Below are 576,716 nucleotides of genomic sequence, written 5' to 3'. Positions count from 1 at the left end.
CTCACGTGTGCATTTTTATGTATATGTGTGCAATGTCCTGTGCACCCATGCAGGTCTGCGCCTATACAGTGTGCATTGCACATGTGTGTTGTGTAGTGTTGCACATGTTCTGCCTGTATGCACATGTGTGTATGTGTGCCTTGTGCACCTGGCTCTATACACGTGTGTATGTCTGTGTTGTGAGTATATGTATGCACACGTGTGTGCATTATATGTATTGATGTGTATATATAGATATAGATATAGGGAGAGAGAGAGAGAGAGAGAGAGAGAGAGAGAGAGAGAGATGGAGAGAGACAGATGCAGAGAGGCAGAGACAGAGACAGAGACAGAGAGAGTTCCTTGAGGCTCATAGGTATAGCAATGGAAAGGCCTCCAGAAACCGTCTGCTCTAACCACTTGCCTCCCCATCCCTACTCAGCGGGAGAGGAACCAAACAGATCCAGTCAGGAAAGTGACTTCCTGGGTGATCTGTAGTAAGCGTCGGGGTCAAAACAGGGAGCCAGGCTCTTTCCTCTCATGGAGACCAACATTCTTTCCTACTTTGCCAAGCACTGGAATCAAAAGGATCGGGGCTCTAGTCCTACCTCCGTCGCCAGTCGGCCAATAAACATTTATTGAGTGCCTACTGTGTGCCTGGCACTGCGCCGTGCTGGAGAAGCAAAAAGGCAGAAGGCAGTTCCTGTCTATAGATAAATATGTACAAACAAGCCATATGCAGGAAAGATAAGGAATAATTAAGAGAGCAAAGGCACTAGATTTAGGCTGGGAAAGACAGCCATAGAAAATGAGATTTTCGTTGGGACCTAAAGGAAGTCAGGAAAAGTCGTGGTTGGAAGAAGAGCATTCTGGGCATGAGGCACAACCAGAGAAAATACTTGGAACTGAGGGGCGGGATGTCTTATTTGTGGAACAGCTGGGAAGCCAGAATCACTGGATCAAGTGGGCATGTCTGGTGGAAGGATCCTGGAAAGCTTGTGAAGGGTTTTGGGGATTTGATTCAGGAGGTAATAGGGAGCCACTGAGGGTTTTTGAGTAGGAGAGAACTGTGTGATATGATCAGACCTGATCTTTAGGAAAGTCATTTTAGTGGCTGAATGGAGGGTGCATTAGAGTGGGGGATACCCAAGACAGGCAGGCCCCCTGCAGTCATTGCCATAATAACCTCCAGACCCATTCTGTGACCTTGAGCCTCCTTATGTCTCAGGGTCTCCATGTTCCTTCCAGTGTAACAAAATTCAGGGGCCTCCTAACTGCCGGATCACAAACCTAGAGCTGGGAGGTGTTTGGGCAGCGATCTCATCTAGCTCCCTTATTTCAAATCCTAGAGAAACTGAGGTCCAAAGCTGTCGAATGACTTAACCAAGATCACATGGGTAACGAGCACCTGACTCCCAATCCAGTGTTCTTTCTACTGTCTCATGGCTTGGATTCAGATCTTTTCCTTGAACCCAGACCCCTCAAAGGGAGACAGACTTCCGGCCTGATGTTTTTCAGCTGACTGGTATGAACCGGGTGTTTAAACGGTCCCAAAGTCACTGTATAATTAGGCAGTGCCTCCTTCTGTTCTGGCTGGGTCCTGGGTCCCGGGGACTGGCCCAACTCGTCTTGCTTTAAATACCATTCATGTGAATCATCCCTTGGCTCTGCTAGGCCTGTGGAGGAATCCTAGATCCTTCCCTGACGGGCCTTGAGACATCCCAGAGAGTGGCTACCAAGTCAATCCGCCTTGAGGAGAAGCCTGCTCACCTGAGGGAGGGGAAAAAGGTGATGGCAGGCTGCCTTCCCCTGTTGTTTTCCATAAGCATGCTTTTTTACTCACGGCCCACTGTGCCTTATGGGAAGGAATCGCACTTTGGGCATTCATGTTGACCCAATTGTAGATGCCCGGGGAAGGCTGCCCTTCTACAGGCAGCTGACCCGGTGAAGGGCTTTGGGGCTCGAGGTCTGTGTGCTGAGCTTAGCCCAGATGGATCATCAGTAAACGCAGTGTGTTTTTGCAAATTGTCCTCACGTTTGCTACGCTGGGGAGCAATGTCTCTATCGAGCAAAATTCAAAATTTCCCTTTATCTAGAGTAACCCAACAGCACAACTTTCAGCACACTTGTAGCTCACCCTTGGAGAACCACGGACCTCCAGACACTACCCGGACAGCCCTCTGCCTTTGAGTCCGGCCTGCGGCCTGGGCCGGAGACTTCCCCTCTCCGCCTGGGCCTTGGACTCTGACGTCCCCGGGAGTTCTGCTCCAATGGAAATAAATATTTCATCAATACAGTCACCATGGGCTCCGGGGGCAGGGAGCTGAGGATTTCATCACCCAGGCCGGCGGACAGGCCTCGGAGGCTGACGCGGGCTCCGCCGAGAAACGGAGACAATAAAGGCAAACAGTGGGACTTTTCAGCTGATCAGAAACAGGTGGCCTATTCAGATTTTCCAGGAACTTTTTTTTTCTCCATATAAGGAGAAAAACAGGTGCCGGAGAGATGAGCTCAGCGGGAAAGCAACTGAGAGCCAGGAGAGACAGAGGTTCTGGGAGAATAAATCTGCCCCAGCATTAAACCCGCTTCAGATCCAAAGCTCCATCAAGGCATATTTTATATATGGCACACCTGAAGTTATGAAAAGTTTCTTCTTTTCCCTTTGAAGAGAACACCGGATCCCAGGCCCTTATTGAACACGTCCAGTGCTGACCGTGCCATGGATCCTCAGGGACACGCCTGTTCCAGGTGCACAGCCAGAATGGGGGGGGGGGGGAGGGGAACGGCAGATGGAAGCCAGATTATAGTCTGGGCTGAGAACAATTCTCCATCAATGGAGGAAGGGCCTCAGAGGATTTGGGCCACCAGTATACCAAGCTTAATGTCCTGTTGTCTTCTGTCCTCCCCTCTCCTCTTTTCTCCTCTCTTCTCTTCTTCTCTTTTCTACTTTCCTCACCTCTAATCTTGTCTTCTCCTCCTCCCTAATCATCTCCTCTCCTTTTCTCTTTTTTCTTTCCTCTCCTCTCTTCTGTTCTCTTCTTTACTTTTTTCTCTCCTCTCTTCTCTCCTCTTCTCTCTTCTTCCCACTCTCCTCTTCTCTTCCCTCTTTCTCTTCTCCAGAATCATCTTCTCTCCTTTCCTCTCCTCTTTTCTTCTTTTCTCTACTTTTTTCTCTCTTCTTTCCTCTCTCTCCCCTTCTCCCCACTCTCCTTCTCTTCTTTTCCTCTTTTCACTTGCCTCTCTAGCCCTCAGTTTTCCTCATCTGTAATATGGGCTAGCTGGCCTCTGAATTCTCATAGCTCCACATCTATAACTCTTGGATCTCCAAAATGAGAGAGTTAAATGACCTTTGAGGACCTTTCCATCTCAGAATCTCTGTTCGCTCCTTTGTCCCCTTAATCCCCTTCCTTCTTTCTATTCCCTCAGTGAGAATGGAGAACAGCAGCTAATCACCATTTCTTGAGACAAAATGAAGTTGGGGATGAGTGCTGAATTTGGAGGCAAGAAGACCTGGGCCTAAATCCAGTTCCTTGCAATTGCCTCAGTTTTCTCATATGTAAAATGAACAGTATTGGCAGGATGGTAAGAGGACCCCCATTCCAACTCTAGGTCTATGATCTAAGTGTGCTCCCCACCACACACACACACACACACACACACACAGCTTGCCACGAGCCTCTCCTTTTTTTGCTGGCTGGTTGTTGTCCTTCATCTTTGAAGAGGACCAAAATGACCCAAGATGTCAGAGGCGAGTTACAGACTGTCTAATTGTGGCTGATCAGCCCAATACAAGCTCAGTATACGAGCTTGGAGAGCCCTGCCACAGGTCAGAAACAAATAGTCCCTCTGAGCATTTGGACTGGATTCGCTAACTTTGCACATCCCGTGTTCCTTCTGAGCTAATTTGAGTTCTGCTTTGCTCATAGAGCACAGCACCTTCTCTGATGAGGGCACGCCATGGTGGGAGGTCCTGGGCCAGCATCATTTCCCATGTCATACAATCAATTCTCGAGGGTGTCCTTGTATCACTTTTTCTGACCACTTTGTGAGCGCTCGCCCCCTTTGAGCTCTCCATAAGAGGGTCTTTTTGGCAAGCGTCCATTGGGCAGCCAGTCATCTGGCCAATCCAGTGGAATTGCATTCTCTGCAGTAAATTTGGAATCAACTCAAGAAAGGAGCTCATTGTCTGGCATCTTATCCTGCCAGGGGATCTTCAGAATCTTCCTAAGACAATTAGAAAGGACACGATTCTGTTCCCTGGCCTGGCGCTGGTAGACTGTCCAGGTATCACAGATATATAACAATGAGATTGGCACCGTGCCTCTGTAGACTGTGGGTCATCACTCTAATACTTCTCTTCTCTCACACTTTCCTTCGGAGCCTCCCAAACACGGCGCTAACTCTGGCAATTTGTATGTCAACCTCATCATCAGTCTATACATCCCGGGACAATATACTGCCGAAGTGAGAGAACTCATCCACAGCATTCAAACCTTCTCCATTTGCTGTAACATTTGCTTCAGGGACATGAGAGCTGCTTTCCACCTTTGGGGTCTACCTGATCCCCCTAACTCCCACCTGTGGCCGTGTGCAGCAGCCGTACCAGGAAAACCCAGGTTGAGATGACCAAGGGGTCTCAAACCCTACAGTGAATTGAGGGGAGAGGGAGGAATGGTGTCTGCTCCAAGCATGGGAAGACCTCCCCAGTGGAATGGGTGGATAAGAACAGTGGGTTCCAAAGGTCTTTCTGTGCTGGGAGGCCCCTGTCTCCACTTATCCTTCCTCTGAATTAAGTTTTCTTTATCTTCTTTGTGTCATGTCACCCAAATGGGTTCATGACTTTCCCTCTTCCTCAGTGAAACTCAGCTTCAGGACTGTGTGTCTCCCAGCATGGAAGCAGGGTGCACCGAGCTATCCGTGTGTCTCCCAGCATGGAAGCGGGGTGCACTGAGCTCTCCACACTCTCCCATATTTTACTCTGGTTGTGGGCAAGGCCATCAGTGAAATCTGCCAGAGCTGCCTGATTCTGGCCAGCCCTGAGGGCGAGGGAAAGTTTCTTGATCAGCAAATCCATTAGCAAATATGGAGTGAACATCTATGTCTCAGATACAGTGCCAGGAATGATGGGATAGAAATATCTCTTTTTAAAAAAAAGTTTTATTCTAAACTCAATAAACACAAAAAGAAGCATTTTTATATTTGTAGCAGAAGCAAAATAGAGGAACGTACCTCTCTTAAGTACATCTTACTTTTAGAATAAATCATAAGCTTGACATGACTTTCAAAGCTGTATTGCTGGTCAGTGGCTCTTACTGGCTTTAATTCATGTCTCTTCTGTGTACTTTTTCAGTACTTCATTTAGACTTTTCTCTTTATCTTTCTTTTTTCTTGCCTTTCCTTCTTTTTTCTTTCCTTCTTTCTTTTCTTTCCTTCTCTTCCTCTCTCTGTCTCTTTCTTTCTCTCTTTCTTCCTCCCTTTCTTTCTTTCTTTCTTCCTTCCTTCCTTCCTTTCTTTCTCTCTCCTGCCTTACCTCCCTCTCTTCTTTCTCTCTTTTCTTTCTTTCTTTTCCTTCCTTCTTCCCTTCCTCCTTTATTTCTTTCTCTTTCTTTCTTTCTTTCTTTCTTTCTTTCTTTTTCTCTTTCTTTCTTTCTTCCTCCCTCCCTCCCTCTCTCTATTCCTTCCTTCCTTTCTTTCTCCTTCTTTCTTCATATTGCTTTTATAGCTTTCTTTCCTTCTTTTTTCTTCCCTTCTTCCTTTCTACTCTCCTATTCCTAGAACTATTATTACCTCCCAATCCCCCAAACTGGTTGGAAGGAAACACTCATAACAAGTAAGCATAGTCAAGCAAAATAATCAGACCTGGAGTCAGGGAGACTCTGAGTTCAAATCTGGCTCCAGACATTTACTAGCCGGGTGACCCTAAACAAATCGCTTAATCTTTATCTGCCTGGTTCCTTATATGTTCCTAATATGGAACATGCTGGAGAAGAAAATGGCAGACTACTCCAATATCTTTGCCAAGAAAACCCCATGTGCAAAAGTGCACAGGGTCATGTGGAGTCGGACACAACCGGACAACCACAACAACAAGGCTATAAATAGAAGCATTAAGACGTGCCCTTTTCCGTCCAGGAACTTATTATCTACTTGGAAAGATAAGATTCAAACACATGAGAAAATGCTCCTGTATAAGAGAGTAGATGTAGAATTGTCCCACAGAGAGCACTAGGAGTAAGCAGCCCAGCTGGCCGGCTCAGAGACTTCCTGGAGGAAGCAAAGTCTGGGTTAAGAGGTTTTGGACCTTGGATACCAGAATGGATCTAGGCAAGTGGATCTAGATGTTTAAAGCAGTAAACATGGAGTCGAGGGCTAAGAGGAGGGTTAAGCAGACTTAGACTCATGCCCCACCCCTGATATTTACTCCCTGCGCAAAGCACTCAACCACTCTCTGCCTCAGTTTCCTCATCTGTAAATGAGAAGGTTGCATCAGACAGCTCCTTAGTCTCTTACACTTTGATGAGGGAGGAACCCAGGGTTCATGTGCAGACTCATGTCATCTCTCAGCCTCAGTTTCCTCATTTGTAAAATGGTCATAATAATATCTCACTCTTCACAGTAGTGTTGTAAGGCTCAAATGAGATAAGGTCTGTAAAATCCAATGGGCTGACACACACACACACACACAGTGTTTCACAAACCTGCAAGTCCCATACAAATACTTAAAGTTATCATCATTATCACTAAAATTCTCTGGGAACTTTAGGGCATTCTATAGAGGCACACTATTTATTGTAATTTCTGTTGTTTTATTTTATTGTACTTATTATAATTATTGTTATTGTGCTTTTGATGATGCTGAACTGAGATCTGGAGATAGTACAGAAAAAAAAGTCTTCATCCTGAAATAACTTTAAATGTGGGTGGACATGTTAGAAACAGAGAGTATGAGGGAAGGGAGACCCTAGAGGAATAGGAAAGGTTGCAGGTAGGAGGGAGCTTATGGGAAAGGAAGTCAAGGCTCCTGAAATGAACCTGGATGTAGCCAGGGCAAAGGCTTCCGCTGGGGAAGTGGGGCGCTTGCTGAGTTTGGGAATGGCCACACAGGCTGACTTGGCCGGGGACGCACGAAGTCGGGAAATCAGTAAAAAGCTGCTCCTGTGTGCCAGGCACCAGGCTAAACAGGGGCCTACAAAGAAAGGTCAAAGGCGGCCCCCACTCCCAAGGAGGGCCCAGGCTGGGGAGCAACATCTGGAATTAGAAGCTAGGATGGGTCACAAAGGAATTTCAAGCCTGAGGCGCCAAGTCCGTGTTTGATCCCAGAGATAACTGGGGGCCATTTAAGGCTTTTATCCAGGGGATGGCATGTCAGACCCTTAGGGATTCCTTCGTCAGCTGTGTGGGGAGTGGGTTGGATAGAGGAAGGAACCAATGGCAATTGCAATGGTCCTGGACTCGCTGATGTCTGGGTGAGTGGACTGGGTGCACGAGCGAGAATAGTTCAAAAGCAGAATGGAGGAGACTCAGCAACTGAGCGGTGAGAAGGAGAGAAGAGTCAGCAATGGAAATCTGAGTGGGAAGGGAATAAGCCTGTATAGAGCACCTACAAGTGACAGGGTTTTTTACTAATAGCTCTTCTTCATCTCACGACAACCTAAGAGAGATGCTGTTATTATTTTCACTTTAGAGTTAAGTCAACTAAGGCAGAGGATGAGAGACTTACTTGCCCAGAGTTACAGAGAGTCAGCCTAAGGCCTTTCAGTCATGTAGTCCCAAGACTCTACCCACTAAGTTATTGGAAGGATGGGGGTTCGCTTGACAGAAATAAGGAAGACTGGAGCAGGTGTTCATCCACGAGATCGGGGGCATATGGGTTTGATGTTAGCCAGGACATCCAAATGGATGGCGGGACCTTGGAAAGCGAGAACGGAAGGCCGAGGAGGTTGGACTTTATCCAAAGGTCATGGCGGCTCCTTAGTGACATGAGATTATTGCTAAAACACACCCTGACAGACAGATAGCTCAATTCGCTGTTCAAGTGCTGAGAATGCAAGAAAATGGTACCCACAGGATGGTACCTGTCCATGACGGCAAAGTGACGAGGCAGAAACAGAGCTGGGAGGGGACTAGGGTTAGCTGGCCTGGGCTATGCCTCCAAATAGAGACCCTGGGAGGAGCCCAGCAGTGGGAGGAGGGAGAGGCTGCCGGTGGGATGTTGGAAGGCGAGAAGGTCACAGGGAAAGATGGATGTTCCAGGATGAGGAAGCCCTTAACATTAGGGAAGTTCTAAAGTGAGAGCCCAGTTAAGGCATGGTGGGAAAGGACAAACATCACCAGCCAGTACTTCAGCTTTGTTTGTTTTTCTTTGCTGGTTTTGTTTTGTCCTTGTGATAGACAGGAAGTCTGATCAGCAGCTGTTCGCCAGCAACATTCAGAGCCTTCACCCACTAAGCAACCTGCTATTTCCTGTCTAAAGTACATAGGGTCACAGTATCAAAGTTTTAGAGCAGAGAGGGACCTCCAAGGCCATCCAGTCCCATCCCCACACTTTCCAGAGGAGAAAACTGGGGCTCAGAGATGTTGTGATCTGCCCTGAGATGCACAAGGAATAAATGGCAGGACACACCTAATTCTGTGAGACTCGGGGGATATTGGACGGGATTTGGGAACCTGGTGCCTCAGTACTGAGAAGTGCCTGAGCAGACAAGACAAAGACTCGCTTAAAGTCTGCTGGTCCAACCTTGGCTAGTCGCAGATCAGAGATCCAAACCCTTTCCAGAAATCATTTATTTTTCAAATGAAATAAATATCAAAATTAGTGAGAGATGAATTTGTATCTATTAGCCAACTGGTTTCTTAGAACTGTAGTTCTCAGGCAGTCGAGGGTCCTATTTTCAAAGAATCACAGAAAGTTAAATTTCAGGTTTTTGAAGGAGAAGAACCCTAAGTCAGTGTTCTTTCTAGAATAGTTCTGGGGATTTTTATCCCAAGACTCCAGCATCATGGGCTAGCATCCAATCAGTCATGTTGCATGATTGTAAGATGCTATCAGCTCAAAACAGAGTCCTCAGTGAGAAATCTGGGGCCACCAAGTGATGGGAATAATTAAGTCCTTTCACAATGAAATAATATAAACATGGTCAAAAGGATCAACCCTAGAAAATAAGGCTGGACTTTTGACGGCTATGCTCTACTGGGAAAACCCAACTTTTTAACCAGTGCTCTCATGGTCTCATGAGAATGGCTACAAGACACAGAAAAGCCTCCAGTGCTTTGGGTAGAGTTACAATCACTGCCTTTCAGGGTTGGAAGGGACCTACCTGAGTTGTATCTAACCCCAATCCATACCTTTAATAAGGAACCACTTTATGACACCCTTGACCAAGGTCCATCCAGCCTTTGCTTAAAGGCCCCCAATTGGGAGAATTTATTGCCCCTCTCACTTGTGGATGCCTTACTAAGTGGAAGTTAGAAAGCAGTTCTCAAGACTGAGTAAACATTTTTTCTCCTTGCAAATTCCACTCATTTCCCCTAATTCTTCCCTCAAGAGTCAAGTAAGATAAAAATAAATCCTCTATCCTGTGATACAGATCTATCCTGTAATATTGAGGATAGATATTTTAGATTTTATTCTTGAAGGCAGCAATCGTGTCTTCCCTAAGTTTCTTGGGAAGTTGTTAGGATATTTCATCATGATTCCTCCGAATTATTGTTAGATATTGTATCTATCCAAGTTCTTAAATCTCAAAAGTATTTACTTTTGCAATGTTGTCATTATTGTATAGTTTTGTTCACTTCTCTTTGCATCAATTCATACAAGTTTCCCCAGACTTCTCTGAAACCTTTCCCTTCATTGTTTCTTATATAAAAATTATATTCTTTCATATTCATGTATCATAATTGTGTAATTTTAAATTTATATTCAACCATCCTCCACCTTGATGAGTATTCCCTTCATCTTTTGACATCACAAAAAAGATCTTCTATAAATATCTTCCTACATATGGATCCTTTTCTTCTTTTATCTCTTCAGAAGACAGACCTTATAGAGATGTCACTAGGTCAAAATATATCTGTGGTTTCATAACTTCTGGAGCAGAGTTCCAAATTGTTTTCTAGAACAGCTCTATTCTGTAGATTTCTAATTCCGCCAATATTGCATTAATGCACCTCTTTTCCTGAAGCCCATCCAGAATTTGCCATGTTACCATTTTGTCAACTTTGCCAATTTGATGGGTATGAGGAGGAATCAAATATGTTTAAAATGGTTATTGATAGCTTGGATTTCTATCTCTGAAAATTGCCTGCTCATGTCCTTTGATCATTTACCAACTGGAGAATGTTTCTTATGTTTATAATTATGAATGAATTCTTTATGTGTCCTGAAAATAGAACTTTTATCAGAGAACTTGCTGCAAAAAAAAAAATTTCCCCTTCATTAGAAGATAAATTTTAATTTTAGCTGCATTGATTTTGCTTATGCAAAAACTTTTTAAAATTTTCTGTAATCATATATCCATTTTATCTTGTGTGATCCTTTCTCTCTCTTCATTCCTGAGGAATTCCCTTATTAATAGGTCTCAAATACAATTTCTTCCTTGCTTCTGTAATATGTTTATGTGTCTACCTTTTTGTTGCAGTCTTCTGTCTCTTTTTAAACTTCATTGCTTAGTACAAAGTCTGGTTCAGTACAATACCACAATAAGTGCTTAATAAATGCTTATTGACTGACAGAAGTCATGTAAGCAGTAAGAGCTTCTCTTAGTATATGGTATATAAAATGAAAATAATATTAGCCCCATATGATTGTTAAAGGGATTTAATGAAATAATATAGGCAAGATATTCCTGCCAACCCTAAAGGGTTATATGGTTATTATGACAATGGATGACATTTGTAGAAGACTTTACTGGATGCCAGAAGTTATACTAAGTTTTGGGAAACAAAGAAAATTGGAGAGGGAGTGGGAAAAAGCAGTTCCTGATCTTAGGGAGCTCACATCGGGGAGACAGCCTAATATGGCCTGATGGAGAGAGGAGAAATCAAATATAATTGTCAAAGGGAAGGCACTAAAATTAAAGGGAACAGAGAAGGCTTCTTGCAGAAGATGTCTGAGACTTGAGAGAACCCAGGATAGCCAGAAGGTGCAACTGAGCAGAGAGAGCATTCATTCTAAGTATGAGGGACACCAGAGAAAATGCCCAGAGCTGAGGGATGGAAAGTCTTATTTGTGGAAGAGCCCTGAGGATGGTATCACTGGATGGAAGAATACATGATGGGGAGTAAAGTGTAAAAAAAAAAAAATGGAAAGGTAGGAAGGGGCTAGGTCATCAAGGACTTTTAACATCAAGTGGAGGATTTCATATTTGACACTAGAGGCAATAGGGAGCCACTGAAGTTTACTGAGTAGGGAGTGACATGCTTAGACCTGTGCTTTCGGAAAAAAGAAAGTTTGACAGTTGAGTAGATAGGGCTTCTTAAACTTTTTCCTTCATGAGCACAATTTTGCCTGAAAAATTTTTCCTAAGGTATATAAAATATGCCTACATACATATATTATATAAAATATAAAATTTTATATATAAAATAGGTATATTTTTATGTAAATATACCTAATAGGTATATAAAATAGGCCTACAAATCAAACATATACTGATAATAAATCATGATTTCATGACCTTCCCATTCAGCTGTGAGATCCCATTTGGGGTCACAAACCACAATTTAAGAAGCTGAGAAGTAGAGGATGGACCCATTAAAGATCTCACTTCACACTTGGCTCTTCCATTTGAGACACACAGAATGGAAGAATTAAGTGGACCCTCGGGCATCATCTGGTCAGGGAGGCCATCTTCAATATACCCAAGCATGTTGTTACCCAGTCTTTCCTTTTAGATCTTTAGTAAGGGAAAACTTCCCCAAAATAAGTCTTTCCTTGCTGCCCACCACAATCTGACTCCAATTTCTTCTCATCACTCCTGGTTTCTACCCAGGGAAACTATAATACATTTAATCCCAGCTCCTTGCAAAGATCCTGTGAAGCACTTTTATCATTCTGATTTTGCAGATGAGGAAAATGAGTCTCAATGCAAGAATAACTTTTGTAGAAATTTAGGGGAATTAAAAGGTACCATGGGAGCTGTAAGTCCAATCCCTTTATTTCTCAGTGAAGAAACTGAAATGCAGAGAGTTAAGTGACACAACTAAGATCACACTGGTCATAAATACCAAAGCTGTGATTGGAACCCAGAGTTTCTAAGTCTAAAAGCAATGCTCTTAAATTCCCAATGGATGCTTATAATAATCACAGTCCTAGAGCCAACCTCCTCATTTCGTAGAGAAGGAAACTGAGCCTGGGGACATGGGATGACATAGATGATAAATGGATGGGGGAGGAATTGAACACAAGTCCTCTGCTATATTCACCTCTTTAAATGCTCAAGACCAATCAGTGACTCCCTTTTTCCATAAAATCATCCTTGATCCTTATCATGGATTCAGAAGCATTGGTTTGTATAAGAACAACAGCCAGGAGACGGAAAACCTAAACCTGACTCTTGCCACTGACATTTTGCCAGTCTTGTGCACTTAATTTCTCTCATCCCCAGATAATTAGTCAATAAACACTGAATGAGCATTTACTATTAGTCAGGCATTATGTTAAGGGCTGGTGCTTCAAAGAAAGGGAAAAAAACATCACACCCTCAAAGAGCTGATGTCCTAATGATGGAGAAGATACGAACTATCTGCTATCACTGGGACGCGATCTTGACTTGCAAGTGAATTGGACTGAAGTGAAGCAGAGTTGTACAAAGTCACTCTCTCCTCCAGGACCATCAGAGTCCAGTAGCAAGACATAGGTCACCACCACTGGTGATGGGCTGAGGTGCAGTGGGAGACTCCCTGGATGAGCTCTAGAGAGAAGGATGACATCATAAACATGGAGGTAGACCATGTGGACGTTGGCAAGACAAAAGGGGTGGCCATATCTCTAGTAGCTAAGACTGAGTGGAAAAGGGAGGACAAATATAGATGGGGAAGTCACCTCCTAAGAGGGGAGGAAGTGAGAAGGACATAAATACTGAGAGTCAGGCCCTGATCTCACTGAGAGAGGAGAAAGAATGTCCTGCGAGTCAGTAGATAACAGCTACCGGAACCTTGGTTGGGGACAAATTTGGACTGAATAAATCTTAAAAAAGAGTTAAGTGATGGTGGTAGAGGCAAAGTCTAGAAAATAATCATTGAAATCCAGGAGTATCCTTTCCTATCACCATTGGACAGGGAGAAAGGAATACAAGTACAACATAGAAAGTATTTTACAAATTAGCTATTGTTATATCATAATAACCTTAATACTAAGAGCAAGCATTTATATAGAGCTTTAAAATTCACAAAGCACTGGGGAAGGGAAGGGAAAGGGAATGAGCATTCATATAGTACCTACTATGTGTCAGGCCCTTTGCTAAGTGCTTTTATAAATAATATCTTATTTGATCTTCACAATAAGTCTGGTAGGTAAGCAAGAAAGATATTATTATTATCCCTATTTTACAATTGAGGAAACTTGAAACAAAAGTGCAGTGACTTGTCCAGCATCATACAATTAGTAAATGCCAGAAGCCCGATCTGAACTCAGATCTTAGTGATTTCAGGTCTAATGATTATTCACTGCACTACTTTGATGCCTCATAATTAGGATCAATAAATCTTATATATTATCCCCAGTCCCTGGAACATTATAGAATTTCAACAAATTCTTGTTGAATGAAATAATTCAGGCCAGTTCCAATGGTCTTGTGATGAAGAGAGCCATCGACACCCAGAGAGAGGACTGTGGGAACTGAATGTGAAGCACAACAAAGCCTTCTCACTCTTTTTGTTGTTGTTTGCTTGCATTTTATTTTCTTTCTCATTTTTCTTCCTTTTTGATCTGGTTTTTCTTGTGCAGCGAGATAACTGTATAACTATGTATGTCTATATTCTATTTACATATATTTTTACCATCTTTAACATATATTAGATCACTTGCCACCTAGGAGAGGGAGTGGGAGAAAGGGGGAGGCAAATTGGAACACAAGTTTCTGCAAGGGTCAATGTGGAAAAAATTATCCTTGCATGTATTTTGAAAATAAAAAAACTTCAATTAAAATATATATAATATAAAAATTCTTGTTGATTGACTTATTACATTGATTGATATGTCGTATCAATATATATTATAATTCGGATCAATAAATCTTTTTATAGTCTCCCTGAAACATCATAGAGTTTTAACAAATGCTTTTTGATTGATTGATTTTTTCCAAGATAATTGCTACCTCCTCTATGTTCCAACTGAATTTGGTTTAGACTTTCTGAGTTCTAGACTTTGGACTCTTATTCTTTCTTCTGGGCTGGGCTGTTCATTCTTGAACAGCTATTAAATGTGGACACTCATTTCCTATTGAGCTGCCCTGCCCCTCCATCAAGGACAAGGGGCAAATGACCTGGGCAGCTAATTCTGTGCTCCGTGGTTAGGCAACCCAAACCCTGAAACACCAAAAGAAAATGCAGCTTTACCTTGGATCAGACTGGCAAAAAAATAAAATAAAAAAAATATCATGTGGAAAATAAAGGTTCTCTTTCTTTAAACAATACGGATTGTCCTTTGGCAGCACAAAGCCATTTCATTCCCAAAAAGGTAACATGTCGCCAGTGAAGATGAGAGAGCCCAAGTTCTGAGTCTTCCCCCACCCCTCCTTCTGCCCCTTCAGTCTCTATTCATCTCCAGACAATCTGAGCAGCTTCTCCCTCTCTGCCAACGAGTGTCTTATCCAGGATCCCCAAGTGAGCATCACTGCAGGCAGAGAGTTGATTGACACCATCCCCCCAAACCCCTCCCAAATGTTTCCTGATCAAGATAAAGCCTGGAATATATGCCGAGAGTTAGCAACCCTGCCAATTATACCCATAAAAAGGAAAAGTTTTATCGGGAGATCTCAGTCTCCTATTTCTTTTCGTGGGGCTCAGAAGGAGGGGAAGCCGCTTTCATGTGGGCTGAGGAGACGGATCTGGGAAACCTGAACAGCCCACGTCTTTTTCACCCAGAGATGACAAACCCGACTCTAGAAACGTTGGTCGTCTGCCTTTTGAGCAAACGTCTTAGGATAGAGTTTGATTTTTGCCAACCAGGGAATCGAGTTCCCCAATTCCCACCCAGTCCCCCCATTCTCTCAGCGTCCCAGGACTCTGGGGAGCCATCTGCCAACAGGAGAACCACATGACTGGGATGCATTAGCCAGCGGATCTATGGGTAAGAACCCTTGAAGGAAAGCGAGAACTGAGACTTTTGCCCAAGACTCAACGCCAACACAAACGAAAGCACTAATCTTTCAGATGGCTGACTGAGGAGCTGGGGGCCACTTTATTGTTGTTTTGTTCCAAAATGATCCACTTTCTGATTTTACCCAGAATGGAGAGAAGGAAAAACAATCTCACTCTATTAATCACTCACACATGGCACCTTTGGAGTGGATAAGGGGCTGGTCTCAGAGTCTAAAAGAACCGAGTTCAAGTCTTACCTTTGACTCATTCTGCCTTTGTGACCTGGGCAAGTGACCTCACCTCTCAGTGCCCAAGAAACTCTTCCAGATTACAAATCACTGAATATTCCTTCCTCCCAGCTCCCTATACCAAGGCAAATACAGACCAGTTAGAAAGACAAAGGGAGGAAGGGAGAGAGAGAGAGAGAGAGAGAGAGAGAGAGAGAGAGAGAGAGAAAGGGAAAATGAGGAAGTAAGGAAGAAACTGTGGCATTTAAGGTCAACAAAGCTCTTTCTTTATGCAACCTAAATGTGGGAGGCAAATCCTCCTGAGTTAGGAAACTTCCTCCAGCAAAGCATAGCGCATCTGCTCTACATCGCATGGCCTTATATTGTTGCACAGACTGAGAGAGTCTTTAGTGCCTAAGTTCATGTGATCAATCTACGTTAAAAGTAATTAATTAATATTAATAGCTACCATTTACATAGCACCTACTATGTGCCAGATGCTATGCTAAGCACTTTACGTTTATTATTTCATTATTAATTATCAACGAATTAATTAGTGATCCTTGTTAGAATTCTTACAAGGTGCTAAGTCAGGACAAGAGTCCTGGGAGATAGGTTCTTTAATTATCTCCGTTTCATATTGTGAAGTGATTTCCCAGAGTCACACAGCCAGTAAGTGTCTAATGTCAGGTTTGAACTCATGGATCCCTGACTCCAGACCTGGTGCTCCTTTTGCTGCACCACCACCAACTGCTCCCAGTTTGCACTTCAACTTTGCAGCTTTGAAGCCAGATCTCTGGATTTACTGCAATACTCTGATAGTGGAGTAAATTAATAAAATTATTATTAATAATAACAATTAAGTTATTATTATTTTTCTGATAAGGAAACTGAGACTCACCGAAAGAAAGGTCAAAGCTAGGATTCATCCCCTGGCTCCAGGCTCGTTTTTACTACGGTGCTCCAGAGGAAGTCTCTTTCCTTAAAATTTGGCAGACGCTAAGCCAACTTGGTAGTTGAAATCAGTGGATGAGCCTGTGAAACGTCCAAAGGGACCCCTACTCTAACAAGCAGCCAAAAAGGCATTTGAAGCTAGCCTTCCAACAGACTTCAGTCAACCATAAGTGGAAGGGTGGAGTCCAAGTACAATTGGACTGGTGGTCAAAAGAGTATGCCATTTTGGCAAACCACATCTACCACAGGCTGGTGTCATTTTCCTTGACTGTATTGTCTACCATAACCACAAGCTGTGAAACATCTGTATGGGTGAGCCCACTCAGAGAAGACAGGAAATGCCATAGGCAGTCACACTGGCTGCCCGTCCAGGGGAGATCACCTTCCTCTCAAGGGAACAGCCATGAACTTCGGAAGCTCAGCAAGAGCTCAGTTCTAGGGTCTGATCTGCCATGGATGTACTGGCTCCAACTCAAGGATAGAATACATCTGAATAGCTCGGGCTGATTTAAAAATATATATTTTCCTGGAGTTTTAAAGCTCATCTCAGAAGAGGTTTTTTACATGCAGATGGAACCAGGAGATATTTAGAGGTCGACAACAATTGGGTCTAATTCGTAGGGTGACTTTTGCTTGTTTGGTAAACATTCATGAATGGCAGCTTTCTAATAGTCACCCAGGATGGATGAATGACCGCAAGGTATACATGTCCACTGTTTCCAGAGAATTTAATTTACAGACCAGTCACAGACTAATGGAGCACCTTGTGGTACACAGACAGGCTTTAATAATGCTACAAAAATGAAACAGAGTAAAAGATTTGTAAAAGAAAAGCTATGGGTAGAAAAGAAGATATGCTGGTCACACGACAGGACTGATTCATTACTGAGAGGCTTTTCTAGCTATCAGTTGAATAAGAGGAAGATTCTCCATACCCAAAGATGGTTTTCTATGGTAAGTATATGTACGGGCAGGGTCCCAGAGATAGGCAGCCATTGGTGGGACACCAATTGTATTAATGGAGAGAATATCCATACTGCTAAGGCTTAGCCTAACTCCTAGCACATGGTGGGTGCTTAATAACATTTATTGACTTACTGAGTATTGATCGACATCTACTTGAATATTTGCGAAGGAATGGCATGAATGGATTAATTGTTGATTAAAGGCAATTGAGTAGATTGTGTATTCCTAGCTAGATAGAAATCAAGGAAAGAAAGATGGGCAGTAGTCATTTTTATTCCCATCTTTCTCTCCATCACATACTTCTATCCTCTAAGCTCCTGTTTCAAATAAGATATTCAGATTCTTTTTCTTCTTTTCTTCCTGGAAACCTTTCTTTTGTAGGACCACTTAATTGTCCCCCAAAATCTGCTGAGCAGAAATATATACTTCCAGTTCTTTCTTCTCTTCCAAAATGAGAAAATTGGTCATCATGTTGTCTTCTATCCTAGAGGGATAACATCTGGACCATTTTAATCAATTCTTGATGCTACATCTTAGGAAAAACATAAACAAATTGGTATTTCTTTCCACAATGGAGTGACTGAATTGGTGAAAGAACCCAAGATCATAATCTATAAATGCCCCCCATACACATACATACACAAACACTCACCATTCAATTGATCAAAGGAACTAGGAATATAGAACCTGGGGAAGAGAAGACCCCGGGAGGACACCGTAATTATCTTCAGATATCTGAAGGCTCCCGTCCACAAGAAGGATGGGATTTGTTCTGTTTGGCCCCAAAGGGCAAAAACAGTAGCAACAGGTGGAATGTAGGAAGAGGCCGGTTTATGCTGTGGAGGAAACGAGTAGTAGGATGGGCTGCCTTGGGAAGGGATGGATTTCCTCTTCCTGGAGGTCTTCAAACAGAAGGCAGATACCTCCTTTTCAGGGACATTCTTGGGTTGATGCAAAGCTTTTAATCATCCCATGTCCACACTGCGAGTCTTCATGGATGTCCTCACCATCTGTATAATAGAATTTTCCTTTCCGTAGTTTGCTCTGTAGGCTTTTCTTAGCTTCTGTGGTAGGAAGGGAGGAAATGTGGTCTCATATTTAAGATCCCAGGTTCCTGGATCAACTGCCAACATGGTGTATGGTCTTGGTTAAGATGCTGAGCTATTGCAAAATGGGAGTCACCAGCTGTGACTCTCATCTGAGAAGCATGAAGATGAAGGACATCCTTGTTGTGAAACGTGGGGGAGACTTGAGTAAAACGGGACACCGGCATCGAGTAGGGAACTCCTCGGCCCTGCCGCTCCGCACGAGAAGGGGGAAATGACTCTCTTTTGAGAAGGGCATTAAGATTCTTGAAGGTTCTCAGGTGCGCCGCACAAGCCAGAGAGATCAACTACTGAGAAAGAAGAAAATGTTCTCACTTCATCGAGTTTCTAAATGCAAAGTTTATGAATTCCATTTTTAATATGAACTTGGGAAATTTCATCATGTTATATGCTAGGGAGAAAGAAATAACTCAAATTGTAGTTTTAAGAGGCTTTGGAAACCGTTTTCCAGGAAATGAGAATATTGATGGAAGGAACTAGGGAACTGGAGAAGACTTCTGGGGGATATGAAAGTCATCTTCAGGTACCTGAAAGGCTGTCGTGTGGAAGCAGAGTAATTAGACTTTGCTGTTTGGATCCCTAAGAACTGAGAGAAATGAATGGGCAAAAGTTTCAGAGGCAGATCATGGGGGGAGTGAGGAATTAATTACTTGGTTTTCTAGTTCAACAGTGAAATAGCATTTTAAGGTCGGAAGTTATAGGACAGGGATGGGAGAAGCTAAAACCAACCCTTTATTAAATCTATGATTTCTGAGCCTAGCTATCCATTTTATAATAAGGATGCTGAGGTTCAGAGTGGTTTTGTTTTATAGCTAGACAGGAAAGTCCCATTCTCTCTATATATGTCATTTCCAACTAGCCAGAAGCAAGATCATATATTCATATCTGGAATGGATTTTTGAAGTCACCAAATCCCACCTTTTCATTTTATAAATAAAGTGATTTATACGAGGTCATCGTGAAACGTAGAACCCAGACTCCTTCCTCAGTGGTGTCTCCCAAAAGCAAAGAACCTCAGAAATGACTGTCCCTCTCTGCCCGAGAAACCTTCCTGCATGTGAACAACTTCTCCCATGCTTCCTAGAGCCAATTTCAATATGGTGGCTCTGAGAGGACCGCTTAGCCCATCTGTCAACAAAAATGCCAGGGAAAAGACGATGAGCCCCGATGTGAAATAGGGAAAGATGGGATGTGACCCATGTGCAGCTGAGAAAGGAGTCACAGAGAGGGGCCTCTGGGAGAAGAGTCAGCCAGCTGACACAGCTCAAACAAAGCCTTTGATGAAGGCACAGTCACTGAGACTTCTCTTCAGAAGGGAATGATCCAGGACAGTGTAATTACCACCCAAACATCTTCCCATCAGCAGGGATTTCTCACTTCTGAATGAACTCTGTACTGCCTTTCACAAAGCCCATGACCTCGTGGAGTTTCTCCAAGGTCACAGAATATTCTCCATCCACTCAGAACCAACTGGAGGAGTCAGCAGCCCCCAGAGACAAGTCTCTCCCTCTTTGTCAAAAGAAAGCAATGAATTCAAAAATAATAGGGAAGGGAAAATTAGAATGAATGGATACAGGAGGGAGTCAGCAGAATCAGAATGATGTACACGGTAATGACAATAACGTAAGTGAACACAGCACCACATGGCAGGTGGGCTCAGAGTCATTGGCTATCTTGGTGCAGAGGACGGGGGATGGATACATGGTCCCATGATTTCCTGATCTGGAAAATGGAAGGGAAGAAAGGCTGGCAATGTACTTGAACTTGGAGGCAATGGAATAGAATAAAAAACTGATTTGTGACCTTTTTAGTCCTGAATTCATTAGTCCTAAATTCAAACTCTGCCTTTGCTACTTACTGCAATATGGCCCGAGTCAACTCTGGAAAAAATAATGAACTTAAGAATTAGTGGGTCTTTTACAAAGGAGGGTTAAATGGCAGGGGAATGGAGTGACATCGGGAAACGACTGTTGTAGAAAACCACAAATGAGTCTTTTAAAAATAAAATTTAATTTTTCCCAATTACATGTAAAGACACTTTTAAATGTTCATTGTTTTAAATTTTGAGTTCCAAACTTTCTCCCTCATTCCCTCAATCTCCCCCTCTTTAAGACAGCAAGCAATTTTATATAGGTTATACATTACAATTATGCAAAACATATTTTCATATTAGTCATGTTGTGAAAAAAGAAACAGACCAAAAGAAAGCATGAAAACAAGTTTTAGTGTGTTTCGATCTGTATTTAGACTCCTTTCTCTGGAGATGAAAGTCATTTTTCATCATGAGTCCTTTGGGATTGTCTTGGATCATTGTATTGATGAGAAGAGCTAAGTCATTCGCAGCTGATTATCATAAACTATTGCTGCTACTAGACACAGTGTTCTTCTGGTTCTGCTCACTTTGCATTAGTTCCATTAGTTCTGGTAAATCTTTCCAGGTTTTCCCCTGCTCATTATTTTTTATAATACAATAGTATTCCATCACAATCATTTACCACAACATGTTCAGCCATTTTCCAATTGATGGGCGTTTCTTCAATTACCCATTCTTTGCCACCACAAAAAAGAACTGCTGTATTTTTTACAAATAGATTCTGTGTGTGTGTGTCTGACTCTCTGTGTCTGTCTCTATCTCTGTGTTTCTGTCTCTGTTTCTGTCTCTCTGTCTCACTTCTCTCTATCTCTGCTTTTTTCTCTCTTGTTTCTCTTTCTTTCTTCCTCCCTCCCTCTTCCCTCTATCCCCCCATCTCTGTCTCTCTCTTCTTTTCTTTCTTGTTTTTTTCCCTCTCTCCCTCCCTCCCTTTACCTGTCTCTCCCTGTCTCTTTCTCCCTCTTTCTCTTCCCCTCTTTCTTTCTATGTCTCTGTTTCTCTCTGTGTGTGTTTCTCTCTGTCTCTCTGTTTCTCTGTCTCTCTGTCTCTCTCTCTCTGTGTGTCTCTGTGTCTCTCTGTCTCTCTGTCTCTCTCTCTCTCTGTCTCTCTCTCTCTTTCTCTGTCTGTCTGTCTCTTTTTCTCTCTCTGTCTCTCTCTCTCTCTGTCTTACTTCTCTCTATCTCTGCTTTTTTCTCTCTTGTTTCTCTTTCTTTCTTCCTCCCTCCCTCTTCCCTCTATCCCCCCATCTCTGTCTCTCTCTTCTTTTCTTTCTTGTTTTTTTCCCTCTCTCCCTCCCTCCCTTTACCTGTCTCTCCCTGTCTCTTTCTCCCTCTTTCTCTTCCCCTCTTTCTTTCTATGTCTCTGTTTCTCTCTGTGTGTGTTTCTCTCTGTCTCTCTGTCTCTCTGTCTCTCTGTCTCTCTCTCTCTCTGTGTCTCTGTGTCTCTCTGTCTCTCTGTCTCTCTCTGTCTCTGTCTCTCTCTCTCTCTCTCTTTCTCTGTCTGTCTGTCTCTTTCTCTCTCTCTGTCTCTCTCTCTCTCTGTCTCTCTCTTCTCTCTCTGTCTCTCTCTGTCTCTTTCTCTCTGTCTCTCTCTTCTCTCTCTCTCTTGTCTGTCTCTTTCTCTCTCTCTGTCTCTCTTTCTCTCTCTCTCTCTCTCTCTCTCTCTCTGTCTCTCTCTGTCTCTCTCTCTGTCTCTCTATCTCTCTCTCTCTCTGTCTGTCTCTCTCTGTTTCTCTCTCTCTCACACACATACACCCCTTTGGGATACAGACCTAGTAGTTGTATTGCTGAATGAAAAGGTACACACAGTTTTATAGCCTTTTTTGACAGAGTTCCAAAGTGCTTTCCAGAAGGGTTGGGTCAGTTCACAACCAAAAGGAGTCCATAGCAAGACATAGGGTCTTTTCCCCAACTCTCACTCAATCTAGCAAGTCAGGTGAGCACAGTCATCCATTGTGTCAGACGCTGTGTTAAGTCCTGGAGATACAAAGAGGCAAAAGGGAGCCCCTGTCTTCAAGGAGCTTCCAGTCTAATGGGGGAAACTCCATGCAAAAAAATACATATTGTGAACAAGCTACATATAAGTTAATAATAACAATAATAACAAAAATAATAATAACAATAATAACAACTACAAATAATAGTTAAGGAGGAAATAAAGAAAAGGGAAGGCATCAGAATGGAGGGGGCCGGGCAACTTTCCAAATGAGATTTTAGTTGCAATTTAAAGTATCTCCTCTTCCTGGTTCTAGAAATGCTGAAGGACAGGGGGTGTCTCTTTAATACCCTCAGCTGGAGCCTCCATTCTGCTGTGTTCTCTCCCCCATGTTAATCACCTAGTGCCGGTTAGCACCTCCCCTTTCTCACTGGGGGCTCAGTGATTAGCGCCCCAATATCTGGGGCATTTAAGTGTCATGATGGCTGGAGCACCGGATCTCCAGTCAGGAAGACCTGCATTTAAATCTGGCCTCAGCCACTCACCAGCTGGGGCAAGTCAGAGGTTTGCCTCAGTTTCCTCATCTGTAAATCAGGGATAAGAGCAGCATGTCCCTCCCACGGCTGTTGTAGGATAAAATGAGATGTGTGTAAGGTGAATTATAAGCCTTAAATTAGTATCACCTAAAGGTCAGCTACCATGACGAGTATGGGACCATCCTATTAAAATTAGAGAGGGCCAGCTCTCACAAGGGGATGTCTGCAGAGATGGCAGAGCAGGAGCGGAGGTTTTGAGAATCATTCCCTCTGAATCAGAGAACTCGTCCTCCCCATCCCCACCGGTTCCCAGGGGGAGTGAGCCCCCGCCACCGCATTTGCTACAGAACAGATGTCACTCCCTTGCTTCCATTCCTTGGCCGGGTCGGCTGGGTCGCTCCTCAGGCCTTGGCAGCCGCTCTTGGCTCGGCTGCCAGCAGACTCCGGTAGGAGCTCCAGTGGCTTGTTCTTCTGACCTTTCAAGTAAAGCTAATAAGGTCACAGTCATCTTCAATATCCTTCACCATAGAGGAGGCAAGAGACGGGCCTTCAGCTCCGGGATGGCCCCTGATGTGGGATTGTTTAAGTAGTGGAACGTCTGCCCCAGGAGGGTTCGGGTTCTGTGGGCTCACTGTGGAAAGCCTGGCTGCGTGGCCTGCATCGGAGTGGGTGCCCCGAGCCCCAGGGCAGCCAGGGGTGCCGGGCTCATCTTCCTTTCCAGGCCCCGTCTCTGCCCGTCACTGATCCTCAGCGGGACCCTCTGCCAGGAAGCTGGAGGCGGCAGCCCCAAGCGCAGGCCATTGGCCCAGCAGGGAGTGCTCGATAGTCTGGGTCACTCACTAACACGAACAGAACTGGCCGAAGGGCATCGCAGTGTTGGCTTTCCAGCATTGGAATCTTCCGGAGGCATCGCCCCCAAAGCTTCAGCTCCTCCACCACGGGGGACCTACAGCAAACATCCGAAGGCCCCCCCTTGGTCCTGCCCAGGGCTCTGGACATTCCGAGTCCCTGTTAATCAAATCAGGCTGTGCTGGGGAGGACGCCTCGCAAAACCCCAGCCAGGCTCCGGCCACCAGATCGCACAGGAGGCTTGCAACAGAGATGACACCTCGGGTATCGTTCTGTCAAGGAAAACATCTTCCCACCGCCATGTCAGGGCAGCAGGCAGAACAGAGACTTTCAGAAAGAGGACGTTACCGAGAAATCTGCTCCCAGGGCCACGGGCCCCGGCATCTGGCCCTTCTCTCCCACAGATGTGGGAATTCACTGTTATCAATTAACTGGATTCCTCCTCATCTGGCCGGCCTTGGGACTTTCTCTGGGGTCGTACCGATGCTACCATGTGCAGAAACTCAATTCTGAGCCCTCTCATCTGACCCAGTAATTATATGGCAAGAACATGCTCTGGCCACAGCCTGTGCTAGACAGACCCCCTGGATACAAAAACAAAGCAAGACCCTGACCGGGGGAGAGGGGAGAGGTGCCCTGTAGAGAGAGGGGGCACAGGGAGCGGGGCTGCCTTCCATGAAGCACGGGTGGGATTCCCCCTCAGGAAGGAAAAAGCCCCACAGGCTGAGGGTTCAGGAAGGGCTTCCCCTAGGGAAGGACAGATGAGCAGCTCCACAGAGGGACTTTGGCATGGGGACAGACTGCAAAGTCACAGAGGTGAAGGGGAAAGAGAGAAAAAGCAAACATTTTAAGCACTCACTATGTGAAAAGCACATAGTGGGACAACTAGGTCCCACTGACCAATAGAGCACTGAACCTAGAATCAGGAAGATTTGAGTTCAAATCCAGCCAATCACATAACCTCTTTCTGTCTCACTTTCCTTGACTATAAAACGGGGACAGTAATAGCACCTCCCTCCAAAGTTATCATGAAGATCAAATGAGATTATATTTATAAATCCATAGTACCCAGCACGTAGTAGGAGCTTAATAAAGGCCACCCCCATGTTCTAGGTACTGGGGATGCAAATACAAAAATGTTACACTCCTGGCCTTCAAGAAATGTAGTCTCCTAATAATCAATACACATTTGACAAGTACCAACCAAGTGTCAGGCACTGAGGCTACAAATACAAAAATGCCCCAGTCCCTATTTTCAAGGAATTTATTATAATCTACTAAACACCAATTCATTTAACAAGCAAAAATTGGGCTTTTATGGTATACTACACAACAAACTTTTACTATGTTACAAGTACTGGGATAGAAAGAAAAAGCAAAGAATCCCATGACTTCCTATAGAATCATGACCATGGCAAATGATGTCCAGCCATTGACATGCTGGATTATGAGAGAGAAAGAGAGAGAAAGAGAGAGAGAGAGAGAGAGAGAGAGAGAGAGAGAGAGAAACATATATGTATGTATATATATATGAACATATATAGAATATATGTGTGTGTGTGTGTGTGTGTGTGTGTGTGTATATATATAAAGGATATGGTCTTCTAACATTTCAGCTCCTCCTTTTGGCCTCTCAAAGTCATTGGGACCTTGAACAGAGATCACGTGGGTATTAAGATCCCAGAGCCAGTGAGGATTTAGCCTGAAGTCATCCTTTGAAAACCAAGTACAAACTCTGAGGACAAGGAGAAGTCACCATGCTATTTACTGAGGAGCTGGGTGGCTAATCAAGCTGTCCGGCTCTCTGCAGCCTTGGGTGGCCATCTGGGCCGGGATTTGCTTGGAGAGTCTTTCTCTTCCTAAATTAAACTTGGCCTAGAGACAACAATCGTGGATCCCGGGTTCTCGTGTAATGTATAGGGCAGAGCACACCCTCGGCCTCGACCGGCTTCAGAAAATAATTGAAAAGGCTACAGGGGGAAATCTGAACTCTCATTGTCAGTTTTCCAGTAGATAAACAGAGCCTTATGAGTTATTCTGCAGCGAAGGGATCAGGGTTTGAAAATAAATCATACTAATATGTGACTAAGAAAAACAGCCTTCTCCTATTTCAATATTAAATAGTCCATTTTGACCAAACAGGAGGGTGATCACTTGAGTGTAAGGGGAGGCTGGGTGGGGTAGGAGGAGCAAAATTCTCTTTTAAGCTCTTCTTTGAGTCTCTAACTTCTGGACACTGCCCGAATGAGAGTCGCTGGTAAAGTAGGTTACTCACATTTATTTGCACCCTTCATTTATTAAGCGCTCACTATGTACCAAGCACTGTGTTAAAATCTAGAGATACAAAGAAAGATTGGAAGGCCAGCCCTTCCCTCAAGGAACTCACACTTTCATGGGGGAGGCTACGTAGAAATAACTACATACACGCAAGCTATAAACAGACAGGATGGATGGTAACTCTGGAGGGGAAGGAATGAGCGCTAAAGGGAGAAGGGGCAAGAAAGGAAGATTGCAGCTGACTTTTGAGGGAAGACAGAGAACCAGGGAGCAGAGATGAGAAGAGAAAGTCTTCTAGACATTGGAAAGTCCAGCTGCTTCATAAAGCACCCGGCACTGGACAGGAATTCCAGAGTTTCCAAGCTGGCGGGGGCCCTACAGCTGAGTGAGCCCATATATACACCACACAGACCCACTCCTGCCCCAAGCCTGGCAAGGACTTTCCATCTTTTTGCCTTTTTCATTTATTTCCCTTTTCAGAGTGATTTATTAAAATTGTAATTAAACTCTGCAAACAGAATTAAACATAAATTAAACCAATTAAAGATGCCTTACGATGATTTGTACTTAAAAGAATATCCACAGGAAAACCTGTCTGTTGCCTCTTGTCTACTCCAGTCTCCCCCAGGTTTCTTTTTTCATTCACTTTCCCTCAAAAATTCTGCCATTCAACAAAGATAGCCACACACACACACACACACACACACACACACACAGGAAACAGCACAAAACAATGATTTTTTCCAATGATGCATTTTTGAACTTCATATTCATTTTCTAAGGCAGTGTGGTTTATTGGATAGAGGAGGGTTTGGGGCCAAGAAGACCTGGATTCAGGTCCTGCCTCCGACACACTCTGGTTGTATTACACTGGGCAAGTTCCTGGGGTCCCAGGCACAATTGTCTCAGATGATGAGTTGCTGAGGTATTGATCTGCCCTGTGGGAAAGATTTCCTCTTCCATGGGATTTCCCACAGCAATGGAAGTATGGGTCCAGTCCCTTTCCCAATCATCTCTGGCCATATTGCCGTTTTTCTGCCCAGTGAAACTTATCTTGTAACAAATATTAAAAAGACATGGGTCGTATCTAATAGTGTAGGCAATATTCCATCCCCATGGTCCACCGGCTCTTCAGGAAAGACAAGGACGAACCTTTTCTGAACTCTCCTTTGCCTTTCTCATTATATACACTGTTGTGGTTGATGTCTTTTTCCCCAGTTCTACTTACTTTCCTTTGCCTTGATTCCTGTGTTCCCATGAGTCTGAGGAAGGATTTGAATTGAGCTTCCTGAATCCGTTCTCTCCGCTGCACAACCTCGCTGCCTCATCCCTTATAAGATTAGCATCAGAGACAGAGTGCGGACCCGCCATCATCCCGCCCAATCTTGTGTAAAGATCCCTGAGAAGGGGCGATCCACAGCGTCTCTGGGGAACACCATCACTTTTGGGGAGACTAGCACAGAGCTGACTTGGTTCCCCCAAGAAATGGCCATAGAAAATGTCATCAGGGCAGGGATGGCAGGCTGAGAAAGAACTGAGGGGTCGAAGGAATGGATGTTATGGGTGGAGACCAAAAAAACCAGGTTAGGAGTCATTAGGAATAAGGGGAAATATAATGACAAAATATTTTGAGCAAGTAAAGGGATTGTAAAATTTACGAACGTGGTAGTGGGGCACTTTTGGGGTGCTGGTCCGACCAAGGGTATTCCCATGGACATGGCTACTTCCAGGGTTTCCCAAAAGAAAGGTTTGGGGAGAACCTTAGCAATCTATAGGACTGTTTCTCAGGAATGGAACCCCGTCTACAGTCTCTGTCCCCTTTCCCTCCCTCTAGACTCGTAGTCCCATATTCTTACAGAGTAATGAGCACTAGAGAGCAGAGAATTATACACAAAATGAAAATATGGCCCCAAAGAGGGAAGGCTTTCATCTCCCATGAAAGCCTGGCTGCTTTTGTTGATACATATGGAATAAATTTGGCCCAATTATATGCTGGGCTTGGGCACTTGGGTTCCAGTCTCACCACAGGCTTCTTTTTTTTTTCCATAGATATACCGTTACTGGCCAGGACCCTCCAGAACATTTGACCCAAGACGGTAAAACCCAAGCAAGAAGGTTCTCATTGCATTACCCACAAGGCCAAACTCGGTGAGAATCAGATGTTTGGGGAGGGGGCAGAAAGTGCCCTGACCTATACATGCCAGCACAAAACTGTTCCGTCAGAGTACCAGCACAACGTCCCAGACTGATTCCAATAAAAGTGTTCTTTCATCACTTTCTCAGACATCTCCACAGAAATGCTGGGAAACGGGAGAACCGCCAGCGCTTTCCTGAAGACAAAGTGGGGTTCCATGGCGTGAGGCTGGGAGTCACTGCTAGGGATTTCTAGGTCACATTCATAGGTTTCTAGGGCTGGATATTTCCATCTAAGATCCAACTCCTCCCGGACTTTTATGATTATTTCAGTGACTTCAGTAATCACTGAAATAAGCTAGAGGATGCAAAATGACAGAATCTTTACATTTAAACTGAATGAAGGTATGTCTGTGTAGATATATATAATTATACATACAAATAATAAGTGTTTTAATATACAGGAGGGTACGAGGGATAGACCCGTAATTATAGACCTGTGATTTTATGTGGGAGAGCAAACTCAATTCATTTCTCTTTAAAGTCCAAAGAGAATTGTCTAAAGAGCTGAAAGGGGAAGGGTTGGCTCAGGGTCCACTGGCCAGGATGTGTCGGAGGCTGGACTTTAACCCAACTCCCTCTTCCATCAATGCTGGTCTTTAACCACAAAGCTACACTTCCTAAACATGCATGGGGGAGGGACATGACGGATATGTGCAAGTATATATCGGGAAAGGGGGAAAGGTTGGATCTGCAATTTAATTGGTCAGATTTCCAACAAATTCTGGCCTTGGTTCTTAGGCTAACTTCTCTCCACTAACCCATATATGAATATTCACAGATACGGAATATACCCGTCACCTTTCTCTCTGACAGTAATCAGGTCATTTGGCGCAGTGATAACCGTGGCAGCGAGTTTCCCGGATTTGTTATAAATCACACAAAAGCAATTTTCTAAGGATTCACCTAAGGTTACCTTCCTATGCTTTCTTTCCCTGTAACTTTTCCTAACCTCTTAGACATCAGGAGCCCAGCACATATATTCAAGGACCAAGAGTCCCCTGGTGGGCATTATGATCTGCTTCTCCCCCTCCCGAAGGAAGGCAGCTGATGATCGGAAAGACACAACCATTCCATGGCTGAAAAAATATTTCCCTTCCTGGCCCCCATGGAGACCTTGGCACAACAATATTCATTTAAATGAAGCTCTAAGTAAAATTTTTGCTTTTTGGTCATGTCCTGCTCTTTGTGACCCCATTTGGGGTTTTTTTTTTGGTAAGATACTACAGTTGTTTGCCATTTTCTTTTCCAGCTGATTTTACAGATAAAGAAACTGAGGCAAACAAGGTAAAACGACTTACCCACCCAGCAAGTTTCATGGGCTGGATTTTAACCTAATGAAGATGATTCTGGGCTCCATACACTGAACCACCTAACCACCCTGGGCTAACTCACCAAAAACAAGGCCTCCAAAGAACTGTCTGTCCTAAGATTAGACATCTGCTAATTTCCATGTTTATACCTGTTTCCCTTGAAGCAACAGAGGACATTCTTTTTAATCTTCATTCATTGTGCTTATTTTCCACTAAACTCCCGAGGCTCCTCCCCCTTCCAAATGTCCTCTCTATTTCAAAGAGCTTTCTCCAGTCCTTTTAATATCCTTTAGGTCTGAGAGGTGGGCCCACTTTGGGAAACCTAAGGGTAGACCGAGGCAAACCTCCCTGATCTTTCCCACCATGGCTTTATCCAGCCAAGATATCCCCACGAGCCCTTCGGAGAGCCCTGGATGGGAGACAGGGAGAGATGATGGCTAAAGTGCCATCCGAGTACAAAAGACTCCATTCTCCTAATTGTTCCGAAAGGCACTGACCGGCCATGCTGAAGCAGCCTTTTTTTCTTTGACTCTTCTCCCTTACAGAGATCCTTCAAAGGCAGCATTTAGAAGAAAATGTATCTGGATCCCTTTCTTTGAAAACCTAATAGCTCTCAAGAATGACAACAATGTAAATCACTGGTATCATTAGGCCCAGGCTGCGGAGTCCAAATTGCTCCCATCAGGGTGAGATTAGGTCAGCCACCTCCAAAAGGACGAAAGGCAAATATTTTTAGAGGCAGTGATCTTGATGATGGCCCAGTTGAACCTTGATAAGATCACTCTCTGGACAGGACCAATTATGGGGCTATTCAGACATTGGGATCTCTCCATTATCTGTCTCCGCTCTGCCTGACCCTGTCCCAGAAGATGAACTTGCTTCAAAACCATGAGAGACTAGAGAAGAACAGCTCTGAGGGGGACTGAATGCCATTTCTGAAGGAAAGGGAGGTCGGGAGAGCCACACAGAATACCCACTTGTTTCCATCAGAGAGAGCGCTCATGTTGAGACCGTCAGCCAAGCCCAGTAAGGGCTGAATTCTCAGAGAAAAAAAACAGGCTGGAAACAACATTGAGTTATTATGTCCCGGGCCAGGAGAAAGCCTCAGGGATTTGGGGATCCTAAATAAATAAAGGGGGGTCGTTAGACTTATGGTCAGTGCATAAATCATGACTAAAAACACAATTAAAAGGCTCCAGAAGAGGCTGTAATGAGCCTCTGGCTGGTGGAGGGAAAACCTTCTAAAAAGGCGAGCAACAATTGTAGTGGAGGCCAGCGGGCTGAGCCAGCTTTATTCTGCGATTTGGAGAGTGACCTTTCTGATGGGCCCGCTCATCTCATTTTACTGTAAAGATGGCTTTGGAATCGGAGGCTGCCTCTTCTCAGTCTTGGCAGCTTTCTTGCTTGGGCTTAGCGGGCTAATTGATGAAAGTGAGCTCAAGATGTACAGAGTAGGGTGGGGAGAATTCTGGGTCAGCTTAGCAGAAGGCTGGCCTTCAGGATTTCTGTACCTTCACCCATGATGTCATTGGACCTCTTCCAAAACAAAGGATGAACTATACCGCCTTCATTTCGATTTCTCTTGTTAATATTGAGGATGGAGGAGTAGGGAATTTCAGGCAAATGAAGCACATTTCATTTTAGTCATGGGAAAAGTCTTGGATAGAGAGTCAGATTCGTTTTCAAATTCTTACCCTAGACAGATCTAGTATCACCCTGTCACTTGCTAGCTGAATGACCTCAGTTTCCTCATCAGTAAAATAAGAAGGTTGGACCTCTAAAGGTGCTTCCAGGTCTACACCTTTGAGCAAACTTCCCATCCTGCTCCACAGGATTTACGGCCCCAAAAGGAATAGGACTGGAGCGATTTGGGGCCCATTCTTCCTTCCTTCTCTTGTCCTCCTGCCTGAGGGGGGCAATGCTAAGATTGTACGAGTATTTAAATGTGAGCGGAAGAAAGGAAGCCCTCTCTATCTTCAGCTTCTAGATAATTGAAAGTTAGTTCACAATCATTATGTTTGGGGAGGAAATAATAGACCCTGGTGATAACAGGATCATTGAGTCAGAGTCAGACCCTATAAACCATCTCATTTCAGGGCTAAGGCAACTGAGGTTGGAAAGGTGAAATTGTCCTAATGGAAGCCCAAGAAGTTTTGCCAACAACCTAGAACAGGGCTCTTAGCCTGGCGTGGCTTTCTATAAATATTCTATTTCAATATAATTGTTGGTTTTCTCCATTTAACAACTGTTCTTTTTGAGAAGGCTCTGGAAGCTTCACCAGGTTGCCCAAGGGGTTGGGAAGAATCCTTGACCAGATAAACCCTTAGATGACTTCTTTTTCCCAAACAGAAAGGCCAAGTTGTCGGGTGCCATACTATGTGCTCCATTATTTTTTGGTCATGGGGGAGGATTTTCATCCATGTGGGAAATTTCTCAGACAAAAACACCCTTCACCACTCCACATAGCGGAGTACGAGTATATTTATTTATTGCTAAGGATTTGTATTTTGGTTTTGGTTTTCCATTGGGGAAAGGGAGGGAGGGAAAAAATAAATGCTTGAAAATTGGAAGAAAAATGAAACCCACAAAATGTTCAAGAATGTCCAGAATCCTGAGAAGTTAAGGAAGCTGCCTTTGTCTCCGGCGCTCGCTTGCTATCTCACTGCTAGTCTGTGTCAGAGTCAGCACTTGAATCCAGATCTTCCCGACTCTGAGATTGACCTTCTCGGTACTCCTCGGGGTTTATAATAAAGGAACTTTGAAATCCCAATAGTCAACCTTCAGCCAAGGCCATCCCAGCCCACTCCACCCCTCATTCTCCATCAATGACTCCATTAATCCCAAACAAGCCATCTCAGGAGCAGTCCAGCCTCAGCTAATTGCAGGTGTGACAGATGATGGATGCCCTGATTACATCAAGCCTGGGAACCCCAGGGCCTCCTCCCCGAGCTCTGCGGCCACTCTGAAAGGGAACGGCTTCCACACCAAGCAGGAAGGACCCAAGAGGTCAACAAAAATAGCACCGGCAACAAAAGTCTTACCGATTCCTGCCCGGGCAGCCCACTGTGGGTTAGGCCGTCAGCCATGGGCATTTAAATTGTACCTCAAACACAAGTTGTGTGACCCTAGCCAAGTCACTTAATTTAGTCCATTTTAAAGTGTCTTGTCAGAAAGCAATTATTCTTAACGATGGCAAATAATTTTAAGTCCATTATCCCAAAACAAGACGTAAACACGGTCTGGTCCAAAATTGGCCCCCGGATGGAGACTTTTTGGGGGAAATCTTGTTGTTCTTGAGCGAGGAATGGAACAAAGGCTCCCGCCTCTCACGTGGGGAGAAGAGTTTGCCTCGGTAAGGGGGAGCTCTCCTATCTAAAGCCGACATTTCTTCCCAGGGCGGGCCGTCTCCTTCAGCCTGAGAGAGCGGGGTGGGCCGGGGCCTGTTTCAGTGCCTATGAATAGAAGCTGCATTCTTCAATATCAACTGAGATGGAGGGATTCTCTCCCCCTCCCCACTTTTAAATGAAAACAGATGAATTCAATCAAATCTAAGTCCCCCGAATTAGGGCTTCCTCTCTTCTCTCCCCATACTTCGTGGTGAAGTTTAGCCATAATTGGCATGATTTTATCCAGCAGTTCCCAGTTTTTCAGGACCTGAAAAAAGGAACCATTTAGTTTTAGAATGTCCTGATTTTGTTCCCGACCAAATCATCCCATTTCCCAAAGGCAGCGGGAGGAGAAGACTGAGAGGAAGGAGGAGGGCCCTCATAGGCTTCCTCCTCTTCCCAGCTCCAGCCAAGTTTGTGGCTGATCTGCCCAATCTGGTGTATCCATCAAACAATAAGCATTGACTAGGAGCCAGCCGCCTGGAGTCAGGAGGACTCCTCTGGGTGACCCTGGGCAAGCCACTCGGCCCTATTTGCCTTGGTTTCTTTATCTGTAAAAATGAGCTGGAGGGAGCAGCTAGGTGATGCAGTGGGGTCAGGAGCAGCTGAGTTCAAATGTACCTCGGTCACTGTATTGTTGTATGACCGTGGGCAAGTTATTTGGCCCCAGTTTCCTCACACACCCCAAAAAATGACCCGGAGAAGGAAAAGGCAAACCAGGCCCTTCCCTTTACCAAGAAAAATCCCCAAGTAGGATCAAAAAGAGGGAGACGGGACACAAAAGTGACTCCACCACAACCTGGCCAAGGGGCAGCTGGGCCCCAAGCACACAGTGGGAAGAGTCCCTGGTTCCTTGAAGGTTATGGAGTCTGAGCGGGAGAGACCCACGCAAAATGCCTAAAAAATAGCCTTGAGGTCGGGGGTGGGGGGAGGGAGAGGCTGGAGGAGCCGGGGACCCAGAAAGGTTCCATGGAGTGGCCCGGGTGGGCACCAGGATTCTGGGAGGCCGGCAGGCCGGCGGAGGAGAGAGTGCCTGGAGGATGGCGTCTGCTAAAGCTCTGGCCCTTCGAAAGTGCCCACTGAGGCTGGATCCGCCTCTGCCCAGCACTCAGTGTGGCTGTAGCCCCACTCCCTAAAGGTGCCCAAAGAGTCTGGATCCCTGCCCTGTCCCGCCTCAGGCTCCCAATGGTGCTGGATCCGCCCCAGCACTCAGTGTGGCTGGATGCTGGGCACCCCAAAGGCGGCCTTTATGGCTGGAGCCCCACCCCATCCCCAGATGCCCAGTGAGACTGGATCCCTGGCCCTGGCGCCCACTGTGGCTGGACCCTCAGCTCCCTAGAGCACCCAAAGAGGCTGGATGCCCGGCCCCCACCCCCACCCCCGGGGCGCTCATTGCCACCTGGCAACTCCGGACAACAACGGTGGGAGTGAGACTGGAAGCACTGTCGGGAAGCCCGGCCTCCTTGGGACCTGCATCTCCGGCCTGGGGGAGCAGCTCTGGCTCCCTTTGCTTCCAGCCCCATGGGACCCTTGTAGGCTTAAGGATGGAAGGGACCGAGAGGCCGGGCCGCCCAACTCCCTGACGGGACACATGAGAAAACTGAGTCCCGGGAGGGCAGGGCCTGGTCCGGCCGCAGCCCCGGGGGTGGGGACGGGCAAGATCCGGAAGGGGACCGGCCCCCGACCAGGCGTCCGCACATCCAGGCCAGCCCAGCCAGGGCCGACTCAAATAACGTCCTGGCGCAGAGAAGGCAGCGAGGCCGGGCGGCCGTTTCCATCGCCCCATCTGCCCACGTGGAAAACGAGGAAAGAGCCACTCACACGGGCTCCCAGAGCCTCCTGGGGGGTTAAGAGGCCGCCTTCAGTCACCACAAACGGCCGCGGCCGCTGAAGCCCAGCACAGCCTTCCCGGGCTGGGGGGGGGGGGGGGGGGCCGCTGGCTAATGAGCCCGCTCCGGGGAAGGGAAACAAAAGAGGGCCTGTGCTGAGCCCCGGCAGCCCGGGGGGAGGGGAGGAAGGAGGGGAGAGAAAAGGAGGAGGAAGAGGAGAACGAGGAGAGGGAGAAAAAGGAGGAGGAGAAGGAAAAGGAGGAGGAGGAGGAGGAGAGGAAGATGAGGAGGAGGAGGGAAGAAGAAGAGGGAGAAAAGGAGGAAGAGGAGGAGGGAAGCAGGGGAGGCGGCCAGGCCACCCCTGACCAGCCCCTCTCCTTTATTTTCCAGACAGAAGAGTCCAAAAGGGCAACATTCACACTCGGCCACCACATTTAAGTGAAGTGTCAAGAGGCCGCAGGCCCGGAGCCGCCCAGCATCTTGTCCAAGAGGGACATGGGAGAAGCTGTCAGCAAGTTTTGCTTGAAGACCTTGAAATTGGGGGGAAGGGGGGGCAAAGATAGAGGGCAGGGCAGAGGTAAGGGAGCTCCTTGAGCTCCTGAGGGCAGCCCCCTCCCACACTGGGAGTCACAGAGGGACAGACTCTGCTGTGCACGTGGAAGTGCTTTTTTGCCCCTTTCTCTCCTTTGTATTTAAGTTTTAAATAAATAAATAACTGGGGGAGAGGGGGGAGAGACCAAAAAAAAAAAATAGAAAAGAAAAGAAATGATTGCTCAACGATCTTAGAAAGGCACAGAAAGATGTACACAAGCAAAGTGAGAAGAACCAAGAAAACACTGCATACAGTAACAGTGACATTATGTTAAGAATTGAGTGATCAGGTTATTTTGATTGTTATAAATATACAATTTAAAAGTAAAAGACCTGAAGAGGCCATCTGCATCAGAGAAAGAACTGATTAATAGGAATAAATATAGAATTATTTTCCATATCTGTGTATATATATATACCTTTACACTTACATACGTACATATAGTTGCATAAATGTATACACACATGCACCTATTTGTGCATAATGATGGCAATCTCTAGGACAGGGAGGAAGGAAGGGGGGGGGAATTTACATGATAGTTTTGGTGTACATTTGCAAGGAATAGCAACTTGTACAGGGCAGATTTGTAATTTCACATGTGATAATCTGTTTTTGTTGTACAGTGTTAAGGAAATTTGTGTTTTGTTCTATAAATTAAAAATAAAATAACTTTTAAAATAATGCTTGTTAACGATCTAACTATGGTTTGTAATGTCTCTTTAAGATCTTTTTTTAAGTCTTTTTAAGATAATGGGAAAGTTGGACACTGATACATTGTTGGTGGAGTTGTGAACTGATTCAACCATTCTGGAGAGCGATTTGGAACTATGCCCAAATTATGCCACAAAACTGCGCAGACTCTGACCCAGCAGTGTCTCTACTGGGCCTGTATCCCAAAGAGATCTTAAAGGAGGGAAAGGGAACAGCAGGATGATTTCAGAGAGGCCTGGGGAGACTTACAGGAACTGATGCTGAACCAGGAGATCATCATACGTGGCAACAGCAAGATTACACAATAAGCAATTCTGATGACTATGACTCTCCTCAACAATGAGATGATTCAGACCAGTTCCAAAGGTCTTGTGATGGAGAGTCATCTATACCCAAAGAGGACTGGAGGAACCGAGTGGGGACCACAACATTGCATTTTCACTCTTTTTGTAGTTGTTTGCTTGCATTTTGTTTTCTTTTTCATTTTTTTTTCTTTTTGATCTGATTTTTCTTTGGCAGCATGATAATTGTGGAAATACACATAGAAGAATTGCACATGTTTAACATATTGTCATCTAGGGGAGGGAGTGGGGGAAAGGGAGGGGAAAAAATTAAAACACAAGGTTTTGTAAGGGTGAAAATTATCCATGCATATGTTTTAAAAATAAAAAGCTTTAATTAAAAAAACAGTGTGACTCTTCTTGGGGGAGGAGTTATGAATAATCAAAGTAGCAGAAGAGAAAATCAGTGAGTCAATAAGCATTTATTGAGTGCTTTCTGTATGCTCAGTGCTAGTAATATCAGTAGGCCATGAACTCAGGGTATTCATATTCAAGGGGGAAAACAACATGCAAATAGTCATGTACAAATAAGGAAGGAATGCAGATAGGATGATTGGTCCCCATCCAACTGTTTTTTTCTTCCAACAGCCCTAATAGATGGGATGGGCTCTGCTTTTTTTTTAAGTTCCACAGTCTGGAAACTTCACAAACATGGAACAAAGTATATAGAACATAAGCAAAAATAGAAAGTGTTAAGAAACAAAACGTCTAGGTATTTAGAGTTAAAATGCAATGACCTGAAATAATCCAAAAATTAAAATAAATGAAAAGATTGTCTTGAGTAAAAAGAAAGCAAGAAGGAGGAGAAGGAAGAAGAGAAGGAAAAAGAGGGAAGATGGAAGAAAAGGAGAAGGAAGAAAAGGAGGAAGAGGAGGAGAATTGAATTCATATTAGAGTTTGCAAAATGCTTTATAAATACCTAATTTATCCTCACAACAACTTCAAGAGGTAGAAAATATTATACCCATTTTACAGTTGAAGAAACTGAGGTAAAGAGAGATTAAGTGACTTGCCTAGTATCACACCAAAAGTGAATTTCACTGTGAAATATTATATTTAATATTATTTGCAATTGTAGAAATTGTAAAAGTCTTCCAGTAACATCTTTTTTTTTTTTTTTACTATGGGCAGTCCTTATATTGTTTAAAAACAAAATTGATGTAAATAAAGGCTTTTTAAAAAATCAAACTTTTTGGGGGGGATACAGAGGCAGACAACATGCATGGCACAGTAAAAAAGGAAGCCAGCCTTTAAGGCAGGAAGGCCTGGATTCAAGGCCTACTTCTGATAAAGATGAGCTGGGTCACCCAGAATAGATCAGTTAACTCTAACATATACTACTCTACATGCAGTAACTGCATGTTACAGATCTTTTTTTTCCCCCGGGACTCAGTTTCCTCATCTGTAAAATGATGGGGATGGTCTAGCTGCCATCAGTAATCTCCATCTTTAAACCTGTGCCGTGTAAATGTAAAAGCTTCAGCATCCCCTTAGAGCCTTCTGCGAGGACCTCCGACCAACTCAAGGAATTCAGGATCCTGAGCCACCGAGGCGGATTAGAGAAAATCACTGAGACGCCTTCTGCCTCGCAACTTCTGGGGTTTTATGATTCTCCAAATGTCATCAGAGACCTCTGCCTCCCAGTTAGGCTCCTCCATCGAAGCGGGAACTGCCATTTTTATTCCCTTACTTTGAGCAAAAATTGTGTCTGATGCTTCATCTGCAATGAAAATATTCTACGAGTTTGCAAAAAAAAACAAAATTAATAACACACTTTTATGGGCATGTCTAACCATGAGATAATTATGCTTCTTGGATCATTGCTATCTTTCTTCCAAATGGGCCGAACGTTATAATATATGCCTTGTTGTGTGGTTGGACATAAAAATATTATTCATTCAAGGTTTATAATAACAGACCATTACCATAATAAATATTGGTCACAGAAGTTCTTCTATTGTGGGGAAGACTGTTACCCCAGCTCAAATATATTACCGCTGATCCAAGATTAAATTTCACTTTTTTTAATCAAAAGTCTAAATCCTAAGGATTCCAAACCTTGAAATTGAAACTCTCTGGAAAAAAAAATTCAATAGGGACGACCAGAAAAAAAAAATAGTCAAAATGGTCTGCAATAAGTCAAAGGACTCGGTCCAGTTCCGTTATCATTCTCTCAATGGCTTGCCTCCCAAAGAACTCCAAAACCGGGATCTTGGGCCAAGGAAGCCTGCAGGCTTGGAAATATTCTTTTTTTTTTTTTTTTTTAAAGAATCAAGGCACCAAAGTTCTCTCTGGAAAGTTGCAATTAATGTGTTACTAAAACCCAGACAACTCAAACCACTTACAGAATCCAGACCAGAGGTAGGAGAATCAAGAGCCATCTTGTATTCTAAAGATCAAAGGCATAACCAGGGTGGGTCAACTGGGACTTTGCCCTGAGGGACAAATTTAGAAGGTGCTGACAGCAGTGGCAGTTCTTCAGCAGCAGAGAAATGAGAAAGCTTAGCATTTAGTTAGCAAGAAAAATTAGTTCAAGTAGGAAGTAAGCAAATGGCCCACTTCCTCACCTCTAAACCCTCATCTGAAGACACCTTTCAGACTGTCGCCTTAAGGAGAGTCTTCAAAATCCCCTGTCCAAATATTATTAGTTGTGCTTCTGCTAGAGATCATGTCCTATTAAAACAAAATAAGTTCATGTTTTTGATTTTTTGCTGTCCCGCCATGAAGCTGTGTCAAATGTTATTGAAAATAAGTGAATCACGAGCTAGGCCCTAGAAATGTTAGTATTATTTATCCCAAATTTTATAACAACCGTATTCATTAGAATGGAACCTGGCCTAGATTTTGGTTCAAAAGAAAGTTTACATTTTAAAAGATTCCATAAAATTTGAAAAGAAAACTTAGATGTCCCATTTTGATTAAGAAATCCTTGTCTTTTTCTGCATTCAGGAAGTCAATTTGCTTACCTAGGGATGAATAGTACAATACAGCAAGACCTTAGTTGATTAGAATGCTTCAGAGCAGAGATTATTCTGGCAAATTGAACTGTCTGGCTAACTGAAGATTTTCCCGTTAGCTAATAGTATTAAATAATTAAATAGCATTCATCGTACTCAACTAAGGGGTCCATTGAGAGAGCACCAGTCTTGGAGTGAGAAGCACTTGAGTTCAAATCCAACCTCAGATACTTACTAGTGGTGTGATCCTGGCAAGTCATTTAATTCTGTCTCCCTCAGTTTCCTCATTTGTAAAATGAGCTGGAGAAGGAAAGGTTTTCTTTACCAAGAAAACCTCAAAGGATCATGATCAATCAGACACTCCCTAGTTGTGTAGCTTTTAAATCCTCGGAGTCTCACCTTCTCCATCTGTAAAATGGGGAGAGCAATCCTTTCACTACCTACCTCACAGAAGCGCTATATTATGAGTTTTTACTATAATCTGAAAAACCATTTTGTCTCATGACTTTTTGAGTCTGGAAGGACGTTTTCTTAGTGAATACAATATTAATCACTGAGATCTTTTAAGTGCCTCAGATTATGTCTTTTTAGGGTAACAAGAAGTTTTGGAGATTTATCTTCAGAAGCATAAGGTTCTACCTGCTACCAGCCCACGTGGAGGACTGAGGAGCCTCTTTTGGGTAATACAAGATGACATCTCCCACTGTCCCCTGGTTCAGAGTATGGGCAGGTATTCCGTAACTCTTTCCTATCCATCTCCTGAATGGTAAAGAAAAGGATTCTGCTGAACAGTCAAGTTAATGAACATTTATTAAGCACCAACTACATGCTAGACACTGTGCTAAATGCTGGGAGAAGGGGAGAAATAGATTCAAATAAAAACAAAGGTAGTCTTTGCCCTGGAGAAGCTTACAATGTAATGGGGGAAGACAATACCCCAAAGGAAACTGGAATATGGGGACATGATAGAGAGTTCCAAAGGAGTCCAAAAGTAGTATAGCTGATGGGAAATGGGGAGATGACTGTGTGGGACCCCCTCTTTAAACAGAGACTCTGCCCTCGCCTTCTTGTCAAAGGTCCAGTCAGAAAGGCAGAGGGGACAGGAGATGGAAGACCAGGAAGATTCAATCTTCAGTGTCTCCAAAAGGCATTAACTGACCCAACCACTCTCGTGCCCACTGCTAAAAGGAAAGCCAGTGGTGGGGACAAAGTTTATAGCAACTATGTTAAGTTTGACTCTATTCTCCACAGGTATCAGAGTTTAGAGGGGAGATAGTAACCTGGTTTGGGGAAAACATTTCAGAACTAAAAAGGTTCTAACCTCAAGGCCCGGTCTTTTTCCCTGTTGGTTGTCCAGATTGACTCAAAGTGAATGCAAATAACAGTCATTTCTGTTTTTTCAGAAACCCTGAGAATCTTCCCCTCCCGGATTTATTTATTTGTTTAGATTTTTTCTGATTGGGTGAAAGAGACCATTCTTTGACTCAATTTCCACCTAACCATAATCACTAAATGGGTATGGCCTCAGTCAAACTGAGAGCTTAAAGACTTAAAAAAGTCAAGATCTTCCACTGCATCCAGGACCATCTCTAGTCATCCTGGCCACTGGACACAGATAGCTCAAGAGGGGAAACTGAGGCAGGTGACATCGCTCAGCCCTCCCTCAATTCACTTGCATATCATGGAATCACCTCCCTGATATCTGATTATCTTCAAGAGCAAAGGACAAACAATAATCTCTGTTTAGAGTCCACGGTGCTTACCGAAGCCTCTCCAGATCGGAGAAATAAGAGAAATTGGAGAAATGGAGAGGTTTCTCCTCTGCGTGAGGATGGGGAAAGAATCTCAGCAGAAGCAGACAAATCCAGTGTTGCAGTTTCCAGCTTATCTTAGCAGAGAGCACCAGCCAATGAAACTTAGATTTCCAGACTTAACTACAAATGGGAAGAGCTAATAAAAAGTTTCCTGAGATCTTATAAATCTAATCAAGTCCACTTTCTATTATCACTGCTCTTGGGACTCAAAGGACAAGAAATGATGAGATAACAAATTCAATCTAAAATTTATAGAGAGCCATTTCAGTTTTATAAAGGTAAATCAGAATCCAAAGTAGACAAATAGTCAAGGAACAGGAACCGATCATTTCCTTTAGATATCACCTCATGCCTGCCCATTTAGTAAAAATAAGTAAAAGCAACAAAATTCCGTGCCAGTGGATTTGGGGAGAAAAGATACGTTCATTCTTCATTGCCGCAAATGCAAACTAGCAAAATCTTTTTTGGAAAGCAAACTAGCAGTGAGCCCTAAGAGTTACAAAAATAATCATCCCCCCTTGACTCAATAATTCCATTGTTGGAAATGTAGCCTGAAAATCGTCTGTATTTAAGAGCATTATTCAAAAACTCATAATCATGTGACTTGAAAGTTGGAAGAAAAAAATAAAAACAAAATGTCAAACAATAGGACAATGGCCGACTAAATTGTAGTAGGAATGTAATGGAATAATATAATACAATTAAGATCAAGAAAGATATAAAGATTTTTATGAAATAAAACAAAATGAGAAGAGCAGAACCATAGAACAGAACACTTAACGAAGACCATGTAAGAGGAAATGAATGGACAAACAGAAAACTGATGGGGACTTAGAGGGAGTGAATGAAAAATTGTAATGATATCGGATGCGTTGAAAATCACTTACTCAAAGGTAACTGCCTTCAAAGCAAGTCTGATTGGTTGTACTGATATTTTCTTTTATGACCATAATAAATTGTAGTTGCATCCTGGAAAATTTGCTGATTTTTCAGGCTTGGTCCTATAAACTGTTTGTGACCTATACATATGTTCTTTCCCTGCCTTGTACCTACCTTGCTCCCACCTTGTCTTTTTGGGGGAAATAATTCCACCCTACTCCATCTTCTCCATCTATATCCAACTTTGGCTGAACTTTCGAACCAAGACGTTTCCCTTTTCCTAGTTGACTGGCCCATCCCTGCACGTGATTTCAGCAATGAGGAGCCAGTCCGACTCGCCTTACCTCTCCATCAATTACTTGAGATGCCTCATCTCAGAGCCAAAAACAAGGAAGGAACTTAGGCCCAGAATTCCCAGGGAGAGCTGGATGTCACCATGGATCAACAGGCACTCTCTACCATGTCCTCTTCCCCTGCTCATCCCTCACAGTTTCCCCCTATTTTTGTTCTGCTGTCTCTTAATTTGGCTCTTTGCTTTCAATCTACCAGGTTCAGAATCTGTTCCCTATCTCCATCTGTTGATCTCCATTATTTTCAAAACCCAATTTAGGAGTCATTCCTCATATTACTGTTCTGTAAGAAATGACCACCAGGATGATTTCAGAAAGGCCTGGAGAGACTTACACGAACTGATGCTGAGTGAAACGAGCAAGGCCAGGAGATCATTATATACTTCAACAACAATACTAGATGATGACCAGTTCTGATGGACCAGGCCATCCTCAGCAAGGAGATCAACCAAATCATTTCCAATGGAGCAGTAATGAACTGAACCAGCTATGCCCAGAGAAAGAACTTTGGGAGATGACTATGAACCATTACATTGAATTCCCAATCCCTCTATTTATGCCCACCTGCATTTTTGATTTCCTTCACAAGCTAATTGTACAATATTTCAGAGTCCCATTCTTTTTGTACAGCAAAATAACATTTTGGTCATGTATACTTATTGTGTATCTAATTTATATTTTAATGTACTTAACATCTACTGGTCATCCTGCCATCTGGGGGAGGGGGTGGGGGGTAAGAGGTGAAAAATTGGAACAAGAGGTTTGGCAATTGTTAATGCTGTAAAGTTACCCATGCATATATCCTGTAAATAAAAGGCTATTAAATTAAAAAAAAAAGATTCATTCCTCCCCAAAGCCATCTGGGTGCTTAGAGTTGGAAGGATCCTACAAGAAATCCCTAGCACATGCTCCTTGATTGATGATTGACAGTTGCTTGATGAATGATGATTGACAATTCTTGAGTGTTCCCTCCCCCACTTCTAGGTAGATGTGATCACCTTCCTCTCAGGTATCTCACGTCTCTCTCCTTACTCTCTCTGGCACCATCTGCTTATTTGGTGGTACCCCACTTTCCTCTACTGAGCCACAAGTTCAAGACAACCCCATTTTCACCCTCCTCTCCTCTTCACTTCGCATAGCATACATGGCAGCCACTTAATAAGTAGGTGCTGAACCTATTGATTCAAGGTCTTCTAATTCCAAATCTGGCGCTCTTTCAACCCCATGTACCACATTATAATAACTGACATTTAGCCCATACTTAGAGTCTGGAAGGCACTTGTACATCCCCTATCTGATCTAAGTCGTACATCGACCCTGACTGTGCAGTAAGAGCAAAAACCAACGAATGGTTTTCTTTGGGGCAAAAAAAAAAAATGTTTGAGGGAAGAAGAAAGGGGGTTTGTTTGGAGGGTCAGTCAACCCCAGGTGCATTCATAGGGGAGAGAATATGATCTATGGATCACCCCCACACACAAAGGCTGGAGAGCAAATTGGGCTCTCTAGAAAAGCGCCATAGCAACTGGAGTTAGGGAGAGGCCGTTGGGCCTGGGGTAGTTGTGTTATGAAACACTGTGGGCCAGTGGTGGATCGTGGCCTGAACCAGCCCCCTCTGTGCCATGGGCTAAAGCTCCATCAGCCCCACATTAGTTCTAGCTTTAACTAGAGTCAATAAATATGTAATATATATTCACAGATGAGAAAATTCAGACTCAGAGACATCAGGATGTCCCCAAGGACAACAGAAAGTATTAGAAGTGAGGGGTTTAAACTCAGATTCTCTGACTTTGGAATCAGAAGACTGGGCTCAAATTGGGCCTCTGACACTTACCACCTGTGTAACTGTGGGCATTAACCTCTCTGGGCCTCAGCTTTTTCCTCTGTAAAATCAAAAGGCTGGACTTCTACTTCTATACTTAAGATCTCATGGTTCTGCCCATATGGCTGAGGAGATCATGGCCCTTCCCCAGGAATCACTTCTCCCCCATAAAATGGGGATTGCAGAGCTGGCTAGAGAGCTATAACCCGGCGTTCCCATAACTCCAAGCAGCCTAGAAGCTTATCCACCATCCCCACCGGCATTTCGTTCTTACCGGTACATAACAAAAGCTCCCCAGCTCCACACTTTCTAATCCCACTAAATAGTCTAACTGCGATTTTTGTTGTGCCGTTGTCCAGTGATGTTCATTTCTTCGTGGCACCATTTGGGGGTTTTCTTGGCAAAGATGCTGGGGAGATTTGCCATTTCCTTCTCCAGTTCATTTTTATAGATGAGGAAATTGAGGCAAATGGGGTTAAGCGACTTACCCAGGCTCCCCCAGCCAGGAAATAGCTGAGGTCAGATTTGAACTCAGAAAGATGATTCTGCGTATTGACTTTTCCGATGCAAATCTAACACTGGCCAGACCTGCATCAAAGGACCAGATCAGAAGATTGGAGTCCTCTCAGCTGCTCTGAGGGAAAGATGAGGCCGGAAGTTGCCCCACTCTCATGGGGAAGGCTTGTCCCTGCCTTTCTTAACTACAGAAGTTCCTGACAGAAAGGGAATTGCCTGGATACCCCACATTCACCCTAGGCTCCTCTCAGATGCTGTGCTGGTCTCAGAGGAGGTTTCCCATTCTCCATCCTTTCCTGCAGGCTTATTCCATTCTTAGGAAATGGAGATTAGGTACAGAGCCTTAACAACTGATGGCTTTGTGGAATATTATAAAACAGGGATAATATCATCCGTGATTGTGAGGATCAGAAATGTGAAGTTCTTAGCATATATAAATGCTAGCTATCATTATTATTGTTATTATTATTATCTCTATCATCATCATCATCATCACTAATTACTGGCCATTCCCCACAATTACTCTCATCCACATTTTGACTTAATTCTGAGAAAGCAAGGAGGAGAAATATACGATCAGGGGGAGCCAAGAGAGAATTGCCACATGATGACATCGCCCAAAGACACTGCATCCCTACCACATTGGAGCATGAAGTGCTCCCTTCCACATATATGATGTGCTCTCGGTGCTCCCTTTGCATGTGGCTCGGCCAAAAAGCCAAATTGTTTCCATATAGAAGCATCCATCCTAAAGAATCGCTCCAAGTACTCATTGTTCCCATCGACCGTTCCATTTGTGAGAATGCCCCAGGTTATAGGGAAGAGGATATTTCTGTTGCTTTTGGAATCGGGTCCGGCCAGTGGAGTCTAGCCTTCAGCACATTCAGGAATCCAGCTTTTCTGGCAGCCCAAAGGCCCGGCGTTGTCTGACTGCCGCTGATCCAATGTACGCTTTTAGGGGAAAAGCTTCTGGCCGGGAGTAAGGGTGATGATGAAAAGTCTTTTGCTTAGTTGAAAATCCAGAGGAAAGAACTGACGACAGAGCCAGAACCTAGTCCGCATATAAAACTCCTTCTCTCCCATCTTTTTGGTGGAAACCCCACGAAGAGAGAAAGGGACTCCCAGGGCCAGGAGATGCTCCTTGGCCACATCTATGTGCATCTTCATGCTTCAAGTCTGAGCCCATTCTCCCCAGGGAAGAGGCATATGTTGTGGGGAGAACACACCCCAAGTTGGGTGGATGCTTTTGCAATTCCCGTCCCTGCTTTGCATTCTCAGGACACGTCACTTTGCAAAAGCAAGTGGCTATCGATGGGTTGGTTGATATTGAAGAGATAGCATCTGGTTAATTGATTCTAGGAAGCACACTTGAAGGGGGCTTGATTGAAAAAATTGTCCCAGCCATTTAGTTACCTGATGACAGAATTCTGAAATAAGTGATCTCCTGGGGAACCAACCTGCCAGGGTAAGTAGGGATTGGGAGTGGGTCCCAGTCATCGATGGGGTAGGAGTAGGGGTGCTATACTCCTTTTATTATTATGCTTCAATGACTCCCCATTATCCCAGGATCTTTTATATCCTCCATTTGTAATCAGAGCCCTTCACAACTTTTTCCTTTCTTCCTTCCCTGGTCATTTCAAACATGAATTAGTCCCCTTAACTCAACAGCCCAGAGAACCCGTTCCAAACACACAAGGTTCCTCTGATCTGGGAACTTTGCATCTGGAATGATGTTCTATTTCCTTGCCTCTGCCTCTTGGAATCCCAGGCGTCATTCAAGACCTTACCGGCCCCCTCGGCTGCTAGTGCCTTCCCATCCAAACTGACCTGGAGTTTGCTTTTGTACTTTGTATATACTCGGACATCTTGCCTTCCCTAGTGAATGGAAGCTCTTTGAAGGGACGGCCTGTTTTTGTAGGGACTCTATGGGACTAGCAGAGCGCCTGACCCATCTATGGAACTTAGAAAATGCTTGTCTGGGTTTAGATCCCATTTCATGACTTTTTTCTTTGACCTAATTATGTCTCTAGGCTGACTCGTTAAAGATCTCCTTTCTGGGACTCCTGAGCTATGATTCTGAAAGAGAATCCACTAAGTACATCAAACCACCCCCATGTGAGTGGGATGTGGTGTCTTTGGGACTATAAATAGAAAATCTATCTCCGGATATTCCTTTTATTTAAGAAATTATTATCTTTCGTCTTTGAATCATCTTCATTTCTGATTATATCCCTACCATCTCCTCCATCCTTTATAACAAAGAATAAAAGAAGACAAGGTGGGAAACCTAGGTCAGCCAAACTCATACATACAGCCAACCAAGTGTGACAGTGTATGCCATATTCCACAGCCATAGTCCCCCACTTCCACAAAGAAGGGAGGGAAGACACTTCCTTTTAAAGATAGACCAAAGCTCCCTGTTCTTTTTCATTCAGTCCTACTTAATTGCCATAGAACGTAGACTTGAAATGGACCTTGAGATCATATAAGCCAAACTACTTATGTGACGGGTGAGTAAATTGGTCCCCGAAGGCTAGTTGACTTGTCCAGCCAGTTAGTGGCAAGAATGAAACACCTGATTCCTTCTACCACCCCATGCTGCCCGGGTAATTCTTCCTGTATCCTGTTTGAGGATAATACAGGGATTACCTTCTCTTTAAGGCATCCACATTCAGAGAAGGAACATTAACAATAAAGAGCCTCAGCCCTTCCACCTGTTGGAGCACCCGGCGGAGGTCCCTAGAGAACAGACCGTTAATTCACAACTTCCCTGCCATAAAAAACTTTCCATATTAAAATGTGGGCCGCCCCTGTTCCCTTTTGCTTTGTTCTTTCCCATTTCTCAGTTTCCCTGTGGCAGGTAGGAGGCTGTTGTCCTTTCTGTGAACTTTTGTCCCTTCTTTTGGCCTTTTCTCACGTTTTTTCTTCCAGGTCTACAGCACGGGAAGCACCTAATGCATTTTCATCATTGACTCGACACCGAGCTGGGCACTTTGGGGAAAGGGAGGAAGTTAAGATACAAGAAGTCAAAAATGAAGCTCCTGCCCTGGATCAGCTAATAATCTAGACACAAACGGAGAAATCAGGAAAAAGTGGGAGTGTGCTAGAATGAGAATAAAGATGATAGTGAAGGATCTGGAGATTATATCACATGAGAAGCACTTAAAGAACTTTCAGAAGCTTAGATTTTCATGTAAGAAAAAAAAATGAGATTTGTTTTGCCAAAATACCACTCTCTCCCATCTTCAGTTAATAAAAATATCTTCCCTTATTGATCGTCTCTAGTGGATTCTGTATCTAGTTGTTTCCATGTTGTCTTCCCCATTAGACTGGGGGTTCCTTCAGAGTACGATCTTTTTTTGCCTTTCTTTGTTTCCAGGGATTTTTCACAGTGCCTGATATATAATGGGAGCTTAATAAATACTTGTTGGCTAGACTGCTGGAGCTCACAAGGCAGAATTGGGAGCAATGGATAAAAGTAACATGGTATTGATTTCCATTTCAGAAAGACTTGGGGACAATCACTATCTTCCAAATATTTAAAGGACTGGCTTACAGAAAGGTCATTGAATGATTTCATGTAACTCTAAAAAGTCGAACAAGGTACAACAGAAATTGCAGATGGGCGGGATTTAGCTTGACATAAGTAAAACTAACTTGACAAGGAGATTTGTGCCATAGTGGGAAGGGCTGCCTTGGATGGTGGTGAGAAATTCCTCCCTGGATCATGGCAGTTGGGCACCCAGAAATTCACATTTAATCAAGTTGTAAATTACCTCTGCCCAGCCAAAGATGATGATGATGATGATGATGATGATGATGATGATGATGATGATGTAGTGGCGGGATGGTAGGAGTGGGGGTGATAGCTACTATTTATTTATATATTATTTATTAATTTTGTTGTTCCATTCTCATCACAGCGCTGTTAGGAGAGTTCCATGAAGGAATAATCAGGGCTTCCTCCTGATGGTAATCAGTGACGTTATTTGGAAATCAGCCTCCGGATGTTCATGATGGATGTCATGGAGAGATATGAATCAGTGTGCAACCCAGTAAAAGGGAGAGCTCATGGTACAATATTATTGATGAGTTAAAAGTTAAAAGACTGATTAGGTGGTGATGCTGCTGTATGGAAATTAAAAGAATGGGAATTGCATTTGTGGGTGTGGGGATACAGATCCCTAACAGATGTCACTTTGTAAGTTGTGTATAGACTCCTGGGATTTAGGGAGGAATCTTGGTGTGATGGGCTCCCTGTAGAATTTAGGGATTTAGAGGGAAATGGTACAGATCCTAAGTGGAGATTGGTATAACTCTTTGTCCCAATGCCTTTACATGGATTGACTCCAGCAAGTAAAAAGATGAATCAGCCCTAGTAGATTAAACCTTTTGAATGGGACAACTTTGAACCCACAGTAACCTCTGAACTAGAAATCAGAGTATCCCAAAAAGGGGAGAAGAGGCACAAGGACATGGTATTTAGAGTACGAACTTGTGAGTGTCTTGTATCAAGACTCAGAGAAGATTCTTGCTCCAAGGAAGCAAAAGGACTCAATGACCTTTGAGGTTCCTTCCAAGTCTCTCATCCTTTGAAGTGGACACCGGGTGGTGATGAACCTTTCAGCGGTTCTACAACCCTCAGCAGAACTGAACAAAGACATCTGTCTAAGGTCCATGAGCCCTCTTTCAGTTTTAGGGGGAGTTCCCCACAATACGGACACCATCCGTCCCAATTCAAGCTGTGAGGGCTCAGTTTGCTTTTCCAATATTGACATAAATCTTCCTGCCCCCAAATCTACCATCAATCACTCTTAATGGGATCTTATGCGTCCCCTGGACCTTATCAGAATTCCCCTGGTTTCCCTCTAACTGGAAGTCTCACAACTGGAGAAAAATGACTTTAGGCCTTTGGGGAAGCTTCCCAGCCAATAGCACGCTGCCATTCCACTCCAGGTTATGAGCCACCCAGGAGCCAGTCATTCCCGATACCCTGCCCTTGGCCATGCCTGCTTGCCAAGCTGTCATCAGGGACTTTCAAGATAGTTTTTTCCCTGGATTCTCTTCACATATCAGAATAAAATATTTCTCCCCGGGGCGTCTGTCAAATGTCATGTAACATTTAATCCTAAATGCATTTCCATAAAAGTAATGAAATGAAATGGTGAAACCTCTTCCCGACCCAGATTTCTTGTTTCTCTAGCCCCTCATCCATAACCGATTTCCTTCCATGGAGGGATAGGATGGAAGGAGGAGGCAGATAGGATTGCTGGCTAATTGGTTTTCCATGCTTTTGTCTGGCCCGTCTCTCTAACCAATGCCAACATGAGACAGCTGGGGCCGAACCACAGTGGGTTCGCTTGGATTTAACATCACCTCCAATAAACAAAATGCCAATTCCCAGGAAGTGAGCGGCCGTCTCTGCTTAACCTACTTAATCATTCAGCCATTTGTTTGAGTTAGGCAACTTGGCTCAGAAAGGTTTGGAAACGCTGAGATCTGAACTTTCCCAGAACTGACTTTTTCCTTCCCTGCGATACTGGAGGGCAGACCCTTATCAGTGGGGTCCAGTTCTAAGCTGGAGAGTTCAGGCTCTAGATTCTGGAGCGCTCCAGCTCAGATACTGTCTTTGTGACCTTGAGCTAATCGGGATGATTAACAAAAAGTTGAAACATCAGTGGAGAGATTTTAAGAGCAAAAGGTATCTGTTCTTGATGGATCAGGATACTGAGAGAGCTCAGTGATCTGAGAGAAATCTTGGAGAAGGGGAGAGGTATCGCATCACTGCAGAAGGACAAATGCTATCCTGATGGAGACAAAAATGGGGCAATGATATAGGTCATCGCCTCTCAGATGGCAAGCGAGCCAGCTGCTGGCAACGTACCGCAATCCTGGAACGCAGGATTAAAGGGAAGGCTCTGAGCATTTAGAAAGAGGAACAATGATCATAACTTCCAGCACGACCTTGTTAAAAACGGAATTGGGTTCCAAAAATGCAAATGGATGAGGATAATGAGTCCACTTAAATAAGGTGTGATTTAATAGAGAGAAATATAAAGCCTTATTCTTGTCAAGTTCAATATTTGATTCCAAGTTGAGGAGTCATGGGTAGCCAACAGTTCATGTGGGAAAGACTTGAGGATTTCAATAGATTGATTACATGTTCTATACTAGCCAACAGAGCATGAAGAGAGACACTGAGTCCAGGATGGGGGGGTTTCTCCTCTGCTCTCCTCAGAACATATCTGGGGTATAAGGGCACCATTTGTTACAAGGAACATTGACCAGCTAGATTGTATTCAGAGGAGAGTGCCCAGGGTAGTAAGGAGAAGGATGCTATGTGGCATATAAGAGGACAAAAGAATACAGATAATTGGCTTCTTGTATTTAAAGGGCTGCTCCATGCAACAATCCAGTAGAAATCCAGAGGGCGGCACCATGAACAATGGATAAAAGATGTAAAGAGCAGATTTGGCTCAGATTTGGAAATGGTCATGTTACCGTGGGCAAGGGACTTAACCTTTCCGAGAACCATAAGAGACTCGGGCCCTGCCACTGGGATCCAACTGTCCCAGGACGCCTTCAGGTTGGGATTCCACTGTCAGAGCCTTTCTGTTTCTTCCCCTAGCTCATCAGGTCAACATTACCATTCTGAAATCCCATCATTATACTATGATTTTAATGATAATCCCTGTGACTTCCCAAATCAAAGCACCACCTTCCAACACTTCCTGTGTGATCTTTTCCCCTTTAGAATGTAAGCTCCTTAAGGGCACAGATTGCTTGATTTTTTTTTTTTTTTTTTTTTGCATTTACATCTAAAGTATTTAGCCCAATGTATGGCAAGTCATTAAGAAATAGTTTTTCATTCATTCATTTGCCTTATCCAATTCTGTTTTCTTCTCCTGAAATAAAAAAGTTCCCTTCCAATTCTAGTGATTTCTGAATTAAAACAGCTAATATTCCTAGAAAATAGTCAAATTTTATTTGGAGGATTAGAATTTTTTTAATTTCAGAATAAACCAGGTATTTTCTGTTTACTCCCCTCTGTGCACTCTGTGGCCATGCTACCTTTAATAACTTGGCATTTGCATTTGTTGTCACGAGAGCTGCCCTGTGCTCAATATGTCGGGAGTGGACGGGTGCTCGGTCCCAGGGGACAGAACCAGAGCAATGTGTGGATGTTGAAAAGAGGCCCGTTCGGACTTGAAGTCGGGGTGACCTGCCTCACAATTGGAGCTCTCCGAAAGTGGGATGGGCAGCCTGGAGAGGGGAACACTGACTCCCCCTCGGAGACCTCCCAGAAGAGTCTAAAGAACTTTTGTCAAGTGAGCGACAATAGAGATTCGGATGGGCTGGACCAAACAGCTCCCAGGTTCCTTCTAGCTCCCCACTCGTCTCAGATGAAACCACGGGAGCAAGCTGAAAAATTCAAAATTCAATCCATATACTCTGCTTGTACTCAGCTGGAGTGGGGGAAAGAACAGGCCAAAATGACACTGATACACAGACTGTGACCTTCTCCTGGGCAGAGAAACACCTGGAGAGGTAAGGGACAGAAACTGTGTGCAGAAGGACACAATTCAAAGGAGCCCTAACACTGTGGGCGAGGAAAAGGGGGAGATTAGGAAGTGGATATCGGTCCTGGACACACGATCACACGAGTGGAGCCAGCCGTCATTCCGAAGGGTGAAGGTGAGGAGGAAGAGAGTCCTAGAAAGGGCTGGAGAAGGTCTATGTGTAGGGAAGCAGGAAGCCTAGAAATAGAACACACAGACAACAGGTACACACGTGTGTGTGTGTGTGTGTGTGTGTGTGTGTGTGTGAAGGCACATTATGTGTATATGTACACACAGTGTGAGTCTGGGGGCACATTTGTGGGGGGGGGTTACATATGTACGTATGGCCAGCTTGGGGAGAGGCTGTTTAACTGTTTCCATCCTGGTAAGCTTCTCCCCCAGCCTAGAATTCCCCCACAAGCCCCTCAGAGGCCGAGAATCTGAGAGCAGCCCTTTCCCACACCTCTCCCGGGACCCTTAAGCTATTGCTACACCTCTGGGCTGGTTCAGCTAAAGCAATTTGATGTCATCCAGAATTTCCTGGCCTCCTTCCGTGATATTGGAAGTTCTCCACGCCTCATCAGCAAACTCCAGGAACCGAGCTGTGGATTAAAGGTGGTGTGTGGTGTTGAACCCCTGTCTGCCTTTATGAGCACACTCCCCAGGCGCACACACCGATTGCTCCTTCCAGCCTGGAGAACCGGCATCTCCAGGGAAGCAAATGGGCTCCCCAACCTCTGACCTCAAGCTTTTTATCTCAGGGAAGGCGGCCCTTCAAAAAATACCACCCAAGCATCTGCTTTCAGGTAACTGTCCTTTGAAGAAGATTTTTTGCATAAGTTTTTTAATTGTTTTATTATTATTTTCTCATTTATTGATTGCTATTATTATTTATCATATTTAAGTGGATTCTTCTCTTTTATATCACTTTAGTTTCCATATATAAAATATGTATATCTGTTTATGTAATATACACACATGTATGTATGTATTACAGACACACACACAAACACACACTCTTACCCAGTCATTCACTCCCCGTAATGAAATATAAGATTTTTTAAAAATCGGTAAAACTAAGCAACACAGAGAATCATAGATTTAAAGATGAAAGAGATGCTGGAGCTCGCACCTTACAGATGAGGAATTTAATACTCAGGGAGGTGAAGTGACTTGGCCAAGACCACCTAGCCAAGGAGGTGTGCAATTTCTTCCCAACTCCTCATCCCCTGCCCCATGCCGTCTCACCGACAGAGTCTGACGCTGTATGTTCTAGTGTGCACACTTAGCTCCCCCCCTCTTGCACAGGGTGTTGAGAGACAGGATTCCACATAGTAATTCTATTTTCCTATTGGAAAAAATAATACATTAGTTTCTTTTGAGTTTTGTTAAGAGATCTTAGCTAACATTTGAAAGGCATTTTACTTGAAAAAGTCTATTCCTAATGCCATCCTTTGCAATAAAAGTTTGTGTAGAAAGGAGCACAACGTGTATGGTTTCCAAGGAGGTAAGAATTGCTATCTCTAGATTCTCTTCTCTTAGAGAGGCTTTGATCCCTGCCAGCAAGTAGGAGGTTGGGGCTGGAAGTTAATCCTCTACTCTCCTTAGGAAAAGATAGTACTGGGCTAAAATTATATTTACCCACTTTCTTAAAAATTATTAGTCTAGAAGGATGTAATTTTTAGGTTCAACCTAAACTCCTAGGTGGATCCTTCCTTCCTTCCTTCCTTTCTTTCCTTCCTCCCTCTCTCTCTCTCTCTCTCTCTCCCTCTCTCTCTCCTCTTTCCCTCCCTCCTTTCCTTCCCCTCCCTCCCCCTCCCTCTTTCCCTCTTTCCCTCCCCCTCTCCTTTCCTTCCTTCTTCTTTCCTTGATTCTTTCCTTCCTTCCTTCCTTCCATCCTTCCTTCTTTCCTCTCTCCCTTCCTTCCTTCCTTTGCTGGTTAGAAATAGATTTTCTTTTTTCTTTTTTTTAATATACATTTCTCTATGAACCATGTTGAAAGAGAAAAATCTGAACAAAAGGGGAAAAACCACAAGAAAGAAAAAAACAGAAAAAAGAAGTGAACTTAGCATGTGTTATCTGGTTGAAGATGCCATTTTCCATCCAAAGTCTATTGGGATTGCTTTAGATCACTGAAGCACTGAGAAGAACCAAGTCGTTCATAGGTGTCCATCACATAATCTTGTTGTTACTGTGTTGAATGTATTCCTGGTTCTACTTGTTTCACTCAGCATCAGTTCATCTAAATTTTTCCAGGCCTTTCTAAAATCAGCTTGTTCATCATTTTTATAGAGCAGTAATATTCTATTACCTTCATGTACCACAACTTTTTCAGCCATTCCTCAATTGATGGGCATCTTCTCATTTTCCAATTCTTTGTTACCACAAAGAGAGATGTTACAAACATTTTTGCATATGTGGGTCCTTTTCCCTCCTTTATGGAATTTAGACCCTGTAGTAAGTAGTATAGTTGGGTCAGAGGGTATGCACAGCCTTTGGGGCATAGTTCCAGATTTCCCTCCAGAATGGTTGGATTATTTCACAACTCCACCAACAATGCTTTAGAGTCCCAGTTTTCTTATATCCCCTCCAACATTTATCATCATCTTTTCCTGTCGTCTTATCCAATCTGAGAAGTGTGAAGTGGTACTCAGGGTTGTTTTAATATGCATTTCTCTTCCTTCTAGGAAGGAAAGAAGGAAGGAAGGAAGGAAGGAAGGAAGGAAGGAAGGAAGGAAGGAAGGAAGGAAGGAAGGAAGGAAGAAAGGAAGGAAGGAAGGAAGGAAAGAAGGAAGGAAGGAAGGAAAGAAGGAAGGAAGGATAGAAGGAAGGAAAGGCCTAGGAGTTTAGGTTGAACCTAAAAATTACATCTTTCTAAACTAATAATATTTAAGAAAGTGGGTAATATGCATTTCAATTTAGAGCAATTTTATATGATTACAGATGGCTTTAATTTCATCATATGAAAATTGTTTATAAATTTATAATTTAATTCTTTATATATTTTAGAAATGAAGCCTTTATCAGAAACACTAGCTATAAAAAATTTTCCCACCTTTGTACTTTCTTTTTCATCTTATTTGTTTTCATTTTGTACAAAACTTTTAAATTTAATGTTAATTTATTCATTGTTTATGATTGTCATATATTATATTTATATTATAATTACATATGTATAATTATGTATAATTGTATATTATAATTATATAATGATCAATTATTTTTAATCTTGATTAAATTAATTTAATCAAAGTTGTCCATTTTGCCTTTCATAATGTTCCCTAGTTCTTTTGGCCATAAATTTCTCCCTTCTTCAAAAGAACTTCTAGGTAAAATTTCCCTTGTTCTCCTAATTTAGTTATGGTATCGCCCTTTATACCCAAATCATGTACCCATTTTGAACTTATTTTAATATGGGTTATGAAATATAAGTCTATGCTGAGTTTCTGACATATTATTTTCCAATTTCCCCAGCAATTTTTTGTGAAATAATGAGTTCTTGGAGTTTGAGGGTTTAACAAATACTAGATTACTATAGTCATTGATTCTTGTGTTGTTTGTATCCAGTCTATTCCACTGATCCACCTTAGCCAATACCACATAGTTTTGATGACTGTTACTTTATAATATAGTCTTAAATCTGGTACTGCTAGGCCACCTGCCTTTGTATGTTTTTTAATGAATTTCCTTAATATTCTTGGTCTTTTGTTCTTCCAAATGAATTTTGTTATTTTTTCTAGCTCTATAAAATAATTTTTTGGCATTTGATTGGTATAGCGCTGAACAAGTAGACAAACTTAGAATTGTTATTTTTATTATATTAGCTCAGGTTACTCACGAGCAAATATTTTTCCAATTGTTTAGATCTGATTTTACTTGTATAAGAAGTGTTTTGTAGTTGTGTTCGTATATTTCCCATGTTTGTCTTGACAGGTAGACACCCAACTATTTTATTTTGTCTACTTTAAATTAATTATTATAAATTAAATTAATTTTCCTTTTTTTAAATATACATTTCTCTATGAACCATGTTGAGAGAGAAAAATCTAAACAAAAGGGGGAAAAAACACAAAAAAGAAAAAAACAGAAAAAAACAGGAAAAATAAAATAAATAAATTAAAAAAATAAATTAAATATTTTGTCTATTTTAAGTGGAATTTCTCTTTCTATCTCTTGCTGCTGGACTTTGTCAGTAATATACAGAAATGCTGCTGATTTGTGAGTCATTGTTTCTTTTTCATTTTCTTTCTTTCTTTTTCTTTTTTTTTTTTTTTTTTTTTGCTGAGGTAATTTGGGGGTTAAGTGACTTGCCCAGGGTCACACAGCCAGGAAGTGCTAAGTGTCTGCGATCAGATTTGAACTCAGGTCCTCCTGATTTCAGGGCTGAGGCTCTATCCCCTGCACCACTTAGCTGCTCCTGGGTCCCTGTTCCTTAATAAGGAAGAAGGGCCCTTAAGTTTTGAATGACTCTTTTTCTCCCAAACATCAGTTCCATAATGAAGACACACATCCAATATCGAAGAAACCCAATTATCAAAGGCAATAGTAAAATAAAATCAGAGATTGTATACACATGAGAATATATACCAAGGTAATACACAGAGTAAATCAGTTTTTAATCTCATTCTATGAGTAGGATAATCTAACTCAAATGAAAGAACTCCATATATCACCCAAAGAGCAAAATCTCCAAGGTTTGTATTCCATCAGAGGAGACATGGACATATCAGTCTGTCCATCTATCCACCAATCAGTGAACAAGCATTTGTGGACCAAACAGAAAAGTGAGAGAATCCCCAGCAAGCATTTATTATGTGCTTACTGTTTGCTGCTTACTGGGTTAAGCAATGAGGACTCTCGGGCCCAGATTGTGTTATCCAAGGTCACACAACAAGGAAATTACATAGTTCGCACGGGTGGCCCCGGGCCCTGGCCCGGCACTGTCTCTGCACCCAGCCACCTCCTTCTGAAAAGAGAATTTCACGTTCCATCTGACGATTCTTTTAACAAAGCTAAGCTGACCTGCACTTAGGGATATGGAGCATCCTTATTCCCTTGGCGCTCTGAATTAGCCATCGAGGGAAGTCATTCCCTGAAATGACTCCCATTAACATGACTTTTATTGAGTCAAAGCACTTCTGCAGATCAGCTTCTCCTTGCTGCAGCAACTCCAAACTGCCAGCGTCCCAGAGAGTTCCCCGATTCTACACCCAATTTAATTGTCATCTCACACAGACAGCCAAGCTCATTAAAAGAAACGGATTCTGCTCTCGACTCCCAAATCGTAGGAGAGTGGGAAGCTTTACTCCAGCGGAGATGAGTGGGAGAGAACCCGGCGTGGCCAGAACATGGAGGCTGGGAGGGACACATGCTCTGCCGTCGGGACTCACAGACTGAGCTGGAAGGGCCAAGGAGATGACCTAGGACAATACCCCGTTTAGAGCTGGTGACTCTCCTGGCCACGACCAACTGCTCTAGAAACAAAGGCAGGCTCTCAGCCTAGAACCCAACGCTCCATCCAACATCAGTCAATCAACAAGCATTTCTTATTTCTGTGTGCCCACGATCGTACCGGTGGCCCAGGGATACAAGGCCAAGGAAGAAAATCCTTCCCCTTAAGGAGCTAACGTTTTAATTTGGGGGGAACCTTTTTGGTCGTGTAAAATTCTCACCTTACAGAACTCAAGAAGAGGGAGGTTGGTATACCTTGGTTTCGGCTCATCCTCGCATGCAGTCGCCTTAGCCAGTGATCCCACAGGCCTTCTGTGGCCCTCAGGTCTTCTGTGGCCCTCAGGTCAGACGCCCCCAACGTTTGTTCTAATGGGAGTTAGAGAGGCAAACAGGCAGGTGGGACATCCCAACTTGGGCTTCAGATTCTGCCCCCGGCGTGCTCCCCCTGGCTGATTTTGGATCAGTTATCTCCCCCTCCATGTCTCCGTTTCCTAATTTATAAAATGAGGAGATTGGGCCGATTGAGGCTTCTTCCAACTCAAGATCCATTCCTTTATTGTTCTAGAAGGCTTCAGCTCTCGGGCCTCAGTTTCCACATCAGTAAAATGAAGGCTTTTCTGTCTGAAAATCCCGAGTCGAAAGCCTTGGGGTGAGAGGAGGGGGTTGAGCCCAGGGCCTTCCTCACATGTTTGTTGTGAGCCGGTATTCTGGAGCCCATAAATCTGAGTTATTCTTAGTCTGGAGAATGTGCTCCGAATGAGAGCATGGGAAATGTAGGTAAGAGAAGAGAAGGGGGAATAATGGAACCAGGACCAAACGCCTGGCTTCTGAGATCCCGTCTCATCCAAGCTAATCCCTGCCCTTCTAAGGGCGGCCCCAGGCAAACGTGCTCTGCCAGACCTGGCTTAAGAGGGGAGGGAAGATCAGGCTCTGACTGTTTTGTTCCAAGGACTCCGGAGGCTGCCAGGGACCTTGAGGGATATGGAAAACATTCCCCTTTCCACCTGAAATCCACGGACGCTTGGATGCTCGGCTTGGCTCTGGACGAGCCCCGGGACAAGATCTTGTGGCCTCCAGCACCAGGGGACCCAAGGCAGCCAAGCCATGGCCTAGCCCACCAAAGAAGGAGGATGGTCACTCCCCATCTGGAAGTAGGGGCTGAAGTGGTCCCTCCTCATCAGCCTGGACACCCTCCCCCAAGCCCATGAAAGGCTCTAATCAGTCAGCAAGCATTTATTATGAAGTCTGTCCTGTGCCAGGGGGTTCTTGGGCTGAGGGCACTGCTGCCGAGCTCTTTCAGGCACGTCTGGGTCTTCACGTCCCCCTTTGGGGATTTTATTGGCAGAGATACCGGAGTCACTCACATTGTCCTTTTCCGACTCATTTTGCACATCAGTAAGTGACTTACCCAGGTTCACACAGCTAAGCCCCAAGAGCAGAAGAGTCTTCCTGATTCCAAGCCTAGTGTTCTATCCACTGGACACCCGGCTGTGGGACACAAGGATAAAACGAGAGCACCTTCAGAGCCCTTCCCAGGAGGAGATGAGGGAGAGGAAGGAGAAAGCCCCTCGCAAGTGCTGGATTGTACTACAGGGTACACCCGCCCCCGGTCAGTGGAAGCATGGATGTTGTGAGGTGGCAGGAAGAGCAATGAGAGGTAGTTTAGGGAGCCGAGTTCTGGTCCATTCCCTGACACACGACACATCACTTGACATTTCTGAGCTTTAGTTTCCTCGATATAAAAATGAGTTTGATACTGCCTGTCTACCAAAGGCAAAATCAGATAATTAATGTGACTGTGCTTTAAAAAGCAGAACCAGCAAACTGCCATATAAAGGTCAGGTTCTAGGATCTGTGCCCTTCGATGCTCCTGCTGGGCAGCCCAGGCACCTGGCCTGCTGACCATTGTTCCCATCTCCCCTCTACCACCCTCTCCTCCATCCCTCAGAGATTATGATTCTGATGCAGATGATGATTAAATCAACACATCCTCACAAATCCCCAGGATTGCCTCATTTTTGTGGAATAACATTTTAATACTGAGTTAAAATTTTAAAATAAAAATTTAATTAATTTAACGAAATAATTAATTTAATGAAATTTAATTTCAAATCCTCCACAAAAGGGCCTTATCTCGTTTCAAGTGAGTGACACTCATCCACCACAAGCCAGACAAACCAGCCTGCCCATCGCCACCCAGGATATCCCCTCCCTTCCCAGCTCCATAGACATCCTAATCCCCCTCCACAACTGAAATCCCATCAAATATTCAAGACCCCTGTCAGGAGATCCTCATTCCCATGAGCCTTTCCTTAATCCTGCCAAAAACTGCCCTTCCCCTTAGGTCAACTCATCATTCTCTTCTCCTCTCTCCCAATAAAATGTCAGTTCCTAGAGGAGAGAGACTATCAGACTTTTGGATCTGCATCCCTAGCACCCAATACAATGTCTTGTATACAGTAGGTGCTGTATATTTGTGGATGCATTTTTTATTGATTGATAAACCAATATTCTTAATACATTCTATATGCTAATATTTTATATACTATATACTTAATACATTCTAGCTTGCATGCTGTCTATTGTGTAGTGGAATCACTTCTATTGAACTTTAAATCCTTTAAGAAAGGGACTATTTATTTTTACTTCTGTCTCTCCTATTATTGCATTTCACAGGTGTTTAGTAATAATTTAATGGATAAATAAATTCAATTATTTCAACAACTTTTTAAGCTCAATGAATAAAGGAATGGATAGAGAAGTAGATGGATGGCTGAAGAAATAAATGGAAAAATGAATGGATGGATGGACAAATTAATGAGTAAATAATGAGATAAATAAAGTAAAAAGATACTGTTATATAACTGCGGTCTATACATCTATAAGGTCAGAATTTGGTGGACCTTCTTAATATATTGTTATTAGTATTCAATTTCCTTCCTCCAATTGTATTGGACCCTACCGGACCCTGGAGGGCCAGAAGCAGAAATTATTTCTTTACCTTCCTTGAATCCCCAGCTCTCAGCCTGTCACATAGCAGACATGTAGACTTGACATTTTTAATGTCATCTCCCCAGCAGTACAGGGAGAGGCGGCGATGATCAGACACGTTAAAGGATCTTTGTTATGTTTCTAACAACAAGGGCTTTCATTTCACCTTGGAAAAACTGAATGCATAGAAAAGTGTAGTTTTCCTTTTCTATTTCCCATGACAAGCATGCAAGGCATGAGAGGAAAGTGAAAAAGAAGATGCTTTATGTCTCCTTGTTTAAAATTTGCTTCTTGTTCTTGACAGATTAAAATAGTCATAGACCACCCCTTTTCCCAAGTATATATCATTTAGGAAATGGGGCGATAGAGCCGTTCCCACTGGCCCCAATCCCAGCTTCTTAAGAATCCACTAATACATACACATACACACACACACACACACACACACACCATTTGCCTGATTCAATCTGAAAATATAGAAATTAATTTCAAATATATTTTTCAAAATTATTAGAAGGCCATTGGCTAATTTATTTGAGTAGAATCCCTCCTGAGTAAACACACTATTTTATACTGGATCTTTTAAAAAAGAGTCCTAATCTGCAGTATTTTAGGGTCTTCTGTATCTAAAGAGAAACTGGGCCACCATGTTTTACCAAGTTCTTTTATGAATTTCACAGAATCTCTGAGATTGAAGATAGTGCACATGCTGTCCATTCTCATATATACCTGAATAAGAATCTTCATTCTAAAATAATGGACAAGTCGTTGCCCAGTCTTGCTTGAAGACCTCCCGTAAGGAGAAACTCATTGAATAATTCTAGTTATTATAGGTTTTTTTTTTCCTGTTATCAGGAATAAATGTGACTCAGAAACTTTTTTCCACTGCTCCTTGCTCTGTTCTCTGGAGCCAGACTAATCAAATATAACCCCACTTCTACGCACAGGGTTTCTGAGCACTGCTGTGCTCCTTCTGAGCCTTTTATTTTCCAAGTTAAACAGTTTTAAATGTATCCTCACATGTCATGGGTTTGAGGCCTTTTATACTATTCTGGTTGTTATCTCTCTAGCTTATCAATATCCATCCCAAGATGTGGTACCCAGAACATAGTACTCTAATACGGTCTGGCCAGAGGACAGCAAGATGTCCATCTCCTTATTCCTTATTCCTGGAATATTGGACATTGGAATTATTCTACCCATTTCAGGGACTTTCATCAAAACATCTGTGGAGTTGTTATTTAGTGGAAAATTAATTCCACATTTCTATCAAGAGATTTCCTTGAATCCCAAGGTGATTAACACTTCCCAATACTGAAATTAATCATATTTATTGCTGGTCTTTTCAGGGCCATAGGGTCTACATAAGTGGGGGACCATTTAAAGCTCCAGTATGGAAGAAAGGGAAAATATATAGCAAAGACATTTCCAACTTCTGGCTTTATATTGATATTTTTAATGTCTGATTTAAAAAAAAAAAGTATTCTAGATGAGTAACTCAGTTCCAAACAAAATATTTGAATGATTTCTCTCCCCTCTAAGTTCCAGCTTTCCAAAATAGAATTACAATTTGATTTACTACAGCAATAAACTGGTTTCCCTTTCTCTAGAATTCAGAAATGATGACACACTTCCCCAGCAGAGAGAAAAGCCCCATATATCACGCTCTGCCAAAGAGCTTTGGTCCAGGACTTGGGAGCCCTGGGGTCCCAGGTACTGCATTGTCACAGAAGAAGAGCTGCTGTAATCGTTGCCCCTCTTTGCCTCTAGGGAATGCTGAATTAGAAACCCTAAGACACATCAGAATGGGCCAGACCACTGATTCATCTCAGCCAGGACTCCAACTCTGGCTCCAAGTTATCCGATAAGGAAAGATACGCAGGCCCCTCAAGGACAGCCCCAAAGAATGGCTCTTTTCCTCATTTCTCTTTGTTGAGAAATCTGGACCCAGGATCTCATTCGTTTGCTGTGCAAACCATTCACTAGCTGGTTGGAGTGGGGCATGCTGGGAACTCTGGAACTCATAGATCTTTCGATCCCCAAAGTTCTCACCCACTATAGGACTAAAAGCAGATGTGTCCAGAACCAATATGGGAAGCCCCGGGGCCAGGGGCCACTGAGCTGCCTAAGGATGATTGAATAGGGTTAGAAACAGAGCAGATCAAAGTTTCCATTACAGCCAGCAGGAAGGTTGGTCCATGAGTCACCACAATATGGACAAGATTGGGAAACCCAATAGAAAAGAAAAAAGGAAAGGAAAGGGGAAAGGAAAGGAGAAAGGAAGAGGGGAAAGGAAAGGGGAAAGGAAAGGGAAAAGGAAAGGGGAAAGGAAAGGGGAAAGGAAAGGAAAGGGAAGGGGATGAGGATAAAGAGAGAGAGACAGGGTAGACAGAGACAGAGAAGAAGACTGAGACAGAGGCAGAGATGGAGGGAGACAGACAGAGAGGAACAAAAGAGACAGACAGAGAAAAACAGAGACAGATGGAAGGAGACAAAGACAGAGGGACAGAGAGAGATGGAGGGAGATGGGAGGGAGTGGGGGGGAGACAGACAGACAAAAACAGGGGGAGATAGTGACAGCTAGACTCCGTACTCATACTCTTCAGCTTGTTAAATCCCTCACCCCAGAACTCAAGGGATAAACTTACTTATGGCTCAGTTTATGGCTCCTGTCTAGGATTTCCCCCAAAGAGTGGGAGTGAAAGACACTTAATGGACAATATGAAGCAGTCATTGGACAGGGATTATTTACTCCTACACACAAAATATAAAAGGCTCACAGCAAGCCTTAAGCAAGTGGCTTCAAACAGGATTGAGTAGCTGCTCACTACTGTTCCATGGGCTGCCCCCTCAGAAGAGCTTGGCCTCTTACAGGATACAAAGGGTTTGCATTTTCTTTTGGAGAGAGAGAGCAGAAAAGGAAGAAAGAAATGATTAATAATTTTTTAAAAAGGAAATTACCCATGCATATATCTCATAAATAAAAAGCTATAATAATAAAAACTAAAAAAGGAACATGCATCAAATTTTCAAACAAATTCGAAGCAGTTACTTGGACAATACAGATTTAAGGCATAAACACAAAATGCCTCATCAGAAATCCTACAAACCATTTTCCCTTCTGATGAGGTTTTAGTCTGGTGCATGAAGCCCCCAAGAGGATCACAGAGAGAGAGAGAGCCAGTCAGGAGCTATGTCTTTGTTTAGCTACACTGTGTCCTCCCCCCTGGAGCCATCACAGGATGGGGAAGACTCAGGACCTACTCGGAGTTTGCCATGTCTTACAAAACCTTGGGTCTTCCCCGTGTCACCTTGGGCAGATGTGGACCCCAAAGCTCCCATGAGACAGCCTCAATTCTGAGCACGGACCAAAGTTCCACAAACATTTGCCATATACCCAGCCCGTGGCCATCTGTAGCCGACTCTATAAAATTAGAAATAACACAGAACTGCCGGCAGGTAGCCTGCTATCTACTAGAAGATGAGCTGCATCCCCAAACAATGGTACTTTAAAGGAGAATGTGATGTACCAGTGAAGGGAATTCCAGATAAAAAGTACACAAAGGTAGACTGAAAAAAGTTCTGTCGCATCTACACTGTCACAAACTGGCTCTGAAGAGATCTTGTGATCTCCTCCGCCTGCTATTTGTTGACTCTACCCATATATGTCCACACATATGTACTCTCTACACACATGTCAACAAGGAAGCACGGGGAGAACTTATATTGTCTGTACATTTTAGAACATATATATTCATGTGTACATTTCTATATATATTCCTATATGTAATTATATATATGCGTGTATACACAGAGTGTGTATGTATGTATAGAGAGCTATATAGAGAGAGACAGAAAGAAAAAAGAGACAGGAGAGAAAGAGACTCAAGGTAAAGCAAAAGATACCAACAATCCTCCTCCCATTCAAATGCTAACGGCACATAAAATTTCTTGAAAGATACAACAGGGACTTTGATTATGAATATCAGATACACATCAAGTGGGAAATCAGTGATCACAGGTGTTTGTTGCTGCCGTGGAGATCGCACTAAGTTGAATCCGGATGGAAATGAGATTTTCTTCAGATGGCAAGTTCCTCCTGATGCTTAGATTAGAAGATGACATTGTGGCCATTGTCTTCAGTCCCAAAACACTATCGATCCTCCTAAAAGAGAGCTTTAAACTCTCCAAAGAGTTTATCCATATGGGAAAAACCAATTGGATGAAGGACATTTATGGTAATCACTCAAACATGTTTGACCTAACACAGGAAAAATCAAGTGAATGAAGAATGCCTATTGTAATAACTCAAAGGGGCTTCAAATAATTACCTGCAGACCATTTTCTTTTCTGATGAGGTTTTAGGCCATTGCATGATGTCCCCAAGAGGGTCAAAATGAGAGAGAGACAGAGACAGACAGAGGCAGAGAGACAGAGAGACAGAGACAGAGAGACACAGAGAGCAAGAGTGGAGAGAGAGCGAGAGATAGTGAGAGCATGAGCCATTTAGGAAAAACCAAATGAAAGATCAAACTCTCTTAAATGATTTTAAGTGAGATCAAACTCCACACAAGAAAATACAAATAGATGAAGAAAGCCTATTGTCCAGACCATGACATGCAGTTGCATGAACAATTCATGGAGTTGATCTATCAATACATCTATCTCCAAAAAAAGATCTGAAATTAAACAGGAGAAGAGAGCAGAAGATTGCTTTTTGAAAATTGTTCGATATTTTCAATGAAATCCACAATTCCCTCTGAAGCAAAGATCCAGTTTTTTAATATCCACATTTTTCCAATGATGAGCTAGCATGAGATTGTGCAACAATAATATCCAGAAGGTCAGAATCTTAAATCATCCAAAGGGCAGTGATTAGGGACACACTGGGCATGATTAGGTTTCACTATGTTCCCAACCAAAAGCTATACAGAAGTGACATAAATAATGTTATCAGAACACTATAACCAGAAAGGAACGGGCTGGTCAAACAATGAGAATTAATACTTGCAAAGCCCTTTAAAAATTATCTCATTGATACTTTCAATAATCCAATAATTTATCATTCCCCTTTATTGATAAGGAAACTGAGGCTAGGAAAAGTTTAGTAACTTATCCAGGATTACATAGCTAGTGAGCATTCAAAAATAGAACTTGAATGCTGGTCTTTCTAATTTCAACTTCAGCACTCTCACCTAGAGATCAAGGAGCAACCAACAGACCATCCATGTTTTCCATTAGTGTTCACCCAACACTAGGGTGATCAAAGGGATCAAAAAGATGGCACATTGTGAAAGTAGTTGGTCTAGATCATGGGCCAAAATGACCCAGGATCAGAAAGTGTGGTTGGGTTGTGCTGTTCTACAAACTGAGAAGATGCCAGAGACATCAGAGTATAAAAGCAATCTAGGTGCTAAGATCTGGGTCCAGACAAAGATTTATGAGAAATTTGAGGGGTCAAAATCTCTTTCAATTGGATGGCTTTAGTGTGGCAAACCAAGGAATGCTTCTTGGAGGAGGTAAACCTGTGTTGTACTTTGGAAAAAGGGAAGGATCATTGGATAAATGGACTTTAATGGGGTGGTCCATTCTATCTTTAGTTGGAAGATAATGTGATCAATGTGAAATGTCAGGCTGGAGGAATTAAAAGCTGAAATCAAAGTGGCTAATAGGACTATCATCCATCCCAGATGTGCAGATGATAGTACTCTTAAGAAACCTCTTAGTGAAGGTGAAAGACGAGAGTATAAAGCTGACCAAAAAAAAAAACAAAACAAAACTCTAAGACCTTGCCAACTGGTCCCATCACTTCCTGGTAAATAGAGGGAGGGGAAATGGAAGCAGTGGAGATTTGGCTCAAAGATCACCCCAGACACCGACTGCAGCCTTGAAATGAAGAGAAGCTTGCTGCTGGGAAAGAAAGCTATGGCAAATCTACACAGCACTAAAAAGCAGAGACATCACCCTCTCACCAAAGGGCCAGGTAGACCAAGGTATATGGTTTTTCCAGCCACAGTGTACAGCTGTGAGCATTGTATTAAGAGGAATCAACACTTTTGAACTGTGGTTTAGACTTTGGGGAGTCCCTTGGACAGCAAGTAGATCGAATCAGTCAATCCTTGAAGAAATTAATTCAGACTGTTCACCGGAGGATCAAATACTAATGCTGAAGCTTCAACATTTTGGCCACTTAATGAGAAGATGGAAGTCATTGGAAATGACCTTGATGCTGGGAAAGATTGAAAGCAAAAGGGAAAGGGGATAACAGAATGAGATGGAAATACTGTCATTAAAAAAATCAACATGAACTTGGACATATTTCTTGATCATGCTATTTCTATGATATAGAAATATAAAGTGAGGGAGAAAGCAAAATTGGGGGGCAGTTCAGTTTTAAACACGTTGAGTTGGAGCTTGGCCATCTAGTTGGAAAAAGACTGGATTTTGGAGAGTGAAAATAGGAAATTGGGAACCATTTGCACAAAGGTCACCGTTGAATCTATTGAGCAAAACCACCAAAGGAGAAAGTTGTGGGGGGGGGGAGAGAAGGAAGGAGAAAACCTCAAGGATAATGTATATTTCAAGGCTAGGAGGAAGTTGGGGACCCAGTTGGGGACACAGAGAAGAAGTATTCCATATGCAGGGGATCATGAGTTTACTATAGTCCAGTAGTCAAAGGAGAAGAAATGTAATACAAGAGGAGGAGGAGATGGTAGTATTAAATTTTGTTGATGGGCATCAGGAGGGTGATGATAGAAAAGCAGCACTGAATGTTGGGTGGGAGAGTCGTCGTGACCTGGAGAGAACAGGTTCAGTTGTGGACATGGTCAGTTGCCAGGAAGGGGATTTGTAAGTGTCTGGGTCCCCTCACTCCACATAAGTCTCACTCACACAGTATCGTTTTGTCAAATTCCACTCAAAGGTCAGCTATGCTTGTTAAGATTTTTAAGGTGTCTGTTCCATTTAAATCAAGCTGGGGGGAAGAGGGGGAGAAATGGAATCTACTGAGAGAACAATCCCCTGCAAATTAAAAACACGTGCGCCCGTTCAATAGGTCAACTATGTAAAAACGTGTGATTATATCCTGTGTTTATAGGAATTTTATTCACAGACAAGGCCTGGGTTAGGGTTTTATTGATTTCCTAGTGCACAGGCTGCCTAATCCGACCAGGGCCTGGCACAATTGTTTAGATGCTTAGCTCTTTTCTGCTAGAAAAGAGAGAGGGGGAAAAAAAACACTTCCATGGGTAATTTCAAGCACAAAACTAAGACAAATAACTTTTGGGAAATATCTTCATGCATATGAATATTGGATGGTTCAAAGCAAAACACAGACAGTGGCAAAAACCAAACAGGGTTACAATAGCCCTGAGAGGGCTCATTCTGAACGCCCGGGAGAAGCAGAGAATTTATGAGCTGGGAGGGAATTCAGTGGTCACTGGGTCCAAGCCATAACATAACAGGAACCGCCGTCCCACCCCCTACAACCCATTCAGAAGTGAGAACCCAACAACTTCTGCTGGAAGACCAACAGCAAGGAGCCCAGCCCTGTGAGAAGCCCATTTGTGCCCCTTTGGGACGGCTTGGATGGTGAGGGCCTGCCCCCTCCCAGGCCAGCCTAATCCTGCTCCTACCTGTCAGTCCTCTGACAAACAGTGATTGTCCCACCTGTGTCTTCAGGCAACCTGAGCTCCAGGCGTTTACCGTCCGGGTATTAGTGAGTCATGAGCATGGACTGAATGGCCGTCCCTCTTGCTTGAGAGCGGGGATCCGACGTGTGTCCCACCTAAGTCACTTATTCTCCCTGTATCTCAATTCTCCCCTCTCTGTACAATGAAGGAGTTGGATCAGATGGTGTTCGCGGTGTCCTGGGGCATCTGAGTGGTAAGTGGATAGATCCCTGGGTCTGGACTGAAGAAGACCCGAGTTCAATCTCAAATATTAGTTGCGTGATGCGAGGAAACTAATAGCTCAGTTTCCTTATCTGTAAAATGGGGGTCCCCAGGTCTGGTCTTAGGGACAGGGGGACTATTATTCCAAAGTCTTGGGAGCCGTCTTCATCCTGTTTTAAGACCACCTACTTACTGGCTGTGTGGCACTGGGCAAATCCCTTAGTCTCCTCTAGCTTGGGTCTCCTCATCTGTAAAAAGTCCTCAAAATCTCCTTTTGATCCCAGGTTACCCATAATGCATGCTGAGTCCATGGAGGTCACTGGCAGGCCCTGGGAGGCCACCAAAGCTGAAATCAAGGTGGCTAATAGGGTTATCATCCATCCCAGATGTGCAGATGATAGCAAAGCCTCTAATACCATGACCCATCTGTAAATGGACTAGAAAAGTACCACTTCCAATGGCCAAGCGTCCAGCATCAGCATCCCAAGGTCTCCCTAGCTGCTGCCTGGAGAACGCTACGGCTGCATTATTCCAAAAGGTAACTAACAAATAACAGGTAGAATTTACATGGCACTTTAAGACTTGCATAGCACTTTAAATATATTATTTTGTTTGACCCTGTCTGTACAAAACAAAACTACAGGCATGGCCAGCCATTCCTTTGACAAAGGTACTTCTCTCTCCCCCATGAAACAGAGTATTCCACTTCTGGGTAGCTCTAATTGAGGAACTTTAAGGACTCTATTTAATTTAAGTGACTGAGGTCCACATTGTACCTCAGACCAGTGAGTACTGGCTGTGTGACTGTGGACAAATCACTTGACCCTGTTTACCTCAGTTTCCTCAACTGTAAAATGAGCAGGAGAAAGAAATAGCAAACCACTCTAGTGTCTTTGCCTAGAAAACCCAAGTGGAAGTACCAAGAAAAAAAACCTGGACATAAGAGAAATGACTGAACAACAACAAAAATTATAAAAAAGTTTCTATTTCCACTGAATCTCGGTCTACCTCTCTTCAACCTCTCCCCCTTGCTCCTAGTTCCATTTATTGGGAACAGGCAGCACAGAGTGGATCCCTCTGTTACGTGACAGACCTTCAAATACTTGACAACATCATGGGACCTTAGGCTTCTGTTTTGGGAGGAGACTTTAGGGAGTTTTTAACAGGTGAGGAAACTAAGGTGAAAGGTCACAAAGTAGGGAAAGGCAGATGTGAGAGGACTCGATAAATAATAATAGCCAGTATCTATTCAGCACTTTTAGGTTTGCAAAGCATTTTCCGTTATCTCGTTTGATATGATGGATGGGAGCACGGCGATATTTCAGGAATTCAGCTGATCACCCCTTGACCCGGCCACACTGGGTCCTTTTGGGGTATGGAACCGCAGAGCAGATAATGCTTCCCTGGGAACTGCTCGTTTCCTAGCCCAAATCTTGGAACTGTTTATTTTTGTAGAGCTATACAACAAACTGATGGAAAATGTCACCTGACTCCTTTATCTGTTAAACAAACATTAGAAACAGCGATTTGGCAAGAGGCCGGCCCATTGTTCTCCCATCTATCAAGTTGCCATATTATTTATCAATGGGAACCCAAGTTTCCAAATCACACAGCCAAACTCCAAAGACAAGTCACTGATGTAAATCATCCCATTAAAAGCAACAAGGCTGACCCCTTCCTTGACACTTAGATATTTAATCTGTAAATTATTTCGCTTGCAATATTCCCCTTTTTTTCCAGCACCGTATCTAACGGTCGATTCCCAGGGTTTAAACAGCAAAGTAGCATTTCCCATTTCCTTCTCTATTTCCATCGTGGTTAGTAGGTGGCAACCCTCAGGACAAACAGGCAGAATTGAGTTTTCCCACGTGCCCTTACAGTTTCAGGAACCCGGGTTCCCTCAGCCCACAAATTTGTTAATCCCAAGATAAGAAACTCAGCAACTAAGTGTTCTAGCATATAGGGCAGTTATCGAATGATCTTTTTCTGTGAATCCCCAGAACTTTGTGAAGGGCTGGGAACATTTAAATGCTTTTTTAGGAAAAGTAAAAAAAGAGCAACTTTTTGTGGTAGCAAAGAACTGGGAAAAAGAAAGATCCAGGTCCATCTGTTGAGAATCGGCTAAGCAAGCTGTAGTACAGGAGGGCAAGGGAATAGCACTTTACGAAATGATTATTCCTTCAGAGAACTATGGGAAGCCTTCTATGAACTGACGCAAAGGTAAGTAAAAATAGAGCCAAAACACAAAATGTCCAGGAAGAGCACAAGACCAGACCAAACCTGAATAATTGCAATAACCAAGTGTCGTCCTTAAGCAGAGACGAGAAAATGTACCTCTTCCCTTTCTTGGCAGAGGTGGATTGTGGGTAGGAAACATCACATTTCCCAATATAGCCTATTGATAGATTAGTTTTGCTGAGGTGTTCTTTTAACTCTTCCTTTTTTAATCTTTACAATGAATGACTCACTAGGTAGGGGACGATGTATATGGAAATGTAGATAGTGTGTGAACAAAATATGTGAATAAAACTATTTTTAAAAAGAAAACAAATATGAGAGAGAATGGATCAGGAAGCGCTGTAGAGATTAGGGGGGTGAGTCAGAGGTTGAGAAAGCCTGACCGTGACTCAGTGTAGCAACGTCAGGAGAAGCAGCTGGAGCCGACAGTGCTCTCTGGTCTGAAGGACCCCAGGAGGGTGGAGATGGGGGGCCCATCTGGTGAGAGCAGCCAAGGGCACTGCTCTGAGACCGCTGCCTTCCCCAGCTTCTGGAGCAGCAGTACCATTGGATTAGCACATTCTCACCCCACTGCAGCCAGTGCAGGAGCCCCCCAGCCTGGGACAAGAGTGGGGAGCAAGGCCGGAGCATCAGAGCTGACATATGAGCGGGTCTCTTGTCACCTGGCTTTCCAGACCCTTCCAAGTCTGGATCCAAACTAGAGTTTCCAGCTTTAAATCACATTAATCCTTTCGTGAACTCCATGTTCCAGCCAGACTGGATCTTGCTGTTCCTTAGACTCAGCATGCAATCTCCCACCTTTGTGTCCTCATGAGGCTGCTTCTCCTGCCTAGAAGGCACCCCCTTCTCCTCTCCACCTTTCAGGATCGTTTTTTTCCTTCAAGGCTCAGCTCCAGGACTCCATTTAGCTGTCCTACGACTCTGGCTATCAGGGCTTTCCCCTCTTAAAAGATTCTTATAGTATTTTGTCTAGATCTATTCTTTATCGCATCACTATCTATCTTGCTGCACATTTATCTATATCCTTTCTAATAGAATTTAAATTTCCTCACAAGGCAACTATGGTATTTTTTTTAAAGAAATCATTGTATCTACTATTGCTTTGCACATAAAAATGTTAATGTTTATCTAATGGATAAATGGATCGATGGATGGATGGATAAATGATTTCTGGAGAATTTAAACGGCACAAAATAAGAGATCAGATATGTTTGTAGGTGCCACTGAAAAGTTTCTAGCGGTAAGTGAAAGTGTGGTATGGTGTCTTAGGTCCTGGATATGGAATCAGGAACACCTGATTTTAAATCCCAAATCAGATACTTACTAATTGAAAGATCCTGGAAAAGGATTTTGCCCTCATTTGCCCTCTGGAGCTTAGTTTCCTCATCTTTAAAATGACTTAGTTGGACCAACAAGATGGAGGACTAGATATTTTCTGTAATCTTCACAACATCTCCAAAACAAGAACCAGAAATGAACCAGAGATAAAGCAAATTCATCTGTCTCTACAATCTAGGTAAAACTGAGAAACCAAAGTTTAAAAAAATCCATGGATTTACAATGGAGAAAACTAATCACTAAACCCTAAAATATTCAGCATCCCCTTATCACTCATAACAATCTAGCAACTGCACTGCTTTATAACCCAACCCTTGTGCTTGCAATGGACCTCAGCTTTATATCATAACCACTGCTCCATCTTCCCCACTATTCCTGGGAGATCTCCAAACCCCAAATAGCTAATTTTGCTTAGGCTGTACAATATCAGCATAGCCACATTCTCTGCCACTCAGCCAGAAAAGAATGGGGAGAATGGGGAACAGAACACAGGGCTGTGACTGTGGCACATTCCACTAAATCTGAGGGAAAGTGCACAGCATCCAACTAAGGCCCGTAAGTCACCTGGGAGAGAGATTTAGGCTCATTAATCATCATGAATTGCTCGATGTGAGGCAGCCAAGACTTATTGAGATCTATCCCCAAGAAAAATTACCATCAAAGGGGCAGGAGTTAGAAAGTGAACAATAGGGGGAAATAAAGGAAAAATAATTAAATTACCAAGGTTCTTAGGAGGAATAAAACTCAATTAAAGACCTTGAGCATAAATAGATAATACAATGGGAAAGAAACAGGTCAAAAGAGGTTAAATATTTATAAATAAGTAATGTAAGATAAAGGAAAATAAAATCAATACCTGATGAGGTGAAGAACTGTGGATTCTCAAGAAAACATAGACGTACTTCAGGATTTTCTTGAATGACCTAAAAGAGAAATAAAAATTGTCAGGGCAAAATTTATAGCCTGCACAGTAAAAATAATTGATAGAAAATAAAAATTGAATCAACAGTGGCAAGTCTCAAAAGAAACAAGAAATAAGAGAGGACAACTGATTGGGAATGCAAATATGAAGAAGAGAAGGATAATCAGGGAGAACAAAAAAGCAACAACATTAAAAGAAAATGTGGTTACCATACATGTAGACATATTTACGTGAAAGGCCAGATGTATAGGTTTTCTCAAAGAAGGCAAATCAAAAAACATGAACACCATAATGCAAGAAATAATAGAAGAAAACTTCCCATAATTTTTAAACACAGAAAGCAAAGAGTGCTTCCAAAGGATCCACAGATTCACTCTAGAAGGGAAAAAACCAAACATATGCTTAAAACTCCATTGTGACTAGTCTACAAAAACGCAAGAATAATATGTTTTGAAAAGCAATGAAGCTCAAAATGCAACCCAAGGTGACCTATCCTGAAAATCTGAGTCTAACTATAAATAAAAAAAGATGTGCATTCAATTTTAAAAATAAGCATCCAAAACATTCCTGGAGAGGAAACCAGACCTGAAGAAATTATTGGCTTCTGAAACAGCCAAGACAACAGAAGTACAAGAAGGATAAGCAAATATAGTGACCAAAAAACATAAAACAATATCAGAGAGACCACGAAGAAGTTTCTTTCTTAAAGCATATGAGAAAACAAGGGTGAAATCAAAAGTCAACTAGAAGCCATGGTATAAAATATACCTAGACTAAACCTCACAACACCCCTTCTTAAAGGTGAATCAATGTTTTTATGGGATTAAATGACAAATGAAAGAATGTATAAAAGCGAGAAAGAGAGGAATAAAATAGAGCAGAATATATGATGTAACCTAATTGATTCAAAAACTAAAAATAAAATAACTTGTATAATCTCTCAGGAAGAAAAGAACTTACAGGATAATGGATGAGTAGACAAAGATTCAAACTTACTAGCTTAACAACCCTGGACAAGTCACTTAATTAATCACTGTTTGCTTCAGTTTCCCTATCTTTAAAATGGGAATAATAATAGCACCCACCTCCCAGAGCTGACGTGAGGATCAAATGTCATAAGACATTGTAAAGTGCTTAACACGGCACCGGGCACATAGTAGGCACTATGTCAATGTTCAAATATTATTATTGTGGTGGTGATAATAATCTCTCATGTAGATTCATCAATCAACAAACATTAACTGAGTACCTACTCTGTGCTAGGTGTGGTGCTGGGGGAACAAAGACATATGAAAGAAGCCCTCGTTACAAAAAGCTTATTTTCTTTGGGAAAATGGCAAGATCCCAGGATATGACATGTGCACCGATGACTCAAGTAAGCAAGCATTTATTAAGGGTCTACTACACAGCAGCTATTGTACTGGCTTTTAGGAATACAAGGGAAAAGATTGAAAAAAGAAAAAAAGAAAAAAGAAAGAACAAAGCAAGTTTTCCTGAGGAGCAAAGGTCCTATTGGGAGAGAGAACACAGACATATAAAAGTATACACAAGGAGCCTAGCTCTAAATTCCTATGGTTCCAAGGAAGGTCTAGAGTATATGAATAAGGGAAATGAAGAAGGTTGTTCTGTTGTCTAATCATTCCAAATTGCCCGGAGAGAATGAGACATGATGGATAGCATTGTACAGCTTCTCTCTCTAAATTACATATGGGATGTATCCAAGGAAATTATAGCCTCTTGACTAACACTTCACTTTCTGTTAAAGAGATGAGGACATCCTTTTAGGATCAAAAAGAAGATCACTTCATTATCAAGTTTTAATTTTAAAACATTTTGACTTTTGCTTCGTCTGGAGGATTCTTCCATACCTTTGACTTCTTCCCACCCCTCCAAGGGACTCTTCGTGCACTCTCCATTTCACTGAAACAAGCCTTACTTGCTGTACATAATATTCCAATCCCCACTCCATACATTTGCTCAGAATTTGAGGCAATTTGCCTTTACCATTCCACCTTATAAAATCCATAATCTCCTTCAAAGCTCATTTGAGAAAGTATTTCCCAATTCCCCCAGTTGCTATTAAACTCTGACCTCCGAAAGTGAATCTAGTTTATGTATTTTACATTTATTTATCTTCACATTTTTCCCATTATACAATACAAGTTCCTTTAGGTTGTGGAATATTTCTTTTCTGTTGCGCTATCCTTAGGACCCGGCCAAATTCCTGCCACATAATAGGTGCTTAGTAAATGCTCCAACTCTAACCTTTATTCCAACCCTTCTCCTCCAATGCTTGCTGGATTTATCTGTGTACATGTTATTCTCTCCCAGTCTTCTCTACCCCGTCACGGAATGGGATCTCCTTAAGGGCATGAACATTTTAACTTTGTCTTTCTTTCTCTTCAGCCCCTAACACAATTCCCAGCCTTTAGCTGACTCTCTACAAATGCTGGCTGAATGGATGGATGCATGTTTGTAGGTGTCCAGAGTGGCCAGGCTCTCATTGCCAAGCTTTTCCGGGAGTCTCTGCTCCATTTCTCAGTCACCAAACTCGGGGAACCAAATCCTCAGCGTCATGTACATCTGTATTCTTCTCCCTCATCCCAAATCTCTCCACATTGGATAGAAGGAATGTTGCCGGCATCATTTCACAAAGGCTTGGATGGAGCCCAAGTTGGCGTGGCTCTCTCGGCCTGCTGGGTGAGACCTGAGCCTCATTTCACCTTCAGAATGATGTTGTAAATCACCTCCTCCATCCCTAAGAGGCTGCTCCCCCACAGTTTATTCCTCCAAACCCCCAGCGCCTCCAGGGGTTCGTGCCCTCTCCCACATCATGCGGCTGTAGGATCTGAAGGAAAGAGCCCTGCAAATTGATCTATTTTCTGAAAGGTCTTCCCAGTTCTTTTTTTTGTTACATGTCATTCTGGAGGTCCTTGTTATTTAGTGCCTCCTTTGGTATCATGTCCCTTTCAAGATTCAGGCATCCCAGATTCTCAGGCTCTTGGGACTGATGATTTGCACAGCATAAAGTGGAATAAATTCAAGCCAAATCCCAGGAGTCACATGAAGCCTTCACACATACATGGAACAGTTCTGGGGGTCAGGAGATAGGCTGCTTACACAGACCAGCTGCTGTTCACTGAGGAATATGAGGTGGGAAAAATCCGCCGCTCCTGCTGAGAGAAACAGCCGCCAGATGAGGAGAGACGAGCTAGGCCCCCGGACCATCTTGATCCAGGATGACCGCAGAAAACGGCAGCGAGATTCTAGCAGAAATAGCAAGCTGTACCCAGAAAATTGCAGTTCCACGTGCAATCATTTTTTTGCAGCATTATAGAAATGCTTGTTTAATTCCATCAATTAAAATAAAGTAAACAAATGGGAGGGAAAAGATCCTAGGAGGCCCTTGATTGAAGTGGAAGGCGATAGTGGAGTGATTTCACATGCCTGAATCAGCTGCCGTCCTGGGCAGTGTGATTCAGGACAGATTTCTGAAGCAGTTTTTGGGGCTGTCCCTCCATCGCCTCAGAGACCTGAAGGAGCTTCCTGAGCAGCAGCCTCGGGCACTTGGGTATAGTCTTTGGGGCCGGACTATGACGGACCCAGATACTGGAATCTCTTTCAGGGGGGTTACAGGGCTCCTCGTAATCATGGGGAGATAAGACGGAAGGACATCTCCTGAGAAAGCTTCTATGTACTGACATAATTTACTCAGAGAAAAGGTAGTGTGCCTAGAAAAGAAGGGGACAGGAGGGGAAGAGACATGAAAGTTGAGGGGCAGACAGAGGGGGAAGGAGAGAAGAGTGACGGGGAATTAAAAGGAAAGAAAGTGCTAATTATATATTAATTTGGAGAGGAAGAAAAAACTGAGTTTGAGTCCCATCGCTTACTACCTATATGACTTTGGACAAGAAATTTTAGTTCTCTAGGGCTCACCTTGTCAATAGAATAAGAAGATTGGACTCAATAAGTCCAATTTAATTCAACAAGCATTGAGGAAGCTATTACTTGTGGGTACTGCTTGAAGCTACTACTGTGTGCTAGGTAGCACTGGGCAATGGACAGAGAGATGGGAAGAACTGTGTGTAAGTCTCACCTCTGAGACTCGGAGCGATTCTGGGCATCATCTACATGTAAACTCTCCAATTCAATAAATTGCAATTGTTGAATTATTTTTCAGTCATGCCTGACTCTTCATGACCCTCCTTGGGGTTTTTAGGACAGGGATACTGGAATGGCTGCCATTCCTTTCTCCAGCTCATTTGACAGAAGAGACAGATAGGGTTAGGTGACTTGCTCAGGGTCATACAACTAGTGATTCTCTAATTAGATTTGAAACCAGATGGATGAATCTTCTTGACTCCAGGGCCAGCTATTCACTATACTACCTGGCTGCCCCAGTGAATGACACAGAGGGTAGCAATTGGCAATGATAGAAGGAGTTTCTCCCTGTGCAATTTCCTCCATACATGAAATCCTAGGTTCAGTTCACAACCCTGAGGCCCTTGACATGCATTTACAAAGATGATAATGTCTAAATCTGGGATATAATGAGCTGAGCCACAAGAAGAGGCAGGAAAATCCACTAAAATTTAACAAGGAAAAGGCAGAGGCAGCTCAGTGGCAATAGGAAGACATGAGGGCTGAGGAGCGTCATTTAAAAGCAAGATTTGGCTCCCAAAGTTGGTGAGGAGGCTCAAAGTGGAAAAGATACATACATATATACATATTTAGAGAGAGAGAGAGAGGGAGACAGACACAGAGACAAAGACAGAGACAGAGATAATTTATAGATAATCACAAAGAGTCAGACATGATTAAAACTACTAAAGAGCTTCCAGATATAAAAGGGGAAATTAGGAGAGATTACAAAAGCAATTATTAAAAGATTTACCAAAAAATATCTAAAAGGTTATCAAAGCACCTATGTATACGAGCACATTGGGCAGGCATCTCAGCAGATGGTGAGTTCCCACTGGACAAAAATCTTCAAGCAGAAGCTGGATACCCACCTCGCAAGGGATTGAGTCTTCAGGGATGGATGGGAAACCTCAGTCCTTGACTCACTCAAAGCACATAGTAGGTGCTTTATAAATGTTTGACTGATTAATTGATGGCCTCAAGGTCTCCTCCAGCTGTGAAATCTGCTCAAGTTCTTAGGGACGTCTCCCATTTGATCCTGGTAAAAATCAACTCATTAATATTTAAGCTACAAAAATCTGAGCCAGAGGCTGGAAGGAGGATCCTTCCTGGATAAAGAATTGTACTTCCTGACCCAGATCTCCCCCCTTCTCTTGTCACCTCTTTTGAAGGGATTCCATGGCCTGCCTCAGGAGCCTATTCTGTGGCCCAGTAATCCCTACTATTAGAACACTAACTCTATCTGCCCTAATCTCTTAGCTGCTCCAGGAGTCCTCCGGAGCTGGGCCGCAGCCAGGGCCGAAGGCTGGGGACTTCATTTCCTCCTCGCAGCTTTATGTTCAGGACAGCTCTAGTTCACACACAATGGAGAAGCCCTTCCCCTGAACAGGTGCTTCTGCCTCTTAGCCAGGAGGAGCAGAGCTCCATCTGGACCATGGACCTCGGGACCTCGTGCCCTCGGCCCACACAGGACGAGCAGAAACGACCCAATCAGCCCCACTCGGTAGAGTCAGTAAGCTTTCACTAAGTTCACACTATGTGGTAAGTCCTAAAGACACAAAATACGGTCCTAGCCCTCACAGATCTCACAGCTGAACTGGGGGGGGGGGGGCAACAATACAATCACCTATAAGTGCCTAGATAAGTGTGCTGGTTATTGTGCTGAGTTCTGGGTTTACCAAAAGAAAGGGAAAAACTGTTCTCAAAGAGGTGATGCTCTAATGGGAGAAGACAAAGGAGGCAGAAGGAAGGCACCCACCCAGGAGTTCAGGGGCTGCCGTCTGTTAAACTTTGTTCCTACCCTCTGACCTGCCTGGCTTTTTCCCACATCTTCCCAAAGACCCTTTGATGACTATGGGTTGCCACCTGTTCTGCCCATCATGAATCTCTCTCTTGCCCAGAGATCAAGACCTGTGGCAACCTCAGCTTTAATTCTACTGGGACAAAAGAGATCTTAAAGGAGGGAAAGGGACCTCCATGTGCAAAAATGTGTGTGGCAACCCTTTTGGTAGTGGCAAGAAACTGGAAACTGAGTGGATGTCCATCAATTGGGGAATGGCTGAATAAGTTATGGTGTATGAATGTTATGGAATATTATTATTCTGTAAGAAATGACCAGCAGGATGATTCCAGAGAGCCCTAGAGAGACTTACATGAACTGATGCTGAGTGAAATGAGCAGAACCAGGGGATCATTGTACATGGCAACAACAAGACTATACGATGATCAATTCTGAAGGACGTGGCTCTTCTTAACAATGAGATGATTCAGACCCGTTCCCATTGTTCAGTGATGAAGAGAGCCATCTATACCCAGAGAGAGAATCGTGGGAACAGTGTGGAACACAACATTGCATTCTCACACTCTCTGTTATTGTTTGCTTGCATTTTGTTTTCTTTCTCAGTTTTTCTTCCTTCCTGATCTGATTTTTCTTATATGCAGCAAGATAACTGTATGAATATGTACACATATATTGGATTTAACATATATTTTAATATATTTACTGTGTATTGGACTACCTGCCATCTAGAGAGGGGGTAAAGAAGGAAAAATTTGGAACAGAAAGTTTTGCAAGGGTCAATGTTGAAAAATTCCCCATGCACTTGTTTTGTAATAAAAAGCTTTAATAAAAAATAAATTTTTAAAAATAATGATTCTACTGGGACATAAGAAGTATACTTATGTTCAATAAATGGGCCTTCATTTCAGATAGAGGCTTAGTTTCATCCAAGGTACTGACCACTCTCTCAAAGGCAAAAATAATACAACCTGTTCTATTTCTCCATATGGAAATATTACAGATAATATCCTACCCATTGTTACAGATGAGCAAAGCGGGGCTCATAGAAGTTAAATAATTTGTTCGTAGTCACATAGTCCAGAAGTACAAGAGACAGGATTTGAACTGGGGCCTTCCTGCCTCCTAATCCAACACTTTTGCACGAGTTGAACAAATGCTCAGAAGTCACCTGGCTCACCTCCCTCACTTTACAAATGAGGAACCTGAGGGACTGGATGGTTATGTGGCTGGATCAAAGTCACATGGGACTGAGAAAGGTGGGATTGAAATCCTGTGGTTTCATGATCACGGCCTTCCCACTGGGCACAGACCATTCCATTCTCCCCTTATTTCTTTTCCTTTTGGACCCAAGTTAAAATCACCTTCCCCTCTGGCCTGGCTCTGGGATGATGCTGCCTGGATTCTTGTTTTCAACTGGGGGCACTTCATGACCAGAGGCTGAATCATTGGAGGGAGTTCAGAGGAACACAATAACAGCAATAATGAAGTGACTGGGCTGGGGAGGGCGGCAGGAGAACTGCCTCACTCTAAAAAAGGACAACTGGAAATTGTTGTTGCTCATAAACTGTTCCCTTCTTTCCAGTCCCTTTTTCCATCCCACAGAAAAAGCAAACTATCAATAAGCCTTTTTATGACTAAATCCACTAATAATGATTATTAACGCTTGGGAACAGCTCAGGTTGGAGAAATACAGATATTGATAACAGTTCTTTAAAGAATTCTCCATTACCTACAGCTTCATAAGCCAGAGGAGTATAATGGGAATGAGCTCCCTGACTGGGGTGAAATGCAAATCAGAACCACAGCAACCAAGTCAAATATTCAATTTCTTCCCATTTTTATTCTTGTTTTCCTTCTCCTTTCCCCCTCCATTTCCTTCTACTTCTCTCTCTTTAGAGGTCAGGAGACACATTTTACCCTTTCCCCTTTTCTGCTCTTTCCCAGACACCTGGACTTCTGGGTTCTAGTTGAACTGGAAATAAACTGTGCTTGCAATCTTTCAAGGAAGCCTGGTTTCTCTAACTCCTTAAGGGTCTTAAACTTGCATCTGGGAGGAAGTGTGGCTTAATGGTTCCAATGGCCAGGAACCAAGAATGGGGGCGGGAGGTCCCCAGATCTGTTCCCTTCTATTGCCTGGGATGCTGGGGAGACTATGGATAACTTTACAGAACCTAGCTGAATCCTAGATTCTACTTCTTGAAAAGTATTAGGATTTGAACATTAAACCGACTCCCCAACTACAGAGATTGAATGGAAATTGAAAATTGGACAAAAAGCTTGAACTGTGTGATGGTTAGTGGAATCCTGACCTGAGTTATCAGAGGCAAACATGGCACACATCTCTGGCACCTTGGCCGTTCCCCATGGCCAGAGGGAACCCATGATCTTGCCACCTGGGGACCAGAATTTCTTTTGAACTCAAAACATCTTGATTCAACTTCCCTGTCTACACAGTCACTGACCATTTCCTTTGATGTTAACCATTCAACTGCGGGTTCATACCCCAGCTGTCTGAACTAGAGTTCACATGGACCAAAGAGAGGAGAAACGCTCCTCTCCAGACTGACTTCTTTAATATAGCCCCGTTGTTTCTCCATAGGAAGGTGGCAATGTACCAAATGGGACAAATATTGTGATAAGACCGGGATAAACCACTTGGTAAAGCATGGTGGGGCGAGACACTCCTAGGATACCCAAACCAGGCAGTATGGGCCCAGTTTGGGGCATCGGACGTCACTCCCTGTGATTTATTACTTGGGGCTATAGGATATCTCGGCCGGGCCGGGAGCGGATTCTTGGCTTGGTAATTTAACTCACCGGATGCATTGTGTGAGAGTCTCTGGTCTTGTTTCTCAATTTGTCAGCTGTAAAGGGAGTCCCCACGGTTCTCTTTCAGACCTAGCTTTGTTTATATAGCGCAGCAATAATCCATCACATGTGGCCCAAATCTCCAAATTCATTTTTATGCCAATGATATTACTCGCGTATAAGACTGGCTAATGGGTTTCTCTTTTAATTTTGACTTTACAGCTTTGGTTCCAAAGCCACAAAAGGCCTTTTGTTTGGGGTATCATTAAAAAAAAGGAAAAAGTACATGACAGTTTTCAGAATGACCTCCATTTAAGAAGAAAAAAGGCTCCATTGGTCTTGGCCTCCATCAGAGATGGAGTCCCATTATAGCAGTTACGGTCATTACAGCATCACATTATCTCTCTTGAAAACGCCACTAAGTGCTGTATGTTGTTTTTAAAACTGTTGTTATTTCCGTTTTGAAAGCTTGGGGGAACGGTCGAATCCCTCCCCCCCTCACCAGCTTTTGCACTAAAGGGCTGGATTTTATCAGTCACTCTGAGAATCCTTTGAGGATGCCCTTCCTTCATTATTCAGGGCACAACAGCCATTGGGATAATCTAATTCTAGCCCAAACTAGCGAGCGCTAGAATATTTATTCTTTTAATTTGGGAAGGAGTTGCTTTCAAAGGCTTCCATTGAAATCGAATCCCAGCGATTCATAGAAAACAGCTTGTCCCCTGCCTCGTGGCACTTGTAGCTAAGAACAGTTAGCAAGGGGGGGAAAAAGGGGGAAAACTTAATTACTGGCCAGGGGGATGGGGAGCAGGCAGGCTCCAGTACTGAGGACTGCCATCGGGGAAGGCTTTGTGCATTAAAATCCACACCTTTTAGAACAAAGATTTACTCTGTGACTTGACACTAAGAAAATTCAAGGAAATCGGTGAAATAAATGGCGCCACAGTTCACTTGAAACCAAATAGAAAGATAATAACAACACTATTGATGGTAGCGGGGGAGAGGGGATGAGAGCCAGAATGTCTATAATGTTTTGAGAGTTACAAGGTACACATAAAATATATGTCAAATGATCTAAACATAAGTGTATATGTACGTGGCACAGATATATTTCTATATAATTTGATCTTTACAACGATCCTGAGACATGGGTGCTATTATTTTCATGATTTTATGTAGATTTTATGGATATAGAGATTTATTTAAGCAGTCTAGGGGGAGGGAGGGGAAATGAATCAGCCCGAGTCACATCGCTACTAAGTGACTTGAGATTTAAACTCAGCTCTTCATGATGACATTGTATATTCTATCTACTATGTCACTTAGATATCAGGAGGGGTGGGAAGGGGGAAAGGTTAAGGGCTATTATATATGGCCAGAGCTTTAGAACTGAAAAGGGCCCTTAGAGGCTAACATACACATGGCCAAGGAATACACTAGGAGATTTTTCCCATCAACCCCCCAATTTGACTCTGGTCAAATACTTCTGGGACTAAGGAACTTCCTACCTCTCAAGGAATCCATCCTGCATTGAGGTAGCTCAGGGCATAGAATCCTGGACTTTGGTCATGGGAGATTTAGTCTAAACTGTTCATTTTACAGATAAGAAAACTGAAGCCCAAGACTAGGGTTCGAATCTCATCATAAGATCATAAAATAAGATTATAGATTTCAAACTGAAAGGAACCTTGGGGTCCTTCAAGTCCAATGTCTGACAAATGAGGAAACTGAGGCCCCCTCAAAAAAGTGTCTTTCCCAGGATCACACAGCGAGCAATTATCCAAGTTGGAATTTGTTCCTGGGTTTTCCCGACTCCAAATGCGGGGCTCTGCTCATTACACCACATAGTCTCTTTGAATCTTTCCAATAAGCAAATTCCTCATCCATAAATGGGAATAATAGCAGTCCCGTTTCTCACATGGTTGTTTTGAAAACCAAGTAAGAGAGTGTATATAAGATACAGGAGATGAATCTAAATATGAGATATTTTCATTATTCTGTCATAGGTTGCAGTCTATGTCAACGGAGAGAACTCCGATACCGGGAGCCCCTCGTGTCAATAAAATTGCAGATACTTCACATATTCATGGTCAGAAATTTACATGCGTCCCTATTATATTTCACTGTACTACATCTGGTCCATCGTACTATCCTGTCAAGATCATTTTAGATGTTTGATGTTATTTTCAAAATCCCAAATTTGAAAAGCATGTTAGCTCTGCTTTCAGCCAAGTCACTGACAAAAAAAAGACAGGAAAGGGGCCCTGGGGCATTCCAGTAAATACCTCCCTACAGGCTGACATTGATATATTAATAACCACTTGTTGGCTCTAATCATTCAGTTATTAAACCAGTAATGAGACAATCGCAGCCTCTATTTTCTCCTCTTAGTCATAAGACTATCATGAGCTTCTTTTTTCTTTTCTTTTTTTTTTTTTTTTTTTTTTTTTGTTGTTGTTGAGGAAATTGGGATTAAGTGATTTGCCCAGGATCACACAGCTAGGAAGGAGAGCTTTTTTTCCGATGACTTTTTGTCCCTAGCATTCTGGGACAGGTGTCAAACAAGGAAGGTACTTGATGAATTCAGGCTGGCTCTCCTCGGCACTACTTCCCTTCCAAAGAGTTTCCATCCCATTAATAATACATCTTAAAGTTTTCTCTGAAATGGACTAAATTTGCTGGCACATGTTTGAGAAAGCCAGTCTTGTTCCTTTTCCTGAAATAACTGGAATTTCTACAAAACTTAAAAGTTTGCAAAGACCTTGGTGGGCATTGTGAGTCTGTAAATAGCTCATCTGCCTAGAGACTCCCAGATAGTAAGTGTCTATGGTAATATTTAAACCCAAGCCTTCCTAATCATAAGGTGAGCCCCTAAATAGATTATACAGATGATTCTGAAGATTTATAATAGGAAGCATCCTTGTTAGGATTATTTTAATGAGCAACCTGGAGATGAGTAGTTGAGATTTAATTTGGATTTCATTCATAAAGTTAATCATTAATTAATTACCAATTCCAACCCTGTGTTATAATAATAGCAAAGAATCTTGATAGATTGAGAAAATTCCAGAGTTCTTGTTCTGTTTGTTTACAGATGGAAATCCAAGTAAACCTTGCTTCCCATCTGTTTGACTTGGGAACAATACATATGTGTGTTAGCTTTGTGAGAGTTAGGTATATGAATAGAGGATTCTCTATTGCAATCAAATGATTTCATCGATTCAGCAAGCCAGTTCTTGAGAAGCATGGTGAGGAGGGGCAGGCGATTTATTTTTATTTTATAAATCTATAAGGGATTCAATACAATTCAGCATATAACTACTAAGAGCCTACTGTGTGTCAAACATTATGCAAAGGCACATGACATATTTTTATATAGATAAAAAAAACAACAAGTTTCTCCCCTCAGAAAGTTTACATTCTATTGGAATAATATTGTATGAGCCTGGGGAAGTTATTTTTTTAACTCTCAGTTTCCACACCTTTAGTAAGAAGATATAGGGCAATACAGTAGTATTCTTTCCAGTTTTAAATCTGAGATCAATGAGGATGGGAATGGGGGGGGAGAGAAATAAAGAGAGACAGACAGAGAAAGAGAGATTTCAAAGTAAATTCAAGGAAAAGAGAGTTAACAGGAAGAATTAGAGATGGGCTATTGTAGGAAGCAGTACCACACATGCGCCCTGAAACAAGGAGACAGAGGTAAGAAGGGAATGCAATTTAGACCAGGAATAATGACATGCCTAAAGATATCAGGGTAGTAGATGAATTGCTACAGAGTGGAAAGAGATCAGGGACAAATTTGACTGGGACAGAGCACTTGAAAGGAAATAATAATGTCAAATAACCCAATATAGGAGACCAATTGGGGAGGGCTTAACATTCAGGGCTGAGAACTTCCAGATCTAAATCTGAGATCAGTGAAAAAACCACCAGGAGTTTTTCAGTAGAAAGAGTCCTACGTGATAGAAATATTAATTTGGCACCTGGGGGAAGGAAGAAAAGGGATCGAGATGAGGAAACACTAGAGGCAGAGAGACTAATTAGAAGATATTGGAAACAATCCAGATGAAAGGAAAGAAGGGCTTGAACAAGAGTGGACAGATGCTGATTATCTATGGGATGTAAGGAAGAAGCGGATGCCTTTCTGGAAGGAACAAACACGAGTGACTAGAAGTATGGCGGCACTCTCAACAAAGACGGAGTTTTAAAGGATGAATGGGTATGAGGAAATATAAAGACTTTACTTTGGGCAAGGGATGCCAGAAATAGTCACGGACAATGGTGAATCTTTATAAACTGCTTTCTTCATTCTCTTATATCATGTACGGATTTTACCCATAACAAAAGATTATAAATCTGAGTGATAAAAACAAATAATGATGATGATATAATGACAAATGCCTCCTCTATAGAACCATACCTTCTCCTGCCTATAATTATAATAATGGAGTACAGATCACTGATCAACAGCTTGGAAAAAGAAGGCAATTAGTTTAAAAATTCAATTGGCCAAATTAAAGAAAAATCCACTGAAGAAATCAATTCCTTAAAACACATAATAAGCCAAATTAAAAAAAAACTGAAGAAAACAACACCTTGAAAAGTAAAATTAATCAAATGAAAAAAGATACAAAAACTAACTGAAGAAAATCACATATTAAAAACTGGAATGGGGCAAATGGAAGCTAATGACTCTATGGGACATCAAGAGTCAGTCAAATATTTAACATGTATAGGACTGCTTGCCATCTGGGGGAGGGAGTGGAGGGAGGGAGGGGAAAAGTCAGAACAGAATTGAGTGCAAGGGATAATGTAAAAAATTACCCAGGCATGGGTTCTGTCAATAAAGTTATAATTATGGGAAAAAAGTCAGTCAAACAAACTAAAAAGAATGAAAAAATGGAAGAAAAGATGCAATATCTCATTGGATATTTCAATAAGATATACAGCCAACCTGGAAAATCGATCCAGGAGAGACGATTTTAAAATTATTGGCCTACATGAAGGCCATGATCACACAAAGAGCCCTGGACACCATTCTTCAAGAAATCATCAAGGAAAACTTCCCCAATATACTAGAACCATAGAGGGAAATAGTCATTGAAAGAATCCATCAATCACCTTTGGAAAGAGATCCCACAAGGAAAACCCTAAGGAACATTGTTGCAAAACTCCAGAACTATAATCTCAAGGAAAAAATGCTGCAAGCCTCCAGATAAAAACAATTCAAACATCAAAGAGCAACAGTCAGTATTTCCCAGGATCTTGCATCTTCTACAATAAAGGATCAGAGGGCCTGGAATATCATATTCCAGAAGGAAAAGGATATGGGATTACAATAAAAATTAACTACCCAGCAAGACTGAGCATCATTTTTCAGGGGAGGAGACGGATCTTCAAGGAAGTAAGAGACTTTCAATCATTTCTATTGAAAAAACAGAACTAAACAGAAAATTTGATCTTCAAACATAGGACTCAAGAGAAGCACAGAAAGATAAATAAGGGAATACACACACACAGACACACACACACACACACACACACACACACATATATATATATATATATATATATATATATATTCATTTATTATATATATTAGAAATTAAACTGTTTATATCCGGAAAAATAATATCTAACTCTTGAAAACTGTATCTGTTATTGGGGCACTTAGAGGGGGCATCATATAGATGGAGGGTATGGTTGTAAATGTACTCTGATTTAATGATATCAAAGAAAAAGACATTAGGGGGAGGGAAAGAACTATACTGGGAGAAGAGGAAAGAAGAGGTATAGTGGACGAAATTAGATCACATAAAGAGGCACAAAAGACTTATTACAGTAGAGGGGAAAAGGGGAATAGGATGAGCATTGTCTGAAATTTAATCTCAATTTTAGCTCAAGAGGGAATAATTTAATCATTCAATTGGGAGAGAAAGAAAATTATCTTACCCTATAAAGAAGGTAGAGGATAAAGGGGAAGGAAAAGGGAGGAACTGGATAAAAGGGAGGACAGAAACACTAGGAGAAAGGGATAAGAAAAGGGGAAAGGGGTAACAGAAGGTAGGGCAGGGGATGGGACGGATTAAAAACAACACAACACTAAGGAGGACAGGATGGAAAGGGATAACAGTAGTATATACAGGGGAGAAAACAGGATGGAGGGAAATATAGAGCTAGTAATTATAATTCTGAATATGAATGGATTGAACTCTCTCATAAAACAAAAGCAAATAGCAGAGTGGATTAAAAAACAGAATCCTATGTTGCTTACAAGAAACCCATTTGAAATAGAGAGACACATACAGAATAAGGGCAAAAGGCTGGAGCAGAATTTATTAAGCATCAGCAGAAGCAAAAAAAAAAAAAAAAAAAGCAGGGGTAGCCATTCTGATCTCAGATAAAGCAAAAGTAAAAATAAATCTAATTAAATGAGAAAAATAAGGAAACTACATTATGCTAAAGGGTACCACAAACAATAAAACAGTGATGATACTAAATGTATATGCACCAAGTGGTAGAGCATCCAAATTCTTAAAGATATTAAGCCAGTTTTAGGAAGAAATAGACAACTAAACTATATTCCTAGGGGACCTCAATCTTTCCCTTTCTGAATCAGACAAAACTAACCACAAAACAATTAAGAAAGAAACTAGGGAGATAATAGAATCCTAGAAAAATTAGATATGATAGATCTCTGGAGAAAATTGAATAGGGACAGAAAGGAATAAACCTTTTTCTCAGCAGTATATGGCACCTATACAAAAACTGACCATGTATTAGTGAATAAAAACCTCACAATCAAATGCAGAAAGGAGAAATACCACATGCTTCCTTTTCAGACCACATTGCAATAAAAATTATATTCAATAAAAGGCTAGGGAAAAGAGACTAAAAACCAAGGGGAAATTAAATAATTTAATTCTAAATAATGAGTGGATCAAACAACAAATCACAGAAATAATAATCCACATAAGAGAATAGGGGTTATGGGGAACTCAATGCCAAATAGCAGCTATGGGTTATGCTTTTCAGGTCTGACTCACCCTCTCCATAGGAGCCTTCTTCCTACTTTTCTAGACCTTGATGGTCACTGGAATCACATTCTCCTCTGTTCTGCCTCCAAGCTTTCCAAATCCTTATAGATTAATTTTGTTATTATTCAGTCATTTCAACTTTGTCCAACTCTTTGTGATTCCATTTGGGTTTTCTGGGCAGAGACAGAGCAATTGACCATTTCCTTCTCGAGTTCACTTTATATGCAAGGAAACTGAGGCAAACGAGGGCTTGCCCAGGATCAGGCAGCCGGTGAGTATCTGAGATCTTAACTCAGATTGTCCTGACTCCATGCCTGGCACTCTATCCACTGTGCCACCTAGCTATCCATGCATTAAGCATGATTCTTTTTTCCCCATTAAAAATATTCAAACCTTTGGTTTTAATTTAATTCAATTTAGTTAAAACCCAAGAAACATCATGGGATGAGAGCTGTGCTCAAAGTCAGAAAGACCTAGTACAAGCCTTACCATGACACAGGCTGTCTTTGTGACCCTAGGCAACATATTTCCTCTCTTGGGACTCTAGACAACTGTTTAGGTCTATAATACAGGAATATGTGCACATTATATAGTGTATACATATATATGTGTGTGTGTGTGTATACATATATATGTATATATATATACACACACATAGAGTTCATATATATGTCTGTACATACACACACATAACTGCTTAGTACTATTATACAGGAATATGTGTACATATAATGTTAGTACCTTCTCTTGAATTTATACATATGTATACACAGTAAATTAAAATACATATAACATACATACATGCACATACACAAACTTGTACACACGTGTGCACACACGTTATAAATTCACAAGAAGAAGCTGACTGGAATCGGTATTTTTCTTACCTGGGAATTCCCTGTACCCATGACATCCCAGGCCAGGCCCTCTTGTTTGGTTTTGTGACAGAAGACTCCTCACCTGTTTTCCCCTCTCCCTGCTCCCAATCCAGTCTCAGATGAAAGCTGAGCAAAGCCTGCTCTTGGATGATGGAGACCGACAGCATCCCTTCTCCTTGTCACTGATCGGTCCTTAAGAGGAAAGGAGAACGTGTTCTTGATTTGGAGATGGATCGGACCTCAAAGGCATGAACTACAATGTGAGGGGCTATTTCACAGAGGAGGGGACTGCGGCCTGGGAAGCTGAGTGATTTGCTTTGGATCCCTCCGTAAGTGCCCAGGGTGGGCTCTGGAGGCGGCTCCTCTGACCACATGGCGTACTGTGTTTGACAGAGGCCTTTGCTTTTGGTTTGGTTTTGTAACTTAGCATCTGGATCAAGGACAGGTTAATTGCTGCAGAGAACCGGAGAGAGGGAGCACTGGGGCACAGACCCCATGGATCCCCCCACTTGCAGAGCTTCACCCATTTTTGCTGTAAGGTCCATTAGAGAAGAGCCTGCCTTTGTTCTCTGTCAGGCCGGGCAGCCATGGCTCTGATTCATTGACTCTGTAGGAACAAGGGAAGGAGAGTCTGAGGGCGACTGGAACTTGGAAGAGCCCAAACCCGGCCCAAAGATAGAGCAGATCCTGGGTGCTGGCCAGGGGGTGCTAACCCGAGGAGCCTTGTGCTGTGTGCATTCATCACTGGGCAGCACCCAGACCTAACGCCCAAGAGCCTTCTGTTTCATGTGAACGTGGCCTTTTATCCCTTTCTGAAGGGTCTCATCTCATCTTGAATCCCTTCCAACTCCCGAGCTTTGAGCGTGGGCCCGATCCCAGACGGTATCACTTATGCTCTCACTCCCATCACGGCTGTTTTCCTGGAAGACATCAGAGTCTAAGACTGGAATTTGCTGAAGGTGCTCGTGATGTATCTTGTTCCGGAGGCTCACAAGAGGCAGCACATGGAGCCTGGGCCTGAAAGCCAAGAAGACCTGAATTCAAACCTCATCCCTGACCGGGGGACTGCTTACCTCATTTAACTTCTCAGGGCTCCCAGCGACGCCCAGGGTGATCACTGCATAAGAAGGGCCAGCCGGCTCTGGGAGAAGCAATTTCTTCAGCCAGTGAAGCTGCAGGCCCGGCTTCTCCGAAGGGATCTCGCCTGCCTGTTCTCCTTCTCTTCAGGGAGAGGGAAGGGAGGGAAGGGAGTCAAGGGGCCAAAGTGCCTCCCACCCATCAGGGCCTAGGCCGTCCCACCTGCTCATCTTAATCCTCTTTCAATCATCTTTTAACCAGCATCACCTGTTTTGTGGTGTCCCAATCGTTCAGGGTGCTCTAGATACACTAATAATAATAGCAATACTAATGTACAATAATAGCATCCACTTCACAGGTTGTTGCGAGGATCAGACCGAGATAGTGAATGAACAGTGCTTTATACATCTTAAAGCCCTATGGAAATGTCAATTATTATCATTATTGTATCTAAAATCTCTCACCCACTCGCAATGACTTTTAATCTTCTTATCTAGATCTCAGCCAGACCCCGAGAAGTGAAAGGATTTGGCCAAAGTCCGAGGTCATAAGCAGTAGAGCCGACATTCAAGCCGGGTCCGCTCATTGCAAGCCCTTCCCGTCGCACCAGACGTTTAAAACCTCTCAGTGACGCACTCAGGCTCCTTGTCTGTGAAAATGACCCGCGGACGCATCCGGAGTTCTTGGGGGCCGCTGACGAGCACTTATTAAGCCCTTACTGTATGCCCAGCGCTGACCAGGAGCGGGGCTGTTACACAACGAGCCTGCGGCCCGAGGAGGGCCCGGACGTTCCCGCCCCACAGGCGAGCGCGGCGGCCGCTGCCGGAGGGATTTGTGTTCACTTGGGTCCAAAAAGAAGCGGAGAAGGAATGGAGGGGCTTGGGCAGGGGCGGGAGGGAGGCTCCCGGGGAAAGTCCCCGGCGGGAAGAGGGCCGGGGCGCGGAGGAGCGGCCCTGAGGGACCCCCAGCTGCGGAGGGGGCGAAGGCCGGAGTCAGAGGCAGCCCCGAGGGGCCAGCAGGGTCCGGCCCGGGGGACAGTCTCCCGCATTCACACGTTCTCTCCCCCAGCAGAACGTAAGGAACTGCCCCCTTTATCTGCATCCCAAGGCCGGGCGGCGCAGGGAACACCGCCGGTGGTTACTAAATGCGCGCTGTGAAGGACCAGAGCGCCCGGGAGAGGACGGCTCAGACCCGCGAGCCTGGGCCACTGGGACCGCAGGGAAGATGAGCGGCGGGGCGGGAGTTCGAACCCCGGCTCTGTCACGCGTCGGGCCGCGATCTCGGGAAAGCGCTGGAACTCTGGGGACCCCAAACCCCCTGGAAACAGATTACTGATGCTCGCGCCGGCCGAGGGGCTGCCAGGGAGGCCCTAGAAAGGAAGGCCCCAGGCGCGCCCCGGAGAAGCTCCACCCAGCGTTCCCGCCCCGGCCCCCAGCGCGATCGGCGCCGGGGAGAGCTCCGCCCCCAGTTTCCTCTCGCGGGCATCCAGGAAAGCCCCGGGCCCCCGGGTTACGCCCCAGTCTTCTCTTGATTTTCTCCTTCGTAATTGTATCCAGCGTAACCCCCGCCCGTCCCCTTATCTCTCTTTTTTTCCCATTTATCTTTCCACTTCCCCCTTTTGTTCTTTTCCCCTCGGTCCTTTCTCCTTATCTTTCTCCATCTCTCTCTTTTTCTGCCTTTCTTTTTCTCCTTTTTTCTATTTTCCCTCTCTATCTGTCTTTCTCCTATCTCTCTCCATTTCTTTATCTTTGTCCATCTCTCTCTACCTCTCTCCTTTTTTCTGTTCCCCCTTCTCTCTCTCTCTCTCTCTCTCTCTCTCTCTCTCTCTCTCTCTCTCTCTCTCTCTCTCTCTGTCTCTGTCTCTCTCTGTCTCCCTGTCTCTGTCTCTATCTCTCTTTCTCCTTTTTTCTATCTTCCCCTCTCTCCCTCTCTCTGTCTCTGTGTGTGTCATTCCCTTTTCCTCTCTCATCCTAACTGTATCTCAGTCTCACTTTCTCTGTGTGTGTCTCTCAGTCTCTATCTGTCTCCCATCTCTCTTGCCCCTCTGCCTCCCTCTGCTCCTCCTCCCTCTCATCTTCCTTTTTTCTCTCCCTCTCTCACTTTATCTCTCTGTGACTCTGTTTCTCTCTTTCCCTTCCCTCCCATCTCTGCCTCCACATCACAAGCAAAGTACCCCAAGTTATACATTGAGAACCCAACAACAGCAGCAGACTTTTGCTTGAGGTACAAACTTAATTAAACATCACCTACCAAGTTGGAGAAAGTGGGCAGTGCTGCCGGGTAATGACCTAGGAGGAGACCTGTCCTTCCCGCATGATCACTCGGCAATTTGTCTCTAGTAGCTCTGCTTTCCATAGGGATCCCTCACGTTACTAAATCACACCAATGATCATCATTGACCATCTATAATGTGCTTTAAGAGCTCCAGAAAGAAGTGATGTGGGATAAAGGAAAAGGGTCACAAGGGCTAAGTTCAAATCCTGGCCCACGCTTCCTATCCACATGACCTGGGTCTTGGGGTCCTCCCATATAAAATGGATTCCTCAGGATCTGTGATCATGGCTTCTGGGGTCCCAGCTCCAGCTCTGTGGTTCTCACAACAACCCTGTGAAGCAAATACCATTGACATGTCATGGAAAACTGCCACCTGGGCCCGGGGCCTGAACTCGAATTCTGCCTCTGACACATGGCTGCCATTAAGAGGCACACTGCGATCTGGAGCCAGGTCTTCTTGTTTCAAGTCCACTCTTCCCATCATGTTGCAGTAAAAAGGCACGGCCCTTTATGCTTCTTCAGAGCATTTCCTGCTGGACTAATATGTCCTTGTTAGAAGGATCAAGGGCCATAATGGATACAAAGTGCAAAATGCCAACCGTGGTATCAGTGTGATCTATTATTTTATTATCAATATTCACCTTGTTTGAGCCGCTGAGTAAAGGGGTCCTAGTGCCCAGTCCTTATTACCAGGAGATAAAAGCATTATAGCTCATGTCCATGACCTGAACATGCGAGTTATCCCACGTATTGAGAGCAAGGCTGGCTGGTCAGACATATTCTGGGCTCTTGGTAAGAAGAGAACTTTATGAGCACAAAGTGGAGTAAAACCACAGTTCTCCAAAAGCCAGCCAACCAGAACTCTCAATTTAATCCTATTGCTTCTGCCCCGGCCCACCCCGACCTCGATTTTGGGGGAAAACACAAAAATAGCAAGAAAATAAGTTGGGAACAAAGTTAGTCCAAAGAGCAGCCTCCAGGGATATCCCAAGGTCAGGACCATTCAACCCCATCTCCTACTCCAGCTACATCCCAGGAGCCCCCGATTGTAATTGACTTTCCTAACAGTGACCTGGGGCCTCAAACATTCAATAAAAGATTTCATTCTATTCCCCCTGCACAGCGAAAGCCAGAAAGCAGCCCCACTCATTTGAGAAAGGCCAACAAAAATGTCAAAATAGAAGATTTCAACTAGGAAATTCAATGAACCATATACCGCTGCTCCCCAAGCAATTCTACCCTTTGAGGAGTTGGATGTCGGCTTTTGTTTTTGACCGAATTATCTGGCTAATTCCTGGTATCAGAGATTCAGAGGTGGAGGAGTCCATCTCCTCATTTTGCCTTCAATCATCCCTGACGCCATGACTGGTCCCATAAAATCTCTCAATACTTGCCTATTGATTGGTCCCTTGAGACAGACGAGATGATCAAGCCTGAAAGTCTCTTCCAAACTCGTCTTCCCCATTCCAAGTTTCAGTGTTCTGTGCACTTATCACTTCTCTGTCTCATTAATAAAACTGTAGCTTGCCTGAGAGTTAATGAAGAAAGACATAGGTTTGGGGCAAGGGAACCTTAGGTTTGAATTCTGCCTAAGATCACGTTGGGCAGACCATTTAAGTCCTTTAAATTTTAAATTCTCCATCAATAACATGGGGATAATCAGCCTGTTTGATTTTATAACTCTTTCCATGGTAGGATCTATTCTCCTATAAAGAGAATAACATAATAGGAAATATAATAAAAATAAATAATGGGCTTCATTTCTATAACACATCAAGGATGCTCAGCTTTAAAATGTAGCCCTTTTTTATTCCAAAGTTTTAAAAAAGTTGTTTTGTTTATTCTGGGAGATCCAGGAAGAAAGTCCTAGGGAATTCTGGATTCTGGAACTATCTACTATAGAATTTCTTGTGGAAATTTCAATCAAGCAACAAGCATTTATTAAACACCTACTACTATCAGTCACACATAGAAGGTGATGGAACTACATAGACAAAAATTAAATAAGCCCTAGCCTCAAGGAGCTTCCATTCTAATAGGAGGGACAACACATAAACAAGTAGGGCCCCCTCCCCCAAAAAATAGAGAGACTTTGGCAGAAGGTGGGATTTATAATTGTGGGAATCTTGTTTTCTGAGATGGGAGGACTATAAGGTGGTGAAGCAGCCCAAAGCATCCCAAAAGTATTTCTTTGCTCCAGACTGGACTTGGACCTACTATTTTTTATTAGGCTACAAAAGTTCCCCCAAGTCTGTTCTATTTCCTGAGAGATCACTTGTCCTCTCAAGTCTAGCCTGTGTCTTATAAGTTAGTGATCCTCTTTTGATTCTTGAGCTTAGGCTTAAGCTTCAACTTAAAATGAGTATGAGCTCATTTTCCATAACAAAGACAGAAAAAGACATATATATATATATATATGTATATATATACATAAAAAGACAATCTTTTAAATTTAAATTTTAAAGTCTTTTAAAAAATTGATTTTAGTGCAGACCACCAAGATATACAAATATATAATGAATATATATATATACTTATTTATGAGATCATTTAATATTTCTGAGCCTCAGTTCCCTCATGTTTAAAATGAGGAGTATTGGACTCAAAAAGCATTTAATAAATATTCTGTGCTCGGTATTATGTTAAGTACTGAGGATGCAAATAACTCTAGACCAGTGACTAAGAATCTCTAGGATTCCTTCTAGTCCTAAACCTGTGATCCCCCAGTTCTAAAATTATGAATCAAGTGTTCTCATTAACTGGGTTCTAAACAGAATTGAGAGGAGTACAAATTCTGCCATTTTCGGCGAAATAGTGCTCTGGGACAAAGCCCTGGTAACCTCATCTTAGTGGCAGCTGTGATCATCACATAGGGCAAAAGGAATAGCATGGGTATCAGAGCTACAGGACCTGGGTTCAAATTCCATTTCTTCTCCTAACATATAGATAGAAGATAGAGATAGACATGATATATAAATATAAATATGTAGATATGAGATATATAATATATATAAATATACTATATATAATATAGTATTAATAATAAATAATATATTAATATATGATGCATTAGATAGATATATAAATATATTAGGTAGATAGATACATAGATACATAGATACATAGATGGATGGATGGATGGATGGACAGGATAGATAGATAGATAGATAGATAGATAGATAGATATACGGACAGATGGATGAATAGATAGACAGAAGGACGAATAGATGGATGGATGGATGGATGGATGGATGGATGGATGGATAGATGGATGGACAGGATAGATAGATAGATAGGTAGATAGAGACTTTTGACCAAATCAATCTGGGACTGTTTCTTCAACTAAAAATCAAGGAGATTGTATCAATCAAGGAATACAATCCATCCAGCTCTAATTCTATGATCCCGAGATCCTTCTTGGTTTCTGAGACATGACAATGATCCCCTTCTGATGATCAGAATATCCCCAAGAAGGAGGGGCAATACCTCGAAGCCCACCTCAGAGGCCCCGAGTCTGCGGGGCTGGAGGCTCGGCCTCCCCATCTCCTCTAGCAGTAAATGTTCACCGCTCGGCTGTTTTTCTTCTCCCCGCCGACCTCCCATCTCCTTGTCCCGGCATTGTGACCCAGACAAAAACATACCAGGAAATCAGGAGGTAACTCTAACCAGGCACAGACAGCGGCGACCTGGCTGGGAGCTCAGATCAATCAGGACGGCCGCCTGTGTGTGCCGGACACATACGGCCTGTTTTACGGCGGCCGGCCTCGCAGCGTATGTCCAAGGGAGTCGTTCCGGTGTGTTTTTGCAGATGAGACACAATTTATTAACGGGAGACTCGGCGGGGTGCGGGCCCATAAATTGTAGGTCGAAACTTACCCAGGGAGATAGAGAGAGGGAGAGAAAGGGAATTGTTGTCATTCTTTGGGGCTGACAAATGAACTGTTCTGGGCTGCGACAGCTTCAGTGGGGTGAGGCGAAATAAATCAGCCGGCCTGGATTGTGGTAAGAAAGCAAACAGTTTTATTGGTCTACAGATCTTGAGAAATGTTGATTAAGTCAGATGTGGAAACCCCTACGGTTGTTTTACAAGCTGTTTTATCCCCAGACCCCCCAGGCCTCATAGCCTTACTGCAATCTCCCAGGAAGAGGGGGAAACGGATGGGGTTTTAATTTTGATGGAGAAGGACAATAACCATCCCCAAAAAACCCTCCATGTTTTATGGGCCTGGGAAAAGGTGAGTCTGACCATGTGAGGGGCCACATGTGTGCTCTGCAGGGCCGCACGGCGAGAAGCAAGAGCCAGGAAAAGGCCAGGATGCAGGACAGCCTTCTGGAGCGCTGACTGCTCATCCCCACAATGTCTTAAGTCCAGCGGGCCTCATTACCGTGGACACCACAGATGCTGAAGGTAGGGCAAGTGAGAAGGGAGGCCAGAAGGGTTTACTCAGGACATCATCTGCTCTTCCCTGAGCTTTGTGATTTGTGGAGCACTTTGCTAGCTTTAAATACTGTGATGTTGGGGGAAACCTGTATGCTCTCCCCTTTGATCCTCACAAAACTCTTCAAAGGGTCAGGAAACTGAGGCAGGCAGAGATTAAGTGACTGGTCCAGGGTCTCATACCTGGTGTTTGAGGCAGTAGTTGAACTCCTGGTTTCTTAACTCCAAATGCAAAGGAAGTGACAATTATGCCAGCAAGAATTCCAGAGGGCCATGCTGATGCTAGCAAGAGGAGACTGAGACTGCAGGTGTGGTGAAGAAAGCTGTTCCACATTACCTGGGGCTCCCACTGTACCTGGAAGTCTTTAGAGATTCGAGATGCAGAATTGAGAGAATAATGACTCTCTGTCTCTCTGTCTCTCTCTCTCTCTCTCTCTCTCTCTCTCTCTCTCTCTCTCTCTCTGTAATTCTCCCTCTCTTTCCACTTCCCTTTCTCCTTCCCTTTCTCTCCCTCCCTTCTTCTTTCTGTATCTTTCCTCCCTCCCTCTCTCTGTCTCTCTCTCCCCTGCCCCACTCTCTGTCTCTCTGTCTCTTTCCCTCTCCCTTCCCCCTTCTATCTACTTACCTTAATTTTAATTGCTATTTTTCTCTCCCTCCCTTCCTTCCTTCCTTCCTTTCTTCCTTCCTCTCTCCCTCTCTACATCTCTCTCTGTCTCTGTGTCTCTCTCTTTCTCTCTCTCTCTCTCTCTCTCTCTCTCCCTCTCTCTCCTCCCCTCTCTCCTTTCCCTCCCTTTCTCCTGCTCTCTCTCTCTCTCTCTCTCTCTCTCTCTCTCTCTCTCTCTCTCTCTCTCTCTCTCTCTCTCATTCTCTTTTTTGCTCATTCTCTCTGTGTCTCTTTCTCTCCCTTCCTTCCTTTCTTCCTTCCTCCCTCTCTCCATCTCTCTCTCTGACTCTGTGTCTCTCTCTCCCCCCCTCTCTCCCTCCCTTTCTCTGTCCCTCTTTCTTATTCTCTCTTCTTTCTCATTCTCTCACTCATTCTCTCTGTGTCTCTTTCTCTCCCTTCCTTCCTTCCTTCTTCTCTTCCTCCCTCCTTTTTCTTCCAAGTTCAATCTTCTAAGGCAGCTCATGATTTGCCCATTTCTATACACAAACACATACACTGGAACAAGGGAGGAAGGGTCACCCTATTGGTATTGGACTTAGAGCAGACCCCCAATTAGCTTTTGCAGTTCAGAACTCCTAACCTCAAGAAATCACCAGCCTCAGGTAGCCAGGTGGGAAATGAGAATTGCCCAGGTGCCTCCTAAAATGGCAGGGGATTGTGGGGGAGCTCTCCGAGGTCCACTGTCTCCTCTCTCCAATTAGAAAGAGGAGATTCCTAATTCCCTGGAACAGATTCCAGGTTGATTTGTACAACTTGTCTAGACTGTGCATGAAGCCCAACAGATATTTAGTCTAAAGTTCCCATCTCCCATATGGCCATGTTGTGAGGGAGAAGCAAAGGCTTATGGTTCAGCCCCATGTGTAGCAAAGCCTGTCCGTCCTGGGCCACCAGACCAACCCTTCCCAGCAATCCTCTTTGGCAGCCTGAAACAACTTGTTCCAGCCGCAGAAAGCTTCTGAGACCTTCTTCCTGAACTGGCTCTTTCTCAACAGTAGCCAAGCAGACACTTGTGTCTCCCCAGAATCCCCACAGCACCTGCTGTTGCTATTAGGGGTCCCTGTGGCCCCAAGCAAGAGCGAGAAAGCAGAGAAAAACATAGGAAGAAAGCCAGAATTTCGAGAAGACATCTCCCGGGGATCTGTCTGTTCCCTGGACACGTTTTCTAACCCTATAAAATGTCTGGGCGGATTCCAGGAGGTGGGTCAGCCACGCCACATTTCTGACACTCAAATGAGCCATCCGTCTACCAGGGAGGGACCGGGAAGGCCCGGGTCTCATCTCCCATTTGCCCAATTACTATCCGTGTTCTCTTCCCAGTTTGTCCCATTGATCTCCTTCCTTTCCTTGCTGGTGAGACCATCTTCATCCCAGCCCTTGAGCAGCTTATTGTCATTGCGATTCAGTTGGTTCAATCACATCCAACTCCAAGTGACTTCATTGGGGTCTTCTAGGCAGAGATAGTGGAGTGTTTTGCCATTTCCTTCTCTGGTTTATTTTACAAAAGAGGAACTGAGGCAAACAGGGTGAGGTGACTGACCTAGGGTCACACAGCTAGTGAATATCCGAGAAGCTAAATTTGAATTCAGATCTTTCTGACCCAGGCCAGACACAATGCTGCCCTAATTACCTCACACCTAAGCAATTATAATCAGCTCTCAATTGCTTTCATCACTTTTCATCTCTCCCTCCTGGTAGTCTGTCTTATGGGGCTCTGACAAGATGAATGTTCCTAAAATACTTCCTGGAGTCAGGATTCTAGCTCCTCAGTCACTCACTAGCCATGAGATCTGGGCAATCACTTCACCACTGTTTGCCTCAGTTTCTTTGGCTGTGAAATAAAGATTACAACAGCATCTGCATCACAGGGTTACTGTGGGGATCAAATGGGATAAAATTTCTAATAGTGCTTAACACAGTGTCTATTAGCACAGGCACAGAGAAATAGCTTAACAAATACTTTATTCCTCCATCTTCCTTCTCTATTTATCCCTTCTCCCTCCATCCTTCTCCCTCTGTCTCTCTATGTGTCTCTTTCTCTTTCTTTCTCTATGTATGTCTCTCTCTCTCTGTCTTTTTCTCTCTCTCTATTTCTGTCTTTCTCTCCATCTCAAGTCTTTCTATGTCTGTCTCCCTCCCTTGTTTCTCTGTGTGTGTCTGTCTCTATCTCTGTCTCTCTACATCACTTTCTCCTTCTCTTTCCTCCCTCTTCTCCTCTGCCTTTTTCCCTCTTTTCTTTTCCTCCCCTCTATCCCTCTTTTCCTTTCTCTCTGTCTCTGGATGCTATCTCTCTGTCTGTCTCTTTCTCTTCCTTCTTTCCACACCCACCTCCATCCACATGCATTGTACCAGTCTGCTTATTTGCTTGCTATTTCCACTACTTGGAATATTTTCCCTTCTCCTTTATACCTACATAAATCTCAAGGAAAATTAAGAGTAAAGAAAAGAGACCTTAGAGATAATTTAGTCCAATTCACAGAATCGCAGAATTTTTACCATTAGACGGGTCCTACATGGCCACATGTAATTCAATCCACACCCCAGAACGAATCCTCAATATATTCTTGATGGGAAAGGAAGCATATAGCACAGTGACTGCTGATGTTCTCTCAGGACCCTCTACTGGGAATTCCCAAGATTCAAGACTTTTCTATGGCGGCGTTGTTAATTTTCCTTCGATGACCTCACAGTTGTGTCTTATCCAGCAGGGATCTCCTTTAGCTTCACTTGGTCTAGTCCAGCTACTTTTCCTGTCTCTGTTCTCTTTGGGGTCCCTTTCAGCCTACTTTATGGGCACATCTGCGACTGATGTTAGAACCCAAGTGCGGAGGTTCCATTTTCCTTGATAATGGAAAGAGCTATAAATGTGGCAGATCTTTTCCATCCTTCGCCTTTCTTGTCCTCCTTCCAGTTTCATTCTTAAATGCCCTCAGGACTATTGTGCTTATTTGGCGCTTTTGACAAGCCTTCTTTAAGCTAGTATTACCTTCTTCTCTTTCCATTTTATGAGGCAATGCTCTCATAATCTTTTACCATCCTTCTCCGTAATATTTTTACAAATGAGTTTATTATTAAACCGGTGTTTTTCTTGGCTGTGCCTCACTACTTGGCAAAGACATAAAGTACCTGAAGACAAACATGCTTTCCGAGTCTTGCTCTCCTTGGTATTCCATTGGTTGAACTTCTACACAAAATTATTTTGATCCATGTCTTTGTCATTATTTCTCTTCGTATCCAATTTCCCCTGGATATTCATTGACATTTCATGTGACATATCTTGTGATCATTAAGGTTAGGTTGGAAATGTTTTCAATGAATGCCATAATTTTTTTTTCCATTTTTCATCTTCTAGCATTGTACTAATTTTGATCCTGGTTCTAATAAATCAGGGTTTTGACTCAGAACAGATTGTGACTTTCCCATCACTAATGAGTCATTTCCTATCTATTAAAATAGCATTAATTTCCTTTTTGTGATGTCACTCAGTATGCACCATATCCAGAGCCTTCCAAATCATTTCTCAAATAGAGGATTCATGCTATACAAAAATGAAGCTTCTGAGTAATCTAAAATTCTGAGGTTTCTTTAATTCCTTACTTTTGATCCATATTTTCCAATATATTTTTCATCATCATCCTTTATTCCCACCTTAGAACTGAAATCACTGAGTTTCATGGAATATGTTGGTTTCATTTGCATATCTTTTGCAACTTCTACCTATAACTTCCCAGTTCTTCTGCCTAGGGCCAATCGGAATAAATTTAATTCCTCTCCCATACAATAATTTTTCAAATACCCAATGACATTTATTTTATCTTCCTGAATCTTTTCTTCTCCAATTTTAATAGTCTCAGGTCTTTCAACTGAGGTTCATATGAAATAGACTCAAGGCCTTCCACCATCTTGATTGCCCTTCACTGGATGCTTTGGGTTTCCTCTCCTCCATGAAGCCTTTCATTCTTGCCCAGTCAGGAATCTCTCATTCCTTTGAATTTATCACCTTTACTATTACTTTGGATTGTTTTAATCATTGTTTTTGTTCGGTCATTCAGCCATGTCCAATTCTTTGTGACCCCCATGGTTATATAATTTCATCCATAGGGTTTTCTTGGCAAACACATTGGGATGGTTTGCCACCTCATTTTCCAGTGGATTAAGACAAACTTAGGTGACTTACTCAGGATCACACAGCTAGTAAGGTCTTCCTGGCTCCAGGCCCAGTGCTCTATCCACTGAGCCACCTAGTTGCCATTTTAATCATATCCTGTCTTACATGGAGGCAGCAAGAGCAAGATGGGTTTGACATCAGGAGGATAAGGGTTCAAATCTCTACCCTCTGACACTTTTTGATCTTGAATAAACCATTTAACCTTGAGTAAGTCATTAAGTGATCTCCAGAATGGTTAGATCAGTCCACAACTCCATTGACAATGCATCAGCCTTCCAGTTTTCCCACATCCCCTCCAATGTTCCTCATTATTTTTCCTGTCATTTTAGCTAATCTGATAGGCATGACTTTCATTGTATGACTGTACCTCTTTGAAAGTCATTTCTGCCCCCATGAGTATTATACAGAGCTCTTACACCCTTATGCTCTTGCTGACACCATCCCCCATGTTTTTCAGACCTTCCTTTCTAATCTGTCCTTCTCACTCTTTTGAAAATCTCATCTCTAGCCCCAACTCCCTGGTCACAACAACTCTCCTCTGATTTCCTGTAACACTTTGTTTTCAAACTTTCTAATGCACTTGCAACTCTATCGCTAGCTAGAGTTGAGTGCTTTCTCCTTCTCCTGGCCAACATCTTCCATCCCTCACACTATATTGTAAACTCCTCCATAATAAAGAATATGCCTTAGGAAAACTGTGTATTCTCCCTAGGACTCAGAAGAATATTACGCCTACCACAGGTATTTAATAAATATTTGTTGTTGTCCTATGATAAGCTTCTAACAAAAGAATTATACACGTTCCTATTTTGCTTTCCCGAGCAAGCTTGAGAAATGTTTGAGGCAGTGGGCTTGGAGAATTATGGGAGGGACATCATCACTGCCAGCATCAGCCTCATCAATTAGATGACCAGCTTCAGCAGCATCTATTATTTTTAATAGTATTTTATGTTTCCAAATACGTGCAAAGGTAGTTTTCAGTATTCACCTTTGCCAAACCTTGTGTTACCAATTTTTCTCCCTTCCTTCCCACTCCCTCTCCCCAAAACACTAAGCATTCTAATATAGGTTAAACATGTTCAATTCTTCTAAACATATTTCCGCATTTATCATAAAAAAACAGATAAAAAACGCAAACAAGCAAACAAATAACAACAAAAAGAGGTGAAAATACTATGCTTTGCTACACATTCGGTCTCCATAGTTTTCTCTCTATTGGAATTGCTTTGAATCACCTAATTGTCAAAAAGAGCCAAGTCCATCACAGTTGATCAGCTTGTTGCTGGTATGTACAATGTTCCCTTGGTTCTATTCATTTCCCTGAGCATCAGTTCCTCTAAGTCTCTCCAGGCCTCTCTGAAATCATCCTGCTGGTCGTTTCTTACAGAACAATAACATTCCATAACATTCATATACCATAATTCATAATTTATTCCGTTATTCTTCAACTGATGGGCGTCCACTCCGTTTCCAGTTCCTTGCTCCTACAAAAAGGGCTGCTACAAACATTTTTGCACATGTGGGTCCTTCTTCCTTTTTTTGTGATCTCTCTGGGATACAGACCCAGTAGAGACACTGTTCAGCAACATTTCTGAATATCCAGATTCTCTCCTTTTACTAATCAGAAATAGGTGTGGTGCTGGAGGTTTCATACTGAGTTTAGGAGAAGTAGTCTCCATAAATATAGCCTAATGTTGCATATTTTTAAAATCTTTCCTATGTTGTATTGTCCTTAGGTAAACTGTAGTCTTATATCAATCCTTGAAAACAGGCTGGATTTGTGGTCAGAAAATCGGGTTCAGACCCCAGAGCAGATATTCTCTACTTTTGTGACCTAATTTCCTCACCTGTCAGATAAGAGACCCAGATGAAAAATGGCCTCTGAGGTTGCTTCCAGGGAGAAATCTATGAGCCTATGCTTTAGGGAAGTAACTGAAAATTCATCAAATCTAGCTTTGGGGAGGGACATAAGGAGAAAATCTCATCAAACACATGCAGGGGTCCTCAAACTTTTTAAATAGAGGGTCAGTTCACTGTCCTTCAGACAGTTGGAGGGTCGGACTATAGTAAAAACAAAAACTTTGTTTTGTGGGCCTTTAAATAAAGAAACTTCATAGCCCTGGGGGAGGGGGATAAAAGTCCTCGGCTGCCGCATCTGGCCCAGGGCTGCAGGCTGTAGTTTGAGGACCCCTGCGTCCCTTGGCTTCTGAAAGCCAAGAAGTTTCAGTCAATCCTAAAACCTCAGAGCCAGGGGGACCTCAAAGGACATTTTAGTCTCAGCCAAACCTGAGGACAAAGTTCCCTCTCTATCACCCTTGGCAAATGGTCTCCCTCTCCCTGAAGATTTCCAGGGAGAGAGAATCCCCAGCCCCTGAGGGAGGCCACCTCTATTCAAATGGCTTTACTGACACCAGAGACAGCAGCCATCATCCAGGGAAAGAAGCTATGTATTTGGAATCAGGATTTAGGTCAGATCCTGGCTCTTGTCATTGACCACCTGTGTGCATGAGCAAGTCAGTCTCTCGGCTTCAGGTTCCCCAACTACAAAATGGGGGGGGGGAAGATTTCCAGCTCTAAACCTATTATTCTAACCCAAATTGTCCTCTTGGAAACTTTCTCTGTCTGTCACTCTCTCTGTGTGTGTGTGTGTGTGTGTGTGTGTGTGTGTGTGTGTCTCTCTTTTCTCTCTCTCTCTCTTCTCTCTCTTTCTCTCTCTCTCTCTCTCTCTCTCTCTCTCTCTCTCTCTCTCTCTCTCTCTCTCTCTCTCTCTGTCCCTCCCTCCCTCTCTCCTTTTCTCCCTCTCTCTCTGTCTCTCCCAGTCCCAATTGCTAATTCTGCCCTCTGGAACCAAACAGAACAGATCTAAATCATCCTGGCTTTTGTTATAGTGACCAGAGCTATCTCCCCCACCCAGAAAACACACACACACACACACTCCTCTCCTTCCCCTGTGTTTTTTCCTCTCTAGGTTAAACGTTCTAGTTCCTTCCACATTCCTCCATGGGTTTCCAGGTCTTTCCCCCCCCCCTCCCCTCCCCCATGCAATCAATCAGCGCCTTTCTAAGTTGTCCTCGGGACAGAAGAGCCGCAGGCGGGTCCCCCCCGGACGGCTGGGAGGGAGCCGGGCCGAAGGCGCGGTGCGGGCGTCGGAAGGCCTGGGTCCCTGCCGAGAAGTGAGTGGCCGAGGCTTTGCCCAGAGCGAGGGCAGCCCCGTTCCGCCAATATCTTTTTTAGGAAGCGGCCGAGGCCCAGCGGCCACAAGTCCGAGTCGGACTGTTCTAGCGCCGCTTTCCCCGCATCCCGCATCCCCCGGGCTCCGGCTCCAGGCCCTCTCCGAGCGCCCCTCCCTAGGTCTGCGAGCAGACACCGGAGGGGGGCCCGGGTTTGGTCCGACGCAGGGCGGGGAGGGCAGCTCCCTCTCCGGGCATCTGGCCCTCCCTGGGCCGCTGGAATGGGCCAGGGGAGCGTTCGGGGAAGGGAGCCGGGGCCACGGGCTTTGCAGTCCCGCAGAACCTCGCTTTAGCCCTAGAAAAAAAGTGGGCATTGATCTCCCCCCCTCCCCGGGAGCCCCGGGAGGGGCTACTTGGGAGTCACGGTCAGCCCCGGGTCAGAAAGGTGCGGATCCTCATTAAGGACCCCTCCCCGCAGCAGCGGACCCTCGGGAGAACTGCTCCCTTCCCGAGACAAAGGTCTTTGTTGAGCCGAGTCAGAGGTGACTCAGGGACCCTCCTCTCCCGGCAAAATCACGGGGCCGCCGGGAGCTCGGGCTCTTCTCAGCCTTAGCCACGGGGGTGACAGAGCCCAAGGCCCAGAAGGGCCCAGAAGGCGGGGGAGGGGGAGCGCGCCCTAGGTGGGGTGGGCGCCCGGGCCAAGGGAGGAGGCCGACTGGGCCCGGGCCAGGGCGCGCCGGGGCTGGGGCCGCGGAGCAGCGCGGGGCAGAGGCCCTGCCATCGCATCTGGCAGCGCGAGCCGGGAGGGCGGCAGCGAGGGCACGCTCCTGCCCGGGCCCCGAGGAGCGCATGATTCACCCTCGGGCCAGCCAGCTGGCAGCGGGCGGCCCGGGCTCCCCACGGCCCAGCGGCCGCGCTGCTTACTTTGGCTGGCGGCGAGCCCCCGACGCTCGGCCCCCGACGCTCAGCCCCCGACGCTCGGGGGTCGTGAAGGCCTCTGGGGAGCCGGCCCGTCCCAGCCTGGCCACTGAAGGGCCCTTGTGGGGCCGGACGGGGCCGGGATGGCGGAGGGGGCCGGGGCCGCGGAGGGGGCGCTCCTTTGACCCTACAGGGGGATCAGACCCAAAAGTCAGACTGTTCTTCCCGGAGCCGCAGACTTGGCCCTGTTGGGCAACTAAAGCCGGCCCAGAGAAACTCCCGCTTGTTCCCTGGCCCGATCTCCCCCGGGTGCCCGCGGCTCCAGGTCTGGGGCGGCCTGGCTGAAGGCCGGAGGGAAAGGCCGGAGGGAAAGTCCGGCCCCGCATCAGCCCCAGCCACAACCCTTCTAGTGCCCATTTTTCTGAGCTGGTTCAGTGCCCTCACACACGCACATACACACACTCACAGACATACACAGATTCCTACATATTCACAGACATTTGCTCACACACTGGGACATGTTAACACACACTCACAAATACACATTCACACATGCTCACAGATGTTATGTATGTTCACTTACACTACAGACGTTCTCTCACACACTTGGACACATTCACACACACACAGTCATATACATTCACACTAATTCACTTATATTCATACACATTCATACCCTCAATCATGGTGACAGAGTTGCATATTCACACACACAAATATACATTCACGCACAGTCATAGATATATATATATTCACATATGTTTCCTTACACAACAGAGTCTTACACACACACATTCACACTAGTTCACTTACACACTCGTGCACATTCACACACACTCACAGTTTCTTACACATTCCCACACGGAAACTCTATAGTCCCGCAAAGTAACACTGATCAGATTTTGCAGAACCAGCTCCCCAGGGAAGGTAAAATACCAGTTGCTTCCTGACTCCCGGGACCAGGGACTTGAACATCACTCCAGAGACCACCTCTTCCAGAACAGCAGAGCTGGGGACCCTGGGCAAGTTCGCTGGCGTCTCTGAACTTCAGTATCTTCCTCCATAAAATAAATATGGAAATATCTGTAAACCGCATCTCACCAGGCTATGGGCAGTTAAGTGATGGAGGAAATAAGAGCACAGTCCTTGTAGTCAAGAGAGCTGAGTTTAAATCGTCCCTCAAATTCTACCAGCCATGGGATCTTGGCCAAGTTACTTAGATTCCCTCAGCCTCCGTCCCTCCGTCTATCAAATGCAGATGATGGTAGCATGATTATTGTGAGATCTAAATGAGAATACGGGATGTGAAGTGCTTGGTCAACAAAGCATGAAAATGTGTCAGTTATTATATCAAAGCACATCTCACCCCTTTCCTTCAGGCTGGAGACAATGGGTTAAAATGGCATCAGTTTTTCAGGCCTTGGGTCTTCTGTAGCAGAGTCAGGGCCAACTTGGCAGCTATGGGGGAGAGTGGGTCCAGACCTTTCCAGGTTCTCCCTCCAGGGTAAGAGAATTACTGAGCTGACAAGACAGTCTCCCTCAGAGGTTCACCTTGAGGCATTTTGTTTCCAACCAGAATGTAAGCCCATTGAGGGCAAGAGAGATTGTACTTCTGCCTTTACTTTTCCTAGCATATAAAAAGTGCTTAACAAATGGCTAAGCGTCTCCCTCCCTCAGAGGCTCAGTTTGTACTGGAGAAAGAGCTCTGGAATGAGAGTCTTGGGTTTGAATTCTGACTGTGTATTCTCATCTAGAAAACGAGTGGGTTGAACCAGAAGACCCCAGAGGACCCTCCCAGCCATAGCTCTAACAACCTCCGTTCTCCTGAAGGCATCCAGCAGGAGCCATGGCCACACACCAACCAAGATGGTGCCCGTGGCCCGGGCCCAAGACCAGTCCAGCTGGGAGGGATGGAACCTGGATGCCGACACATTACCAGTCTGGTCGCATGTGTGCCGAGAGGTGATGTCAGCCCCGCAGATCAATTCCAAAGACTCTATCACCCCTCAAACAATGTTTTATTAGCCTATAAAATGTTCCTTAACTCTGCTGATGATGACTAGGCCGGTGGACTTTCCAGGGCATCCTGGAAAAATACAGTCTGGGGGAGCTTTCCAAAGCTTCCTTCCCTGAAATCTAAGTTCAGTTAAACCTGGTCTAACTTTTTCCCTTAGTCCCTGGGCCTGGGAGCCCTTGTTAATTTGCACGAGGGGTCTTAGCTTTGAATGCTTTGCAGAAAAATATTCCCTGGCACTTGTAGGTTCCTAATTGGTCTCCACGCCTTCAGTCAACTGGCCTCTGGAGTTCCATGAAGCTCCAGATCTGTTGTCCTATAATCCTCCAAAGGCCCTCTGCAGCCCATTCCCCAAAGCTGCCAAAGTGATTTTCCTCAAGTGTTGGTCTCTTCTCCAAAGGAGCGATGTGTGCAATGTGTGCAAAAACATTTAATGCAGTTATTTTTGTCAAGACCGAGAACTTGAAGCTAAGGAGGCGCCCATCAATCGGGGACATGGCTGAACAAACCAAGGTTGGCTAATAGGATGGAACGTCCTTGAGCCTTAAAAAAAGCATGAGGGGAGATGGGAACGAAACCTAGGAAGACAGGTACGAACTGATGAAGCACGGAGGGAGCAGAACTAAGAGAAAACCGATACCGGAACAACGGCACCGTAAAGACAAAGACCTCCGATGGATTTGGGACACTGGTCAATACAATGACCAGCCATGCTCTCAGAGGCCCCATTGACATCCATGTTACCCACCATGGGATGGAGAGGTGACAGTCTCGAGAGGTAAAAGGAGGGGGAAAAAAAATTTGGACCTAGTTAATGTAGGAATTTTTTCCCCTCTTTGATTAGGTATTTGATTAGGAGGAATTTGTTTTTATTCTTTTTTTGTCTTTCAGTTAGGAGTGAGACAGAAGGGGAAGAAAATCATTTTTGTTAAATTTCTAAAAATTAATTACTCTCCTTCTCAATAAAGTCCAGTGATTCCCTATTACTTCTAGGATAAAATATAAATTCCTTCATTTGGCCTTTAAAATTCTTTACAAGCTGGATCCAACCTATCTTTTTCTTTTTTCCCAAGGCAATTAGGATTAAGTGACTTGCCCAAGGTCACACAGCCAGGAAGTGTTAAGTGTCTGAGGCCAGATTTGGACTTAGTTCTTCCTGATTTCAAGGCTGGTGCTCTATTCACTATGTCACTCGGCTGCCCCCAACCTACCTTTTACTTTTAATAGGGCCGTGGGCTCTTAAGTAAAGAAGTTGGTCCAGGTAACTTTTTAGATCCTTTCCAGCTCCGACTGCATTGTTCTACAGTCTTTCTCTACTTAGCTTCCCCAGGCTTGGGGATACTTATCTATAAAATCAGACTGACTGTCGAGGTCCATTCTAGATGTATATTAGTATGGTCTATATGTCGTCTCCATGGGCCTCATTCCAGTTTTGTCTGACTTTTAGTGACCCCATTTGGGATTTTCTTGGCAGAGATACCACAATGATTGGCCATTTCCTTCTCCTTCTCATTTTACAGATGAGGAAACTGAGGCAAATGGGGGTAAGTGACTTGCTTATAAGTATCCCAGCCTGAATTTGAACTCAGATCTTCCTCTAGACCTGCTGCTCTATTCACACTGTACCTCCTAGCTGCCCTCCCCTGTAAAATGAAAGAACTCACCTGGATAACCTCTGAGTTACCTTCCAGGTATTATCCCTTATGACACAGAAGCAAAGAAAGGCTAATTTCGGGAGGTGACAAGCCCAGGAACAAAACAAATGGCCCCTAATGTGCTGATAATTTCTGACCACTTTTAGTGACCACTTCCGTAAGAGAAACAGATGGACAAATGATCCCGACACAGGATATTCCTTTGCACAAGCTCTTTCCTGTTCTCCTTCCCTCTCTCTGCTCCCCTTTTCCCTCCTCTCCCCCTCTCTGTTTCTCAATTATTCTGTATTACTTTTCATATTCTTTGTATTAACTTACTTGTGGCTATGTTGGATGTCCCTCATAGAATATCCTCTGGAACAGGAGACATTTTGCTTTTCTCCTGGTGACTTCAGTGCTTAGCCTGGGGCCTGTTACATGGGAGGAACTTAATAAAAGCTCGTGGAATTCCATGGAAATCAAATGAATCCCGGATTCTCATAGAGAATAGAGTAAGATTGAAAAACACCAAGAGAACAGCGACCCCAGAATGGAACTGACAGGAGCCCCGGCCCTCCGAGGAACCCGCAGGTGAGACTGCTCTGAGTCTGTCTTTATCCAAGAGAACTGCCTGGGAGCCGGATATTCCTGGGAATGGGGAGTGCTCCCTGATCCCAAACTTTGGGGTTGGAAGTCCAGAGGACTCCCAGTGACCACCAGAGATCACAAATGCCCAATGAGAAGGTAGACGCCCTCCAGGAGGAGTTCTGGAAAGGTCTCGGTCTTAGGATTGAAACAGTTCCAATATCTTTGGTTTGAGTTTGTGCCTACGTGGTATAAGAAACCCACGTACTTTTGTGAGAAGATGGTGCCCGGTGCAAACTCAAATGGTAGTTTTTGTTTGTTTGTTTGTTTTGTAAAAACGAACTTATTTTAAAGATCTGACCTATCCGAGAGGTCCTGAATCTCTTCTGAGTCTCCCAAGGACCCAAGGAGCTGAGTCGGCCCTTCCAGCGTCCCTCCAGAGGCCCCCAAAATAGACAAGACATCATTCATCCCTGCAGACTTCATGGTGTCTATCACCAGCCGTTCCGGTAGCCAGGCAGTGTCCTGGCTCTAGCCAATACAGTCTGGGCTGAAAAAGTGGAAAACCAGTAGGCGAGGGAACGATTTTGTCATCCCGGGACAATCTGGTGTGTATATTCGGAGCCGTCTAATCAAGGCAGGGCTTGGTCCCCTGGAGTGAACTCCACTCCCACAAAATGGGCTGGGGGCTTATCCAATGCTAAATTTAGACGGCCAGGGAAAGAGGTCCAGCTCTTGGGGATGTAGACGGAACAAGAGGGCCGTGAAGTGCCTCTGTTGGAGAGCAGTCCCTCCTAGCTGGGGCCGCCATGCTGCCAGGGCCGGGCTTTGGCAGCCTCCGTCACTCCCGTCTGACTTAATCAGACCTTTGGTTTTATTTTCCACCTTCTCCAGGACCAGGGCTGTGCTGGCCAGGCCATCGGAGACGGTACAAGAGGGTAAAACATAAAAGGGATCACAGCCAGATTCACACCCGCTGCCACATCTGAGCCTCCCCAAAGCCCTGAGAGGCTGGTGCTTTTGTACCTTTTTGACAAGGAAAATCGGGCTCAGAGCGACTTGTCCAGAATGCTAAGTCCTGAGGATACAAATTCAAGCAAACAAGGTGGTCAGTGACTTCTAGGGGCTTATATTCTAAGGAGAGTAAGGATGTAGGAGGGCTGTGGAAAAGGTGGAAGAAGGGGGTGGAGGCCAGAGGGAGTCAAGTGGAGAGATGGATGATCCCCATCAGCCCTTACAGCAAACCTGCAAGTAGTGCCATTAGGGAAAGACTTCTCTGGTAAAGAGAACTCCCAGATGGGGAAGTTCCTTCTAAGGACACATTGCCGCCTTTCCCTGAATTTAAAATCTTAAAGTGGGCTCAGGCTCAGTACAGTTTCAATGTAGTATTTGCCCCACAAAGTTCTGGCTGGTGGCAGGCAAGTGAGTGTTTCCCCTATTGCTGGGCTGAGTCTAGCAGGGGGACTGGGACTCAGCAGGTCTCTGGGTCCCAGACTTCTGGGCCCGTTCTTCTGACCTTTAGAAGCTTACAAGGTCGTGGTCACTCCCAATCTCCCTGATCCGAAAGAAGCAAAGGACAGACAGAGACACAAGCATCAGCTATAGACCAGGCCCCAGTTAGGGCGGGCTGGAACGCTGCTCCCTCACCCTGGAGTCCACAGCCACTCACTCATCCTCCTCCTTCACATCGGGCAGACCAGGAAGAACCAGAGCTAGGAGCCGTGCCCTGGTGGGGCTGAGCCCTTGGAGGGAATCCCAGTCACGTCTCCTCATGCTGTAGTTAGTGACTTACAGATGGCGAACAGACTCCGGTGCTCGAGCGGGGATGGAGCCCACGGGCCTCACTCAGCAGGAGTGGCCCCTGGGCCGCCCATCTGGGACTGCATTACACAGAGAGCAGTCACCATGAGTGAAGGACAGAAAGAAACGCAGGCCCTACAGGTGGAAATAAGCTCAACGATCCCCCAGCTCAATCCCTTCCCTTTACCAAGGACCGCCAGGCTTAAGGAATTTTCCCAAGTCATACTGATGGGAGAAGCGGGTTTTGAATCCGGGCCCTCTTGACTCCATGGACCGTTGGACTGTCTCCTGGAGCTCCTCTCCTGCTGCAGTCAGCCCCATAGAGCAGAATCCCAGAATCCTGAACTACATCTAAGTCTAGCCCAACACAAAGGGGAACAGCCATTCTCGATACCTTCTTTCTGGCTCTCCCCAAAAACCTCAGGGAGGGGAACCTTTGACCTTCCAAGTCATCAACAGTTAGACGGGTCTAACTTGGAATTTTTCCTTGACTCCCTCCCTCCATGTGCTTTCTTGTGTCCCTCCCCTTGAGTTCTTCTCTATGGGGCCTGAAATCATTTGGGTTTTCTCTGCCTTGTGTTGACTTAGTTGTGTGTATGTTGAAAGGCTTGGGGAAGAGAGAGCTGAACTTGGGTCCGAGAGACTTGCCTCACATCTGCTGAAGATACTTTGCCTTGCTGAGCCTCAGTTACCTCATCTACAAAATGGACATGACAGTGTCGGTACTCGCCTCACAGTATTTTTGTAAGGATCAAATGTGGTGCCCGTGAAGGGTTTGGGTGTAACCATCGCTGAGGGCCTTCTAGCTCTAAAGCTATGATTCCTAAAGCTCTTTGGAAACTTTGAAATGCAGCATAGGGCGAATCCCCTCAAAAAAGTCTTAGTTCAATTTTAATAACTTAAATCTGTTAGGAAGCTTTACGCTGCACTAAGATTTTTAGGACACACTCTGTAAATGTCAGCTTATTATTAGACGGGACATCGTAGTGTCAAGAGTCCAGAACAACTGACTGAGACCAATGCCCCTCTGGGATCTGATCGTGTGACCCTGAGAACAGCATTTGATCCAAAGCTTTGAAACAACTTTCTAAGTCAAACAAATATATATCAGCTTCAGGGGAGATAGTTTCCTCTCTGGGAACTCTGCGTAGCAATAAAATCACTCATTGAGTATAAACATAATACATATATATATATATATATATATATATATATATATATATATAAAATATATATGTGTGTATTTCTATATAATATAATATTATACAAATATAAATAAATATAAAAATATAAGTAATATATAATGTTGTGTAAAATAGTGTGAATATACTAAATATATGTAAACAAATCTACTAAATATATGTGTATTTGCCTGTATTACAAATTATGATGCATAGCATATATAACATATGGTATAATATAGTTAAGTATATATATTTAGTACATTCACATTCAGTGAGTAATATATGCATATACATAGACACATATGTATATTTATATATAGATATTATATGTTATGATATATAACATATATAATATATGGCATAAAGTATATATATTTAGTATATTTATACCCAATGAGTAATATACATATATAGATACACACATATGTATATTTATATATATTATATTATGATATATAACATAAAATATGTGGCACAAAGTATATATATTTAATATATTTACACCCAATGAGTAATATACATATACATAGATATGTATATTTATATATTATATTGTGATACATAACATATATGGCATAAATTTTATATATATATATTTAATATATTTACACCCAATGAGTAATATACATATACATAGATACACAATATGTATATCTAGGATATAGATATGTTCATGAACATTATATGTATTCAGGACAGCTCATTAGAAGTTGTGCAACCATTGTTCAGGGAGGATCCTCACTGGAAATCCCTTATATTAACAAAATCCTAGGTCTGGTTCTCCTCAGATCATTTATTGTTATTTTTTATTTAGAATATAAAGTTCTTGAGGATCTGGACCACTGAGTTTTCTTTGCATTCGTATCTGCAGTCTAGCACGGTACCTGAGTTTTAGTAGATGTCTAATAAATAAATTAAGGCTGAAGGAGATTTCTAGGAACCGTCTGAACCCACGAAAACTCTGAAATCTCTAAATCTACAGCCTTGCCCTTATCAGAGGTGGCCCAAGTGGTCTGGTGTCTGGGGTTTGGAGTTAGGAAGCGACATTCCCCCCTGACATGAGATAATAGAAAATGGATACTCGGAGACAGATTGGAGGAGCCCCTGGGGCAGAGGTTAGAGTTACCTTCGCTGCCTTTTCTTTCCATTAGCCTCTGTGTGGGAGATAGAGCCCTATCTGCGGCATCCATCTAGCTGTCCAAGTAACAAATGTCCCCATGGGCGGCCAGGACACAGCTGGAGAGAGACTCCGGCTATTCAGGAAGAGACTGAGCTCAGCTAATCCTCTCCTTTACCCAGTGGTAGGTGACCCAGGAAGGGTCATGGAGAGAATGGAGTCTCCTGAGATACTGGGTGCAGGCCCCCGGCTTTCTCTCCCCCAACACGGTAATCTAAGATGACCGATTCCCCTCCGGGACATCCCGTGCGCAGCCCTTCCACCCTGGTCATGTTTTCCTCAGCAAATCTGATCCCAGATTGGGCCCCCGAAGTTCTGAGTAAGGAAGGAGCAGGGAAGAGAGATAATCATCAGAGACCAGCCCACATTCTTGTCCGGGTCCTGCATTCCAAGAGATATGAACTGACTTCAAAGGGCTCTCTGCTCAGGACCCTGGAACAAGATGGCAAATGCAGAAGCCCTTGCCCCATGCCATCGCGACCTCACTATGCTATTTAATGAAGGGGGGTGGATAGAGAGAAAGGTCATGGAAAGTCTGCTGGAGGAACCAGGGGAGGGGCTTGCTCGTCTCTTCTCTCCATTCCCCACCCCCAGCCAGCATGGCTATGGCCCTACAACATGCCAATTGTTGGGGAAACTAAGGCCGGCCTCTTACTGCTAAGGCTCACCCTTTTGGAATAGACTTCATCTGCTATTATAATGGCTAGGCAAAGAAGAAGCTTGTTTGGGTTCATAATGAGTGTCTGTTACATTCAAATTTCTCTGACTTATCCTCTATACCTGGAATATCCCTCTCCTTTATTCTGCCTCCCAACTTTTCTGGCTTCCTTTAAATCTCAATTAAAATCCCATGTTTTATTCTTCATTCCACTCAATTACTTTTTTAAATTCACTCTTAATTCCAGTGTCTTCCCTGTTTTGTACATAGCCACTGTCTCCCCCAGGAGATAATAAGCCCTTTGGGGACAGGTTCTGCCTTTGACTTCTTTGTATACCCAGCACTTAGCAAAGGGCCTAGAATATTACTATATTCTTAATAAATGTTGATTGATTGGTTGCTTATATAGAAGGGAGAAAGCTGAGATTATTCTAATCTATGACTTTCTACATGCATATTTGGGAACTGTAACAACATGGGACAAACAGGGTCCCAGGGCGTGAACATCTGTTGAGCAGAGAAACTACGGTCTCCTCTCCTCACCTTACTTTCCTGAGCTGGATTTTAGCTCCATGTGGTACAATTGCCCCCAGGGCTTCCACTGTCAAAGTCATGGAACATTAGTCTGAAAACTAGAAAGGACCCTGGGGGCCTTTAAGACCATCCACCTTATTTTAGAGACAATGAAAATGATACAAACATAGCTTAAGTGACTTGCCTAAGAGACATCCAGCTGTTGGATGTCGGGGTCAAGATTTGAACTCAGTGCTCTATCCACTGTACCACCTAGCATCCTCCATAATCATGTCACCCTGTCTCAAGACCTCCCTTCCTCCAAATCACCCAGGGGATGAATGTACCAAAGATGACGGACTACCTGGCTCTAGCTATGTTACTATCTACCCAATGTCCTCTTGGATCCATGTGTTAAAGAAAAGCTGCCAAACTCCAGCCCCGCCAAGATTCTCAGCCATGGCTACAAGCACTGGCTGGGACCAGAGAAACCAGGCCAACATATCAATGGCACTGAGAAGGCCCTGAGGATCTGCCAGGCAGCAACATTCAAGCTCTGGAAAAAGTTCCTCTTAAAAATTCTACCGGCAAGCTCCAACTTAAAGGTAAAAGCATATGGACAAAAACCTCACCAAATTATTAAAACCATTAGTAGTACCAAAAATGGAGGGGGGAGGAATTCAACCCCAAATCTTAGACAACCCAGAAAATTTTCCTTAACAATCAAGGATGTGAGCGTGAAGAAGGTAAAGTACATCTGGGTCAACAGTCACGGGCCCAAGACTACTCTGCAACTTGTCAGGGAAGCAAAAAGTAAGAAAGGAAGAAGATGCAATCCCCAAACAAAGTAAAAAGGAACATCTGTAGCTCTCAGATGTTCTCCAAAGAAATGGAAAAGGGCTGGAGGAAAAGAGTGAGCAGGACTCAGCAGAAAGATAACTGGACATGAAGCAAAAAATAAGAAAGGAAGAAGATGCAAACCCCACCCCACCTCACCCCCAAAAAAGGAGCATCTGCAGCCCTCAGAGGTTCTCCAAAGAAATGGAAAAGGGCTGGAGAAAAAGAGTTAGCAGGATCAGCAGAAAGATAACTAGATATGAAGCAAAAAATAAGAAAGGAAGAAGATGCAAACCCCACCCCACCCCCAAAAAAGGAGCATCTGCAGCCCTCAGACATTCTCCAAAGAAATGGAAAAGGGCTGGAGGAAAAGAATGAGCAGGACTCAGCAGAAAGATAACTAGATATGAAGCAAAAAATAAGAAAGGAAGAAGATGCAAACCCCACCCCACCTCACCCCCAAAAAAGGAGCATCTGCAGCCCTCAGAAGTTCTCCAAAGAAATGGAAAAGGGCTGGAGAAAAAGAGTTAGCAGGATCAGCAGAAAGATAAGTGGACATGAAGCAAAAAAATAAGAAAGGTAGAAGATGCAACCCCCCCCCAAGAAAAGGAGCATCTGCAGCCCTCAGACATTCTCCAAAGAAATGGAAAAGGGCTGGAGGAAAAGAGTGAGCAGGACTCAGCAGAAAGATAACTAGATATGAAGCAAAAAATAAGAAAGGAAGAAGATGCAAACCCCACCCCACCCCCAAAAAAGGAGCATCTGCAGCCCTCAGACATTCTCCAAAGAAATGGAAAAGGGCTGGAGGAAAAGAGTGAGCAGGACTCAGCAGAAAGATAACTAGATATGAAGCAAAAAATAAGAAAGGAAGAAGATGCAAACCCCACCCCACCTCACCCCCAAAAAAGGAGCATCTGCAGCCCTCAGAAGTTCTCCAAAGAAATGGAAAAGGGCTGGAGAAAAAGAGTTAGCAGGATCAGCAGAAAGATAAGTGGACATGAAGCAAAAAAATAAGGTAGAAGATGCAACCCCCCCCCCAAGAAAAGGAACATCTGCAGCCCTCAGACATTCTCCAAAGAAATGGAAAAGGGCTGGAGAAAAAGAGTTAGCGGGATTCAGCAGAAAGATAACCAGACATGAAGTTATGGACATGGACTTTCAGATTGCTACTTCCTATGTGATCTTGAGTGAGAGGTAACTTGTGAGATCCCTTGTAGTTAAGATCCTGTCACCTCATTTCTTTGAACTTCTCTTGATTTTCCCACCCATCTTCCCCTTAATTTCTAAATCCACAAATCAACTCAAATAATAATAATAAATTTGCCATGTTAGTGCACTTAGGGTTTTTTTAAATGACCTTATATTTATTTTATTTATTTATTTACATTTATTATCAGGAATTGAAAATCTGGGATTTATGACTGACAGAGGGACCAGTCCTGTGATTTAACTGGCATAGGGAATTCCTGTGTGAGGAAACTCCCTCCTCAGATCTAGGTCAGCACCTTCTCTGTGATTTATAGTCTTGATCAGCTTCGAGGATCTACTAAAGTAAAATGACTCACCCAGACTCACACATTCAGTGTGTCAAGACTTGAGACCATTTATCAGCCAGCTTTCTAATTACCATGTTTGCCACCTCTGGTGTAAGATAATGAAAACTTGGACCTTATTCAAAGGAAACAGACCATAAAGACAGGACAGCCGAGTTCCTCTGAATGATAGGAGAGTGCCCATTTCTGTGGCAATCTGTGAACTTTGGGGGAGGACAATCTATGACAAAGGCAGAAACAGAAATAACCTTTCTCAGGATCAGAAAAACCTGGATTCAAATCCTATTTCTGGTATTTAATGATTGCATGAACCCGGACAAGTCACTGAAGCTTCTTCCTCAGGCAACTCTCTTAAGACTATAAATTGTAAAGAAGGTCCCTATCTGTGCTGGTCAAGGACGTTTCTCACCAAGACTTCCCTACAATGATAAAACTATTGGAAGTACTTAGCCACTGGAAGTCTCACTCTACTAAAATCAGAGCATCTGAGAAATGTTTGACTTGCCTTGGTGATAAGTGAATCTCTTAGAAGCTAGAGAAAGCAAATGGGGTCACTGCTTCCCTGAACAGAGGACCCGATTATTTAAGCAAAGAGAAAGCGACTGTGTCATACAATTCATGAGGATGGAAATATGGAGCATGGATTACCCATATCAGTTTCAGAAAGAAGATTGCAAAAAGTACTGAGGAAAAAGGCATGATTCCTTGGTCTGAAAAACTAAAAAGAAAGATGGGGGGCTCTTAAAAATGAAATTCTGATTACATGATTGCAAAGTTGGCTGATGAGGAGAAAAGGGGAGGAATGCATAAGTCCTGATGTGACTTCTGAGGGAGTTCCCTCGAGTGCTCATTTTTTTAAAAAATGTGACATGTGCCAAAGGCAGAAGCAGGGTCATAGAGCAAAAACGTGTACACAAATGACACGATGAGAGTATTGCCAAAAAAGGTTAAAGCTTTCTTGAAGTTTATTTTAAAAAATGCTAATGACAACGAAAAAAAGTTTTATCGAGAAAAGAATAAATTCGTTCAGTGTTAACAAAAGCCACAGAAAGAGTTATCCAAGCTTCGGGTTTTTTTTCCTCTTTTCTGTCAAAGAGAATGATCTTTTGGGATGCTGGGAAGGGGGAAATGTATAACTAATATGGTAAAAAGTAAATTATACTCTAAAATGAACAGCTATTATTAATCATCATTATCATTATTATAAAGCTATTAAAAGAGAAGCTAAATTCTCCTCTGGAGTTCAACTCTCTTGACTTTAGATGAATTACATTTCAGGGCACTGAACATACTTACAGATGTGATTGCTCAATGGCTGTTGGTAATCTTGAGGGCTTTAGGGCAATGGGGAGATGTCCTGGAGGACTGCAGGTGGGTGAATGTTCCCAAGTATCTCTAATAGAAGATGATGGATTCCCAAATAATAGAGTTCAATATCAATTTCTGGCAAAACTTCTCAATGGGTAATTAAGTAAATGATTTGTGAGCCCTTCGAAAGGGAAGTAGTGCTCTCTGGGAGTTACCATTAATATACTAAGAAAAAGTCTTGCCTAAATAACTTCATTTTCTTCTTTAAAAGGCAATTGATGGGACAGCTAATTGGTGCGGTGGATAGAACACCAGCCCTGATACTTCACACTTCCTAGCTGTGTGATCCTGGGGAAGTCACTTAACCCTAATTGCCTCAGCAAAAAAAAAAATAAATTAATTAAAAAAGGCAATTGACTTCACAGCATAATGGAGAGAGAGCTAGTTTCCGAGTAATGAAGATCTGAGCTAAAATTCTGCTTTTGAGCTCGGGAAAGTTACTTTACCTTCATTCCCTCCAGGACACACTCCAAAACTATAAATGGCAGAGCGGGTGTCCATCTGCACTGGCAGAAGAGCTCCTTCCCAGAGAATGCTCCATACCAAAAGATCTTGGAATCTTAGTGGAATCTGAGTGAACCCTGGGACTAGGTGGCCTCTCCCTCCTCCCTCACTAAATTGTGCCTCCTTGAAACCAGGAACTGGCTTTTGTCTTTCCTTGTAGCATCCCCCTTTCGCTTCCCCCTGCCCCACACAGTGCTGGCATACAGATGGTACTTAATAAATGCTTGTTGATTGACTTAGTCTGCACTGATATAAGTTTCATGTCCAGAACCCAGGAGATTGTAATCCTGTGTATTCCAGCCTGGTCATACCATACCTGGAGTGATGTGCTCCGCTCGGAGCACCCTATTTTAGAGGAAACATGGAGAATCTGAAAGAAGTCAATGACTTTAACATGTTGAGAAATGAGCTTTCCTGCACTGGGGCCATCTACTAGCTTGGGGCCGGATCATTTTTTTAAGAAACTGAGTTTACGATTCTATTTATACCCTGAGAATTCATTAATGCTCATTTAGGCTCCCTATGGAAAACGGCAACACAAGTGTAAGTGATCTAGGACTATTACTCTTGAACCTTCCACTAATGGCTCGGGGAAGTCTCGTGTCATTTCCACTTACAACAAACTGTTAGAAAATGAGGCAACAGGTTGGGGTTCACCCTGGGGATACACAGCAATTGCTCCTTTACCTGAATCACTTGCTCAGACTACTTATGGCTGCACTGGAGCACATCTTAAAATCAGGTTGGCTGATCTCAGCGTCTCACCTCTGACATCACTTTGGGGATCTTAGGCAAAGCACTCAGCTTCCTTGAACTCCAATTTCCTGGGGGTAAATGACTCGATGACCTCTTGGGTCTCTTTGCAATCTGGAGCTTGAATCCTCTGGTGCCGTTTCTTTCTTTCCCATTTTATTTCTATAGAGAACACGCCAACAAGACATCATCACATACTATGTGGCAGCCCCTGACCCACAAAGCCTTGCTGTTTGCCACTTTTTACATCTTCCGAAGGAGGCAAATGAAAGATGAGGATTTATTCCCAGCGCTAATTGTTTTTCACTATGGGACACAAAGTAGCCTTAGAGTCACAACAGCCCATTAATTCTACAAGCTACATTTCTGTAATCTTGGCTCGGGGAGTTTTGTTGAAAGGTGGCAATGAGTTAGAGGAACAATGGGCGGCATTCAGAATCCCACAGGTTAACCCGATATAGAACAGCTACTAAGTATCTCAGGACCTCATTTTTCTTCTCCCATTAAAGAATAACTGACACAATCATTTAACATTCTAAAAGCTATAAAACACTTTGCATGCATGATCTCAATATGAGAGTCCCCAGACTCGACAAAGTGGGTAAAACTGCCGATATTATCGCCATTTTATTGGAGAAGAAACTGAGGGAGAGAGTGGAAGGGACTTGCCTATGACCATATAACTAATAAGAGTCACAGGTGGGGCTTCAACTCGTCCAATGGGCTCGAGTCCAGATGGCTCAGGATTGAGCTCTATTCACAGTAGTGGGTGGCAAAGGGATGAGTCCCTTTCCCTGGTGCTGAACAGATGCAATACAAGATTCCCGAAGCATAGGAGTAAAGATCTGGGTGAGAACCGGGACTGGGGACGACCAGACTCCAAAGAGTTAATTCCATTTTCAAGGAAGGAAAGAGTTTTGCTGACCCTGAGTGAGATGGGCTTAACTAAATTCAATTTCACTGCAGTCAACAGGAAAGGAAGAAGGAAAGGGGAATTTAACAAACCAGGCTTTGTAACAATTCCCCAGCAGGAAACAATCTTGGGGCCAGTTATTCACTTTGTTCACATCGATGGGGACACCCAGCTGTGTTCACAGCTCCTCCTCGGGACCGAGTCTGCTCTGATGGCTTAAAAAGCTGCTGTGCTGGCTGGGAAACATCGCCACAGAGCGGGGTTCCAGGAGGGAAGAAGGCAGGGGCCGTGCGCCGCAGCCGGCACCAGCTTCTCCCGGGCCAGCCCTCGGTGGTTGGCCGACGGAGTACAAAGCGAGCCCCTGTGCCAACAGGCAGGGGCAGATAGAAGCAGTTCACTGGCCTCTCCTTTTTTCCATCTGCCTTAGCTCAAGTCGGTTAACTTTTCCAATAGAGAGGAGACAAGGGAAGGGACTGGCCTGTGGTTTTCACTGGCATGGGGAACTCCAGCTAAAGAAAGCCCTTCTACCAATCCAGGTCAGTTCCTACAACTTAGGGAGTTGCCTGGGAACTTGCTAGAGTTCCGTGGCCAGCAAGTATCTGAGGCAGACTTTGAATTCACATCTTCCTACTTTGGAAAAACCCACTCTTTATCCACTAAGCCACACTGCTGCTAAATACAGAGAGCACAGCAATAAATTCAACCACAGGCTTTGGTTCTGGTGATTTGACTCTAAAAGCCTCCATTACGTTTTAAGAACATATATTGCAGCCTTTGTCTGACCAGTTACTTCAGGACTGGAGACAGACAGAGACATGAAGAGAGACAAAGAGAAAGATACAGAGAAAAAGGCACTAATGGAGAAAGAGACAGAGAGAAAGAGGGAGGCAGGAGACAGATGGAGAAAGATAGAGACAAAGAGGGACAGAAACAGACAGACAAAGATAGACATAGATGGACACAAAGAGATAGACAGATACAGAGACAGAGAGACAAAAACATGGATATAGACAAAGAGAAAAAGACAGCAATGGAGAGAGAGAGAAAGAGAGAGAGGTGAGACAGAGAGGGAGGAGACAGAGACAGATAAATAGAGAAAGAAATGGAGACAGATAAAGAGAGACAGACACAGAGAGAGAGAGACAAACAGACATACAGAGATAGAGACAAAGACAGAGATAGAGACAAAGACACAGAAAAAGACAGTCAGGGAGACAGACACAGAGACAGAGGCAGAGACACAGACAGAGACACAGAAAGACAGAGATAGCAATAGAGAGATGAATAGAGACAGAGAGAAAGAAAGAGAAAGAGAGAAACAGAGACAGACACAAAGAGAAGACAAAGACAGAAAAAGACAGACAAAGCTAGACACAGAAATATAAGACAGATGCAGAGAGACAGACAGAGAGAGACAGATATAGAGAGGTAGTGAGGGACAGAGAGACAGATAGAGACAGACAGAAACAGAGAGACAGAGACAGAGAATCAATATATGGAATAGTGCGTGCTCTTGGAATCAGGAGGACCTGGGTTGGATCCTTGCCCCTGGCCTTTCCATGCTCCAGGTAACTCTGGAAAACTGTAAATTGCAGAGATAGTGACCGACATTGGTAGAGAGAATGGCCTCCACAATATTTTATAATGCACATGACTAAAGACATGTAGATACATGTCCGTGACCTCCTTTTATGAGGCTGGCTGAGCCATATCTAGTAGGCGGCCGATAGCCCCCTCCCCAGAGTTAGATTTCCTCCCTGGGATGAACACACCAGCAGAGACTTTCTGAGAACCAGGACAATACCTCAAAAAGCCTCCATTACATTGTAGAATACACGTTGCATCCTTTTGTCTGACCAGCTGCTTCAGGAGAGGAGACACACAGACAGAGAGAGCCCGACAACATCCCCATAATTCAGCTTTTTGCAACAAGTTCAATGGGCTTGGGCCTTGGGCCTCGGGCCTCATTGGGAGGAGGCAAAATCCCTGGGCATCAACTCTGGGGACAAAAACCCTGGGGCTCCAGGGGGAAGTGAAGGAGGGAGAAGCCGATGGTCTGGTAGCTCTCCAGTTTAGCCCATTAGTCCTGCTAACGCCAAGCTGGGCCAGTCGCCTCTGTCCACCAGTAAGAATGTAGGGACCATCAGCTCCCGCCATCCCTAGTGCCCAGCCCCAGTGACAGCCCTAGCTACGTCTCTGCCCTCAGGTCTCCCAAACTTGGGATCCCACTGGCCCAAGTCTTGGGTATTTGTCTGCTCTCCCAAGAGACTTCCTGGGCCCTGGCTGGTGGTCTGCAGCTTCCGCCCCCTCCCTCCTGGCTGAAACAGTGGAACTCCCCCATCCCGCCCCTCTCTCCCCTTGCCTGCCTTGGTATTCCCTTAGGGTGTCCCCTAAGAGGGACCCTTCTGGTCATAGGACTGATCATGGGTTTGAAGAGTCGGAGTCAGGAGGGACTTCCAAAACTAGCGAGCCTCTCATTTTACCAATAAAGAAACTGGCAGGCAGAGGACCATGTCCAATATGTGCCTGCAGCAAGTTTTGAACCCGGGCTCAATATTCTTAATGCTTCTAGCTCTTCCTTATTCACACTCTGGGAAGGCAGAAGCATCCTCACTCAGTCCCTCACTCCAACAGGACTCCTTCTCATGTTGGATAGACATCACCTATTCCCACTTTCCCTGCAGATGCTACCAGAATGAGGAAAGGGCTCCTTTTGTTCCATGTGACCATTCCACATCTCCATTTTAAAAATATATGTTTATTTACAATTTTAATCCCCCTTTTCCCCCTACCCAGTCATCCCTTTAAAAAGAGGGAGGAAGGGGGCATAGAACAGCACAATTAACCAATACATCAGCCAAGCCTGACGGTGTATGCGGTGCTCTGTCTCCGTAGCTCCCCACCTCTCCATTGCCACGTGTCTTTTTCAGCCCCTCTCCTTGTAGGAAGAGGCTTTTCTTGGTCCTCCAAAATGCTCGTGTCTTCTTCATCCGGGTGACCTTCCATCTACTTTGTTTAAATCTTGATACCCCATTATCCGTATGTTGCTCATCCATTAGAATGTGAGCCCTGGAAAAGGCAGACCCATTTTTGCCTTTCTTTCATATCCCTGATGCTTAGCAAAGCTTGGCAAACAGTAAGTGCTTAGTAGGGACTGTGAGATGGTGCACTGGCTAAGACCCTCCTTCCTAAGTTCAAATCTGACCTCCAACAATTACTAGCTGTGTGACCCTGGCAGGTCACTTAACTCTGCCTCAGTTTACTCATCTGTAAAACATGCCAAGCCTTCTAGTATCTTTGCCAAGAAAACTAATGGGGTTATAAATAGCCAGACATGACTGAAACAAGGGCTTAATAAATGCTCATCCCATTCTGACTATTGATAACTAATAGAAAAGGGCTCAGTGTGCTAAGACTCAGATGATTTCAGGTGATCACTAGATAACCACTTAGGCATCGGGACTCTGATTCAGAGATGCTTGTCTAATAGCTGATTGGCTGGTCCACTAACAGAGGACTGAGTCGTGTCAATACTGACAGGGTGGCCAGAAAGTGACCAACACTGCATGTGCAGGAGGGACATTTGAGGAATCATGGGGAGGTCAGTCACACAATGAGAACAGAGGCTAACCCTGAGAGACTCTGAGCCTGGACACCAGAATTTAGAGGGTGCAGGATTACACTAGGAACCCTCAAACAGTCAAGGCCCTTTTTGGAGGATGATGGGAAAATGTACACTGGAGCGTGTGGGCTAGGATGTTCAGCCCTGCAAGATTATCCCTCCAAAGCCAAGATCGCAGAGACGCTGTCAGAAGGCAGTCTGGTCCCCTTCATCCCTCATGGAACCTGCAGCTGTTGGGGGTATAAACGTGTCCCAGAGATGGGGCATCCCTGCCTGAGGACGTGTCCCCCGTGTGCTGGCTGCCCCTGACGGTCCACGCCCCGGGAACGCAGAGACCAAAAGAAAACCCCAGTCAGATGCTTGTGTGACCAACGCCAAGGAAGATGTCTTGCATCTCCCTGCTGCTGCCAAAGGCAAATCCAGCTTGCAGTTTCCAGCTTTCAAAGGTCACAGGAAACACTGAGGGATGGAGCTGACAAGTCTTGTCTAGCAATTCCATTTACCTCCTTTGTCTCGCTGAAGAAGTGTTGTTCATCGAAACCATTGCAAAACCACACTTGATGATGTGTGAGAATGGAAGCCCCAAGTCCCCGAGAGTCCCGCCCTCCAGACGTCCTCCAGGGCTGGATCTCTGGGAAGGAGTAATCGATTTAGCCCGGGCTGCTGTGACCCAGCCCACTAATGTGGACGGGAGGGCTGGCTGAGACTGGGAGCATTCAGGCATTACTATTCTGGGCAGACAGGCCGCCATTCCCAGACTCCCCCCACCCACCCAGGTCCCCCACCTTCTCAATCATCCATGGCAAGATGCCCCAGGGAAAACAAATCGGTTTTGCTGGTTTGCTTGGACAGAGCTACAAATCCCAATTGTTTTGTGAATTCTGATTTTGAGACCAGATTTTTATTTTATACAATTTGATTTTCAGGTAGAAGAGTCCCTTTGGCAAGAACTTACCTGGTTATTGCTGCACATTTAATTTTTATTTATTGGTTTGGACTCTGATTTCATCCATGTACAGAGTTCTTATTGCGGAAAGTGGCTCCTTCAGTTTGGATTAGCAGCTTATCAGTGATTTAGAGCCGTTATGTAGGATGAACAACGAATACATGAATGAGTGAAAAAACGAATGAACAAAGAAATGAACAAAAATATATTCATCACTTACTATATGCTAAGCACTGGGAATAAAAATAGAAAAAGCAAGGCAGTCCCTGATCTCCCCTTCTAATCAGGTAGGTGACTTGAGGGGTCCGTGAACAGGCCTTGAACACCTAAGGTTGCAACAGAAAAATGAACGGAAAGATCCAGTATCTCGCCCTCAACAAGTCAGAAGGCAGTGACAGGGACTTCAGATAGTAAGGCTCCGAGGGCTTCAGATGCCATGGCGGTGCACGGGGCAAGGTCCAGGAAGGCGCCCAGGGCTTCAGACTCCATGGCGGTGTAAAGGGCAAGGTCTGGGAAGGCTCCGAGGGCTTTGGACGCCATGGCAGCACATGGGGCAAGGTCCGGGAAGGCTCCGAGGGCTTCGGACGCCATGGCGGCGCACGGGGCAAGGTCCGGGAAGGCTCCGAGGGCTTCGGACGCCATGGCGGCGCACGGGGCAAGGTCCGGGAAGGCACCCAGGGCTTTGGACGCCATGGCGGTACATGGGGCAAGGTCCGGGAAGGCACCCAGGGCTTTGGACGCCATGGCGACGCACAGGACAAGGTTCGGGAAGAGGCTCCCTGGAGCCAGAAGGCAGCCTTGGGGATTCCCATTTTCTCCAAGCTCTGGAAGCAATCGGTCAGCATGGACGGGGCTGGGCAGCTCAGCCAGGGAGGGGATGAGTGAGATAGGCAAGGGGTGGAGGATGCTCCTGGCAGAGGCAGGTCTTCCAGCTGCCCAGCTGACTCAGAGTGAGGGAGCAAGAAGGGACCTCAGAGGCCAGGCAGTCCAGCCTCCTCAGGTTATACTGGTGAGGTCTCTCAGAGTGACCTTCCCAACATCACCCTGAGGATCAGAGGCAGAATATAAATCTGGGTCCTGTGACTACAGAGTGAACTCTCTCCACTGTGCCCCAACTCCCTGCCTGGGCATGTTGAACACAAACTCAGCGAGGTGGGAGCAGAGAGAGGTCAAGCAACTCATGGTCACCTAACCAGGAAGTGGAATCCGGATCTTCCCGACTGCAATTATAGTATGCAGCTTATACAATAATTATAATTAGTTCAATAATTGGAACAATAATAGCACTTTTTGATTGGCAAAGTATTTTCCTCAAAACACTCTTGTGAGGTGGGTACCATAAGTAGTTATGATCCCATTTTACAGATGAGGAAACAGGATTATAAAGAGAGGAAAAAAGACGCCTGTTGCTTCCCTTCCACTGGCTTCTGAAAGAGTTGTCTACACTTGCAACCAGTCCTTCCTTCCCACCTGTTTCCTGTAATCTGATTTCAGAAGCTAAAACACAACTGAAACTAGTAGGTTGCCAATAATTTCTTAACTTGTCAATCCAATGAGCTTTTCTCTCTCCTTATCCTGTGTGACTTCTCAGTTACTTTGGATGCTAATAAATACATCTTCTTCCTGGAGAATGACAACAATAATAATAGTAATAATAATAATAATAATAAATAATAACATAGTAATAATATAATAATAAAAATAATAAAAAAGCTTTTCTATTGTTTCACTATTCAGTCATTCCAGTCATGTCCAACTCTGTGACCAATTTTGGGGTTTTTAGCAAAGATACTGGAGTGGTTTGCCATTTCCTTCTCCAGCTCATTTTAAAGATGAGGAAACTGAGGCAAAAGGAGTTAAGTGACTTGCCCAGGGTGGCACAGCTACTAAGTGTCTGAAGCCAGATTTGAACTCAAGAAGATGATTTCCTGATTCGGGGCCATTGTAGCCATTGATACTTCCTCCTCCCTGGACACTTGGAGGCAGAGCGGGGGAGGAGGTTGTGGGGAGGACCACATAAAAACAAATGTATAGACAAACCATCTACCTCGACACTGGGCACAATGGAGCCCCTGACGATGATGTCTCCCCCATGGACCTCCATCGGTCGATACCAAGAGGGCAAAGGAGGCTGTTTCCAGCTTACTAGAACCTGTCCAACCTTACCTCCCATCTGCACAATCCACAAAGAGAACTCGACCCTGACCTGGCACATAATGAGCACCAACTGAATACATGCTGACAAACTGATTGACTTCCTTATCATGATGACATATTGAAATGATATTGAAATAATAATTAAGAAGGGGAGGGGCCTCTTTCCTCAAAGTTCCTTCATCTTTGTTCTCATCTAGATATAAAAACCATGATCTTACCTCAGCTTCACAATAGCTCTGGGAGGACATGGAAAAACTAAAGCTAAGAGGAGCTAGCCATTTGTCCATGATCACACAGTGAAAACTCCCATGTACATAATCTCCTTGGTTAGGTCATGAGCTCCTTTGTCTCTCCGTGTAGCCTCCAGCACCGGGAATAATACTTTGCACACAGCAAGTTAATTCATTCACCTAGTGTCAGATGTGAGATTTCAATACAGGGCTTCCTGTTTCCAAATCCAACGCACTAGCCACTCTGGCAAAGCATTTTTTCCATTTTTTATGATTTAAAAAAAGTGTTTTTATTCTTTTTCAACTAACAAGCAGCTATTTTCTCTCCCTTCCACTTCCCTTCCCACCACCAGTGACAAGAAAGAAAAAGAAAAGTCTCATAGCAAATAGCCAAGCAAAGCAAATTCCTGAATTGACCGTGTCTGACAACATATGTCTCGTTCTTCATCTCCACAACCTTTTCAAAATGGAAGTGTCTGGTTCCATTTTTAGACCATAGTTTCATTGATATCAGGGACTCTCCATGATTTCTCCTGATGGAGACCAGTATCTGGCATCTGCTTTGCAACTAACGGTCATAGGGCTGTCTGAGATAGGGAAGTTAAGATACTTGCCCAGGGTCACATAGCCAGGTCTTCCTTACCTGGAATCTAGTCCTTTATCCACTACACTCATCTTCTTTTATCTGGTTAGAAATCTAATAGGGAGGAAAAGAAGGAATGAAAGAGAGAAAGAGAGAGGAAAAGAAAAAGAGGAAGAGAGAAAGAGAGAAAGAAAGAAAGGAAGGAAGGAAGGGAAGAAAGAAAGAAAGAAAGAAAGAAAGAAAGAAAGAAAGAAAGAAAGAAAGAAAGAAAGAAAGAAAGAAAGAAAGAAAGAAAGAAAGAAAGAAGAAAAAAGGAGGGAGGGAGGGGGAGAGAGAGAGAGAGAGAGAGAGAGAGAGAGAGAGAGAGAGAGAGAGACTCAACAAAAAAACAATTCTTTGGACCCCAACATGGTCAGTGCTTGGGGATCCGTCACAGTCTTGGCTTTGACCGCCATGCCTTTATGGTGCCGTATAAATAATCACAGCCAGTAGGGCCCTGGGAATCCTCTCTCCAGCCTCACTTCTCCGACACTTTCCCTGGCCATTTTTGCAAACTCCAACCTGGCTATAGCATAATGGCTATTATAGCCTGCCCTTCCACACCCTCACTTTCCAGCTTTCAACAGGCCGTCCATTTTCAGTTAATGCCAAGGAAATGACCGCTTTTAAAGCTTCCTCGCAGCAGCAAGGCCCACTTTGCGTTAAGTATAAAGATTTTTGAGTCGGACAACTTCTGTTTTCCTAGCTGCCTCCCCAGACACAGCTGTCCTTGTGTGTCTGTAATTCCCCTTAAGCTGCCCTCCTGGTTCTCAGGGGCCAGAGCTCAGGGGAAGCAGCTCTAATGGTTGCTGGGACATGGGGGATGTCAGTTCCTTGGCAGGGAGAGGAGCAGAATTTGGCCAAGTGACATTTGTATTTTTTCAGAAATGTTCGAGAAAAGTCTTCTGTGCCAGCTTCCATCCAAGATGCCTCATCTAGCCAGTGGCCAACTGAGAAAGGAGCCATGGAATCAGAGATCTAAAGCTGAGAAAGGCTTTCAGGGTCAGCCAGTTCAGCCTCTTCCTTCCACCAGTGAGGAAACTGAAGTCTAGAGACAGTAAGCAGTACAGACTTCATTTGAACCACAGTCTTTGACACCAAATATAACATCTTTTCACTGTGCTTTTCTCAAGAGAGTCACAGAATAAAGGAGATGTTTCTCATGGCTCAGACACCTTCCCTTCCCTTCCCTTTCTTTCCCTTCCTTTCCTTTTCCTTCCCTTTTTCCCCTTTTCTTCCCTTTCTTTCCCTTCTCTTTTCTTCCCTTTCCTTTCCCTCCCTTCCCTTCTCTTTCTTTCCTTTCCTTTTCTCTCCCTTCCCTTCCTTCCCTTCCCTTCTCTCTTCTCCCTTTTCCCTTTCCTTCCTTTCCTTTCCCTCCTTTCCCTTCTCTTCCCTTTTCCCTTCTCTTCCCTTCTCTTCCCTAACCAGCACCTCTTCATAATCCCTGCTGCCTCTAATATAAAAAACAACCAATTCAACAGCTGGCATTTGTGGCCCTCTCCAACTTAGCCCCAACCCGTTCTCCTTCCACACTCTTCCCCTTCTTCCACCTCAACTCCCTGCAAAATGAATCAGCTCACATTCATGAAGGGTCTGGGGGCGTCCAGCGCCTCACTGAGTGTTGGGAATCCAAAGACAAGAATGGGATCAGTCCCTGCCCTCGAGGATCTTACAACCTTTTTGGGCAGGTGACACGTCCACACATAAGTGCCAGGAGTTGTGGAGACCCCACGACACAAGTCGGCTCAGCTTGTTCCAAATAGATGCCGGGTAACTTTGTGAGCAGAAGAGAAGATGCAGATGGAGGGGAGGAGGACATCAGGGAAAGCTTTGGGCAGGAGGTGTCTCAGGAAGGAGGCTGGGATCCTAAGGGCGGAGATGAAGAGGGAGTAAATTCCAGGCATGAGGGAAAGGCTGTACAAAGGCACAAGGAGGAGCTGAGGGAGCTGGACAGCTAGCTGTTCCACCCACCCCAGCTCCATGCTTCAATGAATGGCTTTCTCCATGTCTAGAATGTCTTCATTTTCCCCCTCACACACCTTACCCAATCCTTCTCTTCTTTCAGTTCTAAGGTCTGGAAGCACCTTCTCCATGAAGCCATCCCTGATTTCATCAGCTTGACATGTTTTCTGCCTCCTCACGTTGTCCCTGGGGATTTTGTCTGGATCTGCCTTTTGGTCAATTGATTGTCCTATGTCCTTTAGGTCTAGTGAAAAGATCCTTGACTTTATAGTCTTGGGTTCAAATTCTGTTCCTTACTTCTTTGGGCATGGCCAAGTTGCCATTCCACTTCTCTGAATCCGTTTCCTTTATGTCAAATAAGGAAGTTGGACTATAGGACCCTAAGGTTCTAAATCTGTGACCCTGGTGTAATCTCTTCCTCTTTGCTCTTATTCCCCCCACCCACCATAATCTTTAAATGTTCTTTTCTGGGAGCAAGGAACAACGCCCAGCCGTTAGTCACCAACTTAGTGTTAGCAACAAGGAGCAAACAAGTCATTACACAACTGTGTAATCCTTAGATTGTTTGCTCCTTGAAGGCAGATCTTCCTTTTGCCTTCTTGTATCCCTAGCATGTAGGACAGCGCTGCACACAGTAGGCTCTTAATAAATATTTATTATCAGACAGACTGACTGAAGCAATACGATTCATATGTTCAGTTGTTTCTTCTTGCAACCATCAACACGACAAAGGACCCATGGTTCCATTGGTGGGAGCCCATCCTGTACTGATGTAGCTCCCAATCCTCAATCCATGATTCTTCTTGGTAAAGACAGCATTGCTTTTTGAAAAGGGCAGTGAACCTAAAATCATAAGTTCCAGGTTCAAATCCCTCCTGAGCAACCTGAATAACCATGGGCAGCCACTTCTCTTTCCTTAGGGATCTAAAATGAGGAGACTGTACTAACAAGTCTCTGAAATCCACAATGACCCTAGGGTTTATCTTGTATGATGGATTATGGCCAAAGCAAGTAAATAATTTACCAGACTTCCATAGGTGAGCATCGGCCCGGACTCAAGTCAATAAGCACCTACTGTGTGCTAGGCACTGTACTAAATACTGAGGCTGCAAATTGAGAGAAAGATTTGGGAAAATGAAGGATGGCCGTTCAGGAATCTCTCTTAAAATAAAGATTCCAGAAGGAATTCATCAATGGGAGAAGGGACCCCCGAGGAAGAGGGAGAAGGCAGCTAATGCGTGATGGCAAAGTTCAGAGGGCAACATGGCCTATCTGGACCTTTTGTCAAAGGTATTGCACAGCAGAGACAGCAGTTCCCTGGCCCAGCTTTTCAGGACTTCCAAATCTCCCGGCATCCACTCACAATGTGGTTACTCTTTGATTCAGAAGCACTTGGCGACAGCAGCTTCTGCAGACTAAGAAGGATCCACTGAGTAGCTGATAGACACTATGGTTTCTGCCTTTGGTTTATCCCTGAGAAAACTCTGTTTATTTTTCATTTTTCTTCTGCCATCCATGATCTCTTCCCAAGGCTTTTTCTTCTTCCTTGTGGGCCGCCATGCTTGTTCCCACTGAACTCCCAATACAACCTGGGTGTGAAACATCCTTTGACCTCCCTGGGTCTCAGTGGCCGAGGATGAATGAGACAGTGTGTGAAAAAGAAGGCAAGCGACTTAAAAGGTGCCTTTATTATTCTAGTATTGTTATTCTTAGAGCCGGAGAAATGTCAAGCTATTTCTCCCATGTCTCTCACACATCATTTCCTCTCAAGCCCGGTATATTTAAAAATGGAAAAAAAAAAAAAAAGCCCTCCTCCAGGACAGAAGCCATTCTCAGACCAAGAAAACAGCCCCTCCAAGAAACAAGAGTCTCCTTTCTTGTTGTTCTTGGTTTACCTTAATCTCACCTTTGGGCCTCTTTAACCACAGCCCACCGTCCTAACGGGAACAACAGAAAGCCAGGACGCCGGAACAATGGCTCGGTTCTGTGCTCCCCTTCCATTCCCTGCTCTCTACACAGCCCCCCTATGGCCAAGAATAACTCCCATGCTTCATGAATTTTCAGATAATATTGAGGGGAATGACTTCACTGGCCCAACAGACAGCATCTGTACGAAAGTCCTCGGGGAGACGGCCTGCTGCACAGAATGGCCTCTTGTCCCGGGGACTGGATCAGTGGGTCCCATTATCTGCCAAAAAGATGGGAAACTGGACAAGCGCCAATTTCAAATGCAGGCAAGCTGCACCATTTACATGAACTCTACAGGGCTGGGCCCACCACAAAGCCAGCGGGCTTTGATCTGGGGGGACTTGGGAATCGTGTGTGACGAAAGAATTCTATACAAAGAATGATTTCAGCATTCAAAGTTAATGAAAAGTCAGTCTGCACAATTTATGGGAGCGAGAAACCCAGCAATGAAAGGGGGGCAGAAATATAATTTTTGAAAATCCTCAGGAATCTTAAGTGAGACCATCCTGATCGCCCGAGTAGCGTCTCCATTATAATGTTCCAGCAGATAGATTGGGTCTCCTGGAAATTCTGTCTTTTCTGTTCTGGTTTCTATGAAAATCTGACGCTGTAGATTAGATAAAGTTGTAGAAATTCATAGGTATAGAAATCTCTTAGAGAGATAGAAAGAAATAGAAAGATAGATAGAAAAAGATAAGAAAAGAGATAGAAAATAGAAATAGAAAGATAGAAAGAGATAAGAGAAGAGATAGAAAATAGAAATAGAAAGATAGAAAGAAATAAGAGAAGAGATAGAAAATACAAATAGAAAAATACAGAGATAAGAGAAGAGATAGAAAATAGAAATAGAAAGATAGAAAGAAATAAGATAAAGAGATATAGAAAGAGAAAGAAATATCAGAATATAAGTGGTAAAATGAAGCAGTAATGAAAACATGACTGACCCTCTAAGAAGAGACAATACAGGAAATTACTTAGGATGATTAATTACATTAATTAATTACAATATGATAATACATTAATTAATTAATGTGATTATATAATATACAATATAGTAATTCTATATATTATAATTATTATATATTGTTTATATATTAATATATTATAACATATTTAATATAATTATATATTATATATGTATGATTGTATATTAATATAATATATCATATTATATTATATATTAATTATATATTAATATTATATAATATATTAATTATATATTGTATCTATATTATTATATAATATGTTGATATATTATATTTAGCATAATATATTGTATATAATTATGTTATAATATATTAATAATATTTAAATAAATATAGTAATAGAAATAATATATAATAATGATAATATAATAAATTAATTAATGAATGTACATTTTTACAGATAAGAAAACCAGGATTGAGTTGATCCCAAGGTCACACAGCAAGATCATAGATTTCAAGCTGGGAAAGGTCTTGGAGTCATCTTGTCCATCTCCCACATTTTACACATGAGGAGCGAGGACCAGAAGATGAAACAGTTTCCCCAATGTCAGGCAGGAAGCAGAGTCAGGATTTGCCTTTTTCTGAGGCCTCAATGGAAAGCAATCTTAGGAACCCAAGCAATCACTTAGGCTACACTGGCTCTAACTCACATTGTCACCTAAAAGCCATGGAAATGACTGGACGTTCGTTTCTGGGACCACAGTTCTGCTCATTAACTTTTTAAGTGTCAGACAAAACCTTCTTAACAATGACCTGATGGAGATGGCCACTTTGAGAGAACAAGGGGGAAAATGAGCTCTTATATCAGGCACTTGCGACTTAGCTTTAGTTCCTAATTTTAAGGGCCCGAACAGAGATGGGCAGAAGGTGCTCCTTGGCAGCTGATTGGAGGAAGAAAAAAACCCCAATCACGATTGGGGTTGTGAATCTGAGTGCCTGGGAAGGTGGAGGGACACAACAAGAAATGCAGATTTTTGAATACAGAGCCTTGGTTCTCTTTGGGACAAACCGAGCTTCTGAAGTCTACGATTCACCCCGACAAAGATGCAGATCAGGCGGTTGGTGACACAAGTCTGGAGCAGGGAGAGAGATGAAAGATGCAGATTTGGGAGTTACCTGTGTAGAGATTATTATTTAATCCACGGATGAAAGGGAAATCTCTCATCAATCCACAATACTTAGTAAGCGCTTACTAAGCAGGGGCTATGGTCGACAATGAAGATGTAAAGAAAGAGCAAAAGGACAGAGTTCGTACTCGAAGAACTTAGAATCTTTCTTCTTATTATTTTTAATGATCATATCCATTTTCTCCCTTCCATCCCCCTCCCGCTGCTACACTAAAAGAAAGCGCTCAGAAGAGCTAGACATATTGCCCATGAATTTACATTCTACTAAGAGGGACTTATATTGTCACAGAGTGAGATGGTCCAGGACATGCCTTTGAAGGAGTTAACATAATAGGAAGTGAGAGGATATTCACTCATATCTTAGGAAAATACAATGTGCTTCTGGGCAGCTGGGTGGTGAAGTGAATAGAGAGCACTGGAAGGAACACTCATCTTTACCAGTTCAAACTGGTTCAGACACTGACTAGCTGCATCACCCTGGGCAAGTCCCTTATCTCTGTTTACCTCAGTTTCCTCATCTATAAAAAAAAAAAAGGCTAGAGAAGGAAATGGCAAACTACTCTAGTTTCTCTGCCAAGAAAACCCCCAAAAGGGAGTCACAAAGAGTTGGGGAGAGCACCCACAGCAAATGTGAGGATATGTAGTGTCATATACTCGCAGTGGGAAGGGATCTTATATTGCTCACCTCCTTCAAACAATTGAACAGTCTGAGGGCCGAGGCAGGGAAGCCACTTGCCTGAAGTAATCAAGCTGAGATTCGAATCCCAGAACTCTCCCTCCAAAGTCGCTTACTCCAGGACCACATGCCACTGCTACTCTAAATGACCACATCTCTATTAGGATTTGTTAGGAAATTCTTCTTGCTGGAGTCACAAAATCCCAGAATCTCAGACTGAGAAATCCCAGAGCATCCAGACCAAGCCATTCCTGAGCAAGAGCCTTCTCCAACATGTCCCCCGACTTGGCGTGTTCAGCCATCATTCGAAAGTCTCTCTTGGGACTTGTGAAGTGGAAGCATTTCCTCAGTATGCATGGCACACAGCACTCCACAAGTACTTTTTCAGCCCTTTATTCATTCAATAAGCATGTAGTAAGCTCCTACTAAGTACCAGACACAAAACAAGAGAATTGCTGCTCTCAAAGAGCTCACAGTCCAATATGGGGAGGGAGAATGAACAAGCTTTAGACAGGATGAACTGGAAATCATCAAGAGAAGGCACTAGAATTAAGAGGGATTGGGAAAAGATTCCTGTAGAAGGGGAGATTTGAACCGGGATTTGGAAGAAGTAAGAGAAACTTAAATGTGAAAAGGAGGTAAAACCTTCCAGGCATGAGGGAGACCCAGAGAAAATGCCTGGAGCCCCAAAATGGAAGGTCAGAGCTGGGGAACAGAAAGGAGATCAGTGTGGCTGATCAGTTCAGTTCAGCTACACTGAAGACGAAGGGAGGGGAGGATATAAGAATACTGGAAAGGAAGTGGGGAGGGGGAGATTGTGGAGGGCTCTGAATGACAGAGGAGTTTGTGTTTGATCCTGGAAGACACTGGAATCTCTTGCGTAAGGGGATGACTTGTGGTCACTCTTGTACTTTAAGAAGATCCCTCTAGCAGCTGTGGGGAGGATGGACGAGAGCAGCAGGCAGACTGACCAGAATTCCTTCCTTCCTAGGGAAGAGAAAGTTTCCTTCTCCTAGTTTCTCCTTAGGGCTGAGCCTTCCTTCTCCAAATGAGAAAAGCACAAAAGCTCTTCCTTATGCTTCCAATGGACTGATGAACCCATTGATGGGAGTCTTCCTTCTAAGAGTGCAGCTTGTAAGCTTATTCATGCCCGCCCATCCTGTGTAACACTCACCCCACCTCCTCCCCACGTCCTCGTATAAATTCTCCCACCCAATATAGCGGCGAGCTTCCTCAGACAATGCAAGAATACCCCTGAAGCACAGAAGCTGCCCATCAGTCATCCTTACTTTTATTCTAAGTCTAACTCATTTTTATTTTGTTTCGTTTTGTTTTCTCCTAGTTTCTCCTAGCCCCAGAACAGGATGAGGCTCCAATATGGTGCCATCTGGACAGATCCAGCAGGACTCTCATCAGAACTAATTCTAGTGAGGGGCTCTTAGGGCTTGGAAGCAGGATAAGAGATTTCAGTGTATACTCCTTCTGGAACGTTTGAGCTTAGGACGCAGTTAGCAAGAATAATTAGCTGAAATGGGAAGCTACTGGAGAGATAATAACAACCATCTGTAGCCACTAATACCTCCTCCCAGTGACAGAATTTGTCTTGGTTACTTGTTGAATTCTTTTCGTGTTATGAAGAAGATAATAATAACAATAGCTCGCATTTCTGTAACAATTTAAAGTTTGAAAACACTACCAATATTACCACATTTGTATCCTCATAACAACCCTGGGAGGTTAGGGCTATTCCCCTCTTGTTACAAATGAGAAAACTAAGGCACAGAAAGAAACAGAATATCGATGTGATTGAAAATTCATTTGAGTTTTTGGATAACCTTAGACAAGCTTGTATTTTCTTTCCCATAAAGAGAATCTCATTTTTTAAGAAGTCACGTCAAAGTTTTTCAAGAAAGCACGGGATAAAAAAAAAAAAAACTAAAAAAAAAAAAATCGACGCTGTCATTTTTGAAATCAATTTCGTATCCTACATCCTGAAAAAGATTTCATTTCTTGCCTGATTTTGGATGACCACTGATCGATCCAACAGTGAGCCAAGAGGTACATCTTCTGACATGAGCCAAAACATATCAGCTTCAGCAGCTTCAAAGAACTAGCTGGATTGCAGGGGGAAAGTGAATCCATCTGGATATAACATCTCGGATCTAGCTCCAATAAAAAATCAAAATAGAAGGTCTTTCTCCTATTAGAAAATGAGTCTGTCATTTAGAAGGAGAAGTCTCATATAAAATAGCCGCTCCTTAAAAACAACCCATCCCAAGCCTCGTGGATTCTTTCTCATTCTGTTGAAAGTTAGTACTATTTATTAAGGTGGCCCCAGGGCGATTCCTTTTCTCTCCTTTTCCTAGTCCAACATTCCACAAAATAAAAGGAAACTAATCTCTCAGCTCTTAACTACTTCCAGTGGTTTCCTAAAAGACAAAATGTCCCAAAGATTTAGTTGTATCTTTAGAGTCTACACCCATCCTTTTGAGGCTGGCTAAAGTCAAAGGGTTCAGTGGGATTCTGGGAAATTGGGAATTAAGGATCTCCTTCAGAATGCCCAAGGAAATCCACCTTCTTGCTCCCTAGAGAAACTGGGACTGTGGTTACGGAAAGGTGGGATGCACTGTCAGATGTGGTCATTGAACAGTGGCTTTCTGTCACAAGAAGACATGTTTTGGCCGAGTGAATGGAAGATGGGTGGCCCTCCCTCATGAAACGCCCAGTCGGGAGCCAAAGGGGATAGATGCTTTAAGGGGAATATGTGGTATTCCAAAAAAATAAGTCAAGAATAAAAAGGAAAGAAAGGAAGGAAAGTGAAAGAAGGAAAAGGAAGACAAGGAGATATGGTGATATAAGGGGAAAGCACTGACTAGTCGGGACACTCGGCTTCAATTCTGTTTTTGATGCCTACTGTCTATGAGATGTAAGACAAGTTACTTAACCTACGTAAATGCAAAAGGAATGAGAAGGAAGGAGGAGAAGGAGGGATGAAGGAAAGAAGGAAGGAAGGGAGAGAAGGAAAGAAGGAGAGAGGGAAGAAGGGGAGGAAGGGAAGGAGAAAGGAAGAGGGGAAGAAAAGAAGGAAGGAAAGAAAGGAAGGAAGGAAGGAAGGAAGGAAGGAAGGAAGGAAGGAAGGAAGGAAGGAAGGAAGGAAGGAAAGAAATATCAATGTTTCTCTCTCCCTCTTTTAAATTAAAGTGAATGGTATTTTTGAGGTCAGGGTCTCTATCAGGAGCCTGAGTAAAGTATATATTTGATCGATCCTTCCTGATCATATTTCTTGGAGCAATACCAACATATCCAAGTCATTCCATGGATTTGGTTTCCAAATTAAGGAGTATGAGGTCAGCCGCCCACTTATAATCATTTGAGGTTGAGTCTTAGATTTGATGACGGCCTTTGATTATTCTGTCCGACTGCAGCACCTAAAAGGGTGAGGGAGTTCAACATCAGACTCAGCAAAAGTGGCTCCTGCACTGGTCAAGTTCTTTGGGAAATGAATTCTCTTTTTCAGTTACTCACAGTCACTAGCCATTACTGCCAACCATTAAGAGTCCATAGCTAACAGTTGCTGTGCATGGGGTAAGTAGTACAAAATAGATCCAGAGAACATACATGAAAGGCACTCACAGGTGCTTTGGGGAAGGTGAGTATGGCCAGCAGGCCAGGGAAGAGCTCACAGAATAAGACCGCTGCCCGATCACCCGTGCTCAGCTATTCCTATGGTGCAGAAAGGTTCCCTGTGCCTGCAGCACCTTTTAAATTTCGGTTTCATGAGACAAAGCTCCAGTCGCCCTGCCCTAGTTACAGTTCTTCAAGCTTGACCTGAATGAGGAGAATAGGGAAAGGAAAAAAAAAAAGTTCAAGCAGACAGTTGGGGGAAATGAAGGGGGGGGGGAGAAACAGTAAGAATGAAATCCATTATGAAAAGGATTAAAATAAAGCCAACAGTAATAGAGCCCTGTGAGGTTTACAAAAGTCTTGGCGAACAGTAGCTCTTTTGATTCTCACAATAGCCCTGCGAGTCAAGGACTAGAGATGATGTTCAAAGAGAGAACAGCACAGGAATTCTGAGCGGAGGTGGGGAGGTGAGGGGGATGACGCCATATTCTGGGACAAAAGTCTTTCAATTCATTGGCACAAAATGTCCGAGATTGATACTATCGGTACTGCTCTAAATCTATCATTGAGACCCAGGTCTGGAGGAGAGAAGAGGCGTTCCTATATAAAGAGTCAGTCATACAGTGACTAATGATAATTAGTGAAAAGGAACACAATGAGACTGACTGCTGTGGGAGTATAACGATCTGTCTTGCCTGTGTGTGAGAGATAAGGAAATCCACCTCATTCATTTTTTCAGAGGTGAGGGTTGTGGGAGCGTGGACCCTGTTTTAGTTTGTTCAGTTACTGTCGCCATGTCTGACTCTCCATGGACCCATTTGGGGTTTTCTTGGTAGAGATACTGAGGTAGTTGGCCATTTCTTTCTCCAGCTCATTTTTACAGATGAGGGAACTGAGGCAAACAGAATAAAATTACTTATCCAGGGTCACACAGCTAGAAAGTGTATTCAGGAGGATGTTTTCCTGACTATTGGTCAGCATTTTAGCCACTTCACCAGCTAGCTTCATTCCCCTTCCCCCCAAAATTGTGCCTTAACAAAAATGTGCGCTCACACAGAAATGTCCCTCTCATTATACTCGGAGAAACTGCCCACTTGGCCAGCCCCTCGGTCCAGCCCCTTGCTTCAGGGACGATGCCATTCTTTGCATGATGATCTCTGGATGAGGATCTCCCTTCCTTGGATATAACGATGTACAACACGTGCACCAATATTCCAAGCCCCGTTTGATCCCGTATCGAAGATGGCAAAGTTGTTTCCAGTAAAAATCACAGCTTGGAGTCCCAGTCTAAGATGACAGCCATGTTCCCTTCCTGGAGTAGAATCACAGAACTTCAGAACTGGAGAAGCCGCAGAGATTTCTGGGAACAAAAATCTGTGCTGCAGCACACTGATGGGAGCTTTTCTGATTTTTGCTTGAATACTTTCAAGGAGTCCCGGGGGGTGGAAGGAGGCAGAGAAAGCCACGGAGGGGTCCTGCACCTCCCAGAGCCCACTGCATCCCGGGATAGCTCTAATTCTTTGGCCGGTATTCTTCACATTAATCCTTCTCCCTCTGGTCCCCGTCCTGTCTCTTGGACATCCCCGTTGCTTGGCCAAAGCCAGAGATAAACCCCGTCCTCAAAAAGCCTCGCGTTTCTGAGGGCATGCAAGGGTGCTCCCCCACACCTGACTGTGGACACCCATGGCTGCCCCAGCCGGGCCCCCCCAAAGGCCTGCCAGCTGTAATCCAGAAATGCGGCATTTTTCTCAGTGTTGAACCACCCCCGTGATGGATCTTTAAAAAGAAAATCGGCCCAATGGGACCAGTTATTTTATTAACATCACATCCTCCCCTCAAACCTGCCCTTGAGAAGTTAGTGACCGGTTTCCCGAAAGCTGGGAGGCAGCACCTGCTGTCCTGCCATCAGCCATAAATAATGCCAAAAGGCTCTGGGGGGGAATTGTGGGGGATGCATTCAGCTTGCACTTCTCTCTTGGAGCTCCCGCCGACTTGGAACTTCTCACAGGCCACAACTGATTTCTTTCCATTGGTTTTTCCCGACCTCTGCTCCTCAGAAGCAGAAACTCAGTGGCAAAGATTATCCTGATGACGGCGATGATAACGGCTCACGTTTCCATTTTGAAGTGCGCAAAGCATTTTCCATGTATTCCCACGATGTAAAGGTTGGTATCCCCATTATACAGATGAAGAAACTGTGATTGAGGCTCTAAGCGGCTTGAGCAAAGTCACATGGCTGGGTAGGGTACAAAGCGAGATTTGAACTAAGATGTCACAATGGCTAAGGCAGTAGAGAGAGGAAGACCTGGATTCAAATCCAACCTCAGACACCAGCTGTCTGATCCTAGGCAAGCTATTTAATCCTGTTTGCCTCAGTTTCCTCATCTGTAATATGGGGATAAGTATGGTACCTGCCTTCCAGGCTTTTTGTGAGGATTAAATGAGACACTGTGGTTTTCAAACCATGAAGCACAACAGAAATGGTAGCAGTTGTGGGGGTGCTTGTTCCTCAGCTTCTGAGGACCTTAGGGAAGGTTCTCAATATCCCCCAAATCCTCGTTCTGCCTAAGGAGACAGAGAGTCTCATTTTACGAACACTCTTCAGATCCCACAGTAACAGACGGTCTTAGGAGCACAGACTTGGGGCTGTAAGGGACCGAGAGAGTTTCTAGTCCAACATGCTCAATTTTACAGATGGGGAAACTGAGACCCAGAGAGATTAAGTGACCCACCCACGGCCTCAGGGATAGTGAGCATCAGAGCCGGGGTTTGAATCTAAGCCATTTGACCTCCCATCTTTGTTCTTTCCATGGCACTCACTGAACATAATTTTCAGAAGAATTCTAGAACTTGGGAACAAATGGAATACCTAATTACTATCTCTGTCTCTGTCTCTTCTCTCTCTCTCTCAGTCTCTGTCTCTCTCTGTGTGTATTTATTTCTCTCTTTCCCTATGTGTGTAACCCCCCCCTTTTTTTGCTCCCTCTTTCCCTGCCTCCTCCTCTTCTTCTTCCTCCTCCTCCCCTTCTTCCTTCTTTCTTTCTTTCTTCTTTCTTTCTTCTTCCTTCTTCCTTCTTCCTCTTTCTTCCTTCTTCTTCCTTCTTTCTTCTTCCTTTTTTCTCTCTCTGTCTCTTTGTCACTCTCTTTGTTTCTCTGTCTTTCTTTCTCTATCTCTGTCTGTCTCTGTCTCTGTCTCTTCTCACTTTATTATCTGAGTTTCACCCTGGGGTAAAAACGATGATGCTATTACATTTTTAACCCTCTTTCTCCTCTGAAGAAAACCAGCCTTCACCATGAAAGGGAAGAGCCGTAACGGCCTCCAAGTCCAACTCCCAGGACAGGCAGCTGGCGCGGGCCCCCGGAGCAGGGATGACTAACTCCCGAGCTCCTTCCAGTCCTGCTTTCTGTCCATATCAGCCCGAGCTTCCCTCGTGGCCTGGGATCCTGGCCCCGGAGATAAGCCCATCTGTGGATTAAGCTGAATGGAATCCTTGCTAATGCAATAGACACACATAAAGCGATGGAGAATCTGCAGTGCCTTCTCTTGTCTCGGTGTAAAGCTGAACCTGGCCTGATTTTTCCAGCTTTCTATGGTTCCATTCATCCCACTATCTGCCCTGCTCACAGCCCTTCCTTCCCATGTGTTTCTCGACATCGCCTCCCCCGGGGCCCAATCTGTCCCTTTCCCAATCAACCCCTAATCACCATTTATCTTTCCTCGTCTGTTCTTTTTTTCAAAAACTCCATACGTTTGGTTGCGTTTCTGTCCCAGCTGTCCTCAAACACCTCGTCACATCCCTCCTGCTCTCTCCTTTCCTTCGGTTAGAGCTGGCTCTCTCTGGGTGACTTTGAAGCTCAGTTCCCAAAGGCTATTCCAGGAGAGCACCGGGCGGGGCCTCAGGGCCCAAACTTAGAATGGAAGATCAAGTGCAGACTCTGTGCGTGTTTTCTTGGGTAGACCATAACTTGGCATTATGGGACACACAAACACCTTCAGCTAAAGGGTAGGGGAACATGACCCAGCGGAGGGGAGGGTTCCCCAGGACAGCACGGTACGGTGGAGAAAAACCAAATCCGGCTTCAGAGGCGCACCCTAAAGGGCCACACTTACTCTCCCTGAGCCTCAGTTTCCTTCTTTGTAAAATGAGGGATTTTGACCAAATGGCCTCTAAGTGAGGAGATAAGATGGGGACATAAGAGTCTCTCATCCTGGCCCAGCACTTAGGCAATCCTATTTTATTCCCTCAATCATTGTTTTTATAACTAGGTTCATATCCTTTTACCCAATCATGTCATAAATGGTTATATAAATCATCAGCAAAAAGATATTTAATTTCTCTTTAATTTACAAATTTGTTGTTTAACCTATTTTTAAAATATTCAGAGTAGCCCTTCTTTGTGGTGGAAAAAATAGTTATCAATCATTTAGGGAATGATTAAAAACAATCCCCATTTTCCCAGGGAAGTAAAGTGATTTATTCAAAGTCTCACTGCCGAAGGTCTTTATGACCAAAGCAGAACTAGAGATCATTACTGATCACAAAATAGAAAATTTCGATTATACCAAACTGAAGAGTTTTTGTACAAACAAAACTAATGCAGACAAGATTAGAAGGGAAGCAATAAACTGGGAAAATATTTTTACAGTCAAAGGTTCTGATAAAGGCCTCATTTCCAAAATATATAGAGAATTAACTCTAATTTATAAAAAATCAAGCCATTCTCCAATTGAAAATTGGTCAAAGGATATGAACAGACAATTCTCAGATGAAGAAATTGAAACTATTTCTAGTCATATGAAAAGATGCTCCAAGTCATTATTAATCAGAGAAATGCAAATTAAGACAACTCTAAGATACCACTACACACCTGTCAGATTGGCTAAGATGACAGGAAAAAATAATGATGATTGTTGGAGGGGATGTGGGAAAACTGGGACATTGATGCATTGTTGGTGGAGTTGTAAACGAATCCAACCATTTTGAGAGTAGTTTGGAACTATGCTCAAAAAGTTATCAAACTGTGCATACCCTTTGATCCAGCAGTGTTACTACTGGGCTTATATCCCAAAGAGATTATAAAGAAGGGAAAGGGACCTGTATGTGCACGAATGTTTGTGGCAGACTTTTTTGTAGTGGCTAGAAACTGGAAACTGAGTGGATGCCCATCAGTTGGAGAATGGCTGAATAAATTGTGGTATATGAATATTATGGAATATTACTGTTCTGTAAGAAATGACCAACAGGATAATTTCAGAAAGGCCTGGAGAGACTTACATGAACTGATGCTGAGTGAAATGAGCAGGACCAGGAGATCATTATATACTTCAACAACAATACTATAAGATGACCAGTTCTGATGGACCAGGCCATCCTCAGCAACGAGATCAACCAAATCATTTCTAATGGAGCAGTAATGAACTGAACCAGCTACGCCCAGAGAAAGAATTCTGGGTGATGACTAAAAACCATTACATTGAATTCCCAGTCCCTATATTTATGCACACCTGCATTTTTGATTTCCTTCACAAGCTAATTGTACAATATTTCAGAGTCTGATTCTTTTTCTACAGCAAAATAACGTTTTGGTCAGGTATACTTATTGTGTATCTAATTTATATTTTAATATATTTAACATCTACTGCTCATCCTGCCATCTAGGGGAGGGGGTGGGGGGGTAAGAGGTGAAAAATTGGGACAAGAGGTTTGGCAATTGTTAATGCTGTAAAGTTACCCATGTATATATCCTGTAAATAAAAGGCTATTAAATTTAAAAAAAAAACTCTCACTGCCAGTAAATGGGAGAACCAAAGATTCCACCCCAGATCCAAGACTGTTTCCTTGATAATTCTCTCAAATGGAGCCATTTATTCCTCATTCAGTCCAAGGCAGAAAGCTAATTCAAACAAACAGAGAAAGAGAGAGAGAGAGAGAGAGAGAGAGAGAGAGAGAGAGAGAGAGAGAGAGAAATTTTTTTGTCAAATGCTGGATTTGGTGTCTGGAAGCCACCATTTCAAGTCCAAACTCCTGACTTTCAAATTCAAAGTTCCAAGCTTTGTGATTTGTGTGTAGACAAGTACCCAGGTCTCATCTCTTAAGATACAGACAGATTGTGATCTACTTAAGAGGAACGAGTTCCCACATTGCTGAGGGGATTTGTCTCTCCTGCGTTCTTGCCTGGAATTATTGCCATGGATGCATTCTTGTAATAGGCCCGTCCCGGGATTTCAGGCCAACCTTGAATTTCCCACTTCGGCAAAGGCCCGATCGCCGTGGCCATGTGGCCACAATATGACCTTCCCAAGGAGCTTCATCTGGTCCTCAGGGAATCTGCTTGAGAGCCGCCAGTGTGGGAAATGTGGAAGGATCAAGGATCAATTGTGTGGAACTTGCCCTCCACAGGCTCAGTCACACTTGAAGGAGTTGTTTATGGGTTATTTCCTTTCAACCCCAGTCAAGCCCCCGGTTCATGATAACATTTCCTAAGCTCTTGAAAGCAGAAGCGCGCTCTCTCTGGGACCCCTCCCCATTTATTTGGAATAATCCATGCCTGTTAAAGCTTCGAAGATGGAAAGTGTCAGCCTGGTGACAGCCCAGCTATTCATCACATCTGCCGGCTCCCAAGGCCGGACAGAACCTCTGTCCGAGGTCTCTTAAGACTATTTTTTTTTTACAACATGCTACTGAGCTTTGCATTTTTCAGCAACGCCATTTTTTCCTAAATAATAGCAGAGGCTCATTTCTCTTAGTCATCTAAGCTTTTTAATCTGTTTTTATTTTCTATTGTGACCACACAGGGTGCTGGTTAGAGTGAGGGTCTTAGAGTCAGGAAGGCCTTTGTTCAAATCACCTGACCTCAAGTCTATAACATGCCCAGGACTCATCTCCTAGAGCACCGAGGTCTGTGACCAGTCTGTGGAGGGCATTCCCACAAGGGGAAAGCTTTGTGATATCAGGATTTTAAAAGTCGGGGGAATTTATATTTTATCCTAAAGTCAATGGGAGCCACTGTAGGATATAGAGTTAAGACGTGTAAGGGTCATGTCTGTGCTTAAGGAAAATCCCATCGGTGGCTCTATGGGAGACCAGTGAGAGAGGGGAGAGCCATGAGGCAAGGTGATCCTTAGGAGGCAACGGCCATTGTCCGAGTGATAAACAAGAGCGTGAGCAGAGGAGTTGGCTCCATTACACCTGCTCCTTGAGGGCAAAGGAGTGTTCTATTTTTGTTTTTCTTTGCGTGTACACCCAATGCTCAGCACAACACCTGAGACGTGTTTAATAAACATGTGAAGATGAGTAACAGTATGGGAGAGGTGTCATGGAGATAGGAATAAGACTTAGGAATTGATTGATTGGGTAGGTAGGATGAGGAGTGGAGGTTGTGCACCTGAGAGATTGAGAGGAAACTAGAAATATGGAAATTTCAAAGAAGGGGGGGCAGTGATTCCTTCTGGTTTGGGCGTGGTGGGTGGGATAAATCTAAAGGATATGCGATTCAGAATGTCTACTACCCAGTGAGTGATGTAGGCTTGGCTCTCGAGAGAGAGAAGGGTCGATGAGGAGATCTGGGAGGCTCCTGAGGAGAAACGATTATTAAGCATATGGGTGTTACAGAACTAGAGCTGCAGCAGACCTGGCCGACCCAATGGGAGGAGAATTAAGAGGATGCAACAGCACAAAAACCCAGGTGAGAGAGATTCTGGGTGGGGCTCACAGTGTCAAGGGCTGCAGAGAACTCGAGAAGATTAAGACCTGAGAAAAGACCTTCCCATTAGCAAGTGATGTTCTGGGACAGTCATGGCAGAGCAGTGAGAAGGCCAGAAGACAAATCCGTCTCAAAAGATGCTCGATGGAGGCAACTGACAGAGATGGATTTTTCCAGACCTGAATTTGATTCCTGGCAAGGAATCTATGAGACCCCAGCAAGGGTCCATGAGACACTGTTAAAAGAATTGTGTTGTAAGCACCTAGAAGTGGAAACAGGAGCACCGAGCAACAGGACGACTTCATCGCAGAAGCATTTATTAGGCACCTCTCTCTATCCTGAGAGGTTTACATTCTTTCCATGAAAACAGAATCTAGATGGATAAGTAAACTCAAAATACATATATAGTAAATGTACATACCATAATGTACATGTAGACATATATAATGTGTACAGAATACATACAGAATATACATACAATATATACTTAATATAAAATACATGCATAATAAATATACACTCATAATACATACGTATTCACAATATGCATGCAATAGAGACACATATAATATACATGCATAATACATGCAATATACATGCCTAGCAAAGATATGAGAATACATGCCTATATGATGTGCACATAATACATGCACAAGATACATGCATGTTACATGAAAATGATGTATAATACAAAATATATTCATTTGCATATGTAATACCTATTTGTGCATGCAAAGTTTTACATAATATAGAACACACATACATAATACACAATATATATATATAATACACACAACATACATACATAGTACAAAATATAGACCTAGTAAAGACATACACAATACACATGCATGACACATGCATAATACACACATAACATACATGCATGATATATACAATATACACATGTAGTACAAATTATAGGCATAGTAAATATATGCATGATAATACACATACACGACACATGCATAGTACCCACATACCATATACAATATACACACATAGTACAAAACGCATGCATAGTAAACATCGCACATACTACACGTCTATATAATACATACAAGTGATGTGCATGCATAATACAAAATACATGACACATATACACGTGTGTGAACACATGATGTGTGCACAATGCATAGATAGCGCCCAATATACATTATGCATAAAATATTCTGCATCCATGTATTTTGTGTATAAAATATACATGCATAATACAAAACACACAGTAAATATATATGCATGATACATATGTGTACATAGTATATAATATACCCACATACATAACATGCATAGTAAATGACTTTGGGGGGAGGGACCCAGTGCTGACCACTGGGAAGGTCGGGAAAGCCTGCAAGAGGCCAAGGAGAGTATCGCGGGCAGCTGAGGCTGTAAGAGGCAGGTGATCAAGGAGAACGTCTTGGACATTAGAGGAGGCAGTCGGTTAGGAGCGGAATTGTCTTGTAGAGAGAGCAGTGAGTCAGTTAGGCCGGGGACAGATGTGGAAGGGAATTATAAAAAGATTCTGGAAAGACAAGCTAGGTTAAAGGGAGGCTATCGAGTTCTGCTGTAGCTGAGGTGCCTCTGGGACCTGCAGGTGAAGATGCCCAATAAGGAATTGGCACTTCAGGCCTGGATCTCAGGAGAGAGATGGTAGAAAAATAGGCAGCAGTGAGGCAGGCCAGGCTGAGCTCGCCCCTTTTGGCAGTGTAATCGGAGGATGCTGTACACATTGTTTACCTTGATCTCAAACAGTCTTTTGTGTCCTTTGCTAAATGTGAGCTAAAAACTTCAGATAAAGAAGATTTTGAATTGGCCAAATGATCTTATCTAAGGCTTTTTGATAATAATCAATGTTAAGGGTTAGGGATGGACAGGAAGATTCTGACCCCCAAGGAGCTCCCATTCCACCATTATGGAGAGAGAAGATGCAAAAGACTCTAGACATTATTCAGTTCATCAGTCAACAAGCATTTGTTAAAGTCATACTAGTACTGGGCATCGGGCCAAGTGCTGGAGACACAAAGAAAGGCAAAATGTTAGTTAGAAGAAGGATGTCATGTGGAATTACCAGAGGAAGGACAGTAGTGAGTAGTCTCCAGGTCTTGTCCAGATTAAAACTGGTTGAAAGGACTGAGGACATTCAGTCTGAAGAAGGCTCAGTGACACAATGGTGGATCCTGCTCCCCTTCCCCCCGCCCCATACTCCTGGATCACGCATCACATATGGCTCCCTTGAGTGGGTCTTCAGACAACGGTCTCTGTATGAAACCCCAAACTGTGTTTGGCACAAGTTTGCCCACATTCAAATGCAAGTGAAGGAAACTTGGTCTCATGAACAACTCATGAAGACCCGGGAGCAAGTGCCCATCGATGCTGATAAGACAATCTGGCACACACAAGAATGATGGGAAGATGTTTCCCTTAGGAACATCAGCCAGAAACATCTATAATAGGATTATTCAGAGGATGGGCTATTTGGGGGACTTGGTGATATTTACATAACTTTCATGGTATAAGCTGAAGTCAATGTGGTCACTGATCGATGATTCTGTGGATGGATTTAAAATATCAGTGGAGAGCACGAATCTCTTCTTATGCTTCCTCTCACTGGATGGGTGGGTACTTCTCCACAGGCACCAGATGGGTTTGGAAAACATGATGGGTTGATCTGGTTCTAAAAGCCCAGTAATGAGGATGAAGAGTAGGAAGAAATGTGTCCTTCACCCTCATGTCAATGTTTAAACTGCCTATCACCTATAACAGGTCCCTTGTTGCCAATAAGCTTTCTCTGAGTTCCTTATAAATGAATCATAATACATTATTTGGGTTAATTTACACAATCTATTCCCCAGATATCAATATTTCAAAATTGCTTTTGTTGAAAATATAAACCGAAACCAGAGGATCATGGGATCATAGATTGAGAGCTGAAAGGGACCTCGGAGGCCATCTAGTGCAACCTTCTCCTATTATAGATGAGGAAACAGACCCAGGGAGATTGGGACGTCCCCAAGGTCACACTGGTTGTAAGCATTAAAGGCAAGATTTGATCCAGAGCCAATGTTTTCCCCACTATACAACACAATTTCGGAAGAAGAAATGCAAACTTGAATGCTTTAAATCACAAGCACAAGAGGAATGACCGTTAAAAGAACTCAGAGGTTTTACCTCAAAACTAGCAAACTGGCGAATGTGACAAATGGAAAAATGTTGGAAGGATTATGGAAAAGCCCGCTCATTTGCTGAAACTCTGGCTTGGTCCAACCCTTTAGAACTAGGCTAGAAAGGTGATGGACATGTTTATTCTCTTTGACCCAGTACCCAGCATTCACCTCAAGGAGGTCAAAGGCAGAGGGTAAAACATTTGTACACAACACTCTGGGGGTAATAGGCAAATGGAAATAAAAACAAATTGTTTGAATGCAATTGTTTTGAGTCACAAGAGAAATAATCAATAGAAAGAATTCTGAAGAACCTCGTTGACCTCTAAGAAATGCTATAGAACCAGAATAACATGTGTGGACATAGGGATCACTATCATGTTAAGTAAAACAGAACTCGGACAAATTCAAGAACTCATCTTGACTCTGGAGGCCTGAGAATGAAACAAGCTTCCTTCCCCTTGGTGGAGAGATGGGAGATCCAGCAGTAGAATGGAGCACAACCAGACTGATGGGGTCAATATACATGTTAATTCAACTTAAACACACTTCTTTATTACAAGGAAGGAATCTGCTGTAGGAGCTAGAGTTGCGATGGAGGTGGGATTGGCAAATGAGAGAGTAATTGCACATTAGCAAGGCAACTTAAAGAAAAAAGAAAAACAGAATGACTAACAAATAATATACTTCAACTCAAAGCCGTCTTTCTTGAATTACAAAGCAGCTCGGGTGCCCAGTTTTTATAGGGGGGAAACAAGGATCTTGCTCTCTTTACCCTCCTTTAAAATCTAGGCCATCCTGAGTCCTAGAAGAAGCTCAGTGTGAGGAAGGAACATGTGCCCCACTTTTTTCTGAGCATCCCTAGGAAGCTACACTGCTGAGAAAGTGAACTTTGGCCACCGAGCTTAGATTAAAATGATTCGCCCGATTTTGAAATCCTTTAGAAAAAAATTAAACAATATATACATTTAATCTGATTTGATCATCCAGGGAGGGAGCCAACAACTGCAGAAGTCCGGAGTTTGGTGCCAAAGAACAGTCTCATCCAAGTTGAGGACAGTGTGCGAGGATATGAGACATTTGGCACAGGGCCTGTCTCCACATGAGTCCAGCGTTCCTGTGAATCCAGAGAGCTTTTTGTGGTTAGATTTATCCGGACTGTTGACTCTGTCATTCCAGAAGAGGATATTGGAAATAAATGAAATCCATGTCTAGCCCCAAAGCCTCATTTTAACCCCAGATTTGGGGAAAAAAAATCAGATGGACCAATAATGTGAAAAGGATTGGACTTTTATTGTGTCATCTTTTTACTCACATGGGGAGGCCAAAGGCCCAAAAAATGTGGAGAAATGGGGGGGAGGTTAAGTAATAAGGAAAGAGAGATCTAGGGCAAGGGCACATCCTGGTATCAGTCCCTGAAGTATGGTACAAACAGTTGGGTCTCAGGTACCAAAGGTCATGGAAGAAAGGGAAAAAAAAGGAACTTCCTGATTCTTTGGAGAGACTGCCCTTGGACTTGGTCTAGCCAGTTTCTACCAAACTCTTCCTCTCTTCTTCATCGATGCATAGGACGTCTCCATCATTTCTTCCAGTCCAAGACAAATGGAAAGACTGAAAGTTATAGGTTTATATGAAAGGACAAGGTCTCACTCCCACACATCAATTAATTTCCCATCCCTGATCTCACAGAAAGGGAGAGGCTAGGTACTGACCAGGATTGGTGGGGGAGGAAGGAAAGAGTGAGTTGGGTGGGGTGAGTACATCTGGACAGGCAAAGGACACCAACATTTTCAAAAAGGGATGGGGCTAAAAAGATCAAGAGAACAGGAGAGCACCAGAGGCCATCAGCAAGTAAGCCCTGCAGATTTAGGAGGGACCCTCCCCAATGTAGAGAGTTTTTCTTTAGACTTTTATGAAGGAGACATGGTTCTCTAACCACATGGCAGCATCCTCACCATCCCTTCAGCCAGGATGTGTCTCTTCTGTTTATACCAGGAATAACAAAAGAGACTTAGAATAGGAGGGGCAGTGGTCCCCACTCCTAGTGTCCCTTTTCCCTAAATTACATTGTATTTATTTGGCCCTGGCTCCATCTACACATACAAGAGTGGATCAGAGATGACAATCATTACTTTCTTGTCGGTCCATGTGAATGTCTGTCTGTCTGTCTGTATTGTACAGTATATATTGTCTCTCTAGCAGAATATAAACTCTTTGAAAGCAGGGACTACTGTATATTTATCTTTCTATCCCCTAAAATAGTGCCTGGCACATAAAAAATGCTTAATAAATGCTTGCCAACAGCTTAGCAAGCTAAGGGGTGGGACTAGGACAGCTTTGTCTGCCTAATGGACTTTGGGCTCAGGACTGGGGTTCTCTGCCCTTGGGGTAACAGTGACTCTCTTCTCTGCTTTGTGGGGATTTCTCATTCCAAAACCCAAACACTACAATCAATCAATGAGCTTCCCCATTGGCTGAATTTTCCCTCCCAGGTCCGGATCACAAGCCATCCACGTGGGCCACTCTTGTGAATGACTTCCCATAGATTCATTCACCATCGGGAGTCGGGCCACCTTGATGCAGACCTTCCTCACTTCCCCTGGACGGTCGGGCACTGTTCCTGTGCCAGCATTCAGCAGTTAGGCCGTTTTCGATGTCATTGCGTTTGGGTGTCTGTTGGGTGATGTTTCACAGACGCATAACCAGTGGCTGACATCACAGTGGTTTTAGTTAGCAAACCTCAATTCCTTCCTCTTAGAATTTCCCATCTGACCTCTGCCACCACTATATTAGATTAAAGCCTAATCTAATATGCATGTATACATTATACATACAAAATATACACTAACGTGGTTTATTAAATTACAATGTGCTCTGATTCTCGATGAACTCTCTGGGTGATTCTCTAGGAAAATAGTCACCCGGGTTATGAAATTCTTCATGCTTTCCCTCTACCTGGCACCGAAAAGAGCACGCATCCAGGAATACAGTGGAAAAGAGTCTGCCGACATTGGGCATTTTTGTGATTTTGCTCGTCTTCTTAAATCGGCTATTCCTGTCGGACGCCTGACATGGGGCTCATGATTCCCAGTCCCCTTTCTGAAACAAAAGGATACGGGAGAAGTGCTGCCCTCCTCCCCCAACCCCTAGCGTCTCAGCAGCATTTGCAGCCTTGCATAAAAGCATCTTTGTCATGGCGAGCATCAGCCTTGCTTCTCATGTCTGCTCACACTTCAGCAGAACTGGTGGGGAATTACTGAAGCACATGCTTATATAGAATGGGGAAGAGCCCACCATGTGTTGCACGCAAGCAGTCTAGATTCAGAAAAATTGTAGACTTGGAGTGGGACGGAAGCTGAGAGGTCAACTTGTCCAACCTTTCCATTTTACAGATGAGGAAACTGAGGTTAAGAGAGATCAGGTGTCTTACCAAAGTCATATAACCGTTAAGTATCTGAGGCAGAATTAGATCTTCTTGACTCAAAATTTAATAGTGTATCCGCTGTATCACCTTCCAGCCTGGATGCTGTCCATTTGATACTCACCACTTTTGTGATTTGGAGCAAATCACTTAAACTTAAACTCATCCATAAAATGAAAGCTTGAACCCCAATCCTAGGAAGTCCCTTATTCTCTCTAAGCCCCAACTTTGTTATCTATAAAATGAGGTGACAGAAGGTTTAATGGCCTCTAAACTCCTTTGTAGCTTGGAATATATAAATCTATGGTCTATTGACTTTGTCCAGTAAGGGGAGGTCATGTTCTTTGGAATATGGGCAACAAATACTTTTTCTTCTTTTATCCTCAGAAATGGCAAATCCTCATCTTTTGAGAGTGATTTTTTTTTTAAACTGGGGAAAAAATCAAGCAGAATCAAGGCTGGTAGAAAAAGGTAGCTGATGTAGCTGGAATTCTCGTTCATAATAAAAACAAGATGTGACTACGAAGGCAAGAAGTCGGAGGACCCTGAGTACTTCATAAGCTGCCACTTTTAACAACTTCAAAAAAGGACCCCCGAAACAGTGTGGGCAAGGGAAGTCTCACAGACTCAGTGGGCTGGCAGCCAAGCAGGCTGCCTGGGATTACAAGCACTCACTGGGATGTACAAGTTCTGGGACATTTGGGGGAAATATGAGGCCCCAGCCTTGACGCTTCTATCTCTGTCTTGTAAGACACTTTACATTAAGTATTGGAGTTTGATGTGGCTCCTTCACATACATAAAAAGAATAGTTTTAAAGCTAAACTAACATAGACAAGGAGGGTTCTCACTGCCTTTTTCCTGTTAGCAGTAAACTTCATTCTTCCTTTCTACACCAGTCCCTTCACGGGAGGCAGGGGAGAGGAAGGAGAGAAGGGGGAGACAGGGGCGATAGCTACAGAGAAGGCCAGTAGGTGACAGCTTCTCAGATTAGAGCCACACAAGAATGGAATCGAAGCTAAGAATCAAGGGGCTTTTATTTAGAGATAAGAGGCCAGTCAGATCCCTTTCATATCTAAAGGAATCCTCACTGAGGTGGGATGACCTGGAGAACTGGGTACCATTGTCCGCGGACGCCCCCTATTACACTCCTAGAAAACTCCATTGTAGATGGAATGGAAAAGAGCAAAGCAACAGCTCTCCAAAGGAAATTACCCACTAGATATAAATAACTATTAGGGCAAAGGGTACTATAATGGGAAAAAGAATACTTCCAAATAATCCTCTGAAACGATAGACAGCATATAGATAGAAGCATAATCACCATTATGCTATATAAATAGAACAATAGAGCAGGTATAGCATTATAGCCTGCATAGAAAGTCATAAATATAGATCGTACATGTATGTGTATGTATACATACGTGTCCATGTCGAGTCATTCTGGTGGTATGTGCTTATAAGGTATTAACAAGGTTATTTTGGTGAAGATATCAATGTTGCAAATGCATGCTTATATATTCATTTTAATGACACTGTGTCCACAGCTATTTTCTTTTTTTTTGCACAATCTCAAAGAATGCTACAATCTGGGACAAGTTATGTAACTTGATAGGATAGAAAAAACCCTTAAAAAGGTTTTTAAAAATCCTTGAAAAGCTTAAGAAGCCTAATCGATAGCTTTTTAAACTTTTTTCACTCGTGACCATTTTTCACCCAAGAAATTTTTATGTGATTCTGGGTATATAGATATATAAAATAGGCATGCAGATCAAACATTTACTGATAATAATTATAATTTTGTGACTCCCACATTCCCACAGTTACATCACCCTATATGGAATCACGACCCACAGTTCAAGAAGTTTTGATTTAGATAATTTGTAGAGTCTTAATTATACATTCACACCAAGTTTTTGCAAGCAAAATGCTTGTGAAGATTTAAGAAAGGGAAGGAGAAAATATTAATAATGCCGATTAAACTTAAAAGCGTATCTTGCATTTTCAGAGAGCTGGTCGTTAAATATTTACCAGCATACCCCTGATTATATAAATATGTGATTGATAAAGTACGTGAGATTGGGCAAATCACTTGACCTCTCTGAGGCTCGGGTTCCTCATCTGTAAAATGGGGATAATAGCGTTGCCTCCTTGAGGGGGTTGTTGTGAAGAAAGCCTTTTGCAAACCTTTAAGTGCTATAGAAATGGCAGTTACTATCTGAGATGCAGGGTCTGTTTTGAGTTTCTCGTTGACAGGACGATATGGATTAAAATTTTATTTTGGAAAGGGGTGATCCTCAAAAAAAAATGGGGGGGGGTGGAAATAACGCATTGACTTTGATGTTCCCAAACCAGACCCAGACGTCGGCCTCTGGGGAGGGCTTTGAATACCAAAATCTGTCAGGGTGAGTTTATATTCCCTCACACACAAGAGCGTGAGACTGTGGTTCGGAAGCAGCCGGCTGACACTGTATTGGATTTCAGTCCCTGGTTGGGGTAATAAAGGAGCAAATATTTACAATTGCATGTTTTCACATGTGTTTCCCCAACTCCTGTCTATTTGTGGCATTGTTTCAATAGGCATGCGATGTGAAGCTCAGGGAAAGTGTGTTTGACAAGTCAATTAGCAGGAAGAGTTGAGATCAGAGTTAACGGGGCAGGCTTGGGGTCTGCAAAGCAGCACGGAGAAGCATTCTCTAAATGGTCCCTGTGGGTGACCCGCTTTATTCCCCTCAAGAAAAGAATCCACGACCCCAGACTTAACAAAAATGAAAATTCTATTAAACTCTGAGGTGAGAGCTGCAAGCCAGTCCCTTTATAAAGCTGCATTTAATCTTAACTTTTCCTTGCAAAAAAAAAAAAAAAAAAGCATACGATAGACATTGGGGAAAGAGAATATCGCATTCTGAGTTTCCTGCCTATGATAAGAATATTTATGGCCAATTTGGTAAAAAAAAAATAATAATAAGTTAGTTTTCTGCAGTTAGTCCCAGAATCCACAAAAATGGGAAGACTCTGGGACAGAAGCAATGGGGAGGGACATAGTTCTTGAAAGAAAAAGAACATTTGGAATGGGAAAAGGGGGAAAACTGAATTTGATAGGGAACTCAGTTTTTTTTTAAAAAAGGGAAAAGGAGTCGTATTTAAGGTGAGGGTAAACTTCCTAACAATTAAAGGTAGCCAAAGATAGGACAAGCTATCTTGGTTCACAGAAGGGTCCCCTTCACTGCAGAGCTTCGAAGGATGGACGGCTACCTGTTAGGAGTATCATAGATAGTATTTGTGCTCAGATCTTGTGCAGGTAGATCTAGAAGGCATATGTCAGGTCTTTTCCTCTCTTGAGAGTCATCAGTTCTGGCCTTTGTACAATCTCATTAATTTCCATCTGAGAAGCATCTGTTAAAGACCTTTGATATCCCAGATCTCTAATAGACATTGAAAATGTCAAAATAAAACTGCAGAAGACAATCTGCCTTCAGAGAAATGCTTATATTCCATGAATACAAGATAATTTTACTACAGGGTAAACTTAAAAACCAGGGAAATAAGAGGGGATTTTTGTAGGAAGGTAGAAACTAACCTAAGGTGTACAGGACTCTAGGGACTCCAAAGTCATTTCTTCTCCCCAGTTCTCCCCACAGAGTTTCTTAGCATTCTCACAGTCAAGTCAACAAGTATTTCTATAACTAAGTGCTGGGATACAAAGAAAGTAAAATTTTGGGAAGTTCCTCCTTTCTGGGAGCTTCCATTTTAACGGGAGAGAAAATCTTCAAACTACTCTATACAAAAAAAGACAAAAGACAGAATAAACTGGAGATAATGACCAAGGGAAGGCACTGGCAATGCTAGGAACAGCAGGATTATAACACAGGATAACACAGTAGACATTAGCCTTGATGTAGTGAAATCCAAAGGAGATGTTTTACTCTTGAGTCAGTTAACAGAGTTATCTTTGAATGAAAGCCCATAATTATCAGGTTATTTGGGTCTAGCAAAACCCAAACTCAGATATTAAAGACAAAAGAATACATTCAGGAATATAAGAAAGGAGGCAAAAGTAATAGTCCCACATTACGTGACCAAAGAGCTCTGGGAGAGATACACATCCTTCTCTTTATTTTTCATTTGCTTAAAAAAATTGAGATTTGATACAGATTCATTGTTCCCAAGGCTTTGCTTTTTCATAATCAGGGAATAATAAGAAAAGGGAAAGTTGTAATCAAAAGATAGCATTGAATTTAGCATCTTTTTTTTTTGCATGTTTGCCCTTTGACCTAATTACTTTTTTCAATTTTCTGAACATATGGAATGATTTTTCCTAAACATGTCGGAGAGGTCAAAGCTTCTGTTTTCTTTAATAAGATTACAGAACTTTTCTGAAAATTGAGAGAATTTGCCTCATGTGGTAGAGAATCCTTTGTAGGCATTTGATCTCATCAACAAGAGAACTGCGTCGTACCAGTTTCATTTGGAATACAGCACGCGATATTCCATGAAATAGATGCATAGAATTCCAGAAAGTAGACCAAATGAAAAATCTCAGAAGAGACTTCTCCTCAACATCTCATTGAAATTTAGCCCCGTCCCAAAAAAAGAAAACTGCCATAAATCATCAAACAAAAATGTATAAATCACTTACAGAATTAGTAAATTAATGATTTCCCCAAAAAGCGGAAATATTTAGGATTTTCAAAGGTTAAGGCAAAAATTCTAGAAGAAAAATATATCAAAATAACTTTAATTGTAGTATCAGAGAATCAGAAAATTTTCAGAACACAAAAAATGGATACTGGAGGAAGAAATAGAATTAGGAAAAATCATATCAGATAAAATAAATCAAAACTTAGGATAATTAAAGAATCTCCTAATAGAAAACTGAAGCCCAATGGTTAAAAATGTAAATGGAGGAAGGCAGAGTCATGAGGGTGGATTAGGGGCAGGCACACATGAATTCTCTCAGCATTCCCCTCCAAACAACTTTAAAATAAGGTCTCAAATCAACTTTTGGAGCAGAAGAGCCAACAAAAAGTCGGGGTGAGACATTTTTCCAGCCTAAGAAAACTTGGGAGTTTGGCAAGAGAAGTCTGGACATCAGGATAGAGACCTGTTGTGGTAGCAACAGAGGCCACAGTAGCAGCAGCTTTGGGAACTCCCAGCCCAGAAATGGCAAGGAGATCAGAAAGAGATTATAGGAAACTCTCTGCCGGCATTGGACATGACTGACACTGATTGACATTTCTCTTGTCCATACCACAGTTCCAGGGTAGAAAGGAGTGCTTCTGGTTAGTCCCCAGGGAATATGGAAAAGAGGTACAAAAATTCAGTGAAGAAAAGAACTCCTTCAAAGGCAAAATTGACGAAATGGAAAAATAGGTACAAAAGTACTTTGAAGTAATTATTCCTTAAAAATTAGAACTGGGAAAAAGGAGCTAATGACTCCATGGGACATCAAGAAACACTAAAAGAACTAAAAAATAAAAGAAAGTATGAAATCTCATCAGAAAAACAAGTGACCTAAAAAATAGATTGAGGAGAGATAATTTAAGAATTATTTGACTATCTGAAACCATAATCAAAGAGTCTAGACATCAAATTTTTAAAAAATTATCAAGGAAAACTGTACTCATATCTTAGATCTAGAAGAGTAAAATAGAAACTGAAAGAATCTACTGATAATTTCCTGAAAGAGATCTCAAATGAAAATTCCCAGGAAAATTATAGCCAAGTTCCAGATCTTTCAGGTCAAGGTAAAAATACTACAAGTTCCAGAAAGAAGCAATTAAAATATCATAAAGTCACTGTCAGGATCACACAAGATTTAAGATTTAACAGTGTGCATTTTAAAGGAGAAAAGAGCTATTGAATTCCAATACAAAGACAAAGAAGCTAGGATTACAAACAAGAATAACCTATCCAGAAAAATAACAAAAACAAAAACAGAAGTAATCCTTCAGGAGGAAAAATGAATATTTAATGAAATAGAGGACTTTCAAGGAGATCTTATGAAAAGATCAGAGCTGAATAAAAACCGTAATGTTCAAACACACGACTCAAATTATAAGGGATTCAATGAAATTAAACTTTTAACATTTTTATATACATAGATGACACGTGCAACTCCTAAGAACTTTAGGGTAGTTATCATTATTAGGGTGGTTAAAAGGAATTTACATAGACAAAGGGCATAGGTGTGAGTTGATTATGTTAGGAGGGTACATTTTTTTTAAAATAAAGAGTGAGAAATAAAGATGTACCAGTAGAAAAGGAAAGGGAAAGGTAGCAGGGGGGAAATTTTTCACACTTAAAAAAGGCACATAAGGGAAAGTTTTTATAATGGGGGAATGTACCTCACACACATAAGAATTGGATCAAAGAGGGAAGAATCTATACATACACCCTCAATTGTGTATAGAAATGTAACTTACCAAAAAGGAAATGGGAGGGGAAGAAGATAAGAGAAAGGTGGAAGGTGGGGAGGGAGATGATAAAAAAGAAAGGTGAATAAGGGAGGCAGTAGTTAGAAGCAAAATAGATTTTTGAGGAGAGAGAAGAAAAAAGTGAACAAAAGATAATTGGATAAAGGGAAATATATAGTAAATGATAATTGTAGGGAAATACACAGTAAACCATAACTGTGAATATAAACAGGATGAACTAACCCATAAAATGGAACCAGATAGCAGAATGCATCAGAAACCAGAATCCAATAACGTTGTTTACAAGACACATCTTGAAACAGAAAGACACACAAAGAGTTAAAATAAAGAGGTAGAGCAGAACCTAATACATTTCAGTGGATGTAAAAAAAAAAAAAAAAAAAAAAAAAGCCAGGGTTAAGGTTAGATCTCAGACAAATCAAAAGCAACAACAGGCCTAATTAAAAGAAATAATCAAGGAAACAAAATTATGTTCAAAGGTATCATATAGTAGTCATATAAAAATACATAACAAGTTTCTCTAATTAAGGCTTCATTTAAATATATATAGTATAGAATTGAGTCAAATTTATAAAAAGAAGAGTCATTTTCCAATTGATAAATGATCAAGGGATAAGATCAGGCAGTTTTTCAGACAAAGCAATCAAAGCTATCTATAGTCATATGGGAGAATGCTTTAAATCACTATTAATTAGGGAAATGCACATTAAAACAAGTCTGAGGAACCACCTTACACCTCTCAGAAATGACACATGCTGAAGGGAATAAAGAAAAATAGATATACTAATAAACTGTTGGTGGGGTTATAAACTAGTTCAAAAATTCTGCAGAACAATTTGGAATTATAGGCAAAGGACTATAAAACTGTGTGTGGCCTTTGATCCAGTAAAACCACTTCTAGGTCTGTATCCTAATGAGATTCAAGAGAAAGAGAAAGGACCTATATGTGAAACATATTTACAGCAGCTCTTTTTATGGTGGCAAAGAATTGGAAATCAAGTGGAAACTTTATTGGAAAACTGCCGAACAAGTTGTGGGAGATCATCGTGCATAGTGATAACAATGTTGTGATCAAACTATGAAAGACTTGGCAACTCTGAGCCATATGATGATCCAAGACAATTCCAAAGACTCATAATGAAAAAATGCTATCCACTTCCAGAGAGAGAACTGATGGATAATGAGTAAAAATTGAGGTATAATTTTCTCTATTTCTCTTGCTTCTTAAAAAATATGGCTAATACGAAAATATGTTTTGCATGATTTCACATGTATAATTGATATCATATTTCTTCCCTTCTCAGTGGATAGAAAAGGGTGTGGGAGGGAAAGAAAAAATATGGAACTCAAAATTTTAGGAGAAAGGGAAAGTTAAGAAAAATAAAAAATTTTAAAGTAAAAAAAGAAATCATGGGGAAAATGTAATTAAAACAATAGATTATATTAAGATGAAATAGTTTGGACAGCATGCAGAAGAAAAAGTAACAGCATAAAGACAAAGTGAGCCAATAAGTCCTTATTGAATGCCTTTTATGGGCCATGCTAACTAAGCAGCAGAGATACAAAGAGAGGCAAAAGACAGCCCCCCCCCTTGAGAAGACTCCAGTCTAATGGGGGAAACTGTACGCAAACAAAGATGTAAGGCTACCTGCGGGATAAATAGGAGATAATTAAGAGAAGTAAGGCACCGGAATTAAGAGGGTTTGGGAAAGACTTCCTTTAAAAGTTGGGATTTTTGTCTGGACTTGAAAGGAGCAAGGAAACCCAGTAGATAGTGTCCATGCATAAGGAGCAAAGAGAATCCTCAGTGAGTCTTGTTCATGGAACAAGTCAGGAGGTCAGTGTCAATGGATCAAAGAGTGTGTGTTAGGGAATAAGGTATAAAAAGAATGGAAACGCAAGAAGAGGTTATATGAAGGACTTTGAAAGCCAAACAGTCCATTTTACATAGGATCCTCAGAAAGCTAATCAGCTCTGAAAATTTTCAGAAACGATGCAGATGAAAATGATGGATGACAAGCAAAAGAGAGAAAAGTACATCATTTTCAGTGTTACTGGAAAATTATAAAGAAGGAAAGAATTCATTTCAGGAAGCCGTTTAGAAAAAAATTCCCAGAAATTTTGGAGAAAGAGGCAGGTTAAAAATGGACACAATTATCAGGATGCCAACATGACAGAGCCCCAAACTCAACCCACCCAGACACATCATTATTGCGTTTCAAAGCTATAATGACAAAGAAATTATCTTACAAGCAGAAAAACAAATTGTCATGTATCAAAAATATCCATTCAAATTCCATAATATTTTCCTACAGAATTAGAAACAACAGAAGCTATAATGTCATTTCCAGAAAATTAAGAACTATAGAAACATCCTGAATTCAGTTTTCCAGTAAAATTTTGCATTCTTTTTAGCACCAAAAAAGGATATTTAAATATCAAAGTAAATATGAAGAATTCTTGGAATGAACAAGTGTAATCTTAATCTTCCTTTTTTATTTGCAAAATAATCAAGAACAGAGCCTCTGGAACAGACCTAAATCACCAAAATAATAACATTATAAGAATATAAAAGTATTTTACATCTGTGAATAAGCAATCCCAAGAACTAAAGAGGGAATAAAACTAGTGTGCTAAATACTGAATGCTACAGTTTAGATTGTGAGTAGGGGAAAAAAGAGGGGAGAAATGGAGTTGATTGTGGAGCCTTATAAAGAAAAAAAGGAAGAGGAGAGAAATAAGGGTTGAAAGGTGAATAGAGAAATTCTAGGATAAAAGTCCTATTTTAAAGAAGGAGATGCATGTAGGGAGTTGTTGAATCTTAACTAAATTTATGATGGTAATAGCATATAACGTGGCACCTTTGTTTAAAAATGTATTGTGTATGAATATGTTTTAAGTTTAGGAAAATGTTAGTGTTACTCATATAAAGAAGTTTATATTCTCTTCAGACAAAATGGACTGTACAAAAAAAATTATGGAATCGATAAAAGTTAAAAATTATGACCTTATTGACATCTCAAACTCAACATGCCCAAAACTGAATACATCTTTCCCCCACACCCTCTAGCCTTCTGAATTTCGCTTTTTATTTTGTTTTTTAAATGTTCTCCCTTCCATCTTCTCCATTAAGTAGGCAAGAAATATGATACCCATTATTCATGTGAAGATACCCAAAACATATTTCCAATATTTACAGAAGAAAAAAGCAAGAAAAAAGGAAAAGAAAAAACATGTTCAATCCCTTTAAGTATCAAGGGCAGCCCCAGCTTCCCAGTTGCCAGGATTGGAAGCTTGGGGCGATCCTTTGCTCTGCTCTGGAACTCACCTCTAGCATCTAGCTGTCAAAATGTTGTCATTTCTTTCTTTTTAAGAAATTGATTTTATCCGTAACTTAACCACCAAAAGAGAGCATTTTCAGAACACAAAAGAGGGTTCTATGTTAAATCATTTCACAGAACTTGCCTTTTAATTTTATAATAATATACAATGTCTCTTATTTTTTAAAACTGTGCTCCTTTTCCATGCTTCCTCCTGAGCTTTTGTCTGTTTTCTTTTATTTTTTTAAACTTTCAGTGACCTTATTCTTTATGGCTAATGACAGTCCCAAATCCTGTCATTTTTCTCTACAATTTTTTGCCACTCCTCACATCCCCCACACAATAAACTCAAAGTTATATATAAATTTATATCAAAGATAAATTAATACGTATATATATCAACCAGATGTAATTTTGTTCAATATAAAATTGAATCAAATATAAAATGTAAATATAAAGTCTATCAAACATAAAACACTTTGGCCTTTGTAGCTCTTCACAATATGGGCCCTCATCGTCCTCCAGTCTTTGTACATTTCTCTAAGCAGAGAATGACTCCCTCCTTAAGTGGGGTACTTGCCCATCCTCAAACCCGGTACTTGATCTCTTCTCCTGCCTTTGTCCTGGGGTTCCTTGTTCTTGGAATGCTCTCTCTCACCACTCCCAATCATACAATTCCACTTCCTTTAAGAGAGTTCAAGGGCTACCTCATTCTAAGAGATTTTGAGTTGTCTGTCACTCCCCTCCACCCCAGCTGTTCACACCAAGGTTGCCTTCCATTTATTATATTTTCTTACATGTTCTGATTTATGTACATCTTCTCCCCTGTTCCCTAAGGATAGAAGATCCTTAAAGGCAGAAATTATTTTTGCTTTTTCTTTGTCTATCTAGCACTGTTCAATTGTCTGACTCTTCGTGACCCCGTTTGGGATTTTCTTGGCAAAGATAAAGCAGTAGTTTGTATTTTCCTTTTCCAGATTATTTTACAAATGAGAAAACGAGGCAATCAGGGTGACTTTCCCAGGATCACACAGCTAGAAAGTATCTAAGGCTGGATTTGAACTCCAGAAAATGAGTCTTTCGGACACCAGGCCCGGTTCTCTATGGCCTGTGTCTCCTAGCTTCTCTGGGCACATATTAGTGCTTAATCAATTAGTATTGATTGATGTCATAATGATATGTTATATAATGTAGCTATATATGTTTCTATACATATGTGTGAATGTATGTATCCATAGGATTCCTTCAACTTTCTAAGCTGATTTTTCTTATCTCTAAAATGGCAACTATATATATATATATATAGAGAGAGAGAGAGAGAGAGAGAGAGAGAGAGAGAGAGAAAGAGAGAGAGAGAGAGAGAGAGAGTGTGTGTGTAATATAATATATATCAACACAAGATCATATAGATACTATATTCAGAGGCAGGACTTGAACCCAGACCACACTGTCTCTCCAAGTGCTGTTGTTGAGTTGTATCTGACTCCCATGACCCCATTTGGGGTTTTCTTAATAAAAACAGTGGGATGGTTCACCCTTTCCTTCTTCAGATAAGGAACTGAGGCAAACAGGGTAAATGACTTGCCCAGGGTCACCCAGCTATATTGTCTCTGAAGCTGGATTTGACTCAGAAAGAGGGATCTTGGTGACTGCAGGTGTGATGCTCTATCCACTGCAGTGCCAGCCAGCTGCCCTGTCTCCCTAAGGACTTATGTTAACATTACAATTTTAGTAGGACCAAGGAGGACGTGAGGAAATAAGGGAGACTGATTGGAAGTTGAAAAGTCACCAGCGAGGACCTGACACAACGCTCCCCTCCCCACCTCTCTTCTAGACTCTTTTTGGCGTTTACAGAATCGGCCTGAGCTCCTCCCAAACACCCAGGAGCCAAAGAGCTTTCCAGAAGTATTTGACTTACGTGAGAGCGCTGACATTTTAGCTATTTGAGAAATTCAGCCTTCCCATCATCCATTCCAGCTAACCAGCCTCTTTTCTGGGCTTAACAGCAAACAAAAGCCCAAGGAGAATCTTTTTTTCCCTGCCTGACAGGGAAAATCCTCTAACTAACAGCGGATATTTATTTAAGTGATGGCGAGCTGATTTCCATACAAGTGATAAATTTGTCAATCTTGCTCTAAAGGCCGCTTATTTGGGCCATGTATTTGTCATAGATCACAAGTGTAAGACAAAGTAGAGCTTCGGTGACCACCACGCAGGGTGGCTTAGTACAAGATGAGGACATGTCAATTGATCTTTTATTGAAAAAGCGTTTCCTGTGGCAACCAGAACAAGAAATCTTGCTCAACATGGGATTAAGCAGAGACTTTTAAATGGCCCATATTTGTGTGGAAGTAGAGATTTCTTAAGGAACTGAAAGCCTTGGGGCTATTCCTTCTTTCCCTTATTGTAACACTCCCCGAGAAAACATTTTTGGATCATCTCCAGGAAAGGAACCAAGGGCAGAAGGGAACACAGATGCAATGGTGCTTCTTTTTCCAGCAGCCCTTCCTGCTTGGAGCATCTTCTACATTGGAGTATCTTTTACCTTGGAGCACAAGTCTACAATGGGGAGGAAATGCTTTATTATTCCATCACTTACAACCTTCATCTGCTACTCCTGCATCTGTCTGCGGGGATTTATGCCATTCAGCTCCAGGAGACAGAAGGAACGGCAGTGGGTGGAAGAGAATGAGAGGCAACTTCAGACTTGATGATGGAAGGAACGTCCTAATAGTCAACTTATACATACGTGCAAAGGGCTTCCTGGGTATGTAATGGGTTCTTTCCCACCAGAGGTATCCAAGCAAAGGTTTATTGGCAAAAGTATAGAGGCACTTATTGCTCAGGCACAGGCTTCCAGTTTTTCATCTCTTATCTTTGCCCAGTCCATCCCTGGATGGACTTAGAAACTTTAAAACAGAAAAAGGAATGAACAAACTCAGCCTGGAAAAATGAGACCCACCTCCATCTCAGCAAAGGATGTAGAATGGGGCACACAATATCAGATGCAATGACTAGATTAGGTTTTTTCCTGCAGGGTGTTTTGGGGGTTTTGTTTATACAAGGAAGGATGACTGGGGGAAGTTAAGAGAAAGATACTGAAGTTGAAAAAAAGGCTATAAAAGAAGTTTAAAAGAAATAACAAAATGAAAACAACACAAGGACCCGCTTCTATACCAAAGTCTAACATGAGTGGGGAAAACTTCGGTGCATTAGAATATAATGCAGATTGCTTTGTTTTCAATTTCCAGGAAGGCCCTTCATACAGGATATGATCAACACTCTATAGGTATTTATAAAAATATAGAGAAAGGATCAACTGAGATTCATTTGGAAGAAGCAAGTTCAATTTGAAAAACAATAGGAGTAGCCTATAAAGTCAATCACTCTCCTTTTTGCAGGGAAGATGTATCCAGTGATGTTTAGCATGTTGGAAAGGGCTCTGGATCTGGAGTCAGAGCACCTGGGATCAAATCTGCCTCTTGTCACTTACCACCTTTGTGACATTGGGCAAGGACCATTGAATCTTTAAGGCCATATAATTCAATCTTCTCTGAGAGATAAGGAAGCTGAGTCTCAGAAAGGTGACTTGTTTAAGATCACACAGTTCTTCTTGACTCCAAATCCAAATCTTTGGATTCCACTCATGGAAGTGGTCAATTATATAAATGAGTATAACAATCACCCAGGATCCATAAAAGGTTCCCAAACAAAAGATGGAAATATTCCTTAAAGTTATCAGCTACCAACAGGGTTTCCTCAGAAAACAAAAGTCAATTTAAAAAGCCTGAGATTTTGAAAAGGGGGTATTTTACATAAAAATAAATGAGGAAAGGGACTTTTGGCAGCAACAAGGTTTTCACTCCTTCTCACTTAGTTCTAGTCCTAAGGGAATGGAATTCCCAACATGGCATTTGTATTTTATTTCTAAAATGGCAATAGACCATTTTCCAGTTAATAAATGACCAAAGGATATGAACAGACAATTTTTAGATAAAGAAGTTGGAAACCTGTCTAGCCATATGAAAACATGCTCCAAATCATTATTGATCAAAGAAATACAAATTAAGATAACTCTGAGGTATCATTACACACCTCTCAGATTGGCTAAGATGACAGAAAAATATAAGGATAAATTATCTTTATAATTTATAAATACTAATACATCATTGGTAGAGTTGTGAAGTGATCCAACCATTCTTGAGAACAATTTGGAATTTTGCCCAAAGAGTTATCAAACTTTGCATCCCCTGTGACCCTGCAGTATTTCTACTGGGCCTGTATCCCAAGGAGATCTTAAAGGAGAGAAAGCAACCCACATGTGCAAAAATGTTTGTGGTGGCCCTCTTTGCAGTGGCCTGGAAACTGAGGGGACGCCCATCAGTTGGAGAATGGCTGAACAAGTTATGGTATATAAATGTTACGGAATATTATTTTTCTTACAGAACAGAAGTTTTCTACAGAAATGAACAGCAGGATGATTTCAGAGAGGCTGGAGAGACTTACATGAACTAATACTAAATGAAGTGAGAAGAACCAGAGATCATTGTACACGGCAACAACAAAATTATACACTGATCAATTCTGATGGACGTGGCTCTTCTCAACAATGAGAGCATTCAAACCAGTTCCAATGACCTTGTGATGAAGAGAGCCGTCTGCACCCAGAGAGAGGACCATGGGAACCGAGTGTGGATCACTGCATAGTGTTTTCACTTCCTTTGTTGTTGTTTGCTGGCATTTTGTTTGCTTTCTCATTTTTTTCCTTTTTGATCTGATTTTTCTTGTGAAGCACGATAATTGTGGAAATATATACAGAAGAATTGTACATGTTTAACATACTGGATTAGGGGAGGGAGTGTGGGAAAAGGAGGAAAAAAACTGGAACATGAGATTTTGAAAAGATGAATGCTGAAAATTATCTATGCACATGTTTTGAAAATAAACAGCTTTAATAAAAAAAAAAAGAAAAGAAAATGGCAATGGAAGAAGAGGGAATTGTGGGGAGGGGATGGACTAAGACTGATGGAGTTTTTGGACAATTCATAAACTTACTGTGAAGTCCTTTTTCAGTGACAAGTAAGAAGACATACTCCTACATGAAGTGAATTGTCTGTCTTAACATTTGTGCTGTGGAGTTAGAAAACAAAAGAAAGCCAAGTGGAAAGTTCTCGTTGGAGAGGCAAATGTAGGAGCCGGCAGAGAGGGTTTTATCCTAGATCCAAAGTCAACTCGAGTCATCATTTTAGATGGAACTCTCGTATGGCAGCCCTGATGACCAGCATTTGCTAAAAGATCATCCCAATGGGAGAGCTCCAATGGGGAGAGCTCCAAGGTCTGCTGCCAAAGCTGCGGAGGAACAGAGATTCTACAATAAGCTTCACAGACCTCTCCAAATTAAATCAACACACAATTTGGTGTTTGGCAACTTCCACGCAAAAGTGAACATAGGCAAGGAGAGTAAAATAAAAAGTGGCATTTTGTTTAAGAGGTTTTTTTTAAATGAAAGATTTAAATCAGAATGTTTAGGAAGAGGGAAAGGAAGGAGGGAGACAAATCTGGAACACGAGTTTTACAAAAATTAGTGTTGAAAACTGTCTTTACATTTATTTTGGAAAAATAAAATACCATTGGAAAAACGTTTTTAAATGAAAGAGTTTGGTCAAGATTTTGCTTAAGTCTTATACTTGTACAGCGTGAATACTTTTTTCAAAGAGTGATTTGGGAGACATTAGACATGACAGGATAGGATTGGAATAATACCGTAAGGAAAGGAAATAATTAAATCTTAATACCCTAATAAATCACTGATTACCAGCATGGGACTCATTTCGGAATCATTTCCCTTAATATAGTTTGAACATCAATTTATCAAAGCAAAAGGTAAAAAGGAAAATTAGGAGGAAGAAGAGAAATGAGAAGAACAGAGAGAGATAGACACAGAGACAGAAAAAGAGAGAAAAATAAAGAGAGACGGAAAGACAGAGACACAGAGTCAGAGAGACAGAGAGACACACAGAGAGAAACAGAGAGAGAGACAGAGACAGAGAGACACACAGAGAGACTCAGAGACACAGAGCATGGTTTAAAGAGCGATTGGTGCCCAAGTATAAACTGAGGGGGCCGTGGTTATATTCTAGCCGTTCTATAATAGTTCTAGTAGGAGTAGGAGACCATGAACTCAATATGAATCAGCAGTATGCTGTGGTGCTCAAGCAAGCAAGTACAATCCCAAGATTCACTGGGAAGGGCACAACATCTAGGAATCGAGCAGTGATAACTCCACAGACCTCCAGCCTTCTCATGCCTGCTCTGGAGCAGCAAGTGGGTCTTAGGTACCACAAGTTAGGAAATAGATCGATGGGCAGAAGGCAACCAGGCTGGGTTCATATCACATGATTTAAAATTTTAAAAAAAAGACAGCTCACATTTCTAAAGCACTCTAGGTCACGCAAAGCACTTCACAAATATTTCATCTGATCCTCCTCATAATAATCCTGGACAGTAGGTTGTTATTCCCATTTTACAGAAGAAGTAACTGAGGCAGGCAGTGGTTATGTAGTACTCTTAGGGTCACATTGATAGAGTCTAAGAGTAAATTTGTACTTGGGTCTTCTGGACAGCAAGCCCATCACTGTAGCCACTACACCAAGTAACTCACTCTATGAAAATAGGTTCCAGGAGCTGGAAAGAAGGGGGCTTGGGGAGGAGGCAGGAGCTCCCACAGTAATCGTCTGCAAGGCAGGGTAGTCTGTGGAGGGGCTAGGTTTGTGCTTTTTTACCCCAGAGAACCAGAGACCATGGGGAGAAGCTGCAAAGAGCTCAGGGCCAGCCTGATGTCAAGGAAAGCTCGCTGACGCTCCAAGTTCTCCCAAAGTGGAGCTGCCTCCAGAGGCTGTCCTTCCAGGGCACTTGATTAATAATAATAATTTTCCATATTACTTTAAGGTTCAAAAACCATTTTAGATACTATCTAAGTGGACCATCAGACCTGAGGTAGATGCTAAGACTGATATTCCCCTTTTATTGATGAGGAAACTGATATTGGGAGAGACTAAATAATAGTTAACATTTATATATGTGCCAGGCCATGGGCTAATTCTCTGTGTGTGTGTCTCTGCCTGGTTCTGCCTCTCTGTGTGTTTCTGAGTTTCTCTGTGTATCTCACTCTCTCTGTCTCTCTGACTCCATATCTCTGTCTTTCTCTGTCTTTATTTCTCTCCCTCTCTCTGTCTCTGTCTTGTCTGTCTGTCTCTCTTTCTTTCTCTGTATCTCTGTTTATCTCTTTTTCTCTCACTCTCTGTCTCTGCCTCTGTTTCTCTCTCTCTCTCTCTCTCTCTCTCTCTCTCTCTCTCTCTCTCTCTCTCTCTCTCTCTCTGTGTCCCTCTCTCTGTCTCTGTTTCTCTCTCTCTCTCTCTCTCTCTCTCTCTCTCTCTCTCTCTCTCTCTCTCTGTTTCTCTCTCTCTCTGTCCCTCTCTCTGTCTCTGTTTTCTCTCTCTCTCTCTGTTTCTCTCTCTCTCTCTCTTTCTCTCTTTCTTTCTCTCTCTCTCTGTCTCTGCCTCTCCATCCATTTGTACAAAAAGTCATACAGAAATATACACATACACATCTTTGTGCGTATCTCTCTGTGTGTGCTTAGATATGCAGAGATAGACACATGATCCCATTTGATTTTCACGACCCTGAGAGCCGGATGCTGTCATTATCCCCATTTGACAGATGAGGAAACTGACACAGACTTTCAGACTTTGTCAGTGTCGTACAACCAGGAGAGCAGAACCAGGAAGGATTCAGCTCTTCCCGACCCCAGGCCAGCCGTTCCCCAGCTACTCTCTAAGCCCAGGCTGGGGACCATTCGGGGGGTCGTGAGCTTGGGGGGATCCCTTTGGGTGTTGCTTGGATCATTGGGCCCCAGGGTGCCCTCCAGCTTTCAACAATTACGTGAGCCACTGGGAAGTGGAGGCAAGACCACGAGCAGCAGACACTGACCGTTTCCTGAGGAACTGTCATCAAATGAGAACATCGGGAGAGTGGAAGCCGCCTCCCTGGACCCCAGAGCCAAGCCCGAGACGGGGCAGCCAGGGCCACTGTGGCCCAGGGCACAAGGCCGTCTGTGAGGAGGGGAGCGGAGGAGCATGTGCACGATCTCCGAGCTGAGAAGAATGGTGGGGAGGCAGAATGAGCTTGGACAGAGCTTGGCAAGTGCCCCGACTAAGTCTGAGCATGCTCACATGCAGGCACACCAATGCACACATGTGCACACTCACATTTGCACACATACCACACCAGGCACATATACATGCATGTATACATATGTGAACATGCACTTGTGTGTTTGCAATGCAGGCGTGTGCGTGCACATGATCCATGCATGTACTCACTGCAAATGTATTGCACACATACACATACATGCACACATGCCTGTATGCACACAGTCATGTGCACACACATGTGCAACTCACAAACGCATATGTATTGCACACTTGTGCCTGCACATATGTGCATACATTCATACAGACATCTGTGCACACATGCATACTCACACATGCACACATACATTCACTGCACATGCATGTACTCACGTGCACATATGCATTTCACACTCACACATGAACTCAGTGCAAATACATGTATGCACTCACATGTATGCATATGCACACATCTATGCACACTCACATGCACAGTCACATACACCCATGTATGCAGCATACTCACATACATGCACATACACATGCACACATACACTCTATGCACATGTGCACATGCTCACAATGCACTCATGTGCATACTCACATGCACATGCACACACATGTCCACTCAGAAATACAGCATGCACACATGCAGTCATATGCACACACTCACATGCATACATGCACACATGCATTACACGTTCACATGCACATACACAATGCACACTCATGTGCACACGTGTGTGCATTCACACACGTGCACACATACATGCATGAACACTCACATGCACACATTGCACACACTCAGACATCTGTGCACGCACAAACCAAGAAGCTGAAGCTAAAATACATTAAGTACATGCAGAAGCGTTCCGTCCTGCAGGAAACATAATGTGGGGGACGCTGAAGGGGGAAGAAAAAAGTTGTGCTTTTGCAAGATGCGATCCAGCTGCCATCTCTCCCAAGTGACTTGCATCCAAATTCTAGAGCATGAGGAAGGCCAAGCAGTGCAACTGAGGTATCTACCTGAAGATCAGACCTAAAACCTGCAAGCCTGGATTCAAATCCTGACTCCCACTTACTGCCTCTACTTTCATACTCTCCCTGAGCCTCCTTCCCTCTCCTGTAAACTGGTAGGATTAGATTAGGTGACTAGAGGCAGTGTGGTGCAGTAGGCAGAGGCTTGTGCCCAGAGTCAGAAAAGCTGGTCCCAATCCTTTCTCAAATACCCTCTTGTAAACTTAGGCCAGTCATTTAAACTCCTGAGCCTCAGTTTTCCCAACTGGAAAATGAGAAGATTGGATTCAAAGGCCCTTTATGGTTTTAGATCTGTGATCCTAGGATGCTATGATATCTAAATTCCCTTTAGGCTACAAAATTTTGCTCTGATTCCTTTGTTAAAAAAGGCTGTACCAGAGTATTATTATTATTATCTATTAAATTATTATAATAACATATTGTTATAGTATTAATTATATATTAATTTATTAATTATTGATAGAGTAATTGATGATATTCATTATATTATTATTATATTATATTATAAAGCAGCAGTCATCAACACCATTTGGTCCTGGCTAAGAAATAGAGTAATCCATCAGTGAAATAGATTAAGTTCACAGGACACAATAGTAAATGACTATAATAATCTAGTATTTGATAAACACAAAGACCCCAACTTCTGGGATAAGAACTGACCATTTGACAAAAATTGCTGGGAAGATTGGAAACTAGTATGGCAGAAACTGGCCATTGACCCCTACTTAACACTGTATACCAAGATAAGGTTGAAATAGATTCAAGATTTAGATGTAAAGGGTGATTCTATAAGCGAATTAGGAGAACAAGGGATAGTCTACCTCTCAGATCTGTGGAGAAGGAAGGACTTTATGGCCACAGAACAATTAGAGAATATGATGAAACAGTTAATTATGTTACATTAACAAAATTTTTGTACAAACAAAACCAATGCAGCCAAGATTAGAATGGAAGCAGAAAACTGGGGGGGAAATTTATATCCAAGAGTTCTGATAAAAGTCTCATTTCTAAAATATATACAGAATTGACTCAAATTCATAAGAATATAAGCCATTCTCCAATTGATAAATGGCCAAAGGTTATTAACAGACAATTTTCAGATGAAGAAATTAAATCCATTTCCAGTCAGATGAGAAAGTTCTCTAAATCACAATTGAGCAGACAAATGCAAATTAAGACAACTCTGAGCTACCATTACATACCCCTCAGATTGGCTAAAATGATAGGAAAAGATAATGGTAAGTGATGGAGAGAGTGGGAAAACTGGGACCCCAATACATTGTTGGTGGAGTTGTGAATTGATCCAACCATTCTGGAGACTAATTTGAAACTATGTCCAAAGGGCTATTAAACTGTGCATAATCTTTGACCCAGGAGTGTTTCCCCTTGGCCTGCATCCCAAAGAGATTTTAAAGAAGGGAAAAAGCACCCAAGTGTGCAAAAATGTTTGTGGCAGCTATTTTTGTAGTGGCCAGAAACTGGAAACTGAGTGGATGCCCATCAGTCGGAGAATGGCTGAATAAATTGTGGTATATGAATATTATGGAATATTATTGTTCGGTAAGAAAGGATCAACAAGATGATTTCAGAGAGAACTGGAGAGACTTACACAAACTGATGCTGAGTGAAGTGAGCAGAACCAGGAGGTCATTGTACATGGCAATGGTGAGATTATGCTATGATCAACTCTGATGGACATGGTTCTTTTCACAATGAGGTGATTCAGACCAGTTCTAATGGGCTTGTGATGGAGAGAGCCATCTGCACCCAGGGAGAGGACTGTGGGGAATGAGTGTGGATCACAACATAGTATTTTCACCCTTTTTGTTGTTGTTTTCTCATTTTTTTGTTTTCTTTCTCATTTTCCCCCTTTTTGTTCTGATTTTTCTTGTGCAGCATGGTCATTGTGGAAACATGTATAGAAGAATTTCACATGTTTAACCTATATTGGATTGCTTGCTGTTTAGGGGAAGGGGTGAAGGAAAGGGATGGAGAATAATTTGGAACAAAAGGTTTTGCAGGGGTGAATGCTGAAAACTATCTCTGCATGTATTTTGAAAATAAAAGTTATTATTTAAAAAAGCATTTATTAAGCACTAGTATGTACTAGAGTTGCAAAAGACCAGGCATACAAAGCAGAAGAGGAAATACTTCCTACACCCAAGGAACTTCTCAGATCCTAGGAGCAACCCTGGGGATTTGGAAGCAGCCTCTACAGCCAGTGAAAACTTCCCAGTCAACTTCTCCAAAATTCATCATATGTTGTGTCCCCCAACTCCTTGCATCAGTAGAAAGTGGGGGCCCAAGAAAGAAAAATGATGATGTCCTTCTCCCTCCCTGTTTCTGTCCCATACGATACTAAAGTTCTAGAATGAGAGGCTTGAGGGAATTAATACCCAGGTCATTTGTGGGGAGTTTTGTTTTTCATTCCTGGATCCTTTGGATGGAGGTCTCCGAACGTCTGCCCCCATTAAGCCCATGAATCAGTGTTATTTGCAGCGTGCACTGAGCTAATTGAACCTTGGAAGGAGGGAACCTATTGAGAGAGCTAAAATGCCATGGGTTCATAGGTCAGGCTTTGGGTGTGTTGAGAAAGTGAGGTGAGTAGACTGAGATCCGGAAACTGGAGAGGTGGGGGGAGACCCCCTGCTGTCATTCCAGGTGGGAATATTCCCCAAGAACTCTAAAAGGGGGAGAGGTTTCATTCTGCAAAGGCCCTTTCAGGATATCCCAAAGCCATGGATAGATTTAGAGAGGGTGATGGGAGGCCAGTCAAGGCTCGTAGAGAGGTGAGGAGTTTGAGGGTAGTCCGTGGCTCTGGGAAGCCACATGGTGAATGGCAAAGGCACCAGAGCTCTGATTATTCCCCTTCTACACATTTCCTGATAAGGGAACTGAGGCTCCGAAATATTTTTTTTTAATTAACAAGTCAGGAGAGATATAACATGACATAAATCTGGCCCAGTAATGGGCAGCTCTAGCCCAACCTTGACTTCAGATCTTGGAGAGTCTCCTCCAGATCCCAAACACCCCAGATAATCCAAGTATCTCACGGGGCACAAATCATAGATTTCTAAGATGAGGCCCACAGATGGAAAAGGTTCCTATCTTGAGAAGAAGGGTCTTAGAGGCCTTGTTTATTAAGGTAAAGAAAAAATTCCCAGGGACGGGAAGCTAAAGGCATAATTGGAGTGACCATCAGCATGATCCAACTGCAAGTAGGAAGTGGCAGGGCAACTAGAACCTCAGGAAAACCTGAGTTTAAAGCTAGCAATAGTCATTTCCTAGTTGCGTGACTCTGAGCAGGTCTGCCTCAGTTTCCTCATATGTAAAATGGGGATAATATTAGCATCTGCTTCCCAGTATTGTTGTGAGGACAAAGTGAGGTAATATTTACAAAGTGCAAAGTACTATATAAATACTAGATATTATTAATAATAATAACAATAACTAACATTTATATAATGCTGACTATGTGCCAGACACTACTATGCTGTGATTTACAATTATTTTTACCGAGTATAAATTATGTGCCAAATATTGAGCTAAAAACAAGAGATTTTTTTAAAAAGTGAAAACAGGTCCTGCTCTCCAGGGGCTTATGTTTTAATGAGGAACATAAAATATACATATACAAGTTAGAGAGAAGGGCTCTAGCAGTCAGGAAAAGCCTCTGAAGAAACTAGTCCTGGAATTAAGTCTTTTTTTTTTAACTTTTTAAATATTTATTTTTAAAGCTTTTCAATTTCAAAACATATGCTTAGTTTTCAACATTCACCCTTGAAAAGCCTTGTCTTCCAAATTTTTTTCTCCCTTCCCCAGATGGCAAGTAGTTTAATATATGTTAAATATGTGCAATTATACATATATATACACATATATGTATATATATAAAATGGCACATGTTTAACATAGATTAGATTAGATATGAGATAGCTAGATTAGATATGTGTATATATGTATATATACATATATATTCCCACATTTATCAGGCTACACAAGAAAAATCAGACTAAAAAGGGGGAAAAATGAAAAAGAAAACAAAATGCAAACAAGCAACACTAAAAAGATGCTATGTTATGACCCACTCTCAGTTCCCACAGTCTCTCTCTGGGTGTAGATGACTTTCTTCATCACTAAACCATTGGAACTGGTTTGAATCATCTCAATGTTAAGAAGAGCCACATCTGTCCAAATTGATCATTGTGTATTCTTCTTGTTGCCGTCTACAATGATCTCCTGGTTCTTCTCACTTTGCTCAGAATCAGTTCATATAAGTCTCTTCAGGCCTTTCTGAAACCATCCTGCTGGTCATTTCTTACCAAACAATAATATTCCATAACATTCATATACTATAACTTATTCAGCCATTCTCCAACTAATGGGCATCCACTCAGTTTCCAGTTTTGGGCCACTACAAAGGGCTGCCACAAAGATTCTTGCACACTTGGGTCCCTTTCCCTCCTTTAAGCTCTCTTTGGGTAGAAGCCCAGTAGAAGCCCTGCTGGATCCAAGGGTCTGCACAATTTGAAAGCCCATTGGGCAGAGTTCTAGCTTGCTCCTGGACTTGAGTCTTGAAGGATGACAGGGATTCTAAGAGATGGAAGTCAGAAGGGAGTCTTCCAGTGCAGGAGGTGGTGGGATCTGTGTGAGAAGGCGGGTGTGGCAAGGCTGGAGCTTGTGTGGAGAGTCCTGTGTAAAAGGTCTGGAAAGCTTAGGGAAGGGTCAGGGAAAAAAAGGGAGAGTAAAGAGCCCTCTGGAAGAAGGTCCAGAACCTGCACTGAAATGAGACGTCAGCAGAAGCTCAGAGACTTCCTTGCAATGATCACACAGAGAAATGAGATCAACCCATCAGAGAAACCATCCCAGAATGGCAGAGTTGGCAGGAAACTTAGAAGCCATTTAGTCCAACCTATACCTGCAAAGGACTCCCTTCCAACCCATGCCTAAAAAGTGGTGATTTTTGGCCTCTCAGGGGAATACCTGATATTGGCCAGGAATCACAGAACCAGAGAACTGCAAGGAAACTTAAGGGTCATCTAGTCCAAAGTGTATCTGAACAAGACTTCCCCCTGGTGGTCTTCTAACGTGTCTAAAGACCTCGTGGCAAAGGGGCAGCCTATTCCGTTTCGGAATAGCTCTAATTGTTAGAAAGTTTTGTTTTTTTAAATTTCCTTTTATCAAGCCTAAATTTGTCTCCTAGAAGCTTCTACCCAGAAGCCCCCCTAGATCTGCCCTTTGGGATCCAAGCCCAGGAGAGTGAGAGATTGCCCAATTTCTTGGCTGTGAGAAGCAGAGATCCAGCTGTCTGTCTGGGAAGATTCCCTCTGTGGCTTCCTGGGGGCGGGGGGAGATAAAGGGAGAAGGACTTCATTTCAATTTTTCAGGTAGCAGTTAAGGACATGATGAGCGAGACTGATTATTACTGTACGGTAAAGGGTAGTGTTTGTAAAGCCAGACTGGGAGGAAAATGTAACTGGAAGAAAGCCACAGTTCATGGTGAACAGAGCATTTAGACATGGGAGGAGTGTGTGAGTGGGGAGCAGAAAAAGGGAGCCCTATGGAAAGTGTAGGAGCAACATAGAGATACCCATGTCTCATATGTCTTTCCACTATATAATCGTTGGGGAGAGTTCCATTATATAATCGGGGATGATGGGGGCTGTTTGTCAAAAGTTAGTGACTTGATCACTAGCAATTGTCCCCTATCCCCCCAACACAATATATATCAAAATGGAATGGGTCGTAACGAGAACTCTAAAATCTAAAATGTTTAATTTGTGTGAATTATGGTGCCTGTTTAAGTCGGCTTCTAGACCTTCCCAAAAGAAAATGGCAGGTCAGGCTGAGCATCGGAAAACCTAACAAATTGGAAACTCCATTTCCTGAAGACTTAAAAAATAATTTTCGGGTCTTTCCCCCAGGAGCTCCTTTCCCGAGATAGAAGAGATCATGCTTTGGGCAGGAGAATTGAGTCAAATCTCAGCTCTGCCGCCTATTTGCGTGACTTTTGGAGAATGCTTTTATCTTTCTCTGCCTTCTAGAAGGAACAATATCAAGGACATTCATCCAGTACTTTTCATATACTGCTTTGTTTAATCCACCAAACAGACTTGGGAGGCTAAAATTATAAATATTATAAAGGAAAAAGGTGAAATTAAGAATAATCAGATAAATTAAAAAACTAAGTGGATAGTAAGTTTTGAATATTGGATTGGAACCCGGATTCCCATTGGGATAAGAACTGCAATATTCATAGGGTTATTGAACCAATCAGCTGAAATCCCTTGGGTACAATGCTGTGTAAGCTGTAAAGCCCAATAGAAATGCCAGCCATTATGATATTCTACTGGCTATTTGCTCCCTAGTCCTTACCTCATCATTTTTAATGAAAAAAGAAAGACTTTCAATCCCCAAAAGAATGGAATGGTATTGGGGATTTCTCCTGGCAAGGCAACAAAGAAATATTATTGAACGCAAGTGTTTTTATATCTCCCTGTTTCAACGTGGTTATGAAAAACCCAGACTTACCGAAAAAGCCGAACCAAGAAAGCACCAGTCCGCCATCCACAGGGTAGCAATAACTTAGTCAAAAAGAGCAAAGGTGTCCATAGTGAGACAACCTTAACTTGCTATAAAACCCCAAAAGAATATTATGCCAGAAGGGAAAGACAGAATATTCCTAAAGCAATTAGAACCAGGAAGAGATTCCTGTTGTGAGAAAAATAAAGAATACCACTGAAAGTCATTTGTAGAAATCAGGGATTTAAAGCTATAGGATTCGGCTCTCTCCAAGATCCATTGTCCTATCCCCATCCAAGAAATCAGAACGTGAGCGTCGGGCTTCATACTTCATACTTTACCAAAATGGTGGCAGGAGCCATTGACAAAGAGTCACTCTATAATAAAGCAAAGTTACAATATGAAATATCGTATATACTGATCTCCACAGAAGCTGTTGGAAATTAATTTACACAACATGAAAAAGTCATTATTAAATCAGAAGATCTGTATCCTCTTCCTGCCTACATAACATTGGGTAAATCATCTCTTTCTTCTGAGTCTCAGTTTCCTCATTTAAAAATATACAAGGCTTAGACTAGATGATGTCTTTGATCCCCTCCAGTCACTTACCTGGAAGAATCTGGAGGGCTGTAGGTATTCTAGTTTGACCAGAGATGAGTAGAAATAAGTTGGGAAGAAATTAGGGAGGGCTTGAAATGCCAAAGAATGGAGTTTGTCTTCATAGTAGAACATAAGCTCCCCAGACGTGGTACCAAGGAAGAGAAAAGAGAAAATGCCCCCATCCCACTCCCACACAGAGGGGGAAGATCCACAGGTGTGGGTCATTGCAATACATTTTCACAGCTACTTTGCAAAGTCTTAATCAATTTTGCTGTGTTTTTTCCTCTTTTTTTTTCTTTAAGAATATCATTTGTTGGGGCAGCTAGTTGATGCAATGGATAGAGCATCACTCCTGAATCCAGGAAGACCTGAGTTCAAATCTGGCCTCTGACACTTAACACTTCCCAGCTGTGAGACTCTGGACAAGTCACTTAACCCCAATTGTCTCCGCCAAAAAAAAAAAAATATATATATATATATATATATATATATATCATTTATCATATGAAATGATTCTCTGGGTACTGGGAGGATATTGAGGCAAATTTTGGTAATTTTAAAAAATAAAATATATCAATAAATTTTTATTTTCAAAAGAACTTAATATCATTAAAAGGAGAAATTATATAACTTTTGACTCTCTATCTCCAGCATCTGGAACATAGTAGGTGCTTTACTAAATACTTGTTGATGAGTTCACTTTCTTCTCTAGGCAATCGCAAACCTAATTTTCAAGTTCTCCTCCGAGCAGAGAATGAGAATGTGACCTTGACCCGAGGCTCTGCTATCAATGACAATGTCAAGCAATCCCATCTGGACTGATGCTCGGAGGAAAGCCGCTCCTCTGCATAATTGGCATCTCATGGAAGAGTGGAGCTCAACCATCATATTCATGCTCACGGTAATAAATGCTCCAAATATGCAAAATAATAGCAAGAGATGCCTAGTGAAATTGTACCATCCTACAAGACAGTGTGGTTTTATTTTCCATCAGACTATAAACTGGCTGAAGGGGGAAAAATAGACCCAGCTGGGTTGAATTGCAGCATGTCGCATGAGGAATTAATTACCTCCATTTTTAACACTCACTTTCCTGGGGTTTGATTTCAGCAGAGGATATTTATTACAAGAGATTATTCTCATACAAGATCGGGAAGACTTTGGGGTCCTTTTTTTTGCTTCTTCCTTTTGAGGATGGGAAGAAGCAGTGATGAATTTCCACAGGGCTTTGCAGGGAGGGTGAAGAAAACCATGAAACCCAATGCTGGTCATAGGATTCACGTGAAGAGGCGCACAGCAAGGGGCATCCAACAGCATGCTTGGGGCACCTCTGACAATCACTGCCAGCTGGTAAAGGAGGCCTTCTGCACGCACAGTGGGCCTTGGAGCCCGGCTGCAGGGGAGAAAGGACCCAGCAGCACTGGACAGCGCCCTCTCAGGACTAGGGGCAATCCAAAGCCAGTGGCCATATACGTCATTGTGTACTGCTGGACTATATCTTATTGACAGATTCACGTGCGATCCTTTCAAGGAAATGTATTTTATAGTTAAATGGGCTGGGTTGATCTCTGCTTTAAAGGGAGCATGGTATAGGAAGAGAAAGTGCTGAGCTTGGACTCAGAAAGCCTTGTGTTCAAATCCTACTTCTGCTACTTGGCAGCTGTGAAAAGTTGGATGAGCTTTTGGCAACTCCCTAACACAGATCTAAAAACTTGGAAATCATTTATGATTTACATGACAGGCAGGAGGAGTCAGATTCCACCCTGTGACTTTCCAAATCGGATGAAATCACAGATGCTTGTGTATTTGTGTGGAACTCATCTTAAATGCTTGTCAAATAGTCAGTTTTGAGCAAAGATAATTGTTTCAAAATTTAGAAATGGCTTTTAAAGTCTGCTACCCACATTATCTGGGTCTTTGAGGTAATGAAAGGAGTTAGAAAGGTCTCATGAAAAAGGCAGCATCTGAGCCCCAATGAAACATGGGAATCTGAAGAAGAGAATCTAAAAAGTTTAATGATCTTTCAAGCACTGGTCACTTTTAAGGTTGGAGGGAGGAGAAAGAAAGGAGGAGAGAGAAGAAGGAAGGAGAAGGAGAAAATAAAAAGAAGAAGGAAAAGAGGAAAGAAGAAGAAAAAAGAAAGGAGAAGAAAGAAAAGAAGGAGGAGAAGGAGAGGAAGGAAGAAGAAGAAAAGAAAGAAGAAAAAAGAAGAGAAAAAGAAGTAGGATGAGAAGAAAAGAAGGAGAGAAAGAAGAGAAAGAAGAAAGGAGAAAGAATAAGAAGAATGAAGAAGAAAAGGAAGGAAGGAGGAGGAGGAAAGGAAGAACTAAAAAACTAGAAGAAACTACAAGAAAAACAAAATGAAAAAACTACAAGAAGAAGGAAAAAGAAGAAGAAGAAGAAAAGGTGGAAGAAGAAGAAGAAGAAGAAGAAAAGGTGGAAGAAGAAGAAGAAGAAGAAGAAGAAGAAGAAGAAGAAGGTGGAAGAAGAAGAAGAAGAAGAAGAAGAAGAAGAAGAAGGGAGAAGAAGAAGAAGAAGAAAAGGTGGAAGAAGAAGAAGAAGAAGAAGAAAAGGTGGAAGAAGAAGAAGAAGAAAAGTGGAAGAAGAAGAAGAAAAGGTGGAAGAAGAAGAAGAAGAAGAAAAGGTGGAAGAAGAAGAAGAAGAAGAAAAGGTGGAAGAAGAAGAAGAAGAAGAAGAAAAGGTGGAAGAAGAAGAAGAAGAAGAAGAAAAGGTGGAAGAAGAAGAAGAAAAGGTGGAAGAAGAAGAAGAAAAGGTGGAAGAAGAAGAAGAAGAAGAAGAAGAAGAAGAAGAAGAAAAGGTGGAAGAAGAAGAAGAAGAAGAAGAAGAAAAGGTGGAAGAAGAAGAAGAAGAAAAGGTGGAAGAAGAAGAAGAAGAAGAAGAAGAAGAAAAGGTGGAAGAAGAAGAAGAAGAAAAGGTGGAAGAAGAAGAAGAAGAAAAGGTGGAAGAAGAAGAAAAAGAAAAGGTGGAAGAAGAAGAAGAAAAGGTGGAAGAAGAAGAAGAAGAAAAGGTGGAAGAAGAAGAAGAAGAAGAAAAGGTGGAAGAAGAAGAAGAAGAAAAGGTGGAAGAAGAAGAAGAAAAGGTGGAAGAAGAAGAATAGGAAGAAGAAGAAGAGGAAGAAGAAGAAGAATAGGAAGAAAAAGAGGAAGAAGAAGAAGAAGAGGAAGAAGAAGAAGGAAGAAGAAGGAAGAAGAAGAAGAAAAGGTGGAAGAGTAGAAGGAAAAGTAGAAGAAGGAGGCAGAGAAAGAGGAGGAGGGAGGGATGGAAAATAGCGAAAAGAAAACAAAGGTTTAAAAAGTAATGTATAAACTCATATGTTTTCCTATTACCTCTGAAATCAAATGTAAAATCCTATTTAGCTTTTAAAGTGCCTCATAACTGAGCCCTTTCTATCTTTCCCATCTTCTTCCATCTTGCTCCCCTCCTCATTTCTCACTGTTCCTAAGACCATCTCATCTTGGGGCCTTTTCCCAGCTCTGCCCCACGCCTAGAATGCTCTTCCTCCTCACCTCCACCTCCTGCCTTCTGTAAGAGGTTTCCCTAATCTTTCCCATTGCCTGTGTCTCCTCCCTGAGATTAATTAATTTATTTTCTTTATATCTTATACATATTGTGTCGTTTGTACACTGTCTCCCTTTATTAGTTAGGTCACTCAGCACACAGTACTGGTCCTGGACGGAATCAGGAAATCTTAGTTTGAAATCAGCCTCAAGTTCTTACTCACTGTGTGACCTTAGGAAAATACATTTCTGTCTGCCTCAGTTTCCTCAACTGTAAAGTAGGGATAGCACTAATACCCACCTCACAGGAGTATTACCAGATCAAACAGGATATTTGAGAAGTCTGGTTCATAGAAGGCGCTTCATAATCACTCGCTGTCTTCCCTTGACCCTTTAAAGCCGGCCCTCTGTCCGCTCTGCTATGGTGCTTATTTCTAACATTAGCCTCAGCGGGCGTTCCCAGCGCCATAGGTTGGCTTGTCCCACAAGGCTGTTGGGCCAAAGCTCCTCCCGAAGCCAATGTGTGGGGTCAGTCACCAAGCATTTATTCATCATTTATTACCTATGTGGCAGGTGCTGTGCTAAGTGTCGGAGACACAGAAAAAAAAAGCAAAAGGCAGATTTCCAAGGAATTCACAGACTCATGGGGGAAGACAACAAGCAAATAAATATGCAAAAAAAAAAAAAAATCCTCACACAAGATAAATGGGAAATAATCAGCTGAGGGAAGCCTCTAGGAGTGAGCAGGTTTGGGAGAACTTTCCTGGAGAAGGCGAGAGTTTAGCCGAGGCTGGAAGGAGGGAGGAAGGAGAGCCTTGTAGTTCAGGGAACTGCCTGAGAAAGTGAGAGGAAGAACAAGGAATCCGGGTGGAGGTATAGGATTATAATGAGGGTCCCACCACTAAAGGGAGGGCCTTTTCCTCCGCTCCCCCCCCCAAGATCAAAGGCCTTCTGCCTAATGAGAGGGAGCACATCAAATCGGGACCATCCAAGGTACTGGAAAGGAAACCAAGGGACGTGACGCCCAGGCCCCTTCGGGACATAAAATAAACCACAGAGATTAAATGTAAAAATGATAGGAGAAATTAGTTTGTAGGAAATCAAAGGCCCAAGTGTCTGGAGGCTGAACCGTATCTCCACAGACACAAAGGGTGGAGAAAAGTCTTGGTAATTAGGTTAATACTTTAGACTCTCAGGCACCACGAGGGAAATGCTTTCTAAAATCATTTTGGGTCTTGACTATTGAAAGGAGAAAAGCTAAGACGTAGTATGGATACTCACAGATAGCTATGAATATATATGTGTGTATATATGAATATATGAGAATACATCTATACATGTGTATAAATGTATGAATTTATGAGAATATATCTAAATATATATGAATATAGGAGAATATATTTTATATATTTTGTGTATAAATATGAATATATGAGAATATATCTAAATATGTGTGTATATATGAATATATGAGAACATATCTAAATATATATATGAATATATGAGAATATATCTATACATGTGTATATATGTATGAATATATGAGAATATATATATAAATATATATATGAATATCTATGCCAACTTGGTCATAAAAATTGGGCAGCTTTGGCACAGTGGATCACATGGAACCAGGAAGATTCATCCTCCTGAATTCCAATCCACTTTCAGACGCCTCCTAGCTGTGTGATCCTTGGCAATTTGCTTTATGCTGTTTCACTTAATTTCCTCATCCATAAAACAGGAAGGAGGTACAAGATTTGAGGAAGTTCCCCGCCCAGTGTGAGTGTTGGTGAAACCCCAATGGAGCAGTAATGCTCTGAGATGGCTCAGGTAGAAACGTGAGTCTCCTGGTCCTCGACCTGTAAAACAATAGATGTCCTCGCCCTTTGGGTCGGCTATGTGCATGGAACAAGGAACAGGAAGAGGTTCCCGCCAGGAGGATGAGCTTGTGGTGGCCAGGAATGGGTCTCCAGCAAAGGAGTTCTCCTGAAAGTATAGATGGAGAAGGTGGAAGAAATATCATATTGAATCTGTCTGATCAAAATGTGATTGATCTGGAAGGAATCACTGAGGTTGCCCCTTGTTTTACAGAGGAAGAAACTGAGTCACCAAAATGACAAAAGAATTGAGGATCAAAGGGGGGATTTGAATTCACCTCTTGGGTCTCTAAAGTCGGTGCTCTTTGCACTGCAACACACTCTCCTTAGGCTCTGCAAGTTTTTGAGGTGCTTTGGGGCTGATTGCAAACTCATAACAGGGATTACAGAATTCAATGTCCAAAGTGGGATTTAGACCCGAGTCTTTGAACTGCCAGAGCTCAGAACTCAAGGTAGTTTCTGTATTGTGACTTTATAGACTAGGGGATAGAGAGGAGGGGGTGAAGGGGAGAACTGGCTGTCTTAACCCAGCCAGACCTTCTTGGGCAGTGACCACGACGTGGGTATGATGGAAGCTCAGCAAAGAGCCCAAACGGCCCCCAAACAGCAGCAGGTGGCTACGCTCTAGGATGTTGGGGTCTCTGTTCTTGAAGCATCTTGGGTTTTATTTTCTTCACCTTTAAAAAGCCAAGATTGTACGAGATGGCCCTTTGAAGTCGCCTCAGGTTCTAGATCTAAGATCCCATGATCTTCTAATCCCTCAGCACAAATCATGGAAGGAATATAAATCCTGCTCCCCCAAGGGGGACTGGCAAAGGGTCCTTTGGATAAAGAGGAGAAAGGAGCCGGGGGCTCCATTTGGACAAAATATAGGCTGCTAACAAAATTGTCCCTAGATCTCCTAGTCAGCCAAAGCTCATCAGAGCCTTCCTGGCCTGTGGGATTTGAGCTGATTTTCCCTCTTTTTTCTGGTTCTGCAGCACAGGATGTTGGCAAAACCTTCCCTGGGAGATGACTTTGCATTCCTGGAGGAGCCTCTGGGATCATTTGGCTTTTCCTCCAGTCTAAAGAGCTGATTCTTTCTTCACACATGTTTCTAACTTGTTCAAAAGGTGATCGGTCTCTCGGGGAAAAACAAAGCAGGAGGTTTTCATCTGTATAGGAGGTCACTCTAAAATCCTCTTTAGTGACAGTCTTATGAGTTTTCCCTGACACCTAGAATATATGGGCTAATAATTGGGAACAGCTGCTTGACCCAACTGCGGTCGTGCAATTTAAGTTGCTTCTCTCTATACTTTTTTTTTTTGGGGGGGGGGAGTGTGGGGAACCGTGCTGAGGATAGTCCAACAGTAGTTGGTATTCTAATTGAGAGACCCTTGTCTAGTGACCAGAAACTGCACAAATGACTGCAGGAACCGAATCCTATTTATATGGACCTCTCGTCAGATACATAAGCAGAAGAAACAGGGAAGTTAGTGGCAGACAAATGGAAGAAAGGCTTGCTGGCCTTCTGTGGAGGATCAAATAAAGGAGTGGGCAAAGTTGTTTTTATTGTTCAACCAAAGGTAACAAAAAACATCATTTCTTGGAATTCTTGGATAGCTCATATTGCAGAGTTTGTTTGGGAAAAGCCCCAACATCCATTGCAGCAAATAAAGAGGAAAGAAATCCTACAAAGACTATTACTTTCCAAGGAAAATCAGCATTTCCTCTAAGAGTCTGTGATTTCAGTTCAAAGATGGATATGGGAAAAATGTACATTCGTGGGTTAGAAAATATGGATCGGAATCAGAGAAGGAAAAAGGAGAAATGCTTCCCGACTACACATAATTCAGCTTCATTTTATTGAGTTGTTAAATGTATGTGATTATGGTCATTATGTGTATCTGTTTTCCTGGATCGGATGGTACGTGGTAAGCAGAAAATAATGGTACAAAAATAAAAGTGACAACAGATAAGAAATGACTGGTTACTGCTACGGAAGTGATATCCCAGTCAGACATGAGTCAGACCATCATCTCATTAGAACAAAGATTAAGATAAATGATAATGAGAAGAATAAAAAGTGAGGTGATATTATATCGAATTATATATAATATTAATAAATGCATAATTTTATTATTATAAATTATAATCTAAATTTATATTAAATTATTCGTTTTATTAATTAATTATATTAAATTATATGTTAAGTATATAATGTGTAATATATTAATATAAAAATAATATTAATAAATTTATAATAATTAATAAAATAGATATTCTATCTAATTAAAACCTTCCCAAAATGACTAGTTTAAAGAAGCTGTTAACAACCTCCAAATGGGAAATGGATAAAATAACAGACATTGACATAAACCATCACCATTTGCTAATGAAGTTTATCTGAACCAGAAAAAAACATCATAGCAAGGGGACCAAGAGGACTAGAAACTGCCTTCATCAGCAAACACTTCATTGCAAAGTACAAGCAGATGGCAGGCAAAGCCCACAAAAGTTAGAATATTAACTCATGTGTGCCTGATGAAATTTTTACGAGCATAATCTCTGCCTATTTAATGGCATCCATGTTGAAGCTGTGAGAAGGAAGCTTTTGCAAATGATATCCCCCCACTAATCGCAAAATTGACTGGAAATGGCTGAAAATTGAAGGTCTTTTGTGTAGTTTGTTGAGCAAGATGCCATCCTACAATCTTTTCTCCATCAAAGTACCTTCGTGCATATGTTAAAATCAGACAAGATTCCTTCAAAGATGTAACAGAATTGACTTGATTTGATGACTCTCTGATTATTGCTGTTATATAAGGTATAAAATAAAATGTTACATGTTCTATTTAATCATGATAGAAAATGTCCAGAAATTAAAGTGGGAACCCCCATTAATGGCAAAATCTTCTGGAGGTTCCTGTTTGTAGACAACACCCAAGCTCTAGAACATTAAACTTACATTAAAATCATTTACTAGAGCTCAATCTAACCATTCAAACGGGGGGAAAAAATCAAGTGGATGAAAAACACCAATTATCTGAACTAGGATATTCAGTGAGATGGCTAGCCCCTGGAGCTGGTCCATCAGTACATGATCTTGGATATCATTATGACTCAATAACAACGCTGACCTAATGTGATTAGGAGAAAGAAGAGGGCCAATTGCATTTATAAATTGTGCAGATTTCAAAGACTACAAACTTCTCCTCGAAACAATTACACATCTTGTAAACACTGGTATCCTTTCAGTGATTCTCCATGGCTGTACATCATGGACTGTCACAGTCTCCAAAGAGAACCAAAAAGTATTGGATAGAAGTGATCATAAATACTCCATGATATGTTCCTAATGAAGACCTGTTGAAGAAGTGGTATAAAAGATATCGCTTGCATGGTACCCTTCCTGATGTTCTATTTTTTAGGTCCCTTTTATTTGTTGTCCTCCCTATGAGAATGTAATTTCCTTGATGGCAGGGACTATTTTTTACTTGTATTTATATCGTCAGACTTTAGCACACTGCTTGGAACATAGTGAGCCACTTATAAATGTTGACTTGACATAATATCAATAATATGCTGGAGTTTATATGGTAAAATCAAGAGATTTACCACTAATCGTATTGTTATTCAGTCGTTCATTCAATGACGTCAGACTCTTCATGGCCCCATACACCGTGTGGGTTTTTTGGACCCTGGAGTGGTTTGCCATTTCCCTCACTGGTGGATTAAGGCAAAACGAGGTTCCACAGCTATCATCCCATTTTTCTCCCTGCTGCCCTCGTTATTCTGACTCTTCATGCCCCCATTTGGAATATTCTCAGTAGATACTAGAATGGATTACCATTTCCTCCTCCAGCTCATTTTACAAATGCAGAAACTGAGGCAATATTAAACGACAAGCCCAGGGTTTCAGCTGGTAAATATCTGAGCTGTATTTAAATTTCTGACTTCAGACCCAGAGCTCTATCCATTGAGCCACTTGCTGTTATCATATTGACATGGATCAGAAAGCACCATACTGGGTTTTTTTAGGGACAATCTACATGGACTTTTGGAATTTAGAGAATGAAACAAGGAACAAGACTTTTTTCCCCTCCCTAACCGATCAGTCCCTTTTGGCTGTAAAAAAGAAAATCAGTCCTTTGGTAGAAAAGAAATATGTTTCTTGAAGAGTGAAACTTGTACTGGGCCATAATCTGATTTGCTGAAGAAAACACTGAAATTGGCCTGAAGAAGATATGACTTCTCCCCAAACAGATTAGATGCACAGGAGTGACCCCTGACCTAGTGTCTGGGAAATAAGAGCTGGGAGAGACCTCCTGAGGTCATCCTCATCCTAGGGAAGGAGCACTCCCCAGGGGAATCTTCCACCTTTTCATACATGTCAGGATATATACTTACATTTTAACAATTTTTATTAAATTAAAGCCAGTTCCATCTTTCGAGGAACGAAACTGAAAATGATTAAGGGCATAATTGATTTTCTAATGAATGCAATTTAAGACCCCGGCGGTCTTTCTTCATGCAGACATTCCAGTGTTGTGAGATCAGTAGCATCGGGGGTAGCAGAAGTGGTCAAGGTACAACCCCACGGAGGAAGTGGAAAAAGCGGGTGAGGGCCCATCGAAATACAGGAGCTAGGTCTCTATGTTTTCTACTAAACATCTACCAGGACTCTTGGGACCCTTCTCGCTGATCCGGATGAATGATCTGGGCATCCTGCTCTTTTGGGAGGCAAGAGGTAAAAGAAAAGGAAGGGGAGTCACTTGGGAAGGACGTGAATGGAGCCTCGGAAATGCAAATTCCCGGAGAGACCCTCTCTGATCCCACTCTCCCGGAGGTGATGGGGTGAGATCACAGGTGAAGAGCCCACGACTTCAAGAATGGGGAAGCAACTTTTCATTTAGAAATGATTGGAGGGCTCTGGGGGACCACAAGCCCAGTGTAAGTGACTGTGTAATATGGAAACCAAAGAAGCCTGGGAAGGAGAAGCTACCAACAGTCTCTCTGTGTCCTATGCCAGTCAAGACACACCGGGCATTCTGGGGCCAGTCCGAGGGCCCCCTCTCAGGAAGGGCATTGAAAAGCAGAAGGGTGTCCAGGGGAGCGTGACCAGGAGAGCCTCTCGTGTCTGGCCAGTGGAAAGAACCGGGGATGTTGAATCTGGAGAAGAGACGGCCATATTCCCCGTCCCCGGTCCTTGCCTTCCCCTTTTGTACATCTTTAAATCTCAGGGTTAGCCAGTGGGTTTCTCAGGCACCTGATCTCTCTGGACAACTTTCCCTTTCCTTTTTTCTTTGCATAGCTTTGCTTCAAGAATGCCATTTTAGACAGCTCATAAATCCAACTGAATCTAATCGAATCAGTGGTTGGTTTGAAGGTTTCCTGTGGACCAGATAGGATTCTTTAAGGCTAGATTTGAAGCCAGAAGATGAGTGGAGGTTTTACAGGCCATTCAGGCTAATCTTCTTCATTTAGAGATAAGACACAGAGAGGGCAAGAGATCTGGCCAGAGTCACACAGGTGATAAATATTGGGGACGGGGGTCAAATCTGGGTCTTTCTGATCCCAGGCCCTATATCCTACCTATGGCTGCCTTCCTGCCAAAGGGAGAGACTGCTTTTGCTAAAGGAATTCCTTCAGCTGGTCATGGCAGACCAGTCTGGCCAGAAACCAACTGTTCCCTAACCATTTCCAGCCCAATCCACAGGCCAATCTTCCCTTCTACTCCACATGAAATCCAATCCGAGCCCGTGATGAGACCGGATCTCGTCCTTCACTATTAGCTCTTGTGGTTTCTCATCTTAAAACACCCCTGACTGTGAGGGACCTCGCTGGAAACCCCGGGGGAACATAATCTCCACCAGGATCTTTCGCCACCACATTTGGAGGATTTGATGAGAATCAGGATGGCGAGGGGAGGCCTGGGCCCTGAGGGATGCTTGGGTTCCATATGTCAAACCCTTTCCTCTGGACCACACATTTCCACAGCTTAGCTAGTATCAATTTTTAAATTTTCCCACCGTCTCAAGTGCTACCAGGTTGGGACTGGATCGCAACGATGGCCTAGGGAAGGTGCCCCGTGGCTAGTGAGAAAGAGACAGGGCTACGAGAAAAAACATGGCGATGAGTGCAAAGAGTGCTGGGCCGGGAAGCAAAGGCGATTAACTTTTCGGAGTGGTTCCCCCATCCCAGGGCTTTTGTGAGCACCTAATGAAGCAGCCACAATAAAGAGATCTGTAAAACTTAAGGGACCCCAGCCCTGAGCATGAGCCCTGAACATTTCAGGAAGGGCCGTTCACTCACACAGGGAGGGCAGGAACAAACCCATTCTACATCATCCACCCCCATGGAGAGCACCATTGGTGGGTGGTGAGAAGGTGGACGAGTTCCTTCCATGGCATCATGGGATTGCAGATTTAGAGCTGGAAAGGGCCTCGGAGGCCATATAGCCCCATCCCTTCATTTGCATAGGACTGGTAATCATCAAAAGATAATCCAATACTCTGTATACAGTAGGTGCTTTACAGAGGTTTACTGAAAAAACAATCAAAAATGAATGCTGCAAAACTATACCAATTATACCTGACTCCAGAGAAAGGATGAGAAGGAGTTCTCCGGATTTTGAAGAGCTGGGGGACTCTGGGTACAGCGTGCGATGTATCATCTCAGCCTTTTTCCATAGTTTTGCTGGACTTTTTCTGTCTTCTTTCTAAATTTTTGCTTTAAGGGCTGGCTGTCTGGGAGGGGGAGGAGATGGGTATTGGAAAAGGTGGCTGCTGTCAAAATAATAGCCACCCATAAAAATTGTAACTAAAGCTGTGTTGAATGAATGAATGAAGAGCATTGTGTTTTCACCTTCTGCTTTAAGTTTACAAAGTAATCCTGAAATAACAGAAGGGGGTTTTCTGTGCTTAAAATTTTCTAGATGTCGAGATCAGGGATGGGGAAGGATTGAATCAATCAGCCGTGTCTTCCTTTCAGTCCTTACTGAGGGGTGGGCACTTGTAAGAGGCTTTGGGGATGTTTTAAAAAGTGAAGCAATTCCTCCTTACAGGGGACGTGACATCCTAACAGCACATACACGCATTGTGTACATGTATACCCATGGGTATACATGTGTGTACATACCTGTGGGGGCTTGTGTACACACACGTGTATATGTACATATGCACCAAGTGCACAGAAAGAGGGTTTGTACAAAGTACTTAAACATATGGCAGTTTGGGAGGAACTAGTTTGTCCTGGAAGGAAAGAGGATGGAAAAAAGGCTCATAGGGAAGATGGGACTGAATCTTAGAGAGAGAGAGCCAACCTCTGTGATCCAGAAATGAGAAGTGAACACATTTCAGGAAGAGGCAAAGGCCCAGACTCTGGCTCTGGTGCTGTGGAAGTGGGAGCCCACGATCCCACTCCTCTTGGCCACTGACCTATCCCTTGTTTTCTTCTCCCCAGGAAAGGACTCCCCTGAGGACAGGCTCCTTCCCAGCTTTTATTCCCTGATCTCTCACTGCCCAATGGCAGCAGGGGATGGGTCCCATTTGGAATCTAAGCCAGCTGGGGCATGTTCAGGAGGAAAGGCTTTCTGAGCAGGGGCATCCCAGTCAGGGCATGGCATCCCAGCATGGCTCACAGGCAGCCATCGAGGGAGGGTACTGGGGAAAAATAATGAGACTGAGAAAGTTCACTGGGTCTTTTTGAAGATCCAGCAATTTCTGCATTTCTGCAGCAGTGAAGCCCAGCCTCGCTCTTACCCTGCTGGCTGATCCCTGTGGCCACCGTGGGTGAGCAGATTCGGGGCCGGGAAAGCCTCCATTCCTCGGCCATAAGTCACCCGGACCAGGACGCATTTTAGGCCACAGACTCCTTATTAGAGACTCTGCCATGTCTTTACTTATTTTGTTCACCAGATGCAAACATCTCAGTTCTAAACATAAATATTTAACTTTTTCAAAAGACAATATTTAGGCCCTGGATGCCCTCCAGAGGTCCAGCCCCTTGTTATCACCAGCCCTGCCAACTAGTCCATCATACAAAGAATCTGAATGATGAGAGGGGTTGGACCTACTTAATTCCCCATTTTTATTTATTTTTAAAAAAGATAAATCTTACTGGAGAACTGGAAGGGGAGACGGAGGGAAGGAGGGAAGGATGGGTTAGGGCCTTCTTAAGGGTTGTGGGGCAGAGGGAAACACAGATGCACTTTATAATGGAAAATATTCCTCTGTCACTCAGCATATTGGGGATGAAATTTTAAAAAAGTTTTCCTCAGTTTCCCCATCTGGAAAATTAAAGTATTGCAATAGGCGACCCAGAAGGTCTCAATCTATAATCCAAAATCCCCCTTTCCTGAGAAGAAGATAAGGATGGGCTTGGAAGGGGTGATATTGTCAGGAGCCTGAGAAGGGAAAGGGGAACAAAGAGGAACAGAACCAAAGTGATTTCCTGCTCTTTCCCAGGATAGTGACCAGCATCCAGGTGGAGCAGGAGTTTACAAAGCCATGGGACTCATTCGTTATTATTGCTGCTACTATAGATGTCGTATCCCTCTTTTAAAAAGGCTTCAAACACCATGGCAAAAGCCATATCTTATGAATGAGAATCTTATTGTTATTATTACCATGGCTACTGTTAATTTAGGAGGCTCAGTGGATAGAGTATCAAGCCTGGATTAGGAAGATCACATAAGAAAACGGCAAGCCCCCCCAGTAATCTTGCCAAGAAAACCCCATGGGTTCCCCATTTTGCATTTGGGGAAACTGAGGCACAGGGAGGTTCTGTGACTTAGGCACTATACAACTACTAAGTGCCTGGGGCTGGATTTGAATTTTGGTCTTCTTGACTCTAGGTCCAGCCCTCTATCCACTGGCTCCCTAGCGAATGAACAAACAGGGAAGGAATCTCACCACCCCCTATTCATAAGTGAAAGGTCAGCCCAGTCAAGGGATCTCAAAGCCCGGACAAGGCCCCTTGGGCGGCCTGGCTCCTTCCTCATCCTAAAGCTCCCCTAGCTGGGAGCAGCTGCCCAAGTCTGGGCCAAGAAGGAAGGCACGCCACCACCTGAGCAAGAGCATGCTGGTTGGCTCAAGCTGGTACTCAGGCCGCAGAAACGGCTTGTTCTTGAGCTCATAAAACCTTGTGAGAGCCACCCCTCCTTTAGAAGAGCTTCTAAGAGTCCGGCGTGGTGGTTTGTTTTGGGAGAAAGGGGAAATAAAATTCAGGGACCGCCAGGCCTTCGTGAGTTTACATGTATGTGTGCACAGAGACACACACACAGGGCGTTCTGAAAAGTCTGGATGTAGTTCTAAGTTATTAAAACAACATAAATATAGATGCGATATTATAAATTAAAGCTATAATAATATAAAATATATAAAATCTAAACATAATAATTTCTAAATTATTTAAAATGATAAATACATGTGCTATGTTATAAATTAAAGTTATAAAAATATAAAATATATAAATATATAAAAAGAAACATTATGCTGTATTATAAATTAAAGGTGTAACAAAATATAAAATATAACATAAATACATAAAAAGCAACATAAATATATATGCTAGGCTAGAAATTAAAGATATAACAAAATATAAATAATATATATAATATAAATATATAAAGTGACAAATATTTATACTGTATTATATATTAAAGGTTTAAAAATACAAACTGCTAGGTATATAACATATTATAAAGCTATATTATGTACGTGATATAACATTATAAAGCCATGTTATTGAACCCATGCTAAGTGAAGTGAGTAGAAGCAAGAGAACACCCTACACAGCAACAATAGGATTATACAATGATCAGTTCTGACAGACGTGGTTATTTTCAGCAACGAGGTGATTTAAGCCAGTTCCAATGGTTTTGTGATGGAGAGAGCCATCTACCCCCAGGGAGAGACTGTGGGAACCAAGTGTGGACCATAATATAGTATTCTCACTCTTTTCATTGTTGTCTGCTTGCATTTTGTTTTCTTTTTTTTTCCCTTTTTGACTTAATTTTTCTTGGGCACCAAGAGAATTGTGGGAATATATATAGAAGAACTGCACGTGTTTAACATATATAGATTACTTGCCATCTGGGAGGAGAAGGGAGAAAAAAATTTGGAACACAAGGTTTTTGCAAGGGTGAATGTTGAAAACTATGCATAAATTTTGTAAATAAAAAGCTAAAACCATGTTTTATTTATTACAGATATTATAAAGCTATATCATATAGGAAAGTTATATATGTATTGTGCATCAATAGCTAGAGAGAGAGCACACAGAATTCTTCAAGCTGATTGGATGCTTGTAGTAGTAGTAGTATTAGTATTAGTATTAGTAGTAGTAGTAGTAGTAGTAGTAGTAGTAGTAGTTGTTGTTGTTGTAATAGTAGTAGTAGTTGTTGTTGTTGTTGTTGTAGTAGCAGCAGCAGCAGTAGTACTGTAGCAGAAGTAACAGTACTAGTAGCAGTAGTAATAGTAGTAGTACTAGTACTAGTAAGAGTAATAGTATCAGCAGCAGTAGGAGTAGCAGTCGTAATAGTAGTTCATATACATGGGCTACATGGGTATGACCATATATTGCCCTTTTTTGCTTGGCTGTGGGACTCCTGAGCTGCCAAGATGCCACGTTCGCCAGCCTCCCCTTCTAGGACCAGTCATCTGTAAGAGAGCATCAGTGAGCTCCTCTCTCGAGGACCCCCCTGCCAAACCAGAGAGCCAGCCGCAAGCTGGAGTCTCCACCTTTATTAGCTCAAGGTTCAGGTTTAGAGATGAAGCGGGACATATGGACTCCCTACCAAATTAAAGACTAGAAGCTCTGAAGCAGGGATTAAGAATAAAGTGTCTCACGTGGTTCTCTTCAACAATGAGATGATCCAAACCAATTCCACTTGTTCAGTGATGAAGAGCCATCTGCACCCAGAGAGAACCATGGGAACAGAATGTGGACCACAGCAGAGCATTTTCTCTCATTCTGTTGTTGTTGGCTTTCATTCTTGTTTTCCTTCTCAGGTTATTTTTACCTTCTTTCTAAATCCGATTTTGCTTGTACAGCAAGATAACTGTATGGATATGTATACACATATTGGATTTAACATATTTAACATGTATGGGACTATCTGCCATCTGGGAGAGGGGATCGGGGGAAGGAAAATTGCAACAGAAGGTTTTGCAAGGGTCGATGCTGAAAAATTACCCATGCATATGTCTTCTAAATAAAAAGCTGCAATTTAAAAAAAGAATTAAGCAGCCCCACAGAAGGGCATGTGAGACAAAAGAAACCCACCATGGCACCCACGTCTCTTGTTGACCCCTGGGAGTCACTGACTAGTTGTCGGTCTGGGTCGGCAGCATTCATAGGGTGGGACAGAATGTTCTGCTCAGAAAAGGTAGAACTTTTGGGCACTAAACAGGAATGTTCCTGGGCCTTCGGTGCATCCCAGATCCACTCGGGTGTAGATTACTCCTAACACAGCTCACCAGGACACATGACTGGTCCACAGAGTTGCTCATTCAGTTCCCCGGTGAGACCGGGGGCTCCTATGCTGAAGACCTGGATGATGGGGAAGGAGCGTGAGAACGATTCCTTCTTTGGCCAAGTGATTCAGCAACGCCTTTCTGCCAGTTTTGCAAAAGAACATGATCTGGGTTTCCATTATCGGGAGCTCGCTGCCTAATAGGAGGCCCCATGTTCAGTTCTGGAAGCCCCATTTTAAGAAGGGATAATAAACTAGAGCCTTCCAGAAGGAAGGCGATGAGGGCGTCGGAAGAATTCACAACCATCCATGCTTGCATCGTCATAAGGGGATGAGAACAGGAGGTCTGGAGCAGAGATGCTATTCAAAGAGAAGGATGCATTCAGGTACCCGCCCTCAGGGTTGTTGGGCTGACTGGGCTTGCCTCCAGGAATCCCAAGAGCGCAGCTAGAAGCAGTGGATGGAAGTGACAGGGACAGTACTTGGTTCAATAGGAAAATGACCAAGACTTGTCCAGAAATGGAAACCAACTGTAATGGCCAGTGGGCGAGTCCCTTATGAACGCCTCCAGAGGCAGCATTTCGCCGGACTCGCCAATGTGCTCAGGCTCCTGTCCCAGCACGCACTGGGGTGGGGGACCTCTGAAAGCCCCTTCCCCTCTGAAACGGGGCGATCCAAACCCAGGGTCCCACGTTCAAGGACTTGTGAGTAGAGCCGAAGTCACATGGCAGGAGCATTGTCACTTAGGCGAGTTTTGATGAAAAGTCAGCTGAGTTATAATGGGATTCTTGACCCCTTGCTCCCCTCTGCTTGGCAGAGAGCTTGGTAAATGCTGCACAGGGGCACCATCAGTGACAGCTGAAAGCTAGATGGCCCAGTCTGCGGTGCCCTTTGGCACGTGGCCACTTAGAAAAGCAATCCTGTCCGGTCAATCCAATTACCGCAGAACGCCGAAATGCCACGTCTGACGCGGTTCAAAAACGCGCATTAACATTTCCTTCCGAGAGGTCAGGCAGAGAGAAATGAAAGGGGGCCGGCCACGTCCTGCCAGTAAATGGAAACGCTGACTCCTTCTGTTTGCCAGTGAGTCAAAGATGACTGGGGATTCTGAGGTCGGCTCAGGACTTGGTTATCTCTAGGTTCATTAGCAGGATCTCCAAAGCAAACGCGCAAACTCCTCAATCTCAGAAGCCCTGGATGTGCCAGGCGAGTGATGCAAGGAAGTCGAGGAAATGGTATTTTAGAGAGAAAGCATCCCAAACCTCCCTGCAGCAGTGAGACCTTATTATGCTGCAGGTCACCGACACACAGAAAATAGCAGCGATCACACAGGACCAGAGATTTGGAGCTAGAAGTGACCTCCGAGACTCAGCTGGTCTGGCTGGGGAAACTGAGACCCAGGAAAGGGCCCAAGCCCTTGGAGCCCCCCGTCAGTACCTTTTCTGCTATCTCCCACTGCCCCTCATAAGGAAGAAGAAACTGAATTTTCTGGGTTGGATGTATATTATTTTTATTTTCAGATAAAAATAAGTATAAAATGTTCCATTCATGCATTTTGAAATTAAGAACAGTGAGCTTAAAAATAAATTTAACAAATAATAGACCCACATATTTCAGTTCTATATTATAGCCTGGGAAAAGAGGTGAGAGGGAGGGGTTAGAATAGACAATCACATAGCCCACGTGAATGGGACTGTTCATTCATTCATTCAACAAACATTGATTATGGATCTACCCTGCTTCTTCCACTGAAGAGAGGCAAAGACTCCCTGAGTTGGAGCCTCATGGAGCTAATGGTCTAGTAAGGGGCAGGACAGACACAGAAATGGCTACAGTAAAAAATGATGCGAAATAAACAGAGGACGGGGCAATGGTATTGGGTACGGAATGGGGCAGGGGATCATTCCTGACCGGGGCTGGGGTTCTGGAGGACGACAGCACTCTGACAGATGGCAGGAGGAGCCAAATGCAGCGAATGTAACATTTGTCTGGACCCTGATGGGTCCCAACGCCAACTTGGGTGCTGGAGCTCCTTGGGGGCGGGTGAGGCTGCCCCCCCCAGAACCTGGCAGTGTCTGGCCCACAGTGGGCATTCAGAAAATGCTTGTGGTTGTTGGGCTGATCGGCTGATAAAAGCAGTGCAAAATGAGGGCAGGGCAGATTCCAGACTCAGCGAGACGAAATCCATAGCTCTGGGTTGGAAAAGAAAGACTGGCTTGGCAGGAAGGGGCAGGAGGCGGGGTGATCCTTTGCCCAAGGACCGTGGGGGACAGTATCGCCATGCACACCTTCAGTTTAAGGAAGCGTGCACGAGGGCTGCAAAGACAGAGAAGTACTACATTGTGGAAGGCCTTGAATGCTGTGCTAAGGAGTCTAAGCTCTTTTTGGTAACTGTGAAGCAAAAAGAAAACATAAATAGAGAGAGGGAGGGGGTATGGGGAGAGGGGGGGAATGGGGAGAGAGAGCAAGGGAGAGAGTGAGAGAGAATGAGAGCAAGAGAAAATGAGAGCAAGAGAGCGAGAGCGAGAGAGAGAGAGAGAGAGAGAACACGCTATAATGAAAATTAACTCGGGAGGAAGAGGAATGGGTGGGAATGGGGGCTACTGTGATGCAGGCAGGTGAGCAGGATGGGGGGGAGTTAGAGTAGGAGAAAAGGGACACATATAGAGGTGTACATAGAAGCATCACATCCAGAAGGACAGACACCCCAGAAAGTCAAAGGGAGGAAGGTACAAGAAAGAGACACAGGGGGCAGTGGGGGCCGAGGTTTGCATAGAGATATACACCTGAGAAAGAGACAGAGACAGAAGCCCCTCCACAGGAAACAGGACAGGTCTCTGACGCCCCATCCCCGCCGTGGCTTCGCCAAGCCAGGCTCTATTTTTGCGACATTAGGCAAAACGGGCCATGGCCTTTCGGTACGTGCGTCCTGGGCTGGATGCGATTAAAGCAGACGAGGGCTGGAGCTGTCCCACTTCGGGCCGTGTTTTTAATTGGAGATGTTTATTTTTTTTTAAATAACTTTTGCTTCTTCCAAAGAAACCCAATGGTAATAACAAATAGTTAATAGAGTCGGTTCTGGTTCTCAATTCCTTAGAAAAAAAGATCAACAATGAACTTTTTACTGGACCTTTTTATATACTCCCCTCCCCAAAGTATAGGGTTTCTGGGGGTTCGAGACTAGTGTAAACATGTCTACTCAGGAGTAAATTGGCTTTGAACATGTCACTTCAACCCCAAAGAGTTGGCAGGAAAGTTCCCTGGTTCCTGAATCCATTAAATTTTAATTATAAAGTGTGAGTCCCTGTTATAAATGGGGGCCCTGGAAAAAGCGGACTGGCTTTCCACACCTTGAAAACATGTCAAGTTCGTTTCTTAGAACAGCACAAAACTTACCTCTTTCAAGGAGAGGTGAATGCATTAAACCAGAGAGAGATTCGAGGTTGGGTTTGTGTGTTTTTAAAGAATTCTTTTAAGATCTTAGGAGGGACCGGAGAGGTCGCAGGATTCTTTCCCTTTTACAGGGGAAAGTTGGAGAGATGTCAGCTAGCACAAGCCTTGGATGATAAATAAAATCCATGCCATTGTAGCTTTAGTAAACAGTGATTCCTTTTCTGGATGAGCTCACTACCAACAATGGGGGGCCTTCGGGCCGGAGCCTTCGGCAGTGAAGCACTTGTCCCACATGCTCCCCTCCGGCTCCAGTCCCCCAAGTGGAGGCAAGGGCACTGCTTCCTCCGAGAGTTCCATGGACCCACATAGGACAAGAAAGCCTGCTCTAAGGTCAGTGTCCTCCCTCCCGCCGCTGTCCAAAGCCCCCTTTGCGGAGGCAAGGAGGTTGCCCCAAAGCTGCTCCTGCACGTGGCACACGGACAACATCTGGTCAGTGTGAGGAGGCTCAGCTCCTGCCCAACTGGATGGCTCCAGTCTGATTACTCCAGAACTGTGGCAGGGGGAGAAGATTCTAAAAAAAAAGAGGAAAGGGCATAAAAATTAAGAGATGACACAGGATGGTAGCAAGAGTCCAACGCTTCAGTGACTTGGGTCTCCATCGGGGGTCTTGACATTTTTATTCAATCTGCATTTTGACTTCTGGGTTTCAATGGGATCGGTCTCCTTTGTGAGTCTGTGTATTATACTTAAGGCATCATCCTGAGAACAGGTCTCTGCCCATGGGCTTCACCAGACTGGCTGCCCAAGGGGTCATGGTACAAAAAAGGGTCAGGACCTCTGATCCAGATGGAGAGAAGACCGGTGAAGGAGCTGGGATCATCCACCTTGGTACACGGGGACAAATGCTCAGCATTGGGGCTGCTGGGGATGGAGAGGTGGGCTGAGGCGGGTAAAGGGTTTCCCTCCTCTTACCTGGCTCGAGGCTCTGGGCAGCCGGGTAACTGGGATTGGGGAACAGGGTGCTCGGGTCCTGCTCGATCGCTCTCTCCTCTGGGTCTAGCTCTGGAATGGGAGCACAACCACCTGGGTGAACGAGAAGAACAGAGCCTGAGCAGGGGCCGTGGTGAGGGCTCGGCTGGGACAAGAAAAGGGCCTGACGACACCAAGGGAGGATCCAGCTCTCTCCCTTCTGCTGCCCACCATGGGATGCTGAAGGCTCCACGGCTACGTCTCTGAGTCAGAATGCAGAAGTCCCCAGAGTCGCCATCACACAAGGTTCCAGGATGGATCTCTCCATGTCGGACTAGGGAACCCACCACCAGAACGAATCAGATCCAGTGTGAGCACAGAACCCCCCAGCAAGCAGCATCTGCCGGTGGCCTCCAGAAGGGACCACGGTAGGGTCTTCCTGTCACTAGATTTTTGTCTAAGTTCCCTAACTTATGTGCCCAGGGCACAGAGCAGCAAGCCAGAGGACTGCAAAGCCAGAGAGTTCCATCAGAGATAAGTGCAATCTCTCATCTCTTTTTTGGGATTTGCAAATTCTCTCTACCATCCCACAAAGATCCTAGGGACTTACTTGGAAAATAAAATGAAAACCCAAAAGGTGGATTTTTGAATTTCATCTACAAGCTGACTAGCCCCATTTGCAACCATCTGCTACATCTGGTGGACATGAGGCTATAATAGCTCAAGATTTCAGGATTCTAGAGCTAGCAGGGACCTCAGTGAACGTTTTGTCCGAGCTGCCTTTGAACAGGGACTCAAACTAGCTCATGCTTAAGCCAGTGGTCACTGAGCTCCTGCTGGAAGATTTCTCGAGGTGAAAAAATCCCCAGCAGCTCCAAAAGTAGGAGCCCATTCCTCCCAGGGACAGCTCTTAGTCTTAAGGAGTTTTTCTGAAATCAAGCCTAAATTGAGCTTTTGGTAGCTCTGGGGTCGAACCCATGGCCCTCCAGTTCTGCTTACTGGACCTAAATAGAACAAAGTTAATATTTTTTTCTGGTGTTACCAGCTACTTAAGACTCCATTCAACTGGAGTTTCTTCTTAATTTCTTAGAGAATTTAATTTCTTATTTTAGTTAAAGATCGTTTAAAATTATTTTTTTTAAAAATGAAGTTAGAAAAATCAAAGTGAGGAAACACTTCACCAATTTAGATCCATATCTGCTCTCTTCACTACAATCTTTGAGAGTTGGCTGGAGGTACTTAAATGACTTGTCCAAGGTCACAGAGATGTATTTGAGACCAGATCTTCTAGATGCTGAGTCTGGTCCTACATACATGACTCCCTAACTTCATCTCAGAAAAAAAGGCTACTAGATCATGTTTCTTTCATTTGAATGATATCCTGCCTTTAATCAGAAGGTTCTGATTAGTTAGACATATGTTCTGATACAATAGAAAGACTCCTGACTAACTTTTCTTTCTTTCTGGTTGCTTAGAAAGCAGAGGAGATTCTAAAGTGCTCAGTGATCATTTGTCCTTTCTTAATGCTTGAAAAATTAATTTTAATTTAATTTAAAATTTTTAAATAATAAAAAAATTAAAATTTTTAGCGTTTTAAATTCTGAGGATAATATGGTATAAAAGGAGGATTGCAGTCATTAGAAGGAAGCTGGTCTTCCTTTTCTCAGCTTTGGTGCTGGGGACTTCTGATATTTCATTGTAAAATGAGCTGGTGAAAATGTCTGGGCCCCAACATTTGGGGAATAAGCAAATGATCTGTGGCACCAGATTGTAACAGAATATTCTGACACCACAAGGAACAATGAGCATGAGGCACGCAAGGATGGATGGGAAGACTTGTTCACACTGGCCCAGAGGGAGGAAAACAGAAGTGAAGTACCAACGGACATAATAGCTACAGTCATTTAAACAAAGACAAAACCATGAGGCGAAGGAACTCGGGCCAAAGACAATGGCCAGTTTTGGTTCCAAGTGACTAATATCAACACAATTCCTCAGTCTGTTAGGAAATGGTAACCATCAGCCTTGTCCACTGCAAGTACAATGTTAGCTCATTTTATTTCTCTTTTTTGAAAAAAAAAAATAATTTAACAGGAAAGTACTAAGGGGTGTGAAGGTATTAAATAGGAAGTAAATAGGATTACTGCATAAAAACAAGATGGATCAATTAAAAAAAGCCCTGCCCTAAATTAAGTAGAACTGATCTATACTGGAGTCTGCTTGGCAAAGAGCAATAGAGATGTCAGTCTTGGAGGGTGGCTTGTTGAACTAGTTCCTGATGAAAGAACCACTTCAGAATCCTAATACAATTATTACACTCTCAGTTTCGCCACAGTGCCATGGACAAGATGAATGTTTTCCAAGGAGCTCTTTGACCAAATAATTTGTATCAATACCCTAGATACCCATAATGCTTTTGGGGGGATATATAATGAATAAAAAGCAAGAGGTAAAGTTGCTTTTTATTTAGTGCCCCTTTTTTAGATTTCCGCCCTCCTAACCGAAGATGTTGATCCTGGACTAAAACCAGAAAAAAAAAGAAATAAAGAAAAGAAAAGAAAAGCACTTGTTGTCCTAATTGAGGTCTTGAGCAACTACAGCTGCAGGTAAGCGTCAATGGTGTTTTCAATGACGCATCCAAGCCAATGGGCCTCTCTATAGGAAAAGAACTGACACCTTCTAAGTTAGAGGTCAAACACTCAGTACTTTCCAAATCCAAAACTATCCTGGCCCCCTCTCAAGCAGAGTTTCACAATATTAATCCAAACATCATAGTATTTCTTTCCCTAATAAAACTTCCAAGAATGATTTTTAAGCTCTAACAATGTGCTATAAAATCTTTGTGTAACAGAAAACCAAGAGGTCAGTCTCTCCAACAGGTAAGCTGGCAACATAAAGCAAGGCAAATTTACAAAACAAAATGTCACAAAATATTAAAATGGGAAAGGAAGCTATCCAGTCCATCTGTATGAAATCAGCATGAGATGATCAATCAACTTAGCACCTGCTACGTGCCAGGGACTGTGCCCTGAGGATGCAAAAAGAGTCCGTGGCTCCAGTGAGCTCACAATCTAGTGCCAGCAGCGATGATCCCTGCCCTACAGATCACAGACTATCAGATGGAAATGGACCTCAATGGCCACCGAATACAGTAGGAGTCTGGACAATTCCAACTATTAGTAATTGGTCATCCAGCCTCTGCTAAAAAACATCCAGACAAGAAGACCCGGCAGAATTCTTGATGTGGTTGATTTCATTTTGAGGTAGCTCTAATTAGTGGGAAATTTGTTCCCTCGTGAAAGCTAAATCTGCCCCTTTCAGGCTGGAGTCACTTTAAATTTAAAGTCTGCCCATGATCCCCTGTTTGCTTTCGTGTCCTTACAATGGGGATCTTAACAGCCCCTACTTCCTCTGTTATGGGGCTGTTGTGGGGATCAAATGCTTGTAAAGCCCCTGGCACAGTGCCCGGTACAGAGTGGGTCCAAAGATAAGGAGGGCTGGAGCACTTAAGTGGTGGCAAGAGGAGCAAGAAGTGGAGAGGACATGGAGAGGAGAGGACATGTTATGAGGAGAATCCCAAATACCGATTTCACCAAATACTGTGGTATCCATTAGGATGTCTCCTGTCTGCCTTCCCACATCCATCAGGGCAGTGCTTCTGGAGCTGGATTAAGTCTGGGTATGACCACAGAAGCACGGTGCTCTGGAGGGAACAGCATCCTGAATGGCCAGGAAGGAAAAAAAGGGGGAAGAATGGCCTGAGACTTGAGGTCTGCCAGATCTGGGGGGCCAGGTAGGTTAGCGACTGCAGATCTGCTGCTCAGGGGAGAGTCCATCATTCAGGACAAAGTGCTACCTTCAAAGACAGAATGGGTAGAATTGACTTCAAAGGTCAAGGCACAGAACTCACTTTGAGTCCTTGGGTTGTCCTAACCCAGCTGCAAAGGAAGTCTTGCACTTGACAGTGGGCCTCCATCACAACAAGCCCCTGGGAGAACAAGCCCACCTGTCACAGGTCAGACCAAGGTCTTCCTTGAGCCAATCTGAGCCTTCCAATTAAGATGCTGGCCCTCTACAGATGCTCCAGGAAGCCCTGCGACCTTATGTCAACTCTGCCCGTGACCCCAGCCCAGGATGCTCCCTGCTCCCCTTCTAGAGAATGGGAAAGCATTTTTCCTTTAGTTCATGGGTTTCCACCTGAGCAGCTGCTGTTCTCCCCCTTGTCCCGGCTCCTCCAAAGTCTCGATGCCGTCCTTTGCGTTCTCAGCCCACTAAGAAGATCTTAATTATTCTAGCGGGGCAATTCATCCCCAGCTACCTGCCCTTGTTTCCATATTCAGCGTGGGTCTGCAAAGGATAATTATAGAGGTACGCTGTTAAACGTCTACCTGGCAGAGAGGATTTCCGCTGAACGCTGCCAAAAATTCAGGTACCCGTCTTGTTGCTCCAGTGAAAACATCATAAACAGACACTATATTGAGGAAATAAGTAAGCCCACCCTATAATTGTGGTCATCAACCATCTCTCCTGACAAATAAGCCCAATAAAGGTGAGATTCCAACACATTAGGTGCCTGTTTATTGAAAAGGGATTTCCTCAACAGTCCACGTAAAACATTAAGTGCCAATTTATTCCTCTCCTAGACAGTATGACGGGAAAGTAGAGCTGCTTAAAAATTATTTTACATTTACTGATTACCTTGGGCAGCAGCAGCAAAAAAAAAAAAAAAATGAAATGGAGTCTCCTTCAATGGGGGCTGTTAAGATCTAGACAAAGGGGATTGATATAAAAGAGAAAAGAAATACTCATCCAGGAAAGAAATAGGCCTAAGTCTGAATTCAATTCAATGAAGTGAATGGGAAGTTGAACATAAAGTTCCTACTGTGTGCTCGTGATGTTTCCAAATTAATAGGGGTGGTGTGGGTTGAGGGAAAACACATGAAGTGTCATGATAAAAAGGGACAGTAAAATAAATGTCAAAGAGATGACCAGCATTGAGCTACGGAAACTGAGAAAGAGTATTTCTTCTGTCTGGAAGGAACCAAACATTAGCCTAGGAGGAAAGGAAGGATTTGGGCAAATGGAGAAAGAAAGGGAAGGGAGGAACAAGAGTCCCTTCCTGTCCCAGGGAGAAGAGACAGAGCCATGGGAGAGGACAGGATGAGAAGAGGGATCGAGAGTGACCCAATTTTTTTTTTCTAGAATACCAAACATATAAAAGGGAATAATATAAGCTAAGGCCAGACAAGCCGGGTGGAGCCAGACTGTGGAGGGCCACGGGCAGGGGCTTTTTTCTGTAGGCAAAGGAAAGCCTTTTGATTTTTATGACCATCTGTAAGAAGTAGTTTGCTGGGAAGCAATGATTCTTCAATGATTTCAATACTTCTTTAGGCATTTCTTTTTTTTAACAAGTAAGTTTTTAAAATTATTTTTATTTTTACATCATCTATATTTCTTGATGAATCCTTCCCCCATATTTCCCCATTAAAATAAGCTATTCCTTATAATAAAGAGGAAAAAAAAGAAAGAAAAATCGTGACTAGCCAAGTAATCTGCAAGCAGTATTGCACATCCATAGCCCATCGCTTTTTCAAGAGTGGGAAGAAGGTGCCTTTTCCCATTGCTCCTTTGGGAGCATTGTGGTGGGTGGTCTTTCTGCTTACACTGTTGTAATCCTCGTGCACAAATCATACTCCATGGATGCCCAGTAGACATCTTAAACTCAGTAGATCCAAAACAGAACTCATCGATTTTCCCCTAAACCCTCCTTCCTATTTCATTCTCCTGTCCCTCAGGTCCTCAACTAGGACACACCTTGGACTCTTCACTCCCTCCTACCCCACCGAGCCAACTTAGGCCAAAGCCTGTGGATTGCACCTTCTTTAATATCTTCTCGACATTGTCATCCAGTGCCCATCACTTTACACCTGGATTATTGCACAGCTACCAGGGTCTGCTGCCTCAAGTCTGTCCCCGCTCCAAACCATCCTTCGTTCAGGCACTAAAGTGATTTTCCTGAAATGCAGATATGATCATGGGACACACACTCTCCCACTCAATAACCTCCAGTGGCTCCCTCTTCCCTCCAGGATCAAATACAAAATGCTCCATTTTTTTCATGACCTGGTCCACACTTACTTTTCTGGTCTTCTTACACCTCATTTTCCTTCCTACACTCTTCAAGCCAGTGACACTGGCCTTCTCTCTGTTCCATGAACAAGATCCTCCATCTCCTGGCTCAGGGTTTTCTTTGTGGCTCTCCTTCCTCCCCTCCGACGTCTTTTAACAGCATCTAAAACCCCACTTTCTACCCGAAGCCTCCCCTAAACCCTCTCAATTTCAGCGCCTTCCCTGTTACTTATTCCCCATTTATCCTGTACGTAATGCTCCTAATAAATTTATTTAAATGCTTTCTTATCCATTCGAGGATAAGTTTCTTGAGGCTAAGAGAGTGTCTTTTGCTTCTTTTTGTGTCCCTGGTATTTAGTACGGTGCCTGGCATATAGCTGGTGCTTAATAAATAATAAAGCTTAATAAAGCACAGCACCTGATCCCATTTAAAGATCAGAACAACTTTCCCTGCCCAAGAGATGTCCTGGTAGGCTGGGCAAAAAACTGGATTCAGACTCAGAAAAGTCAGGTTTGAGCTCACATTCCACCACCTGGCCCTTGGATCTCAGCACCCACATCTGCAAAATGGAGGAGCTGGACTAAATGACTTCTAGAATTATGTCCAGTTCCAAATCTGGGAAACTCATGATTCCAAATATTGTCCCCATTGGGCAGATGATGAAACTGAGGTGAGAAGAATGTGGTCACAGGGGACAAAGCGGCACATCTGAGATTCAAATCCAGATTCCAACTAAGGCCCTCTCACTCTTCAAAGCCAAATCTCCCCACTCCAAGTCATACCTCCTGCTGCCCTCCAATATTAGTTATTATATTATCCATATATGTATATTATTCATGACATATAAGTAATACTTTTATATGTTATTATATGATTTGACCTTTGTAATAAGTTATTTCTTTGTCATTTATTACTTATATTAGTTATTATTTATACATATTTATACATTTTTATTTATTATACATTTTTATTATTTATTATTTTATTTTATTTATTTATACATTAATGTAAATAATGTAATACATTGTACATTGCATTGTATGTATGTAATACATTACATTGTATACAAAGTGTAAATGTATAATAAATATTATTATAAATAATGTATAATAAATAAAAATAAAGTTGTCACTTCTATCATTTTATTATGCTAATTATTATTTCTTTATTTACTACTTGTTTTAGATATTTATTTATTTAGCTATTGTTTGGTTATTACTTTTATTACCCATGTAATATGCTAGTTATTATCTATGCCAGCAGACATGTGACTGAATAGTCCATTTTCAGAGCACCCAAGTGAGAGACACTGTAGCTAGTTTAAAAACCATGTTCCGAGTCTTGCAGGATGTTAGGATCCCAGACTTTTACTTATATTTATTTATTAGTTATTTTAGTTATTATTTTTATTACCCACATAATATGTTAGTCATTATCTATGTCAGCAGACATGTAACAATGACACTGTAGCTAGTTTAAGGACCGTGTCCCTTGTCTTGCAGGGTGTCAGGGCCCCAGACTGTTCCTTCTATTATTTATTACTTATTTTCATTATTATTTTTATTACCCGTGTAATATGCTGGTTATTATTTATATCAACAGACATGTGATATAAATGTGACTGTGTCTAGTCCCTTTTCAGAGCATCTGAGTGAGTGATACTGTAGCTTAGTTTAAGGACCGCATCCCAAGTCTTGCAGGATGTCAGAATCCCAGACTTTTACCTCTAATTTATTACTTCTTTTAGCTATTATTTTTATTACCCACATAACATGCCAGTTATTATCTATGTCAGCAGACATGTGACTGTGTCTTGTCCATTTTCAGAGCACCTGAGTGAGTGACACTGTAGCTAGTTTAAGGACCACGTCCCGAGTCTTGCAGGGTGTCGGGTCCCACACAAGCAAAGTTGTTTACAAGACTGCTATGAGATAGTTTAATCTTCTACCCAGTGAGAAGCAGCATGACGTAGGGGCGAGGGTATCGGTTTGGAATTAGAAAGATCAGGTCCAAATCCCACCTCAGAGACGCATTCACTGTGTGACTCTTGGTAAGGAATTCTCCTTCTCTGGGTCCTCATCTGCCAGATGGAAGGCAGAGGGCACAGAGAAGAACCTCGAGGTCCCTTCTGCCAGTAGTCTGATGCCCACCCCGTAAAACTGGCGCTGGGCTCGCTATGAAGGATTAAGGAACTGCAGCAGAGTCTTTGTCTCCTGGACATTCCAGGAAGCTGTACTGTGCAGGGGAATTAGTCCTCCTCGCACAAAGTAAGAGCAGTGTAGAAATCTGACAGATTGGAATAGGTCCAGTTTCAGAATTTCTCCAGATGTCAGTCTGTAAACAGGGATTCATAAAGTGAATTCCCCATTAGCTGTTGGCAAGAGCAAGAGCAAGACTATGCTGCTGCCCGATGACCCCCACCCTGGGCGCCCGGAGCCCGGGCTGCTCCAGCAAAAGGCCGAGAGGCTCTGCTCAGCACAAGCGTCCCAGAGGGTGAAAGCACCTTCAGGTGGCTGCCGAGCTCTCCCATCGCCGCTCCCCGGGGAGAAAGGAGAATTCACTCATTTGTAGTACATCTGTTTGGGGAACACATTTGGTTCCTAATCTGGAGAATTTGGAACGACACACACCCACAAAGAATATAAACAGTATTTAAAGGGGGAGAAAAGGTACCGACTGCTTTGTTCCAGTCTCCAAACACAATGTTTTTACACATGTTAACAAGACTATTAAAAGTCCCAAACAAGAATACAAAAGGAGTCTTCAATTAGTGTTTGAAAATGAGGAAGGAGGGAAGGTTAATATTTACTTTTCCTGGCCTGCTGATCAAACACGAAGGTACTTGGCAATGACATGGCTGATCTTTCTTAAGCTTAGTCTTCTACAGAGTGATAAGAATGGTGTTTAAAGCAGGACAAAAACACTCTCTCTTTTTAGATTTAAGCTTCCACTTTGCCCCTAAGCTCTAGGGATACAGAAATCCGAGGGAGATAAAAAGCTCCATCCCATGATCTCGCCATTTTCACATGCCTTCTGATCCTTGCTCCTTTTCCACAAGTACAAACACAAAAGGAGAAATAGGACGGTAGAGGGAAGAGGTGTCTTGTCGAGTCAGCAAGTGTATATTCATCACTCACTATGTGCCGGCTACAGGTAGTGGAACCAAAGTGAAAACAAGGTCTCAGATCTCAGTCAGAAAGAAGGCTAATAGGAATAATTACAATAATAGAGTACTAATGCTAATTATCAGATGATGAGCTTTTGGCCCAATGTTTTCACTCGATGACCCAAATTAATGATTTTTGTCTACCTGAGCCATATTTCCCAGGACACAGAACCAAGAGAATGGTACCAGAAGAGCCTGGGAAGGTCTCAATCTGAACTCACAAGAATGACTGTAGCCCCGAGCACAGACTTTTATTTGGCCTGGCTATAGCACGATGAGAGATGGAGCAGTCTCTAGAGCAAAACCATTGCATCAATGATGACGGCTTCCCAAAAGATGTTGCAATGTTTCTTCCACTTGAGATTGGTCCGCAGCCGGGGCCGAAGTCAGAGCCCAGACCAAGTGGGGCTGTTTTCAGAAATTATATGGAACGGGTGCCGGCCGCCAAAGCCTCGGCTCGGACGAGTTGCTCTGGGAATAAATGGGTCACAAGAAGGAAAAAAGGGACATTGTGACGGGGATTCTTTGTCATCATCTTATTTTTTAATGCAATAAGGAAACAGAATAAAATCTTGGCACCGGGCCAAAGTGGTTCTGCAAACATAAAGATTTGCTGTTTCAGGGGCTGCCTGAGGAACAATATCATTTAAAGTAATTTTCCAGACGAGGAAAATGACTTGGGAACAAGTCTGTGTAGCCGGACCCAAGGAACTGACCAATCAGAAACACAATCACAGAGACTGGAGCTGAATAGACAATACGGACAGACTTCCACAAGTCACTAGCAAAACTGGGAACCACGAGGCTCCAACAGTATTAAAACAGCTTCTTAAAACACAGTCCTCATTTCTACAAAAGGAGTTGAGAAGCAAGGAGGATAGAGGTAAGGGAGGAGACACAACATGGAAATATTGGACTGATTTCTCCAAGCTTTAAGTCCAAGGTTAACGGCTTTGTAGGGCTCCCTAAAATCCTGAGCCTAGTACTAAAGATACTCATTTAAGGATCCTGCAGGTTGTAGTTTTGAACGTCCCACACACACACACACACACACACACACACACACACACAGACCTTGCCTTAGAGGGATACCACTTTCTGAATGGGAATCTTTGAAGTGTTCACAACCAGTAGGGATAATAATAGCCACAATTTTCTATTTACCAATATTTCCACCATGACTGAGAAATGCAAACCTACAAGATAACAGAACTCAAACAGATGAAAAATCAAGATTAAAAATGGGATAAATTTGCTTTTTCAGGAGAAATTGCAATGGTCACTGGATTGAAATTCTGAGGGTCTTCTCAGAGAAGAATTCTACAAACAGAAACAATATTGCATATAGTTCATCTTGCATTAAACACCATTTTTCAAATTTGACATTTAAAGATCTTCCTCTGTCCACCCAATGAGAGCTGGAGGGCTTCTCGGCAGATGGTATTCTATTGAGAGCTATGGCAGCCGCTTCCACTCGAAGTCTGGGGTAAAAGCTTGATGAAGTGATATTGTTCTCTAAGAAGAAAAGAGAGGAGCGATAGAAGTCAAAAAGAGATGTTCCCATAAAGAGCCCACGGGTACAAAACTGTTTGTGGCTGCCCTTTTTGTGGTGGCAAGGAACTGGAAGCTGAGTGGCTGCCCATCAGCTGGGGAACGGATGAGTAAGTTATGGATATGAATGTACTGGAATATTATTGTACAATAAGAAATGATGAGCAGGCTGACTTCAGAAAAGCCTGGAAAGACTTACACGAACTGATACTGAGTGAAGTGAACAGAACCAGGAAAACATCATACCCAGGAACAGCAAGACTGTCTTATGATCAGTTATGGGACTCAGCTCTACTTAGGGAGCGAAGGCAATTCCAATAAACTTTGGATGGAAAATGCCATCTGCATGCAGAGAACTATGGAGACTCAATGTGGTTTGAAGCATACTATTTTCACCTTTTTTTTTTTTGCTTTCTTACCTTTTATTCTGATTTTTCTCTCTTAATACGACTCCTATGGAAATTTGTAAAAAAAAAAATAAATGTACTTATATAACCTAAAAAATACAATAAAATAGAAAACAAAAAAGATAACATTCCCAAAGAGCCCTACTTCCAGCTTTATTTTCCAGCTGGTGATATGATCCACTGATAAACAAACAAGCTTCCCACAGGAAGATAAACATGCACAGAGTGAAAGAATGAAGAAAAAAATGATGTCTTCCTTTTACAAACGGTAGGCACTCAATAGACACTTGTTAACTTGAGAAGAATTTCATGGGACTGGATGCAAAAGTATACACAGGAGACAGTCTCATGGAAGTCATCAGTCATCCCCTAAACTGCCAGAAGCCCACTCTATTCCAACAGCTCTTGACCAAGGGTTGGCCACATCCTCCCAAAATATCTTAGTAAATATTCTGGGATAAGGACCCAATGGAAGCTTAAAGCTTGGTTTTGTTTTGTTTCTCAATGAAATTCAGCCATTTATTTTTTCACATTTTTTTTTCCTGTGGCGGTAAAATCCCTCTCACCATTATTTTGACTATCCTTAAAATTTCCCAGTGTTTCCTGTTATTCTTTGCACCAATCCCCCTCGCCACATGTTTATACAGCCCTCCTAATTAAGTGTATTTCAGGGTAAAAGCCCTGACTCTGGAGTCAGAAAGCCTGGGTCCAAATTCCACCCAATGCTTAAAACTTGTGTGACCTCAGGGAAGTGACAACTTCCTGGGGCCTCAGTTTCCTTTTCTGTAACATGAGTGGGGTTGAATTAACTGAGCTTTGAGTTCTCTTTCCAGTTTAAAGTTCTGATCATAGGATCCTATAATCTTGATTCTGAGAATCTTAATGTGGAATAAAGTCAAAGAGAGAAATCAGTGAATTTAGTCATAGAATAAGGCTAGATTATAATGATAATGATGATGATGGATAGATAGAATTTATACAGCTCCTACTATGTGCCAGGCACCTTGCCTAAGACCATTATACGTATTAGCTCATTTAATTCTCACAACAACTCTGGGGAATAGATGCTATTATTTTCCCCTGTTACTTCTGGGGAATCTGAGGCAAACCGGTCCAATGACTTGGCCAAGATAACATCCCTATTAAGTTTTTGAAGTCAGATTTGAACTTTCTGACTCCAGCCACAGTACTCTTACCCCTGTGCCAACTAGCTGCCCACCTTGGTAAATACCCCTTTCTAAATGTTAAAATATTGACTAATATTGGCTGAATAATTGATATAAACTGATAATAAAGAGATGGAAGTGCACTGATGGGGCCCATGAACAAATTGCCTTATTCCCAATGATTTGTAGGGGCGCATCTACCATACTGTTATTCAGCATCACTAAATTGAACCGGACAATGACAGAGCTTCCTGCGTCCACCACAAATGTATATTCCACAATCTCATCTGGGCCCTCACTGCAGCAAGGCCATTCTTTCACACCCCACCCATAACTGTTACTCTAAATCTTTTCTCTCTCTTCCGGCCCAGACCACTGCTCCTGGAGTACATTGGCTCAAACTCTGAGGGGGAGCCGGACCACTTGGGGGATGCTCCCGACTGAGGGGCTGGCAGGAACTTGCCTAATCTGCCCGACCTGACTGGCAGGCTCTGTCTTGGGCCTTCATCACGCATGTCGGGAGACTGAGGAAGAGCACCGTTGAGTGGGTGTGTTTGAGAACTGGCTCCTGGGTCTCTGCACGCAGCTGGCTCAATTCTGCTAGGACCCTGACTTGAAAAACGAGTGCCCAGAGCAGCGCGACAGGCCGGCTGAACCAGAGACAGTATGCAGAGGAAAAGATCCACTCCCGTGGGTTTTCTGGGGGATGATATTCTTAACCAGAGCCAAAGATCTGAGCCCAAGTGCACAGAGGAATTCTTAATCGTCAAGAATCTCTTAGCCCCATTTGAGGGTGTGAATAATATTGCTACTTTGACAAGCTCTGGCTGCCTTCTTCCAACTCAGACTGCAAATATGGAAACCTGGGGCAAGAAGAAACATACTTAGAATAAGTAATATAATTATTATTATATTGATATAATATAAATATATATTTATACATGATATAAATGTATAATTGATATAAATGATAAATTGTTATACGTTATATGTATACTCACATCCTATGTATATTATATATAAGTATATAAAATACATATATGACATATAAGTGTATGTAATATATAGTATGCTTAATATATATTATAAATTATGTATCATACATAATCTAATATCTATTACAATATATACACTATAATATATTTAGGATAAGTAATATACTTAATATATATATTGTAATATGAGGAATATATGATAATATATACATTATTTTTTGTTTATTTTTAATATATACATTATTAAATGAGTAATATATTTAATATACAAGGATCAGAGGTTTGGGGAGAACAGCCATTTCTGACTATACTAACCCAACTGCAGTGGAAAGTCATCTGCTTCTTACTTTCTTTGTATTTCCAGGGCTGAGCTTAGTGCCTGGAACCCAGGACGTGCTAAATAATGCTTGCTGACCTGACTTTTTACTCACTTGGGACATCCCTCTAGAGCTCTTCTCGTCAGACTGACATTAATCACTAGCTCCTCTGAGATCAGCGCTACAAGTATTATTGCCTCCATTGTTACACAGGCAGACGTTGAGTCTCAGAGAGGTAAAGTGATCTTCCTAAGATAACGTGGCAAGGAAGTGATGGAGCCAGGATTTCAGGACACACCTTGGGCTTTCTGTCTCGGTTTCCTGTGCTCCCAGGAAACTTTCGACCCCAAACATTCCTTTCACACAAAAGTCAGCACAGCAAATCTAAATTTCAAGGCTGGAGCTGGAAAGAAATCACAGGAAACTGGCCAGAATCTGCCTGAATTTTCAGAAAATTTTAAGCATGGCAGTTGACAAGCCTCCTACTTGCATTTCCTGTGAAGAATGAAAGAACCAAAAAACCATCCAGTATCATCAGGACACCCCGGGCTCCTCGGTAGCTCCCTAGCCCGAGTCACTTCAAAATTAAATGATGCCCAATGAAACATTTAGGCAGCCCCCTGGCAAATATTTCACTCCGGCAGCGCTCGGCCCTTTACGTTTCCTCCACCTTGTGTACCTCCCTAAAGCAAACAGAAAAAACTGAGCCATCTCCAAGCTCGGAATTACTTGGAGTTTTCCACATTCGACCCCGTTTCAATTCCTCTGGAAGAAAAAGGCCCAGGAAACTCTCCACAAACCAGGCCCGCAGTCCTCAAAAGGTGGCTTTCTCCAGGAATCAGACTCAGAGCCTGCAGAGGAGAGCCTGGGTCCAACAAGTCCACCCTGATTCTTCTTCCAAAATTCCCGCCATCGCCCCAGCTTCCTCCTGCACTTGCACTAACCGGCAGCTCCCCACCTGGGCCGGGCCCCTCACGGACATTTATCGTTTCTGATTCCCCACCTTGCTACACTCAGCACATACACACACACACACACACACACACATACACACACACACACACACACACACACACGCTCACAAACATTCACACACATACACACACACATACACACTCACAAACATTCATACTCACACATAAGCACACTAAAAACGTATTCCTCACACAATACGTCCCCCACGTTCTCCCTTTCCTGGAGGGGAAGAGCCAGCTCTTCCTGAGAGTCGGGAACCACAGGGAGAGAGCATGTGAAGATGGAGACAGATTCTGGAGTTTGCGTCAGGTAAGCTGAGACAGTTGTCAGCGAGGGCCTGGGATGCAGTGCCCTCGGCATCTCTAAGCGTTTCACGGCACCTGCTGCTGTCACTGCCGACCTTCAGGTCACTGGAGTAAAATGTTCATGGCTGATTCCTCCACCGGGAAGCCATCACATGTCTAGGGCAGACCCCCCTCCCCCCCGCCAACTCCGATGGTGTTAGGGTCTATTGGCTACCCTCACACATTCATCCCCTGCCCTCAGTCTTAGAAATAAGGGCCCAACCCCCTAAGCTTTTAAAAACCAAAGTCCAAACTTATCAAATGCATTTCTCCAGGACAAGCACCTCGGAACCCGGAGAGGGGACCTGGCAAGGGCTCCCTCTGAAAAGGATGGAGAAACGCTTCCTTGCACAGCAACAGCCACAAATTCTGGAGAAGAATCATGGCTAGCCCCACACTTGGGCTAAATCTGGGTCCTTCTATCCCAGAGAACTTTTTCCTGCGTGGGAGGATTCAAGAGCTATAATCTGCAGAAATCTGACACTTACTTTGACAGATCCCTCTTCTGACTCCCAAGGGCTGCCTGAATATCTCCCCTCTAGGGCGCCCCCTTGCCATTGCTCTATTTCTTCCCAGTGACTCCCACTAAATGGAAGGCAAAAACGATCTGATGAAAATTAGATTTAGACACAAACAGATAAACTTCAAATAAGCCTGAACTTGTTAAACTTTATGCTAACGACGACTTCCACTGTGTTACAGGGGCATCCCATGAAGACACGGTACAGAAGATTTCTCCAATTATCCCCCATTTTTTCTACTATACCTTTTACAAAATGTGAAAGTCGGGTCTTGGGAAGGGAATCACAAGTCAGAGAAAATCCAGAAGATGAGGAGACTGGTAAGGAACCTCAAAGACTTTGCCACAGTAGTAATAGGTTTAAAGAACTTGGAACAGAGAGCTTTGGGGAAAAATAATAGCTACCTCAAAGTATTTAGAAAGCTCTCCTATCTCAGAAAATCAGCAAGGATGATAAAGAGGGAAAAAGGCAAAAATATTGGAGAGAGGACAGATAGATTAGCAAATTGTTGGTGAAACTGGGAAATGGCCCAGCCAAATGTGGAAAGCAGTTTGAAACCATGGCCCCAAAGTTATCAAATTGTAGGTATCTTTTGATCCAGCTATATAAATTCACGGCTCCAAAGAGATCCAAGGAAAAGGGAACCCATATACACCAAAATATTTATGTTGGTGCTTTTTGTGGTAGTAAAGAAATAAAAACTAACAGGGTGCTCACCAACTGGGGAATGCCTAAACAAAGTATGATATATGAATGCAGTGTGATATTATGCTCTAAGCAAAGATGAAAGTGATGGTATCTGAGAAATCTGGGAAGACTTCTATGAACTAATGAAGAGGGAAGTGAGCAGAACAGGGAGAACAAGCTATTCAATCAAAATAAAAATATAAAGTCAACTCGGAAGGACTGGAGAAATATGATCAATGCGATGGCCACTCACGCTTCCAGAGATCTGACGAGGAAGTGTGATGGACTCAAAGCATAAACAAGACACTGATTTGCAGACTTACTTTCTCAATAGGGGAATCTGTTTTGCTTGACTATGCCTACTTGTAAGATTTGGTTTCTCTTTCTCTCTTTTTTCAGCTGAGTGGCTTGATGAGATGGGAAAGAAAACTAATGCTTACTAATTAAACTACACGTTTTTAAATAGCTATTATTTAAAAGAGGGATTTGATACTTCTTTGGCCCCAGAAAGCAGAACTATGAAAAACGCTAAATTAACAAGAAGCTGATTGGAAATTTCCTAACTATTTAAGCTTTCCCCATGTGGGACTGGCCGTCTCGGGAGCTGGTGGGTTTCCGATCTCCAAAGATCTTCAAGTGAACATTGGATGATCATTTGCCAGGTATGTGGTAAGGTGAATGCTCATACGGAGACATTGCCCTGGATGGCTTCTGAAGTTCTTATCAATTCAGATTCTGTGATGGGTATCAGGAATAACAACTCAAAAAGCACGGCAAATAGAACTGGATACACCATATTTTAAAATTAATCTACACCCAAACTAAACTGTGTTTTTTTAAACCCATTGTTACAGTCCCATTGTCTAATCAGGGATATTTACTTTAAAAAAAAGTAATAACTATGAAATGATTAGTTTTGTTGTTCCAAATTCTTTGTCCCGTTTTATATGAAATTCACTTGACTGCATAAAACTCACCCAAGTGCAAATTGACACTTATTGATTTTTTTTTAACTTTAAGAAATAAATGTTTGGTTTTGAGGAAGATGATCTGGAGAATGGGGACATTCTCTAATCTTGACCCTGAAAATCTCACCTGCTCTTTTTAGCTCAACAGAGGCATAACAAACTATTCCATTTCTTTGGCTGAGCAGTGACATCCTTATTGTCAATTAGGATGTCTGGTTGCTATCTAACTCGGGTCATAATCTCACTCTGATTGCATCTGAACAAGAGCATGATGGGTAATGGCTCAGATCCTGTCAATATTGTTTTATCTTAGAGATTCGGTTGATGGAAAACAAACTTCCAGTGAGCCTCGGGACAGGGCTGCACAACCTATTTGAGCCAAGTTCACCAAAAATGGTAATAAATATGTCTAATTGGTTGGTAATTTAGAAAATAAATTTTCCTTTACACAACAGAAATAATTAGTGCCAATTTGGATGCTGAATGGCTTGGGTGACCCTTCTGGGGCCTTGCCATATTAAGAAATCAGACAGCACATTGTCCCACTCTACTTGGGCAAGACAGCTCCTTTGCTGTGCTGGAGTCTTTAATTCATAATGAAGTGTTATTAGTCTTTGGTCTGCAAGGTTCCCAATGGGCAGAGCAAGTTCCAAACTAAACATTCAAAGACAGAATCCCTCAAAGATGATATAGAATTAAGAAGGATTCAAAAATACAGTGACCCAAATGCTAAGATTTTCAAGTTGTCAGAACTCAGTTAACATGAAAAACTCAGTTTGGGCTTTCCGGGGCCTTCAAAGGCTAGGAAGAAAATGTTGGGTCCTGTGTGATGATGGGGAAGAAGCTGGAACGGACAGGGCAATGAATGGGATTTGAGAAAGCTGCCCTCTTTGGAAGCTCTGTGAGTTTGGTTCATGATTTAACACTTCCCCACGTCTTTCCTTGGAGTCTCATTCCTGGAGTTTATACTCTTTTTCCATTGACGGATTTGGAATCTGGCCCAGAGAAAAAGGAGGCACAGAGACCCTCACTAGCAGAGAGCTGATTTCTAACAGGTAACAACAGCTCACAAATCTTAAAATTGGCTCCTGATGAGCCTTGCCTCAAGAGCAATGGCAGGTTAATGACTTGGCAAGGCAAGGCATTGGAGAATGCTGTGGAAACACCTGTTGACACGGTGTTCTGATATCCACGACTAAAAAAATTAAGCAGAAGCAATTAAGAAATTAAGGCAGTTCACGAGCTCTGGGGCTTGCTCTGCGATTCCTGCTTGTCTTCCTGGTAGTGACAGAGTAAACTCAGGCGATTTGGCAAAGCAGGAACCAAGAGAGAAGATCCACTGCAAGGCCTGAGGGCTGCCATGGGTAGGCTCCAACCCACAAAGGATGAAGCATCTTGGGATTTAACTCAATTCAGCAGGAGCCACCTTTCTGAAGACACCATGAGCCTCTGGGGGCACAGCAATGGAGAAGTCTGCCCGCCACCAGCTTACATTGTTTCCCGGGGAAAGCATCGTGAGCACAAACCAACAGGTACACAATTTAATGTGTGGATTTGCAGAGAGAAGCTCCAGTAATTGGGGAATCAGGAAAGGACTTATGTAACAGCTATACTTGAGCAGAACCCCAAATAGAATTACGGATTCTAGGATGTGACAAGGGGAGTTAGCATGGGGATGAGCAAATGGGCCAATGTGGCTGGAAGATAGGCAAATAAAAAACTGGGAGAAATGGGCTGAAAGCTATTCTGTGAAGGATGATACAAATTAACAGAACAATTTGTATTTTACTCCAGAGGGAATAGGAGCCAGTGAAGCTTCTGGAAGTCTCCAAGTAATTAGGATCAAGTATGAAGCCTTTTAAAGATAGTCAGTAATTGGGCCCTCTGGCTTTAAGCATATTAAGGAGTCCACAAAGAGCAGAAAAGAGCCTGTAGGCAATGCATTGCTTTGCTGCCCTTCTTTCTCCATTCTTTAAAGGGGGAAGGAAACATTTGAGGTAGGAAAGTAAAAGAAAATCCATTTCTTTGACCAACAGGATGATTTCAGAAAGGCCTGGAGAGACTTACACGAACTGATGCTGAGTGAAACGAGCAGGGCCAGGAGATCATTATATACTTCAACAACAATACTATATGATGACTAGTTCTGATGGACCTGGCCATCCTCAGCAATGAGATCAACCAAATCATTTCCAGTGGAGCAGTAATGAACTGAACCAGCTACGCCCAGCGAAAGAACACTGGGAGGTGACTAAAAACCATTACATTGAATTCCCAATCCCTATATTTTTACCCACCTGCATTTTTGATTTCCTTCACAGGCTAATTGTACAATATTTCAGAGTCCCATTCTTTTTGTACAGCAAAATAACGTTTTGGTCATGTATACTTATTGTGTATCTAATTTATATTTTAATATATTTAACATCTACTGGTCATCCTGCCATCTGGGGGAGGGGTGGGGGGAAAGAGGGGAAAAATTGGAACAAGAGGTTTGGCAATTGTTAATGCTGTAAAGTTACCCATACATATAACCTGTAAATAAAAGGCTATTAAATAAATAAGTTTTAAAAAAAGAGAGAGAGAGAAAATCCATTTCTTTCTCTCGTCTTGGTTTCATCATCTTCATTTGGAAAAGACAAATGTTTACTGGTCAGAAAAGTTCTCAGCTTCAAAGTATTTAATCATCCTCCACAGAGTGCTGCTCAAGTTCGATGTGGTTAGATGACATGAAGGAGCCGGAGAAGTGGCCTGGTTTTGATTGGAGAGTTTGTTTCTCTCTATTGCAATTAGTCCCTCTGACTCTAAGTGAAAACAGCAAATTTGAACGAAGGCTGGCTCACGCAGTTCCCTCCAGAAGGCGAAGGAGCTGTGAGGGTTGTCGTCCTCTTGGGCCCCAAAGGGAGAACAAGAAGGGCAGAAACAGCACGCCAGTAGCCATGGGACCCCCATCTGCTCGAGAGGCCAGAGATCCACACCCCCAAAATCAAGTCAAAACACAGTGGACGCCCAGCCATGTCAGGGCAGAGGCGGTGGAGAAAAATTGCTCAGCATCCAGCCTCGAGGGGCCAAAGGGTCTGTGGATAGCTCAGAGGTTGGAAGGATTTTCTACAAAAATGAAGGGAGCCATGTTTATTTAACTTTACTATGTACCAAACATGGTTTGGGGTGACAAGTGAAAAAGCATTAGCATTCTTGCTCTCATTCAAATGGGGGAGATGAGTAGAGTAGGAAGGTTGAGAACCTAAGACGGGGGTCCTCGCAGGGGTCACAGAACAGCAGACAGCTATTCTCATCTCTGCTGATAAAACCGACACCATTTCTGAGGCTAAACAACTCAACGGCAAAGGGAATCCCTAATTTCCCCCTAGAGTTGCCCACATTTTTCTCTTTCTTTTGAAGGTCGCCAATGTTTGTGAAACACTAAGCATGGTGCCTGATGTCTGGAAGTGCAGGAATTAAATATGTTTTCCCCTTATTTTCTTATTATGTCAGCTGCTTTCACTCTGGGACTCTGAGGATTACAAATGGCGGCACTGTGATGATGAGTAAAGGACTGACTTAGGAGAACAAGAGCCAGCTTCGCCACTATTACAACACTTTAAGGTTTACAAAGCAATCCACATGTGCCATCTCATTTGTCCTAGGAAGGAGGAGCTATTATCCCCATCTTATAGATAAAGTGAATCTGAGAGAGGCTCCATTACTCACCCAGGAGTAAGTCAGTTTACCGACATTTCTAAGTCAGTAAATGGGAAATGATTTGAACCCAGTTCTTTGGAAATCCAAGTCCAGTGCTCTCCCCACTGAACCCTCAGCTGCCTTTTGTAACAAGCTGGCGATGCGAGATGATGGAATCCATCTCTTAGGACCTCAGCTCCCCCTTCTATTAAATGAAGGGGGGGTAGAAGTTTGAAGATGCTAGTTCTACTGCATCGTATAAAGTGCTTTCAACACATTCATAAAATATCAACCCAGAATGACAGAGCTGGGAGGGACAACAATTCCCTTTGATAAGAAGGCATGAATCGGCATCCAGTAAGATGAAATCATGAAGCTACCCAAGATGGGGGCATAAATGCAGCTGATTCACATCAGACCACATGGCAATTAGTCCCAGGATCCAATCCTGGGCTCCGCCATTCCGCACCTCCTGCCGATGCATGTGCAGAGTATTCCAAAGGCATCACGGAGCTGATTTATCTACCTTCATATTTAGCGGTCATATTTACAACAGATACTTTATCTTCAGAAAGCATGAGCCTTAATGCCTTGTATTGATCCAAACACTACTTAAATTCCCACATGAATGTTGGCTGTTATACAGTCTTGGGTATTTATCACTGAACATGAAAATATCACAAGATAACAAAGAAATAGCCATATTTTCCCCCTTAAATAGACTAACCCCAATCTAGTAGGTCTGGATTAAATAAATTCAAGCAATCCCAACTAACACAAAATTGCTCCGAGATGTAGACAGTCAAGGGATCCATTTTTTGTTTTTGTTTTTAATAAAAGAGAAAAAGCTAAGGTAGAGTTTAGTTGTTCAAGCTAATATGGTGATGAAACACTCAGGACTTTGGAGTAGACAGACTCTCTAAATGCTCTTGATTCTCCTCCTGCCTGTCTGATCACTCCTTCCCAGTCTCATCATCAGTCATCTCTTCATTCTCTTGCTCTGAGATCTCACCATCTTCCTAAGTTCAAGTGTCACCTGTTTGCAGATGCCTCTCAAACCTACATATCCAATTTTAATCTCCTGAACTCTAGTCATCCACCCCATCACTGGCCCCTGAATGTCCCACAAGGATCTCAAGTTCAACACACCCAAAATGAAACTCATTTACTTTCCCCCTAGAGTTGCCTACATTTTCTATTTCTATTGAAGGATACGTGTAAATATGTGTCTTTGTAAAGCACTCAGAGTGGTATTTAGGACATAGAAGTCACTGCAAAAGGCCTGTTCCCTTGTTCCTTCTCCATGTGGACACCCAGGTTAAATACAACAGGATTGTCCCAGACACATCTCACTCCCTCATCCTCCACAGCCAAAGGGCTGAGCCTGACAGCACCTGCTGCATACATCCCCTTCCCTTCCCTCATAGAGGCTCTAAGCTGATCTATTCTAAATCCCTCCCAATTGATCTCCCCCATTCCAGTTCTCTCTCCTCTCTAACCCTCCAGCTGCCAAAGGTCTGATCAGGCAGCCCCCTGCTCAGAAGTCTTTTCCCAAGCTTCATGTCTGGCACATAGAAGGAGCTTAACAAATGCTTACTGACTGACTCCTTCATCTCCATCAGAATTCTTGTCTTTCTTAAAGCAGGTACTATCTCTTCCATCAAGCCTTCCCTGATCTTCCTTCCTCAGTTTTCCTTGTACAGTAAGCACATTTCTGCAGACTGTAAGCACAGTAGGTAAGAACAAGCAGTGCCTAACTCTGTGCCTCCTGGTGGAAGTTCTCCCTTGAACAACGTATGTAAGCATCTGCTCTCTAGATTACGCGTGGCCTGGACACTGCGCCCAGGGTTGGTCACACAGACAGTCTGACCTGCACACATAGTAATGTCAGTTGGAATAAATGTAATAAAAAGAACATTTTAGGAAAAAAATTGTTTTCCTACAGGAAAAAAAATTGATGCACACAAGAAGTACTTTTGGCATAAAACGGATTACGACTGTTGCTACATGCACCTTAGGGCAACAGGTCCCTCTGACAGATGGTCCTTGTCAACCTGCAACAGAAACCCAGCCGAGATAATCCACAGGCCAGCGGACCACCCCCCTTTCTAGTAACTCTGAGCGGGGCCACTAACCTCCCTGCTAGATCTGCCTCTGATTTGAGCTAAACCCTCGCCCTTGTCTACAGAGTGTATGCATTATTTGCCACAGGCTGCCCTGCTACATATGTCACTGCCCACCCGTCCGTGGCAGCCTATTGGGCCTTTAGGCTCCCCTCTTCTTTAGACAAACAATCACTCCTGATCCTGGCAATTTGGTCACCAGCCTGGAGATTTTCCTCATGGTCATTCACGCTGCACATTGGACTAGTAAACTCTGTCTGAGAAACATTGGACTTTGAAATAAAACCATTACATGCTGTGAGCTGAATGGGACAGAGGTTCTGCAGCAGATCTTAATTAGCCAAGTGACTGCTGTGTGTTCGGATCACCAGCTGGGTGACGCTGGACCAGACACCGATTCCTGGGCCTGGATCACCTAAATGAGTGGGTGGGTTTCCAGTTGACTCCTTAGTTCTTTCTGCCCGTTCATCCTTCATCTCTGGTCCTTTGTGAGAATTCTGTCCTGGATCTCCTTCTCATCTCTCTTTACTCTTTCTCTCTTTGAGGGCTTATCATCATCATGGGTTCAGCAAAGGTCTCTTTCCAGTCCTAATCTGTGATCCTATGACTAATTTGTCACATGACGCTTTCATTGTCCTGACATCCATTTCCTGCCACTGAACCCAGAAGAGTTCATGGTGGGGTTCTCATGGGAACTTCTGAAAAAACAGATGGGGAGCCCAGTAAAAAGGGGGCAGGGACCCACCAAGCAAAGGTGGAGGGAGGGAGAGGATGAGCTGATGGGCAAACTGAGGGCACCTCCCTTTCTGATCCATAAAGGAGGAAGAGTTTTGGAGATTTTAGAGACCCCTTCTCTGAAGCCCTCGTCAATCCTTGATGCTTGATTGTAGTGAGGGCTCCTGGGGTCTCTGGCTCAGAAGGGGTGATTCTAAGCAAAGAGACCAGCTCTTCCTGCCTCCAACAGACTATCTCTGAGGAATGAATTCAGTCTCTGGAGGAAAAGACTGGATCTGTTTCCAATCTTAGATTTCAGAGAAGAGAGTTAGAAACAGTTGGGAGATTATTGCGCCGGTCGGAGGATGAGCACAGAAGTTTTCCACCTCACGCACACTTCCAAAGAGACTGATCGGACGCCAAGAACTCCTCTTTATATAACTTTCCACAGAAGTATTAGAGCATCTGGCACAAGAGAGCAGGACTACTTTCTACCATATTGAAATGCCTTACAATGTAAGCCATGTGGAGACAGAGCATGAGAAAGATGGAGGCCGGGGTCTGCTGAGTGAACACACGTGCTTCTTATTTCAAGGCCTGGGATTACATCAGGGTCAGTCCTCCAAGGACCCAGAAACATAACTGAACATAACCTCCCTGCATCTCAGAACGAATCTTCACAAGGTGTTGTGGCCAAGAGTTCTGACCCAGCTGAATCGATCCCCCAAACCCCTGCCCAATACGCCAAGCCTTCGGAAACCGTGATAGCACCTGCCCCGGGAGACCCCCACGCCCCCGGGAGGCTTCGGAGGAGGACTTTAAGGGAATTAGTAGACATGATCAAGCTATTTATAAACTATGTAAATAAGAGAGCAAAGGGCTCCCTCATTTCCCGCAAAATCAAGGGGGAGAGAAGAGACAGTCTAAAAGACCATGGCTTCATCTCCCAAACAAGTCAGAGTAACGTAATTAAGTAAAAACACTTAAAAAAAATATGGTGCATTCCGGTCAAGACAAGAAATACATGTCAAAGATAGAATGAATAAAACATAAGTTCCCGTAAATATTTTGTCCCATTGGCAGCAGTGCCCAGAGACGTTAAGCTTTAAGTCAACTGCTCTCTCGGATGTGGTGGCCCAGTGTAAACACTGCTGAACGGAGCTCTTGCTGCCCATATCAGGAATCCATCTGGGCCCCGTGGGTCGGGGCAGAGGCTGCCCCACATTCCTCCTCAGACATTCCTGCGGGCTGCCATCACTTCGGGTAGGGTGGAAATGACCGCGATGGGGGAAGGGCGGTGCTCCTGACGTCTGGAGGATCAACTTATCTACCCGAGAATCCATTTTACCTGGAATCACGTTTTTTATGTGTTGGATGAGGGGGCAAAATACAAATCATTTCTTTGGCAGCAAAAGCCCTCACCGCGTCTCTGTTCTCAATCCTGGGTAGTGATGGTCCAAGGGATCAGAAAAAAATTATTGGAATTTGCTTTTTGATCAGACAGCTTGATCTCAGCTTAGATGTAGCCAGTCACACTCCAAACGAGAAATGCCTTAAGTATTAGCCAGTGTCTCCTGCGCCTCGGGAGCCTGAAAGGCCTCTTCAGACAGAGGAAGACTTTGGCGCAAAACCTGTGAGAGCTAGAGCCTGATATCAACTCCCATCCTATTAAAGTGACAAATGAAAGATAATTTCTTGCTCAATGGATGACATACATAAAGTCCTGACTTTAGGTGAATGTCTACATTCTATTCTTGAAAAGTATTTCTTTTATTACAAAAAACAAGATGATCTGAATCACTGCCTGGGTGAATGATCTCGGCAGTGAGGAGGAGGAAGGCACTGGGCTATACCTTTAACACATACCTCATGGAAAGAGTGGGAGATCGGAGCCCCTTGGAACTGGATTTTACCACTTCCATTAGGAGAGGGCACCCCGGTGCTCTGAACACAAGGCTTTTGGCACCAAGTCTTTTGCTCCCGATTGCTTCACCAACTTTCGTGAGGGTTCCAGTGTATTCCAGTGCTGGAGATCCACACCAAGACTTCAGCGGTAGAAATAGGCAGTTACCACCTGAACAAATGCGTCTGCGTTTGATGATAGTGAATCAGAATAACTTAAAGTAAAATCTGATTCCATCCCATTGTCCGATGTAAATGCTGATGGAATCAAGGCCAGGCAGACAGAAGAAGTATCCATGTCTTCTGTCACATGTTCTAAAGTAGGGTGGAGGAAGGGAAATGAGGGATTACCAAGATGACCTCCCTGGTTTTCCTCCAGAGAGGTCCCTTGGGAATCTCACAGTGCCGGGCAACAGAAATTTACCCATGAAATGGAAATCCTTTGAAAAAACCAAATTCACACAAAGAGGCTGCTGGGGACACTATTTCTTGGCACTCCACAGTGGCCTCTCGGATCTGGAGCCCAACCTCTCTGGTATATGAGGGCCCCTTCACCCACCATTTGCCAACCACCCCCCTCCATTTGGTCTCAAATGTCAGGTTGAAGGGCTGAGTAAATTTTCCCTGAAATGCACAGCTCAGCTGCTCATGACCCATACAAGACTGCGTCATTAAAATGGAAATACAATTGATCGAGTCCAATGTCCTTCTAATCATATGCCCACTTTGGAGTCGCACTAGTTTCAATGATAACTCAAATTTACAGTCAAGGGCTTAAGTGCCAGAATATTCAGCCTTTGGAAGGGGTCAAAATTAATAAAGTTCAGTGTTCATCAAATTATGGATGGCTATTGGTAAGGGAGCTATCGGGGATAGTTAAAATAATGACCTTTGTTAGAGAGGCTGCCTAATCCAAGTCCACTGTTCTTAACCGGTATCCTAATGGCTTTTATTTTTTTAACTTTCTCAGGACATTTTTACCATGGTTCACAATTTAGGAATCCTAAAGATGACTGTCTTCTTCTTCCCTCCACTCTTCAAAACTCCTTCTTATTTTCATGTCTTTCTACTTTTCTGTTCTCATATCCCAATTTTACTGTTGTCTTCCCACCTTTCGAGGGAAAAGATTTTTCTCTCCTCTTGTCTTCTCACTCTCATTATGGCAATGATTAGGCTCAGGAATCAGGGGCTGGTAATAACATTGTTCATCAAGCCTCCATTCTTTAAAGAGAGATGCCATAAGAACTCTAAAGATGTCATGAGCATCCTGAAAACAAGTAAAAAGTGGTAAAGAAGCTCTACCTTTTCAGTACTTAGAGCGAAGAAACACATTTCTCAGGTTTCTTTGCTCATTTCTTGTAGCAATGCCCCGAGACAGACCAGCCAACCCACACTGATTTGGAAAGCAGAATAAAAGATTAAAAGATCACAGAAACAGAAAAAAATTCCAATTTCTTGAATCTAGATCAAGGAAAGTGATGAAGGCTTTCGGAAAAGTACAGCTAATGAGGGACAGCCAAAGAAAGAGAAGGAACTTGATCAAATATAAAATCATGAATTTAACAATCAATTGATCAGTCAATTGATTGCCGGTACTAAAGTGCCGAAGATACGAAACAAAACATCCATAAGTTTATATTCTGTTGGAAGAATACAATAGAGAGGAATAGAGGCCAGTGGAGGGAGTTTGGGTCCAGGCAGCCCCAGGTACTGTGAGAGGAGACATAAGGCAGCAGTTCATTCTGCCCTTTCCAAAAGCATTAACACTGGAGAAAAATAAGAGTGAAAAAGCATTTATTAAACATATGTGCAGAGCAGTGTGCCAGGTGATGGGAAACCAACTGATCTGATTGTTTACAGACTAGGAGAGTGAGGTGGAGGAATCTGCGTAACGGCAGAGGCAGAGCTGGGAGACCAGCGCCGTCCTGGGAAATGCTGGATAGGACCATCAAGGCTGGGGATGGCCTGATAGAGCAGTTCATTTATGAAACACTAGGGTCTCAGAAGCATCACAAATGTGGGCGATGGAAAAGTCCCTAGTTTATGCTGGCAGATGTCCCCACCGAGGACTGGTGAGCATCAAGGAGGCTCATGTTGGGAAAGGGAGGCTGGCCAGTCACACTGCGAGCCCGAGGGGACAGCAGGGTGGCGTGAGGTGCAGGATGTCCCTGGTGAGCCTGGATCCTTCTCAGAGGATTCCAAGGAGGGCACGGGCAAGAGCTGCACGGCGGGAGACGGCCTGGCTGGCTCAGGACCCATATTTCTCAGTGGGCCTGAGGGTTGGGGGGAAACTTGATGGAGATGATGAGAATACCGATCCACTGAAGAATCAAAGGCAACAGTAATTAGAGTCACGGAACCTAAAGAAGAGGAAGATGAAGGGATCTCCCCAGGGGAGCCATCAGGAGACACGGCATGGAAGACCAGGGCTGACCCGCTGTTTTATTTACACAAAGGCCCTAGGCTAAAGGAAATGGGGCTCTGGTTCCAACAGGAGGGATGTGGATAAGACATTTAGAAAAACTCTGGTGAGAAACTTGGTGAGAGACTGGGCCCCATTATGGGGAAGATTGTATAAACTCTTTCCTTGGGAACCGGTTTTAAGTAGTGGTCCTGCCAAGAGCACAGAATAACAAAAAAATTCCCTTTCTCTTCTCGTCTCTTACAATTTGACAAATGTACAAAGGCATAGGTGCTAGTTATACAGATGAGATAAGACATATACTTCCTGCCCTTGAGAAGACTATTATAATCGAGGGTAAGACAGACACTCAGAAAGAGAAATCACACAATGAGTAAGTGAATGAGCAAATAGGAGTTTCAAAGAGATTGAAGAAGAAAGATGGTGATCTCTTAAGTTGGGTGAATGAAGGAAGTCTTCATGGAAGAACATCCTGAGCTTTGAGGCAAGGGAAGAAATGAAAAAGACAAAGATAAGGGAAAGGAAGAATTTCAAGGATGGAGGATCACAGTAGCCGAAGTCAGGAAGGACCAGGTTAAATCAGGGAATGGCGAATGTATCCGGTCTTGTTGAAATGTAGAGTACATCGCAAGAGAAGGCTAGAAAATGTTGACTGCAAGTATGGGAGGGACAGGGACTACCTGATCATGCCCCCGCCATTCTGTGACTGGAGCAGATCCAAACCAGATGAAGCCAGTCTTGGGAAACTCCCCCTTGTAGCCCAACATATCACAGCTCCCTGAACCTCTCCAGCTTTCTCTATGGACTTGCTATTGTTATATAAAACAATTAATATAAGTTCCACCGGACTGTGCTTCCATGAGACTCCCTACCCTAGCCCTTCTGGCCTTCAAGAACACGCTGAATACTCTGGGGCTGCGGGGTCTCCCACAGTGCTCTTGCCTCCATAAAGACTCTCCTGTTGCTATTCTGCTGGCCCCCTCGACTCCAGGTGGGTGACAGATAGTTGGGAGCAGACCTTGGAAGACCAGAAGTGACATCCTAAGGAACATGTGCTCAATGGAGGCCCCCAGAGGTCTTGGAGCAGTGAGTGATGAGGTCACATGCACTAGGAAGATTATGTTGGAAATCATTGCAGAGGGACAGACCAATGGGGAGATTGATGGAAGGGTCTGAACCGCAGCCTGCGAGGCCCACTGTTGGGATGTCCAGTGCAAGCTGCACACGCTGCATCCGGGCTCTAAACCTGCAGGCTTCTTTGGCCTCGGGCTCCCCAGGATGGAGCCAGAGCCTGTCCCAGGTCCTGGCGTCCGGTCCCCCAGCTGTCACCCCACCCCCCTCTGCCCTTCTGGGGCTGCTTCCTCCATGAGAATGCAAGCTGCTTGACCCAAGGATGGTCTTCTTACATTTGTATCTCCGGAGATTAGCAGAGTTCCTGGCACATAGTATATTCTTTAAAAATGCTGAATTTCCTACCTTATTAGATCAAACTTGGGAATAAGCAATAGGAGAGAAAGTGAGCATTCTTGATTTCAGATTTGTCTCTCTCCTTCCTTCCTCCTTCTCTCTCTCTCTCCCTCCCTCCCTTTCCCCCTTTGCTCCCTCCCTCCCTTCCTCTTTTCCTCCATTCTCCCCTCCCTCTCTTCCACCTCCCCTCTCTCTCTCTCCCTCCTTCCCTTCCCCTCTCTCCCTCTCCCTCTTCTCTCTGTCTCTCTCCCTCCCTCCCTCCTTTCCCTCTCTCTCTCTTCCCCCAAGAGATTGAGAACATGGAATATGAACTCCCTCTCAAACCCCATTTTTTGTGAAGACTCTTACTCCATCCCTCCTATCTCAGAGAATGGGGTTTATGTCCCACCCTTGCCAAAGCTAGTCCCCCTACACAGAGGATGAGGCCCATGTCTCCCCTACTCAAGCTAATGCTCCCAGCCCCCCATGATATTTTCCCTGATGCAGCTTCTCTCCTAGCCCTCATTCTTCAACAAACATAAAGTTCCTATAAGGGAGGACCAAATTGTCCCTAGAATCTGACTGGTCCTGGCTGCAGTTCCTGGTCACTCAAGGCACAGAGGGCAGCCTGGGAGTTGCCATGGCCAGACTCGGCTAAGACGGAGGTGGAATCATGGGGGAAGGGGACTGTATCCTTGGGACTTCCCTTGTCAGGTAAGGAAAAAGTAAATTTTTTGTGCACGATTCCATGACCCACAGTGCCTTGTTATCATCCCACCATCAAAACTAAAGTGAGAGGCCCGGCCGTCAGACAGACCCCCCAAGACTGGACGCCTGCCCTTCCTGTTCCTCCAGGAAGCCCCTGCTCCTTGGGTTGTGTCTGGTCTGCTCCTTTCTGCTCTTTCCTCCTTCCTCCCATACTCGGGTGACGCTCGTCCCCCAGAACTGCTACCTTTGACACTGCTGGCCTGAAGTGAGCGTCCTCTTACCCCATTCCACTGCCGGCTTCTACAAAGAGCCCAGGCCCTGCCCAGCCTCTCCTCCCAGTCACTCCCACAGGGCTGCCATGAAGAAAGGGTTTTGTGAGGCTGAGAGGGAGAAGGAATAGTAATCCTCATTGATGGCTTTATGGTGTTATTGCTGCAGCCAGCTTCTGGCTTACATCTTGGCTACCCCATTCCTAAAGGAAGAATCATCAGAACGCCGTGTATTTTGTTCCTCCAGACAACTACAAATTTAGAAATAAAATGCTCCACGTTCCACTCTTCTTCCTTCTCATCACCAGGACCTGAAGACCGTCAACTCCTCCGCTGTGTCACCAAGGACTTGCCTGCACACGGGTGCCCCTGGCCTCCCACAAACGCCAAAGAAACTGCCCAGATGAGTCTGGCCACAGGGGATGATTCTGTTGCTCAGAATTCTTTTCTCCTAAAGCACAAGGCTGCAAAAGGCAGCATTAGGAATCGGCTCTGACCACTTACACTCAGGCTGGACCCATTAAGGTTTAATGGTCCCAACAGAAGAAGGCCCCAGTCAGAGTCTGCACACCCAGGCGTTCCTAATTGACGGAGATGAGGCGAGTTGGAAGTGCCCGGCCTCCATGCCGAGGACGGAAAGTGATGAAGCTCTCACTGCAAGCGGGGTCTCTTTGGGGCATCTATTATTCATGACTCTCTTCTCTTTAAATATTCATTTTGGTAAATGTGATGCTTTAGCCTTCTTACACTTTCCACTTCAAACGTCTGAAAGAAGTATTTCAACTAAGCGGTCCCGGCCTGGGAACATGCAATGAAACGTTCTTTGACCCACCCATATCTGCCAACTTGCTGAGACAAGGAACAAAAGCAGAAACTATTAAATAGTTTCCATTCACTTGGACTGGTAAAGTTGCACCAAAGGGCTCCAATAAGTACATTAATTCCTGTTAAATAAAATCAGAAAAGGCAGCATGGCCCAGTGGATAGAGTGTGACCTTGGAGCCCGTGGGAGCTAGATCCAAGTTGGGATTCTCTCCATCCATATGACTCGGCAGAGCTTAACTCTTGGTGCTCTAGGAAACTTGCTGTGATTGTAAATTACAGAAAAGGTGTTGACCTGCGTGGGTAAAGGGAGCTTCCTCACTTGGGAGTTCCCTATATGTGGTCATGAGTCTAATCCTTATGCCCTGCTAAATAAAATTATATGAGGGCATTTTATTGGCCTGTAATCAACTATTTATTTAGGTTTAACTTGGACTTTATAAGTTAAACTACAAGAAATTAGTCTAGGTTTCCACAAAATCAGACAATAGGAATAATGAACCCTAATGTTGACTTTCCACTGGGCTTCGTGTTCTAAGTGAAATTTTATTTACAAGAAGCTTTATACTTGAGGTAGAGATTAGAAAGAACTTGACTTATTTCTCAGGGAATTTGACTTTATAGGAAATTTCAAATACATTCACTATACACAGACACCGTGGTGACTTCAATATGGGGTTAGATAATTAAATCTGGATGAGTTATAGAGGTCACATAATCCAATTCCATGACATGACAGATGAGCGCTCAGACCATTAGTGATATTCTCAAGCTAACACAGGTACAAAGTCTCAGAGATGGGTTTAAACCCAGAGTCTCTGACTTCAACAACAGGCTGTTTTGACCATTTAATGTTCTTGCCTCTGAAATTAGATGTCTTTAAAAGAATCTGTGTGTGTATATAAAATATGTACATATGTAATATACACCTATGTGTACACACAGACCTATCTACATAGATTATGAATTGAGATGTATTTGTATTTAAAGCTATAGAGATGTCTATAACATATATAAATATATATATATATATATTTAAGAAATATAATAAGAATAGTGACAGAATGATTCCATTAAATATATTTACTTTGATATTTTCATTTGTCCAATTTATCAACATGGGTATTCCCATCAAAGATGCAGATTGCAAACTATGTCTTTTCATCATGGGCAGCTCTTGTACCTCAACAGGGGCCAAGCGACACTCTCCTAATTATATTTTAAAAGCTTTTGGTTCAAATAAATATGAATTCTTCCCACTTTTATTGAATTATTTATTAAAAACGTATGTATATCATAAGCTCACTACACTGGAACAGTAACTGCTCACACTTGTTGGCTAATTTCAATGGAGACAGTCACCTAACACCTTTGCACTCCCTCCCTAAATGTTTCCATCCAGAGTTCTACATTCCCCTATTCATTTTCATTCACTATTCCACTTTATTTTATTTCATGAAGGCCCTTCCATATGTTCTTCTATCCCTCATCCTTATTTATCTTAATTGCATTATATTAACGCACCACAATTTCCTTAACTGTTCTATCACTGGGCAACTCGATTGCTTCCATTTTTTGCAATTACAAAATAATGCAGCTATAAAAATACCTGAACAGATAGCTTTTTTATTGTTTTTGATAACACTTACAGGGTCTATTCCCAGTAGTGGAATTACTGAGTGTTTTATTCATTGTTTAATCAATACCACAACTCTCTTGGTTGTGTCCCTTGTTGTCATCTTCTGACTAAGAGCACAATTAAGGCTTCTCTTCTATTTTATAGACATCTGATGTGCCAGGAAAAGTGTGGTCTATCAATCAATAGAGCCAATGCATCCTTTGTCCCTGCTTAGTTAAGCCCGATGGAGCCCAGTGGCAGCGAGTGGTTCTGACCGGCAGCAGCAGAAGAGATAGTGGACGGGAAGATATTTTTGAGTATTTTAGGAAGTCATCTATAGATCTGCTGATGGATGAACAAGAGGCAAATACTTGCTCTTACCAATTACTCACTGCTCGGAGCTAGAGCCATTAGCCAAAGAAGCTGCTCTGAGAAAGAAGCTGGGGGATGCGATGGAGGAGAATAAGCATTTATATTGGGCCTACTATGTGCTGTGCACCGTGCCAACTAGCTGCTTTAGTCCCGGTTAAGAGCCCTGTCCAAGGAACTGGGACACACCATAACCCTGACCCCAGAAGGAAAAGAAGGAGTTTGTTCAAGAGTTGGCAGCAGGAATGTTAGGGAAACCAATGAGGCCTGTGGTCCTGCCACAACCTGCAGCCTTCCACAGGAAGGTGATGGAAACCAAGAGATGTTTCCTGTGGACTTCAGGGGGGGTGCTATGTTTGACTTCCCACCAGGATTCATTACCAACTAGACGTCTTTAATTAATGCAGGTTGGCCCCCTTGTTAGGGGAGAAGGGCAAAGGTCTTGGACCAGTTCCTGGTACGTTACTGGGTCCACAAGCTCATGGATGCATCCCCTCATCAATGGTGCTGATCTTCCAGGGACCTCTCTGCCGGGTTGGAGGTTCTCCTCAAGGTTCTATTAAACCCCTTGAGCACCTCTTCGATCTTTGGCTATCCGTGAGGAATGGCTCACTCACTTTCTGCCTGTCCCACCTCCTCCCCTGAGCACATACGAACCAGATAATGACTTTCCAGTCATTTCTTGGCTCTCCCCAAGTCAAGCTGCCGACGGCTTCTTCCTCCCGCTTCTCTCTTATTGCCCCTTATCCCCTCCATAACCAGCACCGTTCAACGACGTATTGTTTTCTTCTGTAAGAGACAGTCTCTTTGGAAGACTGACAGATCGGGCAGGATTTTAGGACCTGGAGCAATTAGAATGATGTGATCTACATCCGCGAGCATCCGGACGGCCTCATTAATGACAAAGGGAATTCCCTTTTCATGTACACTCTGACCGAGACGTCTCCCAGGACAGAGGGAAACACCAGCCTTGACACTGATAATCAGTATCAGGCTACCTCTGACAGCACCAATCAAGGTGTCATTCAGCATGGCCCCAGCAGACACGCCGTTGTCGAGCTGGATTGAAACAAAGAACCTTTACAGTCACCGTCTGTTCTCCCTGAAAGGTTTCTCTTTCCTTTTTCCCTCCTGGTATTAACCCATGAGCAACAAGGACAGGGAATTCTTTCAGCCACCGCTCGTCACCCAGGGCCCTTCCAATTCTTCAATTCCCTCACACGAGTATTTCTTATGGCCTTCTCCACCAGGCCTTTCATCTCTCAGATTCCACCTGAATAAGATGCAGCCCCACACCCACCAACCCCAGGGATACCGAGGAGGTCAGATGAGCCCTTGAGAGCTAAGCCACATCTCTTCCCCCGCTCATTACCCATACTTTGTTCATCCATAACTCTCCCTCTGGGGGCACGCTATGTCCGGCGGCTCTCTCCTTTGACTTTGCTGATCTCTCCCAACCTCACTTTTAATGTGGCCCCCAGCTCAGCAGGCCTGATAGGAGGGATCCACCTCCATTCTTGTTCTTACAGATCCCTTGCCAAGATCCACACGATCCAGGCAAAAACGCTTCTGTGTCTAGCCGTGGCTGTATTACCTGGGCTGCCCACTGGATGCATTTCATTCTTGGCATCTGACCGGCCTCTCCTGCCAATCTTACATCTCCTGGGCAAAGGCCTGTAAAAGTCTTCTCATCTGCAAGTCATCCCCGGCGACACGTGAGGCGTCTGAAGTTGAACTGGTCGGTGTCTGGTCTGTCTTCTGGAAGCCAGCTCAGGGGCTCTATCAGCTCTACCTCCCAGCCTCTGATATCACTACAGAGAAATTACTTCAAGAAAGACGTACCTGGCCCAAGATCTGGACTCTGATATGATGCAAAAGAGACAGCCATTCTCGGAGCTTCCTGTGAGGGGGAAGTGCTCCATGCATCTATACACATCCATACAACATACAATATGCACAACTGCCGCTATTCTTCCCTGTTCTGTTTTACTGAGCATCACTAATCAGTATTTAGTAAATAGCAAGTTCGGTCATCACTTGTGTTTTCCAGTTCTTAACCCAATCAGCACAATAACCAAATTAGAACCTCTTTTAAACAAATTAGAACCTCTTTAAGTAAAAAAAGAGTTTATTTCTTAACATGAACAACCATTTGCTCTCTAACGGGGATTTCCCATAGATGACTGTGGAGGATGACACTGCGCTAAATGCATTAAAACCCAAAACACTAAAAGGCTTCTTAAAGAGAACCATTCTCCCCCATAAGTTAGTCTAACGATCCACACGGCAAAAAAAGAAAAATCGCTATTGTCCAAACTAAAACCTGCAGGTGTAAAAAAAAAAAAAAAAAAAAAAAAAAAACAATAACCTTCAGAGCTCATCTATCAGGATATTAATACTGTATCTAAAACATATATATGTATATACACACATACTCATATGTTTAGACATCATGGCTAGACATTGTAAATGGACAATGGCCTGAATGAAGAATTGGATGGGAGGAGAGGAAAAATGGCTTGGACCGTTCTTGAGAAATTACACTGTTTTTTAATGATTCCAAACTCCTCCCTGAAATTCCAGGGGAGACAGGTGGGGAAATGGGAGGGTGGGGGAGAACCATTAAAGCAGTGACGTGCTTTGGACCCACAGTGGTTCCTAATTCAGACAAATAATAATGATAAGAGAGTTTATATCTAGTACAGAGATCAAACACCAGTCGCCCTTTACCATCTGGGGCATGTAGTTTTTAAAAATTATGTTCTATGTTTTGGGACTCAGGTGCAGTTGCTGTAACAGAGGTTTAAGCAGAAAATCTATCACGTAGGTAGATGGGAAACTTAAGAAACACGAGGCCATGTGGCCAAGCTCGGGGTCTTTCAAGTCCACTGCCCGGGAGCCATGAGCCAAGCCTGCCACAGTGACCGGCAGACAGGGAGAACTCAGGTGGAGATTTCTGGCTTCCCACAAAGGTCAGATAAACACATCAGTGGAGACAGAGCACCTTTTTTAGGGGCAGGGGTGTGAAGTGCGGGTGGAACACCAACTGATTTTAAAATGAGGTGAAACTGCAGGCTCTAAGTGACAGCTCTTGAAGGTTCTGCTGTGAATTCATGGAAAATTATCCTCTGACATTTAGCTGTGAAAGGTACACTTTATGTCACTTCCAGTGAAAAGCATGTGTCATACCCAAGGGGGAGCTGAACTTTGGTGCTGAAATTGGCTACGAGAGGTTATAAAACCGAGGGTGTTCCTTTCATTTACAAGAAAAGCCTCTCTCTTCTTGACTCGGTGGAGTGGGGAAAAAGCAAGATTCCTGGCTCGTCACCTACTCAAATGAAACCAATGGCCTCATTGGGGCTATTGTGACATCAAAGTGTGTCATCTGGCACACAAAGACTCTACAAAAACAATACTGGAAAATCCTGAATTGTCCATTGCATTTTAGAAACATATCTGATTAATGAAGTAGCAAAAAAAAATAATAAATATATCACATTGTCAAGAATCTGTAGTTCTGCCAGTATGGTACTACCAATTACAAAAGAGACCACTATTTGTCTAGCCACAGCATAATAAATTGTTTTTGAGTTCCACTGCGGGTTCCATCCTGCCTCCAATTATTATTAGCTATCATTTCATTTCTCTGACCTTCCATTTCTTCCTAAAATAAATAACAAAACAATCCATGTAAAATGATAATCTGGGGGCCTTGGATCACCACTGTCATTGTGAAATTCGAAAGAGATCAATTAGGTAAAATACCATATAAAGTGTTAGAAGCTCTCTAAATGTCAGCTCTAACTAGGATTTCGGTTTCTACCAAGATATCAGGTACCGTAAAGTCTGAATTACTTACAGAAAGCAAGCTCTCTTTAAACTAGGTGCCCAGTGACGGAGCACTGAATGAATGATTCGGGAAATCATGGCACATGAATGGGCAGAATTTTCTTACTGTGCCATAAAAAATAAATATGGAGAATTCAGAGGACCATGGAAAAATTGATATGAACCGACATAGAGTAAAGTCAGCATAACCTCTGAAGAAATATAAACAATGACTACAATCGTGTAAATGGAAAAAAGAAACCCCAGAAAATAAAAGCTGACTCCTGTGTAATTACAGGGACTATGTCTGGCATTAGAGACGAAATGAAAAAAAAAAAAAAAACCCAAACACACAAGTACCTGTATTCATTAGTGAAATGAGGGGGCTGAGGGAGGATTATGGCTAGAAACTGTTGCATACGCTGTCAGACCTAATCAATATGTTGGCTAATTTGACAAAATTACATTCTGTCAATTTTTGTTACAAATGAAGGCTCAAAATAAATAGATTTTTTTAAAAACCAAGGGAAGGATCACCGAGTGATAGGAAGAGGACATATTTGTAGATAAATGTGATTTTAAAAGGCATCAATTTTAAAGAGGACTTTGAATATTTAATTATCTTCTTTACCAAAGGAAGTGAGGAAAATATCTGAATTTGTATTAATCAGGATGGAATAGAATTAGGATATATGGCAATGAGTGGTTTGTAAAAACCATATATTTAGAGAGAAGCAATGTCTATGTATAAAAAAAGCAGAGATGCCCTCATATCCCAAACTCCTGGGAATATGCATGGATAGGTATAGAAATATATGGGAAAATGGAAGGAGAGAGAGAGCGAGAGAGCCTGAAGATAGAAAAAAAAAAAAAAAAAAAAAGAAGAAGAAGAAGAAGCTAGCTAGCTTAGATAGCCACCCAGGACTTACACACAAGAATTATAATATACTGAAAATGATATTTTATGTGTGTGTGTGTGTGTGTGTGTGTGTGTGTGTGTGTGTTTTCTAGGCTGGTTTCTGAGCTTCCTTTGCCTAGACTGAAGCAGTTTCCAACACTGAGAGAAGAGGGATGACTTCTTCAAAGCAGGGTTGTGGGAAAGAGCAGCTGGACAGCTCCCAGCTCCTCCACAGTCCCCTCCATCAGGTATGGTTCCTCTGGACAAAGAAACCTCACAAGAGGCTGGCACAATGGAAAGAATGCTGGTCCCAGAGGCCTAAGGCCTGGGTCTCGGTTCACACTGCTGAGAAAAGGGGATCCTGGGCCAAACACTTAATCTCTCTAAGCCTCGGGTTCCTTGATGGATAAGAACCTACCAACCACACAGGTAACTGTGAGGACACTGCCCAGCCAACTTCAGAAGTTCACATAAATGACCTCGGTGCCATGTTCTCTTCTGCCAGCATCTTTTTTGTGGCTGAGGGGACCCTCATCCACCTGTATCACCTGCAAACTTAAATTAGATCAACATGTTGATTGCCCCTTTATCCTAATAACTGATAAAAACAAAGTATTCCACAAGATATCATCTATGAACCATGAACAGTGGGGCGAGGAACCCTCCCCGTCGGGGAATAGAACCCTGGCCTCCCAGGTGACAGAGGATCAGAAGGGGAGGGGAGTGAGTCTGAGGGACTGAGAGAATACTGAAGGGTGATGGGTCATGGGCAAAGATGGGAGACAGAGGCAGACAAAGGAATGTCGCTATCTAATTAAGTGGGTAATGGTGAGGGCCAGAGACACCCAGACCCCCCCCCCCCAGGTGAGGCAAGGAGAGGGCCACGGGATTCAAACAGAATGAGGAGTAAGGCACTTCCTAAGCACTTAATGCACGCTTTTCCATTCATTCATTCACTGATGACATCACAGATCCGTCTAATGATAAAGGCATAAAGCTAACATTTGGAAACACCGCCTGCCTTCCTCCTTCCCTCCCCTCCACATGACTTTGGATAGAATTACTGGCTAGCTTCTAGTCCCACTCCTCTTTAATTTATAAATGAAGTGTTATTGTTTCCAAAAGAAAAAGAAATAAGCTCAGAAGATTTTGAACTACTGTTCGTGGGTATTTTCCTAAGTTGGAAAAAAAATCCAATTTGCCTAGTAATTTAATAAAGAACCACAAACCAGGGAGGCACATAAAAGCATTGATAATGTCACCATTAAACAAATAGGAAAGAAAGCTGTACTTACTGTATGGAATAAATCTGAAGGTGTCTTATTTGGCAGATAAGGGACAGTTCCATATGAAAGACTTCAGGCACACTGATGAAATGACTGACTTGGAAGGGTCCTCAAACTGAGATCAAACCACTAAGTGAACCATTAACTAAATGACATATTTTTAAATATTAAAAGGAAAGTTTAAAAGTGCCCCAAGAAAAAAGGGGTCAGCTAGGTACTTCATTAAAAGAGCCATTCCAATCCACCACGCAGTGGGGGAATAGGAGCTGGATGGACGGATCATGCTACCCATCAATATGGCTTTTCTGGTTCAGAGGCAGCTCGGAAGGATCCATTCACTAACCCTTTTTGACTCCTTGCTTGGGCAGCATCAACGGCCAAAAGATCCAGCCTGATGTGGCTTAAAATTCATTTTACCATCCTCCTAAGTCATCTAACTCGGTTTGCATTAGCTTCCTAAATAATTGAGGCACTTACTCAGACTAAGTGACATTTAAGATCTTGGCCACTACACTTTTTATATAATAGCTTTCTCTCTTCAGGGCCCAGACCGCTTGATCACCAAAACCACATTGACTGTGATATCACTAGCCCCATATCGCTTGTCTGTGGAAAAAAAACATCAGCAAAATGAGGCGTAAGGTGACCAGAAAGATCTTAAGAAGGGAATAAAAGTCATGCATTTTTCATGAGCACAATATTAATATGTCTCCATATTTCATGGGCTAAGCCCACTGACACAGTACATTTTGAATGTGTGTGTTGGAGATATTAGATAATTAGGGCCATTATTGTAGCAACCACTGATGTTGGAAGGTTCTAAGGGTCCATAAATCTGAAGAGCCGAACACAGAATGGAAACGAGGGGAAAAGGAATGTGTTGAGACGATCACTGGAAACTGGCTTATTGGAAACCATATTCCCCAGCAGGAAGCCTTGTACACAAAAACTGGAACTGAGGCCAGAGATAAGGAAAAGTTCCTTGGATCGCTCAGAAATCTGAAGAATTCGACTGAAAGAAGCCGCAGCGATCCATCCCAGAAACCTTGACAAGCACCATAAACTTCAAAAAAGGGAAGGGCTGAGAAGGGCGGCCAAAAACCAGGGCCCCGTTTTCAAACAAACAGTGTTGATATCTAGAGATCAGAGTATGATTTTTCACAAAAGTAAAACTGAGGACAAAAATCCCAAAGGGTGGAATAATAGGCCCTCAGCCATTTTGCTCTGAGGCATCTGTCTACCTAAAATTAATAGGTCACCCGATAAAATCACACATTCTCAAAGCCTTCAATACAAACTCTAAAGTCGCTTCCTCTTGTTGGGCCTCAGTTTCCCCATGTACAGCGCCAATGGGTTGGATCCACTGGCCTCTGAGGCACTTTCCCACTCGAAAACATTCTACTTTTTTATGAGTTGTAGCACAAGGTTTCTCACGTACCATTTTCACTTGAGGTTTGTGAGTAAAATGTTGTTTAAATAAATGGCCCAGCGTATGACCGACTGCCCGGGTGACTGGGAGAAAGAACTCATGGCATTTGGAAGAGCCGATGTCCCAGCCGGGGCCCGTCCCAGCAACACCAACATTAACCCCAACATAAAATCAGTCTCATATGGTTATAGTCAAGACATACTCCATAAAACCGTTGTTCTTTTGCCCCAGTTGGCCTAATTTAAGTCAGAAAAGAAAGAATGGTAATAATAGTTCACACATGAAGCCAATCTGCCTCTAAATATATGGAGGAGTCCTGGAGCTTAAAGGCACTCAGTCGTCCAGTCTACCATGTGACACAGAAGGAAACTGAGTCCCCAAAAACTGGAGTGACTGAGCAGCTCAGCCCGAGTTCTCTAACTAACCCTGTTTTCCCCAAAGCCATAGATCTGTATCACTGAGCCTGGTGGGAAGGGCCATCTGTGACCCAGATGTCAGATTGTCCACTTGTCCAAGTCCAATGGGGAGATCTGAGAAAACCATTTAACCCTCCTTGCATCCACTTGTCCTTCTGAGGAGCACCTGAAAGTCCAAAAATCCTGGATTTTAGGGGAGTTATCAGAAAAATAACCATTCCTGGACTTGTAGGTTAGCACTCAAAGACTGAAATTTGGTCAGTGTATGCTAGGGTAAGGGCTTAGATGGAGGGCGTTTGTGTCTGGCATGTTCTGTCTATGCACTCCATGTATGTTCTGAATGCAAATCCATTCCTCACACGGATGCTAGGGGTGTCTGTGGGAAAGCAAAACCCAGATCCATGGGTAGATATTCTGTGGCTCCTTTTCTTTCCATGCTAGGATGGAGTACTTAACCTAAGGAACAAATGAATGAACTGCACTTTCATGGGCTAACCCAGCCATTGCAGAAAGCCCACGGAAAGCCCATTTCATTATATGCCATTTCTTTGACCTTTGTCCTTTATCCGATTATTAAAGGCAAACCCATTGACAAGGGATGAAGGGCTATGGTTTTAGGGGATGTGGGTTTTCAGAGTATCTTGAACCTGGGATAGCTGTCTACTGGAAAACTCGACTTCTGAGTTAAGGAAAATGCCCCTGGGCATTTACATTTTACACAACTAAAATCTCTCTCATATATATATATATACATATATATATATATATGTATATATATGTATATATATATGATATTTATAATAGTATATATTTTGGGGATACACTACTTGCCTCTTCCTATCACAAGGAACTATAAAAGAAGGGACATAATGAAAGAATTTGTGTTCAAGGATCTAAAAATGGAGTCAAATACCTGGGTTTAAGCCTTCTTAAGGTATAGATAGCCACAAAAGGGATACTTCAAATGAAAGCACTGGACTAAATGAACAAAGGACTCATTACTCTATTAGAAGGAACTTCCATCTTCCTAATTAAATGAACTTTCTAATGAAAGTCTCTCCTCTGCTTCCTGAACACTCTCCCTCCTAGGATCACCCAGACAAAAGAACAAAAGACCACAATCCGTGGTGAGAGTGAGGGAAGAGAGGGCAGTAAGCATCCTGTCTGCTCCCCACACTGATCCTGAGCTCTCTTTCACTGTTCTTCTTCCAGGCCAGGACTTGAATTCAGGGGGGAAAACACTTTCCTGAAGGGCCCCACCCTGCATTGCCCCTTGGCTGGGCTGACCAGGAGGAAGCTCTTTACCCTCCTTTCCACTGCTTTCATTTGCCCCTCCTAAAGACCATCCCATAAATTGCGTTCTGAATACCAGGCTCTGAGATCCGACCAGCTGGAGCTTCAGTCAAACCTTTCTCCAGCCCTCCATGACCTTAGCAGCCCCATGGATTAAGATGTTCTTTTCCTAGGAAGCCCCTTAGGGAAGACTGAGAAATATACCTTTAGGTGATCTAGGGGAAGAGCTGCGTGGTCATCAAAAGGCTTTGGGGGGGACCTTTTCCAGGCTGACCACACCAAGCTGACCACACACCCCAAGCAGCTTTGGGGGGGACAGACGCTCTATATATAACCCCCTCCTCCCCATGCTCTGAAGCCAAGTATTCACAATAACAAACTGCTTATTCCTTCAGCGTTGGTGCTCTTCTATTTATTGAACTGCTCAGGAAGCCTGGGCTCAGATCCTGCCTCTGACCCAGACTGGCTGTGTGGTCCTGGGCAAGTCCCTTAGCCTCTCAGCGTTTTCTCTAGATGCTGATCCTCATTGGTAAAAGGAGTTTCCTCATCTGGAGTTCCCTGTACCAAAGAAATCATATATTTAGTCCCTGCCTCAAAACTTCCAAAGTCTTGCTCTCTACTGTTTTTCTTGGCAAGGATGGAATACTTAAGCTAAGGAATGAATAAATGAATGTTACTTTCATGGGCTAGCCCAGGCACCTGGCCACTACAGAAAGCCCATTTGCAGTATTCTCAGTTACACACACCGATCTGGCAAAGAAACTCCCTTTGCCACTGCTACCGACCAACAGGACGAGGCTGCAGCGGCAATGGTGGCAGCCAGGCTCCCCAAAGCCAGCTTCCCAGCCCCCACAGTGGGAACAGGGACCAAGGGCAGGGAGGGTGGCCCACCTGTGGGGGTATATCCCATCAATCTGGGGGAACATGGAGCCTCTGTAGCTAGAGTGAGGGTCCCTCTTATCATGAGGTAGACGGCTATCTGTGCTGGGGACGTGAGCAAATGCATCACGCGGGAGCCTGGTCAGCACGGACTGTGGGCACTGCTGGGCATGAGGGCTGGGACTATGCTGATTTGGGCAATTCTCTCTCACCTCGGAAAGCGCCGGGGAAGAGCTCCTAACATCTCTCTAACAGGAGGCATCCAAACCGGCTGGGACATGGTGCATCATGGTCATGAGGGCCCAGCTTCCTTTTTAGAGACCGTGAACCACCCACCCAGCAGAAAGGATCTGCTCCTAGCAACAACGTCCATCCGCCATATTCCCATGGCAAAGAACCCACGTGGACCGTGGTATATTTTGATGACTGCTAATACATCAGTATACGATTTCTTGTGAAACCATGGGAACATCTAAATCGCTCTGGTTCCATAATGCTTGCTGTGGATGGATTAGACCAGAATCGGTCACCTATGGCGGTAAAAGGGCAAAATGTATGAACTGCATGTTTAAAGAAGGAAAAGGAGTTCTATAATAATAAAACAGAGACCAATGTCATCTTCATTAAAGAGAAAGGCGTGGAAAGACATCAGCTGGCAAAGTCTGCCTGTTTCATCAAAATGTGATGATTTGGGAAGATAAAAAGAATTTTAAATATTTGTCACTTTTAAAAAACACTGGGTAAGAACTGGTTTTCCTATCATGGTTTACGTTTCCTTTTAATTTTAGGAAATCGCTTACCATAATAATCCTTCTTGATTGGTCTGTTGTTAATTGTTGGTGAATTTTTGCCTTAGAATATATCTGAAGTCTTGGTCATTAATGCAAAAAGTATAATTGAAGAATTACTGGGACATCTCACATTCATGCTACAAAAACTGATGGATGTCTATCTCTTGCCAATATCCCATAACCTTTTGTTTTGAAAATACTAGCAGAAAAACCTTAGAGTAAGTTTGGTTTCATTTGACAATTACTTCTCATATTTGAAATTTATTTTTAAAACAGAATTGCACCATTCAAAGAATATTTTAGATCCAATCCCTTCCCTTTGTTTTTCACTTGTAATCTGTAAAAGCACAGGAATTATTTAAACTTACATTTGTTTGAGTATTTGCATAAAAAGCAAACTGATAAACTTTTTACAATCTACAGATGAAGTAAGAATATTATTGAAAACATGCTCAATGGTAGTGAAAGTAATGGCGGTTTTCAATAAACACTTAATTGAAACAGAATTCCTGTACGTGACTTGTGAGGCCGGTTTGAATAAAGAAGTCGCAGAACTGGGATTGGAGAGCAGTGGGGGGGGGGGGGGGGGGGGGGGGGGGGGGGGGGGGGGGGGGGGGGGGGAGGGAAGAGAATGCCAGGCCAGGAGGTTTAGGATTTGTGTGAGCCTAATTGGGACAGCAGAACAATAGCCTGAGTCAAGGGAAGGGAGAATGGAATATGCATTTGTGTAACACCTCCTGGGCCTGGGCAATCTGGTTTGATCTTGGAGGTGCTGTTATTATCCCCATTTTACAGTTGAGGAAAAAGCATAACTTATTCAAGGTCACGCCATGATAAGTGTCTAAGGCAAGATTTGAACTGGGCATGGGGTCTGGGGAGAGAGAAACTGCTAAAATGTGCTGGGGATGTGCTGGGAGATGGGAACAAGACCCCAAATAGTCCAGTAGAAAATATGGCCCCGTTCTGAGTGTGAGTGAGGAGAATCAGGGTAATAGAAAGGAGAGGGCTTAAGATAAAAGAAAAAACAGTATCAAAAGGGAATTTAGGCTTGACATGTTTGGGAAGGAAGATTGAGGGATGTGATACAGGAAAACTGAGATCAGGTCACTTAAAATAATTATGATGCTTCAGAATCTTTTACTTAATCATTTGTTATCTGATTCTAGCTTAGATTGTTATTGAATGAGTATTGTCACTGAGGGGATGAGAAACACGATTAATTGTGGCATTGTAACAACTACCCATCTAGTATTTAACCACTATAATTTTAGGGGTCTGTGACTGGCTTATTTCCTAAGAATTTATAAAGGTTTTTAAAAAGGATTTTAAAAGTATTCTCATAAGGAGACAAAGGTAAAGTTCTAAATATACTCCAGAATCATTTTGTTGCTCTTTGTGTAATATTCTGATTAAAAAAAAAAAAATAGGCGATCATTTACATAAAATTTGCCTGCCTGTACTTAAAGAAAACCTAAGCCTTCAAAATAAATAATTCATAATGCAAACAAGACTCTTAGCTTTTCAAAATGCTTAATGACGACTCTCCCTTAGTAGGAAATTCCCTTACTGCAGCTAAAATATGACTTTACTTATTATGTAGATTTTCAGGAATACATCTCTTCTGCATATCTTTCAGCTTAAGTTTTGCAATAGTCATTTGCTTGAACTTAAGCTGGGATGAGTGTATGTACATATTTCTGATCAAGAATCATAAAATTAAAAGCCCTGATATCTTAATGTTTTCTATTGACATCGAGCACAATATCCCATCCAGGAGGACTATGAAATAAGCAATGATTTAAGATAACTTACCCTTTTATATTTTATAGAGAGAGTTTATATTTAGGACATGAACTTTTATTTTTTAGATAACAAAACTCTCTACTCCTAAAATATTCATCACTTCATCCTGAACTTTGTTACAACAATACTTAAATATATTTAAGAGTAAAACATAATGGGAATCAGCATCTTTTAAAAATGTGTAATTGAATTTAATATGTTTTTGCCATGCTCAAATAATACATGCAGCCTGAGGGGCTGTTTTTACTGCAGACAAGAAAAAACTGAAGGAAATTTATGGCTATTTGTTGTCAGCTCCTTTCTCCTTCATAATAAACACACATACGTAAAGACTCCATTTTGTTTGTTGACTATATGCTTAATGTTGTCATCGACATTAATTTCACTAAGTTATAAATGTTCTTTAATTGATGATATTCCTCATTTTTAAATACTTGATAAAATATATTCATGTGCAACTAAAATTTTCACCTTTTCTTAGTCCACATTGTTTTTTTTTTTCAATCTCCTACATGATGACAGTTATTTCCTATTCCATAAATCAATTTAAATTGATGGAATTTTCCTTTTTCCTCTATTTGCCCATTAACTGCTATTCTTTGAATTATTCCTTTTTGTGTTAAGTTTTTTGAAAGAGGTATGTAAACCTCTTTGCTGTTTATGTCACAGTTTGGCTTCTGAGTTTGGATAATAGGCATTTTCAATTTAATTTTAAAATATAGATAGATATAACAAAGCCTGAAGCAACTGTCTCACTCATCAGACACCTGGACACTACTACAACCTTTGGGCACCAAACTCTTGTGTATTGAAGAAGTTCTGATAGATTATTTCTTTATTTTTTAAAAAAATATTTTTAAAATTAAATCTTAAAATATTTATTTAAAATATAAATATTTCTTTAAATATTTTAAATGGTTATTTAATATATTTTTAAATATTTTGTTATTTGTGACTAGTTTTGATAGAAAAACAATCTAGAAGGAAAATCTATTGATTTAAGTGAGTTTTATTAAAATGAGATTTATTTAAATATTATAAAATATTTATTTAAAATATTTTTAAGTGTTTTGCCGTTTGTGGCTAGTTTTGATAGCTAAACAATCTAGAAAGAAAATCTGTAGTCTTAAGTGAGTTTTATTAAAATGTGGGGATTTGATGCTACTGAACATTTTTAAGGCAGTTTTTCTCTTTTTTCTTGATTCAAGCTCTCTGCTTTTTTATTGAAACTATAAATTTCATTTGAGGAGCCAGAGGAATCTCAATATATGCTTATAAGGCACATCATGGAGCAAAGATAAAGTCATTTGGATTTATGACATCTAAAGTTGAGGGAAATTAAAATAGTTGATCTGTTAGGATCACAATTCATTTAATGGTTATTTAAGATTAGATCTCATATCAATGTGAGAAGGAGACAAAAGAAGAGAGGAAAGAAGTCAGAAACTAATAAAATTGATTATGAAAAAGTTCTTGCTTTATAGAAGTTTAATCCATTCTGTTCTCCCAATTGCACATTATGAACTCATGCAATCTTTTAGCAACACAAAAAAATATGTATTTTGCCTTTTTATCCTTATAAATAAATGTACTTTAGTTAAAATACTGTAATATAAAAACAAAACAAAAAAAAAATCAAGATGAGTGGGACAAATGCCAACATCTAGGCTATACCCACAGGAAGTAAGTCAGACTGTTTTCTCAATTCTTTTACATTTTCATTTATGTTCCAAAAAAGAAGCACAGAGGAGAAAGAGAACCAAAGGCTCATAGACTGAGAGAGACCCTCTGTTTGATGACAGAGGGCATGGAGTCTCAGCAAAGCGAAGGCACCTGTCCAAGGCTACAGATGCTGGAGCAGGGCTGTGCAGCCCAGGGGCAGGGGTGGAGAGAGGAAAAGGAAGGATTGTCCCCAAATCAGGGCCCTGCTTCATAGAGGTGAGAGCAGGCCCTGACTAGGATCTGTATTCATGCCAGGTGAACTTGGCCAGCCTCACTCTTGGACATCCCAGAACTCAATGGCTCCTAATGGCCAGAGGCAGTGCTAAGCAGGGCTACGACCAGGGTAAAGGCCGGAGGACATCCTCCCCAACCCAGGGCCACTGGCTCGGCATCTCTGTGCTCCCTGGCTTTGAGGTCTGGGAGCTGGAGAGCTGCAGAAGAGCCTCATCTGGGTTCCATTAGCTGGTCTATTATTCTATTTATGTTCATGAAATATGGTATCTTGTGATCACATTTAGTAAAACTTTACCTTAAAATAGTTTGATTCTCTAATCCACTTTTTATTGGTTAGAAGAAAAATAAAACATATCATATATTCAAAGGCAGGGGGGGAAAGACAAGCAGTTCTAAAAATGTCTAGCAAGCAAATACCCTAAGAATATTTATTCAAGTGGTTCCGCTAGGCTAGCTGGAGGGAAACGTGGGAGCAATTTTGCTGGCTATCATGGCTCCCCCACTTAGCAGAGGGTGGGCTGGGCGCCGAGGGCGGGCTGGGCGCCGCGGGGGATGGTCCTGGGGCTTTACCTGGCATGACGTTGGTCTGCTGGGCTGCAGTCTCGGTGCTCAGGCAGAGGCGGCCGCCCTTGGCGAGGCGGTCACAGAGAAGGCTGATGTGCTTCTTCAGGCGGTTCGTGTCCTTGGGGATGTTCAGTTGGCTCGTGAGGTTCAGGGCCTGCTCCTTGGAGCTCTTGGACAGGCATGTCTTCAGCAGGTGAGCCACCGCAGCGTCCACCGTTTCCTCCCAACCCTACAGAGAGGAGCCAGTTTGCAAAGCAAGTCAGTGGGGTTCCTCCCACACATAGGAATATGGGGGATTTCTGCAAGGGCGTTAACAAAAAGGAGGGGAGCATTAGGAAGGTGCTGGCAGGATCCATGAGATGGCAGGGAGAGGAATTGTGTAGGAGAAGGCCTGCATGGGCCGTGGCCAAAGGAATGGCCAGCTGACAGAAAGCCCCCAAAGAATGTCAAACTCCAGGCCCATGGAAAATGGCAAACTTTCTACCATAACCATTCACCCCTGGTGGTGGCAAGAGAACTAAGGATTTACTCTAAACTACTATGGGATATTAAAATAAACACCCCAATTTTATTTGGGACCGAGTGACTTTTTTATCACTTGGTCCTCCCACAATCCTTGAAAAGCCTACAACAGGAAGCAAAACCCAGAAAATAACAAATCACATTAATTATTTGTTCTTACAGTCACATGCAATTTTTGGTCACCCCATCTGGGGTTTTCTTAATAAAGATACTGGAGAAGTTTGCCATTTTCTTCTCCAGTTCATTTTATAGCGGAAGAAATGGGAGCAAAAGTGACTTCTGGGCATCATATAGCTAATAAGTGTCTGAGGTCATATTTGAACACAGTTGTTCCCAACTCGAGACCCTGTGTACTATCCACTGAGCCACTAAGCTACCCATGCATAATAAAACTTTCTCAATGAATGTTCATGACTAGGGAAACCCACCTCGACCAACACCAAAACTAGACAGACTCCTGCAACATGTGCTATTTCAAATATACTTGGAAGACTTTTTTTTTAAAAGAATAAAATATATTTAGTAATAAAATATAGTTTAGTTTATTGTAATATTGGTAAAGAAGATACACTTCCATTTTCCTTTTGGAGCCACTCCCAAAGACACTGAATTTGGGATGGGAGGGAAGAATTTTTCTTTGCTATGATTTGAGGTGGAATATGGCCCAAAATAATGGTACAAAAATGTACAGATTTAATCAAATCTTCTGTCTGTTCTGTTTCAAGATTTAGCTGAATATTCCTTTAACATAATGAGCTTCCTTCCAATCCAATGCTGTTGGTACAGAGTGATTACTAATATCAATTTGCAAAGTTGTGTGTGACAAAACAAATGCAAGTCATCACAGAATGGTTACAATTCTGAGATTAAACTTTTGGGAAACAAGACATCATTCCACTGTGATAGAAGAACTACTTAAGGGTCCAAATTCATAAGAGAGTTTGTGTAGGTCTATCAAAAACCCTCTGCCCCAAAATCCTGACCCAAAACTATTTATTTTTACCCATCATATTGCTAAATTGTTGACTTGGATCCACTGTTAAAATATACATATTATTTTGATTTCTTTGGTTGACCAAGAGATTGGGTACACAGCAGGGGACGAGCAGGGAAACTGAAGGACACCCACTAAGCTCTTCATTTTTGAAGTGTTTTTGATCCTCAAAAAGCCACGCTCTAACCATCCACATAATTAGGCCTACCAATAACAAAAGCAACAGAAATCACATGATTATCTCAATAAATGCTAAAAAAAAAAAATGCTAATAAAATACAGCACCCATTCTGATTAAAAACACTAAAGAGCATGAGAATAAATGATATTTCCATCTAAACCCATCAGCAAGTATTATTTGTAATGGGGATAAGCCAGAAGCCTTCCCAATAAAATCATGGTGAAGCAAAGATTCCCATCATTACCAATTCTATAATTCAATATTGTACTAGAAATCTTAACTTTCATAATACTAAAAGAAAAAGAAATGAAAGGAATTAGAATAAGCAATGAGGAAACAAAACTATCGCTATCTGCAAATAATTTGATGGTATACATAAGAGAACTCTAGAATATCTACTAAAAAAATTACTTGAAGCAATTAACAACTTTAGCAAAGTGGCAGAATATAGGATAGACTCACATAAATCATCAGCATTTCTTCATACGACCAACAAAGACTAGCAGCAAGAGATAGAAAGATAAACTCCACTTAAAATAACTTTAAACAATTGCCAAGAGAAACCCAGGAACTATATGAACACAGAGTGCTTTACGGACAAGTAAAGTTATATGTGAACAACTGGAAAAATACCAATTGCTCATGCCATACTAATCAAACTACCAAAAAAAAAACCTCATTCTCTAAAAGAGCTAGAACAACAAAATTTATCTGGAAGAACAGAAGGAATTAACTAGAAAAAAAAAATACAAAGGAAAGTGGCCTGGCACTGCCAGATCTCAAACTATATTATAAAGCAGTAATCATCAATACTATCGGGTACTGGATGAGAAACAGAATGATGGATCAGCAGAACAGATTTGGTACCCAAGACACAGAAGTCAATGACCACAGTAACTTAGTGTTTGGCAAAATCAAAGACTCCAGCTTCTGGGATAAGAGCTCACGACTGATGAAAACTGCTGGGAAAATAAGGACATATACTGGGTATAGATCATCATCTGACACCATATACCAAAACAAGGTTAAAACAGGGGTTTACACGTAAAAGGTGACATCATAAGCAAATTAGAAGGACAAGGAAGAGTCTACCTATCAGATCTAAGGGGAGGGGGAAAATTCATAGCCAAACAAGAGACAGCATTATGAAATGCAAAATGCATAATTTTGAGCATGTTAAATTGAAAAACTTTTGCACAACCAAAACCAATACAATCAATATTAGAAGGAAAGCAGAAACTGGGAAACAATCTTTATAGCAAATGTCTTTGATAAAGACCTAATTTCTTAAATATATAGAGAACCGAGTCAAATTTATATAAAGAATACAAGCCATTCCCCAACTGATAAGCAATCAAAGAATATAAATTGAGTTTTCAGATAAAATAATTAAAATTATCCATAGGAATAATACCATAAATCACTTTTGATTAGAGAAATGCAAATTAAAACAATTAGCGCAAATTTAAACTACCTCATAGTTATCAGATTGACCAAGATGACAAAAAAAAAGTTAAGTCATTAATATATGAGAGAATATAGGAAGATTGGGATACTAATGCACTACTGGTAGAGTTGTAAACTGATCCAATCATTTTGGTAAGCAATTTGGAATTACATCCAAAGGGCAATCAAACTATTCATATCTCTGATCCAGGTCTGTATCCCAAAGAGATCATAAAAAAGAGGAAGTTTTTTTTAGGCCTACGAAATGTGCAAAAATATTTATAGAGTCTTTTTCCTGGTAGAAAATGCTGCAAAACAAAGGGATGCCCATCAATTCGGGGATTGACTGAATAAACTGTGGTATATGAATGCAATGGAATACATTGTGCAATAAGAAATGATAAATAGATTTCATAAAACCTGGAGAGACGTATATGAACCAATGCAGACTGAAATTAGCTGAATCAAGAAAACACTGTACACTGTATCAACAATATTGTGTGATGACCAATTATGGCTCAGTTCTTCTCAGCAATATGATCCCAGATAAGGACAAAAAAATTAAGAAGGAAAATACTCCCAACATCTAGATAAAGACCTGATGGACTCTGAATGCAGATCGAAGGATATTTCTTTCACTTATTCTTACTCATGGGTTTTTTCCCCTTTTGATCTGTTTCTTTTTTCACAACTGTGACTAAGATAGAAATATGTTTAATATAACAGCATATGTACAACCTATATGAAACTGCCCACCATTTAAGAAAAAAAGAAAGAGAAAAAATTTGAACTTAAAATCTTAAAAAATGAATGCTAAAAGTTTTCTTGACATGTAACTGGGGAAAAATACTATTTTTAAAAATCTACAATCTAGCTACTGAATTTTATATTGATATTACACGCAAGATTTAGAATTGGATGAGACCTTAGAGATCATGTAGGCCAGTGTCTCCATTATACTAAGGAGGAAGGGGAAGCTCAGAGAGGTGCAGAAGGTCATGAAAAATAAAAGAGTGAAGAGAAAAGATTCCAACTCAAAACCCCTAACTCCCAATCCCACAATCTTTCCAACTTCTCTAAACATCCAAGCAAGGTAAAGATGACAGCCACAATGAAAGAAGTGGAATTTTAATCAAAGTATTAGAATTCATTAAAAAAAAATGCATCTTTGCCTCAGTTTCCCCATCTCTAATATGGGAATAATAATACCTCCATGAGATTGTTTTGAGATTCAAATGAGGTAGTGTCTATAAAGTGCTTTGTAATATGTCTATTTGTTGTTATTATCCTTCCAGGACATTTCTATAAGAAAAGAAAACTTGGCATACAATGTATAAAAATTTAGGGGGGGAACTGTCTGAGAGCTTGGAAATCTTTAGTCATTTCCATACTTTGGCCATCCAAAGCATACACATGGCTCAGTAAAAAGTGTCTCAGTGGGCATTACTCCCATTGGAAGTCAGTTTATCAAATCTATAGAACAGCTAACAGGGGCCCTCCCACCTGGTGGTTTTCATGGTTCTCTTCCCATTTCTCTGATTGCTCCAGGATCTTCTGTCTCCTGTATAAAGATATTTACTTCCCTAAAGCTTTTCTGTATTCTCTCCTATAGCAATCACATGGCCTGGGTCATCCCTTCTATTCAGGTGATACCCAGATCCTCCTAAAAAGATTTCCTGGTGGACTGTCATGCACATTTTGCTTATGATAACTGGTCTATTTGTTCTGAAAAACAAAGCTGAATATGGCTTCCAGCTACCCAGTCAAAGCCAGGAAGAACTGAGAATTTGTAAAGCTACAGAAGAGTTCTGGGAATCAAAGAGAAAGAAAAGACAGACAGGAGAGATGAGGAGGAAGTAGGAACAAGCAATGGATATGTGAGAAAGTGAGAATGAGGAATGAAGAACAACAATTAAGATCATGAGCCTGAGGGACGGATGTCCTCACCAGTAAAAGGGACATCTTTCAGAGGAAAAGCGGGCCATGGTTTAGACATGGTAAGCTTGGGATGCTCACCGATGTCCAACTAGAATTGCTGATGACGGACTGGAGTTTGGAGGAAGGTTAAGGTTAGACCTACTGATCTTCAAGTCATCCACATAACCAAGACAATGGCACCCATGGAAACTCATGAAGTCACTGAGAAAGAGTAGAGAGAGAAACAATTAGACCCACCCCGGATGGAACCTTAGGGATCCTCCAAGGGAGGAGATAAGGACATGACAGCCCACCAAGAACATGGGGAGCCATCCGAGAGGCAGGAAAGCAAGAAAAGGCAGTAGTTTGAAATTCCAGAGGCAGCAGTCTAGAGGGTAAGAAAATAGTCAATGCTATTTAAGGCTGAAGAGGGCTCAAGAAGGAGATGGGAAAAAAAGCCATAAATAAAAAACTTTTGGAGAAAGCAGTTTCTGTTGAGTGATGAGACTGGGTACAAAGTTTCCAAATTTGGCTTTTAGAGTAAGTAAAAAAAAATATGGTATAATCATTTGCTGAGATTGTAGGGTCTGGTTAAAAGTTATGTGAAGTAGGCCCCCAAATATTCTCATTCTCTCTGTCTGTCTCTCTTCCCCTCTTCTTTCTCCTCTCTCTGTCTCCTTCCCTCCCTCCCTTTCTCTGTCCCTTCCTCCCCATCCTCCTTTTTCTGCTCCCCTTCCTCCTCCTCTCCCTCTCTCTGTCTCCTTCTATCTGTTCCTCCCTCTTTCCCCATCCTCCTCCTTTTCCTCCTCCTCTTCCTTCTCATCTCCATCTCTTCTATCTCCTGTTCCTCTCCTTCTCTCCCTCTCTCTGTGTCTCTGTTTCTCTCTTCTTCGCCACCCCCATTTTAATTCTATAAAAACCATCTCCACCAATCATTTGTGCAGTTCAACAACAATGGAGAGCATTACTACCTCTTTTGGTTGGAATCCTTCCCCCCAAGTCATGGTTCTAAGCTCTCTCCGTCCCATTTGAGACTCATCTCTTCTGAAGCCTTATCTTGGCATAGCAGGGCATGTCCCCAAATTTAGCCAGCTTCTTCATAAAAGAAGAATAATTATATTTATAATCATTAGTTTACCCAGAAGGCATGAAGCATAATCATCTAAAATGCATTTTGAAATCCTCAGGAAAAGGTCATGTGTCAAATATTTTTCTCTTTTTTTCAAAAACCAATTTTGGAAAAACATCACTTTAGGACTGCAATCTCCATGCAAAGCTAAGAGTCCAATTTTTTATTTTCCCTTCAAACAAGAGATAAGCCCTTTAAAAGCAGTTTGTAATCCAAACATCGTCACATCCTTCACTCCCAAAGCAGAGGAGAAAACACCAGCATTTTTTACCAATATCAGTGCTGTGCACTCCAAGAAAACAAGAGGAAAAGAATCTGATTGAATAAACAGAGATTAGACCCCCAGTCCTGATTTGGAAGTGAGGAGAGAAGCCTCAGAAAAATGGTCTTTCATTACATGTTTTAAGGCAAAACAATGTTCAAGACTCATTCATTTGTTTTATCAACTAGCCTTCCACTGTCTGGATGATCCAGATAAGCAGCAAATGTTTTCACCATGAGCATTACAAAAGCTCATATGGACAGTAATAAAGATTTCAGCCCAGCTCTTCTGAGGAGGCCCTAATTCAACTCCTCCAGACTGCATCCAGAGAAGGATGAGCCCTTTTAGCTCCGCTGGCCTCCGCTGACCCAAGAATTATGATTAATGTGGTATCGGGAGCAAGTAGAGCTTTTTTCATATCACTCTCATTGCTTCCAATGGAGCTAAAGTGATTTGTGTAAACTCTGGGATTCTTGTTTTCTCGGCCATTTTGGACAAAACCGGGTCTTGGTGAGGATCCAGTAATGGACTACAGTGAATAGAGTCTGAGATACCTGGCTTGCCAATCTCCCTGGGAAAAAGGAGACCCATTTGTTCCGAGTGGATCAAGATCTCAAAGTTCTTTGTCAAATTCAGGCTAACTGGACTTAGTGGAGATTAGTTAAAGGGCAATTACAAAACAGAGGAAAATACTCTTTTGTTGTCCTCTTCTCCAGCCTACAAACACACACACACACACACACACACACACACACACACACACACACACGGCAGTCTCTGGAATCCTTCTCTTAGGTTTCTTGTTTCCATGCTCTCCAACCCAGACCTGTTTCAGCTGTATTTTAATGAGCACTAACCTCAAGCCCACGATGCCAGACTGAAGCTCTGACTGAAGGTATAAAGGTGGTTTCAGTCTCTGGAACTCTGAAGAAATGTTAACAGCAGGTAAAGTGGTGGATGATGATGAAGATAAGAAGGGAAGATAGCTCCCCTCTCAATCCACAGGGCTCTTGGTATTTTATTAAATGCTCCAGAGAGCAGATGGGATCTAAGGGCTGGCTTTGGACACACATGAACACAACCCAACACCAAGGGCAGGAAGCGAATGTAAGGCAGCAGTCACATGATCTCACTCCCAGCCTCTAAACAGCTTCTCCTAATGAGAGAGACAACGAGGTCCCCAATTTATTTTGTTGACTTCTCCCTCACAGACCAGCTCGGCCCCCAACACGGATTATTTGGTGACGCTCAGTTCCAGCGTCCAGTGCTTAGAAGGCAACATCCCTCAGAGGGCAACACAGATCAGTCCCTTCCTTACACTGATCTTTTTCCAGAACTGCCTGAAACGTGAAGAGCATATGGTCAGGAGGTGACTAAAGTGGGCCTTACGCCTAAGGCCAGCTCACCCTGTGGCTGCTTCTCTTGAGGGGAAGAAAACACAATAAACAGAGTCGGGAGACTCAGGCCTGAGCCACATTACCTTTCAGCCTCAGTTTTCTCATTTATAAAAGAAAAGGATTAAACTTCACAGGGGCATTATACAAGTACCTACTACCTTACTAACTACAGGCTCAGAGTCAACCTCACGGTCCCTTCTCTCTTCCCAAAAGGCTGGTCCTCCACGGTTCCATTCTTCCCACCTTCACGATTCCCACCCTCATCACCTCTGGCCTAGACTATGGTGTAGCCTCAAAACTGGCCATCATACATCTAGTCTTCCTCCACCCCCATCCATCCCTCACTTATCTGTTAAAATAACCCTTCCAAGGTCCAACCACATCACTTTCTTCCTCAAAACGTCATCCATGGTTCCCTATTGCCTCTAGGTCAAAATACAAAAACGGCACCAGACATTAATTTGGCTCCCAATGACATTACACAAGATTCTCAAGCCAAATTGTGTACTCACTTTACCCAAACCTGCCACACTGAAGGAAGAAAAAAACAGGCTTAGTCCATTCCCTACCTAAGGAAGCTGATTATTCCTGGGAAGCCCGGAGATAGAGTGGGATGTTCCTCAGGTGCAGGTCTCCACCATCCCAGGTCTCTGAGTGCTACGGAAGATCACAGATGAGCTAATGGAAAATGGAAGAGTGGCAACTTCCCAAATGGTCAGTGGGGATAGACTGAATGGTCTCACCACAGCTGTCTATGACACCATATCTCCAGTGGAAAGCGGCAACCCCAGAAATCTTGAGAGGGTTTCAGCACCAAGGACAGGGCAGGAGCCAAGATGGGGAGGGACTGGGTGGAGTACCTACCAAAGGTAATCTTCCATCAGCCAATGAAAGCAAGAACTCTCAGCTGGCTTGGGGGTTCACAGAACCAAAGATGTCTAGGAGGGGACAATGCCCTTACTCTAGATCCGTTCTATACCACTAGGAACTAGGCAGGACATCAGAGATAGCTCCCCTCTCTGTCACGCTCCCAGAGCTTAGCACAGAGCGGGCACTGAATGAACAGCTGCAGACCTGACATGTCAATAATGCTTCACTAGGCAAGCCGAGATGGCCTGCCCAGTGTTAGAAAACTCATCTCTTTAACAATGTAGCCCTTTATACAGATTCTAATTCTATGCTCCCGACAGTCCTCCAAGGTGGGTATTAGTCATATGCCTATTTTACAGATGAGCAAACTGAAGCTCAGAGAAGCTAAGTGATGTGTCCAGAGCACTGGTTAACATCCATTGAAGGGAAGATTCAGACTCAGATTTTTTGGCTCCAAGGCCATCTGGCCATTCAGGCACTTAGCTGCCTTTTGTCTCCACTTGGGATGCAACAGCCCTGCAGTCCCCAGAATTTGGGGGCTGTGGACATCTGCTGCACTTGGCCTGAGGTAATAAGAGCAAACTCGGAGCCATGAGAAGGGGTGGTTCCCAACATTGCAGGGACCTCTGCCAACAGAAGAAGCTAGTGAGAAAGCAGCCTCAGCAGAGGAAACTTCTCTCAATGACAGCACTCTGGGCCGGAGGGAACAACCTTGGAGAAGTTATTTTTTTAAAAGAAAGTGCTGCCTTAGTGACTTAAATTTTCTGTGATCTCTTTCTCCAGACAGAGTGGGTTCAGTCACTAAAAGGAGAACAATGGAAGTCTTGTAAGACCCAAAGAACAAGCACACCTTCGTGACAAAGGCTGGCCTGACAGGATGTCCCGAAACACAGTGCGGCAATCACAGACTTCTTGGTTCTCAGCAGTGCCACTGTGTGTTTTAGGTGAATTATTAGTGTTTCAAATTCTCCTGACAGGTAAGTCTTCTCCATGTAACAACCCCATCCATCACGGGTGAGCTCATTATCAGTTTCCCCAACATACTCCCTGCTTTCCTTAGTAATAGCATTGCTCATAACCGATGCTTTATGGCTAGATCCACTATTCTCCAAAGTCCTTGACAACGTCATAGTTAAGGGCTAAGCATCCCTTATATGTGTGTTCCCAGTTAATAATGTCACTCAAGTCAACCAACATTTATTAAACACCTTCGTGTGAGGCACTGTCATGGTTGACAACCAAGAATTTCTAGCTAGACTGCTTGAATGGGGAAGGGATGCTAACCCCTCCCCACCTAATTCTAGCTGGTGAAGTGATGTTTCCCAATGGATCCCAGATTAATGGGACGATTTTCCATTACTGAATGGAGAAGTATGCCCTTCTTAGAATAATATTTTTAAGTAATTGGAGGAAATGTTAAATTTCAGTCCGAGGTGAGTGAAAATAAAAATGGTTTTTTTTTCCTCCATTCAAGTCCATTAACCCTCTGAAATTTATCTACAGACTCCATTTATGAACCCAAGAACTCCTGACATGTAGAGACGGTCCATGAGGACTCATGTGCACTGGATTAAGAAAAGTGGCTTTCTATTCTCTTAATAGGGCCTAAAATCTACCCTGCTTCCAAACTGATGCCTTCCATGGGAAGAGCTCCTCAGAGTAATGAAATTACTTTGACTCTGAGCCAGGTAGATGGTGCAATACATGACAGAGTGCTAGACCTGAAGTCAGGAAGTCGAGTATTCAAATCCAGCCTCAGACACTAACTAGCTACGTCATTATGCTGAGAAAGTCATGACCTCCATCTGTCTCACTCTCTTTTGTGTGAAATGGAGATAAGAGTATCTACTTTCTAGGACTGTAAGGACAAAACAAGATACTGCAAACCTTAAAGCACTGTCTAAATATTACACAGGCCCTACATCACCTTCAGGGGACAGATGAGACGTAACAAGAGTCAACATATGATGTAACTTGACTCTATGTATTTGCAAACCCAAACAAGCAATTAGCATTTATTAAGCCCTTACTATATGCCAGACACAATGCTAAGCACTGAAATTACAAAGATTAAAGAAAAAAGTCCCTAACTCCGTTGCTCAAAAATACTCACTAAGAAGTTATAGGCAGAGCTTTGGCAGTTTGTTTATTAGGAAGCTAAGACTATATGTTGATGGTATCCATTCAACACTCTTGACTCTAGAGAAAATCATGTAGCTATTTTGTGGAATTTCATTTTGAATGCAAAGTCAATCAGCAAACATTTATTAAGTGTGCCTACTATGTGCTAATCACAGGCAAAAATTTCTAGAGCATGTCAGAGTCAAGGGCAGAAGCTGGACTTCCCAGTAGTGTTGGAAATATCCCAGAGAACAGACACACTGGGAGCATAATCAAAGGCATGAGTTCTCGACTTGAGATCTGTGAACATGTTTAAAAAATATTCTGGTAACTATATTTCAATATAATTGCTGTCTTATAAGCCTCTGTTTTATTTATTTAAAAAACATGATTCATGGAAGGGTCCACAGGCAGTTCCCGACCGACTGCCAAACTGCAAAGGTGAGGGGCCCGTCCTTTCAGACTCTCCATCTCAGAGGCACATTTCGGAATGGGTTCGCCAAGCTGGCTGTGACAGGGCCAGGCAGGCAAGGGGGAATCATGGGAGGATCAGGTCTAACAGATAGATGCATGCGCTCCGAGCAGCATCTTCACACTAACGAATTCAAGTTTCAGTGCTTCAAAGACCCAGGACTGCATCTACTTTCACCCTTGTTAAGGATACACCCTAGTTTGTGAGGGGAGCCGATACTCAGGTGCTTTGTCCAGAGGTGCGATGGCTTAGCTCTCACAGATAAATAGTTAGTCATGGTGTGGATTGACTCTCCAGTAAAGCATATAGCAACTCCTTGTGCCTTAGAAAATAGTCAATGGAAGTAGCCGTGGCTGAAAACAGAGTGTGCACTGTCATCCCAGTGCCGAGCCTTAACTACCCCAGCTGGGCTATGACCCGGCAGATCCAAAGCCTTCCCCTTACCAGGCAGGGAGGACTCGTGACATGAAGTGACCAGAGTTAGGCCATAAAGTGCTCGGCACACACAAATGTTTAACATAATACTTGGTGATAGATTGATTGATAAACCGAAAAAAATAATAAATGAGGTTTGTACAAAATCTTTCTAAACCTAATTGAAAAAAATATTAAAATGAGGCTCTTCCCCAAAAAGAAAATCATTCTCAAAAGGGCTCTTTTCCTTGAAAAGGTCACCAATCTCCAATTTAAGTGATTTGCCCAAAGTCATACAGCAAGTTAATGGCAGAAGCCAGTCCAGAATCCTGGTGAGCTGGCTCCTAGCTGTGGTTCCTTCCATTACTTAATGCTGAAGGTTACGGCAAAATGTCGATGCTTGTTTGGAGAAAGGAGACAGGAAAAAGTGACCTCAAACAAAAAAATCTGTTGTCAATAAAGCACAAGGTATATCCTCTGTGGCTGGAATACACGGATTTACTCCATCCTCAAAAAACACGTGCAGATTAGCAATGTGCCTGGAGGTTCATTCCCTCCCATCCCCAGGTTCTTGACACTGGGGCCGGCCTAACCCTCGTAAGGGCAGCAGCGACAACAACTGGGTCTGACTCCGGCTGTCTCTGCATTCTGGGTGACGGCCTCACATTCTGGACCCTTACACCTCCCCTCGAGGCACCACAAACAGGGACGCTTGGGGGCCTGGCCCTTAGATCCTGAGGGAGAGGGCTAAGACATCACCACCTCCAGACCAAGCATCTGAGCATCGACTCCCCTTAAAAACGAATGTGAATCCTTAACAGCCACTGAGGAACGAGTGAGGAAAACTAAGAAACCGCCCCAATATGTCGCACAGCTTAGGTAAGCACAGAGCAGCACTGGATTCTTTTCTTTATTTTCCTCTTCTCCATTTAATGAGTTTGAACTCTGAGGACCACCCAGAAACTTCAGCTACTTCTGGACAGAGCTGCCCTTCTCTGCATCAGTCAAGACCATCAATGGACCCGTGATCCCTCCACGAAGAGCTAGGGCTGCCTTTTGGGCCGCTTTCCTCTAGAATTCCACTGGAGGATGTGTGGGGAAGACTGGGCTGAAACGGGTTAAGCTGCCGATCACACTACAGCCCTCGGCTTTTTCAATGTGACAGAGCTTCTTCATCTGGACAATATGAGGGCTGGACAAGATGACCTCCCCTCTAGTACTTAAGAACTTTGTCCAAAGCTTCCGTCATGAAAAACAAACAGTCAAAGATCCTTCTCACCATCACTGAACAGTGTTAACAACATGATGCAATGGGTCTGAACTCCACAGGCCTTTCCTGACAACAGAAACCACCACCGAGTGACTACTGCCCAGGCACTGCTCCTCCCAGGACAGCGGGCAGAGCTAACGCTACAGCAAGGGGACAAGCCGTGCGCTTCCTGGGGAGCTCACCGAGCCAGGGGCTTGGACGGAACCCCTCCAAGGCACTTTTCAGCTAGTCAAGCTGTCTTCTTGGCACTTGGCTTTTAAAGCAAAAATTCAAACACAGGACACTTTCAATTTTGTATCACTAAACAAACAGCTCAGAGGCTAAATGTATGACCCACCAACAGATTGTTTTGATATTAATGAAAGAGAGAGGAGAGAAAAGAGAAGAAAGGAAAGGGAGGGGAGGGGTTGAGAAAAGAGGGAGAGAAAGAGAGGAGGGACAGGGAAGACAAAAATGAAAGTACACTTCATCCTATATATGTAAATATACACATACATATATACACACACACATATATATATATGTATAGATGAAACATTTCACACCCTATACATGTGTGTGTGAAATGTGTCATCTATATGTTACCTTTCCATATATTAAAACAGCCACATTAGAGGTGGGTCAAAGAACGCACGCTCCTTAAAAACCTTCCTTCTCACCGGGTGAGGAAGAGCAAAATAAGCCCCTTATCTCCTTTTTAAAGAAAACAATCATTCCCCACCAAAACAGCAGACACTCTCAGTCAAGTCAGCAAGACTTGAAAGAAGCTGATACATGCAGAGAGGGTGGACGTGGTTTGGATTCTGACGTCCCTGGAAACTGCGTGGAAACATTGTTGGCGCTGGAGTGAGACTCGATGGCTATAAAGCCACAAAGGCGTATGGAGGGAGACTCCACTGCCAGAACTAGAAATTGGATTTTATTTGCTGGGAGTCTGGAAAATTTGGCGACTCTAAACAAAGAAAGCAAAGCACATCATTACTAACAGGACCAACAATTGCATCAGCAAATTTTTATTCACTGTTGGGGACGGTATATGTCTATCCACATGGCTATCGCAAACTGAATCTCAGCTAGACTGAATTTAATTTTATTGAACTGATGCTGATGTGCTTTGGGAGAACATAAATCCTAGTTACATAGACCTAAATGTGGCCACCTGTAATAATGTTCTCTTTCGTCATAGAGAGACAAAAAGACAACCAAGTTTTGTCTCTTAATTGAGTAGAAAGTGCCTTATAACTTTACTTCATTGGACTTTATTGGGAAAGGGATTAGAAGGATATGTAACAAAACAGGAAATCCATGTGTCCAAACCAGAATTATAGTTTTTCAATGTACTGCCTCAAGAAAGACTCAAAGGGCCCTAAATATCTTCTTTTTAATCAAATAAAAGAAGGAAACAAGGCAAAAACTCATCCTTTACATTCTGTGAGAAAATATATGTAGTTTGAAAGTTACAACAAAGTCTTGTAATAGAAAAGGTCAAAAAATTAAAAATGCAAATGGATCTGAGAGAAGACATTCACTGGCTTCTAAGTTCCCTTAGACTAGTGACAAAGCCTTAGCACAGATAACAATTCAAGCCAAAAGTGACTTTTGTTGAGTAAATGAAAGGAAGGGACTATTTCCTCAAAGTCTATTGGGCCAAAATGAAAAGTTACAGGTAATCTATCCAATGAAATGCCTCTGGTGGCACAGAAACTGGTATTATTAGCCCATGAGATACAAAGGTATATCTTTAAAAAATAATAATAAATAAATAAATGAAAAACCTGCCCTGAGCTTGTCTAGTCAAGAAAACAAGAAAACCAACCAATTAAGGTCATTGGATGAAAGTAAATTAAATCATAAGCTTGTCATCAAATAGGGGAGTCCTGTTATCCTGCAATTCTGCCATCACCCACATCTCCTTCTCCTCCTTAGTCTTCTTCATCCTCAACAGCATTTCTACTGTGTTTTCAGATCTAGTGTCCCACACCTCTTCTCTCCTGTGAGTCTGATTCCAAAGAAGAACTCTCCATTGAGTCTAGAACCGATCAGAATAAATCGCTGATGCAGACATGAACCTCTGAGTCCAAGGAGCAAGCGCAGCTTCCCTCACCTTGCAAGCAGGCACTAGAAATCACCAAGAGTCAGTCCTTATTCATTCACTCACTTGGCTCCCCCTTTGGAATATGTTCTCTGCCTGCCATACAAACCCACTCAGGGAACTATACCTAGAACAGAATAATGCAGGCGTAAGTTGCATATGTCAGAGTGTACATTTTATTCTACCTAGGTTTTGTGTAATGAATCTGTTCTGCTCTAAGGAAAAAAAAAAAGTATGCTTATGCGTATGACTATTCTAGGAGAACTCCAGAGAGAACATTTCCATTCAGCCACTCTTGGGACCCACAACATCATTTACAAGCCCACCACCAAAATGCCAGATGGGAATCCGCTGCAGAGCATCCAACTCCTGAGTCTTAACTCTCTAGCTATCCCAGACACAAACTCTAAGAGTGTGTGTGTGTGTGTGAGAAAGAGAGAGAGAGAGACCTTCTTGCAACCATCAGAGACAGTAAGAAAATATTTACTTTTCCCACTAATTTCCCACTGACAGTTAAAATTATTATGGCGCTGTAACAGAAATAAGATTCCACTTTTACTGTTGACGATAAGTACTTCCTTCTTTTGTGAGTCTTTTGAAAAGAATCATTAATAATGGTAACGATGAAGCATCTGAGGCTCCTTTGGCCCAGACGCCATGCCGTGGTCATTACATCAAAATGATCCTGTGACGCCTGAACACTTTAAGCCTTTTAAGTGAGTCTTGACAAGCCCCTTCTCAAACAAAAGGATTTCCTATGATAAACATATGCTTTATACCAGAAATCACATTAATATGTTAGGAAAAATCTCTCTCAAAAACAGTTTGGAAAAGAAGAGAATAAATGAGGGAAGAACCCTAAAAGGGAACGTTCTCAGATTGTCATCACCACTCAGCCAAGGGGCTGCAGCAGGCCCCGTGCCAAGATGGACCCAAATATGAAGAACGGAACAATCATTACGTACGGACAAGGTGCTGGCGTCCCAAAAAGGGAGACAACAGGATGCAGAATATCCACAGAATAAATGCTTAGAGAGTAAAGAGCATAAACCCAAAGCAGTTGGATATCAGGTGGTTTGACAAAGAGGGCACTCGAGATGAGCAAGGGTGAGGGATAGCTAGAGACCGAGGTGTTAAAAAGCTTTCCTTAGTCAGTTTTCATGGCCCCATTTGGGGATTTCTTGACAAAAAATACTTCAGAGGTTTGCCATTCCTTCTCCAGCTCATTTTACAAATGAGGGCACTGAGGCAAGCAGAACTAAGTGACTTCCAGGGCCCCACAGAAGGGAAGTGTCTGAGGTTGGGTTTGAACTTGGGAAGAGCAATCTTCTCCACATGAATTCTGGCACTCTATCCACTGCACCAGGGACCTGCCATTAGCACTTGGAGAAGGCTCTGGTGAGAGGTAAAGCCATGCAGAAGGTAACGGGATTGACATGTCCAGGTTCTTCAAGCAAAAAGAGAATTACCATTTCTGGGTTCGCCATAAGGCTACAGTTTGGACTGAATGGTCACTGGAAGCATCTTCACCTTAAATTCTATGGCACTGTTTACCCTGGAGGAGAGACCACCTGGGGGGGATAAGACAGCTGTTTTTAGATATCTCAAAGGCAGTGAGGTGAATGGGAATCCAAGCTCTTAGCAGCTCTCTTTCACAGGAGCAAAGAAGTGGAAAGCAAAATGGGCCCATCAACTGGTGAAAATAACTGGCTGAGCCAATTATTGGATGGGAAGGTAACGGGACTACTACGTCATTAAGTGATAAAGGAGATGGCTTCAGACAAACCTGGGTGAAGTAACACAGAGAGACAGAAGCAGGAGAACAATTTGTACAACACTTTCACTGAAAAAACAAACAATTTTGAAAACTCTGAGAACTAAGATCAAGGCAATGTGCGTCCAGGCTCCAGAGGACTAATGTTCAAAGCACATTACCCAGCTCCCACAGGGAGGTTTGGACCAGGGCTGCAGAACGAAGTGAGTGTTTTTCAGATGTGACCAATGTAGGGATTTGTTGTACTTGATTATGTATATTAGATGGATAGAGAGAGATGAATTCTTACACCTGGATACTGTGATAGGTGATAAGAATATAAATACAAGCAGGAAAAAACCAGAGTCCCTTCCCTCAAGGAGCTTACATTTTAATGGGGGAACCACACCTGCATGGGAGCAGAGTCAAGAGCTGAGCTGGCAGAGAAGGGAGCTGGCGTGGGTCTAGACTTCCTCAAATGGAAGTTCTTAGCAGGAATTTACCAGTGGGAAGAGGCGCCTCCAAGGCAAGGGCATGATGGTAAATGTTTAACAACTGGCTCTCCAAAACAATGATAATAACAACAATAATTGTAATTGCACGTATCTTCAAAATGACACGTTTTCAAGTTTAATGTGCATCACTACTGTTTTCTCCATCACTTTTATACGTCTGGACAATCAACAAAACAATCACTTGAGCCTTGATGAGTAGCATGTGCCAATTTTTAAGGAGTGAGTGCTCCCACTGACAAGTTAACCACCTGTCAGGAAAAATCTATCTCTGTTCATTAGATGGCTTTTAAACTTAAAATTTAATTAAATTATAAGTATGAAGCAAATCAATTAAATTAATAAAATTTGATTAATTTTCATTAAAATTTAAATTTAAAAGAAAAGGAACTAGACAGGTCTTTCTCAGCCTCAAGACTAGGGGCAAGATCTAGGAGCCATGGTGAATGATGGGAAGCAGCAGATTTGAGCTTGATTCCCCCTAATTAAAGCTATCCACAAAATAGGTTAAGTTTGTCACTGGTTGTCTTTACATGAAGGGTGGATGGTCATGTAGCTGTTGCAGAGGAGCCATTTTAGATGAAACGATCTCGGAGACACTGATTCTACAACCAACCTTGAAATAAGACCTTCGGATTTAAAATGTCTCTAAAATGCCAGGCACAAACTAGCTTGCGACAGCTAATGAAGCACCCGTGGACAAAAATCATGGGCTCTGTGCCCATGTGTGGGGGTGGGTTGGAGAGGCCCCTCTTTCTGTCTGGGCACAACAAGGCACAAGACCTGTGGTGATGATCCCTCAGCAAACACATGTTTGTGTATTTCTGGACCTGCGGGAGGAGGACATCCCCACACATGATTCCAGTGAGCCTGGAAAAGTCTCCTGGCAGATGAGGTCCTGCGGGCCCTCTGTAGAAGTCAAGGAACAGAGGAGGTGTAACTAGGGGAAGCATATGGCCACCTCTGAAAATCCACCACATATGCTGCCTCCTGAGACACGGACAGGGACATCCTCAAGTGGCTACCACCCAAGTCAGTCACACAATTTCTTCAAAGTGAACAAGGGAAAACACAGAAAATTCATCGCGTTCATGAAGACCAACTGTCAAGAAAAACGCACCCTTTGTGGAAGTAGAAAGGATGAGGCGTCTCTCAATCGCCCTGATTGCACTGAATCACTCTTCCGTCTTTCTAGGAGGTTCCACCAGGATCACATTTTGCTCAAGACTAAATAAGAAGGGACGTTTGGCACGGATGCTCCAAGTACAAAGGAGGGATAACACCCAGGAGTCTGCAACAGCGGGATTTAATTGTTTCGTAATGATCCTGGGAAACTCTCAGAGCTGGGGAGGGTTCCCAGAGAACCAGCTGGCTCTGGGACACAAGGGAGAAGTCTGTCCCACCGTGGAGCAGCGTGGATGTTAAAACGTCAGTGTTGTGTCACAATGAACGTTATTTTTTAATGATAAATTATAAATGTAACACGAGGCACCAATATAGATGGCTAAAGGTGTCGTGCAAGGCAATGTCAGCACATGTGACATCTTGGGTTTCCCCCGGGGCCGATAACAGCAGCTTCTCAACCTTTTCCTTTGGGGAGCACAAGGGAGAGTCCACTGCAGGGGGACCTGCTGGGTCTGGCCTGTCTCCCGGCACGTTCCATCTAAACAAAAATACAACAATCCACAGCATGGGGTTGTAGGGAAAGGAAACGAACATTCTCCCATGCACTTTCTTTCACCACTGTTCTTCTCAAACGCTTGTGGGGAAATCTGTTCACTAGCTTCTGTCTGTAAATACCGGCCACATGTCTATGGTGTCCCCACCCCCACCCCACCCACCTCCCTCGCAACTAAACTTATGTCTAAATTGCTTTCAGATTTCTGTGGTATCTTAATAACTTCAATATGGGATGTATTTTCAACATTCGAGTAAGCAGCTTCTCTCCGCCCCCACGCTCCCCTTCCTTCCAAGCCATTTTAGCTTTCCATTCTTCACGTTAGCTTCTCGGTAGGGTGCCCGTCCAATAACACTGATTTGTGAGGTCTAAAGACATAATGTGAGGGATTATGAACAACCCTATCGAAACCACATACGAACGACTCTGTCTCAAAAAATGAAAGAGAATTCCCCCTTTTCAAGATGTGCACGAGCTCTCCTTTTGTCCTTCCAAAAGCTCTCTTAACAGCCAGAGACCCAAACTAAACTTCCAAATGTGACCGACCATGGGGAGCATGGAAAGCAGCACAAGGACGCCTTCGGCCGCTGTTCTGCCCCGTGCAAACATGGCTCTCACCAATAACGAGGGAGCACATTCGTCCACCGCCAGAGAAGGTAGAAGATGTCTCTGGGGAGCCTCCAGAGGGCCAGGCCAGAAGGCTGCCTGGGCCCTTAGGGGGTGATCCAGCTCACTCACTCGCTGACCCGGAGGGAGGCTGCAGCTTACAGGACTTTCAACATGGGCACGGATCCTGTTTTGGGATCATCAATTCCTGAGGAAATTCAAAGTCCTCCCCTTCAGGAAATTCTCCTTTACACTACAGCCGAAGGGCACTTTGGTTGAACGTCTCACTAAGTCACAACTCCAGCAGTTTCAGGCCCCCCCTCCCTTGATGTGTTCCTATGACCCTGCATTGTGCCCTAGCAGACAATGGTGGTGATTTGCTGGGGCCAAATCATCACGTAGCCCTTAACAGTTGAGCGCTAAGTCTCTTCCGAGCCGGCCATTTTAGGGCGAGGCCACGTCAGCTGTCCTGGGGCCCATCCCCAACTCCTTCCGGCTTTGTGGGATCTGCCAGGATTTATATTGTGCTCCCGGAGCCTTTCGAATTCGGCATCAAGAGCTTACAGACGGGAACTTGGGCCAGCCAAGCCAGCCCCTGTAATCTCCTAATTTCAGTGCGGCAGGAGATTGCAGAGGCAGAAAGGAGTTACATAGTTACTATCTCCCACCCAGAAGTCTCTAAAGCAAAGAACTCTCATTTCTGGGACCACGGCTCCTCTTCCAGACTCTCTGGGTCATTCTGCTCTTAATCCCTTCCCATACTTAACACGCTTCTATCCAGAAAGCCCAACATCATGTGATTTTCTCCCAATCCTGTATGGAGCCAGTGCCAGATCATAAGGGGATGACAAATCAAAGCTTCCAAGATTACACACCGTTTTGAGGGGCTTCTCAGGCCACGGTTTTGTTATTTCAAAAGTGTGACAAACAGTGACTCACTCTCCTTCTGCTATCAGCAGAGACCCTTACAAGCCAGCCGGGACCATGTCATTTTATGCTTTGTTGGACTGCTTTGAATCCTTCTGGTTCCCACTCCATTTCATTCTCTCTGTTCCTGAATACTTTTCTCAGAGGATTTTTGGCTCTCGTTAATTCTGACTCCTCCGATTGGCTGTCTTCATTGGAAGAACTAACAAAAAGGTGTGTTTTAGATCCATTTTTTTCAGTTAGCTGATTCCTGTGGCATCCAGGACAGAATAAGAAATCCAACAGAAGACCTCTCCCTGCGGTATCAGCCCAAAGGGTAATGACTTAAGGCCCGCTTGATAAGCCCTGCTCTTACTACCCACCCCATGTTTCCTTTTTGGCTTTTCTTTGTGTTCATTTTCCTAGCAACTGTCCAGTATTTTGCTGAACTCTATTAAACCTACAGACCCAGAATCTCCAGGCTCATCTTTTAAAACACAGACTTTGGAAATATTGACCCCCAAAATCCACTTCATCTATTTTCTTAGGAACTCCAGGATATGAGACAGCAAAATCTCTAAACAATTCTTGATCAGATCTTCCCAACTCTAGCATGATTCCTGATTTCCCATTATCTTAAGAGATCTGTTCCAATTTCTAGTTCGGGGTTCACGTTAGCAAGGCATTGTGAGCTCTCTCTACTAATATTAGTCTTACCACTATCACAGATATTTAAATTGAAGAATGACAAAAAAAAAAAAAATCAGTGTTTTTATTGGCCAGAGGAGTAAGGATTAGCCAACCAGATGGCTTAATGGCAGCCCTGAGCTCTTCAAATAACCATTTTGCAAGCTTAGAGGTAACAGAAGAAATAAAGAAAAATAAGAAAACATGAATTAAAAAGTAGCTACCAAAAAACTACCTAAATTCCCAACTTTTATCATGGTTTCACAAAAGTGGGAAGGGTTCGCCTCAAAGAGAAAACAAGGATTATATTCATCCCTTCTGTGGACACACCAAATCTCTTGAAGGCCCTCCCCATACCAAGCAGACCAGCCCTTACCAGCTCTTGAGAATCCTGCTGTAAGGGCAAAAACGCGGCCTCCAAAATGGCGACCTGGTCAGCGTTGAGCTTCTGCCACAGGCCGATCAGCATGATCACCAAGTGGGTAGCGCTCTTCAGCCTGGCGAAGGACTGCAGCAGGCTTCTATGGTTCTCCTCCGCAGTATCTGCCAGGGCGATCACCTGCAGAAACGGCAAAAAGCGAACATCCTGGTCACCCTCAAATCCCGCACACCAGGCATCATGGGGCACACACCTGCTTTTATTTAAGGACAAGCCAATAAACTTGGTCTTCCATAGATTCGAGCCAGAAGGGGCAATAAATGGGACCGTCTGTCCACTCTGTTCGTGCTGGGGCCAACGTGTTACAAGCCATCCCCAATCCATATGGCACTGGGACAAAGTTAACACTTCCACATTCACATGGCTGCTGCTACCCATTCATTCAAGAAGTCGGTCAACAGCCGTTCGCCAGACAACAGGAAGGCAGGTGAGAATAAGATAATCCCTGACAATCTGGGAAGACAACACGTAAAAAGTAAGGAAGCAAAAATGTATGCAAAGTAATTTTAAGAGCAGGGGGCTGTCCAGAGGAAAGGGGACCTGGGAGGCGACCCCTAGAGGGAGCCAAGGAAAGGAAAGAGGGAGCGCACCCTGTACATGGAGGCAAGATGCCGGGGAATCGCATGCAGGATTCCACCTGAAAGGTGGACAGAGATTCTAATGGAAAGCTGGTTGGGCGATGTCATCTTTCCCACAAATGTCAGCCCCGGCCCACAGCTTGGCTGGGTGTGAAAGCTTTCTGTTGCCAAATCTCCTTAGCGCAAAACTGGCAGGGCTGAGCTGGACTGTGGGATTTTTTGAATGCTTGCATGGAAAAAAAGAAGTCAAAGCAACAATTAGATGGAGCATCCCAGCCTGCCCTGGGTGTTGCATTTTAACGCCTCGGTGAATCCTGAGCTCATTAAAAGGAGTCCACTGACTCCTCCAAGAAGCAAGCCGGTGTCCTCATGCCGTCTGTCCTGCCAGAGTGGGAGAAGTCACTGGAGCAGAACAGCTCCAGGCTGAGGGCTCCTGGATCCAGCATGTGGGTCAGGCCAGAACCCACCTGGCTAGGCCCCCCTTCCCTGGGGAGGGGAGAATGAGGAGGGCTTTGCTCCAAGAGCCCCCAGAAGCCACAAAGAGGATGAGAACAAGCTAATCTACCCAGATCACTCTATAGACATTGTCCCATTGAAGTCCCATCTTAGCCCAGGGAGGAAAATGCTCTGAGTCCTCTTATCCCCACATATCCTCATATCCTAACCCCACGCTCTAAAGTTTAACCTACACTATTACATTTTCCCCATTACTTCTTAAGGCTAGAAAATCAACAAAAATAAAATCACTTTGTCACATCTGACAATTTCCGAGGCACAAGTGTTTTAACAATCAGCCCTTACGAGCTGGCTCCAGCATGTTGGCCCCAGAAACATTACACAAAAGGGGTAAAGGTGTGGAAAGACTAGTCCCTCCAAATGGGCTCGGGGCGGGGGAGAGGGGGTTGGTGGCAAGCAAGCTCCTCCCTTTGCCCAATGAGACCAGAGATAAGCCTTCCTCCATCCACAAAGGAATATCAAATGAACAGACAATGACATCAAGAAGGGGACATTGAAGGGTTCTAGCCGTCCTTTTGTGATGGCTGCTTCTCACTGAGAAGACCAGTCTGCAGGAAAACCTGGGAGTCCAAAGGGGCGTCCACATTTGGGTTCCTATCTGGAATGATGTGAAATGTGGGGTTGAGAGTGTAGATTCTGGTCCAGAAGGGACTCTTGGTGCAGCCCCAGCTCTCAGTTCGTGGCTCATCCCCTAATAACAAGGCTGAGTCTGGATCTAAACGAGGGTCTCTGACCCCAAATCTAGCAGCTGCTCCCCACCATCATCGCAAGGTACACGACAGCTAAAATGGTGGGAAGTGCCATTCATGAAGACCCAGCCATCTGCACCCGATGACCTAGATTGGGGCAGCAAAGCGATGTCCCAGGACGCTGCAACTGTCCCAAGCGGGCCTGCCAAAAGCAGTGACCAAGCAGGAGTCTCAGGATGCCAACCAGGGAGGGACAGAAAAAGCTTCGTCCTCCAGAAGGATTGGTAAAGAAAGAATGGAAGCACTCTGGGTGCATCGCCTGGAGCCAAGCCCCCGGCCGAAAGGAGCTCGCCGGCCCCCGCCACCTTCTCCGTGGCAAGGTGCTGAAAACATCCACATTCACCTGGTCCTCCACAAAAGCCACAGGAACTCATGGGAACGAGCAGGTTATAAAGGGCCGGGATCATGGGGCTCATGGCCACGGCTCCTCCTGACATGGCCCAGAGAGCACCAGGGCCCTGGGACCCAGAGAGGGAGCCAGCCACCTGCAGAGGCTTGCGGGGCTGGGGAATGTGATTGTGTGTGTAAGTGTGAGTGTGACAGGGGGTGTCTCTAGATATGTGTGCATGCACGCGCACCTTCCCTGGCCACTGAGGACTCAGGCTGTCTGGGACTTCAGGGAGCCGTGAGCGCTGACATTTCAAGCACACTGTGCGGAGCCGTCTCAGGCTCGCGCTCCCAAATCGCATGGAACACCCGACGGACATGCCCGTGTCCAAGTGCCATGCTGGCGGATGTCAAAGGAAGAAGCGGCGCCCGCCCCCACCCAGGGAGCTGCTCGGGGGGAGAGCTGGACTGACTCATAAAAATGGGTGTGAAATTAATCCCAAATACTTCCAGCTGCCAAGACAGGCTCTAAAATTGGTTACAGAGCAGCGGCGGTGGCAGAACAGACGTGAGTCACCCGACTGTGAACCGGCCGGGCCCGGTGGCTCGCTCCAAACTCTCCTCCCCACTTCAGGCTCCGGCTGCTCCGGCCACTCCTACGCAATAAAGCAAACCGAGGACCCAGAGGCCCGAGGCCCCGAGAGGCCCAAGGGCCCAGAGACCCAAGGACTCCATGGTCATAAGTGGCCAAGCAGGGACTGAAGCCTGAGCCTCCAAGCTCCTGGTACTGTCCGGCACAAACAGCTCACAGGGGCCTACATCTGCCCATGCACAGGAAGCCATGAGATTGGCTAAGAACGTTGCCCTCGGTCCCCTAAGATTATTTATCTGGGATCACAGGGGTTTCAGGTTGGTTTGGCTTTTCTGCCCCAAGGGCCTCCATCGTCTCTCGTCCGAGTTACAGCCTCCCCCGATCTCCAGGATCCAGGCTGCTCCATCTCCCATTCCTCTTCCACAGGCCGGTGCTTCCAGAGCCCAGCCGGGCCCTCCTCACCTCCGGGATAAGTCAGCAGCAGCTGCCTCTGACCTCCCCAAGGAATCAGGCCCTCACACATCCTAGGCTTCGACCAAGTCGGGACACTTTCTCCTCCCCACACAACACTCCCCTGGCCAGTCCTTTGCCTTTGCCTGCCCAGCCTCCTGTGCCCAAAACATTCTAGCTGCCTTTTGGAACCCATACCTCTCGTTAAGACTCACTTGGAGGAATATTTCCTATTTTAGGCTTTTTCTGATCCTCTAAGTTGTGAATGGAGCCCACCCCTGAATAACTTTGCATCTACTTATTATATACACTAATATCAGTTTACATGTTGTGTAATCTGGGAGAGTATCATCTCCTTAAAGGCAAAGTGCCAGACTAGTGCCTGGTCAATTCATGAATTTATTTGAATCTAAGAGAAATTAATTAATTCTAAAGAATTTCCTCTCATAAAAAGAATAAAGTTTTGGGTTTTTTTTTTTTTTAATAATGTTTTGTTTTGCTGTCGCCATCCCAAACAACTCAAAATCAACAGAACTGCAATGAACATCACAGATTTCCTTTTCAGAACCAACAAGACAATACCAAAGCAGGTATTCTGTTCCCTTGTGGGAGATGCATTAAAAAGGGACCATTTATGCTCTAAATCACTATTCATCAGAAAAATGCAAATTAAAGGCAACTCTGGACACCACTACACCTCTCAGAGTGGCTAAGATGGTGGGAAAAGAGAATGAGGAATATTGGAGGGGATATGGGAAAACCTGGTGGTGGAGTTGTGAACTCGAGAGCAATCTGGAACTAGGCCATCCCCTTTGACCCAGCAGCGTTTCTATTGGGCTTATATCCCAAAGAGATCTTAAAGTTGGGAAAGGAACCCACATGTGCAAAAATGTTTGTGGCAGCCCTTTGTAGTGGCCAGAAACTGGAAACTGAGCGGATGCCCATCAGTTGGGGAATGGCTGAATAAGTTGTGGTCTATGAATGTTATGGAATATTACTGTTCTGTAAGAAATGACCAGCAGGATGATTTCAGAAAGGCCTGGAGAGACTTACATGAACTGATGCTGAGTGAAATGAGCAGAACCAGGAGATCGTTATACACGGCAACAGCAAGAATATACAATGATCAGTTCTGATCATCATGATAGATGTGGCTCTCTTCAACAATGAGATGATTTATGTCAGTTCCAATATTCTTGTGATGAAGAGAGCCATCTACACCCAGAGAGAGAACTGTGAGAACTTAGTGTGGATTACAACCTAGCATTCTCATTCTTTCTGTTCTCCCTTCTCTCACCTCCCTCTCCAACAGGCCCTCTTCAATCCAGTGACAATGGCCTCCTGCCCTCCCCCCACTTGCCATTTCTGGGCACTTACTCTGGATGGATCGCTCTCCCTCCTCCATTTCCTGGCCTCCCTGGCCTCCTCTAAGTCTTAACCAAAATCTCCAGGAAGCTTTGCCCAACCCCTCTTAATTCTAGTTCCCTTCCACTGCTAATCAGCATCTATTTATCCCATACATAGTGGTCTGCCTGGGAGAGACCTGTTTGTCTGCTGGACTTCCTATTCAATGGCAAGCTCCCTGAGGATAAGGACTAACTTTTACCTCCTTTTGTGTCCTCAGCACTTAGTACAAGGGCTGGCACATAGTAGGCACTTCATAAACGTTTACTGATTGATCAGACCCCCTCTGGAATCCTCTGTTAGCTCTGGGTGGGGTAGCTGAAAAATGGCACTGGCAAGCCAGAGAGACTCCAGAAGAAAGCAAGCGGAATAATGAAGGCTTTGGAGCTCACGACCTGTAAGAATTAGCTGAAAGAACTGGAGTCACTGATGGAGAGAAGAGAAGGCTCAAGGGAGACCCACAAGACGTGTTCGTGTGACTGAAGGGATGTCACCAAAGAGGCATCTAACCAGTCCTCCTCAGCAGACTGACAGCAGCGGCTGAAAATGACAAATTTAGACTTAAAATACAGAAAGGTTTCCCGATGTGGAATGGGTTCTCTAGTGAAGAATCGGTCCCCCTTGCTGGCCACCCCTTGGGCACAGATGGGATTCTTAGGAACAGGTGGGACAAAGGGGCTTCAAGGTCCCCCAAACTCTGTTTCTGGGCTCCTGAAATATCACCTGGGAGCTTCTCTCTAAAATCAGACAAGAAGTATGGACCTCCAAGGATTACTGAGAGGGGACAAGGAGAAGGAAGGCATTTGGAAGACACAAAACACCAAAGAAATACAAGGGATTATCACTATACTTTTAAAATACATTTACGTTACGTTGTATTATATATGTTATATTATATTATATATGTTATAATCTATGTTTAATATATATCAAAAGTTAGTATCAACAAAAAGTTTGTTAATTCCAGTAATTAAATGTTATATACTTATAATTGGATATGTTACATACCCTGCAGATTACCTTCAAACTCTATTTTTAACTCTACTCGGATTTTAGATTTTCCACATTTTATTTCTTATGCTCCTTGGGCACAAAAGTAGCACTAAGGCATTACTGTTCTGCCTTTTTCTAATCCAGTAATAAAGACTGAATGGATGTATCACTGGATGGAGGAAGCCGAGTCAAGAAGAGGCTTGGAACCCCATGACTGGCCTGTCATTATTAGGCAGGGGCAGGGAAGCCAAGGAGCCAACGTAAAGAAGGCCACGGCTTTGGGGGATCGGGTTGAGTCAGACAAACCTTTAGGCTCCCCGACACTTTCTGCATCTTGGTATGGCCTCCCTCTACTGGAAGAACCTTCCACTGAGTCTTCTGTTCTTTGACTGTTGCCCCTCGCAGATGTCCTGGGGGCTTTTAGATTTAGATTTGCTTTCCAAGACCTTAGCTTACAAAGGCCTGGGCCTCCCATTGCATCCGGGCCATCTGCACTAGTCTTGGTCAGTGTCTTGCCCACTGGCTCCAGGGGCAGGTCCTGGCCCAGCCTCTCTCACTCCAATCCAACCCACTGGCCTGCCATGGCAGCCCCTCCCTGAGGCCCTCTGGGAGAACAATGGACAAATGATAACCAGCTTCCTCTTCCTCCCTCCCCTGTCCACCTGAGGACTGGCCCCTTCTCTTAGATCACTGGCACACGCCAAGTCCTATCTTGAAGACTCGACAATGACGTGAAAGCAGAAGGTCCCTGTAGCACGACGCCGTCTCCTGCCCCCAAACTGACACGCGGCCCCTTATTTCGCTTTGTTGTTGGCCCAGGGCCAGCACTCGTTCAGTGGGACTAGGCTCCTTTACTAGCCAAGCTTAATTAATTTTGTGAGGGGGATTTCAAGAGACACTGTATCAAATGTTTTACTAAAAGCTATATAAATTGTATTTACTGGATTCTCCTTATCCATTAATTTAGTCGTTTTATTTTCTCTGTAAAAGACACAACTTTGGGATGATTTGTTCTCTAAAAACTCCTGAAATTTATTACTCCCTGAGACAGTCATTGGTTTTTTTCTTATTTGCATTGTTTAAAAAGTTACTTCAAAAATAAAAGAAGAAAGTAATTAGAGATCACAAATCTAGGACCAAAAAGCTTAGCTGTTTTCCACCTAATGGTCCATGACTCAGCCTTGACTTTACTAGAACTTAGCACACAGTGAATGATCAATTAGGGTTCCTCCATTTCAATAAACCCTAAAAGTCAGCACAAGGAAAAGTCATACTTCCAAATTGACTTGCCATTAAACCACTGACAATAGGCTTAGGTCTTATGGAACTACTTGAGGTCCCATAGAAAACAGAACTTTGTGCTTGGGTGCGGGTGTGGGAGGGAGTAAAGGTACATGAGCCACATGCTTTTTTTCCAGATCCCTCCCTCCTTTAGGTCTAACACCCCAAAGTCCCTCACCTTTCTACTATGAGGAAGGAGTATGGTTCATCTTCTACCCTTGTATGGTTCTCAAAGTATTGTCCAGAGCAGCTTGGGAATCTCTGAAATTCTTTCAGAGAGTCTACAAATTCATAATTAGTTTTTATTTTTAATGTGATCAATATCTATAACTATAACCCACATAAACAAAAACTCTTTGGACAGATCCTCAATTGTTTTTAATAGGACAAAGATATTGAGAACAAAAGTTTGAGGACCACTGCCTTAGAGCCTATATTGGTCAATGATCTCTTCCTAAGAACTCAGCTCCCTTTCCTGTTACTCCATGATGAGATTCAGATGCTTACAGCTAATCAAGCACTGAAGAACACACATTTTGGTACAACTGAGGTAATAGCCATAGGGTCATCTCTCACCATACTTTCTGTACCCAAAGGCTATAAAGGCTGGAGAGCATGAGACTTCAAGATCTGCTGCAGGAAATGGGAATGTTTAACTTGCAAACAAGGATTTGGGGGAACATAATAATGTCTGAAAGTATCTGAAGGATTATCATCTGAAAGGAGAATCAGATTTGTACTAATTCCATAGGGCAGAACTAGTGACCACAGGAAAATGTGGCAAAAAGTCAACATTAGGCTTTGGTTGATATTTCTAAATTCTTACTGTTACAATATGGCCATGTGCAATGAGGAAGACATAAGTATCTGTGGTTAAGTAGACTTAGGAGGCAAATTTTACCCTTTCTGTAAAAGTTATTCACCAAATGGACAAGTACCTCAATCAGCCAAATGGAAACTAACACCACTTTTTTGGTTAGCTTTGTGCTAAAAATAAAACTGTTCCCCAAACTGACTTCTATTTTTATGTTTTCTCCCCTTTTTTCTGGCTGACCAAATCTTTACCCCTTTCCATAAAGCTACCTATAGTAAAATGAAATCCTAGTCTTAAAATAATAATTAATGGAATCAAATTGTAAAAAGAAGAATGAATATTTTCTGGAATAAGGTTACCTATTCAACAGATCGCTATTAAATTTCAACTGCATGGTTGGCAATGTCATAGCTCATTTTACAAGCCATAGAGAATTCTGGGGACTTCCCTTTCCAAAATCAACATCAACGAGATCTGATCTGAATGGTTTCTAAGTTTAGAAACCCTTTTATTAATGTTGCATATGGCATTCCTACATGAAGATATTTTAATAATTATAGAGCTGACCACATGGCTCTGAATGCCATCTCCCATATTCAAAAATGATAGAAGGATGGGTGGGTGTCCACCAAAGCATTTAATTAGCTTCGTGGGTGGCTTGTAAGACACACAATTACAAGTCTACATAAATTCAACTATTTAACCATCTGGGCTAGGTTTCTTTCTATTTTGGACATAGTAGTTGATAAATACTTGACTTGTCTTAAAGACCATTATACTCTAAATGGAAGAAAAGTCAAGGGAAACTGTTATCCTGGACCTATTTCTAATGAAACAAGGACCAGAGGTCAGAGGAGAAATATAGAAACCTTGGGAAGAAGTGACCACTTCAGTTTGAAGGCCATAACAGATAAAAAGGGCAGCTTAGTGGCAGAGAAAGCAGAGTGCCAGGTCTGGAGTCAGGAAACTCTTCTTCCTGAATTTAACTCTGACCACAGACACCTAGTAGCTGTGTGACCCTGATCAAATCAATTCACCGAGTTTGTCTCAGTTTCCTCATTTATACGATGAGCTGGAGAAGGAAATAGCTAACCACTCAGTGTCTCTGCCGAGAAAACCCCCAAATGGAGTCACGAAGAATAAGACGTTACTGAAAGATGGCTCAACTACAAAAAGATAGAGAAGGGGAGGCACAAAGACGGTGGTATGAAAACTTATAGCCAAGCCCACAACATTTCAAATGAGACCATATGAAGCAGAGTAATAAAACTAGTAAACTCATTTTCTAGTCCTGGAGGTCTGAAGCCAGCACAAGCTCTGATATCTGGTCAGGACCTGTCACAACTTCAGCGAAACCGTCAGATCTAATTAGCAAAGACACACAGAAAGTGACGGGGCAAAAGTCAGCACCCATGTGGGGCCACCAAGAGAAGGGAGCAGAAGCCAGAATTAGTTTTCCTGACTCAGACCAGGTTTCTGAAAGAAAACCAGAAAGGAAATCAAGGGTCTGATGGCATATCCAGGCAGTGGCAGATGAGCAAGATCAGGGACAGGGACAGTCCAACCCATCTAAGAACACGGAACCGAGAGAAGCCTGGCTCAGGAACAAAGTCCCAAGAGAGAAGTCAAAGCTATACACAGACACAAGAAAGAAATCAAAACAAAATTTGAATAAAATAAAGAAATATTAAAAGTTAAGAGACATTCAGGTTTTAACTGAGAAAATAGCTTCAATAAGTACAAGGAGAGGCTTTTAAAAATATCACAGCCAACAGGATTACAGAGTGGCTGGAAGAAATGGAGCAAGAGCTAAAAAAATGAAGTTATAACCCTTGAAAAAAATAAGTTCAAGGAAAACAAAAAGTTCAGAACAAAAGGGACAAATGCAACCCAAGTAGCACCATATTCCCTGAAAAACAAAATGAACCAAAACAAAAATCAGCGATTCAATTAGCAAGTGAAATACCAGAAGCAATGAAAAAGAATATGTGAGGTATCCACGATCAAAAATAACTTGTTGAGGAAAGATGTCAAGGAGAAAGAATCTAAGAAAATCATGACCAAACAAAACACTTGGACACAACATTTGCTAAAAGACTATTGCCCAGATTCAGTAGAACCAGAGGGCCAAGTGAAAATACAAAGAGTTCATTGATCATCTCCTGAAAGAAATACCAAATTGAAAACACCTGGGAATGTCATAGCCAAAATTCAGAGCTTCCTAATCAAAGAAAAATTCTAAAAACAGTTAAAAAGTGTTGGAATCTTTACAAAGTGTTAAGACATTGGAGTTGATTTGATCTTAGAAAGAGTAATTTTGGGCCAGAACTTGAACTAGGTACTAAGTACAACTAATGGAAACAATGCTTGTGTTCACACCTTTAAAGATCTCATAAGTATCTAAGTACTCAATGGAGTTCACACCTTTAGGAGAGTTCAGGGCTAGTATGAGATCTGAATTCACACCTTCCTTAGGACCAGAGAGCACTCTGGGAGATAACCCAGAATCCCTCTCCCTCCAGAAGGTGGAGTTAACCTTTGGGAGATCACATAAATAGAGGGAGCTCTTGGAGCTTGGGACAGACTGGAGATTGAGAAGCCACGAGTCGGAGCTGGCTGGAGGCTGAAGAAAGCAGAGGCAGAAGCCAAAGACAAAGCTGCAAGATCTCTTGGAGCCAGACAGAGAGATAAGCCTCAACTAACCGGGCTAATTTGTAAGGAGAAATAAACGCTTGCATTTTTACCAGCTGGCTGCGATTTGGGAGCAGTTATTTATTTCAACTGAGACTAAGGCTGCCTCCAGGAAAACCTTCACAAAAAAGAAAAAGTTCAAGTACCAAGGAACCATAAGAGCCAGGATCACATGAAACTATGTTGCCAATTACAATAAAGGAGAGGAAATCTTGGAATATGACATAAAAAGGGGGAAAGGACCAAAAGGTAAAACAAAAAGGTTTACTCCTAAGAATAACTTGTTCGGAAAAACTGAGGAGTTTCAAATAATCCTGATGAAAATAATAAAAACTCAACAGAATGTCTGAAACATAAATAAAGGAGACAAACAAATTCTAGGATGGAAAATACATTGGAATAACCAGAAAAAATCTAAATGATAATCAAGTGTTTAAAGTAGTATAAAGAACAACAGATAAGTCATCAAAGGAGATGGACAGTGTTCAAAAGAATTGCTCAAAAGTATTCACAATGAAAAGATGCTCCAAATCACCAGTAATAAGAGGAATGACAAATCAAAACAACCAAAGGTTTTTACCTTGCATCCTAAAAATTGGTGAGGATTCACTCCACCCTCCCCCATATCCCATAAAAATATAGCAGACATCAGTGTCAGGGGGGCAGCAAGTGGTGCAAAAGATACAACATTGGGCCTGACTCAGGAAGCCCTGAATTCAAATCCAGACACTGATTAGCTGTGTGACCCTGAAGAAGTTGCTTCACCCTGCTTGCCTCAATTTCCTCATCTACAAAATGAGTTGGAGAAAGAAACTGCAAACCATTCCAATATCTGTGCCCAAAAAATCCTCAAGGGGGTCATGAAGAGCTGGACATGAAAGAAAAGACTGAAAAACAGCAATGTTAGAAGGGTTGTGAGAAGAAGGAAACATTAATGCATTGTAGTTGGAGCTGTGAAATGGCACGACCGAGTTTTCACTTTGTCTGTGGTTTGTGTCTCAAGGACAATGACCACTGGCTATTAACGAAGGGAACTGAGAAGGGATGATGGTCCATTTCCCTCCGTGAATTCCCTTCCACAGCCTGCGTTCATGATATGGGAAAGGTGCCACAGAAGCCTGGAGACCTAAAAACATGGCCTTATTTTCCACAAGAGAAAAGGCCGATTTTGATTCTTCCTTCCTAATAACTGGATGTCTTCAAGGAAATGCTTGAAGGCCCCATGCTAGGAATGGTCCAGACCCACCAAAACAAACCCTTAATAATTTTAACAGTGTGAAAGGGTCCTGAAACCAAAAGGTTTGAGAACAGCTAATCTACCGGAAAGCAAAAGATTCTCACCAAAAAAAGCAGAAATCATGCAAATTGTGGTGGGTTTTAGGAACTGAATGCTGCCTTGGACTACAACAAATGTCAAAGAACAATTGGACAATATTTATTTATAACAAATCTGGCCAAAAAGCACAAATTGACCAAGGGTCCCTGGTCTTCAATGTCATTTACAAGGCAATCTATCCTAAGTCATTAATGACAGATATATCAAAATGTGTGAAATCTGTAGGCCTGAACTAGAATGATCCAGACACTGGGAAATAGTGTAAAATGCAGAGAGGAATGGGAGACAGGGCCGTCTAAGCTAAAAGACTGGAAATACTGCAGAACAAAACTTCTGAGCTGGAACCACAAGGTTTCTGTCAGAAAGCCGGTGGAGGACTAGGTTATCAATAATGTGATTTTCCTGAACCATCCAACTGTGGGGAGCATCAGCCCCATGCTGCCCGGCTTGGATTCCTCCTCAGGATCATGCTACAGAGAATGTTTATTTTAAAAATACCTGAAGTTTTCTTACCCCAAGTGCCAAGCAATTTCACAGAATCTCATGGAATAACATGGTAAGTCAATAGCTTGAGAATATGACTGCCCATTAGGAACTCAGGTCATGGGGATGCAGTTGGGGAAGAGGAGAGACACAAACAGAGAGAGAGTAGAGAAAAAGGAGAAAAAGATGAAAGAGAGACAAAGAAAGACAGGGAGAGAAAGAGAGAGGTGAAAGAGGAGAAAGAGATGAAAGAGAAGAGAAAGAGAGAGAGAGGAAGAAGGAAGGGAGGGAGGAAACAATGAAGAAACAAAGAAGGAAGGAAAGAAAGAGAAAGAAAGAAAAGAAAAAGGGATTAATGACTATTATTTTTGCAAGTTGCTCTGGATTATAGTATCTATTAGTCTTGTTACTAGACTCCAATCAAAAAGTCCCCTTCTGGACATCTGACAATGTAAATGCTGAATATCAGCCAAGATTCTAATTTGAGAAGTCAACTCTGTAGCCCAGGGCCATCTCCCAACTGGTAACTCTATTCATCTCCAGAGCTGAGATATATGATCGGTGGTCAAACCGCTACCAAAGTAAAAGCCATCTTTGTAAAGCCACTGATGAACACGTCAATTATGTATTCTACATGGGAGAATGCACACTGCTGAGGAAAGCATACAATTATAGAATGGGAGTATTGGAAGGGCCCTGTGGCAAGAGATGTGGCCTAAGTCCTCCCTCCACCTCCTACACACACACACACACACACACACACACACACACACACACACACACAATCCCAAGTTAGGTTCATTTTTCCCTACAAGGTCCTGAGTCTCCGTTCCCAGGGACTGAAGGCTCTGACTGTGGACGTCACTTCCCTTCATCTCCTAGGTACAAGATACCCACCAGAGCTCCGCTTGGCCCAAGAAGTGTCCTTTGGCCAAATCCACTTGAGATGTCCTCAAGGCCGTTCCCTGGGAATAGCCCCTATCGCTCTGGACGTAAATTTCATTTTGTAACTGCAGCATGAGAGTTTCTCATTTTGTTCCCATAACCAAGATAATCTACCGGGGAGCTACCCTAAGTCGGGCACAGCTTTTTGCAGGCTTTCAAAGAACTCTTCTGCCTCAAAGAACAAGCAAACATCTGCGTCATCAGTTCTCACATTTTGGGGCCTCAAAAAGTCTTTAAAATGATTGAGGAGCTCTTCTTCCAAAGGATTTCTATTTACATGGATCATGTTTATCAATATTTAGTGTGTTTCATGTTTAATCTATATTGGATTACTTGCTGTCTAGGGGAGGGGATGGAAGAAGGAAAGGAGAAAAATTTAGAACACAAAGTTTTGCCAGGGTGAACGTTGAAAACTATATTTTCATGCATTTTGAAAATAAAAAGCTATTATTTAAAAAAATAAAAATAATTAGTATATTAGAAGTGAAAAGTCTTAGTACAGTTATGAAAATGATTCTAGCTCATGGACCCCCAGAAAGAGTCTTGGAGACTCACTGGGATCCCTGGAATCCACATTCTGAAAACTGCTTCTTGATCTAAGCCATTCAGGACATGCTCTGTTCAGTCTTGGTGCAAAGGACTTTTAGGAATGAAAATGATCTAGTTTGACGATCTCCTCATCTCAATAGTGAAGAAGTCCTTTATCGGGTCCTCCCATCCATTAAATCCATTTCCTGTGGTTTAGTCTTCCATGGGCAAAGAAATGCATCCAGGGATGTTCACTTAGAAGAGGTTCACGTACCAGAAAAGAACCCCCAAATTATCTGTTGCTTGTCTTCCTTCAGATTCACCAACTGCTCTTATTTTCAATCTGCCCAAGACTTGTGTTTACATATCTTGACGGTCACTGTCTTTTTCACTCATTCCAGGATAGAGAGGGGAAACTTGACAAACCCAGTCACATCTATGCCTTCTCTCCCAGGTGGTCCTCCTAAACCCTCCACAGGGGACCACTCCAGCCATCCGGGGCTAATTTTCGCCACTGCCCCCAGAGAGCTCTGCGGGACTGAGGCGGTAACTTTGCACAGCCCTGCCCACTCAGATCCAGTTCATCTACAAGTCATGACATAGGGGATGTCACTGGTCCTCTTCAAGAATGAAAGACAGACAACAATCTGTGAATAATAGCAGCACCCCCACTTCCAGTTCAGCAATACTAGCTCCTCCTTTCCTTCCTCCCTTTCTTCTTCTCCTTTTCTCCTCTTCCTCTGTCTATAGACAGAGGCCCAAAGGAATATAAATTTTGATCACTGAAAGGTTACAAAATATCTTGGGGTTTTATAGACTAGGTTTCTTTTTTCCCCTCTTCCCTACTTATTTATTCTATACATTTAAAACTTGGGACAATTAACTCACTTGCCCCATATAGTTTCAATTATGATTTCTTGGAAAATAGCTTTTAAAAAAACAGGCTTTGTTATAGCCCATTGGGATTCAAACAGAACTACTTAACTCTGCCTTAAACCCAAATCGTTCTGGCTTTCGCTTATTAGCCAAAAGTAGAGCCCAGCAGAAGCCTCACCTGGTCATCGTTTGGGTTTTCATGGCTCAGAGTGAGTGTAAAAAGCAGTCATCATTGGCCAGAAATTCTGAGGGCCTTTCCCTAACAAGTAAAACAAGTCATTCTCGGCCTCTTTTCTTACCCAGCCTTAATCAATGAATGGATATTGTCTCAGACAAACTAAGGCCTGGGGAAAACCTTAGTTTACAAAGGCCAAGGCCTCCCACTGCATCTAGGGTCATCTCAGATCATCTATGACCCAGCCCCCCAAACTTATGGATGACATAATCCACGGAAGAGATGCTATCTTTGACACTCCTGATGCACCGATGGTAATGATACTAAACACCACCAGCATCCATGCAGTGCGCTAAGGGTAAGAGAGAGCCTTTGGTCTGGGAGGCAGGCCTAGTATTATCCAATTTCACAAATGAAGAAACTGAGGCAGTTTCCTTTGCCAACCCTTCTAAGACGCAGCTGGAGCTCCCCAAGACACCTATAGCAGCCCCCCGAGCCTGGGAAAGATGGGGGCATCCGCCTGCATGTGGAGAAGCTGGCGCCAGCTGAGGAATGCCCGGCTATGCTCTACAGTACCTGCATGTGGCTCATGTCTGCCGGCTTTCCCTGGCAACAGGACCTTGGACAGCGGGAAGAACACGGGATTCCAGGGAGTCACAGGACCAGAGACTAGGTCTCAGCTCCATCTCTTGGGGGTCTGGTGGCCACAGGCATTTAGCCTTTTCCTAATCTGTATCTTGGGGGCCAAGGTGCCTGGGGCACTGACCTCCCAGAGCTGTGGTTGGGACCAGGGAGGACCCCAATGTAAATGTCCGGGTGCTAAATTATCACCATGTAACTAGAGCTGAATGAATGTCGGATGAAGGAAGGAACAAATGAACTGATATTCGCCTCTTTGTCTGTGAGAGTTACCATTTGGCTGAGGCTTTAGAGGCTGCCACAGACTTTTAGAGAAAGGCTCCTTGGGGACTGTTTGACTGAAGAGATGGCGTGGCCTAGAGGATGGCAAGCCTGTCTGCACGTCAGGAAAACCTGGCCCAGGCTGGCCATGTGTCCTGGGCAGGGCACCTTCCTCCCGGCCCGCTGGGCAAGTCCCAGACTCCAAGTGGCAGGGCAGGTGACAACCCACACTGGTCTCACTGAGAGGTCCACACAGCAACGAAACCATCAGGTTCTCCCCCACCCACCCTACTGCAAAACAAACAAAACTCATAGAGCTTTAGAGCTAGGAGGAGCCTCATAAATCCTACAGTTTTATAGAGAAAAAACTGGGGACCCAGAAACTCAGGGTGAATAACTTGTCCAAAGTAACAGAGCAAGGCCACGGCTTGGCCCGCACCAGCGCCCTGCCTGCTACGCCACTGGCCAGAGAGGTCTGCCTGGGTGCCGAGGGCTGGACGTCTAAACGTCTGGCCTCGAACACTGGGAGGTACATGGAATTGGCTATTGTTCCATCTAACAACCATTTTATTTTTTCCTGTCTCGAGACCTCCAGCACCCAGCCCAGTGCCCTATCCACATGAGAAGCTTAAAGGCTTCTTGAATTGGACAAATTACTACCTCCATTTCACAGGTGAGGAAACCAGGCCTTAGAGACATAAAGTCTCATTCTGTGAGCCAGGACTCTCACCCCGCCATGATGCCCCCTGCCCCGTCCTCCCCTGCTAGTCCAACTCACCCCAAACCTTCACACAAAAATGCCAGTCCTGAGGCTCCCCTCTTCCACACCCCAGCAGAAACAAACCAGCCCTGTCTGAGGAGGCTCTCTGCTCATTTTCTGGCAGCTCCCTCCCTGGCTGGTGGAGACGGCTCAACAATGGATAATGTGTACATTATCCCTCCCTGAGAAGCTGAAGCAGGTCCTGTGCGGGAGGGCATCCTATCTGCACGCCCAGGCCCCGGTTCTGAGTGATCAGAGAACAATTCACCTTCTATTTCACTCACGCCCAAATGGGACAAGGGTCCCTGTTTAAATCTGAAGATCCTAACAGACCCTATTCTCCAGAAACCTGAACCTGCTTCCAAAGCCTAACCAAGTGGGGAAAGATTCCCATCACCCAGTAAGCGATCCACACCCCCACCTTCTGTTTTCATTCCCAGTATTAGTATCAAAAAATGTGATAAGGCACAGAGTTTGGATAAAATAACAGATGTTGCACCGGCCGGCCAAGGAAGCCAGCAAAAAAGCTCTCACGGGGTAGTCGGAGCTTCTTGGCGCTTGGACACAGCTCAGCAGGTAACAAAGATTCAGGTTCCTCATTATCTCCTCAGCTCTCAGGAACAAGGTTTTCATTTCTTTATGTGTGTGCATGAAAACCAGAAATCTTCTTTTTAAAAACAAAACTCTTCTGAAAATGGGATAAAGGAATGGAATTTGTTAGTGCCCCAGGTCACAGAATCATGGAATAGCCGAATGAATTGGAAGGACCCCTAGAGATGGATTTGACTCCCAGAAAACGATGGTGAAATGTTCACTAAATTTAAAAAGGAGACCTTTGTAGGGATGAAAGGTCGTGTCCCCGCTGACCAGTGTGACTGGAATGGAGGGCATGTGAAGATAAAGATAGAAAAGATAGCTGGGAAGGCAGGCACAAGCAAACCAGGAAGTTTGTTGGAGGCAGGAGTGGGCATTGGGGCACAGAATGATTTCTCTTAGAATTGTGTATAGCTGAGGGCAAAAGCCTTGAGAATAATGGAGATCTTCACAATGAACAATTCAACTTGTTAAAAAATGGATCCTGTTTCTGCTACGTATGTAAAAGGCATCATGCTAAGCAATGGGGAACCAGGGCTTAAGACCTACAGAAGCTACCCTCGGGCGGCTCAAGATCAGTAGAGGGGCCACGACAACTATACAGATAGTCATGACTTGAGTTTGCTTTCATGAGAGTAGAAGACAAATTCAAGAAGGGAGATGAGCACAGTGCTTGCCAAAAACCAGACCTCTTACTTCACTGGTACAGAACTCCTGAATGAGCAAAGTCTCACCGCAAACACAGGCTGGCAGAAAATGAGCGCAGAGGCCCGAGGAGGAAGCCGGTCACCAGAGGCAGGCGATCTGGGCCAGGGGAGGCCCAGAGTCTGAGGCTGGCTGAAGAACTCTCCATACGGCCTCTGAAAACTTGCTCTCCAGAGGAGCCCCGCCTCGCTGTTCTCCCACTAACACACAATGGCTCCACTGCCCCACTTTGGAAGACAAATCTTGTCTTGAGCCAGTCACCAAGCTCTATCTTTTGAAGCTCAATGGTCGGAGACTTCTGGTCGATCATTTCTTTCTTCAGGCACAAGCCGAGAGCTCTCCCAAGGCCGACCTTGCTGCCAGTCAGATAAAAAGGGGGATCCCCAGAGAGAGCCCTGATCGCAGATCAGACCCAGATGTTCAGGGAAGGGCTGCTCATCACAAGTACTTAACTAGCCAAGAACATGCTTTCCTTGGTCTTAGCTGACAATGTCGCTAATGAAAACAAGTCTTATTTCTTTGAAAAATTCTGTTTTGTTGCTTTCTATCCTACTCAATTTCCCCCCCCCCCCTTTCCAGATGCTAAGCCAGTGATCTCCCTGCTCCACTGAGCCCGTGATTCCCTGTGGGGTGGATGTCACCTCTGTTCTCACAGACTCCATCAAAAGAGGCTGGGGTCTGGCCAGTCCTACAAGGCTAGAAAGGCTCCAGATGGGACCAGCCTTCCTAAGGCAGGAGCGGCTCAGCACCAGGTGGGCCACAGGTGGATAACGTCTCATTTCACAGAAACTCTCAAAGGCATGCAGGGATCTGTGTATGAAATGGTCAAGGGTGCAGTGATCCCTCTCAGGGTACCAGAGTCCCACACTGAAAAAAAATCACAGAGCTTTAAAGGACTGCTCCTCACCATTGCATTTGTTCTAACTCTTTCCAAAGAAATTCCTCAAATACGGTACCTGCCTTGTAATGTGGAAAGCAAGTTTCCCACCATAAAAGATTTGGAGCAGTTAAAGCCCTGTTACCTTCATTCTTCACCGGTTTCCCAATATTACAAGTCCTGTCCACACTGGTACAATCTAGACACCTTTCTCCTCACATAACTTCTAAGACCTAAACAAAGAATCTATTGCAACTCACTGGTCTCCCAGTTTCCAAATACAGCTGTTTGTTCTAGATATTATTTTTATTTTCAGACACGCTTCCAGTTTTATGTTCTCTCCTTCTGAACCAAGTTGTACTCTAGACCTTATTTTGGAGAATACTGGGAAAACCCAGAAATATTTGGGGCTCTGATGTTGTTTGGTTTCCGAACAAGCCTTCCATTACTCCCCAACACACATTTATTTCTAGATAAAGGGAAGGGATGCATCATATCTTTTATATCCACCTGATTTTCAAAATAAGATTATTAGTAGTTTATATAAGTTCAGATAAATATTTCTGATGGAATTTACTTAGAATTCACTGAGAAAGTCCCAAATGAGAAAATGGTGACGTGAATCATTGGTGAAGGCCTAGGAAAAAGCCTTTTTGATAGAGAGCCTCTTCTCCTTGTGATGAAGAAATAAGTTCTGGCTTAAAACACCCATAGCTTCAGAAGCAGCAACAAAAAGGCTGGTTCCCATCAGAAGAATACTTGTCCTGAAGTTTGTCTTCACCGAAGGACTTCGATTTCAGGTGGAGAAGACTTGGCGTCCAGTTGGGTGAGCTGGCAGTGAGCTTCCGTCCCTGGCGCTTCCCTGTCATGGAGCCTCAGCCTGCTGGATCTCTCCAGCATTGGATGGATAAGGAAACCCAAACTATTACAGATGCAGGTGTGCATTTCTTCTGAGTAGACAAGCAGAATAAGACTGAGGCTCCCTAGTTGGGCTGGGCTACTCCAGCTTTCCTTTGCTGTCTCAGTGCACAATGGCTGCTGCTGCTGCCCTGTACCCACTCTGCTACAGCTCTGTGGGACTAGTAGCTCTGGCCAGATCCTATCCTGTGCTGTCTCCAGCCCTACCCTACCCCATTCCCCATCCTTGTCCTATTTTTCCCCTGTCCTGGAAAGGTCTTTCTTCCCAAGCCTTGGAAATCTTCCTGATCCTCCTCTGTCCCTCTCTCTGCCCCACCCCCCTCTGAACTTAGGAGCTTGATAAGTAGCTATTCAATTAGAATTGAAGGGGGGATGCTGTTGGTTTGTAATGGTCCAGAAATACGTAGATAACTAGAGTTTCCCAGAGCAGGGAAAGGCTCAGAGATTTTTGCTGAAGATCAGGGCTCTCACGGGGCATGGGACCAGGCTCCCAACAAACAGAACTTGATCCACACTTGTTCTAGTCTATTGGGTAGACTATCCCGTCCTCAGAGGGAAGGAGTCACTTTGCTCTCCTATCTCTAGCACAGGGCCCTGGGCCTGGCCCATCACAGATCCCAAACAAAAGTGGCTTGGGCTCTATTGGCTTTAAAGAGGCCCTTTCCCTGAAGTTACACAGTAAAGGTTTCACTCCAATACCACCATTGGTGGAGCAAAAAAAAACCCTCTCACCTCAAGGAACGAAGGAGCCTCAGCCTTTTTTCAGGACCAACCAAAAAGTGCAAGTGGCCACAGCTGCGTGGGGTCGGACCAACAGAAATGGCCTGGCAGCAGTAACCCTGCAGAGAAGCCACCCTGTCAGTCCCATGACAGCAGTAGGGCCCGCACGGCCCCAAAACTGCACATCTCACACTATGTAATTTAAAAACACCTGCAAAGAATGTGGTTTCCAACAGAATATTAGCAGGTACTCGAAAGACTGGCTTACTATTAAATAAAATGAAAGTTTCTAAAATAAGCAAATTTAGAAAAAGACCAGGATAATTACAAGCTCAAAAAACTTACTCTAAAAGCGTAACTATTTCCAGGATTTCCCCCCAATCATACAAATTTGTTTCCTATTTGAATCTGTCCTTCATGGTAACTGAACTAAATATGTTCTTAGTTAAGTCTAGAAGAACAGATTATGTCATTTGAAAACATTTTCTCTTCTAAGGGAGAAGAGATTTACAAAAGAAGAACAAAAGGATAAAGGTTCTGTGGCCACCACCACATGGCTCCAGGAACCCACCTACATCCACTCCCTACCCCGCTATCTTACCAACTCCTTGGCTCTGCAGCGCTGCTGGACCCAGGCAGGCAGGCTTTTCCTCTCAAAAATACCAATCCCCAAATAGCTGACAACGTATAACAAACAAGTACAACAGGCCCAGAATCCCACCAGACCCCCGTGGCCACTTGGTCCAATCTGACCAAGGATACAGCTCTGCACACCTGACAAAATCTCTCAGCCTTTCCTCTGGGACCTTGCGAAAGCAGGGCCCACCTCTGAGGGGCCCATTCTGCTTGGGGTTGTTCTCATGGCTAGGAAATGTTTTCTGCCATTGAACTGCTCCATCCCAGGTCCTGGTTCTGCCCTCTGGGACCAAGAAGAACAGCTCTGATCTCTCCTTCGTATAGCGGATGCTCAAAGACAATTACCATGCTCTTTAAGTTTTCCTGTCCAGGCTAAACGCCCCCAAGGCTTTCAAGCTTCCCTCATATTTAGTGCTTCCTATGAGCAGGTACTTTGTGCCAATATCCATTCAGCCAATCTCAAGGCTACCTAGTGGGAGCCATCCAGTTCTTTCTCTGCATTTTCAAATAAAATACAAAACATAATATGTTATTTTTTTTTTCTATTTACTCTAACATGAAGGACTTTCAACCTTGCCTCATATTTAGTGCTTCCTATGGGCAGGTACTTTGTGTCGATATCCATTCGGCCAATCTCAAGGCTACCTAGAGGGAGCCACCCAGTTCTTTCTCTGGATATTTAAATAAAATATAAAACATATTACTTTTTCTCTATTTAATCTAACATGAGGGGATTCCTCCACATAAGCACAAAAAACTAGCACAGCTGGTTTAAGCCAGAGTGATTTCATTTTCTTTTCTGAGAGGATTACTAACCCGGCCGATCTGGGAAATTCCGCACAAAGAGATTTAATTAAATTTAACCAAGGGCTAGGTAGATTAACTTTTTCTTGATTTGTTTCTTTTTTAAAGACGGGGAGATGTGGACTGGCCAGTGGTGCAGAAATACGGCTTCAAAACAGGGTGAATGAAATAACTGGACTTGGGAAGGAAGTCATCAATGGTTTGATGACAACTTGGAAGGAAGTCTCTAGGAGAGTGCCCCAAAGATTTCTGCTTGGCTTGGTGCTATTAATATTTTCATCAGTGATCTGGATAAAAGCATAGATGGGATGTTTATCAAATCTGCAGATGATTCACAGCTAAGAAGGAGAGCCAATAAATTAGAAGACAAAAAAAAAAAAATCCTAAAAGATCATGGCAGGACCAGAACATTCAGTTGATTCTATTAAGATGCAACTGAACAAGATACATAACAAGTATGTTCAAAAATGACTCTACACATACCGTAGAGAGTCATGGTTACATAGTAGTTTGTCTGAAAAGGATCTGGGATGCTTAGTGGAACATAATCTCTATATAAGTCAACAGGATAAAATGCCAGCCGGGAAAGCTGCCATGTTCTTGGACCGTACTGGGAGGCAGAACCCCATTCCACATGATCCTGGCCCGTCCACCTCAGGATACCGGGCTAGATATTTCAGGAAACCTGGAGAAACATGTATAGGAGAATGTCAAGGGAGGCAACAGGCCTGACCAAAGTATATGAGGAGGAAGGAGCTGAGGGCATTTCACTGAGAAGAGAGAAGGAAATGGGCAAGGGACCACCGACTGGACAGGGGGTAGTTCTGTGTGCGCCAGAGGGAAGGACAGGAACAGGGATTGTGCCTCCTGCTCCTCTGGACTCTTGGGGACAAGCAGGTTGTCCTGGGCTCTGTGTGGTTCCAGAAGCCTGGGTTCACTCTCCGAGAGCTTTGCTCCCCTCCTCCCATCATCCTGTACCAGAGCCCAGCCCATGATGAGCGCTGACTCCCCAGGGAGAAGCTGCAAAGACAAACCAAAGAACCCAAGACTTGACAGAAGGCAAGAAGCCTGATAATCAGCTGTCCAGAAGGGGGATGCGCCTTGGCTGGAGGCTGGCTGGGCCCCAGCTGGGCGGGTTGTACTGGATCCAGTGACCGATGACACCCCTTCCAATTGCAAGATTCAGGCAGAGTAGACAAAGCGCTGGGCTGGAGTCAGGGGGACCTGAGTTCAAATCCTAAGACACCTCCCAGCTTTCTAACACTCACTACAACCCCTGGCCTTCTTGAGCCTCATTTTCCTCATCTGCAAAGTGGAGGTAATTATAGCACTTGCTCTCTTGGGACTGTTGTAAAATCAAAAGGGAGAATACGGGTAAAGCCTCTGAAAACTTTAGAAGCCTATGGAAATGCACACTGCTGTTATTTTTATAGCAAAAGGGCCAGAGTTGGGACAGCATCCTGAGGAGGAGGGCCAAGAACCCAAGTAGAGGGTACAAATCTTTAAAAAGGGCAGGGCGAGGAGGCACTAAGTGGCAGAATGGATAGAATGGCTAAGGAAGGAAGGAAGGAAGGAAGGAAGGAAGGAAGGAAGGAAGGAAGGAAGGAAGGAAAAGAAAAGAAGGAAGGAAGGAAGGAAAAGAAAGAGAAGGAAGGAAGGGAAAAAAGAGAATCTTATCTGTGTATACTCATACAGCTATACAGAGATACAGACTTTTGGATCATTTCACTTAACTAATAAAATTTTTCAAAATACTTTTATGAGTATTGTTATAACCAAGGAATGTTGAGCTTTCTTTTGGTGAAATTTGGTCTTAAAAACAGGAAGCTGTGTTTGGCTGAAAGTCAACAAATCTGGCACCCCCCAAAAGGTCTGAATTCCTTGCAAAGTTTAAAAACAAAAACAACCAACCCACTTACAATCGTTTTCTGAGTTTTCCAATCCATATACTTTTCATGATTCTTTGGCTTGCTAATGTGGATTTCATTATAGCCATATATTGGGGAAAGTCGATGATAAATACCATTAGCTATCAAATCTAAATTAGGTTTGGGTAGAAATTAGAGCAGCATCTGTAAAGGGCTTTAAAAATACTGATATCAACTCTGCTCCTTTCCCCTGGTTGGCAGGCACGTGTGTACTGCTGTTTCGGCCGTCTCGTGATTGCCTAAATGAAGCTTAAGGAACGGTCTTATAGCTTCATGTCGGGCTCTAATGAATCATCCCCTGTCTCATGTCGAATGAAAAGGAGCTGGAATCGTTTCTCAAGGCAAACAATTACTACTAAATTGGTAACAAATGCTGCTTGGCCAGGCCAAGTCTTCTGATAAGGGGAACTTTCATCCTAAAATAAAATAAAAATACATCTTAACCACTTTTATGATGTTGCCCTTGATGCAATATATTTGAAGTTCATGCCTGAGTTCAGTCCAATAGTTTTAACTCTGACTCGCCCAATATTAGCCACAAAAAAGATGCTTCATAAGAAAGGCAAACTGAGCTCAGGAACCTTGTTCTCAGAGCTCCTGGTTAATAAATTGGCTGATCAAGGGGGCCCATCTCTCCACCACTCCGGATGCCCCAGAGAGTAGCAGGTACAAGATAGGAAGAACAAAGGCAAAAAAAAGAAGAGTGATTTCTAGGGGGTGCTATCCAAGACAGGCAGCCATCCAAGCCAAGCTGTCAGGGAGTTCCACACAAATGGACTAAGGAGATCCCTTGGTGAGCTAGAAGAAGTCTTAATGCAAGGAAGCACATTCTGCCTTATAGTTATGACTCAGATGGAGTTGGAAGAGACCCATGGCAATGGTATATGGCTCTGGAAGGGAGCAGAACTGAGGAAAGGGGCATCTGCCCCTTAAGACACTTTATTGGTATGAGGAAGTTCAGGAAGCAGCTACGGAAAACCTGGTGGAAAGCACCTCAATGAGAATCCTGAGAAGGATCGTGCATCCAGGTCTCCCCTCACAGCCCACCGTGTCATGGCCATAAGTCTGGGCTGTCCGAGGTGACGTTAACAGAGAGCAAGCTTCTATCAAGCTGGGAGAGTTTCTGATTTGGTTCTAGCAAAAGATGACTCAATGCATGGACCAAAGCAATGAAGAGGCAAAAAGCATATCCCCAATGGCTTGGCCATAAGGGACTGTTTTTGGCAAGTGATGAAACAGAAAAATACAGAGTGACTCTGCCCAGTGTGGACCTCTTCTGTTTTCATAGGGCTGGAAGACGGTAAAGGGAGAAAAGAACAGCAAGGCAGCCATAGGTTTTAAAACATTTAAATCCTTCCCGGACTGTTACATGATTATAAGAACATTACAGTCACTGAAAAACAAAAATGGGGGAAGACCCAGAGGGACATGATGAGCATGAGAAGAGTGATAAAGCAGGGCAAACATAAAGGATGTAGTCGAATAAATCTGTGATCAAAAACAATGAGCAAGAACAAGGGGTATGTATATGATGATCAGCCCACATGATATACTCTTGATGGCCAGAGGAAGCCAAGAAAGCTTCTATGGCATAGTGGGTGGGAAGTGAGCCTACAAGAAAGCATGGACAATTGTCATACTAATGGACAGGGATGGATGGACTGTGAGCTGCAGCGGTTGGAGGGAGTGCCCATGGTAAGGAGAACACAGATCTATAAGCCTATTTGAACAAAAACATGAACTTAACTGTCCAATGACAACGAAACTGATATGATGTTGGAAGAAATTATGTCGATGACGCTATTCCCAACATAAACCAAACCAGAAGACAAGAGGGCTTTGTAACTCAATGAAAAGATACGTTCTCCTTCCAGATGCAAACAATAGCACTGAGGGAGTAAGTTTCATGAAGCAGTCAAAGGCAAGAAGAAGCATCAGCTCATGGGTCCTTTGGTCACTTTGTCTTTGCAGAGCTCAGGATGAGCGTAAGAAAGTACAGAAGTTATCTGAAAGGTAGCTGCAGTTGATGCAACAAAATCTGTTATGGAGGATAAAGAAATTAAGAGCATGGAGCAAGCTTCAAACAGAAAGATGAAAAGGAGACATCAATGCCCCCCCAAAAAGGCAAAGATAGTCACCTGTTACCTACAATCATTTACCTGATTACCTGATTGGCCATTAACAAAAAGGCAAAAAGAGAGGTTGATTATCAAAATTACAATTCAGTTTTATAAAATAGTTGCCATAATGAAGAAAGCCATTTTGGCCAGCACAAACTTACTTGACTCATCACCCAAAGTGAGAAGGCAGCAATGGTTTAGAACACAAAAGCAATTTTAACACATTAGAAAGGAAAGATTACAAGCAATATCATTTGAGAATTCCAAAGAATAAAGTCAGTGAAGACAAGTCTACAGAAAATTTGGGGCAAGACTGAAATAAACTTCATCAACCCGACAGCATTAACAGCTGAGACTGTCAGAGGGATAAAAAACAGACAAGAAATGGAAGGCACTTGTCAAAGTTTCTTTAACAATCTATTTTCATTATCCCTGACAGAAAACCACCACATTTAGACAATAACAGCTGAGTCTAGTATATTTTTAAAAATTAGAAAAAACACATGGGAAGATGAATTTGGAAATAATAATATGTACTAAAGAACACAGAGGAACCATTTGGGACCACTTTATATCCTTCTTTAGGGGAGAGAAAATCCAAAAATAATGGGGAGAAAATTGCTTGCGACATTAACAGACCCAAAAAGGAGACCAAGCAGCCATTAACTATTATCCATTTATATATCTGGGTGCTGAGGGCATTCTTGATAATATATATATAATATATATATTGATAATATATATAAGATATCTTGATTATATAAAGGTCCATCCCACTCATGGCTGATGACATCCTCATAGTTGTATGACAGGCTAAAAAATGCAGAGAATACGAAAGACTACTGTTCCTACTGTGTATTGGTTACAAAAAGGGCATCCGATATGGTGATGCAAATAAAAACTTAGAGGACATCCTATGGGAAAGCAACAAAACCCCTCTGGTGAGCACCTGTCTCTTCATTTTATGCCATCTTTGATGATGTTAAACAGAGAGTCATCATCCCCATTTTATAGATGAGAAAACTGAAGGTGAGAAGGTGGGCAATATGATGCAAATGAACTGAGATGGAAAATAGAAGGAGAGCACAGCTGGCCTTCCTGGCTGGCCATCATACAAAAGGCAAGGAGAGAGGTTCTGTGAGGTTGGAAGAGGGTCTGGTGGTTGAGGTGCTTTACAATGGTTCCGGATCCATTCTAGGAAGCAATGTTGGCTTGATATCCATTTGCCCAACAGCAAAACCATCTGAAGACCCATGCCCATGCCTCAAGAACCTGTCTCCTCACTGCATTCTGAATTCAAGCACAGAGCTAAGTGGCCGCCTTCAGTAAATGGGCATCTCCCCAGATTATGTCTCATGTTTCTGATCAGAGAGATGTTGAACAGGAACAATTAGAAATATTCGACCATTCAAATCTTGGGGAAATCCTTGAATAGTTTGACAGAGAGATGGGAGACATCTTATGAGAAGAGAGAACTGAGGGCCCAGAGCTCCGTTCCCCCAACTCATAAGCTCTTTCATGATGATCAGGCAGATAAAGTAGTGAGATTCTGCAATACAACATCCTTCGGTCAACTGAAGAATCAAACATTTCAGTATATTTGCAAGTAAAGATACAGTCTCATATCTTTAGTTTAGAAGTAAGTTTAGAAAATGTGTGTGTGTGTGTGTGTGTGTGTGTGTGTGTGTGTGTACACACACATTAAAAAAGCAGATTAAGTGTTTAGGGAAAATAAAGATTAGAAAACATTTTCATCTGTACACAACAAGCCCATTGTAACTTCTGCGCAAACCCAGTTTCTAACTCCCTCCCCTGACCAAGGTCCCACGGGCCCACTGTGACCAAGGAAGATCTGTCAGCATAAGAACCCTGAGGCCATCCTTCCCCTCCTCTTTCTGTAGAGCTTTTTCTACAGTTATAAGATAAGAGCCATTCAGTGAAATTACATATTCCTTTAGAGGTTAACAGGATCCCTTCCTATGAAGTGCCCTGACCACAGAAGGCATATATAGGGGAGGAGGAGGACAAGGAAGAAAAGGAAGAGGAAAGGAATGAGAGAGAGGGAAAAGGGGGAAGAGCAGGAGGAAGAAGAGAAGAAGGAGGAAGAAGGGGAACTCTGAAGCTTTTCTCCACACACACACACAATCACATACAGATACAGCCACACACACAATCACACTCTACTTTTACAATGGTCCATTCTATATAAAACATCAAAATACCCTCACCCTTGAAGTTGCTACTTAAAAGAGTCAACATAAATTAGTCCAGAGATAATCTTCCTTGTCGTATTCATTTACATGTGTATGTTTGAAACACATTTTCACACATGTACGCTTCTACAGAATCATAGAATTTTCGAACCTGCAGGAACTTCTGGGGTCACCTAGTCCAACTCATACCTGTCACCTAGCTCCTGGGCTGGTCATTCCCCTTTGGGATAGTTCTGATCTTTAGGAGACTGGGGAAGAGATTGTTATTAGGCCTAATTTGGTTCTTAAATTTGTGGCCTTCCCTTCTGGAGACAGCCACACCAGCTCCTTCAGCTCATGTTCCTATCACAGGAACTCCAGGCTCTTTACTCTTCTGGTTCCATTTTCTGAGTTCACTCATTTTTATTGGTGTCCTTCATAAACAGAGAATCAAACATAATGGCCCAGATGCAATCTGACCAGGCCAGAGCAGGGTACCTGTCACTTCTTCTTCCTGGAAGCTCTATCTCTCTAACCCTTCCCATCTTTGATCAAGACTGCTTAAAGAGCAACCATGAATGCTGAAAGAATTGCTAAGCTCACAGCACACGTATGGGGCCAGTGATGATGCAATGGAAACCCCTTCAAATCCACCACATCTCTCTGTATCCCCAAGCCTCCTCTGGGGCCTTGCACGTAGCAGCCGATTACAAAATATTTGCCGAAATGAAATCATGTTTTAAATTAGGTTGATGGAAAAAAGTAAAGTTCAAGTTTTTCCACCTGTTTTGATTCTATTGATCTGCTAGAACACAAATCTTCCCACCCACAGCATTGAGCACACTGAGGGGGCAAGTGGTGTATTTAGGGTCAGAAAGACTTCACTGTGTAACTCCAGGCAAGTTATTTACCCTCTTTGCCTCAGCTTCCTCATATGTAAAATGGGTAGAAAAAGAATAGCATCTTCCTCACAAGATCTAACGCAAGGATCAAAAGAAATAAAAAACTTAACAATACTTTGCAAACTTTAAAATACATAGCGGGCTAGGAATGAGGACCAAAATTGTTGTCTTGGGGAAGATCAGTACTTAAAATACTATTAAATACAACTCAGAATTCTGCCCAACTGGGTCAATCTGGACCCTATCCACAGGGACTTAGTTACCGTAACAGCAACAAGATTTCACCTATATGGTCATATCAACCAATGGACTCAAAAGACTAGAGGGAGAGCTGAGTATATTAAACATTCAATTAGTCATAGGGAAGCACGGGCCCTGCCTGGAAGATTTATGGTAAACATTCATGTCCACATCACATTCCTTATGGTAGGACTGGCAAAGTTTGTTTTAAGGCTGAAAAAATAAAAGTAGTAAAGAAAAATGTCCAACCCCAAACAACCACATGAGTTTTTCATTCCCCTAAGAAGCAATTTTGAGTCTATCTGGGTTTGGATCCATAATCCATACAAGCTCTAAAGTTAAACAATTCTGGTTTGAAGCAAATTAAAAATTTCCCCCAACAATTGCTAAGTATGAATGTTTCCTTTTCCACTGCAACCAGATCAAATTAAACCTACAGGCCACATTTACTGTAACGTAATCAAAGGTTACCCACAGGGAATACGTGGCATGGGCTCACTATATTTTTAATAATTTTCTCCCCAAAGATCAACAAGACAAAGACCACAACTTGGACCTTAATCAACCCATGTTTGGGATACACCAAGTTACACCAGTTCAAAAGGATATTCAGTATTCAGGGACAAAGTATAAATAGTTCCATCGTGTTTAAAAAGAAAAAATGTACTCTCTTTTTTTCTTTCTAAATTTTTGTCAGCAAATGAATCCTGAAAGAAAATGATGTGATGGAAAAGAAAGAATTCTTAAAGGCAAATTAATCTGTAGGCAATGGGGAAGGGCCTCAGGCTCATGCCAAAAGAGGTTTGGTTGATGGCAGTGAAGATGGTTAGCTGGGAGATGGGAAGATTTGGGGAGGACATAAAACTAAATCATTGCTAAAAGCTGGAAAGGACTTCAGAGATTATTTAGTCCATTCCCTTCGTTTTACAGAGGAGCCACCTGAAACCCTGAGAGGCAAGGTTACTTGCCTATGCTCACATGGATATTCAAGGGCAGAGGGGAGATTCAAACCTGGGGCTTCTGAGTCCAGAGCACGTTTCTCTGTTCTGAGGCCTGCTGTCTTGGGAAAGTGATCTTCATGTATCTAAGGGACTCACCCCACAGAAAGGGATTAAAGAAATTCTTTTTGGCCCAGCAGACAAAACTAGGAGTGTACCAAAGCGAGCAACTAGTCTCTAGAGTCTGAAATCCTGCGGTTCTGTGACTCAATGTCACTTTGGCTAACAAAATGCCATTATTCCCAAGATCTTCAAGGACTAAGGGCTATTTTATTAAACTTGCAAACGTATCTTCGATAGAGAAAAAAAAGCACCTCCCAAGATCGCCATCCCAACACAGCGCTAGTTTATAGGTAAGATATTTTTTTTATGCAGTGAGGAATTGAGCAACAACCAGCTCCCATGTCATATCTACTGATCACGCCCAAGTTGAGCCTGCTATGAACCTGTTTTCCACCATCTGGTAGAAAGTTAATAAAAAAAAAAAAATCAGTAGCCATCCAAGTCACAACTAAGATCACAACTAAGACAAGATCTGGAATCAATCATCTCTTCACAATCACGTCCAAATGGAAAAATACCAGGTTGTGTGGTTCGGTTATAGCCACTGACCCAATCGATGACACCTGTGGTGTCTACCCTAAATGCCACAGTTTCTAGTTTGCCAGCAGAGAGAAGTGTCGGGTTTAATGACATTGCTAATGCAGCCATGTGTCAGATTAGAAGGAGTCAAAAGGCAAAAAAAAAAAGGGCCAGTTGGCCCATGGAGCTCAAAATACACCATTAACATCAGCTCGAAACTCTGCTCACGATGTATCCCACGACGACTCCTTTCCAAAATGACTCTCCCAAGCACTGACTCATACCAGACATACCAGGGACAGAACACCCACGGAAGCACCAGCCCCCCACCTTAGCCAATACCATCCCCTTGTGTCATGAGTTGGCCTTTTCCCCAGGACTAGATCCAGAATCTCCTCGGAGCGTGCATATTTTCCCCCAAAGGATTGCCTAAGAAATCAGCCCTACATAACTTCTGGAAAATGATCCGGCTCATATTTTTAACACAGCCATTGTGCTCTCCAAACATCAAAAAATCAGAAATATCTTTGATGATCAAGGGTCTGGTCTTCAGACAAGACGCCCATCTGCTCCCCGTCTGCTTTCCTTTTATCCCTTCGGACACAAGAAGTTCACCTGAACGTTTCTACCGGGCTCTGGCTGTGCCGGCGGTCCCTCAAGGAACAAATGTGCCATTTCTCAGGACATTGATATTTCAGGGATCCACGGTTTCACCACATGGGGCTCGATGTCTTGGGACACACGAGAAGCTGTGTCCAAAAAGGCCAGTTCCTGGCAGGTGGGCGCTGACGCAAACGGGTTCTCGGCAGGATGGCCCAGAGATGGGACCCTGTGGCCCCTTGGCTGGTCCCGCACCCGCAGCTCCCTCTGCTTCCCACAGCCTCTCCCCATGAAGTCCTGGTGAGACAGCCGAGGGCGATCTGGGTGGGATGTTTACCTGCGAAGGGCCACTGTGTGAAAGGGGGACTCCAGAGACCTGAAGGAGGAGCCAGGGAGACACAAAGTGGCAAGTCTGAGCTCAATGACAAGAAAGCAATTCCCAACAATCAGCGCAGAGCCAGGGGAATGGTCTCCAGTGAGCACTGGAGGGCCCTTGTCACGTGTGCCATGGTAGGAGTTAGAGGTCGAGGACTTGGGGACTTCTTTCCATCCACTCTATCTGGCAGAGAGGAAGTGTGTGCTGAAATACATTACCAGAAATGCACAACCCCATTCAAAGGCCTGAGCATGAGAAGATTTTCAGTCCTAATTCTCCAATGCAATAAAAGCTAAGTAAATGATCCCAGTCAAATCATTAACTCCTGGCTCACCAGGAAATGGGAGAATAACAATATTCATCATTTATAATGTTGCTATTAGAAGGACCTGATAAAAATCCAAATAAACACACCATAGTTAACAGAGCTTTTCTAAGGCAGCCAAGGGCCAAGATATAACACACCTGCAGACACTCTGTCACTGATTTTGTACAGTCATTTCAGTCAACTCTCTGGGACTCCATGTGAGGTCTTCTTGTCAAAGATACTGCAGGGGTTGGCTATTTCCTTCTCCAGCTCATTTTAGAGATGGGGAAACTGAGGCAAGCAGGATAATGTGACTTGCCCAGGATCACACAGCCAGGAAGTGTCTGAGGTCAGATTTCAACTCCTGACTCCAGGCCCAGCCGGCACTCTGTGCTCTATGGTGTGACCTACCTGCCCAAAAACCCTAGGTATGCTCTAAGGACCAGCCAAAGCCCTGTCATTGATCCATCCTCTTCCATTCACAACTATTTAGTTTTTGAGGGAAAAAAATCACATTCTGGGGAAACTAAGAAAGTGCATACAAGTGGTTTACTTGAAATGAAACAATGAACTGAAGGCAGAGCAAGGAACGTGACTCAAGAGTCTCCAATGTCCTGTTCAGGTTGTTGACAGCACCAAGGGCCAAATGGCTCCTTGGGGGATGGCTAGAAGGGTGGCCACAAAAGGTCCTTCCTTTGAGGATACTTAACTTTGGAAAAAAAAAAGTTTCTACCAGCCCTACAACATAGTTTTCACTTCGCTGCCCATCCCATATTCTGCCTTCTGTCAACCACCTCATGTGACATCTCAGGGGCCTGTGAGGATCCTGGTAAGGATTCTCGGAGCTTCATTAGTAATACTCGCAATTTACTGCAAAGTTTTTGGGAAAAACCCACTCTCCAATTCTCTTTTTTCTCTGCATGTATAAAAGGTTCATTTAGGCTAAGATAAGGGCAGTCTTTTTAATTCCACCAGGTCAGTGCATGGGCAATCTAACTCACTCCGTGATGCCTGAAGATGATCCCCTCTCCCCATTCCTCCCCTCCCCAATGACACAACCACAAAACACTCACTCTCCCTCCTCTCTAACCCTGCAACCACCACCAGGCTTCATCCCTCCCTCACCTCAATCCAGTTCACTTGAATGATGTGACATCCCCACCCCAAAGTCACAGGACGAAGGACAAACAGCGGCCCACAGAGAAGAGGGCACCACTCCAGGCTCCAAGACTCCCAGCTGCCACTTCTCGCCTACATGGCCCGGCCCACACGTAGGGAGGAGCAGCCGTTCAGGGAGGAGGGAGTACGAGACTGGTCAGCACCGAGAGGCCCCAGAATGACAGACGCCGATCACTCTCTGAGCAGAATCCCCGGGGTGCTCCAGATCCCCCTAGTGGGGCACCAGCCCCAAAAAACCAAGGATACTGTATAGTCAGTCTTCTGTATCTACTCAATGGAGGCTTGAAATCTAATCAATGAACCAACCAATAAGCATTTCCTCAACTTCTTCGTGCAGCAGACACGGGGCTAGGTTTGGGGACAAATTCAGGGAAGCAGACACACGCTCCTCTCACAGAACTTAGACGAAACAGTGGATGACACTCAGAAGGCAAGGTCTGGTTCTGAAGACATCCCTCAAGTTTGGCATTTATAAATTAGATCAACTAACAGTGACGTAACTTAGATTAAGTCACTGCCAGTTTTGACAATACCTGCCATTGATTGGAAGTTTCCTAAGTTCTTGACAAGTTTTTTCTCCTTTGGACCCCACAACAACCGGGGGAGGGGGGACTGAAGTTACTATTGGGCCGTTTACACACACGACGAAGCTGAGATCTGGCGAGGTCATACGCCTCGCTCACGGCCACACCGGTCACTGCTCTGAGAGGGAGGATGGCAACGAGATTCTGCCATGTTGCCTCTGGGTGCCCAAAGTCTTAGCTCAGAAACCAGTTCTTTGGGTCATTTTTGCAAAGTCATCTTTCAGCCTATCCAATTAAACATAGGAAAGAAGTAGGAAGGCGGCAGGCATGGTAGTACTCGATCTCCTATTATGTTACAAAGCAGCAACTCTCAAAACAGTTTGGCTTGGAGTTCAAAAACACAGATTGAGTAGTGGAATATATTAGGCACAGAACATACAGAAACATACGTACCCAGTGCCCTACAGGTGACAAGCACAGACACTCTCATTACCGAGATAAGACTCCCAATATGACAAAATTGTTAGGAAATTTGGAAAGCAGGATGGAAGAAATTCAATTCAAACCATATGTCCAACCTTACATACAGATAAACTGCAAGAGGATTTATGACCTAATTATGAAAGGTCACAATGAAAACAAATGAGAGAAATGTGGAAAAAATTATGAGATCTATGGACAGAAGAAAGTTCATGACCAAGCAAGGGAGAAAAGGGAATCACAGAAGACAAAATGAAAAAAAAATGAATCACATACAAATCCAAAAGAGTTAAGATTTAAAGGAAAAAAAATAACTGGGAAAAATTTTGTAGCAAGTTTCTCTGACAAAAAAGGATTCATTTCCAAGCTAAATAAATTCAGATTTATAAGAATAAAAGTCATTCTTCAATTGATAAAGGATTTAAGGCTATTAAGAGGCAGCTAATTCTCAAGGGAAGAAACTCAGGCTATCTACATCCAAATGGAAAAACCAATGCTCCCAATCCCCACCAATTAGAGGACTGCAAATTAAGTCAATTCGGATTCTATATCACATCAATCAAATTGGCAAAGATGACAAAAAAGAAATGGCAAATGTTGGAAGGGCTGTAGGAAAAGTGGTACATGGATGCATCATTGATAGAACTGTGGATAGATAAAATTATTATGGAAAGAAATCTGGAATTATATACAAAGCATGCCTTTTAAACCAGCTAGTTACCACTACGGGGTCTATCACTCCCAAAAGATCAAAGAACTAGAAAATGCTCTTATTTTACAATAGATCTTTTGGGAGCGGCAAAAAAAAAACAAAAAAACTGGAAAGTAATGGAATGCTCATAAATTAAGGAACTATTGATGAATGTGATGGGATATTATTGTCCTATAAGAAGAAAAGATGATTTCAAAGAGACATGGGAACACATATCTGAACTGATGAACAGTTTATACTATAACATCAATATTATAAAAATGAACAAATTTGAAGACTTTTGTAAACTAATCGATGAAATGAGTGGAAAAAGAGAACAAATTATATAATAACAACATTGTAAAAAGAAACAGCTATGTAGGATGCAAGAATTCTGACCAATGCGATGATTCCAACAATTCCAACAACTGATGACAAAGCTGTTCCCAAACTCTGGACAAAGTGACCATGGATTTAAGGGGCCAACAAGGGAGAAGGTTTTGCTTGATGATAGACTCCTTTTACAAGAGTCTGCTTTTCTTTTCTCTTCCTTTCAATAGGGAGGGAGATGAGAGGGAGAGAAAAGGGATTCCTATTCATTCAAAACAATTTTTAAAAACAGGGGGAGGACTATAGATGTGTAACATATCATGTGTACATTCAAGATGGGGTTCATTTAATGTAGCTATTCTACTAATTAAAAGAGACTTCTCAAGGAATAGGGGTAATCTAGAAATGATTATAAAGTAAAAAAAAACACATCAACAAAACTTAAAAACCAAAAACTTGCATTGGAACCACTTCCTTTAATCAATGAGATCCGAGTCCTCACAACATGCCTCTACCAGTCAATTAAGAGAACACAAACATCTGCCTCCCTCACCATTTACCCCTTGAAATGAATGAACATTTTCAATGACATTTAGATCACAGGACGCCATGACTGAGCTTGATCACCCTTTATCAGGAGCAATTATCAGTACAATGATAGACAAAATCCTTTTCAAAATGGTAGTGGGCTCTTTGGCAAGCAGCTCAGGCAACTAACTGAAAAAGCGACATATTTGTATTTCATCCACTCCACTGACTTTATTTTTTTAATCACTCCTCTCCTCTGGTCAAAGACAGAATCTCTCTATATCTGCCCATTAGAAGCAGCCACTCTGTCTACTCAGAGTAATTGTTAAGTGTTATCACTGGTGATCTTTTAGAACAAAAGAAGAATCCCTTACAGAGGGCTCCAGTCCCCAATCTGTATTCTCCCGACACTCACATGTGCACATCCACAATGACCCCTGAAATTAGTGACTCAACTCACTGAAGGTAACTGGTTAGACAAAATTAAATGTAGCACAGATCCTTGCATTCATCTTATTTACTGAATTATTCAACACCTTTTAACCTCAGGGACATTCCTATCAAAAGGCAAAATATTTAAAAGTCTTTAAGTCACTGATAAAATATCTTCAAATATGACGTGCCCTTATCATCAATGACAGAAATTGGAAAATATTTTAATGTCCATGATTCCAGGAAATGGCGATTTCTTCTTCATGGTGTACAGGAAGTCTTTTTTGTTATTGTTGTTCAGCTGCACTAAGTGTAAGAACTTCAGTCTCATGACCAATCTATGAGAGCTTTTACATACATTATTGTGCTATGAGAAGGAAGATGATCTCATCTGACCATCACCACAACGCAGCGTTATTATGATCCCTGTTTTAGAAGTTGTGGAAAACGAGGCCAGCAGAAGTGATAACTTTCCCGGGTCCCACAGCTTATAAAAATCCAAGGTTGGATTTGAACTCGAGTTTTCTCAACTCTGGATTTTCTATCTCCCACATCGCCTGGCTGACTCCTTGGAGTCACAAGCCCACAGCAGAACCACAGGTCTGGAAGTCTGTACAAATTCTGGGGCTCATTGAGGCAAAGGAGTCAATGCTGGAATGACCCCAAATGTTTTCCCGTTTTCTGGAAGCCAATGACAGACACCTGAAGTCTTCTTTGGCTCCCAAGAGAGTAAAAAAAGCCTAATTTAACTAATTGCAGTCAGAGTCCTTTCCATTTGGCAGTTTGGGTTTTTGCCAGGTTAAGTCTGGCACAATGCTGACCTGAGCATTTCTTAGGGAGCTCAGAATCCACCCATTTTCTATTCTTGGGTTCTAAGGTGTGCCCACAGCGGAGGCAAAATGCGCCAAAGACTAACACATTTAAGGGGCGCAGACACCAAGCAGGGCAGAGCTTCTCTTCCATGCAGGCGTTTAGGGAGGGTCCTTGCCAGATTTCAAACCGCTTTCACACCCTCAATCCTGGCGCTTCACAAGCTTGGATGGAAAGGAGGGTGCCCATTACCTTCAGTTTAAAGATGAGCCAACTGAGACTTGAGCTAGTATGTAGGAAGACGTACACTCAGCAACTGACCTTTGGCTTTCAAGAAAAGGCTCCTTCCTCCACCCCATGCTCCCTCATAAGGATCCGGCCCTCCCAGGAGGTCTTGCTGCTTCTTCTACATAGCTCCATTTTTCTGAAAATTACTTTTGCTTCCAATAAAAGCAAACTTAAGCATAGCCAGTCAATTCAAAGTTCAGTTCTCTGCCCACCAGAGCGACCGGGCGACTTCAGAGCAGTCCTGGGAGTCTGGGGCTTGCCCCTAGGAGCACCATTATGTTAAATGTCGGAGGCAGATCTTGAACCTCAGTATTCCCCATTCAAAGCCCCTTAGAGCACTACAGAACAAAGTGTTTGCTAAAGTCAGTTGAACTCTGGAACAGAAGAGCAGAAAGTTGAGGATATTATTCTCATTGCCACGTAACACAGATCTCTGCCATGGCAATACACCTTAGATCAATGGTGAAAAATTCAAACAAAGGCTCTTTTCCCTCCTTCCTTTCCTCCTTCTTTCTTTTCTTCCTTCCTCCTTTCCCAGCTCAACATGATGCCAAAAGTCCAGTTTTCTTCTACTTTTTAAGCTAATTGATCATTGGCTCACACAAGTTACCACCCTATGAATGGAACCTCACTCTTTTGGACCCAGACAACCAGATACCTAGGAATAGAATCTAACTAGCTCCACTGAAGAAACATTGGTAGACTCATTGACAACCACAAATTACCTCCCTTTTGGGCTTGGACTGACCTCAGTCTTTTTGTTGCTGTCACTGTCAGCCTACAAAACTTGAACCTCATGCTCCCTGACTGCCTTGCATCTCTGGGTCTCTCCTAGGCTGAATTCTGGAAGATTTGCCATTCAAAGGGGTTTTGTGGATGGCTGACTGATAAGAAATACTTTCTCAAAGTAAGGAAAAAACAGAGGATCAGTATCATCTAAGCTCCAGAGAAATGGTTCATTTCTTCGAGATTTGTAGATGTTGGGAAGTAGCCTATTTATCTCAATTTATTCTTGACTTCCCTGGGGCCTCCAATTAATATCTTAACATGAGTACACTGGGTAAATTGTCAAAGGAATGAGTGAATAATTTTTGAATTAGTTATTAGTTCTCATCAAGGAAATGTTTAATTTGAAGTATAAAATATTAAAACTCATTTCCATAATTATGAGTTAGCAACTTTATTTTAGGTACATTTTTCCAAAAATTTAATGGAAATAAGGTAAAGATCACCATCATTTTTAGGTCACAGCTAAAAGTGAATTATATTATAAATACCAATGTTAAAATATTGAGTGATTTCCACTTCTGATACATAATTTAAATTGTTTGAAATTCAATGAATTATACATTTACTGTTATGTATTTTCAGATCTACCTTTGCTTTAATCCATATAAGATACATAGTAAAAATATTCGTAACTTTTAATAAATAAAAATACAAGAAATAATAATGGCTAACAACACTAAAAGTTAGCATCTAAGCATAAAGTGCTTAAAGTTTGCTTAGAGCTTTACAAAAGTCATTTCATGTTCACGATAACCCTGGAAGACAAGGGCCATTATGATCCCCATTTTGAAGATGAGGAAACTGAGACAGGCAGCAGGTCAGTGATCTGCCCAGGGTCACCCAACAAGGATGTGCTTGAGGTCTCAATCTCACTTCCGGCCCAGAGCCACCGAGGTTCAAAGAGAGAAACAAGGGCTAGGGGCGAGTTAATGGAGGATTTGATCCAGAAGCATGGTGCCGTGTTAGAAGACTGATACTAGGCCAGTCCAGGTTCAGAATCTGGAGGTATGAAGGAATGCTGAGAACAAACAAATCATGTGGGTTTTTCAAAGCCACACTGGGGAACAGGATCAAAGAAGCGGCGGGGTCGCTGTGCTGGATGGAGAGGTCAGTGATCACCAAAGAGATAGGAAAGGTGGAGCTATTCAACTATTTGCTTTGATTTCTCTGTCAAGAAAAATGATCTCTGGATTGAAAAGGAGAGAAATCGAGGGGCCAATGGGAAACCGAAACACAGTCTGAGGAAGAGAGATGGTGAGAAAATCCCCAGCTATCCCTGGAGCGTCCAAGTCACCAGCTCCCAAAGTATAACCCTGGGACCAAAAGAACGGCTCCGGCCCTGGCCATAAACTCCAAAAAGCCATGGGAAACAGAAGGGCCGGAGGCGGGGGGAGAAAGGGAGTCTGCCAACTAACGGGTAACTGGTCCAAAAGCAATCTCCAGCAGAATTCATGATGTGTGGGCATGAGGTTCCGAGGAGTCTCACGCCTCTTTCGTTCCTAAATCCTCAGTCCAATTCCCCATTGGTTTCTGCCATCCTCCCCCCTCTGTCTTCACACTGAAGAATGTGAAAAGTATATGTTAACTTGTTTAGAGGATTGTGCTAAGTTTTACACAGAACTTCTATATTCCTTCATCCCCTGCCACAAAGGTTAGTGTATACACCCCATCTCCCTTATCACCCTTTCTTAGGCTAATCTTTACTATGCTACACAATGACTAAGGGCCTCACTCAGGGTTGTTTTTCCCTCCCGTGGGTTTGCAATCTATCCAACTCTTCCAGATCTCTAACATCTCTCTGGTAAGACCATGAGCTGTTCCTCCAATCTGTTGCTTCCCATCCAGTGGGACTGCTACTGAGCATGGATAAAGTCATCAACTCACTGGCTAACAGTAAGAGAGCTCAATTCAATCCAGCCATATTTACTATTATACTATCTTAGCATTCCCCCTCCTTATTTTTTGTTTTGTTTTGTTTTTTGCCACTCTTTTTCACCATGGCATGGCCTTCTTTCTGCTTCTGAAGTCTAGTTCATGGAGTAGCAAAACAAAAACGAAAACAGAAAACAAAAAACAAGGAGGAGAAATACATAGTAGGTGCTTAATAAAGACTTGTTGAATGAAGGAATGGGTTGTTGAGGCTCTAATTCACTTTTTCATTCAACAAGTCTTTATTATGCACCTACTATGTATTCCCCCTCCTTGTTTTTTGTTTTCTGTTTTGGGTTTTTTTGCCACTCTTTTTTATCATGGAATGGCTTACTTGGAGTGGGGGGGGGAAGGGCGGTAGAGGGATGGGAGCATTTAGGCAAAATAAAAACAAAAAGATATATTCATTAAAAAGTGAACTAGAACCTCAACAACTCATTCCTTCATTCAACAAGTCTTTATTAAGCACCTACTATGTATTCCTCCTCCTTGTTTTTTGTTTTCTGTTTTCGTTTTTGTTTATTTTTTGTTTTGCCACTCCATGAACTAGACATCAGAAACAGAAAGAAATAACTTAAGACTCAGGAACATTTTCTAATTGTATTTGTTTTATGATCAAAGAATTAATCACTATGTGGCCAGCCTATAGATCCAGCTTCTAGATATATAGTTAGGCTGGTCTTTGGATTACATATACAGGCTGTTGTTGAGATCCTATACCACAATAAATTTCATTTTACTCTAAATTCCTATTTCAAATATAGAAAGAAAAAATTTTAATTTATCAAAACACTAGAAGAAATTTGAGAATCAAAGATATACTTACTTTATAAAAAAGAAAATTATTTTGCAAAACCCCCAAATTATCAAAAATAAGAGATCGAATAATAAATCTTTCTTTTAAACATAGCTGATAAAATTCTGACATTTGAACCTATGAGTAATATATTTATAATAATATTTTTTTGAACAATGCAGAAATGATCAAAGGATATGAACAGACAACTTTGTATCTCAATAAATGAGTTAGAAACCATTTATTATGCACATGTCCTGATCCCACTCTTAGTTACCACTGCAATCTAGAAGTATTACCTTTTTCATATCAAATTGGTTTAAAAAAACAAAACAAATAAATTACATGTTGGCTGAGCTATGTAGAAATGGGTAAATTATTATATTATCAGTAAAACTACAAATTAGAACACCCTTTTGGAAAAGTAACATGAATTACAAAATTATTCATGCATTTTGACAAAAGGGCTCTTATTACTGAAATCACATCCAAAGGATATTATTTTAAAAGGGCTGAGGAAGAAGGGAAGGATTTCTGGATAAGTATTTTGTCTGCTTATATTTATAATACACAAGCAATTGCCAAATGAAAACTTTTCAAAAATTTCATTGGATTTCTATAGGTTCTTTGCTTTCTTTTGGATGAATTTTAGTTTACTTCTGAGAATGTCTGGAAATGCTGTGTCCTTTGCCATTTTCATGTGATTTCTCCATGGCCTCAAATACCTTAAGTTTCTTAATAACCACACCCTCTGCCATGGCCACAGAACCAAACGGAAGTGACTTCCGAGTGTGGAGAACGGTGGAACTGTACTGGAACTTGGCCCGCTGGGATAAATTCTATCTCATACTTTTTAGGACCAACTTTCTTTTAAAGTCAATAACAAAGAGCATAATGGGAAACACCATGGCTTCTAACGATTGGGGAGATTTACAAAATGCTGCTCAGGTTGTTTTGTTTTCAGATTAAACGGGATGCATTCGTTCCTTGCTTAAGTGGTCGATGGAAGGAAAGGCTCCACAGGGCAGCACTTTTAACAGTCACGGAGAAAAGTCGACATTTTAGTAGGAGAATGTCACAAACTTTCAGGAAGGAAACCTTCTTTGTTTTCCTTTTGTTTTCAAACTAAAGAGACAGCTTTGAGGACTGTATTAGGTTATTTTCAAGAACCAACTGATTCTTGGTCACCATAATCTAAACAATGGGTGTGATGTTTCCACATGGAACACTTCGGTGTCACTGGGAGGATGGAAACTGAAATGTGGTCATTTTAGGGAGATGATTTTTTGTTGAAAGCTCAGAAGTCCCTAATTTGAGGTGAAGTATGATTTTTAACTGACAAGTCAGGCAGCAGAATTAGGAAGCCAAAGGAAAGTTTTCACAGCCAGCCAAAAACTACAGGCACAGGAAGGACCTTTTAGAAATTATATTGGGGAAACAACATCCTTCAACATCACAAGGGGAAAAAAAAGTTGGTCATGAACCTTAAATATGTAAAACTTTTTCATGGAGTTCTTATTTGTATATGTGTATTATATATATATGTGTATATGTGTGTGTGTGTGTGTGTGTGTATGTATGTATACATATATAAAATATATATAGATCATAGGGGTCATCACTACACAGACTTTCATATACTTTTATCCATAATGAGTTAGATATTATTTCCACTACTGTCTACATCTAAATTCTGATTCTTTGATTTTCTCTCCTCTACAAAGAGAACATGGACGTTAGGGTAATAGTCTAATAACTCATAAGCAATTACTATTTCCATTAGCACTAGTGGTAGTAAAGAGTGAAACCATATTAGTGAAGGAAAAGATTTCACATTTTATTAGAAAAACCATTTAAATTACCCAAAAGTAATACTGGAGAGTAGGAAATCTTGCATATATTTTCAGAATTTTTTCAACTCATTGATCAGTTTTGCTGAGTTTTTTCTTCCTCTTTTTTGTCATAAAAAAATAATCTTTGTAATATTGAATGGCTTACTTGAAGTAAGGGGAAAGGGTGGTAGAGGGATGGGAGCATTTAGGTAAAATAGAAACAAAAAGATATATTCATTAAAAAGTGAACTAGAGCCTCAACAACCCATTCATTCCATTCAACAAATCTATTAAGCCTCTACCTACTATGTATAAAGTACTATGCTGAGGAATACTTAAACAAAAAAGAAACCATCCCTGGTCTCAAATAACTTATATTATTCTGGGAGAAACAGCATGAACAAGACACATATACAAAGTCAATATAAATTCACTTTAGCTCGGTTAGGGAAGGGCCACTGATGACTGAGAGCGATCACCAAAGTCCTCATCGGTCTGTATCAGCAGTGAGACATGAGTCACATATCAAAAGTGGCAGGAATATGAATCCTAATGCTATTTTTTTGATAGGTTTCCTTGCTATTGTGCCAGGATTAAAGAGCTATGAGTCAGGAGCCACCTGGGCACTGAGACATTCATGTGGGTCAGAGATGAACCAGAACCACCACCCTCCACGGCCCACTCACTATTGTGCTGACTCTCAGGAATGTCGATACAAATATGCATATATAAAATATAAACAAATATGGAAAGAGCAATAAAATTACAAGACTCACGTACTCAAAAGCGCTTTATGTGTGTATCGCTAATTGTCAGTCCTTTTCATCTGACCTGACGTTTGGCTAAAAACGTGCTTTCCTTCCAAGCATCTTGTTAAAGTGGGAAGTATAAGTATGGTTTTTCCTATCTGGTAGATGAAGTAAAGTTGCTTTCCCAAAGTCACCTGGTGACAAAGTAACAAAGACTGAACCCAGTCTCCAGGTTCTAAGCCCAGCACTTCTGGTGTTAATTATATATCCTTTAACTGCCAACAATCCTGATTAGATTATTCCCTTTATTGCGCACACTACATAAGGTTAAGCTTTTAAAACCAACCTAAAGAGCGAGGGAATTCTAGAGATGGCACTCGGCAACTCTGACTCCAGGACCTGCTCTAAATGCTATGTCTTACTAAACTATCCATTCCCACTTGAACAACTCAGTTCTTTCAAATATCTTCTGAATTCTTTGTTCCTCCCCAACAATGGGGTCAGCAGGAGATGTTAAAACAATCATAATAAAGTGGAGAAAACTCTCAGACTGAGACAACAATGTCGCCCAACAGATTAGGGAAGCGAGGCAGCTTAAAAGTACCTATGTGCTCTGGTGTGAAGAAAAAGGCAGGGGGATGGGGAGTGGGGCTGGGAGAAAAAGGGGAGGGGGGCACTGGTGCCGTCTTCTTGGAAATCTCCTCTCCTATTTCTCTTCTTGGCATTAAAAGCCATTTTAATGACTATTTTAACAGCCACGTTCTTGATCCCACAACTTCATTCCCGCTGTTTTAATGAGCGCACTACAGTTCATGAAAGAAAAGGGAACAGCTGAGTAGCCTGCCCAACTTCACAAAAGCTGTCTCCTTCAAAGGCTCTGGGTTAAGGAGCAATTTCATTAATGACAGGGACAATGGGCTGCCAATCAAAGGTGGAAAGGCCATTCAGGAGGCCCTATCAGCAAGGGAAGAAGCTGGGAGCTGGACTTTTTTCCACCCAGTCTCATCCACTGTGACAAGCAATAGCTCCCTCCTCACAAAGCACCAGGGGAAGGCTTGACATCATTCATGTCGTGGGGCCGGGAGCTTTAGAAATGCCCTCATGTTCCAATAAACCACTCTTCCATAACATTTGCAAAGAAGTGCAAGGAGTTGTCTCCCCTTGGGCAAACACCTGTCAACAGGCCAAGAAGGGGTCACTCAAAGTGACCACTTCCTTTTATGTCCCATGCCAAATTCACTGTAATTCATTTTGCTTCTGCCAGGATTGGCATTCCAATCCCGTGTTCTAGACAATTAGCTACAATCCTTAGTTTCTTGCTACTTATCTTAGGTATTTAAAATCAGCCCTAAAAAACAAAGCCAAGAGAGGGGAGCATTCCCATGGTGCACAAAGGAAAACGGACACCCAGCTGCTTTACACAAATACTATTTCGAACCCTGGGATCCAATGGCACCAGTTGTTAAAGTGGACTAGAAAAATACGTGGAAGACTAATTTATGGGTTACTAATGTCATCGGCAATCATGGAAGAGGAGGAAAAAACCATTTAGACGAATGAATAATTAAACTATGGCACAACAAAGCCCACTCTCTTCTTTAAGAATTATGCAAAGAGATGAAAGAGACAGACACGTCCCACCTCTAAATCAATTTCACCAGTGTTTTTAATGCATTCATCAGCTATTTTTACTATTCCCTCTTAAGTAAACAGTTAACAAAAAGATTAACCAAATCCAGAAGTCTTTGCAAGGAATTATTACAAGATAAAATAAGTATGTTTCCATCAAATAAGCCAACAGAACACCCACCTTCTCAAATCATTCCATGTGTTCACCCCAGGAGAAAACTATCTACTTTTTTTAAAGCAATCGACGGTTTAAAGAAATCAAAAGCCTCCCGGTCTCTTCCTAACTCTGCCATTTTCTGGGTTACTGTGATAAGTAAGTTAACCTCTGGCACTGTATTGATCCATGAAGGTTTTAATAAATGTGAGAAAAATTTATATCATTTTTTTAAAATGGATAAAAATAACTAACTAGGAAACCAATTTTTCACAAAAAAAGATTCTAGTGTGGTCGAACTGGTTTAGAGTAATATAACATAACATTCCTTTCAGACACAAATGTCCCAATTTTTCCCACACATGAATCTTTCACATTCCCAGACTAATTGACCTACACTACAATTTTACCAGCTGGCTAAGGAAAATGTAAATGCTTCTATTTATGCTAAGAAATATATGCCTTTTAAATAATCTCAGAATCCGAGAAGTAACGATAAACTCTGGCTATGTGGAGGCACTGGGAATATGAAGGGAACAGAAGGCAGTATTCTTGGCAAGGTCTTTTTAAGTCAGACAAAGCACAACGGTATCATTCTCATCAAAATATGAGCTGCATGAGCTTTTTCTCCCTTTAAAGTAGCACAGTAAAGTTGGCTACCTAATTAGAGCAAATTTAGTCCACGTGTATGAGATTCAGGAAAAGTCTCAAAAATCTGCACCCCCGTGAAAAGGACCAGAGAAGGAAGGCTATTTGTCCCAGCCCAGAAGGTCTGTCAGTCAATACTAATTAAAACACTAGCTTTGTAGAGACACTGACTTTTCTTAACAAGAACAAACTAAGTGAATAATTTAATTCTCCTTGACTCCTACTTCCTGCTGTGTCTCTTGAAAATATTTAAGATACCAGCAATAATGCCAGGTTTACAAACATAATTGGTTCTGTTGATCATTAACCAGCATGTCAGACAGGGGACTTTCAAGAGAGCAGATCTACTATGTAAACAATATCCCCAGAGGCCCCTCAAAGCCAATGGAAAGGGCAAAAGGATAAATCCTAATCTCTTTCCCAAGGTTCAGTCTCAGAAGAGACTTGAGGCCCCCTATGGCTAAGCATCCTCAGCCACAACTGCCTACTTACCTTAGCTATGGATGGGTTCGGTAACACTTAAAACTAAGGCTGATTTTTCCCAAACCACACTACTTATGGAAATTGGGATCCGCTCACCATGAACAAATACAAGTGATGTAAACGACAATACTTCATATGTGCTTTTGCTTCTGTTCCATTTTGAGTTGGGACAACGCTTAAGCCAGTATGTTTTGCCATTAGGTTAACTGAGGCGTAACATCGCTCTGCCATTGGATGTTTGGGTCCTATAATTGCTGTTCGGTGGCTTGTGTGGGAGAGCAACTGGAAATCCCCAAATGCCTATTTTTGATTGTAAAAACAATGACCAAAATAAGGCATGAAAATCAAATGCTTCTATGGGAGGAAAGGAAATGAATGAGATGGTTCTGGTTCTGGGTCAGATTTTCCCTTTTTTAACAAGAAAAATAAAGAACCACAAAAGTCATATTAAAAACAAAGCAAGAGAAGAGCACCAATTACAACTCAATGGTGACTATTTATGTTGGCCTAATAGAACGGAGTCTAGGCAAGTTTTTAAAGGGAAAAAAAAATTATCCCCAAGTCTGCTTGTGTGCTATTTCAAGTGGCCCTAGCAAAGACATGGCCATATTTTTTTCTCTCCCCAGAATAGTCCGCCTCCTTTCACAAGAAATAGTGAAAAAAAAATTCATTATTGCGGCCACTCAATTAACACTTTAAAAAAAGAACCTTTAATTAAAGACATTTTTTTTTTGTTTGTTTTTGACATGAACTAACTTCTAACAAGATGAGAGAACTCCAACTACAAGTTATCTCCATTACGGGAGTGAAAATAATCCACAGTTCCACATTCTTGGGCTCCAGCCCCCTGTCTATTGCCTCTAATGGTAAAAATGGATCAGTCATTATGACAAAATGGGAACTCTTTAGCTAAAGAGCTATGGAATTATCCAAACAGTCACATCTTGGGAGGTTAACGGGATATTTCAATGTTTGGTTTGTGGATTTGGTTTGTGATTACATACTGCTATTATTAAACTATAAGTTTCTCCCCGGACCTAATTGCTTCATTATCTTAACATATTCCAAATATTTTTGGAATTGTTTATTAAAAATGCAAAAAAGGCCTATACTTATACATTTACAGTTGATGTTTTCCTCTGTTTCATTATTATAATAAAACAACCAACCATTAAACCCTAACAAGTCTGTGAAAATAGAGCAGGCAGGAGGCTGAAATCAGCTTCTATCCTTTTTCTTCTTTTCAAGCAGGGGATGACTCTGGCATTGAAAATGCATTATTCCCTGAGCATCTCTCGAGCACACAGTTATTTACCCAGACCCCACCATGGGTTTATTTTTGTGGCATGTGCTTTTGATCACAAAGCAATTTTTCTTATCCAGAAAGATACAAAAGCAATTAGCAAAAGTCGGAACTATCTTTTGGCATAATCATTGAGAAAAAAATAAGATTTAGCTAAGTAGACAACGCTCAAAAAATGATAAAGAAAAAAAAACTAAGAAAAATGGAATTCAGCCAAAGATGTATTTATGGTCTGGTAAACAGATAAAGCACAGAAATGATTATGGGATGGATGCAACCCAGCAGAGGCTTGCCACGCCCATGAAAACAAGGCCATTCGTTTGCATTCTTTACAGGATAATGGATATCCCAGAAACCCCCTGCCCTAGAAGAGACCCTGGCACATACGTACAGAATCTCTGCCATTCAGGACACAGGCGGTATCTTTTCTCTCTAAGGAGAAAAGACCAAGTATGCAGAAACAGCTGTTTCTCTCCCGGTGCCTGTTGCATCATATTCAGGAGGCTCGCTTCCCCGACTGCTCCACAGCAAGTGGATTTGCTAGAGCTTATCTGGCCCTGGGACACCTCATTTGACCCTGTCAAAGTGACCCGAGCAAAGTCAAGCTCCTGTGTCTCTCATTCTTTCCACTGATATTTAACAAATTCAGCCCAATAGTTTCACCACCCAACTAGCTACATGGCTGGAATTAGGCAAGCTGAGAATGGGGCAGCACACAGCTCAAGGGAGAGAGTCCCAGGCCCGGAGTCTTCCCGAGTTCAAATATTGCCTTGGAAACTAGTTGTGTGATCCTGGGCAAGTCATTTAATCAAGTTTGCCTCAGCTTCCTCATCTGTAAAATGAGTTAGAGAAGGAAATGGCCAACCAGCCGGGATCTTTACCAAGAAAACATTGAAAGGGATTACAAAGAGTCAGAAAGAGCCACAGAAAAATGACTTAACTGAATTGAATATGAGAAAATTCACAGTCTGGCCTTCGTACACCCCCTGTCTGTCTCCTGAGCTTGCCCCCAAGGCTCAGCTCCATGGCAATCTTGTGCAGAAATCCTCCCACTTCCCCCACCTGGCAGTGTCTTCTCCTCCCCAAGTCTTCCTGCCCTGAAATCTCTGGGCAAGGGCTTCCTCCTGCATCCCTTCTCCCCCATCACCCTCCAATAGAAGGTTTGTGAGAGCAGATCTCTTCTGATTCCCTTCTATCTCTGCATCCCTAACCCTCTGCACAGTACTTCATAAGAATCATGAACACACTTTATTTATTAAGTGCTTACTACCCACAAAACACTGTGCTACGCCCTGAGATGCACAGAGAAAAGGCAGATAGTCCCCATCCTCAGGGAGCCCACGTCCTAAAGGGGGAGACTACACAAGGAAGATGCATGAGGGCAAACCAGAAATGAAGGGCTCCTTCTTAAAGTCATTCTCTTGGGTTCAGATTCCTGAGCTTCTCCCATCAGACTCGGAGGAAAGATAGTGGTCAAGGTGGCCAGTAGGAGTTGAACACACTTGTTCAATCAAACCGAGTTTTTTTTTATTATTATTATAACTTTTTATTGACAGGGCCCATGCCTGGGTGATTTTTTTTTACAACATTATCCCTTGCACTCACTTCTTTTTTGACGTTTCCCCTCCCTCCCTTCACCCCCTCCCCCAAATGGCAAGCAGTCCTATGCAAGTTAAATATGGCAGACCAAGTTTAACCAGACTGAATGACCCTCCTTTATCAGCATTTCCACAACATGGATATCTAGGGAATGAATCAATGAATCAATGGTATTTTTATTCTTTTACTAAATATTAGAACCACATTAATGTTCAGATTCCTACAGACCCAGATTAGTATAAGGGGAAAAAGCACTATACCCAAATGAAAAGATGGCATTGAATTCAGGTCCTTACTGTTCCTAATGGAAAGAATAATAGCCACAATTATAACTGACGTTTCTTTAGTGCTTTACATATATTATAAGAACAACACTTAGCATTTATATAGCTATTTAAAGACTACAAAGTGCTTTACCCATGTTATCTCACTTGATCCAACCCTGGGAGGTTGTTAAGTTAATAACAACAATCATTATTAACATTAAAAACATTAGGTTTACAAACCTCTCATTAAACTATGATATCACAGGTTCGGCGATGAATTCATTGTACGTTATTCCCAAAACCAAGAGAGTTCAGCGGGAGACTGTGGACTGATGAATTCTTCGGTCAATCACAAACATTTCTTAAGCCCCCACTATGTGCCAGGCACTGGAGAGTCACCGAAAAAGGAAGGATGGTTGTTGGACTCAAGGGGAGAGGCAAGGACATGAGCACAAACAGGAAAGTTCCAAATGCACATGCATTCGACGCCAGGTCACTTTAAAGAAGTCCTCAGCATCGGGGAGGGGGGTGACCAGAAAGGCCTCCTCCAGGCCAAATTTAGAACTAGGGATGACCTAGGTCACCTAGAACAGGGGACCCAGACGAGGGCCTCAAATGGCAGGCGGTCAGCAACAGTGGCAATAATGATAAACAATAAACATCATGGACATTTCCAGGATGCTTTCAAGTTTGCCCAGGACACTGCCCCCCCAGGCTCTCAGCAGACGGCCTCCCAGTGAAGAGATCTGTCCCACAGGAATAAGAATAGGAAAAATGGAGAATGGAAGAGAGAGGGGAGGATATGGCGGGAGTGCCTGGGAAAGCTGGTGAGGGCCTGAGTGAGAGTAGGGGGAGTGTGGGGGCCTCAAACATGAGAGGGAAGCTGAATCAGCAGGACTGCGGGGTCTTTATTCTGCCCAGAGCACCAAATCTCCCCCCAAAAATTCTTGCCATAAATATTTCTGATGGAGTCAGACAGGAAAAGTCTATAAGGAACTGACACAAATTTCATAGCATCTTGTAATTCTGGGAGATATTATCTTATATCCATTAAACGACAAAGGTTTTTCCCCATAGTTGAATGTTTGTTTATATTAAAAGTTTGAAGTTTTAAAAGTTCTAAAAGAAGGCTAAGTAGCACATACTTGTCTTCAACAGTTCCGCTGTACTTGGAGGGGCGACAACGGAGCTCACCAAACAACAAACAACCAAAAGGAGGATGTCCGGCGTCAACCAAGCAGCCGCTAGCTCAGCCGCGTGTGCCAGCCCGATCGGCTTGGACGGCCCCGCAGGCTGCCCCCTGAAGTGGTGTCTGCAGAGCCGTGGGGCCCTCGCTGCGGCCTGGACTCGCTCACAACTGCCAGGGCCTCACTGCCTCCCAGCCTCCCTTTGGGGTTCTTCTAGCGGGGGGCCGAGGCAGCTGTGCGGTGGGAGGGCGAGTGTGGAAGGGTGGAGGCCCATGGACTCACACGTGCACGTGCACCCCACAGACACTCATACACATGCATACTATACACATACACAACTCACATACACACATGTACATGCACCCACATGTGCTCACTCAACACATACATGTGCAAGACACTCATGCACATGCAGACGACACACACATACACACAACTCACATATACACATGTACATGCACCCACATGTGCTCACTCAACACATACATGTGCAACAAGACACTCATGCACATGCAGACTATACACACACATACACACAACTCACATATACACATGTACATGCACCCACACGTGCTCACTCAGCACATACATGTGCAACAGATATTCATGCACGTGCATACTACACACACATGCACACTCTCCAAACACAACTCATATACACATACATGCACTCACACATGTGTGGTCATGCACACTCATACACATACACACATAAATATATACACATACTCATACACACAAACACTACTGTCACACACTCACACACATTCACTCACATACACACATGGATGTACATACACTCATATACTTGTGCACTGATACACACACGTACATGCAGTCTCACACATATGCAGTCATGCACACTCATACACATAAATACATATATATGCACAATCACACACACAGAAATACTTTCACACATGCAGTGATACACAACTACATGCACACACACTCACACAGATGTACATACACTCACATATACTTGTGCACTCACACACACACACACACACTTCCAGTAACACATAAGCCTGCAGCTGTGACCAGTTAGACCGCTAAAGTCTCCGCTCTCTGCTTAAGTCCTGATTATGTTCCCAAGCAAAGAACCCAAGCTCAGTTTGCATGAGGGGATTAAACTGCCTATTATCCCAATTCTATCAGTCCTATGGGTGCTCTCAATCTAGAACAGGGGCTCATCAGGAGGCCTATGGGAAAATATTACCATAACCCAAGTAAGTAATAACATCTGACTGCTTTGGAACGATTTCTCTCATTATTTCTGATCCCTCTGACAGTGAGATAGAAATCCCAGTTTTCTCCCAGATCTAAAATCTGAGAGAAACCAGAGTTCCCCTTGGGGGAGGTGGGGATGTTTCCAGCCTGAGGCCTCTGGCCACAGGGGGCTATCAGAACAGCAGGCTGGGTGTGAGCCTGAGCCACTCGCTGTCCGAGGGTCACTTAAATCCTGTAAATCTATTGATATGTAGAATGTCCAGGTCAGGAGCCGGGCCAGCCTTGCAGACCAACTATCACCAGAAAAAGCAGCAAGTCTCGCCTGTCCGGGGAAGCAGAAGGAGCGAATCTTTCCCCAAAGTCAGGTGGTGAAGCACCAAGGCCACAAGGCCCTGGGGATCAGGGCCAACACCTCGCCTGTGCTCAGGGGGCCATCTCCCTCCTCCTTCATACAGACAGAAGCTTTCTAAGGTCTTACTTTGCAGGCTTCGATTTACTTTCTCAAAAACTGTGGCAGGGCAAGGCGGAGACAAACAAAACACCCCAAACTAAGTCAAGAGAAAATTCAAATAAATGCAGTGTGCTTCTATTCTCCAGGGGAGGGGACCACCACAAGGTCCCGCTGGGACAAGCCATCTGGGCCCCAGAAGTGACCAACTCAGTCACTTCACCAGCTCTGTGCTTGTGTGAAAAACCAGACTCTTCTTGAGTCTGCGACAAAGGCAAGAATGATAACAGGCTCAAAGCTGGAGAGGCCCTCAGAGCCCATTTTAGAGACAGGGAAGCAAGCCCTGAGTGGCGCAATGGCTGGCCTACCATCAAAAAGGCAAGCAAGGAGCAATGGTGAGATTTGGGCCCAAGGGAACAGGGTTGCCGTGGGGACCCGGTGCCACAAGGCACAGGAGAAAGGGGAAAGCCAGAACTGCTCCAGCGATCACTGACGAAGGTTCTGCCCAGGAGAAAATTAATCTTATTACCTGCCTCTTCTCCCTCCGCTGTCCTAGGGGTCTCACCCTCCAATACAACAGGTTGGCTCCCTAAAAGCCAAAAACTCCCATCCCACCACCGGACTGCATTTTTCCTTATTTCACTACTTCCCCTTACATTTGGATCTGGCTTCATCGCACTGCAGAGTTTCCGGGCCTTCTGTAGGCCCCTGGATTTGACACCTCAGCTCTACACTGATGTTTGCTGAACAAAAGGCCTATTTAAGAGGCACAGCCTTTGTCCAACTCTGCTTTAAATTTCCAACAGACTTCCTTACTTTTTAAAGCTATGCAATATGAATTTGAATTGACTTCTGGCTCTATTTTATAGTGTGAAAAGTGGCCACTGAAAAGGAGGAGATTTGGCCAGAGACACGGGAGGAGACCATCTGGAACCCTGCCGGCCGGGGCTGAGGAGGTAAATCAGCTGATGACGAGCCCCCACACCTCAAGCACAGCATTTCTTCAGCACCTACTGTGTGCCGGGCTCTATGCTGGGGATTCAAAGACAAAAGAATGAAATAACCTCCTTCTCAAGGCATTTATCTCCTATTGGAAGGACTGCATAGACACACACAGAAGAAATACAAACTCACGAGTCGGGGGGATCGAAAAGGCTTCATGGACAAGAGGAGGCTTGAGTCAGGTCGTGAAGCTGAGGCCAGGGAGTTCCAGCTGTAACATCCCTCCCAGAGCAGGCTGGGTCCTCGCTCCCCCTTAATTATCCAGTTACTCTCAGTGGCCAGCCCAAGTTCATTACTGTTATTAACGCTAACCGTTGGATTAGTGGCCCCTGATGAAGTCACATGGGAGGAGTGGCCCTCATCAAAGAGATCCAATCTCACCTGATGAAGGCGTGAGGTCTCAAAGCATCTTGTCCCAGGATGAAGACGACCTGGGCGGGATGTCATGGGACAACATGTAAATATTGAACAAAAAGTGTCCCCCACACTTGAAAGCTTAACCTGCAGATCAACATTTTCTCCATCCAGATAAAAAACTGAGCCCTGATTGTTTCCCTGGCCCACTTCCAAGGTGCCTGTGCTCATAAAGCCCATTTGGCCAGGGAGCTGGCTCTAGCACGCCCCTAGTGTGTGGCCAGAAGGCTGGTCTGAGGCGTAGGGTGGAGGACCGAAAAGAATGTCCAAACAGGCTGGAAAGCCCAGGTGGGGCCAGGAAGTGAAGGGCTATGAAAAGCAAACAGAGGAGTTTCTATTTCATGCTAGAGGCAAGAGGGAGCCCCTGAAGTTTATGGAGAGCTCCGGTCAGCAGATCTGTGCTTAAAGAAAGTCAGATGGGCAACGGGGTGGAGGAGGGACTGGGCTAATGCCCCTGATGATCTATCCATTCACAAGAAGGGGTCTGTATCACTGCTTTCCATTACTGACTATTGCTGGAGCTTTTCATGCCCACAAAAATGATTGCTCGTCTTGTCAGAGCGGATTTCTTTCTATAATAATCTATTATATTACAGGACTTTGGAGCTCTAATCCAAACAATACCCCATACTTGTTTATTTTCATTCCTTCCTTTTCTGCTGCAAATGTAATAATTTTGGAAAATATTCTCAATGTACTTGAAATACACGCCAACAGCATTCTCTCGAGAAGAGGTCGGTTATCAAATGTTCATATTTGGGTTCTGCAAACAGCCTGGACCCCATCACCCACGCTCCTCTTTTTCATCTGCTATGTATTTAGAGCTGAAATATGTAATAAAAAATCTAAATCAATACCCAGCACCCTGCCAAACACAATACGGCAATTAGTATTGAATGCTGTGAGGTTCAGAGGTCAGGGATTCAACTGTCAAACTAACTGAATTTTGAAAGCGTTGAGAAGAACATATTGTAATGTTTGAAAATTTTAATGTAATGTGCCGGTCAGGTGTTTGGCCCGAGATAAGGTAAACTCCCTGAAAGAGTCACCCTTGAGCGATTCATAAACATTATTTGAAACAAACAAGGAGTGAAAAGCAGCGATTTCTGGGGTTGAAATGTGCCTAGAACTGATACTTTGCAAATAAACTAGTACAAAAGGCCGTGGGGCAAGAGGAAACCAGCCTAGTTTAGATGTTGTTTACAAGTGATTTGGAAAACAAATGGAGGTTTTGGGTGGTGGTCGTTGGCATCCCAATCTTCCCTCACTGGAACGACCTTTAAGGAGATAAAAAAAAAGCCAAAAGTGGGCTTCAAAATAGCCAGGGGCAATGGGTCACTTCGGCTTAGCGAGAGTGACCCTCGAGTGACCACAGCTCTTGAGTCAAGAATGGATGCGTCCTTGGTGGACGGGCAGGGAAGCAAACATGGCCACCCACGGTGGTTGTTCTAAGTGAGGCTCTCAAGGGATGGGGAGGAAGGCACCGAAGTGATAGAGTCACCTCAAGTGCCAGGACTCAGGACTCTGCAGGACAGAGGCGGGCCAGGACCCCCTCCAGATGCCCCTTAAAGACAAGGACTCTTGGCAAAGGACTGGAGTACACATGGACACCCACCAATGTGAACAACTCCCAATGCAGGTGCCCCTTAATGTGGATGCCCTACCATGTGGACACCCCCAATGCTGATGCCCCCCGACAATGCAGACACCCTCTCCTCAGGGCAACCTTGAGGAGAAAATTTAGAAAAGGGAATTTTCCAGAAAGAGGGACGGCATCCACTATTCTGCTAGTACAGGCGTGTTCCCTAACTTGCCAGCATTCCCCAACTGAAGGCGCCCCCTTAATTCATGGTTCTTTGTCATTACAGAACGAGCCATTATGAGCCAGTCACTTTTCCGAAAATTCCTTCCTCACTTTCTAAGTCCTACCAGGATTTCCAAAGACAAAGCAAAAGGCAAATTATTCCTGTGAAGGCTGGGGAGGAGCTCCCAGTGTTGAAAATGGGCATAATTGTATAAGGGGCTAAAAAGAAAAGCAGGACTTTTCTGGCAGGATCAGAGACCTTCAGCTGAAAGGGACCTCAGAGGCCACCAGTGTTCTCATTTTACAGATGAGGAAATGGAGGCCCAAAGAGATTCCGTGACTTTAAAACCAATGGTTCGTTGCTGGGACTCAGAGAGACTCTTGTCCCTTCATCTTTATGGATTAGGAGACTGAGGACCAGGGAGAAGTGATGTCTCTAGGGTTACACAGGGCAGAGCCTCCATCCGGCCACGGTCACTAGAAATCACTGGACACAGTTTGTCCCTGAACAGTCTCCTAGCGCGGTGAGGCTGTTCTGTCCTGGGAGCCTGTCTTTAGGCCTGGCACTTCCCTCTCTCTTCCCACCCGCCACAGTTAACTCCCTGCCATGATTTATGCCCCAGAGCTTCATTCACAATGGCAAGAGCTATTACCGAAGTGCGAGCTTGAGGTCTTGGATCGATACCACGGGCCTCGTCCGGGGCTCTCTAACACATCCGAGGTGATTGTTAAGTGCTGCCTGTGCCTGGAACGCTCCTGAAAACGAGGCGCTGAAGAAGGGCCGGGGGAAGCTGCGGGCAGCCGCCAGCCCACAGAAGTCACTGATTTCAATGAAAGACTTTCAAGGCTTACAATAAAGCACATTAGCACCAGTTCTTGAAATAAGGCCGGAGGCAGCCTTCACCCAAGTCACCAACTTACTGAAAGTGAGACTGCCGGGCTGGGGAAACAGTGGGAGGAGATGGCGGGCCCAGAGCCTTCCCAGGACAGAGAGGCCCCAGTGGTCTGGAGCATTCCCAAGTCAGAGAAAGGGCCCAGCGGCCCAGAGTGTTCCCAGTACAGAGAGGTCCAGTGGTCCAGAACATTCCCAGTATACAGAGAGGCCCCAGTGGTCCAGAACATTCCCAGGATAGAGAAGCTCTGGGACCCAGAACAGAGATGGGCAGCCGCCTTCCAAGCAATCACCAACTGGGCCCAGAGCAGCCTCTTCCAGACCCGGCCTTGTGCTGTCCCAGCCACCCACCCGGGGGGCTCACAGGCTGAGAAGCTCCCCACTTTCCCCACTCTTTCTTCCGGCTCACTCCCAGAGCTTCCTGTCCTTGGGTGGCATCCTGGCCAGTTTTTCGATAATTGCCCTGAGGGATGCGTGGGAGGCACAGGGCCCCTCCCCAATAAGGTTACACAGGCCCAGAGCACTGGGAGGACATTCCTCCTGACTAAAACTCCCAATATAATTTATGCTCCTGCCTCCGTAGCCATCGCTAGGACCAGCATCACTGTGCTAAGCCAAAACGCTTACAGGCCTTCCTGTTACAGGCTCCATGAGGAGAGTTTGGGAGTGATGTGGAGGCCTTGGAATCATGGAGAGACCAGGGCAGCCCAAAGGAGTTCAGGCCTAGAGTAGCAAGAGTGGGCCTGAGTCAGGCTGGCAAAGTTCTGTTCAGCCATGACCTCCTGGGACCCCACCAGAGCTCTGGGAGGGAGCCACTGCACAGGTCCTCCTTAAGCATCCCCATTCTAGTCCCTGAGCAGGTTGTGCAGTTGGACAACAGTCCACTAAGTCGGTCTGTCAGACGGACAAGAGAGATGGAGAGAAAGATGGACGGATGGACACAGATGGGTCTCGTGTGTACACACAAATGTGTGGATGTGCATATTATGCATGGATAGGGACAAAGAGCTGGGCCCGGAAATAAGGGGGGAAAAAAGTGGGCTTCCTGGTATTTGGAACCCAGCCCATCGCTTTCAGTGATCACCAACTATAACCAATCTCCTTAACCCCGACAGTCGGGTTATAACGCTTATAATGCTGACTGTGAATCCCAAGACACTAAAATGTCAGATGATCATCTTTCTGCAAGCCCAAGGAAACGAGTCTCACGCCACCTGAGGCCACGAACCACACCCGTCACGTTCCAGGGATCCATGAGTTCCCAAACAATGGATTGCTCTTTCTGGGGGCTTGGAACTCGCCCAGGAGGAAGGACCTGTTAACCCACAACCACAAGAGCACACATCAAGCCCCCCTTCCCTCGGCGTCATTTACAAGACATAAGGTCGAGTCACAATGTGAGTAGGGGCTCTCTTGCCATGAACCCCATCCACACGAGCAGGTTCCTGGCTACTGGGTCAAGCTGGATCGGACCGGTTCTGGACACTTAGATCTGCCAAACTACACATAAACTTCATCATCGGATACAATATCACTTCAAGCTGAACGGCAACGTAGAAATTTGTTCTAAAGCAGCCTAGCTTGAGAAAGATGCAACATGACAACTCTCATCAACCAAGACCATGCTCTCAAACATCCCCAGGGCTTCCCAGAACACCCCATCATGGGCATCTTCAGGCCTGGAACCTGCATCAAGCCCTCGGTTCTACCCCATAATCAAAATCAACGTCCACATCCAAACAGAACACGCAATAGCGTAGACGCAGAACTCCTTTCTCCCCACCCTCCCATTGCCATGGCGTCAAATGGCTCCTGTGGGAGGGGCCCACGGCACAAAGCCTGCTTCCACTCCTGAGTACAGGAAGCTACAAAGCCATTATTTGGCCTAATTTCCACAACACAAGGGCTGGGATTTCCGTGTCCTGCCGAAGAAGCCTCGAGGCTGGAGACTAAACCAAGTGATTGGCTCCTGGCTCTCCTCTGAAGAAGCTTCCCTAAGCTCACTGCTGCCTTTTCTTTGATCAGCATTCAGACATTTGGTGATTTATTTTGCCCCAAGATTTTCACCATGTCACGGCTTTGGCTGCAACCGTAAAGTCCTATTATGTAACACCTAAAGATTGAGAGAATTATGTAAAGCACACTCTAAAACCTTCAGGCACTCCACAAGGAACCGCTATTATTGTCATTATCAAATCATGTGCATGATTATTTCAAGCTTATCTAATTTTTACTCCTTACTTATGTTTACTCCCTAAAAAAAAAAATCACCCTCTATAGAAGTGAGTCATGTTACAAGCTGAGCCCCATGAATTCCTGATAAAAAAGAAAGGCTGAAAGCTGAAGATAGGGCTTCTGTTTTCCTTTTCCCCAGCAGGCCTTGCACACAATGCTGATCGCTGCTGCACATCTACATACTCGAATTACCTCCGCACTCCTAAGTCATACATTGGGCTCCAGGAACTGGACAATTTAAACTGTCAAAAACCATACCCTTAGGACGAGATGGGGGGCTGGCCCCAAATGCCAGACTCGTGTTCTGTGGCATGCTACTGCCATCCATTCTAAGTTACTCTGGCAATCTGCTGGTGTTCTGGAGGATTTGGTCTGCTTTGATGAAAATATTATTGAAAAGACAGAGTCCCGGACCACTGAGTTAAAAAATAACGACTCTGGCATGGGTTTCGGCCCCGTATTCAGTAAGTCTTGTTTCTTGCTGGTTTGGGACCAAAAACGTGTCACCGTGCCCAAGATGTCTTCTTGGTGGAAGCCGAATGAATTCCAAACCACAGGGCAAGTTGGTCGGCAAAGCTCCTCGCATAAAATATCTCCTCAGAATGGAGTCAAACACTCATGAAGCTAATGGGATGAAACTATCGTGGCATGAATAATACATAACATGCACAATCAATGCTAGGATGTTACAGGCTGATGGAAAATAAATACTCTAAGTGAAAACAGAGGAAGGCATCCTAAATACAAATGTTGCCTAACAATCCATTTCTTATCTCTCCAGAGTGAAAGGAAGAAAGAATTGTTGCAACTCAGCCAAAATACTAAGAATCTGTATCAACTGTTGCTTTTCCTTTGCCAGATTATGTTCCCCCAATTATTTGTCAGCAAGAAGCCATTCCCCTCCCGACTATGACTGAAGGCAAGGTATGGATTAGTCTGTAGGTTTTAATGCACGTTGGCTGGCTGTCAAACAAAGATTCCCTGCTCCTGGTCAGCAATGGAATCCTCTGGTCCAGCTCGGCAATCACCGTGAAACTGTCAGCCGGCTTTGACACAAAGAACTTGGAAGAAAAGAGCCAGTGATGGACATCTGTTTCCCCAAAACTGTATTCAGGATCCTTAATGTATCCATACTCTCCAGCATCCAGCACACAGCAATAGAGGAAATGATTCACAGCTTTCTGCCCCGAGGTAAAGTAGGTCGACAACCGATCTAACATGGCCCCAGGGACAGACAAGGCCTCCCTCGTTTGTGGATCTGTCAGCTCCTTTCCAAGGAAGGGCCTCAATTATGAAATGGAGCTATTCCCTGGAAAGAAGGGATAAGTGGGGAACCAGATTATATGTCATTTTAAAATTTTCCTTCAAGTTCCTTAAAATCCAAATCCACTAATAGTCATTTTCTAGACATAATAGTTGACACAGCCTAAATACAGATGCAAAAAAAAAAAAAAAAAAAAAAAAAAAAAAAAAAATCAGAACTCTTATTAACTCTGGGACAAGAGACCCAAACATTGCTCTTTAGTCACAGCTGATCTATTATCCCGCCACGATTTCATATCTTGCCAAGTTGTCTTCAATCTGCAATCCCAAATAAAGAAGCTGGTTTTGTCATGGAACATGTCATTTCTTTTCAACAGACAAGAAAGCAAAGGAGCCCAGCCTTGCTATTTATTCATTTTGGCCAAATGACTTGAGAGGACAGGTTCCATTCAGCATCCTATTACAGTTAGCATTTCTGTGTGATTTTCAAAGCTCCCTTTGTGTGATTATTGTATACAGGGAGGGAAATGAAAAAGAAAACAGAGACAATGAGACAAAGAAAAGATAGAGGAGGATAAAAAAGTAAGAGAGGGGAGGAAGAGAAAGACACAGAAAGACAGAGAAAGAGCAAGGAAAAGGAGAGCAGGGAAGGTAGGACATCAGGGAGGGAAGGAGAATAGTTTAAAACCCTATCTTATTAGACCCATCAACACTATAACATAAAACATCAGGGAAAACTTCCAGAAATCAAAGATGTCAGGAATAAGTCATTACTGGAAACTGAGGCATGTTTAAATAGTAATTTCTCAAGAATTAAAAAAAATGAGAGGTTCTCATATTTCTAGCTTTGTTTAAATCATGTCTTTTATGTAAAAGCAGGGGTGTTTTTCCAAGGTTTCTCCCATATCCTCAGGGAATGGGCTTGAGGCAAAGATCACTGAGCAGGGACCCAGAATGAACTGTTCAAAATCTCAATCAATAGTTCTGCCAAAATAAGAGAACTGAGAGAATCTCAGGGCCTAAAGCAGCAGAAATCACTTCCTAAGGTGATACCTTACCTGCCCCTAGAAGAAATAATAAACAGAAATGGACACATTTAGAAAGTTGTACTTTTAAAACGTTATCTGACATCATATGGGGGGATTGGAAGAATAGTCCAATCATTTCTACAATTGTTCACTCAAGTCAGACTATCCGTAATCCCATTTGGAGCTTACTTGTCAGAGTTAAAGTGATTTACCTTCTTCAGCCCATTTTACAGATGAGGAGCTGAGGCAAAAAGGGTTAAGTCACTTGCCCAGAGTCACACAACTGGGAAGTGTCTGAGGCTGGATTTGAATTCATGTAGATAAGGCTTCCTGATTCCAAACTCACCCCCCCCCCAATCCACTTCAATAAAAAAGTCAAGTGAATCCATGCACAAAAAGTAGGCCAAGAGGCTCAGGGGCTTACTTAACACCTGAACCTGAGCCCAATGATGATGATGATGAAAGGACTGACATCACTTCAGGGGGAAGGCTCTGCCCAAATGCCCACTCAATTCAACATTTTTTCAGAGATTTGGATGAAGATCTACAGATGATGGAAACTGGGAGAGAGCAGTTGCACTATCAGGGTCCAGAAGATTTCAGGAGGCTAAAGTGATGGGCTCAAGAGAGCATCATGGATTCAGTAATAAGGAAAGCAAAGGCCAACACTGGAATTAAGACAAAAAAAAAAAAAAATTGGATGGAGGACAGAATGGGAGGGACACGACTACCTGATAATGGACCCGAAACCAAGAGGCCACAAAGCCTCAGAGGGGAGAGCGTCCACGTCGGCTCTGGAGGGCACAGCTGGCTCCTTGTTACCTGTGTGACCCAGAGCAAGACATTCTGTCATTCTGGGCCTCAAAAAAATGGAAAATGGAGCAAATGACTTCTGAAAGCTGATGGAGTTCTCTCAAATATCCCAAGATCTGCTCCAAAGTTCAGGCCATCCTGGATCATGTTCCTAGAAGCCGAATGGGTGATGCCCTGCCCTGGTCAAGCTCCAGCACACAGACCATGTTCTGTTCTGGCATCACACTGGAGGAATGTGATGGCCCAATGGCAGCAGGTCCAGTGAAAGGTGACCAGGATGGTAAATGGCCAAAAGAACAGACTGAATAAATCACTGAGGAAGGAGGGCATCAGAGTTACCTGCAGCTAGAACAACAACTCAGGGGAGAGGAAGAGTTGGTCACCTTGCCTTCCTTGCTCCCAGGAGAAGAATTCAAGTGTTCTGGAAAAGCCCAGGAGCTGGGTTCCAACCGCACAAAGCCAGTTACATCCCGAATCAGATGAGATGGCTTCCAAACAGTCAACAAGCATTTATTAGACACCTGCAGAATGCCAGATACTCCAGGGTCTCATTCATCTTTAAATCTAGGACACTACAAATTAGAAGCAACTAAGTTTGTCCCCTAAGTTGGGGACAAACATACTGAACAAATACAGCTTATTCCCAAAGTCTCTGGGCTAAGATTCAACATGCATTGAGACCCTGGGGACACCATGTACGAGGCAAAATTTCCTAATAATTGTGAGGATTCCAAAGTGGATGGCCTAAGTAAAGAGATCCTGAATTATCAATAAATAAATGAGTTTTCAAGTGGTCAATCAATCACATTCATTAAACATGAGCACCAGGCAAGGCCCTCAGGACTCAATGAAAAACAATACCATTGTCTCCACCCTCCAGGGGCTGACATTATAATGGGAGATAACATGGTAACAAGCCCATGTAGAAGCTTACAGATGAACCCACGGTATCTAGGGAGGGAGGACCGCTTCAGTCATGGAGACTGCTAGGGCCAAGCAGGCTTTTGTTAGAACTACAACAGAGCAAATTCCTGCCCCGTGAGGATGTCTGAGGTTCTCGTCCAGGTCTGGGAGAGTCTCTATCTCCAGGACCGTTAGAGATATAAAATGAGATCTACACCAGTGTAAGGGCTGACAAGCCTGAGGTCCAGAGGACACACAGAGATATATAGATGGATGTATATCTATAGGGGGAAAGACAGACAGATGGAGACCTGGAGGAAAAGAAGGGCAGAATTCAGCCTGATGTCTTCCTCACTCCAAATCCTACGCTGTCTCCCGCACTCCCCAATGGGTTTAATGACTTAAAACAGCCATCATGTATGTCTCCTTCTTTAGACTGATCAGCCCCTGTTCCTTCAGCCCATCCTTATGGGAGGAACCCAAGGCCTTCCCCACGCAGGTTGCTCTCCAGTGTCAATGTCCTTCCCAAATACGATGCGCTGAAGTGCAGGCAGCTCTTCCCGCAGTCTGGGATCGAGCTGGTGATGACCATGAAGGTCATCCTGGTGACTCACCATTGACTCTGCCGATCCACACCAGTGGAGCAGAACAGAGTGCTGTATAATTGGGAACGGGAGATCTTCCAAAAAACACACCTCTTCCAGTCCAGAGCTATGTTCCTATACTGACATTTAAACCCAGGTACACCTAATCTTTAAGTCAAATTAACGAGGCTGCTCTCAGCGGGCCTGGAATACACATACTCAGCTATTCAGAGCACTGCCAGCTGCCAATCTGAGAAGGACCGCCATCTTCTCCATCACAGGCCAGGGAGAGGATATGACTTTTTCAAAGGAACATCACACAGGGAGAGACTGATGCTTCACCAAGACAGAAAAATCAAGGAGAAAATGTAAGAACCATCACAGGATCCCAGATTTGGAGCTGGGAGGAGGGACTTTACAAGTGCCCGGGTCCAAACCAAACTTTAAAGAGAAGAAAGCTGGCAAAGGAACTGACTTGCCCGGAACATCCCAGATATTGGGAGCAAAGCTGGACTGGGCCGCAGGTTTCTCCTCCCAAGCCCTGCCACTGTCCTGAAAATGTAATCTAGCCCCAAAGAGTCAAGAGGAGTAGAATGCTGATGGTTCACAATACTTTCATTTACTTTTGCGAGTAATCACTGTTGGTATTATTAAAGCTGATATTTATGTTTCTTAAAAGTCACAAAGCCCTTTGAAAATACACTGCCATTCGGACCTCAAAACACTCCTGGAGAGAGAGCTCCTAGAAGCATCTTTATCCCCATTCTACAGATTAATCAATCAAGGGAAGAATTTAAGCACCCACTGAGTGCTAAGCACTGTGACAGTTATGAATAAAAAACATAATGAAAGTTCTTGCCCTTAAGACAAACAGCATGTAGAAGGAAGTGAGGAAACTGAAGTCCAGGGAGTCTAGATGCTTCCTGGACTGTCACACAGAAGTGAGATTAGAAGCCGAGCAGCCTTCTGTCCACTAGGCCACACAGGCCAAGAAATCAAAAACAGAAACTCAAATCTCACAAAAGGAGGGAAATCAGCTTGTTTGTAGAAGCAAAAAAGTTTACCTGTTGTGGTATACATCAACTTACAGAATTCTAATATTTTTTTCCAAAAGTAAAATTAATTATTTACATTCTACCATAAGGCAACCGCTGTTGGTGGTCTTCTCACTTGGTTAAAAAAAGATTATTTTTTTTTTACAGTCATCCCTAGAAGAGTCGATTCTCCCAAGTACATTTAAAAATAAAAAATATCCAAATTAAAAGTAATAGAAGAAAAAAAAAGAAAGTAATAGAAGATGGCCTTTTTCCTAAGACCTTTGTTTGTTTCCAGGAGTTGGACAAATCAGCATTTCTCCAGAGAAGGAAGGACAAAGGTCCCTTTTCCAAGCCCTGTCTTTTGCTGCACTCTGCTGGAACAGTCCCTCATTCTGCCAGACATCCCAGATGATCCAGAAAGAAAGAGCCCTTCAACGAGGAAAAATAGAAAGCCCTGCACATGGTTAAAGTAGCTTCATTTTCCATACCGCCCATCTGGATGGCTAATTGTGCATATCCTTTATCTCATTAAATGTCACCCTGTCTGAAAAGACACACTCCTTCTCCTTTGCCCAGCCCACATGACAATAAATGAAGATACAAGCTAATAAATGGCTTCATCATAATTAGGACTATTGTCATGATTATTATTGCCGAGTGTTTATTAGCAATCAATCAAGTCCCTGGTCTTTGCTCGCTAGCTTTTTCTCTTGTTAACAGGTAGAAACTTATGTCTTTATCCTTATAAAAACTGCTCATGTTTCCCTACATGTGTAGCCCTGAAGGTTCAAGAGCCATTTGTTACGTTCCAAAATGAGGAGGACAGTCTGTAGTTGGGTGAGAGGAGGCATTTTCTCCACAGATCCGTGGCTTTTTACCCAGCTCTCCTCACCCCAAAATCGCACCTGCAATCAATTTCTAACTGGAGTTCTTTTGGTGAAAGAAAATCTAGTTCTCTCAGACCACTACTGCACAAACAGTGTCAGAGAGGAGTCAGTAACCCAAGTGCAGGGGAAGAAATGGGGAGAGCTTGTTTCAACCATCTTTTGAGGGCACTGAGGAAAACGAAGGAAGGAGGGAGGGAGAGAGGAAGGGAGGGAGAGAAGGAGGGAGGAAAGAAAGGAGGAAAGAAGGGAAGGGAAGAAAGAAGGAAGGGAAGGGAAGGGAAGGGAAGGGAAGGGAAGGGAAGGGAAGGGAAGGGAAGGGAAGGGAAGGGAAGGGAAGGGAAGGGACTAGGAGGGAGGGAGGAAGAGAGGGAGGGAGGAGCCTTTCATGGGACCCGCATGTACAAAAATGTTTGTGGCAGCCCTGTTTGTAGTGGCCAGAAACTGGAAAGTGAGTGGATGCCCATCAGTTGGAGAATGGCTGAATAAATTGTGGTCTATGAATGTTATGGAGTATTATTGTTCTGGAAGAAATGACCAGCAGGCTGATTTCAGAGAGGCCTGGAGAGACTTACACGAACTGATGCTGAGTGAAATGAGGAGAACCAGGAGATCATTGTACATGGCAACAAGAAGACTATACACTGATCAATTCTAGTGGACATGACTCTCTTCAACAATGAGATGAATCAAACCAGTTCAATTGTTGAGTGATGAAGAGAGCCATCTACATCCAGAGAGAGGACTTTGGGAACTGAGTAGAGATTACAACATGGCATTTTCACTCTTTTTGTTGTTGTTTGCTTGCATTTTGTTTTCTTTCTCATTTTTTCCCTTTCTGATCTGATTTTTCTTGTGTAGCAAGATAATTGTTTATAAGTTCATATGCCTATATTGGATTTACATATGTATTTACCATGTTTAACATATATTGGATTACTTGCCATCTAGGGGAGGGGGAAGAGTGGGAGGAAATTGGAGCACAAGGTTTTCCAAGAGTCAATGGTGAAAAATTATCATTACATATGTTTTGAAAATTAAAAGCTTCAATAAAAATTTAAAAAAGAAAATGGCCTTTGGTGACCCATGTCCACTAGGTGTCAGAAGCTGGGGAGGTGAGGTCCGAACAGACACGCCAGCCTCATACTTGATCCCCAGGGAAAGATTCTTCTTCTTCTTGGGTAGAAGTAGCTCCTTATCATCAGTGGTCGAAAACAGATCCATCCAATTTAGGTCGCGTCATAAGGGAAAACTCCCCAATGCCCTCCTCATGCAATCCTAACATCAAATTATCAACCCTTCCCTCACACACAAAAGAATCCTACAAAATCAAGTCACTGAGGTATCGACCAGTATAAAAACTGCTAGTTTATACAAAAATGCTCATTGAGCCAACTAGACATTAATACAAAAGGCTTCCCAGTCTCCAGAGCCTCCACATGGAGCTCAGCATCGCCTTTGGGAAGGTACACGGCCAACCCTTCCCACATGTTTTTGGCAGGTCACCAGCTCTGTCAGGGTATGCGGAAGGCCTCCTTTTAGGGCAGGTTACTGCCCAGCCTGGGTCTTTGGGGAAGGGTTCCCCAGGATCCCACTGAATGAGGAGGCAGCTATCAAGGAAAGGAAGCTAAACCCCAACAACTGTCAGTCTGCACCTACACCTACATATATCCATCCCTTCTAAAGATGGAGACCGGGGATGTGTCACCTCGGCTGAAAAGGCCCTAGGTCTGCTCTGTGGTTTTCTGCCCAAATACAGTCACCTCAGGTCCTGATAGGAAGATAAGCGGCAGCACCCCGGACTTCAGTGGGCCTTTAGCAGGCCGGGCTGCAGACCCTGCGGAGCAGAGGCCAGGCAACAGCTCCCGGGTCCAGCATCCTGAGCTGTCTGCATCCAGGGCCTGAGGGAAGACGGTGATTGAGAAGCCGTAATTGGCTGACTTGCCTGGCTCATACTACCTCCCCTCATTTTGCTGAACAACTGCCACAGCAAGCCCAGGCAAACTGAGGAAATATACTGTGGCAGAAGTACAGGCAATGCTGTCCAGCAACCAGCTCGTGCTCCATAAACCCAACACTGATTTTGTTGTGGCATTTTCCCATAGACACCGGCTATTTGGGGCTGGATCTCGTGGGCCAGTCTGGGAACCAAACAACCCAGACCGAATGGCTTCTCTATACTAAATGGATATAACAGGGACATCCTATTAAAAATACCTACATCACAGAGAAACACTCTAAATTAAGAAGATGCTTGAGACAATTTTTAAATGTTCAGATCAAAGGCGACCATATAAAACACTTAGACTCCTGAATTAATGCAAAAACCAACAGTGTAAACTGTTAAGAGCACAAGGCACTGAGTCAGGGCAAAAGTCAAAAATAAAAATCACTAATGGAACATCACCCTGCCTCTAATTCAATGGTTTATCACCTTTTCTGGGGGGTGTCTCGGGACCCCTTCTCAAAAAATGTTTTAAAATGCTTAAGATTACAAAAGAAAGCAACTACTCTGTGCGTGCAGAGCTATACTAAGCTCCTGGATCCCAGAATAAGAATCCCTGCTCCAATGTGATAGAGTTTTGTGGGCCTTCCAGTAGAACCTGCGAACATCTCTCAGGGAGTTTATAATTAAAATGTGACAAAAGACATTTTTAAAGAGTTAAAACAAGCACAAAACCCATAACTCAAATGGTGGAGACACATACATAAAATCCCGCTGGTGTAGACATGGATTCCATTATGGCCATGCAGCCGAAACACACACTGAAAACACGGGGCCCACATGAATTTTTATCAATATCCTGGACTCACAGAAGCACTGACCCAAAAGGGACCTTAGAGATCAAGTCCAGCCTTCTCATTTTATACATGGGGAAACTGAGACTCAGAGGAGGGACTTGGTCCAGAATACATAAGGCAGGAGAAAGGGACACGTGCCAAACTCTCTACTGACAGGCCCTCTCTATGCCAGGAAGACAACATAAGCCTGAGTCAAATGATACCAAATAAAGCAGTGAAAGGTGAAAGCTGGGGATGGTGCTGGCAGCAGGGAACCGGGGACAAGGGCTCCAACATCAGTGCCCAGTGATTTTGTCCCTTTTTCCTTTGCTCCCTGTCCTGTCTCCTTCCTCTTCCTCCTCAAGAGCCAAGTTCATCCCTGCCCCAACTCCCAAGTGAACCCCCACAAATGAGCTCTAGGTTCTCTTTATGATGAAAGCTTTTCTTTCATAGAATCCCCTTTCTAAATACCTCAGAATAGCATTATTTGGTTTTACAAAAATCTTTAACAGTTTTCAATGAAAACATATTTTAATGCCAATGACACATGGTGCTTTGAATTTTTGTAAAATGCTTTATATTCATTACCTCATTCAATCCTCAGAAGCACCATAAGGCATGTACCATGTCTATTTTACAGATGAGAAAACTGAGATATCAGAAAGGTTCAGAACCTCGTGTGTGTTCACACAGCTAGTGAGTCATTCTCAGAGGTAGGATTTGCATCCAGGTCTTCTCGCCCTTAAGCAAAAGACTCTCTTGCTTATATCATTTTTTAAGAATAATATAATAAACAAGACAAAAGCAGAGGATTCCAGAGTATAAGTATAAGGTATTTGGGTCAAAAGCAACATTTTTTACCCTCAACAAGTTTAACATGTGCCTTAAAGTACACTAGTTCATTTCTTTTAATCACACGAAACACCCTTGACCTCAGAGCACTTTTTTTTTCCCCTAAGTTGTGTCCAAAGAATTTAGCCACCTTCACCTGCAACCACTGACTCCAACCGCCCTCTGCTCAGCCCTGTTCCTCTGAATGCCATTAGGACCCTGGGATTCAGAGACAATTTTCAACTGAAATTATCAGCCCAATCTTGCCAATGAAACTGCTTGAGAACATCCTATTTCTTCTCTGTCATTAAAGACACATCATGTGACTGGTGTTAGTTTTTCTCTCTTAAAAAAATGGAGGAGGCCCCTACGAGCTGATACAACGGCCAGTTCTGAATTCGATCTTTTTGGAGCGCCACCGAAAGACGTCCAATACAAAGGGAATCATTGTGGGCAGCGATTAAACAGGAAGACGGGTAACATGGCCAACCGTTATGACAAATGGGAGGCTGCCTCTCTGTTTCCTTATCATCACTGTCACAAAGAGATAAGACGTTCACTTCCTTGTACTAGACTTGGCATGGTTTTATTGTCACGCTGGCTACATCCCGTCTCTGAGAGGACACCTGCGAGGACCCTCCCACACAAAGGCCGGACCCAGAATAAAAGCGAAATCCAACGCCGGGCTCTGGGCTCCCCGCTCGGGGCTGAGACATGTGAGTAAGGTCCGCCCCTCCCGGATGGTCCAGGCTCTGGGTCAGCAGCCCGCAAGGTCAAGGCTGGGGCTTGGTTCGGAGTGGCTGATGAGAAATATGAAACAGACCATTGCAGAAGAAGGCAGCGATGAGAAGGCCGCACTCGGTTATAAAAAATGCAAATGCCCCGGAAAGAGAAACTGCCAGATGGACACGAGAACTGGGACGTCTCAGGCACTAATAGGCCTTTCCTTCGCTCCATGTGTGTGTCTCACTCATTAAACTGCCATTAGGGTCCCATGCCTCCATCTAAGAAGACTTAACTCCAATTACCAAGCAGTAACACTCACACTCCCCCGGCTCTTCTAAAAGCTAATCTAATCTCCCCGGACCCTCTAAGTGAGGGCAGTGGGATGTGAGCCCTCGGGAGACGCAGAAAACGAGACTCTGCCATGGTTGGAGCGCTACATCCTCAGGCCTAAACGTTCTGCCAGTTCTAAGGCACGGAGGAAAGAGCAATGGATGTGCAGAGGACCTGGGTTCGAGTCTCAGCTCCACTTCAGTCCGCCGGTGTCGCTTTCAGCACAGCCGTAACTCAGATGTTCCCATAGCCCAGGGCTTGTAAACTTTTTCCACTAGAACCCTTTTTAGTGGGGAAGTTTTTAAGGGGCCCCAGGTATATAGTTATATAAAAGAGGTATCCAAACCAAACATTTACTGGTAAGAAATCATAATTTTATGACCTCCACATTCAGTTACAAGACCCCTTGTGAGGTCACAAACCACAGTTTAAGAGGCTGGGCTATATCCCTCATTCACTTGCATTCAGACTTTATAAATTTCTTGCCTCCCTATTGTTCAGCTTTTGAGATAGCAAAACTGGTAAAAAAAAAAATAGCCCATCAGAGAAAAAAAAAAAAAAAAAAAAAAAAAAAAAAAAAAAAAAGAAGGGGAAAGGACCAAGGGAGTGAGAAACCATGAAGTGAAGTTTGCAGGGAGCATTTCAATTTGACAGCGGCCAATAAGTTGACTAAGTGGCCTATGGAGGCCAGACCATCCTACTCCCCCAAGCCTCCTCCCACAGGCCAGAAGTCAGTCAGCACAGCCCATGAGGGGACAGCGGGGAGGGAGAGGGAATATTTTTCCCCCTCACTTTCCTCCTCACCCAAACCATCCAGGCTGCCTGACTGCATTCATGAGTCCATGCCATTTGTCCCTCATGGGTAAGACCGATCAGGTCTATGTATAATCTGTTAAAGGGACATCCAACCAATCAGGACAGATGTCTCTGACCCTTCTCCTACATGGAAACTGAACTAGAGACTAGATATTTTGAGAAAACATCCCTAATTATGAACTACCACACTGGGACAGCCCACACTTAATATACATATAATCCCAAGATGACAAGTTCTCTGTTTTGTGAGAAAAAGCAGAATCTCCCTCCCCACCCACTCACCATTTTTCTCTACAAGTTAATCAACGCAACAAAGAGGTGCCAAGAAACGAGAAATCCAGCATCAAATGAAAGATTTGTAAAGTGCTTATACAGTGGCGAGCACCCCGTAGGTACCATATAAATCCTAGTTATTAATGTGGCTATTATTATCACACTCAAACAGATGAGGGCCCGACAAATAAACATTCAGGGTCGAGAGGCGGTGCCCGTTTGGGAACATCCCAAGCACCACGATCCGGATGCCAGCCCCAGGCTGTGTCTTCCCCCGCCCGTGCCACGAATCCTTCCCATCCTGCGTAGCTGCAGACCCCAATGGCCTTTCTTGCTCCCTCCATCCTGCTCCCTCCTCTAAAGTCCACAAGAAAAAATAAACAAGCGGCAACCGTAGTAGCCCCCTGACACTCTTCAGGCCACAGGTTCTCCCATCACTGTTAAGTATTCATGCTTGCTAATGACAAAATGACCAAAACAGGCCCATTTAACCTGGGGGTCCAAAAACCTCCTCACACCCGAAGCCTGCTGATTCTGGAAGATCTTCCCCGTGTAAACAAACAGGCTGGATGGAATACAGTAAAAGTAACAAACAGCAAATTCCAAACCACAAGGCCTCTCTTAAAATTTCCCTAATGCACCCTCAGATGCAGAGGAGAAAAGCCGCCCAAGTACCCCCAGCACGGGCTATGAGCAGCTACGTCACACGGTCATCCAATGAATGAGAGTTTTCCTTCACTGAGCATTTTCCCAGGTCCTGCAACAGAGGGCCAGTGTTTGACTAAGAGGGCCAGGTAACCGAATCCCACCAACGTGTGGGCCACACTCTGAGGGAACGTCCTGCTTCCCATCTCGGCTTACAGGGCCCACCGTAGGCAGCCCCGCTGCCAAGCCAAAGCTCACCAAGAATTTAGAACATGAAGGGAACTGACCTTCCCTGGCTCTTCTGCCAAATGCAATAAACGTTTGTCATTAGCCATTTAAAGGCAATGACAGTAATCTTCAATGGAAACCAAGAGACCAATTAGCTAAGTGTCCTCGTCCTCAGGACTGCAGTCTGGAGAGCGATGGCGGCACCAGGGGAACTTCCCAGCAGACGTGATGCTTGGGCTTAAATGGGCCAGGCAGTGTGAATGCCAGGGGGCAGAGTGCCAAGGCTGGATAGGGACCCATGGGACGTCTGCACGTCCTCTGGAAGCAGCCTGGTCTGGGCACTTCTGACTTACCCTGAAGTGGCAGGATGCTTTAGGCCAATCCAGCAGGCAACCAGTATCTACTAAGGGCCATTCTGTGCCAGGCGCTGAGCCAAGTGCTAAGGGTACAAACACGAGCCAGAAGAAGGGATTCCAACCTTGGGAGCTGACCTTGTGATGAAAAACACCTGAAAGGGAGATGAAGAAGGGGGCGACGGGCTGGAGGTGAAAAGTGCCTACACAGAGGCATGGAACTGCAGAAAGTCAGAAGCACAGACAAGACTAGAATGACGCCTGCCCAAAATGGAGGTCCCAAGAAGAACTCACTAATGGGCAAGAGTGGGAACGATGGATATTCTGGGGAGAAGGTTCCTCAGAGGTAACAGGAGGTTCCAGAGTGAGGCTGACTGTCCTGATTTACAGATGAGGGAGGAAAAAGACTTAACAAGATATGTCACTATTACTTGGGCCCTTGGAGTATTTTCAAATTTTATTTATTGAATAGTCTGTGGAGGATCCAGGGATGAAGACAGAGATAAGACAGATAAGAATGGTCACCTGATTCCCTTTTGTCTTTGTATGACCAAAGGACCCGGCACTTAAACTCCCACGGATTACCTGACAAAGGATAAAATAGCCCAAGTGGGCTGCCATCTAGGCCAGTAGAGAAATCCTCTCCACTCACATGGAGGAGAGCACAGTTCCACTGAATAAAGACATATGATTCTATGTCAAATTTGGCTTTTTTTTCCTATTATAGCATTACAAACCTAACTACAATAAACCTTTGTTTAAAATAGCACTTGAGTTCCACTTTACCAGAAAAAAAAACAAAAACAAAAACAAAAAAGAAACCATTCTTAAAGCATCACAAAAGAAACTGCCCACATCATCACACACCCAGCACCCAGAGCCTCCCGAAAGGCTAACTAAACACCTTAGCTTTATGTTACATATTCATTTTCCTGTATGAATTGTCTCCTCAAGCAGAATGTAAACTCCTTCTCCTTGTAGACCAATTGAAGCTCATTTCTTTTTTCTTTCTTTGGACTGGACCTGAGATCTCATTAGCGGCCCACTCCCAGTTTGACCGATCCACAACTCAGGGCCTTACAAAGCTGCCTAGAGCGGTGGAGTGGCCCAGTCCAAACATGTCAGAACCAGGATCTGAACACACATCTCCCGGACTCTGAGATCAGCTCCCTATCCACAAGGGTCATTGGTTGAGTTGTGCCACAAGAAGGCTTCCTTCCTTTTACGTCAGCTCTGTCTTCTCACTCTCTTCCCATCCATAAAACATCACTGGCATTTTCATTTCAAAATGTTTCATTCAGGAAAAGTCAAACTAAAATATTCCTGATGTCATTTGTTTTTCTGTAAGTGACTGATCTTTCTGAATAATAACCAGAATTAATCCCAGACTGCATCAATCTTATGCTCCTTTTATGTTGTAAGTGACTGTCAAACAGCAGCAAGTACATTCGATGAAAAACAGGAAACAAGTTTCATGAGAATTCCAAGTTCTATTTCCTCTAAAATTTCTCCAGTACTTCTCAATGGCATTTTTCCATAGTGTCCATTATAAAGAAACATAATCCTGCTTCTATACATACGGTCGTTCTCAATTATTCATTTCCTATGGCAGGAGTTATACTTTCAGTTCTGAATCAGGGAAATTATTTAACCCAATGAAATATAAATCACAGGTCTGAGAACCCTATGGAATTTTAACTTTTCGTTCAAGGGGGTCTAAGTCTGAAAAATAAAAATGAGCAAACTCCTCCAGGATTTTAATCATCTGTCCTGGAGAAAGATGGCAGCAACCCACTGGTCCACTTAACAGCCAGCCCACGACAGGGTTGCTGCTGCCTTTCTAGGTGGTGATGGAGACGGGTCAATGCCATTCATCATAACAGATGGGGAATGTAAAGGAGTTCAAAGGTCACTGCATTCTCACACAAATCAAATAGGGACATCCTGGCCACAGGGGGGGGCAGACAGGTCAAAGCAGGTCTTGACTTCCAGTTATTCTATGAATCAGATGTTTGGAGAATAACCAAGGGATGACAAGCATTAGACAAGTAGAATCAAACTGTCAAAGTGGGAAAAATCATTATCAGAAGGGACAGGGAGAGATAAGGACATGAATACACTACTGGGGATGGACACGAGGGGAACAACCTGTGAACTCATTCAACTATTTTGGACTTATTTTCGAATTTTTCAATTCAAGTGACTAAATCCCCCAAGCTTTTTGACCTAGAATTCTCACTACTGGGAATATGCCTCAAGGAAATCAAAAGATAAAAACAACGGTCTGACTAAAATCTTTGCAGGAGCCAATGATTAGAGCATGGCTGAAAAAAATCAACAGCATATGGATTATTGAAATATTACTGTACAACCAAAAATAGTATGAGGAATTCAGAGAAAGCTGGTAAGAGTTAGATGAACAGAGCCTGAAATAAATGAGCAGAATCAAAAGATCAAGGTATGGAATGACTAGAGTGATGTAAATTGTTCATTTAAGAGAAGTCTAACTTTCAGAAAATGAAAAATCCATTGAGGGATTTGGAAAACAGGGAGTGAAATTTATTCCCTCCTTATGAAAAAGAGGAAGGACATTACTAAGATATACTGATGACTATGGGGTCAGATGATGTCACTGTACTGAATGGTGGTTTGGGGTTGCTCATTTTACTGTGTCTCAAGGAGGGCCAATCAGTAAGAAATAGGAAGCCCATGGGAGTTTCTTTTTTGTCTGTTTTCTGAGGAGTGACTAAAATGTAAAGAATTATATTAAATAGACATTAATAAAACCTTGTCTTGTTTTTATTGCCTCTTGCCTCCCCCTAACCCAAACTGAACACAGCCCCCCAAATGTAATTTAAGCAGGAGAAGATACAAAGCACCCAGAGCTCCCTCTTCTTGGAAGTGCGGCCCAATATCACATCAGCGCTTTTGGCTCAGTGTAACCCATAAAATCCTAGGCCAAGGATGCCTCACATAATGGCCGCCATCCCAACAACTGGAGGGTATAGGGCAAACTCTTGGCAGGTTCTGCCAAGCTAAAGGAATTCAGATTGGGCCAAGTGAGGATCTGGATCTGTGCTAGAAGCACCCTAGGCACTGGGGAAGGAACAAAAGGCAGCAACAGGAACCCTTCTTTCCAATGGGGAACAAACAAGTGAATCTGGAGCCACAGACAGCCAGGATAACCCTTGAGGGGCAGGCAACAGTGGCTGGGGGAGCAGAGGGTGGCGTGTGAGCCCCTTCTGCAGAAGCCACATGTCTGCAGGGGTCCTGGGGGCTAGCCCCCCCAGAGGCGACCCTGTGGAGAAGCCTGACAACATGGCTCACTGCATCCCTGTGATCCTTCACAGACAGACACCGGCTCTGGGTGCCAACAGAAAAGAAGGCTGGCTGGGAGGGCAGAGCCGGGAAGTGGATCATCAGCAACGCCAACACCCTCAGGCCCATGACTTTAAAATAATGCCTCAAAGCCCACTTTGCAGTGGCAGTGCCCGCAAACGGTCAGAGGGAGATGCTTTTCCAACCAAGGACAGAGACGAGCAAGGGAGGGCAGAGAGATGGGGCTGACCCATCACGCAGATCCCGGCAGCAGGAGCATCTTCAGGAGCTCAGGGAGGACAAAGTGGTGGACAACTGATCAGAAAAAGCTATTCCTGGAACTGACTGGCAACCCCCCTGCCCAATAAGCAGTTGCAAGGGAGCACTGGTGGTTGTCACAAAGGAGCAGGGACCCTGCAGCAGCTCAAGGCAGAATAGAGCTTCCTATTTGCGACTGGAAGGGGCCCAGGACCTTCTTGGGTGAAGACCCGGCTGCAGACCAGGAGATCCACACCTGTCCTCGGGCCACAGCACCTTGGAAGCACTGAGGACGCACAGATCCCAGAACTGGCTCTGAAAACAGCGGCGCGAAAAAGCCTGAAGCTTGACCCAGGGCTCCCGAGCCAAGAGGAGCAGAGCCCAATTTTAACATGAAGTTCCCAAGGCCGGAAAAAGGGGCAAACAACGACAGAAAAGAATGACCATAAAAAACTATTGGCTTGGAAGGCCAAAGCATAAACTTGGAAGGTAAATGAGAAAGACATTATAAACAATGGGAAGAAAGCTACAAAACATTGTTAAAAACAATTCTAATTAGACCCAAACCCAAAAAGAATTCCTGGAAGAGAAAACATAAGACATAAATGATAGAGGAAAAAATAGGGAAAGAAATGAGACTGACTCGAGATAATAATAAAAAGAAAGTAAACAGCTTGGTTTCAAAAGAAAATAACACTTTAAAGAACAGAATTGGTCTAATGATAAAAGAAGCACTAATTCACTAAAGAAGAGAACTCCTTTAAAAAGCATAAGTAGCCAAATGGAAAAAGGTACAAAAGCTTACTGAAGAAAATTTCATAAAGATTAGAAATGACCAAGTGAAAGCTAATGGATGGTTATACAATGTCAAGAAACAATAAAACAAAGTCAAAAAGAATGAAAAAAATTGAAGAAAATGAGAAATATCTTGTCAGAAAAAAACAACATACCTGGAAAATAGATGGAGAAATAAGTTAAGAATTATTTAACTATCTGAAAGCCATGAAAGGCATCGTATTTCAAGAAATTATAGAGGAAAAGTGCCTTCATATCTTAAATCCAAAGAGTAAAACAGAAATTGAAAGAATTCACCAATCACTTCCTAAAAGAGATCCCAAAATGAAATATTACAGTCCAAAGGAGAAAATACTATATGTAAATAGACAAAAAGAAACTATTTGAATATCATGAAGCCACAGTCAGGATCACACAAGATTTAGCAATTTCCATGTGAAAGGAGCTGAGGGCTTATTATTCAGAAAGGCAAAAGAGCTAGAATTACAGCCAAGAATAGCCTACTCAGAAAAATTGAATATAATCCTTCAGGGGGAAAAATGGACATACTATGAAATAGAGGACTCTCAAGCAATTCTGATGAAAAGATCAGAGCAGAACAGAAAATTTGACATTTAACCACAAGACTCAAAAGAAGCATAAAAAGGTAAACATGAAAGAGTAATCATAAGGAGTTCAATAAAGTTAAACTGTTGACATTCCTATATGAGATGATGACACATTAACTCCTAAGAACTTTTTATTATTAGGGAAATTAAAAAGGCATTTACATGGATAGAAGGCATGCGTTGAGTCAATTATGTTGAGATGATCTCCCAAAAAATGAAGAGATGAGAACGAGAAGAAGAAAGGTAGAGGTAGAATACAGAAATTTTTCTCACATAAAATAAGCACTCAAGGAAGAGCTTTTACCTAGGAAAGGAAAATGAAGGGCAGTGCTTGAACCTCAGTCTCATCAGAATTTGGTTAAAGAGTGAAGAATACATATACAAACTCAGTCGAGTACAGAAATCTATCTTATCCAATAGGGAAATAAGAGAAAAAAAGCATGGGAGCTCAGGATGGGAATAGGGGAACAGTGACAAAAAGGAGAGTACTTTAGGGAAGACAGTGGTCAAAAGTAATATAGACTTTTAAGGAGGAACAGGATAAAAAGAGAGAAACAAGGCTAAACAGAAGAAAATGAGATGAAGAGAAATATGCAGTAATCATAGCTAAATGTAAATAGGATAAGCTTATTCATAAAAGGGAAACAGATTCTGCTAACAATATGATGCCTACAAGAAGCACATTTGAAACAGAAAAACACACAGAGACTTGAAATAAAAGGCTGGAATAGAATTTATTATGCTTCAACTGAAGCCGAAAAGGCAAGGTAGCAACGATGATCATAGGCAAAATAAAAATAGAACTAATTAAAAACCATAATTATGGAAACTATATTGTGCTTTAAAAGTACCATGAACAATGAAGTAATATCAAAAACAGCAAGTTTCTCTGCTTAAAGGTCTCATTTCTCAAATATGTAGGAAACTAAGGCAAATGTCCAAAAACAAGAGCCATTCCCAATTGATAAGATGGACAAAGGATAGGAAACGGCATTTTTAAGCAGAAGAAATCAAAGTTATTTATCATATTAAAAATGTCCTAAGTCAAAACTCATTAGAGTAATACAAATTAAAACAATTCTGAGGTGCCACCTTAGAATCAGAAATGATCAATTCTTGAGAGATGTGGAAGAATAGACACCTTAGTACACAGTTAGTCTCACGAAATGTTTCAACCATCTGCAGCAGAATTCAGAACTATGGCCAAAAGGGTATAAAACTGTGTGTCCTCTTTGATCAAAAAATACCACAACTGAGTCTATTTCCCAAAGAGATCAAAGACAAATGAAAAGGGCTTATATGTACAAAAGTATTTAAAGCCACTCTTTTTGTGGTGGAAAATAATTGGAAACTATGGAGATGTTCCTCAGTTGGGAAATGGCTGGACAAGTTACAGTATATGATTGTGATGGAATACTCTTGTGTTATGAGCAAATATATATTATTATTACTTATAAATTATGTAATATAAAAATTATTGCTTATAGGTAGGTATTTTGCCTATAGATGTGAAGTAAGATGAACTAGGAGTAACAGCAAAGTTGTAATGATGATCAACTTGAAAGACTTGGCCATTCTGATCAATACAATAATCCAAAACAATTCCAAATGGCTCATGGTGAAAAACTGCTATCTACCTCCTGAACTCCAAGTATAAATTAAAGTATAATTCTTGCCTTCTTTATTTTTGTTTTTCTTTTTGTTTTCTGCAATATGGCTGATATGGAAATAGTTTTGCATGATTTCATGTGCATAATTAATTGATGTCAATTTACTTGCTTTCTTGTTGCGTGGGAGGTGGGTGGGAGGGAAGGGACTTGGAATTCAAAATCTGAAAAGAAAAGAAGGTTAAAATAACTAATAAATTTGGAAAACACCCGAAAGAAACACAGACTGTCTACAAAAATTAATTTAATTGCTGGTACTCTTAATTTGATTTCTTTGGCCAAATACCAAAAAGTCTATGCCCTACTAAAGGAATTCAACTCCATCTTAATGACATTCTTATGAAAAATAAAACTAGAAAATGAAAAGAAGCTATAGTTAAGGGGAACATAGTTAGCAGTGGGACTTCACTACCTACCCACAGCCTTCAGCTCAGCTGCCTCTGACTCCATGAGGCCTTCCTGGACTCTGCAACTGCCAGTATTCCTTTTCCCTGGCATTACTACCTACTCGTGTTAGTACATCTTCTCTCCCTCAGTGAACCAGAAGTCCCTTGAAGCAGAGAATCTCATTTTTTAAATTTGAATCTTCAGGACTATAACATGCACAAACTGCTGAACTGAACTGAATTTCAAAAGGCCGTCCTCCCTGGTTGTATTAATGATACACAAGAGTAAATGGACCTGAAAATAAGGACATTTCGCTTGTGATCCAATCCACTGGTGCTAATCTTCCAGAGAAGACTAAGAAAAGAAGTTCTACAAAGACCCCAATGAGGCAAATTCCTCTGAAGGGCTGCATGAATGCACTGCTACCCCGAAGGTTCCACATGAAGGTCAGTGGACGAGAAAAGGTCCTTGGACAAGGAGGGCCAAGGCTGGATCCTGGTTCTATGTGACCTATATTTCTGTTTCTGAGGGAGCTGACCTCGAAGGTCCCTTGTCTCTAAGCTCTTATGTCAGAAAATATGGCTCAGAATTAATTAGGACACTAAAGAGGCCCAAGTTTTGTAGACAGCTTAGCTGTCCAACGTACTTTCTTCAAACAGTGAGTCAGGAGACACTGAACATGGCAGGAACAGAAGCATGAGCTAAGAAATGACTAGTTAAGTGGATGGGACTGACTTCAGGATTAGCTGTCCGTCTGCAGCCACATCAGCCTCTGGGTGGGGCCAAGGTCAAAAGCAACACGCAGTGAGACAGGTACAGATGGGAAGAGACTGGAGGCTCTTTTAAACAAGCTGGAGGTTGTTTTAAATGAGAAATTAATGAACGCAAGAACTGTGTTCCTGATAGCCACCATTTCCCAAAGAAATTTAACCCACGGAAAAGAGTTATCATGATGTGGGGGGAAAACCCACTTCATTCAGCAAACATTCAATGGTCTTCTCACCACATGGACAGACATGGTGGCCAAGGGCGATACCATGGGAATACAACAAGGCTCTTCAGCAACAGCAACAGCCGCTAAAAGCCCAGTTTAGGGTCCTCTCAGGGAAAACCATAAAGAACAAACATGGCCAGGTGGGTATGGACCCCCAAGCAAACGTCCTCCTTAGGTCCCATCACGTCCTGGGCATGGAACCAGGAAACAAAAGGTTAAAGGGACGTGGTCAGAAAAGGACCTCAAAAATCAGGAGGCCCGACCCCCGTGCTCATCACCCTCACTCTGTGGCCGGCGTTGCCAGCCGAGCACCCGAGCTCAGGGAAGGGGAGCGATAAGGGCCAAAGCCCCAAGCCGGGCCCTCACTGCACCTCTGTGTCAATGTGGGGGGAGGGTAAATTAGGGAAACCCCCTTGAAGAAGGCCATATTTGAGCTCAGCCATAAAGTACGATAAAATCCTGTAGGTTAGAGATGGAGAGGAAGGACAGTCTGGGTAGTGAAAAGCAGCTTCAAAGAGGGAAAGTACACCCAGGCGTGCTCTTGCACACTCATAGTCACTCACACACACATACTCACACTCACATACAGTCACACACACAGACATACACACAGACACACACACATATACTCCCACACACACACACTTTTTCCAGCTCTAAGAACAGAACTTTAGCCCTCACAAACACACAAAGAAAAGCACTTTTATCAACTACTCTCTGGCTTTAAGCCACTGGCCCAGCTTGGTCCAGAACACCCCCACCCCGGCCACCTCTCCCCTCTTAGAACTTGAGGGTCGGGGTGCCAGGGCCTGTCTTACTGCTTGAACTTTGATTTCCAGAACTTAACCCAGTGCCCAGCAGATGGTAAATGCTTAACAAGTACTTCTCCTCCTCTCTGAATATTTTATGTTGCAGTATAAAAAATAAAAATTAAAATGCAAAAACAAACAAAAAATGTGTCACTTTGTCTAATATAACAGATGACTATTTCTCCAACCTCCATCCCCCTGCTCCTTGGGGAGCTCTCCCTAAGTGTTACCTCACCCTTGGGGCAGTCCTCCTGCAGGGCAGGGGCACCCGGGCAGTCTGGGCATCTCTCTGAGCCCACACTGCAGGCACAATGACAGCATTAGCTTTGGGTCTTTCCCAGCCCCTCCCACGTCACTCAGCACGCTCTGCCCCAGCACAGCATCCCACGCGTGCTCACCTCCCCCATCACCAGCCGGGACCGACCCTAGATTTTAAGGTCCAAGAGTGAAGGCGCCAGGTCTCAGTCCACAGCCTCCACGGGGTCTAGCGGTACAATGATCACTCAACCCACATTTAACTGAATTAGATTCCGCGTCCTCAGCAGGAACTAGAATAACAAATGCAATCGACTGTTCTGCAGCCTTTGATTCTGATCCCGATACAACACAACAGACTTAACAGACCCACCTGCTCACTGGATCACAGCTGCCAGGAGAGGGAGGGGTGAGTGGCAGTGCCCAGGGGGCTACGGGAGTCCCCAGTGACCACCAGGAACACCCTCCAAGAGGGACAAGAAGAATGGCAGTCAAGGTCAAGGCAGTATCACCTTGGAAAGAGAGGGCCAACTTGTGGGGGAGTAAGTGGGGGGAGTTATTTGTGCTTTTTCAAGCAGATCTGGGATTTCCCCAGTGTCAGGAGCTTATGATAAAGGATTTTCTATTCAAGCAGAAATCAGCAGTTCCTACCATTGGGGGTTTTGAGAATGACCAGGGCCAATGGCGCTGCCCCTCCCTCAGGTGACCTTCCCAGGTGTCCCAGAAGCAGGAGGTCCTGACTCAGAACCTTGTTCTGCATCCAAGACACCGTGTTGTCTCTTAATCTCACATTATATAACAAGGTTAATATTATAGAGAAATGAATATTCCACAAGTTCAATCACCTTTCCCCAAAGACAACAACATGATACAAATTTTAAAAGCCTCATGCCTCTAAAGTCATTGTTTCCTTAAAAAATGGAAGGGGGTGGGAGGCAGGGGAAGAGTTTAATAATTTTCTACTCTTCCGTATTATTATTACTCTCAAAAATGGAAAACTGGGGCACTTCTGATTTGGAAAGGCCCTCCTCCGTGGCCATCTAGAACAACCTAGGCTCATGAAAGCATTGCCTCTACAACCTCCTTGTACATGGTCAGCCAGTCTTTTCTCGAACCCCTCCACTGAAGGGGAGACCACCATGGCCCAAGTGGCCATTATGCTCTGGGACAAGTTCCCATTTCAGGCAAAGCTGGAAAGCATCTCTGGGAATCCTGCCCACTCTTGCTCCTTCTAGAGGCCACGCGGACTGCCCAGGCCCCACGACACCCCACGAGGGAGTTCTCATCCTGGCATCTCCAGGTTACACAATTCTATTAAGTGGGATAAAACAAATGGACTCCAGCAGCCTTAACTGACTCTGTAATTTAACAGGAACCTGAAACATATTATGAATTTACACGTCAAACAATTTGCAAAATTCATGGTTTTTTCCTAAATTAATTTTGTAGGTTGTTTCAATACCCCAAGTTAATGATTAAAGAGAGAAGATGTTACCTTTCTTATCGGTGATTTTGAAATTACTACATATTAAAGATTAACATAAAACTAATAAACTTCATTCATCCATTTCCCAAATGACAGACACCCCCTTAGTTTCTTCTACCCCCTACAAATATTTTTCACATACAAGTAAAGTGGGATTTAGTGCTCTTTTCCTCTCTCTTTGATCTCTTTGGGGCCCAGATCTAGTAGCGACACTGGTGAATCAAAAGGGACGCTCAGCTTAGAAACCTTGTGAGCATAGTTCCAAACTGTTTTCTGGCACAGCCCCCCCCCAATTCACAGCTCCACTAATGATTCATTAATGGCCCTATTTTCCCACAGCCCATCTAACCATGTTTCATTTTCCACAATAGGATAAAGAGAAAATAAATGCTTGTTAATTAAAAAAAAAAAAAACTGCAAGGCACAAAAATTGAACTTTAATTCATAAAAAATATGAAAGGAAATCTTACCAAATAAAGAATTGAATGAAAACTGAAAGTCAAAGAGAAAGTCAATCTTCAGTGGATCTAAGATCTCACTGATGTGGGTGATCAGGATCTGTCTAGAGTCAAAGTCACATCAAATTCCATTAAAATCATAACAGGGTACTGTGATTAACCCAAAGGTATGGATTAAGGATAAGGTAGCAATCGCTTGGGAACGGATATTTCCAGTGACTGAGGTGGGTGCCATGAAATCCTTTAAGAACCCCCAGTTACTTCTGGACCGAGGACCAAAGTGAGCACCCAGAACCTCTGGGTGTGAGACAGACAGCCAGTCCTGAGCTGCTCCATTCAGGACCTTCTGAGGCTTCTGTAGAGAGCCAGCTCCAAAGAGGAGAGACAGAGAAGCACTGAGGGCCAAGCAGAGAACAGCCCCGATGTCTCCTTCCCTTATAGCCCCAGAACCCATATTCTTCATTGGGTCACAGGACCCTGACTCTGGAGAATTCACTTGGTGGACTCCCAACTACCAGAGCAGGTGCACTCGTGACATTGTACCTTCTAGGAACTTACTTGGAGACATCGTGTGCAATTGCTACACTAACCGAGAAAAAGCCCAGGATAAATAAAGCCTAATAGAATTGTCACAGTAAAGGTAAAAAGACACAGATGGCCACTTTTTGATGATTAGAAAGTTTTCTGGAGTCCTTCAGTCTATCTGGTATCATTTGGTTAAATGTATGTTCGGAGTAAGCAAATAAGAGATCCATTTTAAAGCTACAGAAAAGTACTTACTTGTCTGGCCGGGACATGGAAGCAGATTGCACCACGGCGGCCCCAGCGAGCTCCCCAAATGAGAAGCATCACGCAGAGCATGTCGGGGGCTCTCTGATACAGGATCCCGTCCCTGAGGCATCCATCCCAAGCTCAAGCCCTCAGGGAGTCTGAGGAGGAGGCCTTCACTTCAATCACAGCCTCCATGAAAACCAAACAGGGTCTATGGCACTCACCTGGGAGCCTCAAAAACAGGGAGAAAGAAAGGGATGTCTCCACCAAGTCCAGCACCGGGTCAAGATGAAACCCGGCCCTCAGATCTCATCCAGATGAGCCGGTGAACAAGCCTGGGGTGGCGGTGACAGGAAGCCCCCAAACACTTCTGAGCTCCAGCCAGAGAAAGTTTACATGCTGACCACCACACTGAATCCCACGTCTGGCATCCCGGGAAAAAACAACTACGAGTGCACTGACCTGCTTGTACGTGCCGTCCAACAGGGTGTCCAGATGCTGGAGAGGGGCCGGGTTCTTATCTTTGAACCTGGTCAGCAGCCGGCGCTCTATGGCTCGGAACTGGATGGCTCTTTCAGAGAGCAGTTCTTCCACTTTTTCTCCATTCAACCGGAGCTATAATAGAAAAATGTCCAAAATTCTAATTAACTGGCCCACAAAGACCCTCTGCTGCACTAGACATGTTTAGGATGAAAATTGGAGATGGCCCAGCAGCCCACTAATGAATTCATGTCTAGCACAGAACAGGTGCTGCCAAAATGCTTCTGAGCTTGAGATTCACTATTCTTTTAAAGCATTTCTTGTAGTAGTAACAAGATACTGTTGAAAATTAAAAATAATCGTTTGCTTACATTTTATTTTGTTTCTCTCTTTTTTTTTTTGATTTGATTTGACTTTTCTTGTGAAGCAAGATAATAGTATAACTATATCTGCATATATTGGGTTTAACATATATTGGACTATTTGCCATCTAAGGGAAAGGTTGAGAGAAGGGGAGGGGATTGGAACACAAGGTTTTGCAAGGGTTAATGTTGAAGAATTGTCATTGCATATGTTTTTAAAAATAAAAAGCTTTAATAAAGAAAATTAAAATAATCAAAATAATACACAAATGAAAATATCTGCAAAGGGAGGTTGCTATTATTTCACAAAGCAAATACAACACATGAAATCCCCATTTGAGGCATATTGTGTGTGTGTGTGTGTGTGGTGTATGTATGTGTGTACAATGTCTAGACAGCTGATGAAAATGTTCATCTTTTAAGAATTAATGTACTTAATGTATAGGAAAACTAATTGTGTGTCATCAGAATGTTTATGAATGCAAGCATAAATTGAAAAATCCATTTCATGCTATAACTAATGGATGAGTAAGAGCATAGGGGAAAATGCACATATCCTCTCTACAAATTATCCTATCAGCAAAATGAAAATGACTTGTCATATAAAGTCACATCGTCGTGAACTAGGAGAGAATAAAAGACTCTATTTTTCACAACTAGAAAGTGAATGGATTTGTAACTGGCAGCATCACAAGAGAGAATTATAAAAGATAATGTTATATAAAATAAAAAGCTTTTGAACAAATAAAATCAACCTAGCTGAAGTGAGAAGAAAAGATCAATGAGATGGGAAGGATCAGTAGGAATGAAGGGGACGTCTGTGTCAGAAAGACTGTGAGGTAAAAAAAAAATAATAATAACAAAAGGAAATTAAGAAAACTTATTCATAAAAGAAAAGAGAGGGACTGGAGGGGAATTTTCCAAGAAAAGCTCCTGGAAAAAAGTCTTGACATCAAAACCTGGAGGGAAATGGAATTAGACACAGATTGATATGATCAGGAGCCAACCTTCAATAGGTGGTGATCAAAGGAGATGAAGAAAGACCTTTCCAAAGAAAAACCATGAATACATCTGAAAAAGAGCTCACACTTGCTACTAACCAGAGAAATGCCCTTTAAAACAACCATTTCACAACCACCAAATTAGCCAAGAAGTGAAAAAATAGAAAAAGTCGATGCTGGCACAGCTATAGAAAACCAGGCCTACTTAAATGACCATCAGGAGCTGTGACTTTTCAGTTAAAATCTAAACTAAACTAACATCTAAATTAAACTTTTGAGCTAAAAAGTTTGGGGGGGGGGAGGGAAGCATAAATTCTGCACACATAGAAAAAAAAAAAAAAGAGTTAGAAAACTGTTCATTTTGATACAGCAATCCAACCACTTGCTTTATCCTCCAAAGAGGCTATAGACCATTAGAAATGAAAGACCTAATACCGGCCCCAAAGTCAGGAGGACCTGAGTTCAAATCTGGGCTCAGACACTTAACACTTCCTGGTTGTGTGATCCTGGGCAAATCACTTAACCCTAAGTGCCTTAGCAAAAAAAAAAAAAAAAAAAAAGAAAGACCTTTTTTGGTCTTTTTGGCGGGCAGGAAACTTTAACTAAGAATCTTTCTCAACAGAGTAAAGTGGGCCTCAAAAGCGCTCCTCAAAAGTGGTCCCTCCCATTCCATGGCAGACATTACCTGGATCTAGTTCAGTCATTCCTTGAGCATCAGCTCAGGGTGGAAATGTCCACAGGGCGGACATATTCTACCATTAAAGCTTCTGACAGTGTTGGGAGGCTATCCTATCAAAAACCCAAGAGCAAAGACAGCTGCCGTCAACAGTCATTCAAAATAGATCTGCCACACACAAGGACGAGGACGAAGAAGGCCTATGGAGAAGAGCAGGATATGGTGGACAGGCTCTGACTGGCCAGAGAGATGGGCAAGCACGGGGCCCAGGGCAGAGCAGAGCCACGGGGCACCATAATGCACAGAGAGCCAAGCCTGGAGTCAGGAAAACTCCTCTCTCCGAGGTCAAATCTGGCCTCAAACACTTAGTAGTTGAGTGACCCTGCATGAGTCACGTCACTCTGGGTGGCTCAGTTTCCTCATCTGTAAAATGAGCCAGAGAAGGAAAAGGCCAACCCATCTGGTATTTCTGCCAAGAAAACCCCACACAGAGTCACAAAGAGTCAGATGCAACTGGGCAATGGCTGAACAACAGCAAGAGTGAATGTTTAGCCTAGAGAAGAAGCGTGTGATGGGACAGGTGATGACCATCAATGCGTCCCTGACGTGTCACCGGGTAGAAGGAGGATTTGGCTTGTTCTGTTTGGCACCCAAACAACAACAGCTTATTATCAACAAAAATATTTTCACTTCTCTTGATAAAACAGAGGATGCCCTGTGACCCAGGGGGCATTCTGGTGGAAAGAGCTTCCAGGGGCAGCAGAACAAGTCAAAGGAAATCGTTTTTGAACTGAGACAATGCACCTTGAGAATTCATCGATCCAGCAACTTTATGGAAATGCAACAACTGCAAAATGCAGCCAACCGGTGGAAAAACTGAACTGGGGAGAGAGGCACTTGTTTCTTATAAAAAGCAATAAAGAAGAAAATCTTTCCATTTCAATAACTCCCAAAGATGACTAAATGGTATTAGCAGAAGTCGGAGAAAGTGTGAAGTTACCCAACAGCAAATAAAGAAATGAGTCTTGGGGAGGGTGTGTGTGTGTGTGTGTGTGTGTGTGTGTGTGTGTAGGGGAATGGAAGCCAGAATTAGTGGAAAAAAGACAACGGTTTTTTTTTTTTTAATAGTTTAATTGTATATGAGAATTTTCTTACCACATAGACATAGAACATAAAAGGAGGGACATTGCCCATGGGTACATTGTAAATGAAAAAAATGAAAGCTGTGAGCTTTTCCCAATGAGGATGCCGGACACAGGAGGTAGCTGACCTGCTGCTAGGAAAGCTGCCTAAGGATCGATGCTAGGGGTAGACAGTGTCTCCTCCAAAGGCACCACATAGGAGGCGATTAACTAGCAGTTTCTATTGTTAATAAAAAAAAAAAAATTGAATTACAGAACTGTTTGAAGGACTACAGTGATCTGACTAAAATTATCATGAAACATAACAGGCCAGGCAGCATGCCATAGTCGGTATCCGGCTGCTGTCTGACCATGGACAAGTCCCCAGATCTCTGAGCTCCCCAGACACAGGCTAGACTGCAAATTACAAGTCTGCATGGAGAGAGAGAGTTTTTACTCTATACCAATGAAATCCCAAATTCATCTCACAAAAACAGGCTGAAATAGGGAAACAAATGAAAAATGTAATTTACAATAGGCCATTTTTATTTGTCATGTATCATACATATCAGACTGCTGTAACAGGAAAAATTCAGACACCCCAAAATTGAAAGCATTTGGCATAAAAATATACTGATCTTTGCTGAATTTCCCTTCTTCACAAGACCTGCAAAAGTCAAAGAAAATCTTTTTACACGCTCTTTATTCTCCAAGACCTGATGCTGTACAGAATTATGGATTTATTCTGTATAGAAATTCTTACTTTAATTCTGAACGCCTGAAGACTAAAGCGAAATTTGACTGAAACTTCACTTTTACGGCCCACGTGAATATTATTTTGTACAAGTGAACAGCAACATTAAAAAAAAAAAAAAAAAACATACTAGGCTACTGGGTTCTGAGGAGATTAACTTAGTGCCATCTTTTGGCCAGATCTTAGAACCAAAAAAGTGCATATTTAGTCAATCACCCAAAGAGCATTGAGTAACCACCTGTAGGAAGCCAAGCCCTGCCCTAAGCATCAGATAGAAAAAGACAAAAGGGACAGTCCCTGCCCTCCCGGAGCTTTATAGTGAAATGAAGATAACATAAGAGGCCAGTTATTTTATCTCAAATGGTTTAATATTAATATAGTTGTTGCTATTTGGAATTGATTCTAATTCAGGCACCCTAAATATTGGCCTGAGATTCAGAATATATTTATAAGGTATTAAACACTTAGTGAAGTTCATTATTTTTAAATACATAAGACATGCACATAAGGTAACATGATTGATTTTTCACACGTGAAGACTTTAATATATGAAAAAGCCTATTACCAAGCAGTCACCTTGGCAGCCTAGACATTCCGCGTAATAATATTGACATTCAACAAATCACTTTTGTCACTTCCATTTGGGAACTGCCCTTGAAACCAATTATAAGCCAAATAGGAAAATTCATCGCTTTCCCTTTCTAATCTTACTTTCCTCAAAATAAAATTAGCCAATCTGATTCCTCTATTATTTACCAGATGTTAATCAGTTAGTCATAAACTCTTTTTAAGAACCTACTATATATCAAAAACCTACTATGTACAAAAAGAGAGAAAAGTCAGCCCCTACCCTCACTGAGCTTACAATTCAATGGGGGAGAAAACAAACAAATGTATACAAACAAGATGGATGGATGGATGGAAAGACACAGATATATAAATATATCGATATCGATAGATAGATATATAATAGAAAATAATAAACAGAGGGAAGGTAATATTAAGAAGACTGGGGAAAGGCTTCCTATGGAAGAAAAGATTTTAGTCGGGACTTAAAGGGAAGCCAGGAGGCAGAGGAGAGAGAGCATTCCAGCCAGAGAGAATGTTGGAAGCTGCAAAATGGAAGGTCTTGTTCATGGCCCCACTGGAAGGTCAGGCTCACTGGATGGAAGAGCACGTGTTGGGGGGGAAGGTGTTGGAGGCTTGGAAAGAGAGGAGGAGACTAGGGCACTGAATGCCAAGGAGAGGACTTTTTATATGACACGGGAGATGGAGCTATGGCTCCAAGGAATTCCAAAGGAATCTGAGGCAGAACATTACAAGCATCTTTTTCCAAGTATTTGCTGCTCTGCAGGTAAAGCCAAAAGGAGGAATTTCCAATCCTGAAAGCCTGTTTGGAATAGATGTATAAGCTATCAAGGTGTACTTTGAGAAATTAATGACCACATGTAACTTCTGGTCTGTTTGTCCAAAACTATCAAGCCCATTTCCTCTAGTCTGGGGGCCCATAGCTTGAAGTACACAAATTTTAGACAGATTTCAAGTCATTAATTTAGAGTCCTATGCTAAAAAGTCCTGGGCTTGAAGCCATGGACCAATTAAGTTACTCGCTTCAATGCCCAGTCCACTTCTAACTTTGCTGAATCGATTTTCAGCCGTGACTGACTTTTCATGACCCCATTTGGGGTTTTCTTGGTGAAGTTCCTGGAATAGTTTTCCATTCCTTCCCCAATTCATTTTACAGGTAAGGAAACTGAGGCAAACAAAATTAAGTGATTTGCCCAGAGTCACAGAGTTAGGAAGTATCTGAGGTCAGATTTGATCTCATGAAGATGACTCTGGACCTAGCAATCTATCTCCCTCCCCCCCCCCCCAAACTGCAACTTGTTCTTCTAGTCTCATAAATACGGCTCATTAGTCTTAGGGAAATCAGGCAGATGGAAGGATCAACATAAATATACCACTGCTATTGGAAAGATAACCTCAGATAAAAATGAGTTAAGATAGAAGAATATTCACATACAAGAGAAGGAACATTATGATTATAATAATAATTTACATTATCAGACATACCTCAAAATGCTGGTCAATTAGGTCAAAATACTCTTGCAGAGGAATACACCCGGAGAAAGAACAAGTGAAATCTTTGATTCCCTGTTTTTCAAAGTGCTCCTGAAGACGAAGAGTGAGCTCCTTGGTAATAAGCCAAAGGTCTTCAAACTGTTCGCTCTGTATTCGATACCGTTCTGTCAAAACAGCAGCCAAAGAAGGAGAGAGAAGTGCCCATTAGTCATCAGTTGTTCATCTAAAGTTTGGGTGATGAAACTAAATTAGCAAAAGCTTTCCAGCCTGCAGAGGTAAAAGAGTTTTCCAAAACAGCTCCAATTTCCGTTGATTTTATGTAAAAATTTCTATGGTTTGATAACTGTTTCCTGCCTCCATTATACAACATGGCTCCCAAAGGTGGACAGCCCCCAGACGCTACAGAGGTGGCTTCCATTTACTGAGCAACTTGTGACAGAGGCCCACCAAGTACGAGGAGCTATAATACAGACTCTTGGAAATATTTGTAAAAATAAAACCACTGTGTGATCCTGGGCAAGTCACTTAACCCCAACTGCCTCAACAAAAATAAATAAATAAAGCGGGGAGGGAGACCTCCTCTGGGGACAATCGGGATCGATATAAGCAGTTGACACCAAGCGATCCTGGTTAACACACTTCCCATCAACTTAACCACTATATGAGTGTGGCCATAGGCATTAATTTAAAAGTTGGAGCTCAAGAGGAAGGACAAAGAACATGTCATGCTCACCTATTAGAGAGAGGGAGCACAAGGGAAAGGAAGCTGTTCTCTTCACCCCACCACAGGCATGGAGCAGGGTCTCCTGCTCCAGACTAAACAACAAAGCCACAACACCCCCTTCCCCTGAACCACCAAGGGCTCAGCTTGTTGCTCGTGACCTTCCTCAGCGGCTCAGTGATCTTCCCAAAGCAGTAGGTCCATTCAATCAGCATCAGTGTGTTCTTATCCCCAAGGCCTAAATATCAACTCCTGCATTTGGCATTCAAGGCTCTCCACAAACTGGCCCAAGTTAAATGGCCAGCTCCCTGTCCTCCCACGGGGCTCTCTCCCCCATTTGGGACAACTCATTTAACCTGTTGGCTTCAGAGTCCTGCAGTGTAAAAAAGGAGGTAGAAGCATCTGCCTCATGAGACGGCCCACTGCCCAGGGCCTGCAACCTGGCCTATAAGCACCTGTAAGTCAGCTCTGGTTTCCCTCCTTCCTTCCCGGATAGAAATAGATAAATGCTGTATTTAACCTTTCCTCTTTCATCCATAAAATTGCTTTATTTCATGATTATTTCCCAGTTTTAGTATTATAATGTGTGATGATGGTGATGGCGATAATGACAATGATCACTTATCGACTAGTTTATTGTTTGCAAAGCATTTTACAAACATAATTTAAGCCTTAAAGGCCTTTTAAGGAAGGCCCACCAGCCATCACTCTCCCCATTTTAGGGATATGGAAATCAAGTCTCTTAGACTGTGACTCCGGAACCTCGACTTCTGCCCTCCAAGATCAAAGTTCTTCTCATTCCCACAAGCTATTTCTCCAATTACAACCTCCAGCCTTCTCTACCAGAAGTAGTGAAGGCCACAGCTGGGGCTTGGGAGCCTAGGGCAAGAAAGGCGTATCCTCCATGGACAAGAGAAGGCCGGTGGTGAGAATCTGGCGAATAGCTAGATTTGGACTGAACTACAGAAGACAGAAGAGAAAGCAAAAAAAAAGAAATAAAACTGGAGACGCAGCTGGGCCCTCCAATGCCAGGCTGATGAGGTTTATTTTTTATTTTAGAAACACAGGGAGTGAGCAAGTTGGTTGAGCTGGAGAACACTAAGGCCAGACTTTGCTTCTTCGACTTAGGAACAGCGCACAGAATTTGAGGAATTTGGCTAATGCAGTCTGTTGGCTGAAAGACACAATCTCGATGCTTCTCCCTCGATTTTTTCATGTTCGTGTAAGAAGCTCCAATTAAATTAGAAAGTCTATCACTTGCTGGCAATAAAAAGCTATTTGGCTCCCTGAAGGATACAATACCTCAGACAATAAACAGCACAGTGTTACCAGTTGGCGGCTTGGTCTGGTCCAGAGTAAATCAGGAAATTGAACCAAAATTGCCATGTCTCCCTCAAAGCTTGGCCATGATATCAAGTATGATTTTAGAGGCAGATGACTTTTCAAGACCCATCAAGCTCATAAAGACCATGAATGTCTGTGGTGTAAAAAGACACTGCTTTCCTTGAACATCTTGAGTCCCTCTGGATTGAAAAACAAAACTCTCTAGAGTTTAGAGGAAAGACTCCTCATGGAGCAGAAAAGAGTATTAGAAAGTTTCAATAAAACTCAATTTTATTCTTAGAGGATGAAGTGAAAGAGAGAAATTTTCTCATCCTTCAGCTTAATCATCTCTATTGTGGTATACAGGGAAAAAATTAAAAGTTTAGTCACTCATCTGAATGTCCCAAATATTCAAATGGTTAGTCCAATGGAGACCATATCCATGGAAACACCAATGTCCTACACATCATTTTATTTTGTCTTTATCCCACTAACAAAATAATACATGTAATCAACAAAATAATTTCCATCCATACAATGTATAAACTATTTTTCTCTTTCCTTTCTTTACTCTAAGGTAAAGACCTTGCATAAAGCATTACCAAGTAAAATGAAGCGTACAAATAGGATCGGAAACCAACTTTGCCGCACTATTTTAGAAAAGTTTTCAACAGAACACTTAGCATTAGATAAGAATGATGGATAGGATCCCATCATTCCAAAGAACAAGAAAATGGAAGAAAAGAAGGAAGTGCTATGGGAAGGAAGAGCCACAAAAGGAACTGAGCCAAGGAAGCATTCACCAAACTCCTTTGGATCCCACCAAGTCTTTTCTGGAAATACTGATGTTTCTTTGTGCCTAAATATTATTGCTCAAGTTTAGTTTTCCTACCAAACGTAGCCTTGGCAGTTAAGTGAGGCATGGGAGAATATGGCTTTTGAAGGGATTAGAACACTTGAAAAGGCTGAATATTACATGTTTTCCCCACCTTTAAACTCTCCAGGGACTGGGCTTAGAGAACTTGGATTTGGAAGAGATACTAGAGATGAATGAATGAATGAGCATCGACTAAGCAACTAAATAAGAACCACATACTAGGGATACAGATACAAAGCCATGAGAATCCCTGTCCTCAAGGAGCTTCCTATTCCATTCTGTTTGCAGGAGGCAACACTGATGGAGGGTGGGGGGTGAGTAACCAGGGGGAGTTTTCTGCCTACCCCCTACTTCCCTTTTAAAGATGAAGAAACCCAGATTGGCTGTCTTGCCAAGGTCACCCACCAGGCCAACAGCAGACCCAGGATGTGACTCCACAGCATCTGGTTCAAGTTTTGCCTTTTTTAGGACCCCATGCTGCCTCCTCTACTCTGGCCTTTCCCACCCATTATCCAGAAAACACATCCAGAGTCAGATGCTTCTTCTGTGAGACTGAGAATCAGCAATTTAGCTTTACTTACGAGAGGTCTTTGACGCCAGGAGGGTGACACGGGAGCCGGTTATGAAGCGAAAGCCAATCACGTTCCCCTGATCATCATCCAGCTGCTCAGCAAAGCCTGAGAGGAAAAGCAGACCGGGACAGGTATTTTACTGCTGGTTAACTCCGAGGAAAAACTGCCTCATCCTCTGTGACCTTCTCAGGAAAGCTTGACTACCTAAGCTGATCTTCCTCTGGGTGGTTTATGAAATCTTTACTCGTCCGTGGGTTGTCCATTTTAGCCATTCTAGCTTCTAGGTCCTTGAGGGCAAGAATTGTGTCCATTTTTTCTCCTTATCCCTGTCCCCTAATATAGCTGTAATCCCCAATACACAGTCATAATACACAGTAAACATAAGTGCATGTTGAATTGAACTGCATTTCTTCAAGAAGGCCCCTTCTACTGATGCTACTCTAACATTTTCTGGCTAAATCACATTGACCAACATTGTCTCCATCCTCGCAGCCTGAGGAAGAGGCATCCCTGGTAGGAATCTGATCCAAACAGACCCCAGCGGTGGGGACTTAAAAGTTCTGATGACATAAAAAATCTCTCCATATCAGTAGGGCTAAAGGAGAGGTCATGTTAAATATAATTTGTGTCCACTGAAATGTGTAGAAGTTTTAATTGGCTGGGTTTTATTGGACATTACTGCACTGGGCCAGTGTATTTGTTCTACTTAACCAAGTTCAGTATTCATTCATGTAAACAATGGGGGGGAAAAGACCAGTGAGTTCCAGCTTCCATAGGGACCAGGCACATGATTTGGTGCAGTATTTCTAATTCTTTGTTCATTGATTTTAAATAAGAAAATGACTTCCTTCATAAGTGATGTGCCAAGAACTCTCAGGAAAGAGGTTCCAGACATTAATGAAATCATTTCTCAGGCTTTTGTCTTTCTCTAGAAAGTGGGAAAGCCTCAACCCCCTTAATATCGCTTAACTTGTTTAACGTTCTAAAGATATTTCAAGTTGACTACACCCAGATGTCCCTCAGTCATTGCTGCCCTAATTAGGCCACCAAGGACAGCCAGGAATTTACTGAATTGCTTCAGGTAACTCCAAAGAGAGCCCCGAAATCTCGCCGGTCGACAATGGCAAGGACCTCAGGCTCTGGGTTGCCTGTTCCAACGAGAGGTCTAATCGCTAACAAGCTGGCACACTAGATTTTCTCACAGTCACAATATCTAAGCAGTCAGAGTCCCATAAATACTGAGACTTCAGGAGTCTTGACCAACACAGCTCAGGAAGGGCACGTGCACCAAGCCCCATCGGGCTGGGCTACACATCCCCCCAAGTCTGGGGAGCATGGGACAGATCTACATGCAGTGCACCCCACCCCCACCACTCACCCACCGAGGACCGACTGTTAAGCATCCAGAAGACCTCAGTCTGACCTAGAATATTTCATAATCCTGTCTCTCAGAAAACAATGATTCATTAACGCTTTCTTTAACACACCAGGTCTGCTCAACTTGAAAGATGGAGCCTCTTTTATAACATTACCTCCCTCTTCTCATTTTGAGGCAATCAGTCCCTGGATCTCATCACTTTAAATACACTTATCAAGCCCCCAGGGACAACACAGTTGGCCAGAGCGAATCACCTGAGCATCCAACAAATTCTAACATCTTATTCAACTCAATTTCCAACTCTCCTTCCCCAGAAAGACAATGACTGACTGCATGAGGGACTCCTTGTTAATGATAAATAATGAATATAGGACACAGTCATCACTCTGACTTTCAAATTAATTACACAGACTGACCTGTGGTGAGGAGTCCCAATTTGGCAGGTTATACAAAAAGAAAGTAAACAAAGCTTCCAAAATGCAAACACAAGCACCTCCTCTCTCCCCTAAAATAATACAATTAAGAAACCAAATACCAGAATAAAATATATTTGTAAGCTAATGTATTAGATTAATGAATTTTCAAAAAAAAAGAGCTATGAAAACATCTTACAAAACAATCAAAAATAAAGTTTCAGTACTCTTAAGTAATTACATAAATCTCGACTTACCACAATATTTCTAAAATCTTGTCGGGAAGGATATTTTGTATTTTGAATCCTATCACAAATGCCAAGGTAAGGCTGCATTGCTGAGGCAGCAATGCTGAATTTATTAAGGAGGCATATGAAGGCTGAGGAAATCAGCACTTTTTTTTAATTCCACACTATTCCCCCAAAAAGTAAATATGTGGGGTGCCCCAGAACTAGCTGAGCTGAGTTCCTAAGAAAAAAGACCTGGAACCTCGTGGGCTCTGTCACACACTTCCCTGCACTCACACACCCACGCCGAGTCCCAGAGTTGTCCCCGTCCTCGGGTGGGGGGGGTGGGGGGAAGCGCCGGCAGACAACGGGGGCCAAAGAATGAACATGTTCCTTTTCCAAATGCTGCAAGGCTCAGCCCGCCCAAGAGAAGCTATTTATAGGATTACTCACCTGGGGCAGAAGGGTATACTTAGAAAGGGGGTTTATTTTATGTACCTACAATAAAGATGTATAATAAATATTTACATTCCAGGCAAAGAAATCCTGCCATCTCAAAAGACACATTTGATGCTTTCATTTTTGAATGACGAAGGAAAATAATGATTAAAATATTTAGAATCAAACTTAAAAGCTACATGTTATTACTTTGTTGATATAAGCTACACCTTTGACCAGGCAAAATGGAGCGGGGTGAGGGGAATCCTTGAAACATTCTTCTTTGCTGACTTGCTGATTATCTTATAATTATCCCCTCGTTACTCACCGAGGAGAGGAGTCCATTTTAAATACCTAACATTTCTCATATTACTGACGCACACACAGACACACACACACACACACACACACACACACACCCTTCCAAAGGCCTACCTGGGAAGAGGCTGGAGAGGCTGATAGGAGGCTTGTTCGTATCAATCGTGAGTTTGTGAATCGCTATTTTGAAAGGTGGACTGGGCAAGCAAATCAATTTCAGGGGCAGTCTGAATTTACACTGGACAACTCGAGGGATACCTGAAATATCAGAAGGAAAAACAACCGTGTGGCAATTCCCGACTTTAAAAGCAACAGTTTTTCTCGAATTCTGAAATAGGGGACCTTTTTTCTCCTGTTCATTTTGTCAACTTGATGCCAAAATGGATATCTGAAAATTTGCAGCCTCCCAATGCCTTAGCACCCATCCAGTCCTAACATCAGCAGACTCCAGGGAAAAATAACCACTGATTCTGTGGCGTTGGTGTATGATGGCTGTCATCTACAACCATGTCAATTCAATCAAGGCCTTCCATCAATGGACAGTTTCCAAAAAGCCCTCAGTACACAAATCCATAAGCACGATAAATTAGAACCAAAGGGCTAAGGACACAGAGTTGCCCCCCTATTTTCTACCCCAACAAAAGACTGAATGAATATTACCATACCTGAAACTTCTATTCAGAAATTTTAAAAATTTATCTCCCAACCAGTAAGAAAATTCTTAAAATTATTTCCTAATTTTCTTACTGAAGAATAAATAATGAATACATAAATAATAGATAAATTAAAATGGCTTAGAAATATCCCAGAATATACAGAATACAAACTGGAAACCAAGATTGAGTTGGGTCCTCTGTATTTATTTTATGTCTATTCACTTCTTCAAAATGGAGAAGGCACCTTTGCTACAGGATGGAGGAAGTTTTTCTAAGTCACATTCCACTCAATTCAATGAGCATTTATTAGGCACCTATTAATGAATAAGTTACATAATAATCGACTTCATTGTATATCTGATTCTCTATTTATCTGAAACACATGTTTATTCTTATTCCTGTGGGTATTTGAGTAAAGCTTGTTAAAGACTTATTCAAACACAGACAAAAGTTAGTGTTATTCAGACCAAAAACTAGAAAAAATTAAAATATCAACAAGAATCCAATGGGCTAGGGACGTTTGTTGCGGAGTTGGTTTTCAGTTGTGTCATACTCTTCATGACATTGGAGTGGTTTGCCATTTCCTTCTCCAGTTTATTTTACAGATGAGGAAACTGAGGCAGACAGGGTGAAGGGACTTGCCTAGGACTGCACAGCTATTGAGTGTCTGAGACTAGAATGACCTCAGGATGAGGAGTCTGTCTGACTCCAGGCCCAGCACTGTGTCACTGGCACCTTGTAATAAGACTGGTCAATCTAACATGTCTTGATGCTTGGTTCAGAAATGGGAGATGACAAAAGCAAGGAGCTGGGCTTTGTGCTCCTCTCAATGGCCAGGAACCTAAATCCCTAGAGTCCAAATCTTTAGAGAAAGATATATATCTAGAAAGGAACTTCTCTGATGTGGAAACACGGTCGGATCACCACCTCTAGAAAATCTTTATGGGACGAGTCTGGAATATAGACCCAAGGGGAGACTGCCATTCAAAGATCAGCTTTGCAGATTCAGAGAGTCTCTGAACAACTGGGGGAAGAAAGGGACAAAGCAGAAAGGTTATAACATTCTAGTCAAGGGAACTCTCTAACAAACTAGTAAATGATTAAAAAAAAAAAAAGAGTTATAGTCTAAGAGCTGGTATCTACATTGATAAAATCACATGCTTCTTGGTGCATGTAAATATAGAAATAAACAGGTCCAGATTTTAAGGGACCTGAAAACCAAAACATTGAAAATAACAACTCAAGGGCAGCTAGGTGGTGCAGTGGATAGAGCACCAGCCCTGAAGTCAGGAGGACCCGAGTTCAAATCTGGCCTCAGACACTTAGCTGTGTGACCCTGGGCAAGTCACTTAACCCTAATTGCCTCAGCACAAAAGAAAAAAGAAAAGAAAATTACAACTCAAGTCAAATAGCAGTTTGAGCTAATTAATGACACCATGACATAGTTATATCATGTACGGATCACGTAAGATATAGCTCAAGTAATAAACAATGCCAGAAAGACCCTGGTTGCCAAGCAGTGGCAATACCAGCTGTGTGAATCTGGGCAAGTCACTTCCCTTGCTCAGCCTTTGTTCTTCCTCTCTAAAAATGAAGAAGCTGGCCTCTGAGGTCTCTTTCAGCTCTAAAACTATGATCTGAGGACCCAATGATCTCATTGGATAACTGATTAATAAATCATCAATAACTTATTAAAATCTCTATTCTAAGCTCTGGGAGTAGCACACAAGAGAAACAGCCCCAGTTCTCAAGGAGTAAATTTCATCAGATCAAAGGTTTTCAATTATTCAGGAAGTACAGGATTCTCCCAAAATTTCTTCCTACTCTCAGATCACCAAATGCTGTGAAAAGCAGCTTTAAAGTATTACCCCTTTAAATTATAAAGCTAAAAGTTAATTAAATAGTCATGTGAATCAGCCGTTCAATTTTGTTTGCACAAAAATCAGTTATTTTTCGCTATGTGAAGCTCATGTGGAGATTCCAGCTTCTGAAGAATATTTCAGAAAGCATCACGGTCCAAAGGAGTGGATGTCCCCAGAGGGAAGGCGCTGGTTCACTTTGTCTTCGTAGCCAAAGTAGAGGGCAAAGGGCTTAATTAATACTAGAGGTGCTTAATTAATACTAGAGTATTGCTGAATCATGAACTAGAGCACCTTACCTAAACATTTCAAATGCCAGCTTTGGGAACAGTCTCTGGCGGTTTCCACACTTCACAAAAATCCATTTTTTTTGAAAAAACTGAAATATTAATATTGCAGCTTGCTGCCAACATTCTGATCCTTTTCTATTTTCTAGGTTTGAACCTAGAACCTGGAAACTTTGGTTCTACTCAATAGAAAGGCCCAAACATAAAGAAAACCTACTGGAATAGAGCCTTTTGAAAACAGCCGTAATGGTGGCTTTCAACTTAGTGGAAATGGCCAGGATGGCACTTATTTTTCCTGAAGTAGGTGTTTCTTTTCTTTATTCCATACATGACTTTAAAAAAAAAAAAAGATTTTTTTTTTAAACTGGTGTGGCCAAGTTTCTTAAAGCAGCCTTGAGGAAAAACTGGAGACAATTAAACTTCTCCCATAGCACTGAACCTCTCCCCAACATTGTCACAAAACTGGGCATCCCCACAGTTTCTTTCCAAGTATGAAGGAATAAGCATAGCGTGTGATCATCAATAACTTATTTAACACTTAGTGAGAAAATTAACATAAAATTATCTTCAGAAAGAATGTCTTTCCCCCCTGAAGCAAAATATTAATTACATCTGTCATACCCTTAAGCAATATAAGGGAAACTGTCAAACAGAGAACAGATCCAAAAACTGCTGGGGAAAAACCATAACTCCTGATGAGAACATGGAGAAGGGTGAGAAAGAGAAAAGACAAACATACACATATCTATCTATACATATAACATATATAGTATATATATTTTTTCATATATATTATATATAACTTACATAGTATACATTTTTATATATACTATATATAACATACATAGTATATATTTTTCATATATTTATACATAACATATATAGTATATATACATTTTTCATATATATTATATATAACATATATAGTACATATACATTTTTCGTATCTGTTTTTTCCTTCAGAAAGAATTTTTTTCCCTGAAGCAGAATATTAATTACATCTATCATACCCTTAAGCCCAATATCACTGTCAAACAGATCCAAAACCTGCTGGGAAAAAAAATCATAACTCCCAATGAAAACATGGAGAAGGGGTAAGAAAGAGAAAAGACAAATACACACATATTTATATAACATATAGTATATATACAGTTTCCATATATATATGTATGTGTACATATGTGTGTATAGAGATATATATGTATTTATACATACATACATATGGGATTTGGACCCAGCATTTGAAAAATTCAGGCATGCTATAAGATATTATAATCAAGCATTTACTAATATAGTAATATTTAATTTTAATACATGAAATTATATTTATATATTATTCACCAATTCTATGCATTTATATGTATTCATTTACATATATCTTACATATCTATGTATGAAGGTACAGATGTATGTGTGTAATACAGCCATATATCTTAATTGAGAAAGCTATATGTATCTCTCAGTTGTTCAGATACATGTGTCCTATCTCCATATGTGTATGTATGTGTGTATAAATGTCTACAATGTGTCTTCTGACATACATTACAATACTCTCTATGTGCATCCTGTATTCTATGCAAGTATCTGAACATGTGTACACACATTCATGGAAGGGCCAGGAAAAGACTGTGAATCAAGACCAAAAGCCGCCCAAGTGGCGATGGCCCCGTCTGGAAGCCAGAACGTCCGTCCCCTCTGCATTTTCTCACGGGGCGCTGCCCGTCATCCACGGTCATGTTTTACATTGTCCATGTCATGTAACTTTAATGCCCCCAAAATGGCAAATAATTCTTATGGGACAACCTAAAGCCTCAGTTACATTCTCTTCTTCCTCCTGTCAAAACGGGGTTACTTGGCTCTATCACAGGTGAAACAGATCAGGCCTCCAAAAGGAGCCAGTCTTTGAAATATAAAACCCTGTGTGTATGCGGTACATGAATAAGCTACATCTTCTTGCTTCTTGCTCATCTAGGTTGGCTTGAGCACTTAAAACTTTTCTCCCCAAAACTGAAGTATGTTTTTAAAGTGGGACAAGGGCAGGAGGAGACAGTCATCTTTACCTCTGCCTTTGGGAGGTAAAGCATCTAAATCAAGCTGTTCTTCACATAAATATAGGCTAGTTTTGCATCTAATCCCATGAGAGCCAGGAAAGGCAAGCTGCCTCAGTGTACAATTCCACTGCTAAAGCACAAAAGGGCACTTTCCGGGTTTTAGCATTTTAATTCCACTACTAGCAGGGCTAAATCTACACAGTGAGTAAAAACACTTCCTTTGGAAATATTCTGAAATGATTAAAAAAAAAAAAAAAAGCTTTAAAAGAAAAAACATGTAAGCAATGTTCAGCACCAATTTTGTGACAATGAGGTTCAGAAGGCTTCGGTTTTTAAATACTATCTGGCGCCAAGAAATAGGTTTTAAAATATGAATTTTATAAGCCAGTGAGTCTAAATTTCAGAAAGACCTCAGCCCTCTAGAGGTGCTGGGTTCGGACGCCATCAGGAGGGAGCTTCTGCAGCCAATTCAAAGGATGGCAGGGGAGCGATGAGGCCCAGAGAGAACAGAGAAGTAAGCCTGTGTCTCTGGAAGGCAAGATTAAAGCAGCGATGTGTACAGGAAATACCTGAGGATTCCATTTCCAATGACTGTTTATCTAAATACAGAAAAGTCAACAATGATCCAGGCAAACAATTGACATGGTAAAATTTTTACAATTTTCAAAATTTTTGTTTTACTTTTTTCAGAAAGAAGTAATTGGGTTACTTCTCTTTTTTTCTGATGACTTTCTTCTCAAATTTCTGCCCCCATTCTTTCCCACAGTTTATATAATCCGGTTCCCAGAAGAATCAAAGCAAAAGCATCACCTTCAAAAAGCCTGGATCCTTACACATGTATCAATAGCACAATATTATGTCTGTTGCCCAATCAAATGTCAGTTGTGATATTCACTTTTTTTAAAGTTGTCTTTCACTTACCATCCGGATTGAGGTCTATAATCAGAGGCAGAGGATGGAGGAAAGTGGGTGAGGAAAAAGGAAACACAAGACAGTAAATTAAATTATCTTGTGTAAAAGTACAAAACAAAGCTAATATTTATCAGTTTGGAGAAACAAGTTAAAGTCAGACTTTTTCACAGACACTACATTTACAAGGCTCTAAATTTCAAATACTGATGCAGAAAAAAATCGATAAATAGCCCAGGTCTCTCCCATCGGTAATTAGTTTCAGCCCCCCACTATTTGGTGTAGTTACGAACAATCCCAAGGAGCAGAGTTCGGCCGGCTCTCCTGCGCTGTTTCTCTTTATGAAAGTATTAATTGTGAGTGGAAAAGTTGGTGTAGCAGCGAGATGGAGAATATTTGCTCATTACCCGAGCCAATAACTCATCCCTAAGTAACAGAATTGACTACATCTGTGAAATCTCATTAAATCGCCCTCTGCTAATGTGAAGTTGGTGAAAGTTTACTCTGGAAGGGTCTGCAGTTTACAGAAACACAATCAAATTAGGAACCACGCTGGAAGACGTGGGCGTGGGGAGATACGAAGGACAGTAACCGATTCCCCGCCCCAGGGTGCCCACAGGCCCCGTGCCAGTCCTGGGGCTCCAGAAACCGCCACAGGGAGCCTGACAAGGAGTCGCTTAGAGGAGGGCAAGGTTCAATCCAGTGCAGCCCGCCATGGGCACGTGTCATCGAACGCCCCCTTGTGGCTCCTTATCAGCATTACCTTTATTTGAAATTCAAGAGGGAATGGACTTTTCTCTGAATGCAAACACTACCCACGGCACACATGTTCACGGATGCGCTACTGCCTTCACTCGTGTACAGAGGGCTGTGTGTTGGGGAGGAGGGGGGGGGGGTGAGCACACACCTATGATAGGGGGCCTAGAATTGGGGGGAAGCAGCGCCGGGGAAACTGTGTTGAAGAGCCTGGGTTCAAATCCTAGCTACGATCCTAGCTCAGAGACAGGCAGAACCCATGTCTTGTCGCTGCAAAGATTCCTCAGCATTAAATGGGATATTACATCCCTGAGCTTCCGTGAAAGTCCAATAAGACGGAGGAGAAAGAGCAACGTCACCGTTTTTCTCTCTCATCCCATGACACCAGGCAGTCTCAGTGCATTTTACATGTGCAGACAGAACAGCCGTCAAGCGGTTCCCTGATGTGCTCTTGCACAGCACTTTAATCCCTCCTAGGACTCATTCGAAAGCTACATCAGGCTTTGGAGTCTCTCTGGGAAGTCCCAGCTTACCTGTGGACATGCTGTAGGAGGCCACGGCAGTGCCTTCCAGCTCGGAGGGCAGGTAATTTCCTTTCAGAAACACAGACAAGCTGAAGGTTTTCAGAATATCTGGCTCTACAGCAATGAGGGGGAAGGGAGGGAAGAAAAAGAAAAAGGAAGAAATGAGGTCTTTGGATGGAAGCAATACATTTACCAATATTTAAAGCGAAGATGATTCTAACGGCCTTTTTTCTCCCCTCTTTAGGTGCCTTTCCAAAATGTGGAAAAGATAGGAAATTACAATACACTACTGTGCTCCGAAAGGTGCAATGGAGTCAAAAAATCAGATTCTGCTTTTAAATATGTCTGACCCACGTAATCAAAAACCAGTTAAGAATCTAACAGACACATGGGAAGGTCAAATAGCCATGGGCACAGGGAGATGACAGAAAAGATGACATAAATTCCCCATCAAGAGAAGAAATCATTCATTTGACCTTTGGGAAAGCCCAAAGAACATCCAAAATGAAAAGTTTAGCTCCTGTCCCAGAACCCTGAGAATCAAGATTATCCATCATGCTTCACTACAATACAGGACTCTGGAAAAGTAGACCTGCTTCATTCAGGTAAAATAGCCAAGCGGTCTCTGTAGGCAACGTCCCTCTGGCAAAACCCAGGGACTAGTTCTGGAATTATTCCTGTCTTACTTCATAGGGCACAAAGGTATTCCCATTCAGATTACAGTTAATGCTCAAAAAGTCCATCATCTCCTCTGCCGTTTCTTCATTTGTTATTGGCTTCATTTGTTATGACCAAAGTTCTACTTTAAAGCTCTTTTATGATTTTTGTATACTCTAACTGGACCCTGAATTAAAAAGCAAAGTGTCATAGAGTCACCTCGCTGGACGAGTCCCTTAAACTAGGTATGGCAATTTAGATTTAATGGCCTCCAGATCCCTCCTCCAAGTCAATTAACATGTGCCAAAGGAAGCATTGCATTTAGGTTCCCTATAAAGGGCACCTCCCATTCACATCCACACTACTCTTGTAAACCATAACCCTACTCTAGGGGAGGCAGGGTAGCATAATGGATAGCAGACTGATGGGCTTAAGAGTTTTCTGGCATTTGGAGGAAGAAACATATACACACAGAGATAGAAACAAAATAAGTATTGACAAAAGATAGTCAAGGAAATCGCTGGGAGCCACCAAAGCAGCTGTGAGAGCAGAACGGAGAGAGGGAGGTTGAGATGCACGCCAAAGGTGATGTCTGCAATGAGTTCTGTGGGAAATAGACATGGGGAAAGAGGGCATTTCTGGCCAGCACAAAGGCACTGAGAAATGAGTTTAGCAAGATCAAAGAACATGCAAAGTAGACTGGCAAGGCTGGAACAGTCAATCAAAGCCAGGATGTGAAGAAAAATGGCAGAGTATGTGTTTGCTTCTAGAAGTATCAGGGGCCCACAGGAGCTTACAGAGCAAGGCAGTGGTCAGCTCAGACTAAGGTTTCAGGGGTTTCTTTTTGGATCTACCAATTGGGAGAACAGGATTGGGAGAATTAAACAAATTATGACACTTCAATATAGTGAAATAAAATCAGGCTGCAAGAACCAATGAATATGAAAAAACTTAAAAGTAGCATAAGAAGACTTACATGAAATGATAAAAGAGCAAATAAGAATGAAGAAAATAAAATGCACATTGATTACAACAATATAAAAGGAAAGAACAAAAACAAACAAAAATGTATTTGAGGCCAGTCAGGCCAGTTCAGGCCAGTGCCCATTCTGCGGGACTTTGCTGATGGGTTGGTTATTTTAGTTGATCTGTTTTTGTTTTTTCTTAATTCTTTTTATAAAGAACAGGCAAATCACTGGGGGAAGGAGAAAGGATGTTTTGGGAAATACAAGTGATGAAAATCAGGAGACATCAATTATCATGATTTGACAGAATGGAGAAAGATGTAGCTTGAGACAAGGAGACCAAATTAGGTATCACTGCAATAGCTCAGAAGCAAAGAGGGTTCAAACTAAGGGAGTAGAAATGTGAGTGGAGAAATGGAGAGAGAAGTGTGACAGAGGTGTGCTCTGGAGTCAAGAATAATGGCTGGAAAAAAGAAAAGAAGACCCATCCAATTTGGCCTCGATGGATGCCCATGTGGAAAGTGCAGGTTTGCTGCCTGCTGAGGTGGGAGTCCGGACTCACGAGCTTGGAGTGAGAGGGAAGGAAGTGGGCCGGCTCTCAGAGCCCTCACATCAATGCTGCTCAGACCCCTTCAGAACCCTCATTTTCATTCAGAGTATAAGTTCTTGAAGGGCAGGGATGGCTTCCTAGTTTGCACTGGTGTCCAATGCCTGACATACAGCCGGAACTTCATAAATGATCAAGAACTGATTACTAATCTCAAGAAGGTACAGAGGATGGTAACAGCCGTGGGGAAGAACCTTGAGTTCTGCCCACAAAGATGGAAACAATTACCCTAAAGAAAACAGAAAGCCCATGAAAGTGCCTTTCAAACATTTCAAGGACTGATTCCACTGCTTCCTTCTGACCTCTAACCTGGGGGAGAAAATGTGGAGACTTTAAGGAAAAACTGCAACAACTGGAACTGCTCCAGCCCATCAAGAGAAGCTCCTCGGGAGGCCAGCTCAGTCAGGAGATTTTCTTTAGATCCAAGTTCTGGAGGAGGGACCTGGGAGCTGTGATTCTGGACCTCCAAGGACTGCCACTCTGGAATCCCATTTAACATCAAGGTATCAGGGAAGGCGAGTAAGCACACCTCTGGGCCAAGTCCCATAAGACCCACCAAGACCTGAAAGGCCGAGAGAACCCTGCAAAGTGCCTGCTCTCATTTTGGAGGATGCTGAGGTTAAAGGGATGACCTGGGGCAGCAGACCTGGACCAGGCACTGCTCCACACAAGCCAAAAGGAACTCCTGGGTCCTTCTCCTGCACTGAACATCCCAGGGCTTTACCAGCAGCCAAAGAGCATCAGGTCAGTGCCAGGGCCAGAGTCGTGGATGAAGACAAAAGTGACAGGTATGTGCCCCTAAATGGACCTGGGGCAGACAGACTGGCATCTTACAAGATCTTGAGGGATTAAATGATAAGTTCTTTCCAAGGAGACAAAACCCATTAAGAGACCCTACTTTGGGATTTTTAAATCAACTGAACAAGCAAGAAGCACTCGAGGACCAGCTGAGCTGTGAATCCCATGCAGATCAGGGAGCACGACAACGTAGCAAAGATATATGGGATATATGGCAAACTCCCTTGGGCCGCATTAATAAAAGTACAATGTTCAAAATAAAGGAGGAACAGTCTGTGTTCTCCATGGTAGAGCACGTCATCCAGTTCTGGGAAACCTGAAGGACACTGGCAAACTGAAGCGAGGAGCCCAAGGAGGATGACCTGGGGATGGGGGTAGGATAGAGAACTGAGCCCCATGGGACTTGACTAAAAGCACTGGAAATGATTAGCTTGAAGACAAGAAGACTTGATATGACGAGAAAGGGAAGAAGTATTTACTATGCCTCATTTACTGGCACTGTGCTTTTTCAGTGATTATCTCATTTGATGCTCATGACAACCATGGAAGGCTGGTGCTGTTGCTATCCTCAATTTACAGGCAAGAAAACTGAACCAGACAGAAGTAAAGTAAATTGCCCAGAACCACATTTGAGGCTGGATCTTCCTGATTTCAGGCCCAGCATTCTATCCAGTCTGCCACATGAGGGCCAGGATGGACTGGAACATAAGAGCTGTCTGCCCATGTGTGAAGGGCCTCATATGGAAAAAGGATCAATTTGTCTAGATTAGCTTTGGGACAGAAAGAAAATCAATGGGTACAAAAGTCCCAGCAAGGAATATTGAAGTTTATTTGATGACAGCAAATGCCTCCTAGCAATCTGATCCAAGGACTGGATGCTTGGAAAACATTCCCATGCACTGGTGATGTTCACGGGAGCCCAGATGACCACTGGTCAGACGTGATACCAAGGATTCCTGCTCAGCTCAACGCTGGCCCATGGCCCACCGTGCTCTGAGCTCTGAGCACTGAATTCAGGGCTCCAGAGGTAGCAAAGCACAAAACCTGGGGCCTGACATCAAGAAGCTCACAAGCTTCTCAGAAAAATGAAAAACATATGTGGGAACTTACCTAAGGAATCAAAGATGAAATGATCACAGGTGGATGCTAATGGTGGCTCGATATAAACAGACAACTTGGTTTTCTGCAAAGGTACCCGGCTCTGTATCATGACCTAAAAGCAAGTAGAAGACAAAGTATTTACCAAAAACAGTATTGTTTCTGGGCTAGTTCAGAAAAAAACTTCAATGATCCAAGAGTGCCAGGGTGGCCATGGTGCATCCCTCTCCACAGCCACAAACCACAACCTTTCCAAATCATAGGCTATGGTCCTTGCAAGTATATGGGTCCACTTGGTAGTGAACCTTCTAATAATAATCCTCTCGGATCTTCTTCCCACAGGGCCTGGACTTAAAACCAGAGCAGACCATTTCCACCCCATCTCTAAATCAGGATTACTATCACTAGGATTAGTTGGCAAGAAGCAAGGCCCACCACCAATAGGCTAGAAACACCTCAACCAGCGGGGAACAATCACCAGGGACATTTTTGATATCATGAAGACTCTTCCAAGCATTGATGACACAAAAATATCACAAAGTAGGCTATTTGCTGCTCCTATTGACTGGTGAGCACGTCTATGTATTACTCAGGAACACTGAAGTCCTCATTGTTTTCATCTCAAGAAGAAATACTCTTCCTGATTTCCCCATTTCTATTAATGGTACCACCATTAAGTCAGTTTGTTTCTCCATCATCTGTCTCTCCATTCTACCTTCACAATATCTTCCCAGCTCTCCCTTCTCTTTCAGCCCCCCCACCACAACCTAGTTCACTGACATTCAAAAAAACTGGTCTAGAATTATACTTATTTCAGGACTTGTCTCACAGCTCCCTGAAGACAGGATCATGGCTTCTTCATCTAAACAGCCCTTCAGATGGGACCCTGAACACATTTCTTCAAATCTGGATAAATCTAATGTGAGATCTCATCGATGTGCATGTCCCTCCACTGTTGGAGATTGAGACCCTCCCCTAATTCCCCCAAAGGAGCCCACCAATGTACTGCAGGCCCTTCTCTTATCTCCTGATCTTGTGCCAGCAGAGCCCCGAGGCTGGTCACTCAGGATCTGGCTGTCCCTATTTTCCCTGGCCACTTACTTCTCTGATGGCTTCCTTCCATCATTTCTAATGGGATCCTTTTGCAATGGATTTCAGTGCGCCCAAACCCATCACACTTCTCTCCACTGGATTTATTTCCATATCCAAGACAATGTCTTTTCTCTCTTTGCCTCTTCCAGTGAACACTCTAATCAGAGCTCAAAGTCAAAAGTCAAGGAGCCAAACTCTGGCTCCCTCACAAAAGGTGGAATCATTCCTCTCTTGACTCTACTTCTCTTTGCCCGATTCTATCATGAAATTCCAGGGCCTCTCAGGGACACAGAACACCAGTCAATAAGACTTATCTTCCTGAGTTCAAATCTGGCCTTGGGAACTTGGCAGCTGGAAGACCCTGGGCAAATCAGCTAACTCTGTCTCAATTCTTTCATCTTAAAATGAGCTGGAGAAGGAAACGACAAACCACGCCAGGATCTCTGCCAAGAAAACCCCAAATTAGGCTAACGCAAGTTGGATGTGAAATGACCAAACCATAAGAAGAATCACAGAGCTCAAATCACAGAGACTTCTTTAGAGGGGGAGGCTTCCCTTCCCTTCCCAGAAGCCCAGCAGTCTATGGAATGGTGAATAAAGGGATAATTTGGGGCGATGTGCCACAGAGGTGTCAAATACACAGGCCGCATGTGGTCTGTGCCATGCTACCACATGAAGCAAATCAAATGAAATATAACTGGGAAACATTTAATAAAATAATTAAAAATACAAAAAATATAGATAATACAACATTTTAAAACTAAGTCAATATGGGAATCCTCGTGGATGGATTAGTGTCATCCATTTCTGTTTGCATTGTCTGACATGCCCATTTCTACCTCCCCCAATGTATCCCAATAAATTCTGGAAATATCCCTTATCTATTTTGAGGGACATATTTCCTTCATAAGCCTCAGCAGCTCTGCTAAGTACTCACATTATATCTGCACTAACCATTATAGCAAAACCAACACCAAACACTCATGGAAACTGGCAGGACGACCAGTGGAAGTGACTACCGTACCCCAAGTTCCCAGGGCCTGGGCTTCTTCAAGACATCCTAATTATTCCAGACAACACTTCAACCCAGACGTCAAACCTCGGCGGGCTGTGGGCAGAGGGCGAGGTCACTGCCTTCTTTCCAACACCAAAGCGAACCAACCACGTGCCAAGCACTTGCCCACCGGAACTAAATTAAACCATCCTCACTTTCTCTGCTTTAAAAAATAAAACCAACAGCTGAAGACAAGAAACAAACAGGAGAACCTTTATCTAGGGTCCGTGCTACTGCTGTTCCCCACCCAAATTGATACTGAATTACATCCAAGAGGGGTTCACTCTTGGGCATCTGGTTGACGTGTGTCGTGTGATATGATATCCACAAGCCTCGATTTATTGGGTGCCAACAATGCAACAGGAGCAATCGAAGAAATAACCACAGGATCCAAGAAGTGGGTCAGAAAGTCCAAAACGTTAACCAAGACTTGGCTTAGAGTAAATCTTCTATTTGAATCGGGCAAAAGAGGCAAAGTTGCAGGAGTGGGTGGGGGAGAATAATTTAAGGATTTTCCATGGTATTTCTAGCTTCCCTTGCAAACTGAAATACAATCCTTAGGAAACATGAGCCCGCATTTTCATCCTTGTTATATAAGCATAACCCCAAAGTCCTTCCTGGTTGCCTGGATAGATGGTCACGCATCATGAGCCCAAACTGAAGGTAGCCTCATCTTCACTCACTTGGAACGGATGGAAAAAATGGTCTCCATTAAGAGGATTTATTTACTATCCTGGAAACTTATATGGCCGCACATCTTGGCTGCCATTGTGATACATAACCATAAGGGGAGATTTATGTCTAGACTCTGCAGAGAAGCCATCGGGCTGAATAAAGGGGTCCCCACGCCATAATCTGACAGGTCTTGCACAAATCTCTTGAGGGTACAGAACCATCGATTTAGAAGAGACTTCAAAGGTCAATGAGCCCAAAGCTATCCCATTACAGACGAGGAAACTGAGACCCAAGGTGGTGCAGGCTGTATGTGGCAGGACCAGCACTCCCAGCCAGATCTCCCCACTAAACAGTACTGCTCAGCAAGAAGACACAAAACGTACAACTCAGCCATCTAGACTAGGGAAGACTCTTCTAGTAAAGGAAATGGTTCTTCTCAGTCCCTTAATGTGATGTTGCTGCTCCATGGGAAAATCCAACGTGGGAACAGGAGGCAAAAGTTGGAGGCTACCACCTCCGATCCTCTTGTCCTACAAAGGACACGGAAGGGAATGACTTGGCCAGCATCGTCCAGGCAAGAAGGTCCAGGGAGATTGAACCCAGATCTGCGGATTCTACACAGGAGCCGTGTAGACACAAAATGCTTCTGACTCCATGTGCAGGATGAACCATCCAAAGCCCTCCAAAGCCCAGCTGCAGATCATTCCTGAAACTCAGTGTTTTTACTGTGCAAGCACTTGACTTCTTGCCACTAATGCTTTTCTAAACTAAGTAGCATTAAGGGGATGGAGCTTTTGATTGGATTTGGGAGTTGGGGGAGAGAAAACTGGAGAAGACCACCCTTGTTTCCCATGGCAGAATCCCAAAAAAGGAGCTTGGGGAGCAGTTACACATGTGGGCTGCCTTCAGCACAGAGCCAAAGAGCCCAAATGGAGCCACCAGTTGGATCCAGGGAAAACTAACCCAATTGGCAATGTTCCACGCCCTCCAAGGGCAGCAACCAAGAATCTGAGTAGTCGTGTGTGTATAAGTGTGCAAACATGTGTGTATATATGTACGCAAGTACATGTATATGTGTATGTTTGTGTATGAAGGGTGAGAAAGTGATGAGAGACAGAGAAAGGGGAGAGAGGGAGGGAGAAGGAGAGAGACAAGGAGAGAGGGAGACAGACAGAAACAGGGAGGGAGAGGGCACCAAGCAAGTTTTGCCTGAACTGCCAAAATCCACAATTTTCTGGTTTCCAGCACTGAGGAAATGATAACTGGGTTTTTCCCCCCAAAAGAATAGTGCTTAGCAGGCCATACACTAAATGCCCAAGAAACATATGAGTTTGGTTTCTGGCACACTGAAAGGCGAGGCCGACCGGTACGGCAGACAGAAGCTGGCTTCTGGGTCAGGAAGCAATGGATTGATGAGCTGCATTTGCTTGGTTCCCTTCGCTGCTGCGCACTGCACTTAGCGCCGGGTTGCCCGTGAAGAGAATCAATCGGTCCTGACTCCTCAGGAGGCAGAAACAACAAACACAGGGCTTGAATCTACTACCCAATGCAGCTTCTGGCACAGATAAGTATTTCCAGGTAATTCCAAGGTAATTAGGGAGATCCGCAATGGGGACAGGGGTTCCCAGAAAGGGATTAGAAAGGGGGAAGCCTGAGGTAAACATCACATCTCAGGCACAGGAGGCAGCAAGTACTGGGGCAGGGACCAGAGAAGAGAATACAGCAGTCTGTGGTGAGTGGGGAGGGGCTCTGAAGGCCACGACTTTAAGTTTCCACTTAACCTTGGAGACAATAGGGAGCCATTGCTGGTTTTGGAGCAGTAGAGAGAGGTGGGCCACAGCATGAGGTGAAGCAGAGAGTGTCTGCAAAGGCAGCGGTCATCAAACTGAGGAGCAGAGCAACAGAGAGGGAAGATGTAAGAGGAAGAACACCAGGAGTGAGTGTCAAGGGAAACTCAGTGGATGGGAAGCCACGGGACCAGAAGCATGGTGGTCCCAAGAAGCAAAATTACACATCACCGACAGAGCTGACAAGGACAGCAAAGGCCACTGAAGAGTCCAACTCCTTCATTTTCTAGATGAAGAAACAGATGGAAAAAGGAGGCCACGGAGGCAGGAAGTAGCAGAGGTGAGGACTGAGTTTGAATTCCCAGATTCTAGATCCACTGATCTTCCCATCATACAAAGATGCCTCCCAATGGCTTTTATAGAAAGATGAAAAATAGGAGTTCCATTGTGGACAGGGAGATTGGGAGTCTATGGGAAACCCAAAGTGGAAATGTCCTGGCAGCTAGGGGTGCAGACCAAGCAGGAGACAGGAGGATGAAGGCAGAGTTGGGAGGCATCTGCACTCATTGAATTCAATCACCATGAGGGAGGCTGCTAGAGCAGGGGAGAATAACTGCATGAGGTCCAGGCCCCACAGAGCACCTTCCTTCCCTCTATCACCAACTTCACCGAAGGACAAGGCCAGAACGATCTGTCTTAGATGTTGCAGAAGAGGCTTGGGATCAAGCAACCATAGAATGCCCAAATCATCAGAAAGATTCTAAGACCAGAAGAGGGGCGATCCTCTGCCTCGTTATGCTGTCAGGCTCTGGAAGCGAGCCCTGGTGAGCGTAATCTCCTGCATCTCTCCCCGTCCCTCCGATTCCCCATGAGATATGTATGGTTTCGCCAAAACCGCATATGTCCAGGCCCAGTCACATGAAGGCTGCAGGACAACCCTTAGCCTTCCCTTCCATCCAAAAGCAGTCCTAAATGAGACTCATGCTACAGCGTACCTCGTCAGGAAATTTGTCACCACAGATAAGGCCGTCCGCTCCCCCGGCTGAAGGAACAAGCCCTGAAACATGAATCCCCCTGGAGGCTTTACTGCCCATTTCGTGAGCTACTTGCAGGGAGAACGCCAGGATGAAATGTGGGCTACTGTCTGGCATGCGGCCACCTAGGGTTTGCTCAATACCTTCACTGTGACAGAGGGGACGACTTCGGCTCCCACTTCATTGCTGGTGGCTTGCTGTGGAGACAGAAAGAGAGAATCAGGAAACAGGGGATAGCAGGGGGGAAGGGGGAGAGCGATCACAATATTATACATGAATGAGAGAATACAATGGATGCAATATAAACTCCCCACCATCAAACAGCTAAACAGGGAATTGACTGTAAAGCATTTATCACTCTGACGACAGACTAAAATATACAACGAAGATTTTAATACCTCCTCTTTTAGGGAGACATAAACTCAGATTTAAAAGATCCCACAGAAAGGGGGAGAGAAAAGGTCACACTCTATATCACCAAAGACATTAATGTCCAATCTCTTTGAATGCTGAAACTATCTATTTCTCCAAACTTGATGTTTATGTTGCCTGTAAATCTCATCTTGTTTTCCATTCTGAAAAGCCTTCCTTGCACATTCAATTGGAGAAAGGCACCTTCTCTCCTAAAGAGGAATCACATTCTCAGAACTGCTCCTTAATACCAAAAGAGATTAAGTTTTTAAGGCTAAAAGGCTTTAAATGTTAACTTCTGGTGACTGGTGATAATTATTCCCCAAAAAAAGACTTCCATCATTAGATCAGCTGACTTTCTTTGGGATACATTTTCTGCATTTTAAAAAGGTTTTGTCTCTAGAAGCAACTTTGTGTTCACTCTATATTTAAAATAAAAATAAAATTTGACCAATGGAGTCTGCTCTAATAAGTGCAACTCAAATTCATGTCTTAGTAAGCAAGGGCAGATAAAATAAAATTCCTATCTAACCAATGGAAAATAATTGATGATTTTGTTTCTTTATAAGGAATAGCCAGTAGAAATGCTTGTTTCTAGAACTATATAAAAAATTCAGAAATGAGAGATATAGTAGAATTTAGTGTGTGTATATATGTATATGTATAGTGGGTATATATGTATATATATAGTGTGTGTATATATGTGTGTGTGTGTGTGTGTGTGTGTGTGTGTGTGTGTGTGTGTATAACACACAGATTAAGAGAAATAGTAGAAGGAGGAGGAGCAAAGATGGGACCAGGACAGGAAGAATTGGGCTCAAGACCTACACATGACAAAAGCATTATGGTCATGAGCCAAGGCTCCCAATCTCTCTAGACCTCCGGCAACCATTCACATGGAGCCAAGTGAAGGATGAGATGAATTTAGTGTTGGCAGAGGAAGGCCCCACATCCCTCCAAATCACAGATCCTTAAATTTATCAAAATAATATAAACTACATCGTTCATCTCATCAAGATCTGATCTTCCTTAATTGTGGGTAAAGTGGAGAGATGAATATGGAATGAATGTGCAATCAAAAGACGTGAGTTCAAGTTCCTGCCACTTCCTATCAGTGTGACCATCAGCAAGTCCCTTCCCTGACTCTCAATTTCCTCATTTGTAAATGAGAGGGAGTCTAGATGACATAAGATCCAAGATCCAAGCTTGATTTCAAGCTGGGCTTTTCATTCAAAGAACAAAATTCTGTTTCTTCCATTTGCAAAGATGGAGCTAAAAATGAAATGTGCCCTTCTCTTTCCATTTTCTTAATACATGAACATCTTTGAGCATCTCAGTACTTGAGGAACAGTGCATACAAAACAGCATCTCCCAAAAAGGAAAGGTAGAGAAGAAAGAATGCCATTTTAGCCAGGCTCATTATTTTGTCTGTTTCCCAACAGTATTCCCTTTGCTAGTGGCTGCTCTTTTACAAATGAATGATGGGTCCTGACAACAGTCACATCAAAGGAGGAAGGATGGTGCTGGAAAAAGACCCCAGAGGAAAGAGTGAGGTAGATCACCACAATATCAAGTTTCTTGTCAAGGCCATTTCCTGAAAATACCTACAGCTGTTAGGATACCAAAAGGCAATCACTCATTCTAAATAACTTATGTTGAAAGTCACCTAGGAAAAAAAATCTTGAAAAGGGTGTGGCCCAAAGCCAAAAGCCATCCCTCATGAAATGAGGAGAGGTGGGAGTGCCGACTGGCCAATGAAAAGCCGCAGATCTCACGACCACGACATCGGGCCAGATGAAAAACCATGCACTAAGTTGGAAGGTCTGGAACAGCACCTGTCCTGTGTGCGTCAGGGCCTACGTGGTAGCATGTTTTTAAAGCTCACTCCCTTCACTGAGCTATGGCATGGTGACGTGACTTGTAGTATCCCTTGGGTCTCAGAGTTTGGACAGTTTGGACAGTGTGTCTTTGAAAATCACATGAAAACTACTTATTATACTAGTTTCTGGCACTGAAGCGATTTCCCAGGCTGAATGACAGGGCAGGAGAGCTAAACACAGCCAACTCTCTGTGCTGGCTCATTGGGCTAAGTTGACCAACTCTGAAGAGTTTAGCCCCTTCACAGATCCCCTTGGCCCCAGAGTGCAGACTGTGAAATGTGGCTTACCAGAGTTCAATTAATCTCATGCATGGAGCAAAGGGACTGAGGAACCGGGCTGGTTGACCGAGAACTGTCCCACTTGTAAGCCTCTGCAGACAAACCCTACTCCAAACCAACTTAAACCTTCTGCCCTGTTGTCACTTCATAGCATCGGCCCCGGCAGAGAAGAAAGAAAGAGGAAAAATAAAGGTGCAGACGGCTCCCATTCCACAATGGTTTCAGGAAGCTAAATACTGCTGGGAGATTGCTGGTCCCTCCAAAAAAGGGGGGACATACTGCTTCTTTGTAAGAGATACCAACTCAAGCAACAAGGATTATGGTTCTAAGAGGCCCCAAAAGTCATAGTGGCTATGGATGAAGCTCAATCAACTGTAGACCTTTAAAAGAAGTTATCAGAGCCTGTTATGAGACTTTAAGGATCTGTGATTTCACCAGTATGATTCTGCCCTCCCCCATTACGATGACAATCCTTCTCTGCCTTCAAACATACTTCATGAGCTGCATTGGCCATGCCATTCATCCAGGTTCCAACCAGCCTCTCTAAATTTAGCTGGGCTAGACCCCACACCAAGGGACTCTGCTCATCATGTGCACTTCAGCTGAACCCCATCTCGTTGCCCACCGGACGTATGTGCCTGAGGTCTTTGGCTTGGCCTGACTGAGAGAAGAGATATCTGGCCCTCTTAAAACTCTTATGTGCACAGACAGGTGTGTAAGGAAATGGACAGGTAGGTGCTACCAGCTGCTGCTGCTGCATCTCTCCCTTGTAGGGAGCAAGGAACTGTGTTATTTTGGAGCTAACCAAGCCCAAACTGACCTTCTGAAATTCCTACTTGGGCCTTAATCCTATTTTGCATCCTCACCCCCATGACCAGCACTGATTCTTCACAACAACCCTCCCCCCCAGTAAATGAATTCACATACAGACACACTATCCAGGGTGGAGGAGACGGTGGCAAAAACCGACAGAAAATCTTCTTTCTCAGACAGCGTCAGAGGACCTGCAAAGAAAGGTCCAAGTTAAATATTGCCACAGGAATGCTAGTCTTGCCCCCTAAAAACCATCATTAGAAATGGTTTCCCCATGTTTATTTTCCACTTTGGAAATAATCTCATTGATTTTATAACAAATGGAAAAATCTCAGTTAAATGAAAAACATAACTTAAAAGAGCGTAAAATTTTTAATTCTAAAGCTATCAATTAGACTACAGAGAGATCTTTAAATGTATTTTTATTATGAATTGCATAACTATCAACAAACATTCCAATGTGCAGGAAATAGATTCTAGGATGTGGTTCGGCTTTTAGGTGCATAGGAAATCTGACAATAAAGTAGCCACACAAGGGTCATTTCTGTGCTCTTCTGAATTTTTCGGTTTCTCATGTCTGTTGCTTTATCAATGCCTATTTCCATATTTCTCTCTGTTTGCAACTCTACTGCTTCACACTCATTCACTTCCAAACCCTTGTAAGAAATGAGTAGCTTCAGGATGATTTCAGCAAAGCCTGAATACCCCAAACTGATCCTGAGCAAAGTGAGCAGAACCAGAACATTGTACATGGCAACAGCAAAACTATGTGGAGATCAAGTAGGACAGACTTAGCTCTTCTCAGCAATGTGGTGATCCAAGGCAATTCCAACAGATTTGGGAAGGAAAATGCCATCCACATCAAGAAGGAGAACAATGGAGACTGAATGTGGATTGAAGAATAGGATTTTTATAGAGAAAGAATGGATGAACTAAAGTGGGTGGAGAGAGGGAACAGTGATTTCAGGATTTGTTCATTGATTGTATATGTGGTAAGTGTGGGAAACGAGGAAAAGAAGGAAAGGAGGGGGAAAGAAAGGAGGGGGAGGGAGGGAGGGAGGGAAGGAGGGAAGGAGGGAAGGAAGGAAGAAAGGAAGGAAGGAAGGAAGGAAGGAAGGAAGGAAGGAAGGAAGGAAGGAAGGAAGGAAGGAAGGAAGGAAGGAAGGAAGGAAGGAGAAGAGGAGGAAAGGAGGGAGGAGGGAGGGAGGGACAACAAATTTAGAAGCCTCTACCAGCCTGGCAGGGAGGAAATGCTCTCCCCCAGCCATTCCTACAATCTGACCATCATCAGGCCAACTTCCCCCATTTTTGGGTTTCTTGAGGCAATAGTGGAAAATCTGTTTTAATACCCTATTCTAGGACATACAGAAACAGTCCTGCCTTATAAATCTGTGCCTGTCAAGAGGGATGAGACTAGCTCAGCGTGAATGTCTTACTACAGACACTCTATCTATGTATCTTGTTTCTGACCTGTTGTCTCCCCAACTAGGATGTGAGTCCCTTGAGGACAGGGCCTAGAACAACAATTTATTAATTAAATAATAAATGCTTGTTGACTGGCTGGCAACACGTGTAGATACATATGTATTATATGTATATAGAGAACCTGCACATGTGCTGTGTGTACATATGTAAGTGGGTGGGTGCATTTGGGCAGAGTGATATTATGGAAGACCTCAGACACTCACCAGCTGTGTGACTCACCTCTGTTTGCCTCGGTTCCCTCATCTATAAAATTAGCAGAAGGAAATGGCCATTCCAGCCTCTTTGCCAGGAAAACCCCAAATGGAGAGTCACAAAGCACAAGACACAACTGAACAATTCAACAATAAAAGCTGAGGGCACGTGTGGGTGTGTATTTGTACACATGGACATACGTGCACACAGGTGTTTGATCCAAAGTAGAATGGGTTACAAGCTCCCCCCGAAGTAGCAGCTAGACAACCACCAGGGGGGATGGTGGAGAAGGAGCTTATATAAACTAGACAATTGAAGTCCTTCCAACTGAATAGAACTTTTCACATATGAGCACTACTTTTGATAAATTTAAGTCAATCAGAATAGTGAATATTTAAGTGAATAATGGTCAACAAAATGTTTAGCATTTTGACTTTAAACATATATTTGATATCAAGTAACTTTTAATACTTTTATAAAATGACAAATCATTTTCACACAAAAAAAGGATTTAATAGTCTGTATTCTCATATATTTTGCAGAGAAATAATTTTTTCTCCTTTTAAAAAATAAACTGATTTGTCATTTTGACCAATATGTTAATTTTTTAATATTCTGTTTTTCCCAATCGCATGTAAAAACAATTTTAATATTTTTTTCAAATTTTGGGTTTCAAATTTTCTCCCTCTTGTCTCTCTACCCATTGAGAAAACAAACAATTTGACATGGATTATACATATGTAGCCATGCATTTTCCATATAATGAAATTATATGGATTATACATATAATAGTCATGCATTTCCCATCCCATATTTTTGCATAAATCATTCTGAGAAAGAAACACAGACAAAAAAAAAATGAAAGAAGTAAAAAAAAAAATCTTTGATCTCCCATTCAGGCATTACCAGCTCTTCTTTCATCATAAGTTCTTCAGAACTGTCTTGGATCACTGTGTTGCTGAGAATAGCTACATTATCCAGAGTGGATCATCCTACAATATTGCTATCACTGGGTACAATGTTCTTCTGTTTCACTTTGCATCAGTTACAGTAAGTCCATTTTTTTTAAAGAGCATTCTGCTCATCATTTCTTAAAGCATAATAACATTCTATCACAATCATATACAACTTGCTCAGCCATTCCCCAACTGATGGACATCCCCCAATTTCCAATTATTTGCCACCACTAAAAGATCTACTATAAATATTTTTGTACACATAGGTCTTTTTCTTTTTTTTTTTTAATCTTTTTGGGATACAGATCCAGTAATGGCATTGCTGAGGGTATGACACAGTTTTCTATAGCCTTCTGGGTATAATTCCAAATTGCTCTCCAGAATGGTTGAATCAATATACAACTTCACCAAAAGTATGTTTTATTTTTATAATTTTATGTTTGATTTTTAATTTGTGTTTTCATTTTCCTATTTGTTATTTTCCTTTTCCATCATATTTGGCCAATCTGGAAATATGAAGTAGTAAGTAGTTCAGTTGTTTTAATTTGCATTTTTTCATATGATTATAGCTTTACAAATGTTTGTGGCAGCCCTTTTTGTAGTGGCTAGAAACTGGAAACTGAATGGATGTCCATCAGTTGGAGAATGGCTGAATAAATTGTGGTATATGAATATTATGGAATATTACTGTTCTGTAAGAAATGACCAACAGGATAATTTCAGAAAGGCCTGGAGAGACTTACACGAACTGATGCTGAGTGAAATGAGCAGGACCAGGAGATCATTATATACTTCAACAACAATACTATATGATGACCAGTTCTGATGGATCAGGCCATCCTCAGCAACGAGATCAACCAAATCATTTCTAATGGAGCAGTAATGAACTGAACCAGCTACGCCCAGAGAAAGAACTCTGGGTGATGACTAAAAACCATTACATTGAATTCCCAATCCCTATATCTATGCCCACCTGCATTTTTTATTTCCTTCACAAGCTAATTGTATAATATTTCAGAGTCTGATTCTTTTCATACAGCAAAATAACGTTTTGGTCATGTATACTTATTGTGTATCTAATTTATATTTTAATGTATTTAACATCTACTGGTCATCCTGCCATCTAGGGGAGGGGGTGGGGGGGTAAGAGGTGAAAAATTGGAACAAGAGGTTTGGCAATTGTTAATGCCGTAAAGTTACCCATGCATATAACCTGTAAATAAAAGGCTATTAAATTTTAAAAAAAAAATGATTATAGCTTTGATTAATTACTCTGTCTGAAAACCAGTTCTTCATCTCCTTTGACCAGTTATCAATTGAGGAATGCTTCTTATTTCTAGAAATCTAATTCAGTTTTCCTATGTGTGAGAAGAAAAAAGTCTATCAGAGAAACTCACTATAAAAAGTGTTTTTCACAGGAATGATTACCAAATATTTCCTTCCATCTTGTTTTCCCCATTTATCCTGCTCTCTCTCTCTCCTTTTACCATTCTCAAAGTTTTGCTTCTGACTTTTACCTTTCCCAAACTGCCCTTCTTTCTATCAGCTCCCCTCCCAACACTTTCTCTTATCCCCTTCCTTTCCTATATGAGATTTCTACACTGAACTGAGTGTGCACATTATTTTCTCTCTCAGATAATTCTAACGAGAGTAAGGTTCGTGTACTTCCTCCCCCACTTCCCACATTTCCCCCTCCACTGTAAAATCTCTTTCAGGCCTCTTTTACATCAGACAATTAATCCTATTCTACCTATTCCTTTTCCCTTTCCCAGTGTATTCTTCTTTCTCATCCCTTAACTTTATTTTTTAGATAATCATACCATCACATTCAAATGCACACTTCTATTTCTAACTGCCCTAATAAGTGTTTGAGGTCAGATTTGAACTCAGGAAGTCCAGCACTCTATCCATTGCACCTCCAGTGGTCCTGATCTATATCTGGCCACCAGACCCAGATGTCTCCAGAGGGGAAACTGAGGCAGGTGACCTTGCCCAGCCTCCCTCACTAAAATCCAATTCTCTTGCACGTCATGGCATCTCCTCCCCGATCTCATGGGCCTCTACAAGAATAAAGGACAAACAACCATCATCTAATAATGAGAAAGTTTAAAGAGCTAGAAATATCATCTTCCCATGCAGGAATATAAAGCACTTAACCTTATCAAATTCCTTATGAAATCTCTTTCCTGTCTACCTTTTTATACCTCTTTTGCATCTTGAATTTTAAATCACATTTTCTATGCAGCTCTGATCTTTTCATCAGAAATGCTGTAAAAATCCTTTACTTCACTGAACATCCATTTTACCCCTCAAGGAGTATACTCTGTTTTGCAGGATAGGTGACTCTTGCTTGTAATCCTAGCTCCTCTGTCCTCTAGGATATCACACTCCAAACCTCCAATTCTTTCCTGTAGATAACCTTATGCTGTCTCCTTGATCTGGAAGGTCTGAAATTTGGCTGTAATGTTGCTGGGAGTTTTCATTTTGGCATCTCTTTCACGAAGTGCCAATTAAGTTGAAATGGCTAGGTGGTATGGTGGACAGAATGCTGGGCCTAGAGTCAGGAAGACCTGAGTTCAAATTCTACCTCAGACACTCACTGGCTTTGTAATCCTGAACAAGTTATTTAAGATCTCTTAGCCTCCATTCCCCCAACTATAAAAAACAGGGATAATTTTTAAAAAAAAAAAAAAACCCTCCAGTTTTGATTGTGTGGATCAAACAAGATATTATTTATAAAACTCCTAGTATAGCGCCTTAGTATATAGCCTAGTATATATACTATATATAGTATATATATATAAAACTATATATAGTTATAATATATAACTGGTACTTTATAAATGCTTATTCCCTTCTTTTCCCCCTAAATTAAACTGAAGGAACCTAAGACTGTCATGGGTATTCCATTGAGCCAAGGAAAATCCTGTCTTCCTCAAAAGGGCACCTCAAAGTTTAGCTCCTTTCAAGGTGAACCTGAAATGACACAACAAAGTGCCCCCAGCCTTCCTTTACATGCTCTAAGTGGAAAAAACTCATCCATTCTGAGCCTTTGAGTTTTTAAAATTCTCAGTTTGCTTTCTTCCTTTAAAAATGTAATAAAAGAACGTGATCAGGACTGCATCATAATCCCACTTGAATCTGTGTTACCAACTTTAAAATAATCTGTATTTTATCTAACACTCTAAGAGAATCAGAGCAACAACATCTTTATAAAATAGAATCCAATGTATAGAAGTGGGTGTGGCGAAGGAAGGAGGAAGGGAGCTTGGTTCCTTTGTTTTCCTTGGCCTTTGATGCTACACTTCTCTTATTATTCCTACTTGTTCCAACATCGCTTTTCATTTAAAAAGTCCATATTTTCTCCCATTTAAAAAAAAAAAAACAATACACTGGCCTGATGCTGAAAAGTAATGTTTTTCATATGCCTAATGAAAAGCACTAGGTTTTGCTATTTGAGAAAAATATTTCATCATAAAATGACATCCTTGGGAATCAAATACACAGTAATATTGCAGCACTGAAAACTCGGGATGCTAGCAACTGACTTGCCGGTAATCAGTGCACAACTGGTTACGCTCCTCCCAGGTGACTTCACAGTCACCCACATAAATGGCACACACAAGTTACAGATACCTGTAATTTGGGGAAACGGTGTGGACACAACCGCACGTCACCGTGTTGCTTTCTTCTCAAAGAGGTAACAAAAGTAACTTTAGAAAACTTGAGAACATGAAGAAGCAACAGATGAAAACGTTCCTGTTCTCTCTAGCCCCCGATCCCGTCCCTCACCTCGGGTATTTTCTGCTTACTTTAGATCATAAAGAAAAACACAATGCCGGCCAACTTCTAAATCATATTAGCAAGAAGCACACCCCTAAGTAGGACACTGGTTTCCCATCAGCCTCCACACACAAATGAGACACAGATCCCTCACAGGCTGAAGGCTCGACTGTTTTCATAGGTGTGATTTTGAAGTGTCAGGAAGCAAAAAGCAATCCCGCATATGCAGGAGACAAGATGCTGCTCCCTACGTGCGTCAGGCCGTGACGGGGGCCAGGCCGCTGAGCAGTCCTGTGCATACCTGGGGATTTGTTGACATCTCTGATGGTTTTCTGTAGCTCTTTCATTTCAACATCGAGCTCTTCATAGTTTATTTCTCTAGAGTCCACTTTGGGGGCTTGGAACAGAGACGGGTCTGTACCCAAGTAGGAGCACTGCAGATGGCCGTTATCACTCAGAGTGACAATCACGCCCTTCAGGCCTCTGCAGGAAGAAAGGAAAACATCACCTCAATAAAAATTCAGGAGGAGCCTGGCTGAACTTTAACGAATCCCCTAAAGAAGAAAAAGCAACAACAACAGAATCTGATCATTCAAGAATCTAAAAACACCAAGCAGCTATTTCCACCTAGAAGTGATGGTTTTGGGGTCCCAATTCAAATTGTTTTAAGAGATTTATGAGCAGAACCAAGAGAACATTGTGCACAGCAACAGTAAGACGATATGACGATCAACTCTGATGGACGTGGCTCTTTTCAACAATGAGGTGACTCAAGGCAATTCCAATAGACTTGGGCTGGAAAGAGCAATCCATATCTCTATGGAGACTGAATGTGTCTCAAAACATAGTATTTTCACCTTTTTTTTTCTTTCTCATATTTTTTTCTTGCACAGAATGATGAATGTGAAATTATGTTTCAGAGAATCATATGTGTTTAACCTATATCAGATTGGGAGGGAAGCAGGGGGAAAGAGGGAGAAAAATCTGGAACACAAGGTTTTGCAAAGGTGAATGAGGAAAATTATCTTTGCATGTATTCGGAAAAATAAAATTTTAAAAAGAGATTTATGTTAATAGTGACTTGGACAGGCATAAAGGAAGAATCTGTGGTCCCATATTCACACCAGAGCGGTACATCACTGTCCATCCACAGCATTTTCTCCCACGTGATTGCTATCCACATCTTCCCACAAATTCACCATAGAACATCTACGCAACAAGCCTGAATGAAACTTTTGGTGTTTGAATATTCCATAAGAAATAATGCAGTCTTGGCTGTCGTTTACACTGGAGACCTTTCCTGGAGTCACTTAATATTTCTTGAAACTACTACTAGCTAGGTAGCACTTACTGAAGACTTTTGGATTTATTGAACACTTTCAATGTGTTATTTCATCTGATCTTCACAAGAGCCTCAGGAGGACTATTTTATTATTTATTATATTATATTTTTTATATTATTAGTCCTATTTTAGAGATGAGGAAACTGAGGTTGAAAAACATGAAACAATTCGCCCAGAGTTCCACAGGTAATTAGTATCTGGGACAAGATTTGAACTTAGTCCAGAGCTATAGCCACTGAGCCACCAAGCTGCCTTCACTTGTTGCATGGAAGTCATCCTTGGTAACCAGGTCCTAGTTGCATAGATGCTGTGGTAATTAACAGTCATAAATTACTGGAAATCCTAAGTGCTGAAGGTAGGATATTGGGGGGGGGGCAGTAATTGGGCACTCTTGAAAACTTTCCAAAGGCATTCTAGCTTCTGTGTTGGTCTGATTCTGAGCCAAGTTATATGCAGGTAAGTGTCCTGGTGGACTACTTGAAAGGTAGATGGTGGTGCAGTTGATGGAACACTAAGATTGGAGTCAGGAACTCCTGAGTTCAAATCTAGCCACAGACACCTTACTATAAGTGTGACGGACAGTCATTTTACCTCACTTTGCCTCAGTTCCATCACCTACAAAATGGGGATCATCACAGCCCGACCCCTTCCAGATTAGTATGAGGAGGGACTGAGATAATGTCATAAAGTGCTCAGCAGAGTATCTGGCACCCAGGAGGTGCTTAGAAATGTTCATTATCATCATCATCATCATCATCATCTCCTAGAGCCACCTTCCAGCAACACAACCTCAGCCCCAAAAAGGAGGAGGAGGGAAGATCAGGGGAGGCCCTCACCACCCACATCTGCCCAGGTTACCTCCAAACAGAGAGACAGACACCCCAGCAAGGGCTCATCTCTCTGAGTCATGACTGACCAAGGGCAGGAGAAGCCCTTGTGTAGAAAAGGCATCTTTTTGCGTCTTTATTTTCCATATGTGGCTGTGACCAAAGAATGGGTCACTATGCCAGGGACGTGTCACTGATCCCAGCTTGATCTTCTTCCAGATCAGGGGAAGTGATCAGAACATTTACCCTCTCAACAGTGTTCTGAAGATGAGGCTGCTCTGGGACAACCTTGGGGCCCTGACATTCCTGCTAGAAAGTAAATTTAAAAATGGAAAGAGAGAAGATTTCACGGCGCAGGGAGGCCCCGAGGAAGAAACCCCCTCTGCCAACACAGTTCTCTACCTTCTCTATTACTTATTTACTGACTTCTTAAGTTATATAGTATTATATTAAATATTAACTTATAATTTTAAAGGGCTCCCCAGAGCACTAAGGTTAACTGGCTTGGCCAGGGTTATACAAAATAGATGTATCAGGGAAAGGATTTGAATTCACGTTTTTCTCAGTTCTGAAGCCATTTCTATCTGAAATGACATGCTGACTCCCACTGATTTCATCATATGTCCTAAGGCAACAAGAAATCTTTTCTTGGTACTCATGGTTATCTCCCTTTCCAGGGCTCATGATAGACATAAGCTGAAAGATGACATCACTAAGCCAAAGAGGGTTGCTGGTTTCTATGCCAGTTTCCAAGATGGTGGTGGCAAGGGCACCTGCTCTGGAATCACAGATTGTCAGCTCAAACACCATTTCCGGCACAACCTGTGTGTCCTGGAACAACTTCCCTGGGATTCCTCCTTTGAGATCCCTTCAGGCTAAATCTCTACAATTGAAAAGGATGCAGTAGAGAAATTTGACCAAAAATTGACCATGACCCTCAAGTCCAATCAATCAATCAATATATACTTTTTTTTTGTTTTTTTTTTTTTTGTTTTTTTTGCTGAAGCAATTGAGGTTAAGTGACTTGCCCAGGGTCATACAGATAGGCAATCAATATGTACTTTGGCTATGCGCTACTCAGAAGCTTTACGACTTCCAGTCACTAATTCTTTCTTCAAAGTCAAGAGTCAGAAGGTATAAATATGGCAAGAACTAAAGGGTACTTCCAAGATCTGTGATGTCATCACTATGGCTATTTACACCCACTGTGCACTGTGCAATTCATCCGTCCACTCCCGTCCAGGGCCAATGTTGGTCATTCTCTTTTTGTAGGTCTTACTCGGGAGACCCCACCCCACTGGATCTTTTTCCATCAATGGGTGGATGCAACAAAGGTAACAGAATTAAAGAATCTGAGAACTAGAAGAGATCTTAGTATTTTCATCTAGTCCAACCCTCACACCAAGAGTAATTCCTTTTTCCAGCAAAGGCAAGGTATTCCCTTTTCAAGGCAAACAGCTCGTTGATGATACCGTTAATGTCTTTCTACATGTAATCATTCCTAACATGCAACAGCCTGATTAAACCCATCATGAATCTACTAGGCTCTGGATGACCTCTAATCTTTATTCATCAGACCTTGTGATTTTCTGTGATCTGTAACCATAGAACATCACAAAAAGCACACCAATGTTAAGATGGATTCTGATTTAGGGACGGTTGAGGTCATTGAAACAATTAATTCACCAATGTCCTCTCTTTTTTTTTTCCATTCTGGATCCATTATCTACATGCAATGTTTCTTCGAGATATATACTAGCTGCAGTTGATTCTATTGTGCTTTTAAAGCTACTGGGGATCGCATGGTCATCTGACTTCGAGGGCTCAAAAAAAAAAAAAAAAAAACATTTAGAAGTACACCATGAAAATACTTACAACTACATGTCAAAGCTGTTGCACAGTGTAATGGGCCCAAATTCTGGAGCAGTATACTTGAAACAAGGTGTTAACTCATTACCTTATGGTTATCTAGTTTAGCATGTGAGTTCTCTAGTTCAGTATGATTGAGGTGTTAACTCAGTAGAATTAAGATAATGACACTCTAGTTAATATAGTTCTACAAGATTGACACCTACAATGATGTAATTATAATAGAGTATATAAGAGCCAACAAGACTGGACGAGGGATATTCCATCTTTGATCAAGCTCCTTGTGGCTTTCCTTCATTTCTCCACTGAAAGCAAGTCCCATCTGAAGGCCCTCCAGAAATCTGGCCAGGTCCCAAGTGAAGGAGACAGACTATGAAGGAGATAATAAAGAATCTGGGCTTTATCCCTGACTATTCTTGTGGTGATTACTCTGCTGAAAACGAAGGCCGGTCCCAAGACATACAGAAAGCGAACCAGAACATTACAGCAGAGGAAGAGGTAAACGAATGCTAGAAGCTCAAAAGAGTCTTCCAAATTCAGTTAACAGATATCTTAACATTTAGGGGCTTCTGTGTAAAAGTAAGCAGTATGGAAAATAAAGAAAAGTATGCTGGAAAATTCAGTTAAGGACTAATAAATGAAAGTAGCCAAAGGCCTAATTATACAAGCATATAAAAAAGGATATTATATTCAAAGAAAGTTAGAAGATAGTGAACACTGAGAAAACCAAGTAATATCACACATGTTTAAAAAAAAGTATATTTGAACAGAAAACAACAGGAAAATGTGAGTCATTTTCAAATCAGCTATTTACAACCAGAACGTCAACTTCTTAGAGCAAAGATAAAAATCACTATCAAATGAGGATAAAAGTGAAACGTGATATATAACTGAGGCAAATCAAAACTGACCTCTTTGAACAAGTTGTTGACATTGCAAATGGGAAATGAATAAAAGAATAGATACTGACACAGAACATTATCATTGTCTAGCACAGTTCAAACAATGTAAATGAAGCATCACAGAAAAGTCAAAGGAGGACAGAAAACAGACAACAGAGAATTCTAGTCAGAAAAGTCGATCTCCCTGCCAAGCAGTGATATGGCAGCCAAGGGCAACACAGGTTTAAAACATTAATCCATTGATAAAGTTGTACAGAGGATGCTGGAAAACCATAAAGAATATCACCTCATAAATGAGTAAGAAGCCGTGTGGGGAAACAACTCTAAAGAGTTTTGGCAAATAATCCGACTAACCTAGATCATCCCTGGGGCATTTAGGGATAGAACCAGGGAAAAGTCAATGAACAGATGGGAGGAAATGGAAGAAAAAGCTGCAGAGATTTCTATACCTAATTCTTCTTCATGAGCTGAGGAGTGAAGTAGAAATGACTCTTTAAAAATGTAAAGAACAAAGCTTGGAAGAGTTGAACTTGGACGTCTCTGCGGAAGGGGAAATAATTTGGAAGGTAGCAGGACTGACTATCGAGATAGTTCAAAAAGAAAAGGATGAAACCCAAACACTCGGGAAAACATCAGAGATATTATTATTATGACTGTTATCCACAAAAAGTGACTATAACTACTGACCCTTATGAAAGGAGCAAGAGTGAAGAACTAGGTCCCAGTCTTGTCTCTTATCCATTCTAGCCAGGTCAAATTACTTTTCCTCTCAGTGTTCAAGTGATGTTCTAAGTCAGCAGGTTGTGAAAGAGTTCCCAAAACATACGTAATAAGAGAGGGCATTCCCTCCCCAGAGACCCTGCCACTCACAAGGTCATGGGTCCAACAAAAGGCCCACTGTAATGTCTACTTTTCTATCTCTACAAGACCTTGATGGACATCCACACGGAACACAGCCCTGACAAAAGGAGGAGAAGGGGTTAGAAGATTTCCCAAATAACCTTCTGTAACAGACCACGTCATCCTGTCACACATGATGGGAAGGTGTCTCTATGCCCACTGAGAGCACAGGGGGAAACCTGTTGATTCAGCTGAGGCAACTCCTACCTTCAAGCAGGGAGAAGGGGAATGAGAGTTGGTCAAGGATCCTCTAGCAGTCAGTCTGGGGAAGTTCATGGGCCCCTGCTCAGAATATTCCCTTTAAATAACTGAAGAAAAAATCCCAAATTGCTGTTAGAAGTTAGCAAAAAGAGGTGATTTTTTTTTCATTCAAGTTCACAAATCCACCTTGAGGGGCACCATTTTAGAGACTCTGACCTTAAAGGCTCTCCTCTAAAAAAAAAAAAAAAAAAAAAAAAAAAAAAGGCAAATCCCAGTCACGGGCCAAGATCTTATAAGATTTCCTGAGAGTTGATAATGGACGTCATTTTCCTATTGTCACATAACCCAAGACACACTGGCCAAAGGAGTTTGTCATTCATTGACCAAGTGCAAGGGATGCTTCCCTGCCAACGTGGGCACAGGAGGGATCTCTCCAGAAATCCCTACTGCATGTGGCATGGTCCCAATGGCATTCAAACCCAGAGCGGCAAGAACTCCCCAAGGGAAGCCTGTTTTTGGTCGAGTCCTAACTGCATGGATGGAGACAGTTCCCAGGGAAAAAATCCCTTCTGTTGGTGCAAAACAGCAGCTCTTCGACAGCTTGGAGTCTCACTTGGAGTGCTGGGATGTTAAGCATCTTGGTCAAGGGTGGAGGGGGAGAAAAAGGCTTCAACCCATGGTTTTTCTGACTCCAAAGCCGCTCTCTACTCACTATGGCATACCAACTCTCTGTCCACTGGGAGGAGGGGCAGGAAGAGAAAGACAAGAAGAGAGAAAGAGAGAGAGAGAGAGAGAGAGAGAGAGAGAGAGCGCGCGCAACGTGACAGAGAGAGACAGAGAAGAGGGAGGAAGGGGGGAAGGAAGGGAAGGAGAGACAGAGACAGAGATAGAGAGTGAGAGACAGGGTGGGAGAGAGGAAGAGAGACAAGAGACAGAAAAGGAGAGACAGGGTGGGAAGAAGGGGAAGAGAGAGAGGGAGAGCCCCATGCTAAGCCTGGCTGGGGCCAGAAACATCAGAAGGCAGTCACCCCTCAAGGAGTTTACATCCTAATGAGGGAGGGCAAAAGAAGAGATGACAAAATTGAAAATCAGGGTGACAGGGTCGGTAAACCATGCCCTGCACTGGAGGGGAGCACCCGGGGCTAGAGGGCCTCAGGAAGTGAGGGTCTGGGAGGTTCCTGAGGAGGAGGTGGAGACCCCCCCCAGAAGGCTCCCTTGGGGGGAGCAGATCCACTCATTGGCTCTACTGTTGCCCAAGGGAACCCCTGGTTCAGGTATCCTTTCGGTTCCTGCTCCTTTCTGGGGCACAGCGGAGTCCAGCTGTTTCTAGGTCATGTTAGGAGGCAGGGACCATGCTGGGCCTGGGGCTTCAAAGCCAGAAGGAACTCCATGGCGGCATGGCCAAAGGCCAATAAGGAAGGAGCCCCCGGATGAGCCGGGATGAAGTCTGCTGGCAAACAGCTCGAGGCACCTGCTGTGGGGCGGCCCCCAGGAGTGGAGGGAGCCAGCCTGGAGGCCTGGCACAGCCAGGCACAGGCCCCCTCTGGCAAATGTTGGATGGAGGACCCCGGGTAGGTTACCCCATCCCCTCTCAGGGCTCTGAGTTCCAGAGGAGGTGCTAGCCTGTCTTGGTAGATGGAAGCTCCTCATCTGGGACTTCCGCATCTTCGTGAAATCCCAGGCCCTGCCCTTCTCCCTCTGCATTCATTCCGACTTCAACCCTGAGACAGATCTCTAAAGCTCTCCAATGCAGGAAGTACTCTGAAGGCTGGGATCAAATCACCTTTGTTTTTATCCAGAATCCCTGACACGACACCTGGCAGGTAACAGGTGTTTGGTAAGTGCTTGTGGACAATCTCCATGGCACCAATGGGGCCAGGAGCCACATGATCCCTGGAGCTCCAAAGGCCCAACCAACTGTCTACATTCGAGACAACCTCGGGAACTCTGACTTGCTTTACCATCTGCCATAGGTTCAGAGGTGACCCCAGCCAAGCTGATGTTGCCGGAGTTCCCAGCTGGCATCCCCTCAGCTTCCTGTGTGCTCACAGCCCTTGGAGGCCACAGTGTACCCAACACAGGGCATGGCCCCTGACTCACAGCTGCTGTAACCACACGCCATCCTGTGTCTGGCAAACTGTCCATCCAGCATTCAATCTCAACTGTTCTGATTTTTTATATTATTATTATTATTTTATATATTTATATATTATATTATTATTTTATATGGAAATGTATGTGCATGATTGCACACTAATCTCTAACTGTTTACCATCTCAGGAAGGAAAAAAGTAGAAGGAAGGGAAAGAACATTTGAAATTCAAACATTTGTTAAATGTTAAGAATTGTCTTTACGTGCAGTTGGGGAAAAAAAATAAAATATTTCCTAAAGGTTTTTATTATGTACCATTTGATTACCACAGGAACCACCAGGTAGCGTCATAGTGCACAGAACACCAGGCCAGGAGTAGGTAGGTTCATCTTCCCAAGTTCAAATCCAGGCTAAGACATTTGAGGGCTCTGTGACCATGGCCAAGTCACTTAACCGTGCCTGCCTCAGTTTCCTCGTCTGTAAAACTGTCCAGAAAAGGAAATGGCAAACCACTCTGGTAGCTTTGCCAAGAAAACCCCAAAAAGGGTCACAGAGAGTCAGGCGTGACTGATAATGGCTGAAAAACAAAATTTGATTATACATCATACTCCAGTCAAAGAAAGACTACATCTGAAGGGCCATTTTCAAGAGTGAAGCCTTCAAAATATGAAACAAATTACTCTGGTATCGAAAATAACTTGACTGTGCAAAGTGACTCCCACACACATATGGTAATCATTTGAAAAGCTATCTTTTATTGGATTCTGGTAATAACAACGGCATATGCTTTTTGTATGTCTACTCTTACAAAACAAAATTTTCACAACATAACCTTTTAAGAAATCAAAATGCTTCAGATATTTTCCATCATACAATATCAATCCAATAACTCAAGTCTCCGAATCACCAGATTTGTCTGCTAGCACCAACTTTTGATTTATTTTAAAAAGAAAATTACTTTATCGTCTTTGCTTCAGGCAAGCTGGGTGACCGTAAAAGGCTTTTTATGCTGCAATAATTAAACAAAAGATTTATTCTTTTCTTTTCCTGCCCTTTCTCATCCTATGCAACAGAAGTAAATGCAGATTACTTCAGCAGGTACGGTAATGGAGACGAAAAGAGGAAAGGAAAAATACTTTCCTAGCATCACTTTTTTCATTATTGATAACCAATATTTGGAAAAGAATAAAATTCATTCCATATGTGAAGAAATGTATCATTTCAAGACTTCATGCTTCCATTTCTCTGGCTCAAAGATTTCACACCAGACTGGAATTTAAAGAACAGCCAACATTCTCAATCAACCTAAAACAAAACCAAGGTCTGATGGGATAAAAAGACTTGAGGAGCTGAGGGCCTGAAGCTGAAACAAGGAAGAGAGTTCAAGGTTCTAAAGAAGTCCCTGAAGTTGAGTCTTCTTGAATTGATCTACTTAACCCCTGGCCCAGCAGCAGAGCAGGCCAGATAACCAAGCTTCTTTTTGTCCCCTTAATTGTCACACTCTCCTCCACCTCCTTCTCCATTAGTTCCTTCCTCTACCATTCCCCTTCCTCTGACAACTCTCTGGGGATGAGACAGCATCTGAGAAAAGACCTAACTGAGCATCGTGTGAAAGTAACTTCCACCAACCTTCACCCATCTCAAGACTTTCTGTTACTGCTCTTGTTGGAAGCCCAACTAACTCACATCCTGGGATGTTCCCCATGCCCCCACCACTTCCCCTTCCCTACTCGATACAAGTGTCCTGAAAAACATTCCCAGCTGTAAACAAAGTCCATCAGCCTTTACTACATCCTAATGATGGGGGGAAAGCGACCACACTTTGTTATTCATGGTTTATAGAAGGAACAAATGAACTGTAACCAGGTGAAGTGATCTGGCCATGGTGCCAGAGACTTCAGAGAATTCAAGCCTGCAGAATCTCCATCTTATGCTGCTAATCAGTCCTAGGGTTAAAGAAGAAGAAAATAAAACTTCACAACAAAAAGAAACTAGTCAAATGAATAGAGGCAGAAGTCAGAATTCCCAGGCTCTGATCATGATGTGGCTGCTGCCTGACCCTGCAGTTGTAGGGGGTCCATTTACTTTACAAGGATCTAATGATCACAGGAGATTACATTTTTAGGCGCTTAATATGTGCTGCTCCCTTGATTCCTCCCCAGAGTGAGCAGCCCCTCCCCAGTTTACCTGAGACTAGAGTGTTTCCTGGAGATTCAGCTTTGAATGATTATACTCGGTACACCCAGTTATGGCAAAAGAAAGCCATCCTTTTGCAGGAGTGTATCTATGCTGTACACAGTGCTTAAAATCCAACAGATACAGAGGCTTCTGTCACATCTGTACAGAAGTGACATCAGCCTAATTGGTTCCATCCCCGTTCAACGGGTTAGAACACAAGATGGCATAAATCGGCTCTATAAACGTTGAGCCGGCTCAAGCCCCAAACAAGCCATTTCAACACAATAAGGCACCAGGCCCAAATGCAATAATCTCTCTCCTAATAATATTTCTTCTGGTTTTTATGTGTATCTGAGATCATAAATACACAAAAACCAAAAGCAGAACTACATGGAGAGCTTTAGGAACAAAATACAGTAAACCATGCGAGAGGTTTCCTTGATGGAAATACCCTGATCAAAGGAAACATTAAAACACCGGGCAAACAGCCCTCAGAGGGTCCAGCTTGAAGGATCCGGCAGCCCATCTTGTTCTTTCCTAGGCAGGAAAGGGGGTTCCAAAGACAAGCTCAGGCTGGCTGCATCTTCAGCACCAGCTGCCTGGATAGCAGGATTCCCCAGGTCCCCTCTGCACCTAGGCCTTGGGTGACAGCTCAACTTCTTACAAACTGTCCCTTCTAATTTGGGAAAAGGAAAAAAAAAAGAGGAGAAGCTGAGCTGAACAGGGATTTAGGTACTAACCAAGCCACCGGTTCTGTATGACAGTGAAACAGGCTGGTCTGCGAGCTTATCCCTCTTTGATCAAAGTATCCATTCAAACTGGTTTTCTCCGTGGAGTCCCGATCTTCAGTCCCCAGCCCATTGGGCCAACGATTGCTGACATAAGTCATCACCTGACTAGCGCTAAGGGCTACAGTCACCACGTCAGGGCTCTGCAGATCGCCCCAGAGCTGACAGAACTTTGCTCACTAGCTCTCCAATGGGCAGAGCATTTGGTGGAAAATCCATGATCTGCCTATTCTGGGAACAAGCTTAAAGAGAAGCACAATGAAGTTGGCACCTGAGTCCTGTTTTCCCACATGTAGAATGAGCAAGTTGGGTTATGGGACCTCTCATAGCCTTCCAGGTCTCAGCCCTCAGGAGGTGATGACTTCCTTCCAAGAACACACCCAGAATATTCCACGTGAATGAGATGGCAATTTGTAAAGAGCAAACATGATTTATTTGAACAATGCTGAAGGAACAGATTCCTGAAATGATAAAGATCGCCGTCATAGCCAGGAACACAATCCTAACAAAAGCCAACACTTTGATCGATGGGTCTGAGGCTGAAAAACAGCAAAAACCTGCAAGGGGAATCCTCTGTTGCTTCCGGCCCACTGTCATACCCAATCGATGAAGACAAAAGTCTGTCCCCAGACTAGCTAAGTGGGAGGAGAATTTGAGATTTCACACAGATATGTGTGGGAGTGTACACACATATGCAGAAATCCATGTGTGTGTATTTGTGTGTGTACACTCACACAGATGATTTCTGTTGTGGCTTCTATTAATTATAAGCACAGCTAAGTGACGCTGGCATTGTTGAAAGTAATAGATAAAATTTATCGGAAAAATCCCAATCCACCCACCTCGACTCTTATTTATACTGATGGAAACAGGCAAAGCCTTCCACAAGGCCTTGAAGAGAATCTGAGAGAATGAAATGTCCCTGGGAAAAGCTCAGCTTCCCACGTGGGGGCTGATGGCAGCGGACTCCTGGCCCCCTGCTGTGTGTAGGCTGAGGGGCTGCCTGGCTGGCGGTCCCAATATCCATCAGGCCATCTCCTGGAGATGGGAGCAGCCTTTTACTTCCAAAATTCTTTCTTTTGGCTTGTTTTCTGAGGCACACATCCCAGAAAGACCAAACGCTTTCCCTTCCAAGTCAACAATGACCCTTCCGAAAGAGCCCCTTCCTATGGAGCACACTCGGAGATTTCCAGCAAAATTGGTTTTTCATCCTGCAAATAGTGAAGATAACCAGACATCCAAACCCAGATAATTTTCCATCAGAAAGATGGATTTTTACTGGACTTTGCTTTTCTTCCCCTGTTGTTTGTAACAAAAGCACTAAGGCCTCAGATTCAAGTTATGTTTATCTCATTTCCTATCATAAACAAACCACAAGTGGAGGTCTAAACAAGCTCGCTGGAGGGCACCTGCGGGGCCCTTCACCTTTAATCTTCCCACGGGGAGCATATTGAAGTGTCCCTGGTGGGAAACAAGTCAGGTCTAGATAGTCAGAGGTTAGTTGACAGAAGAGAAAAATGGGGCAGGACCCTGGGCAGTGCTGGCAGTCCCAGAACAGTTCTGCTGGCTGCCCAGAACAGGAGGCACCAGGAGGTGACCCAGCCGAGCTCATGCTGGCCACAGGAGACCCCTGGGGCAGATGGAGCCCCCGGGATTGGGGCGGCTGTCTCAAACTGAAATAATTAAGCGTCACTCTTTGTGACTTCCCAAGCACTGCTTCATCACTACTATCAACAACAAGAAGAAGAATAGCTGGCATTTAAATAGCACTTAATGTGTGCCAGGCACTGAGCTAATTTCTAATGATTACTTCATCTGATCCTTACAAGAAGGCGGGGAGGCAGGTGCCGTGTCACTGTGCCCACTTCATGGAGGAGGACACTGAGGTTGAGGGCTTGCCCAGGTGTGAGTGTGGGCAAGTCTGGGTCTCAGTTTCTTCAACTGTAAAAAGGAGCTAAAACTCCCTTGATATGCTCCTTAAAGACTGCTGTGAGTAAAGTACTTTCCAACAAAATCTCACACAAATTTGAGCTCTTACTCTTATGTTTTTGGAGCAGTTTTATCAATTGGACAAATGAACAATTCGTGGGGGGGGGGGAGAGCAAACAAAAGGAAATTCACTTCAACAGATGTGGAATATCTAATACTTTGGGAAAAGGGGTGCCCCTGACAGGTGAACATCAGGAATCAGAGGAAAATGCTAAGTCCAGGGGAGTCCGTGACGATGGTTTCTGAAACCTAAGGCTTCAGGCGGTGCTTCCCCAAGGACCAGGAAGGGGACTTCTAGTCCCAGGCTTCCCAAACCACCTTCAGTGTCAGGAATTCACAGAGACACCTCGACCTTGACAATTGTCTTCCTTTTCAGAAGTTAATGGAGCTTGCCCAAGACGCCATCTTGGATCCTAAGCAAGGTCAAGAGGAGAAGTGAAACAGAACTGAGCAAAGACTGGGCCATGCCCAAAAAGCCAGAACACTGAACCTAAGGCTGGGGCCTTCAATGACCAAAATCTTGGCATTCTCCCACTCAGCCTTCTTTCCCCAAAAGGCAAAACTAGAAACAACTAATAAACTCGGTGCTGGCAATTGGCTAAAGTGGTAATGTTTCCAAGAAGCCATCTACTAGGTCCGTCATTCGATAGTTCATTTCAGAACCAGTTCAATTTACTTTGGCAGTGGAGAAAAATTAATTTGAAAGAATCCTAATCACTTAAAGGCAAATTCCACAACAATTGATTCTGCTTAACAGTCAATTTCCACAAAGAATCACAAGTGAAAGAGCACATTTGCTGAATAATAATAGGAACTTCTCCAAAAAAAAGTTTTTAATAATAAATGTCATTCAAAAACTTGGGAGGAAAAGAGAATACCTTTTATACCAGGATCCACGCCCAGCCATGAGATGATGCACCTTGGCGTTTCACTGGGGGTCGGGCCCCAGGCAGCTCAAGCCACCACCTAACAATGATCTGGCCGATAAAGCCACTGGCGAGAGGCTCCCGCAAGGCCAGGCTGAGTGAATGTCCTGTGTCAGAGGCACCTTCCTGGCTCTGACACAGCATCCACTGCACCATGCTGTCTCTAATTTAATGCTAAAAAAAAAAAAAATCACTCTGCCTTAAGATCAGGTCCTTATTATGCCCCTTCAATAAGCATTTTCAAAGCACCTACTATGTGCCAGAGGGCACCAGCACCACAAAGGCTACAACGAGAAATAATCCCTGCCTTAAAATGCTCTACAGGGAAACGCAGCAGGTACGTGGAGACATCACTGCAAAGTATACAGAGAGTTAGTGAAATCACATCAAGAATACACAACCAAGTCTGGGAGTGGGAGAGCCTCCGGAGAAGGAGGTCCCTGGGCTGGGCAACAGAGACATTCGAGCGGAATCCATTTGAGGTGGGTTCAATTCAGTTAACATTAAGAAATTTTCCACAGTAACTAAAATAATCAGAAACCTAGTCATGGGGAAGCCACAATGGCGTCATTCTAGGGCTTATAATACCATACAATGCAAACATAACACATATACACACAACACACAATACACATACCACAACACACAATACACATACCAATTGCATATACACAAAACGCATGACACATACCACATGCTACATACACAACACATAATACACATAACATACATATACAATATACACACAAAACATACTACATACACAAAACATCACACAACACACATACCACATGCTACATACACAACACACACACACAATCAAATCTATCCCTACTTACAATTCTCTTTCCATAGAAGTGTATAAGGGCTGCATTTTGGCATTTTTCTATTGAGTGATTTAATAGACTAGTTGAGAAGATGTCAGCCAATGACACTGAAGAGACAGGGGTGCCCCTGGGATGGAGAACAAAGCTTTTCTTAGCATCTGGAGGACCCCAGAACTGAACAAGTCATAACTGGTTGGATTTTTTGCCTTGGTTTCATCTGTGTGTATATATACACACGTATACAAATACTCATAAACCTACTCACACTTTCATTATATTTCAATTATTTTGATATTGTTTCCATCAAAAAACACTCCTAAAACAAAGCTACATGTGCTTACGTCTCCTGAACCAAGCCCGTCCCCACTCATTGGCAAAAGGCGAATGTTCCTCCACAGCTTTCCATGTGTTTGTGTCATTACTGACAAACTGCTCTTTATTGTCTTGAAGAAAGGGGTTCCTCCCAAATTGTTAAAGCTTCGCAGTATTCAATCCCTAAGGTAAACCATCTTCACTTCAAATCAGTCATTTAAGATACCCAATTCCCACAATTAACAGGAAAGAACAGGTGCTCACCCAACCTGGAGGAACAACAGAAACTCTTTGGAAAGAAAGCGTGAAATAAATACAAACTACGGGGCACTAAAAGTGACCTGCCCTGTGCAGCTTCTTCAGGTCCAATGCTGACACAAGGTTTAATGCAACCACTGAGAAAAGATTTCGTTCCTCTGCAATGAAAAATAAGTGGGCAATTTTCTGGGACGCTGACCCTCCAAATGTTCTCCACGATCCAACCACATCTGCTGGATCTGAAACTCTGGTCTCATTCAAAGGTATTTAAAGATCCAGAGGATTTTGGATATTTGGGAACCAACCCTGAAAATGACATTATTCTCCCAAATGATGAAGTTGCCCTTTGAAACTTCTAAAGTGCTGACAAAAGCACCCCACCCTGTAGTCTCACTGGAATGTTTGAAGGAAAAGCTGGGGAACGCCACAAAAATAAGAAAGCATCATCAGCCCTGACGGCTTCGTTTGGTCGGAGCTGTATCTCCCAGGGAGAAAAAATAAAAAGCAAAATTGCAAGTGACCCAACGGGCAGCAGAAAGCCACAAAGGAAGTCTAGGGGGTGATAATGGCACCTGCCCAACAAGTAATGTGGAAAGAGGCAGTGAAGGCAAGGTAAGCATGAGGGAGGAGACGGGGGAGATTAAAGGCCATGGGGGTTCCTGAGTGAACCTTTAGGAAGGATTTATGAGAGAACACTGACAAGACTGATCGGGGAAGGGGAGCTGTGCATGGGCTGCAGTCTACATGCAGATAATGAGAGCCCTCTTCAGTGAAGCCGAAATAAAGGCGAGTTCCCAGATCACAGGGGATCCACTCAGAGGACCCACTTGAAGACCCTCCACCTGGCATTAGGTCACTACCATGAGCATGGGGCAGCTGGGCGAACAGAGTGCTGGTCCTGGTTCAAATCTAGCCTCAGCAAGTGATTTAACCCCCTCCATGCTCAGTATGCTCATCTGTAACCTGAGCCGGAGAAGGAAACGGCCAACCCCCCCAAGCAACTGAAGGGACTCAGCCACCACAATACGATAAGAGGTACTGGGAGCCTGCCAGAACTGAGCCAACTCCTCAATGCACAAGGAGTTTTAGGAAACTTCCAAAAGTTAATTTCTTAAAAGTTGGCACTCCATGGGCAGAATTGGATGCCGGGGATGGAGCTAGGGTGGGGAGAGTTTAGGGCGGCCTTCATCAATGTTTGCTGAAGGCCTAAGCACCCCAAGGCTGTGTACGGGTGACACCTCAGAACTTGGCTGGCTTTGGGACAGAAGGAGGAACTCAGGCATGTGGAGCAAGAAGGCTCAGCAACCATCTGCCTGAAAATGTGCACCGGGCAGCTGGACAGAGACTGGACACCCCAGGAAAACTGTGGGGGGCCCCAGGCCACAGACCACATCCCCAAGCAAGAGAAGGCAGCAAAGAGAGGAGAAGGGGGCCAGGATGGGAGTGGTGAGTATATCCAGACAAAGAGGGGACTAAGATGGCCAGAACAGACTCACAGGAGCAAAGACATAGAGAGGGGGAGAGAGACTGTGAGAGACAAGAGAGAGACAGTGAGAGAGAGAGACAGAGACAGAGACAGAAAGACAGAAAGACAGAGACAGAAAGACAGGCAGAGAGAGACACAGAGAAAAGGGGTGAAGGGTGCAGTATTATAAAACCCAAGAGGAGAAGGTCTCCCCAGTGTGGGCACAGTGTCCAGAGTTCCAGGCCCAGAGGCATTTCCTCGGGGTACTGTTCTGGGTCTGCCTCTCCTTGCTCTTCTGGTCAATGCTCCCAGCTGACCAGGCCACATGAGCTGGGGGGATAACAGTTTGCACATAAGCTTTACAGGTTTCTTGGGCAACATTTTGGAACCTCTAGAGTCCCTGACCCTGCTCACCAAACTCTCTCGTTACAGCTTTGCTTGGACACAACTATCTGGGGTGGAACGAAGCCAGCAGAAGCCCGTCTCCCGAGTCCACACTAAACACAGCCGTGCCTTTCTCATGAGCACCTGGGCCCGTGTCTTATAGGACTGGAAGGCCTGGCTGAGAAATGCCAGCATGGCACAAACCGCGGCCCCCTGTCCAGAATTTCTTCTTGAGGAACATCTGAGCCACACTTGTGCCTTCCCCAATAACGGGAGAGCCAGAGAGCACGAGAGGCTCACCCTTCACTGTGTACAGGATCTTTAAAACTTCTACTGGCTCTTGGAGCCAGTATTCTGGGATCACACAGATATTATTCACATCCAACTTTTTCCAAAGGGATAAAATGAGGTTTGAACTGATGAAATGCTTGCCAAGGATCAAAGACAGGTAGTAAGTGTAGGCCGGGTGTTTGAACCTGTACCTTTCTGATACAAACCTAGCATCCTCACCAAATGAATGGGATACCCAATGGGCACTCTCATGGCAATCCCCCATTTTGCCATGATTTCCCTGTACTCCAAAGCCGGCACTAAAATTACATGCTATCGAGGGCAAAGGGTGTGCTGCTCCAGCGTCCCCATGGCCCTCCTTTAAGCCCACTCCCAAAGAACAAGCATTTCCTATGTAAGAGTTTAGGAAAACAAGGCCTCTTTTCTCCAAGGGAAGAATCAAAGAGAAAAGTAAGTGTCCAGCAGAATTAAGAGGCTGAGTCCCCAGAGCTCAGCGGGAACTTGACCAGGGAGCTAAGGTCCCACAGACTGACAAGGACAGAGCCTTTTCCCACTAATGATTTCTGGGATAATTTTTTACAAGAAACATTGTTAATTCTAGCATAATAATTTTTAAGTGATTCTTCAAGTATTACCTTCCCAGGATGGGAGAAAGCACCACACGCTACATAAAGAAACACTCATTTTCCCTTCCTCGAAGGATAAAGTGCTTTACTACCCTTCAAAGCCCATACTTCCAGGTACAGGGGTGTCCTCGGTGCTCACACGCCCATCCCTGGTTCAGCTCAGTCCATCCCACCTGCCCCTGCTGGGTGAATCTTGCCCATGGCCTGCTCAAGACTGCCCCGACAAGGCACCAAGAGCCCATCAGCCTATAAAAAGAGAGAAGGCAGCTCCATTGCACTAGAGCAGCAGGGATCTTCCATGCTCACAAGTATGGATGGCAGCGGCTCCCATGTGGCACCTGTGACCGGGGGCCTCCACTCTGCCCGCTGCCATAGCAGGTCCGGTCACAAGTCACCCTCGGCACGTCTCCTTTATGGAGCACCTGGACTGCCCTCCCCTCTGAAACTTGCCCATCCTAAACCCCATGCACTCCTGCCCCATCCCAATGAATGATTCTCCTCATCGGAAGCTGCTGGGCCCCTGTTTCAGGGAGCAGTTGGGGTCGGTAAGAGAAGGATGCGGTTTCCCATGGAGCTCTCCTGCTCTGACAAGTTTCAGGACATGGTCCAGACTCACTTACTCTGGGGCACGATCCAAGGCTAGATCCTGATGGAAGGCTCAGGGTTGAGTCTCGGGCTACCCGCTGTTCCAGGGGCTGCAGGTGCAGACACCACCCCTCCCAGAGGGCTGTAGACTCAAACAGAAACCGAGACAGCATCAGGAAAGGGCACCACCTGCCCTCCCTTCCTTCGGACGCACCTGTGGGGCCTCAGACCCTGTCACCAGCCCTCCCTGGCATCTAAAATGAAGGGGTTCAACTAGCTCATCACCATGCCTGGGTCTGGTTCCCCAAAACAGCCAAAGAGCTCCTTGTGGACAGGGAGCTGCGAGACTTATTTGTCTTTACCCTGCCAAAACCTAGTGCTAATGGCTTACATCTCTACCACCAAATTAAGTCCATGTTATTTCTAGGATAAAGCTGGAAAGTCAAGCAGCCGAGCTCGGATTCCTCCTAGAAGAGAAGCTTATATTCTCTCGAAGCCTTCGGACTCAGGAGATGTTCGGGACTCTACTGCCAACAAGGCTACGGAAGGTTTGCAGTGGAAACAAGTGGTAATAAAGAGAATTCCACTATTAAAAGGTTTAATTTATAAAACAGAAATGGGCAAAGCTGAGCCACATTTGGAGCGCGCCTACTTATCTCTCAGGGTATTTCTTTCTAGTGTGCCTCCAAAATCTCTGGCTGCAAATTCTTCAGTTTTACCCTGGAACCGTCCCCCAAGTTGAACAATATGGAACTGTACTTAGCACTGCAATCTCGGGAGGATGGGAGGATACTGCATTTCCCATCACTACGTAAAAAAGGAAAACAGCCCAGGGACCATGAGGGCAGCCAAGCAGGAGGCTACTTACTCACTTTCACAACTGGACCTTGCATCTGATAGGAGAAATCTTGATAGGAATAGGAAAAAGGAGCTACCATTTTTGAAAGGATTCCTCTTTATTTCATGAGAGTAAAATTATTTCATTTCAATTTCAATTTAAGTGATTGTGAAGCAATTTCCAAATTTAAGCCACCAAATGCTCCCGATGATCAACAAGGGTCTGTAGGGTGACCCTAGGAAAGAAGTATCAGAATAGCTCAGCGATCACACTCACTCATAACTTCACATGGCAAAAACAACTGGAAAGTCAGAGGAAAGCTGAGTAATAACTACCTAAATCCAGACTATTGGTCTTATGAGAAGAAAACATCAGTGGATATGTGGGGTGGGGCGGAAGAGACAGAGAGAGAAAAAGAAAACCAGAGACAGAGAGAGCTAGAGATGAGGGCAAGAGGAAGAAAAAAATAAGGATGATCTTTAAGAGAATAATTTTTTTTCTAAAGGCAACATTTCTTCCAAACAGCATTCCCACAAGATTTAAATTCAAAGATATCAACTTTGAGAATGGAAGCTCCCTGAGAGAAGGGAATTTTAATATTTTATACTGGCATCCCAGTGCCCAGCACCATGTATTCCACATAAGAAATAAAATGATGCTTCATCAATAATTGTCATTGATTGAATAAAGAAACAATTTTACCTTCAGAACATACATCTTCAGAAAAATGGAGCTATAAGCCCAGGAGACGCCCATCCCAGGAGCTTGCCAGCAAAAAGCAGCTTGCACAACTTGGCCAGTTTTAGCTGGATGTATGGAAACACAGGGAGGTGAAAGGGATAGAGAAGTGGCTCTTCTCACTCAATCCAGAATGAACAATATGTTCTCTCAAAGAACAGAAGAAAACAAGGAAAGAAAATGAGCCATATTTGAAGGAGAATTCAGAGCCACCACAGGAGGAAGGAGACCCCGGGAGCTTTCTCCCAAAACCATGGAGCCTCATCTCTGTCCCAAGAGCATAAAGGGCCAGGAGAGACCCAGTAAGGAAGGGATATCTTTAAAGTTGCGTTGGTGAGATATTGAGAGGTGCTAGCAGGAGAGAGAAAACCCAATTGGGTCTACACAAAGAAAAGAGTCATGGCGGCAAACAATCCCCTGCCAAGGGCACCAAGGTGATGTCCACCCAAATCAGGTGATGAAGTGCTTTCCCAGGGCAGGGGTTCAGAATGCATCGAGAGCCCCTCAACACCCATCAAAGGGGATGATCGACTCTTGCTTGTGGCAATTAATTTGGGGCCAAAGATCCAGCCAGAAGGAACTAAGGGAACCCAAAGTCCTGGCTAAATGGAGAAAGATCTCGGACAAGGACGTTTCTGGAGATAACTAATGGGAGGCAGAGGCTTCAGGAAAGAAAGGCAGATGTGGGAAACGAATGGCTGCCTAAGAAGACGGCATCAGGAAATGGGATGTCAACCAAGAGATAGATCTGCAACAAGCTGCTTTCAGAGATCTCTGGAAAATCACCGAAAACAAGAGAAGGGGCTAAAAGACTAGAGATGGGCAAACTGAAGCCACTTGGTTCAGAAGAGGAAGAAAACAGATTCTTCAATTGCTGGGCCTGTGAAGGTGGCTGAATTCTCCTGGAAAAAAATGACGATCACTAAAAGCCAACACGAGTTCAAGGATCCACAGTACTGACTAGCCTCATGTCCTAATTCTACCTCCAACCCGACTATGTGCTGAGAAGCTACTTGGGATTCACGAGAGGTTGAAGGCAGGATCTCTGCCTTGTTATCAAGAGAAGTGAAAGAAACGAATGAAAGCGGATCCAGACCCTACAGTGTTACTCAGAAAAGAGCATCTGAGCCAGGACTAGAGAGAGGGAAGCTTCATGAGGAAGTAGATGGAAGACAGAGTGGGAGCCATCCCAGACAAAGAACAGCAGAGAAACACAAGACAAAGAATAAAATATTAAACATTTTTCATTATAGTCAATTATACATACAAGCTCTGGAAAAATAGATTCATTTTATTTTCACAGTTCCACAAACTAGAGAATTCTCTGAAACAAAAGGGAAAAGAGCCTTGGGCTCCTCGCCAGAGCTTCAAAATATTTTCATTATGGTGGGACTTTTGCTGTTCACAACATCTGTTATACCAATAGCAGCTCGTATTTGAATGGGAGGCAGTGTGGTACACGGGAAAAACTCAGAGATTTGAAGACAGACAAGTGGACTTGTAACCACAGACCTGCTGTGTATGACCGACATGACTAAGCCATTTACCTCCACCTACCTCAGTTTCCTCCTTGGATGAGAAAGGGTCTGTGTTCCCTTTCAGTTTTAAATCTATGACCCTATAAACCAGACAGGACCGCTATGACAACCCCAACTTTCGTCCCCCACATTTTATGGAGGAGGAAAGCACACTTACTTAACTTGCTCCTGGTCGCATCCCAGTTGCCTTGAAGGCATTTCCCAGAAAACACTGCAACACACTCTCATTACATCCTCTCCTTGGGATTATTTATTATGTAGGGTAGTGGACACTACATTCTCAGCCTCAGAATGCATGTTAATAACTAGGAAACTTAAACGATCACGGTCACATTCAGTGATAATTTAAGTCTATTAATGAGTCTACTTTGGACCCATTTCCTTTATCTTACCTGTTAATATTTAAAATTGTGTTTAAAGTAAAAAAACTATTGAACTAATTAATAAAACTAAGAGTTGGTTCTATGAAAAAGCCAATAAAATAGATAAGCCTTTGGTAAATCTGATTAGAAAAAGGAGGGAGGAAAATGAAATTAGTAGTCTTAAAAATGAAAAGGGAGAACTTTCCACCAATGAAGAGGAAATTAGAGAAATAATAGGAGTTATTTTGCTCAACTTTATGCCAATAAATTTGATAACCTAAGTGAAATGGATGACTACCTCCAAAAATACAGACTTCCCAGACTAACAGAGGAGGAAGTAAATTGCTTGAATAGTCCCATTTCAGAAAAAGAAATAGAACAGGCAATTAAACAACTCCCTAAGAAAAAATCCCCAGGACCAGATGGATTTACATGCGAATTTTACCAAACATTTAAAGAACAATTGGCCCCAATGCTATATAAATTATTTGATAAAATAGGAAATGAAGGAGTCCTACCAAATTCCTTCTATGACACAGACATGGTACTGATACCTAAACCAGGTAGGCTGAAAACAGAGAAAGAAAATTATAGACCAATCCCCTAATGAATATTGATGCTAAAATCTTAAATAAGATATTAGCAAAAAGACTACAGAAAATCATCTCCAAGATAATACACTATGATCAAGTAGGATTTATACCAGGAATGCAGGGCTGGTTCAATATTAGAAAACTATCAATATAATTGGCCATGTTAATAATAAATTAACAAAAACCATATGATCATCTCAATAGATGCAGAAAAAGCATTTGATAAAATCCAACATCCATTCCTATTAAAAACACTTGAGGTATAGGAATAAATGGACTTTTCCTTAAAATAATCAGCAGCATCTATTTAAAACCATCAGTAAGCATCATATGTAATGGAGACAAACTGCAACCATTCCCAATAAGATCTGAGTGAAACAAGGTTGCCCACTATCACCGTTACTATTTAATATTGTATTAGAAACTAGCTATAGCAATAAGAGCTGAGAAAGAGATTAAAGGAATAAGAATAGGCAATGAGGAAGCCAAATTATCACTCTTTGCCGATGACATGATAGTATACTTAGAGAACCCCAGAGATTCTGCTAAAAGTTATTAGAAATAATCCACAACTTTAGCTAAAGTTGCTGGTTATAAAATAAACCCAATAAGTCATCAGCATTCTTATATATCACTAACAAAATCCAACAGTCAGAGTTACAAAGAGAAATTCCATTTAAAGTAATTACTGATAATATAAAATATTTAGGAATCTATCTGCCAAGAGAAAATCAGAAACTTTATGAGCAAAATTACAGACCACTTTTCACACAAATTAAGTCTGATCTAACCAATTGAAAAATATTAAATGCTCTTGGATAGAGATGAGCAAATATAATAAAGATGACAATATTACCTAAACTAATCTATTTATTTAGCCTATACCAATCAGACTCCCAAAAACTATTTTAATGACCTAGAAAAATAACAACAAAGTTCATATGGAAAAACAAAAGGTCAAGAATTTCAAGGGAATTAATGAAAAAAAAATCAAATGATGGTGGCTTAGCTGTACCAGATCTAAAATTATATTATAGAGCAGCAGTTACTAAAACTATTTGGTATTGGCTAAAGGAATGATTAGTTGATCAGTGGAATAGATTAGGTTCAAGGGATAAAACAGTCAACAAATATAGCAACCTAGTCTTTGACAAACCCAAAGATCCCAGCTTTTGGGATAAGAACTTACTGTTTGATAAAAATTGCTGGGAAAATTGGAAACTAATATGGCAGAAACTAGGCATTGATCCATACTTAACGCCGTACACCAAGATAAGGTCAAAATGGGTTCATGACCTAGGCATAAAGAATGAAATTATTAATAAATTAGAGGAACACAGGATAGTTTACCTCTCAGACCTGTGGAAGGGGAATTGTGGTATGACCAAAGAAGAACTAGAGATCATTACTGATCACAAAATAGAAAATTTCGATTATACCAAACTGAAAAGTTTTTGTACAAACAAAACTAATGCAGACAAGATTAGAAGGGAAGCAATAAACTGGGAAAATATTTTTACAGTCAAAGGTTCTGATAAAGGCCTCATTTCCAAAATATATAGAGAATTAACTCTAATTTATAAAAAATCAAGCCATTCTCCAATTGAAAAATGGTCAAAGGATATGAACAGACAATTCTCAGATGAAGAAATTGAAACTATTTCTAGTCATATGAAAAGATGCTCCAAGTCATTATTAATCAGAGAAATGCAAATTAAGACAACTCTAAGATACCACTACACACCTGTCAGATTGGCTAAGATGACAGGAAAAAATAATGATGATTGTTGGAGGGGATGGGAAAACTGGGACATTGATGCATTGTTGGTGGAGTTGTGAACGAATCCAACCATTTTGGAGAGTAGTTTGGAACTATGCTCAAAAAGTTATCAAACTGTGCATACCCTTTGATCCAGCATTGTTACTACTGGGCTTATATCCCAAAGAGATTATAAAGAAGGGAAGGGACCTGTATGTCACGAATGTTTGTGGCAGCCCTTTTGTAGTGGCTAAAACTGGAAACTGAATGGATGTCCATCAGTTGGAGAATGGCTGAATAAATTGTGGTATATGAAAATTATGGAATATTACTGTTCTGTAAGAATGACCAACAGGATGATTTCAGAAAAGGCCTGGAGAGACTTACAACTGATGCTGAGGAAATGAGCAGGACCAGGAGATCATTATATACTTCAACAACAATACTATATGATGACCAGTTCTGATGGATCAGGCCATCCTCAGCAACGAGATCAACCAAATCATTTCTAATGGAGCAGTAATGAACTGAACCAGCTATGCCCAGAGAAAGAACTCTGGGAGATGACTAAAAACCATTACATTGAATTCCCAATCCCTATATTTATGCACACCTGCATTTTTGATTTCCTTCACAAGCTAATTGTACAATATTTCAGAGTCTGATTCTTTTTGTACAGCAAAATAATGTTTTGGTCATGTATACTTATTGTGTATCTAAGTTATATTTTAATATATTTAACATCTACTGGTCATCCTGCCATCTAGGGGAGGGGGTGAGGGGGGGTAAGAGGTGAAAAATTGGAACAAGAGGTTTGGCAATTGTTAATGCTGTAAAGTTACCCATGTATATATCCTGTAAATAAAAGGCTATTAAATTTAAAAAAAAAAAGGACTATAGCAAACAAAAAAATAAATAAATAAATAAATAAAATAAAATTGTGTTTAAAAGAGAGATGATATTCCACTGAGTTAAGGAAACCTCAAAATGCACCAACCCAGTCAGGCCAAAGGGAGACGGAGGAGAAACAATGAGCCCAGAGCACCCCACAAAAATGGGATTTTCAGGAGGAGAAAGTCTCATTGCACCCATTTGGCCCAAACTCTTCCTTCTCTTATTTATCAAAAGCAAACATCAAAAACTGGCAATCACTTCCTTGATGTGAAAACCTGCTGTTTAAATGCATTTATCAAAACCATTTAAATTCCAAGAAGTCAGACAACTCGTTCAGCCCCAGAAAATCACAATGAAATCCTCCTCCAGCCTTCTTCATCCCTTCATGGGTCCGGGTGGCAGCAATGTCTCTGCTGGTGGGAGATACCCTCCCCATCTGTGCCAGGCCGTCAGCCTCCCAAAAAGGGGGCCCCCCCCGGATCCAGATTTGGGACACTGGGCCAGAGCTATGGGGAGGTCAGGGTCTCAGAATCCTAAAGCCTTGAATGCCTTCTTTTATATTTAGATGGGCTGAAATAACAGGGAGTGGGAATCTTTAAAAGATACATCGAATTTTGTCTGTACGTGACTCTCCCTTTGATGCCAAGGGTGCCGTAAGTCACAAGAAGCTCACTGTTCACCAATTCCTTTCCTAAGACCATTAAGAGAATGTATGACAGCCCACAGCTGCTATGGATTAAAAGTAAAAACATGAAGGATGATGGGAAGTATACAGCCACAAAATGTTTACTCTTCACAAACGAAGGTACATTTGGAAGAGATTGTTACACAGACATTTTCTCAAATTTGATCTGCCAAAAGTAGGTTTATAAGGAGAGTCAAATACCTACCAGTTCACAAAATGTGATCCGTGACTTAAAGCAGAATTGCTGAGAAGACCCAAATTCTAGGCCATGGTGAAATTAAGGCAAGTGACTTTTAGAATAGCCTGAGTTATTTTTAATTCGAAATTTACATTAACCTTAGAATTTAAATTTAAATACTTGGAAAATTGCATTTATGTTTCTTAACAATAATGAATACTGTAGTTTAAACACTGATATTTTGCCACCATAAAAAGTACATTTTTTTCTAACATTTTTATTTTTCCCAACTTGATTTTTGAAGATTGTCTGCACCTGACAACGAGGGAAGGCAAGAGAAAGGATTTTACTGATACTGATATTGGAATAGGTTTTACCTGTCTCTTAAAATCAAAATTAGAGTTCACAATGATGAGAAAAGAGATTGTATTTGCAGATGAGAAAAGACATTGTATGTGCAGATTTCAAGATTCCACTTTGGGTTATTTCATTTATTTTAACAGTGTCCAAGACAAAGAACTAATTATGTACATCCACACACTGACCAAGAAACCATTTCTAAATCCAAGACCCCAGATCATTCATCGAATCCCTACCTTTCATGATCAACCAAAAAAATGACAAAGTTGGCTCTCCCCAAGCCTTTTTATTCTTTCCTCAGAAAATCAGTGTTTGGACAGAGGGTCTCTCTTTGCTTTTATATCCAAGATGGCTCTGCTGAAATCTGATTTATCTTAAACACGAGGCTTTTTTGCAGTTCTGCTCGGAAATGGACCGTGCGATATAAAAATTCCATCAAAAAGTCATAAAACAGCTCTAAAGCAGGATTTGGAGTAGAATAATCTGAGATTCCATCAGTCTCCGAATAAGACCAAATAATACTATTTTCTTAAAACAAACTCACACAGAAGGTTTCTTTGCCTTCGAGATTCAAAGGAAATACTCCATAAGGAAAACAAGTCTCTTGAAACCGAATCTACTTTCAACCCTGCTTCTGCAGCAAAGACCTTTTATCAGAAGCTGTGAAATCCACAATGTTCATGGTACTTCGTACAGGCTTCTCATTGTTCCCTGCAATGAAAGATGCTTGTCTTCCCAATAAGAGCTGTGACTAACAAGGAGTTCACAACAGCTTGCACAAGCGAGCAGAATTCCTGGAGGACCAAGTCCTGGACCATTTTCCCTCCCCACCATAATGAATGGAAGCACTTACTGCAAGGAGCCCACCTTCACCGCCACGGGCACGTGAGGAAGCTGCGTGGCCCACTTCAGGGTCACGTCCTGGTAAACGTGCAGCATGTTATTGTGGTTCCCGATCAGGGTGTTGATTGCTCCGTCGGAAGCTGTTGGTAGAAGTTTACAGAAAAGCAAAGCTCTGAGAAAAAAGCGCATGTCTAACAGAGTCAGTAGAGATAGGGTATGAGTCTCTCCTCTTAGGCTTACTTGACCCTCCAAGGCTGAGATTAACACCTGAGAGGCTTTTGTTGTCTCAGGGCCCTATGGAGGGTCAAGGGGAGGAGAGTCTCTGTAGGTACAGCCATTATTAGCACATTTGTCAAAAGTCTCAGCTCTTCTACTTGTAAGAAAAGAAAAGATGCGCCACCACCAAGAGCGAGCAACTGGACCGGATTTCAAGGCCAAGCAGTTTGCAAAGAAGCCCCCATCTGACCCTCACCATGGCCCTGGGGGAGGGGACAGTGGCTGCTGTTATCCTGATTTTACAGGATAACAGAGAACTGAAGCAAAAACGGCAGAGGGACTTGCTCAGGGTCACACAGCCAATAAATGGCTAGGGCTGGATTTGAATTCAGGCCTTCCTGACTCCAGGCCCAGAAGGCTTCCCACTGAGATGCCAGCTGTCACCTAGGCAGCCTCAGTTTTCTCAACCATAAAAAGAGAATAGTGGTTCCTATCTTCCCAAAGTGTTTTGTGAGTCTTAAAAATGCTAAACACACATGAGTAATTTGGGCCCAGACCGTTTCTCTTTTCCGTGGGAAACCTCTGAGTTAGGACTCTTTCCAAAGAATTGACACCTTTGCTGTCACTCCTACCTGACCATCTGTGCATCAGCCCCACAGGCAGATGGCCTGCCCGACTTCCCAGGTATTCCCTGGGCCCAGGGTGCAGCACTGGGTATCAGAGGGACCAAACCCATGGGTCTGACCCTGGAGTGGCTTCTATGATAGAGAGTGGAAGGCCACTGAGACTGCTTCTTAAATCACTGTGTCCAAAGGAAAATGGTGGGCACTATCCGAGCCGTGTGCTACATCCAACTTCCCCTTAAATTTAAAAGGCTAAAATTCCCCCTTGAGTTCTGATAGTGTTGAAGGAGAAAAGGTCACTGCTCTATAGAAAACAGGCCAGCACAGAGGCAGCGTCACACTTGCACACTCACACTCACACACACTTCTCTTCTGAGACCCACCTGAACAGTAGGGGAGGAAACAGCTGGGGTTGCAGTCCAGCTTCTTCATGAACCGAATCTGCCCATTGTCCTTCAGGCAGAAGAAGTTTCTCTCCCCGAGCACAAAGACGGAGGAAGATGACTGACCAAACGAGACCACGCAGACATCCAGGGCTTGCTCGCCGATGTTCAAAGTCCAATCCACCTTTGAAGAAACAAAGAGCGAGAGTGACTCTGGCAGGCACAGAATGAGTGCTGGCCACCCCCAGCCCACAGGCCTCCTCTGCCTGGCTGCCCCCAAGCCCATCGGCCTCTGCCCAGCCACCCCCAGCCCACAGGCCTCTTCTGCCCTGTTGTCCTCAGCCCTCAGGCCTCCTCTGCCCTGTTGCCCCCAGCCCTCAGGCCTTCTCTGCCAGCCACTCTGGCTTACACTATGTGACCAGGCCACCTCCCCAGACACTGCCCCCTCTTGGGTCACAGAATCTTTCCCTCTGGTCCCTGCCACCATTAGGTCCTTATCCCGTGCCTGGCACCGATTACTGTTATTTTCAGAGGAGAGCTCAAGTCCCACTGAAGGCCCCCTTACAAAATCAGGGCAGGTCTTCGTAGAACCTGAGGCACCAAAGTCCGCGATCTGCAGCAAAGCCAAGGACACAGCCCACAGCCGCGGCCGTCTCCGGCTCAAAGCAGGGGAGCTCACCTGCCCCAGCATCACTTCCCAGGTGAAACCGAGCACAAATAAAATCAGCCTCAGGAGCTGGCACCCACTAGCGGTTCTGAGGTTCAAGGGCCCATGAGCGTGGCCCCAGACTTTCCTCATAGGGCCATGACATATGAACTGAAGCCTCCACTTTGAGACTTGGTGATGAGCTAGGGGAGCCTCCAGACTAAATTCCAAGGTCAGGAAAGTCCTAGGTTGGGGACCAGGGAAACCAATTCTGCCAAGAGCCAGACTGAAGCCAGGTCAGCCAGGCCGAGGGCTCTGGAAGCCACCTGCTCCATTGGCGTCTCCTCCATCCCGTGAACTTGTCCTGATCTTGCCAAGGATCCCTGAGGGCCAAGGAAGGCACACGGGATGTGCTGGAGGGGCCCCTTCATCTTCACAAGAACTAACTGATCAATCAACAGAGACCAGATCAGGACCAACGCAGTGATTCCCCCTCCATCTGAAGTCTGGAGGCTTCCTTTGAAACCTTTCTCTTACCAGAGACAAAGTGATGGGCTGAGTTCCAATCCCACCTGTGACCCTGGCCATGCAAGTCCCAGTCCCTGTGAGCCTCATTTCCCCGATGGTGACATGGGCCTCAGGACACCTCAATGACCTGCTGCTGCCCAGAGACATCCACTGTTGTTCTGGAGGTAATTGCTACTATTATGATTAAAGCAGCACGCCATTTCTACCTGTTGGCCGTCTGTGGAAACTAAGACCTTTTTCTTGGGGACCCCAAGGGCCCCATTGCCTGGGAGAAGCAGCTCCCCTCCCCTGCTGAGTCTTATCTGAGAAAAGTCACTAGACAAGTGCCTCTGTGTCCCCCCAGGCTGCTCAAGGGAGCCTTTGGCGCCATGCTCTAGGCCAGGGAACACACACCATAACTTGGGATGCCACAGAAGGAAGAAGAGCCTTTCTTTGCCACTTCCCAGCAACATGTCTTGATCTGTCCAGATCCAGAGGGTCCACCACTTTCCTTGGCAAATGGCTTCAGTGCTCAGTGACGGACCTCTTTCAGTCTACCTGAACTCCTCAGGAAAAGCTTTACTCTAATTTCCTGGTCACAGAGCTCCTCTGGGACACATAATTCCAATTTTTCTGATCGTTTCCTCGGAGCTCACGTTCTCTAATACTGAGATTGCTTCCATTGCCTCATTCGGAGACCTCCAAGCTTTCTTTAGGACAGCAATAAAGTGGGGTGTGGGAAAGAACACTGGCCCCTCACCTGACAAGTACCCCCAACGGTGGCACTTGGTGCAGCAGCAAAGAACTGCACCCCCATCACTTCTCCCCCCACGAGTAACTCATAAAAGCCACACGTTTGAGGAATCCAGAAAGGGCCAGAACACCGAGATGAATGGATGCAAATGTAAGTCAGCAGAACCAGGGGGACAACAGGCCCAACGCCTCCCCTGGCAACTCTGCCCTCCTGTGACCCGCCTCCCCACAAATGCCAACAAAATTTTCTTCAAGCTTTGGCTGGACCGTGACCCCGTTCCTATGCCTGCCTGTTTGTACTAAGGACAGGGAGAGGGACTGGAAAGGCTGCTTCCATGATGGAGAGAACTACTAGGAGAGGAAACTCCTTTCTCCAAGGAAGTTCAGCACCTCCTCAGCATCTGACAGTCTGATAGGGCTGCTTGGAGCCCAAGAGCTTTGCCAGTATGTGCTATTGAAACAACTGGGATCTCCTCTGGGAGTCCCCCACCCCCTTCTTCAATGTGTCTCCCCTTCACTCACGGACCAGTCCGACCTTCTTCTCCCTGCCCACACACACCCGGAGGTCCATCCTTGCCCCTCTGCCTTTGTCTGGGCCACATCCTCCAAGCCGAACCCCCTCAGCCCTCATGAGGCTCCCCCGGGCACATCAATGTTTGCACACCTCAGTGCACGCGGCCCATGCACTTTTTCCCTCTGAGGAATGGAAGCAGTTGGAGGGCAAGGCCCTCTTTTGGCCACAGGGTCTGGCCCCCTGCCGGATGCACCACGGGCACCTCACAAGTGCTTAATGATTAACCAATTACAGTAGCAGGACATCCAGCAACAATGAGCAGATCAATCCTTCTAATACTTCATCGGAAATATTACCCAGGCAATAAAAAGGGCCGACTCACCACCAGTCTTTTTCCAGAGCCAACTTTTTGCTGTTCCGAATCTTCTTTTTGATCTGCATCCGTTGCAAAGGCAAGAACTTGGTACCTGATCAAAAGACGCAAAAATGTAGCTGAGCGCACAGCTGTGGACAGATGTGATCCCGGGCACCAAGTAGGGGCTCTTAAAAGCACGGTCTAGAAGGGATTGTGTACTGAACTTTATTAGCCATGAGGATAAAATGTCAAAAACCATATCAGGAGATTAAAATCCAACATTAGAACTATTAAAGCAGGGGAGGAAGTCTGACCCTGAATTGCCTGTAAATCATCGTCAAGCTTTTCACTGGGAAGTGGTAAAATTTAATGCTATAAGTTGCAATATATTGTATTACAGGTGCTGACGTGCCTCCTGAGACTGTTAAGTAGCTGCAGGAGGGCTTAGTCAGTCATCAGTGAGTCAATAAGCGTTTATTAAGCACTTTCTGTATGCCAGGCACCCATGCTAAGTGCCGAGATACAAATAAAAGGAGAAAGGCCCTCCCCACTCCATCCAAAGGAAGCTCACAGACTAAAGGGGAATGGGGGGAGAGGATCTTGAGAATCGGGGCAGACCTAGAGCAGGATAGACACAGCAGCCTCTATGCTTTCCAGCTGAGGCCACAGGGACAGCTCTCCCAATTGTGTGACCCTGACCAAGTACTTAACATGTCCAAAGCTCGGTTTCCTCATCTGTAAGAGGAGGGAGGTGGGACCCAATGGCCCCATCAAGCCCCCTCCAGCCCCAGAACTGGGATCTCAGGATCTGAGCCTCAGCTCATGCAACAATTTCATTTATGGGAGGTGGGAGAGATGACAACTATTCATCTGAGCCACACGTGGCAGCGGTGTTAGCATCACTGCCCAACGGGCTGGCAGAAGGTCCACCTTGCTCCAGTGGAATAAGGAACACCTAAAAGGCCAGCTTCAGGAGTTACTTTTGCTCTCTTTATTTCATTAACCATTCAAGAAGAGAAAAATCAAATCAGCTGAATTACCAATCACTCAAGTACTCTTGGACACCCAGATTCCCTTTCATTCAAACCGAAAGAGCAAAGAGAAGTTGGCCGAATGCTTGTGGTGCCGCAGGCTAACTCCCAGAGGCCCACGCTGGCGTCTTCAAGTCCTGGGACGAACGTGGGAGCACTTATTTCCGACACTACTGGCGATAGCAAGACCGCTTCTGGAGCTCCCCATCAGAATCAGCAAGCAGCCAGATTTATCTGGGGCACAGTCACAGCTCCCCAGTCTAGTAGGCCACCACATAAAGGCATCCTTGGAGGCACCTGAGCTGCTCAGGATGCACAATGGGTGGAGAATCACCGGCATCAGCATCCTTCCGATGGCACGGCCTCTTCCTTCTAGCTTCCAGGAGAGAAAGCCCCATCTCACAGGAGATGAGAAAGCCCTCCTGAAAACCAGTCTTCCTGGAAAGCACTTTCCCTCTCCCCACAATGTTACATGGGCCTTAAACACTGCAAAAGGCTCCCCACATGCTGACTCTGCAGGCCTCGTTTCTCCAGCTCCCCCGCCACATCATATGCCACTATTCTTTCACCAGCGAACCACATCCTCACCTACTGCAAACTCCGGCCATCACCCTTGCAGCTGCACACTCCAGATGTTACCCTTGTGGCTGCACACTCAGGCCATCACCCTTGCAGCTGCACATGCTTCAGCCCCTTACAGCTACACACTCTGGCCATCACCCTTGTGGCTGCACACACTCTGGTCCCTTGCAGATGCACATACTCCGGCCCCTTGCAGATGCACACACTCTGGCCCCTTGCAGCTGCACACTCCGGCCCCTTGCATATGCACACACTCTGGTCCCTTGCAGCTGCACACACACTCGGGCCCCTCACAGCTGCACACTGCAGCCATCACCCTTGCCTCTTCTTGCCTGTGGCTCCCCAGCTCTCCTGTGTGAGCTCCTGCCTGATTCTGCTCCCTCCCCACACCGTCCCCCAACTTTAGTGTGTCTCTCCCCCAGCCTCCCTTCAGGGATGCCTTTGCCCACTAGAATGCAAGCTCCCTGAGGGCAGAGACCACATTGCTGGGTTGTCTCTGGATTCGCAGCAACACCCGACCAGGTGCAGAGGTAAGCAGTCAGTGAATGCTTCTTCATCTCTTGAGAGAAACAGGCTGCAAGAGCTGGAACGGAGGGGCAAGTCTGGAGGCCACCAACTTCTCCAGCCCCTTCTCTCAACGTTCCAGGTCCACACCAGTCCTACAGCAAAGGTGCCAGTGTTAATGCTAGGCTTGGGCTAGGCTGGCAGGGACAAGAGTACGTGATGATCTGGGGCTCTGGCCTGGGTGGAGGGGTCTCAAATGTAACTTCAGTTCTGGCTGCCACAATTTAGGAAGCACATGAACGAGCACATGAGGAAAGCAGGGAGCAGTGTGAAGGGCAGTGGGAAAAGGAGCTGAAGAAATGGTGGCCATTTAGCTGGAGAAGAAAAGACTTAGTGGGGACCTTAAAGGTCTGAGGGGCTGCCAGGCTGCAGAGGCCGCCCTGGCTGTACCTAGCCCAGAGGGCACGGCCAGTGGCCAGAAACTGGAAGAGCCACTTTGGGCTTCACATGGGACAATCCTCCAGAAGTCAGGGACACCTTCAGGCCAAAGCAGCAGGCCCATGTCACCAAGGGGCACGTCAGCCCCCACAGCATCTCGGGTCCCTTCCGACACAGAAACACTACAAGTTGAACTAACGCTCTCTCCTAGCCTGATGCTAGGATTAGTGAGCAAGTTTTGGCAAATTCAAAGCTCCTCGGGCTTTCAGAACTCTCTGAGTAAATACAGAGAGTTATTATTTCAATTGAGTTAAGCCCCTAAAGTGGCCTCAATCACAATCCAAACTCCAGTTGGGGCCGGGGCCAAAATACAGGCCCGCTTTCCAAACCCAGATCAATTTCTCTTCCTGGAAGATAAATCAGAATGGGATTTTATAGCTTAACTATAACAAACAGTAAATTTTGATGATGACAAATTGACAAGAGCATCTCTTTTGCAATGCCTGCTGTCTGACCTGTTTTTGACTATGACTAATAATACATATAAAAACCTCTGCTAATTTTATATTTAAAAACAATTCCAAGAGAGCTTGGGAATTCAGATGCAAGGAAAATAACTAAATCTCTTCTTCCCCCCTTCCCACTCAACAGGATTCGGGGGTACGACCTGAAGACTCTGATTCCCTCATGGAAAAGGCTGACAGAAGAAGGGATCCTGGGGGGATTGCTTCTGAAAGAGCTCTGCATGTGCACGGAGGAAGGGTCCCGCCAACCATAATCACACAGCCACGGCAAGGTCAATGGCGGCGCTTTCTGATGAGCTGGCCACGAACCCCTACAACCAAAAGCTGCCCATCACTGAGAGCTCCCCAAGGGCACATCATACAAACAGCCCACACTCTCCTCTCTCCTCCAGAGAGGGGCCAGCCGCCATGAGCAGCTTCTTCCCCCCTCACCTCCCAGCAGCATTGCTCAGTCTCACCTCCTCTGCCCCAATCTCTAACAGTGACCAGCTCCTCCGCTCTGAATCCAGGCCCTTAGCCCTCAGAAAATCTGCCAATGTCACCTGTCACTAGGGCCCCTTCCCCTTCTCCTCACCCACCTGCTTCTTCCCAGCAGCCCACAAACACGGGCCGGTCCCCACTCATCCTTAAAAACCTGACACCTGAGCCAGCTATGGTCGGTCCCTCGGCTTAGAAAAAGCTGTCCACCTTCAGGGCCCCCATTTCACTTCCCAGTCCCTTCCCTTCTGCCTCCCAAGCTCCCGGGCCCCAAGGTATCGACAATGTCTTCAACAAGAGAGTCTTCCTTAGGCGTCCCTAGCCTCCTCAACCACCCTCCACCTGACCTGGCTTCTGCACATCTCCTCCTTTGGCCTCAGCGGCCACGTTCTCTCCCACTAATCCATCTCCCTCTCGGATGACCTCTTCCCCATCTCCTAGGTAGAGCATCATCCTGGGGCTGCCCGGAATTCCCCCAGAAACTCTGCCCTGGGTCCTCTTCCCTCTCTGGACGCCTCATTCCCTTACTGATTCCATTGATTCCCAAGGATTAAATTACCATCTCTAAATAGATCTCACACACACACACACACACACACACACACACACATAACACACACACACACACAGCCCTCTATGTTGCTGTTGCTCATTTTCAATATTATTCAACTCTTCAGGACCCATTTGGGTTTTGTTTTTTGGCAAAGACTCTGGAATGGTTTCCTTCCATATGTATATTTGTGTGTATGTGTATGTACATATGTTTGCATGTGTGTTACATATGTAAACATACACTTTATGGATATACACGTATGTGTATAGATGCCTCCTAATCTCAGCTCTGAACTCCAATCCCACAGCACCCCCGGCCTGCCAGACATTCCCCCCCAAAGGCCCGCCACCATCCCGCCTCATTCGCTATTTCACCGAGCCTCCCCACTCCTGAGGGCGGCCGCTCTTAGCACCCCTGCCTCGAAATTGCCCACATCCGTCCATCTCACAGAGTCTTCCCCCGCCTCTCATCTGGTCAGCCTGCACCCAATCTCTGCCCTCTGACCACACAACTGTAATTCCTCTGCCTGAGGACGCCTCTGGGGTATATGAGTCCTGGGCCCGTCCCCTGTTCTGCTCCCACAATTCCTGTCCCTTCCTCTCCCCCTCGCCATGATGTGGCTAAACCGGCTTCCTGCCATTCCCTGAGTCCAACATCCCATTTCCCTTATTCTGCCACCTTCAGTCACACTCCACCGTGGTCCCCTTGGGGCTCCCTTCACAAGCTGGGCTCTGGAAGCCCTGGAAGAATGCTCTTCCATTTACTTTCTTAGCTGTCCCCAATGAAGTGCAGGCTCCCTGAGGACAAGGCTGCTTCCATTAATATCTCCCTTTACAATAGAAGGCGCTTAATAAAAGCTGAATATTTTGAACAGGTTTGAATAATAAAGTCTATAGAAACCAGGCTGAGGAAGACAGCTGCCATCTCAAAGGAAACAGGGACCAAGTGGAAGCTTTGGGCAGGTGATTAAGAGGCTAAAATTGGGATGGTCCCAGGGACCTGATGGCAGAGAGCCCCAAGGGCACTAGGAAGAGACCCAGGGGCACCTGCTAGGAGGCAACCACACAAGCCAACATGGCGGGATGGGAGCAAAAATACAGTTGGCAGCAGTGGGAACAGAAAGGAAACGATGGGTTGCAAGGCAGTCCTTGGGAGAACCGAGCAGCAAGGAAGCCTGAGGAGCCAAAAATTATCTTGGAAGGACTGAGGCTGGGAAGGGAGCAGCACAATCCCCCCATAGAAACGGCACAGCAGAGCGGGCCAGCTGAGTTCTTGGATCTCCATGCCCAGGCCGGCTCCTTAGTAAGCCAGAGATTAGGCTAGAGGGTGCCCTGATTTCCATCCTACCACTAGACTCCAGTGGAGAGATGGAGACTGATGACTTTGCGCAGCCCACCCTCTCTTAAATCCACTTACAAGTCACAGCATCTCCCCCTCCCCAAACTCAAGGTCCTCTTCTAGAGCAAAGAACGAACAACCATGGCTCCGTGGTACCAAGAACTACTTTTCCTTCAGAGTCACATCAGCATATAAAAATACAAAAAGTAAGTTCACAAGAAATAGCATCAATGGTAGGCAGTCCAGGCTGTCCTCTTCCACTTGGAGTGACTGTGCTGCCAGTAACTGATCCAAAACCCAAAGAGAAGGGAGTCCCCAAACCTTGCAGACCTCAGCACTCCACGTTCCTGACACTCATTTTTCCTCACCCGTCCAACGAGGGGCTGCATAAGGTGATCAAGCTCCTTTCCTATTCTAAAGAAATGTGCACGACTGTCAGATGGCACCCCAAGAGGCCCGGCTCCACAAAGAAGCCCCCAAATCCCTCAGAAATTCTGCATTTGTAACAATCACATAGCAGCGATGGGATACGAAATTTTTAAAAATTGAATATTGGGACCTGACTCATTTTGATAACCTGGACTGCCCTGTATTCTGAATAATTAGCAAACCAGAGGGAGCGCAGAGAAGCAAACACTGCATTTTTGTGCTTTTTTACTCACTAAGGAACTGCGTCAATGGTTATCATGAAGTGAGCTTAATGTTTTAAACATTAGGGCCGGTACACAAAAACACATGAAATTATAAACGGCATCCAGTCCCTGAAGCCCTCAGGTTTTTTATCATTTCTTAATAATCCATCTCCCATGCATTTTTACCAAGTCCACCCGATGGAGAAAATGCACCTTTTTTTCATCCTAGGAGGAGATGAATAGAGCGGAATGGAATGTTGGCGAGCCCAAGCCCCAAGAACAGTGGGGGCTTCGGTGAGATTAAACCCACACGTTAAGGAAACGAACACATTACTTCTCTATCCAATCACTTCTGGAACGACTACCAATTAATTCCAACACACATATTTCAAAGCAAGAGTAATGGAGTCTTCAGGCCTTTCTATTGTTACGGGCTGGGGGGCGGGGGGGATGACCGTGCCAACTCAGCCACTTGGCACAGAGAAATCCCAACCGTGCGCGAGAAGTGAAAAACAGGGCGAGCGGCTGGGCTGGGCTCGCCTGCAGGACGGACTGGTTGGACCACGGTTTCCCTCTGTCTTTCTGCTGACGGTCAGTCCCAGCATCAGCAGCATCATCCAGGGGCCAGGGTCAGAGAGCTTGCGGACGGGCTCCATACCCCATGTGAGCAGGGGCACAGACACACTACTTTCTGCCCCTAAATATTCCCAAACTTTAAGCACTTGAGTCTAGAGGCAGCCCAACTAAGCTGGACTGGCTGCAGCTCCTCCCAAGCCAAGGCCAGGACCAAGAGCTGCCGCACGTGTACAAATAGTCCTATTTGATGGGTGCCAGGCAGGCAGCCCTGATGCCCACAGCTGGTGGCGCTGGCCCTGCCACCATTCACATTCTAAGAGGCTACTGTGTAAGCCGGAGTGGGAAGAGAGAGTGTCCAATGGACACTTGGCTTTTCACTTTCCTGAATTTCTCTGTATTCCTTTCCTTGTCTTTCCACACTGAAAATCACTGACCCTCTTACTTGCTGAAGTATATGAGTAGTCCTAGTTAGGGGGGGAAAGGTCTCACACAAAAGTCACGGAGGAATGGGAAATGTCTTCAGGAAAAGGAAGCCCTGGGACCCTGGGGCTCCAGAACCCTTTTCCAGCAGCATGAAGCCTGGTCTGGGTTCAGGCAAGCAGCAGCATCTGCACTAGACCCAACACCTCCGACTCTCTCTTCCTTTTCTATAAACACAGCTGGTGCTGAGTCTCCAGAACAGTGTGACACATCTCCCCATCACCCACCAAGCCCCTTACTAGCACCCAGCACAGAAACCCATTCCAGAGACTCCAAAGGACCTTACTTGTAGCTCTCCACGTTTCGGCAGGAAGAGACGGTGATGAAGGAGTCCGTCCGGGAGCTGTACGTGAGGGGACCTGGCAGAAGAAAACCGGGGAGAAACCGCCCAAAAGCGTAACTTTCCTGCTCAAACAACATGAGCATCCCATCCATGGACTGGATACAAATCAAATCTCGACCTGAAATAAACAAAACAAAGCCAATGTCAACTCCGTCAATTCTGCACATTTATCGAGCACCTACTGTGTGCAGAGTCCTGGGAAGGAGATTACAAAGACCAAAGTGACAGTGACCCTGCCTTCTGCCTCCTCCTAACCCACCAGAGGGGACTGGCCTGTGCACAGGAAAGTCTGTGAAGAAGCCAGAAACATTTGACAGAAGGGAGAACTGCGTCCACAAGGGCCTCAGGAGGTCTCCCAGAAGCACTTACTCCAAGCAGGAGCCATTAGCAGGGAGGGAGATCTGGGCCGAGAGGACCACATGTAAACCCAGAGACAGAGGACACCAAGTCACCTTTAGACGGAGAGGGGACCGTCCAGTTTGGCGGAGCGTCGACTGGAGGGGAGTGTGAGATGAGGCTGCAGAGGCACCAGAGCCAGTCTGTGGGGCTCAGGGGCAGCATTTTGTCCTCAGGATCGTATGGAGCCCCTGAAGGGGCAGCAGAAAGTGGGACCCTGCTTTCCTTCAGCAGCTGTGGGGAGGTGGATGGATGCCTTGTTACAGGAGGCAGGCGGTATGAGCTCTCTAACCGGGGGTGACTGCAGCCCAGAGAGAAGGGATGGAGACATTGGAGAAAGGCGCCCAATCAGTTAGAGAGAGTACGGGAAAGAAAGGGGACAAAGGGGACCACGAACTTCCAAACCGTGGTCACTGAGGAAAGGAAGGGGCCAAGGCTTAGCGGAATTTTCACACTCCAAGAGCAAAGGAAAACTTTCGGTTTAAGTTTTCAGTTCTGGGGATTCCACTTTTATAGTCAGAATGCCGTCAGAACCCAGATTTTTTTCAATTTTTCTACTAATCAGGAGAATGGTTTTTAATCTACAAAAAGTAGCATTTATTGTAAATCAGCCTTAGCCAACATCCCTTGGTTAAAGACTGATCATAAGGTCAAAGTAAATCTCTTCATATAAGTTGCCTTTTCCCAGCTCCCTAAGTAAACATGGCCAGTTCTCCCAAGTTTCTCATGGGCTTCCATTTAGCAACTGAAACCCACCCAATAAAACTAAGTCCACGAGCACTGGTGAGCACCCACTATCTAGGTGAGTGACTTGTGTGAAGGGTAAAAAAGACAGTAATGAGGCAAAAAGGGGGACTGGGATGTCCTACAGGCCAGGCCCTCTCCTTAACACTGGGAAACACGGCACAAATATGAGTGTGGCTCCCTGGGTCAATCGCCACAGGTGGGAAGGAAGACAGAAGTGAGGCAAGAAGGATCGATGTGGGACCGACTGTGAGATCCCGGACAAGTCCAAAATAGGATACGTGATCCTGGCACTAAGGAAAGCCCTGTGCAAACCTGGCACAGTTAGGGCCTAATGCTTGCTTTTTATTTTAATTCAAAGCTTAAAAAAATCACGTGAACCTCAGTTGTTCCTTTGTTTTGAAACTACTCCCTGTGTCCTCTCTAGGACAGAGAAACTGAGGTTTGCTGTACTGTCCACTCTCAGATGCAAAAGAGCTGAGGTTCTGACATTCCCCCAAGAGATACAATCAAACAAACAAGCATTTATTAAGCACCAGGATGTAGCAGGCACTGTGCTGGGCCCTGGGGACCGGGCCTGCCCCCAAGGGTCTCTGGGGAGCTACACCTGAGAGCACACAGAGGGCCGGACCAACCCATGAAGATCAGAGGCAAGCCTTCCTAAAACCACACCCAAAGTCTGTCCACTGTCCCAATGAGCCTGATGAGAGAGAGCAGACAAGGAAGGGTGCCCATCATTACAGGGTCTCTCCTCCTTCCACTTCCAGATCACAAACAAGGCTCTTTTTTCTCTCCACAGCAAAGGCCTGGCAATCTGCCAGTGTCTTGCTGCTGTTAGCTGGACTTCTAGGATGGACAGAAGAGAACAGAAAATATTCTCCCGGCCAACAGGCCAATCAACTTCGGACATTGCTCCATTTGAACAACATGCCTTCGGAAGGCCTTCCCAACCAGGGGAGCAGTGGTGGCCAAAGCTCCTGCTGCCCTCCCCCTCGGTTGGGATGGTCCCCAGACACGTGGATTCTGCAGTTAAACATTCTCGTTCCCGACTCAGCTCACTTCCCTGGAAAACCGTGAAAAATAATAAGTTAAAATACTTCTCTTTGGGAGGTGACCAACAAGGAGGAAGGATTCACTCCACACCAAAGACTCCTGGTATTGATGGCAACGCTTTTTATGGGAACGAGAAACTGGGGATGTCCGTGGATCTGGAAATGGTCAAACCAACTCTGGGACAGGGATGTCATGAGATACTGCCACACTGTAAGGAGGGTGACGTGCAGGAAGACCCACATGAACCCAAGCCACAACCACGGGAGTAAATGACAAGACCCACCAGCACAAAACCACTGGATTTACTTATGGGGAGCAAAGAGTGTAAAAAAAGAAAGAGCCACTGGCCAATGCAACATTGTGCAGATCTTTAAGTCAGCACATTTGTAGGGGCTAGGAGTCAGTGTTTGCTGTGAGCGAGCCGCCGTCCTGTCCTCTGACAGACTCCCAGGCAATTTCTAGGTATGTTAAGTTTTGAGTTTTTAGGTAGGTTTAGGTATGTCTGTGGGCACAAGTCCCCGGAGATTCAGGTTGCCCTATGGGGTGCCCTAGGTAACATTTAGAGAGCTGGGGGCGATTATGATGCAAAGGCAGCACAAAGAAGCCATGGGCCCTTCAGCCTGAGTCCTGCCGGTGATTGCTGGGTACTGAGTCCAATCCCCTTAAGTGACTGCAGGGTCTGGGAGTCTTGAGGATAAAGCTCTGGCAGATGCGGGAAGTTTCAGGGACAAAGCTCTGGTCTCAATGCTGCAGTCACGCGACAAGCAGTTATTCAGTTCCTCTTATGTGCCAAGCCCTGTGCCAGGCCCTGGGGACCCAAGGCAAAATCGCAAAGGTGACATGAAAGTTGCTCTTTCCCTCAAGGTGCTTATATTCTCCTGGAGCGCTGCCACATTTAAACAGAAAATGTTGTGCTTCAGGAACTGAGCAAATACTAACAACTCAGTATATCCACTCAGACTGGACTCGAGCAAGGGATCCTGGGAGACAAGGTGGGAAGGGAAGCCATGCTGGGCCCAGGGGGAGCCACAAGTTCGGCAGCAAAACAGCCAGAGTGGCCAGGACCCATAAAGGGGAGGCACATCAAAGAAATGGAAAGGCAGGCTCCAACCAGACACAGAGAACGTTGTTTTTCAAGGTGTTTACAACTTTATAGGGGCTGGGGAAGAACCCCCTATGCAGTAATACAAAGCAGAACATGATTGGAGCAAGAGAGACACCTGGGGAAATAAATGAGTGTGAGAAAGACAGGGAGCAAAAGGCAGAGATGGAAAAGACATCACGGAAGCGGCAACTGAAATGGGCCTCGAGTGGAGGGAGGAAGGCCCTCAGAGGAAGCCTGGAGAGCCCCTTCCAGGGAGGCATAAGGACAGGATAAGAAGGGGATGGAGAACAGGCCCTCTTGGCTGCAGCATTGATATAATGGAGGGCGGAGGATAACGGGAGGCCGCCCAGGCAAGTGGAGGTTACAGCTCCATTCAGGGAGGGCCCCGAAGGCCAAGAGCAGGAGCTCATGATGTATTGAGCAGGATGAGGGAAGCCCTGAAGGTTCTGGCCTGAGAGTGGCGGGATCCTAGTAGGTCATTCGGCAGCAAGGCAAAGGACGGTAATAAGAACTAACACGGACATAGCATTCACTCCGCACCAGTTGCTGCACCGAAGGTCTCACGATTATTATCTCATTTGATCCTCCAGCTACTCCAACAGGCGGACACCATCATGACCCTCATTTTGCAGAAGAGGAAACTGAGGTAAACAGGGGAAGGGAGTAGGCTAGCGTCTATGGCCAAATCTGAATTTGGTCTCCCTGACTCCAGGCCCAGCGCTCTCCCCCAGCACCACCTTGCCACCATCGCCCAGGAGCCCATAAGGAGGGCGTAAAGGTCACTGGCAAATCCTTCTGTAGAATAATAAGTGAAAAGAGAAGGAGACACAAAAAGAGGGGGGAAAAGAGGGCAACGGAAATAGGAGGCCCTGCTGGAGAAGCAGGGCAGGAGAAGAAAAGTCAGGGGGCCCACTGCGGTGAGAGGGAGGGATAGCTCTGGGTGAGTGCTTTCACTCAGGCCACGTTGGCCCGACGGCACCCCTGGAACGTGCAGAGAGAGAGATCCGGCAGGCAGCTGGTAGTGGGCCTCTGCCTCTGGCTCGCCACCTATCACCCACATTTTGATTTTAAGAATAAAAATCCTTAACCCTAGCAACAGGATCCCACCATCCTGGGGTTTTGTGGCACCTCTCTGAGATATGGGTGCTCGGTAAAGGACGTCCTTTTGAAGCTTTTCAAAGGAATGTGTCTCCTAAGGAGGCAGGGTGGCCCAATGCATAGAAGCCTGACTCTATCCCCCCCCCCCACTAGCTTCAAGACTCCTTCAGGTCAGTGACAGATCCTCAGGAAAAGCGGCGACCATGGAATGTCCAGAAGGTCTGGCCACTGGGTCTGAAGGCATCATTCATGCATGATTCGTTATACCCATAAATCAAGATGCTCTCCTTAAGGATTTGTTCCAAACTTTCCAATGACCTCATCATCCATCTGTCATACCCTTCAATGCTACAGGATTTTGTGATCAGTGTGCCCTCCACTCCTGCCTTAGGAGATGGTCCCGGGGAGTTTGCTGTGGGCTACGGGCTTCTGGCCGCCCCAATCTGGAGGCCTGGACCTCTCCAAACTGCCAGACTCAGACCTCGGACTTGTCGGAACCAGTCAGGTCTTAGGTCCGGCCCCCACTGATAGGACCGGATGCCCACCGAGTCGAGGAGCCCAGGCCCCTCATATTACATGTAAGAAGTGGACACTCAACAAGACTAAATGGCTCTTCCAAAACCAAGTCAGCCAGCGGCAGGACTGCTGTCGACCAGAAGGACGTTCCTTTATTCTCTTCAAAGATCAGCAATTCCCCTCACACAACAAGGATGCCCTAAAGAAGCACACAAAAGACACTTGATGGGATTAAGCCAAATTTCTGTCAAACCAGAAAAACCTAGCCGGATTCCATTATTCCTCCAGATGGAGGAAGACCAAACCGTGTCACCTGGTGCAGAGCCCTTGCCTCGAATTTCCCTCTTCTCCCCTCAAAGGCAAAAATTCTAACGTGATGAGTCTGTTATGAAAACCAAGAGCCTTACATAAGCCCAATTATGATAAAAGGCAATATGCAATCAATGGTCAGAGCCTAAAGAAAGACATAGGAGGCCCACTGCAAATTAGGAGCCGTCCTCCCTCTTCGTTTGGCGCATCTGTTCCTCATTTGCATTAATGAGAATTCTACACACAGATAAAGGCAGAATGGACCCCTGGGCTACACACGGAGGTTCCAAGAAATACATCTTTATCTCATATGTGAGCAACCTCTTCAACAGACCTGAAATCCACAATGTATCGAGATAAATGGCAAGAAACAGCCATCCTGGGTAACCAAAGCAAGGAACGTGAAACAGCCGGCTGTGACAAATCTCGCTCGGGCCAGACTGTCCATGGGACAGAGAGAGGGGCTCGTGCTCCAGCCATAGCCCATATAGTTTTTAAAAGAAAAGACCCAAGTGAATTAAGGGCAACTTTTAACTTTGAATTTCCTAAGCTGCCAGTTTGCGCGGCCCCCTTTAATGGCATTTAACGCCATTTGAACTTCCTTGGATTCTCTTAAAGGAAAAAGCAAAAGTCTCACAGCTTTAACTTTTTTTTTTTAACCATAAAAAACAAAGGGGTATTGTTGCTTAACGGGCTGGTTAGGCTTCTCCTGGAAAAAATTGCGAAGGAGTCCTACAAAAATAGTGACCTATAAATGAAAATAAAAGCCCTCTAAAATACTGCTTGGAGCTGGATAATAGAAAAGACCATGATGCATTAAAGACATCAATCACCTTAAAAATAAGACCCCTGTTACAAGCTTTATGAAGACGTGCCTTGAGAGTTCAAACTTGGGCCCTAGATGTGTCGGCTACAGAGGAGAAGGCTGGAAGGACATGGGAGAGCATCTGACGTGATCTTTTACACCCCAGGGGCAGAGCCATCCCCAGAGGCAATGGGCCTCCTGTCACATGTGACGAGAAGAGTCCTCTTGACATGTGTCAGGAAGGGGATTCCTTATGTGGATGATCTTGAAGAAGCACTTTCTGAGGATTCCTCCAATTCTCAAACTCAAAGATTATGCAAGATTTCAAAAACATCAAAATGTTTTAAAGATGCTGCCTTGTCTGGAGCACTAAAAGACAAACGATATCACGTAAGTTCTCAGCATGATTTGGTTGCACAGGAAGCACCCCAAAAAGAAGTTATCAAGGTTATCCAGCATGCGGCCAAAATGTCAGCCATTGACACCCAAAATCAGTGTCTGACTGGTGCTGCTGTGTGCAAGCCCAGCACCTTGCTGTGTGCAAGGGTGTGCAGCCCGGCAACAGCCCCAAAGAACTCAAGACCACTGCCCCATGCCCAGCAATGGGGGAGGAAGGCGAGGCGCCCACTGGGGCAGCCTCAGGAGGGAGCTCTGCAGAACAACAGGAATGGAGAACGTCATCAAGGGACTGTACAAGAGGGGAGAGGAGTGGCTGGGAATGTGGCGGGGGCTCCAATAGGCCTGCAGAGAGTGCTCCAGGATGTCCCCCACTGCCACGGCCTTCTGGACCAATGCGGACAAGTCTTGCAGAATAGACGGACCAGCCCTCATCTCTGCAGACCCGGGGGAAGGTCCAGATGGAAGAGGCCATAGGTCACTGCAGCAAAGCACAAATCTTATATGCAGCTCAGTGTCTACCCAAGTCGTATCTCTATACGGTGGGCAAGCTCTGGGAGACTCAGAATCAAGTGGTCAGCCCCACCACCGGTGCAGCCCAAGGACCCACTGAGAACACGAGGTGTGAAGCCCAAGCTCTTTCTGAACCATAGGAGGTCAGTAGTGTCTACATTTTGTAAGGGTGCACAGGGCCACAGGAGCGGAGGCTGCGCTGGGGCCTAGAAGTGCCACAGCTCATGCAGAGCCCATAACCCCAGGGAAAAAATTATACATTTTATATACACATACATACACATATATATAATGTATAATTTTTTATTTATATTTATAATTTGTACACACACACACCCGTGTGTGCATTTATAAACCAAAGAGAAACACACACACACATATACAATATATACGTACACACACTCACACAGACACAAATATGTGTGTGTATTTATAAACCAAGGAGGGAAATTACATTTCCTATTATATATTTATAAATGTATATATACACACACCCTCACACACAGATACATATTTGTGTATAATGTATTTATAAACCAAGAGAAAAACTATACCTTTGTACAGACACATCCATGATATATGCGAGTATTGCATATGTGCGCACGAACACCCTTACGTCTGCCTTTGTAAAAAAGGGGGCGGGGGAGGATCCCAACGCCACCTGGTCTGGGGAGAATGAGCAGCAAGTTCTTCCCAAGAGCTCCACGGGCCCTGCTGAGAAGAGGTTTGCGTGTGGAGGCTGAGGGACCAGACGGTAGAGAGGAGGCTCCCTCTGCTGGCTGGCCACAAGGACAGCACCCGGAGCAGCCGGAGATGGGGGGTCTGGGTTCCCATGGGCCCAGCTTTCCCCCCAACAGGAGGGCGCCAGTGCCAGCCTTGAGAAAGCCCTTCAGGCGGGCTCCAGAGCTGGCTCATGAACTGTCCTCCTTTCCCGGAACTCAGCAGCGCGCACCCAGGGTGGAGATAGAGACAGGGCCCACGGCAACCACACGTACACGCTAAGCATTCTACAAATACTCTTTTACCCCCCCCAGTTCTCCCCTGCGCCCCCCCCCCATGTGAATCTTCTCCTCTCCCAGTCTGGGCTTGCACTGTCTCTGCCACCTGCTCCAAACCAAACCGCGGGTCCCTCTGCTGCCCTAAGAAAGCAGCCTCCTTCGTGCAGCATCAAAGGCCCTCCGGCCTGTCCCACAGGGCTAACCTCACGTTACTCCCACTGCCAGCGTGCCCTCTCCTCGGTCTTGGCTGGGGGGGCGGGGGGGAAAGGCCTACAATCTGTCCCTTCCGGCTTCGGCTCCCCCCATTACACGGAGCCCTTCCTGATGATCCTGTGATGAGTACAGTCCTACACACTCTCTCTCTCTCACACACACACACACACACACTCACCCACACTCTTCATCTTGTGTTCGCTGTACATCAGACGTGTGTGTACATGACCCCTTCTGTCCCCCCTCTCCCCCTGCTCCAGGAGGTCAGGAACCGTGGGCAAGTTTCTCTGTTTCTCCCCTGCAATGTCCCCACCCAGCATGTATTCCCACATGCTCTGAACCCAACAGCGACTAAATGAAGAGATCAAGTTTCCTTCCTGATCAGAATCTGGACCAGCTGATCACATGATGGTGTCATTCCTTCCAGGGAGGGGTAAAGAGAGAAGATACTTTTGCTTCTAGTCTTACAGAATTAAGTACAAATAAAAGAATTAAGTGACTTGAAAAGATCTACTTTGGCAGACAATGCTTAAAATCAATGACCTGATGACCCTGAGTTACCCCCTTTCTCATGAAAGTTGCTCTTGGTTCAAAGGTCAGATTTCTCTCCAATTAGATGATGAGTTTAAGGGAAATGAAGTCCCCGGTCTCCCCAAAAGAAGCAGTTGGTGGGTGTTGGCTGAGCTCTGTGCACCAAGATAAACTCCTTGGCCAGGCCTTCAAAGCTGGCCAGGCCCAACCTGGCAGCCTCACCCCCGCCCAGAACTAGTGCGCGTACTAGGGCTCCCGATGGGCTCCGCTCCGCCACAAGCAGACCCTCGGCCCCCACGGGCGCCCCGCGCTCTCCCATCCCTGCACCGACACCTCCTCAGACTCTCCTGGGAAGCTTTCCCCCAGCTTCATCCCCCTGAGCACTGACTTACCATCAGGCATTTGGGTGCATTCTCATGAGCCTTGACTGGACCCTAACACCAAAGCAGAAAGGCCCAAGGCTGAGATCTAACCTTTCACCTCCCCTACCCCCCTGCCACGGGGCTGCACACAGAGAGCGCCTGACAAATGGGGGTTTTTATTAGGTCTCTTTATTCCCCTCTAATGGTGTGACAAGCCTGCAGAACTAAGCAGTTTGATCCAAGAGCCGATAGGGAATTTACTGGAAGAGCAGCGTGATAAGCCAGGCCCAGGAGACCTCGAGGCGGGCTTTTCACTGTATCTGCTTTATGTACGCTTTCTAAAATTAATGGCTTTAGTCAGCTGCCAACAACAACCATCGATCCAGATTTTCTGGAGCAGTCCCAGCTTTTTTAAAAACAAAGACGGGATTCCGTCAGGTACGGCAGCTTGGAGGCGCCGTGGACAGAGGGTTGTGAGTTTGAATCCCGGCTCTGACATTTCCCAGCTGGGTATCCCTGCGCAGCCCAAAAACCCCTGGCCCTTGAAGGTTCCTCCTCTGTAAAGCAGAAAAACAAAAACAAGGTGGCTCAAGGAGATCCTCTGTGTAGAAGGCTCTGCGCGCCTCACCAAGCTCTCACGTCAGCTGCAGTGTAGGTGACTGTCAGCAGTCAAGGCAGGAAGCGCTGCTCTGGGCAGCGCAGCAGGTACTGGCTGCAGCTATTCCCGATGAGAACTGGGAGGGATGGGCGGTGGGCGTGCAGGGGGCGGATGGGCAGCGAGCACACAAGGGGCAGATGGGCGGTGGGCGCACAGGGGGCAGATGGGTGGCAGGGACACAAGGGGCAGATGGGCAGCGGGCACACAGGGGGCGGATGGCAACAAGTGGCAACGGCAGGACCTGGCAGGTACCGGATGGGAGTGCAGAGGAGACGGGAAAAGCTGGGGCTAGAATGGGTACCTCTGGAGCAAACCACAAAACCAGAAGGAAAAGCAGATTGGGGGGAAGAGACCAAGGTCAGCGTGTGACTCGGGGAAGCGGAGACATTAGGCGAACGCCCCATCTTGTGGGCCATGGAGACAGTGCCATGATGGACAGAGACCCAGAGATGGGGGCCTTCTGCAGAGAGGGCCAGCCAAAGCCAGGAGAGGAAAGAGCAAAGGATGAGTGGCGTGAGAGGGTCTGAGGAGCCAAAGTCCTAACTCAGCTCTGTGATGGAGGAGGCGCGGATTGTCTGCAATGAGGAGGGGGAGGAGGGGGCTCAGATAGGAAAGGGGAGACAGGGAACTTACTTGCAGAGAAGCAAAGTTCTCAAGGGTTTGGGGGCAAAACAATTCACATAATCAACTCTCCACTTCACTTTGGAGAGACACACGATTTTGCACACAAGAATCCCTTAAATCATCTCTGTAATTTCAGGAGTACAATCTGTTCTGTCCAATAAAAGTCAATGACCATTCAAGCCAAGACTTTCAACTTAAATCCATCCTAACAGAACCAACTACCTTTAATGGACCACTTAGAAAACTCCTAAAATAGGCATTATAAGGGAAAGGCTGCCATAAACCAGACTTAAAATGAAGACTTTTTAAAATCCACAAAAGGTAGCTCAGCACAGCTTTCAAAGAAAATCATGAGACCCCCATGGTCCCCAAGGTTCATAATGGACTTTCAGCTCAAGCTTTCCTTTGGGTCAGAGGAATAATGTGCTTCTTGAAGAGACTTTCAAAATCTCTGGGAGATGGGCTAAAAGTGACGGGTCTGCTTGAGATAATGTCCTTCAAGACTTATGTACAACGAGCAGGCTCTCCAAGAATTCTGGGGATCGTGATGATGATGAGCACTCTACAAGACGGATTCTCACCGTAACAATGATTTCTCCATGACAGATATTATTACGTCCAGCTCAGAGCTGAGAAAATGGAGGCTCGGAATGTCAATGGCTTGTCTAAGACCATACACAAAGTGGAAGAGCTCTTTGCAACACATCATGCTGCCTTGCACCATAGGTAACAGGCTCTGGAAATGCATAATCTCAGGTTCCAAGATAAAAAGGGACCATTAAAAAGAAAACAAGAAGAAAGGGGCCATTTAAATAAATATTTGACTATCTTGAAATTTGCCATCTCCAAAAGCAAAATCTATTTGTCGAAGCTTGGAGACAACTAAAAAAAAAATCCCATTGGTTAACAGCTTAATTGGCATTTCTTAGTGACCACAAAGGGATCAGGAGAAGTGTTCCCTCGGGTGATGAAGTTCACAATCCCTCCAGTGGGAACTGTCATCCACAGCAACCTTTTAGTTTCCCAGAAAGGACTCGTCCAACAAACAGAGGACCTTCCAATGAAGCCGCCAATGGAGTGGGCATTGTTCATCAATTATCCCCTCACTCTCACTCCCTATGATCATTCCGCCTCTTTTCTGACAACCCATGAAATTTATCCTTGATAAAGGTACCACACAAGTCCCAACCCATGAAATTTCTACTTGATAAAGGAACTACACAGGTCCCATTGTGCTCTGAGGGGGGGAGGGGGGGAAGAACAGCATTTTTTTTTAATTTATTTATATATATATATATATATATATATATATATATATCAAGAAGAAATGGATTCGGGTTACTGTCAAATATTTCTCCTAGAAATATAAAAGCAAATACCTTCTTTAAAGAGCTACAAAAACACACTCCCCTCATTCACAGAGCCCAAACAAAATAAAAGCAAAATTATCATTTAGATGTTGTTACCAGATGTTTGTGAACTTAACACGGACAAGTTACAGCAATTCAAATTCCTCTGGGGAGCACATTCAAAATTCCAGGGCACAATGTAAAGACACTGAGGACGGCCTGACCCGTCATGGTGCTTTCCCTCTTTCAGACTTGCTTCTTTTGTCTATAGAATATTTTGTAATGTTTTAACTAAAGCAAGAGAGCCATTTATTTTTTTATAACGATTATTTACTAAAAGAAACATAGCACTTTCCTTTTCTACCAAAAAAAAATACATCTATACATAAAAATAAATTTTCTTTTTCCTTAAGAAAATCCTACAGCCTTTAGTAATCAACAGAGTGAGATTATCCATTATTCAGAGAACCTCAAAGAAGCAAAACTGCTTCTTAAATCTACTGTAAGGAATAACCCAAATGCATCAACATATCCTGTTACCATCATCATCATCAGTGACTTTTCAAATCCTGAATATCAAAGGTTCACTGATAACTGGTATTTGATGATTTCTTCAGATAACATCTAACTTAGAAAGATCTAGGTTTCAAGACAGTGCCTAATCACTTAATCTCTCCCACAAGCCTGAAAAAATACATAATACTTCTTTCAAGAAAACAAGAATTGCTAAATACTGTGAAGAGTTAACACAGTGAATAAGTGATTCTCATCATAAAATTAAATTATGTCAAGAGACAATTTAACAAGGAAGAGCCTAAATTTATTTTCTTTTTACTTAAGTACTTATTAAATAATATTGAATATTGATACAATTATATAACTATTTTCTTGCGAATTATTTTTAAAGTAATCCCAATATATAAAGTATTATTATATGGGACAGTGAGCAGTAGATATACTGCTAGGGCTGAAATCAGGAAGAGCTGAGTTCAAATCTCATCCCAGAAAATTGGTGTGTAACCCTCTGCAAGTCACACAGTCTCCTCAGTGGTAAGACGAGAGTCATAATAGCATCTAACTCTCAGGGCTGTGATGCAAAGCAAATGAGGTCTCTACAAGGCACTTAGCACAGTTCCAGGCACACAGTGTGGCCATATAAAACGCTCGCTATTGTTTTTGTTATCTCAGTCCCTCATCATTAAGTCTGTACATTTGCACTTACAGACTCGGAAAGCATTTTCTAAATATACCAAATTGTTTGAGTTCAGACCTTTGAGGAGTGATCTAACACTTTTTCCTGCAATTATACAGAAAATCTAAAGCATCTGTTCCAATCTAGATTTTGTTTGCAAAATTAGAAACATCGATAGGAACATATACACCAAGTTCTCATGTAGCATGTAATCAAAACGTGTTACATACTTACTGTGTGACATGATTACGGAAATAAAAGCCAACCAACCGCTTGTGTCCAAGGCTGGAAGAAGAAGACATTTCACTGAATGGCAACAATGGCTCTTAGTGTGCATACTGTTGCCACCAAAACAACGGAGGTTCTTTGAGGGACAGAACAGTTCCATTTTCCCTCTTTCTGCCTTGGGCTGACCACTCGGCTCAGCTCCACCTTATTTCAATCCACACTCAAGTCAAGACATCTCCCTCGAGATGCTACTGCAATGCCCAATAGAACAGAATAGAAACAATAGCCAATAGAATACAAAGAATAGTAAGATCGTGATGCTCCCAGCTGGCTTGTAACTATATCGATGTGGGCGTCTCCTCCAATGACCAATAGCTCCACAAACATAATGTCTAACAGAACAGAATAGAAACAATAGCTAATAGAATACAAAGAACAGTAAGATCATGATGCTCCCAGCCTGCCTGTAACTATATTAATTTGGGCGTCTCCTCCAATAAATCAACCAATTTCTATGCCCCTGCAATGTAAAAGGGCTCCCCGGCCTCAGATCACTGCCCCATCATGAGAAGGGGCCTGCCTAACACAATGACACTAGGCCCTGGCACACAAAGCCATCCAAGATCAAGCCACAGCAAAGAGGGACCCATTAGAGAGGGAAATGGCGTTATCTTTGCCAAGAAATCCCCCGGGGCAGATGACATCAGAGAACAAGACCCTCGAGTCAGAAGGGTTCCAACAGGCCAGCTCCCAGGAGCTCCAGTGTAATGAGCAGCTGGGCCCGAGGAAGCTCAGCCGTGGGGTGTCTGCCAACCCAAGTGAAGTTTCCCTGGGGCCTATAGGCCTGGTTTCTGGAAGTCCAATCTGGGAACACAGGACAGAAGTACAGAAATGGCTGAGACTATCTGGGTCTTAACACTTTTTCTACTCGTGACCCCTTTTTACTCAAGAAATTGTTATATGACCCAGGCATATAGGTATATAAAATAGGTATACAAATCAATCATTTACTGTTAATAAATAATAGTTCTGATACCCCCACATTCAATTATGAGACCCCTACCGGGCTTGCAAACTACAGTTTAAAAAGCCTGGGGTTAGAAGCCAATATACTTATTGGCTCACCAATCAAGGCATCTTAGGCCCAGGAGGGAATTGCAAAACTTCGGTAGGTTAGCTTTCCCCAGAAAAGGTGACACAACCTCTCTTTCTAAAGTAAATCCAAGTTTCGTAGAAAACACTTTGTGAGTATTATAATAATGATGGATGGAATATCATCTGAGAACAGATATCGAGAGAATTCAATGCTTTACATCAGTCATCAAACTCATCCATAAGCTACAGGTAAAATTCTAAGCGCTGCCCAAAGCAGATTAAAATGTAACTTTAATTAAACTAAAATGTAATTGCATTTAAATTTGATTTTTATTAAGCTGATTCAACAAAATAAATAAATTAAAAATTGTAATGTAATTGAAAATGTTTAGCAGAATAAGTAAAAATAGAATACAACACATTATAATGCTCATTTGTGGTTTCCTGAATTCATATGCAGCTTCAGGGATTGCTTCTACTTGAGACTGACATCCTTATCACCTCTGCATGGAGGATCCATTTGTACCACCCCAGATTTCCTTTGTCAGAGGAGCCACTCCCTGAAATCATTCTCATGATGGCCTCCAGGGGACAAATAGAGGCTCTGTCTCCCACTTAGAATGTCAGCTTCTCCACCAAGGCCACAGGGGAAGCCCGATCTGTCTGAACCTCCCTCTGAAGGCAGTACTTGGGCCTCAAACACTGAACTGGTCTGCAAACAGTCGGAGACTCAGGAGCCAGGGGCCAACTGGAGCACCTGATATGAAAAAGAAGGTCCTGATTTTAGGAAGCTCCCCAGGTCCGGAAGATGTCAGGCCATTATGAAGCATGAGGTCAATCATGCCAGATTCAGACCCACTTTGGAGACGGATTCATCTAAGCGATGAAGTTGAACAGTCTAGAACCGACTCTGACTACCAATTACATCTTTTTGCCTATACTTCAATGTCTACAGAACCAAAAAAAGTATCATTTGCATCTGTGGTATTTTTTTACGTCTTCATGTTCTAGATGTCCAGCTTGCACAAAATTGTTAGATCAATTCTAATCCCTTCTCGGTATCATCAATAATTGACTTTAAGTCTTTTACATTTTATAAGTAGGTTGCCTGTGTTACAACCAATTATCTTAGGAAAAAAACCTACTAAAAGAATAAACGAAAACAGCATAGAAAATTCCACTTTTCATCCCAGAGCTTTTTCTAGTTCGTCTAATTTCCTTTGGTCATTTTATTTTAATGAGTAACCGGGGAATAGGTTTTTTATGTTTCACTTGAGAAGTACAGTCTTCCAAAGGTTCCGCCAGGAACGGCCATCTTGAGAGCCGACGGCAGCCAGTTGGCTTGGCCGGTGACATATTTATAAAGTGAAAATGGAACCCACAGTAATTTTCTGCAGATCAGATGGAATCACTTAGTGTGAGAGTTTCAATAGTCCCTGCCTCCAAAGGACTGTCCCTCAGCGGGCAGTAGGTCAGCTACCGTTGCTTAGGACCAGGTGTTCCTCGTGTAGAATACAAAGACATGACAAAAACACTTTTCCCCTTCTCTACGCTAATGCCCAATCAGAAGAGGAGGTAGGTAAGGCTTTAAAAGTGCACCCATTATTCCAGGCCTCTGTAGCAGCAATGACTTCCTCTACCAGAGTCCCCCAAGGTTTTCCTACAATTAATCAAGTGAAGATGGCAGAATATAGTCCACACTATACAACATCCACTCCAAAAAAATCTCCTTCATTTACAATTCCAGAACGGTACATTTTAACCAAAGTCATCAAGTTACATATATTTTTGCCATGTAAGAGACAACTTTACTCCACATAAACAAAAGTTCATCTGGTTTAGAGTTCTTGACTTGAGGTCCCTTTTTTCACACTTTGATAACTGCATTTCACCACAGATGGGCTGCCATATTGCAGCCTGTAATATTATATTGTGCAGTTACCATGCATTTAAAACATTATTCTGCATACTCTGAGGAGTACACAGCCAGTCAAGCTCCTGAGAGCACATTTGGCCCAGTGATAGAGTGTCGGGCCTGCAACCAAGACCTGAATTCAAATCCAGTCTCTGGGTGCTTAAACTCTGCCTGCCTTAGTTTCCTCATCCGTAAGATGGGAACAACAAATAACATTAATCTCCCAAGGTGGTCACGTGAATCAGATGAGATAATATTTGCAAAGACCTTTGCCAACCTTAAAGCCCAATAGAAATGCAAGCTCTTGTTACTTAGGGCTGGGGCCAGGAAGCCTCCTCTTCGCTTGAGTTCAAATCCAGCCTCAGACTCTTATTAGCCATGTGACCCTGGGCAAGTCACTCACCCTGTGTGCCTCAGTTTCCTCCTCTGTAAAATGAGGGAGAAAATACCCTCCAGCACCTGAACCAAGAAAACCCAAGCAGGATCACAGAGAGTCAGGCATGACTAACCAATGGATTCCAGCCTGCTACTCCATCCACTGCGCCATTTAGCTGGAAATGGGTTCTGCTCCAAACAGCCCATCTGTAGCACAGTTTTTAAAGCACATTTCTGACATCAATCATCATCCTTCAATCTGATTCAGCTAACACTCATTAAGGACCTACTAGGAACCGGGCAAGAACCAGCACAAAGGCCGGAATGCAAGACTGGCAGTCAGCACCTCCACAGCGGCCATGCGTTCTGCAGCCATGCTCCAGGGGCCCTTCCCTTCCGATCCAGAGGGCCCGGGGCCAACTTCCCCGCCAGAGTTTTAACTCCTGAGCCACTGCGATGCCCAAAGTGAAGACCGTCCGATCAACAGCAGGTGCTAGGAAGCAACAGGGAACAAGAAAGGCTCAAGTAGGAAAAGGAGACTGACTAAGTTCACAGTTATCGTGGATTTGGTAGCGATCGCCTCTGATCCAATGCTCAGCACAGGACAGGCATACAGCAGGAGCCTAATAAATGGAGACTTGGTGACTTAACTTCTTCAGGTCTCTCAGTCACCAGTTGTCTAGGAAAGAAAAGATATTTTTATTCAAGTTGGGGGAAAGAGCTGGGTGAGAACCAACCATTTAAAATCTTGGTTCTTTGCAATGTGTCTGGAAAGAGAGATTCTGGTTCCCGGCCGAGCAGGCCCAGACACTCCTGGCAGGAGGCAGGCACGGCCAGGAACAGCTGGAAGATGGAGAGGGCTGGATGTTGTCTGCCGTACCTCCCCTCCATTCCCAGGACAAGCCCCAGGCAGACCCTTCCGAGAACACGGGCCCTTCCGAGAATGCCAGCCTAGGGAGGGGAGCTTGGGGTTTGATTCTAAATCAGTGTCTGCCTCCTCAAGGCAAATGGAAGCAACAACTCTAACTCTGTTAGCAAGAGAGAAAAATACATTGAAACAAATATTAAGCACTTCCTAACGATAATATATAAAGTGTAAAATGCTGACAATTCAAAGACAAAATGGTCGTCATCATCATCATCATCATCATCCAGATTCAGCCTGTAAAGGGCTAGCAGTGTACTTCCAAGAGTGCGTACTCTCTCCCCAAACAGGGTGGGAACCGCCAGCCCAGGAGCCGAAAGTCCAAGATTCAAGCTCATTCCCCTACTAAGTAGTGTGAACATGGTGAGCAAGTTACTTAGTCTGAATCTCAATTCCCACCTGTTAAATGGAAATGAATAACTGCACAACATATACAGTAGCTTTGCTGTGAGGAAAAGGGAAAGTGAAATGACTTGACAAAAGTGAGCTATTCTCCTGAAATGCACTTAAACAGAACAGCGAGGTTGAAATGGGGTGGGGACCACCAGCCCGGGAGTCAAAAGTCAGATTCAAGCTCATCCCCCCACTAAGTAGTGTGAACATGAGGAACAAGTTACTTAATTTGGTTCTCAGTTTTCGCCTCTTAAATGGGAATGAATCATTCTTATTATTAAGCTTTATTATTATTTATTGTTTATTTATTAATATTATATAAAAATTAATTTATTATTACTAATAAAACTTATATACGGTAGCTTTATTGTGAGGAAAATAGAAAGCGAAATGGCTTTACAAAAGTGAGCTATTCTCCTGAAAGGCACTTAAACAGAATAGTGAGGTGGAAGCATCATTTAGCCCTCTCAAATGGCCAGTGACGCCACACGGATTCCTGAGTTACATCCCCAAAAAGCAGAGGATAATGTGGAGCAAAGTAGAACAGCAAAGGAAAAAGCAGCAGCTTTCAAGGGAGTTGAAGACACAGAAACAGAGGGAAAAAAAGCACGTGGACAAAGAAAAGTGTAATTAATGAAGCTAAACATCAAACACCTTAGCTGCAGCGCCTTCCCTCCATTAACTAATTCGACTGCATCCTTTCTAGAGGCTTTTGGTACATAATGGTTGGCGTGGGGTCTCCCCCATTAGACTGGGAGCTCCTTGAGGGCAGAACTGGCACATCGTAGATACTTAAGAAATGTCTGCTGACTGACCCCAAAACTGACTGTTTCCAGAGTCAAACATTGCAATGGCGTGGGGACTTAGCAGCTTTTTAGGGGTTGGACTCAGTCTAGCTTCTACCCATTGTGGTGCCGTCGGAAGTGGAGAATCCAAAAGATTGAATTCACAGCACGGTCTCATTCTCCTGCCATCTGGAGTAAAAACTCTAGGCCGCTCATCACTACCTAGATTACAAGATTTATTCTATAAAAATCCCAAAGTCTGACGCATTTACTGCTAATAAGACCTCTAAAAAATAGGATCTCCTTTCACATTTGAAAAAATACTCTGAATTTGCAAATTAACTCAAAAGGCTTAACTCAGAAGATAATTTTTCCAAATTTTTTTAAATAATTTTTTTAATTTTTAAAATAATATTCCCATCCCTCTCTGAATCAACAAGAGGAAAAAAGGTTCCAAATTTGTCCTTTTTAGAAAAGAGATTGCATGAAGTAAAGTGAGTCACTTGTGATAGACTTGTGATGGGGAGAGCCATCTGCATCCAGAGAGAGACTGTGGGCACAGAGTGGGGATCACAACAGGGTATTTTTGCCTTTTTTGTTGTTGCTTCCTCGCTTGGTTTTTCCCCTCTCATTTTCTTTCCTTTTTGATCTGATTTTTCTTGCACAGCATGATAAATATGGAAATATGTATAGAAGAATTGCACGTTTAATCTATATTGGATTATTTGCTGTCTAAGGAAGGCAGGAGGGAGGGAGAAAAACCTGGAACACAAGGTTTTGAGAGGTTTTGAATGTTGAAAACTATCTTTGCATGTATGTGGAAAAATAAAAAGCTATTATTAAAAAAGGGAGAGAAAAAGAGATTACAAAGTGACCTTGCACAAGTTGTTCAAGGGAAAAAAAAAAAAAAGATGGATGGTTCTTCTAATTAGCCAGAAGCATTTCAAAGTCAAAGCACATGATTATAATGAACCAAGAGAGGAAGGTCACAAGTGTACATTTTACCCACGAACCTCGGGACACTCTCTCAGAAATACACACCATGCATGGACAAGCATAGGGATTAATAATCGTCATAATAATGAGTTAACTTTTACAAAGCACCTACTATGTATTAGGCACCATGCTAAGAGCCTTATAGTTATGTACTATTATCCTCATTTTACAGAGGAGGAAACTGAGGCAACAAGTGTATAAATAAATTGTCCAGGCTCCCCCTGGATTTGAATTCAGATCTTCCCGACTCCAGGCCTGGCACTCCATGCACTGCACCACCTCCTGGCTGTCAAGGGAAGGCTCCCCACAGCCTCCAGAACTTCAGGCCCAAGAGAAGCATGGGGGAAATTTCTCAGCAGGAAGGCAGGAAGGGAAGCCTGAAACGGGGACGTTCCTCTCCTCAGCCTCCTGAACCAAGACCTCCCTTCTAAGCTCCATGTGAGGGGCGCCTTCTCTAGAGGTCTCCCCTGAACCCCCCTTCAAACAGAGCAATCCCCACTTCAGGCCTGATGTCACCTTGTCACTACGTTCCTGCGGAGAATGGCAAGGCCTCAGAGGCCGTCTAGCCCAAGTCCCCAAAGTACCCACAGATCTAGAGGTAGGTCGGGGAAGGGAGGACCTTTCTGTTGCTATCTGTATGTCCGGCACTTACTAAATACTTCCAAATTGAACTGAACCGAAAACATCTGACGGAGCCAAAACCTGACCTGACTCAATCCAAGATCTGATTGTTAGTTTTTTCATACTTTAGGGGGCAGCTGGGTGGTGCAATAGATAGAGCACCAGCCCTGAAGTCAGGAGGACCTGAGTTCAAATCTGTCCTCAGACACTTAACACTCCTAGCTGTGTGACCCTGGGCAAGTCACTTAACCCCAATTGTCTCAGAAAGGAGGGAAAAAAATCATACTTTAGGCTATTTTATGTGTTTTTTTTTTTTAGGGAATAAAAGTTAATGTTTACATTGTTAGCTCAATCGGCACTCATGCTGATATTTGTCATTTATTAGTATAAAAATAATTGGGGAGCTATTCAATAGAAAAGACCAGTTCCCATTGGCTCAAAGTGGCCGCCCTAAGTCTCAGCCCCCTGCAATGAATGAACAAGCCCTCCCCAAAAGCAGATCCCAAACTGTTCTCCTCACAATCTGAAATGACCAACTGCTAGACACATCCTGCGATCTAAACAGCCAGCAGGAAACTAAAAAGGTGCCAGTCTTTCTCAGAATTCATAACATTTAGGTAAGTCGATCACAATCACCATACAAAACAAACAAGCATTTATTAAGCACCAAGGATAGGCCAAGGGTGTGGTGAATAAAGCACAGGGCACAGAGTCATGGAAATCTGAGTTCAAATTCAGCCTCAGACACTTACTAGCTGTGTGTTATTCAGCTCCTATTCGCCTAAGTCCTACATCTGTAAAATGGGGGCACACTGGAAAAGGAAATGGTGAACTGCTTCAGTTTCTTTGCCAAGAAAACCCCAAGGATCATGAAGAGTCAGATGCACCCGAGTGACTAACCAATGGCCAAGCAAAGTACTGGGGTTACAGAGACGAGAAACAAGCAGCCCCTGGCTTCAAGAAGCTTCCGTTCTATTGAGGGAAAATACACATACACATTATTCAATACAAAGTGAAGCACAAGGTGAAGTTATACATACGGCATGCTCAAAAGCATTTCCCCTTTTCTAGGTCTCATTTTGGGCTTCCAGAAACCTGAAGTAGAAAAGTGAGCCAGCAACTCCTGGAGGTGCCCCTCGTGTGCTGGCAGCCAGCCCGGGTGAGGCCGGGGCCGACCCCAGACCCAGGCTTTCCCCAAAAGGTATCTTCTCCTCCTCTTGGTGACCCTCATCTGGGCCATGGCCAGAGGCTGGGAGCCAGTGTCTCACATGCACACACGTGTGTGTGTGTGTGTGTGTGTGTGTGTGTGTGTCTACATCAGGGACACATCCAGTAATACAGCAGATGGCTGATTGGGCCTGGGCCGTGAGTTCACAAATTAGGAAATGCCCCCTCCTTCGAGAGAACAAAGGTGCAGGTTTCATGGTGAGGGGACTGCCCAACAGGCACCAACAGGGCAGAGCGCCAGGCCTGAAGGGGAGCCCAAGAGGGAGTAGGACATGGGCTCCCACTACAGAGCCTGCTTCTAAGGCCCCGGCCTTCCCTGGGATGTCCTGCCCGATGCTCACACCTTCCACATCTCGCCATGGGCACATCTCGCCATGGGCACATCTTGCCCCGGCACGTCTGGCCTGGAGACTCTTCAGAACTTTCCTGGTGAATAGGGTTCCGGTATCATCTTCTAGGATGGCTTTGTGTCCCAAGTGCTTACGCACCTGTAACAAAGCCCATTTCTTGTACCATGGCTGGCGGGGCAATGGTGCTTATTTTGCTTCCAGAACCCTGCTCCTTGTGGGCACCTTATCAAGTCTCCAAACCCCAGCCCTTCCCCGAGACACTCCCTAGCCCGGCCACTGGCACAGATGCCCACTGCTCTGACCTTCCAGACTATAACCCTCCCCCAGCACATCTGACCAGCCTTGCTGGCTTCCCCTCCCCCATAAGGACCTCTCCTCCTCCTCCTCCCAAGGAGAGCTGCTCAGGACTGTCCATTTTGCACCCAAATCCAGACCGACCTTCATTCTCACCTCTTGCAGTTGGCACTGGTTTCTCTTCAAAACCACACTGCCACACCAGGCAGCTTCATTCCTGCCCCTTCCATGTCCTCCTTCTTCCCATCAGAATGGAAGCTCCTGGAGGGCAGAACCCTTCTTTCTGGTGTTACCATTCAGTGCTGTCTGACTCTCCCACTCTTTGTGACCCCATTTTGGGTTTTCTTGGCAGAGATACTAGAGTGGATTGCTAGTTCCCTTCTCCAGCTCCTTTTATAGATGAGGAAACTGAGGCAGACAGGATAGACTTGTGCAGGGTCACTCAGCTACGAAGGGTTAGAGTAGATCTGAGGCCAGAGTTGAACTCAGAAACTTGAGACATCCCTCAGGAGTCTCGGTTCACCCGAGCGACTTTTAAGAGCTGATTTCCTTGCATCAGAAAGTCAGATCCTTAGGGTGCTTGACAGAATCTTTGCTAAAACAAGACAGAATACTACAATATGGAAACAATAACCGAGCGGCATTCCCGGAGCTAATTCGGAAAATAATACTCATGCGTTAAGGGAAAATAGAGCTCTGACAAGTGTGAGTGGAAACTTTCAGCCGGCCTCTCACAGTGGATTGATGAAGTTTTATACTGTCCATTGTCTTAACCATAAAGTTCACAGAGGATGAAGGAAAGAAAGAAAAAATCGTGTACTATGCTAGTTTCCAGGATAACTGAACTTGATTTTATCATCTTGAGTTTTCTATTTCTATTTCCTATTTTAAAAGGAAATACATAAAAAGAATACAAAAACATTAAGGAAAAAGCAAACTCTGAATGTTAAAAAAAATTACCAAGGAGCAAAAGAAAGATTTCAGTAAGAGAGAAAAAGAAACAAGCATTTTATTTCTCATCAATCTGTCTGAATTCATTTTACTTTCATTACAGATCTAGCCTGAAGGCAAAGTATGTTGAGGGTTACAACAAAGAGGGTGTTATAAGGAGGAATTTTTTTTTAATAATAAAGTCTAACATATGTGTAAGCCATGCACCCTTGTAACAGGAAACTTTCTAATAAGGGTCGACTGTGCTTAACTTTTCCACAATTCTGGGAGAATGAATTTTATGAGGTGTTAGACAAAGAAATTATCAAGCAAGTTTTATGCTACAAAGTTAAAAGCTTTTGTATGACTGTATTTTTAAATTTAGTACAAGCTTAAACGTGGGTCCTGATATATTAGGAACAGTGCCTAAATCTATTAATAAGCTGACTGTGGCTCGTTTCTTCAAGAATGGGTTTAACTTTTGCCTTCCAACAAAAAATTATTTTTAAATTCCACTATTTTGTGGTTTTCTCGGCAATGGAAGGCTGCTCTTGAACTAATCGACACATAATCTAATTGGAGGATCCAATCAGTAGCTCTTTTCTTTTTTGAATGATGGTAATAAATATTTTTGGAACACGGAAAAATCAGCTCCATCATTCATTCCTCGCTCTTTCTTTACCTCCCTTGTCCAACCTTCCTGAAAACCATATTGCTTTGTTACTCTTACAAAGAGCAAAGTCTGTGCCTGTGTATCAATGAGGATTAGTTATGGCGAGAGAAACGCAAACTTGACAGTGCAAAGGATCTAGGGTGAGCTTGCTTCCAGCCAAATCTGCAGATCACTCACTAAAGGTGGATATTAAATTAGAGGCTTAATAATGTCTAAAAATGACCTCCTGTGAGTTTGTTACTAGAGGGGGTTTTTCCCGACTTTCCAAGTCTAATTGGCTAAGAAGCATTTTCAAGATTGATGGAGAGCTGCTTATTATTATGAAGGAGTCTCAATACTCGTCACCAAGTCCCCGGTGAAAGTTCAGAGGAGTGCTCCGTAAGCCATCGTTTAGAAACGGCATTCGGGCCCTTACAAAAAGGGTTTTTTGCAATATTCTTTTATATTTATTTTAAATGATGATGAAATAAAATATAAATATCATATATTTATATAAATATTATATATATATATAAATTATTTTATATTTAATATAATTTTTATTTATATAATTGATGTATTTATGTAATTCATATAATTATAATTATTTTATATGTACATAATATATAGATATATTTATAATCACATATAATTATTTGTTCTATTAATAATTACAATATATAAATATTATATTTGTTCTAAATTATGATGGAATGAAACAAAACAAACTAAACAAATAAATAATAAATTTATACAACAATAACACTTCACTACCAGTTTCCCCAGACAGCAGCAACAATCTGACTGATAGCAGTGAGTGGGAGACATGGCCAGGAAAGTGGGAGATGGGACTGAAGGGGGTCTGCCCTCCCAAGGAGGAGCAGTTTCCCTTCCCCAGCTGCATGAGCAACTAGGGCGCAAGAACAATGCTGTTATGTGTTATTGACTTTGTTCTTCTCCCCTAATTAAAACCTCTGCAATCAGATGTATGCATTGGGCCTAAGCCAGTGGGAAAGGATACAAGAGACTGGCATTTGAGCCCAACTTAGCCAAATCCCACCATTCTTCTCCCCCCCTCTAGGTTTTTTAAGTGACACTTCCTCATCACGTGTCTCTCTAGAGTCCAAATGGGTGATTCTATTACTATCAACAAGAGAACAGCTCCCTTTAGAGACTGGGCCAGATCTGTTCCATTTCCCGTCTATTTGTTGTCATCCTCAATTGCTCCTAGACCTGATCTCAGAATCTTGCTTTGCTCCGGTCATCCCCCATTCCTCGGAGGCGTTCCCACCTCTTCGGGCTTCAGTGAGAGCCGTTTTTTCTTAAAGATGCACTTCAAGCACCATGATCTGCTTGAAGCCTTCCTTGATTCCCCCTACCTAGAATGGCCAGTATTCTCCCAAACTATCTTGTACTTTATAAAGATGTATGTGTATATGTCTTGGCACTTTTATATTCACTTTACATTTATTCTGTATTCTATATACATATTCTAGATATCATATATACAAACATATACATAATATATATGTATTCTATATACCCATGCATGTGTACATAGGTAAGTATCTGCATGTGTGTACATCTCTAAGTATTTATACTCCCTCGTTCATGCTGGAGAGCCCCAAAAGAAAGCCAGCATGGTCCTTGGATGGACGTCCAGGAGAGGAAGATGGTCCACACAGGCTGTCTGGTTCTCGCAGCCTACAGGTGGGCAGTGGATGGGGAAGGACAACACATGGTGAAGTCCCAAGGACTGTCCCTTGGTCCCAGGGCTACTCCATGGCACCCTTTGTCACTGTGTAAGCCCGGAAAAATTCCCAGAGGCCTCAGGACAAGGTCCTGAGGAAGGGAGGGCAGATTGTGGGCATTGCTAACAGTGACTCAAGTGTGATGTGGTATAAAAACCTGCTGCTGGGAAACTGTGAGAGAGAAAGAATGAGGCAGTGAATTCGAGCCTTTGGAAGCCGCTAAAGGTGAAAAGGCCTTGAGGAAGGCCTCTGGGAGGCCAGAAGCATCCCTGACAGAGAGGTGGGCACATAGGAAAGGCGGCACAGATGAAGCAGGATGTACCCAGGCCCACAGGGGTCTTGCTGCAGAAGACAAGCCTGAGATTTGCCCATGTAGGGCATCGGGAATGAGAATGGCCAAAAAGTATGCAGAATATTCCAGGCCAATCCCTTATTTTCTCTCTCACAATATTTAGATAGCTAACAACCCCGTCTAATGTGCCAAGCCTGGGGACAAGCTCAAGCTGAGTCTCAACCTTCAAGGGGCTCCCCCACTCGTGTAAGTAATGAGGGACACAGAAGTGGGGCTCCCGGAGGCAGTGGCTTCAGCTCCCCTGCTGTGTTAGTCCTAGCATCGGTCTCTCACATCCCTAGGCTCACCATCACTCTGCAGCTCCTCTTCCTAGACAGGTACCAAGATCTCCTCCCTGGTCTCCACTTTGCACAGGGAAAGTAGATCATGAGTTATCGCAGCAGTACCACGAGCGCCCATGTAGACCGAGGCATGGTGGTCACCCAAGCCTTTTCATCTGGCCCTCGGCATTCCCTGAATCTGCTATCCATCCTTCGTGATGCACCAGAGGCTCCAGACAGCCCACCTCAATATTCCCAAGTGCAACTGAACCACAGCAAAAAGCAGCAGAGAAATGCCCAACAAAATAAGTAAAAAGAGCATCAGAGACACCATTACATTTTAAGATGCAGTCACAATGCAGCCTGTGGGATCTTCCTGGACAGACTGACCCCGCTGCCCAGGCCCATTTCCTTCAGGAAGATCTACTGGGTAAGTACAGCAGCTCCGGTCCAAACCATGCACACATACTAACAATTCTAAAAATTGAGAAAGGAACAAAAATAGATGAGTAGGGCCATTTCTTAATGAAGTTCAACTGACACAAAACTTTGCCAAGTTCCATTATTTCTGAGACTTAAACTCTGGAGGTCAATTAAATTACCTTTTACATTCAATCTTGAAGGAAGCAATTTAGCATCTTAAAAGTTTAAAAGAAACACAGGCGATATTGTTCTTTCATTTGAAACCTTTTTCCAATAATACTGAAACGCTTTGCTCTCATGCACTTTTATATTTTAATTTCCTTTTGCAAAGGTTAGAATGTTGGAGAACAAAAATACCCCCAAATATAAAAACCTCTTATGTTTGTTCAGTGCTCTGCAAAGTGCTTTCACATCCATAAAGATCCAAATATGTCTAGTCCCGGGCTCTTAAAAAATGTCTCCCAGTCAGTCAGCGGTCGATGTCACCCGGCAATCCGGCACGAGAAGCCGAGGGAACCTCCACGACGGTGCCGGAGGCCTCGCCCTCGCTCCCACTGCCAGCCCTACCCACCCAGCGAGCTTTGGCACGTTCCTCCCAGCAGCGGGACGCCTTCCTCCTCACGTCCCGGTCCAGAGGCTCTCCCTCACACCCCGAAGGAAGCAAAGGTCATGATTCCTGAGTTAGACTTCTGAAAACTGAAGCAAAAAGGAGACAGAACTGGCAACAGCTCATGGCAAAAAGGAGAAAGCGGAGGCTTCTGAGCCCCAAGAGGGGAGCATGGTGTTACCTTCATAAAGGAATGGCTAATGCCCGGAGCCAGTAGAACGTCACTTTGACCTCCTGTCCCTTCTCCACCGGAAGAAGTGGAGAACACTGGGGACATGGCAGACCTCGACCTGTGCCCAAAACAACTGGAGGCCTCCTCTGATCCTGGGAGCCAGACGGCAGGATAGGGGTTGGTTCTGAACAGACCAATGGAGAGGCCGGGGCCTACTGGGAGGAAGGTCTTTGAGTTCCCAAGGTCCCGTGCCACTGGACATTTTCATTACTGCCATGGATGAGAGTGTTGATGATGATGTCATACCCACACAATGGCAGGAAGAGCCAATGTGGCCACTGATGAGAAGCCGCCAGAAAGGTCCTCAGAGTACGGACTGATGGTCTGAATCTGTGAGAGGACTTCAGCAGGAGTAAGAATCCCCAAGATATGGGTTTCAAAGTACGGACTGCCCGATTCCAAGGCAAGGAAGATGGGGGTGGGGCGGGGATGGGACCAGGGATGGACTGGACCTGGGCCGTCACTGCTCCGGGAGGAAATTTGGTCCTACCATTGCAGGCTGACATCTAAATAGCCTTTCCTCTGAAAAAGATCTGGGCATTAGTTAAGAATGTGCCCACAATCCCCCCTCTGCCCCAAAAAGTCAATGTCAACTTAGCCTGAATTAAGTCTTCTTTCCTTGGAAAGACCACACCGGAACCGTAATCAGGCCTGGGCAGTATATTATGGAGCGTCACTGTGCAAGGAAGGCCCAAAGTGGGGGTTGGGGGGGAAGGGGGAGCAGGCCCCTGGCTGAAGATCGCCCGCTAAATGAAGAGGCCAGAGGAGCGAGGGATGAGGGTCCTGGGGAAACTGTCTTGTTCTAAACTAAGGAGAAGTAAGGCTAAAGCATTGGAAGGGCTGCCACAGGGAAGAAGGATCAAATGTGGCCTCTGCTTTAGGGACACACTGGGAAGAGTGCTGAGCTGGCGTCAACAAGACTCACCTTCCTGGGTTCAAATCCAGCCTCAGCCACTTCCAAGCTGAGTGAGCTTGGGCAAGTCACTTCATCCTTCAAGCCAAACCCCTGCAGAATGCTTGCCAAGAAAAGCCCAAATTGGATCACGGAGAGTCAAACACAACTGAAAAATGATTGAGCGACAATTGCAAGGCAGAACTATGAACTTTAAGTGGAAATGCAAAGAGAGAGCTTTCATTTTTGTGTAGGGAAACTATCCAAAAAGGGAACAGGGCAGCGTGGGAAGAGCAGACAGAGAAGAAGAGGGTTCAAGCCCGGCCTTGGATGATACTGCACTTGTCACCCTGGGACTCTGCTCAGGCCCCACTCTCAGATCCTACGTTACAGACAGGCATGCTGCTATCGGTGCCGGCGAAGGGAGTTTGCTCCAACCTCTGCCTGATGATACCAGAATCCTAATCACAAAAAGATGGAGGACACAGTGTCAGTGGCGGGGAGCTCTTCAAACCCGAAAGACCCTCAGGCTGGCCGGCTGCCGGGCAGTGACCACACAGGTTGGACGAGGTCTCTCCCTGAGATTCTGGCCCTGAAGCTAGCCTCCCCCCCTAGAATGTGAACTCAGGGCGGGAGGGCGGTAACAGGGTTTTTGCATTTTCTCTAAGCACTGAAAAAATTCTCTTGACATTAGACCTTCTCTCGGCCATGGCATCTTCATCTTAAAAATGAGGAAATTGGATCAAGAAGGCAACATACAAGGAGAAGGTGTGGGGAAAATCGACACACTACTGCATTACTGGTAGAGCTGTGAACTGAGGCAGCCATTTTGGAGAGCAATCTGGATCTATTCCCGGAGGGCTATAACATTGTCCATCCATACCGGCATGATCAGCACTATCTCTATTGGGTCCGTATCCCAGAGATCATTTTAAAAACAGGGAAAGGACCCACATGTGCAAAAATGCTTGTAGCAGCCCTTTCTGCAGTGGCAAAAACTTTCCGCAGTAGAAACTGAGGAGGGAACGGCTGAAGAAGTTGTGGTGTTTGAATGTCAAAGAATACGACCGTTCTATAAGAAATGATGACCAGACTGGTTTCAGAGAAGCCTGGAAAGGCTTACATGAACCAGCACTGACCGAAGTGAAAAGAATCAGGAGAGCACTGTACATGGTAACAACGCTGGGCGACCATTAACTACGACAGACTGAGCCACTCTCGGCCATGAAATGATCCAAGACGACCGCAAAGGGCTCGTGGAGAAAAATGACCTCCACGTCCAGAGACAGAACCACGGAGTCAGGGTGCAGGTCGAAGCAGACTCTTTTCACTTTGGGGGTTGTTTTTTTCTCCTGGTTCTTCCCTTTTTCTTGGTTTCTTTTTTTGACAAGACGACTAGTTTTGTTTTAAATTAAGGAATAGTAAGGTTAATGATAACATTTAACGTGACTGTGTATGTGTGACGTATACAGGATTGCTTGACGTCTTGGAGAGGGAAGGGAGGGAAGGAGAAAATTTGAAACTCAAAATCTTACAAGAATGAACGTTGAAAACTATTTTTATATGTAATTGAAAAAAATACTATTAGATTAGGGAAAAAAGAAGTCAACATATATTTGTAATTGTGTTGATTGAGTGCTGAGAGCACTCAATCAACTATTGTGTGCTGAGAGCACTGTGCTGCATCTAGGAGGAGAACAGAGGGCGGAAGAAACCTATTATAGCTTAGATAGTGGTCTTTCCAATCACCACACTGCTAATTCTAACAATCTGTGACGTGATCTTGGAATCAACAGGCAATAAGCAAAGAAATTGAATTAATTCACATCAAAAGAGGTAAAACTGGGCAGGGATTGGGGGGAGGGGACCCATGCCAATATGCCTAAGGAATAAATTTAAGAAAACCATGACTCTTTAAATCATGGCCCTAGTTAAATGTCAGCAATAAACGAAGGTGAATTATTCTTTTTTTTTCTTTCTTTATAGTAAATTATTTACAATTATATACAAAATAAGGAAAAACTAAAAAGAAAAAAAAGACTGAAAAGGAAAGAAATTTTTTAATTGTCATGTGCCCAACAGAACATCGGGGGATTCAAAATATCCAACAATAAATTTCCATTTCAAGAAAGGATATATACTAATAGAAAAGATCATATTCCTGACTTTTCCTTGGCTTCCTTGTAGGTTATTCTTTTGCTCTCTGCGGCACACTTTTTACTTTATTCTTTTTCTCCCTTCTTCTCCCCACTTCTCCCAAACAGGCTACCATTAAGCACAGACAGATCTATATACCTAGGGGCAGCTAGATGGCACAGTGGATAGAGCAGCAGCACAGAAGTCAGAAGGACCTGAGTTCAAATCCAGCCTCAAACACTTAATACTGCCTAGCTGTGTAACCCTGGATAAGTCACTTAACCCCAATTGCCTCATGGGAAAAAAAAAGATTGATATACATATGTGTGTATACACACATACATACATTTATCTATATACTGACATATATACACATTTCTATACCTTCACTTTTACCCATATATAAACATGCATCCTAGACAATATTATTATGGCTGATTTCTCTCTTGATTGAATCTTTGACTTTGAGCCCTTTTTTGGTAATAAATTCTATTCCTGATTTATTTTCTAATAAGCAAAACGTTTAACAATAGCATGGGACAGAAAGCCCTGGCTTTGGAGTCTGGGTAATGGAACCAAGTTTAAAAAGTCACAGAGACGCCTCTTGATAATCTTCCCCTAGGGACTGAATTCTTACACAACTCCCACATCCAGGAAGATTACATATGGAAATCACATTGTTTAGCGGGTCCCAGAGCAGGAACTTCACAAAGAATGGTGTGCACTGGAGAAAACCCGGCACGGGGCGAGAACTGGGGGGTTACGGTCTTGGGGGCCAAAGTTCTCCAAGATTCCAGAAATTTGTCCTAGAAACAGGAGAAAGTGTCCAACCCAGCAAAGCCCTCCCAAGGGTGCTGCAGAAACAGGCCGGTGCCCTCACTTCGCTCCCTCTCGTCAGGGGCCCTTGGAGGGCGGCTTCGGGGAGCAGCTCCCGGCCCATTCCCCATCCCCCAGAAAGCCCACAAAAAGGCCGGCTGTGTTATGCCTGCACACTCACCCAAACACAGCCTATCCACTCAATCTCTGGATGGCGATCAAAGGCTCCCGATGGCCCGGGGGAATCTAGACTTTCAGCTACGGTATGTGCCCACTGATAGGTTTCTCCGGCCCAACATTTCAAACAATCAGACGTTACCACGGACTGGAAAGGAGCGGATTATCTAGCGCCGCCACACGATTAGATGGACGGCGGCTCGCTGAGCCTCCAGTCGGCTATTTTCTTTGGCAGGCCTCGGAACCCCAGGAATTCATGAATTTTTATTTATGTGACAATCTAATCCCATACAAGCTCATGGTAGTCACTTCATTATTTTTTAAAATATTCCTCAAGCCTGGGATTTATTATTTGCAAAAATCTCTTCATCTTGTGGCGACGTGGTAAGGTCAAAAGAAAATCGGATTGTGAGTGAGAGGCCAATGTGGGGCCGAGTTTCAGCTCTGGGCCCGGCCTTGCCGCTTCCCTAGAGCTCAGCCTTCTCTTGGTCCAATAAAGGTAACTGCAAAATAGCACCTAAAGGCCCCTTCTGGCTCCCATGCCCATGATCCCCTCCGGATAACTAAATGGTAAACACGCTGACCCATCCATATGTTGAATTTTCATTCCATAATCTGTCCCCCCCACTTACTCTGTACAGTTTCCCTAAAGGGAAAAAAAAAGTTTCTCATAAAAAAAAAATATGTACATTATGATTTAGTGAAATGAGAGCATTAAAAAGATTAAAGGAAAAAACTGTCTTTTCTCCAATCTACAAAAAAAAAAAAAAAAAAAAAACGGAAAAAACAGAGAAACTAGGGACAATATGTTAAATAATAAGATTCTTTTTTGTTATTATTTTTATATTTAAAAAAACATATTTTAGCCATTGAGTTAGTGAGCAAGGCAACTTGAGAAGTCCATCCCCTGAGGTACAATGTGCCAATGGAGGTCACCCTGGCAGCCATGTGGCTAAAAGATTCTCACTACCACGTCACGGAGGACTCCCTATTGGCTTAGATGGTTTCAACAGTGTGTGATCAGTCTAAAAAACAGCCTCCAATTGTGAGTATCACCAATCATTCCTGCCATCCACCTATGGCGGCCCTGTCATGGCAGAGGGGCTTTGCTCATCCGAGATGGAAGGGCCACAGTGCAAAGTCCTGACTAGACCATTCTAGTCTCTTTGCCAAAAAAAAAAAAACCCATAGAAGGGTCTGGCATGTTATGGTCCACAGGGTAATGAAGAATCGCATGCGACTAAACAACAGCAAGCACCTAATGTTAACATAAACATCTATTAGGCACCTACCATATACAAGACCCTGGGACAAACAAAGGGATTACCACATACACTGCAGGAGATTCAAGGCAGGTTCAAGTCCTCCTAATCAGGAAGACAAGACAATAGGGACAGAACTGGAATGTGAGCGAAAACACAGCGAAAACTGTCCTCGGCCTGCTCCTCTGTAAAATCCCCCAGACTGGAGTTTGGCCTTTCCCAGCCCCACCGTTGTCCAGTGTAAGCTCCAAAGATCACATCAAGCTGAAGGCATGAAGGAGGCGGCCTCTGGCCGGGGCCCCAATGGAGGCCTGAATGGCGCTAAAGAAGGCTGGGAACATGGTGCCCGAGGGGCCAAGCCCAGCTCAAGAGACTCGGAGCTGGTTCACAGGCAGGGGCACGAGGAAGGCCCTCCTGGAGAAGCTGTCCACGCTCTGCCTCCCTTTGCTGACCTCCTGCTTGACAGAACCCCAAACCTCAAACCAGAGAACCTAACAGAGCCCCAGAATTCTCAGTCTAGAAGGAGGCCTCCATTTCAAATGGGGTCACAGAATGTGGGCAGCCCCCACCCCGGGGAGGAGGGATGGCAAGAGCATTCTAAAGGAGCTTTGAAGGTTAATTATGAGCATGTAAAAAGCATGTATTCCTGCTGGCAGCAGGAGGTCTGGTGGATAAAGCACAAGCCTGGAGGCAGGGAGATCCAAGTTCAAATCCAGCACTTCCTCGCTGGGTGACTCAGGGCTCTCACTTGCCTCAGTTTCCTCAATTGTAAGTCCCTTCCAGGTTGCTGGAGGATCAGACGAGTCTCTGACTATTAAATGCTTAGCGCTGGCACAGAGTGAGCACTCCCTAACTGTGCTACTGGCTATTACAAGGTCATGAAGAAATGAGAATGGGCTGAAGCTTTTCAAATATGCAAATGTGATTATTGATGCTAAAAAAACGCAGACTTATCTTCTACTGGATTACTTGATAAAATTGCAAATAATCAAAGTCTCCCTAACAGGAACAACCCTTGGCTCTTGGACCCTTTCATGCTGGGTGGGGCAGATACCGAGATGATGCCCAGCACCGCTCTAAGTCACCCATGTGGCTCCTAAGCCAGACCCCACAGCGCAATCAGGGCAGGAGGGAGGAAGATGGGAAGTGGGCAGTTGCCCCCACCCCCAGCCAACCAAAGCACTCAAGACTGGGCTCTCCCTCCTCAGCTGACTGCCTGAAAGTGAGGTGGCAGAGGGGCTCCCCCCCAGGGTCCCAGAGCTGAGAGAAGGGATCAGCTCGAGATGAGGATTACTTTTTGAGTCAGTGTCATCAGGCACAGCTGAAAGATGATGAACATATGGACACAGCTGGAGGGGGAGGGGATTTTTTCCACCAGAGAGGGGCTCTTGGGTCCTTGCCAGACCCACAGCCCCTGGGCAACATGGTGACCATCTGGGCCCTTTCCCAGAAGAACGAGCTTAGATGTATGAGATGTAGCACTGATGAAATCAAAGCAAAAGGCCCCAACCCAAAACATGACCCAAGAGAGGCAGAACAGGCCCAGTCAGCAGGCAGGGAAGCAGAACTGTGAGCTCCCTGACCCAGGGAAAGCCCGGGGCTGGAAGAGCCAGCATCTACCCAGCTCTGCCACGTTCCACAGGCCTTTCCCAATGTTCTCCTGGAGGAGGATAGAAGAGGCCTGTGGGAAGCTCAGGGTCTTACCTCATTACACTGCAAGACTGACTGCCTAGTCCTCCCATCTCCCCTCTGACTGGGGGGCAGGGGGCGACCACCAGCTGCAATATCTGGGACTTCTCTGGCCCTTTCCAAGACACCTCTGCCCCTCCCACCCCAAGTCCTTTTCAGCATCATTTTGGGACAAGAGATGGGGCAGGGACTGTCTTCACCTTGATCTGTATTTGAGCCTCCAGCACTTAGCATGGTGCCTGGGATGTAGGAGCCATTTAATAAACATTGATTAAACGCCTGTGCTTAATGTTAGCAAGATGACTGACAGAAAGGTAGATATCTACAATAAGCACACACACAAACATACAGCGTTCCTGTACAAACACAAATGTCACATGTGCGTGAAAAAAGGCCGGCAAAGCTCCTACCTGAACCACGTGAAAATGTACATTTTTAACAATTTAAAACTTCTCAAAAATTAATCCACATCCTGTACCCGAGAGTTCCGACTTAAAGTGAAGACCAATCAGGAATAAGGGCTGCTGGTGAGATCCCAGAGGAAGCTGCTAGCCGCTGCCCAGCCGGGCAGCCTTTGGCTCCAGCAATAATGCCCACAACGAGTGTTGGCATAGTATAGTGTACTCCTCCCACTCAAATGAAAGTTGAAACAAATGTCAGAAAAGTCAGGGGGGGGATGGCTCAGGCCATTGAAAATATGAAGAAGGAAACTAATAAGTCAGAAAAATAAAACTAAAATGTCTAAAGGAAGGAAGATGAATGAAAGGGGGGAAATCATATAACTGTAAAGAGGCTTCAATACAGCCTCACAAAACCCATGTCCCATCAGGCGTTGCTGATCAAGAAATTAGTTCAGTAGGAAGACAGGACACAGGAGACATGGTGGGACAGAACATCACAGAGAGCAACAGCAAGGGGGCCAAGGATCCCAGGCAGTTGGAATCCTTGGCCCCACCTGCCTGGGCCAAGCAGCAGGCTATTGTTGGCTAATAAAAACCTGGTGAGTGAGCAGCCGGGGAAGGTGGGATGACATGTGTTGTCCAGAAGATGGCAGCAGCTGATGGCCATATACACACTTGCTTTACTTATTCTGGGGTGAGCTGAGAGAGAGAGAGCAAAGGAGGGAGAAGGGAGGGGAGAGAGGGAGGGAGAGATGGAGGGAAAGAGGAAGGAAGGAAGGAAGGAAGGAAGGGAGAGAGGGAGGAAAGAAGGAAGGAAGAAAGGAAGAAAAAAGGAGAGAAGGAAGGGAGGAGGGAGGGAAGGAAGGAAGGAAGGAAGGAAGGAAGGAAGGAAGGAAGGAAGGAAGGAAGGAAGGAAGGAAGGAAGGAAGGAAGGAAGGAAGGAAGGAAGGAGAGAGGGAGGAAAGAAGGAAGGAAGAAAGGAAGAAAAAAGGAGAGAAGGAAGGGAGGGAGGGAGGGAAGGAAGGAAGGAAGGAAGGAAGGAAGGAAGGAAGGAAAGGGGAAGGGAGGGAGGGAAGGGAAAGAGAGGGAGAGAAAGAGAGAGAGAAAGAAAGAAAGAAAATAGAGAGAGAAAGAGAGAGAGAGAGAGAGAGAGAGAGAGAGAGAGAGAGAGAGAGAAAGAAAAAGAGAAAGAGAAAGTCTCTGGCCCTCTTTAGGGCCGGTGCCCCCAAGCTTGCCCACAATGTAGAGAAAGGCTCATCAGTTGTTCGGCCCAAATAACAGACAATAGTTGAAAAGGTCAGAATCACAGCATAAGCCAGCCTCTGTGTGCAGATTGAAGCAACTTGTTTGCACTTTTTTGTTTCCGTGGCTTTTCCCTTTTGATCTGATTCTTCTTTCACAACCTGACATGTGGAAATCTGTTTCAGATAATTGCCCAGGTTATAGCAGATTGCTCCCTGTCTTGGGGAGGGGGAATGAGAGGGATGAAGAAAACATTTGAAACTCAAAATCTTATGAAAAATGAATCCTGAATACTGAAAACTATCTTTACATATAATTAGAAAAAATAAAATACTATTACCAAAATAAAAAAAAATGAATTTAAACTTGGCAATAGCAGAAAGTGATTTTTTTATTAAGAGAGGATATTAATTTTGGCTGTTCTTCAGTGATTTCTATATTCAAGAACCTCAGGAATCTCAAATACTTATTTTCTCATACTGAATTATATGATGAAAAAGAAAATCTTTTGAGTTTTATGACAGAAATTGTCCTTCCAAGCAACCCAGAGCACGTCTCACTGGGAACATCCTCCCCACCAAACCCACAAACCTCCAACGAGGGTTTTGGTTTGGAGTCTGTTCAGCTTCTGGGGCCAACACTCGGCAATCCCCAACCAAAACTAAAATGCGGCAAAATGAGTATAAAAAAGGGAATAAAAATCAGCAACCCTGGAATCAACGGATCTGTGACCTTGTCCCGTGGCTAGACCCTCTGTCGCTACAAAGTGCAATCAGACCAGGAGTTTCCACTCTTTTGCCCACGTTCTCCTGCCAACCTTGTCGGGGACTCTCTCTGAGACCGGCTCACAGCACCAGAAACCACAGTGGCCATCTGCTTGCTGAGTCCTGCTCCCCACCCTTGCCCATCATGTGCTTCCCTGCTTCAGCACTGGAAGGAGCCCGCCAGAACCTCGGAGAACAGGCGGAGGGGCCAGACGAGGCCCAGAGTTAAAGGTCATCCCAGCTTCTGCCCACGTAAGAAGGGCAAAACTGAGCCCAGGTGCCAAACAACGGGAAAACCGGAATTAGGAATTTCCCTCTGCCGCTTATTCCCTTTGATTCAGTGAGCATTTATTAAGCTTCTATGGTCTACAACTTGGGCAGCCCCAATGGGGTCTTCTCTTGTTCACATTCCAACACCGAGCAGTCCCTCAGTTTCCAGACCCCACGAACCCTAAGCCCGGAACATCACAGACGTCTGGGGAACGGGAGCCGAGCCAGGGGAATAGCAGACACTTTCTCTACAACCACCAGCTACAACAAAGGCACGCAACACTCTGGTAAAGAAGAAAAAGGTCCAAACGGGTCCAGAACATGTGGTTCCTCCTACCACAGCCACAACCAAGTGAACTCACACAGCCGCCTGACCCTCAAGCTCCCTCTGCGGTCCCTGGCACATAGTAGGTGCTTAGTGGGTGCTAAGTGATTAGGTGAATCTCATTTTGGGGGCCTTTCCCCCAATCTGACCGCTTTTGTGGCTGGAAAATCCTTCCCCTAGAGGCAAACCAAGGGAGACTTCGCTGGGATCTTCAAGAGGGTCAACCTCCAGGGGAAGGAACCCAGTCAGGGCCTTCGCTCTCTTGAGGGCACAGCCTTGCACTGGTGGACCCAGGAGCTGGAAGGACCCTTCTCTCCTCCCAGCTTCCTGCCAAAGCCAGCTCAAAGCCTGTCTTTTGCAACCAGCCTTTCACACTAGAGAGAGATGCAAGGCTCTATGTGGACATAGTTACATGCCCGTGTTGGTTTACATATGCATTCACGTGTGCACAGCATGTTCACACCTGTGTGTGCCCATTTGTACACATGGCACACGTGTGTGGCACGCTCCTGCATGCCCATATCCACAGATGCATGTTGTGGTTCTATAATTATTTGCAGCAGACCGGGAGCTCTCTGGTACCTTTCTCAGTAATCTCAGCCTTAGTGTGGGGCTGGCACGCAGTAGGTGCTCCATAAATGCCATCAGGAGCTTGGGCAGCCCTGGCTGAGCCCTCCAGAGCACGGGGGAGCAAGCAGGCCGAGGCCTTCGCATTTCCATTTTCCAGTCAGAGACCTCCGGCCTCAGGAAGCCAGGACCAGGCTCTGGGCCCTTCTCTGCAGTGGCTGGGCCAGTGCTGCTCTCCCCTGGCAGCCAAGCCACAGGACATGGCAGTGACCCCTCGTACCCCCTTCTCTGAGACTGGGCCGGCTCCAAGCTGGCAGCCCCAGGCTGGGGCTGTGCTCCCTGCCAACCCCTCCTCCCCCCGTCCCACAGAGGGTCCCAAAGGCCAGGGAGGGGAGCAGGGCCTGGAGCCGCTCCCCCTAATGAGAGAATGTGGGTGTCAGGGGCTGCCCAGCACCCAGACAACTGGACTCTGTGCCCCCAGAGCTGTGGCTGCTTGGAGAGGCGGCCCCGGGGGCAAAGCGGGCTCCATGGCCCAGGTTGGACATAGGGGCCAGGCTCAGGAGAGACCACCAGACATGGACTACTGAGTGTCTTGCAGGCAGGGACTGTGTGCAAAGCTGTCTCACTTAAGTGGGATCTCTGGCGAGAAGGTTCCCTTCCTTCTCTGGTCTGACTTTGGGTTTCCTTCGATGGCCAGAGGGAGAAATAAATCATCACTAACCAGAAATCCCACAGGCTGAGACAGACTGTTTTCCGTTATTAGGATTTAGCGGAATTCTACATGAACATCGGAAGAGCAGTGGAAAGGGAAGGACTCGCCTGCCTGGGTTCCATGGCCCACATGGCCAGCCGCTTTCACGTGGCCTCGTTCTGTGGCCGGCATTTAAAACAAGAGATTCCTTACCTTTGACGCCACCAAAGGAGCCGTAGGTCATGTTGCAGGCGATCCGCTGCAGGTTATGTTCGTACATGAGCTTGACCTGGTACTGGTTCCCATGTTCCACATTACCCAGGGTTCCTACAAAAACCAAAAATCACAATTTTGTATGTCATAAGAAAAGATTTAGGCAAATGATTCCTCTCACTTCCTGACCCATATCAGAGACTTTCATTTCCCAGATTCTGGGAATGACACAGAAAAATGGCCAAGCGTGAGCCCAGTCAACCAGAATCGGGCCGACCGTTTCCTCCCTTGTTGGCCTGGGCCTGCAGGACTGCCGGATGAAAGGTTCACAGCGGACGAGGGGGACGCTGCTTCCCCCAAATCCTGCGAGCTCCAGCTATAAAAGAAGTCATTAACTTTCCTTGGAGTAGTTAGGAAAACATGAATACCGAGGCTCCCAAAGGATCTGAGACCAAAATCCCCACTTCTTTCCACACAAGGCTATTGTTCCATCCCTCACAAACACACCTGAGCCCCTCCCCAAGTCTGCTCTAACTTATGGGGAAAGTGCGTCAGCTTCCGCGGATGAATAAAGTGAACCCAGAGTCCAAACCGCTCCAGCAAAGAGCCTCCTTCGAAACAAAGGTAAAGCGCACACCACGAAGTCACCCCAAGCACGCGACAAACAAAATCACCAAAAGGGGCAAAACCAAGTGTGAGGCGCTGCCGAGAAGGTGCGGGCTCCTCCCAGGCCATTCATTAAGTACCTACTATGCGCCCCGGGCAGCGGCGGGAGCAAAGGCGCACAGGTGGCGCTTCTGTTCTCCCGGGTGAATCACAGGGAGGGCTCTGAACACAAACTACACTCCAAGGATGGACACGGGGAGGGGAGTCAGTGGGCTGACGGGTCGGGGGCCCTCACATTTACACAGGGCGGCCAGCCGGCCAGGCTCAGCCCCAGGCTCCCCAAAGGGAAGCCCACAGACAGACTAGGGGAGCGGCCGGCCAGCAGGGGCCCTGCCTGATTTCTGGCAGGAAGGTTCCTTTTCTTCCTGTTGGACTTTGGGTTTCCCTTCAATGGCCAGAGGGAGAACCAGATCATCACTAACCAAAAAATAACAAGAAACGCAAAGTTTTAAAACCCAAGTGTCGCTCCCCCCCCAACGGGTGGTTTTCCTGACAGCTGAGACCCCCCCTAAGGTGATGCAGCAGAGAGCGCATCGCAGGGAGCCCCACAAACCCTGGGGCTTCAGTGAGCGCCCCATAGGAGGGGGTCCCTCAGGCACCCCCAGGGACTCTCAGCCCAAAGGCTAGCTTCCCGCAGGGTCCCCTGCCAGACCTTCGGGCATGCCCATTTGGGGGCACTGTTCCTGGAGAAATGAGGGGACATATCCCCAACACCCAAGGAGACAATGAGGGCCGAGCCCCACACTACCAAAGGATCAATCACAGGGAAATGCCACGAGAGATGTGGGGGCTCAAGGGCCAATCCAGCCCCGGACTCTGGCTGGCGGGTGTCCCTCAGACCCCAGAGGACATCGAGGGGGGCCCTTAATGGATGCCCTGGGCCCTGTAGTTCAAGTCGAGAGCCGTGGGGGGTGGTCCCCGCCATGGGGTCCTGGGTCTGCCAACTGCTCAAGGAGGAAGGGCCCGAAGAGGAACCACCAACAAGCCCCCGACCAGTGGGAGCCAGGATGCCAATGTCCCGTGCCCAGGAAGAGAGATGCCCTCTGCCAGGCAGCTGAGGGTGGACGGAGGGCACTGAGCCCCAGAACACCCAGAACATCTCTCCCCAGTGAGCTCCTGATCACCCAGATAGCACCACGGGGGGGGGGCCAGCCGGCACCACGGAGAGGGCATTAGCCCCAAGAGCGAATCCAGCCTCACCCACTTACTGCTGGCGACACTGGGCAGCTCACTTAACCCCTAACTGTCTAAAAAAGAGGCAGTGATTGCTGCCATCAGGGCTGTTTCCAGGTGCCAGCCAAAGGTGCAAGCTGTCCCAGCAGCCAGACCTCCACCCCAAAGGGTTGGGAGCAGCTTCCGGGCCGGGACACCTTCCTGCAGCCACAAGGAATCCTTCTGGCCCGCCGCACACAGCAGGTGCTCCATTAATGCCTTGTTCTCTCTCCTCCCCCTTCTCCTTATCTAGCTCAGGTCCTCTGGCTGTGGTCCTGCACCCAATCTGCCCCAACATCCTCAGACCAGGAGACTGGACCAGCTGTCTCTCCCCTCTCTCATCTCTCTATTGGTCTCTTGGTCTCTCCCTCTCTCTGTTTCTGTCTCTCTCTTCCTCTCTTTCTCTGTGTGTGTGTGTGTCTTTTTCTGTCTGTTTCTCTGTCTCTGTCTCTCTCTCTATCTCTCTTATTCTGCCTCTGTCTTTCTATCTCTTTCTCTCTCTCTCTCTCTCTCTCTCACTCTCTCCCCCTCTTTGTTTCTCTGTCTCTGTCTCTGTGTCTCTTTGTCTCTCCTCTGTCTCGTCTCTATCTCTCTGTCTCTGTCCCCCCCACCTCTTTCTTCTGACTGCAAAGACCCCCACCCCCATGCTTACTCCATGACGGGGACAGGCAGGGAGGGAAGCAGCGTGCCAGGATGGTCCTTCCTGGGTGCTCCTGGGGAGCAGCATGGGTTGTGGAGGACCCGGGGAGGACTGCACACGAGGGCCCGGGGAGGACTGCACACGAGGGCCCGGGGAGGACTGCACACGAGGGCCCGGGGAGGACTGCACACGAGGGCCCGGGGAGGACTGCACACGAGGGCCCGGGGAGGACTGCACACGAGGGCCCGGGGAGGACCGCCCCTAAGGACTCATGAGCCGAAGACAGCACTGATGGCCGGCTATCACTGGTGATACGCTGGTCCTGGTGACATCCTGCCCCAGAAGCCGATGTCCGTACAGGGTAGCTCCCATGATGCTCTGGGCCCAAGCACTGTCCGGAGCCGGAGGAGAAGGCCCCAGCAAGCAGAAGGGAGATTCCCCCCTCCCAATCCTCCCCCAGCCCCGGACAAAGGGGCCATCTCTGGGCCAGGAGAAGTTGGAAGCCTGGGAATAAAGACCAAGGCCACTAGAGGGCGTGCGTGGCCCACGCCGGGGAGCGGCCCTCTCCTCAGAGGCGCCCGGTGTGGCCTCCCACGAGCTGAGGGGGGGAAGGCCCCCCAGGGAGCGGGCGGCCTCCGTAACCGGCCGCTGAGAAGAAAGCTTAGGCCCAATTACGGAAGCCGGGCGCCAGATGCCGTGGGCCCCAATGGCCGCCCCCAGTGAGATGCGGGGCAGCCGGAGCCCACACACAGGGCAGGGGGGGGGGGGGCGTCAGTGGCTCCCGGGAGCCCTCCCCGGGGCCTCGCTCTGGGGCAGATGGGACCGACGGGCAGGGAGGGTTCCCAGAAGGGGAGGGGGGAGGGGGCGAGCCGTGGGGCGCTCCGAATGACCCGGGCTCCTCCAGAAAGAAAGGCGGGCGCTTTGTGGCCGCTCTCCCAGCCTCCAGTGTGGCCTCCGGCCCGGCTGCCCGCAATTAACGAGCCGGCGGGTCCCAGGTGCGGCGGGACCCTCACAATGCCCAGCGGGCCTGGGGGGGAGGGGACAGGGGGCGCAGATGCAGCCGGGAGCACAAAAGGGACGTGGTAGAGAAAAACACTCAAGCATCCACAGCCCCGGGGCCACTGTGCACATCAATGCCCAGGGACGGGGCAGCAGCCACACAATGGGGGGCCGGCACTCTACAGGCCCAAATGGTGCTGGTCCCACCTCCTCCCCAGGCCATGGGGCTGCAGGATCCGGGCCGTGGATCCAGGCTCAGGGATCCAGCTTGTGCCTCTGGCTCAGGGATCCGGGCTCATGGAACTGGGCTCGTGGATCTGGGCCCTGGAAGCCTTTGTCAGTCACTTCAGCAAGGCCTCGGACTTGGGCCCCCCAGCCTTCCCTTTCTTTGGGGACATACGTGTGAGCACAGGGACACACATGTACAATCTGCACGCCCACAGACACAGGCTCACCAAAAACAAATACAGAGAACATCAGGGGGAGGGCACCAGAGCCTGATGAAGCTCCTACTATGTGACAGGAGCAAACACTGGGATAGAGAGCAGCTCCAACAGCCCCACACTCCATGAGCTCCCAGCCTGACGGCGGGGAGTCCTACAACAAACATGGCGGACCTGGGAGGGTCCCAGAGGACGGGCTGGTGGGAAGGGGACCTTAAGGGAAGCCAGGCAGAGACTGATGGACAGAGACACAGGGAGACAGAGACAGAGAGACACACTGTGTGCACACAGAAACTTGCAGAGATTCAGACAGAGACAGGGACAGAGAGGAGAGAGACTGACATTCCAATCTCCTGTTAGGGGAAATTGGGACCAGGGCAACACACAGAGGACCTGACCTGGGCAAGGAAAAGGGGAGGGGGAAAGGACTAAGCATTTATTGAGTGTCTGCTGTGTGCGGTAGCTGCTTTTATTATTCCCATTTCACAGATGAGGAAACTGAGTAAGGGATTAAGGGACTGGCCCAGGATCCCACACTTAGAAGTATCTGAGCCTGGATCTGAACTCGGGTGTTCCTGCCTCTAGGCCCACAGCTCTCAAATCTGGGGCCGGGGAGGAGGGGCAGGGAAGAAAGGGGACGGTGCCTGTTCTGGCCACGTCTCACAGCAGCTGGTAGAGACCCGGGGGTGTGGGGCTGTCACAGGGGGAGCCAAGGGCAGGCCACACTCCGGGACCTCACCTACTGTGTGAGGGCTACGCTGGTACAGGGAGGATCAGACAAGCCACAAGCACTTATCAGGCGCTGTTTGTGCCGCACCTGTGGGTGTGTGTGTGTGTGTGTGTGTGTGTGTGTCTTTCTCTCTGTCTCTGTCTCTCTCTGTCTCTCTGTCTCTGTCTCTCTCTGTCTCTCTGTCTCTGTCTCTCTTCTCTTCAGCCTCTCCCAGAGAAATCAGCCAAAGTGACTAAGGGCGGGGGCAGCGCCCAAACCCAGGCCCGGCCCGAGCTCAGTGCTTTCTCCCCAGCAGGGCCCCCCCCCCCCCGCCCCGCTCCCAGCACAGCTTGGGCGCTCCCAAAAGCCACACTCTCAGCCGGGCCCCGGGGGCCACACACAGACATCCCTGCTCTGCCCTCGGGGCTGGGACAACAGCCGAGTCATTTCTGGGAAGGGTCTCGGCCCAGCCAAGGACTGTGGGGCCCGAGGCTCAGCCGGGGGTGGCGGGCCCAGGAAACGGCCGGCAGAGGTCAGGGGACAGGCCGGGCCAAGAACGTCAGCCCAGAGGGCAGTTCGTGGCTCCCGGATCTAGAGCCTCCCAGGCTGGTGCTCCCCTGGGGAGGAGGTGCTGTTGCTATTCCCACTTTACAGGTGAGGAAACTGAGTGAGGAGGGACTGAGGAGGCAAAGGGAAGAGAGCGGCCCCTCTCGGACTGACCTCCTCACTTTACAGACGAGTAAACTGCGGCACAGGGAGGATAAGTGACACAGAAACTATTCAGCAGCAGCGCTCAGGGGTGGGCTCAGGCCCAGTGGCCACCTTACAGAGCAGGCCAGGTCCTGCAGAAGCCCAGGATCCTGGAATGGGTCCCCCAAGAAGGCCCAGCTGAGCCTCTCTCGGTCTCACTGGAACTATCCACTTCCCACAGACACTTCAGGGCCCGGTCAGCGCCAGCCGCCCTCATCATGGGGGGGCGGGAGGGCAGCCTAGGGACAAGCCCTCGGGCCCAGGCTCCAGCCAAGCATCAAAGCCATCTTAGGAGAAGAGGCTGAGCCCGGAGCAGGAGGAGGCCGGCCTCCAGCCTCCAGCAAGCCTCCTCGAGCAGCGAGACAGGCGCTCCAGGGGGCCCAAAAGCCGGGCTTCTTACCTGAGACGGAGTAGACACAGAGCTTCCGGGAGTGCAGCACAGCCAGGTGGAGCAGCTCCGTCCCCCTGCCAAGGAGAATGGCTGGGTTACAGGGGGCTGGCGGCAGGGACGGGCCGCCCTCCCCTCAGGGAACAAGCCTCTGCCTGGGACGGGGCCATGCCGTGCCGAGAGAGAGATAGAAACAGCCCCCGCGCCCACCCCCTCCACCCCAAAGGGCTGGGACCCAACAAACAGCCGAAGGGCCGACCCCCAACCCACAGGCCTGCTCGGGACACTCTGAGACAGACACAAGTCACAGACAGACACAGACACACAGAGACAGACATGCACACCCTCCACAGTCCCAAAGTGGAACCCCCTCAAGTGTCTCTTCCCCTCAGGTGCCCCCTCCCCTTGGCTGGCCCCCCACCTTTAGGGCCTCTCCTCCAGCCCTGCTCAGGGCTGGCTTCCTCATGGATTGGGCCCTGACACCCAGGCAGCTGAAGGGGCCCACCTCCTGCCCCTGGCCAGACTCCGAGGCCCCAGCCCGTCCTTCCCTCAGCTTGGGAACCCCTTGGAACCAGGTTTCTCTGGGTCCGCCTGTCCGTCTTCACCAACGCCGACAAACCCGACTGACAGCAATGACAGTAAGGATGCCCATAATGATGCCCATGGGAAGTCCCTAGACACCCCCTCTCCACCTGCCCAGGAAACGCAGACTGACCCCATTTTCCCCAGAGCCTGTATCTTTTCTCCTGCAGAGGCTCGATGGGAGCCAGGTTTGTGGGGGCCGGGGTAAGCCGGCCCATTCCTGGGAGCTCTGCGGCTCTCGGGACACACGTGTCACCTTGTGGCCAGGGCGGGGCGAGGGTCCTGGCCCGAGAAGGGCGGCAGCCTCATCTTCCCCCCTCTCCAAAGGGCTTTCTCACCCAGCTCCATATACGGGACAAACACCCACTTAACAGGGTCCAGGTGCTCCAGGGGCCCCAAAGAAACACCAGTTGTTTAGCTCCCACATTCACAGGGACATTGGCCATTCTCCCAAATGACTCCATGTGCAGGAGAAGCCAGAAACCCTGAGGCTGGGCCCGGGGCCTCGAAGAACAGACTTACAGACCGGGGTGTCCTCCCCTCCTGCAGGAAAAAAGGGGCTGGTTTAGACCCCCCCATTAGAAACTAGAAGGTGACAGCCCCGCCAGGTGCGCCCAGTTATCTCTGTCTCTTTTCCTACAATTCTGGGGGCTCCCAGCTGCCTTGGAGGCCCAGCTGGATTATCAACCCTGGGCAGTCACGCGATCGTGTTTGTACGCCCAGGATCCAGAAGCTGGGCCCGGGAGCCCAGGAAACTCTCTGGGCTCACAAAGGGAAGGAGACTTTCGGGCCCCGGAAGTGCCCGAGCCTGTGGGAGCCGAAGCTTTCATCACCACAATTTGGACGCTGACCACCAGGACTCAGCTCAGCTACTTACGAGACAAATTTCCCTACTTCCACCTGGAGGATGGGCTCTCGCAGATGGATCTCGAGGAGCAAGTCTTCGGCCTGTGCGCCATCGCCCACTTTCACGGGGTGTGGGGAAAAGATCCGGAGGTAGCCCGTGTAGCTGCCCACGATGATCTTATCTAGGACAGAGGAAAAGACATGGAGACGAACTAAGCTGCAGCCCAGAAGCCCACTCTGCGTGCGCACCCGCACCAAGGAGAGACTCCCACAGGCTTCCCGCGACTGAGACGCCATCTGAGGGAAACACGCGGAAACGTGGGGTGTGTCTGACTGTCTGTGGCCCCACTGGGGTTTCTGTGACACTGGAGCGGTCGGCCATGTTCTTCTCCGGCTCATTTTACAGATGGGGAAACTGAGGCAGCCCGAGTTAAGGGACTTGCCCAGAGTCCCACGGCGAGGGAATGTCTGAGGGCGCTGTCCTTGGCAGGAACGCCCCCCCCCCCCCAGAAATGGCTGTAAGGCGTCCATCCCTGACTCCACGTGGGGCTGACGGCAGGCGACCTCTCGGCCCATCAGCAGCAGCGAGTCCAGCACCTGTTTGCCTCTTGGTTCAGTGCTCACTCCCCACCACGGGAGGAGGCTGGTCAAGGCTAAACCGTAAGAAGGCCCCTGGAGCTCCGAGGGGGGACAGTGTTGGCCATTTTCTACTTATAAAGACACCTGGGAGTGGGCCCTAGGCCTTCAATGGCCTGAGAGCAGGGAATCCCCCGCTTGGCTGCGGCCGCCCAAACCAAGGCACTCCCAGGGAAGATGGCAGATGAAGAAACAGATCAAGGAAACCGAGAGGTGGGCGCAACATCGGGGAGGCTTCTCCCCGTCCACAGCACCAAGATCCTCAGGCTGCAAACCAGCCCCCGGCCACGCGAGCCGAGCTGCCGCGATGCAAGAGCCATAGAGCGCCCAGCGCCGAGGCTGGTGAAGCCCCAGGGACAGACTGCGCGGGACCCTGAGACTCAGAGCAGGCTCAGAGGCAGGTTCCAGCCCAGGGGCCTTGGCTCTCGGCCCCAGCCCCACAGCCCATCCTGGATGCCTGCAGGGGCTGCCCTGAATCCTGCCCTAAGCCTGCCGACGCGCCAGCGCCCTGCACCCATTGGCATTCCCGAGGCTTCCCTATTTTGATGGGGGCCGCTAAGGGCGCACCCTCATGCGCAGAGCACAGGCCCAGAGTTGGGACCCCCAGACGCCAGTCAGGTGACCCAGGCCCAGTCACCCGACCCTGCATCTCCTCATCTGTAAAAGGGAGGGGCAGACCACATCCCCACCAAGAAAATTCCAATGTGGCCGGAGACCGGAAATGGCCCAAGAGCCCCTTCTGACCATTCTGGGACTGAGGGGCCCTTTCCAAGCCGAACCCCCCGGCTTCCTGATCCCCCAGTACCAAAGAGACTTCCGGGGGCCGATGGCCGCCCTGTCCCGGGACCTCCCACGGCACCTCCCGAGCCCGCTCACCCTCTCCAGTGCAGCTGTTGTCCACGTCGGCCACACACAAGCAGCCCTGGTCAAACTCCTCCTTCTCTCCCAGGACGGTCGACCACCAGTCTCGAGCTTTAAACAAGGACATTCTCCTTCAGCCTAAAAACAAAAAGTCCAGGTGAAATCGACCCTTCGGGGTCCCAGCTTGTCTCTGGGGCCCAAAGACTCAGAATCCTCCGATCCAGGGGGGACAGGGAGATGGCAACCCCAAAGGTGCAAAACCTGCTGGGACCATCAGCACTCCCAGTGACCGCTCCGGCTGCCCCGGGCTCGCCCTCCCCAGTGCTCCCACAGCTGTGGACACCAGCACTTTAGGGTCCGCACTGATGCGCACCAAGTGTCCTGCAAAGAGCAGCCAGGGTGATGGTGGCACAATAGGAAGAGACTGTGCAAAAGGGATGCCCAGCCGTGCCACAGAGCCTTGGCAATAACTGCCCCAAAGTGCGTTGGGCCAGTCAGGCATGGGGCCCAAGGGGCGTGGCACAAAGGACGTGGCCCAAGGGACTTTTCTTTGGGTTGCAGTGGGTGGTGTTTGAGGTTCCTTCCAACCCTAACAAATACAGACATTTCAGAGAAGTGGCTGCTAGTCCCCAAAATGTTCCCCAATCCTCATGAAGCCCCGCTCTCCCAAGTGGGAAAAGAAGGGGCAGGAGAGGTGGGCCCCAAACTCCCCACGATCTCAAGTGAACGGGAGACAATGTTGCTGAACCTCACAAAGCTCCTTCCCCACAGACAGGCGCCTGCGGCCAAGGGGAGGGCCGGCCTCCTCGGCCTTTCGGTAAGATGCGGAATCCCCTCTGACACTGTGCACATCAAGCGCACCTGGGAAGCGACCTGGGAGGGTCAAAGGCCCCCCACAAAAGGCCAGATATGACCGGCCACCCTCAGCCAAACGGGGCGCAAACACAGGCAGCCCAGGCCTCCCCACCAGCATCAGCTCAAGCCTTCCACAGGTGCTCACAAGTGGCTCTGTCTGGTGCTGAGGGTGTAAGAATTAACCACCACCCCCCCACAGGGTGCTCCCACTCTGGAGAGGGAGGGGGAACAAACCATGGGCACAGGCCACCTGAAGAGGAGAGAGAGAAAGGATTGAGGGAGGAGGAGGCCTCGGAGCTGAGCTTCCAGGGAAAGACATTTATTCCAGACATGGGGGATGGTCAGGAGAGGCCCCATCCCCTGGGGGGAGGAGCAACCAGGCCGGCGGGGAGGAGGGAGACAGAAACCTGGGCATTCTCAAGCAGGGGACTACTGAAGGGGGGAAAGGGCACGCCGATAGGAAGGAAGGGCCCGGGCCCGGGAGAACCGCGGGAAGCCCAAGGGGGGAGGCGGCTGGGAGGCCTTGTGAAGTCCAGGCAAAAGGATGGAGGAATGAGGGCGTGCCCTGGGGAAAGCCTTCAGGATAGGTAAAGGGGCCCAGTGGCGCCCCTGCTCAGGCAAACAAGCCAAAGCAGAGTCTGCGAGGTTCTCCATCTCAGGAGCAGGGCCGGGTCCCAAAAGGACGGGGGTTAAAACCCAAACAGGCCGGGGAACTCACAGGGGCTGCCACGCCAGGGCCAGGCATGGGGGCCGGCACACTCCCTCCCAACAGGGTGAAAACCCGACAAAGCCCAAGGAAAAGCATCCCAAGCACTAAATATCCAGAAGAAGTAAAGTGAGGCAGAGTTTGAAAAAAAAAAAAATGAGGACCCTCAAACAGGCAGTAATCGGACTTACCCAAAAATTGGAGTCCGGGGGCTGTGAGAATAAATTGTAAAAAGAAATCACTGACTCCATGAGACGGTGAAAAATAACACCGAGAAAAACCAAAAGATCATGGAGAAAGAGGAGGAGAAGGAGGAGAGGGAGGAGGAGGAGGAGGGGGGGGGGGAGGAGGAGGAAAACAGAAAGAAGAAGAGGGGGAAGAGGAAGAAGAAGAAGATGAAGAAGAAAAAGAGGAAGAAGAGGAAGAGGAAGAAGAGAAACTGTAAAGCATTTGATATCGAAAACTACTAATGGAGAATTAAAAAAGAATAATTTAAGATCAACCCAATTCTCCTTGAAAATCAAATAAAGAAGGAAAACTAGGAATAAAAATTAAGCCTTCAACCAGGGGAAAAGGGCCAAAAAGCCGTGGTCCTAAAGGAAATAATCTCCAGCACATCATAAGCAGAAAGGAGTCCCCAAGGGAAAAGAAAATAAGCTGCCTGCAGGATCCCAAAGGGACCTGGAGGTTTCGATTTGAAAAAATAATTTATTTCAAATCCAAAGGACAGGTGAACAGAATCCCCCCGGGGGATTGCCCCAAGGCACACATTTTTAGACAAGGGCCAGGGCAGGAATTGTCCTGTTCATATAACGGGACTAGTCACTGAACGGGCACCAAACAATGAGGAAGCAGTGACAGCTGGGGGGCCACCAGAGCAATCCTGAGGAGGGGCAATGGGAGAGATACTGGGTAACCCGCTATCCAGGCGGCAAGAGCAACTCTTCCGCTGGCCAGTGCCCGCCAAAGGCTCCACTCTCCTGGCGCCCCCACTCTTCTTTCTGTGGGACTGATGAAAGAAAAGGGACAATGTTCTGAGACACCCCAGGTTAGCAGGCTGCCCCATTAATGAGGGCCAAAATTCTTGGTCTTAGCACTTACTCTTTCATTGAAGATTTGAAAAATTGACCTAGAAACTATAACCATTTGAGTTTGGAAAAGCCACAACAATCAGCCCAGGAGAACCAGAATTGGGTTTTTGAGAAGATTCTACAGCCGGCCCAGAAGCCTCTGAAACAAGGGCTGACCTGGCAGCAAAGCCACGTTCCGACGTAACTTGGCGGACCAATCTCAATACAAAGTCGCATTAATTCTGAGCCCACCCTCCCCAGGGACTAAAGTAGCATGAAAGAATGTATACTTTTCAAAAGTTGGGGAGCCATGTTTGGTAACCCATTTTGGTCAGAGCTTCTAAGGGAAGATCTCTGCTGCTAATGGTCTCTGGCACTGGGGCTCTGGTCACCAGTGGTCGCAGTAAGGGAGCCTGCCAGAACTGGGGCTACAACTGAGAGTGCTAGATAAAGGCACCCTGGGATACCCAAGAACCCTGAGGGCTAAACGTGGCCAACTTCACCACCGCTGACTAGAAATATTTGTTGAAAAGGGTTTGCTTTTCTTTTTTCCTTTCCAATGGATGGGTTCAAGGTAAGGAGTAAGGCAGAAAGAAGAGAAAATAAATTGTTGTTCATTGAAAAGCAGAGATTAAGTTTCTTTAAAAAATAATTTAAAAGAATAAAGTGTGTGTGTGGGGGGGGGGAGAATGGCTTTTCAATGCATGAGAGAACTTTTGACCATTTCTGAGGAAATCACTGAGGAGGAGCTCTGCAACGCAATGCAAGAGTCCAGAGAAACCTAGAAAATTCAATGTATTTAAACAACTGAAAGAAACCACATGATGAGCTAATGGGAGTGTTGTACTGGAGGAGAGGAAACAAGTCGTCCTTCAGAACCTCCATGACTTAGAGGGGTAGCAAGAGCTAAATGAGGAAAACAGAAGTTCTGGAGGAAGGGATTCCAGTCGGAAGTTGGGAAGAAAAGGCGAAAGGATAAAGGAAGGAAGGGAGAAGCGAGAAAGGAAAGGGGACAGGATGGAAGCCAGGGGACCTCTCTCCTTAAGTGAACCAGACAAGGGAAGGCTGCGGGGCAGGAAGCCGTCCCTGAGTGGGTGACTGGGAGGAGGGCAGGGGGCAGCACCCAGGAGGGAAACACAGAACAAGCGAGAAGAGTGAGGCAGACACAGAGGGGCCTGCAAGAAACAGCCAGAGACAATTTGGGGCACCTGAGAGAGCAGGGATGGCACAGGATGAAATGAGAGCCCGAGCACGATTGATACAACAATGGTGCAAAGAAAGGCAGTTCTGAAAAAGACCCAGCTACACACTGACCAACGTGGGCACGGTGTCTGCCGGACAGCCGTGGGACCCATCTCCTGTCAGGGGGGCCGTTTCTGCACTCGGCCTGGGAGGGCATTTATTTTGTTTAAGGATGCAAACTTGGGCCAAGGGTTTTATCCTTCTTTCCAATTAAGATGGAGGTGGGAGAAAGAAAAAAAAAAAAAAATGAAATGCAGTTAATAGAAAATTTAAGTTAAAAGAAAAAAGCCAGAAGATGGATGATTCATGGCATCCTCCTGCCTATAAGGAAAGGCCCCTTTTTAAGGTTTCTAACAGATACTAGTTTTAGAAGGCCTGGTCTTCCCAGCAGAAGCCTTGGGCTCCCAGCATCCCTTGCTCCTACTGCCTGTGGGCTCCGCCAACCTTGGTCTCAGTCCCTTCATCAGTACAGTCAGGGGATGGGCTTCCCCACTCTCAAGGATGGGTAGATGGTGATGAGAGGAAAGGAGAGGGGAGAATGAGGAAGAGAACGTTTGCCCCAGATTTCTGCTCAGGATGTTTGACTCTGAAGCAGGGGGCTAAATGAGGAGGAGTGGGGGAGCTCCCTAAATCCTGTTAGAGGGCCGCCTGTGACGGGCAAGCTCCCGGCCCCCACGGCACAAGACTTTTTAGCGCGCCGAGTCCTGTGTCAGGTTCCTGGGCCAGGCTGTACCAGGACTTCGAGCCAAGACCGCCCAGGACAAGGCCGGCCCAGGAGAGCCCCCACGGGGCACATGCAACCTGCTCCCAGCCCCGCAGCCCAACATGAAGGGCTCAGGCAAGATAAGATAGCAAACGGCTTTGTCCACTCCTTGGACCCACGGCCGGCCGAGGCCAGACACGGCTTAAAAGGCTGCCCAGTGTGGCCGGGCCTGGAATAAGCATCCTTACTATGGGCCAACCCCCACCAGCCTTTTAATTCCTCCTCCAACAACCAGCCTGGAAGGAGGGGCTGCTGCTCTCCCCATTTTACAGCTGGGGAAACTGAGGCAAAGGCTCAGAAATTACTCCAGGACCCCTTGGGCACCCAGACCCCTCCCGAGGGTGCCCCGGCGCAAAAAAAAAGCCATCGGCAGGGGCGCCTGGTCCCAAAGCCCCAGACAACCGCCTGCCTGGGAGGGAGGGCCCAGGGGCAGGCCGGGGTCTTGACATCAAACCGGGATCACCACAAGCAGCGGCAAAGGGCCCCAACGCTGGGCCATGGAACCTGGATGGTCACAGGGTCACAAAACCGGACCAACCCCGGGTCCTTAATTTCTCTTGGCGATTCCTCACGGATTTCCTCTGCCCAGGCCGGGGCCCCTGGATGACTCCCGGTGTGGACGAGCCCCCTCCCAGGGATCCTCCCGTTCTCCCTCACCCCCTCTGGCAGAATGGGCCTTTCCACTGACTAAAGGCGGCCCCTCCAGGACCTTCTGGTCAGTAAAAGCAGCCTCGAGATCCCGGGCAATCCGAGCTAATCTTCCTAGTCCGGGCTTAACCTTGAGAGCGGGGGGCAGGGCTTCCCCTCCCCCAGGAGGCTGGGGTCCCAAGGGCCTGAGCCCGGGGGCCCCAGTATGAGGGGACAAGGCCCGGGAGGAAAGGCGAGGGGGCCGGGCCCGACAGGCCCCAACCCAGCCCTCAGTGACCGGGGCCCCTCCCGGGGGACCGGCCCCCCGGGCAGCGCCCCCTGCCGGGTCAGCGAATGAGCCCGTGACCCCCTCCTCCTGTGCCATGTCCGGGCCGGGGCACGGCCCCCGGCTCCCCCTGAGCGTGACCGTTACACTGTTAATGCCAAAAACCCAAACCTGTATCTTCCAACAGAAAATTGTTCTCAGCTGGGCCCACCTTCTTTGCCTCCCGGGCCCAGAAACCCGGGAGGCGGGCACGACCCCCAGAGAATGACACCCCCGCCTGGGCCTCCCGAGCCCTCAGGCCGCCCACCTGGGAGCCTCTCGCACAAACAACTGGGAGTCTCCAGCAGGGATCCAGCCAAGGAGCCGAGGAGAAGGGCCCAAGCCCAGGCTGTTCTGGGTGCGGAGAAGGCCGGGGTGCTCCCCCTTCATGCAGTCCCTCCCCCTTCCTGGGGGCCCCAATAACCCTGGAAAGGTTTTGGTCTTGACCCATGGGGGAGGTTGTTATCCCCTTCCCGGAAAAACTGAAGCAGGCGGAGGCCAAGGAAAGGGGTTGAGGCTATTCCGAACCCAGGGCCGCCTCACCTGCCAACAGCAACGACCCCCTGACCTCCTGGGCCCACAGCGGTCACGTCCAGCTGCCCCTCCTTCTTAGAACCCAAGACCTGGGAGAGAATGGCCCGGTTCCCTGGGCTCCCATCACCAGTCTTTCTACTGTAGCCAACCCCAACCTGCGCTGCCCCCCTGCCCTGGGTGGGAGCCCCAGGAAGCCACCTGCCCTGCAGGCTGTCCCTGGGTCCCTCCTGCCCGGCACAGTGCTGGGCACACCGGGGGTGGGGAGCAGTGACTGGCCACGACTTCTGCTCGGCCTCTGCTGAGCCTCTCCCTGAAGCCCCGGTCTCCTGACCGCGACCCCCTGAGCACCGGATTAATCAACAGCATTTATTAAGGGCTGATGAAGGCGCCCTGGGAATGCCACCAAGAGAACCTTTGCCCCTCTTGCTCTGGGGCTTGCCCAGCGGCCCCCTCCAGGCCAGGAGCCTCGGCTGCGACAGGGGCCCCTTCCTGAGCCTCGGCCTGTCCGGCTCTTTCTCCCCCGCACTTTGGGGTCAGCCCTCCTTCTGTCCCTCCTCCTTCCTGCTCCCTGATAACCGAGCACCCCCCGCCTCCCCTTCCTGGAGCTGCCGCTCTGGGCGGGAGCACGAGCCCTACGCTCTCTGGAAACCCGTTGTTCCCCATCCCTTGGGCCTGGGTCGCTCCCGCGGGCAGCTCTGGGGCCAATTCCCCCAGGAAGGGCTGTCAGAGTGACTTTGCCCGGCTTTCTTAGTGGGGGGTTGGGAGCAGGGATAAGGGAGAATCTAGAACTCACAATTTTAAAAACATGTAAAAATTGTTTTAAATAAAACTGGGGGGAAATGAAAATATTAAATAAAGAAATTTAAAGAAGAAAAAAAGGCAGCATTATAAGGGCTGCCTTACAAGGTCTGTGAATTCCTCAGCTGCCATTTTGCTCTTCAAACCTCATCCATCTCCAGAAGTGCAGCCAACTTGCTGGCCCCGCACTCACAACTGCCCTTTACTGACAATGTCCCCGCCCCCAACTTAAACCCCGTCATCCCGGGCAGTCCCAAAATCTCGAATTCCTTGACGGATTCCCCTCCTTCTTTTAGAAAAAAGACTGGGAGAAAATGGGGGTCCCAAAACTCTGTGAAACCTCCTAGCCCGGGTTTGGGCAAAAAGTTTGGGTTATTCCCTTTTGGACCCAAAAGAGGGAAAGGGAGGACAGAGAGGGGGAGGAAACGGGGGAGGGAAAGAGGAAAAGAAGAAAGGGGAGAAAAGGGGAAGGAAGGAAAAAAGGGGGGGGGGGGGGGCAAAAGGGAAAAAAGGAAAGGAAAAGGCGGGGAAGGGGGAAAAAAAGGGGGGGGGGGGGGAAAAAAAGGGGCAGGGGAAACGAGAAGGGCCCCGGAGGAAAGGGGAAAAGAAGGAGGAAAAGGGAAGGGGGAAGGGGGGGCAGGGGGGAAAAAAGGAAAAGGGCGAGAGGAAGGGGGAGGGGGGGACAGGAAGAAAAGGGAAGAAAAAAGAAGAAAAAAACTGATTTAAAAGGTAATGAATTTAAAGAAAAAACCCAAAAGGAAAGTTGAAAAACCCCAGCCCAAGAAAACCCCTTCCTCTCAGAGGTGGGGGTTGGGCCCTTCCCCCAACCCTCCCTTCTTTTCCCTTTGTCCGTTAAAAAGGTTCCAAGGGAAAGAAAGGATTCTTTTGGTTGTGGAAAAAAGGCTTGAAAATGGTCTTCAAAAAGGCTCTTAGAAACCCGGGAGGGTTTCCCGTTTCCTTGGAGGGGAGGGAGCCCAAGGAGCCGAGGGGAGCGGGCAAGGGGCCCGGAGAGGAGGGGAGAGGGAGAGGGGGCCCAGGCGGGGGGCAGAAAAGTGCGTTGGGGGGCCCCCCCAGAGGGGAACCCAGGGCCCCGGGGGGCAGGAAGGACGGGGAAATGAGGGGGAAATGAAGAGGGAGGCCGGGAACGGAAAAGACCCCAGAACAGGGGGGAGAGCCGTTTGGGTTTGAAAGGAGGGGACAGGAACGAGGCCTTGACTGAGGGGGCCCCCATCATCCAGCCCTGGGAAATTTTGAAAAACACCCCCCCCAGAGGAACCCAGAAAGCCAAGAACAGAAACATTTTACCTCCCCCCGACCCCCCCCCTTTAACCCTTACCTCGGGGCCCCCGCCAGGAGAGCCTCAAAAACCCCTATGCCGCCCCCACCCGCAGGACGCCTCCCGACCCCGACTGGGGGACCGAGGCAAGGGAAACTTGCTTTCTGGGAAAGTTCCAGCCCATCCACCCCAACCACCCCCTCCTTTTCTTCCCTTTAAACCCCCCACCCCGGCCTGCAGCACCTTCCCGCCATTAAAAACCTTTTAAAGGAACCTGGGCAGACTCACTTCAAAATCACCCCCAAACACCCTCCCGCCGGGTCCGCCCAAAGGGGCCCGGGGCCCCTTCGCCCAAACACACACGTCCTCCCCCCCTCCCGGCCCCACCCACCAAACCCCCTCCCCCACCCTCCAGGGTCCCCGGGCCCACGTGACACAAAGCCCGCACCGGGCCGCCCCGGGGCACCCAACCCCCGCCCACACCCCAGGCCGCCTTTACCGCCAACCCCTAGCAGGGTCCCCCTCCCGGCCCCCCCCGGGCTCCCCCTCCGGGAAAATCCCAACCCCCCCCCCGAACCCCCGGCACACCCTCCCCTACCCCCGCCCCCACCCTCGCCCTTCCCCCACGGCACCTGGGCAAAACACAATCCGGCACACCACCCCCCCGGGGGGGGCCTCACGGGAACGGCCGCCGGGCCCAACCCTCTTACCTGCCCACCACTTCGCCCGGGTTTCAACCTTTAAACAACCCCACGGCCGGAAAGGGCCCACCCCACAATCCAAGGGGGGACAAAAACCTTTCATTGGTTTAAGGGGCACCATTCCAAGGGGTCAGGTCTGGCCCCCCCCTCTTTCGGGGGGGGGCCGGCCCGAGGAGGGGGGGGACCCCCCCCGCCCCCTTTCGTCCCGGCTCAGGGCCCCGCAGCCGCTCAGGAAGGTGGGGCTCAGCCAGGCGGGGGGGGCAGGCTCCCCCTGGCCAGGGGGCCGAACTGGGGAAGTGGGACTGGGTGTGAGACACGGCCGGGAAGGAGGCGGGGGCGTCCAAGGGGGGTGCCCGGGAAGGGGGGCCGGGGAGGTGGCCTGGGCTGGGAAGGGGCCGGGCTCCGGAGGGGCCCTGAAATTAGGGGGGGCCTGGGCCCAGAGGGGCGGGAGCCCCGTTTAGGGGGGGTGGGTTTCGGCCCCCGGAGGTGCCGGCCGGTGGGGGCCCAAACCGGGGGGGCGGGTGGGCGCGGGCGGGGCCTGGCCTGGGGGGGTGGGTTTGAGCCGCCCGGCCAAGGAGGGGAAGCCAAAAGAGGGACCAGAGAGGGCAGGCCCAAACGGGCGGGGGCCACCCCCCCCTGTCCGGCCGGGGCCTGGGGGAAAGGGCCCCGGGGCCCCGGGCCTCGGTGTTGGGGGTGGGCTGGCCCGCGCGCCCGTGCCCCGCCTGGGGGCCCGGGCCGGGGTCCGGTTGCCGTGAAGCGCCCCGCCCCGGCCTTGCCCCTCTGGGGGCCGGGGCCGCCCTCCTGTTGCGGAAGCGCCCCGGGCCCGCCCCGTTCCCTGGCCTTTGGGCGGCCCGGGGCCCGGGGCCAGCCTGTGTCCCGTAAAGCGCCCCGGCCCGCCCCGTGTGCCTTGAAGCGCCCCGACCCGCGCCCCGCCCCGTAAGCGGCCCTGGGCCCGCGCCTCCTGTCCCCGTGGCGGCCCGCCCCGCCTGTGGCGCCCCGGGCCCGCCCCGTCCCCGCCGCGCCCCGGGCCCGCGCCCGTTCCCTCGCGGCCCGCCCGCGCGCCCCCGTGTCCCGCCTGGGAAGCCCCCTGGCCCGTGTCCCCCGCCTGGGGCCCCTGGGCCTGTCCCCCCGAAGCGCCCCTGGCCCGGCCTGTTCCCGTCAGGTGCCCCGCCCGCCCCCCTGTCCCGCCTGGGGGGCCCCTGGGCCCCGGGGCCCCTGCCCCGGCCCGAAGCGGCCTGGGCCGCGCCCGTCCGCCTGGGCGGCCCCCGGGCAAGCCTGTCCCGCTTAGGCCCCTGCCCGCGCCTTTCCCCCCCTAGGCCCTGGCCCGCCGGGGCCGCCCCGCCCGTGGGGTCCCTGGCCCGGCCTGCCCTGGGGGGCGGCCCCTGCCCCGGGCCCCGGTCCCCCCGGGAAGCGCCCTGGGCCCGGCCCGTTCCCCGGGGGCCCTGGGGCCCGGCCCGTGTCCCGCCGGCGCCCTGGCCCCGGTGTCCCGTCGGGCGGCCCCTGCCCGGGGGCCCGTGTCCCCGCCTGGGGCGGCCCCGGGCCCCTGTCCTGCCCCCTCCCTCCCGCCTGTTCCTTGGGTGGGGGGGTCCGCCTCATCCTCCCTGCCCTTTTCCGCAGGGGGTGCCCATCCCCGCCCCGGCCCTGAGCCCGGGGCTGCCTGGGCAAGCTCCTGGCCCGGCCCTTGCCAGGGAGGGGTTTTCCTTTGGCCCGGGGCCCGCCCCCTCCTGTCCCTGATGGGGCAGTGGGGGGCGGGGGGCCCGGGGGCAGGGGCACCCTCCCGCTTCCCCCCGGGCCCCGGCCCGGGACCGAACCGGTCCCTGGGGAGCCTTAGGCCCCAGGCGGGAAGGCAGGCCCCCGAAAGGGGGCCCCGGAGCAGGTGGCCTGTCGGGGGGTCCGGCCGTGGGGAGACCCCAGGAGCTTCCCAGAGCCGCCCGGTGAGCCCCTTTCGTGGGCCCCCGGCGGCCGGGGCCCGGGGGGAGTCCCTGGGACCTCTCTAAAACAGGCCAGTGCCAGGGCCGGGATGGGGTGGTCACTCAGGGATCCGAGTTCGAATCCCACCGCAGACACTTCTCAGACCTGGAGAAGCTGCACCGTTCCTAGTTTAAGGTTAAAAATGCCTACCACCGGTTGGCTTCCGGCCTTGTCCGGGTCTCAGGGGGGGGGGGAAGGGAGCCGGGTTCAAGGCCACCCCCATCCTCACTCCAGGCTGGGCCCTGTGTTCCTGCAGGCCCGGGTCGGAGGTCCCGGTGAGGCCCCCGCCCGCCCCCCGGGGCCCCTTTCGCCTGGGTCTTGTTTAAAGGGGGTTGAACTCCTGACCTTGGGGGACCTCCCCAGCTCGCCCAACCAGCCGCGGTCCCACTTCCCCCCGATGGGGGAAAGGGGCCCCCCGGGGTCAGTGGGGCCGCGGGGCGGGTTTGGGGGCCCCCGGCCCCGGGCTCTGGCGGGAAGTTCCCCGGGCTGGGAAATGGTCGGGGTCCGTGGGGGCGACTCCAGGGAGGGACCGTGGGTGACGTTTGGCTTCCAGGGGGCCACCACCCTGCCCTTTGGGACTCCCCCCAGCCCTTTCCATCTGGTTTTATGCAAGGTTCTAAGCAAGGGGAAGGGATTAGTCAGGGGTCCCCTCTGGGACCCCATTTGGGATTTTCTTGCAGAAAGGGCGTTTCCCATACTCAGATGGGGAAACGAGAGGGTGACCCGGGGTCCCTCAGCTCCAGGTCTGAGGCTTGAACTCAGCCCCCCATTTTTTGGAAAATTTTCCTTTTGTTGTTGATGTGCCTTTAAACGCCTCCGTGGGCTGGGCGGGGAGCCCACGCCCGCAAGGGCGCTCGGGTCGGGTGTGGTTTCCCTTTTTCCCAGGAGGATCGGAGGTTTGGCCATCGGGGAGGGGGGAAGGGGCCAGCCGGGACAAGGGACAGGGCAACAGGAGGGGCTTTTGGGGAAGGGGCCTCCTGCAGGGCTTCTGGGGAAAGGGCCCCAAGAAGGGGACCCCAGGATTTCCTGTGGAAGGAAATGGGACCCTTCGGGGCCCCCAAGGGACCCTTGGGAAGGGCCATCCGGGCCAATTTAGGTCGGGGCTGGGTTCCAGGGGGGGGCCGGGGGCGTTACCCCATCCTGGCCGGGGTGGGGGGGCTGGTGCGTCCCGGGCCTGTTCCGCCGACCCTCCGGCCCGGTTTCCCGGGCCAGAAGGCTGGCCTTTGGGGTTTGCCTTCTGTCCGGGACTCCCTTGTCTTGGGGCAAGTGTCATTTCTTTCATCCGAACCCATTTGTTCCTTTGTACCGGGGAAAGACCAATTGCCCTTTGGGAAGGGATGCGTACCGTCCGGGCAATGTCTGGCCTGGATTTGAACTCAGGGGGCCCCCCCCCCTCCCAGGGCCCCCCGCCCTACCAACTCTCCCATGGGACCTAAGGGTTGGAAAGTCCTGGCGACCCTGATTGTTCCCACAGTAGGAGGTGCCTTTGCCTTTGACGAAAGGGGAAACAGTCAGAGAGAAGGCCCAAGGGTAAGGGAGGAAGGGGCCCTGGAAAATTCCGGGGTGTCTCAGGGGCGGAGGGCCCAGGGAGCCCTTCTGGGGGCCCCATCAGGGTTTCGAGGGGTGGTCTCGCCCGGGCTGGGAATGCCGGCCGTCTCACGTTAAATGGGCCTGAAAGGCGGGGGCCCAAAGCCCCCTCCCCGCCCGGGCCCCCGGGGACTGCCGGAGGGGGCCGGCCCCGAAACCCGGTGCCCAGCCCCTGCCCTTTCCTTCTTCCGCAAAATTCCGGGCGGGCGCGGAGGCCGCCCGGGGGAATTATTGGGGGGGGGGGGGGAGGCCCGGGAAGGGGGGGACGTCCCTTACCTCGGCGGGGTGGTCAGTTCTGCCTGGGACCCCTCGCGGAAACCTTCAGTCTGACCTAAAAACGCTCCTTTGAGCCACCAGTGGGTCCGTTACCTCAGCCCAGGCCCAGAGCTCAAAGTGGCCCGGTCCAGACTGTCCGGACAAATTGCCCCCCCTGGGCGCCCCATTCAAGTTGCGGGCCCCGGACCAATCCGACCCCCCCCTCCCTTTGTTGTTCCTCCGGTCCTGGGGGCGCCCCCCTGGAGCCAGGCGGGACGGCCCCGGGCTCCGCCCTCCCGGCCCAGCCTGTCCCCACCCGCCTGGCCTGCCCCCTTTGGGCGGTTTGTTCGCGACCCGAAAGTCCAGGGGAGGCCAGGGGACCTTCCTTGGGCGGGCAGTTAGCCTGGGTGTTTGCCCACGGACTCATGGCAGCCCAGACCCAAGGGGAGGGGGGGCCTTCCAAGGGGAGCCAGCGGGGTCCAGGAGCCAGGAGTGCTTCCTGGAGGAGGTGGCGGGGGGGGTAAGCAGGCCCGGAGGGGGGGGCCCAGGGGGGCGGGGGGGAGGGGCCCGGGCCGGAGAAGGGGGAGGGAAAGAGGGGCAGGGGGCCACGGGCCCTGGGGTTTCCCCCGGGTTCCCAAAGCGGGTTTTTTCTTGGGGGAATTGGCCCAGCAGGGGGCCCAAACCGGGGTGTTCCGGCCCCTTTAAAAGAAGGGGGGGTTAGAAATTGTTAATTCCAGCGGGTGGGGAAATTAAAAAAAGTTTTCCCCCAAAGTTTTGCCTCCAGAATTTAAAAACTTTTCATTTTGTTTTACAGGGACCCGGGAATGGGGCGGGGGTTCCTTTTGGGTTAAGGACCCGGGGAAACCCCAAAATTTAAGGAAACCTTTTCTTATACCGGTTTGGGGTTTACCAAAAATTTTTTTTTTAAAACTTTTTCAATTTTCCCCTTTTTTGGTTTTTTTTTCCAAGGGTGGAATTCCCCCTTTTTGGGGTATTTTAACCCTCCCATTTCGGGCCCCCTTTCGTCCCCGGCTTTGGTCCGGCTGGTATTTTTAAATTTATTCAACGAAAGTGAACCAATTGTCCTTTGGGTCCCCGGCCCACCCTTTTGGTGAAAAGCCCTGGTCCTGGGGCCGTAAAACCCTTTTCTGCCCAAAGGTTCAATAAAAATTTAAAAATTTCCCAACCAGCCTTTTAGTCCCCTTTTGGACCTTAAGTTGCCTGCCCGCCCTTTTGCCTGGTCCAGCCCAGAGGTTTAGTTGGGGCCCAGGGGCCCCCTCCCCGGTTCCAGGCCAGGACCCGGCCCTTTTTTTTAAAAGGGGGTTTGACGAGCATTCCCGGTTCAGCCCCGGGGCCTGTCAAAAGGGGAAACCTCCTGTGGGGGGAAACAATTTTCGCTTTGGGCCGTCCCGGGATTCCCCCTTTCCCGAGGGAAACTTTTTCCGAAAATTTAGGAGGGCATCCGTGCCCCCCTTTTGGGGGGGCCTTATCCCGCTCCGGGCCCCCTCGCCGTCCGTTGGGGCGGGCCCGGAACCGGGTTTTCTTGTTTGGGGGCCCGGGCTTCTTCCGGTTCCCCCTCCCGGGCCCTGGGTTGCCCCTGTGGGCCGGGCTTCCCAATTCCCGATGCCACCCGGGTCCCTTTTTTGGAAAAGGGGCCCGGGGGCCTTGGTCCGGCCCGGCCCGCCTCCGGGCCCCCTTGGGACCTTGGGCTTGGGGGGCCCGTCCTGTGGCTAACCTGTTTTTGATGTTAATTGGGGGTTTTGGATTTGGGGGGGGGTTAGATGGCGCCGGGTTTTTCCCCTTTGGGAAACCCCTGGGTCGGGGGTTTGGTGGCCCTTGGGGGGGGTTTGGGGAGATGTTTTCCGGCGAGCCCTTCTTAGGCAAATGATCGGAAACGTTTTTCCGGGTTGGCCCCTGCCCATTTTTTTTCCAGTGGCCCCCGAAAAGACTTTGTTTAATTTGGTGGGTGGCCCTTGGCCATTGGTGGGTCAGAGTTTTGGGCATTGGGGCCCCAAATTTAGTTGTTCCCGGGTTTTTTAAAGGTTCCCCCGGGGGGTTTTGGAGTTTGGGGGCTTCCCACCGGGCCCCAAATTTTGGGACTTTGGATGCTTTGCCCGTCACCAGGGGTGGAGGGGTTTGCAAATGGGGGGTTTTTCCCCTTGGGGGGGGAACAAGGTTTTTGTCCACTTGGGCCGGGCCCCCGGTTAAAACCCGGGGGTTTCGGCCCATCCTTTTTTTTTGGGAAAAAGGATATGAGTTTGGGGAGGGTTTTGCGCAGGTTGCGGGTGGCCCCCCTGGGGGGCCTTGGTCCCGAGTGGGTTTTCCCCCAGATTGGGTTTGGGGGGATGTTTTAAATGAAAAATTACCCAATTTTTTTGGTTTAGAGATGGTGGGTTTTCTTTTTCCGGGAATGGGGGGGGAGATATGTTGTTTGGCGAGAAAATTTTTGGATGGCTGTTTTGAAGAAAAATGGTTTCAATCGGTTTGATGTTTAGGATTTGGGGGGGGGATGGGGGGGGGCCCCTGAAATTTTGGGGGTTTATTTTGTGTTGGGGTGTGGTTTTTAAAGGAACAGTTTTCTTGGGGGTGGGGTCGGCGGGTTCGGTTTCCATCCAAAGTTTTGAGTTGGGGATTGTTGTGGCGCTAATTGTTTCTGTTTCCTTGGAAATTTTTGTGCTTTTTATCCTCCAAAAGGTTTTTGCCCGGGACCAATTATGAGTTGGGGTTTTTTTTGGGGAAATAAACTGTTTTGGGGTTTTGGACCCAACTTCCATGCCCAAGGGATTTTGGGAGGATTTGAGTTTAAATTTTAGCTAAGGAAAAACAAACAGGGGAAGGGATTTGGTATGGTTATTAAAACCCATCCCGATCCAGGTATCCTCCTGCCCACTGTCCCAAATTTAAACCCCATTTCCAATGGGAATTGGTGGAGAATTAAAATAATTTTGACAACCAAGCCTGGGGATTTCTTTGTTGTTAATTCAGTCTTTAAAGGCCTATTTCATTTTTCCCCAGCATTTGACACACCCAATTCCGAGGGGTTTTCAGGGAAAAAAGGGGCAAAGGGCTTTGGGGTTTTTTTTTCCCTGGCCCCTAAAGGGGCCCAATCCCCACCCGGATTTTTTGGACCTGGGTTTCTTGCCTAGGGGGACTCATTTCTGCTTTTTTATTTCGAACATTTTTACTTTTAAGGTTCAGAGTTTTTTTTGAACCCCCTTAGGGGCAAAATTCCCTTTTCCCAAGGGGAAAGTTCAGTTTTTTGCCCAAAGTCAACAACTTTAGCTAAGATTGGCAGAACCCAGGGCTCTTGGGTTCCGCCAATCTCAAAACCCTTTCCTGCCTCTTTTCCCCTTATTTTCCCCGTTAAAAAAAAGGGGTTTACCTTTGTGGGTTCAAATTAGGGCCAAGTTAAAGTAAATTGTCGTTTTTTGAGCTTCAAGGGAAATTAGAATAAGAACCATAACAAAAACTCATCCTTTGGGGCCGGAGACCAGGTTAGAAACAAATTTAAAAAAAAACCATCAAAAAGGGTTTGAAAGGAGGGGGGGGTTTCCCTTGGTAGGGGTTTACCACAAATTTTTTGGGTTTTAAACCTTTTCCTCGTTTGGGGGTTCAAAGGGGCCGGGCCCCCCCCTTAAGGCCTCTATCCATGTGCTGCCCAGCAGCCCCAAATGACAACCAACAGTCAAATTCAGGCAGGTCCTTCAATGAACCTTTGAGGCCAGGTGAACTTTCAAGGTCTTCCTGTGACTCTTTTCAGATCTTGCTCCCACAGACCTCTCTGCTGACCTTTATTTCTCCATTCCCTGCAGCCCTTCTGGCTGCCTCTTGGACCCCGTGTCTGACCGTGCCCTTCCCTCTGCCCCTCAGGCCCCACGTCTGACCAGGCTCTTCCCTTTGCCCCTTGGGGCTCATCTCCCCAAGGAGAGCAATAAGAGCCCCAGCTTTCCGAGGTCATGGAGGGGATTTTTGTAACATTCTTAGCACAGTGCCCAGCATGCAGTAGGCGCTTAATAATGCTCGCTTCCTTCCCTAGGTGTAGAAATGGTCATGGAAGTCATTTTCTGATCCCAGGCTACTGAAACCAAGCTTATAGAGGCTACAGAATCTCAGAAGCAAGGGCTGCCTGGGTCTTTGTTCAAGGCTCATCTACCACCTTTTATTCCCTGAAGCTCTTCTCGTTTGGCTCCTGAGAATGTGATTCTCTTGTTTCTCCTCCTAACTCTCCCAAGATGCCTTTTATTCTCAGTTTTAGTAGCGTGGGATCAGAAGTTAGATCAGCCAAAAAGAGAGACTGAGGTAGGCAGGTCTGGAGTGGCCACTTTATTGAGAAGCTTTCCAAGGAAAGAAGGTAAAGTGGGGAATAAGCACCCAGAGTCCTCGATCAAAACCATTCATTAAATCATCTCATTTGAGGCCCAGGGAGGACAGAAGGTCGCCTAAGATCAAACTGGGAATAAGAAACTCACATCCAAGACAAAAGGGGGAGATGTTGGGGATGAGGGGGAGGCGCTGCTTGCCCTTGCTAGGAGTCTATCATCATAGGATTCTGTCAAGCATCCCTAACCACTTAAAATATGGCACAATGTGCCAGCCCTGCCCCACAGTGTGCTGTGGTCTCTGTTATTTGGGGTCTGTACCCACCTTAATGTACCTTAAGGGGAAATCAATGGTGTAACTGACCCGGTCCGTATGGGGTCTCCATCGGTTCAAAGGACGACTGTAATACCCGGTGGCATTTTCCCTGTCTGCTCCCCCCCATCACTGTACCCCATTACTTGGTGAATTGCTTCTTAGAGTCTCCTCCTAGCCCCATCGCTGGCTGTGACTGGAGAGATTTTGGGGAAGTCACTGAGTGACCCGAGGGCTCGGGCCTTCATTTTCCCGGGGACATATATGACCTCCACAGGCAGGCTCTCTCTGGGAGGGAGGGATAGATTACGATTCCCCTGTCCGTTCTCTGCCCATAATTCTCCGAGAAAGATCTTCCCCCTCACCCGGACCATCCACCCCGTTCCTTCTTCCTCACCACTGCCCCATGAGCTCCCTTCACTTGGGACATTCATCATTTCTGTTTACTCCGTAGCAGACGATGGATAAAATCAATTCAAGTTGAAACTCAAGAAACTGTTGGAGGAAAATTATAAAATTTAGGGCGCCTGGGGGCTCTCTTTGTTTTGTGGCTGCTCGTGGCCGGTATTTTTCCAGTTAAAGCAGGACCCTTTGGGATCCAGAGTAATCGACATTAATGAGGTTGGTTTGGACTTGAAGGATGTTCAGCCTGTCAGCTGATACATATTGGATTTCTGTTTCTGACTCTGGGAGCCTTGTTAGCCACAACTAATTGTGAAATATATGCAGGACACATCCTCTGCCTGTCTAGTTCTCCCCCAGGAATGCCTTGAAAAGGTCAACAATACATAACATTGAACAGGGAAAATTCACCCAGGAGAAGGGAGAATAGGGCAATATTTCAGCAGTGTGCGAGGGTGTCATTTATTTTCCAACATAATCATTTCCTTGGGGGGCTTCCAGACCAAGGCCGGCAATTGACAGCAGTAATTGACAGCTTTTGCTAAGCTGACCTCCGAATATCTGGTTAGCGAGACTCACCGCGGTGCCCACCGGGCAGCCTGTCAGACTCCCAGGGCGGACTCTGGCTACCTCTCTGACCAATTTGATTTTTCACCGAATCCCCGGCTTTGGGCTGAAGGTCAGAACGTGGCAGCGGCTTTGTCTAAAAGTGCCCTAAAAACAAGGCGAAGCAGTTGAAATCATTTAACCTGAAGGAGCGTCGTTGGAAATCCAATTTATAGCAGACAAATTGTGGTTCAAACACCGAAAGAGAGGGTTCAGGCTGGTCCCCCGGCCCCTGGGCCGTCTTTTTTAATGTAATGCTGTAAATATGTGAGTAACAAAGGTCATTAAGTCAAAAATAGTTTTATATCGATTAGCTTTGAGAGCAAGTAGCCGTACTGTTTGTATACATTTATCACAGCCCAGAAACCCACTGCACACCCAGAATCCATTAGTCTTGGAGTGGCTTGGCCATTTTTACATAGATGCTTATTTCTTTTTTTTTTTTTCCAAGTGAAAGCAACTTTTTTTATTTAATATTTAATTTTTCCCAGTTACATTTAAAACAATTTTTACATTTGTCTTTAAAACTTTGAATTCCAGATTCTCTCCCTTCTTCCCCTTTAAGATATATATGAAGTTATGTAAAACATTTCCATAATAGTCATGTTGTGAAAGAAAACATAGATTCCCACCCCTCCAAAAAAAAGCCTCATGAAAAATAAAATTTAAAAAGGAGCATTCAGACACAATGAGTTCTTTCTCTGGGTGTGGATAGTATTTTTCATCATGAGTCCCTCAGAGAAATCGGGGATCACTGTTTCTGAGAATAGCCAAGCCATTCCCAGCCGATCGTCCCACAGCTTTGCTGTCACTTTGCACACAGTACGTTTCACTTTGCTTGACTTCAGGGAGGACTTTGCAGGTCTTTTTCTGAGATCATCCTGCCCATCATTTCTAATAGAGCAGTAATAACCCATCTCAGTCACGTACCACCATTTATTCAGCCGTACCCAATGGATGGGCCCCCTTCAATTTCCAGTTCTTAGTCCTGTACTTGTTTCTCCATGTTTTTCTTGACTTGGTTTCGGGTTTCATTTGTCCTCTCCTGCTGAGCACAGAGCCTTCCTCCCATAGTGCTCTTTGAGTGAGACGGGAACACGACCTGGCCGTATCCCTTTCCACTCACCTCCCACCCATCTTCTCAAAAACTACATCCCAGTGCCGTCCTCTCTGACACAGACAGCAGAGTTCTGATCCCTTCTCCTTCCTCCCCACGAGCCCCTTGATGTCCCCGAGCCTCAGTGTGCTCACCTGTATACGGGACAGGGGATTGAGTAGTCTCCGAATCGGGCTTTGTATTTATTTTCCGTCTTAGAGGATTTGAGTCTAGTCCCCTTGGAGACCGTGGACAAGGACGACAGTGTGAGGGAAGGGGTCAGGTGAGCCCCACCTGCAAGGACATCAGCTTGTATGACCCAGTCCTGAGAAGCCATTTCAGGCCAACAAATGTTCCTGAGCATCCGCGGTGGGCCAGTGGTTAGGTTAGATGCTGGGGATACAGAGTCAAAATGAGTCAGATTTCCCTTCTGCTGAGAGAAGTGCAGCTTGTAAAGGACTATAAATGAACATAAATACAGCTTGTCTGTGTGTGTGTGTGTGTGTGTATATACGCACACAAATATACACACACACACATATACACACGTATGTGTATATATAGATACACACACACACACACACACACACACACACACACACATACATATATATTTGTGTGTGTCTACATAGTACCTTGAAGCAGAAGGCCTGGGTTATTAGGAAGCTCAGGAAAGACTTCCTGTTTCAGGGCCTTGAAAGCTGCTACGTCTGTGAGGGAGCATGGGGGTGCCCGCCACGGGGCTGCCAGCCTGTGGCCCTGAACCGTGTTCACGTGTCCTCCGTACATTCTCAGAAAAACCAGGAAGGAATTAAAAACATGAAGGAAGCTGTTCTGGCCCTTTTAGGGGAATGCTGAGAGGGAAGTGAGTTAAGTGCAGAGATATATGAGTCATGTGCAGGTGATGTCAGTACCTTGGGCTGACTCAGGACCCGAGTTCTACAGCAGGTACAGTGGGCACTGCCCTTGGGTTCCAAAACTGCCCTTGCCACCTGTGACCCGTGGGACTCCAGTGAGTCACCTGCTCCCTGAGGGGATGTTTCCTGCTCTGTAAAATGAGCCTTTGAAGGCTGCTGGGGTCCCCTCTGGCTCACAGCTTTTCTTTGCCCTTCTTTGTCAGCCTTCTACTCAGCAGCCCTGTGTGTCGTTTCTTGAAATCCCTTTCTTGGTGAGACTTGTTTGGATGGGTGCCTTTGGGTTTTTCCAGGATTTTTGCGGCTCCTCCCTCCACCTCCTTGTTTGCAGGGGGTTCCTCGGAGTCCCAGCTGCTTGCATGGATATAAACACCCGGCACCTCCCATGGCTGTCTTCCAGCCTCCCGGAGGCAGTCGGAATAATCCTTCTAGTGGAGCCGGCTTATTAAACATGCGGGATCTGGGGAATTTTCCCGCTGGAGATCCTGCGGGTTTCCCTTCCTGACAGACCCGTCCTCAGCAGCCTGCCGGCCAAACGCAGAGTCCCCTCCAGAATGGCGAGAGGCTAGAAGTGTCTGTTTTGAGGGATGGTCGGTGCCGCCTCCATCACACGCTTGTTCTTATTGCGATCCATAACCTAGAGCTTACTTTTGGCAGGCCCCGGCATGCCGTGACCCCTGACCCTTGGAAGTCCAGAGCATTGGGCTGGGCTGCTTCTCCTTCCCCTACAGCAGACTGCTAGGGAAAATCTCTGCAGGAAAATGGAGGAAAAGCATTGAGGAAGGCCCAGTTAAACCTAAGGCTAGGCCATTATGCTCAGCGTGTTTGAATTTCTGTTGGGAATTTCAACTGGGATTTCATAAGACCTTCTGACCTGTTCATTATCTGTTTTAAAGACACTTTCTGCCACCAGTGTGGCCTGTAACCAGAGAGGCCATGAGGGCAAAAACTCTTTGATTTGGGCATTTTACCCGCACTCCTCGGCCCCACACTTAGCTCGGCATAGGGGCTTAATAAATGCTCCTTTCCTCATTCCCTCCTCAAGCATCTTCTTTTCCATGAAGCCTTTTCTGAGTTTTCCCCTCAGATTCGAGCCCTCCTTCCCAACTACCTCATAGTTATCATTTTTGTATCCCTGATAATTCATGTGGTTTATTGGTATTATCCTCTCATTATGATTCAAAGAGTATAGGCTCAGTCCTCAGTTTCTCCAGGAGTCCAGAGCTGGTCATTTTCCTTTGGGGAGGATTCCAGTTATTATGTGGCCAGAGCAGCTGCTGATGCATCTTGGGGGGCCTGATATTTCACTTGGGATGGCCTAGGCAGGATCCAAAGGAGGACCTGAGTTCAAATTCTGCTCTAGACACTTGATACTTACTAGCTGTGTGACCCCAAGTAAGTCACTTAACTGATTGCCTCAGGAAGAGAAAAGAAAATGGATAGGTGGAGAAAGAGAGCGAGAGAGAGAGAGAGAGAGAGAGCGAGAAAGAAAGGAAGGAAGGAAGGAAGGAAGGAAGGAAGGAAGGAAGGAAGGAAGGGGAAGGATGGATGAACAGAATAGATATATGGATGGATGGATAAACAGACCAACTTTTTAGCAGATGATTTTGCTATCATCTATAATCATATCAGCTTCTTACTTAAAGATTACAATAACATTCTCAGTGCTCATGTCCTTCTCTTCCAGTCTAGCTTCCACTCGACCTCAGAATGCTTTTCCAAGGCTGACATGGCACCTCTCCCCCTCTCCACTCTGCGCTGGTTCCCTATTCCCTCTAGGATCAAATATAATCTCCTCTTTTTTGGCATTTGAAGCTGTTCACGACTTGTTTTTTAAGCTCTTTACAGCCTTCTTATCTTTCTCATCTTCTTACACATTCTTCACTCCCAGCACTCTGCGGGCCAGCCAACCCGGTCTGCTCGCTGACTTCTAGACACAATTTTCCATCCCACGTCCCTTGGCTTTTGCCCTGGTTCTCCCATACACATACCTGGGATAAACCCTCTTATCACTTCTCGGAATTCTAGGTTCCTTTAAGCCTCACCCAGCTCCTTCCCACTCTGGAGAAGCTTACCTTGGTTTCCCCTAACTGCCATTTCTCACTCCCTCCTAGAGCTAGCCCCTGTTTAGTTGGTATGGATTTCTGGACGTACTTTACCTCTCAGGTAAAACCAAAACTCATGGATGGTAAATATGTCCTTTTTGTCTTTTTATCTCCAGAATTTAGCACAGCCGGCACATGTTGGACACTTAATAAATCCTTTTTCCTTGATTCAGTTTTTTTTCCTGTGTGATTTTTTACAACATAATATGAAGGTTTTTTTTTTTTGTTTTGTTTTTACATTTGGGGTATTTCTTGTTTTGTGGTAATAGCGGCGGTTGTTTTGCTCCTTGGGTGTGATTTTTCCCATAAAAAAAAAAAAAAAGATACATAAGTGACACATAATGGTTCCCTTTTTTGATGAATTTCTTTTGGACAAAATTCATTTAAAGGCTGTTTATAATTACCAGGAGAAGGACTCCCTAATCCCCAGCTCCTCATTGTAAAGAACTGCTCAAAAGGAAATGAGAAGGTTTGACAGAAATTAGCTTTACCGGCATCTTCTGCCATAGATGGGAGAAGCAGCCCAGCCTAGACAGACAGCCTGAATATAAAAGGTCACATCATTAAAAACAAAAAACAAAAATAGGAGGTTAAGGGAGGAGGGTGTACCATTCACCACCATAGACTGGGAAGCATTCTTAACTAAACAAAGCAGACAGGAAAGGACAAAAGACAAAGTGTGGTTTTGATTATATGAAACTTAAAAGCTTTCAGCCAGATCGGGGCTTAAAGGATGTGAAAAGTTTTCAAGAGAATTGCCAACTATAAATGACCCTTTGAAAAACTGGCTGCAAATCACCCAGACTGAGACAAGCAGGAATTTAACAATCGAGGCTTCACCTTATGGCCCGTAAATTAGCAACGAGGACAAAAAATGACGGGGCCGGGTGGAGAGGCTGGAAAACGCTGGCACTCCAGTCCAGGTGCCAGGAGCTCGGAAACCCTAAATGCTCGGCCCCCGGGGTGGGCAGAAGCAAGTAAAGCCGAGCCTTTGACCCAGAGATCCCACCGAGCCCCAAATCCAGGGCCACTGGATAGGCTACAAATATCAGGATATTCATAGAAGGAAATATTTGTGATGGGAAAGTTGTATCTCTAGGTTAGCAAAGTGGGCTCCCCATTAATTGGGGAAAGAGAGAAAACAATAGTGTGAATACAGAGGAATATTTCAGAAAGGAGGAAGGTGAAGTGCAAGAGCAAAGGGAGAGTTGTATGAATTGAGTGAAAGAGAACGAAACGGACATTGTTCACACAATGGCCACCGTTGAATGGGATTCCTTGGACAATCCACTTCATGAAAGCCGGCTCCCTCTTCAAATGAAACCATAGAATATTGTACACTTTGTCAGGTGCTAAGAGCCCAGTCCACCCCAACGGGCATTTAGGGTTCTCCCTAATGGACTTCCTTTGTTGCCAGGGAAGGGGGTGGAGGGATGCTGAGGAAAAGGTCTTTTCATTTATTTCAGAAAAATGACTGCCATAAAGACAAAAGCGATTGACGAACTATATATTTTAAGGGGGGGGGGGGAATAAATGAATGTTATTTGTGTGCTGAAACACCGGCTGCCCTGCCTGTTGCATTTTAATTCCTACTTTGCACACACAATGCTTGCAAAACGTCTCCCTGGGTTACTCTTGCCTAATTAAATTATCTTGGCCACTTAGACAGCTGCAGCTTCCACTTCCTGTCCTTCTGCCTTTGTCTTTGTCCTTTTCTCTCTTTTTTTTGGAGATAATTTTGCTATCAATGTTTTTAATAGGAATTTATAAAGAATAAACTGATGGGGAGGGTTGAAATTTTATAGTTAATTGAGTAATATTTGGTGAAATAAATAAAAGTATATGGGGGGAATTAGTGAAGAGTAACCAATCAGCCTATAATTCCCCATTTGAACAAGTGATAATCAATATTCTCCACTGGGTGACAGGATGACATATGTACCTTCTCCCAGACCTGGTATTTTGCTGTTGCCAGGCAACCTGCCTCCAAGTTGGTGGCCATATGTTTCTCTATCAGCAGGGGGAGCAGCACTCTCTCGGATGGAGAGCTCTCCAAGGATCTGCCGCTGACATTTCCCATTCATTGCTTGCCAGGTTCTAAGAAGCAAGGCGCCCGTGTACAGCTCATTTTCTGGGCTCGTTTGCACCCCGTCCCGGGGCCTTGTACCTTTAGAATCAATCATAAGCACCCAGGCTGTTATCTCTCCAAGCAGGTGGCTGCCTCCCTCCTTCCAAGCCGTGTGCTGGATGATTAGAGAGCTGCTTAATTCCAATTGCTCTGCAAGCTCCTGAGCTTAGAGGTGAGCAGAGGTGCCCCCTTACCTGAATCAGGGTCGCTGATGATCAGATCTCATTGTCCCCCACCAGAGCACCCCGGGCGCCCTCCCCTCCGGCCTGGCACCGAGGCAGGTGTCGCCTCTAAAAGACCCTGTTAAAGGGAACCTGGGACATCGAGTGTCTCCGGGGTAAAGGGGTAGAGACCGATGTGGCCTTCGTCTTGCAGGGAGTACGGGCAGGCTTCACGGGCCGGCCCGGAAGCCCATGTGTCTTCAGGTATTCCGTCCCATTTCAGAGTCCTCCCCCGATTTCCCAGGATCCCCCCTGCAGCATCTCCCCATAGCCTGTTTTCCTCCTCGAGCCTGTCCTATTTCCCAGGAATCCTGACCTCCATCCTCAGACTGACTCTGTAACTCACCCTGAGAGACATGCTCAAATTCAGGCCTTCAGACCTGAAGCGATTCGAGCCCAGGGTCCTCTTGCCCTCCCCACTTTGCCAGGGCGACCCCCGGCCATCATTAGTCCACCTTTGGTTTGGAGGTTTGGGGCTGCTTTTATTTTGCCTTTACTGAAAACAGTGTGCACTTATGAGGTGCCTGCCCTGTTGCCAAGCAACATGGTGAGTGCCGGGAATGTAGAGACTAAAACAAAAAACAAACAAACAGAAAAAACAAATCCTTGTCCTGGTTGGGTGGGAGCCAGCATTCTGTAGGGAGCTAGCACCCACATACATAATAGATATCTAGGGCATAAATACAGGGGGACTCTCAGGTAACCGGGGGAAGGAAGGACGGAGTGGTTGGAGCATCAGGGAAGTCTTCCAGGAGGGGATCCAAAGTCTTGGAGGAAGGAAATGCTTCTGTTGTATAAAATGGGGAGCTCCAGGTCTGGGGAATGGCCAGTGCTCAGGCAGAAAGCTGGCCCGTGGGAAGAGAAGCAGAGGACAGGTTGTAAAGGACTTTCAAAACCCATCTCATTCCAGAAGCAAGAGGGAAGGTCCCTGGAGTTTGAGATGAGGGGCAATTGGGGTCAGAGGGGTGTTTAAGGTGCAGCATTTTGACCCCAGGGGAGGAGATAAATCTGGTATGGAGAGATTTCAGATAGGAAGGCTGATAAGGCAGCCTTGGAGATAGCAGAGGGAGAGGAAGAGTGCCTTCCAGCAGAAGGAATGGGCAAAGGCCTGCTGCTGATGGGAAGTGTGTCCCACAGGAAGAACGAGAAAAACTCCTTGAAGCTTGCTTTCACTAACTGTCCCAGGAGCCCAAGCCTGTTTGCTAGCTATTCACAATCCTATGTTCCCTTGCAGCGTCTCCCCTTGTATACAACTGAGATTTATATATAAAAAAAAAAAAAAGCTATATTTCTAGCCCTGTTATTCTTATGCATTGTAGCGCCCTATCCTAGCCAACATGGCTTTCCGCTTAAGCCTAAAAAATTAAACCATTATTTTATCTATCACGATTTTGCTTGCACAAATAAGTTCAGAATTTGCCATTCTTTGTTTCTTCTTTCAATGAGGTAAATGGTAAATTGGAAAACCACCATTTCCTACTCAAGCCTGGGACCTTCCCTTCTCATCTCCCTATTCCTGATTTTCCTGGTTCCCCTCAAGATTAAGCTAAAGCACAACCTTCTACAAAAAGCCTTTTCCTATCTCTCATGAGCCTAAGGAAACCTTTTTTATCTCTAGTTTATCACATCTGTGTCTTATCACCTGCATTAAACAGTAAGTTCCTTGAGGGCAGAGACCATGTTTCAGCCTTTCTTTGTACCTCCAGCACTTAGCACTTGGCATACAGTAGACACTTAATAAATGCTTCTTGACTTCATAATAATAAGTTGTTCCCCTGGCAATCACAGCACTGGACTTAGGGAAGACTTTGTGGCAAAGCTGAGGCTAGACCCTAATTCGCCATATGAGCCTTCCCGAGCCCTTCATCTCTGGAACTTCATCTATAAAATAAGATGGATCGGATAATATATTCCCATATTTCCATATATATAGAAAAGTTGCACATGTTTAACCTGTATCGGATTGCTTGCTGTCTTAGGGGAGTGGGAGAGAGAGGGACAAAATTTTGGAACATAAAGTTTCGCAAAAGTGAATGTTGCAAACCATCTTTGCACGTATTTGGAAAAAATAAAATACTTTTTTTTTTAATTTTAATTAAAAAAATAAGATTGATGGATAGACTCTGGTCTAATATCTCTGATTGCCTTCCATTCTCTAGGATGGCAATGATGGGAATTTATTTACATATATATTCATGGATCTGTGTTAGTGTTAAATCAAATCAGAATACTTCAGAATCACTCTTTTTATCACTAGCTGTTACTCCTCCAGAAAGAGAGGAAGACTTAAAATTAAAATTAGTAAAGATGGGAGAAGTCACTTAGTTTCAGCAAAATAAACTGCTAGCCTGATAGCTTCAAAAACTGATGGAAACTAGAGAAACAAACTTATGCAGGGGATAAATTTCTTTTTAATAATAATAGCACCTACTCTGTGCCACGCACTGCATAACCACTTTTATAAATATCTCATTTGGTCCTCACAATAACTCTGGGAAGTAGAAACTATTATTATTCCCCATTTTGCAGTTGAGGAAACTGAGGTAAGCAGGTTTAATGACTGCTCGGGGTCACACAGCAGATATCTAAAGCAATATTATTTTAATTTTTCTTAATTTCTGGCCCAGTGTTCTATGCACTGCTCCATTTTGGGGGCTGTTCCATACAGAGCTCTGAATTAGCTCAATGGGGAATGACCAAAGAAATCAGACACAGCATAAAGACGGACCCACCTACGGATTGAGTTATGGGAGCAAAGCAATTAAACATAAACTAAATGGGAAATGACGAGCCCAGTAGTGTGATATGAACTGAGGAACCTCTAGAAATGATCATTTCCTCTGGACAAAGTTAAGTGGAATTTTATAAAGTGAAGAGAGCAGAACCAAGAGAAGGAGGTGTGGGCCAGTGACAGCTCCATAAAGGCCCTCCAAAGCAACGAACCTCTCCTCAGAGGTTTTCCATCCATGTTCTCTGGGTCTTTGGACTTAAGCGAAAGCCCATCCTCCTTTTTTTAAGAGTAAAGTACAAACGTTTAAGTAATCATCCACCACCGGTGGATCTCACCTCTCTGCTGTTTTCTCTCTGTTTCAAAATCACAGTGTCTCGTGTGGTGATTTAGGACTATCTGTTGCATCAAAACAAAATTTCTCTTAATTAAAAAACCCTGTCCTTTCTGAGACTTGCAGAAATCTCTTTTCTGGTGTGGATATTCTTTTTCACTTGGCATTCTTGATGCAGAACAGCCCAGTCTTCCTCTAAACAAGCGAGACATCAGACTTGCTCGTCTCTAATAACGCATTTGTCTAGACCAGAGAAGATCATATTGACCAGATAGCAGGAAAGACATGTTGTATTAAAGAATCTATCAAGACATTTTAAAGGCACGCTGTGTACGTAGGAGCGCTGCCATTTTTTAATTAATTACTTTTAAATTACAGCTAAATTAAAGCAGGTTTTTTTTTTTTCAAAAGCAATATAGAAATTATTAATACCACTAAAAAGATTTTCTAGGTCAGAGCCTGATTGCTCAAAATTACAGTATAAATCTTGGGCCCTTTTTAAATAAATCTTAAAGGTACTAATGGGAAATTAAAAAGTGAATGCCATCTATTCTCCACAATAACATTATCACCACTTAACCCTGGAAACATAGCCCCTAATAAGCAAGGTTCCATTTTGTCCCTTTCTTTCTCGCCACAGCCTGGCCTCAAAGACCCTTAGCCCATTTACTGAAGGCACTGTGGCATTCAACTAAGTAATTATAATCAGAGTTGACACTTACATATATTAGACAATTTGAGCCTCACAAGAGCCATGTCTGTTGGATTTTACAGATGAGGAGACAAGTTCAGAGAAATTGAGTCACACAGTAAATTTCACAGGCGAGATTTGAATCAAGTCTTCTTCTGAATGCAAGTCAAGTGATTGTTTAAAAAAAAAAAAAACTTACCACCCACTGCTTCTCCAAGTAATTGGCAGGCACTGGGGGTTTTGTCACATTAAATAGTTTTTCATTTGAACTTTCCAGTTTTTGCACAAATTCAAATTCAGCCAAGCATGGATTAGAAAATTAAAGTGACTTTTCTTAAGGTTTAAAATAATGGTCCTCTTCACCATGTCAGGAGGAATTAAGAAAGGCCTCCCTGCAGCAGACAGAAGAAGAGGGTGTGAGCATGAGCCCCCCAAGCTCACCGGGCGTGAATTGGTGGCAATCACTATCATCCGGGGAAATTTCTGAATCAATGAGACCACCGATCGGTTGGGGGTCTCAGAATGGAGGGGGTCAGTGTGCAAAGGAAGCCGAGTCCGGGTCATGTGCATCTAATTTCTCTTGGGTTTGAAAGTATTCATTTGTAAACAGGAGAAGCTCTTTCCCATTGGCTTGGTTCTTTTTTTCTTAATTAAGGTTTTGAACATCTTGCCATCTTCTCCATCCCTATCAATGGCTTCTTTGATCGACCGTATTCATTCTTTCTGAATATCGTGCCAAGGCTCTGTACATGTTGGGAGTCACGGTAGTCGATGGGGTGGCTCACAGGACTTGGGTGTCAAGAAGATCTAAGTTCAAATATTCCTTTTTCTGCTGTAAAATCAAGATAATCTTCCTTGCCAGGTGGTTGTGAGACCCAAATGAAATAGAGATGGAAAAACACGGAGGAAGGGATTTGAGCTTTGGGAGAGAGAAAGAGGGAGACGAGGGGATCTGTTCAGTGGCTGGCTGAGAGATGATCTGGAATGAGTGCTGGACCTGAGACCAGGGCAAGATGCTATGTTTTTGCTGTTAAAATTGGTGTTAAGATTCTGCATTCTCATGGCATGAATTCAAACAATCCCTTACCATTAATTAGCTTTTAAAACTGGGCAAATGGGTTTCTTTCCAAATGTTTTTTGTTCCTTTTTGATATGTTAAGATTTTCTCAGATTCACCTGAATAGCAACAACAACAACAACAAAAATCAATTAGTAATACATAAAAGCCCTCACAAAAGTAAATATTTGTTGAATCAAGGAAAAGTCCAAGGAGAGTATTTTGATACTGCCATGTATCTGGAGACAAGGATGAATTTTCAGTGACCTATAATAGGCAGAAAGTATTAAAGATATCAAGTAACCACTGTAAAAGTCTGAATTACAGAAGTGTTTAGCTTCTACTATGACTCAAAACAAAATCCCAACCCCAAACAATTCAGATTGTTGTCAGTGGATTGAATGCCAACTGGGTGATACACTGATGATCCAAAAGCAAAACACCCAGTTTTAATCTTCTTCCAATTCAATCCCAGGGATATAGCTGAAGAGAGAGAGAGAGAAACAGAGAGACAGAGATAGAGAGAGAGAGAGAGAAAGATAGGAAGGAAGGAAGGAAGGAAGGAAGGAAGGAAGGAAGGAAGGAAGGAAGGAAGGAAGGAAGGAAGGAAGGAAGGAAGGAAGGGAAGAAAGAAAGAAAGAAAGAAAGAAAGAAAGAAAGAAAGAAAGAAAGAAAGAAAGAAAGAAAGAAAGAAAGAAAGAAAGAGAAAGAAAGAGAAAGAAAGAAAGAGAGAAAGAAAGAAAAAGGAAGGAAGGAAGGAAGAGAAAATCACAGATTTGGGGACCATGAGCCCCCAAAAACCAAAGTTAAAGAGTTTGGCCCCAAGTTTCTGACTTCTCAGACATTACATATCCTATACCTTATCATAAATCTCTCCTTCCTGTGGTCCAAGCAGCCACTCATATGATACAGGAAATTAAACTGTGAGAAAGTCACAGCCTCTAGTAACTGGAACAGCCTCTAGAAACTCATAGGGGCAAAAACGGCCAGGAAATTACTTTGATCAGAGATATTCCAACAAAGGAATGAAAAACTGATTCCGCTCAGATTAGGGGGTTGGTCCCCCCCTGTTTTTATTTGTGGCCATGAGTCTTTACCGCAGCTCGAGGAACCAGTAATTAGAATTTTTTTTTTTTTTGGTAATATTGTAGTGTTTTAAGTGCAAAATCATTTCGGTAAATCTTTTTGATTTAATAATCATTTTGATCAACATTTTACCCAAGAAAATGAAAAGGTTTTTCATGGACGGTAATATCTCAGAAGTTTATTTTCCTGTTATTTTGTTATTTGTGATTTGTAATTCGTAATAATAATAACAACAATTAGTGATGTGTCATGTAATGTATTACAGCGTAATTAGTAGTGTAATTAGTAATACTAATGATCTAGCCTCTCATGCACTTCAGCTTTGCTAAGCCCCTGCTTCACATCTCCCTCAGCTCCTGCACTTCCCCGACACAAGCTGCCTTCTGCTCTCTCTGTTGGTCATTCCAAACTTGTCTCTCTCTCCCTGACCCCATTTGGGACTTCCTTGGCAAAGATGCTCAAGTCATTTGCCATCCCCTCCTCCAGTTACATAGTTAGGGCTGGTAGGAACCTTTGGGGCCATTGGGTCTCACTCCCTGTGAGGTCCTTTAAGGATCACAGCTAGGAAGCATCGGAAACAGGATTCAAACTCAGACCAGCTTGACTGCAAACCCAGTACTTTGTCTGCTGGACAACAGTACTCTTTTTGAATGAATTCAAGTAAGGGAATGAATGAATGAATGAATGAATGAAAAAGGAGAGAAGGAGGAAGATGGCACTTTTTTAGCAGCTGTTTTTATGGGCCCTGTCTATTATCAACTTGTTGAGGTCAGGAAAAGCCTTTTTTTTTTAAATCTTTGTGTATTCTCTGCATTTCACACAGTGCCTTGCACACAGTAGGAGCTTAATAAGTGTTTAATGAATTGAACCCGTTGTGGTCAGTAGTGGCAGTCTTTTTACTGATTAGCCTTGTTCGCCCTCCCTCCCCAAGCATGAGAAGGCACTTCCTCCCACAGTTCTTCCCCATTCTTGGGGTGTTTGACCTCATACTTGGAGAACTGTCAGCATTTCATGTTGGAGACAGACCGGGTGGGGCCCAGAGTCACCTCCTTCCCGGTGAACACCTGCTCTGCCCAAGAGTTTTGTTTGAAACGGGAGCTCTGCCCAACGCCCGCAGCAACAGCCTCCCACCGTCCTTTGGGACCTCGATCCCTTCTTTAGCCAAAGTGTAATTAAGAGAGGGAGGCTGTTCCTCTTCCCCTTTTCATGGAATACCAGCAAAGGAAAGACGTTGGGCAAAAGTCAGAAGGGAGAAACTGAGTCTTGCCTTCCGCTCCAGCTCCATTATTTTTCCCAGAGACTTGCTGGGATAGCCAACGGGAATACACGATGGCGTCCAGGAGCAGGTGGATTCTGGGGGAAGGGCCACTGAAGCGGATCCGGCTTCCCCAAATCTTGCCTTTGTCCTTCACTTGTCAGGCAGCTGCCTTCTCCTCCCAGACTTCTCTGTAAAACCCAAGAGCCACGCTCCTCCATCTCTGGGGCTCCTTCTCGTGAAAAGCCTTCTGCTCCATAACTGAGAGCTTGCTGGGAGAGGAAGGGAAAGAGGAAGGGCTCGGCCGCATGGCTTTGGCAAGGGATTTCTCTTTTCCTCTCCAGATATTAGACAAATAAAAGACCTTTAAGAGTATCTGACTCAACTTCTTTCCTTGGCTGATTTATGACTTCTGCCAGCCTCCGGAGGGGATTGTGGGCAAGGGAGAGGCCAGAGGATATCCATATCAGTTAATGCTGGGGAGATGCTTATTGGATTAGGTTTTCCTGAAGTTTGCAGGTTGGGGGGTGTTTACAGTGCACATTTCCAAGCGGGAACAATGTCTAATGACGGCGTTTAGCTTTTTAAGTTGCCCCCCCCCCCATTTGACAAAGGAAAGTAAGTTATAAGGCTTTATTCAGGTTAGTGGTGGGCATCGGTTTCTGCTCAGTAAATCCAACAAGCTTGGCCTTTGTTTGCCTGAGAAAGGAAACGCTTTACAAAGCCATGGTTGCTCGGGGAGAGCCCCCCTCTGCCGCCCCCTTCCGCTGCCCCCCTCCGCGGCCCCCCTTTCCACCCTCCGGGCTTCTGAATTCTAAAGCCAGAGCTTGCCAGCGGGAGGGATGAGACGGGATCCTGTTGCTATGGCAACAAGGCCAGAGCTGCCGAGGCAACAAAGAGCAGACGCCTTCTGCATAAATCGGAGGCCCAGGGATCTCTGGGAGCTGCGGGACCTTCATCTTCACCTTCCCCCCTTATAAGAAATGCAGCCAGAAGTTGCTTTGCATTGGCTTAAATCCCTTCCCTCTCGGCCCTTTGTGTGGCCCTGTTCTGTTTCAAAGGTTGCTCAGTGTCTCCCCTCCATCCCCGTGGCCCTCTGAAGAGCTCAGACTTCCGAGAGGCCGGCGCCTCCGGCCTCAGCTGGGCTGGGCGGCCTCCCAGGGGCACAGAAAGAGAGAGGGCTCCCCTCTCCAGGGGGCCCGGGAGGGAGGGCAAATCCTACCCAGCACCCCGCCTCCCTTCCACCTCCCGGTGAGCAGACCCAGAGGGTCCTGGGGCCTCATCAGCCAGCCTGGAAAATAGGCCTCATTTCCCAGAGCGGGCATCATGGCGTGAACACCACTTTGTGGAGGTCAGAGTTGGCACAAAGTGAATATGTTTGTGTAAAGATAAAGCGTCCCCACCCCGGGCAGCAGTCCTCGCCTTACGGCGGCCGGGGGTCTCAAAGGTCGTGGCAGCAGAGCTCAGATCCAGGCAGGTTCTCCTGAACCAGAAACCCTGAGAGCATCGGCTCGGGGTTTGGACCTGCGAACCCCCACCTCTCTCCAGGGGGGCTGGCTCAGAGCTGGGAGGGGGCTTGCAGCATGACATTTATCCCCTCAGACATCAGCAAAAGCTCCAATTTGGGGTTTGCTTTTTTATTTTCATGATTGATTAGATGTAAGAAAGTGGCGTAGAAAATGTAAATGCAGATTAACCTAAAAGTGTGCTGTGTGTGCTTTTCTCTCCAAGAGCTGATTGTTAAATAGTTGCCAGCACAGCCCTAAAACTTTAGTCCTAGGTTGTTAAACAGTTACCAGCCCTAGAACTCTCAGCTGAGCAAGCTCCTGCCGCCGGTACAAGTCAGCACCTTTCCTGGAACTGTTGCCCGGGAGCCAGTGTGTATCAGAGGAGGGATTTAAACCCGGCTTTGAGGCCATCTTTGTAGCCACCAGCCCCCTGTTCTCTAGGAAGGTGACAGCCGTGACAGACTGCGTCCTCTGTTCTGAGATCCAGCTCAGCTCCACTGGCCGGACTGGCAGCTCAGGGATGAGTTGGAGGACTTTGGTTGGCTTCTGCTTCTCCATTCGGGAGTGCTAAGCCCTACCCTGGCCCTATGGCAGAGGGAATGAGTGGCCGGCCCTGCCTCAGTCACTCAGGAGCCACTTGCCATCCTGGGGCCTCTGTCTTCTCTCGGTAAGATCAGGGCTTTCCCTAACTGGCCTCCAAGGATCCTCCAGCTCCAGAGCCAGTGTCCGGGACCATTCCCGGGCCATCTGCAGACACTCATTGGCTGAAATCTCTCTTCAGTTGACCAGGGAATTATCCATCCCTGGAGGAACTGAGCCCCATTGTTCTTGAGGGTCTCCCTCTAAATGAAGCCGGAAGGCACAGAGACCATAAGTGAAAGGACGACTTACAGGCTCTATTAACATAAGGGATTTCAAACTTTTGGGGGGGGGGTCACCTCAGAGCTGAAACTATCATTTCCTGGGTGTTGGGTCAGCCCACCTTGAGGTGTGGAAGAGGAAGAGGAAGAGACCAGCAGGAAGGCCACTAGCCTTGATATTCAGGGTGGGCTGGAGGAACATGGTGGAAAAGGGCTCGGGATTAAGAGATGAAAGACAGGAAAAGATAAGGACAAATGTTGGAGGAGATGTGGGAAAACTGGGACACTGATGCATTGTTGGTAGAGTTGTGAACAAATCCAACCATTCTGGAGAGTGATTTGGAACTATGCCCAAAGAGCTATCAAATTGTGCAGACCCTTTGATCCAGCAGTGTTGCTACTGGGATTATGTCCCAAAGAGATTTTAAAGGAGGAAAAGGGACCTACATGTGCCAAAATATTTGTGGCAGCCCTTTTTGTGGTGGCTAGAAACTGGAAACTGAGTGGCTGCCCATCAATTGGAGATTGGTTGGGTAAATTGTGGTCTATGAATGTTATGGAATATTATTGTTCTGTAAGAAATGACCATCAGGATGAATACATAGGCTTGGAGCGACTTACATGAACTGATGCTGAATGAAATGAGCAGGACCAGGAGATCATTGTACACTTCAATAACAATACTATATGAGGATTAATTCTGATGGAGGAGGTGGAGGGGATGAGACGGAAAAAAGTTTGGAACACAGGGTTTTGCGAGAGGGAATGTTGAAAACTATCTTTGCATGTATTTCCAAAATAAAAATATTATTTAAAAAATAAAAATAAAGAAAAGGGGGAAAAGAGAGATGAAAGAGGCCCAAGGCTAATGAATTCTCCCCAGGCTTCATGGCTATGCTGGGAAGAGTGACTACAAGAAGAGAATCGGGGCATATTAAACAAACAGGTACGGGAACGGAATGGAGTGTCGCTGGGCCCTGAGAAATGACCAGGGCAAAGAATTCAGGAAAAAATGGGAAGATGAACAGGACGGGCAAAGTAAACAGAACCAGAACAATAGATAAAATGTAAAGGGAAGCCCGAGCAGGAAACCACCGGCCATCCAGCAGAAAGGGTGTGGGACGAGGAATTGGCGAGCCAGCTCAGCTGCTGGGATTTCTGCCAGCGTTCCAGAGGCCAACTCCCCGTGTCGGGGATCCTTCTGACATGGGATGGCCGCTGTGTATTTCTTAATTGAGGGTATACAGTGGAGGGAGTGTCAAGCTTTGAAGAGTTGAGTTTAAATCCAGCCTCAGACCATACTCACATTTAACCCTTATCTCAGTTTTCTCATCTGTAAAATAATAGTATCTTTCCCCCCAAGGTTGTAAGATCAGATTTGTAAAGTACTTAGCCCAGTTCCTGGCGCATTGTATGCATTTTATACATGTTAGCCCTCCTTGTTATCCCCATCATCCTCATCATCATCCTCTTCTCTGACGATAGCTTTTATTGTGTTCCTTCCTGTCGTTCCTTATTCAAATTGTGCTGCTCTTAATCACACCCAGAGACATGACACAAGAACATCACTAAGATGCGGCCATTTGACAAGATGGTCTTGTGGGGCTGGAAAGCTTTGAGACCATGGAAGGAGCTTCGAAGTTTCCCAAAGACCAGTACGGCACCTTTAAAAAAATTTTTAGCCAGCACCTGAAGGGGCCGAGTTTGGCAAGCACCAAAAATCTCCCTCCAGTAGGAACTGATGAGGCCATAATAGTTAGAACATAATTTTTTAGATATTTATAAGACTTCATTTCAGAGTCAGCTCTTTGTTCTCGCTCTCTTTCCTCCTCTTCCTCTTCTTCTTCTTTCTCCTCCTCTTCCTTTTCCTCCTCCTCTTTCTCCTTCTTTTCTCCTTCTCTTCGTCCTCCTTATTCTTCTCCTCTTCTTCTGCTTCTGCTGCTGCTTCTCTCTGTCTCTCTGTCTTTCTGTCTCTATCTGTGTCTTGTCTCTCTCTGCCTGTCTCTGTGTCATTGTCGGTCTCTCTGTCTCTGATTCTGTCCCTGTCTCTCACTCTCTTTCTCTCCCTCCCCCAGTCAGATCATGGACTAAGTCAAACAGAGACCAGCATTGGGGCAGCTCCAGTCATTTACCGGAGGGAACAGGAGATGGATATGAATCGCCATGTTCAGCATCATGACATGATCGGATCTGGCAGGGACAGGGAAGCCATCCCAAGATCACAGACCTTTGCAGCCTCCTTGGCCCACAAACACTCGGTCTGGGAGACCGAGGGAGAGCACTGGGGCAGCTCCAAGCATGCTGTTGTATGCAGATGGGAACCATATCCCAGCTGTGGAACACTGGGGAGTCTTCCTCAAGAGCTGCTGGGAAAATGGGAAGGGCGGCTGGCTGGGGTCTGTGGCACTGCGAGCCCCCCAAGCACTACAAGGCCTCCCTGACCTGGGCTGCGGGCCCTCGGGCTGACAAGCTGGAAGTAAAGGCCAAACAAAGCCCCCCACCCACCCAGTGAAGAGGGCATTTCCATTGCGCCCCGTTCAAAGAGGAGGATGGAAGAGGCAGTCAAAATGGCCGTCAGCAAACTCTGCGCCACTTTGTGCTGCCCAGGTTGGCTGCCGGGCATCTTCCTGCCCCCAGACCCACCTTGAGAATATCTGTACTCTGCCGGCAGGGCCGTGTGTGTCCAAGTCAGGGCGGGCGACTGCGGGGGAAGAGCCATTATGAGGGAGAAGGGGCAGAACGTGCGCAGAGGGGCTGTGCCCACTTTCAAAATCACCGCCATCCCTTACCAGGCTTTTTAGAAGGACCCAGACAAAAATGGCACGAGGAATGAGGCGGGATGGTTGGGGTTGGGGCCTGGTGAGAGAGACTGTGATGATGAGGTCGCGGCTCACAGACGACACACCTGACTCACTGCTCCGAACCATAAAGCCTTCTCGGGCTTTTGATTTGAGGAAGTTAATATCTCTTGACTCACCTTGAAAAATATGGGTAGTGACGACATATGGAGCTCCAAGTCATTAGCAGGCAAATGGAAGTGGAATTGATTTTGAAGTGGAAATCCAAGCCTTCCTGACTTCCTACCTGCCTCACTCTCGGAGAATTTCAGTGCCATTTCTTAAAAATAAGTATGGCTCTAGAATGCCGTAGATGATGAAAGATGGACCTGAATAAGGTTGTCAGGGTGATGGGAAACACCCTGGCTCTGAGGTCAGATGGGCTTCAAACCCCAGCTCTGACAGCTTGCAGGAATCTGGGCAAGTCATTTGGACTTCTCTTGGCCTCAGTTTCTCCATCTGTAAAATGGAGGGATTGTATTAAACTGAATGACCCCCGAGGTGCCTTAAAATCTATGAGTCTAGAACCTCTGCTTTCTCTTGGCCTAGTTTTGTTATGTGTAAAGTGAGCAGGTTGGTCTAGGTGGCCTTCTAGGGGCCTTCCAGACCTAGATCTGGGGTCCTGTTTAAAAAACCCACCATGTGTAAGTTTTGGGAGCCAGGGTTCCAGACTCCCAAGTGTAGGCCTTTGTAGCTGTCCTACACACACACACACACACACACACACACACACACACACACGCACACACATTGTCTCTGTCACTGTCTCTCTCTTTCTCTTTCTCTCTCTCTCTCTCTCTCTCTCTCTCTCTCTCTCTTTTTCTTCCTCTGTCTCTCGCTCTCTCTGTGTCTCTGTCTCTTTCTTCCTCTCTCTCTCTCTCTCTCTCTCTCTCTCTCTCTCTCTCTCTCTTTAGGAAGACTCATCTTTACAACTTCAAATGTAGCCTCAGACTTACTAGCTGTGAATCCCTGGGCAAGTTACTTAACCCTTTTTACCTCAGTTTCCTCATCTGTATGACGATCTATAAAAGGAAATGACAAACCTACTCCATTATTTCTGCCAAGAAAACCCCAAATGGGGTCATGAAGATTGGACAGGACTGAAAATCAACCCCTGGGCTTCTCCAAAGGAGGTGACCTTGAACCAGATCTGCAGCCCACGGGATGGAGCCTCTCCAAAAGTTCACTCTTGTTATATGTTCAGCAGCGTCTGTCCGGAACAAAGGAGGGCGGAGAGCCCCGATCCGACCCCAGAGTGACTGAGGGAGGAAGCGGCCTCCGGGATGGCGGCAACGTTGGTCAGGGTCAGAGGAGCCAGGGGCCCGGACACGTCCTTCAGTGGGTCCGGCCTTGTGATAAGAGGAGGTGTGTAAGTGAAGGCAGCAAAAAAGAGAAACAAGATCCAGGTTGGGATACTCAGTCAGGAAGCATTTATTAAGTGCCTTCTGTGTGCCCAGCATTATGCTAGGGATGCTAAAGAGTGCCTTCCCTCAGGACTTTGCATTTTATCATCAAAACCCATTTGGTGATTTGTTGTTCATTCACTTTTGACTCTTCGTGACCCCATTTGGGGTTTTCTTGGCAAAGATCCCGGAATGGCCGGCCACGTCCTTCTCTATTTTTTATAGACGAAGATCCTGAGGTCAGAGTTAAATGACTTGCCCGGGGTCTCACAGCTAGTAAGTCTCTGAGACCAGATCTGAGCTCAGGAAGTCTCATTTTCCCGGCTCCTGGTCCGGGGCTCCGTGCACAGCTCCATCCAGCTGCCCGAAAAACTGCGTCTACACCTACACATGCAAAACAGACAGGCAGGGACTGAGCAGAAAATAAGTAAGTGCGAGGCTGTTTGTGGACAGAGGCACTGGCAGCTGCAGAGATCAGGAAAGACCTCATTCCCGAGGTGCTGGTTATTCACACTGGCTCTTGGAGCAAATCCAGATTTCCGGGAGGGAGGGCATTCTCGGCAGAAGGGACAGCCTGTGCAAAGGCAGGGAGGCCAGAGATAATATAACAGCCCAAGGCCAGTGCAGCTGGCTGCATAGGCCCGAGGTAGGGTAATGAAGAATAAGTCGGGAGCACAAAGTTGGAGTCAGTCTGTGATCCCCGGGGCGGTAGGGAGCCGCGGCAGGCCGTGGAGCCAGAGAGGTTGGATTCGCTGTGTTCAGGAGAAGCGGGTGGCCTCCTTCCTTTCCCCCTCAGTGCAGAGCCGTCATGTGTGCCGGCGCACACAATTACTCACGGTCACGTTTATGGTGTTCTCCTCTGCTGTTCTCTGGGACTCTGGCTTCCTTTTAAAAGAACAATGACTTTTTTAATAATTACGAGAACTCACAAGCAAGAAAATTCTTGAATAAATGCACTTGTGTCATCATCACAGTCGTGGCAGTCAGCATGCACAGAGCGCTCCAAGATGGTTCTCAAACAGCCCTGTAAAGCAGACACTAATTATTATCCCCATGTCATAGATGAGGAAACTGAGGCTGACTTGCCCAGGATCCTACTAGTAACTATGTGAAGCTGAACTCAGATTCAAGTCTCCCTGATTCAGGCCAGAATTCTTAGCCAGCTCACCATTTTGCTACCTATATTCGGTGCAGAAATATCAACAGTAGCATGAACTGCAGCTGGGAGTTAGGAAGAACTGAGTTCAAATTCTGTCTCGCACATAACTGGGTGACTTTACCCAGACACTTAACCACTCTCCACCTCAACTTCTGCCTCTGTAAAATGGGTTAGTAGCCTTTATCTCCCAGGGCTTATTTGGAGATAATGACATATAAAAAACCCTTGGCCAACATTAAAGGCAGTCTATAAATTAGCTACGACTTGGACCCATTTCAGGACTGTTGGTCTTTGAGAGGGCCATGTTATGCCCGGGGGAGCGAACAAGGCTGTAGGCAAAAAGTGAAATTCTTTTTGCTCTAGGGAAGCCATGGCATCTGTCCTGAACCTTCACCACCATTCACCCACTGCTTCCCTCCCCGGGCCAGCCCCACCCCTTCCGTGGCCCCTCTCTGGGAGTTCTCCTGCCAAAGGTCAAGGCCGTCCCAATGTTCAGCCCTGAGCCCGGCACGTAGGAAGGCCGAAGCAGCCCTCCAGTGCCCAGGCAGGCTCTCCCCTGACTTCTGGGGAGCCAGTGCCGGGGCCTTCTTTCCGAGACGACTCCTGGCTGTCCCCCACACTTGGCGTTCCGCCCCCGGCTGGTACACGCCATCCCAGCCTCCGGAATGTGTTCCCTCTTCATTTCCTCCTCTCAGACCCCTGGATCCTTCCTTCCCTCAGCTCCCAGCCACCTGTTCTCAGACGCCTTCCCTCACTAATCCCACCCCTGTTTTTCTGGGCTCCTTCCATCTTTAACTCACTCTGGGTTTTGCTTTTGTGACCGTCAGGCAGTTAGTCAACACGTGTTTGTTGTTTGTTCCGGGCACCGTGCAACGTGCTTGGGATCTCAAGAAATGCGGAAACACATTCTCTTCCTTAGAAAGTCACATCCCTTTTTTTCCTTAATATTCGACTTCTCCCGATTACCAAGTTTTCAGCATTCACTTTTGTGAGATTTTTGAGCGCCATATTTCTTCTCCCGTCCTTTCCTCCCTCCCTCCTCCCCGGGCCAGAGAGCACTCTGGTGTAGATGGCCGCGTCCGATCATATTAAGCACCTTTCCACATTAGTCACATTGGGATAGAAAAATCACGACAAAAGGGGAAGGTCACAAAAAGAAAGAAAAGGGACTCGAGCGCGCTTCCGTGGCATCTGTCTGGGATGCGTTCTCTCGGACACGGGCGGCGTTGCCCATCCCCGTCTGTCGGGATGCTCTCGGGTCACGGCCTTGCGGAGAACCAAGCGGGTCACAACTGGCCATCACACAGTCTTGCTGTGACTGCGCAGGGTGAGCTCCTGCTTATGAAGGTCCCGCTCTGAGGGAGCACGTGACTAACTGGGCCAGGGTCGGACAGGATGGAAGAATGGAGAGGGCGTCTGGGAAATGAACTTGCGCACAGGGCGGGGCTTGGCAGGGCCTTAGAGAAAGCCAGGAATTGGGAGTCAGGAGGGAGCGCCCAGGCCCGGGGGAGGGAGAGCACAGAGGCCTCAAGGCAGCAGGGAAGGGTGGGGGGTGAGGGGCAGGGACTCTGAAGGCCGGGGATGGGTAAGGTCACAGGGGGCCAGCTGATAAAGGGCCATTTTCTATCTCCTCCCGGAGGTGATGGCCGCCTTTGATGTGTAGGGAGCAGGGGACCGGCCCCTTAGGAACATCGGTTTGGCAGCCGAAGGGCTGGCGCTCGGAGCATTAGACTTGAGGCCGGGGCAGTAATTCAGGTTCTGGGGAACATGGGCTGCACCAAAGCAGGGGCCAGTCAGAGAGGAGCCAGGAGCACTGGGCAACAGGGAGTGAGGAGCTAAGGGGGACCCCAAGATGGTGGGATGACTGGGAATCTGGGGTGCCCATGAGGTTAGGAAGGGGGAGGTTCTGGGGGACAGATCTCGAGGGCCTGTTGTTCTCCAGATGTCTGAGACGCCATGTTGGCTGGCCATGTGAGAAGGGGGGTCAGGGAGATGATGGGGCCGGACAGGTAAGTCTTGGCCCCTTCTGCCTAGAGATGACGGCCTTGGGAGCGGGATGAGGTGGTATCACGGGAGGAGAGCCTGGGGGCCCCTCACACTTTGGGGCATGATCAGGAGAAGAACCCTCAGCCAGATAGGGGGAGGATAGGGAGAGAAGGGGGCCCAGGAAAGCCTAAGAGAGAGCGCCTGAGACGGGAGGGTGGCCAGTAGTGTCCCAGGCTGCAGAGAGAGGGAAGAAGGGAAATTCTGGGGAGATTCGGCAAAATCAGAAAGTCAGAAGCCCCCTGCTGAGGCCCCAGAGGAGGGGGAGCAGAGGCAGCACGAGGAAGGGGTGCTTTTAGGGCCGGGAGAGAAGCAGCAGGTAAGGGGGGTGGGCTCGTTTGCAGAGGGCAGTCTGTGGCTGGGGAGAGGCTAAAGGTCCAGATTGGGGGGGGGGGGGAATTGTGATCCTCCACTAGAGAAGGATCCCTTGGGATCCAAGGTGGAGGAATTGTTGACCTTGGCAAGCATAAAGGCCGCCTCACCTCAGACAGGTGCATCCCACATGCACCGCCTTCCCTAAGAATGCAGACTTCTCATGGACAAGAACACCTGGGCACCTGCACCCCTAGGGGCCAACCTCCTCCAGGGCCGGAACTAGAGCCTGCCCAGGCAGAGATGGCCCAGCTGGAGGGGACTAGAAACCGGGAGCCCAGACCCAGAAGCTGGAGGGGACCCCACTGGTCACAGGCTCTGTGAACTGCCACCACAGACCCCCCAAAGCCCATTTCTCCAGCCTTGGCTCAAAGACCTCCGGGAGGGGGAAAATCAAGGCCGATTGGCCACCAGATTCTTATTTCCTGAACTCTCCTCGACAACTTCCAGTTCTTTCCTTTGGAGCCCAAAGGCACAAGTGGGGTCTGCCTTGTGTGCAGGCCCTTCGTTGACCTGAAAACAGCAAGCCTTTCCCACCCAAGTCGAGCTCAACGTCCCCAGCTCACCCCGGGGTCTTCGTGCGCCCCAATCTTGAGGGCTTCCCCGAGCCCGCGGTCTTCCTGGGACTGTCCTCGTACCTGTCCGGGGCCGGCCACGCCAAGGAGACACAGTGGGAGGCCACTTTCTTTTTTGATTTAATTTACCTTTATTATGAACTTTGCAAACCAAAGAACCAAAAAGGGATTACCTGTGAAAACCAACTGTTAACTCCAGCACCATAGCAACAGAACTGCCCTGTTGCCTTCCCTTCCGAACTTGCTTCCGCTCGCCTCCGGGCCTTCCTTTTGGTTGGGTTTTTGGCACGGCCACGGCCCCCAGATGCTCCCCCGGGACCCCCAGAACAGGCCTGGCCAGCCTCCTCGAGTCCCCACGTGCCGCAGGACAAGAGCCGCCAGCTCTCGGCCTCCTGAAGGCCGGGACAGCCGCATCTTGCCTTTCATGGCGGCTCCCCTTTGCACCCTCTCGGGTTGAAGGCCCCCCTACCCACCTCCCCTCACTGGGCAGCCCTCTTCCCCAGTCAGGACACTAAAGTCCAACTGTATTCAAGAACCGTTCCCTACTGATTTCCTTCCTTTGTTTCCGGTTCTTTGAATCATTTTGCAAAAGGAAGACCTTTTTTTCGAGCTTTTTTATGTGTTAGAGGGACGCGGTTGGTAGAGAGGGGCTGGCAGAGTAGCAAGAGCTGACCTCAGGGTCCAGAAGCCCCGGATTCAAGTCCCGCTCCCAAACGTGGCTGTGGGACTCGAGACAAGACTCTCAGCCTCCCAATGCTTCCGGGGCAGGCCTCTGAGGCACCACGTGGCAGTGAAGGGCAGGCCTGCCTGGAGGGAGAAGTCCCCGCACCCAGGGGACCACGGGTCCAGGCCCTTGGCCTGGCTGGAAGTGCTGGGCTCAGAGACTTTGTCTGCCTCTGTTTCCTCAGCTATAAATGGAGGCCACTGTGGCCCCCCACCTCCCAGGGTCGTCGGAGGATCAAATAAGATGCTACCGGCTAGCAGTATGGCGGCCCTCACTGCGTCCCGTACTGACCCTGAGAGCGGACTACTACCAACACATACAGACCCTGAGAAATGACTACTACCGGCACATACAGCCCTGAGTGCTGACTACCAGCCAGAAGTATGGCGGCCCTGACTGCGTCCCGTACAGACCCCGAGAGCGGGCTACTACCAACACATACAGACCCTGAGAAATGACTACTACCGGCATTGCAGTAGGGTAGTTCTTCCTCCCCGTTTTGTCCCATATAAACCCTGAGAGCTGACTACCACCAGCTAGCAGTATGGTAGTTCTCACTATAGAAATGACTGCTACCGGCACCTGAGTGCTGACTAGTACCGGCCAGAAGTATGGTGGCCCTGACTGTGTCCCATACAGACCCCAAGAGCAGACTACCACCGGCCTTGCAATATGGTGGTTCTTCCTGCTCACTATGTCACATACAGACCCTAAGAGCTGACTACCACCGGCTAGCAGTATGGTAGTTCTCACTATAGAGATGACTACTACCGGCACAGGCAGACCCAGAGAGAGCTGACTACCAGCAACCTTGCAGTACGGTAGTTCTTCCTGCTCACTTTATCACATGCAGACCCAGAGAGCTGACTACCACCGGCCTTGGTGGTTCTTCCTGCTCACTTCGTCACATACAGACCCTAAGAGCTGACTACCACCAGCTAGCAGTATGGTAGTTCTCACTATAGAGATGACTACTACCGGCACAGGCAGACCCAGAGAGTGGACTACCACCGGCGTCGCAGTATGGCGGTTCTTCCTGCTCACTTTGTCACATGCAGACCCTGAGAGCTGACTGGTTGAAGAAACATGGGGTTAGCCCTGAGAAAAGGACACTTGGGTGTGTTGGGGGTTGAGGGACCTTCAAATATTCCAAGTCGTCGAGGAAAAGAGCAATCCGACGGGTTCCGGTGGGGCCACTGGGGGAAGAACTAGGGGTGGAGACCAGGAAGCAATGGGGTGGCACGTGCTATTAGAGCACCCCAGGAATGCTGTGGCCGTCCCTGAGGCAGGGCACATTGAGGGGACTCGTGCTGTAGTGGGGGCTGGTCTCGTTCTCCCAGGAGCAGCCGAGATGAGCCCAAAGCTGCCCTGGCTTGGAGAAAGGCCGGTGGGCAGCAAAATGTTCTCTGTAGCATCGGGAGAGACATTCCGTCCGTGACGGATCCAGTGATTGGCGTTTTATGAAAGCATGTAGCATACACAAGTGTGCCTGTGGCCTTAGCAGCTAAAAAAGCGCTTGGGCTGGATATCCCCCCCCCCCCCAAGAGGCCGACAGAAAATAGTGTTTACAGAAATTTGGCTTGGCGGGGCCCCAGAGATAAAAGTGCTGAGAGCACACAGCCACGCTTATCTCCTGTGGCCTTACACATAAGTATCAGTTTATTGCAACATTACTATTTATAGCAAAACGCAGCCGGTGCCCTTTAAATAATGCAAGGACTTTCTACATCTTTTATTTCCAAAGAGTTTGCCCTTTTCTCACCAATGTCGGTAACGTAGTCCCGGTCCCGATTTCGGGCCGGCCTTTTGCAAGGGCCCTTTTTTCTTTGGAGAACCCACTTCCCCAAGTGCCCCGAGAGTTCAGGCTGACAGCCTTCTGCCCGAGTCCTCGCTGGTGTGGCGAGGGCTCCCTCCCAGCCCAGGAGGCAGCTCCCTCCCAGAGCACCACAGAGTACAAACGTTGCTGACGTGTGGCCCGGGACTGTTTGTTTTGCACAGGGATTAGTCAGGCCCTTTGGGACCGCCTTCAGTTGTACCTTAGGCTGCCTATATTACTCCTTCACAGGCAGGAAGAATTTTCTTTTTCTGCTCTAGCTCCTCCGGCAAACTTCGCTGGTAAGTGTATCTGATTCATGTAAACAGACGTGCTTCTTTAGCCTAAGCGTGTGTGGGGGCACTGCTCCCCTGGAGCAGGTAGGCAGCCTGCAGAACTTTGAGAATATAAAAAACATGCTTACAGAAGCAGCAAGAACCAGCAGAGTCCAGAAGAGCACTCTGTTCCCCGTGACTTAAAAATGGGGAAAGAGGTAAAAAGGGACGGTCCGAGTTTTCGGGTCTGATCCCAAAAGCTTTTTCTATGTTATCTTACTTTTTGGCCAGAAGCGAGATGGCCTAGATGGCCTCCAGAAAAAAGACATAAATCTTGTATGAGTCAGTGGCATGTACGTTCACTTCCCCTCCCTATCGGTTTGCAGATTCAGGTGTATGCCCAGATTTAGAAAGCACTGGGGGTGGCCGGTACAGAAGACTGAAACGTGTTTCTTTAGTTTGTTATCAAAGATAAGGGAGCCTGGAATGGGTAAAGATATTCTGTCGTGCTGTTAGAAATGATTTGTTCTTTATGGTAAATCATCGTATAAATCTTTCTTAGTCAATTTAGAAGCTTAAGATATAAATATGTGAAAGTAACAACCTAAACACTATGTTGTTTGGGGGATTCACTGCGGGGTTTAGCAATGGTGAAGACACTCTAGTCTGTTGCAAGGTGTATGTTCTTTTGTATCCATTTACCTCTAAAGTCCCAGAGGCAGGAGAAACTCAGAGGACAAAGCCAGTGCTTCCTGATGGTTGGCTCGGATGTTGTTGACCATCTATATGCAGCTTAAGGCTCTGCTATCTGTGGATCCAAGGCTTTCCCAGGGCGAGATCAAGGACAGAACTCTGAGGCGCTCTTAAGTTCAGCACCTAGGTTCAGTCACAGAGCTTCCAGGAAGTTAACTCACCATCAAGATTACAACAGCCTATACTGGCAACTTTCTGTATTCCTTGAGAAAAAAACAAAAAGCAGAAATGACCCATCTCTACATAAGGTTGTCTGTACAAGTTACAAGACTCCTGTACCTCATCTTGCCTGTAAAGGGTGTAAAGGGACAGGCTTGGGCTGGACAGTACCCAAAACCCTCTCCGGCACTATGAGTTCCAAGTTTCTTTTAAGATCTATAAAGTTCTGATAGAAAGGCTGACTGAAGAAATTGGGTCTAAATTGCATTTGAGACTCATTTTCCATATCTTGAGTCTGGTGATGTTGTGTGAACCTGACACACTCTACAGAATAGTTTCAGTTTTGGGTTTCATAGTTTTCCTTTGATGTCAGATTCCTGCTGTTGCTCAAATTCTTGCTCAAGCAAAGAGTATTTACTTTCATTCCCCCAGAGAAAGCATTTTAGCTCTGATCCCCCCAAGAGAAGTCCTGAAAATGTGTCTTAAGATGAAATGAAAGTTTTTAAAACTATTCTAAAGGTTGATTTTATAGGGTTTTGAGTCAATGAAAATATAAGAATTCTTGGGTTTGCTTAAATGTTAGTCATTTTCCTAAAGGTTTGTTATAATTTGAGATATGTTTGTATGAGGTTTTTTTTTTTGTTTTAAATTAAATATTGATGCTAATAGAAAAAATTTCTAGAATTATTTATGAAAAGAGACCTGTGTGATTTAAGCAATCAATAATGTGGATGGCAAGAAGGAGATTGTTTATGGATGATAAGAAGGAGATTGTTTTAAATATAAGTATTTTTTTAAGGCAGAAAGAGCAAATGTCATTTTGGAAGTCATTTAATTTCCTTTGAATTTCAAACATTCAAGTATATTTTTTATTTCAAGAAAAGTTTACGTATCAAATGAATTTTCATCAAGATTCATCAATTTTATTTTTATTATTATTATTATTATCAGGACTTAGTTCTCCCACAGCAAAGAGCTTTCAGTAAAAACCTCAACGATTGGCCAATTGGATCCAAGTTCCATAAGGGGGTTCTTACCTCTTTAGTCCAGAGCCTGGTTCTCTCTAGTGATGTTGACATGGACTGCAAGTTCACAAGGCAGTTTCTCTCCATTTTCCAAAGATCCGTTTTCCACATCATAGGGTCTTCCAAACTTTATTTTAATAGACAGCAACAACCCCAAAGTTGTATCTGAAGGAGATTTCATAAAGTTCCAAGACTTCTCACCTCCAGGCCAGCTTCCCAACAACACCAGACCATCTGTTACGGGTGACAGAACGACAATTGGCAAAGGTAGCCGAGCCTGTATATAATCAAGACGTGTAGATTTACGAGACCATCGGTTTAAAAATATCTTGCCCTGATTCTCCGTGACCCCTTTCAGGTTCGTGCCAGAACGCTGACATTTACTCGTTGCTGCACTTAATAATAATACTGACCCTTGAGAATGCAAGAACCAGATCTGGCCACTGTGGGGCAATACCTTTAAATCAAGAGAAATCACTATTATTGTCTTGTCAAATCTGTCCTCATGAGGGACCACTGGATGAGGTGAAATTTGTATTAAGATGTTGAGGTTATTTTATAAAGTAGAATTTAAAAGCAAGCCTTAAGCAAGCTTCTGAGAACCTTAGTTTAAAAAAAAAAATCCAGGAGAAGCGGTATGGTACAAGAGATTGAACTAGCTCGGGAGAAAGGAAGACTTAGGGCAAGTCCCATCCCGATACATCCTGGCTGTGTGACCCTGGGCAGGTCACTTTAAATGCCCCACACAACACTCCCAGACTCTTAAGTTACAGAACAAATATCCATCTATCTGTGTGGGTAAAGAGATTTTCCTTGACAGGCGTGTCTACTTAAAAAAAAAAAAAAAAAGTCTAGTTTTTAATAACTCCTCATATTCTTTCTCCAATAATGAGTAGCCTTGAGGGGCCCAGAGTCAGAGGGAGCACGAGTAGCAATCTCCTAAGCGCTTTAGGCATTGGAAGCTTGAAGCCACACGTTTAAACATTAATTTTACTGGATATGAAAATTGTCTTTCTGGGTTCCCATGGGAGTCCCCCCCACCCTCTTGCTGTACATTTCTGTATTGTTCTTCCCTTCTCAAACAACTAATAATAGCTTCAGGATTTTCAAAGCACTCTGCATGCATTATCTCCGTTGGTTTTAATAAAAATGGTTTTTAATTAGTGCCTTCTGAAAAGCCCGAAGCCCGTTGCAGACAGCAGTCTCAGAGGAAAGCTGGGGTAGCAAGAGGCAGTTCTGTGGAGGGGCAGATTACTGCCTCTGGCCCAGGCTCCCCAAGGAGGGGCTGCAGGGCCGTCCCCGAGCTCCTGTGGGGAGGGCCGACCCTTTGACTCTGGAGGGAAAGGGCCCGATGATCATCCCACAGTCCCATGCAGCAAGTCTAGTTACGGCTGAGTTGGGTTTTTAGATTTGGGAACAATCCACTTCCAGGAAAAAAGGGTCTGAGTTTGGCCTGTGACTCGTCCCATGGAGGAGAGGGACCGGAATCTGGCTGTCTTTGGAAAGGGGAGCCGGTGACTGGAAGTCTGTGGGAGCTACTGAGGAGGAAACTGGGCCGGAGCCGGGACAGAGGAGCTGGGGAGATGATGGGATCCGGGAAGAACCAAGAATCGGCAAGAGATAATGGCGCGTAAGGGGAGAGACCTTGCTCCAGAGCCTCCAAAGGCAGGGTCACCAGGGCCAGGCCCCACACAGATGAAAAGTTGACCCTCGTCAAGGATAGCAGAAAAAGAAGCAGGACTTTCCATAGTGAATCAGTCACCCGCCGGCCTGCCCCTCCCCTATTTGACATCCCTATCCCACAATGCACCTTGCCCCTTCTTGTTGGTGGCCTCTCACCTTCGTCCTTCTGTGGGCTTGCACCGAGGGTCCACCTAACTTTCTGGGAGCTTTCCTCCCCTTCCTTTGCCATTTGCCCAGTACCAGCGGGGCACCCCCTCCCCCAACTGTCCCTTTTTCTTAGTACACGGCCAGCCCCTCTTTTTCCCGGAGTCAGCCGGGTCTCTGCCAACGAGGCTGCTTCTAGGAAGTGCCTGATGGTGCTATGGCAGCGGGAGCCCTCTCTGCTGGCCCGGGGCTGGCCCCCAAAAGGCTGAGACTGCTCACAGAGAAGCCTTTGTTCCCAGGGAACATTCCCAGCTTCCCCAAGATCCCCTGGTCCCTCTCCCTGCCAGAGTCATGCAGCTCGGGGAGCTGAGCATGGGCAGTGACCCCTGTCAGCGGTCTCCACGGCTGCCCCCATGGTCTACACCACCTCTGAGCGCTTAGCACGGGGCCCAGCTCGGAGGAAGCACAATGGAAATGTTAACCGTCACCATTATTGTTGCCATTGATCCGGTTCACGGGCCCTTGCCAAGATGGAACAAACTTGAAAGGAATGATGGGCAAAAAGGGGGCTTTGCAGAGATTCAGGGCTTGACAAAAGAAGCACAGAGACATCTTGGAGCCCACGGTGTCCCTGGGAAGCTAGTGGTGCAGACAGACAGACAGACAGACAACCCAGATGCAAAAATATATATATGTATGACATCCCAGATGTGATATATATACACATATATATGTGATACATACACATATATACATATACATACACACGCACATATATAAAAGGACTGCACTAGGTGATTTCTTGTCACTTAGTCAATGTGCCTGGCCCTGTGCTAAGTACCATGACACAGAGCCCCTTGGCCTCCCTGGCCTCCCTGCTGAGGAGGGGCTTCCTGCAGAAGGTGGGATGGGAGGTGAGGCTTGAGGGAAAGCGAGGAGGGAAGGGATGTGTGAGTAGCCCCAGTCAGGCAGCCGAGAAGGCCATGGAGCAGAGTCCTACGCTGAGTCCTGTGGAAAGGCTCCTCGTCCCACTGAGATCCACCCGGAGGGTCAGACGTCCTACTGACAGATTGAGGAACATTCTGGCCTCTTGTCTCCCAGCAGGAGGCCCGGCCTCTGCCCACTTCTCCCCCGTTAACCTTTTTCATCATTTCTGTCCCTGCCCCATCCTCCAGGAGATTGTAAAAGCCTTATCTGCCTCCGCCCCCTGCCCACAACAAATCATTAGGGGACTCTTGGCAGCCGGAGTCTGACCATGCGGCTGTGGTCACCAGCCCAGAGTCCCTCCATCTTTCCTGAGGCATGGAGGTCACTTCCCGATCCTGGCCACAAGCACCAGAGTCTGGCATGTCCACAATGGTAGCATATTCAGAGAGCGCAGGACGAACAGCCTCAGAGTCAACCTTACAAACAGAGGTTTGAATTATTACGTTCGTGGGATTGCGTTGTGTCCCGTGGATGTAAAAACTCATGCATCGCAGGCCTGCCCCTGGGAGGCTTCCAGTCTAAGCCAGGCTTCCTTGGTCATTCTCCAGAATGGGTGCTGGTTTGCTCTCAGGGAGGCTGCGCTCCCTTGGATTTCTCCCCTCGGCCCTTACCGTGTTTCTGAGAGATTGTTTCCGTCTCTTCACTCCAAGGACTCCTGTCATATCACGGTTTTGGAAAGGTCAAGTCTGCCGAAGCTCATTTAAATCCCAAACAAGATGGCACGTCCGAGGATTCCCCAAGAGAGACTTAACCGCGATACAGATTTTCCTCGTTACCCCTCTGAGGCTTCCAATACAACAAAATCCTGCTTTTCCAAAATAGGATAAAGCTAAAATTGGTCCAAAACAAAAGCAAATTCACATTTTTTCCCGTGGGCTTCAGTGAGGAAAAAAGTTTAGTTTAAATATTAGTGGCCAACAAACGATACTAGAATCTTTTTTTTAAAAAATGGAACAGATGGAGGCACTGAAAATAGTATCTATATTTCTAGTATGTTCATTTGTAGAATGAAGAAAGTTTTCATTTCTATTATTATAATTATAATTTATTGATATTATATAACTGTATTATGATCCATGTGTGGTTTCCCAGACTTTTTCCCTTTGCTGTATTGACATGCTGCCCCAAGTATATGACTTTCAGGTTGGGCCATCCTAAGGAGGAACAAGGTGCATGCTGGGAATCACCATTAGAAGGCGGTCTGAAGAAGTGTTTCAGGTGTGAGGGAGGAGCCTGAGGTCTAAGTATATCACACAAACCTTTTTCTTTTTTTCTCTTTTGCCATGATTTGTCACCTGAAATAACCCAGAAGGGCGGATAGCTGAGACATGAATAACCAAGAGTACGACATACTCATGAAAATGGTGGGTACCCGAAATATTCTCACTCCCGTTTGTCTGTTCCAGAGCCTTCTCGCTTTTAACTTCAGGGGAAAATTGGCCGTGAGCTTTCTCCACGTTTAGCCAGCCTGCTGCCCTTCTGCTTTCCACCTTTGCTCACAGAAACCAGGAAGCCAGCCATTGGCCACCAATGGTGGCCCCCAAAACTTGCCAGCGCCCTTTGCGTTTGGCACCTGCAGGCAAAGCTCCCGGTTCTGGTCCAACATTAGGTTCTGTCTCGGGCCCGCGGGTTAAAATGTCTCCTTAGAATGAGGGTGCGTCCTGCCTGCTAAGGATCGGAGCGTCCTCCACTGTTGCAGCAGGCCTCTTAAGTTCATGTAACTCAGAGATGTAGCTATGGCGTCACCTGGCTTTCCCCTCCCCCCCCCCACCCCCCACCAAAAAAAAAAAAAGGCTGGAACCAGATGTCAGCAACAGTGTCCTGGCTTCTGGTCCCTCCTCAGTCCCTCCCCACAGCTGGAAACCAGAGCGTGTCTAGGCAAAGGCCAGTGTGTCGGAGCCATAGGAGGAGGGTGAATGAATGAATGAATAAGGAAGGGGGTGGTGGTGAATGAATGAATGAGTGGGGGAATGAATGAATGAATCAGAAACGGGCGATGAACAAATGAAAGATGGAGCACAGGAAGGGGAGAAATGAATGAATGACACACATGTGGAGGACAGGAATGGGGGATGAATGGAACTCGAATAGAAAGATGCAAAGCCAGGCAGACAGAAGTAAGAATCTGGGTTTTCGTGCCCGCTGGCGTTGTTGGGGCCAACTGCTTTTCCCCATCGCGTTTTCCTCAGGAAGGCGTCCCACATTGTCGTTCACCGAGTGCACGGTTGACACAGGCTCCGAATCTTAGTTAAAACGAGCCGGCCACATTGTGCGCAGGAGCCGGGGAGGGGGACCTTCAGGTAGAGAGAAGCCAGCTGCGGCGAGCTCTGGGGGAGAGCTCCACAGAAGACTGCCATGCTAACGGCGCAAAGATGGCTCTGTTCTCTCTCCGTCCCTGGGGCGCTGGTGCGTTTGTGGGGATCTTCCTCTGGGGGATTGCTTGAGAGAGTTCCTGCAGCTTAAGCCAGACTCGGCCTCTGCTTGTCCCAGAGCATTAGTGAGACAGGCTGAGATACGGCTTATTTCCCGGAACGAGGGCCCCCGCGAGCTGTTTACGGGAAGGCCGGGACTGGGTTTTACCTCGTGCCCGTGCCAGTCCTTGTAGAAGAAATCACCCATAATTCTTCTAGGGGATTTTATCCTTTGAAGCCCTAGAAGGGCGTTTTCTGTTCACTAGAGAGTTCGCGCTGTGCACATGCTCTAAATCCAATGAGAGCGTTTTGCCGTCTGCCCTTGAGAACAGAGCGAATGAATGCCCTTTTCTCAGATTCAGAGTTGGGGAAGGCCTGGGAGGAGTCAGAAGGCCTGACTGCAATTGCCCCAGCTGCCACTTGTGCGGTCCTGGGCAGGTTATTTCAGCTCTCCCAGCCTCGGTTTCCTCATCTGTACAATGGTAGGGAGGACTCAGTAGAAGCCCTCCTGGCTCTGCATCCTGGCTTTTCGGAGCCATGACCTTCATGTTCTCTCCTCTCTGGAGCCCTCTTCTCCCCCCATCAGGCCCCCCTCTGGCTCTCCCCTTCTGTCCCCACACTCTCCAATGCGCCATCGTTTGTTACCATCATACGCTCAGCCTTCATTTCCTTCCTGAGCTCCATCACCCGGCACCGGCTTCCCTTCTGGCGTTACGAGCTGGAGACTCCTGGGCCCTCCTGACTCCCCATGTCCAGAACCAGACTCATCCTTTTCTCTGGGGGACAACGGCCTCCCTCCCGTTCCCAGACCCTCGTCCCCATGCAGGCGCCAGCTCTGGCCTGGCGGTCTTGCTTCCGGGCCATTTCTGCTCTCATTCAGTCGCTCCGCAGGACACTCGCCCACATCTGGTACAAAGGGCGAAAACTCGGCCAGATCCTCCAAGATATGGCAGTCGGCAGCGAAAGTGAGGGTGGGATGGGAAGCCTGGGAAACAGGGTGTGCAGGGGAAAAGGGAAAGACCCCGGGCCTGTGAGTGTGTCCACAGACTGCCTGGGTCTGCATCAGCCCGCGGGTATGCACCACACTATATCGTGGCTGTTTTTGTTGTTTGTTTGTTTGCTGAAGCTAACTTAGCAACAGAAGGTTTGCAAAGCACTCGACAACATTTATCTCATTTGATCCAATCATCCTGTGAGGCTGGTGCTGTTATTCCATTTTACAGATGAGGAAACTGAATGAATTGTAAATTAAATCCTCAAGGATCTTCAAAGTAACATTAATAGTGCCCATTTATAGAATTACAGTTCTGGGGAGGAGGCAGCGAGGTGATGCAGTGGACACAGCATCGGCCCTGAAGTCAGGAGAACCCGAATTCAAATCTGCCCTCAGACACTTAACACTTCCCGGCTGTGTGACCCTGGGCAAGTCACTTAACCCCAATTGCCTCAGGGGAAAAAAATAACAATTATGGGGAAATAACTGAGACTAATTTTATTATATCTTCGATATCAGTCATTTAGTCCATATTAATACAAATTCATCAATGTACTTGAGTTTCTTCCTTAGTCTTGATCCCAACAAGCTCAATGGCCAGTAGCCAATAGACCCTGATCTTGTCCCTAATCAAAAAGCCTTCGTCGCTGCCCATTGGCCAGCAGGTGGCCCCCAGGCAGGCTACAGGGCCCAAGAATAGAGCCAGAAGGAACAGCCTGGAACAAGTGCTGAAGGTGGGATTTGAACTTGGGTTCTGTGACTCCAAATTTATCACCTTTATTCATTTATTCCAAAAGTGATAAAAAAAAAATTTAATTACTTTTTCTTAAAAGTAAAATGGAAAACTTTTTGAAAACTTCCCTTGAAGTGCTGGGCAAGTATGGAGAACGACGTTGTTCCTCCCGTGGCTTTGCCCGGTTCCGTGAGCACATGAGCTGGTGTGCGCCCTGGGAAAGCGCCAGTGCCCTTGGGCACAGCCCGGCTCACAGCTCGGACTCTCCCTCTCCTTGGCTGCTTTCCCAATGGGAGCCTCCGGGACAAACTTCCCAGAATCCTCCTTGCTCTGCTCCGGGGGCCTGGGAAGTGCCACTTTGACAGAGGCAGGGGAGACGGGGCGGTCCTGTGAGGGTCAGTGTCTGACGGCCAGCATCCTGCTGCCCCCAAAGGGTGGCAATAATCAGAGAATGAGCGAATTTAGCATTTCTGCCAGGCTTTTACAGCTTTCAGAGCGCTCACATTGCGAGTCTCATTGTACCTCCCAGCAACCCTGGGAGAGGGGGCTTCCAGCACCCCCAGCTCAGGGTCCAAGGCAGGGCTAAGGGACCCCCCGGGACACGCTGCAGGTGTGGGAGGCCGCACTTGAGCCCAGCTTCCTGACTCTGGGCTCCGCAGCCCCTCCCTGCTTCCATGAGGATGGCCGCCTCCTCCTGAGACCCAGACTGAGCCAGAAGGAGACTTTAAAGTTCTGTTCAGAGGAGAAACTGAGGCTCAGGGAAGCTATGGGTCTTGTCCAGTATGGCCCTGGCTCTAGGGGCCAGCGCTGAGATATGGTCCAGGTTCTAGCGACCAGCACTAGGCTGCAGTCTGGGCTCCAGGGCCAGCGCTGGAGTCCAAGGCCAGGCCTCCGGTGGGTGGCTTTCTTCCCTTTGCCCAGCCCCTCCACCTCCCACTGCTCTTTGCCCATGCCCTCCACCAGTTTCCTTCTGCCCTCAGGTGAGGTAAAACGTGTTGTAGAGTTTGGAAGTTGGTGCTGTGGTTCAGCGTCACCGGGCGGGCTGGGCTCTTTGCCTGGGATTTATAACCGCAATGATAGTAAAGTGACTCTCCTAAGGGCTGGGCCGAGTCCTCGGGGGATCCCAGGTGGGCGTTGGTTTCCGGTCCCCAGCCTGAGTGCCCCCTTCCAAGTGCTGACAGCCCCCCCCAGAGGGGCCGCCTCCCGATGACACAGCGCACGGCTTCTTGACTAGATTCTGTACCCAGCCAGCGCCCAGGGCACTGCCCGTCACTGATGCCCGCCATGCCGGCTGCAGGACGAGGAACTGGCTCCTTGCTTTTTGAGGAAGCTCCTGCGAGGACGGCTCCCAGCCTAGAGGGGGTGCAGCCCCCCTTCTGCTGCCTCCTGCCCTAGTCCCCCCTAATTGTCCTGCATCCAGCCGAGGCCAGGCAGCTGTCAGGGGGGCCGCTGTGGCCTCAGGGGGCAGCCCCCAGCTCCCGGGGTTGGGCCATTTGCCCTCCCAGGGCACCCAGTCCCCGGGCTCAGTCTGTGCCCAGCAGGGGACCAGGTGGACTCGGCTTGGAGCAGGCAGGTGAATGGCCCCCTCCCCACTGCCCCCGGAAGCCAGAACGGACTTCCGGGACTTTTTCCTCCCTGCTTCTTCCTCTCAGCGATCCGGGGTGATCAGAGTGTGGGTCCCCAGAGTCTTGCAGACTCCGGAAATGGCCTTAATAAGCTGGGAGCAGGGTCAGCAATGCGGCTCTCCCCCTCCTCCTGCTGCTGCCCCAGGCCGCTGTCTGTTCTGCTCCCATCTCCCAACACCCGTGTGCCCCCTTCTGTACCTGGGCCGTGGGGAGACTGAGGCTGGCAGGCAGCGGGCTGGGGGCAGGGGGGCGAGCCTGCCTCCGGGGGGCGCCTGGGTCAGACACAGACACAGCCTCACACATGCAAACACATACATACACGTATATACACAGACACACATACACAGACACACGTGTTGCCGGCTGAGTGAGGGGCAGCTCGCTCTGATTCGCACTCAGGGCCCCGGGCCTTCTGCCCCTGCCTCTGATCAGCAGGAGGGCCAGGGGGGTGGAAGCAGAAGCAGGGGAGCCCCGGCAGAAGTGGGGGAGCCCCAGCAGGGGGGCCCTCCCTCCCAGGCCGGTGATGGGCCGGCAAGGGGAGAGACGCAGCTGCATTTTAGAAGGATAAACGGATGGCCCCAGTGCTGCAGGGAAAGCCAGCCCAGAGCCGGGGGAAGGAGCAGCTCCAGGGTCAGAGGGGGGCCCAGGAAGGAAGCTCAGCAACCCGGCCTGGCCCAGCAGGAAGAAAGGCCTCTAGTGATAAAGGCGGGGAGACATGGTTGGGAGGGCCTTTGGCCTTTGGTGTGGAAGGGGAAGCACGGGCAGAAAACTCGGGGGGAGAGGAGCCGTGTGTGTCCCCAAAGGCGCGTGAGGAGCCCAAGATACAGACCAGAGAGAGCGTGGGGAGGAGGACAAAATGGCAGCTAAGAGAGCAAGAGAGGGGTGAAGGGAGAACCCCAAGCTGGGGATAGGTGTGCGCCTGGCCACACGGGCATGGACGGCATTCCTCCTCATGCTGCTGGACAAGCTCTGGCTCTCCCTGCTCACTCTTCATCCACTTGGTGTTCCCCGGGTGGATGGCCACCCACATGATCACAAGAAAGGGGGGATGAAGGAGCCCCAGCTGGGGGCCACAAGCTTCCCAGAAGCTCATAGTCCTGTCTGTTAATCGCCTGTTTTACCGCCCCTGCAGATGCCAGAATTCCAGAAAAGCAGCGTTCACATCAAGAACCCAGCCAAAGTGGAAGAGATCCTCTGTGGTCTGATCAAAGGGGGAGCCTCCAAACTCCAGGTGAGACAAGGGCCGGGCCGCGGGGCCATGAGGCTCTCACCCAGGAACCATTTCAACAGCTCCTCAAGCTCCGAAGGCAGATCCACAGTTGGTCCAGAGTTCATTGGAATCCCTCAGAGGGAAACAAAAGTGAAATATTAATAGACATTTAATCCAGTTTATCTTTGCTCTTGGAGGTATAAAATTAACTAGTTGCCGGCCCAGTCATTTAGCGCTTCCTTTCCCAGGCTCATAAAAAACACGTATCCAAAGGTGTTCAATTCGTTTTTTCCATCTTTGAGTGAAAACACATATGGGTGGTTCTCATAACAAAGACAGTCTCTTGTAATAGAGACGAGCAGGGGACAAACACGGGCCTGACTTGCATGGACGTGCTCATGGGACGTTGCTGACGAAATGTCTAAAGTCTCATTAGACTTGTCGTCAGGGCCACGGTCCTGCCTTTTTTCCTAGTATACAGAGACTCTTATTTTCAGAAGGCAAAGCTCTCACGACAGATTGCTCCCCCCCCAAAAAAAAAAATAATTCAGATAAATTGTCATTACTACACTGAGTACTTTGAGAGGTGAGTTTAGCAAGTTTCCCATTTGAAATACTCCCTTGAGTTCTCTCGATTCTTGTTGACAATACTAGGAACTGAGGCTGCCCTGGTGCCCAAATAATGCTCCCCTCCTCCAAGAACAGATGGATGGCCACCTTCTGTGTTCCACAGGGAAGAGCTGTATCTGGAGGGAGGGAACAAAGGAGGAATCAGAACAGGGCAGAAACCAGTAAGCTTTGTGTCCAGAATTTTTATTGGAGATAACGCTTTTTCTTATTCCCTTTCTCTTACAGATAATTACAGACTTTGATATGACATTAAGCAGATTTTCCTACAATGGAAAAAGATGTCCAACATGTCATAGTAAGTTTGGGGTACACAGGTTCAAAGTATTTTCAATACTAGGTAAAAATTTATTCCAGGAAATCATGACGGGTGTCGGAGGGTGTTTGGTGTGTGAATGATTTTCTTTCCTTTTGGTATATTTTGATAATTACAAGAGATTCTTGTTTTTCCTTCATTATATTAGTGGCCATTTGCAAATACAGTTAGGCCAGAAAGAGGCATCCATAGGTGACCTTTGCCTCTATATTTTCCAGAAACTAAATATACAAACATATTGACTGAAATCCAAAATGAAAAATATAATGTTCATTTCTCCTTTTTCACAGAAAGCGTTAGGGGCAGAAGCAAGCTAGGGAGTGGGAAGAATGTGGTGGGATTAATAATACTGGATTGTATGAGTGCTGAAGGCCACTGAGCTCCCTAATAGAAATAATCAGCTCCCAATGAACAAAGCTGGAATGCTGAATGGAAGCTCCCAGTGCCCGACTATGTACAGGACCAAAGAGGAAGATTTCTTTGAGCGTTTCGGCTTTGTCAGAGAGCAGGCCCAAAGCCAGGAGAATTAGCCATTCACCGGATAATCATTTGGTTTTCTCTTTTTAGACGTCATTGACAACTGTAAACTGGTTACGGATGAGTGTCGAAAGAAGGTAAATGTTAACCATAAAATCGCGCCAACCCAAATGATTGTTTCTTTCAGTAGATGCTTTTCTGTAATTTGTATTTCTTATACATTTAGCCTGTTTTTTGGTTCTTGGCACATTTTACTATAACAAACCCGTTAAAAGAGCATCTTAATCAAGTGGACAAATTTAGAGAAAAATGGAAAAGCACAGCTGTGGACATCTGTGCCTAAAACATTCTGCAAATTAGTGTAAAATCCAATGGAATCTGGGTGATTTGGAACTTTTCACCTTTTTGGGATGCCCTACCCTTTGGCAGTTGGTAAAACCCATCAGCCCTTTCTCAGAAATCAGCTTTTGAAGGCATAAAGTGGAGATGGAGGATTACCAAGAAAACTAATTATATTGAAATAAAGTTATCAATTAAAAAAAAAATTAAAGAACAAGTTACCACCTCAAGGTAAGAAGACCTACCTTAAAAGTATCTAGAAAACTCCCCAGGTCTCTACTCTTAGTATTTGCATGTGGCTTATAGACTTAGTCCCAAGACCTCAGTCCGAGCCAAACTCAGTGTTTGTAAATGAATCCTAAATCTTTTAATTATATAAATTTTAACTTTTAAACTTTAAAAAATATATGACTTTCTATAAAATGTGTAACTTTTAAAAATATATCTTTTTATATAATATGATTTTTAAAACATAACTTTTATAAAATATATAACTTTAAAATATATAATTTTATATAATATATGACTTTTTAAATACATAATTTTTATAAAATATATAACTTTAGTTATACAATTTCTATAAAGTTATAAAATATATAACTTTGAAATACCTATTTTTTATAAAATATATAACTTTAAAATATATGGATTTTTATAAAACATGTAAATTTTAAATGTATCTTTTTATAAAATTTATAAGTTTTGAAATATAGAATTTTTTAAAATAAGCCACTAAAGTAAAAATCATGATGTGAAGGAAGAAACCTAGCTTTGCACTAGAGCATGTTGAAATGTTGATCAGCTCAGATCCACTTAGCCCAGTGCCTGGCACATAGTAGGCATTTAATAAATGTTTATGAACCAGCTGATTTACCTGCAGGCAGATCACTTCATTTGGTAGATTTGCTGGGAAAGGTGCTCTCCTCTGTGCTGACACAATAATCTGATTTTCCTTGACAATTCCGTGTTTTAAAGTACTTTTGTCTGATTGCCTGCTATGTGTTGTTTTCTTTAGTATAAAGTAATGATGAGACCCCTAAAATTCTAGGGTTCCTTTTCCGATTCACTTATTGGTTCATTTCCAGTTGTTACAACTCAAGGAAAAATACTACGCCATTGAAATCGATCCAGTCCTTACTATAGAAGAGAAATACCCTTACATGGTAGAATGGTGAGTGGACACACTGGGGGAGGAACTGGGGATATGGGGAGGAGCTAAGGATCAAAAAGAAAGGAAATTCCAGCTACAACCAAGAACTTTTCCCCTGTTTAAAAATAATAATAAAGGCCAAGTTCCTGGAGGGCAATGACTTTTGCTGCGGAACTTTTTGTGGTTTCATTTCTACTGGCAGAGAAGGTTTGTCTGGCTGAATTGCTAGGAGTTCCCCCAGTGAAATCCCAGATTCAAACCCAGACTGTAGCCTAATTTCTAGCGTACATGCAGATGGGGCAGAATAAACGTTTTGTCGAGTCCAAGATATCTATTAACTAACTGCTGTGTCGCAGACACCGTGCGAAGCGCTGAGAGTATAAAAAGCAGCACAAGTTAATCCCTGCCCTCCAGAATCTCCAGTTTCACGGGGAGATAACTTGCAAACAGCTGAGTTTAAGCAAGATAGAGAGAAGTTGGAGTTCACCTGCTCACGAAAGGTCTCACCTTTTGGCAGCAAAACTAACCGACCTCCATCTAACGAGATATGAAGTGGACCGGCATTTTAAACCGTAGTGCTTCAATATATTCGATGCCCTAAAAACATGCCTGTCAGAACAATAATGGTTATTATTATTGTCGTATGTTCAGAGAGCTAGAATAAATAGACAGTGCTTTGAGATTTAGAAAGTACTTTGCACATAATATTAAATTTGGTCCCCAAAGCAAGCGTTTGCCCTGCTCACTTGACCAATGAAGCGACAGAGATGACGGTCACCTAGTTCAGGGATGTCAGAGGCTCGACTAGAGTCAGCTCTCCCTGACTCCGGGCCAGGACTCTCTCCACTGTACCCCAGGGGTCTCCAAACAAAGAAATCCTAAGTCTTTGAATTATAGAAATTTAAACTTTAAAATACATACGCATGATGGCCGTGGGGTCTGACGGCCGCCAGGTCCAGCCACCTGCCTTTCCAGCTTCCCCTTCCATTAGAGCACAAGGTTGGACCAAGCAAATTCTGAGGCTCCTCCCCCCCCCCCCAGAGGTGGGATGACTCTCCAAGACTCTCTGGAGATGTGTTAGGTCAAGTGCTTGGCGTCAGAAAATTCAAAGATAAGCTGTGAGTCTTAAGTGTCTCAGAGCCCAGCTCTGGCCTCTCCGAGACTTCCACAGAACCATGTGGAATCCTGTGGGAGGAAGGATACTGGTTCTCATTAGTAGGAAGCAGGGCCTCCTTCTCCAGGCCTGAGGAAGGCCCCCCAAAGGCCCAACAGGTATGTGTGAGGCTACAGAGTCTATGTGGAGATTCCTAAAGAAGAGCTGGCGGGGTGTCCACAGAACAAGCCTGACGCCTGCCCCCTTTCCCTCAATCCCAGGTACACAAAATCGCACACTTTGCTGGTGGAGCAGGCGTTGCCCAAGAGTAAGATTGGAGAGGTCGTGAAAGAATCCGACGTGATGCTCAAGTGAGTTCTGCCATTGGTGAGGGGGCTATTGGGAAGGCAGGGTGTGGGAGGCCTGAAAGAGCGGCCTCCAAAGCAGAGGACCCAAGCTCAAGTCTCCCTCCAATACATCCTGGCTGAGGTACCCGGCAGGTCACTGAAGCTCTCGGTGCCGGGTGAATTTTACATAATCCACAGCTATTTTAGATGAAATTTTTTCCATCCCTTGTTGTTCGGCTTTGTTGATAATATGTAGAAATGCTAGTGATCTTTTTGAGTTTATGTCCTGCAACTTTGCTGAAGTGCATTGTTTCAAATAGTTTTTAGTTGATTCTCTAGGGTTTTCTAAGTATATACATCATTTCATCTGGGAAGGGGGTTATTTTTGTTTCCTTGTTACCTATTTTAATCCCTTCAATATCTTTTTCTTCTCTTATGCTGTAACTAGCTTTTCTAATCCAGTATTGAGTAAGAATGGTCATGGCAGATAGCCTTGCTTCACCCTGCCGTGTCCTGCTTTCTAGAGCCCCCTCGTGGGGGTGGTTAAAACATTCCTTCTTAGTGAGGAGTGATGAAGCGGGACTCCCAAGGATGGTGGAAAAATGGAGTCCGTTTACTCCAAGTTCTTTTCCCTATTTATATCCCCATACCCTTATGGAACCAAAACAATACTGGGCATGTGCTAAGTATACTCTGTGCATGTGGGACCCCATGAACAACTTACTATTGTAGTAGTTTGCCATCTGGTTTCCCTCTGCCTCAATCACAACACAGGTTGTCACCACCCCCCGACTTTGCAGGAAGGCCAAAAGCCTGTAGGAGACATGGGGAGCCTAACCAGACACTGTCAGCAGGTTCCCTCTGGGCTGAAGGGTCTGATACCTTATACCCATTGTCTGGGGCCCTCTACAGGCCTCCTCATTGCAGATGTTTGCCTTTTTTTTTTTTTTTTTTTTTTTTTTTTTTTTTTTTTTTTTTTTTTTTTTTTTTTTTTAGATCAATACTGCTTATTTTAAGAAAAGCTCTATTTAGTATGCATAATGTTATAGACCCTTGGGTCTAGTTCCAAATTGTTCTCCAAAACTTTGGACCAGTTCATTATTCTTCCAACAGTTCATTATCATACCTATTTTCTCGCCACCATTTGTCCGATCTGATAGATATAAGGTGGTACCTCAGAATTGTTATACTGTGCATTTCTCTAATCATTAGTGATTTCGAGTATTTTTTTCAAATAGACAGCTTTGATTTCTTCTGAAAATTGTCCGTTCATATTCTCTTTATCAGTTGGGTAATGGCTTTTATTTTTATGAATTTGACTTTGTTCCCTGTATATTCCTCTCTCTATAGAAGGCTTTTATCAGAAAAACTTGCTATAAAAGTTTTTGATGTTACTTCATTTTCTATTGCACCTTTTACCAAGACATAATTCTCCTGATTATTTCTTTTAATTAGATCTAGTTTTATTTTTGCTTTGTCTGAGAGCATGATTCCTACCCCACCATTTTTTACTTCAGCTAAAACATATTAGCTCCAGCCCTTTGTTTTTACTCTGTGTGTTTCTTTCTGTTTCAAGTGTGTCTCTTGTAAACAGCATGTTGTTGAATTCTGGTTCCTAATTCATTCTGCTATCCTTTTCTGTTTCATGGGTGAAGTCATCCCATTCATATTCACCCTTATGATTACTGTGTATTTCCCGCTATCACATTTTTTTCTGTTGCTTCTCTCTTTTTATCCTGTCCCTCCTCAAAAGCCTATTTTGCTTCTGATCACTGTCTTCCTTAATCCATGCTCTCTCCCTTTCTCATTTCCTTGTGGAGTAAGTTACATTTCAATATGCAACTGAGTGTGTATATAAAATCTTTTCTTTCTGAAGCAATTCCAGTGAGAATGAGGTTCAAGCATTGCCTACCACCTTACTCATTTTCCCCTTTATTATAAAAGCTCTTCCTTTCATGCTTGTTTTATATGAGATAATCCCTACATCCTATTTCTCCCAGTGCACCCCTCTTCCTCACCTCTTCATTTTTTTTCCAGCACATTTCAATATATAACTTACATTTATTTCCTTTTGTCTATATAAACTCTTTTTAACTGCCCGAATAATGATAAAATTGTTAGGAGTTATGTATATCATCTTCTAATATCAGAATGTAAAAAAAACAGTTTAACTTTAGTGAATCTTTTATGATTTCTCCTTCATGTTTACCTGTTTTATCCTTGAATTTGGTGTTTAAAAATCGGATTTTTCTATTTAGCGCTGGTATTTACATCAGGAATTCTTGATAGTCCTATTTCATTAAATTTTCATTCCCTCTCCCTACCCCCAGAGCATTATATTCTGTTTTGTTAGGGAAGTTATTCTTAATTGAATCTTAATTGCTTTCTGGAATATTTTTAAATGTAAAAGGTCTAAAATTTTGAGTGATCCTGACTATGACTCCATAATATTTAAATTTTTTCTTTTTTGGGTGCTTGCAATGTTTCTCCTTGACTTGGGAGCTCTAGAATTTGGCTACGATTATTATTGGGCATTTTCATTTTGGGATCTCTTTCCAGAAATAGTCATTGATTACTGTGTGACTGTGGGCAAGTCACTTTAACCCCAATTACCAACAACAACAAAAAAGAAAAGAAATGGTCATTGTATTCTTTCAAATTCTATTTTATCCTCTGGCTCTAAAATAGTGGGACCAGTTTTTGTTTTTGTTTTTTAATATAATTTCTTGAAAGGCTTCTTTTTTGATCATGTCTTTCTGGTAGTCCCAGTATTTTTTAAATTATCCTCTCCAATCTATTTTCCAAATCAGTTGGGTTTTTTGAAGAGATATTTTACATTTTCTTATATATTTTTTTCATTCTTTTGACCTTGTTTTGTTGTTTCTCAATATCTTATGGAATCATTAGCTTCCAGTTTGTCAATTCTAATTTCAAGTTCTTTTCTTCAGTAAAATTTTGTACTTCTTTTATCATTTGGTCAGTTTCGTTTTTTAAAGAGTCACTTTCCTTAAATACTTTTTACATCTCTTTTACCAAGTTATTTATTTTTTTTTCATAATTTTGCTTGTATCACTGTAATTCCCCCCCCCCCCCAATTTTTTCTCTACTACACTTATGTCTTTCTTTTGCTCTTCCAAGAATTATTTTAGGTTTTGGGTCTGATTAAGCTTTTTGTTGTTGTCGTTGTTGAGGTTTTTGTTGTAGTTCTTTCCATACTGTCGTCTTTTTCTGAGTTTGTGTCTTGGTCTCCCCTGTCACCATAGTACCATTTTAAGAGCAGCTTCTTTTTGTTGTTGTTTGTTTGTTCATTTTTCCAGCCTTTTTCTTGACTTTGTTATGTTATTTGGGCTCTGCTCCCCCAGGGTTGGGGAGTCACTGTGCGGAGCTCAGGCTGTTTTTATGCAGCTGGCTCTGGGGTCTGCAGGTTCCAAGGAGGTTTGATCCTGGGAGAGGTCCCTGTTCTCCTGGCCTGTGCTCTGGACTTTACCCAGGGAGGCTTTTAGAGATCTCTGAAGTATAAAGGCCAATGGGGTGAAATGTCTGATGGACATTTGTCATTTGTCAATAAAAAAAAGTGTTCTCTTCCATATCCCTAATATTTTTCAGTGTTCCTAGAGAAACTGTTAAGGGGTTCATAAGATCACAGATTTTGTACCAAATCATTTTAAAAGGGTACAACGTGAGGGGCAGACAAGGCAGCGGGCTTGTTGGGATGTGAGGGAGGAGAAAAGGGGAGGACAGAGAGAAAGGATGGAGAGGAACGGGTGAGAGAGGGAAAGAGAGAGGAGGAGAAAGGAGAGAGTAGAAAGGAGGGAAGGAAAGAGAGACACTGAGAAAAAAGAAAGAAGAGGAGAGAGGAAGGAGGCAAAGAGGTGGGGCATCAGGAGGGAAAGAGAACAATGGGAGAGGAGAGAGACAAGAAAAAGAAAGGAGGGAGGGGACCGGAGCTGAGCTCCAGGTGAGGCCCCAGGATGCCCGCGCTCGGCAGGAGCTGCTGGGAGATCCGACTGTGGGGCTCCCCTCCCTTAGTTCCAGATGCCCCAAAGGGGCTGCCAAGGGCAGCAGTCAGTGCACCCCGAGCACAGCTAGGGTTTGTGGCCATGGCGGCTCCTGCCCAGCCTTCCTGCGCCCAGCACTTGGCAGGTGAAGATGGATGTAAATCCCAGAAGGTGCCAAAAAAACAGGCTCCCATTCCTGAGGTGGGCCGGAGGCCCGGCGCGCCCCTTCCCCCCACTCTCAGAGGCAGAGGAAAGCCCGGGGTCTGGGTTCCAGTCTAGCTGAGGGACCACGAGGGACCCACTTCCCTTCTGTGAGCTTCTGTGGAAGGGCCTTCGGCCTGGGGGAGATATGACAAAGTGTGTGTGTGTGTGTGAGTGTGTGTGTGTGTGTGTGATTGTGAGTGTGTGTGATTGTGAGTGTGTGTGTGAGTGAAAACTGCTTGGTGCAATCTCAGGCTGCCCACAAAGGTTAATCCCCCAAACTGGGTCCTGTGCCCCACACTGCAGGGACGGGTACGGACACTTCTTTGACAAACTCAAGGAGCACAACATCCCCGTGTTCATCTTTTCGGCCGGCCTGGGGGACGTCCTGGAGGAGGTGATCCGCCAGGCCGGGGTCTACCATAACAACGTCAAAGTGGTCTCGAACTTCATGGATTTTGACGAGAACGTAAGTAGATTGTGTTCCTCCGGCCGTGGCCATTGGGGAAAGTGGGTCTGGGAGAGCCGGTGTCCGCCCAGACTCCCAGCGGGCGGCGGGACTTTGGCCAAGCGAAGCTTAATCGCCTCCCATCGCTGCCGGCCCTGGAAAGTTGCGCTTTTTACTCTGTTAACAAAAGGCTCAGCCTTTGTTTCTGAACTCCTGACAAACGGTGTCAGAAAGCTTCGCTCCTCGGGTCTGGAACCCGCCATAGTTGGGGGATGGACAATTAGCCCCCTCCCAGAACGTGCTGTGAACTGGGCCAGAGAGCACTGTCGTGGGCCGGGGGTGGAACCGACCCACCCCCTGCCCTCGTCCCTTTCTCCCCGGGCCAATTTGGGGCTCCCAGGAGTAGGGGGTCCATGTGCGGGTCTGCCTCTGACCCCTGTCACCTCAGAGGATGATTTGGGGGCAATCTCACGGATGCTGCTGCAAGGGAAGGGGCGGCCTCTCCTTCCGTGGGGAGGCTGGCAGCTCCTGGGGGGCGGCCACTCCCCCGGGCCCTCATGGAGCCAGGTTGGCTGGTCTGCTCCTTCCGAGAGGAGCCTGGGCTGGACCCCCCCCCCAGAAAGGCCCCCGGGGAGCAGGGCAGGTGCCGGTGGGGAGCCCCCCCAGAGAAAGCCTCTAACAGATGCCATCTGCCTTTTTTAGGGGATCATTAAAGGCTTTAAGGGAGAATTAATTCACGTGTTCAACAAGCACGACGGCGCCCTGAAGAGCACCCAGTACTTTAAGCAGCTGAAAGACAACAGCAACATCATCCTCCTGGGAGACTCCCAGGGAGACCTGAGGATGGCGGATGGCGTGGCCAATGTGGACAACATCCTGAAAATCGGCTACCTCAATGACCGCGTGAGTGCCCGGGGCCGGCAGCGAAAGGCCAGGGGTGCAGGGGGCGCGGGGGCGAGAGGAAACTCGGGGGGGCGCAGGGGGACACGGGGAACTTGGGGGGATGTGGGGGCCGCAGGGGTGTGGGGGACATGGGGGAACTTGGGGGGGATGCGGGGGCCACAGGGGTGTGGGGGACATGGGGGAACTCGGGGGGATGCAGGGGGACAGGCTCTCTGATGAGCCCAGACTGGGGCCACTTGCATCGCTGCAGGAGGTTCACCTGCAGAATGCCCGATGCGCAGGCGCGTGAGGTGCTCGCCGGGCCCTGGGCCAAAAGCCCCACCCTCCTGGGCGCCCACCAGGGACTGCAGAACAGGGACTCACACCCGGAAAGGCTTCATGGAGAAAGTGGCTGTGAGGGAAGCGGTCATTGCCCAGAGGCCCAGGGGAGGAGGGAGGCTCTGTGGTGCCGGGGCATGGCCAGTGATGCCCAGGTGGCTGGAGCCCACGGCGCACAGAAGAGAGCCGGAAGCTGGGGGGAGGAGGTCGGCAGGGGCCCTGCACAGACCTTCCCCCCCCGCCACTGTGCTGCCCACAGTGACTTTCTAAGGCATGGGCCTGCCCGCTTCCCTTTCTCCCGGGGAGCTCCAGCCTCCCTCGGCCGGAGCCCCCTCCCCAGGCCCAGAATGGCCCCTTTGTCCCCCAGCCTCCTGCCGGGGTCTCTCCAAGGACCTTGGGGGGCTGCTGCCTTTCCCCGTGAGGCTGGGCCCCCAGGACAGCAGCCACTTTTCCGCACAGGGCCCGGCACCCCGAGGGCCCCCGAGGGCCTGCTGCTGACTGCACAGCTGAAGAGCCCTGGCCTAGGCAGCTGTGGGGGGTGACTGCCCGTGGGGGGGGTGGGGAGACCTGGGGCTGCTTTATCTGGTCCCCGTGGGGGAGGCTCCTCGGTGCCTCAAACCCTGCTTTTCCGAGTCCCCGGTGCCGAGGGTCCCGAGCGGGCCCCTCTGAGATGACCAGGCCGGCCTGGTCCGGGCAGCCCAGCCACCCGCCGCTGACCGTCTCTTTTCTCGGCCCCAGGTGGATGAGCTCTTGGAAAAGTACATGGACTCTTACGACGTGGTCCTGGTGAAAGAAGAATCCCTGGAATTAGTCAACTCCATCCTCCAAAAGATCCTCTGAGGGCCAGGAGGGAGGCCCAGCTCCCCGAGGGTCCCACCCTCTGCGAGGGCCCCGGCCTCCCCGAGGGCTCTGGGTCCCCAAGGACCCTGGGTCCCCAAGGATCCCAGACTCTCTGAGGGCCCCGGCCTCCCCGAGGGCTCTGGGTTCCTGAGGGTCCCGGCCTCCCTGAGGGTCCCGGCCTCCCGGGGGCCCCACCTCTCTGGGCCCGGCCCGCCACCGGACTTCTGACTGTTCCACGGAATGCTGTGACTCCTCTCGGGACCTCCCGCCACACTCCCTGCCACGGCCTCGGATTCACGCTCACCGGCCAGGAAGCGGAATTGTGGCGACCGCGGCCTCCTTCCCCTCCCCTTCCGACGCGGATTCTCCCTGATCATGATTTCCCAGGAAGCTTCCCGGGCGCTGACTCCCCTCCCGGGCGCTGACTCCCCTCCCGGGCACTGACTCCCCTGCCGGGCGCCGATTCCCGGGGCTGGAGGCGCCCGAAGCCGCCTCTCTCGCACGTACTTGGGCCTTCCTGAGGCCGGCACAGCGGCGGGGCCACGGCTCCCCTCCGGGTGCTGGGCGGGCGTTCCGGCGAACGTGAGCGGGCGCCCGGCAGGCCGGGAGAAGCCGGGGGCAGCGGCGGCAGGCTCGGGCACGTGACCCGTGTCTCTGCCCTCGGGGACCCTGCCGTGTTCCCGAGTGGGACCTTGGGCCCGGCCCCTCCCCTGCTTGTGTGGACTGAGTCACTCCAGGTTCTGCCCGAGGGCGGCCCCGGGCCCTGAAGAGCAGCCCTGGGGGGGGGAGGGTTCATTGTCCGTCCCTTGCAGAAAAGGTGAAATCTGGCCAGCCCGTTTCCCACCCGTGTCCAGCCGCCATTGGAGGCGTTGCTCCCCATGCTGGGTCCACCCGGCCCGGCCTGGCTGCCGGACACTCCTGCCCCCTCCCCGGGGAAATTCACTCTCCCCGACTTTCCCTCTGGGCGCTCGGGGCTCGTTTTTGGCCTTCCCCGCCCGAACCGCACAACCCGAGGAATGGCCTCCCAGGCGTTTGGAGCAGAACTGTCCGGGGCCTCCTCCGAGGCCAGAATGGGGCACAGCCTCCACCCACCAGCCTCGGGGACCCGCGACCCCCGAAGTCCCTGCCCGTGGGAAGCCCCAGGGCACATGTAGCCCAGTCCCGCTGTGAGAAGGCTGGTTCGGACGTTTCTGGGGCTCTGAAATTTGACCGGAGCTATGACCGGAGTCAGGCCGGACCAGCGGCCACAAGGCCAGAGCTCGTTACCAGACGGAGCCGGAGCTGGGTAAGGGGGGGCTCCGTCCCCCGTGGCCAGCCCTGGAAAGTCACAGGATGCCCCCTCCTCCCATCACAGTCGGGGGCTCCCTGGCTGGTCTCCATGGGATCTTACAGGGCGGGAAACTAAGGCACAGGGATCCCGGAGTCCCAGCTCTGGGGCACAAGACTCGCCCTGGTGGCCTTCAGAGACCCTCCGTGACCCCACCCCCACCATCTCCTCCTCCAGCTCATTTTACAGCTGGGAAAACAGGCCAACGGGACTCACACTCAGCTGGTAAATGCCGAGGCTGGTCTTGTGCACTGAGGCGCCCCCGGGCCCCCAATCTCCCCTCCTTGTTCTGAGACGTTTCCAGGGGCCCCAGGTGGTCCCTCTTTGGCCTCCCACTGCGCCAGCCTGCCCCCCTTGGGGGCACACATTAAGCACCCACTGTGTGCTAGCCCCGGGGCTATGAGACGGAGTGACTGCTCCTTTATCCCAGAGCCCCCCCTGCTCCCCCCCCCCAGCCCACAGGGCCGCTGAGGAGGCCCCGGGGATCACCTGCCCCTGGCCCCAGGATCAGGGTCAGGCCCCCAGGGAGGACTCCTACAGGTCCTGGGCTGGGGCCCCAGAGCCTTCATTCCCAGGGCTGGCCACCCCCTCCCGAATCTCAGCTGCCTCATCTGTAAAACGGGCTCGATGGTACTAACTGTGGGCCCTGCCTCACGCACTGATGGGGAAACTGCTGAAGGGAACAGAAGCTCAGCGGGGCCGCTGGGCACAGGAGTGGGCAAGGCCAAGGAGGGCGTGTCCCAGGACCTGGATTCGAATCTCTCCTCCAAGTCACTGAATCTGCCGCTGTCTGTATCTGCAGGGGCAGAAAGCAGGCCCGGAACCCAAGTCCCTCTCCCTGTCCCAGAGTTTGCAGGATTCTTACTGGGTCTCATTTGACCCTCGAGGCTCCTGGAGCCCCAGGAAGGAGCCGGCGCTGAGCCCCACTGGGACGAGCCAAGGTTTGCCAGGCTGTCGCCAGCTCATTTTACAGATGGGGAAACTGAGGCAGAATGAAGCTATGTTTGAGGGGAAATTTGAACTCGGGCCTCCCCGACCCCAGGGCTGGTAGTTGCTCTTTTATTATCCCCATTTTTAATGATTCTCAAATTAAGTAAAGGGACTTTCCCCTCGAGGCAGAATTTAAACCCAGCCCCCCCTTCCCCCGACTCCAAATGAGGGCTCTTTACCCCGCACCCCGCCTTGCACACGGGCGTTCCTTGGGCCGCTCAGCACAGACCCCGGTTATGAGCAGAAGCTTCATGGAAAAGAATAAAAAGGGCATGTGTGTCAGTGCCTCTGGCTGGTCTCTGCTTCTTCCCCCCCCCCCCCCGCCCACCTTGCCCCCCCATTCTGAATCTGGGCAGTTTTGCCCTAAAATGAGGGTGAGTCAGAGCTGGAAGGATCCAGCGGGTCCAAGCCCCCATTTCACAGATGAGAAGATGGAGCGCCCGGCCCAGGGTCACCTGGAGCTCTGGCCAAGGCCCGTTTTCCATCTTACTTGGAGACTTTTCTCAGAGGCCGGACACTGGCCCGGGGTCACCCTCCCCACATCCTGGAGCCTCGGGCTCTTTGATGGCAGGACCCGGGGCAGACAAAGGCACCCGGGCACCAAGCCTTCCTCCAGTGCCCGCCATGTGCCAGGCCCCGTGCCCAGGGCAGCCGAGGGAAAGGCAGCCCCTGCCCATGGGAGGCTGGTGCGCTAATGGCACACCTGGGAGCTGAGAAGGGGGAGGGGGTGCCCTCCCAGGTGCCCAGGGCAGGGTCAGGAGCAGAACTGGAAGGGACGGGCCATGCTGGGCCCTTCCTCCAAATGGATGCTCCAGGGGAAATCACCAGGGGGAGATCTAGGGGAGGGGGTGAACCGGAGCTGGCAGGGGGAGTGCGGGCAGGACGGTGCCCATCTGTGCCAGAGCTGGCAGGGGGAGCGCGGGCAGGAAGGTGCCCGTCTGTGCCAGAGCTGGCAGGGGGAGCGCGGGCAGGAAGGTGCCCGTCTGTGCCAGAGCTGGCAGGGGGAGCGCGGGCAGGAAGGTGCCCGTCTCCCAGCAGAGCGGCCCCTGGACATCCCGGTGCACCGGGCACAGCCCGCCTCCCTTCTCACCATGCTGCCCCAAGCACACCCGGGCACCCCTTCCCCTCCCCATTTCCTGAAGACCCCTCCCCAGCCTTCCTCGGCTTCCCCGGAGTGGGGCAGCCAAGGCAGGGAGAGGCTGGCGCCCTGGCCCCGAGCTCCTTGGGGGTCCTGACCCAAATCCCAGCCAGTCTTTGGGAACATTCACTAGTTCAACGAACAATGAGCACCTACTGTATGCTGGGCGCTGCTCTCAGGGAGCGACAAGAACTGCCAGGAACCTGCGACTCCCTCTCACTTTACAGAAGGAGAAACTGAGGCCCAAAGTCCCACTGCATCCCAGCTCCGCTCTCAGCCCTCCCAGGTGGGGGGCCGGAGCACTGCGGAGGAGGGGCCTGGCCCCTGGGCGCCCCCCGCCCCGAGATGGTCCCAGAGGCAGGAACCTCCCAGCTCCCGGTGTTTGGCTGTGGGTGAGCCGGCACCCAAACGAGGAGGGGGCCCAGACTGGCAGCCCCGGGCCCCGCTGCCCACGCGAGGCCAGGGTGCTGGGGAGACTCGGGGAAGCGGCCTGGGCCGGCAACTCTGGAGCGCAGGATAAGCCCGGGGCCGGGGAGCCCTTCTGGGATGGTGGGCAAGCGCCCCCCCCCCCGCCAGCCCCCCCCGGCCGGGCCCCCGAGGGCTGCTTTTTCTCCCATGGGGGAGAATCCTGTGGGACACTCGAGGGGCTTGGGGTGCCCTGCCCTAGCCTGAGGCTTGTTCCAGGGCTCTCTGGGCCAGCGTGACCTCCCCGGACTCCCTGCGGTCTCCCCCCTCCATGCCCGCGCGCCGAGCGCGGCCCCGCCCCCCGCGGTGGCTCCCCGTCACCCCCCCAGTCCCTTCCCGGCTTTCCGGGGTGTGTCCGTGTGACTCACGGGGTCTCCCCGAGCCTGGGAACCCCGGGAACTGGCTTGGCACCGTGCCCGGCACACAGCAGGGGCTTAATAACGGCTCGATCCGAGCCTCGTCGCAAAGTGGGGGGGGGGTGCCCGGTCCCCCGGCCGCCCGCAGCCCCCTGCCGCACCCAAGGGAGGTGGCGGCTCTGCCCCAAAGCTGCGCGGCCCGGGGCGAGCTAAAGGCGGAGCCCAAGCCCTTCTCAGCCGCCCAGGGGCCCTCCGAGCCTCAGTTTCCCCGGTTGTCGAGGGCCCATCGCTGATCTCGGAGGCCGCCGCCGCGTATCCGGGGGGGGGGCGGCCGGGAGGGGCGGAGGGGGAGGGGCCCAGAGCTCTCGGGAACGCGGGGCCGGGCGCGGCGAGGCTCGGGAAGGCAGCCGGGGTCCCCAAGCTGGCCCGGGCGCTCTCCGGCGTCACCCCAAGCGTCCTCCCCCCCCGCCCCGCCCCGGGACACAGGAGGGGGCGGAGCCTGCAGACCCCCGAGTAGCCCTCAGAGCCCCCCTTTTTTTGTCGTTGTCCCAAGCATTCCCGACCCACAAGTCCTCGGGGCTCGGCATTTGACCTCATGTCCCCCGAGCTTGACCCCACATCCTGATTGGTTCCGTTTAAGGAATCTTGAGCCAATCACAGAAACTGGGAGGCTGGGCATGGGGGAGGGGCAGGAATGACCCCCAAAAAAGGCGCGGCCCGGAGAAGCCGGAGGCCGTGCCCCGCCCTAGCCCGCCCTCACACCTCTCCCCCCCCCCCCCCCCCCCCCCCCCCCCGCCACGGGGGCGGGGCGAGCGCAAACTCCCGGCCCTCACCCCGCCCAAGAAGAGGCGGCACCCGGAGGCCCTCGGGCACGACTTTATGGAACAAGAGCCGGGTGGCGTCCGCTGTCGGGTTACATGGGGACTACGCGCTGTCTCACAGTCAATGGGAGGGGGCGGGACCGAGCCCTGGCTCTGGGCGCGGGGCCGCGGGAGGGACCCGGGCCGCCAGGAACAGCCGCACCACGTGACACTGACGCGGGGGAGGGGCGGCCTCCCGAGTCCCACCGTGGCGGCTCCCCGGCATCCCCGCAGCTCTTACTTTGTGCATCTAAAACACCATGGGGGGGGGTGGAGCCTGGGGGGGAGGGGCACCTGGTGGGGGAGGGGCAACTGATGGGGGGGAGGGGCACCTGATGGGGGAGGGGCACCCGGCGGGGGGAGGGGCACCCGGCGGGGGGAGGGGCTCTCCTCCCTGACTCGATACATCTAGAGAAAGTGCTTAAACACAAAATTAGAAAATAAAAGCAAGGAAAAGTCTTTACACGTTAGAACTGGGGGGTCCCCGCCTTGCCCCGCCCCTCCCCCGCGTGGTCACAGCTCGTCGTGTCGGGCCTCCTGGTCCTTGAGCTTGAACTCCTCGGCCGTGACTCGGCCGTCGCCGTCGCGGTCCTGGTTGGTGAACATGCTCTGCACGATCACGGCCGCCTCGAAGCCGGGCGCCAGCCTGCCCTTGCCCGCCGCCACCTGGGCGTGGATGTACTCGGAGAACTGCCGAGAGAAGGGGGGCTCGTTCCCTGCCGCGCCCGCGCCCCAGCCCGGCCAAGGCTGCCCCGCCCCCCCCCCCCCCCCCCGGCCGCTCTGGCTCAGTCCCTCCCCCACGGCCGCAAGGGCGACCTCGGTCCGGCTGTCCCGGTGTGGAAGAGGCTCCCCCCCAAATCTCCCCCCTCCCGCAAAGGAGGGCAAGGGGCAGGCACCCTGGGGGTGGCCCCGGCTCTCAGGGGCTCCATCTGGGCCCAGCTCTTCCCTGCCATGTACCTGCAGCCCCCGGCCGCCACAGGACGGCCCTCGCCCCCACTGGCAGGACAGGCCCCCTCGGCCCACAGGCCCCCTCGGCCCACAGGGCCCAGCTCCAGACGAAGCCCTGCCATGAAACGCCCTCCTGCTGCCGAGGTCCCAGAAGCCCCAGCGGCGGGTGCGGGAAGGCGCTGGGGCCCAGAGCCCCCTGTGGGGCCGCCTCCCTGACGACCCCGCTGGACCTCAGCTGGCTGGTCTGTAACAGGGGCCGAGAGCCGGGGGCCGGCCCGGGGCCCTCACCCCACCCACCTCCTCCAGGAGGACCTCGCCGTTGCCGTCCTTGTCGATCTCTTCAAAGAGGTTGGGGGACACCTCGTCGTTCCAGATGAACATGTAGCCCTCGGGCAGGCCGGACACCAGGTCCAGAAGCTCGATGTCGAACACCAGCACGGCGCTTCCTGGCACCTCTCCCGCTGTGGGAGCAGAGCCATCAGTGCCTCGGGCCCAGCTTCCGCTCCCTCTGGTCTCTCCCACCAGATGGTAAGCTCCAACGCCAGACCTCCCAGATCCAGGCATGGAGTGTCCCCTCCCCATCAGCATCCCACATCCCCTCCCCATCAGCATCCCACATCCCCTCCCCATCAGCATCCCGCACCCCTCCCCAACATTAGCCCATGGTGGGCTAAGTGCTGGAGGGACCCGACTAATGAGCAGGACTGGCCCCCACAGCGCTGACCCTCTGTCAGACCAGTTACTGAAACTCAAAGCAGCCCCATGACCCTCCAAACTGGTCAGGGAAAGGAAGCCCAATCAGCAAGAGGCTTGGGGAAGGGGCTGCCCCGCCCCCCCGGATCTCCCACTCATTCTGAGCCACTTCTCGGGACTGCAGGACTTTACTCATACAGAGGATGTCTGGGAGAGCTCGGGGCCTTCCAGGAGAGAGGGGCTCAGGCCGGCCCACAGGGACCCCGGGGATGTCCACCCCCCAGCAGCCCCCCCAGCACCACGGTGTCAGGAAGCAAGAAGCATTTCAGCTGGACAGGCTCTGTGTTTTACGGGGGGGGAGGGGGCTCCCCGGCCATTCGGGGTGCCAAGGACCTGGGAGAGAGGGGCGCCTCCAGGAGGGGCCCTGATACTGAGGGAAGTGGGCGGGCCCAAGGAGATCCCAAGGAGAGTGACTGATGGGGCTCCTTCCCCCAGAGGCCGGAAAGTGCCTCCGCACCCAGGGGGAGATCAATGGAGACTGATAGGAGCACAGCATTTCCACCCTCATTTGTTTGTCTGCTTTTCCCTCCTCATGTTTTTTTTCTTTTTTTTTTTAAATTACAGCTTTTTCATCTTTAAAACACATGGGGGGATAATTTTCCACCATGACCCTTGCTAAGACCCTGTGCCCCGCCCCCCCAAGACGACGAGCGATCCAACCGGTCCAGCTTTTCTCAGTTCCCCCCCTTTTGTTCTGACTTTCCTCCCCAGTGTGACTAAGGTGGGAACGTGCTGGACACGGCTGCACGGGTATGAGCGACGTCAGCCGCCGGGGGAGCCGGGGGAAGGAGGGAGCAAACACTTGGACCCCAAATCTTACAAAAGAGAAGAGTGAAAACCCTCTTTCTGCAGAATTGGAGAAAGGAAATACTGCAGGGAAAACAAACCCGAGTAAAGGGCCGGCTACAGGCTCTGCAGCAGCTTTACCTGAGCCCAAAGGGAAAGAAAACGCCCCGACGCCAGGCCCTGCTCCGCAGCAGGGACTCTACCGGAGAACGAGTCTAAACCTGGGTGCAGAACGGCGCGAGGAGCGGGGCCCAGCCCCGTCTGACTCACCCACGCCGGCCTCCCCGTAGCCCAGGTGGGGCGGGATGACCACCGTGCGCTTCTCTCCCACACACATGTCTCGCAGACCCATGTCCATCCCCAGCACCACCTGTCCGGATCCCAGCACGATGTTGTAGGTTTTGCCCAGACTGAGTCTGAAAAAGGGAACGGGAACATCCTGCGTGGGCACCCGAGATCCGCCAATGTGCCCCCTCCTCACAGCCTGGGCCCCCCTCCCCAGGTCCCCCAGCCCCCCTGGCCCGGCCCCCCCTCACGTGGAGTCCAGCCTGGTGCCGTCCATGAGCGAGGCGTTGTAATGGTACTTGAGGTAGTCGCCCTTCTTGCTCAGCACGGAGCAGTTGTCCGGCTTGTAGCGGGATGTGACCTGGACCGAGTCCGACGGGTTGTGGAAGTCGACCACGTGGATGTCAAAGACCAGGACGGCCGAGCCGGGGATGTTCCCTGCGGGCAATGGGGGCCGTGAGCTGGGGGGGCGGGGGACCGACGGCTGAGGGGGCCCGGGGGGAGGCACAACGTAGGAGGGAAGAGGTGGCCCAGGGATTCCGGACGGCCATCAGTGACCTCAGCGCCCGGGGCCCTGTGACCCACAGGGGGAAGGTCTGGAGGCTGGGCATGCACACTGGGGCCGGACTGCAGCAGGGCTGGCCATGCTCTGGGCCGGATGGCCGTCAGAGACCTCAGTGCCCGGGCCGGCGGCGGGAGCAGCAGCGCTCACCTCGCCCTTCCTCCCCGTAGGCCAGGTGCGGGGGGATCACGATGCGGCGCCTCTCCCCGATGCACACGCCCAGCAGCCCCTCGTCCATCCCGGCGATCACATAGCCCTGGCCGATGTAGGTGTCGAACGTGCGGTTCCGAGCATAGCTGAAGCACAAACACAGGCCGGCCTGGTCAGCGGAGAATGGCCCCCGCCCCAGGGGGCTCAGCCGGGCCCTGTCCCCACTTTACAGATGAGAAAATGAAGGCCAGGGAGGGGCCTGGGCCAAGCGGCGTGAGCAGAAGCTCGCACCCAGGACTCCAACTCGGGTCCCCCAGCCCTTCCCCCCACACTCCGGGGCCGCCTACGCTGGATCGACCAGACCGAAGGCCCCAAGAAACCGGGGAACGGGGGTGGGAGGGCTCTGCTGCAGCAGGACGGCCCCGGGGAGCTCTCCCCCCGCTGCGGCCGGACCCCCCAGGGCGCTCCCTTAGGCCCGGAACCTTACAAAGAGAAGGCCCCGGAAGGGGGGCGTCTCTGGGGGCCCTGGTCAGAGAGCGTCCTGCCTCAGTTTCTCCTTTAGTCTTCCAGGGTGGCTTCGGTCCCCAGCAGACACACTCCCTCTGGGCCTGACTCCTCAGCACAGGCAGCCGGGGGCCCCGGCCGGGGTTTCTGCCCCGGTGACGGGGGACTCAGAAAGGAGCCCACAAGCCCAGGAGTCCAGAAGGGGCCGGGCCGGGCCCTCGGTCCCTGTCCCAGCCCCCTGTAATCTCGGCCCGTGGCAGACCCCGCCCCGCCCCGCCCACAGGCCGCGCCCCCAGCAGGGGCGGGGCTACGCTACGTCACGCCCCCTCGGTGTTTCCCCAGCAGGAGCCTGGGAGGGGGGCTGGAAGGGGCCTCAGGGCTCCCATCATTCACAGGGGGGGAGACTGAGCCTCGGCTCAGGGACCGGGGCTCGTCGGGAGCAGCGGTGGAGGGGATCGGGCCCTGACCCGCGTCCCCTCCCACGGCACCACCGGCCCGCGGCGGTCAGTGCGGATCCCGAGGGGCGGAGGGGACGGTCAGCCGGGCAGAGGCGGAGCCGGAGGCAGAGCCCGCCCAGAAGGAGGAGCCCGCGGTGCGCCCGCCCCCGCCACGCCCCCGGGGCCCCTGTCTGCGCGGACCGCTCGCTACCTGGAGTCGAACAAGGTCCCGTCCAGCAAGGAGGCATTGTAGTGGTAGCGGAGAAAGTCCCCGGCGCGGCTGCGGCGCTCGCAGTCCCGGGGCAGGAACGTGCTCTCCACGGCCACGCCGTCCTTGGGGTTGTGCAGGTCCAGCAGGGCCACGTCGAACACCAGGGAGGCCTGCCCCGGGATGTCCTTCCCTAGAGGGGCCGGGAGGGGGCGTCACCGGGACCAGCCGGGCCCCCCGGGACGGAGCCTCGAGTGCCCGCTGCGCCAGGCCCAGGGCCTCCCCTCCCCCGAGTGCCCGCTGCGCCAGGCCCAGGGCCTCCCCTCCCCCGAGTGCCCGCTGCGCCAGGCCCAGGGCCTCCCCTCCCCCGAGTGCCCGCTGCGCCAGGCCCCCGGGCTGGCTGGGGGTTACCAGGCAGTTCTTTCTTAAGCCGGAGCCCCCCTTCCCCCCCCCCACTCCCGCCCTGAGGGCCCCTTCCTGTCCCCTCCCAGACCCACCCATTCACTTGTTCGGATTCTCTTTCTTTGGATTGGGTGAAAGAGCAGTTTCTCTGCCCCGGTTTCTACCCGGCCCCAGCCACTGACCGGGGGCAGCCTCAGCAAACCGAGACCCCGGAGGCCGAGGCTGCCCAGCGCACCCGGGCCACCTCAGCTGTCCCTGAAGGGAACCCGAGGCCTGGGGGGGGGGGGGGGAGGGAGGGAGGGGTCTGGGGGGGGGGGGAGGGAGGGAGGGGTCTGCTCCGCCCCCTCCCTGAAGCCCTGCCCCACCGAAGCCCCGCCCTGAGACTCTGCCCTCTTAGCTGAGACGGCCCCGCCCCACACCGAAGCCCCGCCCTCTTGGCTGAGATGGCCCCGCCCCACATCGAAGCCCCACCCTCTTGGCTGAGACGGCCCCGCCCCGAGGTCTGAGCATCCACCAGAAAGGACCGGGAGGGGGAGGGGGAGGGGGAGGGGCCCCAGGCAAACGCGGGCACAAGGCACGGTCCGGCCGCTCCACCCTCCTGGGACGGGCGACAGGATGGGGACCCGGGAGAGGAGACTCCGAGGCCCGGGGGCCGAGCTCCCCCCAGCTCGCCCTGAAGGGAATTCTGCCTGGGGACCAGGCCTGATGGGACCAGAGAAAGGGTGGGAAAAGAAGTGGGGGAGGGGGGATGAGCATTTATAGAGCACCTACTGTGTGCCAGGTGCTGTGCTAGAAGCACATGTAAATGCTATGGTAAAAACAATAAGTAAATAAATTCCCCCCAACCGTGGGAGGCAGATGCTGGCATAATCCCCAGGCTGAACCCCTGGAACCATGGGAACAGGAAAGGGAGAAAGGGAGGGAGCAGCAGGGAAGGGGTCCGGAAACAAGGGGGCTCCGAGGGCAGGATCCAGTACCCAGACGGCGGTCCCCGCGGCCGTGGGAGTCTCCCTGGGACCCGTCCCGGGCAGCTGCTCTGTTACTCAGGTTCAGGGGCTCCCCGGCCCTTCCCACACGGCCTGGCAGCCGCCCGGACAAGGCCGGGCTCAGAGCCGGGACTCACCGTCGCCCTCCTCCCCGTAGGCCAGGAAGGGCGGGATGGTGATGATCCGCTTCTCCCCGACGCACATGCCCAGGAGGCCTCTGTCCATGCCGGGGATCAGCCAGCCGATGCCCACGTAGGTGTCGTACGTTTTCATCCGGTTGTGGCTGTGAACAGATGGGGGAGGGCATGGGCGGGGGGGGGGGGGGGGGGAGCTCAGGCTGCGTCCATCACGGGCCCAGGCGCCATCAGGGCCCCTGAAACCTCCGAAGAAACTGCCCCATCGCAGAACGAGGACCCATTCACTGAGCCCGCCGAGCCCCGACTCCCCAGGTCCTGACCCTGCCGAGAGCAGCTTCGGCAGAGGGAGAATGTGCTTGTTTCGTCCGGGTCCCAAAAAGAGCAAATGAAAGAAAAGGGGCTTTTTGGACAAACCCGCAGTGACTCTGGTCAGCTTCGGAAAATGAGCAGAAGCCCCTCCAAGGGCGAACGAGCCGGAAATTGGGGGGGGGGGAGCAACCACCATGCACTAAGGAGCGACGGGGCAGGATGCGCTCAGGAAAGCCTGGGAAGACTTACAGGGACCAAGGCAGAGCGGCAGGCAGAACTAGAGAAATGCTGTGCCCAGTGACAGTGAGCTCGCCCGGGATCACCGGGAAGGCCATGACCATTCTCAGCATGCACCGATCCAAGCAGTTCCAGGGGCTTGTGGTGAAAAGTGCTCTCCGTACCAGAGAAAGAACTCAGCCCCCGGACCCAGAGGGAACAGACCTTTTAGAGGGTCATGAGTAGCCCGCTGAGTAATCGGGGGGAGGGAGGATTCTCCAGCGTAACCCCCGAATCAGCTCTACGGGCACTATGTTCACCTGCTCGCCTCTGTCACAGGCCAGAATTTGACACAAGGTGGTAACTTACTGGATTTGATGGAAGGGTACTTGTGTGCTTGGGTTTGCCCCTTTGAGAGTTCGCACACTGGAGCTCACACCTGGGAGTTCACACCCCCTTTTACATGAGCATAAAAAGAGCTTCAGTCAGTCAGAGGCAGTTCAGAAGATTGCCAGGAGTCGGAGCTGAGCTAGAGGCAGAGGCAAGCGACAGGAGCTCTTGGAACCAAGGAGGGAGAGGCCTCTAAGGAAACTACCCGGGCTGTCTTAGAGGAAGCAATAAAAGATCTGAACTTTTAACTCTTGGCTGCATTTGGGTGATTATTGATCTGAACTGAGACTAAGGCTGCCTCCAGAAAACCTCCCCGAGAAACCTGCCCACAGAGAACCATCATATATTTTAGAAAAGAACCTTTATATTATGCAAAAGAAAAAGAACACATGCCTCTCCACCGGAACAATGCTGCAAAAACAAACGTTAAATCGAGCAGCTTGGTGTCAAAGCCCCTGAAGTGAGGGACTTTTTTAGTCTCCACAAATGAGCCCAGGAGAGTCACAGGCTCAGAGCCGGCGGGACTCGCTGCCCAGAACAGCAGTTCCAGTGGGTCCCGGGGTGGGATGCGAATCCGGGGCCTGCCTCCCAATCAGACACTGCCCGTGGGTTCCTCCTCCACTGCCCAACAAGTCCTGAATCCTCCAGCACAGCCTCTCCCTGACCCCGGGGTCCCCAGCCCATGGCCGCACTGCCTCCGGAGCCGGCCTTTCGCTTCCTCAGTTTTCACGGTTTTGTTCATGATTACAATGTCCATGGCTGCCCGCCCCGTGGACATTTTCAGTTTTCCTTCCAGTTTTTCCTCAAATCCTCTTCCCTCCTTCTAATCTCAGGCCTTTCCAAAGCACTCTCCATTCTTCCTCGCCCCTCTCCTGGCTGTTCCCTCAGAGCTAATCCTTTCCTAAATTCGGGCCATCTCTCAGGACGTGATCCACTTTGGTTCTTACTCAAGAACGTGAGGCAATTGTACGCTGACTCACGTTAAGAGCCCCACAGTGACGGTTCGGGGCTGAGAAAAGAGCCTGACCCCCGACCCCCGACCCCCCGGCGGAGCTCACCTGGAGTCAAAGAGCGTGCCATCCAAGAAGGTGCCGTTGTAATGGTACCTCACAAAGTCCGACACCTGGATCGTCCGAGAACAGTTGGCCGGCTTGAAATAAGTGTGAACTTGAACTTGGTCTTCCGAGTTCCAGAGGTCCATCAAGAGCACGTCAAAGTGCAGCACGGAGTCCGGGGGGATGACGTCGGCTGGAAGGTCGGAACGAGCCCCAGTGAGACTGTGACCGGCAGCCCTCCCGCCTACCCTCTGAGGACCGGCCGAAGGTCAAAGGCTAAAACCCGTCTGCGCCATTCCCACTGCAAAGGCCTCCGGGTGAACCAGAATGCCCAGACCCCCACTAGCTGGGGGGCTCTGAGAGCTTCCTGTCACCCCAGGCCTCAGCTTCCCCATCTGTAAAATGAGCCGGAGAAGGCAACGGCCACCACTCCCGTCACTCTGCCAAGAAAACCCAAATGGGGAAGAAGAGCCAGATGCTAGTGAGCAACAAGGGGCAGAGAAGGCTTGGGGGTCACCAGCCTGCAGGCCCCCTCCCGCAGCTCCCAGAGCCATGGTGGGCAGTGAGTGTGCACCTGCAGGGCTCTGGGGCCGGGACCCCCAAAGGACCCAATTCTGGGTGGTCGTTAGAGGGCCGGCCCCTAACCAAGACCCCACCGGGGTGGCCAGCCTCCCCTGTCCATGGGACACAACCATAAAGAGACTCTCAATCACGCCCAAGGATCTCCACCCTCACAAGCCGCAGCAACTGCTCCCCGCCTCCACTTCCCGGCTCAACCAAGCGGTAACCAGGCATTGCTTAAGCCCCTCGTTATGGGCCCCCCACTGTGCCAAGCACCGGGGGGGGGCAAGGAAATGGGAAAGCCGTCTGTGCCCTCCAGGAGCTTACATTCTAGCGGGGAGACCAAGTCATGGCATTAAGTCTCCCTTCAGCGACTCGCTCCCAAGAGCTCCGGGGCAAAAGAATGTCCACTTGGCCTTTGGCAGCCCAGGGCCCGGGCAAGGGTGACCACAAGGCCGGAGCCCCTTTGGGCCTCCACGTCGGCCTTTCAGCCATTGTCTCCAGAGGACAACGAATCGCTCGCTCTCCTTATAAAAGAGCCAAATGAGGGAACCAAAGGTGGGCCAGGGGCAAAGCTGGTCTCGGATTAGCCACAAACTGGCCCAGTCGGGGTCTCAACCTCCTCCTGCTTCAGCCCATCATTCCAGCTCAGGAGACATCAGGCCCCGGGGACCTTCGCTTCTAACTACCCTGCTCAATGCCCATCCAAGTTTCTCCATTTCATTCCTGCAATTCAGAAGGGCCTTCGAGTAAAGCTGTGCTCTCCCTCCTCTCTTACCCTGGCTTAGCTATTGTGGACTGATGGCGCAGAGAGACACTTCTGCCCTTTCTGCATTTATTCCCTCAGTTTGTGCTTCTGAGTGCACAGAGACACTTCTGCCCTTTTTGTATTTATTCCTACAGCTCCTGTTTCTGTGTGGACAGAGACACTTATTCCCTTGATGCATTTTATTCCCTCAGCTTCTGTTTCTGGGTGCATAAGAGACACATAGGCCCTTTTTGCATTTATCCCTACAGGTCCTTTTTCTGTGAGTACCGAGACAATTTTTGCCTTTTTTGCATTTATTCCTAAGACTCCTGCTTCTGTATGTACTGAAATACTTTTTGTCTTTTTGCATTTATGCCTATAGCTCATGCTTCTAATGACACAAGAACACATATGCCCTTTTTGCATTTATTCCTACAGCTCATACTTTTAGGGGCACAAGGACACATATGCCCTTTTTGCATTTATTCCTACAGGTCCTACTTCTGTGTGCACCGAGACACTTTTTTTCCTTTTTGCATTTATTCTACAACTCAAGCTTCTGAGGATACAAGAGACACTTCTTCCCCTTCTGCATTTATTCCCATAGCTCGAGCTCCTGGGTGCACAAGAGAAATGTATTCCCTTTATGTATTTATTCCTACAGCTCGTGCTTCTGGGTGCACAGAAACACTTATTTCCTTTCTGCATTTATTCCTACAACTCATGCTTCTGGCTGCACAAGAGACACGTATGCTCTTTTTGCATTTATTTCTACTGACGCTGCTTCGAGGTGCACAAAGACACATATTACATTTTGCATTTATTCCTACAGCTTGTGCTTCTGGGTGCACAAGAGACACTTACTCCCTTTCTGCATTTCTTCCTATAGCTCCTGCTTCTGGGTGCAGAGACATTAACACCTTTTTTGCATTTATTCCCTCAGTTAGTACTTCTGGGTGCACAAGAAAACATATGCCCTTTTTGCATTTATTTCTAAGCTTGTGCTTCTGGGTGCACTGAGACACTTATGCAATTTTTGCATTTATTCCTACAACTCATACTTCTAGGGGCACAAGGACACATATGCCCTTTCTACATTTATTCCTACAGCTGGTGCTTCTGGGTGCACAGAGATACTTATGCCCTTTTTGCATTTATTCCTAAAGCTGGTGCTTCAGGGTGCACAATGACACTTAGGCCCTTTTTACATTTATTCCCTCAGCTCCAGCTTCTGGGTGCACTTATTCCCCTAAAGCATTTATTCCTACAGCTTGTGTTTCTGGGTGCACAGAGACATTTATGCCCTTTTTGCATTTATAGCTACAACTCCTGCTTCTGTGTGCACCAAGACACTTTTTCCCTTTCTGTATTTATTCCTACAGCTCCTGCTTCTGGGTGCAGAAGAGGCACTTTTTCCCTTTCTGCATTTACTCCTGCAGCTCCTGCTTCTCGGCGCACCCAGAACGTAAGCTCCTTGAGAGCCGAGGCCCTTCCTGCTGCCGGCCTGACCAGGGCCCATGTAAGGGCTGTGCAAGTCCCCGGGTACTATTAGAGCCTGCGGCACCATGTAGTCAGAGCTCCTAGGGCTGGGGGGGAAGGGGCGGGGGGTCCAGGCCAGGAGCCGTACTCACGGACGCCTTCGCTTCCATAGGCGAGCTGCGGGGGGATCTTCACGAACCTCCTCTCGTTCACGCACATGCCGACCAGGGCTTTGTCCATGCCGGCGATCAGCTGACCCTTCCCCACCAGCACGTTGAAGGTGGAGCCGCGATCATAGCTGTGGGAGAGAAGGGGGTGAGCCCGCGCCCCGAGGACCGGAGCCGGACCCCCGGCAGCCCCCCGGCCTCCCACCCTCAGCCACGAGGACTGGGCGAGGCGCGCTGGGCCCACTGCTCCGGCCCCTGAGGAGATGGCCGAATGGGGACGCCCGGACGCTGCTGGCAGCCAAGAGAGGGACCAGATGGAGGCCCGGAGGGGGCCCGATGGAGGCGCTGACCGCAGGACGCGGGGCCGGCACGTCGGCCACCGCCCGATGCCCGGCCTCGTCTCCCGGACCTCCCCACCCCTCCCCACACCTCCGGTGGCTGCCGGCCCCTCGCCACTCACTGGGAATGAGCCTGGACTCGCTAAAAAAACCCAGGCCATGGGCCGAGAGCTGGCTGGCCTCGTCCCCCCAACTGCCGACGCCTCTGGCCCCCCTCTGGTCCCCAGGATCCCCTTCTCCATGCACGGATGGTCCTGCCCCCCCCCCATCTCTCCACCAAGCCTCCTGCCATCTCCCATCCCTAGCTGGCCCTGCCCTCCCCAGGGCTCTCAGACAGCGGCCACCCACCCCATCCTCTCCCTTCGGCCTCCGCCGGACCCCCCGAAGTCACTCCTCCCCTAGCGCAGAGCCGAGGGCCTTCCCCAACTCCCTCCCTCTGGATCTCTCTGCAGGCCGGACACTGTGGGCACCCCTGACACCGTGGGCACCTCACCACCACCATGGGCACCCCCCTACACCATGGGCCCCCCTGCCTCCATGACACCGTGGGCCCCCTGCCTCCCTGAGCACCCTCACCTCCACAACCAGCTGATGTGGGGGAGGCGGCAGGGAGGGGGGCTCCCCGGAGGAGCCAAAGGAAGGCAGGGGTCGGTGCTGCCCAAGTGCGGGGCAGCCTTGTGGCCGGCCAAACGGGGAGCCGCGGGGCATCGCTGAGGCCGCCCAGCAGGCAGAAGGCGCTCGGAAATGGCTCCCAAGCTATGCGTTTACGGCCCCATGGAGAGTGAAGGCCAGAGCCGGCTGCGGGGGCTTCGGCGCCAGGCGGGGTCCCCGATCCCTGAGCAGGACGGGACCCAGGTCAGAGCTTCGGCGCACGGAGGCCCCTCTGGCTGCGGCTCAGGGGGGATCCCGGGGACCAAGGGCAGCACCCGGGGGCTGGAAGCCTGCTAGGACGTGGGGGCCCAGGGAGAAGGGGGTGACGGAGGTTCTGGGGGCGGAGGCGGCGCATCTCGGCCGTGATCGGTGTGGGAGATGAGGACGAGAGAAGGGTCCCAGCGAGTCTGAGACAGCAAAGCCGGACGAGCGGGGGAGAGGGAGCCCCGGGAGGGCAGCGGGGATGGGGGCGGCTTTGCCGGGCCCCACTCTGAGTGACAAAGGGGCACCTGGGCGGGGAGATCCTGTGCAGTGAGGGGCGCCCCTCCGGGCCGGCGTGGCCGCGGGCCTTGTTCTGGGTCTCTCCGCCCTTCCGTGCCCGGCTTTACCAAAAGGACGAAGGACTCCCCGTCCCGCCCTCGGCCCTCACGAGCGTGTCCTGAACGTCCCTTTGCCCGCTTCAAAGGCAGCTCGGCCAAAATGGAGCTTACCGTCCCTCTCCGCCTGCCCCGCGGCCCTGGGCGGAGCGAGCCCCTCAACAGGAGCCTGGGAGGGAGCCCCCTCCTGAGCTTCACCCGCAAAGGGGGAGACGGAAGCCGACCCAGAGCGACGGCCGGCCGGCGACGGGCGGGATCCGAATTCAGCCCCTCCTGATCCGAGGTCCATCTAGGTCCCATCTCCACTCTCGCCTTCCCCAGGCCCCGGACTCCTCCCTCTGCTCCTCTCCGGCGAGGGGGTGAGGGGGAGTCGGGAATCGGGAGGCCAGATCGCCTCCTTATCCAAGGAGCTCAGATGGCTGTCTCCGGCCCCCAGGGTCAAACTGCTCATCTCCTGGAGCGGTCCCTGGGGCTCCCCCCTGCCCCCCCCAAAATCTGGGGCCTGGTGAGTGAATTATGAGAATCCTTCCCTCTCACCCTGTGCGTCTGTGTCTGACTCTGTGTCTTTATCTCCATCTCTCATCTTTCACTCTCCTCCTCTCTCTCTCTCTCTCTTTCTGTGTCTCTGTCTCCGTCTCCCTTTCCCTAACATACAGTAAGAGCTTAGGAAAGTTGCCAAATTGAAGAGTGAGACTCTTATCAAACCGAGGGGGCTCAGGATCAGGGTCACCGCCCTCCACATCGGAGGGGAGGGGGCGCTTCCGCCCCTGGCCAGAAGTCGGGCCCCCGCCCGCCATTTCCCTTCCTCTCTCCCCCTGTAGATCCCTAACGGGGGCTTCTCGAGGGCCGCCGGCAAGGGCAGGTCAGCGCCCCACAGACCCGGAGGGCCAAAGGCCCATGGCCTGCCCGTCCCGCGGCCCAGCCGGCCTAGGAGCCCGTTCCCTGGGGGCAGCATTCCCCGGCTGGGCGTCCCTCACAAATGTGCTTTTCCTCTCACGCCCCCGGCCTCGGGGATGACATCACTTCTGCCCAGGAAGCCCCTGCGGAGAGAGGCTGAGCCCGGCCTCCATCCGCTTCCTGACTCCCTCCCAAAGGCCTCCAACAGCTCAAGAGCAAAGGCTGGTAACAGAAAGGGTCCCCAGGGTGTGAGTGAGCACCGGAGGGGGACGTCCGGGGGGGGGGGGGGGGGGGGGGGGGGGGGGGGGGGGGGGGGGGGGGGGGGGGGGGGGCGAGGCCCGGAGAGCCACAGGGGAGGGGATGAGGGGGACCAGCTGCTTTATCAAGCCAGAGCCTCAGTCCCGCTGAGAAGCTCCACACAGACCCTTGGCCCCCACAGACCCCCAGCCTGGGGCCTTCCTGCTCCCTGGGACCCTGAAGAACAAATCCAATGAAAAGGATCATCATCAATCCAGTATTTGGGAGGGTCTCCAGCCAGCTTGTGGATCTCCTTCAGCACACAACCCCCTCCCCCAATTCTGCACCTCCACAAGTGCCCTGATCTGGACCCTCATCATGGCCCGTGTCCTCTGACCTTTCTCACCCACCCCCAGCCTGGCTAACGCCGGAGACACACACAACCACCTGCCAGCTCCAGCCCTTCCTGGAGGGCCCCTTGGAGAGCTGCGTTCTGTTCCCAGAATGAGGACCGGGGGGCAGCCATCAGGGACCCCCCTGGCCTTGTCCCTGGCCTTGGATATAGCAGGAGCACAGGGACAGTCCCTCCCACCCTCACTGGGCCTGGTGTCCATCGAACCACAAACTCCTACTAAGCACCTACTATGTGCCAGGCAGTGGGCAGAAGGAAATGTTCTTGTGCTGGGGAGCGGGATTCAAAATGCTCATCCACAGAAGCAGTTGGAGGGGGGACTCAGGAGGCAGTTTGGGGGATCAGAAGGTAGGGCTTGGGTGGGCTCAGAAGGCAGCATTTGGGGGGACTTAGAAGGCAAAGCATCTCTAGGCAGGGACCACATGACGGCAGCCCCACCTGGAGCCCCCCAAAGGCGGCCCTGGCTTCCAGTGGGGCTCAACCTTTGGCCTGGCTCCAAAAATTCTCCTAAAACCCATGTGTCTCTCAGATCCAGGGTGACCGTCTCTTAGGATCACTAAGAAGGAAGGGTTGGAAGGAAGAGAAGAAAGGAGGAGAGGAGGGAGGGAGGAAGGAAGGAGGGAGAGAGGATATGATGAGCAGGGTCACTTCTCCCAGGATGCTCTGGATGGGGGGGGGGACCCCAAAGCTGTCCTGACTTTGGGGTGAAGGCTTGAGAAACTCCCCTGGGACAGACCAGCCCCAGGGAATGGAGATAAAGTGGTTCCCTTCTGGGATCTGGGTGGGACAGGCTGAGTCCAGGACCCCTCCTACTTAGCCTGAGCTGGAGGTTTCTATGGGCCCTCCAGAGCTGAAGGTTGGCCAGGACCACGCCCAGGAAATGGTCCCATTCAACCAGAAATCTGGGCCTGGGGCGGTGACAACGGCCAAGTGAAACTTCAGTCTCAGGCTGAGGCTCCTTTCTTTGAGAGGCCCAAAGCAGGCCCGTCCAGGCCAGGGGCCCCTCTCTCCTTGGCACAGCTGCCTGCCAGGACCCCCTGCCCCCTTCTCAGCATTGACCCTCTTTCTCTTTCTGCCAGGATTTCTCTGCACCCCTTGTTCCTCTCTCTGCCGGACCTTTCTTTCTGGGGGGACCTTGCCCCCCAGCAGGGCCGACTTCCCGCCCTTTTGCCAGTCTGACTTTTTGGGTTTGTGAATTCCTTTCCGAAGGACCTGCGGCGACCAGAGGGGGCTCCCACCCCCCCTGCCTGCCCAGGTCCAGCTACAAGCTACAAGCCCAGGGCCAGGAAGCCCCAATGACTTCAGCGGCTCCCAAGCTCTGGGTTCCACTGGAACCGGACCCCTGATCCACAGGAGGTCCCCCCACAGAACACCTCCCACTCCCCTCATCCTCTGATCCCTCCAGCTGCCAGGGTACCCCCATCTCCCCCCCTCCTTTAAGGAAAGGCTGGAGGGAAGTTGTCATAACGGCACAGGAAACACGGCACTAATCAGCCCCACATCCTTCCAGGGAAGTGGAAACTCGTGGCAGGCAGGGCCCGTTCCCACCTTGTCCGGTGCTCCCGAGAGCTGGCTACAACAAGGGCTGAATTAAAAGGGGAAAGAATAAGAGGGAGGAGAAACCCCCCGTTGCCTCCCCAAAGGCCCCGAGTCCGGAAACGAGCAGTTGGGCTGGAAGAGTCTCGGGGCCTTTGGAAGCCAAATGAGGTGACATGTTATTTTTACTTTAAGTAGCTGCCAGGGAGCTCAATGTCACTCACTCCGCTTCGCCAGCACCTAATTTCCAAGCGACTGCTCGGCAGCGCGCAGCATCACTGAAAAACCATCCGGAAAGAGTTACGATCACAAGCACCAGCACCACAAAACGCCCCGGCCACAAGCCCCCTAGAAAAGCCATTCGCTCTCCTTCCAACATGTTTTCCCAAATACACACAAAGGGGGTTTCACCGTCCATCTTCGTAGAACTTTGTGCCCCAAATTTATCTTGCTCTCCGCCCGCCCCGTCCCTCCCCTCGACAGCGAGCCATCGGGCACAGAGGAAAGATGGGCGACTAGAAAAGTAACTTGTAGCAGCCCTGGAAACACGGCCCGGGTCCCACCCAGGTTGCCAACCTGCCACAGCTTCAGGGCCCATCACGTCAGAGCCCGCAGTGCCAGCGCCAGCCCCAGAGCCCACAGCCCCCGCACATCAGGAACTGCAGCACCAGCCCGAGCACGTCAGGGACCACAGCACCAACCCCAGAGCCCGCAGCGCCAGCTCGTCAGGGACCGGGTTCATCAGGAGCTGACGGAGCCCACGGGCTGCTCCTCTGTGGCCGGCACCCTCAGAACCCCAAAATGAAACGGCCTGCCCCCCCTCCCGAGAGGCCGCTGCCCCCGAGGCAGACCGGGGCCCACAAGGGAGCCGGGGAGGGAGTGACCGGCCTCGGGCAGGGCGACCCACCTCCAGGACTGGCCCTCCATCCCTCGGGCCGCCCCAAACCAAGGGCTCCGGGCTCTCACGTCCGACCGCGCGGCCTGGAGTTGGCCTGCGGGGTACTGGGGGAGCATTCAGCTCACGCACAGGGAAAGCTGTGAATGGCCTCCTGGATGGACACAGGGTGATGGTCAGCTCTGGGACAGCCCCGGCCCAGCCCAGCTGCCTGGCCCTGACCTCCCTGAACCCGGCGGGCAGCCGAGTTCTAGACGTCTCCAACCATCGATGGCCGTTGTTACCTCTGGGGCAGAAAGCGTCACTGCGTCCGGACGGTCACGGAGCCAGCCGGGCGGAGAGAGCCGGGGAGGACACCGGCATCTCTGCTTCCCCGGCTGCCAGAGACAGCGTCGGGGCCCGGACCGTTCCAGCCAGAGCCCGGCCCGTCCTCGAACCGGGACAAAGGCTCCTTCCTCCCAGCTGCGACTGCCCGGCTACGGCCGCCCCCGAGGAGAAGCAGCCGCTGGGAGCCTCTCTCCGGGGCCCTAGTCCGACCTCCGGGTCTCCCCGAGTCCGGTCAGCAATCCCCGTCTCCTAAATCCCCCGTCTCCTTCACGTCTCAGGTTTGCAGGATTTTCTCCCGCTCTTTCTGACGGGCTCAGTTTTATCACAGCCAAAGCCCGTGAAAGCACCGACTGTTCCCCAAACCTGAAAGAGTCCCAGTTCTCCGTCCGCGGAAGCCCGCACTGTGTACGGGTGCACCCACACATACAGCGCCACCCTAGGTACACACGTGTGTCTGTGTGTTCTATCTGTGTACAGGTGAATGTACATGTTCCCACTCGGTCCCGTGCACCCGTACCTCCGGCACCCACCACACACGCCCCAGGTGACCGCGGCGTGTTCGGGGCCGGGCCCAGACGGGCCATCGGCGCAGCTGGAGCCCCGGGCACCCAGGGAGGAAGGCGCCCGCTGCGGCCCGAGCTGCTCCCTGCCGACCCAGGGGCCTGTTCTGTGCCGCCCCCGTCTCTGAAAGAGGTTCCTACAGCACGAATGAAGGCTCCTCGGCGGGTTTCACACCCGGCTCCCTGCCCAAGGGGGCTCGGGGAAGACACGAAGGGGTCCCAAGGGTCTGCCCAAGGACAGAAGCCAAACAAGAGAGAACGGATCGATGGGGCAAAGGGAAGGAAACGCCTCGTTCCGCCCGGAGGGACGGCTGGCCGGGGCACAGAGGGCCAGAAAGGGAAGCTTTGTAAGGTGGGAGACGGGGAGTGCGGTGGGGCCGCAGTCAGAGGAGTTCCGGCGGCAGGGGCCGGTCTTCCGGGGCGCCCAGTTGTGGGCTCGTCCTGGGGGATCCAGCACTTTAGTGACTGTGCCAGAAGCCTGGCTGGGGGCCGGAGGAGCCTGTCCCCGAGGGGCCTGTCCTGAGGCCCCCGGGGCAGGGAACCAGCAATTTAAAAAGGATCTGGGAAGAGAGAGAGACCTCCCGATGGTCGGGAAAGGCTTGGGGGGGCGGGGGGGGGGGGGAAGGAGGGAGGAGGAACCGGACTTTACGGGCCCAACAAAGGCCAACGGACGATGGAACCCAAGTTCAGGGAGGGCCAAGGGCCGGTTTGGCCAAAAACTGGGGCTGGATAATGGGAAAGAAGTCTGGAAGGAGAGGTGGGAGCCAGGTCGTAAAGGATTTAAATAGCAGAGGGAAGGTTTGCTTTTTTAGCTTGGAGGCAACGAGAGACCAATGAAGATCTGAGCGGGAGACCTGCCGCTGAGCACCGATGGCTTCTGAAGCACTTAGGAGGCTGATCAGGGCCTGCTCCAAGCATGTCTTGGGCACCTACCCCCGAAGGTGCCGGCCCTGAGGGTTCTGTGTCTCTGTCTCCCTCCACAACAAAGTAACTTCCACCTTCTACTTGTTCTTACTTAGTTTTATTTGCCCAGTTCCATGCAAACCAATTCTTAATATTGGTTTGTAAAACTTTGAGTTCCAGATTCTCTCCCCGCCCCCTCCCTAGGCCGCCCTCACTGGGAAGAGGCCCGTGGGAAGTTCCACAGAGTGCTCAGAGCCCCTGCCTTAAAGGATCGGAACGGGGGGATAACAAGGGAGACCCAGGAGGTAACACCAAGGCTCTGGATGGTTTGGGCCTGTGAGGGCCCCGGAGACCGGCTGGGCCTGGGGGAGGAGGGAGGAGGGAGGGAGGGAGGGAGGGGCTTGATGACCCGAGTTAGCATCGGCAGTTTCCAAAAATGAACGGCAAGCGGGGGGGAGCCCTCCATGGGCGGAGGAGGCAGTAAATCCGGGACGTGCCCTGGGAGGGAGGGTCCAGGTGCAGACGCTAGGGAGGAGAAGGGGCGGCTCACGGGAAGCTGGGGGGGAGATGATCAAAGTTAACGGATCTTCTTCCTTCCCCAAAACGAAGGCTCCCCTCGGCCTCCAGGGCAGGAGCTTCTCGGGCGACGTCCCGGCTGTCCGAAAGCGGACGGGCCCTGCCGAGAGGGGCGGGGGCCTCCCTCTGCCTGAGGACCTCCAAGGAGGCCGGGGAAGAGCCTCGGCCCCGTCTGTTAAGACTTACAGTTCAAGGCCCCACGAGTAGGCACTTTAAATAGTTCTTAACGGTAACAAAAACGTAGAGGGCACGGATGAGCACTGCTTGAGTATGTATGGCCCAGGGAGGATACGGGCGGGGCCGACCTAAAAGACCCCTCCCACCTGAAGCTGGGGGAGCCCCAAGGCGGCGGTTTGGGCAGAACCTCCTCTCAGGGGAAGGCTCCATCCCTCTCACACCATGGCAGGCTGGGACCCTGGGGGCACGAGCTCTCCCGGCATCGCCCAGAGGGAAGGAGGCTGGAGCCCGGCCGGGGCCTGCTTAGGTGACGCGGCCTCCCAGGGCAGGGGCCTCCACTGCCCACCTTCAGCCCACCAGCAAGTCCCTGTGGGAAGCCCGAGCTGCTGCCCCGGCTGCATTTCAGCGCACAATCGGCCCCTTTCTTGGGCCCAGAGCGAGGCCTATCAATGGGAGCCGCGGAAGCCAGAAAGAAGACAGGCTTCTCTCGGAGCTGAGGGAGGGAACCTACCCCCCCCCCCCACATGCAGGAGAAGGAAGCCCCCGCAACCCCTGCCCGCGCCCCCTGCCCACCCGCCCTCCCCGCCGCCCTCCCGCCGCACCCCCATCCTACGGCCGGGGCGCCGGGGCTCGGAGGAAGGGGGAGGCCGCCCCCCGGCAGGGAGTGACCTCCGAGGCCTCCCAAGGGGATGCAGGCGGGGGGTCCGAGCCCGCGCAAAGGGCCCGGGAGAGCCCCAAAAGGCAGGGGGGGCCGGGGCCGGGGGGAGGACTCGAATTCAGCTCCTCCTCAGGCCGTTCCCTTCCCGAGCAGCCAGCGGGCCGCAGGGGGCGGAGGAGGCGAGAACAACGGGGCCCCCCCGGAGGGGAGGAGAAGGGAAGGGGAGGGAGAAGGGGAAGGGGGGAGGAGGAAGGGAAGGGGAGGGAAGGGGAAGGGGGAGGGGGCATCCCGCCCAGAATTCCCCAAGACTTCCCTGGGAGGCCCGGGGAGGGGCGGGGGCCGGGTGGGGGGGGGCCGCCCCCACCTGGAGTGAACCGGGGGGGGAAGGTGCCCACGTAGTGGTAGCGCACGAAGTCCCCGGCGCGCACGGCCCGCGGGCACTGCTCGGGCACGGAGCGCCGCTCCAGCTGCAGCTCGGAGCCCAGGCCCGGCGCCGCGCGGCCCGCCGCGCCCAGCAGCAGCAGCAGCGGCAGCAGCAGCGAGGGCGCGGGCGCGGCGGCCGGGGGCCGGGCCGCGCGGGGCGGGGGCGCCATGCGGGCCCCGACGGTGCCCGGGCGGGCCGAGGAGCGCGGGGGCCGGGGTCGGGGCAGGGCCTGGTCCCGGCGCGGGCTCCGCGCACAGACCTGCAAACGTGGAAAGAAGTGCCCGGGCCCGGCCTCCCTGGCCTGGCCGGCCCCTCCTCCCCGGGCGGGCCTTGGCCGGCCGGGCCTGGGAGGGACCCCCCCCGCGGGCAGCGGAGAAGGGGCGGGAAGGCGGGCCGCCGGGCTGGACCCCCGCCCCCGCCACGTGGCGGCAGCCGCCCCCGCCCCCACAGGCGCCCTCCTTCTGCACCCCCTGGGGCCCCGAGCGCCCACGGAGTTCGCCAGCCCGAGAGCGACCGGACCCAGAGCGGGGACTGAGCCCCGGGGAGGCCAGCATCAGAATCAGATGGGGGGAAGGAAAGGGGGCCCGGCCGGGCGCAGCCCGGCTCCCGCGCCCCCGGCCACCCCCAAGCTCCCGCGGGCAGAGCCAGGCGCCTTTTTTCTATATTTAGCCCCAAAAAGTAGACTGAAAAGCGGAGGCTGGAAGGGGCAAGTTTAGCCTCGTTCCTTCGTAAGGCCCAAAGCCCCTCGGATGGAGGCGGCCCATTCCCCGGCTCTGGGCGCCCCCTCCTCCTGGAGGCCCTCCGGCCCAGGCTGGCCCGCCCCTGCGGGGAGAACCCCTGGGGGGGGGGGAACCCTGTGGGGAGAACCCTGGGGGGAGGGGAGAACCCTGGGGGAACCCGGGGGGAGGGGGAAACCCCTGGGGGGAGAACCCCTGGGGAGGGGGAACCCTGGGGGGAGAACCGGGAGAGGGGGAGAACCCCCGGGGGAAATGGGGGGAGGGGGGAGAACCCCCGGGGGGAATGGGGGAATCGGGCCTTGCAGGCCGGGGGCAGCGGCCCCTCCATCTGGGCAGCTCCCCCAGGGGCGCCTCCTGACCCACCCAGTCCCATCCCCCAAGGCCTGTGGGAACTGAAGGGCCCGGGGCCTCAGGGAGGCCCCTCCGAGTCTCCTGTTTATTCCCTACACAGCAGCAGAAACCGTGGCATCCCCTGCGCACCAGGGCCTTCCTCACCCTCCGGGGTTTTTCCACCAGGAGTGGCTCCGAGGGGCACGCGAGGGGCACGCGGAGGCGCCGGAACCCCCACCCCAGGGGAAGGGTGAGAACCGATTTATTTAGGATTTTCTGTAGCTACGAGATGACCAGTTCCAGTTGTTGAGTGAGGAAGGGAGCCACCTACACCAGAGGGGCCTACGGGAGCTGTGTGGGCCACAACATCCTCGTTCCCGGCCATTCTACTTTGCTTCTTTTTTTCTTGTGCAGCAGGATCACCGTATAAACAGGTATACATAAATCTCTACCAGATTTGACATATGTTGGACTCCTTGCCATCCATCTAGGGGAGGGCCCCGGGCAAGGGAGGGAAAATCGGAACAGGCCTGCGAGGGCCAGTGTTGGATAATTGTCCGCTGTTATGAAAAACGAAGTTTTAATTTAATAAATAAATAAAAAGGACTTTCGTTGCCATCACCCTCTGCAGTGAAGGGGGGGGGGGGGTGTTAT

The 576,716-nt window shown here is 45.7% G+C and overlaps 3 protein-coding genes and 2 long non-coding RNA genes across 9 annotated transcripts; 2 read left to right on the top strand and 3 right to left on the bottom strand.

Annotated features, from left to right (window-relative positions):
- Positions 1-199,603: 199,603 nt before the first annotated feature.
- On the bottom strand, positions 199,604-482,523 carry BBS9 (Bardet-Biedl syndrome 9). 4 transcript variants are annotated; one of them, XM_031952936.1, is made up of 22 exons: positions 481,290-482,523; positions 479,809-479,959; positions 478,362-478,426; positions 472,543-472,656; positions 433,768-433,942; positions 426,374-426,458; positions 423,572-423,755; positions 422,360-422,489; positions 395,100-395,281; positions 388,497-388,573; positions 385,144-385,197; positions 379,371-379,473; positions 375,243-375,347; positions 373,966-373,980; positions 368,309-368,449; positions 365,427-365,522; positions 361,916-362,088; positions 355,911-356,063; positions 271,537-271,719; positions 249,938-250,160; positions 201,491-201,601; positions 199,605-201,089 (listed from the first exon to the last, which is right to left on the bottom strand). In XM_031952936.1, exons 1-22 carry the CDS (start codon positions 481,399-481,401, stop codon positions 201,058-201,060), a joined length of 2,664 nt encoding a protein of 887 aa, XP_031808796.1. In that variant the 5' UTR covers positions 481,402-482,523; the 3' UTR covers positions 199,605-201,057. The 4 variants fall into 4 exon arrangements, with proteins under 4 accessions (XP_031808820.1, XP_031808796.1, XP_031808804.1 ...); XM_031952944.1 differs by lacking the exon at positions 373,966-373,980 and having other exon boundaries at positions 481,290-482,521; XM_031952951.1 differs by lacking the exons at positions 199,605-201,089; positions 201,491-201,601 and adding an exon at positions 243,462-244,496 and having other exon boundaries at positions 481,290-482,522.
- On the top strand, positions 255,266-296,961 carry LOC116421603. Its single transcript, XR_004232053.1, has 3 exons — positions 255,266-255,386; positions 259,433-259,626; positions 295,381-296,961. It is a non-coding gene; the product is annotated as an uncharacterized LOC116421603 (long non-coding RNA).
- Positions 482,524-523,592: 41,069 nt separating the features above from the next.
- Positions 523,593-552,191, top strand: NT5C3A (5'-nucleotidase, cytosolic IIIA). 2 transcript variants are annotated; one of them, XM_031952921.1, is made up of 10 exons: positions 523,593-526,835; positions 532,872-532,923; positions 538,455-538,553; positions 539,388-539,457; positions 540,043-540,089; positions 541,377-541,462; positions 542,816-542,905; positions 547,387-547,549; positions 548,231-548,431; positions 549,488-552,191. In XM_031952921.1, the coding sequence occupies exons 2-10, from the start codon at positions 532,888-532,890 to the stop codon at positions 549,587-549,589; spliced, it is 894 nt and encodes a 297-aa protein (XP_031808781.1). In that variant the 5' UTR covers positions 523,593-526,835; positions 532,872-532,887; the 3' UTR covers positions 549,590-552,191. The 2 variants fall into 2 exon arrangements, with proteins under 2 accessions (XP_031808781.1, XP_031808773.1); XM_031952913.1 differs by having other exon boundaries at positions 523,594-526,835; positions 532,869-532,923.
- LOC116421602 lies at positions 527,703-530,692 on the bottom strand. Its single transcript, XR_004232051.1, has 3 exons — positions 530,585-530,692; positions 528,758-528,979; positions 527,703-527,764 (listed from the first exon to the last, which is right to left on the bottom strand). It is a non-coding gene; the product is annotated as an uncharacterized LOC116421602 (long non-coding RNA).
- Positions 552,192-555,115: 2,924 nt separating the features above from the next.
- Positions 555,116-575,179, bottom strand: FKBP9 (FKBP prolyl isomerase 9). Its single transcript, XM_031952910.1, has 11 exons — positions 574,947-575,179; positions 569,429-569,446; positions 565,794-565,939; positions 562,857-563,046; positions 560,884-561,029; positions 559,362-559,551; positions 558,210-558,355; positions 557,749-557,935; positions 557,483-557,628; positions 555,971-556,134; positions 555,116-555,415 (listed from the first exon to the last, which is right to left on the bottom strand). Exons 1-11 carry the CDS (start codon positions 575,162-575,164, stop codon positions 555,239-555,241), a joined length of 1,728 nt encoding a protein of 575 aa, XP_031808770.1. The 5' UTR covers positions 575,165-575,179; the 3' UTR covers positions 555,116-555,238.
- Positions 575,180-576,716: the final 1,537 nt, after the last annotated feature.

The sequence above is a fragment of the Sarcophilus harrisii genome, chromosome 1 (assembly GCF_902635505.1).
Source record: "Sarcophilus harrisii chromosome 1, mSarHar1.11, whole genome shotgun sequence".
NCBI classification, from domain to species: domain Eukaryota; kingdom Metazoa; phylum Chordata; class Mammalia; order Dasyuromorphia; family Dasyuridae; genus Sarcophilus; species Sarcophilus harrisii.
This window is presented reverse-complemented; position numbering and strand designations above follow the sequence as displayed.

Coding starts and splice junctions, on each gene's coding strand:
- BBS9 (XM_031952936.1), bottom strand. CDS start 481,401: ATGTCCTTGTTTAAAGCTCGAGACTGGTGGTCGACCGTCCTGGGAGAG. Junction 395,282..422,359: donor GTGAAGGTGGGCTCCTTGCA/GTAAGTGCTTCC, acceptor TTCTTCCTGCAG/AGGCCTGAAGGGCGTGATTG. Junction 271,720..355,910: donor TGGACGGCACGTACAAGCAG/GTCAGTGCACTC, acceptor CCGTTTCTGCAG/GTGATCGCCCTGGCAGATAC.
- NT5C3A (XM_031952921.1), top strand. CDS start 532,888: ATGAATAACCAAGAGTACGACATACTCATGAAAATG. Junction 532,924..538,454: donor ACGACATACTCATGAAAATG/GTGGGTACCCGA, acceptor CCGCCCCTGCAG/ATGCCAGAATTCCAGAAAAG. Junction 548,432..549,487: donor TCGGCTACCTCAATGACCGC/GTGAGTGCCCGG, acceptor TCTCGGCCCCAG/GTGGATGAGCTCTTGGAAAA.
- FKBP9 (XM_031952910.1), bottom strand. CDS start 575,164: ATGGCGCCCCCGCCCCGCGCGGCCCGGCCCCCGGCCGCCGCGCCCGCG. Junction 557,629..557,748: donor GGCACCAGGCTGGACTCCAC/GTGAGGGGGGGC, acceptor TCCCTTTTTCAG/ACTCAGTCTGGGCAAAACCT. Junction 556,135..557,482: donor CTACGGGGAGGCCGGCGTGG/GTGAGTCAGACG, acceptor CTGCTCCCACAG/CGGGAGAGGTGCCAGGAAGC.